At 41.0% G+C, this 537,458-nt stretch overlaps 2 protein-coding genes, 7 long non-coding RNA genes, 1 other non-coding gene and 5 pseudogenes across 22 annotated transcripts, besides 42 other annotated features; 7 read left to right on the top strand and 8 right to left on the bottom strand.

The window, feature by feature from the left end:
* Positions 8,881 to 8,950: an enhancer, noted in NCBI's record as "active region_13181". NCBI's record gives its function as "activates an Ori minimal core promoter by ATAC-STARR-seq in GM12878 lymphoblastoid cells {active_cell/tissue: GM12878}" and the evidence as "EXISTENCE:reporter gene assay evidence [ECO:0000049][PMID:35858748]".
* Positions 8,981 to 9,080: an enhancer, noted in NCBI's record as "active region_13182". NCBI's record gives its function as "activates an Ori minimal core promoter by ATAC-STARR-seq in GM12878 lymphoblastoid cells {active_cell/tissue: GM12878}" and the evidence as "EXISTENCE:reporter gene assay evidence [ECO:0000049][PMID:35858748]".
* On the top strand, positions 9,251 to 174,491 carry TAF4B (TATA-box binding protein associated factor 4b). 7 transcript variants are annotated; one of them, NR_121653.2, is made up of 16 exons: positions 9,251 to 10,082; positions 47,976 to 48,121; positions 50,322 to 50,429; positions 57,469 to 57,630; positions 57,737 to 57,859; positions 64,777 to 64,866; positions 68,688 to 69,305; positions 75,052 to 75,187; positions 76,232 to 76,337; positions 78,001 to 78,120; positions 98,035 to 98,204; positions 103,876 to 104,006; positions 109,821 to 109,946; positions 117,981 to 118,037; positions 140,496 to 140,600; positions 172,651 to 174,491. NR_121653.2 is itself a non-coding variant. In XM_024451239.2 (16 exons), exons 1-16 carry the CDS (start codon positions 9,740 to 9,742, stop codon positions 172,655 to 172,657), a joined length of 2,487 nt encoding a protein of 828 aa, XP_024307007.1. In that variant the 5' UTR covers positions 9,251 to 9,739; the 3' UTR covers positions 172,658 to 174,491. The 7 variants fall into 7 exon arrangements, 6 of the variants coding, with proteins under 6 accessions (XP_024307007.1, NP_001280654.1, NP_005631.1 ...); XM_024451239.2 differs by lacking the exon at positions 78,001 to 78,120 and adding an exon at positions 170,917 to 170,975; NM_001293725.2 differs by lacking the exon at positions 78,001 to 78,120 and having other exon boundaries at positions 75,037 to 75,187.
* Positions 9,731 to 9,890: a silencer, noted in NCBI's record as "silent region_9371". NCBI's record gives its function as "represses an Ori minimal core promoter by ATAC-STARR-seq in GM12878 lymphoblastoid cells {active_cell/tissue: GM12878}" and the evidence as "EXISTENCE:reporter gene assay evidence [ECO:0000049][PMID:35858748]".
* Positions 14,915 to 15,110: a silencer, noted in NCBI's record as "fragment chr18:23812073-23812268 (GRCh37/hg19 assembly coordinates)". NCBI's record gives its function as "represses an EF-1alpha promoter that drives an FKBP-Casp9 reporter gene in an ReSE screen in phorbol 12-myristate 13-acetate-treated (for megakaryocytic differentiation) K562 erythroleukemia cells {active_cell/tissue: K562(+PMA)}" and the evidence as "EXISTENCE:reporter gene assay evidence [ECO:0000049][PMID:32094911]".
* Positions 27,641 to 27,999: a silencer, noted in NCBI's record as "fragment chr18:23824799-23825157 (GRCh37/hg19 assembly coordinates)". NCBI's record gives its function as "represses an EF-1alpha promoter that drives an FKBP-Casp9 reporter gene in an ReSE screen in K562 erythroleukemia cells {active_cell/tissue: K562}" and the evidence as "EXISTENCE:reporter gene assay evidence [ECO:0000049][PMID:32094911]".
* On the bottom strand, positions 38,315 to 39,271 carry SINHCAFP1 (SINHCAF pseudogene 1; annotated as a pseudogene).
* Positions 44,085 to 44,585: an enhancer, noted in NCBI's record as "H3K4me1 hESC enhancer chr18:23841243-23841743 (GRCh37/hg19 assembly coordinates)". NCBI's record gives its function as "activates a minimal SCP1, AML or CMV promoter by ChIP-STARR-seq in primed H9 embryonic stem cells {active_cell/tissue: H9 hESC(primed)}" and the evidence as "EXISTENCE:reporter gene assay evidence [ECO:0000049][PMID:30033119]".
* Positions 67,097 to 67,297: a silencer, noted in NCBI's record as "peak3086 fragment used in MPRA reporter construct". NCBI's record gives its function as "represses an SCP1 promoter by STARR-seq MPRAs in K562 erythroleukemia cells {active_cell/tissue: K562}" and the evidence as "EXISTENCE:reporter gene assay evidence [ECO:0000049][PMID:32103011]".
* Positions 81,964 to 82,061, bottom strand: LOC124904383 (uncharacterized; annotated as a pseudogene).
* Positions 121,255 to 121,449: a silencer, noted in NCBI's record as "fragment chr18:23918413-23918607 (GRCh37/hg19 assembly coordinates)". NCBI's record gives its function as "represses an EF-1alpha promoter that drives an FKBP-Casp9 reporter gene in an ReSE screen in K562 erythroleukemia cells {active_cell/tissue: K562}" and the evidence as "EXISTENCE:reporter gene assay evidence [ECO:0000049][PMID:32094911]".
* LOC100419894 (zinc finger protein 347 pseudogene) lies at positions 131,141 to 131,884 on the top strand (annotated as a pseudogene).
* RNU6-1289P (RNA, U6 small nuclear 1289, pseudogene) lies at positions 149,107 to 149,212 on the bottom strand (annotated as a pseudogene).
* Positions 175,898 to 176,091: a silencer, noted in NCBI's record as "fragment chr18:23973056-23973249 (GRCh37/hg19 assembly coordinates)". NCBI's record gives its function as "represses an EF-1alpha promoter that drives an FKBP-Casp9 reporter gene in an ReSE screen in K562 erythroleukemia cells {active_cell/tissue: K562}" and the evidence as "EXISTENCE:reporter gene assay evidence [ECO:0000049][PMID:32094911]".
* Positions 199,263 to 201,721, top strand: LOC107985142 (uncharacterized). Of its 2 annotated transcripts, none has more exons than XR_001753381.2 (3): positions 199,263 to 199,661; positions 200,468 to 200,740; positions 201,507 to 201,721. It is a non-coding gene; the product is annotated as an uncharacterized LOC107985142 (long non-coding RNA). The 2 variants fall into 2 exon arrangements; XR_001753382.2 differs by lacking the exon at positions 199,263 to 199,661 and adding an exon at positions 200,242 to 200,367.
* A 4,079-nt stretch (positions 201,722 to 205,800) lies between these two features.
* Positions 205,801 to 220,850, top strand: LINC01543 (long intergenic non-protein coding RNA 1543). Its single transcript, NR_110762.1, has 4 exons — positions 205,801 to 206,125; positions 207,754 to 207,933; positions 208,687 to 208,796; positions 220,696 to 220,850. It is a non-coding gene; the product is annotated as a long intergenic non-protein coding RNA 1543 (long non-coding RNA).
* Positions 215,885 to 216,014: an enhancer, noted in NCBI's record as "active region_13183". NCBI's record gives its function as "activates an Ori minimal core promoter by ATAC-STARR-seq in GM12878 lymphoblastoid cells {active_cell/tissue: GM12878}" and the evidence as "EXISTENCE:reporter gene assay evidence [ECO:0000049][PMID:35858748]".
* Positions 224,217 to 224,417: a silencer, noted in NCBI's record as "peak3087 fragment used in MPRA reporter construct". NCBI's record gives its function as "represses an SCP1 promoter by STARR-seq MPRAs in K562 erythroleukemia cells {active_cell/tissue: K562}" and the evidence as "EXISTENCE:reporter gene assay evidence [ECO:0000049][PMID:32103011]".
* On the bottom strand, positions 233,202 to 235,812 carry LOC124904274 (uncharacterized). Its single transcript, XR_007066322.1, has 2 exons — positions 235,454 to 235,812; positions 233,202 to 233,433 (listed from the first exon to the last, which is right to left on the bottom strand). It is a non-coding gene; the product is annotated as an uncharacterized LOC124904274 (long non-coding RNA).
* On the bottom strand, positions 237,716 to 440,279 carry KCTD1 (potassium channel tetramerization domain containing 1). Of its 6 annotated transcripts, NM_198991.4 has the most exons (6): positions 423,117 to 423,150; positions 411,953 to 412,043; positions 283,878 to 284,056; positions 259,321 to 259,465; positions 242,426 to 242,731; positions 237,716 to 238,707 (listed from the first exon to the last, which is right to left on the bottom strand). In NM_198991.4, exons 3-6 carry the CDS (start codon positions 284,039 to 284,041, stop codon positions 238,549 to 238,551), a joined length of 774 nt encoding a protein of 257 aa, NP_945342.1. In that variant the 5' UTR covers positions 284,042 to 284,056; positions 411,953 to 412,043; positions 423,117 to 423,150; the 3' UTR covers positions 237,716 to 238,548.
* Positions 241,706 to 241,775: an enhancer, noted in NCBI's record as "active region_13184". NCBI's record gives its function as "activates an Ori minimal core promoter by ATAC-STARR-seq in GM12878 lymphoblastoid cells {active_cell/tissue: GM12878}" and the evidence as "EXISTENCE:reporter gene assay evidence [ECO:0000049][PMID:35858748]".
* Positions 243,345 to 243,644: an enhancer, noted in NCBI's record as "active region_13185". NCBI's record gives its function as "activates an Ori minimal core promoter by ATAC-STARR-seq in GM12878 lymphoblastoid cells {active_cell/tissue: GM12878}" and the evidence as "EXISTENCE:reporter gene assay evidence [ECO:0000049][PMID:35858748]".
* Positions 243,735 to 243,884: an enhancer, noted in NCBI's record as "active region_13186". NCBI's record gives its function as "activates an Ori minimal core promoter by ATAC-STARR-seq in GM12878 lymphoblastoid cells {active_cell/tissue: GM12878}" and the evidence as "EXISTENCE:reporter gene assay evidence [ECO:0000049][PMID:35858748]".
* Positions 251,888 to 251,947: an enhancer, noted in NCBI's record as "active region_13187". NCBI's record gives its function as "activates an Ori minimal core promoter by ATAC-STARR-seq in GM12878 lymphoblastoid cells {active_cell/tissue: GM12878}" and the evidence as "EXISTENCE:reporter gene assay evidence [ECO:0000049][PMID:35858748]".
* Positions 253,189 to 253,408: an enhancer, noted in NCBI's record as "active region_13188". NCBI's record gives its function as "activates an Ori minimal core promoter by ATAC-STARR-seq in GM12878 lymphoblastoid cells {active_cell/tissue: GM12878}" and the evidence as "EXISTENCE:reporter gene assay evidence [ECO:0000049][PMID:35858748]".
* Positions 263,313 to 264,512: an enhancer, noted in NCBI's record as "P300/CBP strongly-dependent group 1 enhancer chr18:24060471-24061670 (GRCh37/hg19 assembly coordinates)". NCBI's record gives its function as "activates an origin of replication core promoter dependent on BRD2, BRD4, P300/CBP, MED14 and CDK7 cofactors, with strong dependence on P300/CBP, by STARR-seq in HCT116 cells {active_cell/tissue: HCT116}" and the evidence as "EXISTENCE:reporter gene assay evidence [ECO:0000049][PMID:35650434]".
* Positions 329,666 to 338,658, top strand: LOC124904273 (uncharacterized). The gene is made up of 2 exons (XR_007066321.1): positions 329,666 to 329,800; positions 338,139 to 338,658. It is a non-coding gene; the product is annotated as an uncharacterized LOC124904273 (long non-coding RNA).
* Positions 329,678 to 330,662: an enhancer, noted in NCBI's record as "H3K27ac-H3K4me1 hESC enhancer chr18:24126836-24127820 (GRCh37/hg19 assembly coordinates)". NCBI's record gives its function as "activates a minimal SCP1, AML or CMV promoter by ChIP-STARR-seq in naive H9 embryonic stem cells {active_cell/tissue: H9 hESC(naive)}" and the evidence as "EXISTENCE:reporter gene assay evidence [ECO:0000049][PMID:30033119]".
* Positions 330,501 to 330,550: an enhancer, noted in NCBI's record as "active region_13189". NCBI's record gives its function as "activates an Ori minimal core promoter by ATAC-STARR-seq in GM12878 lymphoblastoid cells {active_cell/tissue: GM12878}" and the evidence as "EXISTENCE:reporter gene assay evidence [ECO:0000049][PMID:35858748]".
* Positions 330,571 to 330,660: an enhancer, noted in NCBI's record as "active region_13190". NCBI's record gives its function as "activates an Ori minimal core promoter by ATAC-STARR-seq in GM12878 lymphoblastoid cells {active_cell/tissue: GM12878}" and the evidence as "EXISTENCE:reporter gene assay evidence [ECO:0000049][PMID:35858748]".
* Positions 330,841 to 330,950: a silencer, noted in NCBI's record as "silent region_9372". NCBI's record gives its function as "represses an Ori minimal core promoter by ATAC-STARR-seq in GM12878 lymphoblastoid cells {active_cell/tissue: GM12878}" and the evidence as "EXISTENCE:reporter gene assay evidence [ECO:0000049][PMID:35858748]".
* Positions 330,971 to 331,080: a silencer, noted in NCBI's record as "silent region_9373". NCBI's record gives its function as "represses an Ori minimal core promoter by ATAC-STARR-seq in GM12878 lymphoblastoid cells {active_cell/tissue: GM12878}" and the evidence as "EXISTENCE:reporter gene assay evidence [ECO:0000049][PMID:35858748]".
* Positions 331,191 to 331,250: a silencer, noted in NCBI's record as "silent region_9374". NCBI's record gives its function as "represses an Ori minimal core promoter by ATAC-STARR-seq in GM12878 lymphoblastoid cells {active_cell/tissue: GM12878}" and the evidence as "EXISTENCE:reporter gene assay evidence [ECO:0000049][PMID:35858748]".
* Positions 331,291 to 331,585: an enhancer, noted in NCBI's record as "tiled region #2175; HepG2 Activating DNase matched - State 4:PromP, and K562 Activating non-DNase unmatched - State 10:DNaseD". NCBI's record gives its function as "activates a minimal TATA promoter and a strong SV40 promoter by Sharpr-MPRA in HepG2 and K562 cells {active_cell/tissue: HepG2 | K562}" and the evidence as "EXISTENCE:reporter gene assay evidence [ECO:0000049][PMID:27701403]".
* Positions 331,651 to 332,292: an enhancer, noted in NCBI's record as "H3K27ac hESC enhancer chr18:24128809-24129450 (GRCh37/hg19 assembly coordinates)". NCBI's record gives its function as "activates a minimal SCP1, AML or CMV promoter by ChIP-STARR-seq in primed H9 embryonic stem cells {active_cell/tissue: H9 hESC(primed)}" and the evidence as "EXISTENCE:reporter gene assay evidence [ECO:0000049][PMID:30033119]".
* Positions 331,841 to 332,070: a silencer, noted in NCBI's record as "silent region_9375". NCBI's record gives its function as "represses an Ori minimal core promoter by ATAC-STARR-seq in GM12878 lymphoblastoid cells {active_cell/tissue: GM12878}" and the evidence as "EXISTENCE:reporter gene assay evidence [ECO:0000049][PMID:35858748]".
* Positions 332,161 to 332,290: a silencer, noted in NCBI's record as "silent region_9376". NCBI's record gives its function as "represses an Ori minimal core promoter by ATAC-STARR-seq in GM12878 lymphoblastoid cells {active_cell/tissue: GM12878}" and the evidence as "EXISTENCE:reporter gene assay evidence [ECO:0000049][PMID:35858748]".
* Positions 332,293 to 332,934: an enhancer, noted in NCBI's record as "H3K27ac-H3K4me1 hESC enhancer chr18:24129451-24130092 (GRCh37/hg19 assembly coordinates)". NCBI's record gives its function as "activates a minimal SCP1, AML or CMV promoter by ChIP-STARR-seq in primed H9 embryonic stem cells {active_cell/tissue: H9 hESC(primed)}" and the evidence as "EXISTENCE:reporter gene assay evidence [ECO:0000049][PMID:30033119]".
* Positions 332,301 to 332,400: a silencer, noted in NCBI's record as "silent region_9377". NCBI's record gives its function as "represses an Ori minimal core promoter by ATAC-STARR-seq in GM12878 lymphoblastoid cells {active_cell/tissue: GM12878}" and the evidence as "EXISTENCE:reporter gene assay evidence [ECO:0000049][PMID:35858748]".
* Positions 332,711 to 332,790: a silencer, noted in NCBI's record as "silent region_9378". NCBI's record gives its function as "represses an Ori minimal core promoter by ATAC-STARR-seq in GM12878 lymphoblastoid cells {active_cell/tissue: GM12878}" and the evidence as "EXISTENCE:reporter gene assay evidence [ECO:0000049][PMID:35858748]".
* Positions 333,251 to 333,545: a silencer, noted in NCBI's record as "tiled region #221; K562 Repressive non-DNase unmatched - State 20:ReprD". NCBI's record gives its function as "represses a minimal TATA promoter and a strong SV40 promoter by Sharpr-MPRA in K562 cells {active_cell/tissue: K562}" and the evidence as "EXISTENCE:reporter gene assay evidence [ECO:0000049][PMID:27701403]".
* Positions 333,577 to 334,218: an enhancer, noted in NCBI's record as "H3K27ac-H3K4me1 hESC enhancer chr18:24130735-24131376 (GRCh37/hg19 assembly coordinates)". NCBI's record gives its function as "activates a minimal SCP1, AML or CMV promoter by ChIP-STARR-seq in naive H9 embryonic stem cells {active_cell/tissue: H9 hESC(naive)}" and the evidence as "EXISTENCE:reporter gene assay evidence [ECO:0000049][PMID:30033119]".
* Positions 374,273 to 374,341, bottom strand: MIR8057 (microRNA 8057). The gene has a single exon (NR_107024.1). It is a non-coding gene; the product is annotated as a microRNA 8057 (primary transcript).
* Positions 382,125 to 384,133, top strand: CIAPIN1P (cytokine induced apoptosis inhibitor 1 pseudogene; annotated as a pseudogene).
* Positions 433,820 to 434,321: an enhancer, noted in NCBI's record as "NANOG hESC enhancer chr18:24230978-24231479 (GRCh37/hg19 assembly coordinates)". NCBI's record gives its function as "activates a minimal SCP1, AML or CMV promoter by ChIP-STARR-seq in naive H9 embryonic stem cells {active_cell/tissue: H9 hESC(naive)}" and the evidence as "EXISTENCE:reporter gene assay evidence [ECO:0000049][PMID:30033119]".
* LOC102725227 (uncharacterized) lies at positions 438,537 to 472,474 on the top strand. The gene is made up of 3 exons (XR_935311.4): positions 438,537 to 438,640; positions 470,885 to 471,139; positions 472,161 to 472,474. It is a non-coding gene; the product is annotated as an uncharacterized LOC102725227 (long non-coding RNA).
* Positions 439,733 to 439,972: a silencer, noted in NCBI's record as "silent region_9379". NCBI's record gives its function as "represses an Ori minimal core promoter by ATAC-STARR-seq in GM12878 lymphoblastoid cells {active_cell/tissue: GM12878}" and the evidence as "EXISTENCE:reporter gene assay evidence [ECO:0000049][PMID:35858748]".
* Positions 439,983 to 440,172: a silencer, noted in NCBI's record as "silent region_9380". NCBI's record gives its function as "represses an Ori minimal core promoter by ATAC-STARR-seq in GM12878 lymphoblastoid cells {active_cell/tissue: GM12878}" and the evidence as "EXISTENCE:reporter gene assay evidence [ECO:0000049][PMID:35858748]".
* On the bottom strand, positions 470,427 to 486,444 carry PCAT18 (prostate cancer associated transcript 18). Its single transcript, NR_024259.1, has 2 exons — positions 486,198 to 486,444; positions 470,427 to 472,777 (listed from the first exon to the last, which is right to left on the bottom strand). It is a non-coding gene; the product is annotated as a prostate cancer associated transcript 18 (long non-coding RNA).
* Positions 483,188 to 483,297: an enhancer, noted in NCBI's record as "active region_13191". NCBI's record gives its function as "activates an Ori minimal core promoter by ATAC-STARR-seq in GM12878 lymphoblastoid cells {active_cell/tissue: GM12878}" and the evidence as "EXISTENCE:reporter gene assay evidence [ECO:0000049][PMID:35858748]".
* Positions 493,246 to 493,295: an enhancer, noted in NCBI's record as "active region_13192". NCBI's record gives its function as "activates an Ori minimal core promoter by ATAC-STARR-seq in GM12878 lymphoblastoid cells {active_cell/tissue: GM12878}" and the evidence as "EXISTENCE:reporter gene assay evidence [ECO:0000049][PMID:35858748]".
* Positions 504,359 to 504,860: an enhancer, noted in NCBI's record as "H3K4me1 hESC enhancer chr18:24301517-24302018 (GRCh37/hg19 assembly coordinates)". NCBI's record gives its function as "activates a minimal SCP1, AML or CMV promoter by ChIP-STARR-seq in naive H9 embryonic stem cells {active_cell/tissue: H9 hESC(naive)}" and the evidence as "EXISTENCE:reporter gene assay evidence [ECO:0000049][PMID:30033119]".
* Positions 504,861 to 505,360: an enhancer, noted in NCBI's record as "H3K4me1 hESC enhancer chr18:24302019-24302518 (GRCh37/hg19 assembly coordinates)". NCBI's record gives its function as "activates a minimal SCP1, AML or CMV promoter by ChIP-STARR-seq in naive H9 embryonic stem cells {active_cell/tissue: H9 hESC(naive)}" and the evidence as "EXISTENCE:reporter gene assay evidence [ECO:0000049][PMID:30033119]".
* Positions 510,046 to 536,739, bottom strand: LOC124904272 (uncharacterized). The gene is made up of 5 exons (XR_007066320.1): positions 536,445 to 536,739; positions 524,529 to 524,661; positions 515,264 to 515,386; positions 511,866 to 512,057; positions 510,046 to 511,255 (listed from the first exon to the last, which is right to left on the bottom strand). It is a non-coding gene; the product is annotated as an uncharacterized LOC124904272 (long non-coding RNA).
* Positions 525,451 to 525,745: an enhancer, noted in NCBI's record as "tiled region #3190; K562 Activating non-DNase unmatched - State 24:Quies". NCBI's record gives its function as "activates a minimal TATA promoter and a strong SV40 promoter by Sharpr-MPRA in K562 cells {active_cell/tissue: K562}" and the evidence as "EXISTENCE:reporter gene assay evidence [ECO:0000049][PMID:27701403]".
* Positions 534,627 to 534,676: a silencer, noted in NCBI's record as "silent region_9381". NCBI's record gives its function as "represses an Ori minimal core promoter by ATAC-STARR-seq in GM12878 lymphoblastoid cells {active_cell/tissue: GM12878}" and the evidence as "EXISTENCE:reporter gene assay evidence [ECO:0000049][PMID:35858748]".
* Positions 535,277 to 535,426: an enhancer, noted in NCBI's record as "active region_13193". NCBI's record gives its function as "activates an Ori minimal core promoter by ATAC-STARR-seq in GM12878 lymphoblastoid cells {active_cell/tissue: GM12878}" and the evidence as "EXISTENCE:reporter gene assay evidence [ECO:0000049][PMID:35858748]".
* Positions 536,740 to 537,458: the final 719 nt, after the last annotated feature.

Here is a 537,458-nt window from a genome sequence, read left to right on the forward strand (position 1 = left end):
AAAAAAAAGATTAGCTGGGCATGGTGGTGCACAAGCATGGTCCCAGCTAGTTGGGTGGCTGAGGTAGGAGGATTGCTCGAACCTGGGAGGTCAATGCTGCAGTAAGCCATTATTGTGCCACTCTACTCCAGCCTGAAAGATAGAGCGAGCGAGATCCTGTCTCTTAAAAAAAAAAAAAATTGGCCAGGCGGGTGGCTTATGCCTGTAAATCCCAGCACTTTGGGAGACTGAGGTGGGCAGATAACCTGAGGTCAGGAGTTCGAGATCAGCCTGTCCAACATGGTGAAACCCCATCTCTACCAAAAATATAAAACATTAGCTGGGTGTTGTGGTGCACTCCTGTAATCCCAGCTACTCAGAAGGCTGGGGCAGGAGAATCACTTGAACACAGGAGGCGGAGGTTGCAGTGAGCTGAGATTGTGCTGCTGCACTTCAGCCTGGGTGACAGAGCGAAACTCCATAAAAAAAAAATATATATATATATATACAAAATATAAAATAAAAAAAGATGTATATATTGAAGTATTTAGGGGTAAGGGAAGGGGCATGTCACAACTTATTTAAAAGTAGTTCAGGATAAAAGGTGTGTATAAAATTGGTTCTTATTATTTAAGGTAGTTATGTTCTGTAAAGGCACAACCAACACTGAATTAGCAAGCACCGAATTGCTGCTCCTAGAGGAAATATAGTTAAGCTCCTTCGAGCCTCTAGTCATGACATTTTTGACCACTGACCAATACATGACCTTATTTCATGTGTGTTTCTATTTAAAGACATCTTATTCAATGTAGATTGTTGATTCATTAACATTGAACTAACAGTCAACAGCACTACAACTCACGCTTGAAGAAGCTTCTCTAACGTGTGTATTATTTCTCTGTAAGTGCAGCTTCCTTGCACTTAGGAACACTAAACAGCTCTTCAACACTTTGCCTGGGGGCTGTTTTAAACAGCAAAATCACCAACAGAAAGCACAAAAATATGAAAAACATGGCACTAACTAGACTACAGAAAAAGGACGCTTGTTTACAGTATAAGAGTGAAAATAAGAGGCAGAGTGTCACCTTTTTCAGTCTCAGCTGGAAATATGCGGATCAGGCAACTCAAATTTGTGCTGCTCTGTGCATATCTATAAAAGACAGCAAAAGTCCTTTGATTGATGATTGATTTGGCGGTTATGAATACATTTTGGCAAGTAGACAAATTCACAAATACAGAATCTGCAAATAATGAGGACCAAAATTGTGTGTTTGTGTGTGTGTATACACGTACACACAAACACATATATACACATGGAAAGAGAGAGCAAGAGCAAATGGTAAAACAAATCAAAATGTTAAACATTAGTGAACCTGGGTGAAGGATATATGAGAGTTGTAAGTAGTATTTATTTTTTGTGAGACAAAAATATGAAGCACATGGCACTAAATAGACTGCAAAAAAGGACACTTGTTTTCAGGGTCTCACTTTGTCATCCAGGCTGGAGTGCAGTAGTAGGATCAGGGCTCACTGCAGCCTCAACCTCCTGGGCTCAAGTGATCCTTCCAACTCAGCCTCCCGAGTAGCTGGAGCTACAGGCACATGCCACCACATCCAGCTAGTTTTTTAAATGTTTTGCTATGTTGCCTAGGCTGGTCTCAAACTCCTGGGTTCAAGCAATCTTCTTGCCTTAGCTACTCAAAGTGCTGGGATTACAGGTGTGAGCCATTGTGCCCAGCTGCAAGTAGGACTTCTTGCAACTCTTCTCTAAATTTGAAATTATTTGAAATGAAAAGTTTAAAAATTCAATAAATTCATATTACTCCTCGGCTTAAAATATTTAAATTGCTTTTATGTGCACATCACACATCCTTTAAGACCCTGAAGAGTCAGGCCTCTATCTGCCTCTCCAACATAATTCAGGCCACTGGCCCTCCAGCTTACTCTGGTCAGTCTCAGAGGCTTTCTTTTAATTCCTGGAACACTTCCCTAGCTCCCTATCTAAATTAGATTCTGTTTATTATTCTCTTTCAAAGCACAGCATTTATCAAAATTTGTAATTATACATGCAAACAATTATGTGTTCTTGTTTAATAAATGTTATGTATAAAATAATAATTATGAAGACATTTTAGAAATGGGGAATTATTGAGGTGACCAGCTTTAAATGTTTAGGCATGGAAAATTATTTAGGCAAAGTTAAGTTCTACATTACATACAAAATTATTCATACACCGCATATAGTAGCAAACATAAAATGGACAAGAATTAGAAATAATATGCAAATGCCTGATGTGGTGGTTCATGCCTATAATCCTAGCACTTTGAGAGGCCTCAAACAGGAGGACTTCTTGAGGCCAGGAGTTCAAGACCAGCTTAGGCAACAAAGCAAGAGCCCTGCTGTCTGTACAAAAATAAATGAAGTAATATGCAAAAATGAGAATTCAGGAATAATGATGGAATTATAAACAGATGAAAATTAGTAAGTTTTTTAGGCTGCTTTTACTAAGAAAGAAAAATAATACCACTTCAAAGACTGACTAATTACAATGTTAATGCTAAATAAATATTTTGAATAAAAATCTCTGGCTAGCCATGGTGGTTTGGCCCTGTAATCCCAACACTTTGGGAGGCCGAGGCAGGAGGATTGTTTGAGGCCAGAAGTTCGAGACCAGCCTGGGTAACATGAAATACTGTGTCTACAAAACAAACTAAAAAATTAGGTAGATGTGGTGGTGTGAACTCTGTAGTCCCAGCTACTTGGGAGGCTGAGGTGGGTGATTGCTTGAACCCAGGATTTTCAGGCTGCAGTTAGCTATCATGGCACTACTGTTCTCCAGCCTATGAGACAGAGAAAGACTCTGTCTCTAAAAAATAAAACAAAATAAAATAAAATAAAATAAAATAAATAATAGACTAGAGTACAGAATGAAGAAGGAGCAAGGCTGGAGGTGTGGAGGGAACCCAGTTAGAATAATTCAAGTGAGCATTCTTAGGTATGAATTAAGAGAGTGACAGTGGGAATGAGAGAGACTGATGGATTCTAGGGATATTAAACAATTGATTACGAGATTGACAGGATCTAATGACTGATTGAAACAAGTGAAGAATGGGAAAAACTCAAGGTCAATTCTTTTTTTTTTTTTTTGAGCTAGTTTCCCTCTGTCGCCCAGGCTGGATAGCAGCGGCTCGATCTCAGCTCACTGCAACCTCTGCCTCCTGGGTTCGAGCAATTCTCCCTGCCTCAGCCTCCCGAGTAGCTGGGATTACAGGTGCCTGCCACCACATCCGGCTAAATTTTGTATATTTATTAGAGCCGGGGTTTCGCCATGTTGGCCAGGCCAGTCTTCAACTCCTGACCTCAGGTGATCTGCCCTCCTGGGCCTCCCAAAGTGCTGGAATTACAGGCGTGAGCCACCACACCTAGCTTAAGGTCAATTCCTAATTTTACATTTTGGGTCACTGGAGGGAGGTTGATCTGGTTCACTGACATAGGGACCATAGGAAAAAAAGCAGGTTTGAAGATGAGATACAGCCGGTTTTCTGTATCCTTGGGTTGCATATCTGCAGATTCAACCAAGTGCAGGTTGAAGTCTGCATATATGGAGAGGCAACTGCTGACCGTAATAAGTTTAGCTTTAACTTATGGGACACCCAGGTGAAGACACTAGGCAGTTGTTTGTGTAGGTCTTGAGGCCAGGAGAGATATCTGGGGTCAAAGATATAGGAAGTCAAAAACATACAGATAGAAATTAAGTCATGGAGGTAAATGCCATCACCCAATAAAAATATAGACTGAGAAAAGAAAGCGGAAATATTTAAGCCCCTATTACTATATGAAGAATTGTAGGAGGCACCACGGGTACACAGACAGGACAAAATTTCTGTCTCTGAGGTGCTAAAGCTTGGGAGTGGGATAGGAAAGGGTCAGACAAGTGCTTTTTGTCAGGTATCTACTAACTATTTGGTTCTCTCTTCTCGTCCTCAAATTAACAAGACACAGCCCACTAAGCTATGGGAGAGGATAGGCAAGAAAAACTTGAATAACAATATAATGAGTGCTATGATAATGTGCTATGGGACGGGGAAGAGAGGCTTAGATTATTGACTTTTGAAGCCAGATAGGAATTGGCCAGGTAGAACATGGGGAAGGTCTTTGAAGAGAAGTAAAATAATGTATGCAAAGTCATGAAGTCAAGAGAGACCTTGGAATATTTGCAAAATTCCTGTAGTTCTCTATGCTGCCATTACAAGGTGCCCATGGCTACATGGCAGAGTAGAATTGATTGGACAATTTAATAGGTGCCAAATCATAATGAATGTTATATGCCATGCTTCTTGAGATTTTATCCTGTGGGTAACGGGCGGATGTTAAGAAGCGGTAAGTAGGAGAGCTGTATAATTAAATTTGCATTTTAGGAAGATTGTCCTAGAAACAGTGGGAGACATAGATTGGACTGGAGAAAGGGAGAATGATTAGAAAGGAATTTACACAAGTTCCCACCACCACAAATATCCATCTACCAGTGTCTATAGCCAAGAACTCTGCCTTCCCTTCTTTTGCCATAGATGAATGGTCTATGGCTCTTATCAAAGCTCAACCCCTCCACTTGTGCACTAGATTAAAAAAAAACTTTTTTTTAGCGATGGGGGTCTTACTATGTTGCACCAGCAACAGTGCAGTTGCTAATCACAGGCAGGATTATAGTGCACTACGACCTCAAAAGTCCTCAAGTGATCCTCCTGCCTCAGCTTCCCAGGGAGCTGGGATTACAGGCGCACACTTGTGCACTAGATTTTATCCTTTTTTTTGCCTTCAAGGACATGGCTCCAACAATTCAAATATTCCTCTTTATTCCTCTATCAGCAATTTTCCCTCCCTACTGGAACACTGCCATCAGCATACAAACATGCAGTTATTGCAAAGAAAATCTCTTTCTTGACCTCATCCCTTCCCCCATGGCCCCATTTTTTTCTCCCCTACTTTGCATTATAACTTTACATTTCCATCCATTCATTCATGAACGTACTCTAAATAGGCTTTCACGCCCACATTCCACAGGACTAACTACTCTTGTCAAAGTTACCAGTGATGCCTGTGTTGCTCTATTGAACAGGCACTCCTCAGTCCTCATTTTATTTGACCTACCTGCTGCATTTGATACAGTCAATCACTCTCTTCTCTAAAGCTATTTTTTTTTTTTTTTTTGAGACAGAGTCTTACTCTGTTACATGCTGTAATGCAGTGGCGTGATCTCGGCTCACTGCAACCTCTGCCTCCCGGGTTCAAGCGATTCTTGTGCCTCAGCCTCCCAGGTAGCTGGGACTACAGGCACGTGCCACCACACCAGGCTAATTTTTGTATTTTTTGTAAACATGGAGTTTCGCCATGTTGGCCAGGCTTGTCTCAAACTCCTGGCCTCAAGTGACCCACCCTCCTCAGCCTCCCAAAGTGTTGGCATTACAGGCATGAGCCACTGAGCCCAGCCTGACTGATGTATTCTTTATTGCCAAGCTCATAGTAAGCACTCAATACGTATTACATAGATGAATGACTGAAGGTAGGTAGGGAGGAGAGGTTTTTGAAAATAATATAATTCAAGAAAATTGGTGTTATAATACAAAGTATAAAATCCTGTGTTTGCAGAATCTTTTACAAAAGAAATACTATTTTTGGGATTTTTGGCTTCTTAAACAGTCTTATTACTTTTTCCACACTTAATGTGAAGTGAAAAGAAATGATTACTCTCACTGAGAAAATAGCCTGTCTTCTTAGGTTAAGACAGTATTTGTAATAAGTTTCAGCTTGGCATAGCTTCAGCAAGCTACCATATTTGTCCAGGTTCATGAGATCCATTAAAGGTACTTGGATGCTATGTTGAGGAGACTGGAGAGTATTTAGCTGTGCTTACAGATTTCAATTGTCACTAAGAATATATATTTTAAGAAAAAGCTTGTTTTAATTTTGGATTATGCAAATAAGACGCATTCACTGTAGGAAAATTAGAAAATGCAGAGAGACAAAAACTATCACTTGGAATGTCTCTAAATAGAAATATCTTCCATTAATAGTTTTGTGTGTAATCTAATTTTTTATGAGTATCTGTTTATTGGTTAATAATTGTTTTTTTCTTTTGAGATGGAGTCTTGCTCTGTCACCTAGGCTGGAGTGCAGTGGGACGATCTCAGCTCACTGCAACCTCTGTCTTTCAGGTTCAAGCGATTCTCCTACCTCAGCCTCCCAATTAGATGGGATTACAGGTGTGTACCACCAAGCCCAGCTAATTTTTGTATTTTTAATAGAGAGGGGGTTTCGCCATGTTGGTCAGGCTGGTCTCAAACTCCTGGCCTCAAGCAATCCTCCTGCTTGAGGCCTCTCAAAGTGCTAGGATTATAGGCAGGAACCACCACATCAGGCATTTGCATATTATAAACAATTATAAGAAAAATGGGTGGCTCACGCCTGTAATCCCAGCACTTTGGGAGTCTGAGACAGGAGGATCACTTGAGTCCAAGAGTTTGAAATCAGCCTTGGCAACATATTGCCGAAATTACTTTTGCACCAACCTAACAGTTAGACCGTTGTCTTTGCAAAACAAACAAACAAGCAAACAAACAAAATTAGCCAGGCATGGTGGTACAGCCTGTGGTCCCCAGCTACTTGGGAGGCTAAGGTGAAAGGATTTCTTGAGCCCAGGAGGTTGAAGCTGCAAGTGAGCCATGATGGCCTCACTGAACTACTCTGGGTGACAGAGACAGGGATACCCTGTTCTCCCTTGCACGACCTCACCCCCACCCAGCCCTGCCCTGCCGAAACACACACACACACACACACACACACACACACACACATACACCAGAGAGAGAGAGAGAGAGGGAAATGCATGAGGTTAACTTTATGAAAAAATATAGTTCCCCAACCAAGTCTCTTTGTAATTTGATGGTGGAGGTTAATTGCCTATCTAAACAAAGTGTGTGAATTGATGGTGGGGGTCTAGTGGAAATTTAGAAAGGGAGAGTTCTATAAACAAACTTTGATGCTTCCGTACCCAAGTATCTATTGAAACATACTATATGGAGGGAAAAAAATCGGGGATAATTTGGCCAGTTAGTGAAGAACATATCTAAGATTCAAATACACTACACCATTTTGCTTCACTGAAAATGTTGCATAGCTTCATTCAATTCATTACCTTAGCAAGTATTTATTAAATGCCTTTTATGCTCAAGGCATTTTGCCAAGGGCACTGTGGGATACATGATTAATCAGACGTTTTGGAGTAATGGAAAGAGATGTACTTTGGCATCATACTGATGAGTTTGAATTCCAGCTTCTTGGAAACATTACTCTTTTAACTGCAGTTTTTAAGTTTGTAAAATGAAGCAGTTAGAAAAAGGAAATGCATCTCTTGGTGACCAGCACACAGGAGGTGCTCAATAAATTGAGTTTTTCTCTCCCCAACTCCACTTTGAGGCATTTGCTAGAAGGTAAGTGATCAGGGAATTCACCATAGAAAGGGAGGGTGATTGGTTTAGGTCATGAGATGGATTTAGACTGGTCAAGAAGTGAGAGACAGTAAAGGTAGTAAGTGTGTGGACTTTACTAGATCTTGTGAGTAGATCTTATCTAAACGTGCCGGCACACGTTTACAGAGAGGGGGAAAAGCAGGAGCTGTAACCATCAGGTTGCCTGCTATTTTAGTCCACTCGGGCTTCTATAATGAAATATCATAAACTGGGTAGCTTATAAAAAGAGAAATTCATGTCCCATAATTCCAGAGGTTGGGAAGTTCAAGATCAAGGCAGATGTGGTATCTGATGAGAGTCTACTTTCTAGACAGCAGTCTTTTTACCATAACCTCACTTGCTGGAAGGGGTGAGGGATCTTTCTGAGGTTTCTTTTTTTAAAAAAATTATTTATTTAATGTATTTAACTAACAAATAATAATTGTATGTATTTATGAGGTATCATGTTACATTTGTATGTGTCGTGAAATAATTAAATCAAGTTAACATATTCATCACTTTAACATGATTTGTCCTGAATGGAATCCCATTCATGAGGGCTCCACCCTTATGATCTAATCACCTTTCAAAGGCCCAACCTTCTAATATTATCAACTCCAGCTTTAGCATTTTAACACTCAGTTGGGGGTATAATCCTAGCACTTTGGGAGGCCCAGGCGGGAGCTCAGGAATTGGAGACCAGCCTGGACAATATAACGAGATCCCGTTTTTGCTAGGCATAGTGCCGCTCCCCTGTGGTTCCAGCTACTCGGGAATCTGAGGTAGGAGGGTAGGATGATCACTTGAGCCCAGGAGGTGGAGGCTGCAATGAGCCAATGGTGCCACTGCACTCCAGCCTGGGTGACAGAGTTAGATCCTGTTTCCAAAACAAAACAAAACAAAACAAAACAAAACAAAACACCACAACATTCAGATCATAGCATCTGCCTACTTGTAAAATCGCCTTTCAGTGCAGTGTTGGTTCCTACAAACATACAATATAATGACTTTAGCTTGAAATTAAGGCATCTTCTCTGACTGCATTACAAACAGGCAAGTTTTTTCATATCGATTCACTCAACACCTTTTATTTATCCAGATAATATCTAGGATCACGCTTAATATCTAAGTGCTAGAATCTAATTATATAGATATCAAAAGGCATTAAGTTTTTCAGAAGACAGACATACAATTTTAATGTTTAGAGGTGATAGAGACACCTATAGCAGCACCAAAGAAGAAACGATTTTCCATTTAAGATTTTAGGCAGTTTAACTCTAAAATATGAAAATAGGCACATCTCACAGACTATAAAACTATACGCCATTTTAATTTTTACAATGTCAATTCTAACTGCGAATTTTAGCAACGCTTCAGTGTGAAGACAGCAGAGAAAAACACTGAAAATGCGTGATTGAATTCTTATTGAGTCACTCTTCTCGGAAATCAGTCCTCCCCATTTTCTCCTTAAAAAATAGAATCCTGGAGATAGTCTAGTGCTGGCTTTTCGAGGAACACACTACAGGGGACACAAGGAGAGGAACACGGATGCCGCAGTTTTCCAAGTGCAGCTTGCCCCTCCCACGTGATAGGTTTCTGGCATCGCCCCTCCTTGCTGGCGATTCTGGGGAAGATTTTAACGCTCCCTGGAGCCGTCCCCAGTGACGTCACGGGCGCGGCTCCGCTCCTTGGCCAATCACGCGGCCGGATCCCGGGGAAACCCGGGGCGGTGGCGGCGGCCTGGGCGCGTGCGCGAGGTCTCCGCGTGGCTATATAAACATGGCTGGCGTGGCCGCGCGGCGGGGCCGTGCCAATCGCGCGTAGGGGGCTGTGGGCACTCGGGGTTCGTAGTTTTGAAATTTCTGGCGGGGGAGCAGCTGCGCAGTTAGGCTCGAGGTGTGAGCGACGACCTTCCGGGAGCCGCAAGTCCAGGCTCCCCCGCAGCGGGACCCGAGCCTGAGGCGCAGGGCTGAGGCAGCGCACGTGTGAGCGCCGCTGAGGAAGCTGCGAGAGGTCGGGCGGGTGTCGCTCCGGGGGCAGCCCAGGCTCGCGCGGACGAGAGGAAGGTCCGGGACGCGCGTGTCCTGCCGTGCAGCGGGCGCCCGTCACTGACTTCGCTGCTGCGGCCCCCGCGCCTCTCCCCAGCGATGCTGTGGAACCCGAACCGCACCGGAGTCGGCTGCCGCGCGCCAAGCCTCCCCTCACCTCTGCTCCCGGAACCGCAGCGCCAAAGCTGCCGCTGAGCCCCTGGGGGATGCCCGCCGGCCTCACCGAACCCGCCGGCGCCGCTCCCCCGGCTGCTGTGAGCGCCTCGGGGACCGTGACCATGGCCCCGGCCGGGGCGCTGCCGGTGCGGGTGGAGAGCACTCCGGTGGCCCTGGGCGCCGTGACTAAGGCTCCTGTCAGCGTCTGCGTGGAGCCCACGGCGTCCCAGCCCCTGCGGTCCCCCGTGGGGACCCTGGTGACCAAAGTGGCTCCGGTCAGCGCCCCTCCTAAAGTCAGCAGCGGCCCTAGGCTGCCTGCTCCTCAGATAGTCGCCGTGAAAGCCCCCAACACCACGACAATCCAGTTTCCTGCTAATTTGCAGCTTCCTCCAGGTATGTTGATAACCCTTTCCAGCCTTGTCTGTCGGTCCAGCTGGCGGCGACGGGAAAATTCGCAGCTCCAGATTGCTCCTAAAAAAACTGAGCCACGGGAACATTTCATAATCTTGACTTTACAGTTAACATATTCTTTTTGTGTCATTACTACATAGTTTTTCTTTTCATATTTAAGGAAAGAATCTTTTCACCTAAGTGATACAGTAAAAAGCTACATCAGCGTATTCGGGGGGGCTTTCAGGCACTGGCTCTTAGGTGGAGGAGATAATATAGCCGAAGTTAATTTCCATGTGGAGGATGGACCGGTTTATACCGTGGATTTCCATACGCTTAGATTATGTAGAAGTGCGTTGTACTTATTTTATTAATTATGAATGAATGAATGAACGAATGAGGTATGGTTTCGCTCTGTCGCCCAGTCTGGAGTGCAGTGACACGATCATGGCTCACCGACGTCGAACTCCTGGGCCCAATCGATCCTCCCGCCTCGGCCTCCCAAAGTGCTGGGATTACAGGCGTGAGCCACCGCGTACGGCCTAACAGTGAAGTTCTTGTGTATTACAACTGAAAGAGATTTTTAAATTTAACCAAGTCAGAATCGGTTTACTGCTTTCTAGTACCAAGTACGAATAATGCTGTTCCTGCACAATCTTTAAATGTCTTATGATTCTAACTTTCAATTAGCAGAACCCCTGACTGGGAACACGTGCCACAGTTGACAAACAGATCAGTCATGCAATTGTTACAGTTGCAATTGAAGCCATGTGTCAACGCTACTGTTAATGAGTCTTTCACTACTTTCTATCCTAGGGCTTTTTACTCTATTGGGCTGTATTTCATGGTTTGTATAAAGGTTTTGCTTTGTGATAATTTACATATTGTAAATATGCTGAATGATTTTGGGGTGTTCAGCCTTTCTTTACTGAAAGTCTCTTGGAGTTTGCTTTCTGTTAATTTTGTTTAGCAGTAATTGGAACTCTGAACTGCAAAGATGGTAAAAAAGGGGAAGCATTGATTCAAAAGATTCTATATCCCCTAATAAAATGACAGGGACCCTTTTTGTATCTAATGTTGTAGTTAGTCATACACGTTGTGGATAGATTTCACTTTTTATGAAGTTCTGTTTCAGTTTTATATGGTATACAAGGTATGTAAAATTGTTAAGGCACTGTTACGGCAGTGTGCAGCACCGAATACATTATTTGGCAGTTCTAAATTGTTATTCTGAGTTGTTATTCTGCATATATGTTTATAAAGTAGTTCTGAATGTGTTAGAATGAAATTACCCCCTAATTTGTTAAACTGTAAATCCTGTCTAGTCACTGAAGTTTGTTTATAAATAGTCAAAAAAAAAAAGTATTAAGAAAGAACTGTCTGAGAGGCTAAGGCACGAGAATCGCTTGAACCCGGGAGGTGGAGGTTGCAGTAAGCCAAGATATCTTGCCACTGCACTCCAGCCCAGGCAACAGAGTGAGACTCTGTTCCTCCCCATCCCTCCCCAACCCCCCAAAGAAAGAACTGTCAAGAGTGAAAATTTGCTGGTAAGTGAGAGTGAATCACTTACTGGAGGATTGGGGCCTTATCATGCTAAGCACTTTTAACAAATTATTTATATTCTTTTATTTGTTGGTCATAATAGGTAGGTAGCAAATAAGGAAAGAGGTCTCTAAGAGTAAATAATTTGTCCAATGCCAGGCAACCCATAGGTGTCGGGGGAGTTTTAGCTCAGGTCTGTTTATTCTTTCCACAACGCTATGCTTATTTTTTTACTTGTATGTGTACGGTATGCCTCATTGAGTGTCAGTACTGAAAGGTGATTCAGAGAACTTTAGATTCCAGTCTTTTATTTTATATACCAAGGAACCAAAACTGAAACTTGGCAGAGTTAAAATAATAGCATACTAGGACCATAGTCTAATTATGTTCCTAGCACTGTATTAAAACATTGCATGCTATTTACCTCTGAGAAACCCATACAAAAGAGAGAAAGAAGATAAGTTGTCTTTAGGAATTGGTCGTTATAGAGGAAGTGGGGATTTGCTTTTGGGAATTTTCTGCTGACGTGTGGCAGAAGGGTGTACTAACTACATTTGTGCTCTTATTGGATAGAATAAGATAACCAATAGTTGAAGAATAAAATGGAAACACTGATTAAAGTAACTTTTTAAAAAGGTTATGAATCTTATACTATTTCTTTTATATCTTTCTTTCTTTCTTTTTTTTTTTTTTTTTTCTTTCTCTGAGACGGAGTGTCACTCTGTTGCCCAGGCTGGGGTGCAGTGGCATAATCTCGGCTCACTGCAACCTCCGCCTCCCGGGTTCAAGCAATTCTCCCGTCTCAGCCTCCCGAGTAGCTGGGATTACAGGCACACGCCACCATGCTCGGCTAAATTTTGTATTTTTAGTAGAGATGGGGTTTCACCATGTTGGCCAGGCTGGTCTCGAACTCCTGACCTCAAGTGATCAGCCTGCTTCGGTCTCTCAGAGTGCTGGGATTACAGGCGTTAGCCACTGCGCTGGCCTGAATCTTGTACTATTTCCTTTGCATACCAAGAATTAGCACTTGATTACACAAGGGTGCTTATATATGTCAGTTCTTCATTTTTCAAGATAATGAATACTTTAAGTATTTGATTCTCTTTACTTCAGAGTTTCATCTATGAACAGAACTGGTTTAAAAAAAAAATATATATATATATACACACACACACACACATATACATATATATGCACCACAGGTTTTTCTAGGGAGCAGGAGCTTGAAATAAAAAGAATGCACAAGAGAATATTTGAGGAAATATTAATAAAAGGTTTTCAGTAATTTCTTCAGTCTTTTGTGAACATGTGGGGTTTTAGGCTGAACTGTGGTTCTTCTTGATATTCTTCATCTTGTCTATCACCTGTTTGAGAATGATAAGCAAGGACTTGATTCCTTCTTTTAGGTCATAAACTGGGATAAATTCTGCATGACAGTCATACTGTACAAAAGTGTGAAAGTTACTTATGAAGCAGTGAGGTCCCTTTTCATCAGCCTGTTTTCATGCTGAGACAGGGCATAGAATTTGCATCTCCTTTCCCAACTTCTTGATCCAGTCCTTGGATAAGTTCTTTGTTTCCACTCTGGCTTTATCAAAGGGATACAGTGTACATGATCATCACTTCCACAGTTGTCACAGTGCTGCTGGGCTTTGTGAAATGAGGGGTATTCTTTTCAGTGTTCACCATACACCATCCACTGTTTGATTTTCAGACTGTAGAGTTGGCGTAAAGTGATAGTGGCCATGGCATTACTCTGTCGGTAGTCAGCCCACAGGAGAAAGTGCTGGTGCTCCTCTCCTGCGGATCTTCCTCAAGGTGAGGTTAGGTTCTCCTGTTACGTGTTTCCATTTGGATGCCGTGCTTTCACTCTCATAGTACTCCCACACTTTGTTTTCTTTTTGATTACAAGGTCCTTTTTGATTACAAGTCCCTGCTTCTGTAATCAGGGACTCTATGTCGCTATTATCTATCCTCAGGGCCTAGTGAGTTGTGCACGAAGGCGCTCAAGTATTTGAATGTAGGCATATATGGAGAGAGTAGGGGGCAATAGGGCTGCAGCCCCTAAGGGATTCTGAGGGTCATCACACATATCAGTGTGTTGAGTTTTGATTTCTTTGCTTATTCTACTTACAAAAGCAGTATATGTTCATGTGAAAATCACTAAAATGTAATTTCCTCTTCAAAGTAATTGACAAACTTGTGGTGTGTTGTTTTGCTTTTTTTTTTTTTTTTTTTTTTTTTGATGGATTTTGCCCTTGTTGCCCAGGCTGGAGTGCAATGGTGCAATCTTGGCTCACCACAACCTTTGCCTCCCGGGTTCAAGCGATTGTCCTGTCTCAGCCTCCTGAGTACCTGGGATTACAGGCATGCGCCACCACCCTTGGCTAATTTTTGTTGTATTTTTAGTAGAGATGAGGTTTCTCCATGTTGGTCAGGCTGGTCTTGAACTCCCAGCCTCAGGTGATCCGCCCACCTTGGCCTCCCAAAATGCTGGGATTACAGATGTGAGCCACCCAGCTGCTTGGGGTTTTTTTTTTTTTTTTTTTTTTTTGGAGACAGAGTCTCACTCTGTTGCCCAGGTTGGAGTACAGTGGCATGATCTCAGCTCACTGCAACCTCTGCCTCCTGGGTTCAAGCAATTCTCATGTCTCAGCCTCCAAGTAGCTGAGATTACAGGTGTGTGCCACCACACCAGGCTAATTTTTTTCTTTTTAGTAAAGACAGGGTTTTGCTAAGTTGGCCAGGCTGATCTTTGAACTCCTGGCCTCAAGTGATCTGCTGATCTCAGCCTCCCAAAGTGCTGAGACTGCAGGCATGAGCCACTGTGCCCCGTCTATTGTGTCTTTTAAGTATTAGTGTGTCCAGAGTTGGTTCCTTCTGGTGGGTTTGTGGTCTTGCTGACTTCAAGAATGAAGCCGTGACCTTGGCGGTGAGTGTTATAGCTCTTAAAGATGGCACAGACCCAAAGAGTGAGCGGTAGCAAGGTTTATTGTGAAGAGCAAAAGAACAAAGCTTCCACAGTGTGGAAGGGGACCTGAGCGGGTTGTTGCTGCTGGCTGGAGTGGCCAGCTTTTATCCCCTTATTGGCCCCTCCCACGTTCTGTTTCTTTCCTATCCGAGTGCACTTTTTTCAGTTCTCCCTGTGATTGGCTACTTTTAGGATCCTGCTGATTGGTGCATTTTACAGAGCGCTGATTGGTGCATTTTATAGAGCGCTGATTGGTGCATTTTACAGAGTGCTGGTTGGTGCATTTTAGAATCTTCTTGCTAGCTACAGAGCACTGATTGGTGTGTTTTTACAGAGTGCTGATTGGTGCATTTTACAATCCTCTCGTAAGACAGAAAAGTTCTCCAAGTCTGCAGTCAACCCAGGAAGTCCAGCTGGCTTCACCTCTCAATCTCCCCCCACCCCCGTCTAAACAGGACACCCCAGCTGCTGTTGGGAATTGGGTGATGACCGCTCTAGTTACTTCTTGCTGGATAGGGGCGAAGAAGGGGCCCTGCAGTTGTAGTGTCCTCTGGAGGTGAATTCTCTAGGCCAGTCAAAGGGCCAGTGGGTTGGTCCAGGGGTCCTCAGTAGAAGTTGTGAGTTGAGCTCATTTGGGGTGCCATTTGTAAGACCATCTGTAGCTTGATGGCCTCGATCCTGAAGGAAACAAATTTGACAAGGAGATTAAAAACACAGGGCCTGAAGGCGAGTAATAGCAAGATGGCTGTCACAGGACCTAGAAAGGGGAGAAGCCATGTCGCCCAACTCCAGAGGTTGGGATGAGTTTGAAAGCCATTGTCTGATTTCAGAAGCCTTTTCCTATAAACACCTGGTGGCATCTCGTACTATCCCTGACTGGTTAGTATAAAAGCAACACTCTTCCCCTAAGAAGGTACAAAGTCCTCCTTTCTCAGCAGTGAGGAGGTCTAGGCCTCAGCGGTTTTGGAGAGTCACTGCTGCCAAACAGTCTATTTGGGATTGTAGAGTAAGGATAGATTTTGTTATTTCTTGCAAACTGTCTGAGAAATCCTTTGAGAGTGTGTGGTAGTAGGATAATGAAGTAGATAAACTGGCTATTCTGGTTCCTGTAGTGGTGGCCATTCCTAACCCTATAAGTAGTGGTATTAGTTGTATGGCCCTGCGCTGATGGACTTGAGCTTTGAGGGGCACTGATAGGGTCTGATTTCCTGGGGCAATGTCAATGTTGGGACTTAGGAAGACTAAGGTGCAGGTGCCTGTCTAGTTGGTGGGGAGGCAGATATAGGTTGAAGTTCCACATAAGAAGAATATGGCTTCGCTGGGTAGACAGAACTGGTTGTGTATGTTAAAAAGGTGTGTGAATTTGTTGTTTTCATTTTCCCATACTCCTAAAGTACTTGCCAAGGTAGCTCTGGTGAGCGGCTGGGAAGGGGTGTTGGGAGCAAACTGAGTGGCTCTCTGTGTTCTATTTTCCCATTGGAGAAAAAACCGTTTTGTATCTACTAGGAAGCATTCAAGAAAGTAATTGAAAGAAGGGAGGAGAAGGCATTCACTAGCGGTGGGGGCGCTGCTGCAGGGGGTCCAGAGGTGAATGGTCATGCAGGGAGTATGTTTGCCATGACAAAACCCGGACTGTTTGTTAAGCAGGGAGGAAGTGATGATTTTTGGAGGCCCTGTGAAGCAGACAGGCCATCTGAATGGAGCTGTTTGGGTGACTCAGAAGTTACTATGATCAGTTGGGGCTTGAAGTTGTAGGGTGTAATTATGCTGATGGGATAGTAGGTGCCCCAGGGGCAGGCCTGATAACAGGTTGCGCTGCATGCATAAAGGGGCTTGGGAAGTTAAGACGGTTTCATGGTTACAGGGCTGTGTATGGGCTTTTCATTGCTCGTGAATTATTTCATGAATTAGGACTTAAACCACTTCCTCAGCCCTCTCTGTCTTGCAGGGGAAGGCTTCTATCCAATTTATAAAGGTATGAACACAGACCAACAAGTATTGAAATCCCCTTGACTTAGGCATATGGGTGAAGTCTAACTGCCAGTCCTCTCCGTGATAGTGCCCTATTCTTTGTTCCCCCAGAGGGGCCTTACGATGGACCAAGGGATTATTCCTTTGGCACACTTCACAGGTTTTGACTACTTGCTGGATGGTGTGGAGGAGATTTGGCCCTGTAAATAGGGATATGGCCATTTGATGAATGTTCTCAATACCTATATGAAAAGTTTGGTGGAGGGTCTTAAGTATTTTCCACTGACTGACTTTGGGTATGAGTACCTTTCCCTCTTCTGTTGTTAACCACCCCGAGGGGAGAAAAATATGCCCCCGTGAAAGTCCCCATTCTGTTTCAGTCAGGGAATACTGGGGGTTAATCTCTTGGAGAGGGTTGTTCCATACCAAGGGTTCCTCCATAGGTATTCCTAATGGGAGATTCTGCCTGGCAGCAATTTTGGCCTCAGCGTCTGCCTGACGGTTTCCTTCTGCCTTTTCTCCTTCACCTTTTTGATGGCTTTGGCAGTGTAAGACTGCCACCTCCTTGGGTTTTTGCACTGTGTGCAATAACTTCATGATTTCCTTGAGGTATTTAATGGGGGTTCTCCCAGAGGTTGGGAACTCCCTTTCTTTCCGTATTGCAGCATGGGCATGTAGGATTAGATAAACATACTTGCTATCTGTATACACATTTATTCTTTTTTCCTTTCCCAGTTCTAAGGCTCGGGTAAGTGCCACTAGTTCTGCTAACTGGGTGCTGGTCCCTGGGGGAAGAGGCTTACTTTCAAGTACTGTTACATCACTAACTATGGCATAACCTGCCCTTTGTATCCCATTCTCCACAAATGGACTTTCATCGATATATAGGTTAAGGTCAGGATTAGCTAAGGGGACTTCTAAGAGATCCTCTTGGGTGGCGTAAGTCTGGGTCACAATTTGTTGGCAGTCATGCTCGATTGGTTCTCCATCCTCTAGGAGAAAAGTAGCAGGGTTGAGGGCTGCACAAGTACATATTTGAAGCACCGGTCCCTTAAGGAGTAGCGCCTGGTATCTAAGCAGGCAGTTGTCTGATAGCCATAAACTTCCTTTGGCACGTAGTGTGCCATTTACATCATGAGTAGTCCAGACAGTGAGATCCTTTCCTTGTGTTATTTTGATACCCTCTGATACTAAGATGGCCACCGCTGCAACTACCCGTAAACAGTGAGGCCAGTCTTTTACTACTACATCAATTTCCTTACTTAGGTATGCCACTGGTTATGGGGTTGTCCCATGAGTTAGAGTAAGTGCTCCAAGAGCTATTCCCACTCTCTGTGGCGTATAAAGAGAAGTTTTGTCCTGTGGGAAGGCTTAAGGCTGGAGCTTGTACTAGGGCCTGCTTTAAGGTTTTGAAGGTTGTTTTTGCCTCTGGTTCCCATTCTACTAGATACAGTATTTGCCCTCTGGGTCTCCTTGATTAGCATATAGAGTGGCCTGGCCATCTTGCTGTAGCCAGAGATCCATAGTTGGCAAAAGCTGGTGATCCCAAGGAACCCCCGCAACTGTTTTAATGTCATAGGGCAAGGATAAGCCAGTATAGGTTGTATTTGTTCCTTGCTGAGGGCCCTGGTTCCTCTGGCTAAGATTAGGCGTAGATATTTGACTTGTTATAGGCAGAGCTGGGCCTTCAATTTAGACGCCTTGTACCCTTGATTAGCTAGAAAGTTCAAGAGATCTAGAGTAGCCTGCTGGCATGAGGCTTCCAAACTGGTATCCAAAAGTAAATCATCCACATACTGAAGGACCAGAGTGCCTGGACTTGAGAAGTGGCCTAGATCTTGGGCCAGTGGCTGATCAAACAGATGAGGGCTATCCCTAAACCCTTGAGGCAAGACTGTCGATGTGGGATGTGTGGTCTGTGGGATCCTCAAAGGCAAAGAGAAACTGAGAGTCAGAGTGCAGGGGAGTGCAGAAGAAGGCATCCTTGAGGTCCAGAGCAGTGAACCATTCTGCTTCTTCTGGTATTTGAGAGAGCAGGGTATAGGGGTTGGGTACAACTGGATATAGAGGAATTACTGCCTCATTGATGAGTCTAAGATCTTGCACCAGTCTCCACTGACTGTTTGGTTTTTGTACTCCTAGAATTGGGGTGTTGCAGGGACTGCTGCATTTTCTTACTAAGCCTTGAGCTTTTAAATGTCTAACAATATCCTGTAATCCTTTAAGAGCTTCAGGCCTTAAGGGATATTGCCTTTGATAAGGAAAAGTGGTGGGGTCTTTTAGCCTGATTTGGACTGAGTGGGCATTTTTAGTCCTTCCAATGCCCAGACTTCAGGGTTGATTCCCTCCTCAACTAGGGGACAACAAATGGGTAACTTGTTATTCATGCAAATAATAACTCCAGCTTTGGCTAATATCTCCCTCCCTCATAAGGGTGTAGGACTTTCAGGCATAACAAGAAAGGCACGTGAAAAGAGCAAAGTCTCCCAATTACAACTGAGAAGGTGGGAGAAATACCTGGTTACAGGCTGTCCCAGGATTCTTAGGATGGTAATGGACCTTGAGGACGGCTGTCTGGGGCAGGAGATTAACACTGAGAAGGCCGCGCTGGTGACCAGGAGGAAGTCAATTTCCTGGCCCTCAATGGTTAAACTTACCTGGGGCTCAGTGAGGATGATGACATGAGCTGGTGCTTGCCCTGAGCACCCTCAGTCCTGTTGTTGGATCATCTGGTCGGGGGCCTCTGGCTCAGAGAACCTTTGTTTTCTAGGGCAGGGTGCCTTCCAGGGATTGCCCTGGCATAGTGGACATGGGTGAGGGGGCGCTTGTTTCTCACTGGACAGTCTTTTTTAAAGTGTCCTTGCAAACCACACTAATAACAAGCCCTACCGGGTTATTGCCCTGCTCCATTTTCTGTCCTCTCTGAACCATCAAGGTTTGTTTGTCTGAGGGCCATGACTAAGGCTGCGGCCTTTCTCTTACCTTGCTTTTCCTTTTCGTCCTGTTCCTCTCGGTCCCTATTATAGAACACTGAGGTTGCCAGGTTTAATAATGCCTCCAGATTTTGTTCAGGGCCCAGGGCTCACTTTTAGAGCTTTCTCCTGATATCTGCAGCTGATTGCATAATAAACTTATCTTTGAGGATCAATTAACCCTCAAGGGTGTCGGGTGACAGGGGAGTATATTTTCTTAAGGCCTCCCGTAGCCGCTGGAGCAAGGCAGTAAGATTTTCTTCCTTTCCCTGAGTTATGGTGGACATCATTGAATAATTCATGGGCTTTTTCCTAATTCTCCTTAGTCCTTCTAGAACACAGGTCAACAGATGTTTGTGACTCCAGTCCCCATGATCTGAGTCTGGGTCCCAGTGGGGATCCGTACTAGGGATGGCTTGCTGACTGGTAGTGAATTTATCCCTTTCTTTGGCTGTTATTCTGTCATTTACTTGACTAAGAGACCAGGTATCTTCGAACTCTTGGGCTGCAGCTAAAGCCACATTCTTCTCATTAAAGGCCAGGGTTTGATCTAACAATAGCAAGACATCTCTCCAAGTGAGGTTGAAGGTTTGCCCTAGACCCTGTAGGACATCTATATACCTATCAGGATTATCTGAAAACTTCCCCAGGTCTACCTTGATCTGCTTTAAATCAGAGAGGTAGAAGGGACATGTATCCAGGTTGGGCCAAATTTCCCTTCCCCTACAGCTTGAAGGGGATGTAACCGATAGCCTGGGGTTTTTTTTGTGGTCCCTTGGAGATTTCTTGCTTGTTTCCTTCTGGGTGGGGGAGATTAGAGGAGGCTTATCATTAATAGGAAGGGGAGCTGTAGGGAAGCTAGGATATGGAGGTAAGCTGAGAGGTCCTCCTGTGGGATGTAGATTGCAAGCTTTGCATAGTTGTGAATTATCCTTCAATGAAAAGAAAGCTTGGACGTAAGATACCTCACTCCATTTGCCTTCCCTCTTACAGAAAAGGTCAAACTGCAGGATAGTATTGTAATTTATACTTCCCTCAGTTGGCCATTTTTCCCCATCAGAGAGAGAATACTGGGGCCAGGCCATAGTGCAGAAAAAATAAGCTGCTTCTTTTTCAGGTTTTTTGGGTCAAATTGGTCCCAGGGGCTTAGGATACATTTCAAGGGTGAGCCTGTTGATGCCTGAGCGTTTCCCATCAGAAAAGAGAAAACTGCCTGTGGTTTTTTACCCCTGCCGAAGAACCTGCAACGGTCCGTGGACCCTGCTGTTCAGAATAGTTGTGCTCACCAAAGCAGCAGCAGAAACAATAGTTTTCCTCCTAGACCACAAAGAGGACCAAGGAATGTCAGATTTAGTGGCCCTTACTGACGCATTCTCGAAAACCTGTACCTTTGCCTTTCCTCTTAGCTCACAAAGAGGACCAAGAAAAATCGGATTTAGTGGGCCTTATTGACACATTTTCGAAAACCTGTTAGAGTCCTAAGCATTTTCTCCTGTTGGTATTGGGACCTTACTCTTGTCCTATAAAGCTGATGTGCCTCAAAATGGAGTGGAGGGCCATACCCTGAGGAAGGGAAGGGATCTCCAGGGTTGGAAGAGTGATGCCTTTTGTCCTCACTTCTTATCATATGAATAGGAAGGATATAATTTCTGAGGCTCCCCATATCCTAGCTTCGGGAATAGCCTTTGTTAGGCCTGCTAGTCTGAGGAGGGATCCTAAAATTCCAGATAGTCCCCACTCTGCAGTCGGGCTTTGGGCAAAAATTATGTCTGATTGGTGAGCCCGGGTGCCTAAAGAAGGAAACAGAGTCCTGAAATTTATTTATTTATTTTTTTATAAGTAATGAACTAATATTTATACCTTTTTTTTTTAAATTATACTTTAAGTTCTAGGGTACATGTGCACAATGTGCAGGTTTGTTACATATGTATACATGTGCCATGTTGGTGTGCTGCACCCATTAACTCATCATTTACATTAGGTATATCTCCTAATGCTGTCCGTCCCCCTTCCTCCCACCCCACGACAGGCCCCAGTGTGTGATGTTCCCCACCCTGTGTCCAAGTGTTCTCATTGTTCAATTCTCACCTATGAGATAGAACATGCGGTGTTTGGTTTTCAGTCCTTGCAGTAGATTGCTAAGAATGATGGTTTCCAGCTTCATCCATGTCCCTACAAAGGACATGAACTCATCCTTTTTTATGGCTGCATAGTATTCCATAGTGTATATGTGCCACATTTTCTTAATCCAGTCTATCATTGATGGACATTTGGGTTGGTTCCAAGTCTTTGCTATTGTGAATAGTGCTGCAGTAAACACACATGTGCGTGTGTCTTTATAGCAGCATGATTTATAGTCCTTTGGGTATATACCCAGTAATGGGATGGCTGGGTCAAATGGTATTTCTAGTTCTAGATCCTTGAGGAATTGCCACACTGTCTTCCACAATGGTTGAACTAGTTTGCATTCCCACCAACAGTGTAAAAGTGTTCCTATTTCTCCACATCCTCTCCAGCACCTGTTGTTTCCTGACTTTTTAATGATTGCCATTCTAACTGGTGTGAGATGGTATCTCATTGTGGTTTCGATTTGCATTTGTCTGATGGCCAGTGATGATGAGCATTTTTTCATGTGTCTTTTGGCTGCATAAATGTCTTCTTTTGAGAAGTGTCTGTTCATATCCTTCACCCACTTTTTGATGGGGTTTGTTTTTTTCTTGTAAATTTGTTTGAGTTCTCTGTAGATTCTGGATATTAGCCCTTTGTCAGATGGGTAGATTGTAAAAATTTTCTCCCACTCTGTAGGTTGCCTGTTCACTCTGATGGTAGTTTCTTATGCTGTGCAGAAGCTCTTTAGTTTAATAAGATCCCATTTGTCAATTTTGGCTTTTGTTGCCATTGCTTTTGGTGTTTTAGTCATGAAGTCCTTGCCCATGCCTATGTCCTGAATGGTATTGCCTAGGTTTTCTTCTAGAGTTTTCATGGTTTTAGGTCTAACATTTAAGTCTTTAATCCATCTTGAATTAAGTTTTATATAAGGTGTAAGGAAGGGATCCAGTTTCAGCTTTCTACATATGGCTAGCCAGTTTTCCCAGCACCATTTATTAAATAGGGACTCCTTTCCCCATTTCTTGTTTTTGTCAGGTTTGTCAGAGATCAGATGGTTGTAGATGTGTGGTACTATTTCTGAGGGCTCTGTTCTGTTCCATTGGTCTATATCTCTGTTTTGGTACCAGTACCATGCTGTTTTGGTTACTATAGCCTTGTAGTATAGTTTGAAGTCAGGTAGCGTGATGCCTCCAGCTTTGTTCTTTTGGCTTATGATTGTCTTGGCAATGCTGGCTCTTTTTTGGTTCCATATGAACTTTAAAGTAGTTTTTTCCAATTCTGTGAAGAAAGTCATTGGTAGCTTGATGGGGATGGCATTGAATCTATAAGTTACCTTGGGCAGTATGGCCATTTTCATGATATTGATTCTTCCTATCCATGAGCATGGAATGTTCTTCCATTTGTGTCCTCTTTTATTTCATTGAGCAGTGGTTTGTAGTTCTCCTTGAAGAGGTCCTTCACGTCCCTTGTAAGTTGGATTCCTAGGTATTTTATTCTCTTTGAAGCAATTGTGAATGGGAGTTCCCTCAGGATTTGGCTCTCTGTTTGTCTGTTATTGGTGTATAGGAATGCTTGTGATTTTTGCACATTGGTTTTGTATCCTGAGACTTTGCTGAAGTTGCTTGTCAGCTTAAGGAGATTTTGGGCTGAGACAATGGGGTTTTCTAAATATACAATCATGTCATCTGCAAACAGGGACAATTTGACTTCCTCTTTTCCTAATTGAATACCCTTTCTTTCTTTCTCCTGCCTGATTGCCCTGGCCAGAACTTCCAACACTATGTTGAATAGGAGTGGTGAGAGAGGGCATCCCTGTCTTGTGCCAGTTTTCAAAGGGAATGCTTCCAGTTTTTGTACATTCAGTATGATATTGGCTGTGAGTTTGTCATAAATAGCTCTTATTATTTTGAGATACGTCACATCAATACCTAACTTATTGAGAGTTTTTAGCATGAAGGGCTGTTGAAGTTTGTCAAAGGCCTTTTCCACATCTATTGAGATAATCATGTGGTTTTTGTCTTTGGTTCTGTTTATATACTGGATTACGTTTATTGATTTTCATATGTTGAACCAGCCTTGCATCCCAGGGATGAAGCCAACTTGATCATGGTGGAAAACCTTTTGATGTGCTGCTGGATTCGGTTTGCCAGTATTTTATTGAGGATTTTTGTATCGATGTTCATCAGGGGTATTGGTCTAAAATTCTCTTTTTTGGTTGTGTCTCTGCCAGGCTTTGGTATCAGGATGGTATTGGCCTCATAAAATGAGTTAGGGAGGATTCCTTCTTTTTCTGTTGATTGGAATAGTTTCAGAAGGAATGGTAGCAGCTCCCATTTGTACCTCTGGTAGAATTCGGCTGTGAATCCATCTGGTCCTGGAGTATTTTTGGTTGGTAGGCTATTAATTATTGCCTCAATTTCAGAGCCTGTTAATGGTCTACTCAGGGATTCAACTTCTTCCTGGTTTAGTCTTGGGAGGGTGTATGTGTCCAGGAATTTATGCATTTCTTCTAGATTTTTTAGTTTATTTGCGTAGAGGAGTTTATAGTATTCTCTGATGGTAGTTTGTATTTCTGTGGGGTTGATGGTGATATCCCCATTATCATTTTTTATTGCATCTATTTGATTCTTCTCTCTTTTCTTCTTTATTAGTCTTGCTAGCGGACTATTAATTTTGTTGATCTTTTCAAAAAACCAGCTCCTGGATTCTTTGATTTTTTTGAAGGGTTTTTTGTGTCTCTATCTCCTTCAGTTCTGCTCTGATCTTAGTTATTTCTTGCCTTCTGCTAGCTTTTGAATGTGTTTGCTCTTGCTTCTCTAGTTCTTTTAATTGTGATGTTAGGGTGTCAATTTTAGATCTTTCCTGCTTTCTCTTATGGGAATTTAGTGCTATAAATTTCCCTCTACACACTGCTTTAAATGTTCCCAGAGATTCTGGTATGTTGTGTCTTTGTTCTCATTGGTTTCAAAGAACATCTTTATTTCTGCCTTCATTTCGTTATGTATCCAGTAGTCATTCAGGAGCAGGTTGTTCAGTTTCCATGTAGTTGAGCGGTTTTGAGTGAGTTTCTTAATCCTGAGTTCTAGTTTGATTGCCCTGTGGTCTGAGAGGCAGTTTGTTATAATTTCTGTTCTTTCACATTTGCTGGGGAGTGCTTTACTTCGAACTATGTGGTCAATTTTGGAATAAGTGCTACGTGGTGCTGAGAAGAATGTATATTCTGTTGATTTGGGGTGGAGAGTTCTGTAGATGTCTATTAGGCCTGCTTGGTGCAGAGCTGAGTTCAAGTCCTGGATATCCTTGTTAACTTTCTGTCTCGTTGATCTGTCTAATGTTGACAGTGGGGTGTTAAAGTCTCCCATTATTATTGTGTGGGATTCTAAGTCTCTTTGTAGGTCTCTAAGGACTTGCTTTATGAATCTGGGTGCTCCTGTATTGGGTGCATATATATTTAGGATAGTTAGCTCTTCTTGTTGAATTGATACCTTTACCATTATGTAATGGCCTCCTTTTCTCTTTTGATCTTTGTTGGTTTAAAGTCTGTTTTATTAGAGACTAGGATTGCAACCCTTGCCTTTTTTCGTTTTCCATTTGCTTGGTAGATCTTCCTCCATCCCTTTATTTTGAGCCTATGTGTGTCTCTGCACGTGAGATGGGTCTCCTGAATACAGCACACTGATGGGTCTTGACTCTTTATCCAGTTTGCCAGTCTGTGTCTTTTAATTGGAACATTTAGCCCATTTACATTTAAGGTTAATATTGTTATGTGTGAATTTGATCCTGTCATTATGATGTAAGCTGGTTATTTTGCTCGTTAGTTGATGCAGTTTCTTCCTAGCATCGATGGTCTTTACAATTTGGCATGTTTTTGCAGTGGCTGATACTGGTTGTTCCTTGCTGTGTTTAGTGCTTCCTTCAGGAGCTCTTGTAAGGCAGGCCTGGTGGTGACAAAATCTCTCAGCATTTGTTTGTCTGTAAAGGATTTTATTTCTCCTTCACTTATGAAGCTTAGTTTGGCTGGATATGAAATTCTGACTTGAAAATTCTTTCTTTAAGAATGTTGAATATTGGCCCCCACTGTCTTCTGGCTTGTAGAGTTTCTGCCAAGATATCTGCTGTTAGTCTGATGGGCTTCCCCTTGTAGGTAACCTGACCTTTCTCTCTGGCTGCCCTTAATATTTTTTCCTTCATTTCAACTTTGGTGAATCTGACAATTATGTGTCTTGCAGTTGCTCTTCTCGAGGAGTATCTTTGTGGCGTTCTCTGTATTTCCTGAATTTGAATGTTGGCCTGCCTTGCTAGGTTGGGGAAGTTCTCCTGGTTAATATCCTGCAGAGTGTTTTCCAACTTGGTTCCATTCTCCCCATCACTTTCAGGTACACCAATCAGATGTAGATTTGGTCTTTTTACATAGTCCCATATTTCCTGGAGGCTTTGTTTATTTTTTTTTATTCTTTTTTCTCTAAACTTCTCTTCTTGCTTCATTTAATTCATTTGATCTTCAATCACTGATACCCTTTCTTCCAGTTGATCGAATCGGCTACTGAAGCTTGTGCATCACGTAGTTCTCGTGCCATGGTTTTCAGCTCCCTCAGGTCATTTAAGGTCTTTTCTACACTGTTTATTCTAGTTAGTCATTCGTCTAATCTTTTTTCAAGTTTTTAGCTTCTTTGCAGTGGGTTCAAACATCCTCCTTTAGCTCAGAGAAGTGTGTTATTACTGGTCGTCTGAAGCCTTCTTCTCTCAACTCATCAAAGTCATTCTCCGTCCAGCTTCGTTCCATTGCTGGTGAGGAGCTGCGTTCCTTTGGAGGAGAAAAGGCGCTCTGAATTTTAGAATTTTCAGCTTTTCTGCTCTGGTTTCTTTCCATCTTTGTGGTTTTGTCTACCTTTGGTCTTTGATGATGGTGATGTACAGATGGGGTTTTGGTGTGGGTGTCCTTTCTGTTAGTTTTCCTTCTAACAGTCAGGACCCTCAGCTGCAGGTCTGTTGGAGTTTGCAGAAGGTCCACTCCAGACCCTGTTTGGCTGGGTATCACCAGTGGAGGCTGCAGTACAGCAAATATTGCAGAACAGCAAATGTTGCTGCCTGATCTTTCCTCTGGAAGCTTCGTCTCAGAGGGGCACCTGGCTGTATGAGGTGTCAGTTGGCCCCTACTGGGAGATGCCTCCCAGTTAGGCTACTCTGGCATCAGGGACCCACTTGAGGAGGCAGTCTATCCAATCTCAAACTCCGTGCTGGGAGAATCACTACCCTCTTCAAAGCTGTCCGACAGGGATGTTTATGTCTGCAGAAGTTTCTGCTGCCTTTTGTTCAGTTATGCCCTGCCCCCAGAGGTGGAGTCTACAGAGACAGGAAGGCCTCCTTGAGCTGCAGTGGGCTCCACCCAGTTCAAGCTCCCCGCCACTTTGTTTACCTATTCAAGCCTCCGCAATGGCGGACCCCTCTCCCCCAGCCTCACTGCCGCCTTGCAGTTTGATCTCAGACTGCTGTGCTAGCAGTGAGCGAGGTTCTGTGGGCGTGGGACCCTCTGAGCCAGGCGCGTGATATAATCTCCTTGTGTGCTATTTGCTAAGACCATTGGAAAAGTGCAGTATTAGGATGGGAGTGTCCTGATTTTCCAGGTACTGTCTGTCACGGCTTCCCTTGGCTAGTAAAGGCAATTCCCTGACCCCCTTGTGCTTCCTGGGTGAGGCGATGCCCCCGCAGCTTTGGCTCACACTCCGTGGGCTGCACCCACTGTCCAACAAGTCCCAGTTAGATGAACCCAGTACCTCAGTTGGGGATGCAGCAATCACCGGTCTTCTGTGTCACTTATGCTGGGAGCTGTAGACTGGAGCTGTTCCTATTCGGCCATCTTGGAACCTCCCCCCGAAATTTATACTAGAAATTATCCTTATAAGAGAAACTAGAAGAGCAACAGGGACAGGGAGTGGTTTTTAGGAGTGGGAGTAGCCTTGGAGAAGAGAGGTGGGAGGAAGTTTGTCTGACAGGCATTAGGACGCAGGAGGCAAGTTTCAGGATAGATAGGATAGATGGGTGAGTCTCGCTTGGGCGACATAACTTTGAGAGTTCCGCTCACTGCTGCAGGGTCAACCAACTTTTTGTCGGGACCCCAGAGCTGAATGTCTTTCCTCTCTGTCGACCCTTGGCTCAGCCCAGAAGTATAGGAAAAGTGGAAGCTGGTTCCAGGCAAACCAACGCTCCGAACTCCAAAGAGTCTGGGGTTGTTAGAGAGCCCTTTCCCAGAAAGCCTGACACCCGTGTCTTTAGTCTGGCGGCCATGCTAGTCATTTTTAACAGGCCAACAGGTGCCCAGTATTTAGCCCCCAAATTCTAAGGAAAAATAGGACAGAATAGCAAGCAAAAGGGGTCCGATGGTCCTTATCACGTGGCGATATCCTGAACAAGCCCCCAAGATGTGTCCAGAGTTGGTTCCTTCCAGCAGGTTTGTGGTCTCGCTGACTTCAAGAATGAAGCTGCAGACCTTCGTGGTGAGTGTTAGAGCTCTTACAGATGGCACGGACCCAAAGAGTGAGTGGTAGCAAGGTTTACTGTGAAGAGCGATAGAACAAAGCTTCCACAGTGTGGAAGGGGACCCAAGTGGGTTGCTGCTGCTGGCTGGGGTGGCCAGCTTTTGTTCCCTTATTGGCCCCTCCCATGTTCCATTTCTGTCCTATCAGAGTGCCCTTTTTTCAATCTTCCCTGTGATTGGCCACTTTTAGGATCCTGCTGATTGGTGCATTTTACAGAGCACTGATTGGTGCATTTTACAAAACGCTGATTGGTGCATTTTACAGAGCGCTGATTGGTGATTTTTAGAATGCTCTTGCTGTCTGCAGAGTGCTGATTGATGCGTTTTTACAGAGCACTGATGGTTGCATTTTACAATCCTCTTGTAAGACAGAAAAGTTCTCCAAGTCCGCACTCGACCCAGGAAGTCCAGCTGGCTTCACCTCTCATTAGTACCTATAAATGCTTCATTTTTTCAACTGCATTGTAGTCCACTGTATTGACATAACATTGTTTTTTGACCACTTGCCTATTCGCAGGCGTTGATACTGTTTGCACTACTTTCTGCTGTTAAAAATGATGCTGTGATAAACATCTTTGCATGTGTATTTTTGTGCAGTTTGGAAACGTGGATTTTTATAGGATAAATTGCTAGAAGTGGAATTGTTGGTTCAAATGGTAATATTTCAATCGGCATTGCTAAATTTTACTCCCCAAAAATTGTTTAAATATGTAATCAACAGTATTAATACTTAATTTTAGAAAACTACCCATGGAATCTAAGAAGTCATTTTTCAGACATTAATTAATGGTAAGAATATATGAGCATTGAAATTGAGGGGGAAGGTAGGATTTCAATATAGAGAAATGTAGGCTGGATGATAATACCAGTGTATGGGTTTGTTACTTACTGAATGACTATGTCTAAGAAGGCTCTTGTTACCTTGTAGTAAACTAGGTATATGATACATAGTTGTCTAGAAAGTTCAGTCCGAGACCACAGAATAAGGCCTAGATGGTATGCCAATCAAGTTTGTAGATAATAATGGGCTTGTAGGGTTGGCTTTTTGTGGAATGTAATAGAGTGTAGCAACATAGGAGAGAACATTGGTCCTGGAGTTTGAATCCCAGCTCTACCACTTGATAGCTTTGTAATCTAGGCAAGTTATTAATCTCATTGTTTTTGTGGTTTTTTTTTTCTGGATGGAGTCTCACTCTGTCGCCCACGCTGGAGTGCAGTGGCGCGATCTCAGCTCACTGCAACCTCCACCTCCCAGGTTCAAGCCATTCTCCTGCCTCAGCCTCCCAAGTAGCTGGGACAACAGGTGTGTGCCACCACACCTGGCTAATTTTTTATTTTTAGTAGAGATGGGGCTTCACAATATTGGCCAGGCTGGTCTCAAACTCCTGACCTCAGGTGATCTGCTGGCCTTGGCCTCCCAAAGTGTTGGCATTACAGGCGTGAGCCACCGCACCTGGCCTAATCTCATTCTTTTTTTTTTCTTTTTTGTTTTCTGAGATATAGTTTCACTCTTGTTGCCCAGGTTGGAGTGCAGTGGCATGATTTCGCCTCACTGCAACCCTCTCCCCCGCCACTGACCCCACCTGGGTTCAAGCGATTCTCCTGCCTCAGCCTCCCGAGTAGCTGGGATTACAAGCATGTGCCACCATGCCTGGTTAATTTTATATTTTTAGTAGAAATGGGGTTTCTCCATGTTGGTCAGGCTGGTCTCGAACTCCCGATCTTAGGTGATCCACCCGCCTCGGCCTCCCAAATTGCTGGGATTACAGGCGTGAGCCACCATGCCTGTCCTAATCTCATTCTTAATGTCAGCTATATTGTCTCTAAAATACGGTTAATACCTTCTGAAAAATATCATAAGGGTTAAATAGAATAAGTATACAGAGTCTGCATATCACAGAATTCTGGGGAACACCATTTATGTGGAATACAATGTTGCACAGCAGAAGTGTCATGAATATTTAAGGTACTTATGCAGCATTTGTTGATAGGTACTCTGTGGTTGCTATTTAGCTAACATGTATGAGGACCCTCCAAATTCTCAGCCGTCTGAAAGTATGGGTCTTTAAGTTATCTCAGTGCCTACCTGTCCCTATTTTTTAAATTAAAAAGATGATGCTTACTGTAGAAAATTTGGAAAACAGAAAAATTACACAAAAATATTACCCTCCCCCCAAAGTTTTGAGTATATTTAAAAAATCTTCTTTTAAAAAAAATTGACACAGGGTTGGGCATGGTGACTCACATCTTGTAATCCCAGCACTTTGGGAGGCCGAGGCAGGCAGATCACTTGTGGGCATGAGTTCGAGACCAGCCTCGCCAACATAGCAAAATCCTGTCCCTACTGAAAGCACAAAAACTAGCCAAGCGTTGTGGTGCATACCTCTAATCCCAGGTACTTGGGAGGCTGAGGCACGAGAATCACTTGAGCCCAGATGTATGCAGTGGGCCAAGATCGTGCCACTGCACTCCAGCCTGGGCAACAGAACAAGACTCTGTCTCAAAAAAAAGTAAAAAAAATTGAGACAGGGTCTTGCTGTCACCCAGGCTGGAATGCATTAGTACAATCAGGGCTCACTTCAGACTGACCTCCCTAGCATAAGCAGTTCTCCTACGTCAAACCTACTGAGTGACTGGGACTACAGGTGTGCCTCACTATGCCCAGCTAATTTTTTTTTTTTTTTGGTACATTTGGGATCTCACTGTTTCCCAGGCTGGCCTTGAACTCCTGGGCTCAAGTGATCTTCCTGCCTTAGCCTCCCAAAGTGCTGGGATTACAGGCGTGAGCGACTGCACCTGGCCCCTAATCTCCTTTTTAAATGTCATCTTTATTGAGGTAAAATTTTTGTTATTAAAAAAGGGGAACCTAGGCTGGGCGCAGTGGCTCACGCCTGTAATCCCAGCACTTTGGGAGGCTAAGGCAGGAAGATCACTTGAGCCCAGGAGTTCAAGGCCAGCCTGGGAAACAGTGAGATCCCAAATGTACCAAAAAAAAAAAAAAATTAGCTGGGCATAGTGAGGCACACCTGTAGTCCCAGTCACTCAGTAGGTTTGACGTAGGAGAACTGCTTATGCTAGGGAGGTCAGTCTGAAGTGAGCCCTGATTGTACTAATGCATTCCAGCCTGGGCAACAGAACAAGACTCTGTCTCAAAAAAAAGTAAAAAAAATTGAGACAGGGTCTTGCTGTCACCCAGGCTGGAATGCATTAGTACAATCAGGGCTCACTTCAGACTGACCTCCCTAGCATAAGCAGTTCTCCTACGTCAAACCTACTGAGTGACTGGGACTACAGGTGTGCCTCACTATGCCCAGCTAATTTTTTTTTTTTTTTGGTACATTTGGGATCTCACTGTTTCCCAGGCTGGCCTTGAACTCCTGGGCTCAAGTGATCTTCCTGCCTTAGCCTCCCAAAGTGCTGGGATTACAGGCGTGAGCGACTGCACCTGGCCCCTAATCTCCTTTTTAAATGTCATCTTTATTGAGGTAAAATTTTTGTTATTAAAAAAGGGGAACCTAGGCTGGGCGCAGTGGCTCACGCCTGTAATCCCAGCACTTTGGGAGGCTGAGGTGGGTGGATCATGACGTCAGGAGATCAAGACCATCCTGGCCAACATGGTGAAACACCATCTCTACTAAAAATACAAAAATTAGCTGGGCGTGGTGGTACGTGCCTGTAATCCCAGCTACTCTGGAGGCTGAGGCAGGAGGATCACTTGAACCAGGGAGCTGGAGGTTACAGTGAACCGAGATTGTGCCACTGCACTCCAATCTGGTGACAGAACGAGACTCCATATCAAAAAAAAAAAAAAAAAGAGGAACCTGGCTGGGTGCGGTGGCTCATGCCTGTAATCCCACCACTTTGGGAGGCCAAGGCAGGTGGATTACTTGAGGCCAGGAGTTCGAGACCAGCCAGGCCAACATGGCAAAACTCGGTCTCTACTAAAAATACACAAAAATTAGCCAGGGTATTGTGGTACATGCCTGTAGTGTGAGCTACTTGGGAGGAGAGGCTTGAGAATCGCTTGAACCCAGGAGCAGAGGTTGCAGTGATCCAAGATTGCACTCCAGCCTGGGCAACAGAGCAAAACTCTCTCTCTCTCTCAAAAAAAAAAAAGATCATTTACGGTGAATTGAGTGCTGAAACATTTAATAAAGGTGTAGCACCAATGAAATTAAGATATAGAGCATTTCATTCCCAAAAGCTTTTTGTCTCTTTGGAAATAAAAATGTTATGCACACGTTCTCTATTTTTCACATAATTGGGATTCTGTGATACCACTTTTATATCCTGATTTTCACTTATCATTATATGGTGACAATTTTCTATATTGTGAACTCAACACTTTATTTATTTTTTTTTAGAGACAAAGTCTCATTCTTTCTTTCGCCTAGGCTGGAGTGCAGTGGCATGACCTCAGTTCATTATAATCTCCACCTTCTGGGTTCAAGCAATTCTCCTGCCCCAGCCTCCTAAGTAGCTGGGATTACAGGCACATGCCACCATGCCCGGCTAATTTTTGAATTTTTGATAGAGATAGGGTTTCACCATGTTGGCCAGGCTGGTCTCAAACCTCTGGCTTTATGTGATCCACCTGCCTTGGTCTCCCAAAGTGCTGGAATTACAGGCATGAGCCACTGCAGCCGTCCAGTTTTTGTTGTTGTTGTTGTGTTTGTTTTTGAAACAGGGTCTCACTCTGTCCCCCAGGCTGAAGTGGAGTGGCTCGAACATGGCTCACTGCAGCCTCAAACTCCTGAGCTCAAGTGTTCCTTGCCTCAGCCTCCCAAGTAGCTGGGACCACAGGCAGGTACCACCAGGCTTAGCTAATTATAAAAATTTTTGTGCTGGGCGCGGTGGCTCACGCCTCCTATCCCAGCACTTTGGGAGGCCGAGGCAGGCGGATCACGAGGTCAGGAGATCGAGACTGTCCTGGCTAACACGGTGAAACCCTGTCTCTACTACAAATACAAAAAATTAGCCAGGCATGGTAGCAGGCGCCTGTAGTCCGAGCTACTCGAGAGGCTGAGGCAGGAGAATAGCGTGAACCCGGGAGGCGGAGCTTGCAGTGAGCCGAGATCACGCCACTGCACTCCAGCCTGGGCAACAGAGCGAGACTCCATCTCAAAAAAAAAAAAAAAAAAATTTTTTTTTGTAGAGATGGGGTTTCACCATTTCGCCCAGGCTGGTTTTGAACTCCTGAGCTGAAGCGATCCACCCACCTCAGCCTTCCAAAGTGCTGAGATTACCAATGTGATCAGTGCTAACTATATCCTGGATTCTACGCTAAGTGCCATAGATGCAGTAATAAATAGGGTAGATATTCTGTGGGTTTAGTTTTTGTCTAACAAACTTATTTTTGTAAAATAATACATACATATAAAAAGACCAACAAATATGGAAAGTAAAAAGAAGAAAGTAAACATCACCTGAAATCTAACAACCTATCCTTAAAAAATGAAATTTAATAGAGATAAATAGAAGCTCAATTTTGGCAAATCAGCTGTGTAAATGGAGGATAGGGGAGATATACCATAACTAATAGCACGACCTGGGATATAAACTTCTTGATTGCTTTAATTTTTTCTTTTATTTATTCAATTCAGGAAATGAGGGAAATTTAAGTGACTTTAAGCTCTTTGTAAGGAAAACTGTGACGTGAAAAATGGAAGAAATTTGGCCTCTAGTGCCTGAGGAAGGAAACAACTTAGCGTCTAAGTGTTTCCAGTCCTATGGAAATGAGAGTGGGCTTATTCTGTGTGGTTGCAGAAGGTACCCTCACATCTCTGGATATTAATGGGAGGCACGTTTGGTTCCATATTAAGGAAGGACTTATATTCGTGATCTGCTTGTGAAAGAGTGACACAAAGAAATCTGCGTTTTCCTAACCCTGGACTATTTGAAAAGAGGCTAAAAGGTGACTAGTGAGGCATTCTGTATATGTATTAAATTGTAATAGATGAATTCTAGCATCTTTAAGGCTCTTAGATTTGTAAGGATCTGCTATTTTTTCAGGGGCAGTATTTACAAATGCTGTGAATGTGGAGAAGTCAGAGAACTTCCATTCAGATCAGCTTGACACCAAGAAATTGGCATTTTTGGATGTTGGGATGTAGCAGTTCACTGGGCTGAAGGGTAGAATATGTAAATCATGTACCAAGTAGAGAGTGGACACTGGACCACGATACACTTTAATATCTTAATATTTATAGAGGAACGGTGCTATGTAACCTAATATATGATTACATTCTGTCAATATGCTTGTAGAATAAACAGGCCATTCTTTTATGATTGGAAAAAGTGAGTCTCAGATACTTATCAGGATTGGATTCAAAGAAACTTGGTCACTGGTCTTCAGAGAAGAGACTAACATTCAGTTTCCCTTTGTTTTTAAGTGCTTTCTATTATATTATTGCTTCTCATTGGCATTGGGCCTTTGAGATAAATAATTGGTTAAGGTTGCAAAAGGAGTGTTTTGCATCTTGAAAACACTTTGGTCTGAAGATGAGCTGGTTATTTTATTCTCAGCATTGCCTGTCTACAGCTATTCTAATATTGCCTCCTACTGATGTTTTGAGTACTTAGTTGAAGAAAAGTTTGAATTGTGGACCTCTTGGCATTAATAGCTACCTGCTCAAAAATTCAAAAATCCTCTCACATATATTGTCTCATTTGGTTCCTTTAACAATCCAGTGAGGTGGGTCTGAGGTTTACCCATCCATGAACATGGATCTCTTTCCATTTATTTAGATCTTCTGTAATTACTTTCAACATACGTTTTTCAACGTGTTTTTTACATGTTGAAAGTAATTAAAGTATGAAGACATTTCTTAGTTTTCATAGTGTTAGTTTTGTACTTTGTTAAATTTATCCTTGAAGTATATTATTCTTTTTGGTGCTATTGTGAATAGAATCATTTTCTTAATTTCATTTATGGTTATTCATTGCAAGTGTATAAAAATACAGTTGATTATTGAATATTGATCTTGTATCCTGCTACCATGCTAAATTGATTACTTCTAATAGTTTTTTAGAGGGTTCATTAGGATTTTCTATATATAGTAGTTCCTCTTCCCTTATCTAATGGTTTCATTTACCCATGGTCAACTGCCTCCAAAAATATTAAGTGGAAAATTCCAGAAATAAACAATTTGTTTTAAATCGTGTGCCATTCTGAGTATCGTGATGAAATCTCCCTCCATTCCACTGCATCCTGCCTGAAATGTGAATCATTCCTTTGTCCAGTGTATTGACACTCTGTACACTTACCTACCTATTAGTTACTTAGTAGCCCTCTTGACTGTTATAGTACACAGTATTACAGCGTTTGTGTTCAGGTAACCCTATTTTAATTAATAAGGGCCCCAAAGCTTACAAGAGTGGTGATGCTGGTGGCATATTTTTTTATTCTATTCTATTTTTATTTTTATTTATTATTTTATTAGTTATTTTATTTATTTATATATATTTTATTATTAGTTATTGTTGCCAGTATGTTACTGTGTGTAATTTATAAATTACATTTTATCATAGGTATGTATGTATAGAAAAAACATAATATGTGGGGTTCAGCACTGTCTGAGGTTTTAGGCATCCACTGAGATTGTGGAACCTTATGAGATCATGCCATCTGTAAATAATTTTACTCATTCCCTTCTGATTTGGATGCCTTTTATTTCATTTTCTTGCCCAGTTACCCTTGGTGGAATTCTGAATATAATGTTGAACAAAAGTAGTGATTGTAGGCATCCTTGTCTCATCCTTCATCTTAGATATCCTTGTCTTATTCCTGATCCTTGGGAGAAATTCAGACTTTCACCAAAAGTATGATGTTATCTGTGGGTCTTCTGTAAATCCATTTATCAGGTTGAGAAAATTTCTGTTTCTCTTTTTTTGGGTCTTTTTATCTGAAAGAAAGGCTTGTTGAATTTTGTCAAATGCTTGTTCCGCATCTGTTGAGATGATCATGTGTTTTTTGTCTTTCATTCTATCGATAGGGTGTTTTATAGTAGTTAGTGTTTGGATACTAAACCACCCTTGTATTCTTGAGATAACTATCACTTGGTCATGGTATATAACACATATAAAACATTGCTGGATTCAGTTTGCTAGTACTTGGTCAAGAATTTTTGTGTCTATATCCATAAGGGATATTGACCTGTGGTTTTCTTGTGATGTCCTTGTCTGTTTTTGGTATCGTTAATACTGACCTTATAGATTGAGTTGGGACGTGTTCCCTGCTTTTTTATTTTTTGGAATACTTTGTGAAGGATTAACATTAAATTTTCTTTTAAATATTTGGTAGAATTGACCAGTGAAGTCATCTGGACCTGCGCTTTTCTTACAGATCCTCTTTTGATTCAATATCTTCATTTCTTAAAGGCCTATTCAGGTTGTCTATTCTTTCTTGAGTCAATTTCAGTAGTTTATGTGTTTCTAGGAATTTGTTTCATCTAAATTGTCTAATTTATTAGTTTATAATTGTTTCTAGTCTTCCCTTATAATCCTTATTTGTGTAAAACTTATGCCCCCCCACCCCCCCCATTTTATTTTGTTAATTAATTTATTTTTTTGAGATGGAGTTTCGCTCTGTTGCCCAGGCTGGAGTGCAGTGGCATGATCTTAGCTCACTACAACCTCTGCCTCCCGGGTTCAAGCGATTCTTCTGCCTCAGCCTCCTGAGTAGCTGGGACTACAGGCATGTGCCACCATGCCTGGCTAATTTTTTTGTATTTTTAGGGGAGACGGGGTTTCACCATGTTGGCCAGACTGGTCTCGAGCTCCTGACCTCAAATGATCTACCTACGTTGGCCTCCCAAAGCGCTGGGATTACAGGCCTGAGCCACCATGCCTGGCCTCACACCTGATTTTAATAGTTTGAGTCTTTCCTTTGTTCTTAGTCATTCTAGGTAAAGGTTTGTCAGTTTTGTTTATTTTTTTTCCAAAGAACAATCTTTTGGTTTTGTTGATTTTTCTTTTTTTTCTCTTTTAGTAAATTTTAGTTTTAATACAGAGTGAAAGAAAATAGAAACTTAATAGGCTAAAACAAGTCAGACACCCATTCTACACAGATAAAAACCTTCACAAAGGTCAACTGAAGTAATCCGGAGCTGGAACTGAATTGTGCAGATTTTCAATGAAGTCATCAAAGTCATGTAACACAAAAATCGATTACATTTACACACTCAGCAAGCCCTCTAAGAAATGTGCCCCAAGAAGCATTAACCTTTGTTTTGTGCCATCCCGAAGACTTGCACATTTTTTCAGATAGCTTAACATTTTTAATAGAGTGTGTTTTCTACTGTGCGGTAATGCTTTGGTACTATTTATACAGGGTCTCGCCTGTCCTAGAGACGTGCCATTTCCCTAAGAGGAGCTTTGATTCTGCTTTAGAAGTTTTATATAAATTAAAATCTTTATCAAATATTAATATGAAGGGAGGCACAGGATGCAACATATATAGTCAAGTTACCTTTCTGTATATTTAGAAATTACTTTCTCCTCCAAGGGATTTGCAACAGAAAGCTCAGTCTGTCCTGCTTAATAATCAGTAGTACAGGTTTGAATCATCAGAAGCTTGGCAAGACCTTAATATTTCAAAATTATTAACAGCTGCCTCTAGGGGCAAGTCCATGTTACTGAGTTATGACAAACTTACTATCATGAGGGAAAACAAGAGTAGCCAGCCACCTTAAAAAATGCCCCAACCACTGCTTCTCAATACAGAAAGACTGAAAACTACATACAGTTTATCATACAACAAATCCCATCTCTGTCCCCTGAAATTCCCCTGGTTTCATTCATTAGAAGGGGATTAAAAAAAAAAGACTTAAAGAGCACTTTACAGCAGCATTAAGCTTTCCTATGAAATACTCAGCATCTTAAATATTATGTACAACTCTTTTTTTAGTAAGTTAGACACTGGCTTCAGAGTTTGTGGGACTGGGGGAAATCAACCCATTCAAAACTACTCTAGAAATTGTCTTTTGGCAGAATAGCAGGTATCCAAGTTAAAAATAGGAGGGTCATTTGAGACCAGCCTGGCCAACGTGGTGAAACCCTGTCTCTACTAAAACTAAAAAATTAGCTGGGTCTGGTGGTGGGCACCTATAAACCCAGCTACTTGGGAGGCTGAGGCAGGAGAATCACTTGAACCCGGGAGACGAAGTTGCAGTGAGCCAAGATCACGCCACTGCACTCCAGCCTGGACAACAAGAGCAAAACTCTGTCTCCAAAAAAAAAAAAAAAGAGGGTCAGTTTGTTGCTTTGTGGTCTTCAAAATTTAGATGGTTTTTTTTGTTCCCCTTCTACATAAAAACCTCAGTCACCACTCCTGAGTGGAGATGGGCAGAGGCTGTGGCCCCTGCTCCTCTGGCTTCTCGGCAGCTGCTTTCTTATTGCTGCAGCAAGGCTTGAAGAGATGTGTGTCAATGAGAACTTCCCCAAAACGGCCTTTATAGATGATCCCACAACATGTCTTCTGTCTTTTCTAGTATGTGAGATCTAAAAAGGAAACAACTGGTGTTCTGTTAGAACCAGAAGCCATCTCTGTATCTGAGCCGTCATCTGACTGGTTACTGTAACAAGGAGATTGAGCTGGGAGGCACTGGAGGTGGTACTGTGAGCATCAGAATTACGATGTTTAAATTCCTTCTGCAGTTTACTGATATGGTTGCTCTTTATCTTGTTCCCAGATAGAGTCACTTTCTTTGGTTTCAATGTAGTCTTTAGACTGGGTCCAGCCCTTGCATCTACCACATGATTCCAGTTTTTTTTTTGATCCTGCTGGCAACTTCTTCCATCTTTTCACAAGCAGGACACAGGCATTGCAGATGTCTCCTGAAGGAGTCTCATGCAATCCAGAACAGCTGTGGAAGTCCTTTTCATAGCGTTTACTGTCAGTGAATCGAGAACTAGAGGACTTAGCTCTGCAAATACAGCAGCCCTCTATACTTCGGTACATCTTTGGCGTGTGAAAACCAAACATCTTTTCTTCTGGGCAAAAGTCTTCCAAAAGCAGCCGTTCCACGCGCAATAACGTCCCCGAGGTGCAGAGTGCACGCCAGGCCAGTCCCCCTCAAGCACTCCCTACTCCAGTTTTGTTGATTTTTCTCAGTTGTTTTTCTATTCTCTATTTGCCCCTGCTCTTAATCTTTATTATTTCTTTTCTTCTGCTTGCTTTAGTTTTCATTTTGCTCTTCTTTTTCCAGTGTCTTAAGGTAAAAGGTTGTTAGTGATTTGAGATATTTCTTCCTTTTTAAGACAGGCATTTATAGCTGTACATTTTTCTCTGAATATTGCTTTAGTTGCATCACATAGATTTTGGTATGCTGTATCTTCATTTTCATTCATCTCAAAAGTATTTTCTAGTTTCCTTTATGATTTCTTCATTGACCCATTGGTTACTTAGAAGTGTGTTTATTATGCACATATTTGGGAGTTACCCCACTTTTTTTTTTTTTTCTGTCACTGTTTTCTAATTTCATTCCATTGTAGGTGGAGACCATACATTGTATTAGGTTGGTGCAAAAGTAATTGTGTTTTTTTTGCCATTACTTTCAATGGCGAAAACCGTGATTACTTTTGCACCAACCTAATATAATTTCAATTTTTGAAAGTTTATTGAGGTTTGTTTTGTGTCCTAGTATATGGTCTGTCTTGGAGAATGTTTCGCATACACTTAAGAATGCTATTGTTGTTAGGTGAAGTACTCCATAGATCTGAGTTAGGTTTAGTTGGTTTATAGTTTTTTCAAGTGGTTGATTTCCTTGCTGCTTTTCTGTTTAGTTCTATTCTTCATTGAAAGTGGGGTATTGCAGTGTCCGAGCAATTGTTGAATTATTTTTCCTTTTATCACTTTTTGCTTCATGTATTTTAGGCTCTGTGTGTGAGGTATATGTGCTTAAAATGTTACATCGTGTTGATCTGTTAGCCCCATCATTACAAAATGCCCTTCTTTATCTCTTGTTTAAAGTCTATTTTGATATTAGTATGGCCACTACAGCTTTCTTGTGGTTCTGTTTGTATGATGTCTTTTATTTTCAACTCTTTTATATCTTTGAGTCTAATGTATATCTCTTGTAAGGAGCATATAGTTGAATTTTGTTTTTTATCCAACCTAGCACTTTCTCCCTTTTGACTGGATTATTTTGTACATTCACATTTGCATTTAATGTTGTTATATATATATAGTTGGACTTAGCCTGCCATTTACTTTTGTTTCCTATATGTTTCTTTTACTTTTTCCTCTATACTTTTCCTGCTTTCTTTTGTATTAAGCAAATATTTTCTAGGGTAACACTTATCCTTTGTAATTTTTTCAACATGTTTTTGAGTGTTTTTCTTAGAGGTTGCTTTAGGGCTTACAATATGAACCTCATTGGAATCTCCTTCATGTGTATATTAACTTATTTCAGTGAGACAGAGAAGCCCTTTCTTTCATATAGTTCATTTCTGGCTTTCCTCTGCGTGCGTGTGTGTGTGTGTGTGTGTGTGTGTGTGTGTGTGTGTGTGTGTAATTATTGCTTTATACCTTGCATCTAGTTATATTACAAACCCAACAATTATTATGTTACATAATTTTATGTCTTTTAAAGAAGCTGAGGCTGGGTGTGGTGGCTCATGCCTGTAATCCCAGCACTTTGGGAGGCCGAGGCAGGCAGATCACGAGGTCAGGAGACTGAGACCATCCTGGCCAACATGGTGAAACACCGTCTCTACTAAAAATACAAAAATTAGCTGGGCGTGGTGGCATGTGCCTGTAATCCCAGCTACTCAGGAGGCTGAGGCAGGAGAATTGCTTGAACCAAGGAGTCGGAGGTTGCAGTGAGCTGAGATCGCACCACTGCACTCAAGCCTGGTGACAGAGCGAGACTCCATCTCAAAAAAAAAAAAAAGCTGAGGGAAGAAGAGAGCAAGGACATGTTTATGTCATTTGTTATATTACCTTATTTGTCTTTTCTGGATTTTCTTCATTTGTTCCTTTGCTTCTGAGCTACCATCTGAAGTACCTTTAGTACAATACAGCTTTGCTTCCACCCATTTCCTCTGTGCTTCTATTTGTAAAAATTTTACATTCCTGTATGTTAAATTTCCAAAGACGTAATTCTATATATATTGTTCTATACAATAGTTTTTAAAAACCAGTTATGAAAGAAGAAGTAATAATACATTTATACTGCCAAATTACATAATTACCAGTGCTCTTTGTTTTTTCCACGTGAATTTGAATTACTGCCTTGGTCACTTGTTTTCAGCCTGAAGAACTTCATTTAGTGTTTTTTGTATGGAGTATCTGCTACTAATGAATCTTCTCAGTTTAAATTAAAAAAAAATTTTTTTTAGAGACAAGGTCTTGCTCTGTTGGCTGTGCTGGAGTGCTGTGGTGTGATTATAGCTCACTGCAACCTTGAATTCTTGGGCTTGAGTGATCCACCTCAACCTCTCCAGTAGCTGGGATTACAGGTGTGCGCCACCACACTGGGCTACTTTTAATTTTTTTTTTTTTTTTTAGAGATGGGGTCTTGCTTTGTTGTCCAGTCTGGTCTCAAACTCTTGGACTTAAGCAGTCCTCCTGCTTCAGCCTTCCAAAGTGCTGGGATTACAAGTCACTGTGCCAGCCTGTTTTTAAATTTTAAATGTCTTTGCCTTCCTTTTTTCTTTGTTTTTGAACATTTTTACTACCATGTGTCTTGGCGTGGGGATCTCTTTGCGTTTAGCTTACTTGGGGTTTCTTGAGCTACTTTGATGTCTGGATTATTTTCCTCCAAATTTGGGAAGCTTTCAGCTGTTATTTCTTTGATTTTTTTTTTTTTCTGTTCCTTTCTCTCTCCCCTCTCTTTCTGGTACTAACATTATGCCTATGTTGGTGTCTTTAATGGTGTTCCATGTTTTCTGAGAATCTGTTTATTTTTCTTCTTTTTTTTTTATTATACTTTAAGTTCTAGGGTACATGTACACAACATGCAGGTTTGTTACATATGTATACATGTGCCATGTTGGTGTGCTGCACCCATTAACTCATCATTTACATTAGGTATATCTCCTAATGCATCCCTCCCCCCTCCTCCCACCCCGCGACAGGCCCCAGTGTGTGATGTTCCCCACCCTGTGTCCAAGTGTTCTCATTGTTCAATTCCCACCTATGAGTGAGAACATGTGGTGTTTGGTTTTTTGTCCTTACAATAGTTTGCTGAGAATGATGGTTTCCAGCTTCATCCATGTCCCTACAAAGGACATGAGCTCATCCTTTTTTATGGCTGCATAGTATTCCATAGTGTATATGTGCCACATTTTCTTAATCCAGTCTATCATTGATGGACATTTGGGTTGGTTCCAAGTCTTTGCTATTGTGAATAGTGCCGCAGTAAACACACATGTGCGTGTGTCTTTATAGCAGCATGATTTATAATCCTTTGGGTATATACCCAGTAATGGGATGGCTGGGTCAAATGGTATTTCTAGTTCTAGATCCTTGAGGAATTGCCACACTGTCTTCCACAATGGTTGAATTAGTTTACATTCCCACCAACAGTGTAAAAGTGTGCCTATTTCTCCACATCCTCTCCAGCACCTGTTGTTTCCTGACTTTTTAATGATTGCCATTCTAACTGGTGTGAGATGGTATCTCATTGTGGTTTCGATTTGCATTTGTCTGATGGCCAGTGATGATGAGCATTTTTTCATGTGTCTTTTGGCTGCATAAATGTCTTCTTTTGAGAAGTGTCTGTTCATATCCTTCACCCACTTTTTGATGGGGTTTGTTTTTTTCTTGTAAATTTGTTTGAGTTCTCTGTAGATTCTGGATATTAGCCCTTTGTCAGATGGGTAGATTGCAAAAATTTTCTCCCATTCTGTAGGTTGCCTGTTCACTCTGATGGTAGTTTCTTTTGCTGTGCAGAAGCTCTTTAGTTTAATAAGATCCCATTTGTCAATTTTGTCTTTTGTTGCCATTGCTTTTGGTGTTTTAGACATGAAGTCCTTGCCCATGCCTATGTCCTGAATGGTATTGCCTAGGTTTTCTTCTAGGGTTTTTCTGGTTTTAGGTCTGACATTTAAGTCTTTAATCCATCTTAAATTAAGTTTTGTATAAGGTATAAGGAAGGGATCCAGTTTCAGCTTTCTACATATGGCTAGCCAGTTTTCCCAGCACCATTTGTTAAATAGGGGCTCCTTTCCCCATTTCTTGTTTTTGTCAGGTTTGTCAGAGATCAGATGGTTGTAGATGTGTGGTACTATTTCTGAGGGCTCTGTTCTGTTCCATTGGTCTATATTTTTCATCATTCTTTTTGTTCTTTGGATTACATAATTTCTACAGATTTATCTCCAAGTTTGCTGATCTTTCTTTTGCCAGTTTAGGTTTACTTTTGAATCTCTTGTGAATTTGTTACTGTAATGACAGAAGTTCCGTTTTTTAAAAATAATATCTATCTCTAGTGATATTCTAGATGTATCACACCTTTCTTCTTTAAGTATGGTTCCTTTTATTCCTTTGAACATACTTATAATTGTTACTCTGACATTTATTAAATCTGACATCTAATCTGTCTCACAGGTGGTTTCTGTTGCCTGCTTTTCCCTCTGTGTTTATGTCACACTTTTCTGTTTCTTTACATGTCATAGCTTGTTGTTAACTATAGTGTAGCAACTCTTAATACTGGTCCCCACTCCTTGGGTGTGTTACTGTTTTTTGATTTTTAAAAAAGGTCTGGCTAGACTGTTTTAGTGAGGTCTCCTTTTGCTACAATAAGCAGCTGCTGATGTTACTTTTTAGAGGGCACATCCTTGAACATGAGCACTGTCATTTTTTTTTTTTTTTTTTTTTTTTTTTGAGACGGAGTCTCGCTCTGTCGCCCAGGCTGGAGTGCAGTGGCGGGATCTCGGCTCACTGCCGGGATCTCGGCTCACTGCAAGCTCCGCCTCCCGGGTTCACGCCATTCTCCTGCCTCAGCCTCCCAAGTAGCTGGGACTACAGGCGCCCGCCACTACGCCCGGCTAATTTTTTGTATTTTTAGTAGAGACGGGGTTTCACCGTTTTAGCCGGGATGGTCTCGATCTCCTGACCTTGTGATCCGCCCGCCTCGGCCTCCCAAAGTGCTGGGATTACAGGCGTGAGCCACTGCGCCCGGCCAGCACTGTCATCTTTAGCAGGACTCTGTCTCTGCCTCATCTCTCTGTTAAGCTGTCTGCTTATGCTGGTATCACAGCTGGCTGTTAGGATCCACTCATTGCCAGCTGATTGCCCTATTGTTTTCAACAATGCCCTAGAGCCTAACTTGTTCCACAGTCTGATCCAATTAAATTTGGGCTCCTTTACAGAGATAATTTTTTAGGCCAGTGTTTGAGGTTTGTTCTGACCCAAGGAGGACCCTTCTTAGTTGTCTCTTTGGTTTTCTTTGGTAAACTAGTAGACTTATGGTTTAGCTTGTATCTCTCATGAAGCTACCAGCCTCGTCTTAATTGCTACTTTGTATTTGAGGGTGCCTTTAGCCTTGAACTTCTCCACTCTGTTTAACGTAAAGACATTTCATTTAGGGAGATATTGGGAGCAGAGGTCGGGACTGTGGCTTTCTTCTCTCTGAGTGATATCCCTGCTCTAGGAACAAGGTACTGGGTGTGGGCAGTACTCAGGTCTTTTCTGCTCACCTCTCCCAACATGGAACACCTCCAGCCTGTGAAAGAGCTGGGGTGAGACACTTGAGGTCCAAGTGTTCCCAGTGTGCTCTCCTTGAAGTACAGATTTCCTTTTATGAATGGGAATGGGTGAAAGAAGGGAGACTTGAACCCTAAGATGCACCTGTCTCAAGTTTATCCTCTTCAATATGTAGCTGGGATGGGGGGTGAGGATTGGGGGTAGATGAGAAATGCAAGTGACTTCCTCCTCCCGGGAAGATACCATAGCCTTAGATTGGGAGGTTAGGAGAGAGGGAGCCCTGTCTTCTTGGCCACACTCCCTGGAATGGAATTTCTGTCATGTTGAGCTGAGAAGGGAAAGAGAGGGGAGTTGGTTGCAGCAAATGCCACATATTCTTGCTATTCTTACTGAGTTTTAGCAGATCTCCAATAACTGTAGTCATTTTCTGCATGCCTTAGGACAGTTTCCAAACACTTTTTTTTTTTTTTTGAGACAGAATCTCTCTGTGTTGCCCAGGCTGGAGTGCAGTGACGCGATCTCGGCTTACTGTAACCACCACCTCCCAGTTTCAAGCGATTCTTGTGCTTCAGCCTCCTGAGTTACTACTCAGGATTACAGGTGCCTGCCACCACCCTCCACTAATTTTTGTATTTTTTTAGTAGAGACGGGGATTCACCCTGTTGGCCAGGCTTGTCTCAAACTCCTGGCCTCAAGTGATCTGCCTGCCTTGGCCTCCCAAAGTGCTGGGTTTACAAGTGTGAGCTACCATACCTGACCGGTTTCCAAAAACTTTGAATGATTGTTTTATAAAAATAATTTTCACCAGTTATGCCTATTTTACTGGGGAACAGAGTTGTAGAGATCCTCTTGCCACCATTCTGAAAGTGGAACTCCAGCTGTGAATATTTTTGTCTGTGCCTCCTTTTGACACAAAAGACTTTTTTTTTTTTAAAAGATTTTATTTAGAGACAGTGTTGTGCTCTGTCACCTAGGCGGAAGTGCAGTGGCACCATCATAGCTCACTACAGCCTTGAACTTTTGGGCTCAAGTGAGCCTCCCACCTCAGTCTCTTGAGTAGCTCGGACTACAGGCACATGCCCACTGCATTTGGCTAATTAAAAAATTGTTTTTGTAGAGACAGGGTCTCACTTTGTTGCTGAGGGTAGTCTCAAACCCCAGGTCTCAAGAGATCCTCCTGCCTTAGCCTGCCAAAGTGTTGGGATTACAGGCGTGAGCCACCATGCCTGGCCAATAATTACTTTAGGTTAGAAATACTGAGTTACAGGATATGCAAATGGAAATAAATTTGATGTAAAGTTGAAGAAAGTAGTTAGTTGTACTAAATTGTACTACCACCACCAAGATGTTAGAATTCCGTTGATACACGTTTCTCTAACCCTTGGTATTGTCATTGGTCATCTTAATCTTTGCTTGTCTATGTAGATATGAAGTGATATTTCACTGTGGTCTTAATTTACCTTTCCTTGTCCTTGGCCTCTGTGTTTCTTTTGTGCATTTTGGATACTCATCCTTTGAATATATGTGAACCAAAATTTTGCTTCATTTTGTGGCGTGTCCTATTACCTGATGGTGTCTTTTGCTGAATAACAGTTTTTACTTTTAATGTAGTTGAGTTTATTGAACTTTAAGAAATTCTTCCCTATCCCAAGTTCAGAAAGCCCTTTCTTTCTTTCGCTCTTTCTCTCTTTCTCTCTCTCTCTCTCTTTTTTGAGACAGGGTCTTGCTCTGTGTCCCAGGCTGGAGTGTAGATGCGATCATAGCTCATTGCAGCCTCGAGCTTGTGGGCTCAAGCTGTCCTCCTGCCTCAGCAGTTGTCCCAAGTAGCTGGGACTACGGGCTACAGGCATGCAGAAAGATAATTTTCTACATTGTCTAAGAGTTTAAAAATTTTTGCCTTTTACTTTTATATTCTTAATACACCTGGTTTTTGTGAATGTGTGTGAAATAGGCATCTGAAAGGTCTACCCAAAAGAAAGAAGCTGAGGCAGAATTAATATAGAGAGTTTATTTGGGCCGAGGTTGAGTACAGCTGCCCAGGACACACAAATTGCCTTGGGGAGTGCCTTTGTAATAAACAGGTTTTTAAAAGCAGAAAAAGGATAAAGAGTGGGTTGATTAAAATATTATTTGTCAGCCGGGTGCAGTGGCTCACACCTGTAATCCCAGCACTTTGGGAGGCTGAGGTGGGAGGATCACCTGGGATCAGGGATTTGAGACCAGCCTGGCCAACATGGCAAAACCTCATCTCTACTAAAAATACAAAAAAATTAGCTGGGCATGGTGGTGCATGCCTGTAATCCCAGCTACTGGGGAGGGTGAGGCAGGAGAATCTCTTGAACCCAGGAGGCGGAGGTTGCAGTGAGCCAAGATCGTCTGGGCGACAGAGCGAGACTCTGTCTCAAAAATAATAAAAATAAAAGAGTTATTTGTCAGGAATCCTCATTGGTTTACAGAAATAACATTGATTGGTTATAGATTGTTGAACTATAGAGTGTGGTTTATGTTATCTGGCATGTGGCATTGTTAGGTTACTTTAGAGCTACTTGTGGCTATAGCAAGCAGTTTCAAGAGAGGATTGATTACATAGCAAAGGGGAGTAAGACCTAATTGCTGTCTCATTTTAATGCCTCTCTGGGGGAGATAATTTTAAAGGGCTCACATTTACATATATTTTTCTTTCTCAAATTTTATCTTTTTCGTATAGATAGCTAATTGACCAGCCCCACTTACTGAATAGTCTCCTTTCCTCATAAGTCTACAGAGCCTTTTAGGAAAATGTGATATGATATATCTGCATGAGTTGATTTGGGGGTTCTCTATTCTATTCCAGTGGTCAGCTTATTCAGTCTTATGCTGTTAACTACACCATCTTAATTACTGTAGCTTTATAGATAGTTTTGATGTCATGAAGGAAAAGTGTTTTGCTTTCTTCAGGAGCATCTCATTATATTCATAGATTTTAAATTTTTAAATAGCTTGGAGTAAAAACATTTGTTCATCTTTGTATATAAGTAGCAGACATGAAATTCAGTATGTATTGAAGACATCTTTTTAAAGTGTTGAAAGAAATGGGAGAAGAAAATATGTGATGGTTATGCTGTATTTAGTGGCTCAGAGGTCACTTTTTTTTCTTTTTTAAATATAGGAACCGTTTTGATTAAAAGTAACAGTGGTCCGTTGATGTTGGTATCTCCTCAGCAAACTGTAACAAGAGCCGAGACCACAAGTAACATAACCTCAAGGCCAGCAGTACCAGCGAATCCTCAAACAGTCAAAATCTGTACAGTGCCGGTAATATACCTTAAATATTTTTCATCTTTCTTTGTTTCTCAGCTATAATTTTCATATAAATGTTGTGTATATGTTTGCTAGTAAAAAATAATGTAAGACATGATTCTATTCAGCTTTTTAGGTCAGCTTGCCTTGAATATGTCAATTTAATAAAGATTTTTGGTTTTGTCCTCTGATAATTGCCAAAATAGTAAATTCAGTCTTCAGATTTTATGTCCTCAAAGGAATGTTCAGAGGGCTATCTGCATCTTTTTTGAGACAGGATCTCACTCTCTCTCCCAGGCTGGAGTACAATTGCGTGAACATGGCTCACTTGGTTCACTGCAGCCTCAAGCTCCCGAGCTCAGATAATCCTCCTGCCTCAGGCTCGCATATAGCTGGGACCACAACTGCATACCACCATGCCCGACTAATTTTATTTTTTGCACAGGTAGCATGTCGCTTTGTTGCTCAGGCTGGTCTTGAATTCTTGGGCTCATGACAGTCCTCTTAGCCTCCCAAAGTGCTGGGATTATAGGTGTGAGCCACTGCACCTGGCCTATTTGCATCTTAAATGGAAAGAATATAATAATTCTGCCTCCCGAGTAGCTGGGATTACAGGCGCCCACTGCCATGCCTAGCTAATTTTTGTGTTTATTTAGTAGAGACACGGTTTTGCCATGCTAGCCAGGCTGGTTTTGAACTCCTGACTTCAGGTGATCTGCCCGCCTCCGCCTCTCGAAGTGTTGGGATTACAGGCGTGAGCCACTGCACTTGACCAGTTCTGCTTTAATTTTAATTTTTGGTAAAATAGTAATATTCTTTTTTGTTTTTTGAGACGGAGTTTTGCTCTTGTTACCCAGGCTGGAGTGCAATGGTATGATCTTGGCTCACCGCAACCTCTGCCTCCCAGGTACAAGTGATTCTCCTGCCTCAGCCTCCTGAGTAGCTGGGATTACAGGCATGTGCTACCACGCCCAGCTCATTTTGTATTTTTAGTAGAGATGGGGTTTCTCCATGTTGGTCAGGCTGGTCTCGAACTCTTGACCTCAGGTGATCCGCCCACCTTGGCCTCCCAAAGTGCTGGGATTACAGGCTGAGTACTGTACCCAGCCTATAGTATTCATTTTCATTTGTATCTTACAGAAATTATCTTTAAGAAATACAGAAATCTGCTGCATTTCATTAACTTGGCATTGTTAGAATGACCTATTTTACATCCATGGTGATCTTTCTAGATAACTGAAGCTTACCTTGTTTGATAGAGTTAAAAATATTTTTGTGGGGCTGTGCGCGGTGACTCACGCCTGTAATCCCAGCACTTTGGGAGGCTGAGGTGGGTGGATCACGAGGTCAGGAGATCGAGACCATCCTGGCTAACACGGTGAAACCCTGTCTCTACTAAAAATACAAAAAAATTAGCCTGACGTGGTGGCAGGCGCCTGTAGTCCCAGCTACGCGGGAGGCTGAGGCAGGAGAATGGCATGAACCCAGGAAGCGGAGCTTGCAGTGAGCCGAGATCGTGCCACCTCACTCCAGTCTGGGCGACAGAGCGAGACTCTGTCTCAAAACAAAACAAAAAAAACAAACAAAAATTATATATGTATATTTTTTAATGGGTATTTTATTTAAATAAAAATACTGAATGTAGTTTAGCATTTTCTTGATGAATCAGGCTCATTGTAATGACAGATTGCATTGTTTTTTATAATAATCATTCTCTGCCAGTGTTTTTCATTTTTGTGCCCTACTAATTTGATTCTAGGTCCTGAAACAGTCATTTTCTCTGTTACTGTATCTGTCAATAATAGCCACTCCTTCCCTTTCTAGTTTGGTTTAACTGCTGTGGGTTGAGAATGTAGATTAGCAGGTTTTTGTTTATAATTAAATATTACATAAGAATCTATTTTTTCTGTATGAACCAAAGAGTCAAGATTAAGATTTTAATGTTGAATACTGTAATATTTATTTAGTTTGAAATTTCAGATAAATGGGTTATTTATTGAATCAGTTGCCACCTTAGAAATATGAAATGAGTGTCATCTGGGCAGCTGACCAGTTAGGTTTATAGTATAGAATGTGCATAAAACACATTAGGTTATAACTCCAGTCATAACAAATACATTTGCTGTCATAAAGTGTTCTAATGTTCACTGCAGTACTGATCTTAAATTACTAACGCTAATGACTTTGTGTTATCTTGCTCCCCTCCACCGCCAAGAACTCTAGCTCACAATTAATCAAGAAAGTGGCAGTGACACCTGTTAAAAAATTGGCACAAATAGGAACTACTGTGGTAACCACTGTTCCGAAGCCTTCCTCAGTACAAGTAAGTTGTGCTGGCCATTCGTGCACTTGTTGTTCTCTTAACTTTTAAAAAAATCATTTAGCTATCTCCTGTTAGATATGTAAGTTACTGTGTGACATTGAAGATAGCAATTCAGTAATATATGATGGCACTTATCAAACTGGGAACTGTTGGAGGTATGGGAAACAAGATAAACATGGTGTACATTCTTGGAATACCAGTTTTACTTCAGTGTATTAAGTTAATACAAATCTGCCTAATAGCCATGTGTTGCAGTATCTGGAAGCAGGTTCTGAGATAAAATTTGGGATATGTAGGGATAAATACCCATGGAAGGAAAGGAGAGTAGATAAGGGTTTAAACTAGATGCAGGCCCAATAAAGCCTTAGCCATCTTAGTGGAGAACTTTGGAGGATATATGGCCGGTCAGCATTGTCCCACTATGGGTTAACATGGTTGGCTGGGCCTTAATTCCTACTCTCTGTTCAGTCACTGGATGTGGACTTTCCTGGGAAAGTTACCTTTGGGCAAGGTGATCCTCTGCAGCTGAGGGAAGCCTGATGGAACTTATAAATGGAGGCTGTCTAATATCATTCCTAGCAGCTAGCTAGGACAGTACATATCACTCCTTGTCATGGTTCATCACAGGCTACTCCTTGCATCACTTGTATGTGTTTCCTCATACATGTTGGAGATCAGCTGTTCTGGGATTCTCATGGTTTTCGTCTTTGGGGAAACAAAGAGGAGGCTAATACGATGAACTACAGTCCCCACTGCTGCAGCTGGTTTCTGGTGGCACCTGATATTAATTATTTCCCTCTTCCACTGTGCCTTCCTAGATTCCCTTCCCCTCAACTACCAACTATACTGGTCTTTGTTAACTTAAATGATAACGACCAGACCCTCATCCCTGAGGGATCTGTGGTCTTAATAACCATGTTCATTTGAGGTCAGGGTTGCTACGGCTTGTCTATTTATCATCACAATTGGGCAAGGAAATACAAGGAGGCATTTAAGTGAATCACCTGAATCATGTGGATTTGCCACACATACTTCTTTTTGCCTCCATTGCGTAATAGCAACCCTACCTCCTCCAGATGATGGGAGTCGATTACTCTTCCTAAGATAATTACTCCTGTCTTTCCTGCTGGATCATGGTTACAAGGAACCATAGTGCAGCCATAGTGTCTATTTTATTTATTTTTTATTTTGTTTTGTTTTATTTTATTTTATTTTTGAAGACAGAGTCTCACTCTATCACCTAGGCTGGAGCACTGTGGTGCAATCTTGGCTCACTGCAACCCCTACTCCCTGGGTTCCAGTGATTCTCCTGCCTCAGCCTCCCAAGTAGCTGGGATTACAGGTGTGTGCCACCATGCCCAGCTGATTTTTTGTATTTTTAGTAGGGATGGGGTTTCACCATGTTGGCCAGGCTGGTCTCGAACTCTTGACCAAGTAATCCGCCTACCTCAGCCTCCCAAAGTCCTGGGATTACAGGCATGAGCCACCGCACCCGACTCTTAGTGTCTGTTCTTAGTGTCTATTTACAGGAACTCTTGCTTTGTCCTCTGGTAGAGGTGTTTGCTTCCTGTGGGCAGAAATGGGAAACACAAAGTCCTCCAGTGAGTGTTTGTTGTGAGTGATGGTAAGTGGGGGCCATTCATGCTTCTTCTCCTTGATTCCTTGATCTATGGGTTTGTCCTGTTGGGGACATAGTACTATATGGAAATTTTTGATTCAATGAGTATGCTGAGTCTTGGAGGATGGAATCCCATACTCATAGAGTATTGCCTCTATGTTTGTACTTCACCTGTACCTCTTGCTGGCTGTTCTAATATTTTACTAGACTCCTAGTTTCCGAGTCAAGACATATGTGATGAAACCAGTGGATCTGATAGTCCTGGGACTATGCATCTTCTTGGAGCCTGCTACCTGGAATCCCATGCTAGTAGATCAGACCTTCTTTTGGTGTTCCAAACTTGAACCATACTGCTCACGTTCTTTTCATCTAACAGAAATGATGAGCAGTGAATCTGATTTTAAACGTAATATTTTTCTACTAATACCATTTGTTGTCACTTAACATGCTTGACACTTTTTTAGGTGCCTTACATTCATCTCATTTCATCCTTGTGACTATACTATAAGGAAGTGTTATCTCTATTTTATATGAGAGGTTAAGAAGCTTGCTTGATTTCTGCTAGTATGTGGCAGAGTGAGGATTTGAGCCTTTATCTGACTCTGGAAACTGTTCTTAATGACCTATGTACTGATTATCTCAAAACCTACTGTATTTTTTTCCTTAGGATAAATTTTAAGGAGATTATTGGGCCAAAGAATATAAATTTAGGCCTATTGATAGCTACTATCATATTGTTTTATGAAGAAGTTAACCACTTTAGACTATCAGTACTTCGAGTATATCAGTTTTTCATTGGATATAGTTCTTAAAGATTGAGTACATAAATAACACCACAGGTTAAAAAAATATATTGTGGAGAGAAAACATACTTAGCAACATGATCTTAGATACTTAAGACTGCCATTTGCACATTATGGCTCTTCAGGACACAGAGAGCAAATTATGTTGTGCTGGGATAACTGAAGGAACTCCATTACACTACTTCTTCAGGGCCCTTTTGGGAGCCAGTTTAGTGGTAAAGTGAGTTTCTTGGATATTACTTCTTAGAGTGTATTAGGGATTCTCTACATCCATGGGCTTTAATTTGTCCCCTGCCAGCTACAGCCACAATTCTATTTCTGTGCTCTCTGAATATTCGTTGAAGTCTTAATAGTTCTAGAACATGAAAGCTTGTGTTCATTTACTTAGTAATCATAGCCAGTGATCACTAATTATATTTGTAGTTTTTAAAAAAATTACTTTATTTAAAAAATAGAGATGAGGTCTTACTCTGTTGCCCAGGCTGTTCTTGAACTCCTGGGGCTCAAGCAAATCCTCCCGCCTCTGCCTTGCAAAATGCTGGGATTATAGGCATCAGCCATTGCACCCAGCCTTTATTAGTAGTTTTTATAAAAGAGACAACCTGGAGCCTGTGAATTCAGGTGAAGGGGAAAATCTTTACTAAGCTTAAACTAAAACTTAGAGTTTCTTGCAACTATGAATGTAGGCTTCAAACTATGGAACCATTTTGAGGGGGAAAATCTTTACTAAGCTTAAACTAAAACTTAGAATTTCTTTCAGCTACAAATGTAGGCTTCAAACTACAGAACCATGGAGTATTACATTGTGTTAGTACATATCTGTGACTTTGTCACAATAGAAATAATTGAAATTTGTATGTTTCCTCGTGTTTGTAGTTATTTTAAAATGCTCATGTTAATCTGTCATTGATATTTTTGTGTGGACCATTTATTTTTCTTAGCTAATTTAGGTTGATGCATATTTTAAGTTGGGCTACTCCTTAGTGGTAGCCTAGAACAGTGGAAATTAGTAAAGAATGAAGTTAATGATATCTGTCCACTTTAAGGGATAAGCATCTCAGTTTTAGGCATGGAAATAAGGAGCTAGAACTTAAAAATGAGAGAAGATACAACTCCTTGTACTTGATTGTCAGACTGTAAATGCAAATGTGTGTGTTAAGAAATTTTGAAAGTATTTTCCTATTAGGCTTAGTCTGATAAATATAACACAAGAACTAGTTAGAAATCTTGTGTTCACTTTTACCTTGTATTTGATGAAGATGTAGTTTGGCCCATTGTTAGATTGGAATCTAATGTGCAAATGACTAGTATTTCTAATTAAATGTGAATAAACCTAAAGCAATTGCTGTTTCAGACAGGTACAGAAAATGACCCTCCTTGAAATGCTATTTCATCTTCTAAATTTCCATACAACTCATTTTATTGGCTCTGTGTAGAATTGGTTTTCACACATTTATTTCACATATACTTCAGTCCGTTTTCCTCCTGTCCTCAAGACATGCCTAGTCAGTCAGTGCAGCCTTGAAAAGCATTGAAGTTACCATTGGCTGGTCTGTTGAGTCAAAGGCGGAGTTGTGATTGAGTTTAAGACACTTTGGGCCAGGCATGGTGAGTCACACCTGTAATCCCAGCACTTTGGGAGGCCTAGGCAGGTGGATCACCTGAGGTCAGGAGTTTGAGACCAGCTTGGCCAACATGTTGAAACCCTGTCTCTACTAAACATTCAAAAATGAGCCGGGTGGTGTGGTGGGGGGCGGCTCTCATCCCAGCTACTCAGGAGGCTGAGGCAGGAGAATCACTTGAACCCAGGAGGCGGAGATTGCAGTGAGCCGAGATCGCACCACTGCACTCCAGCCTGGTGGACAGAGCCAGACTCCGTCTCAAAAAAAAAAAAAAAAAGACACTTTTAAGGGTGAGGGGGAATGGAATTTATTAGGCGAAAAGAAAAAAAAAACTCAGCAAAGCCAGAGGGGTTCCCGTTAGCAGGCCCCCATCTCACAAATTGAATCTCGGGTCACCACACAGGAACAGGAGAGGCCAGGCTCCTCCCCCTTGCAAAGGGCCTGATCTTCCTGAGGCTCCACCCCTCCTCCTCCCAGTGGGCAGGCGCGTGGGGGATTCTTCTGGAACCTTTCCCCTAATCTTCCGGTTGCGTCTATCAAGATCATCAGGCATTAGATTCTCACGAGGAGAGTGCAGCTTAAATCACCTGCATGTGCAGTTCACGAGAAGGTTCATGCTGCTATGAGACTAATGGCACCGCTGGCCTGACAGGAGGCAAAGCTCAGGCAGTAATGCTCACTTGCCTCCTCTGTGTGTCTCTATTCCTGACAGGCCACAGACCTATACCCGCCCGCGGCACAGGGGTTGGGGACCCCTGTGGTAAGATACAAGTAGTAGCTATACTAGAAAGTGTTATGAAGGACAGATTTTTTTTTTACTGGAGACAGGATAAAACATTGACAAGGAAAATAGAATTCCATAAATGCCCCCTCTACTTGTAAACGATAGGACGTTTTTCCTAAACTCACATTTCAGTTGGACCTTAGTTTGCTTCCTGAGGGAGGGGGACAGTACACCCCCAAGGAACCTCTCCCATCAGTCCTCAGAGGTGATCATAACCACCAGCTAAAATTCCAGATTACACTTTCTTAAATATGGCAGTACAGAGAGTTAATGACTGATTATAAGATAGACTAAAGAAAGAGGCTTATTTACTGTATAGAAAACTAAAAATTTATTAGAAAATCTCCACAAGAATTCAGAAGAAACTGAGTGGTAGGTTGGAGAGCAGGACTAAAGATATGAAAAGGAGGGAGACTTCCTTTTGAATGTGCATTTGAGGCTCTATATTTAACAAAATTGTACTAACTTAGGTGTAATTTTTAATTTTATCTCTTTTGTTAAAAACTTTATTGTTCTAGTCCTCATCATTAATCAGTAATTTTAAAATCTTATTAAAGTTTTTGCCAGGTGAGCCTTTAGTTTACTTTTCTTTTATTATCCTTATTCAATATTGAAATATGTTACAGACCTTTCTCATAAAATGAACTGAACAGCTTTCCCTATTCTGTTTTTCTAGAACATGTTGTATAAGACAGGAGTTATGCAAAAGTGTGGAAAAATCACATGGAAAATATCTGAGCCTGGAGACTTGAGGGAGGGAGGTCTTTTTGGGTATCATTTCAATGTCTTTAATTTGTCTATTCTAGTTTCTGTGTTTTGTGCTAATTTTGTCATTTCATGTTTTTCCAAAAACCCTTTTGGTTTTGTTTCAAATGTATTAGCATATGGTATTTAATATTTTTATTATGCATTATGAAATATACATGCAAACAAGACTACATGTGATATGTACACATATGTAATATGTACACATATGTAATATGTCTGCTGTTGAAAAAAATAATAGTAAAATGAAGGCCCATATACCCCAAACCCATGTTAGGGCCACCATGTGTCCCCACTCCTCTCCTTCTATCAATTCTCAGCATTTTAAATGTTCTTCCTGTTTGTAAAGAAAATTTTTTTCTAGAGACAGGGTCTTGTTAGGTTACCCAGACTGGTCTCGAACTCCTGTCCTCAAGCAATCCTCCTGGCTCAGCCTTCCAAAGTGCTGGTATTGTAAGTGTGAGCCACTGCACTTGTCCTTCTTCCCATTTTTTACCCTCAGAACATTCTTGTCTAGTACATATTCCAGTCTCTCTAATGTGGGAGATTTTATTGTACATTCAAATTCACCTATCTTGACTATTATAGAAGGAAATTTTCTTGAAGGTGATTGCAACTTGACCTTTTTGTGTTGCATGCTTGTAGAACATAGACATTTAAATTAAATGATGGTGCATTGTTCAGTTTTCTGTGTGAATTGTATGTAAATACTATTCCTTATCCCTGATCCCCAAACTTTTATTATGTTCTGTAACTTTTAGTGTTTGTCTTTAAGATTGTTGCTTTATCTCAATGTGATTTTCTAAATTACTGCCTGACTTGTGATTGCTTGTATGAGGTTTTTGTCCTGTAGGTGATGCTAGCTAGAGTCACACCTCATTTTGATAGAAGGTAGAGAAACAACTGAAATTCTTTTCAGTGTGAATATAAGATACCACGTTTTATAATATTCTTCATGCTTACTTTAATGGTCTACATAAAAGCAGTTTATCTAAATTTTAGATAATAAGTAGATTGCTCTGCTTTGTTCTTAAGAAAAAGCAGAATATTCTATGTTCTCATAAAGACTTTCAGATACTTCTTGGAGTATTAATAATATTTTTTGAGGACTTATTTGCTTTAGCACTGTTTTTCACAAAAAATCCTAGGACAGCAGGTACCGTTGCAATCCCTATTTTTGCAGAGAGTAATCAGGATTAGCAAGATTAAGTAACTTGCCTGCAGTCAACACTTGGTAGGTGGTAATGAAATAGTAGATGGGGTGAGAATGAAACCCAGATCTGCTAGACTCAAGAGTTCCTAGAACTGTATTATATTGCCTTAGACTACTAGAGCATAACATAAAACCACAGATGTCAAAATTAACTTGTCTGATGAGTGTGAAATGAGGCACCCACTAATGTATCATAGTAATACATGCCTAAATATTTAATACCTTTAATTTCAGTCTGTGGCTGTGCCAACCAGTGTCGTCACAGTTACTCCTGGAAAGCCATTGAATACTGTAACTACCCTGAAGCCTTCAAGTTTGGGAGCATCATCCACTCCTTCAAATGAGCCCAATCTTAAAGCAGAGAACTCAGCAGCTGTTCAGATTAATCTTTCTCCGGTAAGCTCTTACTTGCACCTTACATAAATCTTGTTCCTTGCAAGTTCTTTTGAATTGTTTGCTCACTAACACTTGTGTTTGCTTATATTTACATTTTCATATTTAGACAATGCTAGAAAATGTGAAGAAATGCAAGAACTTCCTTGCAATGTTAATAAAACTAGCATGTAGTGGATCACAGTCCCCAGAAATGGGGCAAAATGTGAAGAAGCTGGTGGAACAACTTTTGGTAAGTAGTGCTATAAAATCCTGCAAATTCTGGAGGAATCCATATAACATGTTGTAATTGGGAAATGCATATTTTTAAATGGGATTTATTTAATTTATTTATTTATTTAATTTATGTTTTGAGACAGAGTCTCGCTCTGTTGCCCAAGCTGGAGTGCAGTGGCGTGATCTAGGCTGACTGCAACCTCTGCCTCCTGGGTTCAAATGATTCTCCTGCCTCAGCTTCCTGAGTAGCTGGGATTACAGGTGTGCATCACCACGCTCGGCTAATTTTTGTATTTTTAGTAGAGACGGGGTTTTGCCATGTTGGCTGGGCTGGTCTCAAACTCCTGGCCTCAAGTGATGCACTTGCCCTGACCTCCCAAAGCGTTGGGATTACAGGCGTGAACCACCAAGCCCGGCCTGAGATTTATTTTAAATGTAGTTCTTGATAAATTTTGTTTTTTGCTTCTTGAAAGCTTTGTAAAGACTATAAATCTTGGCTAGAAAAACCTATTGTATATTTCTTTTGAAAATTTACCTTTTTAAAAAAATTGTATATGTTTAAGGTATACAACATGATGTTTTGATATATATATTATTTCTGTACATCAGTCTTGCCTCCCTTACTCTACAAAGGGCCTTGGAGAAAAGGTTCATTATTTAGTCAATAGGAAATTGTTATTAGAATTATGAAATCTCTGCTGGGCACAGTGGCTCATGCCTGTAATCCCAGCACTTTGGGAGGCCGAGGCAGGTGGATCACCTGAGGTCAAGAGTTTGAGACCAGCCTGGCCAACATGGTGAAATCTCTTCTCTACTAAAAATATAAAAATTAGCCAGGTGTGGTGGCGCACGCCTGTAATCCCAGCTACTTGGAAGGCTGAGGCAGGAGAATGGCTTGAACCTGGGAGGCAGAGGTTACAGTAAGCTGAGATTGCACCACTGTACTCTAGCCCGGGCAACAGAGCAAGACTCTGTCTCAAAAAAAAAAAAAAAAAGAAAAGAAAAGAAAAAAGAATTATGAAATCTCAGAAAGCCAGGCTATCAATAGATAATGAAATTCGGTTCTTATATGTCCAGATAGACACCAAGCTTTGGGACCACAGAAGTTAGTTAATGCTCTTAGGCCTCACTTTCCTTATCTATAAGATTCTCATCTTGCAGATGAGAATGTTAAACATGATGATCGTTGATGTTTATATGAGTGCCAAGATGCTGTGTCTTTTAGCTACCAAATTATATGCCTTTGGTTTCTTACATCCTCTTTCAGGTAAAATATGTAGGTGCACTAAAAAGAGTGGAGATAGAAGTTAGCAAATATTTCATATTATATGCTTAAGACATGCTGAGGATATAACAAACAAATGGATTTGGATTTTTTGAACTACTATAATATACAGATTTCTCTCACCACGTAATTAGAATTATATTTTTCACATAAAAATTATCCCTTTTTCCAAGTATAAAATGTGTATATTTCAAATATTATACAGCAAAAACAAGCATAGTTTATAAATATTAAAATACCTTCTTTACTACTGTTTTTAATGCTGCCTGTAAGATGTTAGAGCACACTTGAAATGGTTAGTTTTTCATTTGGGAAGATGTTTTTATTACAGATGTCTAAAATACCTCATACTAACAAATTTTTAATTCAACTTACGGGTGTCTTTTTAAAAGTAAACATTGAGCTTTTGATCTTCCCTTTTCAAGGTATGCTAGTTTTGAAAGGGGATATGATGACTTGTTTCTCTGAAATGGAATACTCTAGATGAAGAGACCTGTTGGAAATGAATACGTATCCCATAAAATATTAAAGACTTTTTAACCACAAAACATATGTGTGAATTTTATGGACAGATAGAAACAGTTAGGAATTAAATATTACCTCTAGTTTTAAGATCTGTTTACTTTAGAACGACAAACAGCAGTTCTAAAACATTTTGGTTTTAGGATACCTTTAAATTCCTAAAACTTGAGGACTCCCCAAGGCATTTTGTTTTTTGTGGGGTTAACATTAAAACTGAAAAATGCTTAACTTTTTTTATTGAAAAAATTTTTTTTTGAGATAGGGTCTTAACTCTGTCACCCAGGCTGGAGTGCAGTGGCGTGAACAAGGCTCCCTGCTTTCTTGACCCTCCTGGGATCAAGCAATCCTCCCACGTCAACCTCCCAGGTAACTGGGACCACTGACATGTGCCACCACACCTGGCTAATTTTTTGATTTTTTTTGTAGAGACAGGGTCTTGCTATGTTGCTCAGGCTGATCTCAAACTCCTGAGCTCAAGTAATCATCCCACCTTGGCCTGGCGAAGTGCTAGGATTACGGGCATGAGCCACCGTGCCCAGCTTGTTTATTAACAAATAACAGTAAACCCATTAAATGTTAACACAACTGACATTTAAGTGAAAACCGAGTTTCAAAACAACAACAGAATTGAATGAGAAGAGTGGCATTGCTGTACCAATTTTGCAAATCTCTTTAGTGGCTGACCTAATGGAAAACAGCTGGATTCTCATATCTTCTGCATTTAATCTGTTTTGTGATATGTTATTTTTTTGGGAGTATTTGGAGAATATCTGGTCTTGTGAAGAGAGGTGGTTGGAATAGTGATTATTTTTTTAAAAATAGCTTTTCTCCAGATCATGGTGGATATTCTTTAGAGTCTACTGGTTTATCCTGCATGCTGAATGGATCTTTTACCCACGTATGATTTTTGTAATGACATTCATTGTTCATTGGGAAAATACTGGTTCACTGAGTTATGCAGATCTTTCAAATGTTTCCAGATTTATTATTTAAGATATCAAAATAACATGCTCATTAAATTCACCAACCTTATTAGAAAATTCTTGTACCAGGAAGCTATCAAGCTCAGAATAGTTGTTACACATTTTTCAAAATTGTAATTTTGGCTGGAGAGCTTTAATTTTTATCATTAGCAACAAATGCTATCCATTGTTTTCTTTACTGTTAGTGGTTTAGTTTGTTGTTGAGAAAATATCTAACAAATACCCAAGTCTGAATAACCACAATTGCTTTGCCATTCTTTTCAGTAAAAATGGAAAAAAGTGGCTAGTTTAGCGACTCAATTACAGTGCTTTTCCTTGATCCTCTGACTTTGATCTGCAACAAAAATGCTCCATGTATGTTTCCTATTTTGTTATATACAATATTAAAGAGGTATCTACTGAAGAGTTGAGATTTAGTAAAGTTAATTTTTACTGCTTCATCCAAGGATGTTTCAAAGTGAAATTGGGTCTATTTTTTTTTATTTTTATTTTTTAGAGTAAGAGTCTTGCTCTCTTGCTCAGGCTGGAGTGCAGTGACATGATACTAGCTCACTGCAGCCTCAAACTTACGGGCTCAAGGGCTCCTTCCACTTCACCCTCCAAGTAGCTAGGACTAAGAGGTGTGTGCCACCATGCCCAGCTAGTTTTAAAATATTTTTTTGTAGTGACAGGGTTTCACTTTGTTACCCAAGCTAGTTTCCCAACTCCTGGCCTCAAGCGATCCTGCACCCTTGGCCCGCCAAAGTACTGGGATTACAGGTGTGAGCCACTGTGCTTGGCCTTCTGTTGTTTTTTTTTTTTTTTTCTCCAAGCACATAGCACTGTAGAATGTGATGATGGCTGTTTCACTTTGCCATTGCCTTTCTTACCGGTAGTTTTACCCATTGTTGCCTTTGCACCATGTGTGCAAACATTAGCTTAGTGAAAAAGGCTTTCTCTCCAAGATGTTAGTATTAATGGAAAATAATTTAGATCACACATACCCCTGAAATGCTTAATAGTGTAAGCAATGTGTAAAGGTTCCTCAGTTCTTTGGAACTGCTGTTATGGATTTACAATGTCATTCTGAAAATAGTCTTGCAGATCCATAGCCAACATCATATTGAATGGGCAGAAGCTCGAACCATTTCCCTTGAGAATTGGAACAAGACAAGGTCTCACCATTCCTATTTAACATAATATTGGAAGTTGTAGCCAGAGCAGTCAGGCAAGAGAAAGAAATAAAGGCCTCCAAATAGGAAAAAAAAGGAGTAAAACTCTGTCTTCACTGATGATATGATTCTATGCCTAGGAAATCTTAAAGACTCTGCCAAAAGGCTTCTAGAACTGATAAACGACTTTAGTAAAGTTTCAGGGTACAAAATCAGTTTTCAAAAATCAGCATTTCTATACACCAAAAATGTTCTAGCTAAGAGCCAAATCAAGAGCACAGTCCCATTTACAATAGCCACACACACAAAAATGAAGTACCTAGGAATACAGCTAACCAAGGAGGTGAAAGATGTCTGCAAGGAGAAATACAAAACACTGTTGAAAATTCATGCTTATGGACTGAAAGAATTGATATCATTAAAATAGCCATACTGCCCAAAGCAATTGACAGATTCAATGTTACTCCTGTCAAACTACCAATGTCATTTTTCACAGAATTAGAGAAAACTCTTTTAAAATTCATATAGGACCAAAAAAGAGCCTGAATAGCCAAAACAATTAGAAGCAAAAAAAAAAAAAAAACAACAACAACAAAGCCAAGTGGCATCACATTACCTGACTTCAGACTATACTGTAAGGCTACAGTGATCCAAACAGCATGGCACTGATACAAAAACAGACACATAGACCAATTGAACAGAATAGAGAACCCAGAAATAAAGCTGCACACCTACAACTATCTGATCTTTGACATTGTCAACAAAAATAAGTAATGGGGCCTGGCCACAGTGGCTCACACCTTTTATAATCCTAGCACTTTGGGAGGCTGAGGCAGGTGGATCGCTTGCAGTCAGGAGATTCAGACCAGTATGGTCAACATGGCGAAACCCCATCTCTACTAAAAAAATACAAAAATTAGCTGGGTGTGGTGGCATATGCCTGTAGTCCCAGCTACTCAGGAGGCCGAGGCAGGGGAATTGCCTGAACCTGGGAGGGGGAGGTTGCAGTGGGCCAAGATCACGCCACTGCACTACAGCCTAGGTGACACAGTGAGACTCTATCTCAAAAAAAAAAAAAAGTAGTGGGGAAAGGACTGATTCTATACATGGTGCTGGGATAACTCATTATCTATGTGCGGAAGAATGAAACTGGACCCCTACTTTTCACCATATATAAAAATTAACTTGAGATGGATTAAAGATTTAAATGTAAGACCTCAAACTGTAAAAGTCCTAGAAGAAAACCCAGGAAATACCCTGCCTGACATCGGCCTTGGCAAAGAATTTATGGCAAACTCTCCAAAAGCAATTTCAACAAAAACAAAAATTGACAAGTGGAACCTAACTAAACTAAGGGCTTCTGCACAGCAGAAGATACTATCAACAGAGTAAACAGACCACCTACAGAATGGAAGAAAATATTTGCGAACTATATATCTGACAAAGGTCTAATATACAGAATCAATAAGGAACTTAAAAATCAACAAGAAAAAACCCCATTAAAAAATAGGTAAACAACATGAACAGACATTTCTGAAAAGAAGACATACAAGCAGCCAACAAACATGAAAAGATGCTCATCATCACTAATCATCAGAGAAATGCAAATCAGAACCACAATGAGATACCACTCATACTAGTCAAAATGTCTGTTACTAAGAAGTCAAAAAACAGATGCTGGTGGGGCTGCAAAGAGAAGCGAACACTTATACGCTGTTGGTGGGAATGTAAATTAGGTTAGCTACTGTGGAAAGCGGTTTGAAGATTTCTTAAAGAACTAAAAATAGAACTACCATTTGACCCAGCAGTGCCATTACTGGGTATATATCCAAGAGAAAATAAATCATTCTATAAAAAAGACATATGCACTTGTATGTTTATCGCAGCACTACTCAAAACAGCCAAGACATGGAATCAGCAGAGGTGTTAATTGACAGTGGGTTGGATAAATAAAAAGTGGTACATATACACCATGGAATACTACACAACCATAAAAAAGAACAAGATCATGTTTTTTGTAGCAATGTGAATGGCCATTATCCTAAGCAAATTGGTGCAGGAGTAGAAAACCAGATACTACATGTTCTCACTTACAAGTGGGAGCTAAACATTAAGTACACTTGGACGTAAAGATGGGAACAATAGACACTGGGAACTACTAGAAAGTGGGAGTGAGGGGTTGTGTGGGCTGAAAAACTACCTCCTAGATAACTGTGCTCACTACCTGGGTGACGAGATCATCTGTACCCCAAACTTGTACTTGTACCTCTTGAATCTAAAATAAAAGCTGAATTTTTTTTTTAATCTAAGATCATAGTTACCTTTCCTTGAATGCTCCTTCCACAACTTCATGAAGAAAAAACCAGATGTTCTCTGTCACCGCACAATTATAATCTTTATTAAGTATATAATATGTCCTATTAGGCAAAATTTTTAAAACTATATTTTATACATTTGAAAAGAATAAGATAATTCAATCAGCTACATCTTACACATTATCACTGGCATCAAGTTATTTTGGAAGTACTTCTACTAATTCTGGAAATGTTGTCCCTGGCTCTTGTGTGCAAAGAACACCAGCAGGCTAGCAGATTAATTTCCAAATCGTTGTAGAGAACTTAAACCCTAAGGTCTCCAAACTGAGTAACTTCCTGTTCCCCACCCTAAGAAATTTAAGACACGCGTGCCTTCAATTCTTAATTGTTCTTAACAGATTGTAATAATGTAGTATTACTTAACCCATCAGCTCTTCTCTTTGCTTCCTGTGATCTTTAAAACAAAAAAAATCACCCCTTCATTGTATTCTCTATGAATAAACATCTCTATCATTTATGCTTACACATTTCATAGGTGGCATGAAGAAAAAAGCCTATATTTAATTGACTTTATCATTTGTGAAAAGTTTGCTATGTCTACAATCATGAATTATATACTTTGTCTCTTTTAAAAGATTTGTAGACTTAAAATTGTTTCTATTTCTCCCATCCCTCAGGATGCAAAAATCGAAGCAGAAGAATTTACTAGGAAACTGTATGTTGAACTCAAGTCTTCACCTCAGCCTCACCTGGTTCCTTTTCTTAAGGTAGAGTTATGTGTCACTTAGAAGAAATAATTTGGATTAGATTACTCTAAAATAATTAAAAATGGGAATATTTCAATATGACAGCAATTGAATGTGAAGATACTGACAGTGTGGGAGAAACCTCTGAGTGCTTTTGTAAGCTATAAAGCGTGTTCATAATATTATTTTAATTTGGACACTTTGAAAAAAGAGAAGTAACATTTTATTCATGAACATAAGTTCATTATTATATTGTTTAATACTTGTATGAGAATATACAGACATACCACAGAGGTACTGCAGGTTTGGTTTCAGACCACCATAAGAAAGCTAATATCACAATAAAGTGAGTCATATGAAATTTTTGGTTTCCAAATGCATATAAAACTTTATGGTATACTTTATTAGGTATACAATAGCATTATATTTGAAAAAACAATTACATATGCTAATTAAAAAATATTTTATTGCTAAAAAGTGCTGACAATCATCTGAACCTTCAGCAAGTTATAATATTTTTGATGGTAAAGAGTCTTACCTCAATGTTGATGACTTTTTGCTGGTCAAGGTGGTGGTCACTGAAGGTGGTCACACCCAGCTGTGGCAATGTCTTAAATTAAGACAACAGTGCAATTTGTGTCATCAGTTGATTCTTCCCTTCACAAAAGACTTCTCTGTAGCATGCAGTGCTGTCTGATAGCATTTCACACACAGCAGAACTTCTTTCAAAATTGGAGTCAATTCTCTCATACCCTGCCATTGTTTTGTTAACTAGTTGTTGTCATATTCTAAATTCTTTGTTACCATCCTAACAACATTTATAGCATTTGACCAGGGGTAGACTCCATCTCAAGAAACCAGTTTCTTTGCTCATCTGTAAGAAGCAACTCCTCATCTCTTTCAGTTTTGTCCTGAGATTGCAGCAATTCGGTCACATCTTCAGGCTCCACTTTCAACTGTGGTTCTCTTGCTATTTCTAGCATATCTGCAGTGACTTCTTCCACTGAAGTTCTGAACCCCTCATAGTCATCCATGAGGATGGGGATCCACTTCTTATGAACTCCTGTTAGTGTTGATATTTTGATCTCCTGCCTGACTCATAAATATACTTAATGGCATCTAGAATGGTGAATCTTTTCCAGAAGGTTTTCAGTTGACTTTGCCCCCGGATTCATCAGAGGAATCACTGTCTATGGCAGCCGTAGTCTTACAAAATCTGTTTCTTAAATAATAATTGAAAGTAAGAATTACTCCTTGATATATGTGGGCTGCAGAATGGAGGTTGTGTTAGCAGACAGGAAGACAATAATGATCTCCTTGTACATCTCTATCAGAACTTCTGGGTGACGAGGTGTATTGTCAATGAGTGGTAATATTTTGAAAATAATCTTTTTTTTTTTTCTTCTGAGCAGTAGTTCTCAACAGTGGGCTTAAAATATTCAGTAAACCATGCTGTGAACAGATGTGCTGTCATCCATGCTTTGTTCATTGATAGAGCACAGGCAGAGTAGATTTAGCATAATTCTTAAGAGCCCTAGGATTTTTGGAATAGTAAATGAGCATTGGCTTCCACTTGAAGTCACCACCTACATTAGCCCCTAACAAGAAAGTCACAGCCTGTCCTTTGAAGCCTTGAAGCCATGCGTTGACTTTTCCTCAGCCAAAAGCTATGAAAGACCTAGCTTCCTCCAATAGAAGGTTGTTTTGTCTCCATTGAAAATCTGTCGTTGGCCAGGCGTGGTGGCTCACGCCTGTAATCCCAGCACTTTAGGAGCCCAAGGCAGGCAGATCACCTGGGGTCAGGAGTTCGAGACCAGCCTGGCCAACATGGAGAAACCCTGACTCTACTAAAAAAAATAAAAAAGTTAGTTGGACGTGGTGGCGCATGCCTATAGTCCCAGCTACTTGGGAGGCTGAGGCAGGAGAATTGCTTGAATCCAGGAGGCAGAGGTTGCAGTGAGCCAAGATCGTGCATTGCACTGTAGCCTGGGTGACAAGAGTGAGACTCCGTCTCAAAAAAAAAAAAAAATCTTAGCTATATCTTCTGTATGATTTGCTGCAGTTTCTACATCAGTACTTGCAGCTTTACCTTGCACTTTTATGTTAGTTATCAAGAGAGCTTCTTCCCTTAAACTTCATGAGCCAGCCTCTCCTAACTTCATACTTTTCTTCTGCAGCTTCCTCACTTTTCAGCCTTCATAGAATTGAAGAGTTAGTGCTATACTCTGGTTTAGACTTTTGCTTAAGGGAATGTTGTAGCTGGTTTGATCTTCTGTCCACACCACTCAAACTTTCTCCATGTCAACAATAAGACTGTTTCGTTTTCTTATCATTTATGTGTCACATGGAGTAGCCCTTTGAAGTTCCTTCAGGAATTTTTCCTTTGCATTCACGACTTGGCTGTTTGGCACAAGAGTCCTAGCTTTCCATCTCTGTTGGCTAAACAAATGAAAACTCCAGGAATGAAAAGGCACAACCTATTAGTTTTTAGTTTGAACTGCCTTTACTCTTTAAGTAGGATACAAAGATAGATGCTGACAGTCAGAAAGTATGCTTGGCTGGGCGTGGTGGCTCACGCGTGTAATCCCAGCACTTTGGGAGGCCGAGGTTGGCGGATCACCTGAGGTGAGGAGATGGAGACCAGCCTGGCCAACATGGCTGTCTCTACTAAAAAATACAAAAATTAGCCAGTGGTGGCATGTGCCTGTAGTCCCAGCTACTCAGGAGGCTGAGGCAGGAGAATCTCTTGAACTCAGGAGGCAGAGGTTGCAGAGAGCCGAGATCACGCCACTGCACTCCAGCCTGGGCAACAGAGTGAGACTCCGTCTCAATAAGAAAAAAGAAAATATGCTAGCTCAATTCTTTCAGATCGTAAAATTCACTTTGTATTTAATTTTGTTTTGATGTAAAGATATTTCTTTATTTTTATTTAAAAAAATTTTTTTTGAGATGAGGTTTTGCTCTGTCACCCAGGCTGGGGTGTAGTGGTGCGATCACAGCTCACTGCAACCTCAACCTCCTGGGTCCAAGTGATCCTCCAACCTCAGCCCCTGCGGTAGCTGGGACTACAGGCATGCACCACCATGCCCTGCTAATTTAATTTTTGTGTTTTTTGTAGAGACGAGGTTTTACCATGTTGCCTAGGCTTTTAAAGACTATTTCTTCCTTTCCTTTTTTTTTTTGTTTTTTTTTTTTTTGGAGATGGGGTCTTGCTCTGTCACCCAGGCTAGAATGCAGTGGCATGATCTCAGCTCACTGCAACCTCTGCCTCCCGAGTAGCTGGGACTACACGTGTGTGCCACCACGCCTGACTAATTTTTGTATTTTTTGTATAGATGGGGTTTTGCCATGTTGCCTAGGCTGGTCTCAAACTCCTGGCCTCAAGTGATTGCTTACTTTGGCCTCCCAGAGTGCTGGGATTACAGGCATGAGCCACTGCACCTATTTCTATCCAAAGTTTGAAAGTTACTTAATGAAGAGACCTAGATTCTGCTGTGGTTTAAATAAACTTATAGATACTGAAGTTACTAATGATCTATTATAGGGTTTAGATGATTATAGAAAAGTATAATACAGTGTTTACCAAATTGATATTGAGGGAATACAAATAAGTTTAATACTGAGATATAGTAATTTCATATTGGAAAACAGGCACTTGGGCTTTAAATTGATTGTATCCTGGATATTGGCAGGATATAAGTAAGTGATACAAGCTGTCTTCAACTGAAATACTTGATACACTTTTGATTGGTTTTAAGTTGTAAAGGTATGAAATACCACATTTTGTTTCACAAGTAGCTGATTTGTTAGCAGTGTTTTTTTCCATTCCTCTGCATTTCCAGAAAAGCGTGGTTGCCTTACGACAACTTCTGCCTAACTCCCAGAGCTTCATCCAGCAATGTGTTCAGCAGACTTCTAGTGACATGGTCATTGCTACCTGTACTACAACAGTAACAACTTCTCCTGTGGTGACAACTACAGTGTCCTCAAGCCAGTCTGAAAAGTCAATTATTGTTTCTGGAGCAACAGCACCCAGAACTGTGTCAGTGCAAACTTTGAACCCACTTGCTGGTCCAGTGGGAGCAAAAGCTGGAGTTGTGACACTTCATTCTGTGGGCCCAACTGCTGCAACAGGAGGAACAACAGCTGGAACTGGTTTGCTTCAGACTTCAAAACCACTTGTGACATCTGTGGCAAACACAGTGACCACGGTCTCACTGCAACCTGAAAAGCCAGTTGTCTCTGGAACAGCAGTAACACTGTCCCTTCCAGCAGTAACTTTTGGAGAAACTTCAGGTGCAGCTATTTGTCTTCCATCTGTGAAACCTGTTGTTTCTTCTGCTGGGACCACATCTGACAAGCCTGTTATTGGGACTCCAGTTCAAATCAAACTTGCCCAGCCGGGCCCTGTCCTTTCACAACCAGCTGGGATTCCACAGGCAGTTCAAGTCAAGCAACTAGTGAGTAACATTTTGTTTCTTCCCCAGTTACTTATTTTGAAAATTTTGAACATTCAGAAAACTGGTAAGACTAGTAGAAAACTAGTAAGGCTATATACTGTTTACGGGTTTGACCAATTAATTTTTTTTTTTTTTTACCTCATTTGCTTTGTTTTCCTCTTTCTACTCACACCCACAAACACACATATAAGTCCTTTTTTTAAAGACAGAGTCTTACTCTGTCGCCCAGGCTGGAGTGCAGTGGCACGATCTCGGCTCACTGTAACCTCCACCTCCCAGGTTCAAGCATTTCTCATGCCTTACCCTCCTGAGTAGCTGGAATTACAGGTGTGCACCACCACGCCTTTCTAATTTTTGTATTTTTGTTAGAGATGGAGTTTCTCCATGTTGGCCAGGCTAGTCTTGAACTCCTGGCCTTAAATGATCCACCCGCCTTGGCCTCCCAAAGCACTGGGATTACAGACAGGCAATGAGCCACCACGCCCAGCAGCAAACACACACGTAAGTCTTTACTGAACCACCTGAGAGTGGTTGCAAAAATTATGACAGTGCATGGTGTATATCTCCTAAAAGGTTTTTTTTGTAAAACATAACCACAACATACCTGTTGTCACACACAGGAAATTAATATTGGTACAGTATTTCTGTAGTTGTCCCAATAATGTGTTTTTATTTTTATTTTTTTGTAGAGAGAGGGTCTTGCTGTGTTGCCCAAGCTGGTCTCAAACTCTTGGCCTCAACTGTTCCTCTCGACTTAGACCTCCCAAAATGTTAGGATTACAGGCATGAGCCACTGTACCTGGCTCATTTAATCTAGAATACTTCTCTAGCTTTTTGTGGTTGTTTATTATATTGTAATGTTTTAAGTGCCCAGAATATTTGCAGAATAGTCCTTTGTTTTGTCTGATTGTTGTGTTTTTTTGCTAAACTTGGTAGGTTGGGAGGTTCTTGGGTGAAAGAAGGAAATTTTAGCTGTTTGTCGATTAGTGTTTAGAATGTTCTTCTTTATTTAAGAAAAGGTAAGTTTTACCAGAAGGCTATGAAAGTATTGTTAACTCATGGGAGATACTACATGATGCATTAATTAAAAATCATAACGTTTTTAGTAAAGTTCTTCCCTATCTTCTACGATAACAGAGCTTGCTGTTCTTTTGGTGAATGTCCTTGTTCTCTTTTGTAATGCTTTGCATTAGACGCTGTGTTTTAAATCTCTGTTTTGGTTCATTCTGCTTCTTGGGTAGCCTTTCCAGCCCTGTTTGTTTTATCAGAATAAGAGGTATCTGAGTGATTGTCGTCTGAGGCAACAGGGCAGCTTTGGACATAGAATGAAAGGGGTTGATCCGTGACCAGAATTGGAGAGTAGTCAGACTCTTGAGCAGATAAATGATGGTCATTTCCTGGGCACTAATCTTTTCTCATCCCTTCCCACTCTGCATCTCATTTTCAAGTGGGGAAATGTAACTGCCTTGCAGGATTTCTCTTGGGTACGTGAATTTAATCTCAGAGATGAAACAACATTTTTAGAAGCAGTGATTCTTAAACATTGTTCTGGGCAGCCAGGTTTGAGAACCACTGGAATAGAGGAATTGCCCCAAGGAAAGGCCTCTTTTTGGTAGCACTGAACAGAATTGAAATCCTCTTTATATGTCATAGTTGTTTCTTGAATCAATGCTAATCTTTATTGAGCATCTATAGCATATAGGTCCCTGGGGTGAAATAATACTTTATAGCTACATAGTTTTAAAAGCATGTCATTATATGCTATGGATTTTAAAATAATTTTATGATAAAAAGGTAGGGAGAAAACTAAGAATCCAGAAATTCTGAGCTGACTCATCCAGTAACAGTTAAGTGGCCGGGCGCAGCGGCTCATGCCTGTAATCTCAGCACTTTGGGAGGCCGAGGCGGGCGGATCACCTGAGGTCAGGAGTTTGAGACCAGCCTGCCCAACATGGCAAAGCCCCGTCTCTACTAAAAATACAAAAATTAGCCAGGTGTGGTGGTGGGCACCTGTAATCCCAGCTACTTGGGAGGCTGAGGCAGGAGAATGGCTTGAACCCGGGAGGCAGAGGTTGCAGTGAGCCAAGATCGCACCACAGCACTACAGCCTGGGTGACGAGCGAAACTCGTCATCTCAAAAAAACAAAAACAAAACAAAACAAAAAACAGTCAAGTAATGGATCTCAGACTAGAACCCAGATGACTTTTCCATTAGGGTATGGTGCTCTTAGAAAGAACTTCTAGGTTTCTGGAATGTCCTGAAGCAGGAAGCTGTCTCATGATAATATCTTGACAGCATTTTTGTTTTGTAGGTTTGACTTGTTATACATTATAAATCATTTCAATAAAGAAATAATGCAACAAAATTTGATGGTAAATTTTAGGGTTTTTTTACTTCCTACCTTCATTTTTAATAATTTCATTTTCCCTGTGAATTCTGCTTTCTTGTTTGTCCTTTGTTTCAAGTTTAGCCAGTAAATTTGATGTTAGTATTTACACCTACCTGTTTAAAGTGGCAAGAGCCAGAGTGGCCAGACCCTGAAGACAGATTGTAATTTATTTCACAACAGATTTACCTGGAGCAAAACAACATAAACCATTCTATATGGTAATGCCATAGAGAAGATTGAACTAGGGCATTCTTTCAAATAAACTAAGTTAGAAAATTAATATTACTCGTTTGAAAGTAATTAAAGAATACCATCAGTGAATCTATTATAAACCATAGTCCAATTTAATCCTAGTTCTAAGTGAGGAGGAAAACACTCAAGTTGCTATAAAATAACGTATTCCATGCAGCTTATAAGAAATATGGCAAATAATCATTTAAAATATAAGAATTACTGCACTGTATCAAATCTGGGGTTCATCTAACTCCATATGGTCTGAAGAATACACACTTACTTCCTTTAATAATCATGGATTTAAAAATTCCTTTTTAATGTTTATTTCTCATTTGCGTTTGTTTTGTTTGTTTTGTTTTGTTTCGTTTCGCTTTGTTTTTTAGACAGTGTCTTACTTCTGTCACCCAGGTTAGAGTGCAGTGGCATGAACATGGCTCACTGCAGTCTTGACTTTCCGGGCTCAGATAATCCTCCCACCTCTGCCTCCTGACTAGCTGTGACTGCAGATGCAGACCATCACACCCGGCTAATTTTTCTATGTTTTTAGTAGAGACGGGGTTTCGCTGTGTTGCCCAGGCTAGTCTTGAACGCCTGAGCTCAAGTGATCCGCTTAGTACTATGGTTTTATTTGGTGCTTTCTTTGAAAGAACATTAATGAATTCTCTTACATTATCACTCATTTTGTTTTTCTCAGCAGATGTTCAGGAGTGTACCTCCCATATTTTTGTTAGACTAGACATATACATTGTTCCAGGTGTTAGAGTCATTAAGATGGGAAGTGATGGGGATTGAAGGTTGTTAAGTCCCAATACAAAACTGTATTATAAAATAAAACTGTGTTATATTTTTGTGTACCCATCAAAAATAGTATGAAGACTAACTGGTGTCAGCCTAAATAACAGAAAGGCTTTTTAAAAGAATAAGACATTTAATTGGTAATGGAGCATTGCAATGGGAATACAGGTGCCATAGTAAACTATGTGTATTCGGGGAGGTAAAGGAAGACAAAAGTTTTTTTATTTTTAATTTTTAAAGACTCAGGGTTTCATTTTGTTGCCTAGCCTGGAGTGCAGTGGTGCCATCATGGTTCACTGCAGCCTCGATCTCCTGGGCTCAAGCAATCCTCCTGCCTCAGCCTCATGAGTAGCTAGGACTACAGGTGCATGCCATCATGCCTGGCTAATTAAAAAACTTTTTATTTTGATTAGAGACAGGGTCTTGCTATATTGCCCAGTCAGGTCTCAAAATCCTGGCCTCAAGCAGTCTTCCTGAGTAAAGGAGGACGGGTTTTAAAAAGAAAAATGAGAATTATATAGTTGTTTTGAAATGATTATCCTTGACTGCAAAGCTCAGTAACAAGGGCGACACCAGTCTGAGTTTAAATAGGCAGTTGCTGAGCAGATGATGTCCTTGCAGTATTTTTTGTGTACTGTTGCTATGGCCTTTGTGCAAGGTTGTGGTTTTGGTGGTCTATTGGGATAGTTTTTGTGATTAGGCATACAAGCATGAGAACCCCCTCTTAGTCTTCCCTAGCTCTATTTGTTAGAGTTTTGTTTTTGGTTTTCTTTCAAACACGAGTGACTTCATTTTGATTCTGACAACTTTCACACTGGTAAACAATTTTTGAATATTACTGTCTTTCATAATTAAAATACTGACAGGAATACCTAATAAGGAGCATCAAGGAGGACAGTGCATATAATAAGGAAATAAGCTGGGAGTGTTTCTCTTGAGTTTCAGTCTGAATGCATAAAATGAGACCTGTATATTACTTTGTAAAATGTAAGCCTGGTCCCTAGAACTATAGTACATGAATATGATCTCAGCTTCATTGAAATGTATCATTTTTAAAAGAGTTCTTGTCTATTCTCAAAGAATAAGGGCAATTGAATTATTCTAACTAACATTTCTTCTCTAGGGGCATTAGTTGCTATAGGATTACTTACCAGGAATGTTGTGTTTCTTGTTACTTTTTTTAAAGTAATACACATAAGTTGAATAAATTGAACTCTAAAAATTCTGTTTAGAAGTCTGTCTTTTGGCAAGACCATGGCACATTTATATTTGCCATATATGAGTGAAAGTTCACTATCAATAGCTGGCTCAAATACATGATGACTGTTTTTCTACCTGTTTTGTTTTGTCTTGTTTTTTTGAGACAGGGTCTCACTCTGTCACCCAGGCTGGAGTGCAGTGGTGCAATCTCAGCTCACTGCAGCCTCCGCCTCCTGCTTTCAAGCGATGGTCTAAGAAAATACTTTAGACCGGGCGTGGTGGCTCACGCCCTGTGTGATCCCCGCTGGGATTACGGCTGGGATTACACCTGTAATCCCAGCATTTTGGGAGGCTGAGGTGGGCGGATCGCTTGAGGTCAGGAGTTCGAGACCAGCCTGGCCAACATAGTGAAACCTAGTCTCTACTAAAAATACAAAAATTAGCCAGGCCTGGTGGTGCGTGTCTGAAATCCTAGCTACTCAGGAGGCTGAGGCATGAGAATCGCTTGAACCTGGGAGGCAGAGGTTGCAGTGAGCTGAGATGGCACCACTGCACTCTAGCCTGGGTGACAGAGCAAGACTCTGTCTCAAAAAAAAAAAAAAAAGAAAATACTTGGTTAAAATGGCACATGAAAAGTCCTTACCTTTTAAAGATATATTTTGAAATATTAATGGATACAACGATATATCTGAGATTTGCCTTAAAATAATTGAGGGCGGCAGGGAAGTGAGTAGGGGTGTAGATGGAAACAAGATTGATCAAGAATTAATCATTGTTGAAGCTGGGTAATGGTATAGATGGTTTTGTTTTATCCTGTCTGTTTTTATACATGCTTTAAATTTTTCACTATAAGTTAACAATTGGAAATCGGATTTATAGGGAGATTTAAATTGAGTATGGTGAAATAAAATTTAAATTCCACTCTGAAAATAATGTATGTGAGATAGTAACGTTTTTCACTTTTGAACAAGATAATTTTGCTTCATACAAATTTAAAGTAGGCATTCTTGTTAAGATAAAGGTATATTTATGGCTGGGGGAACACAATCTGTTGTTTAAAACTGAAATCTTATCCTTTTCTAAAGCCTTAAGTTGAACAACTATATTGATAGTTCTCATTGTTTCAGGTAGTTCAGCAGCCTTCAGGAGGCAATGAAAAACAAGTGACCACAATTTCACATTCCTCAACATTGACCATTCAGAAATGTGGACAGAAGACGATGCCAGTGAACACCATAATACCTACTAGTCAGTTTCCTCCAGGTAGATGCTGGTCCATCTCAGTCCCATCATGCTGGGTTAGAACATGAAGGGGTTTTGTATAACTTTTTTGTTGCTGTGTTAAGAGAAGAGAGGTTTGGTCTTTTAAAGTTGGCACCCATTGAGAGAAAACAGAAAGATAATCGTTAGATTTCTCTCCCCAGACGGAGTCTTGCTCTGATGCCCAGGCTGGAGTACAGTGGCATGATCTCAGCTCACTGCAACCTCCACCTCCCAGGTTTAAGCAATTCTCATGTTCTCACCCTCCGGAGTAGCTGGGATTACAGGCGTGCACCACCACAGCTGGCTAATTTTTGTATTTTTAGTAGAGACTGGGTTTTACCATGTTGGCCAGGCTGGTCTCAAACTCCTGACCTCAAGTGGTCAATCCACCCACCTTGGCCTCCCAAAGTGCTGGGATTACAGGTGTGAGCCACTGTGCCCAGCTATGATCACATTTCTTTTTACATACATAGAAACTTTTTAGGGTTATATGTTGTTTTGGAATAAAAAAAGCAACTATTCATGGTATTCTGTAATTTGATAAAACAACCTATTAGTAAATAAGGACTTATTTAACTTATAAAATTTGCTATAGATTTTTTCTTCTTAAAATGTAGTTCTTTCTCTATGTACACACTTGTATGCATGTACATGCATGCATATGTATGGAAATCAGTCTTACCCAAGTCAGGTAGACTGGGAAATCAGTCTTACCAATGTCAGGTAGAGCTTTATGTATTTTTAAAAAATACCAATATAAGCAATGTATTATTAACATGTTTCAGGTGCCTTTTACCCATGATATTTTTATAATACTGCTAACATAGACTATCTAAAAAGAAATGGAAAGATTCTTATTTTATAAGATTATTTCTTATTCAGGGAATAAATTCATTGTCATGTTTGAATTTAAACATAGTTCTAGGGCAGCTTGGAATTTTCTTTGATTATTCTATATATATAAAAAACGGTTGTCCTGGATTTTTCCTAATGTGGTGTGATTGCTTTTTTTGTATTCTATTTTTTCTTGTTTTGTTTTTATAGCTTCCATTCTAAAGCAAATTACTCTGCCTGGAAATAAAATTCTGTCACTTCAAGCATCTCCTACTCAGAAAAATAGAATAAAAGAGAATGTAACATCATGCTTCCGGTAAGAAAATAAATAGTTAAATTTGGTTTAAGGAAGTAATTTTTTTTTAAAAAGGAGAGATGACAGAATAATACCTTACTAAAATAGATATACTGATGCCTTTTTACAAAGCTAACAGTACTTTATTGAGTATAATTTATAAACAATAAAATGCACAACTATTAAATGTACAGCTTGGTGAATTTTGTCAAATATATATACCTGTGTAATCATCATGCCGATCAAGATACTGAACATATTCATCACCTTTATGCACCTTTGAAATCAATTACCCTTATCCCCTGCCTCTGGCAGCTACTGTTCTTACGTCCATCACGATAGATCATTTTTGTCTATTCTTGAACTTCACATAAATGGAGTTTTACGTTATTATGTACCCTTTTGCATCAGACTTTTTTACTCAACATGTTTTTTAGAGCATCTGTGTCATTTGGAATATTAGACGATGGTTCTTTTGCATTGCTGGGAAGCATTTTATTTTATGAAATTAAATTTGTTGATCTTTTTCACTATTGATGGACATTTGGGTGGTTTCCAGTTTTTCTGATGATTATATAATAAAGCTTCATGTACAGAATTTTGCATGAACATATGCTTTTGCTATCTAGAAATATGATTGATGAGTCATTAGGTAAGTGTGAATTTTGGTAGGGAAACTACCAAATTGTTTATCAAAATGACAGTATCATTTTGCATTTCTGTCATTGATGATGAGCGTTCTAGTTCCTGTCCAACTTTGTGAGCAATTGGTAATTCTCAGTTCTTTTGATATTTTAAAAATCCATTTTAATAGGTGTATAAGTGGTTATTATTGTGGTTTTAGTTTGCATTTTTCTAATGGCTAAAGATGCTGATCATCTATTTTTGTGCTTATTTGTTATTTATATATCTTTGGTGAAGTGTGTGTTCAAATTTTTGGCCCATTTTTGTTTCTTGCATTGGTTTCTTACGATCAAGTGTTTTTAAGAGTTTATATATGCATAAACAAATGTTATATTTGTATATATTTCTTATATATACAAATATATAAAATAAATTTTTATATAATTTCTCCCTTTTGCATTTTTATATGTACAAATATATAAACAAACATATAACATTTGTATATATATGTATCATACATATTTATTTATGAATATTTATATTAAAAATATGTATATATACAGAAATATAACATTTGTATATATAGAAATTATGCAGTTAAAGTGGGGGAAAGCAGAGAAAATAGAACATGTACACAATAGTTTTTACATAGGTAATAGATGGGAATTAAAGGATGACGATTAAGAAAAAGGGCAAGCCTGAAACGAGATCTTCTGGAACAAAGCATAGGAGAAAATCTTTGTAACCTTGGGTTACACACATTTCTTAGATAACACATGAAAAGAGTGATCTACAAGAGGAAAAATTAATGAACTGGAATTCAGAAAATTAAAAAACTTTTGCTCTGTGAAAAACACTGTCCAGGAAATGAATAAACATGCCACAAGGAAAATATTTCCAAATTGTTTATCTGGCAAACATTTGGATCTTAAATATATATAATATATATATTAAATATATATATTTTAACTGCATAATTTATATATATATTTCAATATAATATTTGTATAAAATTTGTACCTTAGTCTTCCTCATCCCCCCATGTACATTTTATTTGTAGGTCTACTTTTATATGCGTATATTAAAATGTTCACCATCGGTCTTTTTTTCTGTCGTGTTCTGTCATCTCTTGGTTGGATGAAGTTCATCTGCTGGTAAATTCCTCAGGAAAGGCTCACAGGTATAGAATTCCCTAAGTCATTGGTCCCTAACATTTTTGGCACCAGGGACTGATTTCTTGGAAGGCAATTTTTCCACAGACCAGGATTGAGGGGGAGGGGATAGTTTCCACTTCAGATAATCAGGCATTAGATTCTTATAAGGAGCACACAACCTAGATCTCTCATTTGTGCAGTTCACAGTAGGGTTTGTGCTCCTATGAGACTCTAATGCTACCACTGATCTGACAGGAGTTGGAGCTCAGGCAGTAATGCTCGCTTGCGCACCTCTCACCTCTTCCTGTGCAGTCCAGGTTCTAACAGGCTACGGACTGCTACCGGTACATGGCCTGGGGGCTGGGGACCCCTGTCCTAAGTTGTTGTATGTTAAAACTATTTTTCAGTGTCTTTTGATACTTGAAGGACAGCTTGGCTGGCTGTGAAATCAACACTTTTTGTATTACCTTTTTTTTAAATGTTGCCCCATTGTTGTCTTATTCTTATTTGATCTTTTTGTCTGAAGAACTTCAGGATTTTTTATTTTTGAAATCTCATAGTTTTGCCCTAGAATATGTTGTAAAGGTGGTGGTTCCTCAATTCCTATTTGGCCCTTTCAGTATGTAGATTCTGGTCTTTTGTAATTTTTGGAAAACGTTCTTGGAGTATAGTTTTAAATATTAGTTCTTGTTCACGATTTTGTGTGTGTGTGTGTGTGTGTGTTTCAGGGAGTGTAATAGTATGGATTTTAGTCCTTTTGCCTCTCTTTCATTCCCATTACTTTGTCTCTGACCCTTTTTTTACCCTTTATTTATGTCAGTTTTTCCCTTGTTTTTCCACCTTTCTTCAATGCCTCTTTTATTAGAGTTTTGTTTGTATCTATTTGCCGTGGGAAAACTGTTTGGTCCTTTTTTGTCTTGCAGCACTCTAAATTTTCCCCTTTTGCATTTTCTCCGCTTCCAAATGGTGCTTCTCCCTCTCCTTTTTGCCTTTTATTCCTTCCAAGAATCTGCACATTTCAGTCTGCCAATTTAAATTGCATGTAGTCATGCTTTGATTTATGGGAACACCTTTTTAGCATTTTCTGACTTGGGATGTATTTAGTCTTATGCCCACCACTGGCTCTGCCCTGTCTCTCTTTTCTGCAGTTTTTTTTCCATCTCTTTTTGCCTGTAGCAAGCCTTGAGGCATGGGGTGGGGTGGGGAGGGGTAGATGAGATTGAGAAGATGAAAAAGTTTGCATGGGATTTGTTTTTTTTTCCTTTATAGTTTGGAGTTTGGGTATTCTGGAAGACAGTAATCCAGGCAGTCATCATCATCTTTCAGTTTAATGACTCTTGACAAAAAGCTAAACCCATGTACCAAGTATCACTGTCAGGATACATGGAATATTTTCAATACACCAAAAAGATTCCTTTGCACTCCTTACCAGCCAGTCCCCACATTACACCTCAGGTTCTGCACAACCATTGATCTGCTTTCTATCATTGTAGATTGGGTTTGGATTTGTCCTTTCTAGAGTTTTGCATGAGTGGCATCTGTCAAAGTCAAATTAAAAATGTAGAGGTAGGCCGGACACAGTGGCTCATGCCTGTAATCCCAGCACTTTGGGAGGCCGAGGCAGGTGGATCACTTGAGTCAAGAGTTCGAGACCAGCCTGGCTAACATAATGAAACCCTGTCTCTACCGAAAATATAAAAATTAGCAGGGCATGGTGGTGCATGTCTGTAGTCTCAGCTACTTGAGATGCTGAGGCAGGAGAATCAGTTGAACCCTGGGAGGTTGCAGTGAGCTGAGATTGCGCCACTGCACTCCAGCCTGGGTGACAGAGTGAGACTGTCTCATTAAAAAAAAAAAAAAAATGTAGAAGTGAATCTCTAAATTTAACATTTTATTTGGGGAGAAAGAATTGCAGTTCAAAGCATACACACAGACCAGATCATCTCTGGTATGTCCGAAGAACAAAGAGAAGGCTGGAGATTAAAAAAGAGACATGACATGAAATCCTCTTCGAGAAAATTCGTTGGCACTGTTAAGGTTCTGGGAAGCTGGTCAGCTCTGATTGACATGTGAAGGTGGTAGGCAAAATAGTTCTAGAGTTGCAGCAAGTTGTCTCAGCAGTTATAGATTAAACTGGTCTCAGGTTACAACAGGCAGTTTCAGCAGCTGGACTCGTAGAGAATTACATTTCTAGAGCAATGTTTTGTGCCCTGCATGCTTTCCCCCTGGCTTCTCTATTCTGTTTTAGTTGGGTATGACATGAGTGACCCAATTCATATCATCAATATTCACACATCATACAGTTCATGTTGTGTCTGGCTTCTTTTGGTAGCATAATGTGTTTTATATATACCATGTTGTTGTATGTATCAGTAGTTGCATTTTTTATTGCTGAGTAATATTTTATTATACAGGTATATTGCTTTTGTTTGCACTGAATGATCACTTTATCTGTTGATGGATATTTGGGTTGTTTACAGTTTTTGGCAATGATAAAGCTTGCTGGGAACACTTGTGTCTATATCTTTGTATGGACATAGATTTTCTTTTCTATAAATACATAGAACAGAATTGCTGAGTCGTATGGTAGGTATATAAGCATATGTTTAACTCTATGGGAAGCCACCACACTAGTTTCCTAAATGGTTATACCATTTTTCCATTTCCACCAACAAAGTATGAGATTCTGTTCTAGTTGCTCTGCATCCTTGCTAACAATTGATACTGCAGTTTTACTTTGTCTCTCCCCGCCCCCCACCCCTCCAATTTTAGCTATTCTGGTTTGGTATGTAGTTGTAGCTCACTGTGACTTTAATTTGCATTTCCCTAGTGACTAATGATGTTGAGTGCATTTGTTCTTATTGCCCATTTATGTAACTTCTTTTGTGAAATATGTGTTCAAATATTTTGACTGTTTTTGTTGTAATTAATTAATTAATTTATTTATTTTGAGACAGAGTCTTGCTCTGTCACGCAGGCTGCAAGGCTGGAGTTCAGTGGCAGGATCTTGGCTCAGTGCAAGCTCCGCCTCCTGGGTTTATGCCATTCTGCTGCCTCAGCCTCCCGGGTAGCTGGGACTATAGGCGCCCGCAACCACACTCTGCTAATTTTGTTTTTGTATTTTTAGTAGAGACGGGTTTTCACCATGTTAGCCAGGGTGGTCTCAATCTCCTGACCTTGTGATCCGCCCTTCTCGGCCTCCCAGAGTGCTGGGATTACAGGTGTGAGCCACCGTGCCCTGCCTGTTTTTGTTTTATTTTAAGAAACAAGGTCTTGCTCTGTTGCCTAGGCTGGGGTGCAGAGGTGCAATCCTAGCTCACTGCAGCCTCAGACTCCTGAGCTTAAGCGACCCATCTGCCTCAGGCTCTCAAGTAGCTAGGACTACAGGTGTACATTACCATGCCCAAGTAACTTTTTTTTTTATTTCCCATTTATTGTAGAGACAGGGATTTCACTATGTTTCCCAGGCTGGTCTTGAACTCCTGGCCTCATGAGATCCTCCCACTGCAGTCTCCCAGAGTGCTGGGATTACAGGCATGAGCCACCATGCCCAGCCTATTGCCTTTTTTTTTTTTTTTTTTTTTTTTTTTGAGATGGAGTTTTGCTCTTGTTGCCCAGGCTAGAGTGCAATGGTGCAATCTCAGCTCACCGCAACCTCTGCCTCCCGGGTTCAAGTGATTCTCCTGCCTCAGCCTCCCGAGTAGCTGGGATTACAGGCATGTGTCACCATGCATGGCTAATTTTGCATTTTTAGTAGAGACGGGGTTTCTCCATGTTAGTCAGGTTGCTCTCCAACTCCTGACCTCAGGTGATCTGCCTGCCTCGGCCTCCCAAAGTGCTGGGATTACAGGCGTGAGCCACCATGCCCAGCCCTTTTTTTTTTCTTTTTTAAGGCACAGTGCTCTACATGTTCAGAGAAACTTCTCTAGTAAAGAACTATAGAAATGATCCCTGAAAGTATAGTCTTCCTATTGCCTGTTTTTAAACTGAGTGTTTTTGTCATGAACTTTTTCTGCATCTATTTAAGGTGGTCATTGATTTTTCTTATTATTCTAGGATCATGAATTACATTGATTTTTAAATTTCTGAATGTTCTTGCATTCCTGGAGTATTAGCCTTTTTATTTATTGCTGCATTGATTAATGTTTTGTAAGGGTTTTGTGTTGATATTCATGAGCGATTTGGTCTATAGTTTTTTGTTCTTAGAGTGTGTTTGCCAGAATTTGGTATCTGTGATTATATTGGCTTAAAAAAAATGAGTCATAGTCTTCCCCCCCTCCTTTGTTTTAAGCTTTTGTGTAGAATTGTTATGATTTCTTCCTTAAATGTATGAATGAATTTACCATTGAAACTAGATAGGTCTGTTGTTTTCTTTGGGAGAATGTTTTTTGACAAAGTCAATTTCATTGATAGATATAAAGGTATTTAGATTTTCTTTTTCATTTTAATGCCAATTTCATGAAGTTGTATTTTTTTAAGGTTTTTGTACATTTCATATTGATTTTCAGATTTATCAGCAAGAAATTGTTCCTAATACTTTTCTTTTGAATGTGTATAGATGCTTTAATGGTAGTATAGTATATACATTTTTCAAGGATTTTATTTTTGTAGTTGACTTTTTCAGGCATGAAATTAATTTTATTTCTTTATCCTTTTAATGTCTATAAAATATGTAGTCTCTCTCTTTTTATTAGTAGGCTTTTATCAGTTTTGTTAATTTTTTTGTTGTTGAGACAGAGTCTCACTCTGTGGCCCAGATTAGAGTGCAGTGGCACTTCAAACTCCTGGGCTCAAGCCATCTTCCTAGCTCAGCCTTATGAGCAGCTGGGACTACAGGTGCGCATCACCATGCCCGGCTAATTTTTTTAATTTTTATTTTTTGTAACAATGAGGTTTCACTATGTTGCCCATGCTGGTCTTGAACTCCTGGGCCCAAGCAGTCCTCCCATCTTGGCCTCCCAAAGTGCTGGGATTACAGGCATGAGCCACTATGCCTGGCTTGTTTTCTAATGTAGGCATTTATTATTATTATTATTATTATTATTATTAATGTAAGCATTTAAAATTATACATTTCCTCATTTGAGCTGAGGCTACAAGATAAAAACAACAACAACAAAAAAATCCTATCAATTTCTCCCTAAATACTGATTTAGCACCCAACTGATTATAGGGTGTGTTTTTTTTTTTTTTTTGCCTTTCCATTCATGTCAAGATAGTTTCCTTTCTTTAATTTATTGGTACAAATATTTGATGCTTTTCTGGAATATTTTATTTGTTTTCTAATACAGTTTTGTGATCAGAGAACATATTCTTGAACATATAATTTCAATTTTATTAAATTTATTGAGACTTCTCAGTGTGACTAATTTTGATTAATATCTCATGAGCACTTGGGAGAAAAATACGTATTATTCAGTTTGGGGAAGTAGTTTTTTGTTGTCTACATCAGTTTGGTGAAGGTGGGTGACAGTGTTCACATCTTCTATACCCTGGGCTTTTTTTTGGTTTTATTTTTCAGACTGTTTCCATCACTTACGTAGAGTGGGTATTAAAATCTCCCACTCTGATTTTTTTTTTCCTTTTGCTTGTTTTTTCCTTTAGTTCTGTCAATTTTTGTATTATATATTTGAAGCTCTGTTATTGGGACATCTCAAGCCACTAGTCATAGACTAGGGAGTGCATAGACTAGGGAGTGCTTTCAGACCAAAAGACATAAACTCACAAATTTTACCCATTACTGTTCCCATCATCCAACGGTTGACTTACCTCTGTTTTCTGCCTGCCTTTATTAAGTCTCCAAATGATTGCCTTTTAAAAACTGTTTGTAGATTTTGTAATTGTTATTGATCAAACTATTGTAGCATTACTAGAAACCACGACCATCATTTCTTTTTTAATGGATTATTGTCCTGTGGTATAGTTGTTTGCCTCTATGTTCTTGAACAATTAATTGTAGTTATTTTATTGTGTGCATGTGTGGTTTTCTTTGGTTGTTGTTGTTGTTTTTTTTTTTTTTGAGACAGTCTTGCTCTGTTGCCCAGGCTGAAGTACAGTGGCACAATCATAGCTCACTGCAGCCTTGAACTTCTAGGCTCCAGTGATGCTCCTGCCTCAGCCTCCCAAGTAGCTGGGACTACAGGCATGTGCCACTATGCCTAGCTAGCTTTTTTTAAAATTTATTTTTGTAGAGGTGGGGTCTTGCTTTGTCTCCCAGACTGGTCTTGAACTCCAGGCCTCGAGTGATCCTCCTGACTCAGCCTTCCAAAGCGCTGGGATTATAGACATGAGCCACCACACCCTGCCATTTGTGGTTAAAGTCAAATGCTTAATGTTTCCAATGTCCGGGTTACCTGTGACTCTATTTCTATTATCTGGCTTTTTAATCCCGTTTCTTTGCTGCACTTGGTAATATTTAATTAAATGTCAGATCTGTATGAAAAACATTGGTAAATGCCTCACTTATTAATAGGATCATGGTCCATTCATCCCTCAAGTTCTGGCAGCCTTGGACTTCAACTTCTTGTCTCTCTCTCTCCTCATGAGATTGCCTAATGCTCTGTTGGCTTTTCTGCCTCTTAGCAGCTGCTGGCTCTGTGGTTTCTTAGTGTCTTGTTCCACGTCAAGAATCAGCATGTGCCCAGAGGAAAAAAAACATGGAGAAATTTGGGGTTACTTCAGTGAGGTTCTCTTCTCTCAGGGCTGTCGTCCCTCAAGACCTGGCTCCCTCGGCAGCTCTCTGATGCCTTCAAATAAACTTAAAATTGTTATGGCTTTATTAGTTTCTTGTCCTCAAAACAATTGTCTGATTGTTTTGAGGTTACAATGGTCTGTAACAGAAACAGAAGTCCTTTTTAATTCTTTATACTTTTTTTGTGTTACACATATCTACTAGAGTTAGTGTTTTGCAATTTACTTTCTTTTATGGTATATTTTGATGAACAGAAATTCTTAATTTTAAAGTTGTTGAATTTGGCAGTTTCTTTTATGATTAATACTTATGCCTTATTTTAGAGATCCTTCTGGAGATCACAAAGATAGTCTCCTATATTGTCTTCTAAAAGTTTTGAAGTTTCATATTAAATTTTTTTTTTTTTTTTTTTTTGAGAAATGGTCTCTGTCACCTAGGCTGGAGTGCATTGAGTGGCACTATCATGCCTCACTGCAACCTCAAATTCCTGGACTCAAACAAGCCTCCAGAGTAGCTAAGACAACAGGTACACGCCATAACAATTGGCTAGTTTTTAAATTTTTTGTAGAGATGAGGATCTCGCTTTGTTGTCCAGGCTGGTTTCAAACTGGTGGCCTCAAGTGATCCTCCTGCCGCATCCTCCCAAAGTGCTGGGATTACAGGTGTGAGCCATCATGCCCAGCCTATTTGAATATCTTTTTGTCTTCAGGAGTTAAAATTTGGTTTTTGTTTTTGCTATGGTTTGGAGGTTTAGAGATCCTGATTCGTTTTTCCCCATATAGGAAACCACTTGTTCTAGCAGCATTATTGAATAATTTGTCCTTCCTCAGTGATCTGTAATGTCTCCTATGTCATATATATATGGATCTTCTCTTTTTTTTAATCTTTCTTTTTTTAAAATGCCTCTAATCAATAGTTAATCTTTTTTATCTCTATTTCATTTTATTGGTTAATTTTAAAATTTCCAATAGCATACAGTTTAATTTACTATAATTTCAAAAGAAGTTTTATATTTGGTAATGCATATTTTCTACCTACTTCTCCTTCTTCTTTATTTCCTTTTCTTCCTCCACTTTCATACCCGCTCCACTTTCATACCCCCTCCACTTTCATACTCCCTCCACTTTCATACCCCCTCCACTTTCATACCCCCTCCACTTTCATACTCCCTCCACTTTCATACTCCCTCCACTTTCATACCCCCTCCACTTTCATACCCCCTCCACTTTCATACCCCCTCCACTTTCATACTCCCTCCACTTTCATACTCCCTCCACTTTCATCCTCCCTCCGCTTTCATCCTCCCTCCGCTTTCATACCCCCTCCACTGTCATCCTCCCTCCACTTTCATACCTCCTCCACTTTCATACCCCCTCCACTTTCATCCTCCCTCCACTTTCATCCTCCCTCCACTTTCATCCTCCCTCCACTTTCATCCTCCCTCCACTTTCATCCTCCCTCTACTTTCATACCCCCTCCACTTTCATACCCCCTCCACTTTCATCCTCCCTCCACTTTCATACCCCCTCCACTTTCATCCTCCCTCCACTTTCATACCCCCTCCACTTTCATCCTCCCTCCACTTTCATACCCCCTCCACTTTCATACCCCTTCCACTTTCATCCTCCCTCCACTTTCATCCTCCCTCCACTTTCATACCCCCTCCACTTTCATACCCCCTCCACTTTCATACCCCCTCCACTTTCATACTCCCTCCACTTTCATACTCCTTGGCTCTACTTGGGCTTTTGCTATTCCCTATACATTTAATGATCAACTTGTTAAATTCTACCAGTAATCTGTTAGAATTTGAATTGGCGTGGCCTGAGTCCATAGGCCCACTGTCTTCCAGCTGATTTATTATAATTTGGATCCTTCTATGAACATGATTTATATCTCCATTATATATACCTTTTTAAACATCTTTCAATAAAGTAGTATAATTTTATTTATGCAGATTCTGCATGATTTGTTGCATTTATCTGTTAGATTTATTCCTAGATATCTTTCTTGTTGTTATTATAAGTAATATTTTTGGTAACTGCCTTTTCTTTTACTAGCATAGAGAAATTCAGGACTTAAAAAAATCATATACCAACAGCCTTGTTATTATTTCTAATAATTTCTAGATGATTTTAGATTATTTATATAGACAATGTCAAGATTGAGATTAGAATTATAGGTCGACTGTTTTTTTTTTTTTTTTGCTTTGAAGATGTTATTCCATTGTTTTTGGGTGTTCATATAAAATATATGTTCACATTTAAAGATAAACATGCAAGGAAGTATCCTTGAGTCAAGCTACAGGGAAACAGTAATACATTTGGAATTCCAGTGACTTCAAACATAGGATGATCAAATAGTAAGTGTTAAAAAATAGTATAAAGTATTTAAAAATAAAATACGGAATCTCAAGAATGAGCAAGAAACTATTTTTAAAAATGACTGCAAATACTTGAAAAAGAACCAAATAGGACTTTTAGAAGTAAAAAATGTAGTCAATAAATCTAAAACTTTGTGGGACAGGTAAATCAGATTAAACCTGAGGGTCTAAACTGAGTTTGCTTTCTTCCAGAGAGGATTTGTGACTGTTTCTAGTAGACCCAGGGATTACTATTGACTTGGAACCACTTTAGTCTTCTTCCTGGGAACTTGACTTACCCAGGAGTCTCAGATACACTTTTCCCATTGTAATCAAGAACTAGTGCTAGCCACAGTCATTTGCCCTTGAGGCAATTCTTCCTTTAGGATATGCTTATTGCTGATTTTTACTGACACCTTTTTTTTAACAGGTCCTGTGAACCAAACAATGGAATGAAAATGTCTTATGCTGTGTAATTGCTCCTCAGTAAATCTAGTCCACTTACTGCCTGAAGGAAAAATGTCACTATAAGTATTTTCTTTGGGAAATTTCTGACTTATTACTTTCGCCCATTTATCTGTTGACTACTTATTGCTTTCCAGACTTATGTACATATGCTGGACAGTAGTAATTCTTTGATATATACATTGTAAGTATTTTTCTCCTAGTTTTTTGTTTAACTTGGAAATTTGTTTTTAGTGTTTCATATATGGAAAATTTAAATTACAGTATAAAGTTTAGCAGTCTCTTCCTTTATGGCTTTTGAATTCTAATGTATCCTTTCGTATTATGAGCCCAGAATGATGTGCCTTCTGTATCTTCTTCTAAGATACTTGTATGCACTTACCTCAAATACAGATATTTACCTTTATATCTTCAATAATTCTTGATTTTATTTTTGTAAATGTGTGAGGCAGAGATTAAATTTTCCTCAAATGAATTGTCTGAGCAATAGTTAGTAAAGAGTTCATCATCTTTAACTTTCTTATTTGCAATGCCACCTTTATCTTATAGTAAATTCCCATTTAAAAAAGGGCAAATTTCATTTTAGTGATATGTTTTTGTTTTATTTTATTTTATTTTTTGAGATACAGTTTCACTCTGTTGCCCAGGCTGGAGTGCAGTGGTGCGATCTCAGCTCACCACAACCTCCACCTGCTGGGTTCAAACGATTCTCGTGCCTCAGCCTCCCGAGTAGCTGAACTACAGGCACGCGCCACCACTCCCAGCTTATTTTTGTATTTTTAGTAGAGACGGGGTTTCATCATGTTGGCCAGGCCAGTCTCAAACTCCTGACCTCAGGTGATCCACCTGCCTCGGCCTCCCAAATATTTGTTTTGTTTTGATATTACTATTTTGGTGTTTTCGATTGTTATAACATCTTTATTTATTTATCTAGCCCATAGTTAAAGTAAGTCCTTTTTCTATATTCCTTTTTATCGAAGGTATCTTAATTTTACTTGTTATTTTTCTCTCGTGCATGAATTTTAGAATCAGCATGGCAGTTCCATGAAGTTTGTATAGAATTGTGTGATTAGGTTAATTTGGGTGGTGGGGGCAGAGAATTGGCTTAAAGAATTTTCTTTTTACGATATAGAAGATTCCCATCTGAAACCATGGTTATATTTGTTAGAATTTGGTAAGGTTGTAGGGAACAGAAAAACTGAAAAGCCATTGCATAAGCAAATTATCTCTCATATTCAGAAAAACTGAATTGCAAGGATCACGGTCTGTGGTGTTAGGGATCCGTGCTCCATGTTTGCCTCCTTTCTGTTCTTCGGACACACTAGTCATGGTCCTGATGTACAATTTTATTTATTTATTATTTTCTTTAATGTTTTTAATGTTTAATTTTGGGGGGTACATAGGCGTATATTTATGGGTTATGTGAGATTTTGATAAAACCCACTGTATAGTTTTTGATGTGGTATGCAGTGAAAGCTGTCCCTCAGTCTTCATATGACATGGTCTTTCATATATCAAATCTACCTCCTTAGAGAGGTAAATTTTGCTTGGCCAACCAACATAAAGTAGCTTCCACAGTGATATCTGCTGTCTTGAGGTACTTATCTAAAATTATTTTGTTCATTTATTTGTTTACCCCTGCTTCCATGTATTTCCCACTTCTTCTTAATCGTCTATGAAAGCTTACAATGATTGTTTACCATTGTATGTATACCGAGTGTTTAGAACAATGCCTGTTTCATAATAGGCATTCAAATATTTGTTGAAATGGTGAGTTTTGGAAAAGGAGTATTTATAATCTCAGCTATTTCTTAGATATTTTTGTACAAAGGTGCACTTTTCATTTTTGTACAGTACTTTCTAGTAATTCACAGTCACACATGGCTTTATGCATATCTTTTCATAGTGATGTCTTTTTAAATTTAATTTTGCTTCCCTGGATACTTACATCACTTCAGTTATTTATTTATTTATTTATTTATTTATTTTTTAAGATGGAGTCTCACTCTGTCTCCCAGGCTGGAGTGCAGTGCACGATCTCGGCTCACTGCAAGCTCTGCCTCCTGGGTTCACGCCATTCTCCTGCCTCAGCCTCCTGAGTAGCTGGGTCTACAGGCACCCGCCACCACACCCGGCTAATTTTTTTTGTATTTTTTTAGTAGTGACGGAGTTTCACCGTGTTAGCCAGGATGGTCAGATGGTCTCGATCTCCTGACCTCGTGATCCACCTGCCTCGGCCTCCCAAAGTGCTGGAATTACAGGCATGAGCCACCGTGCCCAGCCTTACTTCAGTTACTTTTTAAATGAAACTGATAATAGACCCTCGATGTTGGCTCTTTTGTTAAATAAGAAGAAATAGTAGCGAATAATATTAGCTCTTGTCTTGACCAAACTGTATGACATTTAATAATATAGAATGATATTTTCATAGTTTTTAAAAACTATTTTGTTAACTTACACTTTTCGGGGGGATTCATTTGTGACTTTTTCTGCTAAGAAGATTCTGTTTTCTATTCTGCTTGTCAGTATAGCTGGGGTGAATTTGGGAAGCTGTATTGTGCTTAAACACCAGAGGGTGCCAGAGATTCATGTTCTTTCCATCATACTTCAGAATCAGAAGTGGCAAACAGGATAGTACCTCTGCATGTTTGCATAACCGTATTTCAACTGAAGATGTGATGATAATAAGGAATTAATATCAATATTTTTATGTGATCATTTATTTAAAGTCCTTATATTTTAGAGATACATAATAAAATATTTATGGATAATATCTATATACTATATCTGGTAGTGAAGGTGTTTTAACAACTAGGGGTTTTAGTGTGATTTTTATTACTTTAAAAAGACACTCTTGGAAAATAATATAGGACCAGATTATGTGCTGTTTGCATAGATGGTATTACTCCATCAATTTTAATGTCCATTTTTTCCATACTGCAGGAATTAGATTGTCTAGTGTATATTAACTTATTTAACTTTCATCATATATAATTCATTGTTTTATGTATTACGAGTCTGTTTGTCCTTGTGTATGCTCACGCTTGTAATCCCAGCACTCTGGGAGGCTGAGTTGGGAAGATCACCTGAGGTCAGGAGTTCGAGACCAGCCTGACCAACGTGGCGAAACTCCATCTCCACTAAAAATACAAAAATGAGCCGGGTGTGGTGGTGCGCCTGTAGTCCCAGCTACTTGGGAGGCTGAGGCAGGGAGAATTGCTTGAACCTGGGAGGCAGAGGTTGCAGTGAGCCGAGATGGAGCCATTGCACTCAAGCCAAAAACAAAAAACCCCCCAAAATTAGTTGGGCATGGTGGCGCACGCCTGTAATCCTAGCTACTTGGGAGGCTGAGGCGGGAGAATGACCTGAGCTCCGGAAGTGAAGGCTGCAGAAAGGTGAGATTGCACCGCTGCACTCCAGCCTGGGTGTCTTAATAAAAAAGAGAGAGAGAAAAAAGAAATGAGGTTGTTGAACATTCCAAGTGAATTATATGAGTGAAGACTTGGAGATTATATTGTGAAGTCTTTCAGAGTTTTTAGTCATATGTTGTCATAGTAAAGTTATGTTCAGGAAAATTTATCTGTGTACTTTAGTGCAGAATAAACTGAGAAGGAGGACGTTAGAGGTAGGTACACCATGAAGTGAAGGTTGAAGTTATATAGGTAGGAGATAGGGCATATCTTATTTATTTGTCATGAGCATTCTCAAGAATGGTCAAAGCCAAGAGACAGTTATAATGCTGTGGTGTGAAAAATCTAAAAATTTCTTGTTAAGAAATTAAATTAGGCCAGGCGTAGTGGCTCACACCTGTAATCCGAGCACTTTGGGAGGCCGAGGTGGGCGGATCATCTGAGGTCTGGAGTTCGAGATCAGCCTGGCCAACATGGTGAAACCCTGTCTCTACTAAAAATACAAAATTAGCTGGGTGTGGTGGTGCATGCCTGTAGTCCCAGCTACTTGGGAGGCTGGGACAGGGGAATCGCTGGAACCTGGGAGGCGGAGGATGCAGTGAGCCGAGACTGTGCCATTTCACTCCAACCTGGCAGCCTGGGCAACAGAGTGAGACTCTGTCTCAAAAAAAAAAAAAAAAAAAAGAAATTGATAATTGAACTGAGAACATGAATATAGGAAAGAGCTAGTACATACTTCAGGAAACAATTGATAACTAAATATTTCCTAGTATACTATAGATCAGCAGTCTCAGAGTTACCCAGGGAATTTGTTAAAATTTTGGTTCCTGGAGCTGATCTAATCTAGAATAAAATCTCTGGGGATTGGGTATGGCAGGAACTTGTATTTTAAAAATCCTTATAATGAACATATTTCTGATGTTCATTATAAATTTAGGAACTATAAGTATATATAGACCAGCATTTGACAGACATTTTCATGAAAATGAATGAAGTGAGTCTGTCACTTTAGGGAAAAAACCTGACAGTATTTTTTTTTTTTTTTTTTTTTTTTTTTTTTTTTTTGCCAATGATAAAGTTGGAGCTATCAAGCAAAAATGAAAACTTTGCAAAACATATCTATTACCATGACTTTGACAGCTTTCCAATAGTTATATTTTCTGATTTGGTTGGTGGAGATACATGTAATTTTGGATTATGTATTAGAATCTAAATTTGGAAGAACTGTATGACTCAGTGAACTAGTATTTTCCATATTACCAATGGATGATGTTGCAAAACCATGTCTGAGTAACAGATCCCATTCAAAATGCAAGAGGACCCGTGGATTTTAAAAAGATTTGTAAAAATAGAAGGCAGTACCACTCTTGATCTATTTTTAAATTTTGATATGTTAATTTTTGTTAAAGTATGTTATTTATGGTAATATATATTTCTTATTTTTCAATGAATAAATAATACCAATTTTTAGTTTCTGATGCAGTTTTAGTTTCTAATACAGTTTTCACACAAAATTACATGAGAGGGTCATTTTCACTCCCATTTTACAGATAAGGGGATCAATGAATAGACGTGGGAAGAAACTTGTCCATGGTCATCCTATTAATATTTATTTTTTATTTTTTATTTTTGAGATGAAGTCTCACTCTGTCGCCCAAGCTGGAGTGCAGTGGCGCGATCTCAGTTGCAAACTCTGCCTCCCGGGTTCAAGAGATTCTCCTGCCTCAGCCTCCCGAGTAGCTGGGATTAGAGGCATGCAACCATGCCCAGCTCATTTTTGTATTTTTAGTAGAGATGGGGTTTCACCATATTGGCCAGGTTGGTGCTGAGCCCCTGACCTCAGGAGACACGCCCACCTCGGGCTCCGAAAGTGTTGGGATTACAGGTGTGAGCCACTGCACCCAGCCATCCTGTTAATAATGGTCAGAACAGGGACTGAAACCTTGACCTCTTTAGAATCAGTACTCTTAATTTTTATAACTCAGTATTTTTCTTAGTGTGGTCCTTAGACCATTTGTATCATGATCATTTAAGTGTGCCTGTTAGAAAACTCCAAATCCCTGGTCTCCATCATAGGCCTACCAAATGAGAATCATGGGTACTGTGTGGATGTGTGTTTGACATTGAGACCTGCATTTTAAATATACTTCCTAGGTGTTTCCTAAAAACACTATTGCTTGAGAAGTACTGCAGTATGCTACGCTACATTTGAGTTAATAAGAAGAGAGGGAAATTCCCATGAGAAAAACAACTTTAAAGCATAGAAGAAGGAATAAGCAGGATATTGTGTGAATTTACTGGCTCACTGTGGTAGAGAGGCTCTGCTTGAGAGAGGTGAAAAAAGAATATTGAAGGCAAACTAATTTTATTACAGATTTAGTAATCTAAGGAAATAACTAGATCTTAAAATAAAAGTTTTTGTTTATATTTTAAAAACTCATTTATTTGAGTAGGTAATGTGAACATTTTACACGAAATTTATAAGGTACAAGAAGGTATGCAATGGGAAAAGTAAGGGTTCCCCTGACTTCTTTATCCCCCCTATTACCCAGGTTCCCAGCCTAGAGCCAACCAGTTACCACTTTTTTTCAGTTTCTTATGTATTGTTCTAAGTATAGTATTTTTTTTTTCTTGGGTACAGTATACTTTATTGATGGTACATGACAAGATGGAGCTCCCTAGATATAGTATTCAACACAGATGGTAATATATAATACATACATAATGTTTTGCTTTTTTTGTTTTTTTTTTAACCACTTAATAGTAATCTTGGAGATTGTCTCATCAGTACATATTCACTGTGATTTTGATATTTTTAACAAAGTTCCATAATGATGGACATTTAGGTTGTTTCCATTGTTTCATACTAGGAAAAAAGCTGCAGTGATAGGTGATGAAGATGATTAATATGATCAATAAAATTAGTTGGAATTTAAGGCAAATACATTGATTAGAAAAGAAGACAGAGTAAGAACTACCATAACAGAGACAAACATGTGCTCTCAGGAGTTCAGCATTGTAGCAGTTGGACAAATGATTTAAAAGTATAAAACCAGCATTTCTAAAGTAGGCATTCAAAGTGGATCTGGGACATAGATAAGGCTTTGAAAGCTTTGAAAATAAGAAAAAAGCAAAGGGGCTGGGCGTGGTGGCTCACACCTGTAATCCCAGCATTTTGGGAGGCCGAGGCAGGCAGATCACCTGAGGTTAGGAGTTTGAGACCAGCCTGGCCAACGTGGCAAAATCCTGTCTCTACTAAAAAAAATACAAAAATTAGCCAGGCGTGGTGGTGCTACTCAGGAGGCTGAGGCATGAGAATCGCTTGAACCCAGGTGGTGGAGGTTGCAGTGAGCCGAGACCTTGCCACTGCACTCCAGCCTGGGCGACAAAACGAGACTCAGTCTCAAAGAAACAAAAAAACAAGCATAGGAAGTTGAAGACTAGAACAGGAAGGGAATAGTCTAAGCAAAGTCCAGAATCAGGAGGAGTTATTCTATAGTGAGTAATGGAAGGAAGGGGGAAGAGTGCTAACTGTGGTCATTACCTGGAAGACCTTGGATGTCAAGTTGAGTTCAGGGTAATGTGAAAGATTTTTGAACAGGAAAATAACGTGACTGACTTTACTTTAGAAGAAGTAGTCTGCTGTTGTTAGAGAAGTTAAGGGGATAGAAGAAGACATTGTAAGAAGGCAGGCATGAGCAGGCATTCTCAAAAGCTAAAGAATTAGATCAGTTTCAGAAGCTAGAATGCAAAGCATTTGTGATAAATTAGTGATATTTTTGTAATATTTGCCTAGTTCCCTGTAACACTCCATAGAATCTTGAGTTGGAAGGCTTTTTCTACTGAGGCACTATTAAGTTTGTTTTTCTGAATATCTTTTAAAACAAAACAGATTGTCTTTCACAGCACCTTCATCGAAAGACACCGCATCAGACCAGAAGACTTGAAGACTTGGTTTGGTGATTCTTACTTACTTCTTGAAAATTAAAACCAAACCAGAATCACAAATATCTCTAAACATCAAAGCCTTTGCTAGTGTCCTGACCTCTTATCTAGCCTTACTGATATGCTGCTAGAACACTGCTTTCCTTTAGTCTGCCTCCTTGACTAAAGAAGTTTTAAATAGCTTGGGTGCTGTTTTTTTGTGGCACCTTTTCCTCTTTCCTCAGTAGGGGTCCTCCTCTACGCCTGCCACCATCTGTAACCATGGTAACTAGAGGGAGTTGTGTTCAGCTTGGGGCTAGATAGAAGGAAGGATGGCAGGCAAGAACAAATCTTATTGAGTAGTTAGTTCCCTGCTCATTTGCAGGGAAAGGCTGCAAGATTCTAAAAGACATGGGACTGTCTCCTCATTGACTGAATTCTGTTCAGTGCTAATACAATGCTAGGTATTGGTAGTAAGTAGGCCTGGCACTGGTCTTGCCAGCCTGTGTGTGAGATGTCAACAAAGGCTGTACAGGGACCTTGCTAGAGAAGCAAGGTGCAATTTCCAGGGGCCTGTGTACCTGGCGCACATCTTAGTTGACAGGCACTCAGTGTTGTATGTATATGTGTAAAGGTCATGTGGAGTTACCCGCACGTTAAAACTCCAGTTTTACTTTAAAGCAGGGATGAGGTTATATCTCTACACTTCAATTTTTCTATCTTTACTTTTCTTTATCTGAGTGTTTACTTATGTTACTTTCAATATCACCAATTATTTTGATTGGGCAATCCATATATATAGTACAACATTCAAAAGATAGAAAAGGGTATAATTGGTATAAAGTAAGCCTTCTTCCTATCCCTGGTTTTGTATTTCTCTCTCCAGAAAATTTCTTATGTATCTTTCCAAAAATATATTATGCCTATGTAAGCGTATGTATTTTCAAGGTGCAGTCTCTTTGTTCCATGTCAGTCCAAAGAGAGCTGCATCATTTTTTTAAGTGGTTGAGAGGGACCTTAGAAAGCACCTAATCTGAGTTATGTATTTTTTGGAGGAGGAAACTGAGTCCCAGAGATGTTAAATAACTGGTTAGGATTCTGTTTTGCAGTCATCTGACTTTTCATTTATGTTCACGTGTTCTTTTGAAAATAAATTTTACATAGTCCCATTAAAATTTTTTTACTCAGATTTTGGTCCATCTTTAGGCTTATGATTCCTTACATTCTTAATGCTTTCGATGTTTAAATGTTTAGATGTTTAAATCTGGACACATTGATTTATTTATATAGGTGGCAGAGTGATTCTTAAAATCGTTCTTAGCATCCCATGTCTCTGAGGATACCTTTGTGACGTTTCTTTGCTCTGCATATTTCATTTGGTGGTTTGAGAAATTAAGTTTTTACTGTTTTCTTTCCCCATTACAGAGACATGCCTTTTAATTTTGAGCTTTTGGTATACTGTTCATGTAAGACCATTGTTACTTCTCTTCATTTTTTCAATTGCTGTGTTTAGCAGTTTACTTTCCTTGAGTTTTTTTTTTTTAAACACAGGGTCTCACTCTGTCACCCAGGCTACAGTGCAGTGGCCTGATCACAGCTCACTGCAGCCTCTACCTCCCAGGCTCAAGTGATCCTCCCACCTCTGCCTCTCAAGTAGCTGGAACCACAGGCATATACAGCCATGCCTGGCTAATTTTTTTTTGTTTTCTGTAGAGGTGGTATCTCCCTATGTTGCCCAGGCTGATCTCGAACTCCTCACCTAAAGCAATCCTCCCACCTTGGCCTCCCAGAGTACTGGAATTACAGATGGTAGCCACTGCTCCTGGCCTACTTTCTTTTATTTTGCTTACATCTCTTATATGTGTTTGAGTATGAGTTCTTTTCCCCCTCATCCCTAATGTGTTGTTTTTTAAAGTTGAACACCAGAGGCCTTCATTTTTTGAGCATTTTACACTTTATTTCCTTTTTCTGTGCACAGATGCATTACCACAGAGAAATTTGTAATTTAAATCCTATTGACAAAAGACCATATTATATACCATTTGGCCCATGCAATAAAGAGAAACAACATCTTTTTATATAATCACATTATTGTAACTTATGTTATACATTGTCATATAACACTGGTAAGATGCTTCTTATTACATATAGTGACAAGGATGCTATGAGGGAATTTTAGTATTTCTTTCCTCTCCCTCTTCTTTACCCTTAAATATATATACTCATCTTAGTGCTGTGGCCACGTAACAATTCCATTAGATAAAAACAACTGTTTAATTTTGCTGATACAAAGCAAGGAGCCCAGACATCTTTTGTATTTTTTATGCACATGTATGTATGTGTGTGTGTATATGTACATGAGTGTGTTTTATATTTTATATATAGGCCATTTTTGGGTAATTGCTGAGGATGTGGTTTAACGAATTCAGTTGGTATAGATGGAGCACACCAAAAGTCTGAAACAGAAAAACAAAACTAGTTTTATACCATTTGGTTTTAGAATGGCTAGTCTAGTAAGCTTCTTCCCAAGGGTCTTTATGTGGATATGGACCTTTCAGGACCAGATAATTTCTGCTGCCCTTAAGTGGAATGAATGGTAGAGTACACTGGGGACAGCTGATGGACTTTTAACCATCTTGGATGAAAAGAAAGATGTCTGTTTTCATTTCTTTGTCTTTCATTGCAGAGGATTTATGGATGACTTGGTGTAACTCCAAATGCCTCTTGGTGTTTCTTATTTGCCAGACTGAGAGAGGGAAAGTTGGGACCTAGAAGACAAAGTTACTTCTGATTCATCCTTCTGTTATTAAATATACATTGGTGGTTAGAGACACTAATTACTTTCAAAAGCTTAAAGGGAAAGGTAGCCATTCTTCACTTCTCTTGATTGGATGAATTAAGTAAAATAATGCCGTTAGTTACAAGGAGAGACCTCTAATTCTTTTGCTCTCTGAAACTCTCTCTCTCTCTCTCTCTCTCTCTCTCTCTCTCTCTCTCTCTCTCTCTGTCTCTCTCTCTCTCTCACACACACACACACACACACACACACACACAACCTAAAATGTATAACTTTTTTTTTTTTCTATTAGAGATGAGGATGACATCAATGATGTGACTTCTATGGCAGGGGTCAACCTTAATGAAGAAAATGCCTGCATCTTAGCAACAAACTCTGAATTGGTTGGCACACTCATTCAGTCATGTAAAGATGAACCATTTCTTTTTATTGGAGCTCTACAAAAGAGAATTTTAGACATTGGTAAGTGTAGAGTTATGATTATTGACCTGATAGAGATGTCTGTTTGAGGGAAAATATTATCAAAAGAGACAACCTGGGTTGGTTGTCCTGGAACTCTGAGGCTTAAATAAGATTCTAGAAATAATCAAGATTTCATGGGCATTACAGAAAGAAGTAGTTTATTTTAAAAATTATTAATATAACATGGTATTGGGTTTGGTTAATATTTTACTCATATTTCTTAATGGAGGAATAGTGGAATATATTTTTGCATGAATATATAATATACTATTTTTTTTTCTGTCCTGTTCCTTCCATAGTTGGACTTTTGGCATATATATGTACAAATGCACACTTATGTTACATGTTTGTGTTTATGAAATACAGGGACATCCAAAGAAAGTAACTCCCTTTCCCTTTTCTTAACCTTGAAGTTTAAACCCATTCTTACTTTAAAAAACTAGATTAGAGTCTTAGGGTCCTCTCTAGGCCCAGGAGTAGTTGTTAGATAGCTGCAGTGTGAAAGAAAATGTAAGAAAACACGGCCAGACACGGTGTCTCATGCCTGTAATCCTAGCACTTTCGAAGGCCAAGGTGGGCAGATCACATGAGTTCAGGAGTTTGAGACTAGCCTGGCCAACATGGTGAAACCCTGTCTGTACTAAAAATACAGAAAATTAGCCAGGTGTGGTGGGGGTGCGCCTGTAGTCTTAGCTACTCGGGAGGCTGAGGCATGAGAATCGCTTGAACCCGGGAGGCTTCTTCACCTATGTCAAATTTTTGGGGCCAGTACTAATGAGCTTCAAATATACTTAAGTAAGACCTTTATATTTTATAACGAAGGCTTGATACAAAAACGTGAAGGTTTCGATTTTTATAGACCTATGGTATATTTAAGGACTACAAAGTTCATTATTATTACAGTTTTTAGGTCTACTTCACAGGTACTCAGTAAATAAATGTTTTAGCTGCTGTATGCTATATAAATGACCAGGGTTTTCTTCTTCTTCTTCTTTTTTTTTTCCTCAAGATGGAGGGAGCCTCACTCTGTCACCCAGGCTGGAGTGCAGTGGTGCCATCTTGGCTCACTGCAGCCTCTGCCTCCCAGGTTCAAGTGATTCTCCTGCCTCAGCCTCCTGAGTAACTGGGATTATAGGCACCCACCACCACACCCAGCTAATTTTGGAATTTTTAGTAGAGACAGGGTTTTACCATGTTAGCCAGGCTTGTCTTGAGCTCTTCACCTCAGGTGATCCACCCGCCTCCCAAAGTGCTGGGATTACAGGCGTGAGCCACCGTGCCTGGCTTACATTTCTAATTTAAATCGAGAATACATTATTATGAAAAACTAGAGCTTTGAAGTCCAGAAGAGCTGATTGTAAAATGTGTTTGTTTTCTATTTGCTTGTGTTTCCCTCCCTCTCCCTGTGTTCCTTCATTCCTTTGCTTCTTCCATTTTCTTTTTTGCATATGTATTTTGTATTATACAGAAACCAGTTCCTTAATTTGGGAACAAGTCTCAGCACTAAACCTTCCTGTGATGGCTTGGGAAATCTATTGGTAGCTTAACTCCTTATTGCCATATAATTATCTAGTGCTTTGGTAAAATATAAGTAGATACTTAGTTTTATCGGTCACCCTCCCTTCCGATTTTTTTTTTTTTTTTTTTTGAGACTGAGTTTTGTTCTTGTTGCCCAGGCTGCAGTGCAGTGGCACGATCTCGGCTCACTATAACCTCCGCCTCCCGGGTTCAAGCGATTCTCCTGCCTCAACCTCCCGAGTAGCTGGGATTACAGGTGCCCACTACCATGCCCGGCTAATTTTTTGTATTTTTAGTAGAGATGGGGTTTCACCATGTTGGCCAGGCTGGTCTTGAACTCCTGACGTCAAGTCATCCACCCGCCTTGGCCTCCCGAAATGCTGGGGTTACAGTCGTGAGCCACTGTGCCCAGCCTGCTTCCAAATTCTATTTCCAGTGTGGTTTAAACCTTGATTATATGATAGAAAAATTTTTGGCATTAAAAGCATTTTTGATCACTTAGGACAGGGATAAGCAACTTTTTCCTTCAAAGGGCAGATAATATTTGCCACTTTTGTAGGTTATATGGTTTCTGTCACAATTGCTCAATTCGGCTGTCATAGTACAAAGCAGCCATAGACAATGTGTAAACAAATGGGCATGGTTATTGTCTTAGTCATCTTGGATTGCTGTAACAAAATACCATAAATTGGATGGCTTAAACAACAAATGTTTATTTCTCATAGTTCTGGAGGTTGGCCATTTGAGATCAGGGTGCCAGCACGGTCAGATTCTTGGTGAAGGCCTTCTTTCTGGTATTCAGACAGCCATCTTCTTGCTGTGTTTTCATGTGGCAGAAAGATAACTAGCTAGCTCTCTGGTCTCTTCTTAGGGCGAAGGCAGTACTTTTATGACCTAATTGTCTCCCAAAGGCCCCAACTCCAAATACCATCTCACTGGCATTAGAGCTTCAACATGAATGACTTTTGGGGAGATGCAAACATTTAGTCCATGCAACTGTATCCCCGTAAAACTTCACTTACAAAGAGTGATCAGATTTGGCTTGTTGGCCATAGTTTGGTAACCTCTAATTTAGCACAATAAGGGAACAACTATTTGCATTTTTACTTCTTTTTTAAAAAAATATTTATTTTTGGGATGTGGTCTTGCTCTGTTGCCCAGGCTGGAGTACAGTGGTGCTATCACAGCTCACTGCAGCCCTAACTTCCCAGGTTCAAGTGATCCTCCTGCCTCAACCTTTTGAAGTAGCTGGGACTACAGGTGCGCACTACTAAATCTGGCTAATTTTTGTATTTTTCTGTAGAGACAGGGTCTCACTATGTTGCCCAGGTTGATCTTGAACTCCTGGTCTTAAATCATTTTCAGTTCTTAGTGATGAAGTACAAACCTGTCGAATAATATGGAAAACTTCAAGAATTCTTACTTCTGAATTAGCTAAGCTTTTTTTTTTTTTAAAGTAGGATCATAGAGTGAATGGAGTTACATATTTCTAGGAATGCTTTCCATTTATAATAAAATTCCTTCCTTGTAGAATAGGTCAGAACCAAGGCTGTTTGTTAAAAATAGAAATTACAAATTTACCCAAAGATTTTCTTTTTGGAAAAAGGATTTTTCTACTTGAATAATGTTAACAGATAAAATGCCAGTGTTCTTTTCTTTTTTTCCTAATAACCTAAATTAAATTGCACGTTCAGTAAAATCACATAACTAGTGTGCAAGCACCAACTAGATCTTAATCAGTTTTGTTGATTTTGTTAAAAAGGGTGTTTTGTTTTAAAATGGGAATTTTTCTACAGTATTTTACTTTGTAATTTTTAAGTTGTATTTTATTACCAATTTAGTGAAGACATTACAACATTTGGTTGTTCCCTAAACCCTGGAATTGTTTAATCTCAGCACTTATTTCCAATATTTAAAAGATATGTGTGTTTTTATGTTGGATGAATTACCTCTGTTTTATGAATACATATGAAATTATTTTCAGAAGTTCTTCTTCAAACACTAAGGTGCCTTGCACCTGTAATCCCAGCACTTTGGGAGGCTGAGGCAGGAGGATTGCTTGAGCCCAGAAGCTAGAGACCAGCCTGGGCAACATAGTGAGACCCAATCTCTACAAAAATTTAAAAAAGTAGTTGGGCCTGTTGGCTCATGCCTGTACTTCTAGCTACTCAGCAGGCTGAGGTGGGAGGATTGTTTGAGCCTGGCAGGTCGAAGTTGCAGTGGGCTATGATTGCTCCACTGCATTCCAGCCTGGGTGACAGAGTGAGACCCTGTCTCAAAAATAATAATAATAGGCCAGGAGCGGTGGCTTACACCTGTAATCCCAGCACTTTGGGAAGCTGAGGCGGGCAGATCACTTGAGGTCAGGAGTTTGAGACTAGCCTGGCCAACATGGTGAAACGCCATCTCTACTAAAAATACAAAAAAAAATCAGCCAGGTGTGGTGGCGCTTGCCTATAAGTAATCCCAGCTACTTGGGAGGCTGAGGCAGGAATGTTGCTTGAACCTGGGAGGCAAAGGTTGCAGTGAGTGGAGATTGCACCACTGCACTCCAGCCTGGGTGACAGAGCAAGACTCCATCTCAAGAAAATAAAAATAAAAATAAGAAATAAAATTGTACTTTTTCTTTTATAGAAGGCCCCACTATTTGTTTATGCTGAGGGTTTTAGTTTAATTTTTATTTTTTTTTTGAGATGCAGTTTTGCTCATGTTACCCAGGCTGGAGCGCAATGGTGCGATCTCAGCGCACTGCAATTTCCGCCTCCCAGGTACAAGTGATTCTCCTGTCTCAACCTCTCGTGTAGCTCGGATTACAGGCATGCACCACCACGACCAGCTATTTTTTTTGTATTTAGTAGAGACGGGGTTTCACCGTGTTAGTCAGGCTGGTCTCGAACTCCTGACATCAGGTGATCCACCTGCCTTGGCCTCCCAAAGTGCTGGAATTACAGGCGTGTGCCACCATGCCTGGCCTATGCTGAGGGTTTTATTAAAGTAGAGTTGACTTTGTAGAATTTTTTTCCCTGCCTGAATCTGAGATTAGAGAGGATTTCAGCTTTGTTACAAGTAATGAATTACATTTTGAAGGGTTGGTTTAGGAGAAGTTGATTAATTTTGTATCTTCCTATTTGCTTTCATTATATAATATCAATGTATTTGAGTTATTGACTTTTAATTCAAGCATATTTTTTCTGTAGTTCACCCTTTGATGAGAATATAAGAGTATATTTCAGGTAAATTAGAATATAAAATCAAACTATAATATTTTAAAAATTCATGTGTATATGTTAAAAACAATCACAGTAGTGCTTTTTAAAAAGCCTATTTAAAACAGATGACCTAATTGCCTGTATCTTTAGATTTAAGCCTCTGTTGATATAAGTGGTTTCACTGGGGCTGAGAAGTACTATTTAAATTACGGACAAGGTTGATTTATAAATGAACTTCTGACTCTTTTGAGTATGTGGTCCAAATTGTTTTCCTGAAACTTTCTTGCTAGTTAGCAGAAGGAAGAAGTTTGATTTTTTTATGGAAAGGAAATCTAGTGAGAGAGAAGTTATTCAGATAGGTAGGTGAAACGATGAGGTTTTGAACCCATTTGAACTTGTAAATTGACTACTAAGTGAATATATCAGAACATCAGTTAATGCAAAGTAAACATGATTGGTAATAGACAAAAGGAATATAGGTATGTCTTGTAGACAAGGCATTAACAGAGACTCATAATCTGAATTCATTTAAATAAATGTCATAAATTGTTAACAGTGTCAAACAGGGCAAAATGTAATTTTCTATTTTTTTAATTACTAAAATTAACAGAATATGGTACTAATTTCTGCAGTTACCATTTTCCTCCCTGAACAATAGACTTGATTTGTGTTCTTATTAACTTTGTCCTATAAATGACCTTGCAAGGAGAATGATTCTAGAGGCTAAGTGAAACAATGTCTATATTTTCTGAGGCTTCAGGCTAGGTTTTATTAATGTAATGTCTAAGATCTTTGAAGTTGTGACTTTACTAGGAAAATCATAATCTCCAAACCTTTATTCATAATGGGTATGACTTCCAGGGGGAACAGAATACCTGCTGTGCTAATTATTTCAATTATCAGCCACTACTAAAACACGTAATGGATTTTCTCTGCTTCTGCAGGTAAAAAGCATGACATTACAGAACTTAACTCTGATGCTGTGAACTTGATCTCCCAAGCAACACAGGAACGACTACGAGGCCTTCTAGAAAAACTGACTGCAATTGCTCAGCATCGAATGACTACTTACAAGGTAAAGGAAATCATTAAAGAAGTATAAACTCTCGAGTGTTATAGGTAGTCTTTTGGGCGTGGATTGATATTCTAAACACGTTTTTAAAGGAATGGTTGAGGCTTATATTTCATATTAGTGGAAAATCAAAGTCTCATTCTTATTTAGATAAGCTTACATGACAAATAAAATTAAAATGGAGTTTAAAATGATATTAAAAGCTTCTGTGTCACTGTAGATTGAAATATGTATCTGTTCTGCATGAGGCTTCTCTTAAGCTTTTGATGGGGAAGGAAAGATATGTTAGAATGGAATATTGGCTACTTGTGTTCTCTTCAGTGTTCTGCACTCTCCTCGCATTCCTGTTCCTTTTTTTTTTTTTGCCTTTCAGTTTTCCAGAGATTGATTTATTTTAAAATAAATTTTATTGTATATATTAATATTTAAGGTATACAACGTGTTAAAGATACACATGTATAGTAAAATTATTACTATTTAGTTGAATAAGTTAACATTTTCATTATCTCAAATCTACCCATTTTCTCCCCTGTGGCAAAAGCAGCTATAATCTACTCATTTAGCAGAAATCCTGAAAACAATATATTACTAACCATAGTCCTTATGTTCTACATTAGATCTTTCCACTTGTTCATCCTCTGTTCCTTTTAATAAGTTAAATGATTGCATTGAGTGCTCATATTGATGCTACTAAGTGTTATTGGCTACTTTTATTAAAAAAACTAAATACAGGAATAGCTTGTATCCCTAGTGGTATGAACCAAATGACTTGCTGTTATCAAGGTAAAATAACTTGATGTAGTTTTGGAGGAGGGCGAATATATTGGGTGATTAGGGATGAAAAGAGAAGGTAACCTGAGTTGAAAATAAATAAATAAATAAGATAACTGTTTCCCTCTTTCCAAGAAATGTTTATAGCTAGATTTTGAACAAGATGGTATGTAGGTAACCTTAAGAGATTTTGAATTTGGAAGAATGGTCATTGCCGTGATATCCTAGTCAAAGGTTAAAGGAAACTAGGAAATTGTCAGCTACTACACCACCAGTAAGTTCCCTGGAGGAATCATATTATTTTATTTTTTTTTCCTTTCCATTTAGAACTTTGGAAAAACTACATATGATTGCCAAGGTCCTCACTTGCATAAATCTTTGTGAGAATTTGCTGGACTGACTTAGGAATATGTGATCAACAGGAGAAAAAGCTATGAAAAAAACAAAAAATTAATATCAGTATTTTATAATTCCTAGAAACACACAAAAATAAATAAAGATATTAATTTTGTGTTTCTAGGAATTTTTTCATTTCTCCTAGGTTATCTAATTTGTTGGCATAGGACTGTTAATAATACTGTCTTGTAACCTTTTATTTCTGTAAGGTCAATGGTAATGATCCCCCTTACATTACTGATTTTTGTTATTTGCATCTTCTCTCTTTTTCTTCTTTGCTAGTAAAGCGAATGGTGTGTTGATTTTGTTGAGCTTTTCAAATAACCAACTTTTGGTTTTATTAATTTTCTGTTTTTCTATTTTTGATTTCGTGTATCTCCACTCTAGTTTTTATATTATTTTCCTTCTAAGCTTCAGGCTTAGTTTGCTCTTCTTTTTTTTTAGTTTCATAAGATGTAAAGTTAGGTTTTTTATTTGAGATCTTCCTTTTATAATGTAGGCGTTTACTACTATACATTTCCCTCTGAGTACTGCTTTCACTGCATTCCATAAGTTTTGGTATGTTGTGTTGTCGTTTTCATTTATCTTTAAATATTTTCTCATTTCTTTTGAGATTTATTTGATTCTTTGTGACTGTAGAGTATGTTGTTTAATTTCCAAATATGTGGGAATTTTCCAGTTTTCCTTTTGTTGTTGGTTTCTAGCTGTATTCCGTTGTGGTCAGAGAAGATACTTTGTATGAATCATTCATTTAAAATGTACTGAGGCTTGTTTTATGACTTAACATACATTGTATCCTGGAAAATGTTTCATGTGCACTTGAGAAGAATGTGTGTTCTGCTCTTGTTTCATAGATGTCTGATAGATATAGTTGGTTTATAATGTTAAGTCCTCTGTTTCCTTATTGATCATCCATCTGGATGTTCTATTCATTATTGAAAGTGCAGTATTAAAATCTTCAACTATTGTGGAGCTCTATTTTTCTTTTTGTTTTAGAGACAGGGTCTCACTCTGTCATCCAGGCTGGAGTGCAGTGGTGCAATCATAGCTCATTGCAACCTTGAACTCCTGGACTCAAGCACCCTCCCACCTCAAGCCACCCTCCCACCTCAGCCTTTCCAGTAGCTAAGACTAACAGGCGTGTGCCACCACACCCAACTAATTTTTTTTTTTTTTTTTTTGAGACAGGGGCTCACTATGTTGCCCATGCTGTGGAATTGTTTTTTAAACAAAATTCTGTCAATGTTTGTTTGCTTCATATATTTGAGAAGTCTGGTTTGATGTGTATATCTTCTTGATGAATTGACCTTTTTATCAATATATAATAATGTCCTTGTTTGTCTCTTTTAAGGGTTTTGTACTTAAAGTCTATACTGTCTGATATTACTTTCTTTTGTTTGTTACTTGCATGGAATATCTTTTTCCATCCTTTCACTTTCAGCGTATTGGTATGGTTTCAACTAAAGTATAGACAGCATATAATTTGATCATTTTTTAAAATTCATTCTGCTAGTCTCTTTGAAGAGCTTACTCCATTTACATTTAAAATGTAATTACTGATAAATAACTTCTATTTTGCTATTTCTTTTCTGTATGCCTTATAAGTTTTGTGTTCCTCACTTCCTCTGCTTCTTATGTTTAATTGTTTTTGTTTTGTTCCATTTTGATCCCCTTCTCATTTCGTTTTGGATATATTTAGATATCTTCTTAGCAGTTACCATAGAGATTACAATTAACATCCTAAATCTACAATCTAGTTTGGATTGTTATCAGCTTACTTTTAATTTTGTGATGTGGGAAAATTATAGACATATTTTTGGCTTTTTACTATAACTCTTTAAAGTATCTTACAGTTTTTCAAACTTAGATTCTCCCTACTTCTGCCTTAATCACACTGTTGTTTCAGAGATACATGAATACCTTTTTTAGTAGAGATAGGGTTTCGCCATGTTGGCCAGGCTGGTCTCAAACTCCTGGCCTCAAGCAATCCACCCGCCTCGGCCTCCCAAAGTGTTGGGATTACAAGTGTGAGTCACCATGCCTGGCCACGTGAGTACATCTTGATTTATAGTAGGCAGTTTCTGTATAAAACATAATAAGTATAATTTACAATGGAATAGAATTTTTAAAGTAATATTTATTGAATGGCATTCAAAGCTCTATTGTGTATAGCTTTCAGCTGGAATTCTTTTGTTGTATATCAGTAGCGTATTTCCAAACATTTAGTTGCACTAGGCAAAATGGATGGTATCTCCCCCACCTAGAAGACCTCACTAAGTTAGCTTGAAGCTAACACTTCCTTAACCTGCTGTCTTGTATACTACCTATTCTGACTGATTTTCCCGAGCTTTCCTTTTCCTACACTCATTTGTTAATACAGCTAATGCCACTGTCTACATTTGCGTATATATAAAATAACAAAAGATTATCAGCCCTTTTAAGTCAAAATAATTATCATTTGGTTATATTTGGATTCAGTTTGAAATCACCATTATTTTGTAGACTTTGTTTGTAATAATCTTTATGTCACAGCTTTAGCCCTGTCCTTATATTTCAGTTCATCCCTGATAGGATTTATTTTTATCTGTACAGTGTAGGAAATTCTACTCCATAGATTTTATAAAAGTGAGTTACTCTTTTTAAAAAAGTGAAATCCCCCCATCTCTTTCCACTCTTGAACATCCATTTACTTTTGATAATCTTTCACCTGGTTTGATATAATTCTTTAATCATTAGTCATAAACTGAGATCTAAGTAAATAAGTAGAAAGTGACATGTAGTACAGAGCTTTTGATCTGGCTACCAGGTGTTTTCCCACTGAAGATATGTTATAGTCGCCTATATGACTATGGCCCTGAAGAAGCTTCATTCAGTGTTTTCCAGTTGAAAGGTGCTATTTGGGTTGCTTTAGATGGGATTCATTTGATGGTGTTGATATCATTTGGTCTGGGTCATTACATTTTCTTGGCTAAACCATTTAATATGCAGTGGCCTTAACATTGTAAAGCCCTACTCTGTTGGTGCATGAAATCTTCAGTTAGGCCAGCTGGGTATATAGGAAGGAACATAAGATTGGGGTTGCTGTTGTTTAAATAAGGTTATAGACTTAATATGAATAGGGAGGGCACTCATTTGTTTAGTGATACGGAAGAAAAAAGGATGCGAATGTCAGAGGTCGTTGTATATGAGTTGGGGGAGAGAGAGGAAGGAATCTTAGCATGGGAATATGATTGGGCTAAAATTTAAAAAGTCTGTGACCCTTTTTAATTTAGTATTTGCTGTCCTTTTTAAATTAAATCCCATCATTAAACCATTTCCAGAGTGTCTAAACACAAAAATGGTAAAGATTAAGTATTTAAGAAACCACTGGTTATTATATTTAATCTCTATGGTTAGCCTATAATGTATTCCATATTCTATCTTGTGTTATTTAACTTTAAAAACAGTTGAGAATTCTTTTTGTATTAAACATGAAGTAAAATAAGTAGCACTAATATATCCTTGTTCCTTAAACTATGTAATACTCTTTTGATCTAGTTAAATACCAACAATAAAAATTTAATTTAAAAAGAATCTTGGGCATATGAAATCCCTCAGTCACAGTTAATTGAATCAACCATAAGCAGGGGGATAAAACAAAGATGGGAGTGGTACAGTACTCATGATTTCCAGGCCAGGCACTGACTGTTGTTTAAAGACATTCGGTTTTTCTACTATACAGTTTCTCTTGAATATCCGAATTACTGAGATGAATAGATGGCAAGATGTCTTAAACATTGATTAGAAAGCTCTCCCTGTCCCATTGCCTCCTCCAACCCTGTCCCCCACTCCTGCCTATACACACTCATAGAGGAGAAAGGGGCAGCTATATAGGTGAAGAAAATTAGAAAATATTTAGGTGGGAAAGCACTGTTTTACATCCACAGAATAGATTGAGCAATTTGCATTTTATCATTTTATGGAACAATTAAGACAGTTTATACTTCTGTTATGGCTGTCATTTATAAATTGTATACTAAATTTCTTTGACCACAGTTTCTGTCCAAATTCACACCCCTGAGTAATCCTCAAAATAGCATTTCAAGATTTTAATGTTTGCCATCTTAACTTAGATTATATTTTGATAGAAGTTATATTCAGTTGTCAAGGTTAAACCAATCTAATCATGGTAACCAAGGTGATAACTTTCATCTTTGGTATATTTTTTAGTGAGGTGATTGTTTCTTGCTTTTTGTCTTTCAGAAAACTAAGATTTAATTACTTATATTAATGTCTGCTGAGGTAGATAATAATCTAAAAAGATTTTGGTTATTGGTGAATGGGGCACTCTTTAGTTTCTCCTTCCTATTGTTGGAAGGATCTGCTTGGCTTAATTCCTCCCCCTTCACCCCACAATGATGTTTACTAGCAAAGTTCTTTGAAACATAACTGGTTAATCATCTCTCAAATTTTAAGAATGATTAAAGTTTCTTTTCTGGTGGAGTGGATGTAGGGGGATGTTTGCTTAATAGAAACAAAATCATTACCTTCTGAAAGTTCAGCTTCCTATTTATGTTGGTATTCCTGCCTTTAGCAGGTTTATACAATACCTAATGTAGAATGTGTGGCCCAGGATCATTATAAGACTTTCTGTTTTCTTTTTTTTCCCAGGCAAGTGAAAATTACATCCTGTGTAGTGATACCAGGTCACAGCTCAAATTTCTTGAAAAGCTGGATCAATTGGAGAAGCAGAGAAAGGATTTGGAAGAAAGAGAAATGTTACTTAAGGCAGCCAAGGTAAGGGCCAGTGTGATTTATGAGTGAATGTGGCCTGGCAGTGTGGTCAGAGGTGGCTTTATCGTTGGTTGACTGTCTTGGTTTTATTAGGCCTTTAGATTTCTCCAGAGGATTTCCTAAAACGAAATTACTAATAGGATGTCTCACAGCCAGGATGGTGTGGTGGCTTTCAGTTAATTTAGTTTAATGAGTCATAATCTTTTGTCTTCTCACATTTCCTGTGTGCTCTCCCCATCCTCAAACCCAGGTAAAATGTTTCGTAAAATTTCAGGGTCTTTTTAGGAATCCAATTTGATACATGCCAAGTTGAAGTTGATAGGGAAAATTTGGAAAGTAGACAGGAAGGTTATGGGTAAAATTAGTAATTTGGATTTTGTGGAACAAAATACAGGCTGGGTGGAAATAGAGTAAAAGAATAGCGAGGCTTCTTTATTTAATTTTATTTTTGGAGACAGAGTCTTGCACTGTCACCCAGGCTGGAATGCAGTGGCATGATCTCGGCTTACTGCAACCTCTGCCTCCTGGGTTTAAGCAGTTCTCTGCCTCAGACTCCTGAGTAGCTGGGACTACAGGTGCCTGCCACCACGCCTGGCTAATTTTTTTTGTTGTTGTTGGTTTGTTTTTTAGTAGAGACAGGGTTCCACCATGTTGGCCAGGTTGGTCTTGGAACTCCGACCTTGGGTGATCCGCCTGCCTTGGCCTCCCAAAGTTTTGGGATTACAGGCGTGAGCCACCCGCCTGGCCAAGGCTATTTATTTATTTCCCTTCTCCCTTATTTAAACGTTTTCTTGGGCTATTAGTGTCACATGAGGTAAAAGCTAATTCCACTACAGTTTCCATTTTGAAGCTCCACATTTCTTCGTAGGCTTTGGGCCATTGTGAGAAATCTTAAAGGCTGAGCACTGGAGTCTTAATTTTTGTTTTAAGCACATTTGTTTTAATTTCTAGCGTTCTTGATAGCTTCCCTTTTTAGAGTATTTGTTCCTAATCACATAGCAATTACTTTTTTAAAAACTAACGTATTTTGAGGCCGGGCACAGTGGCTCATGCCTGTAATCCCAGCACTTTGGAAGGCTGAGGTGGGCGGATCACGAGGTCAGGAGATCGAGACTATCCTGGCCAACATGGTGAAACCCCATCTCAACTAAAAATACAAATATTAGCCGGGTGTGGTGGTGCACGCCTGTAGTCTCAGCTACTCAGGAGGCTGAGGCAGGGGAGCCTCTTGAACCCTGGGAGGTGGAGGTTGCAGTGAGCTGAAATCGTGCCACTACACTACAGCCTGGTGACAGAGCAAGACTCCATCTCCAAAAAATAAATAAATAAAAACAAAACAAAAAAACTCCAGAAAAACCTAATTTATTTTGAAATTATTTAATACAGAAAAGTTGCCAAAACTGTACAAAGTACTCTCAGTCCCCTTTCCCAGATCCCCCCAATTTTAACATTTTACTGCATTTGCTTCATCTCTACCATTTTTGTTTTATTTTTTTGTTTTTTGAGCAATCTCTCTCTGTAGCTCAAGCTAGAGTGCAGTGGCACAATCTCGGCTCACTGCAACCTCTGCCTCCCAGGTTCCAGCAATTCTCCTGTCTTAGCCTCCTGAGTAGCTGGGACTACAGACGCTCACCACCACGCCCGGCGAATTTTTTGTATTTTAGTAGTGACAGGGTTTCACCATGTTGCCCAGGGTGGTCTCGAACTCCTGAGCTTGATCCGCCCACCTCAGCCTCCCAAAGTTCTGGGATTACAGGACTGAGCCACCGTGTCCAGCCTTATCTGTACCCTTTTCATTACCCTTTCTACACATACAATCATTAATCCCCTCCCTGTTTTCCTCCCTTCTTGCCTTCCCCACTTCCTCTCTTCCTCCCTTTCTTTCTTCTTCTCTCCTCCTACCTTTCTTTCCTCTTTCTCTTTCCTTTTCTTTCTTTTTGAGACAGAGTTTCACTCTGTTACTAGGCTGGAGTACAGTGATGTGATCGTGGCTCACTGCAGCCTTCACCTCTCAGGCTCAAGCAATCCTCCCACCTCAGCTTCTTAAGTAGCTGGGACTACACGCACACACCACTACGCCTGGCTAAATTTTGATTTTTTGTAGAGACAGGATCTCCCTACAGTGTTCAAGCTAGTCTCAAATTCCTAGACTCAAGCAGTCCTCCTGCCTCAGCCTCCCAAAGTGCTGGGATTACAGGCATGAGACACTGTGCCCAGCCATTTTTCTTTTCTTAAGCTTTTTGAAAGTAGTCTTCAGACATGATGTTCCACCACTCCTGAACATTTTCATATGTAACACTATCATCTAATGCACAGCACCCATTCTGATTTCACTAGATGGCTTAACCATGTCTCTCTTTCATGGTCCATTTTCCCATTCAGGAATTTGTATTTCATGTAGTTGTCATCTCTTTTCAGATTCTTTTAGGGTTTCTCAGTCTTTCTCTTTTATGCCCTTGACAGTTTCCAAGAGTATAAGCCTTACCTTCTGTAGGATGACCTTCAACCAGGGCTCATCTGATCTTTCCTTATGATTTGACTTAGGTCAAGCATGCTTGGCAGGAATGCACAGAAATGATGCTGCACTCTTCTCAGCTGATCATTTCAAAAGGGTCATATTGGTACCTACTAGTTCTCTCCATTTTAAACTTGCCATCTCCCCCACTTTTTGATTTTTATTTTTTTGAGACAGGGTCTCACTTTGTTGCCCAGACTAGAGTGCAGTGGTGTGATCACTGCTCACTGCAGCCTTGGCCTCTTGGGCTTAAGCAATCCTCCCACCTCAGCCCCCCAAGTAGTTGGGAATACAGGCACATGCCACCACACCTGGATAAATTTTTTAATTTTTTAGAGATAGAGTCTCACTATATTGCCCAGGCTCATTTTTCCCTTTGTAATCAATTAGTTTTTCATAGGACGGCATTCTAAGATGATACCAATATCCAATTCCTCATCAAACCTCCGTGTGTTAACCATAACATCTGTTGTGATGTCTGCCTAAATCAGCTACCTCTGTCATGGTTGCAAAATGTCAATTTATTCCCATGAACTCTCCTCGTTTTATTAGCACCCTACCATGTGGAAGAGCTTTCCTTCTTTATTCATATTAGTATGGGCTAATGATTTCTCTTTGTCTCAATAGGTTGTAATTCATTACTGTCATTTATTTTGTTGCTCAAATTGCCCCTGAGTGGAAGACCCTTCCAGCTGGCCCTTCTGTCCCTTAGTCATGTGTCCATCCATCACTCACTGAGCATGTCCTCACTTTCAGGCACAAGGCACTCCAGGCCCAGCTTATACTTTTCGTGCTCTAGCCCCAAATTCAGCCATTTCTCTAAGAAGCCTGCCTTCTTTTCTGTTGAGGATGACATTCAGAAACTGAGCTTAGGTCATACGGTATACTCATTGCTAAAAGGGTGTCATTACATCTAGGCCTTCTCAATGGACAGATCTAGGAAATGTATATATGGTATGTGTATATGTACACGTTTATATATATACACACAAATGTCCATCTGTAACTATTTCTATATCTGTGTATATATTATAAAACCGTGAGTTCATATGGATACCTGCAACTCCAATCCAGTGCCTCAGAGTTCCTTCTACCCTTAATCTCTCCATGTTTGTAAAAACATTCTCCAGTCTTGAGAAACTTGGTTCCCATTATCCTTGATATATTTAACTTATGTCCTCTATCAGTTATTTAATCAATGTAACTAATCTCTCAACTAGCCATGCTGGCTGACTCCTCTGTCTGCTACTACTAATATCCCCACCCCATTTCATTGTCTGTGTAATTGGCCACCATGCTCACAGACCCATTCCTTGATGAGACCCCCACTCCCTCACCACCTTGTATTCTTCACCACTGGCCTATACCTTCACATGCCCCAGCTCCCCGTAAGGATATGGAGCACCACAGCCTTGTCACTGTGCTGCTTCCTGCTGTCCTACAGTCCCAGTCCCCACATTGACACCCACTGCACTGGGAAGAGCAGGAAGGTGGGACAGAAAGATGCTCTTTCTTGAGCCCTCAAGTGTTATAAGTAAGCACTTAGTCATTGTAATGAGGTGGTTTATTGGTATTTTATTTCCACTTACTGTGCTGTAAACAAGGTCATAAACTATTAAATACTAGTTTAGTTATTATTGAATATCATAATGTATTATACTTGCTCTTTATCTCCTTTGGCTTTTCCTTCTTTACCAGATGTCTAAATGTTGGATTTAGTAGTTTTGAATCCTATGCCACCTTCTCTGTCTTCATTCCCTTTTAAGTTTGTATCTCCATTTCAGCCTGCATTATGAAAATCTGGACTCATACCATTAACTCCCTACTTGACATGACTTCACTGGCTAATAGTTATTTCAAAATCAATATGTCCAAAACAGCTCCTGTTATTCCTCTCCCCTCTAAATACCTTTTACTCTTATAGATTTTCTTGACTCAATAAATTACACCACCATCTTCCCAGATGTTCAAGCTGAAAAACATAGGCATCATCTTTAACTCCATTCTGTGTCTCCTCTCTCTCCACATCCAAACCACCTCCTATCTTATTTCTAAAATGCACCCAACTTTTCTTCATCACTATTGTCATTACTCTAGTCTAATTCATCTTTCACTTGGACTTTCATACTAACTTCTAAGTAGCCTTCTTTTCCTTCTACAGTCCATTCCTCTATTTCTCCTACTGTGGTCAGAATAATGTTTTTATAACAAATCATGTGTGTCTCTTTTGCCTAAAAGCCTCCAGTGGCTTCCTGTTGCACTTAAATGTAAACTTCTTACCAAATTTTAAAAGGCCTTATATTGTTTGGCACCCACCTACCTCTCTGAGCTTGCCTTGTCAACTACTCGCTCCAGGCACACTGACCTTTCTGTTCCTTGAATGTGCCCAACTTAGGATATTAGACTTCTAACTAGGCATCTTGAACTGACCATTGAGTTCCCTTCCCCTAAGTCTGCTTTTTCTTAGATCTCTACTCTCTTAGAAAGTTGCAATTACCATCCTCCAAGATGCTTGGGACAAAATCCCAGGAGTCATCCTTGATTCCTCTCTTTACTTCATAACTGACAACCAGCCCGGCAGCAAATCTGATCAACTTTACCTGCAAAGATATGTTTTGAATGCAACCATTTATCATCTTCTGTGCTTTGATGCTAGTCCACGCTTCCCTTATCTTCTTTCCAGTCAGTCTCTTCTTCACAACAGTTGTTTTAGAGCAGTCTACAAATTGCTCTGCGTGCCTTTCCGTTCAATCTTGGATCCCTACAGTGCACCCTCTACAGAGTGGCCAGAGCCTTTTGTTTTGTTTTGTTTTGTTTTTTTTAAAGTGTTACATCAGTGACATCTCACCCCTGTGCTCCAAACACGCCAGTGGATTTTTGTTGTTGTTATTGTTTTTGAGACGGAGTTTTGTTGTTGCCCAGGCTGGAGTGCAATGGGGTGGTCTCGGCTCACTGCAACTTCCGCCTCCCAAGTTCAAGCATTTCTCCTGCCTCAGCCTCCTAAGTAGCTGGGATTACAGGTGCCCGCCACCATGCCTGGCTACTTTTTGCATTATTAGTAGAGACGGGGTTTCACCATGTTGGCCAGGGTGGTCTCGAACTCTCCTGACCTTTGGTGATCCACCCACCTCAGCATCCCAAAGTGCTGGGATTACAGGCGTGAGCCACCGTGCCCAGCCCAGTGGATTGTTTTTATAGCTGGAATTAAAGCCCCAATTCCTTATCATGGCCTACAAGGCAACACATGATCTCCAGCCTTTCTCTTTCACCTTTTTTCTATGCTTCAACCACATGGACCATCGTTCTTTCCTCGAGTATATTCCCATTTTAAGGCTTTAGCAATTACTGTCCCTTCTGCTTGGAATGTTTTCCTCCAGATCTTTGCATGACTACATCTTTTTTGTTGTTTAGATATCTACTCAAATATCACTTCTCAGAGATGTCTTCCCTACTATCCTAGCTACAGAAGTACACACCACACTTCTCTATCACATTATTCTATTTATTTTCTTTATTTTTGTTTTTAATTTAATTTTTAAATTATATATATTTTATTTTTAAATTGTTATTATTATTATTTTTTTTGGAGACAGGGTCTTGCTGTGTTGCCCAGGCTGGAGTGCAGTGGCCCCATCTCAGCTCACTGCAACCTCTGCCTCCCAGGTTCAAACGATTCTTAGGTCTCAGCCTCCCAAGTAGTTGGGACTACAGGTGCATGCCACCATGCCCAAATTAAATTTATTTTATTTTGAAACAGGGTCTCATTCAGTTGCCCAGGCTGGAGTGCAGTGGCATGATAATAGCTCTCTACAGGCCTTGATCTCCCAGGCTCAAGCTGTCTACCCACCCACCTCAGCTTGCTGAGTAGCTGGGACTATAGGCACGTGTCACTATGCCTGGCTAATTTTTTAAATTTTTAGTAGAAATGGGGTCTTGCTGCATTAGATAGGCTGGTCTCGAACTTGAGCTCAAATAATTCTCCCACCTTGGCCTCCCAAAGTACTGGGATTACAGGTGTGAGCCACTGCCTCTAGCCTATTTAATTTCCTTTTATAGCACTTAACAGTGTCAGCAATTATTTGTTTTGTATTTTTACCCATCACTAATATTTTACATATCATAAATGTGTTTCATTTTTATAAAATTTTTTATTTTTCTCTTCTTAAAATGTAAGTTACTTGAGTTACTACAATTACTTTGTCTCCTTATATCATCTGTCTCCAAAGGCTAGAACAGTAGCACACAGAGTAGAATCTGTACTATGGATGACCAATAAATATTGGGTGACTGACAAAGACTTGATACTGAAATGTGCCCATTTTATATTGGGGCAAAATATTATATACACACCCACATATATATGTATATATATATAATGCATATTTTAATATAAATACATATATACACAGACTCATTCTCTGGTGATACTATAACTAGAGTAACAAAAGAGTTTATCTTTTCGCTTGAAATGAAATTTTGTTAGTAGATTGGGGACTAAAATGAAGAAAAATTTTACCAGCTTTGGGTTGAATTTTGTGTAGATATTTAAGATGTTTGAAATTAGTAGGCACTCAAATTTAAAGACTATCTCTTATATTTTCCTTTAACCAAAGGTTCTGGTAAATCAATAAATGTATCAGGTAAACTTATTAAATATGAAAATACTTTTAGCTTTTATTTAGTTAGCTATCTAGATATTACCTTAGTTAACGAAGGTTTCATTTTATGGAACAAATACTCAGATTTATAAGCAATTAAATAACTTTGTCATGGTGAGAAAAAAGGATATACGTATCCCAAACATGTTTTCCAGTGGACAGATATTCATGGTGTCAGAAATAAAGTTCCCTACCCTTTGTTCCATCATAGCTTGATACATAGAAAACAGCTCTCTTCTTATGCCAGTTCTGTATTATGGAAGGCGACATCCAATAAACAATTATTGAACATGGTGCACAGCATTCTATTAAGTGCTATAGAGGACCCAAAGATGATAAGACATTCTAATTAAAATACTGAGATGTATTTTCTACTTATAATTTTAGAAATTATACCTTTAAAGAGAGATTTGGTTCAAGGTTAGTCAGGTTCTTGATTTTAATAGTCCTCGAAATACCTATGTTTTCCCAAATGGCTTCACCTGAAGATCAGCCAGTATTGATTGTTTTTATTCATTTAAACCAACAATTACTCTTTTTTTCTTTTCCTTCATCTGTACCACCAATTTTTTAGTTTTCAGTGTTCCTACAAGAACAACGTCATGCCTCAACTGGACCTGACTGACATCGTTAGCATCATTTTCAGTATAAGCTTCCTCCAGGCTAGAACTGCAGCAGCCAGCCCAGATGATGAGGGGGCAGGGGAAACCAGGGTGGGAGTGCAGCTAGACTGGATTGAGGTATTTTCCCCTGGAGCTAAGATATTCAATCACAAGAGAAAATTGTCATTTATTAAATATTTAATGGCAACTATGGTGTTCAGATGCTAGTAATTTCTATTAAAATTTTCTTTTCCTTTGATAGAGTCGTTCTAATAAAGAAGATCCAGAACAGCTGAGATTAAAGCAGAAAGCCAAAGAGGTAGGACTTTCAAGTTACCATGCTTGTCTTTGTGTTTGAGGGAAGGTTGGCAGCTCTCTCCTGGCAATTAGGTCAGGGTTTATTTTGCTGTTGCATACCATTTGCAGAAGCCTTGGGGAAGGACAGGAACTGCTAAAGGCAAGGGCAGTACTTCAAATGAGGTCAATGAGTTATGTGCTCTCTTTTTAAAATTTATTTTCAAGGCTTAGGCCTGTCTCGAAATGGGTCTTTGTAAACTACAGCAGCATACTTGGAGGAATATAATGTGAGATTTTAAAAAAAAAGAAACTTTTGAGATTTAGCATCTGGGACTGTACAATAGGCTACATTTTTCCAGGGTAATTGTTCGTTTTGTAAATCTGATACTGCTTATAATTCTTTGGCTGGGAGGCGGTGCTGGGATTTAGTTTTAAATGGAAAATGCCTCTGGCTTTTAATTTTCTGGGCCCAGCAGTTTTCTGTTCTGGAATGGAGCCCTTGTTTCACACAGTTCATGTTTAGCTGCAGGGGTTTTAGTTTATAGCTTAGACTGGTTAAGCTTTTACTCCCAGAGGCCTCTGCATAGCAACTGTAGAAATCAACAAATAAGTTCATTTATGTCTGCAGCCTCCTCTCAGTAGCTGACTTTTTACATTTCCCAATATCCATTTCCTGACTTTTCTAGCCCCAGAGAAAAAAGCTCCACTAATTGGAGCTTATTTTAATTGAGCCTTAATATTGGATCTCACTGGAGTTGCCCCCAGAGCTGCTGAGAACAGAATGAAATGAAAGTACCTAAGGTTGAAGGTGCAGTGTGTGTATGGGTGTGTGTGTGAAATTTTTCACTTGACCTACAGATTCTTTTCCCTCCTGAATAAATCATCAAGCCTGTTCACATTTCTGATTAAGGATCTGACAGCAGATGATAATAAAGACAATTGAGGTGTGAGACGTGTGATATGGAGCTGAAGAAATTGGTTTCTATAGTTACTTCACTGATTTCATGCAATTTTTAAGGATCTTTGTGCTAAATAAGAGTGATTTTCTGAGCAACCTTTTCCCTTAACTGTGCCTCTTGAACTATGAAATTTGTTGTTGCTTAACATTGCTGCAGTTGGCTCCTAGGTGCCAGCAGCAGCAGGTTATTTATGAACGTTTTAAAGGCCCTTATTGTTTGGATTAATGTAGGAATTGAGGCAAAACAAGTGGAAATCTAGTAAGATTCTTACAATCAATGTGGTGTGTTTTCATTAACATAGAGAAGGAAAATACATGAACTCTGGGTGGAGGGATTTCAGGATTGGGACAGGGAACGATGGAAAGGGAGAACACTTTAAAAAAAAAGTTGAGAGCAGAAACATTTTATTTTCAGCAACAAGATATTCCTTATACTGATGTCTTTCCAGTGGAAAATGTATCTAAAATTATTAGTATGAGAACTGTACCTATAATTCTCTTTAAGCAAACCTGGCATGAGGATAGATTATTTAGGGATGGGCAACCTACTGTTGCTCTGAATCATGGGTATCCCACCTTGTTTTAATTAAGGACTGACTAGATGCTTATCTTCTAATTGCATTCCCTTTTTGGAAAATGTGCAACAGAAAGCTTACCCTTTTAACCTTACCCTGTCTGTTCTTCCTTCATAAACCTTCATAAGCATCTGAATCTTAGATTAATTCTTCCTTCAGCTTTGTATGGGATGTTTTGTTTTTGTTTGCATTTTATTTTAGTATGTTGTTTAATAATTCCGTAAGGGATGAATAGGTAGACAACATTTTTCAAAGAAATCTGTGAGAGGAAATGTACCAAAAAAATGCCTCTGTTAATGAGAACAGGTGGTAGCAAACCTGTGTTTTTCTCTTCCTTTGCACCTCCATTTATTTCTTTTTCCAAACAAGGTTAAAGGAATTCAGTATAACTTCTTTCCAAAATATTTTGAAAGTTTTCTGGTTGCTTCCTATCATAAATCCTCTTTGATCAAAAAAATGAATCAAATACATTGGCCTCTTTCCAAGAACAGAGCCACTCTGTTTTGCAAATGTTTGGTGAAAGTCAAATATTGTCATTTTTGTCATTCTCCTGCCCCCTAGAGTTCTTAATAACTTGAGTGTTCTAAGGGGCTGTAGTTCAGAATCAAATACACAGTGGTAGTGTATATTGTTTGATTGCATAAATATTGACCATATCTTTTTTCTTTTCTTTCTTTCTTTCTTTTTTTTTTTTTTTTTGAGATGGAGTCTCACTCTGTCGCCCAGGCTGGAGTGCAGTGGCATGATCTCAGCTCAGGCAGCCTCCACCTCCCAGGTTCAAGCGATTCTCCAGCCTCAGCCTCCCGAGTAGCTGGGATTACAGGCGCGTACCACCGCATCCAGCTAATTTTTGTATTTTTAGTAGAGATGGGGTTTCACTATGTTGGCCAGGCTGGTCTCAAACTCCTGACCTCAGGTGATCTACCCGCTTCAGCCTCCCAAAGTGCTGGAATTACAGGCGTGAGCAACTGTGCCTGGCTAACCATATCTTAATAGGGAGTTGGATTGCTTGCTTGATGGTAATTTGTGAGGTTAGCATTTAGGATGCACTAATCACTATCATGCTGGTATAAACTGTGATGCTTTGGGTTGTGAATTTTTGGTATTTGGCTGTCTGAGAAGTTTTCTTTGTTCACTCATGAATTTTTTATTTAGCACAGATGCCTTATGCTTGCTTGATTTAGAACTGATCTGTTTTCCCTTTCAAACCTACCTACCAGGCTTGTCATAGAAAAAAAGATTACTGGCTATCTTATAAATGCAGAACTTCGAAGAACTGTTTACAGAAGCTGTAGGCTTTATTTATGCTGAGAAATGTTTCAGCAGTGATATTTCTCATATAAATATTAAATCACAATCTGAATCCCCTTCATTCCTAATCTTATCCATATTTGCTTTCAACTGTTAAGGACTAGAATTCTTAAGCCAGGTGTAGTGGCTTACACCTGTAATCCTAGCACTTTGGGAGGCTGAGATGGGTGAATCATCTGAGCTTAGGAGTTCGAGACCAGCCTGGGCAACATGATGAAACCCTGTCTCTACTAAAAATACAAAAAATTAGCTGAGTGTGGTGGTGCACACCTGTAATCCCAGTTACTCAGGAGTCTGAGACATGAGAATCACTTGAATCTGAGTGGCAGAGGTTGCAGTGAGCCGACATGGTGCCACTGGACTGACTCCAGCCTGGGTGACAGAGTGAGACTCTGTCTCAGAAAAAAAGAACTAGAATTTTTTTTTTTTTTTTTTTTTTTGGGAGACGGAATTTCGCTCTTGTTGCCCAGGCTGGAGTGCAATGGCACGATCTCGGCTCACTGCAACCTCTGCCTCCCAGGTTCAAGAGATTCTCCTGCCTCAGCCTCCTGAGTAGCTGAGATTACAGGCATGTGCCACCATGCCTGGCTAATTTTGTATTTTTAGTGGAGATGGGGTTTCTCCATGTTGGTCAGGCTAGTTTTGAACTCCCGACGTCAGGTGATCCTCCTGCCTCGGCCTCCCAAAGTGCTGGGATTACAGGCATGAGCCACTACGCCTGGATCATTTCTCCTGTAGTTTTTCTTTCCTCTAATAAAGTTTTAGAGGCTGTTCATCTTTGCATTCCACATGTAAGGACAAATTGTGTTAAAATGGACAGGTTTTTATAAAAGCATCAAATAATTTCTTTTCATTCTTCCTATCGACTTCTACCAATTTTGTCATTCTCTTTTGGCTCTTAAAAACAGACTGCCTTTGGGTTGGCCTCCAGCCTAGTCTTATTCCATTGAAGAAGTTCCTGCTGCATAGTGTTCTTATTAACCTGACAGGTTTTCTGTCTATTTGAAAACCAGCTGATATGTCTGTGGATATTCCTGTAATTCAAACGTTTTATTTTCAACTTACGGGCTGTCTTCTTTCCCTTTCTCTGTTGCCTGAAAAAACATTATAAGCGTCCTCTCTCTTTTTCTCGCTATTATAACTTTATATTTTCTATACTAGCCCTTTCAAATTCTGAAATGTTTATGATTTTTCTAGATACTTTTCCTAAAATGTAAGTACCTGCATTCTTTCATTTTACCATCTCTTTGTGAAAGTTTTGTTTTAGTTGGTTTTTTTTGTTTTTGTTTTTGAGAAGGGTCTCACTCTGTCACCCAGGCTGGAGCGCAGTGACGCAATCTGAGCTCACTGCAGCTTTGACCTCCTGGGCTCAAGCGCTCCTCCTACCTCACCCTACCAAGTGGTTGGGACCACAGGCACATGCCACCATACCTGGCTAATTTTTTAAATTTTTTGGAAAGTGGGGGTCTCCCAGTGTTATCTAGGCTGATCTCGATCTTGTGGCCTGAAGTGATCCTTCTGCCTCAGCCTCCATAAGTTCTGGGATTACAGGAGTGAGACACTGTGGCCCGCTGAATTGTTTTTTAATAAATAGGTTACTAATTGCTAAACTCTAACTTCAGACAAGCAGGCATATCTTTATTTAATGCAGCTGCAAACTTCTATGATGTGTGTTATGTGTCCTAGATTAAAATCTGGCCCTCGGTATTTTCTTTTCTTAGCACATCGTCCAGAATTTTGTAGAGCTATTTGTCTGACTTTGCAGTTGAAACATTCTGATTTGATAGTTATATATTTTCTGATCCTTATTTCCTTTTGAATTTCTTCTTTCTCCTTTGGGAAATGTGAGTTCAATGCATCTGTGCAGAGTGAGACAAAGAATTCATTTACTTTCTTTTTACCAATTCCTAGCATTCCACTTGGATTTATTATCGGATGGTGAGGGAGAAAAAGGAAATCAAGACCTCCTGGTATATTTGCTTCACAGTGCAACCTATAGGAACTGGGAAAAAGAATAAATACTAAATGATTAAAATGTAGACCAGATTAGAAGCCCTATATCCTAAAGTTTTTGGGATTTTTGTTTATAGAAAATATAGGTTATAAAAACTGTTGGTGCAATTCTTCATAAAACATTGTACAAGAAATAAAATACTGAATCATAAGGCTCATTACTGATTAGAAAATATTTAGGTACGAGAACAGCACAGTATATTTTTAAAATGAAATTTGAAAATATATGAAGTCAATGAAAGGTGATAGGTAAACTATTAAATTATATCAATTTGTATTTAAACTTCATGCAAGTTCTACATGGCCAAAACTCATGGAGTACTGGACAGGGACAAATGAAACTTGTCATGAAAAGTACATTCTAGCAATCAAATTAATATAGCAAGAGGAAGACATTCTTAAAATGACAAGTTATAAATAACTTGTGTATGACAGCAGAGAAACAGATTGAAAGGTTTCAAAGCATTGATAGTCTAGGACAGTGGTTCTCAAACGTTGACATGCATAAAATTATCTGGAGAGCTTGTTAAAATACAGATTACTAGGTCCCACAACCAGAGTTTATAATACTGTAGTAGGTCTAGGGTAGGACTTGAAAATGGGATTTCCAATAAATTACCAGATGTTGCTGCTATTGCTGCTGCTGCTCTGCAGATCACACTGAGAATCATTGATCTAGGATGAGAAAGAAGGGGGGCTTTAAAAGTCATCACTTTTATTTTCCCACTAACTAAATGGTCAAAATACTGTGATTTGGGAATCTGAGATTTGGCCTCTTGAACTGTCATAGTTCATTTATCATCCAATTATCATTCATTAGGTTCTCTTGGAACCATGAAAGCTTCACTAGGTTTCCTTCATGGATATTTTTACAAGATAACTTTAATGGTAGTATTTCTTTACTGGTATACCTTAAATGGAAAAGAAAATATTAGAGATTCATAAGAAGATTGCGTGCATACTTTATTTTGATGTGTAGGATCTATGTGTTTTGAGAGACTTATTACTCTCTTAGTAGAAAGATGCCTGTTTAAAAAAAAAATAGCATTGAACTGGAAGTAAAGTATCTTGGATTCTAGATTCAGGCTGCCATTATCAAGAGCTTGATTTAATTCTTTGAACTTACCTCTGTTTCCTCATATTTAAATGAACTTAACGATTCCTGCTCTGCTTATAAGATTGTCATAATTTAGGGGAAGGCGAGGCATAAAAGAAAAAACCAGTAGTTTATAAACACTAACTGTAGGAACATTTAAGATAGATGTCATTGAGCTCTTAGATTTAGGTTTGAGATAGACCATGAATATGTTCTTTCTTTCCTTCCAGAGGACTGGAAAGAAAATGAGAAGAAAAAAGAGTGTAAGGATGACAACTGAAAAAAAAATTTTGTAATATAGAATAACTGTAGCACATTTATATTTTACACAATTTATAAATCAAATGTTATTGGTTTAAGTTAAAGAGAGAAGGTGTCTAATTGAGATTATGAGGAATATACCATTTTTTTCAGGAAGGTAGGGATGGATGAGTAGGGTTGACCAGCAAGGCACCACAGTTTACGTATCAAATTCCAGGAATCTCAGATGTTCTGGACAGTGTCCTGGTATCATAATAACCAGCCTTAGTGGTTGGGAGAAAAAAAAATAGATTCTAAACTGTTTGATTTGGTGGAATGACTGCTAATAATTGTCTTTGAGGGCTTAAAAAAGATCTTGTATTTCGGTTGTGGTATCCTTGAAGTTAAGATAAGGTGGACTGGTGATTTTTTAAAAATTTGCAACTTGCTTTTTGGTTCCCTTGACTTAAGATTCAGCTGTTAATGTTTAGTAGTTTTTTTTTCCTGTTTGTTTGTTTTGTTTATTTTAGCATTTAACCTTGCATTCCCTGGTAAACTTGATCTTTTAAGTAATGATTCAGATGTAATTATCAGCATTGTTAAGAATTTTAGAGTTTGATCCATGAAATTTTCCAAAGTATATCTAATTCAATTTAAATTTTTACTATTTAAAACATTTCCATTGTTTGGTGTTAGGGTTTTGTTTTTACCTTTATGTGTACTTAACGTTAATTGTGAAATCTAAGCAGGACATTATTCTTAGTTCTTTTATCCTGAGTTCAAAACCTGGTGTGATACACTTTGTTTCTCTAATTTCTTTAGATTTTTTCATACATTCCTATTTGGTGGTGTGATTATTTTCATTGCTACTAACACTTTCCTTAAGCATGAGAAAGAAAAACATTTTTTGATTTCCCATATTGTCTATATCATAACTATCTAGATAAATTTGGTTCTTCCTGTTAAATGTGCCCCTGTTCCTGTCCAGGCTGTTAGCTAATATGAAACTTGGTTTATTCATTCTTCAGCTAGTACCTCTGATTCTGCTTAATCTTTTGGTTTCTGTTTTCAATAGTTTTTAATTTTCCTTTTATTCTTGAAAATTATGTGCTTAGCATCAAGAAGTACGTCTATTGAACGTTACCTCTGAGAACTTGTGTGATCTTCAAAGTAATTTCTTAATGTTTTTTGGGTCTTGATTAAAGGCTGTACTACCATGAGTTATACTTATAAATGAAGAGATGAGTACCTAACACCAGAAATAAAATAATCTTCAATTACTGTTGCTTAGTTGCCTTCTAAGGCACTACCTTGAATTTTAGAGACTTCTACTTCCTATCATAGAGACTGTGAAAAGAGAAATGAAGGCTTCTGCCTTTTTCATTAGCCATAAAGGAAATAGCATATTCTTAAAAGAGAACCTCCCAAACCTGTTTGGTCTCTTTGGAGCAAGGTGTTTGTTGCTGGTGTTGGTGAGCAAGCAGTCTTACATTTTATTAAACAAAGGCTAGTCAGTATATAATATAACAGAAACCAATTGTCAGAATTCTGGCTATTAAAGAGTTCCAGTTAAGATGGAGTAAAAACACTTCATATTTTCTCTCCCACTGAATACAACTATAAAACCTGAACAGATGCATGGAGCAGCTATTTGAGGACATTGAAAGGTAAATAGTAAACAGATTGGGGAAGAAGATAAGAATTCAAAATACTACTTGAACTGGTGGTGAGGTTGCCACCCTCCATCCCCTACCCCCATTCTTCCTACTGCTTGATTCTAGACCTGGATGCAATCACAGACGTGGGTGGGAAAGTGGGCTAAATCCCCAGCTTTCTGGCCAGGAGGAGCTCCAGGGAACCAGAAATTACTGGGAAGATGACAGAGAGGGAGGAGCTCAGGAAAGCAACCCCATGTGATTGTGTTAAACTCCTAGACCTACTCCTGAACTATACATTTGCCATATGTGGATCTTATTCTAATGAGCGTACCAAAGCCTTTAAGAACTGGACCAACAAACCACCACCAGATCCCAGATTGACCACTGGGGGATGCACAGGGCAGATCCAAATAACATTGCAAAAGCTTTGAAAACTGAGCTGACGTTGTAGCCACAGATCACAGAAGTCACATTGGAACCTGTGGCTTGAACCTGTGTTGATTGCATGCTAAAACAAAGGTATTAACATTCTCCAAAGGATTTCTAGAATACCCAGAGTTTCATAATACAGTTGACATAGGTTTGAAGTGTACAGGTCCACTTATATGTGGATTTTTTTCAACCACTTGTGGATGGAAAATACACTATGTGCAGGATGCAAAACCCACATATGTGGAGGGCTGACTTTTCATATACACGAGTTCTGCAGGACTGACTGAGAACTGAATATACATGGATTTTGGTGTACCTCGGCATCCTGGAATCAATCCCCCATGTATACCAAGGGACGACTGTATTCAAAATATTCAGGATACAATACAAAATCACTTGACAGGAAGAACCAGGAATATCTTAACTCCCATAGGAAGAGACAATCAACAGATACCAGCCCCAAGATAACATAGATGTTGGAATTATCTGACAAACACACTACTATAAAAATGCTCCAAGAAGCAAATTATAAACACTCTTGAAATGATAGGAAAAATAGAAACTCCCAGCAAAGGGCTAGAAAATATAAAGAATAAAGTTATAAAATGGAAATTTAGGAACTGAAAACGACAATAACCAAAATAAAACACATTCAGCTGAATGAGCTGAATAGCGGATAGAAATGACAAGAGTCAGTTAACCCAGTCAATAAACCCAGGTTCAACTCACATCATAATCAATCTCTGAAAACTATATAGATGTAGAAAATAAAAATTTTGAAAGTAACTGAAGAAAGGGACACATCAATAGAAGAACAATAATTACAATGACTAGATTTCTCATTAGAAAGCAAATAGAAAAACTATTTTTTTTTTTTAAAAAAAAAGGGAAAAAAACCTGTGGAGATCAGAAGAAAGTGGCAAAACATTTTTAAAAGGAACTTTCAACTTAAAATCCTATATATCATGAAAATATCCTGCAGAAATGAAGGTGAAATAGATATTTTCTGGTGAAGGAAAAGGAAGAAAATTCATTGCCAACAGAGTTGCTGTAAGACTATTAAGGAAATTATTCACAATGAAGTCAGATGACACCAAAGGGAAGCTGAACTTCAGGAATGAAGAAAGCACAACAGAAATGGAAAACATAATAGGCTATTCTGCTTTTGAATTAAAGTATGTTTAAGTGAAAGCAGATTTGAGGACTGACATTGGCAAGATGGCTGACTAGAGATGCCTGGTGCTTGTTTCTTCTACAAAAAAGGACTGAGGCAATGAATAAACAGATAGGATTTGACTAGAATGTCAGAGAGAGCGCTGGAGTGTGGTTGGGGAATGGAGACACACCTATAAATGATTAGAAATCCAGGAGGGCAGCATGAGGGTATCTAGCATCTACAGTCCTGTCTTCCCCACCTGGACTGAATCTGGAGTCAAGAGAGACTTCCCATTGCAGGGAAAAGGCAATCAGAATAACCCAGCCAGCCCCTGTTGCCACCACAAACGCATACAGTCCTTACTACAGGAGAATCCCACAGTCCTCAAAAGCCCTGAACCCAGTTTGGAGAGCTACCATGAATTCACACAGCTGCATTGCCCTGGATTAGGAACACCAAGATATGCCTGCTTGTACACAGCCCTCCAGTGTCCTACCCCCTACAGATAAGCTCCTGGTCTACCCAACAGCCCTGCACCCACAATCAGGGTCTGAAAAGCCGCTCCACTGGCAGCCACACTCCAAGGCCTGCTGAACAACTGTGAGCCCACATCTCGGGCCTGAGAGACCAAGCCATCCTCACCAGACATGTCTTTAGACCAGTCAGGCATCTGTGCACCTGTGTTTTTCGCAAAAGTAACAGCCCTGTGGGCTGCTCCTTGCAGGCATGTCCTCGGGCCGGCTGAGCAACCCTGTGTATGTCCTCCTGCCAAGAATAAGAGCCCTGTAGCCCAAATCCATGCACCAAGTTGGTGGACCCACCATTTGTATGTATATGCCTCTGACCTGAGAAACAGCCCAGTGAGCCCACACCCAGCAAAACTGCACCACCTCCACCACAAACTCAGCCCAGGCCACTGAGGCATTTGCATATGTCACTAGTATGGATTACAGCTGAAGAAACTACACTACTGTGTCCACCTAGAACTCAACAAACTGACACCCCAACACCTGTTCATATGAGTAAATTTTTCTCTGTGAAACCTCCTCCATAAAATTGGAAGAGGCGACTTTTCTACCACATGAATGGAAATCAGTGTAGGGATACATCAAACATGAAAAAACTACAGATAAATACCCATGAAAAGGAACACAATAATTTTCCAATAACAGAGGCTAATCATAAGGAAGTACATAAAATGCCAGAAAAAGAATTCAGAATAATAATCTTAAGTAAACTCTGTGAGATACAGAATACTGATGGACATTCAGTGAAATCAGGAAAACAATTCACAATTTGAATAGAGAAAATTTTATTTTTATTTGTCTTTTTTAGAGACAAGATTTTATTTACTCTGTCACCCAGGCTGGAGTGCAGTGTTTGGAGCATAGCTCACTGTAACTTTGAAGTTCTGGGCTCAAGCTATCCTCCCACCTCAGCCTCCTGAGTATCTGAGACTAGAAGCATGTGCCACCATGCCCAGCTAAGTGAATGAGAAATCTAATAATGAGATAGATATCGTAATAAAGAACCAAACAGAAATCCTACAGCTGTAGAATTCAGTGAATGAAATAAAAAATACAGTTGAGACCTTTAACAATACCCTACACCAAGCAGAAAAAAGAATTTTTGAACTTGAAGAGATTGAAGCAACACAGGCAGACCCCCCCTCCCCCCAAAAAAAGAATGAAGAAAGCTACAGGATTTATGGGACACCATGAAGCAAACAAATATTCACATTATGGGCATTCCGGAAGGAGAAAAGAAGTGAAAAGATGTAGAAAACATATTTAATGAAATAATAGCTGAAAATTTCTCAAGTATTTGGAGAGACACATCCAGGTTCAGGAAGCTGGAAGAACCCCAAGTAGATTCATCCCAAACAAGTCCTCTCCTAGGCACAGTATAGTCAAATTGTGAAGTCAAAGTCGATTCTAAAAGCAGCAAAAGAAAAATGTCAATTCACAAATAAAGGTATTCTTATCAGATTAACAGTAGATTTCTCAGCAGAAACTATACAGGCTAGGAGAGAATGGGATAATATATTCAAAATACTGAAAAGGAAAATTTTAAAAAACTGCTAGCCAAGAATATATATATATATATGTGTGTATATATATATATATGTGTGTGTATATATATATATATATGTGTATATATATATATATGTGTGTGTATATATATATATGTGTGTGTGTATATATATATATGTGTATATATATATATGTGTATATATATATATATATATATATGTGTGTGTATATATATATATATAGTTTTTTGTTGTTTTTTGACAGAGTCTTGCTCTGTCACCCAGGCTGGAGTGCAGTGGCATGATCTCGGCTCACTGCAACCTCCGCCTCCTGGGTTCATGCCATTCTCCTGCGTCAGCCTCCCAAGTAGCTGGGACTACAGGTGCCCACCACCAAGCCCAGCTAATGTTTTGTATTTTCAGTAGAGATGGGGTTTCACCATGTTAGCCAGGATGGTCTGGATCTCCTGACCTTGTGATCCGTCCGCCTCGGCCTCCCAAAGTGCTGGGATTACAGGCGTGAGCCACTGCGCCCGGCCCAGCCAAGAATATTATACCCAGCAAAACTATCCTTCAGAAATGAAGGAGAAATAAAATGTCTCACAATCAAAAATTAAGGGAATTCATCACCATTAGACAAGGCCTACAAGAGATACTCAAGGGAGTTTTACATTTGAAAGTGAAAAAATGACAACCACCATCATGAAAGGATGTGAAGCTATAAAACTCACTGGTAGAACCAATACAGAAAAGAGAAATAGAAAGGAATCAAACAAATTTTTCTTTACAGGAAAAGATCCACCTACACAAATACTAAAAGATGAAGAAAGGAACAATGAATATAGAAAACAACCAGAAAACAATCAATAAAATGATAGTAATAAGTCCACACCTATCAGTAATAATCCTGTGTGTAAACAGATTAAGTTCCCCATTTAAAAGATACAGACTAGCCAAATGGTTAAATAAAACAAGACTCAACTGTATACTGCCGACAGTAAATTCACTTCAGCTGTAAAGACACACATAGACTGAAAGTGAAGAATAGAAAAAGACATTTCCACAAACAGCAACCAAAAGCTAGCAGGAGTAGCTATACTTACATAAGACAAAACAGACTTCAAGACAAAATGGTAAAGAAACAAAGACATTATACAATAAGGGATTAATTTGGCAAGAACATATAACAATTGTGAATATATATGTGTACCCAACACTGGACCACTCAGATATATAAAGTAAATATTATTAGATCTAAAGGGAAAGATAGATCCCAATACAGTAATAGTTGGAGACTTCAACACTCCATTCTTAACATTGGACAGATCATGTAGACAGAAAATCAACGAAGAAACATTGGATTTAAACTGTACTGTAGACCAACTGGACCTAGCAGGCATTTATGGAACATTTCACCCAACAGCTGCAGAATACATATTCTTTCCAGAAGTACATGGAACATTTTCCAGTATTGACCATATGTTAGGACATAAAACAAGCCTCAAACATTTTAAAATATCAAAATCATATCCTAAGTATCTTACCTGACCACCATGGAATAAAAGTAGAAATCAATAATAAGAGGAATATTAAAAACTGTGCAATTAAACAGCAGTCTCCTGGACAACCAATGGGTGAAGGGAAAAATTGTCCAAGCCTTACTAACCATCAGGTAATCCATATTGGAGAGAAACCTTATGAATAGAATGAATGTGACAAGGTCTCTGGTTATCTCATATCTTTGAAAGGCATCTGAGAAATCACACTGGAGAGAAGGCTTACAGATGTAGTAACTGTGGCAAAGCCTTTACTGAGTGTGCAAGCCATACTAAACATCATGTAATCCATCTGGAGAGAAACCTTACAAATGTAGTGACTGTGGGAAATTTTGTCTACTGTAGTCATACCTCCATCCATACTGGAGAGACACCTTACAAATGTAATAAGTGTGTCAGTGCCTTTAGTGAGCATTCAAGCATTACTAAATATCAGGTAATCCATAAGGGAGAGAAACCTTACAAATATAATGAAAGTGATAAGTCCTTGTCTTGGCAACCAGACTTCACCAGACATCAGATAATCCATACTGAAGAGAAACCTTACAACTGCAATGAATGTGGCAAGATCTTCAGTCAAAATTTACACCATGCACAACATCAGAGAACTTACACTTGAGAGAAAGCTTCTGAATGCAATGAGTTTGGTAAATCCTTAATCATTTGTTTAAGCATTAATCTACCTCAGAGCGGCCATACTAAAGAGAAACCCCATAACTGTAATATATGTGGCAGTGGCTTCTTCCAGGCCTCAAAACTCTAGGCACCTATATATATGTCTTTGAATTAACCAAATAAACAATGTGCATGCTAAGACCTTGACCCAAGGATCAAAACTGTTTAATAACAAAGGATTTTTTTAAAAATAAATTCAACTTTAATTTTAGATTCAGGTGTACACATACAGGTTTGTAACATGATTATATTGCATTATGCTGAAGTTTGGGGTACGATTGATCCCAGCTTCCAGGTAGTGAGCATAGTACCCAGTAGTTAGTTTTTCAACAGTTTTTCCTCTGTTCCTTCTTCTTTCCCCTTCCGAAAGTCCCCAGTGTCTATTGTTGCCGTCTCAAAGGATTCTTATTGACTACCAATGCAATAAATGCATACAGCTCTTTATTTAAAAAAAAAGAATCAGTAGTATTCCTTACCTAATGAACTAGCTGAAAAAACAAAATCAAGAAGGCAATCCCAGTTAAAATCCCTGCCAAACAAACAAACAAACAAACAAACAAAACCACCTGGAAATAATTTAACCCAGGAGATGAAGGAACTCTGCAAGGAAAATTATAAAACGCTAATGAAAGAAACTGAAGAAGATACAAGCAAATGTACAAACATCTCATGCTCATGGATCAGAAGAATTAATATTGTTACAATGACCATACTAGCCAAAGCAATCAACAGAGTCAATGCAATCTCTGTCAAAATACCAAGGACATTCTTCACAGAAATAGGAAAAGTAAATTTGAAAATTCATATGGAACTGCAAAAGACCTCAAATAGCCAAAGCCATCCTGAGCAAAAAGAACAAAGCTGGAGGCATGACACTACTGGACTTCAAAATATGCTTCAAAACTGTAGTCACCGAAATAGCATGTGACTGGCATAAAAACAAAAACATAAACATAGACCAACGGAACAGAATAGGGAATCCAGAAGTTAATCAAGGTGTCTACAGCCAACATATTTTTTGACAAAGGTGCCAGGAACATATACCAGGGAAAGCATGTTCTCCTCAAAAAATAAGGTGCTGGGAAAGCGGGCATCCATATGCAGAAGAATAAATGTACACCTCCACCTCTTACCCTATTAAAAAGTCAAATGGTTCAGAGATCTAAGTGTAAAACCTGAAACTATAAAGCTACTAGAAGAAAACGGAGGAAATGCTTCAGGACATACTTTATGTCAGGAAAATATTTTATGAATAAGACGTCAAAAGCGCCTGTAACAAAAGCAAAAATAAATGGGATTATATTAAATGAAAAACTTTTGCATAGCAAAGGAAACAATCCACAGAGTAAAAAAAATAAGACTACAGAATGGGGGGAAATATTTGCAAACTATTCATCTGATAGTGGATTAATATCCAGAATATACAAATAGGCATCTCAACAGCAAAAAAATCAGTCTGATTAACAGATTGGCAAATGAGCCAGGTGTAATGGCTTATGCCTATACTCTCAACACTTGGGAAGGAAGATGTAGGAGGATCACTTGGGGCCAGGAATTTGAGATCAGCCTGGGCAACATAGAGACCCCGTCTCTACAAAAAATTTAAAACTGAAGGTTAGCCAGGTATGGTGGCATAGGCCTGTAGTCCTAGCTGCTTGGGAGGCCGAAGTAGTGTGATCACTTGAGCCCAGGAGATTGAGGCTGCTGTGAGCCATGATCATGGTACTACATACTATCATGGGTAATAGAGTGAGACCCTGTTTCTAGAAAAAGAAAATTAAAAACAAACAAATGGGCAAATGATCAGAATGGACATTTCTCAAAAGAAGACATGCAAACAGCCAACAGGTATGGGAAGAAATGTTCTATGTCACTAATCATCAGAGAAATGAAAATTAAAACCACAACTAGATATCATTCGACCCCAGTGAAGATGGCTATTACCAAAAAGACAAAAAATGAGTAATGTTATCGAGGATTCAGGGAAAATGGAATTCTTAAACACTGTCAGTGAAAATGTAAACTAGTATAGCCACTGTGAAGAATGGCATGGAGATTCCTCTTAAAATTACAAATAGAACTACTGTATGATCCAGCAATCCCAGTACTGAGAAAAGAAATCAGTATATCACAGAGACATCTGTACCCCCTTGTTCATTTCAGCACTATACATGTTAATAATTGCTGATATGTGGAATCAACCCAGGTGTTCAACAACAGATGAATGGATAAAGAAAATGTGCTATATATACACAGTGGAATACTATACAGCCATAAAAAAGAATGAAATCTTGTCATTTATGATAACATGGATGGAAACTGGAGGACTTATGTTAAGTAAAGTATTCCAGGAAAAAAAAAGTTAAACACTGTTTTCACTGATCTGTGAAAGCTAAAACAAAGTTGGTCTCATAGAAGTAAAAAGGAGAACAGAGAATAGTAGAGGATGGAAAGGGTCTGGGGGAAAAGGGGATAGGGAAAGATTTGTTAAAGGATACAAAATTACAGCTAGATAGGAGAAGTAAGTTCTATAGCACTGTAGGATGACTATAGTTAATAATGCATAGTTTCAAGTAGCTACAAGGAGGCTAGTGAATGTTCTTAACATAAAAGTATGATAAATATCTGAGATGATGGGTATACTAATTATCCTCATCTGATCACTGTGTATGTATTGCAACATCACTAAGTACCCATAAATATGTACAATTATATGTCAGACTTCATAAAAATTAATATTCAATAATCAGTTATAGTTTTAAACACCAGCAACAAACAGAAAATAAATAAGATATTAAAGGATCATAAATCTAACATGCAAATAAAGGTTTAATGAAATATATATGACTGATGTAAAAAATGATGATTGGTGAAATTCATTAAGGATAAATTGAGATTTACCATATGCATGGATTAGAAAAATTAACACCAGCGATTTTCACTGTATGTATGTGTAATATATAAGACAACTACAGCAAAATGTGGAGGATAAAGAGCCATATATATGGCCAAGGTTTTTCTATTCCACTTGAAGTGGTAAAATATTGATGCTGAGCAGATTGAAAATTTAAGTATGTATATTGTAATCCCTAGAGCCGTCACTAAAAATTAATATAAAACATTTAGAGTTACTACAAAATGCAGTAGATAAATTAAAATGTTAAAAAGTTCAAATAATTCCAAGTAGAAAAAGGGAAACAGAGAAATGAAAAACAGAGGGAACATACAGAAAACAAAATGATAGACCTTAATCTAATCATAATTATTACATGAAGTGTAAATGATTCAAATATACCATTTCAAAGATAGAGACTCTCAGGATGGATTAAAAATCTGTAATGGAACTATATCTTTAAGCAACTCAAATCACAGGTAATGATATAGGTAAGCTAAAGTAACAAGATAGGAGAAAATGCTTACATTAGAAAAGAAGAAAGGCCTCAAATCAATAAATTAAACTTCTTCCTTGAGAAATTGGAATAGGAAGAGCAATATAGATCCAAAGCAAGCAGAAGGAAGCACATATCTTTGAGTACTAATCAATGACTTTGGAAAAAAGTTCCCAGAAGCTGGTTCTTTGATCAACAACATCGAGAACTTTTCATAAGACTGAGAAAGGAAAAAACAAAGAAGAGAAATCACTAATATTGCTCTGTTGCCCAGGCTGTAATGCAGTGGTGAGATCTCAGCTCACTGCAACCTCTGCCTCTTGGACTCATGGGATCTTACCCCCAGATGCCATCCTCCAGAGTTAGGATCCCATAAGCCCAGGAGGTGAAGGTTGCAGTAAGATGAGATCGCATCACTGCACTCCAGCCTAGACAACAGAGTGAGACCCTGTCTCCCCGCCACACCCCTCTCTCCAAAAGCAAATATAACAAATAACTGTGCATAAGTTTGGCAACTTAGATAGATTAAATGACCAATACCTCGAAAAGCACAAACTATCAAAACTTACCCAAGATGATATGGTTCTCTAATCTTTATTTTTTTAGTTCTGTAATTATTAAACAAATTGAATTTGTAATTAAAACCTTCTAAGAGAGATACCAGAACAGATTTTTAGTAAATTCTACCAAAGATTTACAGAAGAATTAATACCACTTCTACACAGCCTCTTCCAGACAATAGAAGAGATAGAAACACTTCCAGTTCATTTTATGAGGCCATTGTTGCCCTAATAGTTAAACCCACAAAGATGTTACAAAACAAGAAAACTACAGGCTAATATCTCTTATGAACATAGATATAAACATCCCAAACAAAATGTTAGCAAATCAAATCTACTTTAGATTTGATATAAAAAGAATGTATTGATCTTGACATATGAAAGAATAATATACCATGACTATGTATATTATACTCTAGAAATGAAAAGTTGCTTTAATATTTGAAAATCAGTCAATATAATCATATATTAATAGTCTAAGAAACACCATGTGATCCTATCAATTAATTTAGAAATATGTTTGATAAAATTTAAAATCCATTAATGATTAAAAACTCTCAGGAATCTAAGAATAGAAGAGACTTCCTTGGCTGGGCATGATGGCTCATGCCTGTAATCCCGGCACTTTGGGAGGCCAAGGCCGGTGGATAGCTTGAGACCAGGAATTCAAGACCAGCCTGGGCAACATAGCGAGATTCCTGTCTCTCTTAAAGTAAGAAATTTTAAAAATGAAGAGACTTCCTGAGGCTGATAAAGGATAGCTTTAAAAACCCTCCTAATATCGTTTTTAATGGTGACTGAATGCTTTCTTCCAATGATTAGGAAAAAGGCAAAGAAACTTGCTTTTACCAGTATTATTCAGCATTATAGTTTAAGTCCTTATCAGTACAATGAAGCAGGAAAGACAAATAGATTGGAGACATGGAAATAAAGTAGCTTGTCCTTTAATTCTTTTAAGTGTGTCTTCCATAGAGCAAAAGTTTTAATTTTGATGCAGTCCAATTTGCCAATTTTTTCTCTTATAGATATGCATTAGGTGTCATGTTCAAGGACTCTTTGCTGGACTCCAAGTCATGTTCTCCTATGGTTTTTTCCTATACATTTTTATAGTTTTACATTTATATTTTGATTAATTTTTTTATAAGGTGTGAGGTTTGGATCCAGATTGATTTTTAAAAAATTTTTGCACGTGGATGTTCAGTTGTTCCAACAACATTTGATGTTTGTTTGTTTGAGATAGAATCTCACTCTGTTGCCCAAGCTGGAGTGCAGTGGCATGATCTCGGCTGACTGCAGCCTCCGCTTTTGGGTTCAAGCAATTCTCCTGCCTCAGCCTCCCAAGTAGCTGGGATTACAGGCGTCCCCACCATGCCCAGCTACTTTTTGTATTTTTAGTAGAGACGGGGTTTCACCCTGTTGGCCAGGCTGGTGCGAACTCCTGACCTCAAGTGATCTGCCCACCTTGAACTCTCAAAATACTGGGATTACAGGTTTGAGCACAGCACCCAGCCCCACAACTTTTGTGTAAAAGACTGCCAGACACTAAAGTGGTAAGAATAGACTTTAATCAGCTCCTGCCTTTCCATAGAGGCTGGAAGATGGGGCCTTATCATCAGATGTTGGATGGAACAAATAGTAAATTATTCTAGCAGTCTTGAGTTTTTTCAGTTAGGCTCTTTAAGGAAGTTAAGGCCATCCTATGGCTTGAGCTGTTAGAAACTGTGTTAATGTTTTTTAGGCCAAGGTTCAGGCCTGGTTGATAAGAGGGCTCAGAAGTTTGGTCAAGGAGAGAATTTTTGTCATTTCTCAACTGCATTCCTTTCTAACCTGGCCAAAAATCAATTGGCCGTATTTATATGCATCTTATTTGTGGATTCTCTGTTTTGTTCTGTTAACCTATGTGTCTGTCCCTTTACCAGTATTACATTATTTTGATTACTGTAGCCTTATAAGAAGTCTTAAAATTGCATGGTATGATTCTTCCAATTTTGTCCTTCTTAAAATAATGGTTGTTGTAGCTATTCTAGTTCATTTTTCTTTCCATATAAACTTTAGAATCAACTTATCCATATCCACAACAAAATTTTATTAGAATTGTGTTAAGTCTGTGGATGAATTTGGAGGGAATTGAAATCTTTGTTGAGTCTTACAAGCCTGGACACAGCATGTCTCTCCATTTGTTTATTTATTTTTTTATTTCTTTCATAGGCATTTTGTGATTTATAGTGTAGAAATACCTGTATGTGTTAGATTTATATCTCAGTATTTCATTTGGGAGAGAGCAATTATAAATGACATTTAAAAATTTTAAGTTTCCAATTGTACCTTAATGATATTTAGGACTCACTTATTGCATGTGTCAACCTTGCATCTTGTAATATTGCTAAACTCACTTATCAGTCTTAGGAGGATTTTTTTTATATATAGATAACTTGGGGTTTTCTGCACAGATAATCGTATCATTTGCCATCCTGTTTCCACAGGCAAGCCTCTAACTCAGTGGCCATTTTTATTGAACTGAGGTTACTTATTGTAGTCTTTATCCTCGATAAATGCCAGATTTGCATTAATGCTCAGAACTTCCTCCTTTTCTGGTTAAAAGTACCTGGTTTTACTGTTTTGTGCTTGTCAAGATGCATTGGTTTTGAGAAAGCTTGTTATAAATACAGGGCCAATGAAAACTATGGTCAGTTTCCATTTTTGTTAGATTTTTGTGAAATTTTCTAAAATTTTGTGTGAGAGACTTCAGAAAACCAAAGTATAATTTGCAGAATGGGAGAAAATGTTACACTACACATAGGGAATTTGAAGACAGTGGTCAGTTTAAAAACCTTTTATTTGGTTTGACTATCTTGCAGATGCCATTTCTCTACAGGGAAGGACTTTAAAATATAGCTTGTTGTTTGATTTGTACTGCAGGGTAGATTAACTAAAATCATTATTTTGTCACCTAGAAGTTCTGAATTGTGGCAGCATTAGACTCTAAAACTATATTTTTTATTAAAAAGGCCAGCAGCAACAAGAGATATTTTATAACTTCTGAAAACACTTTTCTAACAATTTATTTGTAAGTAAACACACAGTTTAAAAGGATTTCTGTCCTATAATTTGTGAAGCAAGTGGAAAATGGTTCTTAGTTCATTTTCTTTAATTAATTGTTGTCTTAGTTCATTTGGGCTGCTATAATGAAATATCTTAGACTGGGTAGCTTATACACAACAGAATTTTATTTCTCACAGTTATAGAGGCTAGGAAGTCCAAGATCAAGGTGCCAGCAGATTTGGTGTCTGGTTAGAGCCTACTTGCGCACTATGTTCTCACTTGGTGGAAGGGGCGAGGGGTTTCTCTTAAGTCTCTTTTATAAGGGCACTAAGTCTCCACCCTCATGACTTAATCACCTCCCAGAGGCCCCATCTCCTAATAACAGTCACCCTGGGTGTTAGGATTTCAACATTAGAAGTTTGGAGGGATACAGACGTTCAGAACATAGCAATTATTTTCTGCTTTACTAAAGATTCAGTTACCTATTCAGTTATTCATTCTTTTCCCTAATATTAAAATAATCTGAAGTAATCTTAAAGTGGAATTTATGTACTTGGTATATCCTTAAGACTGACCGTTTCACCACAGACTACTTTTTGTTTTCAACCTGCTCTATTTTTAAACATGTGTTAAAAGATTTTGGTTAGTACTCTTTTGAAAGAATATTCTCAGTACATGTATAGGGTTTCTCAACAGGTTACTTTCAGTTGACTGTCTTGATCTTGTTTGAATATGTGACTGTCAACCAGCCCCAGATTCTTTCCTCTTTTCCCTCCATAGTATTAATATTAATAATAAGATTTTGATGGGAATTGAACATTATTCTTCTCTTCTGAAAAAGCTTAGGGATTTATCTAGTGGTGTTCTATTTTGACTTTCTCACTTGGTGTTTTTTTTTTTTTTTTTAAACAGAATACCTAATTTGACACTTAGTTGCCTCAATGAAATAATGCAGTTTCTGCCTTTTAATAGGACATCTTTCATGCATACCCCTGTATAGTTTTGCCCACATAAAAAAAAATTATACCCTGTAGATTTGGGCATTCTTGATTAAGTATGACGAAAGCTGTACAACAAAACAGTACTAAATCACTTTAGAATTTTGCCATGAATATTATAGAGTAAATCTAAGACTTTTATTTGCAAATGAGAAAGTGTGATGTACTAAAGAGGTTTTTAATGAGAGCATTTTGCTCCACATGCTGTCTCCACTGCTTACTATTTGTGTGGTGCCTTTTATGAAGTTGCCCTAACCTCTTAGAGCCTTACTGTCTCCATTAATAAAAAGAGGATGATGTATAATTTTTATATTATAGCAATCACCTTTCAATATGGTTGTGAGAATTAAGAAAGTGCTTTGTAAATTATATAGCATAGTAGAACTGTGTGCAATAATGTACAAAAACTGTCTTTATTTTAAAGTGAATTTAATCTGAAATGGTTTACTATAGTTTGACCAATCTCTCTCTGACTTACTGTTCAACTTAATCCTTCAGGCATTTCTTATCTGTGTTATACTGGGAGAAATTAAGCTTTAGATGCCTTTCTTCTTTTCTGTACTTCTCCTTTACCTGAGTTCTGCCTCTTCCATATAGAGATTAAGAACTAAAGAGTTTGTTGGTGTAAAAGAATCAGAAAATGTGCCCTTGGCTGTTATGGGAATCTAATGTTTATTTTATATTGTAACTTTATTTGGTGAATGCAGAATTAGGCTTAGTAATCAGTTTCTTTTTCCCTCTGAGCATGAATGTGTATAAACATTGATATTTTTTTCTTCCGTCTTCTAGTTACAGCAATTGGAACTTGCACAGATACAGCATAGAGACGCTAATCTCACAGCTCTTGCAGCTATTGGACCAAGGAAGAAGAGACCACTAGAATCTGGAATTGAGGTATTGAAATAATATTCATTATTTTATTTTTAATGTCAAGAAAGCAAGCCAAAAAGAAGCAAAGACTTAAAAATAGTTTACCCTGTTATGCACGCTGTTGCTGCCAGACACTTCTTAAAATTCATCTTTGCCAATTTTATAAAATCTTAATTTTTGCCAGGTTTTAAAGATGTTTATCACCTTGAACTTGTTACTTATTTCATACTACTTGTTACTTATTTCATACTTTTTCTTTCCCCCATCTCCAGTCATATTGAATCTTCCAGTATTTAAATTTTTTATTTCTGTACATTGTTTCTAGTGTTTTTATGCAGTCCTGTTCCCTCTGTCTAAATCTGGCTAATCTTGTAAGACCGAATCTGCCCTCTTACTTCTTTCATAAACCCTGACTATTCATTCCCATACCAGCTTCTCTTTTTCTGAGTATATGTGTTTGCATGGCATTGTTTCCTTGTATGAACATTTTCTCTTCTGTTAGATTATAAACTTTTTGAGCAAGGACTATAATAATAGTCTTTTGTATTCCCCCATAGAATAGGCACATGTATACTCAATAAATGACCTTAATTGTTTGGTTAACACCAAGAAAGGATCTTACTTACATCTTCAGAGTAATTATTTAAGATAATATTAGGGCCGGGCGAGGTGGCTCACGCCTGTAATCCCAGCACTTTGGGAGGCCAAGGCGGGCGGATCACAAGGTCAGGAGATCGAGACCATCCTGTTTAACACGGTGAAAACCTGTCTCTACTAAAAATATAAAAAATTAGCCGAACGTGGTGGCGGGCACCTGTAGTCCCAGCTACTCGGGAGGCTGAGGCAGGAGAATGGCGTGAACCCGGAAGGCGGAGGTTACAGTTTGCCAAGATCGCGCCACTGCACTCCAGCCTGGGCGACAGAGCGAGACTCCGTCTCAAAAAAATAAAATAAAAAAAAGATAATATTAGCCTTTTGGCTTTAGGAGCAATCATTAGGGCTGAGATAGAGGTATGCTAAGGGCTCTGAGATAAGGTCAGCAATAAAAGAGCCATAGCTCATCTTATACTTCTCTATAGAATTTAAATCTACTTTGAGGCAAACTTCCTACCATTGTTGATCCTGAACATTGGTAGTTTCTAAATGAACGCCACTCACCTTAATAGATGAAAGATTTAAAAATTCTAGTTCTTTTTCATTTTAAATGTAACATATGAAATATTCTCCCCCTCTCCTGCCCAACCAGATGTAACCACTGTTAAGTTTTTCACATATCCTTCCAGGATATATGTGGGCACATATATGACATGCATTCACAAATCTACATGTGTGGTTTTGTTTTTAGTTAAATATGATCAAACTGTACCTATTATTATGCCCTTAATATTTTCCTCATTTCCACAGTCTACCTCATATAATTTACTTCCATACTTTTTAAGGGTGTATGACATTACTGTATTTAAGTAAACCATAATTTATTCAACCAACCCTCCAATGGACATTTAGGTTGTTTCCAGGTTTTTGCCTTTATTGCCTCAGATAACATTTTTGCACTTATATTGTTGTGTGCTTGTACAATGTAAGTACAGGCAAAATTCATAGAAATGGAATTCCTGACTTAAAGGGTATGAACATTAGGAAAACTCTATGGGAAAAAATTCAAATATATACAAAGGCGGAGAGAGCAGTATAATCAACCCTCATATGGTTGTGAAAGTTAAGAAAGGGCTTTGTAAATTATATAGCATAGTAGAACTGTGTCCTGTATAATGTACAAAAAACTGCCTTTATTTTAAAGTAATTTTCTTTATATCTGAAATGGTTGACTGTAGCTTGACCAATTTCTCTCATACTATTCAACTTATTCTTCAGGTATTTCTTATCTGTGCTTATACTGTTATATAGCACCGCCCTGCTCCAGCGACCGTCAATTTAATTTTATTTATTTACCTATTTGTTTGTTTATGTAGAGATAGGTCTTGCTCTGTCACCCAGGATGGAGTGGCACAATCTTGGCTCACTGCAGCCTCAACTTCCTGGGCTCAAGCAATCCTGTCACCTCTTACCCACCCGAGTAGCTGAGCTACAGGCACACACCACCATGCCTGGCTAATTTTTTTTTTTTTTGGTAGAGACGGAGTTTTGCCATGTTGCCCAGCTTGGTCTCGAACTTCTGAGCTCAAGCAGTTCACCTGCCTTGGCCTCCCAAAGTGCTAGGATTGCAGGTGTAAGCCACCTCACCTGGACAGGACCATCAATATATGCTTAATCTTGTTTCATTTATATTTGCACCAACTTTCTTAGGTTAAAATTTTCATCCCTCAGATTATTTTAAAGTCGTTCCCACACTCAGTATTATTTAATACATAAATATTATTTGTTGCTCATGATTTTTATTAACAATTTAAAAATTACCCTCTAAGTTGTATCAGTTTTCATATTCATTAGTGTGCCTATCTCACCACACTCACATTAACACTGGGAACTATCTTTGCCATCTCATGACTGAAAATGCAAGTTTTAATAGAGTGTTTAAGTTATGAGTAAGTTGAGCAACTTTTCATGTATAAATAGGCATTTTCAATTTTTCTTTTTCCCATGGAGTTACATTTTTCAATCCATTAAGGAAATAGAACAACCCATTTTCCCTAGCCCCATTTTCTTTCAGTTTGTCTGGGCTTTATTCATCTAAAAGTTTTTATTTTTCCTTTAAAAAATGCCACAGTCTTTCATTTTTATTTTTGTCTTTTGGGTTTATATTCTATTTAGAAGGCCCTTTCTTAATTAGAATTATGTGTTACTACTTTGATCATTTCACTTTTTAAGCATAAATCTTTGATTCGTACCGAACTTGAGTAAGAGTTGACGTGTGTATTTAGCTTTAGTCCCTCAGTCCTCTCTCATTCTCCCTTAGGCTAGATAATTGTCCCAACACCATTTACTCAGTAATTCTTTCCCTGCTGATTTTAAATGCTACCTTTATCACACACAACTGTATATCAAAAATACAAATTCTTGTATGTATTTGGGTCTGTTTCTGTACACTCTGAACCAGTGTTATCTAATAGAACTTTGTATGGTTTTGAAAATATTTGTGTCTGCAGTGTCCTGAATAGCCACATATGGCTGTCGAGATCTTGAAATGTGGCTAGTGTGACTAAAATAAATTTTTAATTTTTTTAGTTTAATACAAATTTTAATAGTCATATGCTGCTAGTGGCCACTATATTGGGCAGCACTGCAGGACTGCCCAATATAGTAGCCCAATATAGTTCTATTTATGACTATTTACATATTAGTATCAAACCTTTTTTTTAACCATCTTATTTTTACGTGTATAATTAAGTAGTGTTAAACACATTCACGTTGTTGAAAAAACCTCCAAAACCTTTTCATCTTGTAAAACTAAAATTCTATACCCGGTAAACAATTCTCCATTTCTGTGCCAGCCCCTAGTAACCATAATTCTACTTTCTGTTTCTATGAGTTTGACTACTTAAGTACCTCAGATTAATTTTAATTTTTTTTTTTTTTTTAGAGACAAGGGTCTCACTATGTTGCCCAGGCTGGCCTTGAACTCCTGGCCTCAAGCAGTCCTCCCACTTCTGCCTCCCAGAGTGCTGGGATTATAGGCATGAGCCACACTCTTGGCCCCAAATCTTAATATAATATGTTTGAAATTATGGAAAAACTGGCCAGGCATGATGGCTCACACCTGTAATCCCAGCACATTGGGAGGCTGAGGTGGGCAGATTGCTTGAGGTCAGGAGTTCGAGACCAGCCTAGCCAACATGTGAAACCCCGTCTCTACTAAAAATACAAAAATTAGCTGGGCGTGGTGTCATGTGCCTGTAATCCTAGCTACGTGGGGGGTTGAGGCAGGAGAATCACTTGAACCCGGGAGGCGGAGGTTGCTGTGAGCCGAGATCGCGCCACTCCCCTCCAGCCTGAGCAACAGAGTGAGACTCCGTCTCAAAAAAAAAAAAAAAAAAAAAGTATGGAAAAATTAGTTCAGCATAGAATTTATCTTTCTGCTAGAAACAACTCTACTGAGTTGTTCTAGTACAGGACAACTCACTGCTCTTTGTTTTTGGTCCATTTGTATATGATATGTGTAAATATTTTATTTAAATTGGGGTGTGCTATTTCATCATTAAGTATATTCCTATAAATATGCTTTGTTAGCATACATTTTATTTTGTGGCAAGAGTAGTTACTTGTAACTTTTAATTCCTTTGAGAATGTGTTATAGGCATGTCTAAGTTCCTGACTTTTCTACTACAGTAACATTATACAACAAATTATGTTAAATGTTTGCTTTGTGAGAAATCATCAGAGCACATGGGATAAGTATATGTGCTTTAGACTCAGAAAAATCTGGGTTTGCTTCTTGACTCTGTTAAGCTTTGTAACCTTGGATGAGTTCTTTAAACCCCATACCTCAATTATCCCCACCTGTAAAATGGGCATATTGCCTGTCTTATGTTTTAAGGATTGGTTTATGTGAAGTACTTAATTAGTGTCTGGTCTCAAGTAAGTGCTTAATGAATTGTCATATTTGTAATCATAGTAATAATTCCATGATTTTGGCTTTTAATAGTATTTTATCAGTAGCATTAATGGCCCATAGTGAATTTGCAATGTTAATCATTAATCTCTCCTGAGCATCAATTCTTATTCTCCTTTGAATTTGTCACAAATTTTAGAGAATACTTTCTAATTTATAATAAACAGATTTTTAGGTGTTTTTATTTATTATATGTTTGAATCTGAGAAAATCCATTGGTTAGGGAGAAAACCGAATGTGCTGTTTGTGTTCAAAACAATGATAAAAACCATTATGTGATTTATCTACAATAAAATGCAAAATTATTTAATTTTTAGTTTCAAAACAGATGTTTACTAACTTGGATATAAATATATTGAATTGTCTGTCACTTGGTGCTTCTTTAGTTTTGAGAACTCAGGCATGCATATTTTCCCCTGTACTTCCTGTACTTTAAGCTGAGATAATAGTCATATAATCAGTCCTTTGGATCTGTGGGTTCTGTCCACATCTGTGTATTCAGCCAACTGCAGATCAAAATTATTCGGAGGAAAAAACATCACATAATAAAAAATAACACTACAACAATTAAAAACTATACTAAATTTAAAAATACAGTATTACACTATTTATATAGCATTTACATTGTATTATGTAGTATAAGTAATCCAGAGGTGATTTCAAGTATACAGGAAGATATGCGTAGGTTACATGCAAATACTATGCCATTTTATATCAGGGACTTGAGCGTCTTTGGTTTTTGCTATCTATATCTTGGTGCCAGTCCCCCGAGGATACCAAGGGATGACTATAATGTCAATTTGAATTGAAAATATCTATTTCTTTAATCAGCTGGTGACATTTTTAGTACAATTATTATTTTGAAATTTGCTGAACACTAGTTTCCTTGTTGTTGATTTTTATTCATGGTGTTTTAACTTTAAAGGCATTTTTGTTTTCAAAATGAGAGACAGGCTGGGTGCAGTGGCTCCAGCCTGTAATCCCAGCATTTTGAGAGGCTGAGGAGTGTGGGTCACAAAACCCTGTCTCTACCAAAAAAAAAAAAAAAAAAAAAAAAAAAAGGCAGCGCGTGGTGGTGTGCGCCTGTAGTTCCAGCAACTTGGAGGGCTTAGGAGGGAGGATAGCTTGGCCCAGGAGGTCAAGGCTGCAGTGAGCTGTGATCAGGCCACTGCACTCCAGCCTGGGTGACACAGTAAGACCCTGCCTAAGAAAAAAATAAAAGAAAAAAGGAGAGAGAGGAGAGAGCCCTATTGCATGCTCCTTCAATGTTTAGGTATACTGCTGATTTGCATTAGTTACAATTGTTAGAAACCTTTATTCACTTGCTTTATTTCTTCACAAATAACACAAAAATGATGTATGAAACCATTTTTACTTTCAATATTCTGTACTCTGGAAACAAAGCCTTTACTTTTTGTTTGCTTCTTTATCGATGGGAACCTGAAATCTTAACATGTTTGAGTTAAATTTTTTAGAATCAGCATATAATCCCAGAGAGAAGTGGGAGTAGAATCTAGTTCTTCAGAGGGTAACTCTTTAGTTTGAATGCAGGTTTTTTCCTACTAAAAGGGAGCACTCTCAGTTGGGAAGATTGAATAGAATGATGGTAGTTTTTAAAAAAATGTAACATTCAAAAACATAGCACTTTAACATTCGAAGATTACCTTTATTGTTGCTAAGAAATTGGAGAAATTAGTTTTAGACCTTTGTCCTTGAGTATTTTTTGTTATGATAAAGCAAAACTTTTCTCATTAAATATGATCTATTTGTATAATTTATATATTAACCTAGCCTTTGGAAATTTACACTTGATATTCTCTGAAGTCTTGGTAAAATTGAATAGCATCAGCTGCTATCTCCTTATGTTATCCTGACAAAGAGCAGCAAGTACCAATTACAATTTTGAATAAGATATTTATACCATAAGCTTATTGGCTAGTGGGTCGCAGGAGGGTGGAAAAATAGTTAAAATGTACTATTTGGGAGTACTTTGAAATGTGTCCTTTCCTTTTGCTGCTGTGGTTTGAAGTTATATATATGAAATTAGTTTTTAAATTAATGTAGGCCGTACAGATATTGATACAGTAAAATAAAACCTACTTTAAGATTTAGAGTATTTGTATGTGTGTATTGTTTATATGTATTGTATCGGTGATGTGTTTGGGGTTCTTTGGAATTTTAAAACATTAATCACTTTACTTCCTGTGTTAATTAGAGATCCTTGGATTAGAAAGATTCTCTTTTCCCCCATTAGCTATACTTTCAAATATTTTGCATGCCTTATTAATGATCCAGCAACGTTTTTTTTTAGCACAAAGATAAGTTACATTTTAACCTTACATAATAACATGTCTAAAAAATTATACAAAATCAATTTTTGGAGCTATGAAAGTATTAAGGAATTTCAGCATACTATTTTACTTTGAATGCTTTTTTACTAACATAAATAAATGAAGCTTCCTAAGATCGTGTAATTCAGTTGATTTCATAATGCTGATATTTCTGTAACAATCAGGTTTACAGCACCAGATTAGCTACATGGTGCTTATAGTATCATTTTAGTTAAAATAGAATTTGCTAACCAAAATAAAGAAATTGCAATATGTATTAGTATATGTCCTCTCCTTCTAGAAGCAGGTTAAAGTGCTACTCTATAATTCTATTCTTTTTTTTTTTTTTTTTTTTTTGAGATAGAGTCTCGCTTTGGCACCCAGGCGGGAGTGCAGTGTCGTAATCTCGGCTCACTGCAACCTCCACCTCCTGGATTCAAGCGATTCTCCTGCCTCCGCCTCCCAGGTAGCTGGAACTACAGGCGCATGCCACCACACCCAGCTAATTTTTGTATTTTTAGTACAGATGGGATTTCACTATGTTGGCCAGGCTGGTCTTGAACTCCTGACCTCAGGTGATCTGCCCTCCTCAGCCTCCCAAAGTGCTGGGATTACAGACGTGAGCCACCGCACCTGGCCTATAATTCTGTTCTTGAGGATAAAAGTAGAAAGGACTTTTTTGAAACTTCAGTTAGCAATACATTAGAATATTTGATTGAAAATCAGAATTACATGAATCTGATTTTCAGCAGGCAGCAGAAGCTTCCGGCTTGTAGCCAAAAAGAAAGTCTGGAAAGCTAGATGGGAGTGTCTTGGAGAGGAGGGATGGTACTGGAGAGGGGTCTGTCCATGAACCGTAGGAACTCTGGTGGTTGACATGTGTGTCTATACCAGGTAAGAGGAAAAAGCAGACGGCAGAGTGAGACAGAGTCCGTGGCTTTGTCATCTTCAGAGAAGGTGGTAGTAGCGATTTGTGGACTTAATTATTTTCTACACTATTGTCTTTCCATGAATCACTTCAGTATGTAGCAAGATAGGGCTTCCAAAGCAACAGACTTGTGGTGGTCTTCTCGAACTCAGTGCTGTACATAGTTCTTTGACTGTACCTGATAGAATGTTTTTGGTTTTGTTTTTTGTTTTGAGATGGGGTCTTGCTTTATCACCCAGGCTGGAGAGCAGTGGTGCGATCTCAGCTCACTGCAACCTCCACCTCCCAGGCTCATGCCATCCTTCCGCCTCAGCCTCCTGAGTAACTGGGACCACAGGCACACGCCACCTCGCCTGACTAATTTTTTGTATTTTTAGTTGTGACCAAGTTTCACCATGTTACCCAGATTGGTCTCAAATTCCTGAACTCAGGTGATCCGCTGCCTCGGCCTCCTAAAGTACTGGGATTACAGGTGTGAGCCACTGCGCCCGGCCTATTATTTTATTTTTATTTCTTGACTTCTTTATTTCTGCTCATTTTATAAAGGAAGAGTTATAGAATTTTTAAAACCAGATCTCTTTGGATTGTAATATTTAGATTAGATTTGATGAATAACTTCCTGACAGTGTTTAAACTAGCATGAATTTACCTCAGTGTACAATCTCTAACATGTTTTCCAATGCCAACATTTTATGAAATATATATAAAAATGTGGAATGCTTCATGAATTTGCTTGTTATCTTGTGCAGGGACCATGCTAATCTTTTCTGTATCATTCCAGTTTTAGTATATGTGCTGTCAAAGTGAGCACGCCAGCATTCTTTAAGTTTCTCTAAAATGAAGTGGAATCTCCCTAGAAGAGTAATAAAAGAAGGTAGATTGCTCGGTCAACAAATGATTATTTATTTAGGGGGAAGGGAAGGGGGATCTCCTATGTCTGCCATGCTTATAAGATAGTACTGCTTAAAGCAAGGGGTATAGATAGCTTTTTATTTGAGAGGAGGGAATGTTTAACTATGTTCACATTTAAAATGTCCAAATGGTAGAGAAGAGTATTTTTCCCTTGTAAGGAAACAATAGAAGAATATTTAAAACAGCTTTTCCTTGGATATTCTTTCTGAAAATTTCCATGCATATGTTAGGTTAAACCATACAAACTTGCCATTTTTTTAGGTGAACAGTTGTTAATTAAGTATTGGCAGTTTCAGATAGTTCAACCTAATACAATCATTATATATACATGTGCTTTTAAAATATATATGTAATAATCACAGTTTAGCTTTATCAAGCAATTAGAATGTATTATCTTCATTAGTCCTCACAATTCCTCTGTAAGATCATACTATTGTTTTCCTCAAATGAAAAAATTGTGGTATAGAGAGGATTAGTTGCTTCCCCAAAGTTCTATAATTAGTAAGTAGAAGAACCCAAGTACATGTCCAAAGAAATGTGTGCTTTTAAGTACTCTAATAGGATCATCCTAAAAGCACTATTCTATAATTTGTGGGACAGTGTGTCTTGGACATTAATAGGATTCTCCAAAAGAGCATACCAGTAGGATATACATATGTACATGTATGTACAGGGATATTAAAAATGAGAATTGGCTGACATGATTATGGAATCTGAGAAGTCTCACGCTATGCTGTCTGCAACCTGGAGACCCAGGTAAGTTGGTGGTATAATTCAGTCTGAATGTGAAGTCCTGAGAAACAGGGGAGTCAATGGTGTGGTGTAACTCTCAGTCCAAGGCGGAAGGCCTGAGAATGGGTATGGGGAATTAACTGGAGGTGGGTCACTGGTGTAAATACGGGAATGAGAACCTGGAGCTCTGATGTCTGAAGGCAGAAAATGCATGTACGAGCTCTAGAAGAGAGAGTGAGTTTGCCCTTTCTTTATCTTTTTGTTCTATCCAGGCCCTCAACTGATTGGGTCATGCATCCTTACATTGGTAAGGGTGGTTCTTCTTTATTCAGTCTGCTGATTCAAATGCTAATCTCTTCCCAAAACACTCTTATAGACACACAGAAACAATGTTTTACCAGCTATCTGGGTAACCCTTAGCCCAGTCAAGTTGGCACATAAAATTAACCATCATAGACATTTTCCCATACTGTTACATATCCACTGATAGACATTTAGAATATTTTCACTTGTTTGTTATAAATAATGAGCATCCTGTTTTATCTTCATGTAATCATTTGTTTTACAGGATTGATTTCTAGAAGTGGAACTTTTGGGTCCATGGACATGCACAAAATTTAATAGACACTCATAATGCTTACCAAAAGCATTCCAAAAGTTTCCACTGCTGATTGAGTGCCTATTTTTCCATTTTCTTGCTAGCAGTAGATATGATCAATCACTTAAAAATGTTTGTCACTGCAATTTTTTATTTATTGCATCTCTACCGTTCCTTTGTGCTCTCTTCAAAGGTCAAAGTTCTGTTTTTACATGGAAATATGGTGTAGAAGTGTTGAACAACCTCTAAAATACCCTATGTGAGAAATACTTAGATTATAAAACATTTATTTAAGTATTAAAATCATTTAGGGATAGTTTTTTTTATAACTTAGAAATGTGTACATTTTCAAATAGAGAACCAGGTTGAATTCTTATGGATATTTAAATGATCTTAAGTAGGTGTCATTTTCTTTACCATATTTGCTAGTTTTCATCATTTGAGGATAGGGTTAGATTATAATTGAAATACTAAGCCTGAAATTATTTTGGAAAACCCAAAGGCTTAAAACCTTTTGGGGACAAACAGTATTTCTTAAAGATAATTGTCTGTTTCTGGTTGCTGTTACAGGTGATTCTTCACTCTGAAAAGGTGCATAAGTAATTTAACTAAAAGTCTATTCACATGAAAGGCCCAGATTTAATTTGCATTTCCTTAAGGGGCACAGATAGCAGTCCCTCTTTACCTCCATTCTCTTCTACCAGGCTACAGGGGACCACAGTTTTCTAAAGGGTTCCTTATTTGTTTATTATAGCTGACTTATTAGATGTTTAAACAGATTTATTGTCATCTAACTCTTTTTATAAATGTATAGATTCAGTAGAATTTAGAACATGCCGTTACCTTAGACAAAGCAGCTCCTTATATTTTAAGATTTTTTTTTTTTTACATTCTGTTTTGTTCACACTTCATGAACAAATCTGCCTTGCTATTCATAAATGACCTAGACATAAATCTGAATTTTTAGTTTGGTCTTTAAAATTTTCCAAAGACTTAAAGGTTGACTCTTTGTCAGCTATCTTTATGGACTTACTATGAAATATGTTAAGTTGCATATTATTGGCTTATCATTTTTTCACAAGTCCCACATAGAGAGGCTGAAAACATATATTAACAAGAACAAAGAAGAAAGGAGAAAAATGGTAGTAAGGGTATTCAGTAGAATTTGAGAGTTGATTCAAACTAGTGACTAGAGGCATTCTTTCTGAGAAAAATAACTAGCCTAAGAGAGGAAAGAGGAAGCTTGAAATACTAATAGTCAGGTGCATTACTTTTAAATAACAACAGATTGGCAAGGATCGCCAGATATTTGAGGAAAAACCTTTATGTGAAAGATAAAAGGGAGAATATGGAAGAAAAACAAGGCATGAAGCAGAAGGAAACTAAAAAAAAGGGAAAAGAAAGGAAATGGAATATTTTGCAACCGTTACACTAGACTAGAAGGGTATTTGAAAGAAAAGCAGTTGGGGAAAATGAAATACCCCTTTGGAAATGTAAGGTATACTGAAAGAAATAAGCAATGATAAAAGAGTTAGAAGTTAAGACTCAGGACTGCTCCAAGAAAGTTACCTGTTTTTAAGACAAAGATGGTGTGCTGGACTTGTATTGTGTCAAACCAGCTAAGCTGGAACTGTTTCCCAGATTTCTTTTTTCTTTTGCATCCTTAGCAAGGGCCATGAAGCATTTTGACTTTGAAAGGTAAGTGTGAAACTGCAGCCATATTCTTTTGCTTAGAAGATCAGGGTGAGGACAACAGATGCTGTTGCAGCTCAAAGGCGTTGCTGGCATGGGCTGGCACAGGCATTGCCCAGCAGCTGGGCTCCTTAGCTCCTCTTCTCTTTTGGCTCCTCTGAACCGTGGGCCAGACCTAGCACCAGATGCAGAGTTACAGCTGAACATGAACTGTTTAACTAGGTTAACAATTACACATGGCCAAATCTCTGGTAATGCCATATTTTGTATCATTTATAGTCTTCTCTGGTCAAATGCTAACTAATACAGGGCTTTATACCATTGGTAGCTGCAGAGGAGTAGCACCTTAAAAGATGGGTTCCTGAATTAGTTCTGGGTTTTCCAGAATTGGTTCTCTGGTCTAATCAGATCTAACAGCAATGATGATCCTGTCTCTAGTGGTAAAAGGGACACTGGTGGTCCGTGGCATACAGTGGCAAAACTTGTAGACAGTAGAAATTAAGTGCCCTTAGAAGGCAAGTTTTTGGGAGAACAAGTATTTATTACCACAGAACATTTTAGTGACAATAATAATGAGATAGATTGGTTCCTTCAAAGTACACTGGAGAACTTAAGAAAAGGGCTGTAAATTCTGAACTCAGAGTCCACATAAGGGAGTGAAATCATCTGTGATTGCCCTAAAAGAAATCCTTATGTCTTGTAGCCAAAGGCAGAGATTTCTGGACACCACACCCAAAGTCTGTTTCCTGCAGGTGGCTGAATTACAGCGCAGATTGAACTTCCAATCTTGTAAGATCTCTTGGGTTAAAGTGTACAACATTTATTGGGAAAGAGTGGAAAATTAAAAATTGCATGAGAGATATTAGCAGATTCCAATGAAACTGGGTATCTTGAACTCCTCAGTTCTATTTCTATTGAACCACCCTTGCCAGTCCTTCTACCCCTGTCTGTCTGAAGGAGGTTAATCTCCTGTAGCACCTGTATTGACTTCCCTTAAGGAAGTTGCCTTACATGGGACTACTGATCTTCCTCAGGACCTATCCTCACCACCTCTCATTGCTTCTATACCTATAATCAGCCTCAGGTTCCAGCAGCCCCCAGAGAATGAGGTACGAAGCACCTGATTTTGCCTGCAGTTACCTGAGGGGATGGTGTGGGAATGGATCCTAAGGGTGTAGGTTCAGGGTAGAAGGAATATAAAGTTGGATCAGGCTGAAGTTATTGATATGGACTCACCAATAGAGATACTAGACAGAAGACATTAGATCAGAGAGAAGGCTAGGAGTGGCTTTAACAGTTAATTCAGTTGGTTGACTTAAAGCTAGATCAGAAGGTGGCCTGAAAGTGAAATTGAGATAGATGATAGAACTTTATTTGTATATTGTAAATATTTGTATCCAAAGGCTTGGGGAAATTGGGATGCTAGAGTGGATTTATCATGTAGGTCCTGATCACACATGTGGGTCCAGAGGATATTCATTTTATCAAAGCTGTGAGAAATAAGGAATTCTCAAAAAAGACCCAACTAAGATTCAGATTTATGTTTAGGTCATTTATGAATAAGTGAGGCAGATTTGTTCATGAAGCGTGAACAAAACAGAATGTTAAAAAAAAAATCTTAAAATATAAGAAGCTACTTCATTTAAAGTAACAGCATGCTCTAAATTCTACTGAATCGACACATATTTATAAAAAGTGTTAGATGACAATAAGTCTGTTTAAACATTTAATAACTCAGCTATAATAAGTAAATAAAGAACACTTCAGAAAACTGTGGTCCCCTGTAGCCCGGTAGAAGAGAATGGAGGTAAAGACCTGTGCCCCTAATTCTTACCATTTCCTTATTTCTCTATTCATGAGGGGAGCCTCACCACCCTTCAGGAGCTCTGTTGGCTATTTACTTTAAATTAGTAATGACAGGGGAACTGCTGACATCAAACTAGGTCCTGGAATTCATTGGGAATGATAGGATTCCAGGTGGCAGAGGTAGGAGTGTCATTTAATTGCTAAAGACAAGGTGAATGTGATTACCGTAATGGTCAGCAAAGTCAGTGCAGTAATCAGAATAGTCTGAGCTGCAGAGATCTTTGATATTGGCTAGGTGATCATGGTATCCCTAGAACGGAAATAGATGGGCAATCTAGTCTTCCTTGATTTGTATAAACATATAAGCTCTAGGTCTGGTGAACAGATGGGTGACTTTGATGATCTCAGTAAATGATTATACTCCCGCAACTAGTCCCCAAATTTAAGCCAGTTTACAGACCCCAAGACCTTTGAATGAAGGAAAAGCCAGGTCCTCTTGAGGAAAGACCCTGCCTCACAGTGAGAAATTCTACTGTGAATTTCTTTCTAGCCTTTCCTCAAAGGGCCTGCAGCCATTTGCCAGAGTGATTGTGCACTGGGGAAGGGGAAATAATTAGACACTTTAGGGATTGGTAGACACTGGGGCTCAATGTATAGGAAATATAGGAGACCCAAAACACCGTTGTTTTCCATTAGTTAATGGAGTTTTGGCATAGATCTGCCTCACAACGGATCCTGAACCCACAACATGGTTATTTCCCCATTCCTGGAATGGAAAATTGGAATGAATAAACTCAGCGACTAACAGTTCCCACATTGGTTTCCTGACCCATGGAAGTGAGAGAAAGTAAAATGGAAGCTACTAGAATGGTGTCTACCTACCAAAATAGTAAACTTTCCTGGAGGAATTGCAGAGCCACCATAAAGGATTTGAAAAATGCAAGAGTGGTGATTCTTATTACATTCCCATTCACCTTGCCTATTTGGCTTTGGAGAGTGACAGTGGATTACCATAAACTTAATCCAGGTGATTTCAATTGCAGGTATTTTTTCCAGATGTGCTTTTGTTGCTGGAGCAAATCTATACAATCCCTGACTTTTGGTATGCAGATATTGATCTGGCATACACTTCTTTTCTGTATACCTATTAGTAAAGACCATCAGAATCAGTTTACTTTTGACTGGCAAGGTTTGCATTACACTCTTACTAACCTACATCAGGGCTATATTAAGTCTTATGACGTATCAAGTCTTATGCAAAGGACCTGGATAGCCCCTTCCTTCCACATATTTTGCCTATCCGTTATGTTAATACCATGCTGATTGACCTGGTGATCAAAAAATAATAACACCGGCTGGGCGCGGTGGCTCATGCCTGTAATCCCAGCACTTTAGGAGGCTGAGGCGGGTGGATCACGAGGTCAGGAGATCGAGACCATCCTGGCTAACCCAGTGAAACCCCGTCTCTACTAAAAATACAAAAAAATAGCCGGGCATAGTGGCGGGTGCTGTAGTCCCAGCTACTCGGAAGGCTGAGGCAGGAGAATGGCGTGAACTTGGGAGGCGGAGCTTGCAGTGAGCCGAGATCGCACTCCAGCCTGGGCAAAAGAGCTAGACTCTGTCTCAAAAAAAAAAAAAAAGTAACAACACCTCTTGACAGTTTAGTAAGGTGCTTGCATACCAGAAGGTGAGCAATGAGTCCCACAGAAATGTAGGGGCCTACTATCTTGGTGAACTTTCTAGGGCTTCAGTAGTTGGGAGCTTGTTGAGAAACCCTTTCCAAGGTAAGACAACTTGTGTCAGCCCCTCTCCCTTCACAGAGAGAGACACGTTTGGATTTTAAAGGCAACATGCACCTCATTTAATTTGAAATGGGGATTGACCCCTTTCTATGAGCCTTGCTCCACCTTATTACCCTAGTCAGGAGGTCCAAAGCTTGCCCTCTTCTCTTAGTTTTAGTGTGTGGAATCTATCTCCCACTTTCTCTTAGTGTTTTATCTCCAGTGGGCTTTTCACTGTCAGCTCTTCCCAGGTCCCTTTCCTGTTATTGTCACTCATACCTTTTGATTCCTTAGACTGGTGATTTCTTTTAGTTCCTGCCTTCCTCTTTAATTTTAATTTTTAAATTTAAAATGTTTATATTAATCAAAATCAATATATGTATATTGTAGAAAATATAAAAAGAAATTAAAGGTTATCTAAAAAAATGTTTTGCCAATTGCTTTCCTCTTAAAGTGAACTAGTTTACATTCCTACCAGTGTTGTATGAAAGTGTTTATTAGCATCTCATCAATACTGGATATTATTATTTTAAAAAATTATCCATGATGGCATTTGTCATCTCTCAGTCTTTTTAATTGAATTGGTAATCTTCTTTCCATCCTTTTTTTAGGAGTTGTAATATACTTGTTGAGATGGCATTTGTATTCATTCATTCATTTATTCATTCCTCCCTCCCTCCCTCTGTTCACCCAGTGTTACTGAGTACAATGGCTAGGTCTCAGCTTGCTTGGAATTTAGTAGTCCAAAAAGTTAGCTTTCTTTATCATAGCAGTGCTGGATTTATGCCACTATAGCCTTTTCTGCCTTAACACAAAGCATGATTAGGGATGTACGAGGGGAGCCCATGATGTACCTTGTTAGCATGGTGGCCATGATAGCCAGCCATAGATACTTGTTAAACTGAAAATTATCAGTTTATTATTAGCAAAATATTGAGCTCACAGAATTTAAGATTCCCATGTCTTTTCCTCAAGTATTTCTAGTGTTACATTCCACTGTCCCATTAAGTATTTCAGTTACTGTTCTTCCCAGGGCAAATTGTGTGTTAATGGTGTTTTATATGTAATATTTGAGGCTTTACATGGTATTTTTTTCTTCATATCACTTTAATTATAGTTAGCCTAATCATGAGCTTATGCTAAGAAATTTTTTTTAAAAGGCTGTCCAGCTTTAAGATAATTTCTATGAGCTTTCAGGCTCCCAGGAAACAGTTTTTGAAACACTCCGTCTGCCTGCTTCTTCTATAATTTAGAGTACTATTACTCTCCTTAAGTTGTAGTATTCTCACAGGACCAGTTATATTGTTATTATTCCATAATGTTGTACCTGTCTCTTTCTGCCTTTATGCAGCTGTTTGGTTTACACTTCAGTGACTATGAGAAGCATGAATTGCCTGTTACATAGGATTGCCTATAATAAGTATCAGTCAGGTCTTAGAGGGTTTTCCAAAGTGATCAATGAGTGTTGATTAACAACAAACCAACGTTTATGGGAAAAGTGGTTGGTAACTGTATTACCTTTTCATAGTTTAAATGATGGTTAATTTCTCTGTGAAATTTGTCCCAGTTAGATGTTCAGATTTTCAATTAATGTTATCCACAATACCGAGTTTACATGAAAAACAATGAATCTGCTTAGGTATACCTTATAATGATATTTAGTGTACCCTATTTAGCTTCTGTTTATGTATGCATTTTTCTCAAGAATTCCATGGAATATTGAAGGAAAAGTAAACATAAGTTGATTTTGAAGTGTTTATTTGAACTTGTTTTGGCTTATCAGGTGTGTGCCAACTTTTTTCATCGAGATATAATTCATGTACAATAAATTCACTTTTGTAAAGTGTCCAGTCCAGCTCTTTTTGGTATATTCAGAAGACTGTGTAATCATCCCCACTATTTAATCCCAGAACATTTTCATTACCCTACAAAGAAATAGCTTGTTTATTTGGCCATTAGCAGTCATCCTCTCAGTTCCTGACAACCGGTAATCTATTTTTCAGTCTGTAAGGATTCACCTATTCTAGGCATTCATACAAACGGAATCGTACAACATGTGGCCTTTTGTGTCTGGCTTCTTTCACTGAGCATAATGTTTTCATGGTCTGCCTCTATTGTAGCATGTATCAGTACTTCATTCTTGTTTTTGATTGAATAATATTCCATTGTATGAATATGCATTTTGTTCATTCATCAGCTGAAGGACATTTGGTTGTTTATACTTTTTGCTATTATAAGTAATGCTGCTATGTACATTCATATATAACTTCTTAGGTGGTCATGTATTTTCATTTCTCTTGGGTATATCCCTAATGTCTGGGTCATATGGTGACTATGTTTGGTGTTTTTGGGAACTGCCAAACTGCTTTCCATAGCAACTGCATGATTTGACTTTTCCATCCACAATGCACAAGGGTTCCACTTTCTCCACATCCTTGCCAACACTTGTTATTGCCTTTTAAAAATTTTATTACTGCCATTGTAATGTGTGTAGAAGTAGTATCTCATTGTGGTTTTACTTTGCATTTTCCTGAAGACTAATGATGTTGAGCATCTTTTCATGTGCTTGTAGACCATTTGTACATTGACTTTCTAGAAATAAGTTCAATTTATCAATTTTTTCTTTGGTTACTTGTATTTAGTTGTCATATCCAAAAAAACCATTACTTAATCCAGTGTCACAATAATTTATGTTTTCTTCTAGGAGTTTTATAGTTTTAGCTCTTACATTTACATCTTTGATCCATTTTGAGTTAATTTTTGTATATGGCGTCAGGTAGGGGCCCAAATTCATTCTTTTGCGTGTGGCTATCCAGTTGTCCAGGCATCATTTTTTGAAAACATTATTCTTTCCCCATTGTATGATCTCAACAGCCTTGTCAAAACTCAGTTGATAGTAGATATATAGAATTATTTCTAGGATCTCGATTCTATTTCATCAATCTATGTATCTGTCCTTACACCAGTACCACACTGTCTTGAGTACTATAACTTTGTAGTAAGTTTTGAAATTGGGAAGTGTGAGTCTATTTGTTTTCAAGATCATTTTAACTATTATGGGTCCTTTATATTTTCATGCGTATTTTAGGATCAGCTTGTTAATTTCAACCAAAAAAAAAAAAAAGGTAGACAGTATTTTGATAGGAATTGCATTGAATATATATAGACAAATTTGGGTAGTATTGCCAACTCAGCAATATTAAATAGTCTTTTCATTGATATTCCTCAGTTTCTTTCAACAATGTTTATAGTTTTCAGTGAACAAGTCTTGTACCACTAGTTAAATTTTTTCCTAAATATTTTACTATTTTTGATGCTGTTGTACATAGCATTGGTTTCTTAATTTTATTTTTGGGTTGTGCATTGTCAGTGTATAGAACTACTATGTAGTTTTGTACATTGATTTTTTTTTTTTTATCCTGCAGCCTTGCTGAACTTGTTTATTAGTTCTAATAATTTTTTGTGAGTTTCTTGGGATTTTCTATATACAAGATCATGTCATCTGCAAATAGTGGTAGTTGTATTTCTTTCACTTCTGGATGCCTTGTTATTTCATTTTCTTGCCTAATTGTCCTGGCTAGAACCTCCAGTACTAGTTGAGTAGAAATGGTGGAGCAGACATCCTTTTTTATTTCAGAATTTAGGGGAAAAGAGTTCAGTCTTTCACCAGTAAGTGTGATGTTAGCAGTGGGTTTCTCATAGATGCTTTTTTTTAAGGTTGAGGAGGTTTCCCTTCTATATTTATGGTTTGTTTAGTCTTTTTATCATGAAAGAATGTTAGGTTTTTTCAAATGCTTTTTCTGCCTCTTTTGAGATGATCGTGCTTTTTTTTCCCCTTTATCTAAAGAAGGTGTATTACATTGATTGATTTTTATGTATTGAACCCACTTTGTATTCCTGGGATAAATCTCACTTGGTTATTGGTGTATAGCACTTTTTATATACTGTTAGTTTCTGCTTGCTAGTATTTCATTGAAGAGTTTTGCATCCATGTTCATAAGGAATAATGGTCTGCAGTGGTTTTTTCATGATGTCTTTAGCTTGTTTAGGTATCAGAGTAATACCATTCTTGGAGAATGGATTAGAAAGTGTTCCCTCCTCTCCTATTTTTTAGAAGAGCTTGTGAAGTATTGGTGTTAATTCTTCTTTAAATGTTTGATAGATTTCAATAGTGAAGCCATCTGGCCCTGTGCTCTTTGGGAAAACTTTATTGATTACGATTCAATCTCTTCCTCTAGGATCATGTGCCAGTTTAATTCATCTTTTGCTTCTTAGCACTAGGCATATATGTGGTCTTGTATCCTTTTTTATTCTTTGTTCCTCAGTGTTCCTTCTTAACTCTGCATATATGAGTAGATGCTAGAAGCCTAGCAAACCTTGTCATTACATGGTTATGTTGTGTTTTGATTGCAACAAGTTTAAATATTAAAACCGTAAAGTAGATTAATTAGTATCTGCTTGCTTTAACTTGAATGTGTTATCAAGGAGATTTAGTTGTTTGCTACTACTCTTCTGGCACAAAGAACACCATGGGAATACCCAGGCGTTTTGTTGTTGTTTTATTGTTTTAACCCAGTATTATACGTAAATGGGCCATTCACCAGGTCTGTTCATGACAGTTCATCTTCTGGATTTATTACTCCTCTCAGTAGTTTGCTAATGTTATTGTGTGTTACAGTTTGTTGCTGTTGACATGCTTTCAGTGGTTGTATTTGGCTTCCGTCATTAGGGATTTCAACAAAATCAGTTATTCTTCATCGTCCTACACTAGTATTACATGTAGCAAATAAAAGTATGTACATTTGTCCTTGGAAGTTAAGTAAGTAAAGGTAATTGTTAGTTAAATTATTAGCTTTGGAAATAAAATGGCAAGCTAGATTAAGTCTAGTAATTAGATGTTTTTTAAAATGCTGCTTATATGTGTTTTTGACCATTAGCTTATAGACCGTTTTCAACTGTACTCCTATGGGGCGTTTGGAAATGTGTGAAGGGGTGGTGTTTTGACACAGTGATTCAGTGAAGGGTGGGGTGGGTTGTGTGCTGTTGGCATTTTGTGGCTTGGGGCCAGCAGTACTAAACATTGCACATCGTGAGGGGGCAAATTCACTTAATTTAGCTTACCCAAAATTCTAATAATATCCCCATTGAGAAACACTGATACATAAATTTCTCAAGCATTTCAGTAATATTTATAAAATTGAGTTACCATACTCTAGGATCTTATAGTATCTTTCAGGTAACTTTTAAAATTTACAAACATCTTTTCACATAAGTGTTGGAGTAAAAATTTCTGTAGCTATCATAATGTTTGTGGATGTAGAATTCCAGCTTGACAAACTTCTCATACTTCTATACCAAAGTACACCAGATCATAAGAAAGAGTAACCATGTTCCTTTGGGGAAGTCTTCAGGAAGGGTTGACTTTGAAATCTCAATTTTAAGTTAAAAATTGAAATTAACTTTGCATTTGCTTTTCAGATTGAGGTATAATTTATATACAATAGAATGTATTGGTTTTAATTGTAACCACTATCCCAGATAAGATATAAAACATTTCTGTGATCCCCAGAAAGTTCTATTATGCCTTTTACCACCTGCAACCCCCTCTGCAATTACTGATCTAATTTCTGTTACCATAGCTTAATCTTTCCTGTTTCAGAACTTTGTAGAATTGGGAACCATATGATAATGTAGTCTTGTTTCTGAATTATTTCACTCATAATGTTTTTGAGATTTATTCACATTATGCATATCAGTAGTACATTCTTTTTAGTGCTGAGTTGTCTTCTGTTGTGTAAATACTCCATAATTTGTTTATTCAGTGTTACTGGACTGTTTTCAATATTTGGCTAGTATGGATAAAGGTGCTTTATCCATATAAAGCTACATTCTTGTAAAAGTCATTTTGTGGCCTATGTTTTCATTCCTCTTTGCTAAATACTTAGGAGTACTACTGTTGGATCATAGGTGTATATTTAATCTTAAGAGACTCTAAACTGTTTTTCAGATGGTTGTACCATTTCATACTCCCTTTAGCAATGTACTTTTATTTTCATAGTGGTGACTTTTGGAGGAGCAGAAGGTTTTAATTTTGACGAAGTCCAATTTATCATTGTCTTCTTTTATAATTAGTACTTGCTGTATCCTAAAAAAACCTTTGTGTACCCCATGTTGTGAAGATTTACCCTGTGTTTTCCTAGAAGCTTTATAGTTTTAACTTTTATGTTATAGGTCTTTGATCTATCTTGATTTAGTATTTGTGTCTGCTGTGAAGTGGGGGTTGAAAGTTTATTTTTTCACATACAGGTATCCTGTTACTCTACCCCATTTATTAGAGAAGGCTTTCCCCATTGCATCACCTTATAGCTTATGTTGAAAACCAATTAACTATATATGTGGACATATCTATACACATACTCTATTCTGTTTGTTTATTTTTCTCTATTTATGCCATACTACAATCTCTCTTGATTACTGTAACAGTTTAGAAATCAGATAGTGTGAGTGTTCCAGCTTTGTCCTTTTTTAAAACAAGGTTATTTTTGGCTATTCTGTGTCCTTTGTATCTTCATATGAATTTTTAGAATCATCTTGTCATTCTTACAAAAATGTCTAGGTATTCTTTATTAGGATGGCATTGAATCTATAGATCAATTTGCAGAGAATTTACATCTTAGCAATACTGAGGCTTCTAATATTGTTCCATTTACTTCTGTCATCTTTATCTCAATGTTTTAGTTTTCCATGTACAAGTCTTTGACATCTTTTATCCATTTATACATAGGTATATTTTTTTGATGCTATTGAAAGTAGTATTTTAAAATTATATACTTTCCAATTGTTTGTTGCTAACATATCAAAGTAAAGTTGATTTTGACATAGATCTTGTATCCTCCATTCTGCTAAATTCACTTAATTGTTCTAGAGGTTTTTTGGAATAAATGTCTTAGGATTTGCTAAGCAAATCATGCTGGCCACAAATAAAAATAAGAGTACTTCTTCCTTTCCAATCTTTATGCTTTTTATTTTCTTTTCTTGCCTTAGAGCACTGGCTAACTTCCCCATTACTATGTTTAATAGAAGTGGTGAGAGCAGACATCCATGCCTTATTCCTGATCTTAGAGGGAAATTGCCTGTAATTAACCTTACACATTTCTTTTCTACATTTAAAGCTATACAATTCCATTTGTTTTCTACTTTAGCCTCAACCCTACAAATTTAGATATGTTGTGTTTTTATTATCAACTTTGAAGATATTTCCTAACTTCCATCCTGGTATCTTTTTTGACCTACAGATTATTTAGAAGTATGTTGTTTAATTTCCAAATGTTTGGTGTTTTCATTGTGGTCAGAGAACATAGCCTGATTTTAGTCCTTTAAGTTTACTATGACTTGGGCTTGCATGGTTTGTCTTGATGAATACTGAATGTCTTTCTCGTGAATTGCCTCCTTCTGTCCTTGCGAATTGATCTTCCTTTCTAGTAATATTCCTTGTCTTGAAGTCTGCTTTGTTTTTTTAAAAGTTTTATTTTAGTGCTTTGCCTGATACTATTATAGCCATGTCAGCTTTCTCACCCTTAGTATTTACATAGTTCATCTTTTTTCCTTTGGTTTACTTCCACCTTATCTGTGTCTTTGTTTAAAGCAGGTCTCTTATAAATAACATATAATTGAGTTTTGATTTTTTTTTTTTACCAGAATGAGAATTCACTTGGAGTGTTTGGTTCAATAGTTAATGTAAATACTGCTATGACTGGATTTAAGTCCATCATCTTGCTGTTCATTTTTAATTTTCCCAGTTTTTTTCTCCTTTTCTGCCATCTTTTGAGTTAATCAAGCACTATTTTAGTATTCTATGCTACGTTGTCTGTTTCCTTTTTAGTTAATAGTCTTATTTATATACCTACTTATCTTTTGAGACAGAGTCTTGCCCTGTCGCCCAGGCTGGAGTGCAGTGGCACAATCATTGCTCATTACAGCCTCGACCTCCCAGGTTCAAGCGATCCTCCCACCTCAGCCTCTGGAATAACTGGGACCACAGGCACACACCACCACGCCTGGCTAATTTTAGCATTTTTAGTAGAGGTAGGGTTTCACCATGTTTCCCAGGCTGGTCTTGAACTCCTGGGCTCAAGGGACCTGCCTGCCTCGGCCTCCCAAAGTGCTGGGGTAACAGGCGTGAGCCACTGTGTCTGGCCCTTTTATTTTTTTTAATGGTTGCTGTGACTCTGTTCAGAGGTACAATGTGCATCCTTAACTGACTACACTTGGCTTTGAATTAATACCACTTCACACAAAATGGAAGAGTCTTTTAAAACCAAGTAATTTGGCTGGGCGCGGTAGCTCACGCCTGTAATCCCAGCACTTTGGGAGGCCAAGGCAGGCGGATCACCTGAGGTCAGGAGTTCGAGACCAGCCTGACCAACATGGAGAAACCCCATCTCTACTAAAACTACAAAAGTTAGCCGGGCTTGGTGGCAGGTGCTTGTAATCCCAGCTACTCGAGAGGCTGAGACAGGGGAATCGCTTGAACCTGGGAGGCAGAGGTTGCGGTGAGCCGAGATTGCGCCATTGCACTCCAGCCTGGGCAATGAGCGAAACTCCGCCTCTAAATAAATAAATAAATAAATAAATAAATAAATAAATAAATAAATCCAAACCAAATAGTTAATTATACACACCCTTCCATCCTTTGTGCTATTGTTGTCACCTACTTTACTGCTACATATGTTCTAACCTCCCTGATATGTTATTATTAATGGTCATATATCTTTTAAAGAATTTATGAAAATAAAAATGGTTTTTTTATGTTTCCAATTTCTAATGGTTTCTCTTTTTTTCTATAAATTCATATTTCATTCGAGTTATTTTTCTATCAGCCTGTATGCAACTCACCAACTCTAGAATTACTAGAGTTTTAAACAAAGCTACTGTTAATACATTTAAAGATATTGATAAATTCACCTTTAGTTTTGAGGCACAGCAACCCTTATTATATTATAGCTCTTACTTATATTCACAGTTCTCCAAGGAAAAATCAAAGCTAATTCTTAAAGAAAAATGTTTAGCAGTCCTTTGAATAAATTTTAAGAAAATAATAGGTAAAACCGATCTCTGGACATAGTTTATGTGAGTTTTCAGAGGTCTTTGCAAGTGTCTTAGTAAAAGTTTAAAGAAAATAACCATAGTGTAAGTAGGAAAGTCTTGACATGAGGTTGTCAGCTTGGCCATAGGAAATAATCAATTTACTGCCTTTCAGAATTCACTGTTTATTTGGCTTTTTGCTGTTCTTGTGTGTCGAATTCCTTGGTGGGCTGAAGCACTTTCTTAATGTTTGGAGAAAATGGCAGAAAATAGTCTTTTGAACAAATTCCATCTAGTAGCAGTTTGGTGGGGATGAGTAGGTGAGGTAAGATGTTAGAGGGCTGGGTAATAGTTGTGAATAAACCATCAAAGGACTTTACATACCCCACCTTTCACCCCAGATTGGTTTGGCTTAAAGCTGACAATGACAGCAGGATCTTGAATTAGAAGGTCCAAAGCTCATAGGGTGGTTTATTTTCACTGTTTATTCATATAAGTGATGTTATTGGGTGACTCCAAACACATGGTTCTCCTACAGATGATATCACCTAAATGCCAAACACTGTAAAGTATTCACAGGTACAAAATCTTTTTATTCTAGTAAGTGATAAGTTAAAGAGAAAATTACATTGCACTGAAGACGTATGATGGTAGAGGGAAATAAAAAGTACTACTAAAGTGCATAGGAGTTGCACCTAGGCTAGACCTGGGGTAAGTTTGTGTTTGTAGGCACTGGGGACACTTGATATCCTAGCTGAATCCAAAAGAACTTAGATGATGTGGCAATAAGGATAGGATCAGTGGAGTTCAGTGAAGAGAGAATGCTATGTGCAATTAATTGTCTGTATCAAAAAGGAAAAATATTTTGTTCATAATCAATAGTTTGAGACAAGAAGAAAGGAATGAGAGATGAGACTAGGGAGAGAAACTTTGGTGTGGTCATGGATGGCCATATATGTCATGCTTAGATGTTTAGACTTGGTTCTTATAGGAAAATCTTAGCCACTGGAGCATTTCAAGCAAGAAAACAATTTTGTCAGATTATTTTTGAAAGATCCTTCTCACTGCAGTGTAAGCAATATTAACACTGGAAATAGGGAGGTTTTTTAGAAGGCTGTTGAAGTAATCTAGGCAGAAGATAATGGAAGTGAAAATGTAAAAGTAGATGGCTTAGAAACTATTAAGGGGGTAGAATAGATAAGTGGCAGATGGACTATAGAGAAAGATTTGAGGATGACATCCAATTTTCTGGCTTAGGCATTCCTTGAAATGAAGAGGAGGAAGGGAAGGAATGATAGTTTGAAACATGTAGAATTTGGGATACTTATAATACATTCAATTGGAAATCATTAAGAAATTGAACAGTGGCATCTGGAAAATGAGAGAGCGTTCTGTTGGAGATAAAGATGGGGGTGATCATTAGCTATGACAGGCAGTATATTATCTCTATAGCTCTCATAATTACAGAGCTAGAATTGTAACTTGAAGCCAGTGATTCCGTGTCACATCAGTGTTTTCTTCTGTAAAGTACTATTGAAACATAGACATTTAGGAGTGATGAAATGGGGCAGAAGTTAACATGCAGTGTTGTCTGTATTCTGAAATAACTAGAAAGGAATAAAATGAAGGTGATAAAGATGAGAGATCTGTTGCTTCAGAAGTTCTGCTTGTTGACCAGCAGAGGGCAGTGAATTTTGAAGCTCAGTATTTTTCTGTCCTGTGTTCCCCTTTAAGGCCTAGAAGCTTGGGTATTGTGAATATAGATTTTCAGTGTTCTTGTTACACTGGGTCAGGTATCCAGGGCACATTTATTTATTTTTGCTTCTGAGACTTAGAAGATGTTCAGTTTTTTTTCTTTTTTCTGGAGCCAAGTCTTCATTCTACTCCCTATTTCTCACATTTGGACCTTGTTTCCTCCTTAAAGCTGAAAAGACTTGAGCTATCCCTTAAGAGCTGCCATGGTGGCATGAGGTTGGGACTTAGTGTAAATCAGGTAGAATCTGAGAATGTCATGAATCTTTGCCTCTTGATTCCTCTATTAAGAAATTCTCAGTTTTTGTGTTTGGTTAACTGTTCAGATTCAGGGACACAAATTTTGCTTTTATTAGTCGTAGGATTCAGGGAATTGAATGAAAGAGATTGACTTTTAGTTTCTAGAGACAATATTGAAAAGCTTAGTTGATTCTGTACAGCAGCAGGCTCCTCCACTATTTAATTTGAGGGGTGTAAGAAAAACTTACTGTCCACCCGTCACATGTCTGAAATGGCCATCAGTCTACTTTGGAGCTTTAGGCATTCAAGGCTCCCTTAAAATTCAGAAATTTCACTGAGAGGGACAAGGTAAGTATGGCAGCACAAATGATTTCTCTTGAGTTCAGTAACCAGTGATTTAGTGAAGACTTGAGATAATAGGACCTAGGTAGGAAAAGTTTAACTAGTTTTAACTACGGGATGGGAAAAAAGGTCTGGAGCTAGAATTACACTGTTTCCTGTTTGTAAACCTTCAGTGCCTTCCTACTGACTAGGGAATTCATTATGAGAATAGGGCCAACATTTAGAGAGCGTATGCCATTGTCATTTAATCTTCAAACCAGCCATTTGAGATAATTAGTGTTACTATCCCTATTTTGCAGATTCGGAAACTGAGGCACAGAGAAATTAAGTAATTTGAGATTGCCTATGGAGGAGACAACGAGTGTTTGCCACCATTCAGTTCTGTATATCTTATGCCGCCTAGCACAGTTCTTGCCCATAGTAGGTACCCAGTAACCCAGAGAATTTTGAATGGAATCAGAACGTAGACTAGCATGAAGCTACATTACCGTGGATGGTGGCTCTTGGGAGGAGAGGCCCGTATGGAGTCACTGCAAACCCCAACAGGATTCCCGAAGCCACTGGGTTCATAAAGATGTCCTTTCTGCTTCTGACTTAGAGCAGTCATCCAATTTAAGGAAATGTGGAAAAAGAAGTAGAAAAATCTTTAAAGGTTTTATTTCACAACACTGCTGTATTAAGTTGAGGGATAAAAATTGGATTACTAGTTATTTTTGGTTATTTAGTATCATTATTAAAATGGTGTTATTTATCTAAAATTGATAACTGATGATTTTCCATTTTTTCTTGTTAGAGCAATAGAGTTCCTCAGAAGTTTCATTATAAAAACAAGAAACTTAGTTCAGTGGTATAACAAAACAAATTAGGTGAGATAAGTTGTTAGTGGGCTGGGTAACATTAATGAGTAACAATTATGAAGGCTAACATAATTGATCTGGCAATTTTAGAAGATGTTAACATTTAGGTTTGAGTAGGCTTCCTAGGACATCTTTTGTGCACCTGGGAAATGAATTGGTCGTTTCATCTTTCATTTTCATCCAGGTGAAGAATCCAGATTAAGGAATATCCTCATGTAGAAAGTTACATGGGAAAACCTTCTATTTCCGAAGTGAACAGTACACTAACAGTGAGAAGAATAAACAGCGTTTTTTTTTTTTTTTCTTCTTCTTCTTCTTCTTCTTGCAAACTCTGGGCCCTTAACCACATTAGTATTCTTTGTGATTTCTAATGTGACCAGAAATCAGTCCTAGTCAACTCTGGGGAAAGGACTTGGTGAGGCAGAGGAAAATTAAAACTGATGGTGAAAAAGCAGGTTTGGTTTTTATGGCTGTAAGTTACCTGTGCACTCTCTACCCCCTTGACTGTGGATAACTGAGAGTAGCTGGTTATTCTGGCCAGGTCATTGTGATTGACAAGTTACAGTTGTGGACTTTGCCAAATCAAAGCTCAGGAATAAAAATGCTATATATTTTGTATTCAGATTCAAGAAAGATTGACTTTCTAAGTTAGCTGCTATTTGGGGGAAGAGAATGCTATCACCTTCATAAAGTTGTGAATTATGAAAGACATTTCTGTTGGGTTACTGAATGTCCCTTGGGGTTTTTTTCATTTATAACATTGCCTCAGGCTCTCTGCTGCATCCTGTTGGAATGACCTTCTTTTCAACTCTGTGCTGGCAGCTGTAATATGGCTCTTTCCCCTGAATCCTTCAGGCTTGTCACATGACAAACATGAACTGTGACCCCTTTGTTCCTTACTCAGATGATTAGGTCTCTTTATTTTTTTTTTCTGTTTGACAATTTTGCCTTATTGTCTTTCCTTTCCCCCCTCTCTTTGCTTCCATGTTAATTTCCTCCTGAGGCAAGGTTTTTGGGGTAGCAATTTAATTTTTTTTATTGAAATATAGCATCAATATAGAAAGTACACAAGTCATAAGCTCACCACAGTTTTCACAGCATGAACACATTCATGTAGGCAGTAGTTAGATCAAGAAGGAAACATCACCAGAACTCCAGAAAACTTCAGTCTCTTTCTAATCACTTCTCATCTCCCCCATGGGAACTCACTCTCCTGACTTTTTTTTAGCTTTGCCTGTTCTGGGACTTGGTAGAAATTGAATCATACAGTATGAATTCCTTTGTGTCTGGTTCCTTTCATTGAACATTTTTGTGATACTCTTTCATGTTACCCAGTCGTTATTGCTGTGTATTATTCCATGGTATGACTATTCCACAATTTATTGTACTCTTAATGTACTCACTCGGATTGTTTCTAGCTTAGGGCTCTTGTGAATAGTAGTCATCCTTATACATATCTTTTGATGAACCCATGGCATATTTCTGGGTGTTTACATAGATGTGGAATTGCCAAGACATTGTGTCTGTCTAGCCAGTTATTTTAAAATCTCATATAAAACACCAAAGTACTGATTTTAGGAAAACTCTTAGAAGATTTATAAACATATAGATACAGTTTTAGCATAATGTATCTAATTTATGGCTAAAGAAATTGCCTCTAGTTAAATGTATTGTAGTTGTTTTTTGTTTTTTAAGACAGAGTCTCACTCTGTCACCCAGGCTGGAGTGCAGTGGCATGATCTTGGCTCACTTCAACCTCTGCCTCCCAAGTTCAAGCAGTTCTTCCACCTCAGTCTCCCGAGTAAGTGAGCTTACAGACGCACACCACCATGCCTGGCTCATTTTTATTTATTTTTTGTTAGAGGTGGGGTTTCACCATGTTAGCCAGGCTGGTCTCGAACTCCTGACCTCAAGCGATTTGCTTGCCTTGGCCTAAATATGTTGTAGTTTTAAATGGGTTACTCCTGTAAACAACAAAATTTCCACTCACTGCCAATTACATGTTTTAGTAACTTTCTTCCTAATATGTACTTTTTATTCAATTTTCCAAACAAAACTGAGCTTTTGGTCCCATTCCGCAAAAATCTTATGAAGATATTTTGATGGTAATAATTTACAATAGTTAAAGTTACATCTGAGTTACACCATCTCTGAGTGTTGATGCTAGCAGAGTGGCATGCTAGTGCTTCACTGCCAGGCTTAGCTGAAGTACCAGAGGCTTACACTTGTACAAATTGCATTCATTACCAAGAACCCTGCAGAAGTGGCGAGAGACTGGCTCTATACTGTAGATGGGCTCTGGGATAAGTAGCCGAACAATTGGGCAGCTGAGACCAATTTTTTTCCCTCTTTTAGAACGTGGACTTTCCAAAATTGTTTCCATGGATACTTATGAACAAGTTTAACTTAATGAGTATAAAAATATGACTGCGACATCATGTCCCTCAAAAACTGGGTAGTATCTCTTAAAGAAGTTTTATTTGTCCGTCAGATAAAGTACCCCTAAGTCATGCTGTGAACATGCATGGAATTAAGTTTGACTGATTTTGACCATGGTGTTTTGGAGACCTTAAGAGATTTCCTTCCCCTCCATCAGAACAAGAAACCCAAAAAGGTGGAAGGAGTAATTAAAATTTAATTGTTATAAAAGGACAGTAACAGAACCAGATTTTCTTCCTATGTTATCTTTCCTTATGTATGTCTTTCGGGTGGATAAAAGAGAGTTGCCAGTCCTATCGAGACGTTTTGTGAAACAAAGGATTTTGTTTTGAAACAAAGGTAAAAAGAATTAAAGGATTTCATTTTTACAAAATTATCTTTTGAGAGTTCTGTGTTTTTCTTTTCTTCCAATTAAAAGTAATAGTATATAGACATATTGGTAATTCATATTGGTAAACATATTCAGAAAACTGTCTTAATTACAGGAGTGTTGTGTTTTCATCATTTTAAAATGACATTTAGAATTCATGTTGTTCTGTTTTAAACCAGTACATTCAGTTTAGAAAATATTGCGGATAACCTGTGTTGTTCTGTGAACTCTGCTAAGCTCTAGAGGAGACAGAAACCATAGTCCTTGTCCTCAGAAAGCTTATGGTCTAGTGGGTATGTAGTGGTGGCGGGAGCATATACAAATTACTATAGTACAACGTAAGGTAATTGCCACAGTGAGATTTCCTTGGATGAAGGACAGGTAGACCCATTTGAAATGGGTCTTAAAAGATGAGTAGATTGGCCTAGAATGGCCTCTTTGCTAATCTCTGCCTATTGGCAGAGGAGCCATGTGGCTGCAGTTAAGATGTCTTGTAAAGGAGCAATGGGAAGTGAGGTTAGAGCGAAGGAAGCCAGAGTGATGGGTTTATACGTGATATGGTGGATAATATAGCACAGTGGTTAAGAGTGCTTACTTTATTTTTATTTTTATTTTTATTATTTTCATTTTTTTGAGACAGAGTCTTGCTCTGTTGCCCAGGCAGGAATGCAGTGGCGCGATCTCAGCTCACTGCAACCTCCGCCTCCTGGGTTCAATTCTCCTGCCTTAGCCTCCCTGGTAGCTGGGATTACAGGCATGCGCCACCACACCCAGCTAATTTTTTTATTTTTAGTAGAGACGGGGTTTCACCATGTTGGCCAGGCTGGTCTCAAACTCCTGACCTCAGGTGATCCACCCACCTCGGCCTCCCAAAGTGCTGGGATTACAGACGTGAGCTACTGTGCCCAACCAGAGCTTACTTTAGGTCAAATTAGAAACTGAGTCACAGCTCAACTTTGCTGTGTGACCTTGAACAGATTGCTTAACCTATCTAAGCTCAGTTTCCTCATTTGATAAATGGGGACAGCGCTTATATAACTGGCTGCAATTTTGTATGATAGAAAAGAGATAATATATGAAAAGTGCTCAGCGTGGTTCTCAAGAACCTGCTCTGAGCAATGGGAACCATTGAAGATTTTGGAACCATGGCCTGGTGGGATCTGAACCGTGAAAGGCCTTCATTGTTATTTTTTATTATTGACATACAAAAGACTGCATACATTTAAAGTCTACATTTGATAGATTTTTATGTATGCATACAGCTTTGAAATCATCACCACAATCAAAGTGATAAACAAGTCTTTCACTCTCAAAAGATTTGTGTAAGACCTTTAAAGAGGGAAAGTCTGGCCTGCAATGCACTGGAAAGAATGGAGCAAAGTAGAGCCTGGAAATGGAGAAACCAGTTCAGAGGCTATTGCCATGCTGCAGGTGAGCAGGAAAGAATGAATGAGGTCAGGTGATAGGTTTAATGGCCATTTGAGATTGGCTGCTGGAGGACAGGGTTAGGTCTTCATCATTACATTATCTCCAGTACCTAACCCAGTGACCAGAGGGTAGTGGGCTCTGACATGCTAGAATTGACAGGCTTTCCCTTTATGAAAGATTTTTATTTCAAATTGCTTTTCCTTTTATTATTTTTAGGGCTTAAAAGACAACCTTCTTGCTTCTGGGACATCCAGCCTGACAGCCACCAAACAGTTGCATCGTCCAAGAATCACGAGAATCTGCCTCAGGGACTTGATATTTTGTATGGAACAGGAACGGGAGATGAAGTATTCTCGAGCTCTATACCTGGCCCTTCTGAAGTGACCACTCCACTCTTCCATCCAGATCCTTGCTATTTACTGCCAAAGAAGACACAAAGCATTGTTGCACTGTCCTGAAATTTCAATTTCTGGAAAATAATCACCAACATGAAAGAGCATTGTTTACAGTTAGAAACTTTATTAACTCTTACCTATCCATCTCATGGGACTCTTACAGACTCAGATTCATCTTTGTCTTCTGAAAATCAGTTATGAAATACACTTTGCACAGAATTAGGCATCTGCCTATCTGTGCATTAAATTAAAGCAAGTTAAGGCCCTATTTGTTACTACCTGCCTCATTTGCCAAATTGTAGCAGGTGAGGTGTCCTTCCCTAATACAGCATGCATTGAGATGCAGGAGAAAGGAAGAGGCATAAGAAAATACAAGAATGACTATTTCATTCTATATTGAACCTGTCCCAAAGTGGTAGGTTTTCTGGGCTGGAATCAGAAGTTGCTTAGCTAACTATGACAGTCACCCTCTGTACGTGACAGGCCACTGTGGTGACTTTGGTCGGCTGAGTTCCAGTGTTGTCAAAACAAGACAAATGGGGATAGATTGTGCCTGGGGTTGCTAATTCTCTGCTTCATATCACCATATGCCGTTTCTGGTACCAAGTGAGGGGACATGCTTGTCAGGGAAACCTTAAAATTGAATCTACTGATATATCTTGTTGAAAAAATGGAAAAGGTGCAAAGTATTAGAAGGAACGTTAGGGCGTTGCTTTCAAACTGATGAGGGGAATGTGAAAATGGTATCATAAAACAGGAAATGTGCTTCATATGCCCAAGAGGGGAAGAGGTGGAATCGGAACTCCAAAACAACTGGTACATGTTTTGTTGATGGGCAAAAAAAATCACAGCACAACCAGAAAGGAGAATGTACCAGATGTTTTCAAATTAGAGTATTTCAAAAGGAAAATGTTATTTTTTGTTTTGTATTGTTTTAAATCCCAAGGATAGTTTTTATAGTTCCTTCTGTCATAATATATTTTAGTTATCCTAATTTTTAAGCATGTTGGCACATTTAAAAAATCCTAATTGATGATGAGAAATTTTTAACAATAGGACTTTATGTTGGATTCTGTACTTAAAAGGTACTGTCAATATCTCACTCTTGGGGATATGAGCTCTAAATATGAGAAGCAAGTTATATGTGTTCACCTGAGGAAGAAGCTGACGGACAAAGCAAACCCTCTTTAAAAAAAAAAAAAAGAAAATTCCACGTGTGTGGAATACAGCCGGTGAAAAATAATCACTGTAGTTAGAATCACATACAGAAAAAAAATGATTGAATCCTCCAAGAAGGTATTTCAAAAATGGGAAATGCTATACTTATAAGAATTGAAGGAAAAAAAAAAAAACACCTCACGTATGTTATTCTTCATCCTGTTCTTCCCATTGGGACTGTTATGGCCATATTCTACAGTATAGTAAATTTTAAATTGGCCACATTTTTTTTTGTTTCAGCAAGTTATGTAAAATGCTATAAATTATGTGTATGTTAAAGGAGTACTTTAAGAAGAGATCTTTATCCAAAGTTGTTTTTGTATATTTAAATGCTTACCTTTATTTTTTGTAAAGTGCAGCATACTCATTTGTGTATAATCTTACTGATCAGATGTTTAAAATTATTCCAAATACTTCATTAAAATAATTATTTTATTATAAGAATAACTTTGCTCATTCACTGACTTTGAAAACCATTGTCCTTAGTAGTTAGCCCCTGATGTGCTCAAATTGCTGGGCTGTGAATTTTTCCTAGCTCGGATTGTGAATTACTTTGGAGTATGGGCATTTTGGTTCCAGAAAGTCACTTCAGATCCAAGTTGTTGTATCACTTTCTTTGAAATAGTTGTAAATTTGCATGCTATTTGATTCACAAAGAAAGCTAGGCATACTCATTACAAAAGCTTTTCTTGCCTATCAGGGTTTTTTAACTGAGGTATTTTTCAAAATTTATTTTTAATATTCATTTTTAAACTTTGTCTTGTGAAATATATCTTACACAAGAAAGAAAAAATAATGTATCCAAGGTATTCTTCTGTGCAGCTTGCAAAATGGTGGGCTTGGAGTAGATTTGATCTACAAATGCATTCTCCTTGACTCACACGGTATTGCCAATGTTTTAATTCATGAGAATCTATATTTCCATTTCTTTTGAGAAATTAGAAGATCTGGAATCCCTAGCTATATCCTTTTGTATGGCAACAATCCACCAGAGCTAACCAGCAGCTGTCTACTTGAGATACACAGGCATAAGTTTACCTTCCCTTGCCTGATTCATTTAGGCATTGGAGTTCATGACCCTCTGCCTTCAATATTTATTTTGCAGCTGGGCCTCACACCTGTAATCCCCAGCACTTAGGGAGGCCGAGGTGGGAGGATTGCTTGAGGCCAGGTTGAGACAACCTGGGCAACATAGCAAGGCCCACCTCTACAAAAAATGAAAGAATTAGCTGGGTGTGGTGATGTGCACCTGTAGTCCCAGCAACTCAGGAGGGTGAGGCAGGAGAATTGCTTGAGCCCAGGAGATTGAAGCTGCAGTGAGCTATGATCACACCACTGCACTCCAGCCTGGACGACAGAGCAAGACCCCATCTCAAAACAAAATGTGGCCTGGCACGGTGGCTCACACCTGTAATCCCACCACTTTGGTAGGCTGAGGTGGGTGGATCACGAAGTCAGCAGTTCAAAACTAACCTGGTCAACATGGCAAAACCCCGTCTCTACTAAAAATATAAAAATTAGCCAGGTGGGGTGTCAGGCACCTGTAATCCCATCTACTTGGGAGGCTGAGGCAGGAGAATCATTTGAACTCGGGAGGCCGAGGTTGCAGTGAGCCGAGATCATGCCATTGCACTCCAGCCTGGGTGACAAGAGTGAGACTCCATCTCAAAAAAAATTGTGTGTGTGTGTGTGTGTGTATGTTTATATACACACATATACATATATTTATCTTGGGTGATGAACAGTTAAAAAGTACCAGAAATTCTCCATCTGTTTACTTTTTTAAAGAAACTCTACTGAGGTGTATTTTACATTAAAAAAACTACCCATTTCATCTATTTACTTTGATTTGTTTCTATATTTTAGATATAGGGTCTTACTCTTTAGATCCAGGGTCTCACTCTGTCACCCAAAGCTGGAGTGCAGTTGTGTGATGATGGCTCACTGTAACCTTGAACTCTTGGGCTCAGGCGGTCCTCCCACCTCAGCCTCCCAAGTAGGTGGAACTACTGATGAGTACCACCTTGCCCAGCTAATTTTGTAATTTTTTGTAGAGATGGGTCATTGCTGTGTTGCACAGGCTGGTATTGAACTCCTGGGCTCAAGTGATTCTCCTGCCTCAGCCTCCCAAAGTGCTAAGATTACAGGTGTAACCACCATGCCCAAACCCATTTACTTTTTTTTCTTTCTTTTTTTTTTTTTTTTTTTTTTTTTTTTTTTTTTTTTTTTTTTTTTTTTTTTTTTGAGACGGAGTCTTGCTCTGTTGCCCAGGCTAGAGTGCAGTGGTGCGATTTTGGCTCACTGCAACCTCTGCCTCCTGGGTTCAAGCGATTCTCCTGCCTCAGCCTCCCAAGTAGCTGGGATTACAGGGTTGTGTCACCACACCCGTCTAATTTTATATTTTTAGTAGAGGCGGGGTTTCACCACATTGGTCAGGCTGGCCTCGAACTCCTGACCCCAAGTGATCCACCCACCTTTGCCTCCCAAAGTGCTGGGATTACAGGCGTGAGCCACCGTGCCCAGCCCCCATTTACTTTAAATATGACTGAACGATCTTTTAAATGGTCTCCTGCTGAACATCTTTGATTCTTCTCTTTAAAATAAAAAAGTAAAGTTTAATATTTCTTAAGACCTGCATTTGAGGTAAATTTTGTAAGAATTTTGGAAAAACTTTATTTAGAATTAAGAATGTTTATATTAGTTAGTCGTGGTTACAGCAGAGAACACAAGTAGTGTTAAGGCATATTCTTTAGAAAAATATGGAACCAAGTTCTCAAGCTGATTAAGTTGGACTTTATCTGTTTGCCTAGTTGTACTGTCAACCAACTGTTTATAAAACTTTCCTCAGCAAGACTCAGTGATTGTGCAGAGATAAAACTATAATGTGTCACATGTTTATACACGACCTAGTAGTCGGTTTTTATTTTGTTGTTAACATTTATATCTTTTTAAACACTTTCATATGACTCTCTGAACTATTTTTTTACATGTGGACATGATTTATAGCTGATATCAGCATCTTTTTCTGACTTTTTAATACTGCTTAGTATTTTCATATGCATTTCAGCTGTATCACATTGGTGCATTTGCTTTTTTGCCAAAATTGTTTCACCAGTTGGAAGTTGGTCTTCAGTAGATATTTTTGTTATTTTTCTTCCAGTAAACAATTGAGAGACTGTGCTGTACCAAACAAGAAACCGAAAGTGTTGATCATCATACAGCTGAACACTGGCTGGTTAGGTGAGATATAGAAATATAAAGTAATAGAGTATATTACTATACACTGTATATAGTTATAGAAAATAATACAGATATATAAAGTAGAAGCATCACAGCCTATGTAGACCTTGCCACGTTGAATATTTGTAGGAAGAAAATATTCCCGAGGAACTCATCTAAAGACTTTTGGCTTTGTTGGTAAACCACAATGAGAGCAATTTTAATGGCAACTCTTAAAATAATGTTAGGTTGCCATCTCTCCAAGTTCTTTTACCATGGGTGGTACTAAAGCAGTATTGCTATGGGTGAGAGCACACCCTGGCTTCCCATCTTAGTCCTGCCTCTTTCCAGCGTGTGACCTTGGCAAATTATTTAACTTTGCTGTGCCTTTGTTTTCTTATGTATATATAATAGGAACCACCTGTGAGGTGGTTGGGGGACTTCAATGCATTGTCATATGTAAAGCACTGTTCTAAGTGCTTTATATGTGAGCAGTGCTAGAACATGTAGTGAACAGTATACAGTCCTGCATCACTTAATGACAGAGACCATGGGCATATGTTCTAAGAAAGCATCAGGCAGTTTTGTCATGCAAATATCATAGAGTATACTTAAACCTGGATGGTGTAGCCTACTACACACCTAGGCTATATATGGTGTAGCCTATTTCTCCTAGGTTACAAACCTGTACAGCCTGTTACTGTACTGAATACAGCAATTGTAATACAATGCTATTTGTGTTTCTAAACATACCTAAACATAGACAAGGTACTATGAAAATACAATATTATGTGGCACATGGCTATGTATGTTGGTTATTATTGTTTTACAGATTTTGAATGGCGTAGTTCTACTTCCTGTCTGTCTCTAGTACCTTTTTTTTTTTTTTTTTTTTGAGACAGAGTCTCACTCTGTTGCCCAGGCTGGAGTGCAGTGGCACCATCTTGCCTCACTGCAACTTCCACCTCCCAAGTTCAAGCGATTCTCCTGCCTCAGCCTCCCGAGTAGCTGGGTTTACAGGTATGGACCACCATACCCAGCTAATTTTTGTATTTTTAGTAGAGATGGGGTTTCTCCATGTTGGCCAGGCTGGTCTTGAACTCCTGACCTCAGGTGATCCTCCCGCCTTGGCCTCCCAAAGTGCTGGGATTACAGGCGTGAGCCACCATGCCTGGCCTCCAGTACCATATTATACTGATGAAAGTCACTGGCCGAATGCATGCACCTTAGTGTCTTATTTATAGATAGTCTAAGATCATGTGAGATTGTTATATATTGCATTGAGGATTGGGTAATGGGGAGGCTAGAAGGAGAAAGGTACGATAATACAGTGGAGCCATTTGACAGAATAATTGTTATGTCGGTGGCTTTGCCTAATAAGTTTCCTGTGGAATTGGAAGCAGTGAAGAAACCATGTCATTACTTGAAAACGCTATAGATACATGGTGAACATTCAAACAGTATAAAAAAGCATAGCAAAATAACTATCTTACTCAGACCTTCCCAGGTCCCCTGCTCCCCTCCCTAGATTCACCCACTTTTGCCAATTTCATACATCTTTCCAGCATAGTCAATATATATATAAGTCCATAGTTATATATTCGCCCTTATTTGCATATGACAGCATACTGATCTGTCCTTTGCCATTTTCAAAACCCTGTTATTCTTAATTCAATTTATACTGTGTTCCAGGTCAGGAGTCTTGGTAGAATCTTGCTGTAATCTTTGGGAAAACAACACATGAATGTTTCCTCAAGGGGTTTAGTCACAAGTTCTCTTACTATTTTGTAGATCACAGTGTTTCTTTACCAAAGAGGCATGCATCGTAAGGGGAGTAGAGATTTCCTAAGATGAGGAGGTGCAGAGAGGGAAAGAAGAAAAGTCATTTAAGGGAAGGATTGAGTATTCCAGTTGTAATTATAAAGTTTCTCTGACAGCATCCTCCCACCATGAACCACTAGTATCCTGGAAACCAACCTGAATTTAGGATCGCTCCAACCTCTTTTCTGTAAGATTTATATTTCTGATTAAAAATTAATGAATAGATCAGAATAGGGATGATCTAAATCTGAGATTCCTCGGAGTGATCCCTGATGGGATGCCTGATACCCAAAATACTCTTAAGTCTTGTATTCTAGGGCCTTCTAAGGCAAAAGATTGAGAGACCCAAAAAGAGAAAATATGTTTAGTAAAGAAAATATTTACTTTGACTAGTTATGATGGTCATATAGGGGAGAAAAGGCAAATTTTGGAAATGTAAGATGGGGACAATTAATGTATATACACTGTCCAAATTCAAAAGGTACAAAAGAAGATACAGTAAAGTCCCCCACCTTTGTTGTCTAGGTAAATTGTTCACAGGTTCTCTTTCTAAGAAATTTTAGAAAAGGAGTTAGAGGGTTGCCTGTAAACCTTTCATCTTCCTCAAAGATTTTTCCTTGATTATGAGTGATATATTCTCATTGCAGAAAATTTGGAAAATAAAAATATAAGGAAAATGAAAACACACGTGGCACTGTTAATATTTTGATGCATTTCTTTCTAGCCTTTTTTTCCTGTGCTAACTCTGTGGATGTTTTAGATCACACTGTTGAGCCAGCATTGTGTCTTACTGATGTACTTTTGGAAATGCTGGGGGAAATGAGAAGAAAAACAACTAGGAGAATGAAGCATCGCTTTTTAATTCTGTCCCTCAAAGTGATGTTGAGGCCATGTTTCTCATTTCCTCAAACAGCATATGGATTTGTTTAAGGTGTTTCAATTTGCTGTCGTCATGGGTGAAATGAAAGTACCCATTTAGTCTCGTCATTGCTTGCAGCGTTCTCTACATGTTAAGGTATTGTGGAAGAAAAATTGCCATAACTCTATGCAAATTATTTAGATTCAAAGCTAGTATAGAAATGTAACTTTTGAGGTTTAGGCTATAGGACTGATGACTTTTCATATTTGTGATATTAATGGAGGCTTTGCCTGAGAATGAAGGAAAGGTCAGGACTTGATGGTTGGCTTCTTGACGACATCTTATGGCTGAGGCCTCCAATTCCCTAAATACAAGTGGGAAGTTGTGCTGGGGGTCTCCACAGGTCCTTTAAACTTTCAACTCTCAATAGTTTAATCTCACTGGGTACTTCTCTGCAATCTTAATTCTTATAAAAGTGATACTGGTAGCCTTTAATGCTAAGGGAAGGAAGAAAATTGAACAAATAGTGCTTTGTGTCTTCTGTACTTTCTGCCATTATCAAAAAGTGTGTGTGTGCTGCTGGACCAGACCCAATTAAGGATACAAGCATTGCCATTGACCTATATTGGCTGCATCCGTTTTCTAGGGCTGCTGTAACAAATGACACAAACTGGGTGACTTAAGGCAACAGAAATTTATTCTCACAGTTCTGGAGGCTAGAAGCCCAAATCCAAGGTCGGCAGGGCCGCCCTCACTCTAAAGCTCTAGGGGAGAATCCTTCCTTGCCTCTTCCAGCCTCTGGAAGCTGCTGGTTGTGGGAACAAAATGCCAATGTCTGCGTCTGTGTTCACATAGTCTTCTCTGTGTCTTTCTGTGTCCTCTCCTCCTCTTATAAAAACACCAGTTGGAGGGCCCTCCTCCCTGAGGGCTGTCACTTGGACTACACACAAGTGTATAATCTCATCTTCACATTTAACTAGTTACATTTGCGAAGACACTGTTTCCAAATAAGGTCCCCTTTTGAAGTTCCGGGTCAATGTGAATTTTGGGAGGATACTGTTCACCCCACCAAAGGAGCATATGCCTTATGACTTTATATTCCCGATAGCTCTTCTACTTTCTATCCTTGGCTTTAATAATAGCGAAAATCTTATGGCTAAGATTTGTAGGAGTTGATTTTGTGTCTCATTACACTGGAAACAGAATCTTGAGGTCTGTCAAGAGAGTGGTTTTCACCTTTTTTCACTTCTCTTCCACTTCAGGCAAGGTTGGGAAGTTCCTAGTAGGTGACTGTCCTGAGAAATGTCTTTGGTGTGGTTAACACAGTGTCGTCCTGGTGTTTAGAGTAGTACCGTATAGTCAAGTGAATGTATTCAGAAGACTTGAGATTTCGCATGCTATTTACATGTTAACAGTTCTTAAGGAAATTCTCCACACCATGAGCAAATCATAAATTTATTTCATGTGGAAGTGTTGATTCTAACAGATACCAAGTATTAGAACATTTTAAATATAAATATACCAAGGTTCTATCTCCAAGAACTTCAGGAGACTCTAGTTCTCCTAAAATGAGAACATGCTAATATTTGGAAAATATCAGTTACTGTTCTCTGTCTGCTTCCAAAAGCAGCTAGGGGTCTGGTACCACTAAACCAAACAAGTTAATTTATCTGACACTGGCAGGCTTGCTTTCAGGTGGAGACCTGTGTTATTGGAGAAGGAAAGGAGGGAGCAAAACTCAGAATGACTGGGGAGAGATGCATCACTGAGGAGACTTGGAAATTAGAGAAATATCAAGAGTAGCTTTATTGACTTAACTGCAGATGCCACCATTGGGCATTAGCCTCTGGAGCTGGGAGTTGGTGGCAAGTTGTAAATTGAAGACCACTACAGGCAGTGCAGATTTTTATCAGATTTCTTTTGTGCCTAGAATATTAAACAGATCTTAACTAATTTTTAAAAGAATATGTGTTTTGCCTACTGTAATTTTAAAAAGCCATCCTCTCTCTACTATGTATGAATGTATTGAATAACTAAACCAATAGTTGGCAGGGGTTTGGGGAAAAGGCCCTTAGAAGTTTCCACATACTCTAGGGAGAATCTTGCAGAAAAATCTATCTGATGCAGTATGGAAAGATCCAAAAACAGCAGGCTTGGCCTAAGATGTTAACATAGGAACAATCAGCTACCAGATTCTCACATTTCTTTCATGATCAGTCTCTTCGGTTATCTCTAGGGAGTACTCAGATCTGAGGTTCCCAAGATGAAGTTTTAATTCATCTTTTGGAAAGATGCAGAGGTAGGCATGGAGATAAGGAGAGAAAGATGTCAAACCAAGCAAAAGATAGGGTTTTGTAACCTCTATCTGCTTAAGTCTATTTCAAGTTTACTGAGTGATATTGATTATTAAGATGCAGACTAGGTTACAAAGAATGACGATGCTGATGTGGTCTAGTCTACCACATTTAAGCATAAATCCACTTAGAATCAAGCCACATGTGTGAAGCCCAAGGTTCTTGATATTCCTCAGCATATCTAAAGGTTACCCAGCTCAGCGTTCCATCTACTAAAGGAATTCCCTTCAGCATCCCTGAAACAAGCCTTCTACTTGAATAGTTCTACCTTATCCTAGAATTCACAATTGAACTGTCCTGTTACTCTTTATGTTCTGTCTTGGTTTGATTTTGAAATCTGCCTTCCTACAATTTAATATTTGGGACTTACTTTTTTCTTCCAAAAGCACATAACTAGCAATTTACTGATCCCTATGTATCAGATACTATGTCAAACTAAGCATCTTACCTGCATTATCTAACTTAATCCTCACAACAGCCTTCTGATAGAGAGTGGCAGAGAGGGGCTAGCGGTTCACTGAACTCGTTTTCCCTTGGCTGTGCAGCTAGACCACATTTTTAAGCCTCCTCATAGTTAAATGTGGCCTGGTGCCTGAGGTCCAGCGAATGAGATGTAGGCAGAAGGGATGTGTGACACTTTCAGATATGGCTCATGATAACCTGCCATGCATGAGCTTTTTATTTATGTATTTGAGACAGGGTCTTGCTCTCTCACTCAGGCTGGAATACAGTGACACGATCTTGGCTCACTGCAGCCTTGACTTCCCAGGCTCAAGTGATTCTCCCACCTCAGGCTCCCGAGTCACTGAGACTACAGACACATAGCACCATGTCCAGCTAATTTTTGTATTTTTAGTAGAGACGAGGTTTCGCTATGTTGCCCAGGCTGGTCTCAAACTCTAAGCCCAAGCGATCTTACCCCCTCAGCCTCCCAAAGTGCTGGGATTACAGGCGTGAGCCACTGCGCCTGGGCTCCACACATGATCTTGCATGCTCTTTCCCTTTCATGGTGACCTTGGAAGGTTGGTGATGAAAATGGCAGAGCCACCAGATGGAAGGAGCCCTACGTCACTGAATCTTCGTTTAGTGCAAAACTGCCTGCTAATCCAGAACACCCATTTTGGACTACACACAAGTGAGAAATAAGGCTCTGATGTGTAAGCCACTAACACAATATTTCTGTGATAGCAGTTAACAGCCGAATTAACTGATGCAGATGGCTACTACTCTTAATATTTTTATTATATGATAAAGACACTGCTGTGTCAAGCGACTAGGTAATTTACTGGAAGTCACAGAGAAAGTGGTGTTAAGATTTGAACATAGATCTGTCTAACCTCAGAGCCTGGACTCTTGATCCCTACACCCTACACTGAGATTTTCTTTAAATGCTTAGGGCTACTCTCTCCCACCTAATGGTATTTTAAAAATCTAAGGAAAGCTACCCATTTTCTTTCCTACACTTATTATTCCCTTCTCCAGGCTGATGGATCCCAGCTCTTTCAGTTCTCACAGTGGAAATTCTAGATTTCTCTGTATTTGTATTGTTTTCTTGGTTGTATTCTAATATCATAAAGGCCACATTAAAATATGGCTTCCCACACTAAATGCAGCACAGCAGGTGGGGCTTGGGGAGTAGGAAAGACAGTGTGCCCATTTACTACTTAGAATTCCATAATTCTGTAGGTACAAAGTTAAGACTGTGATTAATCATCCTAGCGCTTTTCACTCTCACTATTCAGTGTGGCCCATGGACCAGCAGCATTGGTATCAACTGGGAACTTGCAAGAAACGTAGGATTCAAGCCTCACCCCAGACTTTTTTTTTTTTTTGAGATGGGGTCTTGCTCTGTCACCCAGGCTGGAGTGCAATAGTGCAATCTCGGTTCACTGCAACCTCTGCCTCCTGGGTTCAGGCGATTCTCCTGCCTCAGACTCTGGAGTAGCTGGGACTACCAGCGTGTGCCACCATACCCGGCTAATTTATATATATGTGTATGTGTGTGTATGTGTGTGTGTGTGTGTATATATATATATATATATACACACACACACACATATATATACATATATATATGCATATATATACACATATATATACATATATATATACACATATATATACACATATATATATACACATATATATACACATATATATATATTTTTTTTTAGTAGAGATGGAGTTTCGCCATGTTGCCCAGGCTGGTCTCGACTCCTGACCTCAAGTGATCTCCCTGTCTTGGCCTCCCGAGTAGCTGGGACCACAGGTATGTGCCACCATATCCTGCTAATGTATTTTATTTTATTTTTAAATTTATTTATTTTTGAGACAGAGTCTCTCTCTGTTGTCCAGGCTAGAGTGCAGTGATGCAATCTCAGCTCACTGCAACCTCTGCCTCCTGGGTTCAAGCAGTTCTCCCGCCTCAGCCTCCTGAGTAGCTGGGATTACAGGCACCACCCACCACACCCAGCTAATTTTTTGTATTTTAGTAGAGATGGGGTTTTACCAAGCTCCCAAGGCTGGTCTCAAACTCCTGAGCTCAGGCAATCCTCCCACCTCAGCCTCCCAAAGTGCTAGGATTACAGGTGTGAGTCACTGTGCCCGGCCACATCCAGCTAATTTTTGGGTTTTTTGTAGAGATGGGGTTTCACCATGTTTCCCAGGCTGGTCTTAAACTCGTGAGATGAAGTGATCCTCCTGCCTCGGCCTCCCAAAGTGTTGGAATTACAGGCGTGAGCCACCACGCCCAGCCCCCACCCCAGACCTTTTGAATGAGATGCTTCTTTCTAGCAAGATCCCCCGGGGATTGTGATGCACACTGAAGTTTGGGATGCGCCTTTCTAACTGATAGTTGCCTTGATCAACCTAAAGAGGAAAGTTTAAATATATCTGGTTATACTTCATTTTGTTTGTTTAGGCCTGTTATTCTTAGCTGGTCACAATCATTTTGATTCTGTCACTTACTGAGAACATTTGAGTTCAAGTTCTTCAATCAACTATACAATTGGTTTTCCCTCTCAACCTTGTGTCATCCACAAATTTCATAAGCGTACTTTCTGTGTTCATTCAACTTGTGCATAAATGTGTTGAGCAAGACAGGGCCAGCAATAAAACCATGAAGCATGTTGCTGCCCTGCAACATCAATCTATTAATTAGCACTGATATCACTCTACAGTCAGCTGTGACTGTATCTAACTGATGGTACTATTGCAGAGTCCACAGGGTTTATGAGCAACTCTGAAGAACAAGTTGCTTGGTTCTAAGCACTATGCAGCATGTGGCTAACCCGTCTAGCAGCCATCTCAAAGAAGAGCAGGACAATGGGTGGAAGATCCCCATCTGTGATGGGCTGAATTGTGACCTTCCCAAATTTATGCATTGAAGCCCTCACCCCCAGCACCTCAGACGGTGACTGCATTCTGAGGTAAGGCCTTTAAAGAGATAAGTCACAGTGACAGAATCAGGATGGGCCGTAATCCAATGACTGGTGTCCTTATAAGAGGAGGAGATAAGGACACAGAAACACACATAGAGTGTGTGTGTCCTTACTTCATGTGAAGAAAGAGGGAGAAGTTGGCCATCTCCAAGTCAAGGAGAAAGGCCTGGATGGACCAGTCTTGCCTCACAGTCCTCAGAAGCAACTGCCCCCTGCCAACACCTTGATCTTGGATTTTTGGCCCTTCAGAACAGTGAGAAGATTAATTTCTGTTGTTTAAGCCACCCAGTCTGTGGTGCTTTGTTATGGCAGCCCTAGCAAATGAATAGACCATCCCCTCCTCTCTTCCACTATTGCTTTTTGGTGAAATTGGTCATCCTGGCCTTAGCAAGATAATCTGAGGTTTTAGCATAGCAGGCATGTTACTCAAAGTATGGTCCACGGACCAGCAGCCTAGGCATCACCTGGGAGCTTATTAGAAATGCTAACCCTGGCCCCACCTCAGAGCCACTCAGTGAGAATCGGCATTTTAACAAGATCCCTAGGTGACTGGCATTATAACTTTGAGAAGTGCTGTACTCCCAAACCCCTTCATTGATTTTTAGTAAACCTGGACTTTTCTGTATATTAGATTTACTTAAAACTGCATTGCCTAAGGATCAGATCCAATCCAGGCTTAGGAATTTTAAAACTGGATTGAACTCTAGCCATAGAGTCAGATTTCAGAATGAGGACTTGAAGCCCAGAGAGATGAGGTAGTTTGCCTGAGGACACAGCACTAGAATTCATTTTGATTTATGCACAATTTCTAGGAACACTGGTAGTATTTAAAAAAATTTTCGTATGCACCCTGGCAATGTCACTCAGTTTTTGAGCCAGACAAATGTAAGAACTGGGTCTGAACCTAAAGCAATGGACAAATTAGCTGACTACATACATTAACTGCATTTAAAGAGGTTAGTGCAATGAGGGGTTGGAAGAAATCCGAATTGTCTGCTAGACAGAAACACCACCATTCTTCCAGTTAGAGGGGCTAACACCCCACAGTTCACTCTATCTGGTCTTACTTTCAAAGGAGAGATTATTAAAGTCTGTCCTGTCTCTAACATTTCTAAGCAAATTCTCACACTTTTTTTTTTAAGATGCAGGATCTGGCTATGTTGCCCAGGCTGGTCTTGAACTCCTAGGCTCAAGTGATCCCCCCAACTTCAGCCTTCCAAGAAGCTGGGACTGCAAGTGTGCACCACTATGCCCAGCTTCACACATCTTTCGTATTCTGAATTTCCATTTTGATTCACATCAGAATGCCTTTGTGAGGCACACACAGCAGGTGACGGTGCAGGTAGTGTATGGCCCGAGAGCTGTGGGAGATTTGTTGTTTGTCTCAACTCCTATTTCTTTCACATTCTGCCTTTCTGTTTCCTTGTCTTCTCGAAAAGAGTGTTTATCGAATAGCTTACAGTTAGTGATACCCTTATTTTGTCACATGTCCATTGTACCCCCAGCACTGTGATGGGTCCACAGAGATGAGCCAAATCAGGGAGACACATCTATCACTAAATAATGACATGGGGCATGCTGGGTGCTGTGACGGCATGTGCCAGGTCCTGTGGGCCATGCAGGAGGAGGGCCTACTCTGGAAGAGACAGGGACTGGGGTGTTTTTTACATGAGACCTGGAGAATAAATAGGAGTGACTTAGGCTAAGCAGGAAGGTTTTCTAGGCAAAGGCTGAAGGTGTCATGCCATGTCTTATTTGGAGAATTGCTTAACTAAAGCTGGGGCATGTCTGGTTCAGAGTGCAGAGTGACAGCTTTTGTGAGCTAAGCTAAGGAGTACAGGAGTTAACTAGACTGTCTTGTCAGACCCCGCTGGTGGTTTTGCACAGAACATGTATCTCAAACTCCCTTGACTCAGGTGCTCCTGAAGGATAGTGCCTATTCGAATGTAAGTATGGGTGGTCCTGGCTTTCATGTAGTTTCCACTTGGCCCCCCATTCGTGCACGTACACAACCACCTTCGTCCATCTGATTTGGTCTTTCAGAGGTCGCAGATCTAATGATAAAGCATCTCGGGGTGGCCCCACCTACCTGCCAGGTACCACCACCGAGGGAACAGCCAGTGAGGGGTCACTGCCTTGCCACCAAATCAGTATTTGAAGAGAATCCTTGCTGCTCCCCATTCTGGGGTCTCCTCCACCCCAATACCATCCTTTCCTCCTCCTTGGTAGGGTTGGTGGGGGTGGGTGAGGGCAGGGACAGCTCTGGGTTATCTATAGACAGCCTCACACGTATCCACTGAGGTCCCACTTTTGGGATTTGTGTTTTTGGTAACAGGCAACAAGTGCCCCTTGACTGCAGCCTCGCTTGGGGGAAAACTCATGACTGGTGAGAGGTTTGGAGATGGAGGGGTTGTGGGCCCAGGCTGGATCAGAGGTCTTATCCAGCAGGGCCTCCTCCCTGGGCACTCAGCACCCAGGGAGCCTCTTAGCTGCCTGGCAGCTAGCATGGGCCTAAGGGTAGAAGTGCCTACAGAGACCATAATTAGGGATTTTATCATCTTGTTTTAGCTCCTCTGGAGCGGAAAGTCTGGAAGTCAGCGGGACCCCAAGCAGCTTGGCAGAGCCTGGCAGTGTCCTCCTGACAGTTGGTGGCAGCACAGGCCACCCTTTGAGTCACAGGCATGTTCCTCTGGGCTTCCCCAGAGGGATCAGGTGGAAACTGAGCACAGGAGGCCCTTTAAGCTGGCCTTGTGGAAGCCACAGGCAGCAGGTTTGCTTGTGCTGTTTCAGTGTTAACCCGGGTTAAGCATTTTCAAATGCTTCCTGCCCCAAGCTTTCTAGGCATCTGTCAATGGGCCTCCTGAAAGCCCTTCTTACTCACATGCAGTTCTGACCAGAGAGCTCCCTGCATCTCCTCACCTGCTGAGACCCTTCTCCTCACGCAGGTTGATAGAAGAAGTCTGGTATCCCAGCCATCACTCCCCAAAGGGATTCCCTGTTGTCTCTCAAGCTAGAAACTCGAGGAAGATCGGTGTCTCCCCTTTCATTATCCTATTGTCCGGGGGGATGAAGCCTCCGGCTCTGCAATCAAGACAAATAGACTTGTTTTACCTCCAACCCTCTGCCTCTAACTGGAGCCCCAAGTTTTATAGCCCTGCACCAACTAAAGGCCCATTAACCAGCAACTGGCTCCCTAGTCATTTTGCTAGAACTAGTTTGTTATCTACTAGGCTGGTCTGTCTGTTATACGAAGGGATTTGAGAGAAGAAATCCCTTCCAAGTATAGCCATGGGTGCCTGGTTGAGCCCCGAGGAGGTTATGCCTTCACTGGGTGTGCACTTCGGGTGCGAAGGAAATTAGTTCTCTCTCCCCAGGCCTGCACAGAGCTGCCGGTGTGGCAGTCACGGTCCAGGCTGGAAGAGGAGGTCTGGGTTTCACCTGGTCCCTGGACACCACGCAGGGGGCGGATGCAGGGCAGAACCCGGCAGAGGAGCAGCTGCCTGCGCCCTCTCCCCACCCCACCTCTCCTGTTTCCGCCCTGGCGCACAGGCCACGTGTCAGGCCACATCTTCTCACAGCTCAGAAACGTGGTCATGGAGATCAGGAGGATAAATACATTCATTCTCCACCTCAGCGTGGGATGGGAGTGGGGGAGCTGCCCTGAAATGCCCTCCAGGAAGGTCTCCAAGGGAGGCCTTTAATTAGCGCCTGGGGGATATAAAACTTGGGGCTCCAGATAGAGGCAGAGGGTTTGAGGTAAAAAGGGCAGAGGGAGGGTCCCTGTGGCCCTATAGCCAGGGCTCATATTTCCCTACTCAAAATCTAGATCTGTGATTTGACTGGAGGACCCACAGCTGCCATATCCATAGACCAAGAGCCTGAGGAGCCGCCTCCAGGTGGGGTCCATGTCACAGCTAACGGGCGCACGTGTTTCTCCCCCACCTGGATAGTGGAGAGTCCTGAGGAAGGGGAGCAGGAAGGGTTCTGACGGGAGAGATTAGGGACAGGCGCGGGCAGCCTCCCAAGGCCCCAGTGACTGGGCAGCATGTGCTGTTGGGCAGTTACTCCCCTGTCCAGCCTCAGCGGACTGATCTGTCCGAAGAGGAAAGGTGCCTGCTGTATATGCAAATTGGGATGATTCAATATGCAAATGTCCTCACAGAGGCCAGGGCAAGTGAAGTGCTTAGTGAACTAAAAACATAAGTGAACAAATAAGCTTCTTACCAAATCGGACCCCTCACAGACATTTCTCTCTTAGCCAGAACAAACTTGCAGCTTTGGGGAAGTTTGAGGGAAAAAAAAAAAAGTTGTGCCGTCCTCCCTGGTAGGGAGCCTGCAGTTTGGAAATCTTAAGAGGCCGAGCAGCAAGTTTGCACAGGAAAGAACAGAGTGCGGGGGTTTGTTGCCTCTGTCCTGCCCCTCTGTGAGCTCACTCGTGTCCCTGCTGAACCTCATCAGGGTCTAAATAACCAAGATCGAATGCAGTAAATAAAACAGAACCATAGGAGTATCGTTTCATCGTGGATTTAACAATTTCAAACTTTCATCAGAGGTTTGTTCAGAGGAAGGGGAGGAGGCTCTTCATTCTCCATTTAAGAAAACCAGACCACAGCATCTTCTTTAGATCCAAGGCCTCTGGTACTGGACCTGGAGCCTTTGAGCTCTGGGAGTTTATTGTAAACATCAATGTCGCCAAAACCCACAACTGAGGGCTGTTCCTGGGAAGTGGGTGGATGGGCGAATTTTTCTTTTTTTTTTTTTAATTCCAAAAATAATGTGATTTCTCTCTCTGTATCTTTATGTCACATGGGCTCTGAATGTGCCCAGCTGGTCATTCTCTTTTATAGGTAAATATGTGCCCATTTTATTAAAAGAAAGGCCTCTTACAATGCAGCTGGTAAGCTTCCTGCTCGCTAGTCCTCACAGATTCCTTGTTGCAACCGAAGCGGGCGTGTTACTTTGATAGTCATATGAAATAACCCTAACTTTGCCTGGGGATATTTATAACAAGACATGCAGAATTATTGCACCATAAAGGCTGCTTTGCTGATTCTTGCTGATTAGAAACTTAAAAAAAAGACGAATGGGATAAAAACCAAAAAGTCCCAACCGCTGGAGTTCTGAAGTCAGGCAAACTGGAGCCACAGTGGTTCCCCCAGCCCTTTGATACCAACCCTGAGGTTGGAGAAGTTGGGCCAGCTCCGTGAGCTAGCTCTGTGGGCTACTTTCCCGAGGTGCTTCATGCGTCTCCTACCTTCCCGCCCCAAGCTGAGGCCAAGAATGAATGACCTGGAAGGGACGGGCTTGTCTTTCTGCCACGCTGGGGGCCAGTGCCAAGTTTTGCTTTAGGAGAAATGAAGGCAGAGCAATCCCTGGTATTAGATGAGGCAAGTGTATTCCACCCTGCCCCCTGGCAGACAGGCCAAACAGGACGGGGCATTTTTAATTGATGCTAGGACCTTGCATGGATAAGAAGTTGGCAGGAATGGACAGAACCCTTTATTCTTCCTTCCAAGGTACCCATTTACCAGGCCCATCCTCAAGGGCATTGTGAAAGTGGGCCCAGTGGGGTTTCTTCCCCTGGCTGTTGGCCAGAATCAAACTGGTTTCATCAGGCCCTGAGTGTAGACGCAATGTGCGGTAATTGGTACATTCAGCGTTGATCCTCGTGTTCCTTGGGTGCCGTGAGGAGCTTTCCCATAACCTCTCCTATTTCGCGGCTTGTCTTTGGCCCTAACCAGCACTCTTTCTTCACCTCTGGTTGTCCTTCTCCACTCCTCCTCTGGCCACACGCACAGTTCACACATACATCACCCTTTATCCAATGGAGTCAGAGATTTCCCTGGATGTAGCTCAGGTGGAAAACCTGCTTGGAAAGGAAAAGAGAAGTCTTTTCTTACTCCTGGGAGGTGACTGAAGAATCCGGCAGCATGTTGCCCTGGCGGCTGTCTGACTCAATGCTCTGGTCACAGTGGGAAGAGCTGTTCTGTAGTGGCACCTTGGACCATGCCAGTAGCCAATCCTGGGGTGGGTGGCGGGTGTGGGGGCTCCCCAACAGTGTTAAATAATAATATTGAATAGAATAAAAGAATAATGATCCTGGGAGCATTCATGCACCCCACACCCTCCTTTCATAAAAGGCTACTGCTCCTAACTTTGGAGATTCCTGTGTGGCCTCCACCCCGTTCCTTGTCCCCTTGTCTCTACACTAAAAGTAATTAATCATCCTGAGTTGTGTATTCACCATTCTCTCGCCTTTCTTCATCTAACTAGAACTTTCTGTTTGCATATCTTTGGGCTTCACATGATGGAATGATACAGGACATAGCCTTCTGCAACGTGCTTCTTTCTGCTGGACACCAGCCTCCTGAGAAGCATCATTTGGCCACAGCTGTGAGTTGTTCAGTTTCCTGCTGCCTTGAGTCCCGTTGTGTGGAGACATTGATTGTGATGGACACATTGATTGTGATGGACACATTGATTGTGATGGACACTTAGGTTGTTTTCAGGTTTTTACTCTCCCAGACTCCCTTGCTATGCTATGTACATTCTAGACACGGCTCCTTGTTCAGGACTTTCCGTAGAAGTAAAGTTGCTGGATGATACGATTTGTACATCTTCAGTTTTCCAAGTAGCTAGGTCAGTCTACATTCTGACAGGTGGGGTATAGATCTACCACTCATTTCACATCCTTACCAACACTTGATATCATCTTTAATATTTGCCAGCCTGGTGGGCATGAAGTGATAGCTCACTGTGGTTTCTATTTGAATTTCCCTGTTGGTTAACGAGGATGGGTTTTTTCACATGCAAATTGGCCATGGTGACACACCTATTCAAATCTTTTGCCTATTTTTCTTGACAGATTAATAGGTGGGTGTTCTTTATATGTTTTGGATACCAATCTTGAGTCACTTATGTGTATTGCAAATATATTCTCCCAATTTTGGCTTATTTTTTTGTTATGGTGGCTTTTGCTGAACAGAAGTTATTAATTTTAACAGTTCCATTCTTTAATCTTTCCCTTTATAGTTTGTATAATTGTGTCTGGTTTCAGAAATCTTCCCCTTCTACATACAAATTCATAAACATAGTTTCCTCTAATGTCTTTTAAAAGTTTTATAGTTTTGTTTTTCACATTAACTCCTTAGCCCACCTGAAATTTGCTTGTTTGTTTGTTTTGTGACAGGGTCTTTCTGTTGCTTAGGCTGGAGTGCAGTGGCACAATCATGGCTCACTGCAGCCTCAACCTCCTGAGTTCAAGCAACCCTCCTGACTCAGCCTCTCAGGTAGCTGGGACTGCAGGTTCATGTAACCACACCTGGCTCTTTTTTTATTTTTAGTAGTGACAAGGTCTCTCTATGTTGCCCAGGCTGGTCTCAAACTCCCAGCTCTGCCTCCCAAAGTGCTGGGATTACAGGCCTGAGCCACTGTGCCTGGCCTATAATGATTTTATGTAATGCTGGAGTTCGTGAGTGTTCTGGTTGTCTATTGCTGCATAACAGATTACCCTCAAAACTTAGTTATTTAAAAAACATCCAGGCTGGGCACAGTGGCTCACACATGTAATCCCAGCACTTTGGGAGGCCAAAATAGGCAGATCCCTTGAGCCCAGGAGTTTGAGACCAGCCTGGGCAACATGGTGAGGCATCTCTGTAAAAGAAGTAGCTGGGTATGGTAGTGCATGCCTGTGGTCCCAACTACTCGGGAGGCTGAGGTAGGAGGATTGCTTGAGCCTGGGGAGGTGGTAGGGGGAGGGCAGAGGTTGCAGTGAGCCGTGATCACACCACCGCACTCCAGCCTGGGTGACAGAAGAAGGCTCTGTCTCAAAAAAATAAAAAATAAAACAATATCCACTTTATTATACCTACCATTTTGCAGGTTAGGAATCTGGGCAGGATTCAGCTCAGGAATATTCCCATTCCCTATGGACTCGTTGAGGTCACTTGGTGGTATTAAGCTGGCAGATGGGCTGGTCTGGCGGGTTCGAGAGCCTCATTCACATTTCTGGCCCATTGATAGAAAAACTGGAATTGCCTGGGATTGTCACTGCAGTGCTTTCACGATGCCTCTCTAGCTGGCATTCTCAGGGCAGTCTTATATCTTACGTGACAGCTCAGGGCTCCTCGACAGAGTGTTCTGAGACTAAGATGAAAGCCACACGCTTCTGCTCACTAGCCTTAGAAGTCATTCAGTGCCACTTCTGCCATATTCTATTATTAAGTACTTTCCTAGGGCCAACCCAGATTCAAGAGGAAATAAATTAGACTCTATGTCTCAGTGGAAAGAGTAGCAAAAAAAAAAAAAAAAAAAAGTGGGCATCTTACATTTTCCATAGGTAGCTAGTAGTTCATGATTTTTATATCTACATTTCATAAGTGAGATTGCAAACTTCTTTTCAGCTACTGTTCTTATCTGGTTTTGCTACCAAAGTTATGCAAGCCTCATTAAAATGAGATGGTGAGTCTTACCTACGTTTCTCTATTCTGAAATAATTTAAGACTACTTTTCCTTCTTTCTTTTTTTTTGTTTTGTTTGTTTGTTTTTAGAGACAGAGTCTCACTATGTTGTCCAGGCTGGTCTCAAACTCCTGGTCTCAAGCGATCCTTCCACCTTGGCCTTTCAAAGTGCTGGGATTGCAGGCATGAACCACCGTGCCCATTTCTTGAATGTTGGTAGAACTTGTGGCTAAAAGCATCTGAGCCTGATGTTTCCTTTGTAGGAAGATTTTTAAACTGTTGATTCAATTTTTGTATTGATTATGACTATTTGAGTTTTCTGTGTTCTCTTGAGTTTGAGTTTATTATGAAAAGTCACATTTATCTAGTAATTTGTTTCATCTACATTTTCAAATTTACTGGTATAATGTTTATAATAACCTCTTAAATCTTTGTAATGTCTTGAAGCATCAGTATTTATGTCTCATTTTTTGTTTCTGACATTGTTACTTGTGTCTTCTCTTTTTCTTGATCAATCTTGCCAGAAATTTATCAATTTTATTAGTTTTGGCAAATAAATGATTTTTGGTTGTGTTGATTCTATTATATTTTTGCCTTTTATTTCATCAGTCTCTTTCTTTTAGCTTTCTTTGGGATTATCCAATTCTTTTTCTATCTTAAATCATATGCTTAGATGATTAATTCTATTATAAATTGTATGCTTTATGGCCAGGTGTGGTGGCTCATGCCTATAATCCCAGCATTTTGGGAGGCCGAGGCAGGCAGATCACTTGAGGTCAAGAGTTTGAGACCAGCCTGACCAACATGGTGAAGCCCCGTCTCTACTAAAAAATTAAAAAAAAAAAAAATAGCCAGGTGTGGTGGCGCACACCTGTAGTCCCAGCTATTCAGGAGGCTGAGGCATGAGAATTGCTTGAACCTGGGAGGCAGAGGTTGCAGTGAGTGAGATTGCACCATTGCACTCCATCCTGGGCGACAGAGCAAGACTCTGTCGCAAAATAAATAAATAAATAAATAATAAACGTATGCGTTAGCTTATTTGAGGCATTCGTTATTTATAAGCACATTTAAAACCTTTCAATCATTGGGAAATCATCTTTTTGCTATTAATTTCTCATTTAACTGCCTTGTTGTCAGACAGTGTGGTCTGTATAATACCAATACTTTAACATTGTTGAAACTTGTTTTGGCTCAGTTGTCATTGAAAATAATGTCTCCTATAGTTGTTGGGTACAATTTTCTGTAAATATATATTGAGTCAACTTTGTAGTATTCAAATCTTCTATATTTGTACAGTTTTGGGTTTTATTTTTAGTATTCTTGATATTTTAATTACTGGGACAGTTATAATAAACTCTTCTACCATAAAAGCAAATTTCTTCTTGTAATTGCATATATTTTTGCTTTATATGTTAGAGGCTATGTTATTAGGTATATACATGTTTAAAATTGTTATATTTTCCCAGGGAACTAAAACTTTAATCATTGTGTAGTGATTCTGTTTCTTCCTAGTAATGCTTCTTACATTAGAGTCTACCTTGTCTGCTATTAATTTAGGTATACCAGCTTCTTGGATTAGTATTTGCCTGAAATATTATTTTCTATTCTTTTTACTTTTAAACTTTTATGTTTTAAATGTGTTTCCTATAAGTAGCATATAGGTGGATTTTTAAAGCTGAAACTTAATTTATATTAATTGTGATCACTAAAATATTTGCACTTACATTTACCATTTTATTAAAAGCTTTCTATTTATCTTATCTTCTCTGTTCCTTTATCTTTCTTTTCTTGTCTTCTTTTATTTTTTCAATATTTATTTTCTTATTTTAACTTTTCATTATAAGTAATTGACACACATAACAAAAGTGGAGAAATATCTCTCAACTTCAGCAATGATCAACAAATTTCATATTATCTATCCTCTATACCTTCCCCATTACCCAACACTGGATTGTTTTTAAGCAAAACCAAGCCATCATATTATCTTATTCATAAATTCTTCAGTATGTGTGTAATATTTAAGAAGTCTTTCATGAAACAAAACTACATTACCATTATTACATCTTTAAAAATAGCAGTTCTTTAATATCATTAAATATGCAGTGAGTGTTCAAATTTTCCTGTCTCACACACAAAAATTTTTTTTGTTTTGTTTTTTTCTCTTGGATTGTCTGAATTGGATCCACCCATTTCTTTCTTCTTTTTAGAATAAACATTATTTTTCTTGTGTAATTTTATTCTTACTAGCTTGGGAATGATACACTTTATTCTTTATTATTATTCTAAAAATTCTAACTTATCAGTCTGAAGTTAATTAGTATTTTTTCTCTCTAAATAGTATATAGTTCAGAATACTTTAAATCCTATCAACAAACCCCTTCCCTAATCTTAGATCATGTGCTATTGGTGTCTTATATTTTGGTTCTAATTTTTAACTCTATAAGACATGATTATTACTTTTTTTTTTTTTTTTTTTGAGACAGGTCTCACTCTGTCACCCAGGCTGGAGTACAATCGTGTAATCTTGGCTCACTGCAGCCTCAACCTCCTGGGCTCAAGCAATTCTCCTGTGCCAGCCTCCCATGTAGCTGGGACTGGAGGTGCGCACCATCACACCTGGCTAATTTTTTTATTTTTCTGATTTTTTGTAGAGCTGAGGTCTCCCTGTGTTGCCCAGGCTGGTCTCGATCTCCTGGACTCAAGTGATCTTCCTGTCTAGGCCTCCCAAAGTGCTGGGATTACAGGCATGAGCCACCATGCCTGGCCTATTTCGTGATTTTTGACTGTGAGCTCATATCTGTAGAAATTATTTGATGCTAGGTTGAGTAAGTTTCTCTTGGGAAGGTTTGTACTTACCTCTTCCAGGCATCTGGGGGAACCACCAGTCATAGGCATCTTTTAACTAAATATTCAACTTGAGGTTTTTTTCTTCTACTCAGGTTCAAGGTTGAAAGAGGCAAACTCCTTGCTTCCCCTTGAGGGAGGGAGTGGGTGAATCTATTTCCTAGTTAATTAACTGGAAGATATAACCCATTAGGGTTCTAGATTTATGGAGGGGGCTCTTCTATTGGCCTCCCCACCTTGACCAGGCCCTGTTTTTTTCACCCAGCAAGGCTGTGAAAATAAAAATTCAAATTTACTTTTAGAGTAAATGTTATTAAGATATAAGGTGGCATTAGAATTCTGCTTATTTTTCTGGGCTTTCACTCTCACCTTTGCTTGGTTTTCAGTCACTTACTTTTTTTTTTTTTTTTTTTTTTTGCCAAACTCATCAATGCTTTCTGTATATCAGCATTGTTCATTATTTTCCATATGAGGATAGGCCAGAGTATCTTCTCCATCAGACTTCGGGAAGCTACAGTCCTCTCGACAGTTACTATTCTAGTTCCTATTCCCAGAGTGCCAATTCTTGCTAGACAAAGTTTTGGGAGTTTCTAACTTCATTCACCTGAATGTTCACTGCTATTTAAAATCTTTTTCCTCTTGGCCTTGACCCCTGGCCCTCTGCTTTCCTACAAGTATGGAGACACCATCAGGTATGAGTTCTCTCCTCTCCTATCCTCTCTACTTTACAATACCTCTTTATCCACTTAATCTTTCCTACTTATTCTTCCCCCCAAGTCTCCCTTGGAGAATTGCCCCTCCTTTCTAAGGCCAAATCCTCTACCCTTGCTATGAATTCCATTTTTGTGGCCAAAATTCCTCTTTCTTTGCTCATGATCTTTTGCCAATTATATTCTTACTAATCGTTCAAGGCTGAGTTTAGTACTTTCTCCCCTGTGATGCCTTTTGAAATGTCCCTTCCCCCTTCATCCCTAATTTCCTCTCGACTCCAAGAGCACTTTGTTATTAACATAACATTAACACAGGACTTACACTGTTGTAAAAGGGAATTATTTGCATAACTGTCGTTTCTCCTTCTAAATTGTGAGTTCCTTAGAGAAGACACCATTTTCTGCATTATTTCTTACTGTGCGAAACATAATACTTTGCATATAGTGGCTCATTGTAAATGCTTCTTGCCTTCCTTAGAAATCAGTCTCTTCAACAATCTCTTTTCTTTACTCTGTCTTCATTTTCACTAGATCCCTCCTTTCTATGGTCAGACACATTCGAGTATTTTGGAACTTGAAGGGAAAGAAAAAAATCTCTGCTTAATCCTGCTATTTCCCTTTTTATCTTTCTTTTTCTAAATATCTTAAACATATGGTCTGTGACTTCTGTCTTCTTTCTTTACCCTGCATCTTTCTTTAACCGTCTGTAATCTGACCTCCACTCTCACCACTCTACTTAGACTACACTCTTAAAAATGAGTTTCCTTCCGATTACCACAGCCATGTCCTATCTGCAGCTTCTGTTTGATACTCTGAGCACCCCTGGTGGGAGAGCGACCTCTGCCTAGTGTGGCCCTGGGGTGCTGCCAGGGTCTCCTGCCCTCTGACCACTCTTCCTCCCCTCCACCCAAGCCTGTTCTCAGCTCACAGCTTTCCTTCCTATACTGAGGGACCCCCGCCCCACGTTTGTGACTTTAGCTATTATGGATGGGGCTGCTTTTCGCATCTTCATTCTCCTTCCCTAATTTCTTCGAAAACCAAAATCTGAATTCTTAAATTTTTTCCAGACATTTTCATTTGATGCCCCTCTGCTCAAGAAGGCTCCCTTTCCTCAATATGTTCATCTCTTCCATCACTTCCTGGTTCCTTTAGGCTCAACAATCTCAGTTTTGTTTGATCTTTCCCAATTTCTTACTCCTCTCTTTCTCACCCCCTGTGAAGGTGGCTCAGCCTCCACAAAATCTCTCTCGATTCCAGCTGTCTTTGCTTTGGTTTAGGACTCATCCCTGGATGAGTGCACCAGGCTCCCTGGCTATGCCTCTGCTATCAGGTTCTTTCCTTTCTCAGTCCTCTTGCATATCATTGCCTAATATTATAAAAATTCCATTCAAGGTCTGATGGAGGTCTATGGAAAAAGATGATGGATTAGAGAATCCGACAAGTCAGGATTTGAATCCCAACTTCACTACTTACTGGCTGTGAGGTGTCAGTTTCCTTCATTTCTGTGAGAGGAATGACACTCATCGCATAGGATTTTAGTGAATATTAAGTAAGGCAATCTGTTAATAATAAAATTACCTTTCTACATGTTTTTATTTTTAACAGATCAATAAGCATTTTCAGAGCAATTAGGTCATTTCTCCAAGGTCACAGTCTATAAAGCAGAGCAGGGTTTTTCACATATCTCACAAGGCAAGGTGAATATAAGCTTTAAATTTGTCTGTATTAATTAATGAATCCATATTCCTAATGCCTAGTAACAAATCCTACATTCACTCAGTTCTTCAGGAGCCAAGAGAAGATACTGATCCTGAGGGGGCTGGAGCAGCTCCAGGTCAGTGTCAGGGGCTGAGACCAGCATTGGAAGAGAAGGCGTGCGGCTTAGCATGGAGGCCAGGAGGGGAAACGGTGAGGAGAGAAGAGGGCGTCCCAAGATGCCCTGCCCAGCATGGCTATCACTGGAAAATGAGAAAGGATGTGGAGCTCATTGTGTATTTTTATGACGTTGAGCGGATTTAATCCTTTTCTGCCTAGGGCTGTTCACTCTTCATGAATGTCTTGGGGATTTGGCCAATTGTGAGAATGTTTCTGGTGATATTAAACCTCATTTTATGAGGTTGGCGGCCATTACTTTCAAACCATAAATCTTATCCTCTAAAAAAATGAGAATGATCCCTTCGAAAAATCCCACTTGATGATGAGAAGTTTGGTCGTGGAAAATACATAAAATTCGGGATCCCCTTTTTTTGCCTCAGGCCTGAATGTGGGCTGGGGTCAGGCATTCGGAGCCGTGTGAGGGGCTAGAATCTCAGGAAAGCCTCTCTGACTGATGCTACGGTGGAGCAACGAGAACACTCGGTGGCATAAACTTTCAGAAAGACAGTAGAGAAAAAGGAAGGAGGATGCACCCCAGTCCATGACACCCGCCCTGCACGTTGTTAGTTGGGGTCACGTGTCCAGCTTCTCCAATATGGCGGCTGCGTGGCCCTGGCCCACTTGCTGTACTCTCCTTGTGGTGTGGCCAGAACTGTGGCTCTCCTTTCACCTCACGCCCTCAGATCAATGGCTGTCGGTGGCCATTCATTCAGAACTCCCTCAATAAGAGTATTTTGTGGTAAATTTTGTTTGGGGGATGCTGCAGGTTATTTTCCGCTTCTGGAGATTCCCAGTGAGTATCAGAAGTTTTGATAAAGACTTTTTTTTTTTTTTTTTAGCAAAAAGCCAGCAGAGCCAGCTGCTTGGACCCAGGGGTCCTTGGTTGTTCCCAGGGCCCAGGTCATGCCCTGTAAGAGTGGAGCTTATGAAGTTACCCACACACCTATCTCCAGAGACTCTCATTTCCAACCTGCTCGGGACCCAAGAAGGCTCAGTTGTTCAGATCTAAAAACGCATTACATAATTTTCCTCGCCATTCATTCTTCTATATGATAGCAGGGAGAAAATCCGCTTTCGTGCCTTGACAGATGTGCGGTTGCTAATTTAACTAGGTAAAGTATGGTTGAGGGATGTCAAACCTGAGGCAGTGTTCTTGGGACTAGCTTCCATTGTTATGGCCCCTGAAGACACTTGCTGACTTAAACAGGGCAGGGGCCGCAGGGATGGGCCGTTGTGCTCAGGAGAATCTCTGAGGCCCCCACCCAGGCCCATTGCTAGAGGCCAAAAGACACAGATAAAATCCATGGCAGTGAGTTCACAGGAGACACCTGGTGCCACTGGGCAGGATCTCATATGGGGTCTTGGGGGAAATGAAAACAATAATTGTATGAAAAATCAGCCTTCCTCCCCAATCATTGCTAACCCCTTGCCATCTCTGAATATTTCAGTTTTAGAATATTTCTTTTAGGGAACTGGGCAGAAATGACAGGAGTTAGCCCATATTTGTTAGACCTTCCCTGTGTGCCACATATGTTTTTAAAAAGGCTTCATGTCCATTTTCCCAATCATGGCACTGCTGTGACTCGTGGCAATGGAGTATAATGCCCATTTTACAGATGAGCAAATCAAGGCTTAGCCCTCCGTGAAGCCGTGTGCCTCCAGAGCCCAGGCTCCCCCTTTCTGCCTGTTCTGCCTCAGGGTAGTTTTTGAGTCTTCCATGGAGTCTTCTACACATTCCAGTGGAAATGTAAGCACCAGAGAAATAACCTAAGAAATCGCACTTACCTTTGCAAGGCTGCCACCTTCCCTGCTGCCTTGTGGAGAGGGCCTGGCTAGCTTCTCAGCACCATGAGCACAGCAGACCCTTTTTCTTTCCAGGGCTGCTTGGAGGAGGGAAGATTCTGTCCTGCTGCGGGCCCTGCTGTGCAACTCAACTCATGACCGATCCTGCAGATCACAGGAGACCCCGCAGTGCTGGAAGAACCCAGAGCTCAGGGCAAAGGGGAGCTTCGAGCGCTCCTAAAATATAGGTCTTCGCCTATCATTTTAAAATGAGGTTTCTTTTCTTCTCCCCAGCTTCTGCTTTCTCCTAGGTATGGGGTAAGAGAATTTCTTTTTTCTTTTGAGACAAGGTTTCACTCTGTCATGCAGGTTGGAGTGCAGTGGCACAATCACCACTCACTGCAGCCTTGACTTCCCAGGCTCAAGCAATCCTCCCACCTCAGCCTCCCAAGTAGCTGGGACTACAGGTGTGTGTCACCATGCCCAGCTAATTTTTTTTTTTCGTATTTTTATAGAGATGAGGTCTCTCCGTGTTACCCAGGCTGGTCTTGAACTCCTGGGCTCAAACGATTTGCAGGCCAGGCCCTCCCAAAGTGCTGAGATTACAGGTGTTAGCCACTGCGCCAGGCCAGTAAAAGAATTTCTTAGGAAGTTTTGGGATGAATTTGGCCACTTTTGCTGTAGAATATGTAGAAGGAGAATTTAAAAACTTCTTTGTTGGCAGGACTTAAACCTTCTGTGTTGCTGTTCTGTTTGTAAGGGCAGTGCCAGCTCCTGACCCCAGTGGTGAGTTCCGTGCCTTCTTTCCCGGCTGCAGGGAGGGACCCTGGATCATTGACTGGGCCTCACCATCTGGAGAAGAGATTCTGGAGAAGTTGTCTCTGGAGTGAGTTTCTGTTTAGTTGGATAATTTGCGTATTTAATGACATACAACTTTTTTTTTTTTTTTCAAAGAAACAACCTTGTCAATATCCCACAAAAGATCAAAATATATATTTTAAAATCTTACATTTGAATAAAAAGTAATATAGCAATAATATAAAGACACTCCAAGTACAATCCAAGTATGCTAGGTTAGACTGGAGGTTGCAGTTGCTTCAGGCAAGATTCATACCCTGAACTGCACCAGGCAAGCAGCTTCCCAGGCCAGCAGCCCGTACAGTGACACCGGGCCCCCCATCAGCACCCTGCACTTGGTTTAATGCTCTCATGTTGCCGCTGTGACATTCTGAACACTTTTTGAACAAGGGGACCTTCGCTTTCATTTTGCTCTAGACCCCATGAATGGCGTAGCTGGTCCTGCTCTGCTGGTTCCCTGTTCCCTGCAGAATGAAATCCAGATGCCCTCCACGTCCATCCCCACTGCTGGGGGAACCCCTCTAGGCAGACAACATGGCCCAGCCGTCGTCACCCTGAGGTCTGGCACGGTGCCTGGTAGGACTCAGCCAGTATCTGAGGACTAAAGGAAATTTTGTAAAACACCATAAAAAGGCTTGTTCTGTATCCAGATAAAATGGAAGCTCTTTCTATCCTCTCAAAATATCCCTTTTTCAAACCAAACTCAATTTCCTAGCTAAAAGCCATTATCAAACACCAGGCTCACCTCTTGGTTGTACACGCGGGTGTTTATTAAGGCCACCCATAAACTTAAAACACCTTCTTTCAAATCTGACTTCTTTCATTTCTTTTTGTGTTATTCTTGTAGTGGAGCTTCAGTTTTTGTTAAAGGAAGTCTGTCTCTAATGTACTGTTTCAGCACAAGTTTCTTTTAATTGACTAACTGAACACCCCAGGGTAAGTGGCTGTCCCAGCCTAAGGAGGATGGGCTGTAGGCTCTTGAATTGTCCTGGTCTCAGGGCAACTTTTCCAGCAAGAGCAAACACAGGGCCTACGGCCTACAAAAATGTTTTAACTTAAAATTCTTTTGAAATCAGAAGAAGTGATAAATTTGATTCATATATATAATATGTAACATGTAAACCCAGCCTGGATTATATTTGTCTCCTGCTCTGCTGTGAATGTCCCCACCGAAACTCATGTTGAAACTTAATCCCCAATGTGGCAGGATTGAGGGGTGGAGCCTTTAAGGGGTGAGTGGGTCACAAGGGCTCTGCCCTCATGAGTGGATTAATCCATTCAAGGATTAATGGGTTAATGGATTATCACGGGAGTGGGACTGGTGACCTTATAAGAAGAGGAAGAGAGACCTGAGCTAGCATGTTAGCCCGCTCAGCCCCCTCGTGGCGTGATGTCCTGCAGCAACTCTGCAGCATCCCCACTAGCAAGAGGGCCTTCACCAGATGTGGTTCCTCAACCTGGCACTTCTCAGTCTCCGTAACTGAAAGAAATAAATTCCTTTTCTTTATAAATGACCCAGTTTCAGGTATGCTGATATAAGCAACAGAAAACAAACTAAGACATCTTCATATCAATGCAATTGCAAAATATATTTGTAATGTTTTTTGGAAGAAAGGTCTTATGAAGGCAAAGATGCCTCGGGGCCCCAGAAGTCACCATGCAGCTCTGCGTGGTCAGCATTACCTATGTTACTGGACCCCTCACAGCTTCTGCCCTCCGGCTCTATCCACAGCAAGAAGGTAAGCCAGTTATTTTGTTTGTTTGTTTGTTTGTTTGAGATAGAGTTTCACTCTTGTTGTCCAGGCTGGAGTGCAATGGCATGATCTTGGCTCACTGCAACCTCGGCCTCCCGGGTTCAAGTGATTCTCCTACCTCAGCCTCTCGAGTAGCTGGGATTACAGGTGCCCACCACCATGGCTGGCTAATTTTTGTATTTTTTTAGTAGAGACGGGGTTTCACCATGTTGGCCAGGCTGGTCTCAAACTCCTGACCTCAGGTGATCTGCCCACCTCAGCCTCCCAAAGTGCTGGGATTAAAGGCATCAGCAACTGCATCTGGTGGTGAGCCAGTTTTGAAGGTTTGGTGACAGTGGGTGGGAAAAGTGCTCTGTGATTTCCCATCCCCCAGAGCAGCCTCGCGAGAGAACACCACGTTATGATAGTGGCTTCAGGGACACAGGGCTGCTCTGACTGCCAATCCCATGAGGTCGGAGGGCCTTCAGAAAAGCCTGAGGTGGTCAGGTCAGCGCTCAGCCCAGCCTGGGTGCCATTTCCTTTGGGTTTACACATTGGAGCTGCCCCAGCCCTCCAGGTGAGGCACAGAGTGGGGTGCATACGCCCCTTCCATGGGACAAATGCCCTCTCATAGCCTGGGGACCCAGGCAGCTCTCAGGAGGAGTCTTTGCTGGCTTGGATTCCTATCAGACAAGCTTAGTTTGTGCATTTTTTGTTTAGGAAAATTCCTTTTAACCTCTGGATTTGTGACGTCCTGAGAAGTGTGTATTAAACAGAAAAGGTTCTCTGTGCCTCATGAATACATTAATTAGCGCCTCTGTATCCTAGGGCAGCAGGTGCCTTGGGACAGATGTCATTAAACAGCTCTGAGGTCAAGCGCATGGAGCAGATGGTGCACTGGGCACAGGGAGGCAGCCCCGTGTCCCTGCAGGGGCCCTGGACAAGCACCTAGGCCATGGGTCAAGGTCTCCGCTCCAGCTCTTCTAGCTGTGGGTACAGGACCCTTTCCAAGTACTGTCTGGAGGCCAGGTTCTGGGCAACAGATCTTCGTGTACTTTTCATTTTGACCCTCGCCACAATCCTCTGAGAAGGCAGATGAGGAAACTGATCTTTCGAGAGGTTGCAGAGACGTGTGCCAAATCGTTCAATGGGTGACCCTCAAGTGGCCTGGTGGCTTCCTGCTTGCTGTCTCCATGTCCTGGGCAGCTGGCATTCCCAGCACCTCCTGAAACAGCCCACATCTATGCTCAGACTGCCCTGTGCTCTTGCGCCATTTGTCCCTCCCCCTAAAGACTCCCTTTATGCCCAATACAAAGGAAGAACAAGGGGGACAGGACCCCTCTCCTCCAGCACAAGCATAGCACAGCCCGCTGTGCAGGCTCTGAGCAGGATGCTGAGAGAATGCAGGACAGACCCAGGCACCTGCAGACCCTCCTCCCTGTGAGGTCCCACCTGCCCCACATGACACTGTGCAGTTGCCTGTGCCCCTTAGCATAACCAAGGTCAGGCACTGGTCCCAAGGTCACACAGGGCCAGAGCTCAGATTTAAACAAAGCTGAGTGATTCTAGAACCTGTGTGTGCCAAAGCACTGCATTCTACCTAAGTGCTGGGTTTTTTGTTTTTTGTTTTTCGTCTAAAACAGCCTACAGAATCCTGGCCTTGGCTTTCTCACCAGACTTCTGGGAAGGTCAAATGAGATAATATATGCAAAAGCACTCTGTCAGTGAAAAGTGCTCTGTTTCTGGTCTAATAACCCTCCCCAACCCACTCACAGTTCTTCATTTTCAAATTCCTTAGTGAGCAGTTGGTTTCGTTGTCTTAATTTGGGGCAGTAATGATTTCTGAGAAGCAGGTGATTGATAACGCGCAAATTCAAAGCCCCTTGGGGGCTGCATTGTAGCATGGTGTGGGGATGGGGAGACAGAGGGCTGGTAGGATCCCGAATTCCTAGTTTTTCTCTCCCTCTCCCTTGCTTCTTCATTTTCTTCCTTCAGGCTTTCTTCCATTTCTTTCTTCCATCAAATATTTGTGGAGCTGGAACTGGGCTTCACTATCATATTCCAAGGCCCTGTACTGGGAACAGACAAAGAAGCTCCTCCCAGAGACTGGAAGAATGGTACAAGGTGAGTGGACAGGGAGGTCAGCCGCAACCTGTTATTCTTTCACATGGAAATCTGAAATAGTGGGATCATTCTCTTATTTTTTTTCAGTTATTCTAAATGTAGACCTCTGTGTGGAGGTGAGATAAGATGGAAAGATGAGGGGATGAGGAGGAAAATGGTAACAGAAAATCATGATTAGTGACTTTTTCCCCGGAAAATCACTCTGTTGGTTTATCTAGCTGAGCCTTGGGGTCTTTCAAAAGTTGAATCTAGATCCTTAAGTCCAGTGCCTTCCAGAATTTCCACCAAGTGGCCCCGGAGGCAGAAGAGAGTGAATTACTGTCCCCAGAGGAGACTCAGACTGAGCATGAAGCTGCTAGACACATGGGAGATTTCTCTGAAATGTCTTTTGTGATTTAGAAATTAATGTAATTTTGGCATGCTTTTCATAACACAACTGTTTGTTTTAATATAAAAATCAGCCTTCCAAGAACACATAGTGTATGATTCTATTTATATGAAATGTCCCAAACACGCAAACCTGTAGAGATGGAAAGTAGATTCGTGGTTGCCAGGAGCTGGAAGGACTGGGTGGTGGGAGGTGGCGGCCAAAGGGAATGGGTTTCTCCCGTTTGGGGTAATGGAAATGATCTAAAATTGATGGTGGGGATGCTGGGACAACCCTATGAATACATTAAAAAGCACTGAATTGTACATTTTCAATGGGTGAATTGTATGAGATGTGAATTATATCTCATAAAGCTGTTTAAGAAAATGAAAAACTGTTTCTTCCAATCTCCAAGTAAAATTGGCATTCTGGGAAGATGAGTAACTTTTAGCTTTTTGCCGCTGAGTAATGGGCCTAAATGCACCCATCTGAAAAGCAAGATTCTGGTCCAATCCATTAATCTATAGAAACCTGGGAAGGTGATGTGACTTGCCCAAGGCCACACAGAGTAGGAAGAAGAGCCAGGTTTCCTGAGTCCCAGTCCAGGACAATGAGGTGCACCTCCACGTGTACTGGGCCTGCCCAGTTGGTTCAGCCACACACGCTCCCTGGCCCGTGTCATTAGCTCTCTTCTATGGGCTTTCTCTGGCTTGCCACACCCTAGATGTCCTCAAAACAAGTGGCTATGCCTGTAGATCCCTCATGCCCACCTTGAGTGGCAGGAGAAGGCAGGGCCCCACCCATTCCTGCCTTTGGCCCTGTTGAACCAAAGGCCAGCTCTGCTTTGAGATGCTTTGGGAGTCAGATGCACTGTCTGTTTAATCTTGGAAGAGCCAGTGGTATCTGGATGGATTCTCAGCCAGGGCACTTTTATCCTCCCTGCCCGGCATTGGGCAAGCTGTGAAAGTGAGCTTTAGGATCAGACGTGAGGATGGATCATGTAGGAACCTGCAGCCCCATGTCCTCTCCTTCTCCAAATGACTTCATGCCAGAGGACCCACAGATGTGTCCAGAGAATGGCCCGGCCCCTTCCTGCCACACCAGCCTCCTCAGTGAGGGGCAGGCTCAGATGGTCTCTGGTAACCTTGGGCCTCCCTTCTGTGTGGTTCTATCTGGTTCTGACATCCAGTCTTCAATGAGCTTCTTACAAAAAAGTCTTGTGAGATAAGCAAGGTGAATGCTGTTTACTTTCATTTTTCAGGTGTGAAAACCAAGGCTTAAAGCATGCAAGTTATTTGCCCGAGGTTTTTCAGCCACAAATGAAGAAGCTGGGTCTGCTCCACACCTGTGAACCAGGCTATTTCCACCATAACCTGAACTCAGATGAGCACCAGCCCATGGAGAATAGTCCAGAAGGCTGCCCATAGCCTTAAAGGACAGTGTGAGCATTAATCACAGCCTGTTGCATTTGAAGACCACCTCCGGAACAATGTCGTTTTAAATCTATGCCCAAGGCTGAACTTGGATTGGAAAGATGGGAGAGACAGCAGGCCTGGGTGTATTCAGGATTATTTCCTAATAACTCACTCTCTCCTCCCTCCTCCCTTTCTTGAAAGTGAGTGGTTAGGGATGAGCGGTTGCAGGCAGAGATGACAGCATGAGATATTTCACCAAAGAGTGGGTGTTTAACCACCACTTGTCTAGGAGATGGGCAACATGTCCCAGAGATGATTCTAACAGGGAACTCTTCCTGGCAGAGTCCAGTGAAGGGAACCAGGAAATTCGGGGGCAGGGCAATCCCACTCTCTCTGTCAGGTGAGATCACCTGCGCAGTGGTTTGAGTTCAGGCATCTTACTTTCTTTTAGTTAGATTCATAGGATTAAAAATTATCTGCTTATCTAGTCCAATATTTTTAAGGCATGTCAAAAAATCTGCAGAATCCCCCCCCCCCCTTTTTTTTCATAAGAAATATACATAAATCTGAGAAAAAGCAGAGCTGGAAAAAAAGTGGGGGCATCTCGGAGGATGAACTACCTGGAGCCCCATTCTGGCAGCTCTTGAGAATTCTGGAATTCCTCTGGAAACTACTGATTTAGTTTCTCATTTCCATTTGAGAAAACAAAATATAATAATAGCGATCAAGGTTATATTTTATGGAAGTCTCACTGTGTATGCGTCTTTTTATTCTTACAGCAGCCTCACAAAATGAGTGTTATATTCTGGATTATCAGAAGAGAAATGTGAGATGCAGGCAGGTTGAGAAAATTGCTCCAAGTCACTTCGGGAATGTGTGCATGGACAAGGTAGGTCCACCTGGGATTGTTCAGCTGCAAGATCAACACAGGGCCAAGTCAGAAAACACAGATTTCCCATCAAACCTGGGTTCTGTGAAAATAAGATCTTAATGGAAACTCAATGTAAATGTGTTTTTCTACCTCTAAAAGAGCCACCTTTCCTTGACACCTACTTTGAACAGCAGAAGGGCCTTGACTGGTGAGATTCTGTAATGTATGTGGCTTTTGGTATCCTAGAGGAGATGTCGGCAGTTTGCCCTCATTGAGAAAAAAAGTCAGGCCAAGTCCCCAAAGTCACCTTGAAGCTGCATGCATCTATCCCTGATTCAGATTCATGTTGTGGCTTAGAAATGACTTCAACCTAGTAGCTGGCATTTAGGCAGGAAAATCAGCATCATAGAAAGTTAGGAACTTTGGGCCGGGCGCAATGGCTCACGCCCGTAATCCCAGCACTTTGGGAGGCTGAGGCAGGCGGATCACCTGAGGTTGGGAGTTCGAGACCAGCCTGACCAACATGGAGAAACCCCGTCTCTACTAAAAATACAAAATTAGCCAGGCGTGGTGACGCATGCCTGTAATCCCAGCTACTCGGGAGGCTGAGGCAGGAGTATTGCTTGAACCCGGGAGGCGGAGTTTGCGGTGAGCCAAGATCGCACCATTGCACTCCAGCCTGGCAACAAGGGTGAAACTCCGTCTCAAAAAAAAAAAAGAAAGAAAGAAAGTTAGGAACTTTGGAAGCATTCTGTCCAATGTCCTCATTTTACAGATTAGAAAACTGTAGGATGGTGTAGCAAAAAAAAAAAAGAAAAGGAGGAGAAAGAGGAAGAGAGCATGTCCCAGTGGGCCAGAAGCCCCCAGCTGCATGGCATGGTCATGGGCTAAGAGCGCCTGCTTTGGAGAGAGTAGTGGTAACAGCAGCCACAACTCATTCATCAGCAACTATCCATGAGAACTTACTGTATGCCAGATACTGTACTGGGGGTATGGGATACACAGATAAACAAAACATATGGCCGGGGTGCTTGGTGGCTCATGCTGTAATCCCAGCACTTTGTGAGGCTGAGATGGGAGGATCATTGAGGCCAGGAGTTTGAGACCAGCCAGGACAACATAGCGAGACCCTCCATCTGTAAAAATTACAAAAAAAACACAACTAAATAAAACAAAAAAAAAAAACCAAAACATATGAAGATGCCTGTCCCTGTGGAGCTCACAGCTAGTAAGGTGAGCTAGACATCAAAAAATAATAATACGAGTCCTGGAGCAGTGGCTCACACCTGTAATCCCAATACTTTGGGAGGCCAAGGTGGGAGGATTGCGTGAGCCCAGGAGTTTAAGACCAATCTGGGTGACATGGTGAGACTTCATCTCTACAAATAATAAAAAAATTATCTGGGCATGGTGGTGTGTGCCTGTAGTCCCAGCTATTTAGGAGGCTGAGGTGGGAGGATCGCTGGAGCCCAGGTGGTAGAGGCTGCAGTAAGCCAAGATGGTGCCACTGCACTCCAGCCTGGGGGACAGAGCAAGACCTTGTCTCTAAATAAATAAATAAATCATAATAAGAGAAATTGCTTAATGGATACAAGGTATATTATTCAGATGATGGTTACACGAAAAGCCCAGACTTCACCAAAAGCAGTATATCTATGTAACAAAACTGTACTTGTACCACATAAAGCTATACAAATTAATAATAATAATGGTCTTCAAGGTTTGTTGAGTATGCAATCCAGGAGTGTAAAGTTTTTGACAACATTCCTCCAATGTAAATCTAATTGTTTCTAAATTATCTACATGTGCTTCTATAGTATTATATATGTTTAAATATACCCCCAAAATAGAAAGTATTAATATATATAAATAGAAGTTGTAATTTGCTTTCCTCTCTCAGTTGGACTATGTTATAAATAGGTCTGGAGCACTCACTTTGGAGAGCTCTGGACCAGGCAGCCACCCCACGAGCTGGGACATTAAGGAGTCCTGAGAACAGATGTTTAGTTTTAGGATAAAAGAGAACTGAGCTCCACTCCTCTTTTCTTCTATCATTGCTTCATTGAATTTTAAAAATTGTAAAATACACATAACATAGATTTTACCATTTTAACTATATTTAAGTGGACAGTTCAGTGACACAGAGAATATTCACAATGTTATGCAACCATCACCACCATGCCTCTCCAGAACTTTTTTTTTTTTTTTTTTTTTTTTTGAGACAGAGTCTCACTCTGTTGCCCAGGCTGGAGTGCAGTGGCGCGATCTTGGCTCACTGCAACCTCTGCCTCCTGGGTTCAAGCGATTCTTGTGCCTCAGCCTCCCAAGTAGCTGCGATTACAGATGTGTGCCTCCATGCCTGGCTAGTTTTTGCATTTTTAGTAGAGATGGGGTTTCACCATGTTGGCTAGGCTGGTCTTGAACTCGTGGTCTTAAGTGATCTGTCTGGCTCAGCCTCCCAAAGTGTTGGGATTACAGGCATGAGCCACCGCGTCTGGCCTCTCCAGAACTTTTTTATCTTCTAAACTGAAACTTTGTACTCTGTACAGAAGTACTCCCCATGCTTCCTTCAGCCCCTGGCAACCACCTGTCTACTTTCTGTCTCTATGAATTTGGTTGCTCAAGGTCTGTGTCTATATTCTAGGCCTATTATTAGTTTTAAGCTCCTATGATGCTCCAAGTAGAGCTTTGGCATTTAGGATTCAGTGGTGAGCAAAGCAAATGAGGATTCTACCCTCCAACCTGCCTCAGTCTGCTTTAACTAACTTTATGTGTTTTGGTTTTTTGTTTTTTTGAAACGGAGTCTTTCTCTGCTGCCCAGGCTGGAGTGCAGTGGCGTAAACTCGGCTCACTGCAACTTTGCCTCCCAGGTTCAAGCAATTCTCGTGCCTCAACCTCTGAGTAGCTGGGACTACAGGTGCACGCCACCATGCCCGGCTAATTTTTGTATTTTTTAGTAGAGATGGGGTTTCTCCATGTTGGCCCAGCTGGCCTTGAACTCCTGGCCTCAGGTGATCCTCCCACCTTGGCCTTCCAAAGTGCTGGATTACAGGCGTGAGCCACCATGCCTAGTCTGCTTTAACTAACTTTAACTAGCCTAACCTAGTACTGCTTTAGGTTAGTCTTTGGAGAGGCAAGGAGGTGGGCTATATCCAAGCTTGTGACAAAATGTGATAGATTTGGTGAGAGCCACAGCAGATGAGAGAAGAGGGGATGGGAGAGTTGAGACTGGAATTGAGTGAGATATAAAAAGTGACTATGGTCCTGGTGCAGTGGCTCATGCCTGTAATCCCAGCACTTTGGAAGGCTGAGGCAGGCAGATCATGAGGTCAAGAGTTCGAGACCGGCCTGACCAACATGGTGAAACCCCGTCTCTACTAAAAATACAAAAATCAGCCAGGCATGGTGGCATGCACCTGTAATCCCAGCTACTCAGAAGGCTGAGGCAGGAGAATTGCTTGAACCTGGGCGGAGGTTGTGGTGAGCTGAGATCGCGCCACTACACAGCCTGGGCGACAGAGCGAGACTCCATCTCAAAAAAAAAGAAAAGTGACTATGGGGAAAGATAAATATCCAGGGAATTCCTCAGAACTTGGGGGAGAGATGGGACTTCCTGCACTATGAAGATTGGGGTTGTATTTATTTCAATTGAATGCTATAGGAAAAGATGATCCCAAAAGTGCGTTCCCTGATGGACATAGGAACATTAGGGTGTCATCAGTATTCATAACCTTGGAATGACTCAGGACTCAGAGCCTGGGAGGATCAGGTTTCAGGCTGGGAGGAGAGAATATGAGAGGGAGAGGCTGTGCTTCCCAGGCTAAAGCTTCGTTGCATGGCTGACAGCCTGCCCACACTGGAGTGGATTACACACTCTGCTCCCTTCTGCCTGCCTTTACCTTGGGATAACATATACATTTCCAATTACAGGGCTGGTTAAAAATCAATACGAAGGTGGGAGAAAACAGATCATTTTTCTTATGGAAGTAACTGTTTTCATTAATTTTTCATTAGTGCTGCCTTTGTTTTGCTATCCATCACTGGCAGAGCTGTGGCCTGCATTTCAGCTAGTGTGCGTGTTTCTTGGATTCAGGAGATACTGATTGATAAAGCCAGCAGTTTAATGTTCATGACTACTGATTGTGGAACAGGTTTAGGCGACTGGTTTTTAAAAATATTTTTGATTATTAAGTTTTATAGGTACATAGTCAATGTAGGTATTTATGGGGCACATGAGATATTTTGATACAGGCATGCAACGTGTCATAATCTCATCAGGGTAAATGGGGTTTCCGTCACCTCAAGCATTCATCATTTCTTTGTGTTATGAACATTCCAATTTTATTCACTCAGTTGTTTTAAAATGTGCAACAAATTATTGCTGATTGTAGTTACCCTCTTGTGCTATCAAATACTAAATCTTATTTGTGGTATCTAACTATATATTTCTACCCATTAGCCATCCCCATTTCCCATCCCTCTCTCCCCACTATCCTTCCCAGTCTCTGCTAACCATCTTTTTACCCTCTATCTCCATGAGTTCAATTGTTTTAATTTTAGTTCCCACAAATGATTGAGAACATGCTAAATTTCTTTCTGTCTGTGCCTGAATTATGTCACTTAACATAACATCTTCTAGTTCCATCCATGTTGTTGACAGGATCTCATTCTTTTTAATGGCTTAATAGTACTCCATTTTGTGTATATAACACATACACCTTTTTTGTTGTTGTTTTTGAGACAGAGTCTTGCTCTGTCTCCCAGGCTGAAGTGCAGTGGTATGATCATGGATCACTGCAGCCTCCACCTCTCAGGCTCAAGTGATCCCCCTACCTCAGCCTCCCAAGTAGCTGAGACTACAGGCGTGCACTGGCTAATTTTTTTTTTTCTAATGTAGTGTAGATACAGCGTTTTACCATGTTGCCCAGGCTGGCCTTAAACTCCTGAGCTCAAGTGATCCTCCTGCCTCAGCCTCCCAAAGTGCTGGGATTACAGGCGTGAGCCACCGCACCCTGCCCATAACACATTTTATTTGTCCATTTGTCTGTTGCTGGACACTTAGGTTGCTTCCAAATCTTTGCTATTGTGAATAGTGCTACAATAAACATGGGAGTGCAGATTATCTCTGTTCAATATACTGATCTCCTTTCTTTCGGGTATACGCAGCAGTGGGATTGCTGGATCATATGGTAGCTCATACGGTAGTTTTGCAAGGAATCTCCATACTGTTCTCCATAGTGATTGTACTAAGGGGAGTGTATGAGGGTTCCCCTTTCTCTACATCCTCCCCAGCACTTGTTATTTCCTGTCTTTTGGGTAAAAGCCAATTTTACTGTAGTAATTGTAGTACAAATTTTATTGTAGTTTTGATTTGCATCTCTCTGATGATCAGTGATGTTGAGCACCCTTTCATATACCTGTGTGCCATTTGTATGTCTTCTTTTGAGAAATGTCTATTCAAACCTTTTGCCCATTTTAAAATCAGATTATTAGATTTTTTCCTATTGAGTTGTTTGAGCTCCTTATATATTCTGGTTATTAATCTCTTGTCAGATGGGTAGTCTGCAAATATTTTCTCTCATTCTGTGGGCTGTCTCTTCACTTCGTTGATTGTTTCCTTTGCTGTGCAGAAAATTTTTAACTTGATGTGATCCCATTTGTCCATTTTTGCTTTGGTGCCTGTGCTTGTGGGGTATTACTCAAGAAATCTTTCTCCAGTCCAACATCCTGGAGAGTTTCTCCAATGTTTTCTTGTAGTAGTTTCATAGTCTGAGGTCTTAGATTTAAGTCTTTAGTCCATTTTGATTTGATTTTTGTATATGGTGAGAGATAGGGGTCTAGTTTCATTCATCTGCATATGGATATCCAGTTTTCCCAGCACATTTATTGAAGAGACTGTCCTTTCCCCAAGGTATCTTCTTCGCACTGTTGCCAAAAATGAGTTCATTGTAGATACATGGATTTATTTGTGGGTTTATTCTGTTCTATTGGTCTATGCATCTGTTCTTATGCCAGCACCAGGCTGTGTAGGTGACTGTTTAAAGATCACTGTGTTTGTCAAAATGTGCTTAAAAGCATCATGTTTCCACTCACCAAAGCTTAGTCCATATTCTGTTGTGGAAATTCTGTTTGTAGGCTAAGTATGTGTTGAGATTGCATCGTATTTATCTTCAGGGGTGTATTGAAGCCAAACTCCTCACGGATACTTTTGATGTTGATTGTTTTTACAGGTCCATTTGGCTGGTGCTCTTCACTAAGGGAAGCCAGATTTGTACCCCTGAGCTCCCCATCTTGGATAGGGAGCAGGGGGAGAGAGTTTCTTGCGTCTCTGTGCATGTGCTTGCCTGTGCTTTCAGTGGGGTGATTCTATCCCTAAACCCTTCCCTTCAGTTCTCTGACCTCAGCCTGCCCCATTCTCTCAGAGGCTTAAGGAAGACTTCTCAACTCCTCACCTTAGCAGGATTGCTTGAGTTCTGCTTGTGCCGTCAGTAAACCTTCTCCCCTCTTTCGTACTCTGGTACTCATCTCTAGTGTGTCATCTACTCATGTGAGTCTCACCTCACCAACCTTAAGTTATCTGAAAACAGGGATAGTGGCTTTTTCTTTTTGGATTTTCAGCACCTAACAGCACCTGGCCAGTGATAAGTGATTGACGAATGTTTATTAAATGAAGATACAACTGGAAGTCATTCATTTGTTTTGAGTAAGCAAGGGTCAGAGCCTTCATTAGCAGTGATGGGAGTCAATGGTGGGAAGTGATGCAGGGTCGTGCATTTGAGGAGGCTCTGACACCACCCCAGTTGACTTATTCTATTGATGTAAAGGAACTATGTGCTGATTCCAGCTCTGTGACTAATTAACCATGTAACCATGAATAAGTCACTAACACTGTGTCCTCATCTATAAAAGGGGGTTGTCCCAGATCTAACATCCTTGGCCCAAGAACATCTACCATTGGAAAAGTATTCTCCTATATTCTTACTCCTCCAGCTGAAATGATGGACGAGCCTTCTGAGGTCAGCTCCCTCGGCTGGCTACTGCCATCCTTCTGCTGGCCATGGAACTGGCTCTCCCTCCTTCTCAGGCATTAGGGCTTAGGGGCTTCTCTGGAGCTAGGACTGCATCTGTGTTTGTTAACTGAGCCCCTCAGCCTGCTCCTTGGCCTTCCTCCATCGTACCTCTGACTCTTTCTTGTTTTCTAAAGTTCATTTACATATGACTTCATTTTGGACTGCCACCCTCATATAAGACACTTTCCTCACCTCAGAAAATTCCCCTAACTCCTTTCACGAGCCTACCATGCTCTCACTCCTGTACCCTAGTAATATCTATTCTGACTCCTATTATTGGAAATTAGTACTTCTGGAACTTTATATAAATGGAACTGTACAGTATATATTTCTTTGGTAGTTTGATTTTTCATTAAATGTAATTTGTTTTACTAAATAAAAGTTATTTTACTTTTAACTTTTATTTTAAGTTCAGGGGTTCATGTACAGGTGTGTTACATAGGTAAACTTGTGCCATGGGGGTTTGCTGTACAGATTATTTCATCCCCCAGGTATTAAGCCTAGTACCTATTAGTTATTTTTCTTGATCCTCTCCCTCCTCCCACCCTTCACCCTCCAATAGGCCCCAGTGTATGTTGTTCCCCTCTGTGTGTCCATGTGTTCTCATCATTTAGCTCCCACTTATAGGTGAGAACATGCAGTATTTGGTTTTCTGTCTCTGCATTAGTTTGCTAAGAATAATGGCCTCCAGCTCCATTAATGTTCCTTCAAAGGACATGATCTTGTTCTTTTATATGGCTGCATAGTATTTCATGGTGTCTATGTACCACATTTCCTTTATCCTATCTGTCATTGATGGACATTTAGGTTGATTTCATCTCTTTGCTATTGTGAATAGTGCTGCAATAAACATATGTGTGCATGTTCCTGCCTGCCTTTCTTTCCCTTTTTGCCTGCTTGCTTGCTTTCTCTTTCTTTCTTTCTTTCTTTGTCTCTCTCTCTCTCTTTCTTTCTTTCTCTTTTTCTTTTTTTGAGATGGAGTCTTGCTCTCTCACCCAGGCTGGAGTGTGCAGTGGCACAATCTCGGCTCACTGCAACCTCCACCTCCTAGGTTCAAGTGATTCTCCCCACTCAGCCTCCTGGGTAGCTGGGACTACAGGCATGCACCACCACTCCTGGCTAATTTTTATGTTTTTAGTAGAGACAGGGTTTCACCATGTTGGCCAGGCTGGTTTAGCCAGGCTGATCCACCTACCTCGGCCTCCCAAAGTGTTGGGATTACAGGCGTGAGCCACCATGCCCAGCATGCCTTTCTGATAGAACACTTTATATACACTTTTGGATATATACCCAGTAATGGAATTGCTGGGTCGAATAGTATTTCTGTTTTTAGGTCCTTGAGGAATCGCCACACTGTTTTATACAATGGTTGAACTAATTTACACTCCCACCAGCAGTGTGTAAGTGTTCCTTTTTCTCTGCAACCTCTCCAGCATCTGTTATTTTTTGACTTTTTAATAATAGCCATTCTGACTGGTGTGAGATAGTACCTCATTGTGGTTTTAATTTCCATTTCTGTAATGATCAGTGATGTTGAGCTCTTTTTCATATACTTCAACATAATTTTTGAGACTCATTCATGTCACTGCATATATCTGTAGTTGATTCTGAGTTGTATTTTGTTGTTTAAATAAACTACAATTTGTTTATTGATACTCTTGTTGGAGGACATTGAGTTGTTTCTGGTTTTGGCCCCTTTGTATTTCTAACTTCTTTTACATTTAGCCATTTCCCCTTAATTTCTAAATTTAATAACATCATTTGGAAATTCATCCCTACTTACTAGCTGTGTGATATTGAGCAGGTTACTTTAGGCCCTCTGAATTACGGTTTTCTCATTTGTAAAATGGGATAATAATAGTATCTTTTTCATAAGATTGTTTTGAGTATCAGGTGGGATTACGTATTGAAGCACTTAGGATATTGCCTGGAATATAATAAGCACTCTATAAAGGTTTGCTATTATTTAGGAAGAACAACTGAACTGTTGTGAGGATTAAATGGGTCACACACTATTAATACCCACACAGCTGTGATGCAAGGGTTACCCAAGGAGGGTGGAGTTTGAACCTCATTCTTACTGCTCACATCCCTTCTTACAAACATCATGCGGACTCCCTTGTAACCCTGGTGTTCATGCTTTTTACTGCAAGAATATGAGGTGATATGAATCCATATGGCCATTTTCAAATACTCAAACTGAAAGAAAAATTCTCACCCTAACTTGCTGAGATTGTACCCTCTGCAAATACAATGTTAGGAAGTGCTGGAGTAGAAAATATTTCTAATCATTTTGGATATCTATAGAATGTAGGAAATAATCATTATATTCAATGATTCATGTTAAGGCATGCTATTTTAATAAAGTGAAAAGTTTAAAAAGAGGGGAAAGGCTCCATATATCTCACTCTGCCATTCCCTCTGGTGACTGTCATGTCTCTTTTCCTTCACAATAAAAGAAGAGTCTGCAATTGCTGTCTTCTCCTCCTGGCTTTGATTTACTTCTCAGCCTGCTGCAGTCTGGCTCCGGATCCCAGAACACCACAGTCGCCTTCTCTAGGGTTGGCAGTGGCTTTGGAATTGCCACACCTAATCTACGTGTTTCCGCTCTATCCCTATCTGACCTTTCTTGGGTGTTGGACATTCTCATTCTCTCCTTGAAACTCTCTCCTTTCCAATTTCCCACACTATTTTAGGTAGGTTTTCCTCCTCCTTCTTTGCTGTTCCTTCTGGGTCTCCACCCACCTCTCCTGTTGGAGGCATCTCCAGGTGCATGTCCAGTCTGTCCACTCTCCCTGGGCGTCCTCAGCCTTTCCTTGTCAGTTATCACTCCAAATCCCCATGTTTAATCTCGGCTCCTCCCTGCAGTGCCTGTGGCTTGCTGCCCCCATCTCTGGACATGCAGTTATCCACAGCCATCTCCTGAGCCGCACACCTCAACTAAATTCCGTGGAGAGTTCTCACTGCCTGCCCCACAAATGCAAGCTTCCTCTTGACCTCCATTCCCTCTTTTTCCTAAGGGCTCTCAACCCTTGGGGAGCCTGAGGTGGAAACTTTGGAATTATTTTGACTGTTTTCTCTCCTTCACCACCCACATGTAATTGCTCATCAAATTCTGTTGTTTGTACCTTGGAAATATCTCATGATATTTACCGCCTCTTCTCCCTCCCAATTGCTTTCATTTATCGTGGCTCCACAGGACAGCTGGAATCATCTCCTGATTGATCTCTTCTTCAGGCTCTGCAAGCTCCACTTCCTTCTCCACTTTCCCACAAATATAGTGTTTCTTAAAAGCAAATCTGGTTGCATCACACTGCTGTTTGAAAATGCCAATGATTCCTTGTTGTCTATGACTCATTCCCACACTGGGTCCTCAGGGCCACCTGGATGTAGACTTTTGGGTCCCACCGTAACGACTCTGAATCAGTCTGTGGGGCTTGAAAAGCGGCATTCAGGAGGGCCCCCATCCTAACTTCTCCTGATGCTGGGTGTCCCTGCTCTTTTCCTTGCCTGGCCCTGCCCCACAGGGAACTTGGCTATTCTTCCTGTACTCAGCATCGTGCTTTTCAGGTGTCTGTCTTTGCACAGGCTACTGTCCCTGCCTGAAACACCCTTTGCTTCCCACTTTCCTCCTCTTGTCTTTCTGGTGGGCTCATCCTGTAAGATTCTGCTCCTGCCCCAGCTCTGTGAGACCTTCCCTGGATTCCCCAGGATGAGCTAGTAGTTTGTTCCTGCCTCATGTTCCCAGAGCAGGCTGAACAGCCGTGTCAGGCAGGGCATCTATCAACTCTGCTGTGGTTGTTTCCCACTGGCCTCCCCTTGCTGGGAGCGCGCCCCACCAAGGCAGGGCACTGTCTCCTGGCTGCCTCCCGCAGCCAGGCAGTACATGAATGAGCCTCCCTGCTTCTTTCTGTCTTATTTTAAGCACTGCTTGTCAGCTAGCGTGATGGGCAGAGCTAATAGTAAGTGTGTTGTTTTGCAAATGTTGCTTTAGTTAGGACCTCTAGCTTCTCTGAGTCAGTTTTGAAACATTTTATTTCACTTACTTTTTTATTTCAGTAGAAGAAAATTAAGGAGGGGTTGAGGAGGGGCAACAGGAAGGATAATTCAGAGCCTCCCTTGGGCGCCTTGTCAACCCTGTGCCCATCAGTGCTGTATTACCTGGGCATAATGAGAAACTTCCCTATTTCACTGTAAGGAACTTCCAAGGTGAAAAGCTTCACTGAGGTAGTCCTCCTGGTTTCTAGGAGATAACATTCATTTCTTCAACTAGCCGGGCGCTGCAGCCTGCCTGATCTTTGTAGCCTGGGGAGGCCTCACTGCCTGGGAAAGGTGACGTCTGGAAGAGAAGAGCTGTCTGGAAAGACAATGGCAGGGTCAAGTGCCCCTTTGGAGAGTGTGGTGGGACAAGCCAGGAGTGAACATTTCTTATCGGGGGCTATGCCTTTTCAATTAGTAGTTGGAGCTGGGCACAGTGGCTCACACCTGTAATCCCAGCACTTTGGGAGGCTGAGGCAGGTGGATCACTTGAGGTCAGCAGTTTGAGACCAGCCTGGCCAACATGGAGAAATTCTGTCTCTACTAAAAATACAAAAATTGGCTGGACATGGGGGTGTGTGCCTGTAATCCCAGCTACTCAGGAGGCTGAGGTAGGAGTATCGCTTGAGCTTGGGAGGCAGAGGTTGCAGTGAGCTGAGATTGTGCCACTGCACTCCAGCTTGGGCGACAGCATGAGACTCTGCCTCAAAAAATAAAATTAAATAAATAAATAAATAAATAAATAAATAAATAAATAAATTAATTAATTAATTTGTAGTTGACCTTGGTTTTATTTTCCCACTCACAAGGAAGCAGGAAGATCCCAAGGAAAAAGAAGCAGCATGAAAAATGACAAGAAGACTACAACAGAAGTTTCTACGAACTTTGCACACACAGAAGAGGGTTCTTTTAGTTTTAGTCAGGATAGGAAAAGGACAAAATAAAAGTGAACATTTATTGAGCCAGGCCCTGTCTTCTACTTGTGTTAATTCGTTTGCTCAGATCCTCGCAGGAGCTCTGTGAGGTAGGCACTGATGTGATTCCCAGTTTTTAGATGAGGACTGTGAGGGACAGAGAAGTTCCCTAACTTTCCCAAGGTCACACAGCCAGTAAGCAGGAGACAGGGATCTGAACCAACACTGGTAGCCATGGCGCCACAGCTTAGAGCAGTCAGTGTAATGTGACTGGTGGCCAAGACAAGGCAGACACACGTCACTGCTGTTTTATTTCTGCCTTCCTCATCTCAGAGAATGGACTTCAAATTGGAAAGGGTGGAACAAAGTATGGAAGGAACTGGACCTCAGGACAGGGGCAGAGTGTGGGCTGGCCCCTGGTGGCTTACCTGAATTGGAGCTTCTCGGTTTAGATGAAATACATTTCCAGATAAGGACAGACCTGTAGATGTGTTAACTACTGAGATTTCCCGGAGAAAGTGGAAGAGTGGCAATGGAATATCAGTAACAATAAAAAATCAGTAACTAGGAACAAAATCAACAATGTTCCTAGTTATCTAAAAGGGTACAAAAACATCTAAAATCAACTATTAATGGCACCTTTTCTGCATTATGTATTAAGTGGAATTTTTACTTTTATTTTTAGACAGAAGCTTGCTCTGTCACCCAGGCTGGAGTGTGGTGGTGTGATCTTGGCTCACTGCAACCTCCACCTCCTGGTTCAAGTGATCCTTGTGCCTCAGCCTCCCAAGTAGCTGGGATTACAGGCATACGCCAACACACCCAGCTAATTTTTGTATTTTTTCTAGAGACGGGGTTTTGACATGTTGGCCAGGCTGCTAGCAAACTCCTGGACTTAAGTGATCCGCCCACCTGGGCCTCCCAAAGTGCTGAGATTACAGGCATGAACCACCGTGCCCTGCTGGGTGGAATTTTTTAATTGCAAATAATATAAACCAATTTATATAGCTTAAAGAAAGTGGAGCTTACTCCGACAGTACAGAGCTGTCTCACAAAAGTGACAGCAGGGACCCACCAGGCCTCAGGAGTCAACCAGAACCAAGAAATCAACTGCTGTTGTTGCTGCTTCTGCTGTACCCCGGCCTCTGAATTTTCTCTTGCCCGTGAACTTGGCAGCCCACAGAGCTAAGGCTGATAGTTCCTCTTTTTGACAGCGCAGCCAGACAGAGATGAGTCTCCTAGACTCAATTATATATTTGCATGTAAGAGACCTGACACAGGTATTCCCTCTGGGCCGATCAATGAGGGTGGTGGTGTCCTGGGTAAATGTAGCTTCTCCATTTATGGTGCAGTGGAGGAAAGGGTGTATGTGTGTGTGTGTGTTCTGTTCAGAAAGTTGGGCAGGGGATAGGGAACTGTTCTCAGATGCAGTGTTGTCTAAGCTGACACCCAAGTTTCTTGATAAATTATGCCCTGAATGTTTATGAATAGTGTATCAAAGAAAGCAGATGCCCAGGCCCTTCCAAAGAAGTCATTTCCTTCTTGATGGACATACTAAAGGGATAGAAAGGGAGGATGCAGGGATTTGTAATCAGGAGGATCTGAGTGGAAAAGCCATAAGTGCGCCAGCTTCCTCCTCTTTTTCTTGAGGGGCTAGTGCCAAGTGCAGGGCTGGCTCACAGTGGGTGCTCAGCAGCTCTGAATGCATGAATGAATGAATGAACGAATGAATGAGTGATAGCCTAGTCCTGTGGGTTCACAGCTGTTGGGAACACCCGTACCCAAGTAATGCTGGTGAAGAGGCTGGCATTATCCTAGAGGGAGAACTTTGATGGTGTGCTTCAAGTCAACAGTGATGTCTGTGGCTCGGATGAAGATGGACAGGCCATGCTCAGAGAATTCTCAGATGACTCAAGACTTGAAGGAGTGAATAGCTTCCTGGAGGACAGATGGAAGAACCCCAAAGCATCCAAAACACTAATCCTGTGAAATTTCATGGGGAATAAGGGCCAGTTCTTTCTTTGGTTATAAATGATCAATTGCTCAAGGGATGGGGGATATCTGGCTTGATCAAACCCAAGGTCCGGGTGGTGTCTGCTTCTTAGGTTGCACTAAGTTGAGTACAGTGTCCAGATCAAGGGCATTTTAGTTGAAGAAAATGGGGCTGCTTAATCTGGTAAAGAAAGCAGTAAGGACTGATTCAATGCCTTTCTCCTTAGTGGAGGACAGTGGACCCAGGGGAAGAGCTGTTAGGGCAGCAAAGGCACCCAGCGTGACAGTAGCAAGCTCCTTGTCAAGTCAGTGATGGCTGACCTGGTGAAGGGTGATGCCTTCCCACATTCTTTCTTGTTTGCTCCCCTTAACAGTCTTCAGGTGCAGTTGAGGCAGATGGCAGTGTGCTCTCATTAGCTAAAGAAGCTGGGCCGCTAAAGAGTGTTTAAGTGACCCGCTCAATGTCACATAGCTAAGCTGGAACCCAGGCATTCTGGGTTCCAGGCTACCCATGATAAGCATTGAAGGCGAAGCTGGAAGACCGTGGTGGGGTCTTCCGTGGGATGCCTTCCATGGGAGGGAGAAGAGCTACCTTGAAAGATGCCTAGCTCCCAGTGTCTGTGACTTTGACAAGGGCAGAATGTCAGCCTCTGCTGCAAACTGTCTGTGTCCCTGACTACAGACGATGAGAGGTGGTGAGCAGTTAACATTTTTCCTACCTGTATGCCCTGCTCCATTTCTGAATGAGTTATGTCATTTATTCAACAGGATAATTTAATGATGTAGCCACTTCCGCCGTTGGAACAGTATGTTCTGATACTCATGGCTGTACTTCAAGAGTTGTAACTTCCGGATTAATTGCAGAATCAAGCTTTCATTTATCTGAGATTTCTTAATCAGTGAGAGTGACAAATCAGACACACGTTTAATGTGGGCTAAAAAGTGCTCAGCATTATAACAACTAAATGCAACGTGTGATACTGGACTGGGTCGAGTCAGCAAACAAAACAAAAGAGCTTTTAAAAGAATTACTGGGCTCACGCCTGTAATCCCAACACTGGGAGGCTGAGGCGGGTGGATCACTTGAGGTCAGGAGTTTGAGACCAGCCTGGCCAACATGGCGAAACCCCGTCTCTACTAAAAATACAAAAATTAGCCAGGTGTGATGGTGCCTGTCTGCAGTCCTAGCTACTTGGGAGTCTAGGGGGGTGAGAATCGCTTGAACCTGGGAGACGGATGTTGCAGTGAGCCAAGATCGTGCGGCTGCACTCCAGCCTGGGTGACAGAGTGAGACTCCATCTCAAAAAAAAAAAAAAATTATTGGGACAGTTGGGGAAATTTGAATATTGACTGTGTGTGTGTGTGTGTGTGTGTGTGTGTGTGTGTGTGTATTATCACACTGAGAGTTAAGAGCATGTTCTTGTTCTTAGGCGATTTCGTGCTGAAGTACTTGGGGTGATTGCTGCGCTGCCTGCAATTTACTTTCAAATAGCTCAGCAGAAACGATACGCAGGGACAAGGAGAGAGCAGACCTGGTGAAACGTTAACAACTGATGAATCCAAGTGAAGAGTGCATGCCCTTACTTGTACTGTTGTTTCAACTTTTCTGCAGGTTTGAATATTTTAAAATGAAAGCTGGGGGGAAATGGTTAACACTGAAATAAAGGCAAATTTCAGGAAATAGTTTTACTGTATAGTAAGTCTAAAAATGAAAAGCGCCAGTGGTAAGTAGGCAAGTTGAGGCAAACCATACTGCCTCTTTTCTTTTCCTAGCAGTGGAAAGCCAGAAAGCTACAGAATGAAACAAAGGCTATTTTGTGTGGTAGATGAACTCATTTATCAGCTGCATTCAGACTAGAAAGGCAGAGGGAGAGATCAGTCTGTTGAAGTTTCTTTTCTCCACCCCATCCCATCACTCTGATTAACCCTGTCGTTATTTCCCAGTGCTTTTCAAGGAGGCAGCCCTATCCAAAACTTGGATATAGCCAGGATTCAAGCATGCAGCCAGGCGTAAAACATCTTTGAAATATGAGCCATAATGACTTGTTTTTCTGGCAAATGCTTTTTGTTTGAAGGAAGTACAGAATTTAAGAATCTATTTTTAAAAAAATGTTAATGTTGAAAAGTCAGATAATTTACCAAATAAAAAAGTAATGTTTGCTTTTCTAATTCATTACAAATTTATTACAGTTCATCTAAGAGCAACAAAATATAAAAATCTTTACAAATAAGTGCTGCCGGAAAGTGTTTGGGTGGTCAGCGTTTAATTTGGAAGGTTATTCAGCTTGTTAGAGACCCATTTATGGATCAAGGAAAACCTTATATAAGCCCAACCCGATTGTCCATCTGGTATGCCTCACTCAACTCCCAGGAGTCAACTTGGTGTGGACTTGATAGTTGGCCAGATCTGGGTTAGAATCTGGACTCCAGTAATTTACTTATTCCTGATATTGACTATCTGTGTCCTCTTGCTTTTCTCCCCAGTTAGTTTGGTTAGAGGTTTATCAGTATTATTAATTTTCTCAATAACCCAGCTTTTCATTTTATTGGTTTTCTCTATTATTTTTTCTTTTTCTATTCTATTGATTTCTATTCTGATCTTTATTATTTTTGTTCTTTTGCTTACTTTGGATTTTCTTTGTTCTTCTTTTTCTAGTTTCTTAAGGTGGAAGCCAGAGTTGTTGATTTGAAAGTTTTCTTCTTTCCTCATGTAGATGTTTAGTGCTATAAATTTCCCCCTAAGTACTGCTTCAGTAGAATCCCACACATTTTGGTATGTTATATTTGCATTTTCATTCAGTTCAAATACTTTCTAATTGCCCTTTGATTTCTTCTTCGATGGGCTATTTAAAAACATATTTAATTTTCAAATATTTGTGGATTTTCCAGAGTTCTTTAATTCCATTGTGGTTAGATAATTTCTTCTTTATAACTTCTTTTAAATCCATTGAGATTTGTTTTATGTTTTTAGAGTGTTCAAGTCTGTATTTTTACTGAATTTCTGTCTATTTTTCCTATCACTTCTTGACAGAATGGTGTTCAGATCTCTGACTATACATGTGATTTGCCTATATTTACCTGTAGTTGATACCAATTATTAGCTTCTATATTCTAAAGTCCTGTTATTATGTGAAATAAAAAGGCTAGAAGTATGTCCTGTTGACCCCTTTATCGTATGAAATGATCTTTTTATTTCTGGTAATACTCTTTGCTCTGAAGTCCACTTTGCCTGATATTAATATAGCAACTCCAGCTTTCTTTAGATTAGTGTTAGTTTGGGATATGTTTTTCTATGCTCTTACTTTTAACCTATTTTTTAAAAAAATTGAAAATTGATTTCTTTTAGGCAGCATATAGTTGGGTGTCATATTTTTAGCCAGCCTGATGATCTTGTCTCAATCGAGGTGTTAGGCCATTTACATTTAATGTGGTTATTGATATGGTTTTGTTTAATTATATCCTTTTGCTAATTTTTACTTTTCCCATCTGCACTTTGTTTTGTTTTTCTTCCTTTTCTGCCTTCTTTGGATAAAATGAGTACTTTAAAAAATAATTTCACTGTAGTGGCTTCTGTTGCATTATTTTAGTAGTTGCAAGGTTTATAGTATTATCTTTAACTTATCACAGTCTTATTTGTCAAATGATTTGATATCACTTAACATATAGGCATCTTATAATTTCATTTCTCCCTTCCAATATTGTTGTTATGAATGTTACTTCTACATAAGCTGTAGACCCACGATGTGTTATTATTTTTCCTTTAAACAGTTATTTTTATTAAAATGTTAACCATAATGAATAAAGCCCTTTATGTTTACCCACGTAGTTATCATTTTTGGTGCCCTCCATTCTTTGTATAGAAGCTGATTTCCAATTGCCATCATTTTCCTTCTGCCTGAGGGACTTCTTTTAGCATTTTTTTGTAGAGAATTCTGCTGGTGATATATTCTGTTAGATTTTGTCTTCCCAAAAAAGTTTTTATTTTACCATTGTTTTTGAAAGGTAATTTTACTTTGTTGTTCCAATGTCTCTGGCTTGCATGTTTCTCATAAGAAATCTGCCATCATCCTTATCTTTCCACCTTTGTCCATAAAGTATCTTCTCCCTCCCCCACTAGCAGCTTTTAAGATTTTTTTTTTCCTTATCATTGGTTTTAAGCAATTTGTTTATGATGTGTCTTGGTGTGTTTTTCTTTATGCTTCTTTTGCAGAGTTCATTAAGGTTCTTGGATCTGTGGGTTTATACTGTAGTTGTCATCAAATTTGGAAAATAGCCATTATTTCTTCAAATATTTTTCCATTTGCCCCCTTGACCCCTTGAGGGAGATTGCAATTACATGTGTATTAGGCTGCTTGAAGTTACTCCACAGTTCAATATGCTCTGTTCATTTTGTTTCAGTATTTTAAAGACAAGACTCTATGTTTCATCTTAGGAAATTTCTATTGCTATTTAATATATCTTCAAGTTCACTAATTTTTTGTAATCTGCTGCTAATCCCATCAGGTGTGTGTTTCAGACATCATAATTTTTATTTCTAGAAATTTGATATTGTTCTTTATATTTTCCATGTCACCATTTAATACGTTAAGTCTTTAGCTCCTTGAACATGTAGAATAAAGTTTATTAACTGTTTTAGTGTTTTTGTCTACTGATTGTGTAATGTCTCATCATTTCTAGGTTGGTTTATTTATTTTTATTTTTATTATTTTTTTTGAGACAAAGTCTTGCTCTGTTGCCCAGGCTGGAGTGTAGTGGCATGATCTTAGCTCACTGCAACCTCCTCCTCCTGGGTTCAAGCAATTCTCCTGCCTCAGCCTCCTGAGTAGCTGGGATTACAGACACACACCATCATGTCCAGCTAATTTTTGTATTTTTAGTAGAGATAGAGTTTTACCGTGTTGGCCAGGCTGGTCTTGAACTCCTGGCCTTAAGTGATCCACCCACCTTGGCCTCCCAAAGTGCTGGGATTACAGGCATGAGCCACCTGTGTCGGCCTCTGGGTTGGTTTAGATTTATTTATTTTATTTTATTTTTTACTATGAGTTATATTTTCCTGCTTCTTTGAATGCCTGGTAATTTTAAAAATTAGAGACCAGTTATTGTGAATTTTACCTTATTGGGTGCTGAATATTTGTGTATCTCTATCAATATTTTTTGACTTTGTTTTAGAATGAAGTAGAGTTAATTGGAAACACTTTGATCCTTTTGGGATTTGCTTTTAAGCTTTGTTAGGTAAGATCTGAGCTGTGTTTAGTCTAGGGCTCATTTCCCTCCAGCACTCTGGCATTCTGAGGACTCTAACCAATGCCCCATTCATTATGAGGCTTTCCACTCTGTCTGCTGAGAGCAGGAACTGTTTCTGGTCCTGGGTGGGCTATGGGGATTGCTTTCTCTTATTCTTCTATGTAGCTTTTCCCCTAGGCTTGAGTGATTTCTTCCAACACATGCACTGATCAGTACTCAGCTGAATAGTCTCTTCTGTTCTTCAGTCTTCTCTTTTTTGCACGTATCTCTCCCCTGTCCATTGCTCTGCCCTATGAATTCTAGCTGCCTTGGCTTCCCTGTACCACCGTCTCCATCTCTTCAACTCAGGCAAAGCATTAGCCTCTGAATGGGTTACCCCTCCCTGCAACATGGCCTGGAAACTTCCTCAAGGCAGTTAGCCAGGGCAATCATAGGGCTCACCTTGTTTGCTTTCCACCTCTCAGGGATCACTGTCCTCTGCTGCCTCATATTCAATGTGTTGAAAATCATTGTTTCATATATGCTGTCCAGTTTGTGAGTTGTTTCAGGAGGGAGAGTAATCTGTTACTTCATATTGGCCAAATGTGGAACACTTGAATGACTTTAGATTAGTCAAAATCCAAAGTAAACATCAAAAGAACCAAAGTGCTTGAGGGATTTAATATTACTAGTAATTGATTCTCTATTGTATGTCAGTTATTATACTTTACATTAATTCTTATTTAATTGAGTGCTTATGAATAGAAATAAGTTCTCTAAGAGTTGGAGTAAGGAACATGAAACCCATACTCTGCCTAGTTCTACAAATAATAGACTTCAGTTGTGCATTTCATCTGTCATCGACAATCATTTAGTTAGCACTTACTAGGTGCTAGGACATAAATAAGTCAGATTTCTTCCACTGAAGATCTTAAGGATGGCCATTAGATTAGTAAACATATACATGTAGATATTTCAATATTAAGTTGTAAGTATGATAATAAAAGTATAAATCGGGTGCTTTAGGACCATAGAGATGGGTCACCCATCTGAGGAGCACATGAAAAAGTGGTGATGGGTAAAGAGGGTCTTGAAGGATGAGTGGCAAGTGATTAAACAAATAACAAGATAAATGTATTACCAAGCAGGGAGACTCGGAACAATATGACATACAGGGCATGGTGGCTCATGCCTGTAATTTCATCATTTTGGGAGGCTGAGGCAGGAGGAGCGCTTAAATCCAGGAGTTTGAGACCAGCCTGGGCAACATAGTGAGACCTCATTTCTTTCTTTTCTTTTCTTTTTTTTTTTTTTTTTTTGAGACGGAGTCTTGTTCTGTTGCCAGGCTGGAGTGCAGTGGTGTAATCCTGGCTCACTGCAACCTCCGCCTCCTGGGTTCAAGCGATTCTCCTGCCTCAGCCTCCTGAGTAGCTGAGATTACAGGCACGCGTCACCACGCCCGGCTAATTTTTGTATTTTTAGTAGAGATGGGGTTTCACCATATTAGCCAGGGTGGTCTTGATCTCTTGACCTTGTGATCCACCCGCCTTGGCCTCCCAAAGTGCTGGGATTACAGGCATGAGCCACCACACCTGGCAATGAGACCCCATTTCTACACACACACACACACACACACACACACACATACACAAAATTAGCCAAGCGTGGTGGCGGGTGCCTAAAGTCCTAGCTACTCAGAGGCTGAGGTGGGAGGATCACTTGAACCTGGGAGGTCAAGGCTGCAGGGAACCATGATTGTGCTACTGCTGCACTCCAGTTTGGGCAACAGAGTGAGACCCTGTCTCCAAAACAAACAAACAAGACAAAACAAAAAACAGCAAACAAAAAAACCCGAATATGACACTAAAAGTATTTTGTAGGAGGCCAGGGGTAGCCCCAGGTGAGGCTGAGGGGTAAGTAGAGTTAGATTAAGGGGGCTTGGATGCCACACTAAGGAGAGAAGATGATTCTAAAAACAACAAGGAAACACCGTCAGGCTTTTAACAGGGGAGTAACCAGGCTGCAATGTGGAGGATGGATTTTAAGGGGTGACAATCTCAATTCTCAAGAGAAAAACCAATTAAGATCCTTTGGAAATGGTCCATATAGGAGGAATTGATAATATGACATTGGTAAGTGGAGATAGGGGTGGAAAGGAAAAGACCAATTTAAGAAATATTTAGATGATACGTTCTGTAGAACTTGGTGACCATGTAAGTGTGGGGATTGCAGAAATGGCTCCCTGATGTGAACAGAAAGGAGCATCCTGAACTGAGATAGGAAATCTAAAAGGAGAAAGGAAAGGCCCAGGGGCCAAAATAAGCTCGGTTCTTGATAGTCCAATGGGAATGCTTGGCAGATCCTACATCTATCATTGCTTATGACAAAATATATTGAATCAATGGGTTTACATGGCTTACCCTCCTGCCTGACTAAAAGTCAAATGGCAAGGTCATGCCTTATTCATCTTGTATCCTCAGGGCTGGCTACCCCACCCGAGCTCTGGGAGACGTCTGCCTGCAGCACAGGTGACAGGAAAGCCATCGATGGTTGAGATCTCGCAGGGAGAGTAGAGGAGACTGAGAAAAGCAGTGACATGCAAGAAAAAGACATTCACACCTGGGGTGAGAATTTGAGAAGTAAGTGGCCTGGTGGCCTTGCATTGTCTGTGGCTCTTCCATGGGCCCTGTGAAAGGCCACCTCAATGCAGGCCTGCAGCCCTGTCAGTGTCCAGGCAAGTCATTCCCTTTGTATGCTTTTAATATCTACATGAAGGCTCCTAGTGATTGTGCAGAAGTCATCTCCATCCATCACTTGACTAACTTTGGAAGAAAAGTGGGGAGTGGATGGTGGAGGAGGGGTGTTATTGCAGACTGGACAGAGGCAGGAAGCTATTGGAAAGAAGAATTTGGGGTGTGTGTGTAGTTTTTCTACCATTCCTTTCCTACCTAGAGGAAAATAACTGATTTTGATATTGTAATGGCAGTAGGGAAAAGATTATACAGGTCAAAATTCTGTTTTATAAACACATCTACCATGCTTAAACTAAGAGCTATAGCTGAATTATTTTCATGAATATGCATTCTACTTAGAATTTCAAATTTTCTAGTATTTATGTATTTAAGAGACCAAACATTTAAGAATATGACTTATAGAAGAACAACATCTTAAATAATTTTAAAAAATTTCAAATAAAGAGCAATAATGGATGAACATTTAAATTTTAGGGGCACATAAGCCATCTGCCTCCCACCATTGCCCCTTCCCAAGCCAGTTTCCCATTACTGCTGATTAACTTAAAAACCCAGCTGCGTCAGATTGCTCAAGTTGCAGACCTTTAGATGATCCTGTAAGGCCTCCTCAAACTGGATTTAACCAACTGATCTTGCTTCTTTTCCAACGAGTGTGATCCTCTGTGACAAGGATTTGATCTTCAGCTTTTGGGACAGGCTTTCCGAGTCAAGTTCCAAAGTTTGAATGGAACGCACAATACATGTTTCTGTGGCTTTTTCAGTCCCGATCAACAGCATAATTTAATACTTGTACTATCTGTTCCCTTTTCTGACAAGCACAATCTGATAAACAGATTGGGAGGAGCAGTGCAGCACTGTGTGATTCACACTGGGAATGAGGGGAAAAGGAGAGACGGAGAGAGAATGAACCTGGAGTCCCATGAAATGCAGTCAGATTGAGCTCTCTGACGCGAATGTTTTAGCGCATGCAAGGGAGCTTTGTGGTCAGTGGTTAGGGTCATCGATTTACATTCCCCTTCAAATGCGGAAGTTTTGAAATCATTAAGTTTCAAAGAAACTCACCTAGATTAAAATACAAGGGAAAAGACGGACCTATACACCTACAGTAGGCTATTGTTACAGGTGGTAGATGCTATGGTAATTACTTCCTGTGCTGGTTTCTGTTCACTTAAGACTCTGACAGCTTTTTAAGAGGAGGTATAAGAATTCTGTAGCTGGTGGGCTATTTCCACAGGATTGGGCAGTTTTCTGCCTAATTAGGAAAGGATGAAGGCCCTTGGATTAAATGTCACTTAAGTACTCCCTGCAACGCCCCCAACACACATCCCCTACCTCCTCCATTAACTCCATTTGGAAGTACTCAGTCTGAACTTCAAAAGAATAGCAGATGCCAACTATTGTTTACATCAGTGAAATCATAAAAAGGCACATCACAAAAGCACACTCAGAAGATCCTTATTTACTGTTCTTAGGCTACGCTAGGGAGCACAATGACGTTACCCAGTGTTTTTAATACTTGTCTGAAGAGTCACTGTATTGGGCATTATTAAAATATGGAGTCCCAGCCTCTTCACTTACAAAGTGGAATTCAGACTGGGCATGCTGGCTCACGCCTGTAATCCCAGCACTTTGGGAGGCCGTGGTGGGCACATCATATGAGGGCAGAAGTTCGAGACCAGCCTGGCCAACATGGCAAAAACCCGTCTAAAAATACAAAAAAATTAGCTGGGCATGGTGGCGGGCGCTTGTAATCCCAGCTACTCAGGAGGCTGAGGCAGGAGAATCACTTGAACCCAGGAGGCGGAGGTTGTAGTGAGCTGAGATCGCGCCACTGCACTCCAGCCTGGGTGACAGAGTGAGATTCCATCTCAAAAAAAAAGTGGAATTCAGAAATCTATGGGGAGATGGGGTGGCGGGGTGGTGGTGGGCTGGAATTATAACTTAAAAACATGCCTTTTGTGTGTCTTAAGAACAGGCAAGTTTGGAAATCACTGATAGAACCTATGATCAACTTTTATGGAAAAGAGCTGCCCGACAGTGACAAAGTCAGACACAATGCATATTCTCAGGGTTTTAGTCCTATATATGAATATTAGTCGGTCACAAATGTTATTAGTAATTCCTACCAGTAGATTCCTACTAATAGTTACTGCAATGACATTTTTGTCTAGTGTCTTACAATGGAGCACACTGCAGCTGCCAATGACAGCAAGCTCATTTTTTGCATGGGTTGGAAAAGGAGAAAGAGTTGAGTTCAAAGTATTATTCAGACCTGGTGTATGTGTATGTGAATAAGTGTTGTTCTTTGTTATCAGAAGATATTATCAAATCAAACTAAAAATTTGCATCAAATTTTCATTTTTTATAAAGTATGTCCTCGATCAACTTAGTTTTTGTGATCTCACATGCAATCCCACCCAAATGGAATTTTTCTAGAGTGTCTAAAATTCTTTTATTTCATAACTCTCAGAGTTGCAAAATATAAACAGGATATTTATAGTCTCATAGTGTCATCCCACAGGTAATCATTAATTACAAAAAGAAAAAGCTACCTTTACACTGGATAATTTGGTGAATGTTACTTTAACCAAGAGGCCAAAACTGCCATTACTAATATGGGTCAAACTGAGTCTTGTGATATAATTCACTGAGGACATGATATCACCTATGTCTGCAGATGTCTTGTTTGGGCTGTACATTTGAAAAAAAAATGAGTTAGCTCCAATATTTACACATCTAGAGATTTCACACAAAAGTCTGGATTCCCAGGTTTTCTAGAAAAATGAGATGTTTAAGTAGAAGGACGCCGTTCTCCTATAGCTGCAACCTGCTGGGGTTGAGTAGGGGCTGCTCCTTCAAATGCTCCAGTTTGGCCATCTCTTACTGATTCATGTAACTTGCCCAGCCCTTGGAGACATCTGAGTTTGCTGCGCTAACACTAAGGTGATGTCTTATTTTCTCATACAACTTTATGTCATCAGCTCTTAGCCTGCTTCATTCATCATGAATGGATGAATGGGGAAAACAGCCACTTAACTGCCCCTCCCACCAACAGACTGTTCCCGGACAGTCAAGCCTGCAGACTCCCTAAATGAGTATCTGCCCACCTTCTGTGATTCTCCAATGGTTCCTAAATAAAGTCCAAATCCTTGTCTGGCAGTCAAGATCAGCTCCCCTCTCACACTCCCAAAATCCAATTCCACCTTCCTTTTCTAGCCCATGCTTCCCTCGTCCCACACCATGTGCTGACCCTGCCTTGTGCTTCTCCAGCTCAGAGCCTCTGCCCCACCCCCAAATACTCCTTCCTTGCAAAGCCTACCCATCTTGCAAGCGCCACCTCCCCAAAGGATGGTTTTTCTAATTTCCCAGACTAGATATGATCCCATATGATTGGGCATTTCTAGAATCCTTGGTTTGTAAATATGAAATGACACATATTCCATTGTGCCTTGGACAGTAGTTAGGTATGCACATACCTTAATTCACCTCTAGATGTGCAGAGAGCCCCGCTCCTCTCACTCCCCGGAAACCCACAGCGGAAACCATGTCATGGTCGCCCTAGTATCAGCAAAGCCAAGTGCCCAACATACTGAAGAAGATGGTCAAAATACTTAACTATAGGAGTGCATTTCCGTTATAAGGAGAAAATGCTATTAACTAATAATCTACTCCTTCCTCCTATTGCAACATAAAAACTTACTTTTTCTTAAATAGTTGTTTTGGGTCCTCTTTATAAAACTTAATCAAACATTAGCCTTTATCATATCCTTTATTTGATGTCTTAGGTTCTTAGTTACTTTAACCAAGAAATAGAGATGGATAATACAACCTCCAGTGTGGTCATAAGGATTGAATGAGTTAACAGGTAAAGTGCTCAGTATGGGTCTGGCACACAGCAAACACTAAATGGATGACTATTATTATTATGGAGAAACTCCTCATCTAATATTTGGAACCAATTTATAAGTGGCTTGCCTTATTCTAGTTTTCTAAAATACTTCTTAGAAAAGAGCAGGTCAAATAGTGTAGCTTGTCTGCCCTAGACTAAAGAAATATATTTTGCTAAAGAAAAAAAAAAAGATTATTTCAACTATCAAAGATTCAGGCAACAGTGGCTTTGAGATAGTCTTGCTCTGTCGCCTGGGCCGGAGTGCAGCAGTGCGATCTTGGCTCACTGCAACCTCCACCTCCTGGGTTCAAATGATTCTCCTACCTCAGCCTCTCAAGTAGCTGGGACTACAGGCACGTGCCACCACGCCCAGCTAATTTGTGTATTTTTAGTAGAGACAGGGTTTCACCCTGTTGGTCAGGATGGTCTCGATCTCTTGACCTCATGATCCACCCACCTCGGCCTCCCAAAGTGCTGGGATTACAGGCGTGAGCCACCGTGCACGGCCAACAGTGGCTTTTTAAAAAGCAAACTTTTATAGCTACCAAGGTAATGATTGATTCAGGAAAGGATTACCAATGGATGTTAAAACCATCTGGTGAGAGTGTGTTGAGAAACAGGATATTTATAGTCTCATAGTGTCATCCCACAGGTAATCATTAATTACAAAAAGAAAAAGCTACCTTTACACTGGATAATTTGGTGAATGTTACTTTAACCAAGAGGCCAAAACTGCCATTACTAATATGGGTCAAACTGAGTCTTGTGATATAATTCACTGAGGACATGATATCACCTATGTAGTATTCTTGAAACCAAAAAACCTGACTCTACCAGTGAGGGACAAATCAGACAAATCCAAATTGTGCAACAATCTACAAAACAGTTGACCTAGACTCTTCCAATAAGTCGATGTCATGGAAAGACCCCTCCGCCTCCAAAAAAAAAAGGAAGGTGTGGGGGGTATTATTAATAAATGCAATGCATAATCCTTGATCAGATCCTCTAGGTGAAAAGCACAGCTATAAAGATCCTTTTGGGGACACTGGCGAAGTTTGAATATGAACTTTATATTGAATAATAAAAAGTAGTGAAAAATAAGATTGTGATTCATTCACGCCTGTAATCCCAGCACTTTGGGAGGCCAACGGGGGTGGATCACTTGAGGTCAGGAGTTCAAGATCAAGCCTGGCCAACATGGTGAAACCCGTCTCTACCAAAAATAATAATAATAATAATAATAATAATAATTAGCTGGGTGTGGTGGCACATGCCTGTAGTCCCAGCTATTTGGGAGGCTGAGGTGGGAGAATCACTTGAACCCAGGAGGTGGAGGTTGTAGTGAGCCAAGATTGTGCCACTGCATTCCAGCCTAGGTGACAGAGTGAGACCCTGTCTCAAAAAGAAAAGAAAAGAAAAGAAAAAAGTGGTGATTCAATTATATTTTGACATTTTGATTGACCTACTCTTTCCTAAAGTATTTTGGTATCTGGGAATCTACATGTTTCAAGACCTAAAAAGGTCAACATTACAAGTGAAATGTTTGCTCCATTGAACTGGATCAGAGTTTTTGTAGAAACAATGTGCAACTGGGATGCAGTCATATAAATGGACCGAAGAACTTAGAAAAGAACAAAGTGGATGCCAGTAGCCAATGCACACCATTCTGTGCAGTATTTGGTTGGGACAATGCTAACTGCACATAGGCAGTCCTGGGTAAACATTAACTGATGACAATAACCAGCAGAGTCCCAAAGTGAGGCCCTTGCATTATTGTTTTGAGGAAATTCTGCCTAATGAGAATGGATTGCTAGTAAATCATAGAGCAATTTTATTCTCCTTTCAGTAAGACATGGATGACCGAGCAGCTGGTGGGAGCAGCCCTGTCTGTCCCCATCTGAGAGAGTGGTGTATTAGTCTCAAATAGGGAAATTACGCAGCAATGTGGAAGCCTGGCTAGCCGTCATTAAAGTAATTCAGTGTTTGGGCTGCCTGTGTTTCAGGCAGTGATAGGAGCCATTAACAGCTCACTTTTAGTTTCAGAAGCCAGAGATATTTTCATTACTAGTGTCCTCAGGCATACACTTTTTAATTTAAAAAAAGAAAGTAAGTTCAGGATGGAAATAACCCATCACCACAGGAATATCTCTGCACCAGAAACACATTCTAGTTTACCTGTCAATCTTACCAGCATGCCAGATTTATTTTGAGTGTCTGGAATGAGGAAGAGGAGGGAAGAAAGGTGGGTGTAGGGCCGATGGAGGAATCAGGGTCACTAATACCTTGGAAAAGCTGAGGACTTCATTCTAAAGTGCTGTTGAAATCTCAGGTTTTTTACTTCTCTGGCTAGTAATAAAATGATTGATAGTTCTGGCTCTGAGATGTTCCCTACTTCTTCCAAAGCCATAATGCCCTACTTTTAAGATGCTTTGGACAGGTGTTATGGTAGACTGAAGTTGGTCACAAATGCTTTGTTACTTTCCCCAACAGGAGGTTCTTATTTCCCCCTCATTGAGTCTGGGCTGGCCGTGTGGCTGTTCAACCAACAGAAAGCAGCAGAAGTGTACTGTGCAGTCCGGGGCCCAGGCTTTTAGAGAACTGTGGCTTTCTCTGCCTCCTTCTTGGAATCCACTTACCATGTTGAGAGGGGCCCAAGCCACATAGAGGCCAACAGCCAAGTATTTGCAGCCATCTGGGTGAGCCATCTAGGACATTCCACGCCAATCAGACCCCTGGATTGGAGCAGTGGAGCAGACATGGAGCAGATGCAGCCCAGCGAAGGCCAGTATCACAGGCCAGAACAAAATGTTTTAAGCCATTAAATTTTGGTGTGACTTGCTCTGCAGCCAGATAACTGAAATAGGTGTAACCGAAAAGTCCGTAAGAAGGAAGATTTACCTTGCTGACCAATGCAGAATAACAAAGCACAGGAAATAACATTTGCTGGGTCGGAAGACAACTGTCTGGAACAGGTGATGACATCCTTAGCCTTTAGTAGGTTTTGACTTCAAAACTGACCCCGGCTTTCATGCCTCTTTTTGATGCTCAACACGGACAATTTCAAAAAGAAAAAATTTCACTTTAATCCAGCCTCACCCCCACATGTGTGTTTCACACAGACCTTATTTTTTAAACAGAGTTTATTGTATTTAATACATTATAAAATTTGAAAAATTGTAGGAAAGCAGCAGACTTGAACTGGAGCAATTCTAACAAGGAATAATTCTGGCCCCTTGGCAAAACTGATCAGTTTTAAAACAAAGTAAAGTTCACATCTGTGAGGTGGACAAAAAAGTGTGACTTCTGTACAAACTACATTTAAAATTTCATGTCTAACATCTTTGCAATGTGCTCATGAGGGTTTTTCTGAAGTCCTGCCTGGTCCCTGCCTAAAGAAAGACGTGGAACCTCCATATACAAACAAACTTGATTCAAGGTGTTTTGTTTGTTTTGTTTTTTTAAAAAAAAAGGAAAAAGAAAGACAAAGGAAAAAAGAAATATGGATGGCTGTTGTTGGCAATGGAAACTGTAAGGAGACTGTGTCCTCACCACTCATGGCTTGTTTATTTGTCAGAGGCCTCGGAAGGCCCAGGACACTTCACGGCCATCACAGCACCAACTGCGGCTGTCACCTTTTTTTTTTTTCTTTTTTGCATTTCCTACCTTTTGACATATATATATATATTTATATATTTTTTACACCTTGAGGATATCACTATTCCAATTGTTCCCATATGAATACAGGTGTGGTCTCTATTGGATATAAATGTGTCTTTTATTCGATTTTACGTCCAGGACTTGGTTTGCTGTCCCAACTGCACATAAATGTCCCTTTTTTGTTTGAGTTATTGGTTGTGTGTGTTTTCCTTTTTGCATAAGAAATATGTCCATTTAGTCCAGAGGCTCTTGCTTTATCCGGATGACGGAGGGTACACGGGGCGTCCGCCTCAGTTCCCGCCGAAGGACGTATTCGCTGAACTGGGACGAGTCTACTCCTCCCCCACAGGAGCCCACGATTTCAAATCCTCTTTGCTGCAACCTCTCGAGGACCTGCGAGGGAACAAGACAAGCATCCAGTTAGGGGTGAGGTAAGTCCTATGGCTACATAAACACCCCAAAGTTTGAGATTATGCGCACTCTGGTTCATCTCATCCAGCACCCATGTCCCTGTGAGCTGCTCCTCTCAAAGGAAGACCCTGGATTAATGGGCAGGAGAGAGGAAGCAAGCATTTCTAATGCCTAAAATGTGCCTTTCATGCTTGCTTTACACACACCAGCTACAACACTCGATGGTGTTAGGCCCATTTTATAAATGAGAAAACTGAGGTTCATGGCTAGTCAGTGATGGGACTGGGTTTCCAACTCAGGTCTGTTTGGCCTCAAATCTCCTGTTTTTGTATATGCAATGCTGCCCTCTCTGTCAAAAATGAGGGTTCACATTTCAAAGCTCATTTATCACTAAAATACATCCTATGAGATGATAAAGAATCTGGAAAGGACAGTGATGGCAGAGTTTACTTAGTCAGTGATTCATTTGTACTCTCAACTCCGCCTTTGTTCAAGTTTTCCTAATACCGAGTTAATATATATGTTTTGGCCTGGAAGATTGATGTAATTTCAATAGCAGAACAAAGGGATTACTGAAGACACTAGAGGATTATCTACAGGTTTTCAAGTTTGTAACATCTGAAACAGATTTATTGCCCTGCATTCATTCAAGGAGACAAGAACCAGCACAATGATTACATATTAGAAAATGTAAGAAAAATAAAGATATTCTAAACTTCTTATACAAATGTAAGCCATAGAATCTGTTCCTTAATTTTGAAATCAAAAACCTAACGCCAGCAAGATTCCTGGGTTTGGCACTACATGTCTGACACTGTTAAATGCAGGAAACAGTACCTGTGACTCTTAGATTAGATAGACAAAAATACAGGAAACTGATCTGGAGCATTCTGTTTCTTTAGGAATCCAACAAATATTAGACTTGCAAATGTTTCCTGCCCGAGTTCTGAATATAATTAAATTACTTCCACACCACCTTAAAGGCAAAGTGATTCAATCATAACTTAAAAAAAAAAAACAAAACAAAAAAACCCACCTCAAAAAAACTTTTATTGGAATGAACTGAAATGTAGTCAATGTAAAGTGAATCCTTACTTTTTTAAAAAGTATTATTTTTTAGTTGCCTACTTCAATATAGAATATAGTCTGCTATGTTGCAAAACAGCTTACTAGATGAGATGGGAAAGCAAGAGAGTATGTTTTCTAAAAATTAATTAAAACCTCAAGTGCTGGCAAATTAAAAAAACATACACAAGTCCTTATAAGAACAAAATTAACATTCTACCCAGCAGTGCTCTATTTCTGTAGGTAAATTCACAATGCATATGCATACCTGTCAGCATAAGGACAGGAAGAAAACAATCCCTAAATTCAAAATCAAGATGTGCTTTGGTGGCAGGTAAATACAAAGACGAAGAACAGCTCCCTCCATGGATTCCCCAGCAGAGGCAGGAATGCAGCCCTCAGCAAGAGGCATCCCAGCTTGCTTGGCCAAACCAGCACCCTGGAAAAGATCCCTTGCCATGATTAGGAGAGGAAATCCAAAGGGGAGGAAGCCATGAACAGCAGAGAACCTAACCCTGATGTCCATTTTTCTTTGAGTCTTAAGGTCACTAAATGCTAACAGGAGGAAATCGCTAAGCTCTTCTTCGGAGTCCGATAGGCATCATGTGATAATTATTCAATGTGATCCAATGTTACCTTGGATGTGGTCAAAAGCTTATTTCAATGTAATGCAAACAGCTGATGGAGCCATTACTTTGGAAACAACAACACGTTCACAGCAAAGTTCCTTAAACAGTGATCACACAACAACTTAGTGAGGTATCGGGTGTCGTAAGCCTTATCCCAGAGTCTCTGCGTGCCCATAGGCTGGTGCCTATTTCTTGGTCGGTGGAGCAGGACGCAAGGGTAGGTCATGGCTGTGTCATATGACCACGTTAATCCAGATGAAAATTTCCATATCTGATGTGGGAAACTGTCAAGCACATGAATTGATGATCGTTATTCACTGGCCCAAAGGTGTGGCCGAGGCCTTCCTGTCCTGGCTCTGAATGGTTCTGCCCCTCTGTCTGCTCCAGTGATAGCCAGGGCAGGCTGTTGTGTGGAAGGGGACAGGCTTTCTGGGCTTTAAAGAGGCTTAAACTGCTGAGGCCGTCTCAGGAACGCTGTGCAGGGCCATGCGGGAGCACCACACACCTCCAGGGGACGCTCTCCGCACAGGTGAGAACGCGAATCTCGTCCTCGGGAACCCTGCGACCCAGCAGCCAGCCCGCCGCCTGGGAGCATGTGCCTTCCGCTAGCATGCTTAGGGAACATTTTCTGCCAGTTTTCTGCTCTTCTGTTCTCAGACATCTGTTCATATATTTTAAAGAGTTATAAATAGTAGTGGAACAATCCTCAAGAGGCAGCACAGAAGAGTGGGTGCTTCTAGTCTCTGTGCTTTGGGAAGGGTTCTGCTGACTAAATACTGAACAAAGTCATGGGCCCATTCCAGTTAAAAAGAGGGAAAAAACTAGAACCCTCACTCCATTGACTTCAAATGGTTTTGTGTCACACGGAGCTGGAATCGAGACCCAGGTGTGCCTCTGCCTTCCCATCAGCAAGACAGAGAGGATTAACAGTGCTTACCTGTTAGGGTTGTAAGAAGACAACACATGCTCAGGCCATGGCCCAGGGTAGGGCAGAGAGTCGGTGCTCAGCACACATTAGCCTCTGAGTTCTCAATTCCACCCCCACATCTCTTGCTCCCCTACACTTCTCCATCTCAGGAAATGGCAGTTCCACTCACCCAGTTCCTCTGTCAAAAATCTTAGTCATCCCGGGCTTATGTCTCACAACCCACAGCCATCGTCAGAAAACCTTATTAGCTCTACCCTCCAGACACACACAACTGGACACTTTTCAGCTGCTTGAACCACAGCTTGCTGCCTGGTCTCCTTGTTTCTCCTATTCTCTAGCTGCTGTCGCAATGTTCACTTTAAAATACGAGTTCTGTCAGTTCTCCCTTCTGCTCAAAACCCTCCAATGGATTTCCATTTGGCTCACATACACAAACGAACCAAAACCAAAAGATGCCAAAATAAACAATCCTAGGGCACTTGCCACCTCCTAACGAGGCTCTCCGTGATCTGTCCCTGATTTTCCCGGGCCTCCTGTCTGGGTACTCTCTCTCCCTGAGTCACTTTCTTCAAGCCAAACTGGCTTTCCTGATAGTCCTCAATATGCCAGCATACTCTGCCCCAGAAATCCACTTACCACCTCCTGGGCAATATATTTATGTTGACTGTTTGCCTCCCACTCCACTCCCATAATGCAGTTCCATGAACACAGAGCTGTCCATCGTGTTCTGTGTCTGTCTGTCTCACTATGTTGCCCAGGCTGAACCTGAACTCCTGGGCTCAAGTGATCCTCCTGCCTTAGCCTCTGGAGTGGCTGGGACTATAGGCGTGTGCCACCGTGCCCAGCTGTCGTGTTCTATATCTGTCTCTTCTGTATCTCCAGTGCTCATCCCAGCACCTGGCACAATCACAAGACTTACGGAATGACTGCTATAGAGGGTGATAATTCACCTACCCAACAGAAGTGTCACTGAGTGAGTTTCTAAGCTCTTTGGAGGAAAGGCACCATGTGAGGGCAAGGTTAAGTGACAACAGTAAGAGTGGCATTTGATGCCACACAGTGCGTAACAATGCTATACCTGGACTGAGTTGAGGTGACAGTAGCCATTTAGTGGAAACCTGATGACGTGCGTCGAGTCGTGATTCCAGCCTGCATTGACAGAGTTACACATCACGTCGCCGATCTCTGGAAATACTTCTTCTATCAAGGATTTGTCACCGCTTAGCGTGATCCTTTCTCCGAGGTCTGGGGCCACACGCACGACGAGGCACTCACAGGGCCTTGAAAATCGACCAGTTTCTCTGTCCTGCTTCCATCTTTCCATCTCCAACAACATGGGCTGAAGCTGAAAATATTTTGCCTCTTCATATAACAAAGTGTAGTCCTGGAAAAAAAAAAGGTATTTCACAGTGCAAACTGCAAACATAAAGTACTAAACATGTCCACATCTAAGAGGTGATTTTTTTCCACTTCTTGTTATGTCACTAATCAAATCTGCATGTGCGTTTTTCACTTACGACATGTTTGTAGAGGCTCAATTTGCATTCATTCATTCATTCATTCATTCAGTGAAGATAAAAGGAGCTGAGTAGATTAGGGCTGGTCAGGCCTCTTCTAAGTGCTTTACATGATTTAAATCCTGTAACCCTCGTCAATGCCCAGTGAATTAGGAACCACTATTATTCCCATTTTGCAGATGAGAAAACTGAGATGTGAAAGGATTCACCCAAGACTTGTTTCTTTTAGTAGAAAAAATGTCTTTGGGTATTTCAAGTTTGATTGTGTCGGTGAGAACCCAATTTCTATCCTCTTGGATGGAACGCATATATTGACCAAGGGGAGGCATAAGCTTGCCAATGGGCACCCTTCATCAGAAGCTCCCGGTCACCTTTGGTGGCCACAGGAGGGTGTGGGACAGAGATATGAGGCTAGAGACAGGCAGGGATGGGCACCTGGAGGGCAGGCATGTGGCTTTTACTTGAACCTAGGTGTTGATTTGTGATGGTTTGGGGGAGGCTGGTGGACAGCTGGAAGGCTAGTGTACTGCCCTGTGCCACCTGATGGAGCTGCCATCATAGAGTCAGAGACATAAACAACTTTAGGCCTCGACTCCTGCAAGATGTGCAATAAAGAAAACCTGTCCATTTCTGCATTTCTGAAAGCAAGAACACCTGGTCTTTTGGCATGGTTTCCTTTCCTCCAGCCTTAAAATAATCTGTTGAATTGAAACAGAAACCTAACAAAACAGGTATTAAAACACACACATAAGCCACTGAATGGGAAGACAAAAGAGAATGAGGGGGAGGCAGCAACTCAGGAACAATGTTAACAAGCAGGTCAATGTTATGGCTAAACGTAGCTATGGCCACAATCATTTCTGGGTGTAAGATAAGTGGATACTTGTCTAGACATGTTGACTGAGAACATTTTAATCAGCTGACACAGGCATTTGTGCCTTCCGTCCATGGGCAAGAGCTGGCAGGGGATGCCCAGTGCCTGCATGACAGCCAATGTTGCAAACATGTGGTCCGAGTGCCTCAAAGAGGCCCCTGATGTCCAGATGGGCTAGAGTATGAGAAGCACAAGATGACCATGGGATAAATATTTTTATTTTGCACTTTGCTCTTTCTCTTGCAAATCAAGCAATAGCAGCAGCAGCTGTAGCGGCATTATTCAACGCTTCCAGAGAAAACAGCATGGAGAGATGACAGTACTTGGGGGTCTTTAGCTGGGTAATCCACTTTCCATATAAAGAAACTCAGATCAGGTAGAAGATGCTGATGACGACACTCATCTCAGTGGAATGGGCTGCTGCTTTATTCTGTCCTTTTCCTGGCAACCCCCTTACCACAGGAGTCTTGGTTCCCTGCAGGAAAGGAGCCCACTGCTCTGAAAATCTTCCTTGCACATGTTCTACCTGCTTAGCCTCCTGACCCAGAGGAGATACTGTTTTGCTTTAAGGAGCTGAAAACTAGGCTGAGGTGTGGCCACTCTTAAGACAGGGCAGAACCGGGGCCCTTAGCCCAGCCTGAGGGGTAGGAGTGGGGAAGCCTCTGCAGGTTCCTCCTGGTTCTACCTGGGATCCCCACTCTGGGGCTTTGTCATCTTGGCATCACGCCAACTGTAAGATACTGACCTAAACACTTATTTACCAAGGAGATTTTAAACAGCAATGAGAGTTACACAAGCAAGAGAAGCGAGAACTTATGCTATTGCTTTTTATTTTCTTGTGAGATTTAATTACAAAACTTAGCACAAGGAAGGATCTAGACTCCAGTGAAAATATCTTATCGGCTGGGCGTGGTGGTTCACGCCTGTAATCCCAGCACTTTGGGAGGCCGAGGCAGGTGGATTATCTGAGGTCAGGAGTCTTGAGACCAGCCTGGCCAACATGACGAAACCCCGTCTCTACTAAAAATACAAAAAATTAGCCGGGCATGGTGGCGGACAAAGCCCTGATCTCCCAATGTGTCCAAAGTGAATGAAGCTAACAGGAAGGACTTGGGGTTAGAAGTCCTCCCCATGCTGACCCTGAGTTCTCACCATCTTTTCTTCCTTCTAGGTTCACAAGCCACTTGTTTAATAATCCACTCTGAGGTCTGGCCCTGGATGGGCAGTGAGGCTCACAACATAATGTTGCTCCAATTCATTGTTACCCACTCTTGGAAAAGTCGAGAAACACTGGCCCTTTTCAGATTTTTGGCCCTGCTCAGTGACCACTCTGGGATCCTGCTAGGGTTTATTAAAGTGAGAGTCAGAAGCGCTCCTATGAAGGTCATCTTGCCCCTGGGCTAGAGTCTCATGGGCCTAGCGCTGAACTGCTTTAAGCCACCAGGTGTTCTTTTACTCTCTCTTGATCATCCTGGCTCCATTTTTTCCTTTACTATGCTGTTCTATCTAGTCTCCAGAGTAGAGCCACTGCTATGTCACGGGGAGCAGATGACAGAGAACAGCTGAGCACTCATGCTTCTCTCTGGTGACTGCTCATCATGCTGCCTTGCCTCTAAGCACTGGCTGGCCAGAGAACTGAAATGATCCTTCTTGCTGCGTTACCATTTTCTGCACACGGTGAAGTGCACATTGGCCATTCATTTTCTTGGCAGGCTCCTTTGTGTCTGTCTTTCTATCCTGTCTAACACCCGCCTACAGTCTTAGCTCATCAGAAATGAACCTGCAAAGCAGAGTCAGTCCCATTGGCTACTGTCTTTAGAAACCTTTCCTTCCTTAAATGGGATCATTTAACTTTACTCTCTAAGTACCACGGTTTTTAAAGTTTAGTGTGTTTCTGTTAGGTTCTCTGGCCTTGTGCTTATTTCCTTCAGGCCTCTGAATTTTCTGAAATCTTTCCTTAAGCCTTTGTTCTAATCTGGCAATGTCCTTTCTGGGGCTTTTACAAACTCGAGATGATGGGTCTCTTGTTTCCAAGGTACTTGGTGGAAATAGGCAGGGGTTTATGGGGCAGCAGCAGGTTCAGCACCTGTTTTTCTGAAGGAAATGAATTCACAACATCCACTTTTCCTCCCTTCTGAGAAATAAGCTTTCAGCAAAGCCACTCAAGAGTGTGCTAGATGCTATCACTCTTCTGCCCTGTCCTATGTCCATTTTATCTTCTCTGATTAAGAAGCACCATCTGGCCAGGCACAGTGGCTCACACCTGTAATTCCAGCACTTTGGAAGGTGGAGGCAGGAGGATTACTTGAGGCCAGGAGTTCAAGACCAGCCTGGGCAACGTAGGGAGACCCTGTTTCTATAAAAAGTAAAAATATTAGCTGGATGTGGTGGCCCGGGCCTGTGGTCCCAGCTAAGTTGAGGCTGCAGTGAGCTATGTTTGCATCACTGCACTCCAGCCTAGGAGACCGAGAAAGACCCATCTCAAAAAAAAAGAGAAAAAAAAAGGCACCATCCATATTTCTTGCTTAGCCCCATATACATTTAAAGGGAAATCAGTTACTCACAGACCTATTATCATGTTTAAATCATTTCAAAATCTTAGAATACGGTTTTTTTTTTTTGAGATGGAGTTTCGCTCTTGTCATCCAGGCTGGAGTACAGTGTTGTGATCTCAGCTCACTGCAACCTCTGCCTCCTGGGTTCAAGCGATTCTCCATCCTCAGCCTTCTGAGTAGGTGGGATTACAGGTGCCCACCACTACGCCCGGCTAATTTTTGTATTTTTAGTAGAGACGGGGTTTCGCCATGTTGGCCAGGCTGGTCTCGAACTTCTGACCTCATGTGATCCACCTGCCTCAGCCTCCTGAAATGCCGGGATTACAGGCGTGAGCCACCACGCCCGGCCTGAATACATATTTTTTAAATAATTTAAGATTTACAATGATTTTTTTGAGGCAGGAAGATCAAGATCTCATTTTACATATGAGCTTCCCTAAGATCCTGAGGACAGGTACAGGGGACAAGAAAACAGACATGGGTGGTGGACTCCAAAATGCAAACAGGCCAGGTTTTGAAACTTCTTTCTTGATTACATAATTGGAATTCAGAAAATATCCTCCCTAGAGGGAGGAAAACGATATATTCAGTGTATTAGGTTCCTACTGCTGCTGTGAGAAATTACCACAAATTTGGTGGCTTAAGACAACACAAATTTATTCCCTTACAGTTCTTCAGGTCAGAAGTCGGAAATGGATCTCACTGGGCTGAAGTCATGGTGCCGGCAGGGATGCCTTCCTTCTGGAGGCTCTGGGGACAAATCCACTTCCTCATCTTTTCCAGCGTCCAGAGGCTGCGAGAATTCCTTGGCCCATGGCCAGCAAGCACATCACTTCTCTCATCCCATCTTCTCTAACCCCGGCCCTCCTGCCTCCCTCAAATAAGGACCGCTGTGATTATACAGGGCCCACCTGGATTATCCAGGCTAATCCTCCCATCTCAAGACCCTTAACTTAATCACATCTGCAAAGTCCCCTTTGCCATGCAAAGCATTGTATTCACAGGTTCTGAGGACTGGGGCAAGCTTCCCCCTCACAGTCAACGGTTCTGCAAAACAGTTGAAAGGCTTATTTTCTGAATGTACCTGAGGCTTTACCCAGAAGCTGACAGATCCTTAACACTCAAAAGGCAACTCAACTGTTCACCCATTTCATTTTAAAAACTGTGTAGGTGCCAGATGCCGTGGAAGGCACCGTGAGCACAAAAAGGATTTTTCTCTGAGGAATGTCTCCAATACCTCCCAGGAGCTCTAGCTCTCCTCACCCCCAGGCTTAGGGGGCAGTGGGATCCTGCTCTTGGGACCCTCGGCAGTGGGTGGTTCCCTAGCAGGCAGGGCACCTATGTATCAGGGGTACCACCAGCAAAGCAGGGGTGCCAAGAAAATGAAAGGATTTTACCTTTTCCATTTCCAAAACAGCAACCAAGTAGTGGTCATCATAACAAAAGACAGATCTCTGTAGCACTTACTTTCCTTTGGTTTTAAAGATTTTGTTTATCTTGTCGGGGATGGAGGTTGGGGGAGTGGCCACTGCAGTTTTTTCAGTGTTTAGGGTACTAAAGCTCTTAATTGCCCTGGCCTTGTAATACTCCTTTGGGCTGGAATAATTTCTTTTTTAATGGAGTTTCTCTCTCCTTGTCCAGGCTGGAGTGCAATGGCATGATCTTAGCTCACTGCAACCTCTGCCTCCCAGGTTCAAGAGATTCTCCTGCCTCAGCCTCCAGAGTAGCTGGGACTACAGGTGCCCGCCACCATGCCCGGCTAATTTTTGTATTTTTAGTGGAGATGGGGTTTCGCCATGTTGGCCAGGCTGGTCTTGAACTCCCGACCTCAGGTGATCTGCTCACCTCAGCCTCCCATAGTGCTGGGATTACAGGTGTCAGCCACCGTGCCCGGCCCATTCTTTCTTTTCTTCAAAGCCTGGAGGGACTGGCCCACGTGCCCCTTTTCTCCTGCCACTACTTGACAGTTCTCACCAGGCAGTCCCCTCCTCATCCAGGGGCACTGACTCCCAGCTTCTCCCGACTACTCTTGTTTTCCTGGGTCAAGGATACCCAGACTAGGATTAGTCTTGATGGCTACTGAAAGAAATGGAAGCAGCAGCAGTGTCCCGTCTACGCCCTGCCACTGTCTCCACTCCCATCTTACAGACAGAAGCACACACAGGTGACCGTGTCAGGGTGCTGACGGCGGGACGGAAGGCAGGCCCACCAGCATTCTGAAACAACACCCTGGCTTGGAAAGTCACGAGGACGCCACACCACAGGAGCTAGGCCTGATGTCTAGGGCGTGCTGAGGGAGGGGGCCAGAGACACCATCGGAGATGGTGCCGGGGTGGGGCTGGCTGCTCTTCCATCCTCCCAGTCCTGCCTCTGGGAAAATATCCTTGGGAGGAGAAAAGAGGTCATGGGCAGTACCAGACAGCGCTAGTCACCAGACCACGGATACAGCCTCGGTGGCGGCAGCTGAGGCCGTGGTCTGGGGCATGTCCTGAGTAGGCACTCCCGCAGGTACCAGTGAAGAAACTCTGGCGAGTGGGGGCCTATCCAGGTCGCCACTCTGCCTTCTCCGAGAAAGACCTACCCGCAGGTACGGGTGAAGAAACTCTGGCGAGTGGGGGCCTATCCAGGTCGCCACTCTGCTTTCTCTGAGAAAGTTCTACCCGCAGGAATGAGGACCTAGAAGCAATGTGTGTGTTGCCACAGCTGATTGGCTAAAGTACAGGCATGGAGCCAAGCTGAGCCAATCAGATGGTGTCTCTGTAGGACCAAGGGAGGGGAACGAGGCCCTGGGCTTGCTGAGACTGGCACATGTTAATGGCACCTCCTGCAATTTAAGTCTTCAGGGCGGTCCTGTTGTTTCCATCCCTGAGAGAAAGCTTCCACTAATTCTATGAGATAAACTAGTAAGCGCTTCCTGTCAATACTCCCTTTAACTTTTCCTTAAGCTGGACAACTGGTTCTCGAGCAGGAGTAATTTTGACACTAGAGGGCATTTAGCAATGTCTGGAGACACTCTTGGTTGTTGCAACCGGGAAGGGGGTGCTACTGGAATTTGATGGGTAGGGAGGGATGCTGCTGAAAACCCTATATTGCACAGGACAGCCCCCACCACAAAGAATTGTTTGGCCCCAAATGTTACTTTGAGCTTGACAGAGATCGTTTTTATTGCAGCCTAAGGAGCATGCAACTCACCTTGATACAATGATCAGTTCATTCCTAGCATCATTAATGGTGGCTCAACCACATGCCTTTGCTACTGTGAGGTAGTATGAAGCAAACAGCATCACTGTGATGTATTCTCCCCAACAAGTCTAACGTAAACCCATCATGTCTTTAGAGATGACTTCCAGTTTACAGGAAATTAAGGGATAGATTCATGAGCTAAACTACACATGACAAGGCAACCACACAAATCGAGATGGCAGGACATTTTGCAGGACAGCTAGCCCAGTCTCCAGCAAGTTGTAAAGGGCATTGTGGAGTCAAGCAGGGAAACTCAAATATAGTTGTGGAATTAGAGGAAATAATTTTTTTTAAATGGAAAGGTAAAGGTTATTGTCCAAAATAAGCACAGGAAAAGATCCAGAAGGCTACTCACTAATGTTTTAACATTGGCAGTCTGAGTGGTGGGAACATACGGTATAGTTTGTTTTTTTTTTTTTGGTTTGTCTATATTTTTAAATTCTCTACAATGTACATGTACTTCTTCTATAATATTAAAATGTTATTAAAAATAAACAATAGAGGTTGGTTGTGGTGGTGGCTCACACCTGTAATCCCAGCACTTTGAGAGGCCAAGGCAGGAGGATTGCTTGAGCCTAGGAGTTTGAGATCAACCTGTGGCGGCTCAGTGAGACCGTCTCTACAAAAAATGAAAAACTAGCTGAGTGTGGTGGTGCATGCCTGCAGCCCCAGCTACTTCGGGGGCGCTGAGCGGGGAGGACTGCTTGAACCTGGGAGGTTGAGACTGCAGTGAGCTATGATTGCACCACTGCATTCCAGCCTGGGTGACAGCGCAAGACCCTGTCTCAAAAAAAATTTTTTAAGGCCGGGCACAATGGCTCATGCCTGTTATCCCAGCACTTTGGGAGGCCGAGGTGGGTGGATCACCTGAGGTCAGAAGTTCAAGATCAGCCTACCAATATGGTGAAAACCCATCTCTACTAAAAATACAAAAGTTAGCTGGGCATGGTGGGGGGTGCCTGTAATCCCAGCTACTTGGGAGGCTGAGACAGGAGAATCACTTGAACCCAGGAGGCGAAGGTTGCAGTGAGCCGAGATTGCACCATTGCACTCCAGCCTGGGTGACAGAGCGAGACCCTATCTCAAAAAAACCAATTTTTTTTAAATTAATTAAAAAAATACCCAATAGACTTTTGAACATATCCAGGGCTAGGTAAGTTGGGAGCTGCCTGCCAGCAAGTTTGTCTATGTCTAGGAATGGTGGACATACAGACAGACCATGAAAGATGTGAGCAACATGGGGGCCACTTACCAAAGATGATGTTAAAGATAAAAGGCTACAGAGAGAGAGAGAGAGAGAAAGAGAGAATTGTGTGGTTCTCCATAAAAAATGGGGCCGAAGCTCTAGACTCTTGGTGTGCTGAGAGTTGCAACCACGTGTGTGTGTGTGCCTATGCATGCGTACACGCTCATGTGCAGGGCATAAAACAACAATGAGCAAATCAGTAAAATTGGAGGGAGGGGAAAATTAAGGGAAGAGGGACAGTCATATCCATAATAAAACACTGCAGAAAAGTTCTGCAATCACTTATGCAGAGAACAGATCTCAACAGCTTTCCATGGAAGCCAGGACAGGAGCAACTGCCACTTAAATGGTGTTCTGAAATATGAAATTATCTCAAAGATGAAATGGGTATCCGGCTCGGACAGCACATTTGCGGAATGAGATTTTAGGGGTGGAGGATCTTGTGACTTCAGGATTGAATGCACTTGTTCACCCAGTATTAAATGGCTAGGGAAAGAAGCAGGTAATCAATAAACATTCTCCCTAACAAACTTAGTGAAAGAGATTCTCTCCTCATGCAAAAAACCATGTCCTGGCCGGGCGCGGTGGCTCACACCTATAATCCCAACACTTTGGGATGCTGAGGTGGGCGGATCATTTGAGGTCAGGAGTTTGAGACCAGCCTGGCCAACATGGTGAAACCCCATCTGTACTAAAAATATAAAAATTAGTGTGCCTGTGGCGTGGTGGCGTGTGGTGGCGTGTGCCTGTAGTCCAGCTACTTGGGAGGCTGAGGAAAGAGAACTGCTTGAACCCGGGAGGCGGAGGTTGCAGTGAGCCGAGATCGTGCCGCTGCACTCCAGCCTGGGCGACAGAGCAAGACTTTGTCTCAAAGAAACCAAAAAACCCCAAAAGCCATGTCCCTCCCAGGTTCAAGAGAAAACTCTGACGAGGAAGAAAGCACCAATAGTACTGTTCAGGACGTGCAGACTGAAAGCTCCTATGTGTACCTGTATTTGTGACTCCTGTAAACTGCACTGCTCCTGCTGATGCAATTCCATCACCAGCCACCAGAGCGGAAGGACCCCTTCAGCTTCTGCTGCCCCTCCCAGGTCCCAGAACACCCTGTACTGTAATTTACAGCCTGTCACCAGAGGTTCTGTGGGAAATGTTTTAAGGCCCTGGGATATGTGAGTTTCATTTGACATGCTTTTGTTTTTTTTTTTTTCCCTCAAGCGTGGGTTACAGCTAAATCCTTAGCCAATTAAAGGGTGTGTTTGGTACTTAGAATTGATAAATAGCAGGTCTTTAAGAGCTCTGGAATCCTCAGGGAGCACGCAAAAGGTGCAGAGAAGCAGCTGTGCTAATCCTAGGCAGGTGGGTGGGTGAGTCCTTAAGCAAACTGGCCACAGTTGAACTCCGTGTGGAAGTTTTTCCCTCCCCAGCACCTAACCTGAATGCTCTTGGAGGAAAAATAATGCCTGCTATGTAGGTTTATGTGCTGAGGTTTAGTTAAACCAAAGTGCGTGCCTAAAATACCTGGCTCAGTTTCTGGAACATACTGCAACTAAAAATGAATGGCTACTATCATTTCTAACTGTAATTCCCAATATATTCTTTTGTGATTCCCTGCAGCCTGCATCCTTTTCAATAATGGGAATTATAAATTAATATTATTCTGATAAGCAGCATACAATGATGATATTATATACACGTTTTGTATTTTCTACTTAGTCCTATATAATTTTGAAAGGAAGTGCATTGCCTATTCATATTTAGATTGTGGCTTCCTGCATCTCTTTTAACCCTTTTCTGCTGTATTTCAGTGAATTAATACTAAGCATTGATTATGTGCCCAACACACAATGTCCTCTGGAAAAACATAAAAATGTCCCTGCCTGGAGAATCGCTTGAACCTGTGAGGCAGAGGTTGCAGTAAGCCAAGATCGTGCCACTGCCCATCTCAAAAAAACAAACAAACAAACAACAAACAAACAAAAAGGCCCTGCCTGCAAGAACCTTATAATGCAGCAAGGAAGTGAAGATATATACACAAAATATCCAGAGTCCAAACATCAGAAAGTAGATCAGCAGGTTTCAGATGAACTGGTGGGAACAAGAGCCTAGTTTGCATGTTAGCCTCACTCCATTCATCTATTTACCCATCCATGCGTTCATTCACTCACGCCACAAATATTTACATGCTTAATATGTGGCAGGTGCTGAGCATGTGGGACAGATGCTGCTGGCTAGCTTCCCCAACAGCTATTTCAACCTCTTTCCCTTGCCTATTTCTCTTACTACAGAGGCTAAAAATAAGCGAAGAAAAAAAAATCCCTTTCTCAGCCACCAAGGAGAGGCTCCGTTCTGGCCAATGAGCCACAAAGGGAAAGCCTTCTGTGGGATCGTCTGACAAGGACAGAGTCTTGTGAGTTGAAAAGCTGTCTGTCCCTTTATCCTGCCTTGACTGAGGATGTGACGCCTGGAATGGTGATGCCTGGTGCCGTGATGCAGTCACCATATAATCTTGAGGTGACAGGCATGAGGCCAGAACGTCAACACTGAGGATGGCAAAACAGAAAGACAGAAAGCTTCCTGGTCCTCGATAACATTGCTGGGCAGATACCTCTGCCACAGGCCTCTGACTTCTCACGTGAGAAAAACAAATCTCCTATAGTGTAAGCCGCTGTTAATTGGCTGTTCCCACTCTCGTAGCTGGAAGCGTCCCTACCTCACAGCTGCGCAGATGGTGCTGCACAGTGAGTGATAGATGCACTGCGTGTGACCACGGAGAGTCAGGGGTACAGGTGAGCCTAAGCTACACCAGGCCCAGGTAGGTTTGCTGGGGGATGTGGTGAAAAAGATGACTCCTGAATTCCAGTAAAGGCCAGGGGAATGGCTGCATAGGCACACAGAGGGGCAGTTGTCAGGGGGCAAGAGGAGGGTGTGTCTGAGGGACCAAGAGAAGTCCTGTAGGGACATGTGGAGGGCAAGAGTGGGTGAGGTGGGCAGGGGCCAGAGCTTTCTGGGCCTTGTGGGCTCTGACAGGGATGTGGTGCTTTGCTCTGTGAGACAGAAGAATGAATGGAAGAAGCCATGGCTGCTCATTTCTGCTTGACCCTCTGACTCTGGGAGGACGTGCAGGTCTCCAGGAAAATGCCTTGAAGACACAACAAAGCCGAGTATACAGCCCCCCCAGGTCTCCTGCCTGAGTCACTACATTCCTTAAGAGATACATGACCCTAGTCTTTGCCTTTTCTTCCGTATGAGATAAAGTCTGACAGGTTGGTGATGACGCTTCTGTAATCTATAACACGCTGTACTCTTACACCCAAAGCTCGATGTATTCTGCTTGTAGCGTCTGAGCAAGTGTGATGTGATTTTCCATGTACTGAACCTCCACCGCCTATATAACAAGCTGTGGGCTGAAATCCTGTGTGGGACCTCAGTAAGACTTCCGAGTAAAACTAACTTTAATTCTTGAAAAGCTTGGTTTATCTTCTTCATTTGACAGTTTCAGGAACAAGAGAAAGTCCCTGCAGAATTTCAAGCAGGAGCAACTCATGATACAGTTTTTAAAAAGTGTCACATGGTCAGGGATGGGGTAGGATGGTGGCAGGGAGAGAGAGGGGTGGGCATAACTGTCAAATGACTACAGGAGGGATCCTTGTGGTGATGGAACTGTTCAGAACCTTGACTGTATCAGTGTCAATATCCTGGTTGTGATCCCAGTATTTTGCAAGATGTTATTACTGGGGGGAACTGGGTAACACAGCATCTCTATTATGTCTTACAACTGTATGCAAATCTATAATGATGTCAAAATTAAAAGTTGAATTTTTTAAAAGTGTCTCATAGTTTCAATGCAGAGAACAAGTCAAAAAGGGGTAAGAGTGGGAGGGGGTAGACCAATTGTGAAGCCACTCCAAGGAGTCCAGAGAGCTGCTGGGCCTTGGGCTAGGGAGGTGGGATGAGGGTAGTGGATTGATTCGCGATGCGTCCAGGAGGTTAAGATGACGGATGCGCTGACAGATCACACGTGGGAGGCGAAGAAGAGGAAAAAGTCCAGAAGGACTGCAGGTTCCTGCCTTGAGCAAGTAGGTGGATTCTGGCATCTTTTACTGAGATAGGATACAAAGGAAGAGGAGCAGATTTTGTTCTTGGTGGTGGTGGTGGCAGAGGGGGAGGCAGACAGAGTGAGCTCATTTTTGGGCATCTAAAGTTTAAAGAGCGAATGAACTATCCAGGCAGGGATTCTGGGTCGGCATTTGGAAATGCAATCACCTAAACATGAGGTGATTTTCATATTGTACTAACCAAACCTTCTCCTGATGAAGTCCAGGCTATATATAACTTAGCGAAAAATATAATGAAATCCTATGGCAGTTTTTCCTTACTAGTATACATGTCTGTAGCTGTGATAACTTGACTTCTTTTTTGACAACTTTATTTAAAAATTATTTTATTGTTTTATTTTAATGACTTAAGTCATATGTGAATGCCTGCTCATTGTAAAAACTAATGATAAAATTCATACTAAAGCATACGGAACTAAAAGTGAAATATCCTCCCTCACCCATTTCCAATTCTACTGCCTTTCCTCTAGGAAAATATGAGAGAGTAAGAAATTGTTCCCCCACCTCTCCACATCATGCTTTGGCCCTTCTCTCTACATGAGCTTACTTACTCCCTAAAGTGGGAAAGGGTCCAGAGCTGACTGGGGAGCGCCCGACGTTGGTGGCTCAGGTTGGACTAGTGGCCAGTCACTGCTGGAATCTGTGCCCTGGGCAGGGACCCAGCTTCCTGATTCCTCTTCCTGTCTCCACATGTGGCAAGCACCTGCTTTCTAGAACAGTCCTGGTTCTCTCCCTAGGTCTCTCTGTTTCACCTGCAGCTGCTGTGGGAAGCTGGCCTGCTCTCTTCAACTATGCCATTCATCAGCTGTGGCCTCGAAGACATGGGGCTGCTGTCTAAACCCAATCAGTCCCCTTGATCATGTCTGAGAGTGTGTGACCCCAGGTGCAGACTGAGGGCTGGAGGCAGAGACTGCACTTTGGCCTTGGGCCTGCAGAGTGTTGTCTAATTCAGCTATTATCTGAGAGCCCTGGATAAAATTTTTGCCCAAATTAATAAAGTAGCATGGAGAATAAGGCAGGAAAGAGGTTCAAAAGTTATCATGCCAAGAAAAAACTGTATATACTATATTGAAAATTATCTTGGAAAAGCCTCTAGGAAGAGGCATATTGGAAATCGCTCCTTGGAATACCATGCAGCCATAAAAAGGAATGAGATCATGTCCTTGCAGGGATATGGATGAAGCTGGAAGCCATTATCCTCAGCAAATAACACAGGAACAGAAAACCAAACACTGCATGTTCTCACTTATAAGTGGGAGCTGAACAATGAGAATACATGGACAAAGGGAGGGGAACAACACACACTGGGGCCTGTAGCAGGGATAGGGGGAGGGAGAGCATTAGGATAAATAACTAATGCATGCAAGGCTTAATACCTAGGTGATAGGTTGATAGGTGCAGCAAACCACCATAGCACGTTTACCTATGTAACAAACCTGCACATCCTGCACATGCACCCCAGAACTTAAAATTAATAATAATAATAATAATAATAATAATAATAGTAAAAAAGAAATCACTCCTCAATATGCTTCCTTTCCTGAGCTGGAAGAGATCACTACTGATGAAGCGGCTTTTGCTTAGGAGCCATGTTGCACAAACCAAACCCCCATGTCTTCAAACCCTGGAATCAAGCTCAGTGCGGTGAGATGCACGCCATTGAGGGGGCCTTGGGAACTGCCCTTGGCTGGGAGCAGCGGGCTCCTGTGCCTTCCTCAGGCTCATTCCAGGGCTGCGGGAAGCTCATTCACTGGCTGCAGTTATTACACTCTCTCTATTTTCTTGCCAATTGCATATAGTTGCCATGTAAAATAAATGTGCACATGATGCAACTCCTCTGTGCTCTCTTTTCCATTTGGCTAATAATCCTTGGCATGTGCCCCACTGTTCAAAATCCTGAAGGAGAAGATAACTAAGGGGCCCCTGAGCTTCTTATTAACTTGGGATCTACTCTTCTGGATCTTTTTCTATGCATTTATATATGCATACATACCTGATCTTTTACATAAATAGAAACATACTATACATATGGTTCTGCAACTTAATATTTTCACTGAATCATGGAATTACATGATTTTCCCCCCACATATCAACAGATACAGATCTACCACATCTTTTAAACTAGTCTATAGCATGGATAGTCTATAATATTTGTAACCATCTGCCAATGAACTTTCTTTTTTAGAAAGTCCAGTTTTTGCTATTATAAACATGACTATAATAAACATCCTATATATAAATATCTTTACAGATTTACCTGAATATTTCTAGCAGATCAAAGAGTATGTATATTTGAAACTTTAACATTTACTGCTGAATTGTCCTCCAAAAATGTTTAATGATTTTGACTTCCAACCACACCGTATGTTCCCTAACACTGTATATTACACATCTTTTTAATTTTTGCCAATCTAATGGATAAAAGGGAGTATCTAATTTTATTTTTATTTGATACAAAAGAAACTGAATGTCTTTGCAAATGTTTATTGCCAATTTCTGTTTTTTTCTTTGGGAAAATTTTGTTCATAGCTAAAAAAATTTTTCCACTGGGTTGTTTGTATGTTTCTCATAGATTTTTAAGATAGATCTTTTATGATGGGTATTCATCTTTTGTTGCAAATGTTTCTTATGGTCTGACACTTGTCTTGTATTTGTATATGATGTCTTCAATTCAACTATTTTTTTTAAAGGATAGCTTCTGGGTATGAAGTCTCATTTAGACAGGCCCCTTCTGCCTCAAAATTATACTTTTAGAAATTTCTTTGTATTTTTTCATAATACTTTTATTGCCCTCGTTTTTGTATTTATTTCTGAAATTTTTGTGAATTTATGATGTAGGATAGGGCTCTGGCTTTACAATTCCCTCAAATGTCTCAGTGGTGATCGTCTCAGCACCTATTACTGACTATTGCTTTCTTTTCCCACTGATGTGAAATGCCACCTTTATGGTACATCAAATTCCTATGCACCTGTACATCTATCTCTGGACCCTATTCTTCTCCATTGATTTGTATATTTCAGTGCTGTCAGAATGACACCTTTAAATTAATATAGCTCGAAAGTCTGTTTTGACGTTGATAGGACACATCCACCATTACCCACCTTTACCATCATTACTATGACCAGAAATACTTTTTTTTAGCTATCCTTAACGCTTTTTTTCTTCTACACAAACTTTATAAATGGTTCAAATTTCATTTTGAAAAATCTATTACTTAAGTGGGTTTGCACTGACTATATAGAATAATTTGAGGATAACTGACATCTTAACAATATTGAGGTTTCCCATCCAGGAACCTAGAATGTTCCTTCATTTATTCAACTCTTTTACACTTGTGTGTAGAGATCTGCAGTTTTCTTAATCAGCCTTTGCTTGTTTCTCGTTAGGTTTATTCCTAGGTGTTATAATTTTTGTTGTATATTTTTCTATTATAGCTTATGATTGGCTCTTGCTATTCTCTAAAAAGGCTATTGACTGGCTGGGCACAGTGGCTCATGCCTGTAATCCCAGCACTTTGGGAGGCTGAGGCAGGTGGATCACCTGAGGTCAGGAGTTTGAGACCAGCCTGCCCAACATGGTGACACCCCGTCTCTACTAAAAATATGAAAAATTAGCTAGGCGTGGTGGTGGGCAGCTGTAATCCCAGCTACTCGGGAGGCTGAGGCAGGACAATTGCTTGAACCCAGGAGGCAGAGGTTGCGGTGAGCCAAGATCACGCCACTGCACTCCAGCCTGGGAGACAAGAGCAAAACTCCGTCTCAAAAAACAAACAAACAAACAAAAAAAGCTATATATTGATCCTGAATTGAGCTGCTTTAATGAGTTCTTTATAAGTTCTAATAGCATTAAGTTGACTTTTTAGAATCATCCATTTGAAGAAACATTGTCAGCTGCAAAAATTACATTTTCGTGAATTCCCTTCTAATATTAACACTTTCTATTTGTTCTCCTTGTCTGACTCCATTGCCTAGAGTTACCAGCACAATGTGGGCTATCTCAGCGTGACTAACCTTAACACTTATTACTAACTGTAAAGGGAAGAATTCTAAAATTTTACTGTTCATGTTTGCTTTCGATTTCTAGGGGCGGGGACGGGGAAGTCTTCATTAAGCTAAGGAGGTTTCCTTTTATTCTCTAGCTCTCTAAGACATATCAGAAATGAGCTTTGAATTTAATCAACTCCTTTTCAATTTGTTCAAGTGAATTATAATTCAATTCTTTAAATGAAAAGCGATCCTCTTTAAGTCATGTAGAAGTTTAATGGCCATAACCACTATTTCATGAATAGTGAACCATGTCAAAGAGAACTCTGGCACCTTTCGAGTTGGTGTATGTTAATAATGTAGAACTAGAAATATTTTTTTGGAGCACATAAAAAAATCACATATTTATGCTATTGGTGATTTAACATGGATCCCTCACCTTGAAATCATCAGGAATGAGGAGTTTGGATGTTCGTAGAAAATTCAAGATATATCTGAACATCTGTCCATCTCTGTCAATGAAATAGTGCTGTTTGAGACTGTCCAAAACAATGGGCTCTGTACCATCAAAAAGTCTTCCGATTCTGTGATAGAAAAGAGGGAACAGTGAAGACAATTAGATCAATTGTTCGGGCACTAGGACTAAGAGGTGTCTTTTATCACTGTCAAAGGTAGCACTTTTGAAGATGGCAGTAGGGAAAAATTACGATTGTCTGCAAAGTGTTGGTCCCCGCTTGATAAATATCTCAGGACGAGACCATTCAAAATAGTCCTAGGCTTTGTCAAATGAATTCTTTTATTCACTGTCTTTCACCTGCAAAGAAAATGTTCCTGACATGGTGATTACGGCTAAGTGCTGTCACTGTAATGGAAGATCACATCTTTCCCCGTGTTACTTAAAACAAGCATCCCTGATACTTAAAAAATGTTATTGCTCCAAAGCATCTTTGAAACAGGTTCTACTAAAAAAGCAATTTTGTTTTTAAGAAATCGTTTTCTGAGTTTTCCCCAACCACGAATCCCAAACTTTCTAAAAATAAGGCAAAGCCTATATGTTGACATCTACATTTAATTATATAAAAAAGAATAATTTAAAATGTCACTCATCTAGAAGAATATGTTTTCCACTAACAATATACACTACAGTTTCTTAGGTCTCAGCGCAAAAAGCATTTTTAACAGCCAGGCACCATTACAAAAAAAATTTGGCCACCCCCAAAATATGACCTGTTCCAGAACATGAGTAGCTATGCTTAAAAACAATGATCCACATTATGCTTTTCCCAATTTTGGAATGAACATTTGTATGGTGTGCTACAGTTGAAGTGTTTTGCATCTATCATCATTTATCCCACTAATAAAGGCTGAACCTATACACATTAGTATATACTCAGTTAATACAAGGTGGTCATATCTATACTGTGAAAACATAGAGGGCTGGCTAATGACATGCAAGCATTCCATATCAGAGAAGAGAAATCTCTCTCTGATTTGGAACAATATCATTTTGTTGCTCTGAAGATGATTTTGAAATTATACATTTTCTAATCATAGGTTGAAGTGGGGCAGGTGTAATGATAAATCAATAATTTCACCCCTCTTAAAATACAACAAACAAACAAGTAGGAAAGCTACTTCCCTCTCTCCCCCAGAAGAAAGGCATGTGAATTTTTGTTTCAATAGAAATCTTTTAAAGATAATTTTAAAGTTCATGTTTTAAAATCATGTTTAAAAACTCATGTTACGTTACTCTGAAGGTAGTAAGTGCAAAGAGGAAAGCAAGTAATTATGGTAGGGTTATTTTCTAAAATTCAATAAATATTTTTGAGCTAGCATTTTATCCAACTTTCCACGAATTGCCTGTGATTATCCAGGGTGTGGATTACAACCTTTCTGGGATTCTTTCACTGCATGCCACCTAGTCATTCATTTCTCACTGACACATCAATCAAACAGTAGGCCTGAAACTAAAATATGCTTAGTCACTTACTTGTAGTGTTTCCAGGACAATTTGATACAGGATGAAAAAGAATGAGATTTGTTTGCCTATTATTAAAACATTTTACTCTTCACTCTTAATAACATGATAAATTTCCAGTTGACAGGGGAAGAAAAGGGAGCTATATTAAGTGCTTTCCAGATGCCTTGTACCATCCTTAGTACTTTATATATGTAACAAATCCATTATCTTCATTTTAAAGATGAAGAAATAGGCTCGAAAAGATGATTAACTTGCCCAACTAGTTAAGCAGCATTGGGGTATTTGTGCACAGTCTGTCTGGTCCTAAAGGGGCCTCCCTTACAACGATTGGAATGAAAAGAATTACCAATATCGAATGAAAGCTTATGGTCTAGAGTTTTATTTCTGCCATATATTTGTGGAGTGAGAATTTTACAATGAAATCCAAGCACCTATACCGAAATAAGTCAGTATCAGTGATCTTGTCACTTTAGTAAGAGAGGAAAAGTAGGTATTTTGTTCTTTTAAAAATCCTGTTTTTTAATTTTTAGATAAACTCTCATTTTCAGGTCTAGACTTGGATGTACGCTTGCACAGAATGAGTGATTAATAAACCTATACGGGGTGAATGTGTAAAGGAACCAGGACTGAGGAGTGCGGAATGAGAATGGGGTTTGGCTAGTTACTAGCTGTAATCTAGGTGAATCGACTTCTCTGTCTCCATTTTTTTTAAAATTAAGTCTCACTTTGTTTTATAAAATAACTTTAACTTTTTCTCAGGGTTGATGAGGAAATCCAGTGTGCTCGTGGTGAACTCAAAAAATGCACAGCAATAGAAAGTATTCCAAGCCAGTCAACAAAAATTTCTATAAAAGCAGCTCTTAAAAGACTGCAAGTGCTAAGGCACAGGATTTAAGGAGAAAAAGGAACAATCCTGGAGGTGCATTGTTTATAGACCTTTCTAAAAATAGGAGAGAAGTGTCATTTAAATGGTTTTTAAGATGCAAAAACCAAGAACAAAAAACAACCTCGGGTGTGGATGCAATGAGGCATCTTCACTTCCAATGTAGTTAAAATAGAAAAAAGCTGCAAAGAGAAGAGCAAGAGGGAGATCTGAAGCGAGCACTAGCAGAGCTGGCCCCACGAATAACCTAGAGGCCGCCTGGGCGTCCGGGTGGGAGAGACAGTGGGGAGAAGTGGACTCTTCAGGCGGCCTCCACCAAGACCAGAGGAGACGAAAAGCTGAGGAAGGCCTGAATTCCACCCAGCACAAGAGGAAACCTAGCCAGGGAATTTTTCTTATGAGGGGGTCCAGTCAAAGGGCAGCAAGAAAGGCCCAGGCCCTGTCTCGGGGGCCCCCTTGCCTGGTGAAACCGCAGACCCCCCGCCAGGCCGTGGGAACGCTGGCGGCCAGCTCGGCCAGACCCGATGGAAGGGGCTGAAAAACGCGCGCTGCCAGGGCAGAAAAGGCTGCGTGGGCTCCGTGGAAGCAGAGCAGGCAAGGGGTGTGGAGAGAAAGAGGAAAGGGCTGGAAGGGAAGGGTGCTTGGGCCGCGGAGGCACAGGCCTGGCGGAGGTGAAAGCCTCTCAGAGAAGAAAACGTTCCCCATTGGAAGCAACAAACGCTGGGAGTAATAAAAAGAAACGCAGGGCTGCTGATTTCTGCCAACTTTAAAAGGAGGAACGTTGGAGTTGTGAAAACACAGTGGAGGGGGCACGTGGTGCCAAGGGTCGTAAAATGGCGTCCCTGGGTGGTTTTTGAGATTGGCAGGACTGTGCTGTGGAAAAGTATTGTTTGGCTAAGCAAATAATGGGGAAAATCGGCACAGGCTGTATTTCTTGTGGACATGTGAATGGAGTTACAAATCAAACTGCAGTGATTTGTAAACTCTGATGCCTGAAAACTATGTGGAACTCATTACAGTTTACTAACCTTGGAGAACATTCCTGTTTTCCAACTAGCCAAGACCAAGCTGGCTCCAGACGATGTATGGCTGGTTTTGGAATTTTTTTTTTTTTTTTTTTTTCACTCATTGAATCAAGTGGCAATGCTGAGAACGACTTTCTTCCACCAATTTCTTTTTGTTTTTTAAGGATGATCATTACTATTTTAACTATTTTTTTTACTTTTTAAAACATTTTATTTTGAACAATTTCAAACTTATGCCAAAGCAGAGAAAATAATAGAATGAACCCCCATATGACCATCAACCAGCTTCAAAAGCTGTCAATTCCTGGTTAATTTTGTTTCAACTCTACCTCTATGCCTCATTCTCCTTTCCACTGGTTATTCTGAGGTAAATCTCAAACACTGTATTATTTTACTGTACATATTTCATTAACTAATAAGATTGGAAAGTTCACTCAAAATATGTTCACTAAAAAAAAGTTCATTAAAAATGACAGATACTGAATTCCACTCAATATTAGCTTTTTAATATTAGCACTCTGAGGCTTGGGCATGGTGGCTCATGCCTGTAATCCCAGCACTTTGGGAGGCTGAGGTGGGCAGATCCCAAGGTCAGGAGTTCAAGACGAGCCTGACCAACATGGTGAAACCCTGTCTCTACTAAAAATACAAAAATTAGCCGGGCGTGGTGGCACGCACCTGTAATCCCAGCAACTCGGGAGGTTGAGGCAGAGAACTGCCTGAACCCGGGAGATGGAGGTTGTAGTGAGCCAAGATCATGTCACTGCACTCCAGCCTGGGCAACAGAGCGAGACTTTGTCTTAAAAAAAAAAAATTAGCACTCTGTTGATTACTCTTGTTTATAGAGCAAATAATGCAAGACCTAATCTCTGAGGAAACCAAGCCCATTTGGTGGGAAGTGAGTCTGGTTCTCTCCACTCTCCCTGGCATCGTGTGCTGTCCACACTGTGCATTAAAGAATGGTCTTAAGTCAAAGAGAGTATGGGGCTAGGATCCTACATTTGGCTTAGCGTGAATCATTCATTAAGAATTTTTTCTTGTGTATTCATTCATTTTATGGACCTGATATCTCTAATTTCCTGTGACTCAGGTTCTTAAGAATTTCTTTGTTTCTTGTGTAATCATTCAGTTACTCATTCACTCTTTCCACCAGTATTAGTGGGGGCTCACTATGCCAGATACAGGGGATGCAGTAGTAAATAAGCCACAGTCCTTGCTTTTGTGGAATTTAAGTCGTCGGGGCTGGGAGTGTGGGTCAAGTGCAGTGTGATCAAGTGTGTCACTGGGTGTGCACAGTGGGCTCAGGAGGTGCACCTGGCTCACCTAACTCAATCTGGGGTTGGCAGGGAAGAAAGAGAAAGCTCATTGGAGACCTGAAGGAGAAGAAGTTGGCCAGGTACAGGGGCAGGAGGTAAGGTTAGGTAAGCAGGGAGAAGGGTGCGGAAGATACAAAGGCTTGTAGCCAAACCCTGCCATGTGATTACTCTCTATTGGGGTGTAGTCAGGCTGGCTGAAAAATGAGGCTGAAGCAGCAGAAGCCAGATCGTAAAAAGCCATGTGAGCCGGGTCAAGGAGTTTAGATTTGGTCTCAAGGGCAATAGCGACTGGTGTCAGGCTATGTTGTCAGGGACAGTAAGTAAAAGAGCACATTTAGGAGTGAGACAGTCAAGGTGCCACATCTGAAATCACGCCTTCTCACAGACACAGCTTCTGGCTTATCCAAATCCTGTCTGTTTTGCCTTGCTTTGACTACATCATTTGCATAATGCAGTGGTTCTTAACCCTGGCTACACAGTGGCATCACCTGGGCAACTCTGAAAAAATAATGATGCTGGGCCCCCATCCCCAGCTATTCTGATGTAATTGGTTGGGAATGAAGCCCAGGCATCTGTATTTTTTTTAAAAAAAACTCTCCAAGTCTCAACTGAGTTGAGAACCAGTGTAAAGGAGGTTGAGCAGAGAGACCAACGAGGAGGCAAGTCAACATCAATTGAGACCCTGTCATTCTGAAGTGTCAGAGCATACTTTCTTAAACTGTGAAGGATCTCCAGGACAACCAAGTTCAGCCTCTCATTTACAAATGGAGACACCGAGTCACAAATATGTAACACTCAAGGATGCATGGCTGGGTAGACACAGAGGTGGCTCCAGACCCCACCATGCTGCCCCTGTGGTGATTGGCACAATGGTCAACTTCAAGCTTACGGGGGACAATGGCTCTAATGCCAGTTACTACTCATTGAATAGCATTATGTGCCAAAGAGTGAGCTGGCTGCTTTAAGGGTTTATATCTCATTTAATCTTTAAAATGAGGTCAAGGAAATCATTGGTAGACTGAGAAGATACCCTACACTGAACTGAACCAAACCAAACTGAAACACCCCAAGACTCCTGAGGTTCCTTTCAAACTGCTGGTACAATCATAAAGAGGCCTAAGGAGGGATGGGAAAGAGGATTCTCAGGGCAATGGAAACCTCTGGGAAGAGTAGTACACATGAGGTTTCATCTCCACTTACCTTGCAGCTCTTGTTCTATTATGTGCTGTGTCCCTACACTTAATCCTGAAAACTCTTACGGGATTTGTCACTTTACAGCTAAGGAAGTTTAGCTTGAAGAGGCTGCCAATTCTGCCGAAGCTGTCTTCTGGCTCTAGGCTCTGTACCCCCCACCCTTCCCATGCTGCACTGTCTAGGGCACCCCATGCCACCTCATGAACCAAGGCATGTAACTCGACACCAGGCCTGGCTTTACCGAGAGGCCAGCAGGTTAATCCTTTCAACTCTCCCCTGTGGTCCATGCATGGTAATTACAGAGGGAGGGCTCATCTGCATTGCTGCAGGATGGACCAACCCAGAGAGGGTGGAGACATCCTGCTCAGGGGTGAGGCTGGGGAAAGAAGTGCAAAGACAGATGGACCACAGGATGAGGATGGCGAGAAAAGGGAAGGGCCCGGGTGGTTGGGCCCTTTTATCCATTTGGCTCTCCTTTGCCAAGAAATGCCTCTTTTTCTCTATGTCTAGGCTTCCAAGCCATGGGACATATGGTTTGGACTTTAGGAAAAGATTTCATTTAGTTTCTGGTCCAGAATTATTTTGCTGGCTAAGAGATTCAGAGGCTACTTACAAATGACATCTTTAGCATTTGGAGATATTTAATTATAAAAGTGATACCTGCTTATGTTGTCAACTGGAAAAGTATAGACGGTGAAGGAGCAGCAAAACAGAAGAACAATCTGCTGTGAGCCCACCACTCAGCAGGGAATTAATTTTAAAAAATCTGATTTAAAGAGTATTTTTCTTTCTTTTCTTTTTTCTTTTTGTTTGAGAGTGAGTCTCGCTCTATCACCCAGGCTGGAGTGCAGTGGCATGATCTCGGCTCACTGCAACCTCTGCCTCCTGGGTCAAAGTGATTCTCCTGCCTCAGCCTCCCGAGTAGCTGGGATTACAGGCACCTGCCACCACGCCCGGCTAGTTTTTGTATTTTTGGTAGAGTTGGGGTTTCACCATGTTGGCCAGGCTGGTCTTGAACTCTTGACCTCAGGTAACCTGCCCACCAAGGCCTCCCAAAGTACTGGGATTACAGGCATGAGCCACCACGCCCAGCCTGAGTATTTTTCTATTGAACCATTTTGTTTTTGGAAGCACTTGTAGCTTCATACTTTTTTATGGTTACTAATTTGGATTCTCAACCAACTTTTTTTCCTAATATCTGAAACCTAACATAGACAAATCCAGGGTGGAGGCTGGGTGAAGGTGTGTAAGTTGTGGGCATGCACAACGGAGATGTGTGTGTGTGTGTGTGTGCACACATGAGAGGCATGTGCAGAGCTGACACCGCACGTGCAACCTAAACTCAGGACAGCAGGAAGGGAAGGAGTCGTGGAGAGAGGAGATGGTGTTGCAACCTTTGCCTCCTTTCTGCTGAGATGAGAGAGGAATGAAACAAAGTGGGGGGAAGGGAAGGAAATGCTAGGTTAATATATGAAACCTTTAGAAAAGTATTCTCCCTGTTTTGCATATATTTTTAAATGTCCATAATAAAAAGTTTTTCTGTTAAAAAAGGGAATGCGATGCTGGAGATAATTATAGTGTAAAAAATATCATCAGTCAATTTGTTGTTTCAGAAGTCTGCATTATCATAAACAGCATTTAATTCGTTTAAAGTATTATAACTGTTAAAAATTCTAGGACTAGCTCTTTAAGATTTCCAGACTCAAGAAATTTCATCTATATTTCATGAACACAGATAAAAATTAATTCAGAGCTTGTTATAGAAATGGATAGAAGTAATTTAAGAGAAGGGGGAAAATACCTTCTAAGTAAAAACAAACAAAACAAATTATATCTACTTATGAGGAGATAATGTTTCTAGTACCTGTTCCCTGAGGTGGCATCATTTTCTTAAATGATACATAGAACTGAAGAAAGTAGGGGAGAAAGGAAAGGCAAGTTTGAAATATAAGAAAAAGTATGAGTGCAATAACAAGTCAGGAACTCGGCGTTTTGTAGAATCCATCACTGAGGGCTCAGGGCCACTCGGGGGTAGCTGATTCTCTGGTAAGCTTATTAATCCTCCCCTGACTTCGGTTAGAAAATTTTTAAAAATTAGAGGGTTACATTGACTGTTTACTATGAAAAGTACTATTACAATGAAACTGAATCTTTTTAGAATTGACATAAGTAGACTTTTTGTTTCTTCATTTACTGAATGCCCACCATGTTCCCTGTGCTCTTTGGGGCCTTAAACTGGGCATGATATGGTCCCACTGGGTGTCACGGAAGGACAGAGGAGAGGGAACCAGCCGGCCTAGGCAGGCAGGGAAGGCCTCCTGCTGGAGGCAATGACTCTGCAGGGTTTGGAGTAAGGGGAAGGGCACAGGGGCTTGGAGAAGAGATTTTAGCCCAAGAGCTCAGCTGAAGGGAGGCCACGGAGGCAGGAAAGAACATGATGTTTGATGGGTGACGTACAGACACAGCCAGTGAGGAGCATTTCTCTCAGTATTGACCTGAGCGGGGTAGATAAGGGCGCCATTATTCACAAGAGTTTTGGCACAGTCCTTCAGTCATGTCTTAGGAACTTCCTGGCATGTTCAGCTCCAAGACCCATAGACCTGGGTTTGAAACTTGCCTTGAGTTTTGATTTCTTCACCTGAGCAATGGGATAATACCTACCTCAAATAATTCTCATGAGGAATAAGTGGATATCTAATAAGCCCTACATTGAACTGAGTGTTCATCTGTGCAGGGCACAGTATAGAGTCTTGACACCTCCATGAGGTAGGTACCATTATCCCCATTTTAGAGGCAAGGACACCTAGCCAACTAATCAATGGTAAGGCCAGAATTCACAACCAGGCAGCTGGACCGCAGGGCCCAGCTGGGACCCACATCCTCACTGTGGCCATTCTGCTGCTCAGTAAAGCACTGTGCGTGGCCTTGGTAAATGCTGACAGATTTGCATCCTTGGGAGACAGTGTGCTATGCCAAAACAGAATTCTGACTGAATAGAAAATCCTGCATGCATCTTGAATTGAAAGAAAACTTTTAAGATCACCTGGGCCTGTTCTCTGACTTGAGTGTTTGTTTAAACATGATTTCTAGGGTAAATGGCTATTTGTCTAAAATCAGTTGAGGATCAGATCATCATAACCTCCCTGGGAAGCCCAATTTAGTATTTTTTTCAGCTAGAACAGTTTCTGTTTAGGTTTTCCCTTGCTTTTTATTTGGGCAGGCAAGCATGAGCATATGCACAGAACCTGCCCCACAGCCCACGCCCACCCTCCTCTCAACACTGTTCTATATTTGGAGGTATTTCTGATACACTCCTTAGTCTCTTAATTTAAAACTCCATAATGTGTTTTCCATTTCACAATAATAATTGCTATTCAGAGAAAAAAATGTTAAAATAGCTAACATGTATTAAGAGTATCAAGTACTCCGCTAAAAACTTTATGGATTATCTAATTTAATCCTTTTTTTTTTTTTTTTTGCCCAGGCTGGAGTGCAGTGGCATGATCTCGGCTCACTGCAACCTCCACCTCCCGGGTTCAAGCGATTTTCCTGCCTCAGCCTTCTGAGTAGCTGAGATTACAGGCGTGCGCCACTAGGCCAGCTAATTTTTGTATTTTAATAGAGACGGGGTTTCACCATGTTAGCCCCCATGTCTCGAACTCCTGACCTCAAGCGATCCGCCCCACTTGGCCTCCCAAAGTGTTGGGATTACAGGTGTGAGCCACTGCACCCGGCCCTGATTTAATCTTATTGCAGCTCTATAAAGTATTTTGATTTTCCTGATGGAGAAACTGAGTTATAGAGCCATCGAGTAACTTGCCAAGGGTTTCTGAGCTACGCAGTCTATTGTCCCTGAAGAGTGAGGGCCAGCACATGCTCGATGCTGTCCCCGACTCACAGTGTCCGTCTGTCCCAGAAGTCCCAGCTCCTTTCCTGCTCTGGCACCTCCTGCCAATCTTTCTTCATCTCGCAGTTGCGCTCTTTGTTACAGAACGAACTCTTTTGCATGTGTTCCCAATGAACCTAATCTGTGTTGGAAGGACTGTTCCTATTCCTGGGTTTCTCAGTATTCGCAACCCTAAATACTGGACTGGGGCCTTCCTGTGTGAAGAAACATTCTTGATTCTTCATCTGTGGTGTCAATAGCTCTAACAAATGGAACAGACTCTGGGCCCGTCCCCCTGTGACTGCTGCTCTCCAGGTGGCCCCGTCTCTCCCTATTTTTTGATTATTTCCCTTGGTGTTTTACTGTTCCAGACTGTTGGAATTAACTTGCATGTCACTGCAGTCACTTCATATAAAAACGTCAGATTAATTATATGACACTATGAGAGGAGTATGGCCAAACCAGCTATATCTATTTTCAATTTAACAATTTTTCCCACTTGCAATCATGCCAGCAAAAGAACAGTATTTAAATCTTTTGCTTTTTACCTATAAGTGAAAAACCAGAGGCTTAACACAGCGCTTAATTCAAAAAGAAAGAACTAGAAAATAGACGTAATTTACTTAGAGACTAGGTAAATACATTTTGGACACCTAACAGAAGATACCTGGAAGCAAGTAACTGAATCTACCCTGATTCCTTCACACCCCCACCTTACCCCTCCATACTCAGACACACACACACACGACTTCATTGATGGTATCAGTCAACGGAATATCTCTTCAAATATCTACAGTATTGAAAGGTGGTTGGATGAATGAAAAGGAATGAATTATTCTGTCGTTTATGATGTCAGAGTGACTAGGAAGCTTAAAAACACATTCAGAACCTAAGCCTTGCAATGACAAAGTCAAAGGAAGGAGACAGCCTCAGGACTGTGAGCTATATCTCTTGAAAAGGAGGACAGAAAGCTGAAAATTGGACAAGAATCCTAATATACAACTTCAAAAGTATATAGACATTTTAAAGAATCTATCAAAAGTCCATATTACCCAACATTTTAAGAATGTCTAATTGCTTCTTCAAATCACAGTGGAGGATGTGCCTGGTTGGCTTTACGCTCTGAGAAGCTTAAGGTTTCTAATTTATGTCGCAAGCTTATTTAAATAGCCACCAAATCAAAATGACATGTGAAAAATATTAAGTTTATATCAGCTAATGATTCAAAGACAACACTTGTGGGTGTGTGTGGTTGGGAAATACCCAAGAAGGCGCTGACAGCATTCTGCCCTTGGGTGCACTGTGGCCAACAATGCACGGTCTGTAGGTGTGTGTCTTGTGCAATTGTCTACGCCCTTCTGGGCTTAGTCGTGGTTTATCATAGTTCAAAAATTTACCTAGACGCCCCAAGCCAGTCCATAGCCATGCTAGGTGATAGGAATATCTATCAATATTTCTCCCTACCCCTCAAAGAACAGAACCAAGCCCTAACCTGAAAATCATTTCAAGAAATAAAAGTTTCCCAGCTAAGAAGGATTCCTCATTTTTTTCCTCTTCCTTTTAAGATGATCATGTACAGGCATTGAAAAGTTTTAGTAGTAGTTTGATGACTTCACTTCCCATAACTTCTTGTTCCACTAGCTTTTCATTCAGAAGGCCTGGGTGAGAAAGAAATACTTTTCTAATTTAAAAATCTGCATAAAGAATTATCAATGGGTTCCTCAAGAGCCTGACACATGGTGTACTTGGAAATACAAACCATATCTTCCCTGTTCAGCTTTTCTAATCGTTATAGACATCAAGCTAGGGTGAAGAATGGAACTTCATTTTTTTTTTTAACGTGGTTCCCTAGGTTTCCTTGGTTGATACAACAACCTTTATTCCAGTCCATTTTCTCTGAATTCCACCCTTAATGCCATTTTGTTCCTTCTGCAATGTATCATCAAAATGATGATGTTTTAATGATGTACCTTCTTTAGGGCCCCTAAGATTACAGATCAGTGGGATATACTTAAAAGAGCATTCTTTTTTTTTTCTTTTATATTGACTGTTTGTGTTGCTTTGAGACTAGGAGAGTTTTCAGTTTTTAGGTAAGCTCTAAAGCCCTCAGGACTTTCTAAGCTATTTTTTGAAAATCAATTTTTGGCGGGGTGGGAGGGGCCTCGCCAAGTTTAACGAGGCTGGGTGGGAGTTCAGGAACACACTCAGCTCCGATCACAGAAACAAGTTTGGGCGAGCTCAAATTCACCCTTCAGCTATGAAGCCCTCCCAGCCTGGCAAGGTTTGCCACTGTTTGAAAGTGGTGGTTAGCTGTTATGTACAGTTGTAATTTATCTTCTGAATATGAAGAACACAATAAGAAAAGTTGCATAAGAATAAAAATAATCATTACCACCAGAAAAGATAAACAGCAATGTTATTACTAAGCAAACTGACACTTGGCATTTGACACTCGGTAGCAGCAGGAAGCCATTATCCAACGAGTGTCTTTTCCACTGATACCACGTCTTGAATAGATTCAGACAGTCGGGCAAATAGCTGATAAAATTGTGGCACTGAAACATGATTTTTAAAAAACATTTTCATTTGCAAATGTCACTGCCGTCAGATTGGAGCTTCCAGGTGCCTACTGTTGAAATATGAACGCATGAAAAACACACACCTCGTAAGATTACACCTGACTCTCATCCCCTGCTCGGACCAGGACCATCCTGGGTACCTTCGAAAGGCCAGCACGGAAAGCATTCTGCACCAACGCAGCTGGCTGCTTTGGGGACAAACTGTCACCACTTCCTATCTCCAGGCAGCTTGAGAGTAATCTTTCAGAAGCCAAATATTGGTAATTCATCTAACTGAGGCTATAAATCCTGCATTTTTAGTAAAAAGAAATGGTATTTTTATACGCGACTTATATAATAATAATAGACTGAACTGTCTGGTGATGCGGTGGACCAGACTCTTCTCCTAACATAGCTCACGTTTCAGTGATCCATGTTTCAGTTATGTGGCAGTGGACCCATGAGATATCTTTCAGAGGGACTTTCTGATACTACTCATAGGAAGTTTGGGTTAGAGATAGTGTTTCCCTGTGTTTCCCAAGCTGGTGTTGAACTTCCAGCTTCAAGCAATCCTCCTGCCTGGCCTCCCAAAGTGTAGGGATTACAGGCCATTGTGCCTGGCCTGTTTTTTTTCTTTCAATCCTGAATATTTAAATGAAAATTATAACATCATGGTTTTGGGGTGTGAATAAATGCTTCTGTTTGGGAGTTGGGGGTAAAGGTTATTTTCCACGTTGGCCTGATAAAAAACATTTCCTCAGCTTGAGAATAACTTGTACGGGATTTTCTTCCAGCCTAGCATACGCATAGCATAGGTATCCTTGAAAGAAGATGTGTGAGATTCGTGGGCTGGGCTGTATGAAATAACATCTAAAATTTTAAACCCCTTTGAATGGAACTGTTCTCAAGACACAGTAAAGTGGAGCATATTTGTCACATGTTAACGTTGTAAGAGATTATCTGAATCTTCTATGAAATGCTTATGAATTTTTCAAACGAGTAAATCAATCACATGGTTTATTATTATAAAAGTTCTTTCTGGTATGATAAGGGTAGACTCGAAATACGATGAAAAAACAGAGCAAAAATGCCTGGGGTGTTGCTCAATGATATTATTCATGACTGATCAAAAACGAGTACAGTCAGTATTATTGTCCCAAGCGATGTGGATTGTGCCAGAGTCAATAGGAAAGGCCTCACTCTGCCAGTGAGTCTCCTGCCACACCACCATGGTGCCCATGGTACTGCATGGTGACGCGTTTACATCTCACCACCTTTCTCTGCAGCTCAGGTGCCCTGACTTGGAGAGGCATGTGGATTGTGGGGAAACTTAAAACTAAAGATTTTCCTCACAACCTGGGAGATATAGATTAAGTAAACAGCAGGTGGAGCTCAGGAATCTGCATCATTAGAAGTACCTCGAGATGACCCTGACACAGGGGGATTAGGGAAAAGCTATCAATTGGAGGAAAGCATTCTGAAGGCAGGGGACACTCTTCTGTTAATCTGGTTCATTGCTCTTTCCCTCCAGGATAGCGAGACTAGAAAATTCCTTTCTGGTTTGTGCCTTGAATTAAAAACGATGTAAATCTTTGCTGCCCATATTAAACTAGGCCAGGCAGGTCCTAAGGCTACTCTAGCACCTAAGACTCAAAATGTTTGACTTTCACACTGCAGCTGCCCTGGGGTGGCTGAGTTGCTCCAGGTCATAAAGGGAGATACTAAGCAAAATTCATTCACATTCAACAAATATTTATCAAGTGTTTGCTCTGTGCCAGGCACCGAAGACTACTGGCGGATCTGTTATTTGTTTTAAAACCTAGGGCATAGGTTTAGAGGGCTTTTTTTTTTAGATAGAGTCTTTCTGTGTCGCCCAGGGTCTGAAGTACAGTAGTGTGATCTCGGCTCACTGCAATCTCCGCCTCCCGGGCTCAAGCGATTCTCATGCCTCAGCCTCCCGAGTAGCTGGGACTACAGGTGCATGCTACCATGCCCAGCTAATTTTTGTATTTTTAGTAGAGATGGAGTTTCACCAGGTTGCCCAGGCTGGTCTCAAACTCCTGAGCTCAAGTGATCCGCCCACCTCGGCCTCCCAAAGTGCTGGGATTACAGGTGTGAGCCACCGCACCTGGCCCAGAGAGCATATTTTTACAATAAAAATTTAAACAAAGTTTCCTGGATTGGTGTGTGAGTGTATGCATGCATGCGTGCTTATGTGTGTTCCATGTAGGAGTGTGAACCTTGAGTGTCGCACTGGTTGTTGCATTGGCGGGGTGTTTTGGGGTCTACTGTTCCAGCAGCAACAAGAAAGGAGGGCACAGCAGGAGGGTGGTGACTAACACAGCCATGGGCCTCAATCCTCCCAGCCTGGAGAGCAGCCCTCAATATCCCAGTGTTGTCAAGTGCACCATTCTTTCCGGTGGGCACACAGTGCAAGGATCAAAGCTGGTCACTGACTGTTGCTAACAACTTTCTCTTCATAGGTACAAACAACGAGCCATCAGACAAGTGGCAAGGTCACTGGTCCAAAGTCAACTTTGTCCCTGGCTGCAGGCAGGCTTGCACACTGGACATGTGGGCCTGAAAGAAAAGGACTTCAGAAACCCACACGCAAATAAGAACAAGACCCATTTATCCCATTGCCCAGTCCAAGGCGGTCCTTTCCAAACTGTTCCAAGTCATGATACACACAGAAAATGATGGTGCCATATTTGTATGACACTAGGGTAGCAAGAGTTTTGTTCACGGCAGGAAGTGACTGGCCTGGAGCTCTGGCTTCCTCGGGGGCTGAAGGGCTCACATGGGTAACCCATGTCCCAGCACTAACAGAGATGCCCTTGGCTAGGGAATAAGGTGAAGGCTGCCTTGAGAAGAAAGTGGCTTGAAATATCATAGACAACTTGACCTTTTGTCTAAAAACCACTCTTAGAACACAGTTCCAAAAGGGGTGTGTTGGACTATATGGCTGAACATGGGAAACATTAAAAAATCCTGTGCCCAGTCCCTGCTCCAGACCAATAAAATTGGGATCCAAAGATCCCACTTGGGGTGGGCATGGTGGCTGATGCCTATAACCCTGGCACTTTGGGAAGCCAAGGAGGATCACTTGACCCAGGAGTTCGAGACCAGCCTAGGTAACAAAGTGAGACCTCGTCTCTACAAAAACATAAAAAATTAGCCAGGTGTGGTGACATGCACCTGTAGTTCCAGTTACTTGAGAGGCTAAGATGGGAGGATTGCTTGAGCCCAGGAGGTTTATGCTGCAGTGAACTGTGACTGCACCACTGTACTCCAGCCGGGGCAATAGAGTGAGACCCTATCTGGAAAAAAAAAATTGGAATCTTTGAGGGGTAGGGGCAGGCAATTTTTTGTTGTTGTTGTTGAGTCCCAGTTGATTCTAACCTGCCCCTGAGTTTGAGAACCATCATTATGAGGCTGGGAGCCGTGGCTCATGCCTATAATCCCAGCACTTTGGGAGGCTAAGGAGGGTGGATCACTTGAGCCCAGGGGTTCAAGACCAGCCTGGGCAACATGGTGAAACCCCGTCTCTATAAAAAATTAAAAATTAACCGAATGTGGTGGTGTGTGCCTGTAGTCCCAGCTACTCAGTGGGAGGATGGCTTGGGCCTGGGAGGTAGGATCATGCCACTGCACCGCAGGCTGAGTGACAGAACAAGACACTGTCTCAATAAATAAATAAATAAATAAATAAATAAATAAATAAATAAATAAATAGAACCATTGTTATCAAAGAGGAGGAAACAATAAGCATCATGGAGTCAGAGTGGGAGCTGGAGGCCTGGCTCTTACCCCATTTCCCAAAGAACACTGACTCTTAAGGTGAAGCCACTTAACCTCTCAGAGTTTCAGGGCTCTTCTCTGTAGGGATAGAGGGATAAATACAGTTCCTTACCTATAAGGTTATATCTGATATAACCTTATATATAAATACCGTCCCTACCTATAAGGTTATATGAAATAAACCCAACCCAGCCTTTAAATGTAACTTTATGATTTGAATAACGTTACTCAATTATTTTCCCTTCATTCTTTGGAGGATCTGGCCTCTGAGTACAATATTTTACCCAATCATTAATTTATACATTGAACAAACTTTTGAATGTCCACCCTGCGGCTGGGATGCTACCAGGTCCCAAGGATACAGGATGAAACCTCCCTTCCAGGGAGAGGGTTTCTGTCTATGATGAGACTGAGTTTTGGGTTAAGTGAGAAGTTACTGGAAGTTGAGTGTATGACCCGGAGTCCTGCCCTGAGTTATTTCATGTTAGGATACCCAGTATGACTCATCTGGCCATCAGAAGCTCTGGCAGGGGTGCAAATGTGCGATGTCTGTGGCTAGCAGAGTGGCCTTCATTTTCATAGATCCAGTGTGATTTGTGATAGTGACAAAATCTGCTTCTAAATCTAAACTGACATGCAAACTAGATTTTGTCTTGAAAATATAGATGAACAAAGATGTATTTTTTGGGGGGAAAAACATGTAGGAATAAAATTAGTTTTAATATAAGGAGAGAACTATATGTCAAAGTGGGCCTATTTATCATGTGTGTTCTTTTCTTTCTTGTTCTAGAAAAAGAACACCTAGATCTCACGCTTCCATCTAGATGTTCTTTTGCTTTTTTGAAAATTTTTGTGTGTACATAGTAGGTATATATATTATGGGGTACATGAGATACTTTGAAACAGGCATGCAGTGCACAATAACCACATCATGGAGAATGGGGTATCCATCCCCTCGAGCATTTATCCTTTGCATTACAAACAATCCAATTGTAACTTTTAGTTATTTTAAAATGTACAATTAAATTATTATTGACTATAGTCACTGTGTTGTGCTATCAAATACTAGGTCTTACTCGTTCTTTCTAGATACTTTCTGTACCCATTAACCACCCTCTCTTCCCCTCCACCCCCAGCCCACTACCCTAGATGCCATTAGCAAAAAGCTCAATTACTTTTGCACCAACCTAAATATTTTTCTTAATATCACTACTCACTGAAACCTTGCTTACTGGTGGTTTACTTGTTTACTGGCTGTCCTTCGCCCTTGCCCAGGTAAACTATAAGAGCAAGGACTTTTGTTGGTAACTATTTATGCATTGGCAGATGAGGAGCACACAGTAAGTCTGTTGAAAGAATGAAAGAACGGGCCACGCTCAGTGGTTCACACCTGTAATCTCAACACTTTGGGAGGCTGAGGTGGGAGGATCACTTGAGGCCAGGAGTTTGAGACCAGCCCTGGCAACATAGTGAGACCCCTGTCTTTACAAAAAATAGAAAAATTAGCCGGGTATGGTGGTGCATGCCTACAGTCCCAGCTACTCAGGAAGCTGAGGTGGGAGGATCACTTAAGCCCAGGAATTCAAGGCTACAATGAGCTATGATCCTGCTACTGCCCTCCAGCCTGGGTGACAGAGCAAGACCCTGTCTCAAAAAACAATCAAACAGGACAAAACAAAAACAAACACAATAGAGGAAACTCAGGCACTGTATGGCTATCTTTCCTTTAAATTAGGCTCGAAGACTTTATGAGCTAGATTACTTTAAAAATAAGGCCTTTTTTGTTCCCTAGTGGCAAAGGAAGTTTGCTGAATCCAGCAGTTGTGCAAGGTAAGTTACTGAAGGACTGGCTTTTCAGCACTAAACATAAAATCCAGTTTCATTGTTTTTTTAAAAGTCATTTGAAGCCAACCATTTCATTTACTCTTTACCTATATAACTGAGGAGCAATTTTGGAAAAGCAGTATTGTAAGATGAAAAGAAGAGAGAGAGAGAAGAGGAAAATTTCTTCTATTACCCTGGAGAAACTTTCCATTTTTCATTTGCCAGGTGCTTTCCCCCCTTTTAAGTTCCTCCATAAACTAACTTTTTTTTTTCAAAGATTAACCCATCTTGCCAACCAAAACTGTTCATCATTTTATGCGTTTCCTTAAGACTTTTCATAGCAGCAGGGATATGCTCTCTTTCCATCTGTGCCGAGACTACATAACGAAGGTTGATTTAGACTCATCTAAAAATCCCTAATACCTATTCTGTGACTTTTAAATTTGCTATCGACATTGAATTATAAAGCATGTGGATGTAGAGAGCAGGTTATAATAAAAAGCTCACTATTCCATGTCATGCAGTGATTCCGAAAGCAAGTGTAGTGAATAAATTGAATGCATTTTTTTTTTTGGCATTTCTGTTGAGATCCTAAAACAACGGCTTGCACGATGAGGCTGCTGAACCCATGTCTACGAACTGTAGTGTTAAAACTGGAACTGTAAAGTCATAAAAAGTGATAGCACAGAATCCCCAACCCTAATACAGGATTACAGCAAACTCCCTAGGCTGGCATACAACAGTTACAAGGAAAGCCAAATTGTTGAATGCAATTATCCTCTGAATGTATGCACCAATCCCTTAGTGTTGCAGTTGTCTGAATTTCCTTTTGGTGTAGCTCCACATAAGCAATCCGGTAATGGCTAACCCATCCGAGAATGACGCACGCCAAAAGCTGGATTGCTGCTGGCAGAGCACACATGTTTGGCATCTCCATCCTAAAGCTCCAAATACACACACCCCTGGGTGGCCATGGGTGTTGACTGCAAGGCTGAAAGTAGAGTTTCTTGCGTTTTGCAATTACCTACATATGCCAGCATGCTTAGTAACTCTACTGCTATTTAGAAGAGACCAATTTAACATAATCTACTTATGTGGGAGTTAACTCATGTACTGGGTTTAAAATATACAAAAGCTTTGTCAAGCAGTCAGGTTGGATGGCTGAGGGGACTGAAACATGAGATCTCACCTTTTACCTCTAGGTCATTGGTTGACAATCAGTGCTTTTATTTAAGACCCTTGTCTTATTACCACTTGATAGTAATAACCTATTACACTTGATAGGTTCGATGAATTAGTAGTATCAATCTACTTCTTGGTTTTAAAAATGGTTATCCACATCTGAATAACCATCAATACAGCTGCTATTAAGATTGTTTTTGTTGGAGGTAATAGTAGAGAATGAATAGATCTAACTTTGAAATCAGACGTGTTTTCTTTTAAAGCAGAAATTGAACGTATTTTCATTATGCATGTGGCTAAGAGGATATTTCAGTGTCAACAGTAGATCTTAAAGAAGCCATATAATATGGTACCAATATTAATTATTTATGAAAAATTACTTAGTTACCTAGATCTTTTATTACCAATGATGTTAATAAAGGGTGCCTTGGATTTTTGACTAAGATATAATCAGGTCTGCCCTTAAAATTTTCAGGGTCCAGGGCAAGAGTGCGAGTGGAGGGTCTACTTTGCATACTTCTAGATATTTACAAGCTACAAATCAAGCTAACAAACTATTAAACAAAATATGTTCTATCTTCTTTATCCATTTATAATTCTTTTTTGGTGGTAATATATTTTTCTTGACTTCATACTTATTTAAAGTGAAATTATTGCAGATCTGAACTGGGTGTTTTTCTTGGGGATTACAATTCAAAATGGCAGTCAGAACTGGAGACTCTTATGAGCCTCTGAAAGGAATCAGTGTTTACCACTCAGATGGTGGAGATTAACCTCTGTCTCAGAAACACCTCCTAAAGAGCTGTTTTGCATCTTACATACACATTGGTTAAGAAGAAATACATTACTGATATATGTAATACTTCAGTTAATTTGAAAACTTTAGTCCCTTTAGCTAAAAAAACACCTGATGATGGAGATGAATGAACAACATGAGTGGCTAACCTTGAGGTGTAAAAGTCAATTTACTCACTGAATCATTACTCAGGGTTTACAAGCTAAAAAAAAGCATGTGCACACACACACACACACACACACACACGCATTGGAACCACTGGTAACCTTGGTAATAAGAGAAATGAAGATTGAAAGCTATTTTCTTTTGGTGAAATGGCCATTATGAGATACATGAAATAATCATTGAGGAAGAGGCCTACATTCTCCAGAAGGGATCATACATCTTGGTGCCATTCAGAGTCAGATGGTGAAAATCAAGACCTCTTTGGAAAACTGCAGAGGTTCCTATTTTATTGGTCTGGAGCAGGGCCTTGCATGGCTTTTTAATGCTTCCCAGGTGCTTCTAATGTTCAGCTGTATAGTCCATCATAGTACTTTTTGGGGACAAAGTTCTAAGGGTGCTCTTTAGCCAAGAGGGTAGGTTAAGTAGAGACAGAATTTTAAAAACACCTACAACATTTCAAAACGGAGTAAAGGTTCTTTGCAGGAACTCTGAAATTGTAGAAAGATAATATTATATCTTTTAAGGTCACTTGTTACATACAAATTAGTATTTTTAAACTACAGGTCTTTCCCTTGAAATCTTAGAAAAAGCCCCCCTATCCTCTGGGTGACACTAAGGAAGAGGTAGGTGAGGGTGGAACCAGGGGATCCAAGAGGGTGGGGCAGAGAATGGTCCCATAGGGTAGGAAGGGTTTGAAGCACCCCAGAATCTACAAAACTAACTGGAGTTATTTGTGATTCCATGGCCATGGGCAACCTAATGTCCTTGGATTTATCCAAGAGGGGTTGATAATATGCAAGAGACTTTCCCAGAAATTGGAAGGAGCACCCGACGCTATGGGAAAAGCATGAAGAACTAGTTCTTCTCTGTTTCTTTGATTACTAAAATTTGCGTATGGGTCCCATTAAATTGGATGTTGCTTTGACATGAACATTTAATTACCTACAAAAATACGCCCCCCAAAACCCAAGAGGAAACAAAGCAATACCCAATGGTCAATTCAACAGCAAAACCAGTGTTACCTGAGCAGCGTCATTTGCTTTAGGTATTAGCAGCTGAAACAGAAGTTACTTTGTAAGGCTTGTTTCAAAGAGTCTTGACAAATTCTTAAAGATATCTCCTAATGATAAGGATGTCTCGGAACTTGTGACCGGCTGGGGTATTTAAGATAAAGGAGGAGAAGGTGCAGGCCAGGAGTCCCCTGAGACGGGAGTCATCCAGGCAAGAATCCAGATGTAAAGCTGCTTCCATGGCTAGGAAAGCAAGAAATGGAAAATATTTGGAATTTGAGAAGAAACAATTCCTGGGTTTGGCAGAAGATTAAGTATGAAGACAATGCTACATGTTGGGCACAGGGCCACGGTGTGCTTTTCACAATCACATTTAATACCCCCAGTAACCTTGCAAGGAGACCTATTTGTGCCTGTTTTACACAAGAGATGACAGGTGTTCAGAAATCAGACCTTTCCATAGCCAAAGAACTGTTCGCCATTTGCCAGCATCCAATCCGAGAACCAATGAATCACAAATTATTTTTGCTGTTGCTCCTGTGATCCTAGGACTCACTGGTGACAGAAAGCAGAGGGCAAGTCTAGGAAAGGAAGATCAACAATTCTATCTTTTCTAATTACGTTGGTGAAAGAGACACTCGCTTTTTTATGTATTTCAGTATCAGGTTAGGGGAGGGGTAGGTTTAGTGAGATGCTTTTATAAAAACATCTGTTTCATAGTTCAGCGCTGTCCAACAGAAATAAACAGCAAGACACATGTAATTTTATATTATCTAGTAGCCACATTAAAAAATCAAAAGAAACAAGTAAAATTAATTTTAATAATGTTTTATTTAACTCAACATATTATCATTCCAACATGAAATCAATTTAAAAAATTACTGAGTTTACATTTTTTTGGTACTAGGTCTTTAAAAATCAGTGTATATTTCAAACTTAGATGATATTTCAATTTGGATTGGCCTATTTAAAGCGCTCAATAGCTGTACGTGGCTACTGGCTACTGTATGACACAGCGCAGGTAAATAAAGTGATGAGATCCATGGAATTTGATGCATGTTTCAGGGTTTGGATAAGAAGGAACAAAAATAGACTCTTAGAAATATCCATGGAAAGATGGGCTGAGAAAGCATCTCCAAATGGGACACTATTTGAAGTCTTTACCTCATAATATATAGCGCCAGAATAATGAAAGTAGCAAATTATTTGAGAGATAGGAACTGAATGAATAGAGCCTCTCTCCCTCTGTCTTCTACTTTGGCCAGGAGACCAAGTGATACCAGGGAGCTTCCCAGGGGCTAAATCCTGGCGGGAATGAGTCAGTGGAAGGAGACCCACCTAGTTACAATGAGCATAGAAGAAAACCTATTGCTTAAGTCACAGAAAATATAGTTTTTATTAACTTCCCTCCTGTCTCAAGGTTTAATTTACAGAAACTGAAGCAAAAGGCCATCAGACCAGACCAGTAAATCTTGCTACAGTTGAAGGTTTGCTTTTTTGTCTCTTAATATGCATTTTGTGACTTAAACCCTAGAATTAAATTCATCTAAAGAGGCAGCTGTGATTTTCTGTAGTTGATGGTGGTATTAACAGAGGGTCGGAAGGAATGGAAACAGGCATTTTCAAAAAGAACACTACTTATATAACAAAATTCTTGAAAAATAAAGCCATTATTATAATATGATTTTTCGTAGTACCTATTCCAATATACTTAGGGAAGGTGGGGACTAAATAATACTAATAGATGACTAATACAATCATTTCATTTTAAAGTATATAGTCTTTTGGATAATTGAACAAATGGAAACCTATTTTATTTAAATCATTTCAATTGTAGAAATTAAATCTGGAAATTAAGAGAGAAAACATTTCATCTTTCTTCTTTCCAACCTTCACATTCTTTCATAAATTATCAAGTAATGGAGTGAGATTTTAAAACAAAAAACAAAAAGTCGGCCTTCATGTAGTATGCAAGGTGACAGTGACTTTTATGTCAGTGGTGTCTACTTAGACTGTAAGCTATCTGTTATCTGTCACTTCATAAGACATTCTGAAAAATGTGGCCGGTGCCCTTCTGAAGCTCAAGGAGTGTGTTTCCAGTTCCTGTGATCAGAAACAGAGAAATGCCCTGTTTCCCGACATTACCCTACATGAATGCATGCCTCCTCCCCTATCCACCAGCAAAAAACTTCCCTTACAGGATCTGGACATAGCCCCCAAATCTGGGGCAGAGCCAGGAGGGTTGTCCCAGGGTAGAAAGGAAATTATTTCTTTGGAACTCCTTTAGAAATGGGTGGTTGGGGCAAGGTGCAGTGGCTCACACCTGTAATCCCAGCGCTTTGGCCAAGGCCAAGGTAGAAGAATTGCCTGAGGCCAGGAGTTTGAGACCAGTCTGGGCAACATAGCGCGACCCCATCTCTACAAAAAATAAAAAAATTAGCCAGGTGCAGTGGCTCACACCTAGAGTCCCAGCACTTTCGGAGGCTGAGACGGAAGAATTGCTGAGGCCAGGAGTTCAAGACCAGCCTAGGGAACACAGTCTGACCCTGTCTCTACAAAAAATTTAAAAAAAAAAAAGCTGGGCATGGGGGCATGCACCTGTGGTCTCAGCTCCTGAGAAGGCTGAGGTGGAAGGGTCACTTAAGCCCAGAAGGTCAAGGCTGCAATGAGCCATGTTTGCACCACTGCACTCCAGCCTGGGCGACAGAACAAGACCCTGGCTCCAAAATAATAATAATAATAAAAAAAATGGGTGGGCAGGGGCATGGGAGGAGATATCTCATAAACATAAATGTATACTGCCTACTTGTAAATCACTCTCCATCTTTAAACAATTTGTATATTTATTTATCTACCTTAAGTTCGTAAGTTCCATGGCCCTTCATTTTTTGTAAACTATACTATTTTGGCTTCTTGGACTTTTGCATACAGATCTAAATATAATGCCTCACTGCTGAGAATCTCTTTTTTTTCTAGTTCACAAGTTGATGAACCAACTGATCTCCTATAAAATTATCAGAACCTATAAGAAAGCATGTTTTTAAAGAAGGAAGGAACAAAGGTGTTGGGGAGAAATCACCATCTTTTTTTGTACTACATTGAGAATTATGAATATCATTGTAGAGCAAAATATCACAGTATTCCATTCTCCTGTGACATTTTTACATGGACTCAACTAAGCTGCGGGTCCAATCCTGATTCGAAGATGTCCAGCCATTGTCCAAGACATCCAGCCTAGGCAGCAGGGTGGCTCACACAGCACTTTCACATCCTGCCCCCTGCCTCCACGAGGCTACACTGCTATGCTGGTCAAAGGAAAAACAGGTTACCAAATACATGCACGTCGGAGTCTGATTTTTCAGTTTTTCAGATTACCTGGATTCAGGGTATTTGGTGAGGGTGGCCAGGCTGCTGGTGTACATGTGGCCGCCCACATCAATGTGGACAGGCGCATTGGATTTTGTGAGTTGTGCTGGAGTAGGGATGCCTTGGTTGTTCAGTGGAGATGCAGGGGATCTAGTGATCAGAGGTCTTGACATATTGGGCCGACTGTCCTACAGAGAGATAAGCAAGTTTAGATACTTTTTCTCTTTACAGTAGAAAGATAGGAAATACATATAGCATAAAGAATAAACGAGTGATTAACGATACTCATTCAGTAATAAAACCTGAAAAACCGGCAAGCTCTTGCTTTTGTTATAATGAATATCAGAAAAACCAATTCTGTAGCAAAGAAAAGGAAATCTTCACATGCTCAGAAATAAGGAGCTGAACTAATGTTCACTTCAAATAACTCTGAGGACTATGAAGGCTTATTATACTAAGAAATTCTTGCATTTAACAATTGACACATGGCAACTAGTATGATATGAAAAGTCTATTCATTCCAAATAAAATGACAATCAAACACTTCAAACAATACATATCTAAATAAAATGCGTATGAGTTAGCCCTCTCTTTGAAAACTTCCTCATTGCTATGCACTTGGAATAAAAACAGACCTCTGACACCTGTGTTCTACAAAATGTTTTCTTAAACTTTCATTTTTCAAATCAGGAAAAAGAGAGCATACTGGTCTAGCCATCAGCTCACATACTTAAAGCAACCTTGCAAAGAGATACCACAAGTTCATCAGTCAACAGAATATACCCTCAAATGATAAATATGTGCTTGCTCATGAACCACAAGCGAACTGCTCTTCTGCATGCCTGACTTCTTGAAGAAATCAAGTTCCCAAAGTGTAACTGAGGCAGATGCTGATGTGCGGTTGCACAAGCAAAGGTGCAATGTGAGCAAACAGACCAGAATGAGGATATCACCTGGTGGCAGTAACAACATGTTTAAGAAATTGTACCTTTTTTTTCTTTTTTTGAGATGGAGTCTCGCTCTGTCGCCCAGGCTGGAGTGCAGTGGCACGATCTCGGCTCACTGCCAGCTCCGCCTCCTGGGTTCACGCCATTCTCCTGCCTCAGCCTCCTGAGTAGCTGGGACTACAGGCGTCCGCCACCACGCCCAGCTAATTTTTTGTATTTTTAGTAGAGACGGGGTTTCACCGTGTTAGCCAGGATGGTCTTGATCTCCTGACCTCGTGATCCGCCCACCTCGGCCTCCCAAAGTGCTGGGATTACAGGGGTGAGCCACCGTGCCCAGCCCGCCCTGCTAATTTTTATATTTGTTGTAGAAACAGGGTTTTTCCATGTTGCCCATGCTGATCTTGACCTCCTGGGCTCAGGCGATCTGCTCATCTCAGCCTCCCAAAGCGCTAGGATTACAGGCGTGAACCACCTCACCCAGGTAGAAACTATACTCTTGAGAAAATAAATTATTACATCCTTTCCATGGATACAATATAAATATTTCAAATGCTATCAAAACACGGTTGTTTGCTTTTCAATTAGAGCCCAAACCACAGACAAGTAAAGATAGGTCTCTGGTATTCAATGAAGGGGTCAAACATTTAGAGTATCTAACTGAAGAGTAAGCTAAAATAGCATTTATGTACAAATTCTGTAACACCGATGACACACGTATACTCTCAGATTTATAATTTTAGCCAAAGATTGTTTTCAAACATGCAAACAATGTATGGCAAAGCCAGGGATAAGGCACACTGAAGGGATTTTGAAAAATGCCTTTGATGGAGACCACAAAGGGGAAGTCATCTAGTTTTTGTGCATAAAATGCAGCATGATAAAATATAAATTTGCAAAACATCATAGATTTTATGATCTGGAACAGCTTCAGGAGTTACCTGGGGCACAACTGTTAGACTACTTAGCATTAACCACATGTCCAAGCAAGACTGTGAATGCACATGCTTTCTGAAGCTCAACATCTACTGTGAATGGGGTGGTGACTGGGCCTTTACGCAAAATGTTTACCATCTGTGTTGTGCGTTTCTACATGCTGAATTAACAGAGCCTAGAAACAGTTATAGAAAAAGAGTTAATGTTTTAGTTCTTAAATCGGCTGGTCGGCTCAAGGGTGTTTACTACATTATTCTTTATATGTTTCTAGATATTTTTAACAATGCAAAATAGATATTGAAAAACACAACAGGATGTTTGTAACACACAAAGAAGAGGAGTTAAAGGGGTATTGGGTATTGGAAAAAAATAAAAAAAACAAGACAGTTGGTAGGAAATATGAAACAGGTAAGGTTCAGAAATACTAAAAGTAGCATTTTAAAATCTGGATGACAGAAAACATATTTTTCCTTTAAAAATGCAATCATACAACCTCCACTTTTAAGAGATACGTACTGACTTCCTGTTAGAAAATGATTTCCTGGCTACGGACACACAAACACACACACACAGGCACACACACACCTCCCTCCCTGTTACATTTCAGCCCATCACAGCGCGGCAGAGTCTGTAATAGTTTTTCAATTGGACACATTCTCTATCCTGCCTGAGGGTGCTCAGGCGAAAATGAACAGATTTGCAGGGTTAATATTGTCGTTAGACTGTGACCTCATTCAGCATGGCTCTAACACTGCCAGGTCTGTACAGAAAGAGAAAAAAATGAAAGCATAACTGATCGGTTGAAGCATTCCAGATTTCTCAGAATATATACCATTTACACTGTAAGTCATAAATGCAATGGATATTGCTAAATTTAAAATTAAACCAGTGTTTCTTCAGCTGGGGGTGGGGGTGGGGTGGGGTGGAGATTGGCCCTTAAGGGCAAGGATTAGCAATGCCCTCCTTTGGTGAGCCCTCTTGGTTCTCCTAGGCGCTTTCCCCATCCTGGATGTTCTCCTCTTTCTGCAGGGTTGCTGTGGCTGCGCTCATTTCTAAGGCATTAACTGATACTAGTTAACACAGTCAGAGCTTTTCACTTGGTATTTTCCATATGGGGCAGATTGTAAGAACTTTTTTTTTAGGAGACAGAGTCTCTCTCTGTTGCCCAGGCTGGAGTGCAGTGGTGTGATCAAAGCTGCTCACTGCAGCCTCAAACTTCTGGGATCAAGCGATCCCCCCACCTCAGCTTCCCAAGTAACTGGTACTACAGGTACGTGCCACCACGCTCAGCTAACTATTATTATTATTGTTATTTGAGACAGGGTCTCACTCTGTCACCCAGGCTGGTGCAATTTCAGTTCATTGCAACCTCCACTTCCCAGGCTCAAGCGATTCTCCAGCCTCAGCCTCCTGAGTAGCTGACACTACAGGCGCAGGCCACTAATGCCCAGCTAATTTTGGTATTTTTAGTAGAGACAGGGTTTCGCCATGTTGCCCAGACTGGTCTTGAACTCGTGAGCTCAAAGTGATCCTCCTGCCTCGGCCTCCAAAGTGTTGGGATTACAGGCATGAGCTACCACATCTGGCCTAATTTTTTATTTTTAACGTTTTTAGAGACAAGGGTCTCACTGTGTTGCCCAGGCTGGCCTTGAACTCCTGGCCTCAAGCAATCCTCCTGCTTCAGCCTCCCAAGTCACTGGGATTACAGGTGTGAGCCACTGTACCTGATATATAAGAACTTTTAAAATCCTTAGGCTGGGGTTGGGGGGGCGATATTTGGGGCTGAGAGTTTGGGCACTTGTATTAGACACTGAAGTTGATGCTCAATATGTATCCCATTGACTCCAGATGTTTCATCTAACACAATTGTGGCAACCTCTTCCTTGGCCAGTAGCTGGAGCTGACACTTTCTCAACTTCACCTGGATGGACACTGAAGTCCAGGATGGGATGCTGCTACCTGCAGCTGCCATCTCCCTGCCAATTTAAGGATGAAGCCAATGCCCAGGATGGCAGAGCTGAGAGCTGGAAGGAAGCCAGGTCCTCGCTGACATTGTTGACACACTGCATCAGCCATCTCTCAGCCTCCCACCTCTAGATTTCCTGTGACTTGGGAAAATAAATTTCTGTATTTGTAAAGCTAGTTTGAAATGGGATTTCTGCCACCTGTCTTGATAAGGAATCCTTCCTGTTACACAGCTGCTTCCCTGCGAGGTCATTTGGCTTGGGGGCCTTGGCCAGGGATGCCAAGCATGGCTGCCTGCTGAGATGCAGCAGAGCCTTCTGTCGTTCATCATCGTCCTCAACTCTACCTTCCCATCATCATCTTAGTTTGTGTATGTCTTTCAGGATTACTTCTGGAGAAAGGAAAACCATAACCTTTAACCAGAAAGAGTGCAAGGGACTTGGATGTGCCGTCACACTGCTGAAGAAACAACTCAGAGTGCTGAAGACTATTTCGATTTCTGCGCATTGCTCAGGCAAAGAGCTCTGTGATAAAACTCCCTCCGGAATACAGACGAAGAACCCGGGAGAGGAACCCTTGTCTTAACATGAAGCTACTTGATTACTGCTCCTCCCCTGTGCAGCCCATTGTTCTCTCCTTTGCAACATTTTTACTAATTTATTTTTTAGAGACAGGGTCTTGCTCTGTTGCCCAGGCTGCAGTGCAGTGGCGCAATCATAGCTCACTACAGCCTTGAGTTCCTGAGCTCAAGTGATCTTTTTGTCTCAGTCTCCCAAGTAGCTAGGACTACAAGTGTGCACCACCACACCTGGCCAACTAATAACATTTTTTTGTAGACACAGGGTCTTGCTATGTTGCTCAGACTGGTCTTAAACTCCTGGCCTCAAATGATCTTCCCACCTAGGCCTCCCAAAGTGCTGGAATTACAGGCATGAGCCACCAGGCCTGGGCCATGACATTTTATTATCATTATTATTATTATTTTGAGACAGGGTCTCACCTCTGTCACTCAGGCTGGAGTGCAGTGGCATGATCTCAGCTCAGTGCAGCTTCCGCTTCCCAGGTTCAAGCAATTTTCATGCCTCAGCCTCCCGAGTAGCTGGGACTGCAGGTGTGCGCCACCACCCCTGGCTAATTTTTTTTTTCATGTTTTTAGTAGAAATGGGGTTTCGCTATGTTGCCCAGGCTGGTCTCGAACTCTTGAGCTCAGGTGATCAGCCCGCCTTGGCCTCCCAAAGTGCTGAGATTATAGGTGTTAGCCACCGCGCCCAGCCCATAACACTTATTAACATCTCTTGAGTGCCAGACACTGTTCAAGGTGATAAGTGAACAAGAGTAAACAAAACAGGCTGGTCTCTGGCCTCAGCAGTCCTGCTGTTCAGTGGGAGGGAGCCCATGAAACATGCGACTACAATCAGGACAGAGGAAGGCCGGGCTACTATGGCAGCTGATGGAGAGGACATTTAACCCAGGGTTGGGGGCTGGGAAGGATGGGGAAGGATCCCTAGAGACTGAGAACTGAGAAGTTAACAAACACTGGGAGGTTGGAAGGAGAGTGCCCAGTGCTATTCCCAAGGCTCCAAAGTGGGAGAGCACATGGTACCTTTCAGAAATTAAAAGTTCAATATAGCGTCGCAACCACTTATTTTTTTCTCCAAGGTTGAGGGATAATGCGGGAGACAGAAGCTTGTATGTTGATCTGTGGTCTGAGAACCACAGAATTAAATGATAATTTACAATGAAAAAATAAATGAAGCCCACCATAACATCCTTGTGTCTGGAGAAGAGGAGGTAGAAAGGTTGGGAGCTAAGACCCCACAATCTAAACAGAGCTGTCCATAGAACTTTCTGCAGTACAGGAGATGCTCTGGACCTGCACAGTTCAATATGGTCACCACCAGCCACAAGTGGGTGTCATAGTGAGACTGAGGAACTGAATCTTTAATTTTATTTTAGCTAATTTAAATTTTAATTTAGGCCAGGCGTGGTGGCTCACGCCTGTAATTCCAGCACTTTGGGAGGCCGAGGCGGGCAGATCACCTGAGGTCAGGAGTTTGAGACCAGCCTGGCCAACATGGCAAAACCTCGTCTCTATTAAAAATACAAAAATTAGCCAGGTGTGGTGGCAGGTGCCTGTAATCCCAGCTACTCGGGAGGCGGAGGCAGGAGAATCGCTTGAACCTGGGAGGTGGCGGTTTCAGTGAGCCAAGATCGCGCCACTGTACTCCAGCCTGGGTAACAGAGCAAAACTCCGTCTCAATAATAATAGTAATAATAATAAATAAATTTTAACTTAGATAGCTACCTGTGGCTAGTTGCTATCATTTTGGACAGTGTAGTAACTTTGGGTAGCAAGTAAACTTTGCTAGAATTTTTCTTAATATTTGGAAGCCCAAATTATGACAAACTTGAATTTCCCACTTCTGTGATGGAGAAGCAGGAGTAATTTAGAACTGAATACAATTTATTCTTATTTCTTAGAGACTCGGTCTCACTCTGTTGCCGAGGCTAGAATGGAGTGGTGCTATCAGGGATCACTGAAGCCTTGAGCTCCTGGGGTCAAGCGATCCTCCTGCCTCATTTTTCCAAGTAGGTGGGACTACAGGTGTGTGCCACCACACTTGGCTAATTAAAATTTTTTTTTCTTTTGTAGAGATGGGGACTTGCTATGTTTATCCAGGCTGGTCTTGAACTCCTGGCCTCAAGTGATCAAATGCCTTACGACCCCTCACAAACACATTCATTTCCCTCTCCCTTTCTAACAGTATTTCTCCCTTCTTTACTGACACTATACTTTTTTTTTTTTAAAAAAAGAATGATGCCCTGTGGATTTGGAAGAGCACTGAAGAAAAGGTGTCAGGAACAAAAGGGCACGTACTGTATGATTGTATTTACATGAAGTGACAGGCAGGCAGGACGATGACAAAGATCAGAACACTGGCCACCTTTGGGAGTAGTGACTGGAAGAGGGAGTGACCAGCAAAGCTGCACATCTTGATCTGAGTGGTGACACAGTTGTATACATACGCACATGGAAGATTCATTCACTTTAAGTTCTATTAAATAAAAATAAGATAAACTGAAAATAATCTTGGAAAAAAAATCCTCCAATCAGAACACTTTACTGTTGAAATACTTACTTAAATTTCTGTGAAATAACACTTATTTTTAAAGCCAAAAAAAGTGCTTATTATTTCCTTTGATAGAATTCACCAAATCTGACTAAAATATACTCTGACATGAAACAGCCCTTAGGAATTCTCTAATTCCTCTTTTCCCATATCTGTCCTGTATAGATTTTCCAGGCGTGCTGATCGGTGCATCTTTAACATTTCCATTTCCTAGCTGCTTCCCATAGCTTCATCATCCATCTCACCTACCCAACAGAGGAGCAATGATTTTTTTGGTAGTAGAATCCTTCAAGGGATTTGACTTCAGGCATCTTTCAAAAGAAGAAGAAGAAAAATCTGCCTTCTAACCTAGCTGTGTGCTGTTCAAACAGGAGCCCTGGGGGTACTGCCTTGAACAAATGAGCTGAAGTTTAAACTGAAAGTTTTAATGACTTTCTTTGTTAAGAATGTATGTCCCTGTCTTATGTCACGTTTCACTATTGAGTTTGACCATATTACCTCTTTCACTGGAGAAAGAAACAGGTTTCTTAGTGATACCTCCAGAAAAGCATGTCAGTGGTAAAATACCTATATCCTTTGACATTTTAATTCATAACATTCAGTAGAGCAGTGAAAGAATTTAATACAGATCATAACTTTTCCACAAATTTCAACCTGGATTTAAATATATTTCTCTCTCTCTCTCTCTCTCACACACACACACACACGCACAACATCTGTATTATATGGCATACTTGGATATGGGAATGTTCTGATTAATTCTGATAGTCTGACAAGGGTAATCAAAGTGTCTTAGGCAAGGATCTTGCTTCCTGGGATGGAAATTTGCGGTTGCCTTGGGAGTGTTGTTTCAGGAATGACATAATCATTGGACCCTCAATAAAGGTTCTAATAAGAAAACATCACTTTACTGACCACAGCTACTTAATTGTATAGCAAGTCTCTCAACCATAACATCAACGTGTTTTGAAAGAGGCCTCACTGGTTTCTTCATTCATTCAAGTGCTATTTATTGGGCACCTATCACCTGCCAAACTCTATGGTCTCTATTGACTTTAACTAAATAGCAGAATGAGCCTGAAGAGAAAGAAAATAATCTTTCTGGTAATTTCACTTAAGTAAAAAAAAAAAAACAAACTCGGCAGTGATTCAAAATTGATGAGTACTGTATGCATAATTTATTTAGAGAACAGTTTCTGTCAATCTTGACCATTTGGGAAACAGCAAAGAATTAGCCCAAAAAAGTCTTCTGAGTATCCACATTTGATGTCAAGTTTTCTAGTCACTTTATTCACAGGAGCCCCCTTCAAATTCATAGAGACTACTTATTCTTTTTTTTAAGAATATAATAAAATTTTTTTTAATTTTATTTTTGACACTTAATTGTACATATTTATGAGGTACAGAGTGTTAGTTCCATATATCTATACAATGCTCAAATCAGAATAATTAGGATATCCATCACTTCAACCATGTATCGTTTCTTTGTGTTACTTATTCTTAATCTTTATGAGAAGTGGGATTACTGGTTTTCCAGCTCACAGGACAGTAGCTACTCGCTAAAATCATCTAAAATTAAGTCATCCAAAGATCAAACCTCAGACAAAATTAGATTGGAAAGTATCTAATACATTGAATAAAAATTTCCATCCCAAAACAGTAAAGGAAAACATTTTTCTAAGTTAAGACAATTTTCAAAACCCCATATAGCTGGAAAAGTCACATATACAGGGCACCCTAAGTAAGGGTACAGGAGAAAAAGCCCTGTTCCTTCGGAATCTGAAGACCTGGTTTGAACTCAGCCGCCCGCCCCGTGCGATCTCTGAGAAGTTACCAAACCGATCTAACCCCAGTATCCTCATCTCTAAGACAGGAATAAATCGCCCTACCTGACAGAGGGGCAAAGATGGCAGTAGATGAGACAGTGTTTGGGAAGACATCTAACAGAGCGTCTGGCATTTAGAAGGAAAAAATGAAGTTTCTTTCTTTCCTCCGAGCACAAAAAAAGTGAAATTTGACAAGCCAGATGGACAGACAGACAAGCCTTCTATGGGCCTAGCGAGAAGTACAGTGAACTACTCTAAGGTCGCTGAGCGGCAAGGCCCAACAAAAAGGCAGTGCTTTGCATTGATGTAACACAGTATTACATTGTGGGGTGCAGATAAATAGAAAGAAAATGGGACAAGATGCTAATTATGTGCCTTGGACAAAGTGTATGAAAGGAAGTAGAGAATGAAATCATCACAGTAGGTTCACGAAATGGCACTTGAGCTGTATTACTTTTCCTTTTCAGATTAAAATCGTAATTTCACAGAATTAAAAACAAATTAAAAATAGGGTGCTTCAAAGTTGTTTCAAAATGACCAGGGACTGTGTTAAATTAATCTGCAGTTCTTTCCTAATCTGAAGTGGTAAAATGTTACCCTTCTTGCTGTGGGGCAGGACAAGGCGTTACTGCTGTTTATCTATTTCACTGCACAGTCTGTCTGCCAGATACAGAGTGAGTGTCCTCAACATGCCTTTTTGTTTTTTTTCTTTTTCATAGTGAAATATGTATCTGAGAAGCTCCCTTATTAGATTACCAAGCTGAGGCCATGAAAAGAATGACTATTGGCCAACATTTCTTTGCTTTTAGTTCAAAAGGAAAATGAACTTGAGAAAAATAACATCTGAATAGAATTTCGCATGTTTTTTTAAATTAGATTTCTTACATATTTTTAAATACACTTAAAACACTAGAGAATATTTTAAATACATTCTACAGCTCAAATATAGCTACTATTCACTTTTAAAAAGTTAAAACAGCATTAAAAGTGACAGAGCTGCTTCAGTAATAATAGTGCTATAGGGAAAGGTCATTTTTGCAAATGTGTGTAGGTACAATAAAAAATTCTAGCATTAAATGCACCAAAATATTAGTAGGGATTAGGACTGGGTGATGATGCTATGGGCAAAAATTTTCAGTTGTTTTTATTCCTTTATGCTATACAGAGTTGAATATTTACTACTTTTGAATTTTAAAAATGGAAAAAACAGCACTCAATGGCCCAATTAAATCATTTAGTATATACTCTTGACACAGTGCTATATTTTACCTTCATAATAGGGATTTTTGACATTTTTAAGAGGTCAGAATAAAGAAATACAAGAATGGAACTAAACTTAGGGATAATACTTCCCTTTCCTTAATTTTCTTGCCAGGGAGGAAACACGTGGAACTGAAAATTAAATGGGCTTCAGGTCAAGGGAGCTCGTATTCAGCTGACACAGAAGACGATTTCATTTGATCCTGAAAGACAGGGGCAGTCGCCTATGGTTCCCACACTCTCGGGGTCTATCTGGTCATCTGCCCCCTCTTCCAGATCCCTCCATTCCCAGCTCTAAAACATTGCAAGAGCAAAATGATCAAAGCTATCCAAGTACACTGCCTGTGTTTCCTGAAGTCGCCCTGCACACGCTGTTGTGGGGGGAAGATGCGAACAACAGCAAAGGTTGGCAATGAAACAGCGTCTAACATGTAGAGAGGGCCTTCGAGTCTGAAATCAGAAACCTCTGCACAATGTTAGGTATTATCACCATTTCACAGAGAAGGAAGTTGACTCTGAGGTCAAGTGGCTTAGCCTATAATTATCTAGTAATAAATTTACTGTGATATTTTACATGCTAGCCATTGTGTACCCAGATAAGGTTGCCACTCTCTTATTACTAGGCTATACATGCTCTGACATTCCCTGGAGGAGGGAGAGATTTGCCTTGTTCCTTTCACCCTGTCTGTGTTTGGGGGTGAACATACTGGCTGGAGGCTTAGAAGGAGGGTCAGTGATCACAGAGAAGGCGGGGACCAGCTGGCCCAGGAAGTGGACACCTCCCCTGCCACAGAGAATTGGCACTTTATTCACTCCCCCAACTCTTAGTTCCATGTGCATTTAGCAGGACACATCGGCCTCTAAATAAATCATAAACTTATTAACTTCTTGGATGTGGTCATTGAAATTCCTCATTCAGCAGAGTATCGAAAGCTAAATGTGCTCCTTTTAACTTGAATTGAGTCTCTGGGAACCTCCTCTGAGATTCTTTTTTGTGGAGATGGAGTCTCACTCTGTTGCCCAGGCTGGAGTGCAGTAGCGCGATCTTGGCTTACTGCAACCTCTGCCTCCTGGGTTCAAGCAATTCTCTTGCCTCAGCCTCCCGAGTAGCTGGGACTACAGGCGCACACTGCCACACCCAGCTAATTTTTTTATTTTAGTAGACACAGGGTTTCACCATGTTGCCCAGGCTGGTCTCGAACTCCTGAGCTCAGGCAATCCGCCTGCCTCTGCCTCTTAAAGTGCTAAGATTACAGGTGTGAGCCACCGCACCTGGCCTCCTCTGAGATTCTTAAGTGCCCATTTGCTTGACGTTTTTGCATTAAAAAAAAAAAATTAAAATGCACAGGTTTATACGTACATGACTTACTCTATATAATAAATGTGTTCATAAAAAGTTCATTTGCTCATTTGTTCATTTATTTAGAAAATGTTGGCTGGTTGCTCTATTTGGTGCCAGGCTAGGGCACTATGGAAATGAACTCCTCAGGGTGTCTGTAAGTTTAATTTGAGAATTAGTCATATGCACAGGGAATTCCTGATGACAAGAGACTCCATGTAAATAAAAATTTTTTGGCCGCATGAGGTGGCTCATGTCTGGAATCCCAGCACTTTGGGAGGCCAAGGCAGGTGGATCACTTGAGGCCAGGAGTTCAAGACCAGCCTTGACAACATGGTGAAATCCCATCTCTACTAAAAATGCAAAAATTAGCCGGGTGTGGTGGTGCATGCCTGTAGTCCCAGCTACTCGGGAGGCTGAGGCAAGAGAATCACTTGAATCAGGGAGGTGGAGGCTGTAGTGGGCTGAAATCATGCCCCCGCACTCCAGCCTGGGCAACGCAGAAAGACTGTCTCAAAAAAAAATTTTTTTTTTCAATCAAATTATGCCTGAAATACTCTGAGAACTAAATAATACTTAAATACCCCAAAGAATGCACCTTTCTGGGTTTTATAAATCCAGGGTGTATTTTTTTTTTTTTTTGAGACGTAGTCTCGCTGTGTTGCCCAGGCTGGAGTGCAATGGCGCCATCTCGGTTCACTGCAAGCTCCGCCTCCCGGGTTCACGCCATTCTCCTGCCTCAGCCTCCCGAGTAGCTGGGACTACAGGCGCCCGCAACCACGCCGGGCTAATTTTTTGTATTTTTAGTAGAGACGGGGTTTCATCGCGTTAGCCAGGATGGTCTCCATCTCCTGACCTCGTGATCTGCCCACTTCGGCCTCCCAAAGTGCTGGGATTACAGGCGTGAGCCACCGCGCCCGGCCTCCAGGGTGTATTATTTTTAAATAAGACATACCTATATTTAGTAATTCCACATTACAAAGATCACACTTCTAACTTTTGCCCCAATTACCTTTTAAAGAGCAAACTATTTGTGGCACTTCTAACAGTGTTGACATGGAGTAAGGTACCTAAACTCAGAACGTTTTCCCGAGGATGCAACAACATAGAGACGAAGTTTTAGCCTAAGCCATGTCACCAATGAGCTATGTGGCCTTGGCAAATTCTTTTCTCTCTCACTTCAGCTTTCCCATTTATAATCTATGCAGTCGGACCAGATGCTCTGTAATGCTCTTTCCAGTTCTGAATTTTTACTAGTCTATGATTTTTAAAAAATATAAGCCATAGAGATTCAAATATCTTAAGAAAGCTAGCATTTTAGAAGGTCAGAATTGGAATTCAAAATGCCTTTGAAAGAAAGGAGAACTGGTCATGAAATGAAGGGCATTCCAAAAGTATGAGTGCAAAAAAGAGCTAACCCAGGGAGATTCCTTAACAATCACACCATTTGCTCTAGCTGATCGGGAAGATTACATTTTAATCACTACTGCTTTCTACTTGCCTCCACTGGCAGGAGAAAACAGCAAATAAAATATGGTGCTTAATAAGCAAAATGCCTACTTGGGAAAGATTCTTAGTGTCATTTTATTGGAGTATCATTTACTTATTTATATCTTTTATTGTTCTAGAATATTAGTCTGAAAGCAGCTTGAGATTCCCCTGTAGAACAGAGAAAAAATTTGTCTCAATGATATAAAGTGATGCTTTTAAAAAATAAAGTAACGATCTCTTGTAAGCAGAATCGGTGCCAAGTTTTCCAAAAGATATATTTGGTAATAAAAATTTTTAAAGGTGTGGGGGAGGAGAGAGCCAAGCACAGTGGCTCATGCTTATAATCCCAGTGACTTGGGAGGCTGAAGTAGGAGGGCTGCTTGCGGCCAGGAGTTCGAGACCAGCCTGGGCAACACAGTGAGACCCTGTCTCTAAAAAGATTAAAAAACTGGCTGGGCGTAGTGGTCTCAGCCTACAGTCTGTGACTCAGGAGGTTGAAACAGGAGGACTACGTAAGCCCAGGAGTTTGAGGCTGCAGTGAGCTATGATCATGCCACTGCATCCTAGCCCAGGCAACAGAGTGAGACCTTGTCTCAAAAAAAAAAAAAAAAAAAAAAGAAATGGCAGAGAGATGTTGGAAGGAAGTAGTGTCATGTTTACACCCAGACCTAATGGGTCATGTGTCCTGTTGATAGGCATGCTCCAGGCCTAGCAGTTTGCCAGAAACACTCCTCCTGGACCTAGGTGACATCTGGCATTCACTGGGATCTTTGTCCTCAGAAGATATAGACCAATTCTCTTCTGGCTGTTGGGCTGTCCAGTTCTTAGTTACATTCGTCCTATTTGGACCAATAGTGCCTGCAGCTGAACTGCCAGACCTGGTATTAGCACAGGAGATTTGTTTCTTGGAATATTTTGGAGAGGATAGTGGTTGATGAAACTTCCTGCTTAGGAGCAGATGGGTGAGAAGATATCAGTGAAAGCTTAGATTAAGAAGCAGGCATTTGAATGAGCCCTAAAGACAGCAGTGAACAATCATCCTCCTCAGTATTTTACTGCATTGAGCTATTCTTTATAATTTTCACACTGTAAAGGAGACATCTGTGTTCTTGGAGATATATCTTAAAATAAAAACCAACAAGAGTACAAAACAAACCAACTTTTAAAAGATCAACCTGACTGGGAAGAAAAGTTTCCTATAAAAATGGAAATGCATTAGAAAACCATTGTAACTTGTATTCAGATAGCGCCTTATGCATATGAAGCCATCATTTATGAGATCTCAGAACTCCAAAGACTTTACGAACAATCATGACCCTTGTAAGGTCCAGAGGAAGCAGAAGGGAAAGCCAATGCCATCTTTTGCAAAGAAGGAACACACGGAGGCAGCAATATTTAGATTAGTTGCTCAAGTTCAAACAACCTAGTTGATTTAAAAGTTAGAAGCAAAATATTCCAGGATCTAAACTTACATCCTCCTATCTTAGATGTCTGGGGCAATCTGGTGGCGCCTGACCCACTAGGGCTTAGACTCTGAAAACAGGCCTCTTTTTTCTTTTTTTTTTTTTTTTGAGATGGAGTCTCACTCTGTCACCAAGGCTGGAGTGCAATGGCTTGCTCGGCTCACTGCAACCTCCGCCTCCTGGATTCAAGCGATTTTCCTGCCTCAGCCTCCTGAGTGAGTAGCTAGGATTACAGGTGTGCGCCACCAAGCCCGGCTAATTTTTGTATTTTTAGTAGAGATGGGATTTCACTGTGTTAGCCAGGCTGGTCTCGAACTCCTGGCCTCAGGTGATCCACCCACCTCGGCCTCCCAAAGTGCTAGGATTACAGGCGTGAGCCACAACAGCCAGCAGAAAACAGGCCTTTCATTTACCTGTGGCAGCAGACGGCACTGCACTAGAGCATTCCTGCCCAAGGAAGTGAAATGGGCGGCAGAATTTCTTTGGTATTGTTAAGAGCCCAGCTTAATTTCATTAGATGTTTTTTTAAAGCAAAAGACACAGTATATAATGCCAAGACAATGACAGGGGCTGGGAGAACACAGCGGATAAATGCAATTTTGTCTGAGAAGAAAAGGGGTCAGGGTCAGGGAAGCAGGAAAGGGACAGACAGCAGCTCCAAAGAGGCCAAGAAGTGAGAAGAAAGGGAAGGGGAGCAGGAAGTGAGGAAAGGACAGTGGTGTGGGAGGGAGTGAGAAAGAAACTGATGGAAAGGAAAATATAGGAGATGAGAAAGAGACAGGAAGACAGGGGTGTGTGTTGGGAAGGAGGGATCAGACTAGTTTTACCTCCTCATTTTCTTGACCACCTGTTTACATACATATTCAGGAGGTTGCTAATGCCTGTGTGCTTCCCTGTAGATCTTGTTTATCCCATGGGAGGAACTTACTGGATCCCTCTGCAAGTGGGCCCTTTTGTATGAGAGAAGTTTGGAAGAAAAGTTTAAAGGGTCCTCCAGGTCCTGCATTTTGCTTCAGTCCTCCCGCCAACCAATCTGAAAGATCCCTCTCTGTAGGGCTTCCTTCTGAAGATCCTGGGGCTGAAGCCTGATTTTTAGAGAATCAGGTAGATCCTTGGCCCTGATGGAATGTTCACCACTAAATGAGCTCACAGATAAATGGTTATAGCAAGTAGAATGGAAGATCACAGGCATCAGTTGAAAGCCTGCAGATGCAATCAGAATAAAATCAGGTGGTGAGTACCATCCAATTACTTTTCCTATCAACTCCCCACAGTACTTCATGAAATCCTTTTTTATTTTTGGTACTTGGTAGAAAATGAATAAACAGTACTGATGATGACAAAGCAAGCTGATAAGGCTCTAGAATGGAGTGCTCTGATCTCTTTCCAGTAAGTGACCTCAGTAGTGATTTGTCCCTCAGGACAGTGGGCATCAAATGCTTTTTGATTTGTTACCTACCCATCCCAAATGTCAATTAAAAGAAAAAACAAACCCCACAATTTCATGTTGTTAATAGGCACACATGTCAAGTAAAGGAAAATCAAACACTCACAAGTTGATAGAGATTTTGTGGAAATAAAGTAAACACATAATACTTCCCAGGACAGAAACACTGATGCAGTCACCCTGCACAGTAAAAACTCCAGTAACCAGGGGGAGCTAGGCAGCCTGTGCTCACTGAGGAATCTCTGGGTTATCAGCCCACACTCTGAGAAGCGGGACATTAGGAGTGCTGGTAGTACTGAAGTTTTAAAAAATGACAAGAAGGCAGCTGATATGGTTTGGCTCTGTGCCCCCACTCAAATCTCATCTTGTAGCTCCCATAATCCCCATGTGTTGTGGGAGGGAACTGGTGGGAGATAATTGAATCATGGGGACAAGTCTTTCCCATGCTGTTCTCATGATAGTGAATAAGTCTCACGAGATCTGATGGTTTTAAAAAAGGGGAGTTTAAAGGCTGGGCATGGTGGCTCACGCCTGTAATCCCAACACTTTGGGAGGCTGAGGTGGGCAGATCACCTGCGGTTGAGAGTTGGAGACCAGCCTGACCAACATGGAGAAACCCCGTCTCTACTAAAAAATACAAAAATTAGCTGAGCATGGTGATGCATGCCTGTAATCCTAGCTACTCAAGAGGCTGAGGCAGGAGAACTGCTTGAACCCAGGAGGCGGAGGTTGCAGTGAGCTGAGATCGTGCCATTGCACTCCAGCCTGGGCAACAAGAGCGAAACTCCGTCTCCAAAAAAAAAAAAAAAAAAAAAAAAAGGGTAGTTTCCCTGCACAAGCTATCCTCTCTTGTCTGCCGCCACGTGAGACGTGCTTTTCACTTCCACCATGACTGTGAGGCCTCCCCAGTTACGTGGAACTGTAAGTCCAATAAACTTCTTTCTTTTGCAAATTGCCCAGTCTCAGATATGTCTTTATCAGCAGCGTGAAAACAGACTAACACAGCGGCCAAACACCTCTGTGGGGCTGACTCTGGATTCCTGCAGCTACAAGAGACAGACTCAGAGTGGGTGGGGTGGGGTCCCCCCAAGTCCCCCAACCAGGGCAAAGTGTTTTCAAAAATGAAATATGGTACTCAGAATCACCCTAGGAAATAAGTCTACCTGCAGGCTCTGCAGGGGTAGGAACTGTGTTTTGTTTGCTGTACACCCCCATCTCTAGCACAGAGCAAGACACTCAGTAGGCACGAAATAAACATTAATATGGAATTCCAGAAGAGAATTTAAAAGGTGGGTGCATCGTAGCTCCCCATCTTTCACCTTCCTTCACATAAACTTTTTCTTCTCTCCAATAACTATATGAAATATTAGAAAACACTTTAGTATGGAGAATAAAAGCAGAAAGGGAAACAAACTAATTTGAAAAATGCAAAGCTATAATTTTTTTTTTTTTGAGACAGAGTCTCACTCTGTTGCCCAGGCTGGGTCTGCCTCCTGGGTTCAAGCGATTCTCCTGCCTCAGCCTCCTGAGTAGCTGGACTACAGGTGCGCACCACCATGCCTGGCTAAATTTTGTATTTTTAGTAGAGACGGGGTTTCACCACATTGGTCAGGCTGGTCTTGAACTCCTGACCTTGTGATCTGCCCACCTTGGCCTCCCAAAGTGCTGGGATTACAGGCGTGAGCCATGGCGCCCAGCCAAAGCTATAATTTTTCATGAAGGTTTTCAAAAGTTTGCAAATGATTATTAAAGATTTAATGATTATTTTTAAGGGATACTTACAAAATGCCAGTCTACACATGTTGCTCACACACCATCCTTACTCCTTTTTTCTTTTTTTAAAATTAAAACAAAATTTTGTAGAGATGGGTTCTTGCTATGTTGTCCAGGCTGGTCTCAAACTCCTGGCCTCAAGTGATCCTCCCACTTCAGCCTCCCAAAGTGTTAGGATTACAGGCATGAGCTACTGCACCAGCCATCCTTATCTCCTTATCCCCTCTGTTTTCCGGTGATTCTGAACTTACTGTGAAATCCCAATACACTTTATACTGCACAGGACACTGTGCTATACAAAGTAAACTTTGTAAGTATTATAAATGTAAACTTTACAAGTATTATCTTTTCTGCTGAGGGATAATGTATACTAATGAACTTCTGAAGTTACTAATTACAAGAATAATATGTGGTAAATTCATTATTTTTCCTGCTTTTATTATATTCTCAAAGCTTTTTAAATACAAATTCTATCTCAATTAAGACATGGTAAAAGAAAATTTGCCCGACTTTTACATTTACGCTTAAATCTCACAAGTGATGATTTTCACCTGTATTCAGAAATGCCTGACTTTAATGATGGTCTTAGATAGTCACTGCTTAAAGAATCCTCATGTAAATGAAAAAGTGCCCTCAGAAGTACAGAACATAACTCCTTCCTGTTTGTCTAATCTCCATGGCAAATATGCAAAAGATGAGACTCTGGTATGTGAGTGATACTAAAATATTAACCTCTTGTTCCTAAGTCAGTCCAGTATCTTATGGAAAAATGTTTTGTCGAGACAAATTAAAAAATATTCTAAGTTATTTGAAAATGCTCTGGTCTTCTAATGCAAATCCTAAACTAGAAGTAATGAAATGAAGTTAATAATAACGACACTTAACGTTCTGGCCTGTTTATCACCATTTAGAGGCAATGACCTGATATTAACCGTCAATCAACCATTTATATAAACTAAGACTCAAAATAAATTCCATCACTGGAATTATTTCATCTGCCAATAACATACTTGATATCCTGTTTCATGTACTCGGACTGTGGGTATTAAAATGTTAAACAAATTAAGCAGTGATTACCACCTCTCTCTCTAAAGATATATTCAGTTGTACTAATATAATTCAGTTGGACAAGAATAAAGAGAAAGACGGGAGGAGGTAAGAAATTAGCATATTTGAAATGTAAAAAATAATCATGGAGAGGGACTGTGGCTGCTCTAGGTAAAAGTCTATATATTCGGAGCCAATTGCTGCCATTTGTTGCTCTTAATTTAAAAATCTGTAAGAAAGCGTCAAAATCAATTCGGTTCAGTCTTAATGAGACAGCTCTAGCGAGAGCCTATTCACTGTACCTGTTCTAATTAGCATGAATATGTCCTCAATGTCAAATCTCACAATACACTTAACTAAATTAATGTTAATCCCGTAACACAGGACTATATTTGAGTTAGTAGCTCTAAAATAGATTTTGCATATTAGCATTTTGATAATGAATAGCAAATGAATTCAGGGCTGGAAAAGATCTGGTTCATGATCATTTCTGAGAAAAGGGAAACTGAGGCTCAGGGTGACTGGGTGGCTTGCTCAGGGCCACAGCTGAGAAGCACCTGGTAAGCACAGTGACCAGCTTCCACACACACATGTGCTGGCTATTTTCTTTCTGCCATCTCCCCAGAGAGAACTGGAGCCTGCATAACCATGTAAAACTAAATGGAAGTCAGACGATAGCCCCCTAAATTATTGATGACTAACAGTATTTGTCAAGACTCTACAACAGAAGACCTCAGGTACCCCCACAGAGGTTATTAAGTATAATCCTTGCTTTTTAATTGCCACTTAAGCTGAAATTACTACCTCTTCAAGATTTATACGAAGACAATTTAGAGATTTAGTTTGAGGTGGATGTCGACACATGCTAATTGACCTTAATTCACACATATTTCTGAAGTGATGTGAAAGATAAGGGATGAGGAAATTTGACACATTAGAACTCCCTAAAACCCCCAAAATTAAAAATAACTGCTAAAAAGACGGTGTCAGCTGACCCCACATTTTAGCTTTAAAATGTTTACTATGTCCCAAACAAGAGGCTGGAAAATTATTAGCTTTCAATTTATGCCTCCAAACTCCTCCTCCAGCTTGCCTGGAGATACTGAGATAGTAAGAAGAGTCCTCACTTTGAACTGGCATGACATTAAAATATCTCAGCGTTGGGCTGGCATCTCCCTGTTTTAATTTCCTAAAGGCTGGAAGTTCAGAGAGCTGAGCTCCTGGCTCCTGCACACACCTGCTGCCCAAAGTCGCTAAGCCTTCTCATGCTGTAAAAAGGAGGCAGCAGAACCCCACTGGTGGGGTGCCCACACCTGTTCATTGTGGAACCTTTTCTTTTCAGAGGAAAGCTTACATTTTAGCTGCAGATACAAACCAGAAGGCAAAGCTGCTGGGGGAGTGGGAGTGAAGGACAGGGACAGGCCAAGTCCTCCCTGGAGATGGGGGGAACCTCAGGGCCCTGAAGGGTGGAGCGCTGGCCTGGATCATCACAGAGGGGCTTTGGCTGTGACAGCCTGCGAGTCTGCTAATCACAATAATGCCAGGTGGCATTTAGGGGTGCCCACTGTGTGTTAGGCACCATTCTCAACCCTTGACATCACTATCTCATTTAATCTTTACAGTGGACTTGTGACACTTCACTAAAAACACCACTATGGGCATATGCCAATATTCTTAAACGCTCTTTTGCAAAAGCTCAAAATCTCTCAGTTCAACCCATTTTCCAGGTAGCAGTCATCAAAGACTTAAAAAAAATATTCCCTAAGAAACTGCCTCTTTTATAAATGGAGAAAAGAACACTTACTTCACAGGGCTGTCTGGGGATTTAATGAGGGTATGAGGTGTCTCCTACAGGGCTACGGGCACAGTAAGAAAACAATAAATTTTTCCTTAAAGATCTATCAAGATTGTGCCCCAGGAGCTACAAAATTCTAAAGGCTGGATTTATAGTTATTAAACTTCTATACTCGATTCCTGTGGACTCACAGTCCACATTAAAAGAAGAGAAAAGCAGAAAGGTCAGCACAAAAATATAGGCTGTATGATTTCATTTACATGAACCTCTAGAAAAGGTACAGCTACAACTAATCTCCAGTGGCAGGAAGCAGAGCAGTGGCTGCCTGCCGGCTGGGACATGGGAGGGGAGCTGCTGGGGAAGGAGCAGGAGGAAACTTTCTAACCTGACGAAAACGGTCTATACCTTAATTGGGGCAGTGTTATTTGTCAAAATTCACTAAACTGTACACTTAAAAACAGATGCACTTTGTTGTATATGAACCATACCTCAATAAAGGTGACTGGAAAAAAAAAGTAGTTCTAAGGAAAAAGAAGCAAGCACAAAATTTCACAACTGGATGCTTAGCCAAATTCCTCTTGCACGTTCTTCCAGGGACTGACAGACTACACTCATGTTGTGAGTTGAACTGTGTCCTCCAAACACTCATATGTTGAAGTTCTAACCCAGTACCTCAAAATGTGACCTCACTTGGAAATAGGGTTGCTGCAGAAGTAATCAGTTACAAGGAGGTCATACAAGAATAGGGTGGGCCCCAAGCCAGTGATTGGCATCCTTATAGAAAGGGGAAACTTGGATACAGACAAACGCACGGGGAACATGCCACGTGAGCTTCAAGGCAGAGATCGATCGGTTGATGTGTCTACAAGCCAAGGAACACCAAAGATTGCCAGCAACCCACGAGCAGCTAGGAAGAATCATGAAACAGATTCCTCCGCACAGCCCTCAGATGGAACCAACCACGCCGACGACCTTGATCTCAGACTTCCGGCCTTCAGAACTGTGAGACAATCCATTTCTGTTGTGTAAACCACTCAGTTTGTAGTACTTTGTTATGGTGGTCCTAGGAAAATAATATAATCTGGTACACGTGTTTTACTCCAGCTACATAGGATTAGACACTTCAACCAACTGTAACTTTCTCAGGTTTAATCAAATCTTGACGGTACCTCTTTGTGGACCATGCCCATTACCATCCTCTTCTGAACAGCGAATCTGCTTGGAGCTCATGAACTAATAATAAAAAGTTAGTATTTTCTGAGCACTGACTATGTGCCAGGCTCTGTGTCAAGTGCTGTGTGCGAGTCAGCTTATTTACCCTCTTCAATGACCATGAAACAGGAATAAATATCATTTTCTGATATAGAAACTGAGGCTTACAGAGGGTTCAGTAATTTGGTCAAGTCACAAAGCTAGTAACTAGCTGAGACCTAAACTAGATTTTAAACATCTCCCACAGTGCCTTGTATACTGCTCCATGAATCTGGAAGTATTACTGTTAGCTGACAGCCATGGGGTAACTTTTGGAGTTTGTGAATTAGAGTTAAAATTATTTTAAATAGAGATATATTTTTTTAAAGTTACTCAAAAATTACATTTTTTTTTCCATGGTGATGTTGTAGATTTGCGTTTCCCAAAGTGTTATGAGAAACCGTGGCGCTAGATATTACCAAGTGGAGGCAGGGGACGATTAACGATCAAGTAGATTTGGGAAACACTGAGTTAAACAGGCTTCTTTATATAGGGCTTCCAAGAGGACGGCACTGTTTGCCAAGCTTCCCTGACCCTGGAACTCTATTTCTTTAGATACCTATTGAAGGGTCGGTGTTCCCTCTACTTTGGGGGAAACTCTGTTGCAGATAGTGACTTACTTTCTGCATGAAATTGTCGTGGGATTTGGCTTATTTTGAGGCTCAATTTCTACATTTATAAAACGTAGATAATAGTCCTCCCCCGGCCACCCAAAAGAGTTATTGTAGGGATCAAATAAGATATATGTGAGAAGCACATTAAAATCTGAAAAAAGCTGAGTGTGGTGGCTCAAGCCTGTAATTCCAGCTACTCAGGAGGCTGAGGCAGAAGGATCACTTGAGCCCAGGTGTTCAAGGCCAGCTGGGACAACACAGCGAGATCCTCTCTCAAACAAATAAATAATAAAATTAAAAAATTTAAAACAAAAAAATAAAATCCAAACCATCATAACACCTAAGGTAAGCCTTGTGTGGTTTTCTGAGAATCTTACTATCTAACACAGTTTTTGAGTCTGGAAAAATAGTGGTGGGGAGCCTCCCATAATCTATTGTTGATTCCTCTTTCCTAAATTAAGAAAAGCTTCAAGCAGCTTGGGAAATGCAATTTGTGAAACAACAATTAATGTTTAGGAGATCAAACTCTGGCTGGTGCCGGAATGATGACCTGGATTCTGGGGTCTGAGCACACTCACTGCTGGCCAACGGGGCTTCAAGCAGAGAACAGACTCGAATCTGCAGTCTCAGAACGGCTCAGCAGTCATTGAGCAGGATTTGGAGACTGCAGCAGTCACACTGGAGACAATGTAGGGGACAAGAGGGAATGAATTCATAAACTTCTCAATTATTATCTTGGTATCTTCTAATGCAAATACCTTGAGCCCATCATTGAAAAGATGCATCCTACCCATAACAACTGGATTAGGATCTAGACCTCACCAGGCACACATTGCCTGCTTTCCAGCAGGGGTAGGGGGATGCCTGTTGCTAGGAACAGCTCCCAGGACCACATCCACCCTTACTTATGGGCCAAGGTGAAGGCGCCAAGGAGCATGCAAGACAGCGCTCACAGGCTCCATCACTATCCAGCTTTAGTGAGACAGAGAAAGAGACAAGACTCCCAAAGCTTCCCCTAATACAGACAAAATGAGAAAATTCAAGGTCTGTTTTATTTCGAAACACTCTGTCTTTACAGATAGAATTAGCTCACTTTAACTGTATGTATTATTTATACTTTTTCCTGTAGGAATGATCTGCATTATTTACATGAGCCCCCAAAGTCACTCAGGCTCAGGAATCAGTATCCCAATGATATTATTCATTCTGTATTGTTCTTTTTTCAATATTGTTCAATTTTTCCCTAACCTTTAAGGAGCTGCCATACACCCAAACATTTAAGAAAGCTCTACCTTTCAAAACCCATATGTGGTATGTACATATATGTTTGAATGTGCATATGATATCTCTGGAAGAATCCACAAGAAAATGTTAACAGTGGCTGTCTCTAAAGAGGAAAATGGGGGATTGGCAGTCAGAAATAGGAGGCAGAGTCATTTTTCATGGTATATTTTTAAATTTTAACATGTACATGTGTTAAATTTTAAGACATTTTTTAATTTAAAAAAAAATCTAAAGGCACAAACCGCATATGCTCTTCTGGAGTCATTTGTTAGAGGCACGACTTTTAGTTCTCCTTTTACAAAATGCCTTGATCTCACTGTTTATATGTACTGCCTGGATGAACTCCACCCAGAAAGGACCTCTGGAAAGAATGCTGAATATCAAAAAAGTTCATTTCCCTAAAAAAAACTCTCTCATAGAAAACCCAGCCAATACTAACTGCCAATCCCCAACACCTTCCTTTGATGAGGGCAGGGCAGAATGATCCAAACAGCAACTTTAAAAATCTTGGTTTCTTTTGCACGTGCAACTCTCTTTTTCTATCAGTATGGACTTTCCAGAAGGCCTTAGGGGTTAGCAGGAAGCTCCATTGTGCTAAGAGGGTGCAGACACACTCTGGTGAGGTAGGGCCACTAGTGTCCCCACAGATCAAATCTAGTTTAGAGATACTAAAGTAACCACATGACAAACTGCAACAATGCATGTGCTCTGATCTGCTGGCGGAACAAATCTGCTTCATTTCCAGGGCTGAATTCAGGGATGTGATTACCTTTTGTGAGCCAATATTCAATAATTCCCCACAGCCTCCAGTGAGGTCCAACTAACTGCTCCACCTCACCCCCTTCTCTGCAGCCAAGTCAAACTGAACTAACTTGGTGTTTCCCAAAGATTTTCCAAAACCTTTGCGTGAGCTGATCCCTCTGCCCAGGATGCTCTCCTATGGTCAGCCTCTTCCTGCCTTGGCAATTTCTTTCCCAAAGCCCACATCTAAGCAGCCCTACTCCCCTGATAACCAACTGTCATGTCCCCTTGTTTTCATTTTCTGTAGATACATTTACATTTACTACTATATAATATTTCCTCCCTCCCTGCCTGGCTTCCTTCCTTCCTTGAGACAGGGTGTTGCTCTGTCACCCAGGCTGGAGTGCAGTGACATGATCATAGCTCACTGTAAACTTGAACTTGTGGGCTCATATGATCCTCCCGCTTCAGCCTCTCAAAGTGATAGGATCACAGACATGAGCCACTGTGCTCAGCATATTTTCTTAATGTTACCTATTTCCCCTTTCTGTCCATCTCATTCCCCCTAGGATATAAGCTCTTGAGAGGGCAGGGCGCTTGTCATCTTGTGGCCGGCTATCATTTCCAGAGCCTACACAGCCCCTGTAGTAGGTGTTTAGTGAAGAGTAGTTCAGAGAGAGACATACAAATTATTCAGACAGTTTACCAGATCCTATGTTTCTGGAGGCAGGTGGCCAGTCTTTAAGAGCATTTTCTTCTGGGTTGAAAAAAAAAATCCAGGGTGGCACAAAATTGTGAGTTAAATGTGAGAAAAGAGACCAGTGAAGAAGCAGCCCTCTCCGAGGAAAGCCGGTGTGTTGGTTATGCATTTCTGGAGATTTGGGGAGCAGCAGGAGGAGGGAAACCATGCTGCCCATGCACAATGAACCTCCCTGGGCCTCAAGGAATTCATGAAATTCAAGAAATCTGCGGGATTCCTTCCAGCTCTTGGAGGCTGTGATCTAGACCCGGATTCGCACATAGAGGACCTCGTGCCCCTGCAGAGCTGCAGGATTATTTGGGGTGGCACGCGATGACCATTTTACGGCTTCTAAATAGTCCTACATGTGTTTGAACAGGTATTAGAAAATATAACTAGCACATCAAACCTGGGATTTCGTGGTGACTGTCACTTGAGATGAGGCTGGAATAGCCAAGAGAAAGATGCTAGGGAAATAGAAATATGGCAAAATCAGAAAGAGCAAAAGTCAAGCCCAAGGCACACGGAAAGGGGTTCCTCTGCTCCGCTGCCTCCTTCAGCACATCCAGAGGGATGCTGGAGACCCAGGAGGGGCTCAGTCAACACTTGAAAATGCTGAGCCAATCCCACTTGAGAAAAGATAAAGAAAAGAAAAAGACTAGGAAATGGAGAACATGTGTGGATTAAAAGCAGCTTATCTCTGAGGGAGCCTTTCCCTGAAGAACTGGTATTTTCAGTCCCATTTATCTTACATTTTGGGTTTTTTTTTTTTTTTTGTCTCCAACAACTTTCAAACCACAAAATATACAATGACCAGTTTCCCTAGGATTAAAGCAACCTATTTTCTGTAAAATGTAGTGATGCGTAAACAGTGGAGCTGTGAGCACTAATGCTTTAACCCCTTAATTCCCAAACTACCTGTTTTTAACTTCCCTGCCCTCTGCCTGGGACATTATCATCAGCAACTTAAAAAGCCAAAGCTTCTCCTCCTTGGCTCTTTAGGGACAGAAATTTACTCTCCAGTGCCAGGAAGGGCCATACACATCCTCACGGACTGGCCCTCTGCAAGGTGGGAGGTCAGGGTCAAGGACAGGTCTGCCTGCCAGAGGAGGGAAAAAAGCTTCTGCTGAAATGGGAACTACAGAGAGCTTTAAAAGGGGAGGGAGAGCAACTAACAGAAGAATAAAGCTAGCATTTGATGCAGAAGACAATTGAATGACTTACTGCTTTAGTGTCCTAATTCCATGTCAGTGACTGAATTTTTCTTTTGTGTACTCAAACCAAAACAAAGCTATTATTAAGGTTGTGTCAAGATCTTCAAACAGGTGAGGCTGAAAAACACATTTTTATGTTTATGTGAAAGAGGGCTACTGCAAAAAAAAAAGGGGGGGGGGCGTGGGAGGGATGACGAGGTGGAACATAGAGGACTTTTAGGGCAGTAAAACTATTCTATACGATACCATAATGGCAGAGACATGTCACTATACGTTTGTCCAAATCCATAAAATGTACAACACTAAGATGAACCCTTCTGTAAAGTATGGACCTTGAGTGATAACAGTGTGTCAATGTTTCAGCAATTGCAGCAAATGTACCACGCTGTTTCTAGATGTCAATCTTGTGGTAAATTGTGCCTTTTTGGGGGCAGGAGGTTTATGGGAACTCTACATAATTTTTGTTCAATTTTGCTGTGAACCTAAAACTGCTCTGACAAATGTTATTAAGGAAAAATAAATAAGAGAAAAAAAATAATTGTTTCAAATCCAGTAATTTTTTTTCCAGAAAAAGCCAGCAAATAGTAGCCTAGCTCTTCCCTGATGAGCATCTAGTCTACTCAGGCCCAACTCAGCCTGAAATCTAGAAACTCTCTCTGCATACAGGCACTGCACTTAAAATCAATTAAAGTAATGCTAACAAGAGCCTATTTTAATCCCAGAAACACCAGACCCAGCATGTTGCACAGAATGGAACTCATTGGTTCTCTCTGTGGTCTGAGAAATATTTCTAGACGGTGCTCTTATTTTATTAGCTTTTCTTTCAGTACTATAGGCCCCTACCTTGAACTTGATCCTCAGCTTTTGTCTCCTACTCAAAGTAAAAAGGATGCTGGAGTTCATCTGGTTGAATGAGGAACAGCCTTTAATGGGGAGCCAGGATCCTTTCTGTGGGAGTACAGTGGGCCCCATGTGAGGAGGATGGTCCCAGGATGGTGGGGGGAAGGTGAGACCACAGCAACAGCTGAACGTGGGTCAATCTTTTCCTTCTGAGTTTAAAGTCTATAAAAAGTTAATAAAACAATCTAAAGCCAATCACTCCACCTGTCCTCAGGATCCTGCCATGCCTATACTCCGCCATCTCTCTTGCTCTTTCTAAACAGGTTCAGGTCCTCTCTCTTTTTAAAAACGTACGGGATCCACCTATCATCTCCTCTAGAGCCCTGCCTTCCTCCAGCTGCTGCTCTGCTGCCTGCCTCCTTGACAGTCAAACTGGAGCCATGTTTCTGTTCCTCCTTCTTCACCTCTCAGGCTCCCTCAATTCTCGCCAATATGGCTTCTGCCCCATGCCCCACAAAACTGTTCTTGCAGAGATGACTAATGGCCTCCCTATAGAGAAGCTGCAGGACACACACCCAGGCCTCATCTCACTTGAAATCTCAGCTGCATTGAACAAAATGGACGACTCCCTTTGCCCCTGAAACTAAGGCCCACAGTTCCCCTCCTCCTCCCCGGCCACTTGTAGTTCTATGCCGGCAACACTTTTTTTGCTTTGCCTCCACAGATTCCAGTTTCTTGAGGCCCTCTTCTCTTCTGTCACTGTAATTTCTTTCTAAGCAAAACAATCTGCCCCAATAGCTTCAATTATCATCTGTAAACTGATGAAATTCCAAATTTAGTCCTCCAGCCCACACCTTTGCCAAACCTGTGTATCTACCTGCTTATCCAACATTTCCACCTAGTCACACCATAAGCCCCTCAAGCCCAATGCTTCTAAAGCAGACCCATCACAGCCTCTTGTACTCCCCTGCAGTGGCCTCTGTTTCCACACACAGCACTAGCATGTCAATATCTACTTCTGTTCACCCACTACTGCCATCCTAGTCCTCAGACACAATGACCTCTCCCCTTGCTCTGATCCCTCTGCAATCCATGGTCCGCATCTCCCCCTCCACTCAAAACCCTTCCATGACTGCCCTGCCTATAAGATGAGGCTTGAAACCTTTAAATGGCCTTGGCACTTGCACCTTGAACTCTTCAGCTTTCTCTCCCGCCACTTCCCTATCCTCTCTAGGCTACAAGCCCGTGAACTTTCTTTTCTAGAATATTCTGGAATGTTCCATGTTCCTTCCTGTATCAGGGCCTTTGCTCATGTACATTTCTGTCTACCACATCTCTTAGTCCAAAATCCTTCTCTCTGTTGCTCTCTCTGCACCCCCAGAAGTTAAAACAGAGTAAATCCCAAAGGAAAAGAAGAACCAAGAGAAACTAACCGTTGAAGAAAAGTGCCAAGAAAGAAAAACAGGTAAGTTCATCTCCTTTTATTAACTGTACTTTGTCCTCTCAGACCACATTCTTTACATTTAAAATAAAATGTAACCCAAGGAGGTTGTGCCTAACAGAATACAAATTTCCAAATGATATTAAATAACTTTGAGAATACTGATTTTAATTTCTGCAGTTGTGAATGATCAAAAGGACAAATGGGATCCATGACCAAATCCCATAAAAGTAAAAAGTAAAACAGGATTAGTGACAATAGTCACTAATATTTCCTAACAGAGCATGTGCTATGTCCTAATAGTAACAGAATTAAACTCAGAAAGTGAGAAGAGGTGATAAACATAAACAATGTCAACAAAACCCTAAGGTGGACGGCTAGACCTACAGACAAGGATCCAGGCCTGTCTCTGGCCCTTCTCTTCTGTAGAAAGGGTGCTTACTTACGAATCAGAGTCTCCCAAGGGAATGGAAATGGAAGACTAGACAGATTCATGCCCTGGGTTGACATTTATTCCCTTAATATTTCAAAGCAGTATGTCTAGAGTTCTTTTTACTCTTTTCTCTACACCCAAATTTTAACATGGACCCCCTCAAGTTGGAGTTCTTTCCCTAAGAACTTCAATTTTGCCCTGTCAACCCTACACTTTGAATAAATATATATTGGGTGATTCTGAACCTCTATAATACAGTTTATCTTTGTTGTATTTCCAAGGAGTTAGAGGTTGAGCCAGGGAAAGACAGAAGAGATATGAGGGTTACAGGGAAAGGAAAAAAGGAAAGAAAAGATGAGTAGGCTTGAGGCAGAGAGGAAAAGGACATCCATATAGACCCGAAACACGGAAGAGGCTGAAAGTCTAGATGTGGTGAACTTTGGGGCAAGTCCATCTTGGTCCTATCCCTCCCTCATCCACAGAGGGCACAACCTACCCAAACAGACCCACACCTCACTAGGACAGCAGTATTACCATCACAACCACAGTTAATTTGGCTGATGATTTATTTTGGGTGTATGTGATTCCTACTATGTGCTAAGAAATCAGCAAAGGAGAACAAATTAAAATTGGAACATACGTGGTAGAGCACTTGACTTAACCTTCAGGGCACTGTCTTAATCGTCTGACCCTGCAGAGAACAGCACAGTGCCAGGCACACAGTAGGTATGTAACAACTATTTAAGGGACGATGTGGGTTTTTTTCTTTATGTGCTATTGGAAGAGCTTTTTATTTCTAACCTTCACAGCTAAGGAATTTGTTTTCATCTTTTCAAACAAGGGTAAAATACTTAGATCCTTTCTGTTCAAGGCAAAGAGGGCAAAGATGATCAAGTAACCTTAAAATGTTACTATAACATATTTTTATTCATTTCGGCAAGTACTTTCAGTACTTAGTACGCACCAACCACTGTGGCAGGCATGGGGAATAGGGCAGTGAGCAACACAGGCCATGTCCCTGCCTTTGAGGAATACACTTTATTTATTTAAACAGTAGAAGGAATAAAAATCATGAAAATATTAATTCTCACTCTTACAAATATATAACCATTATTTTTTTGAAGAACTACTCTGATTATGGCAAATAAAATGAATGAAATAAAATAAAATGAAACAGTGAGCATGGTGGCTCACACCTGTAATCCTAGCACTTGGGAGGCTGAAGCAGGAGGATCCCTTGAGCCCAGTAGTTTGAGACCAGCCTGGGCAACATAGGGAGACCATGTCTCTATTAAAGAAAAATAAATTAAATAAAATAACCCAAAATCAATTAGAAAATTTCAACCACAGGTTGAAATACTTTAAGTCAAATACATACAGATTTCATTAAGTCAAATATTGTAAAAAAGAAGTATATGTGTATATACCCTTAAAACATATAAATCCTAACCAAAAATGACAACATTGTAAGGTATACCAAAGTATGTTTAACTTTAAAAAGCCTGACCCAGTATCAAAATTCAAAACGGGAGCTATAAAAACAGAATTTCCCTCAGTGTACTTAAACTTTGATCTAATTTAGAAGCATTTGATTTGCAGACATTTTTTGCCAGGGTAGAATCATAGGTTCTTAGGGTGGAAAGAGATTCTAAATGTCACCTGACCAGGTATTCCTGGATCCTAGTTGCCCTATTCAGAAGGGCTCTTCCTAAATTTGTTTGGTGAGGTCACCTCATTGACACCAAGTGGGAGGATCAGGATACGGTTTAGCTGTGAACAGCGGCCTCCCAAGCTGATCTCATTCTCCAAAGCTAATCCCACGATTCTTTAGCATTACAAATATGGATGAAGCATTTCACAAACAAGTGCTTGCCTTTGTTAACAGTTTCTTTTGATTCCATCAGTAATACCTTAGCTGCTTTCTTTTATAAGAATGGGGGAGAAAGGCCTGATTTCTTGACAGACCTATCTGGAGAGTGGTAGTTGGAAGGAAAGTGTGTATCCCAGAGAACAAAGATCTCAGCCCTTGAGCAATTCATTCAGATTTTGAGTGGTATGCTGGGATGAGGATGGGCTGAATAAGGCAGGATGTAATCACACCATAAAGGCTACACATAACCTAACAAGTGAGAAGAGGCGGCTTTGTCAAGAAGGAAAGAGATTCTGAGTCTATGAGTCAGGATCAATTCCTTTTTTATTCTTTTTCTTTTTCTTTTCTTTCCTTCTTTTTTTTTTTTTTTTTTTTTTTTTTGAGACAGGGCCTTGCTCTGTTGCCCAGGCTGGAATGCAGTGGCACAATCATAGCTCACTGCAGCCTTGAACTCCTGGGCTTAAGAGATCCTCCTGCCTCCAGGGTAGCTGGGAGTACAGACATGCACTCCCACACCCAGCTACATTTTTAAATTTTTGTAGAGATGGGGTCTCATTATGTTGCCCAGGCTGGTCTCAAACTCGTGGCCTCAAGCAATCTTCTAGCCTCGGCTTCCCAAAGTGCCGGGGTTACAGGCGTGAGTCATGGCTCCCTGCTGATCACTTCCTGCCTCTAGGCCAGAATCTGCTACTCACCTTCTCTGGGCCGCCATCTCCTCACCTGTGATGTCTGCCCTACCTAACAACAGGTTGAGGTGGTCAGAGAAGTCTGGCTCTGGCTTTACGCAGTGCCTTATTGTGATTATGTTGGCATGAGTGGTCAGTGTGGCCTGCTTCTGTGGGGGTGGGACCCAACTGATGGGGAAAAAGATGACACATTAAGAGGAGGAATCCTGGGGACTAGAGTAGCTGCTCAGTTACTTCCATCTATATTAATCATGGTTTTATTAGTTTTCCTGTCTTTCCCACTTGACTGTCAAGTCCATGGGAAACAAGACCTTCACTGCCTTGTTCTTTATTGCGTCCTCAGTGATAAGCGAAGTTGGTGCTCAATAAATGTTTGTTAAATGAATAGAATAAGTGAAAGACCTGGGATCCAGTCCTAGGTTTGCCATTGACCACCTCCTTCCTGGAGCAGGTCACTTAACCTCTGTAGCCTATGAGATTGCTGTGAGGATCACATGGAATAGAGGACCTTGAGTACTTACATAACATGTGATACACAGATGTTAGTTATTGGGTTGATTGTGGGAACAAATTCTTCAGGAATGAGATATGTAGTAGCCCTCTTACCAAGCAATGCATTGAAGGGTAATAATCTAACTGCGATTCACACTTTATGATGCAGATAATGTTTGCTGACTTTATTTCTAAACAAGCTAGTATAAACTAAATTACAACTAAAATGTGAATTATTTGATGGTTTTTGTCAACTGAGCAAGTATTTTATTTCAGTCAAGTAGGAAAAGGGGGCTAAGAGAATGACTTAATTTGTCTCAAATGAGCACTTTATTACAAAGAGTGTTACTGTTCTATGTAATACATTGCCAGAAAGTTTCATATTCTTTATTGTATTTGGATGAGATCTTTTCTAGCTAAGTGGCCATAAGAATTTTTCTTTGTTTCCTCTGTAGCGCAGGCTGTAGTGCAGTGGCACGATCTTGGCTCACTGCAACCTCCACCTCCCAGGCTCAAGCAATCCTCCCACTGCAGCCTCCGAGTAGCTGGGACTACAGGCATGTGCCACCATGCTGGGCTAATGTTCGTATTTTTTGTAAAGATGGGGTTTCACCATATTGCCCAGGCTGGTTTCGAACTCTTTGAGATCAAGTGATCTGCCTGCCTCAGCCTCCCAAAGTGCTGGAATTACAGGTATGAGCCACCACTCCTGGCCTGTGAGAATATTTTTAAAGCTATTATTTAAAAAAAAAAAAAAAAAAAAAGCAAGCCATGGAATTTGCGATTTATCATCTGGTTGTATGTGTTAGATTTTAATAATAAAAGTATAAGAGGTTCTAGTTCCATATTCTAGATGACTAAGATATTTCTTTATTGAAACACATTTGGAATATGGTTTACTGGTATCGTAACATTCTAATGAAAATTATAAATAAAAAGTGACTGATCTCCATAAGTACACTGCTTATAATTAGGAAAAATCAATTTGTATATTTTTTTATGAGATGGATAATCTTACTGAAACCTGAAGATTTATATTGCTCACACTTGTAATTCATTTCAATTTTTTTATTTACAGTCTACTTAAAAATATACATAGAAAATAAAATCTACTTAGAGTTTGTTCAAAATTAATCCTTTAAATATTTTACATAAAGCATATTTAAATTTTTCTCTGTGGCATAAAGGAGAGAACAGAAGTTTGTGTTTCATTTTATTTTTATATTTTAGTGAGTCACATAGTACCTATACCTATAATTTAATATCCATCTTTCTCTAAACTTTAGTTTTTATTATTTGTCTCTTGATTATCATTATTTTATCCTTGCCAAAGATGTGAGTTCTCCAACTGGTTTCTTTGTACATCTCCATACTTCTGCCTGTGTTTATAAATATTTTGTAATTTTTTTGGACCCTTTGTCTTATCTTTCAAAGAGAATACTGAAGATCATCTGTAAATTGTATATAATCTCTCTCATTTTCCTCTAACCTGTCAATAATCTCTAACCAATAGAATATATATGTATATTTTATACATATGTATTTTAAAGCTATCATTTATTCAGCACTTACTATGGGCTTTTAATACAAGTGTATTTGTATTATCCCTATTAAGAAATGTAGTAACCTGCCTAAGATCATTCAGGTCAATGATTCATGTAACTTTAACTTGGTCTATCCCTTGGTAATTCTACCAGAACCCATAGAGATATGAGTTTTGCTCCAAACTGATGTACCTCTTTCTTTATGACCAGAGGGTCCTTAACCACTTACTTCTCCTATACTTTTTTCTACTGTCTTTTCCTCATTTTCCCTTTTACTCTCATCACCAAAGTATTCTTTATCTCTTGTGTTATCTGTCATCACCAGCAAAAGACCTACATGTCTGTGATTTTCACTTCTGAAGGATGTTCTTGTAGTAAGAAGTCAGGTGACTCCAAGACAGCAGAATCTTTTCACTCACCTGTTCTGGCTGGGCAAGAGCTCCCTGCCAAGGGCATCATGGAGGGAAAGGCCTGGGGTTGGGGGGTGGGGGTGGAGCTGCCATCCTGTGCCAAGAGGTAAACCCTTCCCCCATAAAGTACCTTGGTATTACTAAACATTTTCTATTTGTCAGGCACTTTATAGTCATTTTTATTGGTTCTTTTTACTAGTTATAACTGCATCAGAACTGCATTCCTTTTCTCTTTTAATTAAGTGCTCTGAATGAAGTGGCAAAGACTGAGGGCCTTGGGGAGCAAGTCTTCAACTGCCAAACAGTCAGTGAACAGATAAAGAACCACAGAAACAGAGGACTGGTCCCAGCGAGCGTCAGACCCCCAGCAAGGAGCCAGTCTGCACTGACCCACTGAAGAAATGGCTCCCGGGGGCTTGACTTTGTATTTTAAAAAAAGTCCGCAAGTCAACCTAAGACTGTAGCTTTCAGCCACTGATGTCTCGGGTGTACACTGACATTTGGAAGACTGGGCTGTTCATTTCACCCGACCCATCATGTTCCCCTTTCTTTCACTGAGGCTCCAAAAACACAAAATCACACTAAGATTCATTCTGTTTTCAAAAGACACATCCATCAATATACTTGTGTTTTGGTGTCCTTTTTCTCCTCTCTTTAACACCTAACTATACCATGTTTATAACTTTATCTATAAGGTACAGCTTTAAAAGTACCAGTGTAGAAGTGGCCTGGAGCTGGAACCAGAACTTTAACTTTGCTTCTTGGTAGGTAGGTGAATGTGAGGGTCAGTTTTCCTCATCTGTAGAATGGGTATGATGAAAGTTCCTATCCTTCCCCTTCAGCTGTGCATAGATTCACAGGACTTATCAAACAGTCAGGGTTTATTCATCTGGTTACTTATTTGCCTCCCCCACAAGACTGAGTGATTCCTCCAAAAAAAAAAAAAAAAGAAGATTTTTTTTCCTGTGTCCCCTCAGTCTGTCTAGCCCAGTACCTGACACTAGGAACTGCCCTACTAAGCCCTTGGAATGAAATCACATACAGGAAAGCCCTTTGCTTTCCTGTGAAAAACTATCTACAAGTACCTTAGTGATTACTCACAGTGTGGCCCCACAGACCTGAGAGGTGAATGAAACCACGCTGGGCTCCAAAGCCATACATTTAGTGAGTGTGAGTTGTAATTAACATGTGAACTATGACAGGGTACCAGTTCTGGATTTTGTGGGATTATTGTACATATGCTCAATCTTAAAATATGTGGCTTCACAACAGGGTGAACATTTAGAGTGGCTCATATGTGGTGGAATGTGGCAGCTTACTTGGAGTGGGGACACCTAAAACACAAGTATACTAAGGCTTACTGGAGAAGCCTGAAATGTTACAGCAAAGAAAAGGCTTAAATTTTTTGACAAGGTAATATTTTATTTTTTCCTGGGTTTCCACATTCCCCATACATGCACTTCAGGTTTAACTGTTTAGTATTTCAGTTCTGTTAGGCCACTTTTGGTCCCATTTCTGAGATACTAATACACACCCCTTACTCTCCAGGGCTGACCTGGGAACACTCATCAAATGAGATAAGACTGATCTCCAGCCAGTACTTTGGACTTGCCCTAGGTATTCCACTGTAGTTTCTCCAGTGTCTTCTCTTAAATATTTCTAAGTTATTCTTCACCTCCAAGTTCCTACCTTGCACACCGTAAGTGCTCAATAAATGCTTTCAGAAATGAATCTGCTTTTCAGTTTTTCTGAATAGCATTCTCCTTCACCTTGCCTTTCTCTCAGATCTTGGCTCACGTCCCAAGAGGTGGTTCTAAAAACCCTTCAAGGGAGGAGTTATAGGATGACATGGGATTCTATGACTCCATGATCCTTTTCATAAATTAAAAAAAAAAAACCCACGAGACACATTCCTGGATCATTACCACCCCCACCACCTCCATAAAGTGATCCTGAAAAAAATAGTAAAATCCAGCATTGTGAACACCCTACCATTAATTATAAAAGACGAACATGTGAAAGAACTCTGGGGTGAGCGGAAAAGAAGCTAGCATAATCAGCTTTCTAATGTTCTTGTTATACTTTTACTTAGATCTGTGTGTTTCTACAGCAACATGTTTCTAAATTGCTACCTCAATTCACTGAAAAATAAACATTCAGCAAGTCTCTTTTTTTTCTGGAGTGAAAAAACAACAACAATATTTGTTTAAGATGTAAGAAAATATCCAAAATCTATTTAGATATAGTTTTGTCAGAAAGAATATCACAAAATAGAAGCCAATATTCCATATAAACTGGCTTAATACAATATGCTATTCTATAAAACCCAAAAACCTATTCCATAAGGACTATGCTGGCTGAATACTGTAAGTATTTGGAGGGCAAACTAAATCAGAGGTAATAAATCCCTGCACTGTCACACTAAAAACAAGTCACAAAAGATCATTAACTGGTCAGCGATAATGTATCAAAATACCAACCAATTATCTTAATTCTGTAGTCTATTTCAACCGTATATTAGTACACCTCAACTTTAAGTGGCATTTCTATTGATTTACATAGTATCGAAGGCAGAAGTCAAGTATTAGAAAATTGTGGTGCATTTTTGCATTAGGGAAACGTAAACATCATAACACAGGCTCTAGCCAAATATAGACCCTACTTCTAGAATACTGAAATTAAGAGATTTATGTAGATTATAGCTATAATGACCTTCATAATATTTTAGGAATCCTAGTATAATGACCACTCCCTTCATCTCAAGCCATTCCAAATAAAATTTAATCTCTTTTGAAAAACTGTTGATTTCATTCTGTTCATTGTTGTCTCATTTCATCTGTGAATGTGCTGTAGCCTGGGCAGCAATTATGCCCATCAGTGGGCTGCCCAAATCCTAGTGCTAATTTTTTAGCACTAGAAAATTTCTGGCCGGGCATGGTGGCTCATGCCTGTAATCCCAGCACTTTGGGAGGCTGAGGCGGGTGGATCACCTGAGGTCAGGAGTTTGAGACCAGCCTGGCCAACATGGTGAAACGCTGTCTCTACTAAAAATACAAAAATTAGCCGGGCATGGTGGCACATGTCTGTAATCCCAGCTACTCAGGAGGCTGAGGCAGAAGAATCGCTTGAACCCAGGAGGCGGAGGCTGCAGTGAGCCGAGATCGCACCACTGCACTCCAGCCTGGGAAACAAGAGCAAAACTCCGTCTTAAAAAAAAAAGAAAAGAAAATTTCCATGCCTCTGTAAAGAGAAATAGGAAGGGTCTGCAGAACTAAGTTAGAAGAAGGTGTGGAGTTAAATCCCACGTGGGCCACAGAACATGCAAATCTTAAGGTAAAGCATCCACACGGATGGGCTTTTTTAGGTTAATTGTGAGAGGGAAGAGGGCCCAGGTAGGCCAGAGTGCAAGAGCCTGCACTGAGATTTCGTATCTCCCAGAAGACCTGCAAAAGTGCTACTGGCCAGAGTCTATGGATGCCCCAAAAGAAGAAACAACAGAGGGGCCCCCGGTGCAGCACCTGGACAAGCTACTTCCAAGAGCCAAACTGAAGGCTGGGGCTAGGACTTTATGATAAAGATCTGCATTTGTTCAAATGTAAAGCATTCTGCACTAACAAAATGATAGCAAATATTCATATAGTGCTCATATTTGAAGCACTTTTCAAGCAGTATCTCATTTAACACCCATGCTCCTGTGAGATCATTGTTATCATCATTCCCGTTTGACTGAGGAGGAAACTGAGGCACCCAGAGATCTGGGCAGAGCTGAGATTTGCTCCAGGGGATGTGGCTCTGGAGTCTGTTCTTAACCACTATGTGATATAGTTTCTCAAATGAGGTTGCTCCAAATCCCAGACCCAGCAAAGGCTGGGGGCCCCACACAGCAAAACGGAAGCCTGCCACACACCGGAAACATTCTTTTTTGTGTCTCTGCATACTTATGTCACTGCTTTGTGATGCTGTCTTTTAACAAGTTCTCTCTTCTTTAGTTGTTCCAGAAAGCATCACAGGTAATAATGTGATTTCATGTTCTATCATCTTCTCTTTATTGGATTCTTTTATTTGAACAGTTGATATGAATTTTGCAATCAACAGGCCATGGGTTTGAAAGAACATACTGTGGAATCTGACAGGCTGGGTTCAAATCCCAGCATAGTTACTTACCAGTTGTTAGGGCTCAAACAAGTGAATCAACATCTATGACCCTTAGCTTGCTTCCTCCTTTATAAAATGAAAATAATAACCATAATTCCTGGAAGGGCTGCATGAGGATTAAATGAGAGACCACATCGGCCAGTGCTCAAGATGTTCAGAGCACATGCACTGCCTAGGAGTCTTTTCAAGCACAGGGGCTGATTCAGGGGCACAGAGTGGCGGGATTTTTGCATTTCCCACAAGCTCCCAAGTAATGCAGATGTTGCTGGTTGGTGGACCACTTTAAAGCTTTCAGTATGTCTTCATTATTATTAATGTTAATGATTATATTCTACTCCATAGCTACAGAACCAGTTAGAGATTGTGACAGTTTATATCAGAACTCTCCAATGAATGAATCAAGTTTGTCTCTGCAGTCTGCAGTACAACAAGATGGGAGCCTCGTGCCTTATGCCCCTACAGTGCTCCCCCATTTACTCCTGCCTGGATCTGGTCTAACAGTCCACTCACTGACCCATAACAGCCAGGAATGTGGAAATAATTCATGTTTCTAAGTTAAGTTCCTTAAAACTGCATGTCAAAAACCATAGCAACTTGAAATATCAGAATTAATCCACAATCACAAGAAACTTATCCTCAACACTTATTTCTCAGATTATGATAAAAATGAAGGATTTTTTCAAATATCAAGTTTACATATACATATATATATATGAAGATATTATCTATGAACATTTTGTCTAAATGGAGGGTGAGGCAGAGAAATGTACAAATATGAAATTCAATTTAAAAAATATAGATAGTGTACTTAACTAGTTTGGTCCCTGGCACACAGTGAAAGGGCCCAAATGGGAACTGGTGCTATAAATAATTGCTTCCTTTTTCTTGTGTTAAGACAGAAAGGATGGGGATTGAATGGGGAGATACTAGGCTGAACTGGGTTAAACCGGACTAGGGACATGAAGTAAAACTAGAAATTCATGATCACAAGCTCCCAAACTAGTCCTGACATTTTAATTTGGCAACTGAATTACTCACAAAGGAAGCAACATCTGTCTCTGTCATCCCTTAGCATTCCTTTCTGAACTCCTCCTCTTGTTGCCTAGAGGCCTAGCACCTAATGCTGTCTTAAATCTGCCAGCCTCTTCGGGCAGCACGTTTTACCCCCCTTCCTCCCAGAATGGATCAAAACCTTCCAGGGTTCACTGCCAGTCGGGGGAAAGCAGTACACTTGACCCTTGAATGACAGGGGTTTGAACTGTGCGGGTTCACTTATATGCGAGTGTTTTTCAATGAAAGTCACACCAAGTGTGCCTGCCTGTCCTGCTTCCCTTTCTACCTCCTCTATCTCCTCTGCCTCTGCCACCCCTCAAACAGCAAGATCAACCCCTCCTCTTCCCCCACCTCCTACTCAACCTGAAGATGACAAGGAGACCTTTATGATCATCCACTTCCACTCAATGAATAGTAAATATATTTTCTCTGTCTTATGATTTTCTTGATAACATTTTCTTTTCTCTAGCTTACTTTATTGTAAGAATACAGATGATACATAAAGCACACAAAATATGTGTTAATCAACTGTTTATGGTATTGGCAAAGCTTCTGGTCAACAGCAAGCTATTAGTTAAGTTTTGGTGAAGTTAAAAATTTGTTAAAAGCAGTGTTTTGACTGCAGGGGGTTGGTGTCCCTAAGCCCTGAGTTGTTCAATGGTCAACTGTAATTCAGGGTGTGAATGAGTCCAGATACTCCCAGGAAAGGTCTGGATTATGAAGAGCATTTTCAAGTGGCATTGGCTCTATCTTCCGGTGGAGATGGTGCTGCAGGGTTGGAGGTGCAGAATGGGCTGGTGGAGTGGGGGTCACTAAGAAGCTTGAGTCCATCCTCAGCCCTCTCCTTCCAGGTCTCTCCAATTCCCTCAGCTATCCAGGGTTACATAAATGAACTCATCACTAGAGGCCTGCACCATCTTCCTGCTGCCCTGCAGCCCACAGGATTAAACACAACCAAAGTCCCTGCCTGGAGAAAGAGGAGCTGAATCACACACCTCAGGATGGAGAGGGTCTTCAGAGAAAGGAAATTCTCATTGGGGGTGAAAATGTTAAAAGCTAGCCCAAAGCACACTACGTACATGCAGGAGTTGCCTAAAAGCACATATGATTAAAAACTCCAAAGAAAACGCAGACACTTTTCACTTACGATACTGTAAGATAGCTCCCACCTCTGTTATTTTTGAAAATTCTGTTACCCAAAGCTTGGGCAAAATTTATGATATCCACCCCTGCCAAATAAAAAAACCCTGTCTGTCATGAATGAAAGTTTGCTGTCATATGTAAGTGGATCTTTTTTAGGGAGAAAGAAAAGGCTCTGTCAGGTTGCTATATGCTATAAGCTAAAAGGTAAGAAGTCTGGCTGTAAAGAAAGTGTTGAAAGGAATTTGGAGTATCACTGAAAACCCAGAACATGCCTCATTAGGTTCAGCTTCCTGTAGTGCTAGTGTGGGCATTGCAGGGTCTGTCATCCAGTTTATGGTCATGGGCATTAGATAACACAACCTCATATTCAGGTTTAATCTCAACCCATACCCTTTGCTGTAGTGTATCTCGAACAGCTGAAAAGATCATTTATTTCTGGGCCATCTAGAAGCTCATGCTGTCATAAAGACTCAAAACCATTCAGCACCCATCTTCTCTTGAAAGAGAAGAGTAGGCAAAGGAACAGTTTTCATAAATCTGAAAATCCAAAAGAACTTTATAGGGCCCAAAACTTTAAGAGTTCACCTGTTTCCCCTCTGATGATCATGTAGCAAGCAGAGAATTATTTCAGCTTTAAGGGCATAAATCCACTAATTGCCCAGCCTCTATGAATCCCTCTTGAGGGCAAGGACTGAATCCTGCTCCTCTCTGCAGCACTTAGCAAGCAGAAAGATGCTCAGTTAACAGTGGATGAACTGAATTCAGCATCTTAGAGCACTAAAAACGTTAATTAAAGAAGTGTGCCTGTGCAATGTTTCAAATGTTAAAGCTACGTTTTCTTTCATGTTAGTTTATCAAGGTCAATCCATATCCCCTTTTTTTGAACCAATTAATTCATACTACCTTATCCCTTATATAAATTCTCCAAAGAAATCTTTAAAAAGGCAACTTGACTATTGGTACAATGCAATGAATGACAGATAAGTAAAATCGATTCTACAAATAAAAGTTCTAACATATGACAGACCTACAGATGACTAGTTTACATGTACGTTCCTAAGACTTCAAAGACACATACTACACAGGAACTCCTGTATCGATTCTGCTTTCAAAATGGCAGTTAAAACACCAAAAGGTGTCTTGAAACTCAAGTTTTATTGGATAACTGAAGTAGGGCTTTGACTGGCCTGGACCCACCTGGATGATCATCCAAGTGGTCTCACATATAACTAGTGGTCCTCGGAAAACAAAGGCTTCTTCCTGCTTGAAAACTACTTAGTAATGACAAGAGGGTGGCCTTTTGGTGACATTTGCTTGGGGAGTCAAATTTTAAAATCAGGGTGATACAAAGATTTAAGTTTTGGATGAATGGGATCCACTTTCTCCCTGGCAACAAATATTTCTTTTTCTGTTTCATGGGTCAGCTTGAGTACAGAGTGAACTGACATCAGATATGAGTTTATATCAATTTAAAATAATACTCCTGAATACTGGTTACAACATTAATATGTGAGTGCATGGAAGAGAATATAAAGGTACAGATTTCTTTCCCAAAATGACTGCTGCAAAACACTGAGTGCATCACCTTTTAACTGTCTTTATTTTGATCTAGTTTAAACAGATAAAGAAGCCAAAATTTTGCCAATGAGACTACTTGCCAGGTGGAAAACGATTAATTTATAGACTCCTGGTACAAAAGCCAAAACAGTAGGCGCTCAGTAACTACTTCCTGAATGAAGAAAGTTATATACTTATGTACAAAACATTTAGTTTCTCCACCAACTTGAACTTTTCATAAAGGAGAGCAAACATTCTTGCAGTAGAAAAAGGAATGTAGCCACAAACTAATATTGAAAATCAGAAAAATACCCACTCTTTAAAAGGCAGTTAATCTTAATAGCTCCAAATAACCATGGCAAGAAGTCTTGTTACAATCGCTATACTCCTTTCATGTTTATAAAAATTTGATTCCATCTATAAGAAATAAAGAACATCCCTCCCTCTTAGTCTTCAAATTCAAAATAGGACCTTAGCAGTTATTTCAATAATACATAAAATGCATGCCTTTCACTATTAAGTAGATACATTAAATATTCCTTCTTCCTTGCCCCTATAGCACCTGAGTGGATTCCCTGAGCTGTCAGCCTCTGGCTTCTCCTCAAAGGTAAGTTAATGAACAACTAACTGTGTCAGCCTGCTTGCAGCCTGCTGCAGTTTCCACTCTGCTAACTATAAGGACCAACGGCCCACACTGAAGACAATAAAACACAAACAGGGGATGTGTACCAGCCCCCAAAATCTTTCCACTAATAGATGTCCTCTCTACAGAATTCCTTAAAAGTATTTCTGGAAATAATCTAGGTTAGGGTCAAGCAAGTGCAACTAAAGACACCTTTGTCACAGCTTGCAAATGCTTCACACTTTTGTTTAGCACAGGAGAGAGACATGTCTACAAAAACTGTAGTGACAAAACTATGACATTCAGAATCTAAACTTTATTAGTATTTTCTCCTCTGAGAATGATAAAGAACAAAATTATAAATCTCTATCATCCCTCTAAACTGAAGTACTGTTCTCTGAGGTAGGAAAAATGCTCTATTTTTATGCAAAGAGAATAGTTATAAGGATGGACGATACAGTGGTAAGCAGTTTAAAATGGACTACATGACCTCCACCTGGCAGCTTGCAAACCGTACCAATAACTGGATCATTTTAGATCACAATAGCTATTTGGGGGACAAGGGAACTAAAACTACACTTTACTTTTAACACAACCATTCAAGAGAATTAAAGAGTGGACCAGTTAAAGCGACCATCACAACCATCGCCATAATTCCTCACTCCCCCCAAAAGCCAGATACTTCACATGAGCAATCACACATTCCATAATCTTTGTTAATCCTTGAATGCATTCATTTTTTAACCAGTCCCATAAATAATATACTTAACAACACCCTCAAGAAGTAAAAAGAGTAAATGCATTTAAAGAAGCAGGCTCTTCATCTTTAGGGAAACTTGCAACATTAGTAGAAAATCAAAACATCAGTGTGTGACCTGTCTGTTATCGAGATGTCTCTAAGATGGTCAACAGTGGAATTCCGTATGACACTACTTGATAAAGTCCAGTCAGTATTAGGCTAGAGAGCCTATGTTTATGATTAAGTAATAATGACTGAAGCTGGAGCTGCACAGGGCATTTCCTGCGGATTAATGACCAGCCAGAAGAGTTGATGACCCAAAGCAATGCCACAGGCCAGCAACCTCAGCTAGGCATTAAGCCCCAGGAAATGCACTGAACCTCAACTCTTACAGTGATTTTAATATACAAAGAAGGAAAAAGTTTGCTCTCAGCTTTCTACTGAGCAATACTTCGACTGCTCAGACTTCATAAGTGAAAAGCTGACTACTAAAAATGTGCAAACTGAAAACTTTTTGTAGTGTTTTAACTAACAGGGACTTGGAGCTAAGATCTTGTTTGAGAGCCATAATAATCATATAAGCCATATATGGACACTCAAATCTATATTTAACTTAGGAGTTACCTGACAATAATGCAAGAATAATAAAAGCATCAGTATACAGTTTTTTGGAACTGATTTATTTTACTCAGGTAAATAAAAGATAATGACTGAAAGACTGCATTCCTTAGAACAAAACAAAACCAATGAAACGAAACCCTCTTATATTTTGTGGTTCTTTACGTCACAATTCTATATTACACTGGTGTCAAGAAACCAGCAGACAGATGCCAGTAGACAAATGGTTTCATTGTTATCCCAAGGCCATGCACGCCTTAATAAACTTTCTTAGACTTTTAACTCTTAATTAATCAGGTGCTATTCTAAATTAGGGCATTTCAAGGGTTTTTACTGTATCAGAAGAATATGAACATTTATTTTTGCTTTCAAAGAAAAAGCAAACCCTAAATTCTCCTCTCCATTCTTAAAATTCACTAACACAACCTGTCAGAAATAGACTACACACCTGAAGTACAGAAGACACATAGCCTACAGGTCTTGTGTATTTTAGAGAACTTTGGTGTTTATATTACCACTCGCAGCCCCTTTCTCAGTTGGCCTTGAGGCTTGCCCATTAGCTGGTAAACGTTTGAAAGGGTCAGTGTGTCCAGAACTGGAATTTCCACTTTGGAAAAAGCACAGAGGTACCTGACATATGTTCCTGGAGGGCCTGCACTATACCTTCAGACCTGCAAAATTCCTACTTCTGCTTGATGGCAGGCAGGTCAAAGTTGTAAAACCTCCAGTGGGTACTCCTGCCTGCAGAATAGAACACAGTGTCCAAAGACCCCTGGTTTCTGACTCCTAGACTAGAGAGTGTCCAAAACATGAATATAACTTTAATAATACTCACGAAAATACTACCTTGGGGAAAATAAGGAAAGAAGAATCTAACACTAGAGGCCCCAGTCTCGACCCAGAATTTGGCACTGCTTAGACTTAAATCATGTTAGGGTGGAAATAGTTTCTTCCTCTTTGATGAGGATAGTGAAGCCAAGGAGAAGTGAAGTGATTTGTCCATGCTGACTCAGCTGCTGGGATAGCACTCTTACTCTAATTATCTACTTCGTAGGTATTATCTGCCCCCTAGATAGTGAGCTCCGTGGGGCTAGGGGGAGACAGCAATGTTTCAGTGCCCACAGTGCTGGGCACCACAGGCCCATACTCCAATTTGTAGCCTGACTGGAATTGCAGATACCACGTTCCCACTTTAGTTTATGGAAATTGCACCCCACACTGCCAGTTTACATTCAACTACATGTTACAGTATAAACTGGCACTCAACTGCCTGGCTCTCCACTCTCCACCCCTTTTCTTTAAAAAAAAAAAAAAAAGCTACAGGAAGTGGGATTGGCACGTTTTCTTTTCAATAATTTATAACTGTTTTTCTACCTTCTAAGGTCATGGCGAATACGTAATAGAGTCTTTTAAGGGTTACTTGATTCAAATATGTCTTAAGTAACTGCTTCCTTTACATTTACAGTGTTCTCGCAGTCTTTGCCTTATAAAACTCATGCATTCAATGAAGAGCGGCTGCAAGAGTGAGCTAATCCTTTTGTTCGGCGAACTTTGAAGTTTTTCGCCTTACTGCACAGCAGTGATTTGTTAGGTAGCATGCCCTCTCTCACATCTTTTAAGGTTAGGTGTAAAGTTTCCCAAAAAGCACCAAGAGAGTTAACTTCTAAGGGTGAAACGAAATCCGATTCAGTACATTACCTACTTTTTAAAACTTCCCCCCTACCCAGAGCTGCATTAGCACAAAAGTTAGTCCCGAAGTGGTACCAAAGAAACATTTCATGCATAGAGTTTGGTTTGGTTACCTGGGTGGGGGAAACAATAGCAGGTGAAACTATTGTGGGAGAATTGGTGCTTCTGTGCCCATTGGCTTCTGGAAGAAGAGGCAGGGGGTCGTGTTTCACGGAAACCACCACCACCGCATCCACAGGCTCCGAGGGGCGGATACAAAGTCTTTTGGGGGAAGTGGGGCCGCAGATTTCCCCCGACCCGAACACAGACTCGTACAGGGCGCGCTTGGGCGCAGCCTCGGATTTCACGTCGGGCCCGACCTGGCTGTCTTTGGGGAGGATGTAAGTGTTCCCCAGCGAGGGCGGCTGGGGGCGGTGGTGGTGGGAGGGATGGGTGGGGGGGTGGTGGGAGTGGTGCCGTGCCGCCCCGTTCAGAGCCTCGGCGTAGCAGCCCTGCGGGGCGGGCGAGCCCAGCTTGGTGCCAATGCCCGCGATGCTGTTGAGCGTGGCGATGGAGACGGCGCCGATGCAGTGGTTGGTGTAGGTCTTGGAGAGCTTGGCCGCCTTGGAGAGCATCTGCATCCGAGTGCCTAGCAAGTTCTTGCCGATGGCTTTGTTCTCGTACCAGGTCACATCGCCCTCGCTGCAGTGGTCCCGGGGCCGCTGGAAGAACGCCTTGCAGAGAGGGTTGCGTTTCGACAGGTACTTGACGAAGCTGGCGTAGGGGCAGAACTCGGTGCCCGTCTCATACATGCGGGGCAAGTTCTCCTCGTCGCTGCTCTCGGCGCGCTTCTTGCTCCACGACGACGAGCGCGACTTGTGGTAGGGCCCGAGGGACTTGAAGTAGACGAACTTGCGACCGTCCTCGTCCATGGCCAGCCCAAAAGAGTCCTCCTCCAACTCACGCTGGTTCTCGCGGCCGCGGGTACAGAAGTACATGCACGTCTCGAACCAGACCTTGTTGAGCAGCCCGAAGGGCGTGTTGGTGCTGAAGACGCTGGAGGTGTACAGCTTGCGCAGGTCGGCGCGCGTGATGGCTTGCTTCTGCACCACCGGCCCGGCGCCCTGCTCCTCGAGCTTGCGGATGACCGCGGCCAGCGTCAGGTTGGCGCTGCGCAGCTCGGGGTCCTTGGTGAGGTCGAGCGTGCGGCAGTACGGGGGCTCATTGAGGTAGCGGTTGAGGGAGCTGCGGATGCTGATGAGCGACGACTTGCTGTAGAGCTGGCCGCTTTTGGAGCGGGCCTCGGCATAGAAGGAGCGCAGCACGCGGCACAGCGCCCCCTTGTCCATGGTCTCGAAGTCCGGGCTCTGCGCCTTCTCGCTCAGGTACTCCCGGAAGATGCGCACGGCGTAGCGGGTGGCCAGCCGGGTGTTCTCGCTCAGCCGGGCCCGCTCGGGGCGCTGCAGCACGTCGGGGTCCAGCTCGGAGCCGTCCCCGGGCGGCCCACCGCGGGCCCGGGGCGCCAGCAGTCGCGGCGGCGCCTCGGGCTCCAGCGCGGCGCTCTGGTCCATATTGATCATATGGACCGGCTCGGGCTCCAGCTCCTCCCCGGCCGAGTCCTCGGGCTCCAGGGGCTCGTCCCAGTCCAGCCCCATCTCCTCCTCTTCCTCCTCCTCCTCGTCCTCCTCCAGCCCCCCACCTCCGTCCTCCTCCTCCTCCTCGTCCCCCGTTATCTGCACCTCCTGGATCTCGTCCTCCTCCTCCTCTTCCTCCTCCTCCTCGCCCGCGCTGCAGTAGTGCGGACGGCTGTGGCGGCGGCCGCGGCCCCCCGCGCCGCGCTCGCCCTCGCCCCGCTCCCCATTGTTCTCGGCGGCGGCGGCGGCAGCGCTGGCGCTGCCGCCCGCGCTGGTGTTACAGTCCCCGCTGCCAGGCATTCTCGCCATATTGCCGTCTCTCTGCCAGTCCTCGGGCAGGGCGCATGCGCTATATTGGACCGCAGCGCTGAGAGCTTTTGTGTTTAATGACCTTCAGCTACCGGGAGGCAAAGCCGGGCTCTTAAAGGAGCCGCGCTCCAATTGTCATTCCCGAGCGCAGCTCCGGAGGGGCAGCGGCGCGCAGGGGATGGAGGGGAGGGGGGAGGGGGGGACAAGTTAGACCGGAGAGATAGGGTAAAGGACGGAGGCTGACCAGACCTTCTTCCTCCCCCACCCGGCTCCCACTTCTAAGAAAACTTTGAAGGAAAAAAAAAAGGAAAGGGAGGGAGAGCTGTCGGTGGGGGCGAAACACTCCCAACTTACCCTCTGGCGGAGAATTGCGCGGGCCCGGGCGGGAGAGAGGGAGGGCCGGCGAGAGGGCGGGACGGTCTCGTTTCTCTAAGTAATGCCCGAGGAGCAGTGCCCCTTCCACTGCCCCCTCATTGCCCCCCGGAGCCGGGGGGTCGGGGCGGCGGCTGCGCCGGGCGGGCCGCGGGTGCTGCCGCGGGAAACCCGTGTCTGGGGCCGCCCGGAGCGGAGCGGAGCAGGCAGGTTAATGAGCAGGGTGGAGGAGGCACGGCGAGGCCCCGCACCCTCTCGGCGCCCGCGGCCAGGGCGCAGCGGGCGAGGCTTGGGAGCGGGATGGGGCTGGCGGCGGCGGCGGCTCCCCCACCTACTTGCTGGCGGCGAGGCGCGGGGGCCTGGGGCCAGCCGCGCGGCTCCCAACTCCCTTTCCGACTCTTGCAAAGGAGCGAAACACGCCCCACGTCAGCCACATCCCTTTCGACTTTTCCAACAGCCACATTTAAGCTGTCATTAAAGACCTGGGGCGCTCCCCGTAGGTCTGGGGCAAGTCCGCGCCGGTCCAGCCAGCCCCGGGAAGGAGCGAGGCAGAGAAGACTGGGAGGGGCCGGTGGGAGGGGAGACGAGGGAAGAGGCGCTTGGGACCCCAGGGGCCACAGGGACCCTTCCCCACCCGCCCAGGGCGCCGCCCTCCCTGCCCCTGAGCAAAGTGACACAACTCCCTCGGGCGAGGCGCTCCACCAAGCTGGAGCTGAAGTCTCCCTAAGGCCCATCGGGCAGGCGGAAAAAGCGAACTTGTGTCTCGGCCGACCCTGCCGCAGCCACAATTCGGCAATTCGGATCCGGAGCGCACTCTCACTCAAAGTTTGCCAACCGCCATTCGTTCGCCCTCCGGGCTGCGCTGCCTCAGGCGCGCGGGGGCGGGCACCTCGGAAACTGGAAAAGCAGCCAAAGAGCTCGCCGGGTCTCGCTTTCCCATAGGAGACACTGCCCCACTTCCAGCCAAACGCCCGCCCCCGGCGCGCCCAGGCTCCGGGCGCGTCCTTGCGTCGCCGCCTCCCGCTCTCCCGGCCCAGGGGCAGCTTCCCAGAGCCGCCGGGGACCTCGGCTGTTCTCTTAGGAGGCACAGCCCAGGCCACTCTCGGAGCTCGTGCTGCATCCTAACTTTCACCTTCTCCCGCAGCCCGTGTGTACCCTGGCGCGCGGGCCAGCTGCGAGTCCCTGGGGTGAGGGGACACGAGGGAGTCAGGTCCCCAGCAGTGCGCCCCGGTGCCAGGCCGTCCTGCTGGGAGGCAGCCTCGCCTGCTCCTCGGGTGCGTCCTCGAATTTACCTCCAAGTCCGAATTCTCGGCAGTTAGGCTGTGAGAGTTATGTCAACTGCCTGTTTCCCCCTTCCCTGGCCCTCCTGTCTTGCTCTCAAGGGAAGCATTTTACGCATCAATTGAAACCCATCCATCAATTTGCATTTTTTTTTTTTAAGAAAGAATGAAAGACCAGGTCTCAGGGCAGTGTGGGCTTCTGAGTGGGAGTTGACGATGTCTTTTTCTGCAGCGAACGCTGCTGGTCCTCCGCGTGCCTGCCCGGCCCTGGACGCCACCCGAGCTTCGGGGAAACCGCGCCAGGTGTGAAACAAGTTAGAGCAAGTCCCTGCCTCGCGGGCCGCCTCCGGCTCCTTAGGGAAACACAAGACACACAGACACACACACACACACACACACACACACACACACACACACCACGCTCTCATCCGCCCGGCTCTCCGCGGAGAACCGTCCGGGAATCGTCCCCGAGGTGCGGCGCGGGAGGTGGCCGGCTTTGTTCACAATGCACTGCCCGCCGCACCCGCCCTGGACACGTGCAGAAAGGCGTGCTCGTTTCTCCGAGGCTGCGGTGAGCAGCTAAGTTAGTTGCACACTGGGACCCCCACATACGAGCTGGCACACACTAGTCACACACGGCTAATTCCAGAGGGCTGGCCCTTTGTCCTGGGACGCTCCCAGGTTTTCGGGCCGCGGTGCGGAGAACTCAGGTGGGTGCCCGGCAAGTTACCTACCAGGGGCTGTTCCCCCGCGACCCTCGCCATAAGCGCAGGGACCCGGGGGCCGCGCTGGCTCCGGGCTGCGCTCCTGGCTTGGCAGGGGACCAGGCCCACGCTGCAGCCTGGGAGCGGAGCCGCCCCCCAGGTCTCCCCACCTCTGCGGGCGGCGGGGTCCACCCCCCTCCCACCAGCTCCCCTCCCTACTGGGCGAGCTGCTTTGAATTGCTCGCAGTTTGCCGGAGGCGGTGTGCTGGGTTGGACGCTCCGGGAAACAAAGCAACCCAAAACAGCTCCCAGTTGACGTCAACTTATTTCCAGAAAAGAAAATAGTTTTGTGCTCCCAGGACAAAATATCCCCCAGGGCAGGTCTCTACTGGCAAAAGTCAGGGGAAGGAGGTGGGGTGTAGCAGAACCGAAAAACCCCAAGCGCAAATAACTTTTTAACGGACTTGGAAAAGCAGCAGTTTTGGGTGCTGCTTGGACAGTTTGCAAACAACGGGCAGGACCCGCGCTTAAATTCGATATGAAAAACGCACCTTGGAAAGTATGCCTTGGCCTGATTATCGGGCAACTGTGGATCTGCTTCGTTGCACCAGCTCCGGAAAGGCTACCAAAATGATCTGCCCGTAGGATACTTCATTAAATACTGGAAAAGAAGACGTCTTTGGGCTACTATCTATAGGAGTCACGGGAAGAACACCCAGAAAAACAGATATATACCCTGCTTCCCCTCGACCAAAAGAAAAAAAAAAGTTGCTTAATTTTTAAAACCCAATAACACAAAATTACAGTGGAGTTCATAAAGTAGTTCAATTCCAAGTTTAATAAATGATCCCTTAAAAACATCCTGTGGTTCCATACACTCAATTCCAAAATGAAAGAATCAAAAAAGCTTTCTTCTTATTATTTCTGTAGAGGCAATATTGGTTGTCGTTCTGCCTATCAGGCAGCATCCAATTCCTCTACTTGACCTCTCCATATCATGAAGTCCGTTCAGACTACCACCTTGACAATCGAAGCTGCCGGTCACCCCTTTGAAAGGATGCTTTTTATTTCTTGTGCAGGATACATGACTTCTTTATAATCCCAGTACTATAGGGAACATTTATTGCAATTATTTAACTGTCAGAACTCTCTAAACTATGGTAAGATGTTTACAACTTTTAACAAGATTCTCCACCTTTTGCTGGTGGGGGTGGGGGGTCTCTTTGTATATTTGTGCTTCTCCACTTCTCAGAATACTTGAAAATAGTGACATGGTTATTTCGGCATGAAAAACTCCAAATGTTTCCCCCTCGATTCATAACCCAACTACTTCCATTTCAGGCTCACATTTTATGAAAGGTTATACTATACAGAAACATATTCAGCTCTTCCTCCTTTTTGCTTCCAGTTTTCTGAGTATCATCTGTTAATATACTGGATATAGTTGGTTTTTATCTGCCTGTTTCCTCTCTACTAAAGCAACACACACCCTTGTAGTTTCAGTCTGGTGCCTGGGGACATGGTGAGCACTTGTCATTTATATTGAATGAAGAGAATCTGTGTTTGGTTAAATCTTACATTTAGCAGGGAAGTTTTTGTGAAAAATTAAAAATAACATGAATCTGAAGCTCTGTATTAAAAATCAGGACAAATAGTAACTACAAGGCAACATTATTGTTTGCAAGTTAAAATGAATTTAATGGCTGCTTTGGATGAATATTTCCTTATCATTAATTCCCTCTCTAGTGGAACATGCTTTAGAAACTTATTGCAGAAGTAGAGTGAGGGACCCTTTTCTTGCAGTAGAGTTAATGTTGCCCCTTCTGAAGGCAGATCTGGGGAATGGAAGTGTCTCTATTAAGAGAGGTGGGCTGGGGAGGATTTAAATTGTTAAATTTCAGAAATTTTGTGGGCTCTTGAGAGCAGAGGCCAGAAAAAGCATTTAGTTCATCATTTTAAAGACACAAATTAAAAGAGACGCCATACTGTCTTGATGTAATTACTGAAAGATTCATAAAGGGCTTTCAAGGCTAAATATGAATTCAAATTGAAACTATTTTGGTATATCTTGGTTTTAGAGGTTTCTTTTTCTTTCTTTTTTTTTTTTTTTTCTTTTGAGACAGGGTCTTACTCTTTCACCCAGGCTGGAGAGCAGTGGCATGATTATGGCTCACTGCAGCCTCAACTTCCTGGGCTCAAGTGATCCTCCCATCTCATCTTCCCAAGTAGCTGGGACTACAGGCCTGCTCCACCAAGCCTTCCTAATTTTTGTATTTTTTGTAGAGATAAGTTTCCCCATGTTGCCTATGCTGGTCTTGAGCTCCTGGTCTCAAGTGAGCCACCACTCCTGTCTCAGAGTTTAGCTATTAATTCTGTTGAATTCAACTGAGAATCATCTTGAGTAATGTTTTTTGAACTCAGATGAAAATTGAACCCATGTCATCTAAGTTGACAAAGTGTAAGAAAAGAAAAATAACTCCACAGGAGCAGAAACTTTGTCTTATTTATTTCTGTATTTCCAGTTCATTTCCAATTCAGTTTCTTGGTATATTTTAGCAGAGTGACTGGCACATAGTAGATACCCAATAAATATACGCACATTTATGTGTGGGGAGAAAGCTAACTTCAACAAAAGGCTGTATAGCAGAGTGGTGAAAAACTCTCTCTGAAGCCAGCCTACCTGGGTGTGAATCCTAGTTTGCCTTACTAGCCACCCTTTTCTATGGCTCAGTTCTCTCATTTTATTACCTGGGTGATAATGATAACAGTCCCTACCCCTTGGGATTGTTTTGAGAATTAAATAAGTTGATATGCACAAAACACTTAACACATTGTCTGGAACATTCATACACATTTGACCATTACTTCTTATTTATTAAGGCTCTATTGTTTCCCAAGCTTGATAGCAAACAAGAAAACTAAGGCCAGAGAGGGTAAAAAAAAAAAAAAAAAAGGTGAAGACATTTGCCCAAGGTCTCCCAGACCTGACCAGGGCAGGCAAGTCTGGTTCCATAGGCCATGCTTGAACCACTTGACCATATTCAGCCTCTAGGAACCAAAGAATGAAGAGAGAAAGAGAGACAGAGAGAAAGAAAAGAAAAGATAAAAAGAAAAAAGAAAAGAAGATGAAAGAAAAGAAAGGAAGGAAAGAATGAAAGAAATAGGAAGGAAAGAAAGAATCTTCAATAATTCAGAAAGAAAGAAAAAGAAGGAAGGAGGGAAAGAAAGAAAAGAGAAAGAAAGAATAATCAAGGGAACAATTCAGAAGGAAAGAAAAAGAAAGAAGGAAGGAAAAAAGAAAGAAAAGAGAATCTTCAAGGGAACAATTCAGAAAGAAAGAAAAGACGAAAGACAGAGAGAAAGAAAAGAGAAGAGAAGAAAGAAAGAAACTTCAAGGGAAAAATTCCCTACCATTAAAATACCCCTGTGTATAATAGGATTTGGGAAACTTGGAAAGGCAGAATAGTACTTTGCCAAGGTCTTGGACTGTGACACACGTATAAATGGACTGAGAAACAGTGTCACCTTTGTCACTTGGCCACCTAAACACTGGTACATGTTTTCTTGGCTATTGGAAGTAGGGACCCATCTGTGTCTTAGAAGAAATGGCAGTGAAGAATTCATAGACAAAAGGAACGCCCACAAATTCAACCAGACTAGAAAGAGGCACTTTCTATTGAAATCCTGGGCTATTGTAAATCTCCTGGGGCAAAGAGGGTATTCCTATTTTTTTCTTCAATGCTTTGTCAAAAAACAGGCAGAGTAAACTTAATGCAGTAATTGACAGGAATAGAATATTTAGTTCCTAATTGCTACCTGGTAACTACAATTCTAGGTCTTTCCACCTAATAATCACCTACTTGTTTCCTAGGCTATTTGTAAAACAAATAATGTACAAGAGAAATGTAGTTTTCCATAAGTAAATTGGGTTTTTATCGAGCCTAAGAGTGTACCATCTCTCATTGTTATAATATTCTGATCATGAAACTTCACTTGGTTAATAAAGAAGTCAAATGTAAAGGTTGTCAAAGTTAAATGAAACCTAAAATTCAGAATGATAGTCATTTCTTTCTCTATCTTCTAGTTGTATATATTGGTAAAAGGTATGTGGGATTAAAGTGGACATTAGTCCTGCTATTAAATAAAATTTTATTTCAGTGTCATTGGAATACTAATTATGGTGGAAAAGGAGATAAAGGTATGTGATAATATGTCATGTAACAAATATGTATTTTTTAAATAATGGAAGAACTACTTACAATGGTCTCACAATCTAAAATATTCCTGAAACGATTTGCTGTTATTTCAAATAAAGTGGTCTACTAAGTTAGTAAAAGCAAAACAAATACGAACTTAAACACTTTCTACCCAAATGTTGGTACGAAAATGTTATCCTTATCTTCTTTTACTATCAATATAAATTAAAATATCCTTTTACAGGAAAATCGCTTGAACCTGGGAGGCGAAGGTTGCAATGAGCCGAGATTGCGCCACTGCACTCCAGCCTGGGCAACAAGAGTGAAACTCCGTCTCAAAAATGAAAATAAAATAAATAAAAATGAAACAGCCTTTTAAGAATGCAATTATTAGGCAACGTCTTCAAAAGCCATGAAAATGTTCATATGCTTTGATGCACAAATTGCTTCTAGAAGTTCATCTTAGGAAATATCCTGCTTTACTTGTAGTTTGGTAAAGTTTGGTTTATTGCATCCAGGCCACTTGGACAAATGAATTTTGTGGTATATGTCACAAACTATGCTGTAGAACTGCATTTTATACTGTCTTAGAGACCTCTCTTTGTTCACAGAAGTTTAGAGAATAAGTATTTGTGGAATGGAGAAGAAAGAAGTTCAATTAGGGTAAAATCACATCTTATCAATGTTCTATAGCAATGTCAGTTACCATTTAATGAGTATCGATAATGATAGTGAAATAAACGATATGTACTTAAAGGGCAAAACAAGATAAATTTTAAAGCTCGTATTTCAATATCTTCATGACATTGAGAAAGTTTAAGGACCAGATTTTGAAGCTCTAGATATCAGAAACTGGTATCTGGGTGTATTGGGGCAATTCACAGGATGTGTGGAGGAGTGGGTATGTACCTGCCCCGTGGCTGTGTTTCTAAATGAACTAAAAAAGAAAAAAAAATCCCCTTTTAAATACCCAGAAGCACTAACCCACATTTTGAACTAATTGACTTACTTTTTCTTAGGAAAGCTTAATTTAACTGATAGGGGCACATGGGTTTATCTGAATATTTAAAGAAGCCCTGGGATGGGTTTGTTCTATTTCTTTAATTTGATGCTGGAGATCCAGGCTTTGCACCTGATGGAAGGAGACTGCCTTGGAGAGGGGCAGAGAAGCAGGAAACATTGTGACCTGGCCCCTCTCTTCTGTGACCTAAGTTTGCAGAGCCAGGGCATCATTGCTCCCAGGGGAAGCCTCACCATTCTTCATGTTTAGTCTTCCTACAGCCTGTCCCTGGATTAGGATACCCCAGGGGTCACATGGTGTCATTACTCCCAGTAAAAACAATCTCCCCTGACATGGATTGCATCTGTTGTTTTACAATCTTTTCTCTCTTTATAGCTCATTCCCTTAAACTAAAAAGCACAAAACAAAAATGTGGTTTATCATTCTTTTCTGATTATAAAAGCAGTGTGTGTTCATTGGCAAAGATTTGGGAAGTACAGAAATCTGGAAACATACATGCATCATAGTTCTTTCTTGCTAACGTTTAGTGAATGCTTGCTGTGGGCCTAGGTTTTTACATTAACACTCTCGATTTCTTCTTATGAGTATATGTGAGGGTTGTTCCTATTCCTATTTCACATGTGTAGAAACCCAGAGAGCTTCAATAACTTGCCCAACCTCACAGAGTTAGTGAGGCCAGACTCTAGGGCACACATACTTTCTGAACAACTCACCAGGCCAGGACCTTTCAGTTCTATTTCCACTGCCTAGAGAAAACCACCCAAATACATTTGGGTGTTATTTCTGTGAATTCAATCACATGCCATTTACCTTTTAAGTACTACATACAATATTTGAAAATCTGTAATTCAAACTACGTAATCAGTGGATTTTTGGCAAACTCCGCCAAGCACCTGCTAAGAGACAGGAAGGAAAGAAGGGTCTCTCCAGGAACTCCCTGACTCCAGGGAGGGGCAAATTTTCAATAAGCCCAAAATGGTCAATAGTGTTTCTTCTGTTAATAGCATTCCTCCTGTCTTTCTCATGGTTATCTTAGTGCAATCTGCCGTAGAAAACACACAAACTTATTCTCTGTCCAACTCTGGGAAGTTAGTTGAACTGTCAGAGTTTGAGGATGAATTCCTCAAGCTTTTTTTGCTATTCATATGGTATTACATACAGAATACAGCTTTTAAGTGGATGGTCACTGAAATGCCCAGGAAAGTGTTTGCTGTGGCTACTGTTCCCAGTGCTGTGATACTTTGGATATTGTAAGTGCTTTTTAGACCTCAGTACCATGCTTTAGTGGTCAACATGCTTTCTAAATTCACTATTAACTTTGCTTTCCTAGAATTGTTAGTTTTTAGATTTAGAGCCTGAGATATAATAACTTTTAGAGTGCATCAGAATTAGCTGAATTACCTGGAGAACTTGCTTAAAATATGCATATTCACGGGTGCCAACTTCAGAGATTCTGATTTAGCAGCTCTTGAGTGTGGCCCAGGGATGTATATTTTTAACACACAGCTCAAACAATTCTAATACTAATATGACCACACTTCGAGAAACACTGCCTCAAAGCTCATACATTAAGCAATAAAATAATTTCCTCTCTAGCAATCATTCTGGGGCGGTGAATTCACTTGAAAATTGAATGCAAGTTGTGAAACCTCTTCAGAAGATGCACACACACACATACACACACCAATTTTGCCTACCATTTCAGCAGAGATTGGAGTGAAGCCTGCATTCTTGAAGCTCTGCAGCTACCTGGTCTCCAATACCACTTTAATACATATCCTCCCCTGGTCAAAACATCATCTTGGCTCCTTTCTTACTTTAGTTTCAAGTCCAAACTCCCCATAGTCTTGCCACAGTCTAATTTCCTGACATTCTCTGTTTCATCTCCCTGATATGAGTCCAGCTCTCTGTTGGGGACAACTCCAGAGAGTTCTGGAGAGCTCAGACATCGGGAGAACATTTGGCTGGGAGGCCCCAGGACAGTGATCATGGAACTTGCGTGTGTTTCCAAATCACCCGGAAGGCTTGTTGAAGCAGGGTGCCTACATTTCTCAAAAGAAGACATACAAATGGCAAACAGGCACATGAAAATGTGCTCAACATCACTGATCATCAAGAGAAATATAAATCAAAACTACAATGAGATATCATCTCACCCCAGTTAAAATGGCTTACACCCAAAAGACAGGCAATAACAAATGCTGGCGAGGATGTGGAGAAGAGGGAATGCTTGTATGCTGTTGGTGGGAATGTAAATTAGTACAACCACTATGGAGAATAGTTTGGAGGTTCCTCAAAAAACTAAAAATAGAGCTTCCATACAATCCAGCAATCCCACTGCTGGATATATACCCAAAAGATAGGAAATCAGTATATAGAAGAAATATCTGTACTCCCATGTTTGTTGCAGCACTGTTGACAATAGCTAAGATTTGGAAGCAACCTAAGTGTCCATCAACAGATGAATAGATAAAGAAAATGTGGCTGGTATACACAATGGAGTACTATTCAGCCATAAAAAAGAATGAGATCGGCCAGGTGCAGTGGCTCAAGCCTGTAATCCCAGCACTTTGGGAGGCTGAGGCTGGCGGATCACGAGGTCAAGAGATCGAGACCATCCTGGCCAACATGGTGAAACCCCGTCTCTACTAAAAATACAAAAAATTAGCTGGGCATGGTGGCACGCACCTGTAGTCCCAGCTACTCAGGAGGCTGAGGCAGGAGGATCGTTTGAATCTGGGAGGTGGAGGTTGCAGTGAGCCGAGATTGCACCACTGCACTCCAGCCTGGGTGACAGAGCAAGACTCCGTCTCAAAAAGAAGCAAAAAAAGAAAAAAAAAAGAGAAAAGAAAAGAATGAGATCCTGTCATTTGCACCAACCTTGATGGAACTGGGGGTCATTATGTTAAGTGAAAGAAGCCAAGCACAGAGAGATAAATATCCCATGTTCTCACTGGAGATAGAGAGTAGAGGATGGTTACCAGAGACTGGGAAGGGTAGTGGGGTGGTTGGGGGAGTGGTGGGAGGATTAATAGGTACAAAAAAATTAGAAAGAATGAATAAGATCTGCTATTTGGTGGCACAACAGGGGGACTATAGTCAACAATAATTTAACTGTATATTTTAAAATAACTAAAAGAGTATAATTGGATTGTTTGTAACACAAAGGATAAATGCTTGAGGGGATGGATACCCCATTCTCCATGATGTGGTTATTATGCATTGCATGCCTTAACAAAATATCTCATGTACCCCCAAAATACACACACCTACTATGTACCCACAAAAAAGAAAACAAGAAAAGAGAAGAAACAGAGTGCTGGGTTCACCCTCAGAGTGTCTGATTCAGCCAGTCTGGGGTGGAGCTGAGCATGTGCACACGCTCAGGTGATTATGCTGCTGCTGGTTCCTGGACCCCATTGTGAGAACCACGGGCCTAGAAGAGGCAGATACACATCCCCAGAGGGAAGAGTCAGCATAGTAAAGGAGGATTGGTGGGGCTAAGGATCAAGGGTGTGGAGCCTGGTGAGCCTCTCTGGGTCAATTCAGGAGGACTCGGGGGTTCAGAATCTTTTTTATGGCTCCCATGGTAGGAGGGGCTGTTAAAAGGCCTGAAGCAGAGTAGACTCAACCCTAAAATATCAACTTCCTTTCCAATGGGGAAATTTCCCCTCTCCCTTCCACTGATCTAAATTGTCTTGATTCTTTAAGGCCCAGCTCCAAATCCCATGTCTCTAGGAGGGTCGAAAGCAGCGACCTTCTGCTGCAGGACGCAATGGCCAGGCCCTTTTGCCAGTGCCCTTCAGTGGAGCACTCTCCCTTTGGTTGTAAGTTACAAGTTCTCGGATTTGCATTTGGCTTTTCTTCCTTCTACTCTCGTTCCCTGGGGTTCCTTCTCTTTGGGAGGCTTTACATTACATGTGATTCTCAACATTGGCTATATCTTAGAATCACCAGGGGAGCTTTTAAAAATTTAAACACTGCAGAATAATTTAAGACAAATGTTAGCCGTTACCACCTTCCCCCCACCAGAAAAAAAAAAAACAAAACAGATAAGGAAAATGTGGCAATTTTTTTAAAGTATTTAATATAGGTTACATGGGTGTTCATTCTCTCTACTTTTGTGTATGACAAACATTCTCACAACAAAAAATATGTATCAATGCCAGATCCCACCCCAGATTTGTTAAAATAAAAGCTCCTCCAGCCACGTGTGAGCCCCCCAAGAGCCCCTTGTACACTCTGGTTTTCTGTTATTAAATTCTTTTTAATCCTTCTTCAGGCCTCTCCTAGACTGCAGTGGTTCCTGCGATTGGCTGCATGTTAATATCACCTGGAGAACTTGCAAAAAATACTGATACCCAGATCCTTTTCCAAAAGAACCAGATCGATAGGTCTGGGAAGTGGCCTGGGCATGGGGACTTTTCAAAGTCCTGCAGGTGATTCTAATGTGCAACTAAGATTGGGACCCACTGCCCTTAGACTGGCACCCATTCACACATGTCTATTCAGGTCTGGCAGGGGGTGGGGAAGGGTGTGTTCTGGGGTGTGTTTAGGTTGTCTGTGAACCTGCAGAAATTGTATGCAAAATGTTCTGTATATGTACATCTGTGTATTTTTCTAGAATTAAAATCCATAGCTTTCAACATCTTAAAGGAGTCTGATGCAAAATGGTTTAAGAAACAACCACGTGGGTGTAGAGCAATAAGCATGTGCATCCTCTATCATTGCTAGAAGGGTAAATGGTACAGTCTTTTTAGAGGACAGTGGGAAAATGCACATCCCTTTCAACGCAGTAAATCATTTCTAGAAATGGGCTGCACACAAAGATATATGTACAAGGGTGCTCTTGAAGCATTGTTTATAATAAAGAATCATTGGATACAATCTAACTTCAGAGGCAGATGGTGAATAAATAAATTATATCTCATCTATTCAACAGAACACTATCTATAGATATAAAGAATAATGTAGGTTTGTAAGTGCTGAGTGCAGTGGTCTCCAAGACATTTTATTAAGCAAGTAAAAAAATTAATGAAAAGTATAAGCCCATTTGCTGAAAAAAAAAAACTCTGACCTAAAATGATACATACATATTTTACAAATGTAACTGCAGTGGAGTAAAAAGAAAACACATAAAATCATTTACAGTGGTGACTTTGGGAGAAGAGAGTAGCATTGAGGAACTTTAACTTCTTATTCTCCATGCTTTGGTGTTGTTTGAATTTTGCAACATGAGTATGTGTCCCTTTATTGCTTATTTAATAGGAATTGGGTCCGTCCATGTGCTGTCATCTCTGAAATCTGTCTCCATGGCCTTCATTGCTCTGTTGAGTGGCCCATGTCTCCAGGTGCCTATTGTAGATATATGTTCTGGGTCTCTCTGCTTGCATGTCAAGCAGATCCTCCAAACCCAATAAGCCTAAAACCAACACAATGGTCTTCTTACCACGCCCACCTTCTGTTCTAGGTGTTTCTATTACAGTGCCTGACATACCTCAGACCTTTCTAAGGATGCTGACTTGCTCACAGCCACTGATGAAGGGACAGATTTGTCAAGCCAAGTGGTCTGTCACATGACCAGCAACTATAAGGGATGTGCCCAAGGATGGGTCCCTGGGCAGCTAATCCCTGGGCTAACTAGAAGGCTGGATTGAAACTCCTGAGCCAAACAGTCTCTCTTTCTCTAGGAATCAGGGTCAGAGTAGTCAGTAGTTAGAAGAAAGGGGGCAGGGCCATGGAATCAGCCCAGTCCCGTGCTGGCGTGAGCACCTGCTGAGGGCCTGGGGCTGCTCTGTATCCAGACCCACCGTCTAGTCTGGCCTCCAAGGAGTCTCACTCTCCTAGAGTGCTGATGTTGGGTTTGAATGAGGTTCCACTTCCCTTTTAGTCTCACTACATCCCTATAGTTAATCAGCCCTGTCTTAAATTTATCTTGCTTACAACCAAGAAATCCTAACTATGCCTTCGCCCTCCGCCCAGGTGCACCTCCCAAATCTCTGACTCAGGGAAAGGCACCACAATTCACCCTGTATCCATAACTGAAACCTGGACAATATCCCATCCTCCTTCTCACTCTTTCTCAGGCTCCACTTCCACTGAAGCACCAAGCCCTGCCAATTGTGTCTCAAGATTTGTTTGTTTGTTTTTGAGATAGGGCTACCCAGGCTGGCCTCCAGTGGTGCCATCTCAGCTCACTGCAGCCTTGACCTCCCAGGCTCAAGTGACTTTCCTACCTCAGTCTCCCAAGCAGCTGGAATTACGGGCACACATCACCATGCTCGGCTAATTTTTATTTTTTGTGTGTGAAGCCCGGTGGGGGGTGGGGGGGTGGGGGCGGGGGGTTCTCCCTATGTTGCCTGGGCTGGTCTTGAACTCCTGGGCTTAAGTGATATTCCCACCTCAGCCTCCCAAGGTGTTGGGATTACAGGCATGCGCCACTGCACCCGGCCTCAAGATTTGTTTTGAAATCCATCTATTATGTCTTCATCCAAAGGCTGATAATAGTCTTTTCTTTTGTATTAATCGGCTTGGGGTACTATTAACAAAATACTATAGACTGGGTGGCTTAAACAACAGAAATTAATTTTCTCACAGTTCTGGAGGCTGGAAGTCCAAGATTAAGGTGTCAGCAGGGTTGGTTTCTGTTGAGGCCTCTTTTCCTGGTTGTAGATGACCTCTTCTCTGTGTGAGAGCCTGGAGAGAGAGGGCTCTCTGGCATCTCTCTCTTCTTATGAACACATCAGTTCTACCAGATTAGGGCCCACCCTTATGCCCTTGTTTAACCTTAATTACCTCTTTAACAACCCTATCTCCAAATAGAGTCACACTGCAGGGTTAGCGCTTCAGCATATGAATTTGGGAGGAACACAGTTCCGTCCGCAACACCATCCAAATCTGCTCCTCCTGCTTTATTTCCCATCTCTGCAATGCACCCGAGCTAGGAACTCTGTAGTCCCCTTCCCTGCTTCCTCTCCTTTATGTCAAATCCATTCCATTCAGCCCATGCTCTCCAGTTCCAATGGCATCACACTAATTCAGGCCACTTCTGCTGTTCAGTGATGCAGCAAACAAAGTAGAAGGTGAAACTGGAGGCAGCACCACCCACAGGAGAGTGGGCAGCCTGCAAACGTGTCCAGGCTGAGTTTAGTCTCTGATCCCTGGTCCTTTGTATCCTTTAACTTAGACTATTGGTATAAGTTTGTCTTCCCTGAAAACCAACAAACCAAACTATAACGTACTCCCTGCCTACTCCTTTACAGGGGTCCACCATTCTCCAAAACCAGCCTCACCCTCCAGCTACCAGGAAGTAATTGCTCTTCCTTGAAAACACTTGTCTCTCATCCTACCTTGACTCTTATGCCCTTGGCCATACTCTTCGTCTCCTGGCTCAACAACTCAACTCCCAGAGATCTTTTTGGAATGATTTCACATGTTACCTCCTCTTGGAAACATTCCCTGACTTCAGCAGGCCTGGGCTTCCCTCTCTGTGAAAGCAAGAGAATGTAGTATAGTGGCGAGTGTATGGGCTCTGGCACCAAACAACTTGGATTCAAATTCTGGCACTGCCACTTATGTGTTGTGTGATCTTGGGCAAAATCTTTCACCTTTTTGTTTGTAGAATAGGGGATTGTTGTGAGGACTAAATGAGTTAATATGGATAAAGAGCTTAGAAGAGTGCCTGGCATACTCTTAAGTGCTTATTCATGTTAGCAATGATCATGATCTTGCCTTGGTAGTGCCAACCACTGAATTGTGAGTCTTCCAGTCTTAGCTCAAGTCCTCTGAGGCACCTTCTCTCACTCTGTATGGCAGATTTCTCCTTTGGTTCCCCAGCACTTTGGACAGGTATTGTAACTGCTATTTTTCTTCTTAACCAGACTCCTTAGGCTTCATTCAAAGAGAGGGGCTTTTTTTTTTTTGTATTCGCATTGCCTAGCATAGCTACTGGCACGTAGAAGGTATTTGACAGATGTTTCTTGCATGTATTGTAATTGTGAATTTACATGCCTGTATCACCCATTTGGCTGTAAGCTCCGTGTATCCATTCATTTTTTGCACAAGGAGAAGGACTGGGATGCTAACTCAGACTGAGCATGGACTTGGAGCCAGATAGCCTCACTGAGATCAAGCAGTGCTACTTTCTGACTGTGTAAGCTTGAGCAAGTCACTTTTCCAGTCAAATTCTGATTAACACAATATATACCCCAGGCCTGGGCTCTAGCTGCACCTCAGTGTGCCTTATACCTGGACCATCAATTCCCATCCATGTCACCAGCCTTTCTCCAAACAGCTCCCCTCTGCCTAGGATGCCTTTCCCTCTTACACACTTGACACCTTCCTAGTTATCTGTTAGGACCCAGCTCACACATGTCTTTGAGGCTTTTAGAAAGCCATCTCTGATCTTTGTCCTATGGTAATACTTCTATATTATTTTATTATAATATCTTCCCAGCAAGGCTGCCGTGTGTGTATGTGTGTGTGTAATAACAGTTTCAGGCCAGGCACAGTGACTCATGCCTGTAATCCCAGCATTTTGGGAGGCTGAGGTGAGTGGATCACCTGAGGTCAGGAGTTCAAGACCAGCCTGATCGACATGGTGAAACCCTGTCTCCACTAAAAATACAAAATTATTCGGGCATGGTGATGCACGCCTGTAATTCCAGCTATTCGGGAGGCCGAGGCAGGAGAATCGCTTGAACCCGGGAGGCAGAGGTTTTAGTGAGCTGAGACTGTGCCATTGCACTCCAGCCTGGGCAACAAGAACCAAACTCTGTCTCAAGAAAAAAAAAAAAAAATCAAAGGGTCATAAACACAGCCTGCAATATGTATTCAAAACCAGGCAAAAGGAAACACCACAAAGCATCAAAAGGAAAGAGATACTTGTGACTAAATCCTAGGCTAAAATGATAATGTTAGTCAAGTCTTCTAAAAAGTTGACCAACTTTTCTTTAAAGAGTAGCTATTATGGATAAGATGAGAGAAAAGGAGGTGAAGAATTCATTAATATTGGGAAGATCCTTTGAAGGTGAAGACTGCAGGATGAGAGTGCTAAGGTGTCAGATTACTGTGTAATTAGGGACCAGTTCTGTTCCAGATCATCTCTATCTCTGGCAGAGTCTCCCTTTATTTTTGCAAACAATTGAATTCTTTCATTCATAACCTTTCCCTTTACATGGATGTGGTTCTGAGGGGATTCATCAAAGAGCTTGGAGATCATCAGCTGAATCAAGTTGTCTTTACATACCATGTTATGGAAATGAAATCTTTATCTCCCTTTCTGTTTTTAAAACAGGATTTAAATTCTGTCTTTGAAAATGAAAGCCTTCCCAGAGTATACTCTGGAACTTACATCTCTGAGAGATATAAACCCATCAAGAATGCCCAATGGTACATTGAAAAGTTTTTCCTTTTCACCTGCAAGAAAGAAACTTGTCTTTCTTTTTCAAATGACTTTCATTTTGTGGGCATTCATTTGATTCTTCTGGGTCCCAACTTACTTTTCTGGATGAATTAGACTGTCTTTAATTTGCTGCTTGATGCTTGTGTGGGAGTGAGCCATGCTTTGTTTCCAGAACTTCTTCCCTGTGGGATGTTGAGGAGTTAGTGCCAATTTTTTTTTTTTTTTCAAAGAAGGATGGAAGAGTCAAGTTTAGTACTAAGGATTAGCTCAGCAGTGGTTGCTAAACTCTTTGAAATCATTAGATGAAAAGCAAAAATAGAGCTGTACTAAGTATACAGATCATTGTTATTTTTGTTATTATTGTGGGAATTTTCCATTCAGAGAGTATATTATTACTGGATATTTTTCTCTCCAGATTTATGATGTTAAGTTTTGTTTAGGAAAAATGTGTTTCTTTGACAAGTACTTTTTACTTTTTTTTCCCCCCCCAAGATAACTTTCTTGTCTTGGTAGAAGCTGAACCCTATGGGATTCATTGTATCCAGGCATTATGTTCAGTGCCTAACACAGACCCTAGCACACAGTAGGGACCAGTTTGTTGAACTGAGTTGAATCTAATGGCTTGCCATTTTGAAGTGGTATCAGATAGCTGTAATCAAATATTGTTTCCTCTTCAATTAATTCAATGCAAGATTATGGCATTTTAAACCATTTTCTTCTTGAAATTCCAATTCTCCAGGTTTCATGGTCTGTCCAAGGATCCTAGCACTGTATCTGTGACCTGGGTAGGGAGTAGGAAAGTCAGATTCCATAAGGACAGTTTCTGCCCAGGCTTCTGCCCTGTGTTTTCCCTGGCTGCACTTCCCACCCCACCAGGCCCACACCTGCACTGCAGAGGCACGGGACCAGTTCCACCGAACACCTTCTGGCTGTCCTGAAATAAACTGACAGAACTTGCCACTCCCGGTACACCACCAGGCTCTGAGTTGGTTAACAATTCGCTGAGAAGACAGCTCTAGAATTGCTTCTGCCTACGAAGGGTGAGGATGGGTATATATAAGAGATTTCCAACTTGACAAATCCATTTGGGAAGGCTGAATTTGCAGTTTGAGGAGGGAGTTTGTTCAAAGAGCATCTGCATGAACATTCTGCTGGAGCAGCCTGTGGGCCGAAATCCACAAGGCTGGCACTTTGAGGTTCAACTTGATTCTACAGGCTCTGCGGTCTCATCCCAAAGTCACAGCCCACACAACTGGCATTTCCCCTGGTGGTTTGGATTAGACAACAGTCCCCAAGCTCTACTTTGGAGGCAAGATCTAAAAAAAAAAAAAAAAAAAAAGTTGGGGGTGGGGGCAAACAGGGAAGGGATTATGATCTATGTATCTGTTCATTTCCAGTCAGGGATTTGTGCCCCAGTGTCCCTGGGGTGGTGGAGGCATCAGCCTTGAGGGTAGTGCCACAAAAGGCTGTTCCCTGAGACAAACGAGCAGGGGAGGGTTGGTTTTCTTGGCTGCAAGTGGCTCTCTGGGAGCTAAGGAAGAAAGAAAAGGGAGTAACTCTGAGAGGCTCCTGCAAACCCTCTCTTTGCCAGTAGAGTTCAGATACTGCCCAGTCTTCCCTTGACACTAGTTGCCTACTCTTCCATCAATTACATTTTAAAGAGCTATAGCCAAACACCACCAAGGTCTCTATCTTTTAGGATTTCTGCTAATCCTTACCTTCAGATAAGAAATCCCCAGGCATTTCTCAGTGTTTCAAGAAACATGTTACTAATTCAAAGGTGCTGAAATCAGAAGGTTATTTACATACAAACTGTGTAACAACCACTCTGGAATCTATTTGCAATTCCAGCATGCTTTCTTGAGAGTAAGTTAATTGTGTCTCCATCTTAGGGATGGTGTGGGGATGAGAGGGAAATGCTGTTGTTCTAGAGGAAATGCTGTTGTTCTAGAAATGCTGTTGTTCTGTTGTTGTTGTTTTTTTTTTTTTTTTTGAGACACAGTCTTACTCTGTTGCCCAGGCTAGAGTGCAGTGGCATGATCTCGGCTCACTGCAACCTCCGCCTCCTGGATTCAAGCAATTCTCCTGCCTCAGCCTCCCGAGTAGGTGGGATTACAGGCATGCACCACCACACTTGGCTAATTTTTGTATTTTTAGTAGAGACGAGGGTTTCACCATGTTGGCCAGGCTGGTCTCTAACTCCTAACTTCATGATCCGCCTGCCTCAGCCTCCCAGAGTGCTGGGATTACAGGTGTGAGCCACCGTGCCCGGCCAAGTGCTTCTTTGAAACCATCTACTGTTACAGTAAATAGAAACTTTGAAGATTGAGATTTCTTTTAATCTATATAAAAAAGCAGCTGTCCTTCTCCACCTGCCCCCTCTCTTACTGCATCAGAAGGAGGAAAACAGCAATGAAATTATATTTTTCAGAAAAATATTGTTTCGAAAGCAAAATCAAGATGATCAAGGCCTCATGTTTTGTAAACATTTGTAGGATTTTAAGTTAGCACAACATTTTAGATCTTTTTCTTCTCTGGCCATTGGAAAATTCATTTCCTACCCATTTCCTTCTACTTAATGAAGCAAGATTAATAGATTCCACAAGGTGATGTTAAATGAAACCCCACATACAGCAAAAGTAATATAAGTGGAATTATCACGAGGGAAAGAGTGGAGTAGTTAACAAATATAAATGGATCAGCTCATACAATTATTGTATTTTTTTATTTTTTATTTTTTTCCAAGACAGGGTCTCACTCTGTCACCCAGGCTGGAGTGAAGTGTCACTCCTAGCTCACTGCAGCCTCAGCCTCCCTGGGCTCAGGTGATCTCCCCATCTCAGCCTCTTGAGTACCTGGGACTACAGGCACGCACCACCACACCCAGCTAATATTTGTATTTTTAGTAGAGACGGGGTTTCGCCATGTTGCCCAGGCTGGTCTCGAACTCCTGGGCTCAAGCAATCCACCCACCTCGGCCTCCCAAGGTGCTGGGATTATGGGTTTAAGCCACCACACCCAGCCTCAGCTCATACTTTTTAAATGATTTCTTTTCCTACAACATAAAAAAAAAATGAGGTAGGTTGTGTAGACAGTCATTTATATAATCATTGCATCTAAAACCGTTACACTGTAGAATAGTACAAATAAAAAATAAAGTAATTAACATGATCCATGGAGAGCTTAATCAAGGCCAACACTCTGTTTGCTTCCTGTTAATTTGTAACTAATTTGCTGCTACTGGTATACTTTTGATACCCAGCTTTGTACATTGCAAGCAAAACACTGGAAGCTCAACAAATTGCTCTGATATCTTTTGTGCTAAATTGACCCTTGTTGATACTGTTGAAAATACAAAGCTGGATTCCAAATATATTTTCTTTGGGAAAATAAAGAATATTTTCTTATTTTTTTTGGTTTGGGCATAACAATTTGATTTAAGAGGAAGGGACAGGAATTACTGCTTAATATTTTCAAAAGGCAATTAGTCTGTTAACTGATCCCACCTCTATTGCATAAGTAGCATTTTAACAAAAGGACTGAGCTAAAGCACTTGTAATAATAATATGTTAATCATATGACCTTTGTATGGTGTGTTAGAGGTTACAAAGCACTTTTACGTGTATTAGCTCATCAAAACTTCACAACAAAAAAATGAGGAAGTAGTATTATTATTCTACACTTGACAGATAAGAAAACAGGCTGAGAGCATTTAAACAACTTGCCCCCAGATAATCCAGGTATTAAGATGCAGGGCCAGGAATTGAACCCTGTGCTTATATCCCAAATCCTGTATTCCTTCACTACACTACAGCTGCCACCTAAAAATTGCAGAAGTACTACATGGGGCTCTGAGAAATAATCTTAGTGCTTTGGGCAGAGCTTCTCTCAGTAACTGATAAAACCCACTCAGATCCCTTCCTTCCTGACAACTCACAGCTCAAATGTCATGGAAAAGAAACACTTCCTACCTCTCTCGCCTTTCTCCCGCCCCCGACAACACTCTTCTATTCAGGCTGTCAGATTCTTCTTGCAAAGCATTTGGGACACAAATCAGGCAGGTGGGGGGTGGGGGGTGCGGGGTGCACATTGCCTTGATTCTCATGACAATGACAACTAAACTGTTACATTAATTGTTGAGGGGGAAGAAGGGGTACAGATTATTCACAAAGAACAGATAATTCCCAGCTCACCTCGGGTTATGAAATACCTGCTCTAACTTGATCTTAACCCTCTCCTAGCTCGGATCTGAAATCATCTATTGGAATTTAGTTTTAGACAGAAAGACACACAGCTTATAAAGCTATTCACTCCCAAATAATTAGGAATAATACATTGTCTGAGAAACTGAATTAATTAGATATTGCAGTCAATTAACTAAAAGGTCACATAGGCCGGGTGCAGTGGCTCACGCCTGTAATCCAAGCACTTTGGGAGGCCAAGGTGGGTGGATCACCTGAGGTCAGGAGTTCGAAACCAGCCTGACCAACATGGTGAAACCCTGTCTCTACTAAAAAGACAAAATTAGCTGGGCATGGTGGCACATGCCTGTAATCCCAGCTATTAGGGAGGCTGAGGCAAGAGAATCTCTTGAACCCAGGAAGGGGAGGTTGCAGTGAGATGAAATTGTGCCACTGCATTGCAGCCTGGGCGACAGAGCAAGACTCCATCTAAAAAAAATATATATATATATATATATATATGATTTCAGCAATTCAAACCTTAAGGACAGGGGAAATCATGTTTCAGCTGACAGAAACAAGGAAATTTGGAAAAAGGCTTCTCATTGGGGGATTGTATAACTCTATTTTGTCCGAGGATGTTCCAGCCATACTCTGAGTGTAACTCCATTCTATCTAAGGATGTTCCAGTTTTACTATAATCCTAACTCTCTATTACTTTCTTTCTTTTTTGGAGACAAGGTCTTGCTCTGTTGCCCAGGCTGGAATTCAGTGGTGTGATCATAGCTCACTGCAGCCTCGACCTCCAGGGCTCAAGCTATATTCCTGCCTCAGCCTCCCAATTAGCTGGGACTACAGGCATGTGCCACCAGGTCTGGCTAGTTTATTTTTTATTTTTGTAGAGACGAGGTTTCACTATGTTTCCCAGGCTGGTCTGGAACTCTCAGGCTCAAGATATCCTCCCACCTCAGCCTCCCAAAGTGCTGGGATTACAGGCATGAGCCACCACACCGGGCCTCTATTACTTTCTGAGGATGCACAGGTATACAGATGTTTCTCAATTTACCATGGGGTTACCTCCTGATAAACCCATTGTAAGTTGATGAATTGTGTTGAACCATCATAAGTCAGAGATGTCTATACCCTGAGTGTAATTCCATTATTCTCTAAGAATGCCTCAGTCATGTATAGCTCTATTATTCTGTGAGGTTGTCTAAATCATATGCCGAGTATAACTCAATTAATCTCTGAGTTTGTTTCAGGCACTTCCATGGTTCTAAGAATATTTTTGGCCAGATAACATTTCCAAATACTCCATTTGTATTTTTATTGCTAATTATAAAATATTTTTACTGGTAAATAGCCATTACATCTAAAATTCCTCCACTTCTACGGAATGTAAAAGCTTAATAGTAGATTTCTAAGTAACCATTGAATATGAAAAAAAGTCTTTCTCTCACTAATTAGAGGGTGGAGACCGAGTATCCATTCATTTCTGCATTAACAGAATGTCCCTTGCACATAGCAGGCCAGTAAATACAAGTTATTGAATGAACGAATGGGTAAGTAAGTAAATGAATGACTGAGTTCCAATTCTCCAAGCTTTGGAAAAACTGCCATAGCCTTAACAAACAGAGAATAATCAAGAACACTTCATATTGCAATTTAAAAAAATACCCATATCTGGTTATACAGTTGTCCCTCAGTATCTGAGGGGCACTGGTTTCAAGATACCCTCCCCAACAGGATATCAAAATCTGAGGATGCTCAAGTTACTGATATAAAATGGTATTGTATTTGCATATCACCTACACACATCCTCCCGTGTACTTTAAATCATCTCTAGATTACTTATAATACCTAATACAATATAAATGCTATGAAAATAGTTGTACTGTATTGTTTTTGTGTTATTTTAATTGTTGTATTATTATTTTTTATTTATTTATTTTTTAGAATATTTTCAATGTGAGGTTGGTTGAATCTAAGAATGTGGAACTTACAGATACATAGAGCCAACTGTATATGGATATTCTTGGATCATAAATATGGTATGGTGACCGTGCATAGTAACTGGCATTCATAGTGTAACCCATTTCAAATAGCCATTATTAAAAAAAGTCACGGGGTAGCAAATGCAAGCTTTGCTAAAAGGTGTCTACGTGTATAATGTTCCATGTTGCCTCTTTAGACAATGGTATGAAGTGTTTGGTGTAGAAGTCAAGAAGAACAAATTAACCCATTGAGTGAATTTATTCTGTTTGAATGTGAGATAGTACATGATACTTAATTCTGTATTCATTAAAAAAAAATTAAACTTCATGCTAGTGGTAAGGTTTTTTGTTTTGTTTGTTGTTGATGTTGTTGTTGTTTTTTTTTTTTTTGAGACGTAGTCTCGCTCTGTTGCCCAGGCTGGAGTGCAGTGGCTCAATCTCGGTTCACTGCAACCTCTGCCTCCCAGGTTCAAGTGATTCTCCTGCCTCAGCCTCCCGAGTACCTGGGACTACAGGCGCGCACCACCACACCCAGCTAATTTTTGTATTTTTAGTAGAGACAGGGTTTCACCATATTGGTCAGGCTGGTCTTGAACTCCTGACCTCATGATCCACCTGCCTTGGTCTCCCAAAGTGCTGGGATTCAGGTGTGAGTCACTGCTGGTTTTAAAAATTCTTGGCTGGCACCATTACAGCATGACAAATGAGATTTCTTTCTGTGCAAGAAAATTAGGTAATTCAAGGAAAGTGAAAAGTCACAGGCATGGTACATGAATCCGATTGTAACAAGTTCTTTTTATTGGTTTTGGGTGGCATTTTATTAGGGCCAGAGTTATCAGAAGAGCTAAGGGATGTGAACATCAGAATGACTACAATATAATGATCCTATTTAAATCAATCAGTGTGTGGGGTTATGGCAATGGGATGAGGCACTCTGTTGCTTTTGATGCAGGGACTGCAAAGTAGACTATGGGGTTACACCAATAAGCCACTTGTGCTGCCAAACATTCCAACAATTATTTTTTCAGGAACTGCCCCCCATGGTGGTAAACCCTGAGATACTAAATAAATTAGACCATGAGCTAGGTGAGGAGCTCCCATGTTTGTAGATGAGAGGACATAAAATCTCAAGATAGTTGCAGGTCAAACTAGTGTAGGAGTTGAAAAAATGCTGGAAAAACCCAAGTAAACAAAGGTCCTCCTCAAAATGGCCCAGGTTTGAAGGAAATGATTTTATATTAAGTAGACAACTAAGTTAATAGTTGAGTTTCTGAGATACAGACCATGTATTTATAGTCTGATGTATAGTGTAACCCTACAGACTCAATAACCACCCCCCCCTTTTTTTTTTTGAGACAGAGTCTCGCTCTGTCACCTAGGCTGGAGTGCAATGGCAATAACCCCTTTTTATAACAAATATTTCATAACACCTTACCATCCTGAAATGTAATTCATAGATAATATAATCTAGTTTCACCTATAACCTCAAAAATCACTATATAGTGAGGTACCTGGAGAAGTCAAATTCATAGAAATAAAATTAGAATGGTGGATGCCAGAGGCTGGGGGGAGGGGAGAATGAGGTGTTATTGTTTAATGGATACAGGGTTTCTGTTGTGCAAGATGGAAATTCTGTGGATGGATGATGGTGATGGTTGTACAACAGTGTGAATGTACTTAATGCCACTGAACTATACGCTTAAAAATTGTTAAGATGGTAAATATTACATGTATTTTACCACAATTAAAAAAATCGTGATGCTGCCCTACTTATAAAGAGACAAAAAGGGCAAGTTGTTTATTTTGAATTAATACGAACAATAAAATGTTTATGTTTGGGCACAACTATGCCGGAAGACGTGATAAGGTGGTGAGAAGCTGGTTATCTCTGGAATCACCATGAATGTGTGTGCTACAAATGCAGTCGGCTATAAGTGCCTTTCCAGAGCAATGCTGCTGTGCACGGAATTTGCCAAAAGGTGGCCAACTCTCAGAAAGTTCTGCCCAAAGCAAGGCACAATTTTGTCTACATGTGTATGGTAGTTGCATTTTTGGAAAATTCAGTGTCTTTAAAATCTTGCAAAATATACATCATGTTTTTCAATTCAATATGTAAAACAAATTGAATTCATAGATAATTCTAAGCAGATTTTTTCACCTACAGACTGGGTTGGATGTGAAAGTCGTGAGAAGTTTTTGTGTTTCAAGACTGGTCCTTGCATTTGCTGGACATCTCCTATCCCTGGTCCCTGCCCATCAAATACCAGTATTGCCCCAAAGTCATTGTGACAACCAAAAGACCCCCCAGGTTTCCATCAAACCCCTTCTTGAGAGCCACTGACACGTGTTGGCCATACTTTGTGCCCCAGGTCCAGGGACCCTCTCACTAGTGCTGGTCAGATCCCTCTTTCCACTATGATTTTCTCCATCTTGGAGCTCATAGTTTGATTGTCTCTTATTGATCATAATTAATAAAAAATAAAACAGCTTTTTAACAGTGCTGCCTAATTAGCTGAAAACCAAATAATAGAGGATCTTAAATAAACACATTCTCCTCTTTTATAAACACACGGCTCCTTTTATAAAAGCTGACAAATGAATGAGCTGATGTCAGATATTTGTTCTAAATATTAGCCCTCCGTGCATGTTGCCATGGGACTCGTGATGCCTTTAGGTAGCACAGTATCCTCCAGTCATTTGAGAAGGATTAACTTACACTAAAAATGGTTCCCAGTTAACACAGACTTCTACCATGGTCTTTTCAAACACACAAAAAGTAATTCTCAAGAGCACAAGGGCTTTGAGGGCAGGCCTTTGAGTGCCTCCCAGGTAGCTTTGAGCATGGAAGGCACTCAGTACATATCTGTTGAATTGAATTTGTCTATGTTAGATATTTATAATAACTACGAATATTAATTAATCAAAACACACTAGCTTCAATCCCTCCAGATAGACAGCATTTTAATGTACTATATTTCACTTTCAAGTATGTCATCATCTCACAATTGATAAAGAGAAATGTGAGTTGCGGTGAAGATCAAAACTTTTGCACAGATTCTTCTTCCAGTGATTTTATGATAGATAAAATGAAGAACCTGGAATCTGCAGAGTAATTATGTTAGATAGCTTCACATCATCATTTATTCATTCCCAGGATAAAACTGTTTCTCCTGGGCCCTATGAGAAACAAGTTTGGCTAGGACAAGCAACCCTCAATTATAGTGATATCTTTGCTGTGGAAAAAAAAATAAACGTGTAATTAAATTTTGCAGGTGCAACAATCCTGCTACCACGAACCATGGAGGAAATCTGTGAAATTATCCTGAGCAATTTTCTCCAGTGTAACTTGGAAATTAGCCCACCTGGAGACATAAACCCACAATTTCCTCTGCCATTGTCTTATCACATCCATCTTGTCTTAAATGCTGAGACTCCTGTTGCAGAAAGAAACAGGTTTGAACACCCGAATCTCAGCAATGGAGTAGAATATTTCAGAAGTTTGAATTCCAGACACATTGACTTTCACGGTGGCTTTAAAAGACCATAAAAAACAACCGAAAGTACTGCAGGGCATAAACTAACCCGCCAGCAAAGCATCGCCGAGTCGTGGCAACTCGGATACGCGTGCAGACTTGAAAATGCAGAGCGCCGCGCCAAAGCCTGCGTTCCTGGGAAACCACATGCAGCGTCTCCCAAGAACGTGGTGTGCGTGCGGGCAGGGTTCGGGAAACAAAACTAGTTCACGCCTGAGACTGCGACCCCCTGGACGGGGCGGTTTCTAACTTTCCTCTCTCTGTCTCTCCAGGGGTGGAGGGAGGGGCATGATCCAGACACCAGAACAAAGACAGCCAGGTCAGAAATGGTGTGGTCTGTTTCTGCAAGTCACGGTCTTTGTGACCTGGGGAAATGGCTTAGTCTCTAGCCTGCCAGCTAGAAAGGGAAAGCCTTTATTTGCTCAAGTGCTTTGGGATCTTCAAAGGAAGGCTCTGAACTATTATTCAAATATTTGTACATTATTTAGGTTGTGCTTTTCATACTTCATTATGCTCCCCCAAACTTCTCAGGGAATTTGGATCACTCAGAAACTTTAGCGTGCTATCGTCCCTTACTCATCCTGCCCTCCCTAAAGCCTCATTGAAAGCACTGATCTTTTGATTATTGGAGCTTCTGAAACAGAGCCAAGGATGAGGCTTTAAGTGTCAGCTACGACGATATTCGGTGTTATTTTGCTATTAGCATGGCTTGCTTGCTTTTTTACTTCATATAAATGCTTACACATTCCAGACACATGGACGTGTAAGTAAATACATATATTCACAGAAGGATACACCTCATACATGCCTTGGCACTCCTGTGTCTATACTCCCTGTAGATAGCATCGCCTCCAGGAAGCTTTGCTAACACTGCTCCATCCGCTTCAGTAGGAGTAGATGTCCCTTTATAGCCCTCTCCAGGTTCTTATGCATACATCTGTCACAGCACTTTTCACCGTGTCTCGTAATTGTATGTTATTGTTTGTTGTACCATTTGACTACGAATTCTTTAAAGACAAAAATTGCATTGTTTATCGCTGTTTCTCCTGTGATTAGTACAATGCATAGTACATGGTAGGAATTCAGTATATATTTGTTAAATGGATGAATGGATCCATCATCCATATTCTACTCCCTTGCTGAGATTTGGGTGCTCAAACCTGTTTCCATTCATCCATTTAACACACATATAACTGAATTCCTATCAAATAAAATGTATAAAAATACATTTGAATGTACTGTTGCCAGTCTCTTGGCTTCCCTTAATTTATTAATCTTTGCAAGTTGCTTTTAAGCTTTCAAGAGTTATACATGTTCCTAGCAGCCATTTCGAACGATTCAGAAGTACATACAGAGGGGAAAAAATGAACCTGTTTTCATCGTTCCTCATCAATCCCACCCCCTTCCTCCAGAGGAAAGCACTGTTAAAGCCTTTCTTCACATTTATAAACACATATTTAAATATACCAACAAAAATATTTTTTAAAACAAGGTTATATTTTAGGATTTGTTCTGTCTTGACATTTCTACTTAATATATAACACATTCTTATTATTTTGTATATATAGGCTCAGAATATTTATTAATCAGGTATTCATCTATGTATTTATTATTAAAATGTTCAATGCACTTGTTTTAAAAAAATTGAACAGTGCAGAAGGTAAAAAATGAAGAGTGAAACTGCCTTTGTCCATTACCACTGTTTATTTCATATTGCAGAAGTAAACACTTTGTAACCATGCCTAGTTTTAGTACTTTTGGTGGTTATCCCTGCAACTATAAATCGTTTCTTGATTTCTCAGCATTAGATAGTATCTATCAACTCCTTGATAAGTTGAAGAATTTAGTGGTTTATGTTTAGTTATTTTAGTGGTTACATTAATAACCTTATATAAAATACTAAAATTCCATCTTGCCCCATCAACCTTACCCAGAAAATACTGGTACCCTGCTGTGTGCTTTGTGGATGTTAGAACACCTACACACTCCTTCCATTTCTTCAGACTTCTCTCAGCTTCATCATCCATCACTGTCAAGGTTTATGATATTTACATCTGGGCTTTAGTAGTTTCCATTTATTCTGTCCAATGTCTCTGCTTTTGGCTTCTAGAAATTTTTTGAAATTTCTTATCTGCTAATGACACCTCCCTTGTTAATGTTGTTATCAATCAATTCTTTTCAGGGTATCTTTGTTATCATCTTGATGGGGCTTAGGGAGGTAGTAGAGCTAAATACAGGCGCTTATTGTGACATCTTGAACAGGGCTCTCCTTTTCTTTTCAATGTGATTATTTCTTTCGGATAAATTCATGAGCATTTCTTAATTTTTTTTTTTTTAGACTTTTTAGACAAGTTTTTGCTCTGTCATCCAGGCTGAAATGCAGTGGCTCAATCGTAGCTCACTGTAACCTTGAACTCCTGAGTTCAAGGATCCTCCCTCCTCAGCCTGCTGAATGGCTAGGACTACGGGAGTCCAACACCATGCCTGGCTAATTAGTTTTTAGTGTTTTTTTTTGTTTGTTTTTTTGTTTTTTTGTAGAGATGAGATTTTGCCATGTCGTCCAAACTGGTCTTGAACACCAGACCTCAAGTGATCCTCCTGCCTGAGCCTCCCAAAGTGCTGGAATTACAAGTTTGAACCAGCATGTGTGGCTGAGCATTTCTTAATTCTGATCACCCATAAATACAATGGTGTCTGTGATCTGAATTGTGTTGGAAAGAATTTAGGGATTTGGGAAGAAGTCAATGAAGATGATTATTTCTGGGCCATCACTGTAACTCACTGTAGTATTTTTCTATTTGCCCCATCTCCACCTTGCTTTTCTTTTCTTTTCTTTCTTTTTTTTTTTTTTTTTTTGACAGAGTCTTGCTCTGTTGCCCAGGATGGAGTGCAGTGCTCCGATCTCGGCTCACTGCAACCTCAGCTTCCTGGGTTCAAGCGATCTCCTGCCTCAGCCTCTTGAGTAGCTGGGACCACAGACATGCACCACCACACCCGGCTAATTCCACCTTTTATCTTAGTAAGCAGTAATATCAATGTCCTTCTATAAATATTTTTGCTCTTCTATAAATCACTTTTACAAGTGTTGGTAGTATATTGCTGTTTATAAAAGAACTGAACCGCCTTTAATGAAAACATATTTACACTAAAATTAAAACTCTATCAAGGATTTGAAATTGCTTGTATCATAAACTATTGTTAGTATTTGCTCCTATTTATATTCCCAAGTGGAGAGTAAGCTGCCTGAAGAATTATAAAGAACTTCCAAGGTTGCATCTTACTCATTTTTTTAATAAAATTGTACCTAGCAAAGTACGTGCCATGTAGTTGGTGTTCCATCAGTTTTGCTGAACTCAACTGAACCAACCTTGGCCATACCTGTGGATTCTCCATTGCAGACTCTGGGCTCTAACCCATGGGAATAGTATGGTTTTACACATTTCTTCCCTAGGTGACTGTATGAAGGAGCCCTTGACATGCCTGAGAAACTCCCTTTTAATCATAATTACATATGACTTCTCTTCCCTTCCTCTATGCCAATATTAAATGCACCAGGGAAACTGATTTCAATTACAGTGGATGCCTTACCCCTTCCAGTTGATCAAATTACACATCCACACTTCCGTGGAGGTTATCCAGTGTAATTCTTAGTACTGGGGAGCATGAACAGGGTACCAATTACTTAAGAAGTGCTCATTAGGAATTAGAAAGCAAACATAATTACCACATGCCAATTGCATAGGAAATAGGAGGGCTTCTCAACAAAGCCAGGCTTATTTTATGTATCCCATATAGTTCCTACAGGATGTGTTTTTACCTGTTTTGTTTTTTTTTTCAGTCCGCCAAATACTGGATGCATATACAAGATGAAGACTTAACAAGTAGGAAATGTACAGACTGCAAACTCCTTATTTGTCTCACTCCACTATACCTCCAGCACCTAGCTGGGCACACAGTCAGTGCTCTAAACATATTTATTGGATCTTTTTAATACCTCCAGTAGAAAATAAGTTAATTTTATACAGTGTGAGCTTTTTCTCACCCTCACACACACACACACACACAAAGCATCCAAAGTTTTGAATGTCCAGTTAGTGTCCAATTAGTGTTGGACACACTTGGCAATCAAAACATATTTGGTGATTGGTTAATTGCTTTATTTTATGCATGACCTTAGGAACTAATTAAATTACATAACAATTTTGCAGATGACCCCAGAGAAAACGAAAATTGTAAATTTTTTCAATAATTGTCATCTGGTGAGTTCCACCTGATTTAGATAAAGTTAGGGTTTTCTGTACTGTTTCCCCTAAGAGGAGGCTTAATTTGCTTCTTATAATTTAGCTGTGTTCTCTTAAAATATAAGTGTAACATAGAAATAGTTTGGGGAACAAGTCAGATTTTCCATAAATTACATGCAAAACACAAAAGTTATTTCCCATCATCAAATTTTCATATTTTTATTTCATGTTAGCATGCAGAAATATTTAATAATGACGAAATAGTCTATAAATGGCCAAGCCACAGCCTGGGAACAATAAGTGGCATTTAAAAAGCTTGTTTTTGACTCCAGCTGGAAGGGGAAAACTGAAGCCATTTCTTCAGCTGGGCACCCTCTCTTGGTGCTTAGGTCTCCCACACATTGGAAGGAGCCCCGTTTATCCTTTGAGTCACAAAGGAAGTATAGGATGATGAAACTTTGAGCTACCCCCATTTTTGCCTCATCTCTATCTACTTAGCAGTGTGGAGAAGTTGGCCAATGGTAACATAGCCCTTGTGGATTCTCTCAGAAGCAGGTAAGTTCCATTTTTAGTAAGGCTTTCCATGTTTCTGAGAGTTCAGGCTCCACCTGCCCAAAGCCAAGTGGGTGACTTAGAGAGGTGATTCATTGAGTCAACAAACAACTATTGAGCACCCACCCTGTGCCAAGCCCCATTCCAGGCTCTTGGTTTAGGCAGTGAATAAGGCAAAGTTCCTGCTTGCTTCTGGCCGGGGAGACAAACAAGAATCACGCGAATGCATAATATGATGTCAGGTGTCCTGAGTGCAGTGACAACAAGGACAGTAGGGTCAGGGGATACTGAGTAATAGGTGGACTGTGCAGTGGGCGCGGTTTGCATCTAGTAAGGGAACTTAGGATACCCAGGGTGATATAGGAGCTCAGTGTGGTTCCCTGGTGAACCTAGCACCTTTATCATTCAGTCAGATCTAAATTCTGATAAGGACAGGGCACACTCTGTTCACCAACATAGCTAGGCAAGCAGCAGCTGAGAGCACACTCTCAGCCTGCGTTGGTGTGGAGCCCAAGGATGTGATTTATTATTACTATTGTTATCACCTCTGTCAGCCTTGGCAATGAAGTTCCCATTGTTTCTAAATATGATTCTCAAAGAAGCCACAGAAACTCACATACCAGAGGACACTGGGGAGGGAGTGTGGCAAAATGGCTTAGAGCTGGGGTCAGCGTACCATGGCCTGCAGCTAATCCGGCCCCCTATCTATTTTTGTAGGGCCCATGGGCTAAGGATGTATTATATTTTACATTTTTTAATGGGTGGCCAAAAATGCATAAATAAACAGATAAATCAGTAGTATACTTTGTGACGAGAAAATGTTATAAAATTCAAATTTTAGTGTTCATACATAAAGTTTTACTGGAACACAGCCATGCTCATTTTGAACATGTTGTCTTGGCTGCGTTTGTGCTGAAATAGCAGAGTTAATAGTGGTGATGAGATTGTATGGCCCACACAGCCTAAACTATTTATGATTTGGTCCATAAGACAAAGTCTGTTGACCCTGGCTAATAGTATGGCTTGTATTCAGTAAAGAACTGGGTATAACATTTTGGTATGTGTTGGAAAAAGAATACTATACAAATATGAAAAAGAATTAGATTTCCATATGGGTGATGTCTATGATATGTTAAGTAAAACAAACAAAAACAATTTGAGTATAATACATCTGACTTCTCTAAATATTCCACTAGGATATCAGCTCCATAAGTGCAGACCTGTGTCTGTTTTGTACATGTTTTTGTTTTTAGAGATGGGGTCTCATTCTGTTTCCCAGGCTATAGTGCAGTGGTATGATCATGGCTCACTATAGCCTCAACCTTCCAGGCTCAAGCAATCCTCCCACCTCAGCCTCCATAGTATTACTAGGAAACTGGGACTATAGGCACACACCATCATGCCTGGCTAATTTTTAAATCTTTTAGATAGATGAGATGGCACTATGTTGCCCAGGCTCATCTCAAACTTCTGGACTCAAGAGATCCTCCCGCCTCAGCCTCCCAAAGTGCTAGGATTACAGGCATGAGCCACCATGCCTGGCCTTTGTTCACCGTTATATCCCCAGTACCTAGAACATTGTGTCCCCTGGTATACTCTCAATAAATATTTGTTGAGCTGGGCACAGTGGTACATACCTGTAGTCCCAGCTACTGGGGAAGCTGAGGCAGGAGGATTTCTTGGGTGCAGGAGTTCAAGGCCAGCAAGACCTCATCTCTAGATAAATAAATACATACATATTTGTTGAATGAATGAATGAATATAACACAACACCTAGGGAGCTATATAAAATATATATGAAATTTGGTTTCATAAAAATTTAAAAGATAAAAATATATATTTTTTACATGGCCAAAACCATCATAAGTAAACTTAGCCATGATAAACTTCAAGAAATCACCAAGGGCCTATTACTTAATGAACTCCTACAAATCAATAAGATCAACAACCCAATAGGAAAGTATGCAAATAGGGCTGGGCATGCTGCCTCATGCCTGTAATCCCAGCACTTTGGAACGCTGAGGTGGGTAAGTCGCGTGAGCTCAAGAGCTCGAGACCAGCCTGGGTAACATGGTGAAACCCTGTCTCTACCAAAAAAAAAAAAAAAAAATTAGCGGGGCATATTGGTGCGTGCCTGTGGTCTCAGCTTCTCTGAGGCTGAGGTGAGAGGATCACTTGAGCCTGGGAGGTGGAGGTTACAGGTGAGCCAAGACCGTGCCACTGCACTCCAACCTAGGTGACAGAGTGACACCCCGTCTAAAAAAAAAAAAAAAGTCAGCAAATAATAACAGGCAATTTATAGAAAGTAACTGCAAATGGCTCCTTAAGCCTATTTAAACATGACCAAGTTCACTCATAAGAGAAAAGCAAATTAAACTAAATGAGTTATTGTTTTTCCACCTCTCAGCTAACAAGAACACATTGTACTAGTGGAATTGTAAATTAGCAGAACTTTGTAGGGAGTACAGTTTGACAATATGTAACCACAATTTAAAGTGCATATACCCTTTGATCTAATGATTCTAATTTCAGAAAGTTATCCTATAGAAATATTCACGTTCGAAATGACACAATTGCATGGTTATTTATTGAGACATTGCTTACAATCCCAAAATATGGAAAATAATTTAAATGTCCATCAATAGGTGAAATAAATTAACGTGCAGCCTGCAAGATACCATGCACCTCTAGAAAAGAAAGAGGCAGCTTTTCATGTATAGATGTGGAAGGATCTCCAACATACGTTAAGTATGAAAAAGTAGAATGAGCATGTATAGAATAACACCATTTGGTTTTTTTTTTTAAAAGGATTTATATGGAGTTCTTTGCATAGACTATCTTTAGAAAAATACAGAAGAAACTGATAGTAGTGGTTGCCTTTGAGAAGTGTAACTTTTACAAATAAAATTAATATTGAAATATGAACTTATGAATTCAATTTAGAGAAAAAATAAGTATACATAGAAAAATCTGAAAGAATATAAACAAAAAACATTACAGGGAATTTTCACTTTTAAGTTATATATTTCCGTAATGTTTAATAGTAGATAGATGGTAATTTAAAAAAAATATGATGGAGATAAAAGAGAGCAAAAGTAGGCCAGGTGCAGTGGCTCACATCTGTAATTCCAGCACTTTGGGAGGCCAAAGCAGGTGGATCACCTGAGGTCAGGAGTTCAAGACCAGTCTGGACAACATGGTGAAACCCTGTCTCTACTAAAAATACAAAAATTAGCTGGATGTGGTGGCGGGCGCCTGTAATCCCAGCTACTCAGGAGGCTGAGGCAGGAGAATCACTTGAACCCAGGAGGCGAAGGTTGCAGTAAGCTGAGATCGCATAATTGCACGCCAATCTGGGTGACAGAGCAAGACTTTGTCTCAAAAAAAAAAAAAAAAAAAAAAAAGAAAAAGAAAAGAAAAGAGTAAAAGTGAGCATGAGCTTTTATTCAGAGATGTGGGTAATAGGACTTACTATGACAGCTACTAAAACTACCAAATCATCTAACAAATGTAATCTGGCTTCATGTGTGACATTATTCTATGCAAATGGTACTCTCTGATGTACTCTGTTTCACCTTATAGGAATTCAAAAGCACTTGGCCATATATAAGTTCCATTAAAGTGGATAAAAGTTTATTTCATCTGATGCTGCTATCATCTAAATCTTTAGCACAACAAAAATACAATGAGGTCACTAATGAGTTATTTCAGCTATCGTTTTGATGACATATATTAACAGGTGTTTTAGGAAATTTAAAAATATCCTTTCTGTTTAAGAAAAGTTGTCCAACTTCTTTCTCCATCTGTCAAAATACAAAAGTGGCTCCTAAGGACGCTGGAGGAAGATTATGACACTCTCAGTAATGGTAGCTGTTTTCTTAAGCACAGGACAGCCACCCAGCTTCCCTGTAAATGAATGTCAGGCATTTCTTGATTTTGAGTTGGGTCTGTTGTTTTGCATCCTCAAGTTAACATCAGTCCACAGATCAAGAAATAAATCCATATAGTGGCCTGTCTTTGTATTTTCCAGAATCCAGTTGGGTTTGGTGCCAGCCCAGAAGGTTTTGTGTATTTGAAGTCATTTCTTATATGAAAGACCAGGGTTCTGAGGCAATATTGGGATTGGAGTGAGGGCTTTGAGGGCTCATCAAGTGTGCTGGCAATACCCGGAACAGATATTTCTTGGCGTGGATCCACCTGTGTTATCCAATAGAGTAGCCACTGGCCATGAAATGTGGCAAGACAAATTGAGATGTGCTGCACGTATAAAATACAGACTGGATTTTGAAGATTGGGGGAATAAAAGGTAAAATATCTCACTAACAATGTTTTATATTGACTACATGTTGAAAATAATTTTGTGATGTATTGGGTTAAACAAAATGTATTAATAAAATTAATTTCATCTGTTTCTTTTAACCTTTTTTATGTGATCACTAGAAAATTTAAATCTACATATGTAATTTGCATTACATTTTTGTTAGTGCTAAGTTAGGGGGTTTCCTATTCATTAGATCTTTCAGTCATTCATTCAACAACTATTTATGAGGAGATTACTATGTGTCAGGCATTGAGCTGGGTCCAGGAGGTATCATGACAAATGAGACACAGTCCCTGCCTTTAAGGGGCTTTCATTTTAGTGCAAGAGGAATATGAGAAGTGCTGAGACAGGTATTCACAGGGTGTTTTTTGAGTACCTAGGAGGGGGCTCCCGACCACACTGGCTGTGTAGGGTGTGATGATGGAGGCTGAGGCAAGAAAGGGTTCCTAGAGTAGGTGAAGTATAAACTGAGTGCTGAAAATTGGCAGGAGTTAACCAGATCAGGAGAAAAAGGGATACGAAAGGAAGGTGTTGCAGGCATGGATAACGGCATGTATAAGACTGGGAGGCAGAGAGACGGCAGCTCCCTGTAGGAGGAGCACGTAGTCCTGCTGGAGTGTGGGAGTGAGCTGAGGGACTGTGGGGGTGGCAGGCAGGTCTAGATTGCAAGGAGCCCTCCTTCTAGGTGTGTCCTGCTTCTGACTTTGGGTGACGCCTCATGAGCATTCCAGGCCACCCTTGCCCTGGTCTGATGCTGCCCCCCGATACCAGGCTGGAGGTTGCTTTTGGGAGCCAAAGAGAAAAGTGAACTTAACTGGACCCCTAACTGCCCCACCTGTGTAGCCAGGACCTCTATCTGTTGGGAAGGTACATTCCTTGTACATTTTGGCCACCGGCATACTTTTGGCAACTAATGCCTTTTAACAAACACATTTTCAATTATGGTAAGATCATTATCTAACCATATTGGTAATATACTTAAGGCCTAAAGTTACCATCCAAATGGAATTCTCTACCTGTACAAAGAATTCAGTGTTTGACTAAAGCATTGCAATACATTCTAGAGTCAGAAGTTTTTGTTCAACTATTTAATGAGTGACTTTAAACAAGTTAATTAACATGCAGGGGCCTCTGTTCATTTTTTAATGAGAGGTTTCAACTCAGTGATCTCTAGTTTTCTTTTAGTTTTAACTTTGACAGAGTCTGGTAAATGGTGTGCACACTAATAAAGAATTATCTAACTAGGAAAAGACCAGGTACAATACCAAGAAAGCAAAAATGGGATTTCATTCAGTTTAATGGTCCAAGTCAGAGAATTAATTATATATTTTGCAATTATTATTCAAAGTATCGTATTTTATTGAATTACTCTGTGTGACACATCTAATTTTAAAAAAGACAAAATTGGCAAAATGAGAATAATAAGCACCCTTTGGACAGATTTTCCCTGGTAGTAATTTTTAAATCTCCCAAATATGATTAATTATAGTCGAACTTAAAAAGTACAGGTATGCTTGGGCAACATAGTGAGACCTTGTCTCTGTTAAAACAAAACAAAACAAAGCAGATTAGCTGGGCATGGTGGTGCATTCCTATAGTCCTAGCTACCTGGCAGGCTTGAACCCAGGAGTTCAAGGCTGCAGTGAGCTAGGATTGGGCCTCTGCACTCCAGCCTGGGCCACAGAGGAAGATGCTGTCTCTTAAAAAACAAAACAAAACAAGCAGTCTCTTCAATACAATTCAATTGTTTTATTGTATTTCGCTTTATAGCAATTCAAAGATACTGCATTTTTTACAAATTAAAGGTCTGTGGCAACACTATATCTAGCAAATCAATCAGCACCATTTTCCCAACAGCATGTGCTCACTTTGTATCTTTGTGTCGTGTTTTGGTAATTCTCATAATTCTTCAAACTTTTTATTATTATTATATCTGTAATGGTGATCTGTGATCAATGACTTGATATTACTATTGCAATTGTTTTGAGGTGCCATGAACTGCACCCATATAAGACAGTGAACTTAATCAATAAGCGTTGCATGTGTTCCGACTGCTCCACCAACCAGCTGTTCCTCAGTCTCCCTCCCTCTCCTCAGGCCTCCTATTCTCTGAAACACAACAATATTGAAATTAGGCCAACTAATAACCCTACAATGGTCTCTAAGTGTTCAAGTAAAAGGAAGAGTCGCATGTCTAAATAAAAAACTAGAAATGATGAAGCTTAGTGAGGAAGGCATGTTGATGGTCGAACTAGGTAGAAAGCTAAGCCTTTTGCACAAGTTTTCTAAGTTGTGAATGCAAAGGAAAAGATTTTGAAGAAAACTAAAAGTGCTACTCCAGTGAACACACAAATAACAAGAAAGCAAAACAGCCTTATTGCTGATATGGAGAAAGTTTGAGTGGTCCGGATGGAAGATCAAACCAGCCACAACATTCCCTTAAGCCAAAGCCTAATCCAAAGCAGGGCCCTAACTGTCTTCAATTCTATGAAGGCTGAGAGGGGTGAGGTAGCTGTAGAAGAAAAGTTTGAAGCTAGCAGAGGTTGTTGGTTCATGAGGTTTAAGGAAAGAAACCATCTCCGTAACATGAAAGTGCAAGGTAAAGGAGCAAGTGCTGATGGAGAAGCTGCAGCAAGTTATCCAGAAGATCTAGCTAAGATCTATTTCTTCAGTAAAGGTGGTTACACTAAACAGATTTTCAATGCAGATAAAACAGCTTTCTATTAGAAGCAGATACCATCCAGGACTTTCATAGCTAGAGAGAAGTCACTGCCTGGCTTCAAGTGACAGGCTGACTCTCTTATTAGGGGCTAAGGCAGCTGGTGACTTTAAGTGGAAGCCAGTGCTCATTTATAACTCTGAAAATTGTAGGACTCTGAAGAATTATGCTAAATCTACTCTGCCTGTGCTCTGTCAATGAAAAACGAAGCCTGGATAAAAGCACATCTACTTACAGCATGGTTTACTGAATATTTTAAGCTACCTGTTGAGACCTACTACTCAGAAAAAAAGATTCCTTTCAAAATATTACTGCTCATTGACAATGCACCTAGTCACCCAGGAGTGCTGATGGAGATATACAGATGAGAGATTAATGTTGTTTTCATGTCTGCTAACATAACATCCATTCTGTAGCCCATAAATCAGTAGTAATTTTGACTTTTGCGTCTTATTATTTAAGAAATCCATTTCATAACGTGATAACAGCCATAGATTATGTGATTCCTCTGATGGATCTGGGCAAAGTAAACTGAAAATATTCTGGAAAAGATTCACCATTTAGATGCCATTAAGAACATTTATGATTCATGAGAGGAGGTAAAAATTATCAACATTAATAGGAGTTTGGAGGAAGGTGATTCTGACCCTCATAAACGACTTTCAGGGGCTCAAGACATCAAGACAACAGTGGAGGAAGTAATTGCAGATGTAGTGGAAATAGCAAGAGAACTAGAATTAGAAGTGGAGCCTGAAGATGTGACTGAATTCCTGCAAGCTCATGAGAAAACGTTAACAGATGTGGAGTTGTTTCTTATAAATGAGCAAATAAAGTGGTTTCTTGAGATGAAATCTACTCCTAGGGAAGATGCTGTGATCATTGCTGAAACGATAACAAAGGTTTTAGAATATGACATAAATTTAGTGACAAAGCAGCAGCAGGGTATGAGACAACTGACACCAATTTTGAAAGAAGTCCTACTGTGGGTAAAATGCCATCAAACAGCCTTGCATGCTACAGAGAAACCTTTCATAAAAGGAAGAATCAATCCATGTGGCAAAATTCATACTTGTCTCAATTTAAGAAATTGTGGCCAGGTGTGGTGCTGTGCACCTGTAATCCCAGTACTTTGGGAAGCCAAGGCTGGCTTGAACCCATGAGCTCCAGGTTACCGTAGGCTATGATGGTGCCAGCCTGGGCAACAGTGTAAGACTCTGTAGAAAGAAAAGAAAGAAAGAGGGAAAGGAAGGGAAGGGAAGGGAAGGGAAGGGAAAGGGAGGGGAGGGGAGTGGAGGGGAGTGAAAACAGTTTTGACTCACAGACTCCCTGGATAGTTTTTTAGGAACCCCCGGGGTCCCTGGACCACACAGTGAGAACTTCTGGAATACAGATCAGCTGAAAATAATTTGTACTCTGTGGAAAATAGAGTTTGAATGCAGGGGTTTATCAATAAGTATGGAATAGTGACAATTCTGCAGAGTAATGAAGAGTTGGGCACAGCTTTGAAGGGTGACAATTGCCTAGGGAGCAGTTGACATTAGAAACAAGGTAGCTGGTGTGTGTGACACCTGTCATCAGGGGCCCAGAAAGCATTTCTTGGAGGCTGGGCTGTCAAAGAAGCACAGTACAGAGAAGGAGGCGCCAACTTGGGAGGGACTTCAGGCCATTTGGAGTTTGCATGAGATAGGAGACAGTTTGCAAAGCAGAGAGAGGTTCTGGAAGGTTCCTGATACCCCACTGGAGACATCATCCAATCCATTGCTTTTCACACTTTCCACAAGGAGCAGAACTCCTTTTTCACAAGAATCGAATGCAAAGCCCTAATATATACAGTATAGAGCAGTGTGTTGCTTTGGATGAAATATGGAAGAGGTCCATGCGGCTTGGCTTACTTAAGCATGAACTCAGATCCCTAGGCTCCCAGGAAGAGTGGAGGAAACCCACTGATCTAACTGCAAACAATCAGCAGAGCAGGGATAAATACTCTCTAAGGATCCCTCTCCTAGGCATATGTGTAGGGGGAATGGAGGATATGAAGGGAGATACCTGCATGAGGCGACCTCATAATTAAAGGCTCTGTCTAGACCTGTGGCTGTGGGATAAGACCTGGGGGAGGACAGGATGGTAACGTGAATGTGAGTGAGGGCAACAGAGAGACAAGACTCGGGCCTGTGGCTCAGATTTTCAGTCTTGGACCTTGGGTTGGCCACTGGCCACAGGAGGACATTTAGAAAGAGTGAAGAATGAATAACAACATTAACTGAGCATTTATTATATGCAAGCCATTCAGTTAAGCACTTTCCACGAATGGTCTTGTTTCATCCTCATGAAACCTCTATGGGATTTTATGACTTTCCACATTTTATGGAAACAGAATTCAAGAAATTAAGTAACTGGAGCAAAGGGGCATAGGTCTCAGTGGTGGGCCAGGCTATCTGAAATTCTCAGTGTAAAGCCAGTTATATAAAGTCTTTCAGACTTTAAATAAACTTGAAAAGGGTTATCAAAGACATCACAACAATGCTTTCAAAGTATCTTGGCTACTGTGGTAGTTACTATCAATGGCCTAGCCGTTGGCCACTCTCCTTTCTTTCTTGCTAACAGAACCCCATTTTTATTCAGATATCTGGTGGCTGTGTGCATCAAGGAAGGTTAGACCCCTCCCTAGCCCCAGTGGGTCAACCTTGACTGGTATAAGCACAGCATGGTGATTCCATCCCCTGCCAGAAATGAGCACACAAGGCAATTCTGGCCAGTGAGAGAGAAAGGGAAGTTTACTGGGAGACTACTATTATATGTGTCTGCTGATAAAGGGATGCATGGGAAGAAACAGCATCTTCTCTGACTTCATGAAGTCATAACTACATGTGATACCCAGATTATTGGCAGCCACCTTGTGAGCACAAGGGGAGTCGATCTGAGAAGGCAGAACTGAAAGGAGGTAATGCTTCTGTTGTTAAGTTGCCAAATTAGTGAATCCTGGAACAGCCCTATCTCTGTACTTCATAAGTGAATGCGTTATTTTATTTTATTTTATTTATTTTATTTTTGAGACAGTCTTACTGTGTCGCCCAGGCTGGAGTGCAGTGGCATGATCTCAGCTCACTGCAACCTCTGCCTCCTGGGTTCAAGCAGTTCTCCTGCCTCAGCTTCCTGAGTAGCTGGGGTTACAGGCACATGGCACCACACCTGGCTCATTTTTTTTTTTTCACTTTAGTAGAGATGGGGTTTCACCGTGTTGGCCAAGCTGGTCTCAAACTCCTGATCTCAAATGATCTGCCTGCCTTGGCTACCCAAAATGCTGGGATTACAGGCATGAGCCACCGTGCCCGGCTGTGAATGCATTTTGCTCATTTATTAGAAATGTATTAGACCATTTCTGAGTCTGTTATTATTAGTGGCCCAAAGCATCCTAAGCAAATTGTGACTTATATTGCCCTATCTATTTAGAAAGGTCGCTGATCAAGCGATACCTTAAAACGTATGGTTGTTTTGTTTTAGCAAGGCTTCTCTTAGAAAATATAAACTTAACCAGGCCTTCTTTTCTGCTTGTGTGGTACAGTTTTACCTGCTGAAAAATGAATAGCTATTTGCACAGCAATGTTAAAAGGTTACATGATGCAACTGCAAATATTCACTTATTTAGGCTATTGTTTACGTTCCATTATGGATGAAAACTGCCTATATGCATTTTTGGTATTTCTAACTCCAGAAATCTGGATGTATTATACACATGAAGTATCACATTTTATCTTGTGTTCAAGAGATTCTGGCTAGGTCCTACATGGTATCTCTTACAGGGACTAATTTTAAATAAAAACTAATAATTTTTTTCTAAAGGTTTCCATGCCTAATAGTCCTGATGGTGAACCCCAAATCATTGCTGCTTGTTTGACACACCAGGAATGCTTATTACTTATTATATACACTAAGGAGAATATGAAGATCAGTGGTTCAGATTAGATAATGTATATGAAAATCACTGAATTTTTTTTTCAATTGAGTCAGGGTCTTGCTCTGTTGCTCAGGCTGGAGTGCAGTGGTGCAATTATAGCTTGAACTCCTGGCCTCAAGCCATCCTCCTGCCTCAGCCTCCCATGCAGCTGAAACTACAAGTACATACCACTACACCAGCTAATTATTATTATTTTTTCCATAGAGACAGGGTCTCACCTTGTTGTCCAGGCTGGTCTCAAACTCCTGGCTCCAAGCAGTCCTCCTGCCTTGGCCTACCAAAGCGTTGGGATTACAGGCATGTGCCACCATGCAGGGCCTGAAAATACTTTAAATAACTAAATTATTTTCAATCTCCTTTACTCATCTTTTAAGGATAATTTCATCCTTTCAGGAAGGGTTACTGAGATACAAGATAAAGCATGTTGCTCAAGGTCTCCCGACTACTACTACTACTAATAATTTAAAAAGGCCCTGAGCTGGGATTGAACCGCAAGTCCATCTTACTACAGAGCCACATCCCAAATTCTTTTCAAGGTGCAGGGATTTCCCCAAGGCCTTCACCATGGCCACCTTCCTGCAGAAATTGCAATACGTACTAAACTGCTCAAAAGGTGTGCAAAAGGAGAGGGTGGAAGCAACAGACCTCCATACTGTACATACACAGAGTAAGCTGTACAAATTTTCTAGTTACCCTTAAGTCCTGCCTAAGGCAATCAAATAAACAATCTTGGGACACTAAATTATCTAATTCGAACCACCGAACTTTATATTCCTCTTGGTGTATATAATAAATAAATTAGCACTCCTGGTGTGTCAAACAAACCAGCCATGATTTGGAGTTTACCATCAGGACTGTTAGACATGGAAGCATTTTTAAAAAATCAGTTTTTGTGTAAAATTAGTCCCTGTAAGAGATACAATGTGGGACCTAGCCAGAATCTATTGAACACATGATACAATACTATTTTTAACATTAGAGCATAAATCATGCACTGTCTAGTTACTGTGTAAGTAACTACAACTACTAGTTACTTTGTTAGTCTAGTAACAACTTCTGACACCTGGGCATATTCATGAAAGTCTTTACCATGTGTAATAAAGGCTCATACAGAGCTTCGTCACTACAAATTATGAGAATTAAGGTCTCAGTTCCCATCTCTTAAGAGTAGAATTGTCTAATTCTTAAAACCATACTTGAAAAAAATCCCTTATGATACAAAAAGTTAGAAACAGTTTTTTTCTTTACCAGAAAAATAATTTAAATAATCTTTCAAATTATGTAGTTCTTCTGCAGTGAAGTGTAAGAAGATGACAGTGAAATGGCAACATATGCTTTGCTGAGAAAATCAGGAAAAAGAGGAAAAACTCAGAATTCTGCAGTCGCTTTGGGATTGTTCATTTACAATAGTTCCATGGCTACCATCACCAAGCTGTGGGGTCTGTGCCCATCATTCCATGTCCTCCAATCTCTAGTTCTCCCCACAGCATCTGTTCAGGGGTTTCTACCTTGCATGCATACTCACCTCTATTCAGCCCCGCCTAGTAAACCATCACAGTCGATGCTGATGGCCCATCCAACATGAGCCCTATATGTTCTTGCCCTTCTCTACTCCAAAGATCTTGACTTCCATCCAGTTCAGCAACCCACCCCCATGACCACATCCTTGACTTTGTCTTCAGTGGGAAGTGCTCCAGCTCTGAAAACTTAAGCATTATAATCCCCTTTGCTCTGTAACCTTCCATTTTCTACCTTTCTTATGTCCCTGGAAGCAGCTAATCTAATGGGGAAATGGGGGCAAGTTTTAGAAGCAGAGATCTGGGTTTAAAAGTTGGCTCTGCCACTTGCTGGCTGTGTGACCTCAGGTAAATTATATTTCTGAGCCTTATATTCTTTGTCTGTGACATAGTATTTTGCAGGATTGTAAGGTGGGCTGCATATGACTGAAAGCACCTAGCAACACAGCTGATGCTCAGTGAAGCTAATTTCTCCCCTTCCCTCCCGCTTCCTCACACCTATTAACTTTATTGTTCAATCTCACAGAGAATGCTGGTCTCTCCAGTCTCTCGTCCCCCTCTGGGCTTCAAGGTCAGTCATTTCATTTCTCTGATGTTCCACCACATGGCTCAGGTTAACACCAAGCTTGGGACAATGCACCACTTCCATGCTTCACTCTTGCTCTTGGACTGCCCAGAACATTTAGCTTGGCCAGGGAGGCCCTGCACATTTCTGTTTCTGAAGCTTCTCATAAGGGAGGAGGAGGAGGAAGACAAGGAGGAGGAGGAGCAATATGAGGAGAAGGAAGAGGAGGAGGAAGAGGAGGAGGAAGAGGAGGAAGAGGAGGAGGAGGAAGAGGAGGAGGAGGAAGAGGAGGAGGAAGAAGAGGAGGAGGAAGATGAGGAGGAGAAGGAAGAAGATGAGGAGGAGGAGGAAGACAAGGAGGATGAGGAGGAAGACAAGGAGAAGGAGGAGGAAGAAGACAAGGAGGAGGAGGAAGATGAGGAGGAGGAAGAAGACAAGGAGAAGGAGGAGGAAGAAGACGAGGAGGAGGAGGAGGAGGAAGACAAGGAGCAGGAGGAGAAGGACAAGGAGGGAGAAGGAAGACAAGGAGGAGGAGGAAGATGAGGAGGAAGAGAAGGAAGAGGAGGAAGAGGAGGAGGAGGAAGATGAGGAGGAGGAGGAAGAAGATAAGCAGGAGGAGGAAGATAAGGAGGAGGAGAAAGATGAGGAGGAGGAAGACAAGGGGCAGGAGGAGAAGGACAAGGAGGGAGGAGGAAGATAAGGAGGAGGAGGAAGACAAGGAGCAGGAGGAGAAGGACAAGGAGGGAGGAGGAAGACAAGGAGGAAGAGGAGAACAAGGAGGAAGAGGAAGATAAGGAGGAGGAGGAGGAAGATGAGGAGGACGAGGAGGAAGATGAGGAGGAGAAAGAAGAGAAGGGGGGGAGAAGCAGTCAAAACAGGATTATAAAAAGAGTGGAATATTTTATGTTTAGAGGAAATACCCCAACCCCATCCTTGATGCCTTCACTTATGTGGAAGAAGAAATCACATTAGCATAACAAGTGGCATGATTTACCATCTTGTTGAGCTTGAAGGAGCTGGGCTTGGACAGCTCCTCTTCTGCTCTCCAGGCATTTCTCTGTGATCTTCTACTCCATGGTCTAGAAGGGTTGCTCCTTCCTCCTCCTGCTAGGGAAGGCTTAGGTCAAGAGCTGCCAGTGACTGGGAGGGGAAGTTAGCCTAAATCAGTAGAGTATTAGGAAGATCACTTGTCTGCAAATGTATGCTGCATTCTCTAAAATAAGCTTATTTAGTAATATAGGTAAACTTTTGGCATTTGTGTACAGACTTATTTCTTAATTGATGTCTAGAAGTCAGGTGGAGGAGAGAAGTGATTTTTGTTGGGTCTCCTTAAAATCCTAAAGTTTATATTTAACAAATTAAGTCTTTTAAAGTTAAGAATATAGTGCACATATAATTGTGCTGTTCCTATGACAGAGAAATTAAGACAAAAATCACAGTAAACCCTAGGTGAGGGGATCCAGGTAACTGCAGCACAAATGCGTTGCAATCAGAGAGTATCTGCTCCTTTCAAGCCTGTTACTGGATCTGCAGGCCCTGGTGATGGCTAACTTTATGTCAACTCAGCTAGGCTGCGGTGCCCAAATGTCTGGTCAACCAACAGTCTAGACGCTGCTGAGAAGATATTTTGGAATGAGATTAACATTTAAATCAGTGGAGCAGATTACCCCCCATCATGTGAGTGGGCCTCATCCAGTCAGTGGAAGGCCTTTAGAGAAACGATTGAGGCCCCCAGGAAGCAGGAATTCTATCTCCAGGCTGTTTTTGGACTCTGGGCTGCAACATCAACAACTTCCAGCCCACCTGCCAGACCTGCAGATTTGGGACTTAGCAGCCCTCATAATTATGTGAGCCAATCCCTTAGAATAAATATCTCTCTCTCCATTTTCCTCTCCCCCAACTCCTCCCCTCTCCCTCTCCCACTTTTCCTCTCCCCACTCTTCTGCTCTTTATCTCTCTCCTCTCTTCATCTAATTGATTCTGTATCTCTGGAGAACTCTGACTCATACAGACCCTTTTCCTCGATGTATAACTCTATTTAGACATTAAGTTGAAAGTCTAAATTTAGGGCTTGATGAATGATTTCAGGCCTGGCACAAGGGGCTTCCTCACTACCCCCTACCCCATTCCTGTGATAGGTCCTGAGCATCACCATACATTTCTTATTTCCAACTTCACCTCAGCCCTCAGTTTCCTTAGAATTCCTTCATTCTTCTCTGATATGGCAGAAGCCACAAGTGCATCTCTAGTAACCTGTCTCCATTCTTCAGTAGAAACAGAATCCCAGTTTTTAGGTAAACATTTGGCCCTCTAGAATAAAGATCACATTTTCTAGTTTCCCTTGCAGTTAGGCTTTGGCACGTGACTATATTCTGGTCAATGGATGTTAGAGGGAGGGGCCTGCACAACTCGTGGGCGATGTCCTTCCTTCCTCCTTCTTGCTGGCAGAATGGAGGGGCTAGACTGCCACAAAGTGACTTTGGGATAAGAAGCCACACACAGAGGAGCAATCACAGAGAAGTGCCTATGTGCCCTGCATTGTGCCACCACCACCTACCTGAGGCTCATCACTGCTGGACTTCTTGGGCTTCCATTTACTTTTAGGTAGACCCTCTTCTAAGTTTTGTATTGAATAAGGCAAAGCTTTAACATTAGAAATGTATTGTAGGCTGGGTTCATTGGCTCACACCGGTAATCCCAGCACTTTGGGAGTCCAAGGTGGGAGGACTGCTTGAGACCATGAGTTCAAGACCAGCCTGGGCAACATAGCAAGACCCTATCTCTACAAAAAATAATTTTAAAAAGTTAGCCAGGTGTGGTAGTGTGCCCCTGTAGTCCTAGCTACTCAGGAAGCTGAGGAGGTGGGAGGATCACTTGAGCCCAGAAGTTCAAGGCTTTAGTGAACCATGATCACACTACTGCACTGCAGCTAGGCAACAGTGTGAGACTTTGTCTCAAAAGAAAAATTAAAAATAACTAAAAATAAAGTAATGTAATCCTAATTGTAATGGACTGAATGTTTGTATCCCCCACAGATTCATGTGTTGAAGCCCTAACTCGCATGTGATAATATTTGGAGATGGGGTCTTTGGAAGGTAACTAGGGTTAGGTAAGGCCATGAGGGTGAGACCTTCGAGATGGGATTAGTGCCCTTATAGGAAGATATACCAGAAAGCTCTCTCTCTCTCTCTTTCTTCTTTTTGTGTGCACAAAGAAAGGTCATTTGAACACACAGTAAAAAAAGGTGATCATCTACAAGACAGAAAGAGAGCCCTCACCAGAAAGTGAATCCTGCAGGACCTTGCTCTTGGACTTTCCATCCTCTAGAACTGTAAGAAAATAAATTTCTGTTGTTTAAGTCACCTAGTCTATGCTATTTTGTTATGGCAGCCCGAGGGGACTTAATTCTAATTAAACACTAATTCTGACTCATGTGTACCTGGCAAGGGATTTCTGATGAGGGAGTTTGGTGGTTAAACAACTGATGCTTTGAATTCAGATAGATTTGCATTTGGACTCTACATTACCAACAAGAGCTGGGTAATCTTGACTAAGCTGGTTTACCACCTTAAATATCAGGTTCTTCTTCTGAAAAATGGAGGTAATATTCAATTTACAAGGTTTTTGTGAAGACTAAATCAATGTGCCGAGCACAAAGTAATAGTTTACTAAATGACAGGTAGCCATTGCTACTGTTGTTAAGAATGTTACTACTCTCTATAATGTTTGTCTTAAACATTCTTCTCTCTTCAAGCCTTGAGTTCCATTTCCGTTAATCTAAGAGATGTTAGTTGGAACTGCTGATGAAAGAGTTCTTAAAATCACATATGGCTCTTTGATTTCCTCTTTCCCATCCACTTTCCTTCTTGAAAAATTTGGTTGTAACACCACTAGAGCAGAGCCAAGTGGTCCTATGGGCCTGCTCTGGGGAAGCTGCAGTGACCCAGAGAAGGCACTGGAGTCTCGGTGGGTAAAGAGAATATATGTGTAGGAGGGCTGCTTGTTGTAGGAATAGGAGTCCCATGGGGTGAGGAGGACCTCCATGTGGGAGGGGAAACTGGCTCAGGTCACTGGAGCCCAGGCAAGTTGAGGAGGGTACCCCCAGAGAGGGAACACCGAGATGAAAGTTAGAGCCTGAGGTGAAAGCACAAGGGCATCCCATAAAGGAGTGGCCTAGTGTGGGCTGCTGGGGCCTGAGCAAGGTGATGATGATGTGCACATGGGAGGAAGGAACAAACTTGAGGTGTGGAGACTGAGAGGAGGGCATTGTGCAGGGAGGGGCAGCAGTGGTAATATTGATTACATACAGGGGCCTGATCAGATAATATCCTGTATCATATAGGATGGAAGATAACTACCCTGTGATTAGGGACTGGAATTGGAGGTATTGGTATGAGCTGAAGTTTTGCAAGATAAGCAGATATAAAAACAAATGGGTATTTTTTGTAAACAAAAGGTGTTAATAACTATGTGTATGTACATACATGCTTCCTAACTCTTTCCACTGAGAGAGTCTGGGAGCAAACACAGCAGTAGCAATGAACACACCTAGTACTGAGGTCTTGGTGTTTTTTTTTTTTTTTTTTGGAGTCTTGCTCTGTCACCTAGGCTGGAGTGCAATGGCACGCTCTCAGCTCACTGCAACCTCCACCTCCCCGGTTCAAGCAATTCTCCTGCCTCAGCCTCCCAAGTAGCTGGGATTACAGGGGTCCGCTGCCACATCCAACTAATTTTTGTATTTTTAGTAGAGACAGGGTATCATCGTGTTAGCCACACTGGTTTTGAACTCCTGACCTCAAGAGATCTGCCTACCTCAGCCTCCCAAAGTGCTGGGATTACAGGCGTGAGCCACCGCACCTGGCCCTTGGCTTCTAGATACTATTGCTCAGTGCAAGAAACCAGAACTTCTTGGAGAAATGATGGGTTCCAAGGCTGATTCTAAGACACTGTACTCATTGACAATCACTTCCCATTCTGACTTCCCCTCAACTCCTAGCAACCACTAATCAATCAGCTTGACTTCCCCTCAACTCCTAGCAACCACTAATCAATCAGCTTGCTGTCTCTATGAATCCTGTACCTATTCTGGACATTTCATGTAGATGGAATCATAGAATATATGACCTTTGTGTTTGGCTTCTTGAAGTTAGCTCGTTTACAAGGTTCATCCATATTGTTCCATGTATCAGAACTTCATTTGTTTTCATGGCTGAATAATATTCCATGTAGGGATGTACTCCCTTCTGTTATCCAGTCATTAGCTGATGGACACTGAGATTGTTTTCAGATTGTTTTCACTGTTAGACTATTATAAATGACGCTGGAATGAACATTCATGTATAAGCTTTTGTATGGATATATGTTTTCAATTCTCTTTTTTTACACACACACACACACACACACACACGTTTTTGATTTTCTAGGAGTACAAATGTGGGGCCATATGGTAGTACTATCTTTAACTTTTTTGAGGGACTTCAAAATTGTTTCCAAAGCAGCTTCACAAGTTTACATTCCCATCAGCTGTGTTTGAGAATTCCTATTTCTCCACATCCTAACCAACACTTGTTATTGTCTGTGTTTTAAATTATATAGCTATCCTAAGTGGGTGTGAGTATCTCATTGTAGTTTTGATTTGCATTTCCCTAATGACTAATAAGATTGAGCATCTTTTTATGCGCTTATTGGCCATTCATATATATTCTTTGGAAAAATCTCTCTTTAAATTCTTTGCCTATTTTAAATAGGTTTATTTGTTTTTTATTGATGAGTTGTGAGGGTTCTTTATATATTCGCAATGCAAATCTTTTATCAGATTATGATTTATAAACATTTTTTCCTATTCTGTGGGTTGTCTTTTGGACTTTCTTCATGATGTCTTTTGTAGCAAGAATGGTTTTAATTTTGATAAAGTCCAAATTGTCTATTTTTTCTTTTGTTACTTGTGTTTTTGGTATCACATCTAAGATACTATTGACAAATCCAAGATCACAAAGATTTAGTTCAATGTTTTCTTCTAAGAGTTTTACTATCTTAGCTCTTAGAATTAGTTATGATCTTTTTTTGTATGTGATAATTTTATAAATGGTATAATGTATGATGACTTTTATTTCATTTTTGTCACATTCTTTTGCATGTAGATATCCAGTTGTTCCAGCAAAAGTTGTTGAAAAGACTATTCCTTCTCCATTGAATTGTTTGGTGCTCTTTTAGAAATTCAATTGACTGGGGGAGAAGCCGGGAGCGAGCCCAGGTGGCAGTCTTGATTCTCTTTTGGCTAGCAGTTTTTAGGTCTGTCAGTACTGCACTGCAAGAATGGCAGATTTTGGGATCTCTGCTGGCCAGTTTGTGGCAGTGGTCTGGGATAAGTCATCCCCAGTGGAGGCTCTGAAAGGTCTGGTGGATGAGCTTCAAGGTTAACTGGCAATGAGGGCCGTGGGTCTGTGGAAAACATGAACCAGCTGTTGCAGTCTGCCCACAAAGAATCCAGCTTTGACATTATTTTGTCGGGTTTAGTCCCGGGAAGCACCACTCTGCACAGTGCTGAGATTTTGGCTGAAATCACCCAGATCCTTCGGCCTGGTGGATGTCTTTTTCTGAAAGAGCCAGTAGAGACAGCTGTAGATAACAATAGCAAAGTGAAGACAGCATCTAAGCTGTGTTCACCCTGACTCTTTCTGGTCTTGTGGAAGTGAAAGAGCTGCAGCGGGAGCCCCTAACCCCTGAGGAAATACAGTCTGTTCGAGAACACCTTGGTCATGAAAGTGACAGCCTGCTGTTTGTTCAGATCACAGGCAAAAAGCAAAACTTTGAAGTGGGTTCTTCTAGTCAGCTTAAGTTTTCCATCACCAAGAAGTCTTCTCCTTCAGTGAAGCCTGCAGTGGACCCTGCTGCTGCCAAGCTGTGGACCCTCTCAGCCAACGATATGGAGGACGACAGCATGGATCTCATTGACTCAGATGAGCTGCTGGATCCAGAAGATTTGAAGAAGCCAGATCCGGCTTCCCTGCAGGCTGCTTCTTGTGGGGAAGGGAAAAAGAGGAAGGCCTGTAAGAACTGCACCTGTGGCCTTGCCAAAGAACTGGAAAAAGAGAAGTCAAGGGAACAGATGAGCTCCCAGCCCAAGTCGGCTTGTGGAAACTGCTACCTGGGTGATGCCTTCCGCTGTGCCAGCTGCCCCTACCTTGGGATGCCAGCCTTCAAACCTGGGGAAAAGGCACTTCTGAGCAATAGCAATCTTCATGATGCCTAGGAAGGGCCTGACATGGGACCCATCTGCTCCTCCAGCCAACTCCTGTCCCTCAAATCCCACCACGGTGTCTCCTCCCACCTCCTCTGGATTTGTTCACTCTGAGATCTATTTGCAGAGTGGGTGCTTAGCAGACAGAGTGAAGCTGGCTGGGGGGGGTGCAGTGGTGTGTAGTGCTGCTGTGTATCAAAAGACCAAGGTATTATGGGGCCCGGTTACTCAGCACGGGATGGGTTTCTTCACCTCATGTTAAGAGAAGGGAGTGTGTCCTGAAGAAGCCCTTCTTCTGATGTTAAAATGCTGACCAGAACACTCTTGAGCCCAGGCATCCTTGAGCATTAACACTCTAACAGAGCTGCAGACCCCTGCCCTGAGTCTCATCTCAGCAATGCTGCCACCTGCTTGTCTTTCAGAGTTGATAGTTTACTCCATTCTTTGTGACACGAGTCAAGTGTCTCACAACCTCCTCAGGGCACCAGAGGACTCACTCACTGGTTGCTGTGATGATACCCAGTGTCCCTCTGCCCCCTTCCATCCCCAACCACATTTTACTGTAGCATTGCATCTGTGTCCTGTTGTCATTTATGTTAACCTTCAGGTATTAAACTTGCTGCATATCTTGAGATATCTTGAGATTCTGCATGTCTTGTAAAGAGAGGGGATGTGCATTTGTGTGTGATGTTGGATAGTCATCCATGCTCAGTTTGGACCATTGGAGGAACTTAGTGTCACACACAAATGGGGCTAGTCCTACGCTTAGAATAGGGCCTGTCTGCCCACTTTAGAAGAGCCCAGGTTGATGAGCATTTAGAGGGAAGCAGGGCAGAACTCTGAACAACAATAAGTCTCTCTGAGCAGAGACCCCTTTGTTCTTGTTACCCACCCGTACGGACTTGGGGTCTATCTTGCCAAATATTTGGAGAGATTGTGTGGATTTAAGAGACCTGGATTTTTATATTTTGCCAGTAAATAAAAGTGTTCATTGGTAAAAAAAAAAAAAAAAAAAAAAAGAAAGAAATTCAATTGACCATAAATGTAAAGGCATACTTCTGGACTCTCAGTTCTATTCCATTAATCTATATGACTATCCTTATGTCAGCATCATATCTATATATCTATCCTTATGATTACTGGAGCATTTATTAAGTTCTTAAATTGAGGAAAGTGTGAGTATTCCAACTTTGTTCTTCCTTTTCAAGATGTGATGCAACAAACACAGCCGTGATTTTGATGGAGACTGCATTGAATCTGCAGATCAATTTGGGGAGCACTGCCATCTTAACAATACTATGTCTTCCAATCCATGAACATAGTATGCCTTTCCAATTCTTTAGGTCTTTAATTTTCTTCAACATAATTTGTAGTTTTCAGTTTACAAATCTTGCATTTCCTTTGTTAACTTTATTCCTAGATTTTTTGCTGCAATTATAAATGGAAATGTTTACTTAATTTTATTATTGTATTGTTCATTATTAGTGTATACAATTGATTTTTAGTATTGATCTTGTATCATGCAACCTTGCAGAACTTGTTTGTTTTTATCATTTTTGGTGGATTTCTTAGTATTTTATATATTAAAAATTTATGTCACCTGAGGATAGTTTTACTTCTTCCTTTCTCATATTTATGCCTTTATTTCAATTTCTTGCCTAATTGCCCTTACCAGAACCTCCAGGTACACTTCCATGATGAATGGAAGTGATGAGAACAGACATTCTTCTTGTGTTACTGACTTTAGGGGAAATGGCTAGTCTTTCACAATTAAGTATGATGTTAGTTGTGGGGTTTTCATAAATGTCTTTATTGGGTTGAGGAAGTTATTTAGTGGTTTTATCATGAAAGGGTGTTGAATTTTGCCAACTGATTTTTCTGTGTCAATTGAGATTTTTGTCCTTTATTCTATTACTATGGTATAAGACATGATTGATTTTCATGTTAAACCAACCGTGTCTTCTTGGGATAAATCTCATTTGATCATGGTTTCATATATTGCTGGATTCCATTTGTATTCTGTTGAAAATTTTTACATCTATATTTATAAGAAATGTGGGTATAGTTTTTCTGTCTTGTGATGGCTTTATCTGATTTTGTTATCAGGGTAATGCTGACTTCATAGAATAAGTTGGGAATTGTTCTCTCCTCTTTCATTTTTTGAAAGTATTTAATTATTTATGCTTAGGCATAACAAGCAAATGGTATAAAATACCAGAGATTCAAAAGTGTTTTTAGTATCAGATTAAGTCATCCAGGTCCCTCTTCCAGAGTCTCATCACACAATTCCTCTCTCCAGAGGTAAAGATCTTTATCTGTTTCTTCCACAGGCATCAGGAACTTATCAGCTACATGATAGATCTCATAAATTCCCCTTAGAGATCTGTTCTTCCTCCTGGGTTAATAACATCATGATCCACATAAACTTAAGTTCTCCTTCCACAGCTGTATCAGTTCAGCATATGCTCACCTGCGAATAACAAATATCCTAAAGAACAAAGGGCCTAAATATGAGAATAGTAGTTTATTTCTCTTTCATTTGATACTACAAAGCAACAGTAACCAAAACAGCATAGTAGTGGTACAAAAACAGGCACATAGACAAATGGAACAGAATGGAGAGCCCAGAAATAAGGCCACACATCTACAACCATCTGATCTTTGACAAGGCTGACAAAAACATGCAATGGGGAAGAGAGGCCTATTCAATAAATGGTGTGGGAGAACTGGCTAGCCATATGCAGAAGATTGAAGCTGACCCTCTTCCGTATAGCATATACAAAAATCAACTCAAGATAGATTAAAGACTTAAATGTAGGCCAGGCCCAGTGGCTCACACCTGTAATCCCAGCATTTTGGGAGGCTGAGGCAGGTGGATTGCTTGAGTCCAGGAGTTTGAGATCAGCCTGGGCAACATGGTGAAACCTTGTCTGTACTAGAAATACAAAAAAACTAGCCAGACATGGTGGTACACGCCTCTAGTCCCACGTACTTGGGAGACTGAGGTGGGAGAATCACCTCAGCCTAAGAGGTTGAGGCTGCAGTGAACCAAGATTGCCCCACTGCACTCCAGCCTGGGCAACTGGAGTGAGACCCTGTTAAAAAAAAAAAAAAAAGACTTAAATGTAAGCCAGGTACTATGGCTCATGCCTGTAATTCCAGCACTTTGGGAGGCCGAGGTGGGCGGATCACCTGAGGCCAGGAGTTCAAGACCAGCCTGGCCAATATATGATGAAACCCCGCCTCAACTAAAAATACAAAAATTAGCCAGGTGTGGTGGCATGCTCCTGTTATCCCAGCTATTCGGCAGGCTGAGGCAGGAGGATCACCTGAACCTGGGAGGCAGAGGGTGCAGTGGGCCGAGATTGTGCCACTGCACTCCAGGCTGAATGACAGAGTGAGACTGTGTCTCAAAAAAATAAAATAAATAAATAAATAAATAAATAAATAAATAAATAAAACCCCACACTATGAAAACCCTAGGAGAAAACCTGGGCAATACCAGCCCATACATTGGAAAAGGTATCTGAAAAAGACGTCAAAAGTAATCACAACAAAAGCAAAAATTGACAAATGGGATCTAATTAAACTTAAGAGCTTCTGCACACAGAAAAAAGAAAGCTATCAACAGAGTAAACAGACAACCTACAGAATGGGAGAAAATATTTGCGAACTATGCATCTGACAAAGGTCTAATATCTAGCATCTATAAGGAACTTAAACAAATTTACAGGAAACAAACAGACAACCCCATTTAAAAAGTGGGCAAAGGACATGAACAGACACTTTCCAAAAGAAGACATACATGTGGCCAACAAGTATATGAAAAGAAGCTCCATACCACTGATCATTAGAGAAATGCAAATCAAAACCACAATGAAATACCATCTCACATAGTCAGAATGGCTATTATTAAAAAGTCAAAAAAATAACAGATTCTGGCAAGGTTGTGGAGAAAAAGAAACACTTACATACTGGTGAGAGTTTAAATTAGTTCAACCATTGTGGAAAGCAGTATGGCAACTTCTCAAAGAGCTAAAAGCAGAACTACCATTTGACCCAGCAATCCCATTACTGGGTATATACCCAGAGGAATATAAATCATTTTACCATAAAGACACATGCACACAAATGTTTACTGCAGGACTATTCACAATAGCAGGATATGGAATCAACCTAAATGTCTATAAAGAAAATGTGGTACATATACACCATGGAATACTATGCAGCCATAAAAAATGAGATCATGTCTTGCAGGAACATAAATGGAGCTGGAGGCTATTATCCTTAGCAAACTAACACAGGAACAGAAAACCAAATACTGCATGTTCTCACTTACAAGTGGGAGCTAAATGATGAGAACTCATGAACACAAAGAAAGGAACAACAGACACAGGCGTCTACTTGAGGGTGAAGGGTGGGAGGAGGGAGAGGAGCAGAAAAGATAACTCTTGGATACTGGGTTTAATACCTGGGTGATGAAATAATCTGTACAATTAATCCCTGTGAAATGAGTTTATCTATGTAACAAACCTTCACATATATCCCTGAACCTAAAATAAAAGTTAAAAAAAAATAAAGAAACTCAGGAAGTAGGCCTGCAGTCCAGGGCTGACTTGGTGACTTTATTACCTCTTTAGGAACCCAGGTTCCTTCTAGCTCACTACCCTGCCATCCTCAGAGTATAGCCTTTATCCTCCTGTCCCAAAAATGGATTACTGTGTTCCAGGCAATAGGGTAGAGAAGGAAAAAGAAACAGACAAAGGGCATGCCTCAGCCGTCTTTTAGTAAAGGTTCAGGAAATCACCACATGACACATCTGTTCCGTTTCATTGATCGGGATGTACTCATATGGTCTCACTTAGCTGCAAGGGAAGCTGGGAGATGTGGTCTTTATTTTGAGTCAACATGGGCTGTCTACAATCGAGGGTCTTATTATGAAAAAAGAAGAGAGACAACAAATTAGTTACAACCACACATTCGACCTGGCAATTTTGCCCCAATTTTTCCCCAAATGTATCACCCTTTTTCCTTTGCCATTCCTCCCTTACACAAGTCCTTATAGCTTCTCACCTGAATTACTATGGTACTGTAGCTTCTTAACTGTGTGTTTTTTTAAAATTCCAATCTCTTCCCTTCAGAAAATTTTTCATTATATCTTTTCTGAAATAAATATGTAATCCCATCAAACCTTCAATGGTTTTCCAATTGCCTCCAGAAAAAATTTCCAACTCCTACATGTGGCTTCCAAGTTTCATTCATGACCTGGCCCTAGACCACTGTTATAGCTGTAGCTTCTGTCTGTCTCTCTTTCTCTACTTGAACTTTTTGCTCAAGCCACACCTAAATCCTGTCCCCACCCACCCCCCTAAATACACCATATATATATCTCTATATCTATCTATCTATCTATCTATCTATCTATCTATCTATCTATCTATATTACATCTTAGTAACTGTGGTAGATCGATTACAAAAATTGTTTACCCTTCTCTTTGCAGTGTGACTTTTGTGAACCCAAAAGTATCTGAGACAGGTCTCAATCAATTTAGCAAGCTTATTTTGCTGAGGTTAAGGACATGCCTGTGACACAGCCTCAAGAAGTCCTGACAACATGTGCCCAAGGTGGTTGGGGCATGGCTTGCTTTTAGGGAGACATCAGTCAATACATGTAAGACTTACATTGGTTCAATCTGGAAGGGTGGGACAGCTCAAAGCAGGAGATTTCAGGTCATAGGTAGATTTAAAAATGTTCTGATTGGCAATTGGTTGAAATAGTTATTATCAATAGAAAGAAATGTCTGGGTTAAGATAAGGGGTTGTGGAGACCAAGGTTTTATCATGTAGATTAAGCCTTCAGGTAGCAGGCTTCAGAGAGATTAGTTTGTAAATGTTTCTTAAGGCCTGTGTTGATGTTAATGCCAGTTGGCTTTTCCTGAATTTCAAAAGGGAGGAGGGTATGATGAGGCATGTCTGACTGCCCCTTCCCATCATGGCTGAACCAGTTTTTTAGGTTAACTTTGGAATGCCCTTGGCCAAGAGGAGAGGTTCATTCAGACAGTTGGGGGGCCTTAGAATTTTAGTTTTGGTTTACACTTTGTAGCTCCTTCCATCAAGAGATGGGTCCACTACCCCACTCTTTGAATCTGGCTGGCCTCGTGACTTGCTGGGGCAATGGAATGTGTGTGAAATAACTACATGCTAGTTCTGAGTGAGAGCCTAAAGAGGCCGTGTGTGCTTCAGCGATCTCTTGAACCTGTCTCCGTCATTAGAATAAGCCTGGCCTAGCCTGCTAGATGATGAGAGGCCAAGTGCAGTGCTGCACATCATCCCAGTCAAGGCCAGTTCTGACCATCGAGCCCTTGGCTGACCTGCTGGCCGACCTCAGCTCTGTAAGCCAGACCATTCAAGATCAGCCAAGTCAGACTCAGGTCAGCATAATGGCTTAGGTGACACATAGACTCGTGTAACATAAAGACTGGTTGCTGCTTTAAGCCACTAAGCTGTGGGAGACAGTATTCACTATGGAATTAGATCAAGGACACAGTGCTTTTGCATGTGCTATTCCTTCACCTTAAAATGCCTATTTCTTTTTTTCAGCTTAGTAAACTCCTAAACTTATCTTTCTATCAAGACCCAGATCAAATATAATCTTAACTGGAAAAGTTTCTTGTCCCTACCTGGGCAGATCTAGCTGCTTTCTTTCTTTTTTATTTTTTTATGAGACAGGGTCTTGCTCTGTTGCCCAGGCTAGAGTGCAGTGGCACAATCATAGCTCACTGTCACCTCTGACTCCTGGGCTCAAGCAATCCTCTGACTTCAGCCTCCTCAGTAGCTGAGACGATAGGTGCAAGCCACCAAGCCAAGCTAATTTAAAATAATTTTTTTAGAGATGGGATCTTGCTGTGTTGCCAAGGCTGGTAACTTTGGCCTCAAGTGATACTCCTGCCTCAGCCTCCTGAGTAATTGGGATTACAGGCATGAGCCACGTGCCTGGCTAGAAACTTTTTTGACAAACCTCACACCTCTATTATAGCATGTAACATATAGATACTTGTTCACACAGCCATTTCTCCTTTTGGCTGAGCTAGCTGAGGGCAAGGACAACCTATCCTATGATGTGCACCAAAAATATCTTTTGCACAAATGAAAACATAAATTCTAGGATGTTAAGCATATGTAATTCTTTCTCTTTTATTCTCTTTCTTCCAAACAATAAATATAGTTTCTTATAATGCCTAGGTCTTTCCTTCCATAATATGTCACCACTCACCCAAATTTCAGTCACTGATCACATATTGGAGGATGTGTTTATACCTCTTTTTCCTTCTCATGTGTGGCTTTTAAGCCCATGCAGTGTCATATTTTCATTGATTGGTAATTTCCCGTATTGAACAGTCATGTTACTCCTTGAAGTTTTTGAATTCTTTTATTTTTTAAATTCATTTACTTTTTGAGACAGGGTCTTACTCTGTCATCCAGGCTGGAGTGCAGTGGTGTGATCTTGGTTCACTGCAGCCTCAAACTCCCAGACTCAAGTGATCCCCCTGCCTTAGCCTCCCAAGTAGCTGGGACTACAGGTGTGCACCACCATACCTGGCTAATTTTTAAAAATTTGTTTGTAGAGTTGGGGTCTCACTATGTTGCCCAGACTGGTTTCAAACTCCTGACCTCAAGCAATCTTCCCACCTCAGCCTCCCAAAGTGCTGGGATTACAGGTGTGAGCCACTGCACCTGGTCTCAAATTCTTAAAGTTTCTCAATTGTTTGATTTAGTTTTCAACTACATTCACCACTACTCTTGTAAATAAATTTTAAAAGTTTACCTGTTAGCTTTTTAAATTTTAAATTTTTAATGTTTAAAATAATCCTTTGAATGCATTGCTTACTTTTAATGTTACTATTGTCAGTTTCCTTACACTGTTTGATCTCTTGTCTTACCTGCTTCACTAATTTTCTATTTCCAAGTGAGAGTGGAGATGGCTGAGAAAATTGTTCTAACCACAGGCTAATTGGCAACTAGGTAGGATCTTGTGATCTGTGGTTTTTCAGTTCTTTAGTTCAACCGATTCACCTAGAGCTTCATTTGTTATGTGCCAGTTGGACATGGCTCAAGCATCAGTTCTTAGTGCAAAATGATGTTTGTGACAGAAAGAACCTGAAGAAAGGCACGAAAGCCATCCTTCTGCTCACTGTAGCATTCCCAGAAGGAGCCTGGGGGAGCACAGCAGTCCATATGGGGCAGGGTCGGTGGGCTGCTCCCACCCTCTGCACTGTCACCCCCCAGCCCGCTGCCCCCTCATTATTCTTTGTTGTATTTTATGTGTCAGTCCCCAAATTTCTGAATGTATAATTAATCACCTCCTAAGTCTTATTGTGCACAGTGATGCTTTACCCACTTTATATTGAACACAGTATATTTGATTATTTTGAAGAAGGAAATCCATCGGCAAGAAGTGAGCTGCGTCTTTTCTGCAAGTTCTGATTTCATCAGAAAGCTCTTCTGGAACAAGCCAATTGCTTCTGATGTCAAACTTAGCAATCATTTATGAAATAATACAACAACAATAACATTTAATGCCTTTCATCAGATCAGACTGTAAATACTAATTAGTTATAGTTCATCGCATTCTGGTGGGGCTCAGTAAATTATGATGCTTGTTTTATAGATATTGAAACAAAGACAAGAGATTAGAGGCACTTGCCCAAGGCTGCAGAGGACGATGTCAAAACTGGGGTTGTAACTCTTGTGTCCTGGATTTATAGGATAAATCTCTGGATTTATAGGATAAAACTCTCTGGATTGATAGGATAAAATGTTAAAGTAGTACCAACATCTAATATAATGCAATGAACAAGTCCTGCCATGTCAGCCACTGCACTTTATATGATACATTTATATGAAAATCCCTTAGCATTAAATATTTAAGAAGAAAAAATTTTAATGAAAATAGTAAACATCTCAAGTGCCTGGCATAAATGCATCATGGCCTAATTCTCCCTAATGGGCTGTGATATTAAAATGAATTCGGCTCCTGCCTCACTGTCCACTGCCACGCTGGGAATGAAGCAAAAGATTTCTTGCTTAAGCACCAAATTCAGCCCTGGGAGGTTAATGGGACCATATTACCGGGTGATGGACCACCATGTCTAAAAGTGGTGTCTCAATAACAGCTCAAAGGATGGAGATGACTTGCTGTAAAGTTCTTTGTTCTTTAAAATCCTGGATACAATTTACTTTTTAAATAACTGATTTCCCCCTCATGAAGACTGTTTCTCAGAATGTGGAAACCCTGCCTTTGAGCTCTAAAAGCGGGTAGTTCAGATTGACTCCAATGCTAAGACTGTTAACATGTCTGCCCATCTAACCACCAGTAGGATTTTCTGTTTTCTCAGTGACTGAAACTACAGCCTTCAAATTCCAGAAAGAGCCTAGAACATAACTTTTACAAGGATAAAGTCAATTGTATTTCATTTGGGATAATTCATTTAAATTCCACCGGCTCCAGTGACAAACTTCTAAAATGCTTTTGCCGAAAGTGATCTAAATTTCTGCCATAAAACACATAAAGTGTGTCAACTTACTGATTTTGGTTTGTGATCTGCAAAATGGGGATATTTGCACTATACATACCCATTTCATGAATATCTTAACTGAAATACTGAACATTTAACAAGTCATTAAAAAAATGCTTCATTCAAAAATTTATTTAGAGAAGCCAAGAGAATAAGGCATTATCTCATGATGTTATGAGAATAAATCTAAGATGTGGGTACATCTATGGTGTCTGTCCCTATCTATCTTGTAAGTCCACTTTGAGTTACTTTTTTTTTCTTTTTTCCTTGTCAGCAGATTCCAGTTGAGTTACTTTCTGTATATAGTGTGAGGTATAGCTCAAAGTTTAAATTTTTCCTTATGAATAAACAATTTTAAGTCCCATTTGTTGAAAAGACTATCTTTGGCCAGGCATGGTGGCTCATGCCTGTAATCCCAACACTTTGGGAGGCCAAGGCAGGTAGATTGCTTGAGCCCAGGAGTTCAAGACCAGCCTGGGTAACCGTGTGAGACCCCATCTCTACAAAAATAAAAATAAAAAATTTAGCTGGGTGTGATGGCACATGCCTGTAGTCCTAGCTACTTGGGAGGGTGATGCAGGAGGATTGTTTGAGCCCATAAATTTAAGGTTACAGTGAGCTATGACAGCGCCAATGCACTCTAGCCTGGGAAACAGTGAGGCTCTAAGAAAGAGAGAGAGAGAGAAAGAAAGGAAGGAAGGAAGGAAGGAATGAAGGAAGGAAGGAAGGAGGGAGGGAGAGAAGGGAGGGAGGGAGCAAGAAAGAAAGAGAGAAAGAAAAGAGAGAAAGAGAAAGAAAGAAAGAGAAAGAAAGAAAGGAAGAAAGGAGTCTATCTTTTTACTACTCAATGGCCTTTGTCAACAACCAGCTGCATGCACCTGTGGGTCTGCTTCTGGACTCTGACAAGATATCACTGTTACCCTTATTTTTATTCTTCTGTACTTAATATGTCTTTTTTCTCTGGCTCTTTTAAGATTTTCCTTGTATAACTGAGTATGAGCAATTTGACTAGGACATGTCTTGGTGTTCATTGTTCATGCTTCTTGTCTTTGGGGTTTGTTAATCTTGGATCTGTGGGTTTATGGTTTTTGTCAAGTTTGGAAAGTTTTTGGTCATTATTTCTTCAAATATTATTTTTCTATCTGGCTCTCTCTCTCTCCTTTGGAAACTCTAATTACAGGTGTATTCAGCTGCTTGAGGTTGTCCCACATCTCACTGGTGCTTTTCTCATTTTTAAAAAATTAATTTTTCTCTTTCATTTTGGATGGTGTCTGTTGCTATGTCTTCAACATCATTAATCTTTTCACCTGCAATGTCTAATCTTCATCTATTTTTTTTCACTTCAAACATTGAATTTTCATCTCTAGAAGCTTGATTTGCCTCACCTAACTTTTTGGACATATGGAATACAATTATAGTAACTGGGTTTTGTTTGTTTGTTTGTTTGTTTGTTTGTTTGTTTTGAGATGGAGTCTCTCTCTGTCTCCCAGGCTGGAGTGCACTGGAATGATCTTGGCTCACTGCAACCTCCACCTCCCGGGTTCAAGTGATTCTCCTGTCTCAACCACCTGAGTAGCTGGAATTACAGGTGTGCACCACCACACTCAGCTAATTTTTATATTTTTAGTAGAGGCGGAGTTTCACCATGTTGGCCAGGCTGGTCTCAAACTGCTGACCTAAGGTGATCCGCCTGCCTTGGCCTCCCAAAATGTTGAGATTACAAGGGTGAGCCACCATGCCTGGCCATAATAACTGTTTTAGTGCCCTATCTGCTAATTTAACATCTGTGTTAGTTCTGGATTGGTTTTCATTGATTGACTATTCTCATAAGTCATATTTTTCTGCTCTTTTGCATGCCTGGTAATCTTTAATTGGATGCCAGACATTGTGAATTTTACTTTTTTGGGTGATGAAGACTTACATGTTGCTATAAATATTTTTGAGCTTTGTTCTGGGATGAGTTAAGTTACTTGGAAACAGTTCGATCTTTTGGGGTTTTGCTTTTAAGATTTGTTAGGTGGCTCTGGAGTAGTGCTTAGCTAATTACCCACCACTACTGAAGCAAGACTTTCCTTAGTCATCTACCCAATGCCCTGTAAATTATGAGTTTTTCCAATCTGGCTGGTAGGAACAGGCACTATCCTTGCCCTGTGTGAGCACTGGGCACGGTTTCCTCTTATTCTGTTGAATAATCTTTCCCCTGACTTGGATAGTTTCCTCACATGCATGTGCTGATCAAATTCTGTTAAATAATGCAGGGGACCCAATGCAGACCCCAGGGCTTCTCTCTGTGCAGCTGTTTCCTCTCTGATACTCTGACTTGCAAACTCTGGCAGCCTTGGTGTCCCTGGAATCTTGCTTTATCTCTTCAACTCAGGGAGTCCACCTTGGTTCTCTCTGGGGTCCCTATCTATTTTGGGTTGAATTGATCCCCTTCCCAAAAACATGTTGAAATCCTAACCCCCAGTACCTCAGAATGTAACTGATTTGGAAACAGGGTCTTTATTGAGATAATCAAGCTAAAATTAGCTTATTAGAATGGGTCCTAATCCAATAGGACCGGTGTCTTTGTAAGAAGAGGAAACTTGGACAGAGACGTGTACAGATGGGAGACCACTTGAGGACACAGGGAGAAGATGGTCATCTACAAGCCAAGGAATGCTGAGGCACCCAGAAGCTAGGAAAGAGGCATGGAACAGACTCTCCCTCACAGACTTTGGAAGGAACCAATGCTGCTGATATTTTGATTTCAGACTTCTGGCCTGCAGAACTGTGGTCAATAAATTTCTGACATTTAAGCCATTCAGTGTGTGGTACTTTGTTACAGCAGCTCTGGCAAACTTAACACATCTTCCTTGTGCTGTATCCTGGAAACTCTTCGGGCAGTGAGCAGGAGCAAGCATAGGGCTCAGCACATGTGTTTTCCACCTCTCATTTTTTCGTTGCTTGACATCCATTGTCTTAAAAACCAGTGTTGGTTTGGTTTCTGTTGTTTTAGGTGGAAGGGTAAATGTGGTCCTTGTTATTATTGTTTGTTGGCTGGAAGCAGAAGTCCTCACTCATTTGATTTTTAATTGTACAGTGTCCAGTGTCACTGTTTCATATTCTGGGGACTATGTTTCAGTTTGCCAATGGGATTATAAACTTTGAGACCAGAGACCTTTGTGCCAACCACAATGCCTGAACTAGTCCCCTGTGCATGACAGGAGTGCAATACGTATCTGAGCTAAACAGTGTATTTTTGGTTTTTCGGACTCAGCACACTGAGGATTGACTTGTGATGAAAAATCAATGGATGTGAAATTTCTTATTCCACTTGATACTTTTAGTGTGTGAAAAATAGCCTGAAACTAAAATATTTTAGTTCCTGTCTTGTTTTCAAAGAAGTGACACTCTGACGATTTCCTTTTTAAATTAACAATCATGTACCTGGTAGCACAGAGCTGTGGGAGAAATTCTTGGGCCCAAACCACCCAGCCTGTGAAGTAAAATGAACAGCCTGTCACTGCTCATCTGGATTTTCTATCTGTCATTTTTGTCTGTCTCTCAGTTCTTTTCAAGGAAGGAGGTAACATGATTTGGTACCCAGGCTTTCCTTGACATGGGTGTGAAAGCAAAAGGAGAGAATCACATTTTTTGGTTTCATTCTGGAGATTCAAATTAACTCCATTTTTTATTGTACTGCTAAAGTGTCCACAGAAAGCTAAAACATACACAAGAAACTCTGGTCCAAAATTTCCCAAGTATAAGCTTTATAAATTGTAAAGCTGTAGACTAATGGCTTTAGTATATCATTTACAAAGCAAGCATTTTTGTCCTACTTTGAACAGAGAGAAGAGGCTCTTTCATTTGACCAAACTGCTGACAGAATGTGCTGAAAACATAATTTCATACATTTATTCATCAATCATCAAGCATGTCCCTATATCGGGGCCTTTGCACATATTGTTCCCTCTGCCTGGATTGCTCTTCTCCCAGATATTTACATGGCTCACCCCCTCATTTCATTCAGGCCTACACTCAATGGTCATTTTCTGAGCAAGGCCTTCCCTGCCCATCCTACTTAACAGAGCGTTGCAGCCCCACCACCCCTTCCTCATGTGACATTCTTTTCACTTGCCCTCTTTTATTTTCTTCATATCACTTATCACTTACCACCTGACAGTCAGTCAGAAAAATATCTACACATATACGTTGATCTAACACACATGTGTTTATTTATCATCTATCCTCTTCTCCTAGTCTAGTGTCTACTCCATGGGAACAGAAACTGTTCCTGCTATATTCTAGCACGTAGATCAGTGCCCAGCACACAGTATGCCTTCAGTTAATATTTGTTGAACAAATGAACACATGTTTGCTGATTTCTTCTCTGTGCAAAGGCACTGGAGGGAGGAGCTATGATGTGAATCACCCCAGCCCCGAATTCCAAGAAGCTCACCTTCTAATAGAAAGACAAATAGAAAAAATCCATGACTATGCTCCAAAGCAAAAGAATGGGTTGAATAATGTAGTTTGAAAGCACAACGGAAAAAGGGGTGGGGAGAGGCAGGGGAGTTTTTGAGATGAGCCTGGTGCAGATGTGGGATGGGCAGAGAGGAGAGGGATGAATCGTTCAGCCTCACAACACAGAGTGAGCAGAGACTTGGAACCCTAGGAGTTGACAGAATGCTTTGGACCCAGCTGGAAATCTGTGTGGGTTTGTGAAGATGTAGCAGGCAAGAAAGGAGACTTGGGGCCTGATCTTGGAAGGCTTTGGAATGTTTGGCATTTGGAATCTATCTTAAAGGAATTAAGTGGGTAGTATTTTTAAACCACCTCTAGCGAATCAGTCTCCTATCCAGGAAACTTAGTTGTTTATCAGCATCTCATTGAATGTGAACTCGTTAACGTGGTGACCTACACTTATCTTGTTCCCTTAAACATATGTACAGAGATACCTTTTCTCTTACCAGTTATGTACCGTGAAAGTGTGGCACAAGTGTAAGAATACTTAGTAGCTTTCACTAACAATTTGCTCATTGATTGATTTGCTTTTTAAAATTTTCAAATAACAGCTTGCCTTCATTTATGTTCCTGTATAAAAATGAACTCAGCACTTTCTTAGGAAGGCTCTTGATCTGGTTACATGGACCAAATGAATTCCATGCAATCAGTAGAAGGACAGAATGTGAAGTGAAACAAATCATAACATCCTCCCCACCTGGGCAGGGAAACGTTATGGGCTTATGGAAACCTGATAGACTACAAAGCTTTGTAAATAACTGCCCCCCATCCCTTCCCACCCCATCCAACTCAGCCCAGTCCTGAGGCTCAGCAGACTGAATGACTGGTTCTGTGGCTCCCAGCTGCTCAGTGGCTGAACCAAACCTGTGAGTCAGGTGAGAACTTTTTCTACTCCTCTCATTTATGGAGCAAGGGTGGGTTATGTCAAAGCTACTGGAGAAAAACAGCATCAATGAGGATATTTTGCTAGTCTGTCAGATTTACTCAGGGTTTTAGGGGAGGAGTCCGTGGATAGAGAAGGGGATGGGAGACTTAAATAATATAAGAAACAAGTAGTACTGAGCATTTTGATGTGCAAATGAAGATCTCTTATGAGAAGAGTGCAAAATCAACTTGGGTCTTAAAGCTGGAACAGGAAATATCAAAGAAATATCTGTTTTGGGTGGTCTCCTCCAGCCTCAGTATCCTGTCCCCTTACAGTACTGGTCCCCTGAGAAATTTGAGATACAGCATTCTACCCCGTTCTGATTAGAATGTGATCACTTATCTACCTATTTTCAAATGGGCATGTTTTTATTGGTTGGAGACAAAAGGCATTTCCAAGGAAAGGACGTGGACTGTAAAGAAACATCTCAGCACTAGCTATAGGAATTGGGATCACTAGTGCTTTTTTTTTGAGACAGAGTTTTGCTGTTGTTGCCCAGGCTGGAGTTCAATGGCACTGTCTCAGCTCACTGCAACCTCTGCCTCCTAGGTTCAAGTGATTCTCCTGCCTCAGCCTCCCAAGTAGCTGGGATTACAGGTGTCCGCCACCACGCCCTGCTAATTTTTGTATTTTTAGTAGAGATGGGGTTTCACCATGTTGGCCAGGCTGGTCTTGAACTCCTGATCTCAGGTGATCCGCCTGCCTCACCCTCCCAAAGTGCTGGGATTACAGGCGTGAGCCACTGCACCAGGCCCACTAGTGCTTTTAATTGTCATGGCAGACAATAATTTTTTTTAAGTGTTTCTTTTTTTTTTTTTTTCTTCTCTTTTTATTGTTGGACCTCAGGTGATGAGTTGGAATTAACCATACTCTACAGTACATGGCTCATCATCATGGGTCTGTGATTGATTGATTGATAGATTGATCAAATGCTTTAATCCCCATCCTCTCCCCTAAATTTACCAACCACAGGTGGCCTTCCTCATGGTTTTTAAGGTTTATTCCCTTGTTTTATATGTTCCTACCAGATGTGGATTGTTGTTTTATATGCCTATTTCTTTTTTACTCTGTACAACTCCCTCGAGGCCCATCTAAGACACATGTTTACAGCTAATCCCTTACATACATATATATATATATATACACACACACATATATGTATACATACATACATACACACACACACTCATATATACATAAAGAGACAGAGTCTCACTCTGTCACCCAGGCTGGAGTGCAGTGGCACAATCATAGGTCACTGTAACCTCCAACTCCTGGGCTCAAGTGATCCTTGGGCTTCAGCCTCTTGAGTGGCTGGGACTACAGACATGTGCCACTATGCCTGGCTAATTAAAAAAAAAAAAATTTGTAGAGACCAGGTCTGGTTACTCAGGCTGGTCTCAAATTCCGGGGCTCAAGTGATCCTCCTGCCTTGGCCTCCAGAGTGCTGGGATTACAAGCATGAGCCATGGCATCCAGCCTAATCCATTACTTGTAATGCAATCTAGACTTACTTTGCTAATCCACTCTCCTGGTGATGGACAGAGACCTTGCCTTTTGGGAGGCTATTTCAAAGAGAACAAGATGCTCAATCTCCATCAATAGTTTTACATATAAATTCAATTGTTTTGTATTTCAGTAATGTGGAAAACAAGCAAACCTTGCCATTATTATTATTGACCAAATAAACACAGAACTTTGCCCAGACTGTTAAGTGTACTCTGCCTGACCTTGATTTGGTGGAGTAAGGAAGAGAAAGGGGTGGGAATTGCTGGGTATGTCTTGCTCTGCTCACTTAACACCTATGAACCTGTGAGTAGTGGACTCATGCATTTTAAACAAATTGGCCATCCCAAAATAACCTTTCCAGGTCATTTCTCCAGGCTAAGTCCATTCAAAAACACTGCTCAAAAAACAGAGTATGTCTTGAATACTATTACATTCAGGGTCAAGGAACAGGCATTACAGTAATCCACAGAGCTAGTTATGTCAGCCAAGAGGAATGTATGCTGTCAACTGCCGTACAAAGATGTGTATCATAGCTGACGCTCCTCAACATATCTCTCTCCCATGCCGTGTTTGAGGAGCAAAGGCTCTTAATAGACAGGATGACTAACAATTTGGCTTTTGAAATATGATATGGGAAAATCAGGATAAACAAGAGTCTTTCCATCAATTGGGTACTATTATTGAGCTGAAAATATGAGAAGCTAGAGGGAATAATGTTTTATAAATGATGACATGTATTTTAAGTAGCCAACAATATTGTTTTAATGCATGTAATTTTTCAAATTATGCCACAGCCTCCTATGTGGTAGAGAATGGTTTTGGCATGTATAATGCGGTGTCCAAATCTCCCATATGTTGGTTATAATTGAACCAAAAGTTGGATAGAGAAATAAAAGAGTGTGGGTAGAAGAGATAACTTAGTTAAATGTATTTGTTTTTATCCCCAAAACCACAGCTGTGAGCTTGGCATTAAGCAATCAGAGGAAGAAGGAAGGAAGGAAGGAAGGGAGGGAGGGAGGGAGGGAGGGAGGGAGGGAAGGAGGGCAGGCAAGGTAAGGGAGGGAGAGGGAAACAAAAAGAAGGAAAAAAAAAAAAGGAAGACAGAAAGTCCATGTGAACTTTGAAGCTATAACAGTACATCACAGCACAAATAATTAGTTCTTTGTTGACTGGTTCCGCCTATGCCCAGTTACGAAGGCAGTGTTAATGAGGAAAAAATGCTGAACTTGGGTAAATAAGAAGACCTAGGTTTAAAAAAAAACAAAAAAGACTCTGGCACTCAAAGCCATGTGACCTTAAGCAAGTCTTTTTATCTTTCTAAATCTTATTTTTCTCATCTGCTAAATAGGCAAGACAATTATCTTACAAGTGGTTATGCAGACTCAGTGGGAATGCCCTTAGAAATTGTCAAGTGTTGTTCAAGTGTGAGGGTTCAAAAGAAAATTTACCTCCAAGAAGTTAATTGAATGGATTAGGAGATGAATCAGCATATTTAGTGTTGTCAGTACTCCTGTAGGATAAATTATGGTTTCAGAGAACCCTGCCAAGTGGACTAGAGCCTTTGCTTCAGGAACTAGGTGCATTCCACCTACCACCTACCTACTCTGTCCTCAGAGAACCGCAAATCAAGGACTCAAGAAAACACATTCTCAGAATAAACGATGCCTCTCTCTTCATCTTTCTCAGACACCCAGATCCTGTGATAAGGATAAAGGTGAACGAGGAAGGACCTTAAGGCAAGACTGTTTCAAGATTGACTCTGTGGGCCAATTTAATTTACAGTTCTGTACACGACTCGATGTGCTGCAAATCCAATTAGTTTCAACCATTTTCCAAATCAGGGTTGTTATTATTTAGAATTAAAGTAGTTGCATTTCTACTGATACTTGAAAAATTCAACTGTTTTCCAACTATTTTCAACTATTTTCCAAATCAGGGTTGTTATTATCTAGAATTAAAGTAGCTGTGTTTCTACCGATATTTGGAAAACTATGCGTAGATGAACTGCATTTATGGTTGGATGTTTCCTTTCACAAACTGCAGAAATCATCTGTCCCAGTGTTTCTGTAAGAATAAGTAGTTGGCATTTTACAGTCCTCCAGGGAAAGCCAATGTCCATTTCTCTTTGCCTATAGAGTGAGGCTCTGCCTTCCCTGGAGTCTTCGGCCTTCTCTGGAGTCTTGGATAATTATTGTCTATTTGGCAGAATTAGCATGATTGGTACTATCCTAAGTGTCTAATTTTGAGTACTAGAAAAAAAAGTTTAGCTTAGATATATGTTGTGTATAGATGCCTTTGTTGCTTAAAAACTTTAGTGTGTCTTGCTTAGCTAAGTAGATATCAAGTTTCTTCTATACAGGAGCTATAGTAGATGCCACTGGTATACCCACTCCATACTTCCTGCTACAGTGTGTCTTAAATGATGATCTCAAAGTATTGCTTATTTCCTTACTTGACTTTGTAAACAGATTTCACTTCTGGTTGTAAAAAGAATGTATGTTCACTTTTGGCAATAGAAAAGTAAAAAGAAGAAAAGGAAAAATTTCCATACTATTACTTCCCAATGAGACCACTAATAACATTTTGGTGTATGTAATTTGTTTGTTTGTGCAGGTGATATAGACGTATTGTAGGTGACACTGTGGGTTGTCTCAGAATAGCCATTTCTCTTTATTTTCATTGCTATCAGCATGTGGTTTTGTGTAGGCTTCCATAGCCACGTGTTTGGGGGATGCTGGCTGTCGACAGCTATTCAGGTCTCATTTTTCTAGGCCAATGATTGCTTAAGGCCTGGGCACTGGAATCAAGCCTGGGCAATGGGACCTGAGGAGACATCTGCCGGCAGTGCGGGCTTGTAAAATAGAAGCACGGGAAAGATGCCTCTTCTTCACTGGACATGGCCCTGTCTGCATCCTTGGACTACAAGGGGAGCCACTGCAGAGTGGAGAGATGAAGAGCTCACTTATTCTTGAGAAGCCACCAAATGCATCAGCTCCAAAATGCCGTTCTTGGGCTTCCTATTATGTGAGATGACAAGTGGCCTTCTCATTTAAATCACTTTCAACTGTGTTTCCTGTTACTTTCAGCCAAAATCATCCTAACTTATCTTGCATTCTTTCCTCAATAGTATATTGTATGCACTTACCTAGTCATACAATATTCTTCACAAGGAGACCCTGCATAATGGTAGTTGCTATTTGCTTGGGTCTCTCCTCACAGGTCTCTGAACTCCTCGAGGGCAGAGATGAGGGGTTTTTGTTTGTTTTATGGTATTTTTTCTGTCTCATAATCAGACCTTAACACAATGTCTGGCACAATGTAGACACTAAGATTCTGTGGAATGCGGGGACTGATGACTGAATTCCTTATTGTGGCTAAAAGGCCCTGGTAGAAGGTGACAAGTATTTATTGAGCATGACAGATTGTCTTCACTGTTCTCCAGGGAGCTGTCCTTATGAAATTCAAATTCACGTGTGAGTTTGCATTTGCTGAAGGTAAATCTTAAAAAAAAAAAAAAAAAAAAAAAAAAAAAAAAAAAAACTATAACAAGTTAGTCTGACACTTTTATGACAGCAATCAAAATTGCATTTTTTTTTTTTTTTTTTTTTTGAGACAGGGTCTTGTTCTGTTGCCCAGGCTGGAGTGTGGTGGTGCAATCACGGCTCACTGCATCCTCCACCTCCGGGGCTCAAGCTCTCCTCCCACGTCAGTCTCCTGAGTAGCTGGGACTAAGGCATGCAGCACCACGCCTGCCTAATTTTTGTATTTTTTGTAGAGACAGGGTTTCGCCATGTTGCCCAGGCTGGTCTCAAACTCCTGGGCTCAAGGGATCTGCCGGCCCCGGCCTCCCAAAGTGCTGGGATTACAGGTGTGAGGCACTGAGCCTGGCCTAAAATTGCAAATTTGATAGCAATTTAAAAATAAAAGGTAAGGGTGGTGGTGTAGCTTTATTCACTGCATAGCAGTCATCCTGAAACACTTGAAAAGCTTTTTTTTTTTTTTTTTGAGACAGAGTCTCCCTCTGTCGCCCAGGCTGGAGTGCCGTGGCGCGATCTCGGCTCACTGCAAACTCCGCCTCCCGGGTTCACGCCATTCTCCTGCCTCAGCCTCCCGAGTAGCTGGGACTACAGGCGCCCGCCACCACGCCCGGCTAATTTTTTTGTATTTTTAATAGAGACGGGGTTTCACCGTGTTAGCCAGGATGGTCTTGATCTCCTGACCTCGTGATCCACCCGCCTCCGCCTCCCAAAGTGCCGGGATTACAGGCGTGAGCCACCGTGCACGGCCGAAAAGAATTCTTTACAAAGCTATGCTGAAGAATTTATTTCTTTGGGGGGATTTAGGGTACATGTTTATCTTTTTACTTTTCTTTTTAAATATAAGGGTGCTACTTACTCGTTTGGATGAATGTGGTCGGGTCCTCTGATTATTGCTCCCCTAACCTCTTGTGCTTCCCATGTCACAAAATACACACTCCAGCGTCCATAGACACTGTCCATAGACTACCTGATGGTGCACGTTTCCTGCTATACGGGAAGCTCGGCACTTCCTAGTTGTTCCATAAATACCTGCTCAATGAATGATTAAAAATTGAGGCGGCGGAATTCGTCTTAGCCGTCCAAGAGCTGAGTCTGCAATCTGGACTATACGTGGAAAAACGAGACAAGCAGGGGCGACACTGGGGGAGAGGAGGGAGGGGAAGGCAGAGGAAAGAAGCAGCTCATCTTCGCCCCACCCCGAGCCGTCCTAAGGAAATGCACTAATAGGAAACTTGCACAAGGGGGCAGGGCAGAGCCGCGGTGAACGCCAACCTGTTGGCTCTTGGTCTTTGCTAATGGTATTCTTTAAATAGTATTGGTTAATACGGAGTTGGTTTGAAAATACAATTTATCTTGTTAAAAGGCACTGGAAGACCCAAACCCTTCTTTCACAGTGTCATCATGCATTCCAGAAAACACATTTTTTGTTTTGTTAAATAGGTACAAAATATGCATTTGATGGTCCTCACGTGCTTTCTGTGGCCTCTGCAGGAGAGTTAAATTGGTTCCAGAAAAGAGCCAAGAAGTTCATGGATTTCTGACAATTCACCCCCAAGGCTTGACCTCCACTTCTGCAGTGAATATGGGCTAATGAAAGGGCGCTGAACTGGAATTTTACAAAGATGGATTCTAGTCCAGGTTTTCTCTCTGATTAGCTGTGTGGCTTTAAGTCATTTAACATCTCTGGGACATATTTTTCTTATTTGCAAAACAGAGGGACTTATTAAGGGCATTTCTCAATCCAATACAACTATGGCTTGCAAACTGTCTAAATTCTCTACTAAAGATCACAGAAGTAAGAAAAAAAAAGAGGGTGAGGAGGGCTAAGAAGAACCAAGTTGTAAGAACTCACGAGAGGAGCAGAAGAGGAGGTGCAAAGGCATGGGTTGGTAAAGAGGTACCTCATTTTGAGAAAACACTGGACTAAGTTTTCTTCAAGCTCTACATTCTGAGGTTCTGCTACTTCTTATTTTGTATCTCCATTTGGATATCTACCACAGACTCAACTTGCTCCACATCAAAGTCATTTCTCCTCCCCATAAACCATCTCTTTCCCAGCGTCCATGCCTGCTGGTGGGTAGCACACTGAATGTCACCTACACCCAACCCTGGAGTCCTTGCCAGCCATTGTCTCTGTTTCCTACCATAGAGCTAAACTCTAGTGAGGGAGACAGTGAAAGGGTCAACAAATACATATGCCAATATAAACACTGATGAATTCCATAAAGAAAGGAAAGATTCTTAATCAAAAATAACGTGAATATGCATATGAGATAAAGAAAAGAGCCTAGTTTGGGTGGCAGAGGTCTCTGGGAAGATGACATTTAAGTTGAGATCTGAAGCAGGAGCCTACCAGATGGGTAGGGGTGGAGAGGGTAGAGAGGGGGTGGCGGAAGTGCATACAGAGGCTCTGGGGCTGCAGAGGGTGCGTCAGAGGAGACTGAGTGTTGAGAGGACCAGCGTGACGTGGGGGTAGTGAACAAGCCATAAAGGGGCAAGACACAGTTGAAGAGGCATACAGCATTCTTCAGGCCAACCAGGGAATGATTTTATTCTAGGAAAATGGTCAGTCATCTTTTATTTAGTCCTCTTATTCATCATCTATATGCAATCAGCCATCAAATCTGGTTAATATGTGTTGAACATCTTTTCTGTCTCTTACATTGTTTTCATTTTTAATGTCTGGTCTCGGCCTTCACCTCACGTGCAGACAATCTCTTCATTGCCTCTCCTGGCTCCAGGTCTCTTCCCTCTCCCTGACTATCCCTCCTACCCACTACCCGCCCTTAACATTTCTTCTCACTAAGTCTGCAAACTGCTGCCAACTGATGTTCCTCAATGCTTCTTTCATTCTATTATGCCATCACTCAGAATCTTCCATGGCTTCCTAATGTCTATCAAATAATGAATAAATTCCTCTTTCCTTAAGAGGTATCCCCATTTTGGCTGATATGCTTTGACTGTGTCCCCACCCAAATCTCATCTTGAATTGTAGTACCCACGATACACACGTGTCATGGGAGGGACTCAGTAGGATGTAATTGAATCATGGGGGCAGTTACCCCCATGCTGCTGTTCTCATGAAAGTGAGTTCTCATGACATCTGATGGTTTTATAAGGGAGTTTCCCCCTTTGCTTGACACTTCTCCTTTCTGCCACCATGTGAAGAAGGACATGTTTGCTTCCCTTTCCACCATAATTGTAAGTTTCCTGAGGCCTCCCCAGCCCTGCAGAACTGTGAGTCAATTAAACCTCTTTCCTTTATAAATTACCCAGTCTTAGACAATTCTTTATAGCAGCATAAGAACAGACTAATAGAGTAAATTGGTACCAGTAGAGTGGGGTGCTGCTATAAGGATACCTGAAATATGAAAGTGACTTTGCAACTAGGTAACAGGCAGAGGCTGGAAGAGTTTGGAGGGCTCAGAAGAAGACAACAGGAAAATGTGGGAAATTTTGGAGCTTCCTAGAGACTTGGAGGGCTCAGGAGACAGGAAGATGTGGGAAAGTTTGGAATTTCCTAGAGACATGGTGAATGGCTTTGACCAAAATGCTGATAGTGACATGGACGATGAAGTCCAGGGTGAGGTGGTCTCAAATGGAGATGAGGAACTTGTTGGGAACTGAAACAAAGATGATTCTTGCTATGCTTTAGCAAAGAGACTGGCGGCATTTTGCCTCTGCCCTAGAGATTTGTTGAACTTTGAACTTAAGAGAGATGATTTAGGGTATCTGGTGGAAGAAATTTCTAAGAGTCAAAGCTTTCAAGAGGAAGCACAGCATAAAAGTTTGGAAAATTTGCAGCCTAATGATGCAATAGAAAAGAAAACCCCATTTTCTGGGGAGAAATTCAAGCCAGCTGCAGAAATTTGCATAAGTAATGAGGAGCCAAATGTTAATCACCAAGACAATGGGGAAAATGTCCCCAGGGCATATCAGAGAACTTCATGGCAGCCATTCCCATCACAGGCCCAGAGGCCTAAGAGGGAAAAATGGTTTGGTGGGCAAGACCCAGGGACCCCTTGCTCTGTGCAGCCTCAGGACATGGTGACCTGCATCCCAGCTGCTTCAGCTCCAGCCATGGCTAAAAGGAGCCAAGGCAAAACTCAGGCTTCAGAGGGTGCAAGTCCCAAGCCTTGGTGGCTTCCATGTGGTGTTAAGCCTGTGGGTACACAGAAGTCAAGAACTGAGGTCTGGGAACCTCCACCTAGATTTCAGAGGACATACGGAAATGCCTGGATGTCCAGGCAGAAGTTTGCTGCAGTGGCGGAGCCTTCATGGAGAATTTCCACTAGGGCAGTGTGGGAGGGAGATGTGGGGTCGAGCCCCTACGAGGAGTGCCCACTGGGGCACTGGCTAGTGGAACTGTGAGAAGAGGACCACCATCCTTCAGACCTCAGAATGGCAGATCTACTGACAGCTTGCACCATGCACCTGGAAAAGCCACAGACATTCAATGCTAGCCCATGAAAACAGCTGGAAGGGAGGATGTACCCTGCAAAGCCATAGGGGTAGAGCTGCCCAAGGCCATGGGAGTCCACCTCTTGCATCAGCATGACCTGGATATGAGACATGGAATCAAAGGAGATCATTTTGGAAATGTAAGGTTTGGTGACTGCCCTGTTGAATTTCAGACTTGTGTGGGACCTGTAGTTCTTTGTTTTGACCAATTTCTCCCAATTTGAACAGGTTTTTCCCAATGCCTGTACCCTCATTGTATCTGGGAAGAAACTAAGTTACTTTTGATTTTGCAGGTTCATAGGCAAAAGGGACTTGCCTTGTCTCAGATGAGACCTTGGACTTGGACTTTGGGTTAATGCTGGAATGAATTAAGACTTTGGAGGACTGTTGGAAAGGCACGATTGTGTTTTGAAATGTAAGGACATGAGATTTGGCAGGGGCGGGGGAGGAACGATATGGTTTGACTGTGTCCCCACGCCATGTCTCATCTTGAATTGTAGTTCCCATAATCCCCATGTGTCATGGGAGGGACCCAGTGGGAGATAAATGAATCATAGGGGTGGTTACCTCCATGCTGTTCTCATGATAGTTAGTTCTCATGAGATCTGATGGTTTTATAAGGTGCTTTTCCCCTTTTGCTCAGCACTTCTCCTTCCTGCCACCATGTGGAGAAGGACATGTTTGTTTCCCCTTCCACCATGATTGTAAGTTTCCTGAGGCTTCCCCAGCCCTGCAGAACTGTGAGTCAATTAAACTTCTTTCCTTTATAAATTATTCAGTCTTTGGCAGTTCTTTATAGCAGTGTAAGAATTGACTAATACATTGGGTATTCTGTTGTAATGTCCTATAACATTGTTCCTTCATGCTACAAGAAGCCCCATTCATAAATAAGATCCCAGGCATCTTCATGCATTTAAGTTTTAGTGATGATGCAGTAGGTGTCTTTTGCCTCTCTGGTCCCCCTTCCTAACAGGATCCAGCATTTCCTTCTCATTTCCATATCTCTTCCACATAGTCCACCCTGGCCAGACCATATATTCCCCTTCCTTGGCTACAACTGTTGCCTTGGAGAGAGCATGCAGAGTGGCCCAAATCAGGTCAATCAGAGTGTATTTGGGACTTCTGAATCCTAGAACAAAGATGCTCTGTCCTGGATGATGTACATATGGATGTGAAGCCTGGAACTGCTCTGGTCATTTTGCCACCATGAGGTTTAGGCTGTAGCTAACACCGTGAAAGCACAGTGAAGACATGGAAAGACACTGGATCCTTCCTTAATGGGACACTGAACTTTACAGTTTCATGAGCCAAAAAAAAAAACAAAAAAAAAAACCTTTTATTGTTGGAGCCAACTCGATTAGGACTTTCTGTTGCTTGCAATCAAGAGCATCCAAACAGCTTAAGCCTATGCCAGCACTGTTCCAGAAAAGTCCTTATTCTCATGAAGCTAACCTCCTACCACAGGGCTTGAGGGAAGCAGACCAAAAACCAAGAAATAAATAAATAAGATAACTTTATCTATTGGTAAGTTCAATGAAGAAAACAACAAAATGATAGAGACAGCTTGGGCAGAGGGATGGCTACTTTAGATCTGGGAGTGAGGGAAGGCTTCCCTGAGGAGGTGATTTTTTTTTTTTTTTTTTTTTTTGAGGCAAGGTCTTGCTCCATCACCCAGGGTGGAGTGCAGTGGTGCAATTACGGCTCACCACAGCCTCCACTTCCTGGCTCAATTAATCCTCCTACCTCAGCTCCTGAGGGGCTGGGACCACAGGCACGGGCCACCATGCCTGGCTAACTTTTTTGTTGTTTGGTTGAGACAGGGTCTCTATATGTTGCCTAGGCTGGTTTTGAATTCCTAGCCTCAAATGATCCTCCCTCTTTGGCCTTCCAAAGTGCTGGGAATATAGACACGAGTCCCTGTGCCCAGCAGGAAGTAATATTTAATAAGAAACAAGACCTATCCATGGGCAGATGAGGGGGAAGAAGATTTCAGGCAAAGGGATCAGCCAGTGCAAAGGCTGTGCAATGGGAAATTGCCTGGTGGATTACAAGAACAGAAAGGAGCCACTACGGCTGAACAAAGGGCATGAATAGCAAATAATGGTATCAAATAAAAAGTATGGAATAATGATGCTTGTTCCTCTTTCTTAATTACATCCCCCTCTTTCTAAACATCTTTTGAAGATTTCAAGGCCTAACTTATGCCCCACCTCCTTCTTGAACTCTCCCTGACTGAGCTAAGAATCACTTCTCCTTTGTACTAATGAGTTCCTGGGCTCTCCCCTCCTTTGCACCTGGAAACTGGAAATTGGAAAGTAGCTCCCATGTACTGTCTTCTACAGCTTTTGATTTTTTTCTTATGATTTTGTTGACTCTCCTCAATTTGATTCTAGTCTTTGAGACAATCTTCTGGGTTTTGTGTGTGTGTGTGTGTGTGTGTGTGTGTGTGTGTGTGTGCCTATAACAAAAGCTTAATGCCAGTAAGCCTAACTGTTGTGAAAACACACCAAGCTTCTAGATTTACTGTTTCGCTACCAGGGTGCATTTGAAATATTAGATTGAACCATGTACAATTGTCATTCATTGTGGGGTCAAAAATATCAAGCATCAGCATTGTCATATGGCTCAACACACACTAAAACATCATTTTAAATGACAATATAGTTCAATTGTGCAACTAATTATCCCAATGCATTGGTCATGGTTCCAGAAAAATTCTCTTTTTGGAACCTGGGTCCTCTAAGGAAATGCTCTGTTGTAATGAAGCTATGTATCTTTGGCCACCTGACTTCCCTTAAATTAGTTGTTTGCAGCAAATAATTAAAACAGCAACAATAAACAACACTATGCAATTTAGCATTTGTTTTCATTTAGGCTTAGATGCTGCATTTGAATTCTATGATGTCATTAGTTTTTAGTGATACAATTTGAGGAAAGCAATGGGATATTAGTACATATGTGACCTTAGTCAAGAAATTCCTGGCCACTCTTAATAGAAGCCATGACTGTACCTAGTTATCCATAAAGGAAGAATCCACCTGGTTCTTGCTGTAGGAACTTGGTGGTGGAACTGCTTTACCATGCCTGACTGGAAGAAGACAAGCCAGAGCCCCCAGGGATCTGCAGGCTGCCGGGAGGTTGCCTTGGCCCCCACCCCAGTTCCCACCATGTGATCTGCCAGGAGTGGTGAAAATTATAACCTTCCCTGGGCTAGAGGCCCTCCTTTCCCTCCAAAATGGTAAAGTGGCCATATAATTTACTTTTGTTTTATGAGTCTGTGTTCTCTATGTAAGATACATGTTTCAGAGTTAATCATTTATTTTTCATCCAGACTAAAACATTTATATAAGCCTTTGGACCTCAATCTTCTCACTTGTAAACAGGACCTAGACTAAATATTTCTAAGGTCATTTTTGGTAACAGGCCATGTGGTTGACCAATGACATTTTCATTGGTAAGATATTAATGCATCTATAATACACACACACACATGCACACACACACACACAGACCTTTTTTCATAGATCTGATTTTTATCATAATTCCCATGTACCATTTCCATGCAAGTTTCTTTTAAAAAGTGGAAATAAATCTTCTTACGGGCAATTCACATTTTGTGAACAACTTCATTACAGCTCAACCAAATTTCTTCAAACATGCCAAAGGCACTAAGAAGGTCAACTTGAAAGTTCTAAAGGAAGCAGTTTGCATTTGGGAAATAAAATAGTAAAAAAAAAAAAGTGTCTGAGTGATTTCTTAAGTGGTGAAATCCCCCTTTTTTTGCCCTTTTTCTTGTGTTTTAAAAATAGCCTAAATTAAACCTTACTCAACTTTCTACAAAAAAAATATACCTTTAGGCTGAGAGACAGCATTAGAAATTTCATCCTAAAGAATTATTTTTGGGGAAGGGGTATGGGGTGGAGTTATAAGAGCCTGAAGATAGAGGCTTCTAATTAAATTGGCCTCTCAACCAGAACTGCAGAGTCTATGCTATAATCACCACAATTTGGTTTAAATCTGGGACAGAATGATAATTTTGTTAGTTCAGAGGTTTTTAAACTATGGCTCATAACTGCTGGAGAGTTTCCGATTACTCTTCTAGGTTCTGCAAGGCATGTGTATTTGCTGGGGGACCAGGGGACTTTTAGTAAATGAATAAATAGGAGAGATTTTTACAGTCTCAGGGAGTTTAAGTGGGTCTCAAGATGATCAGGAAGTGCTGGAGTTGTCTTTCTGGCTTTGCAGATGGCAACAAATCTACAACAAATTATGAGGGAGGAAGTGTGGAAGGGTTTTCTTACTTTTGGTGATGGATTTGCCTTTATTCATCTGCACCCTCCGTCCCAGTTGGTGTGCAGTGCAGGCTTGAGGAGAAAAAGCTAGTGACGGGAGCTGTAAAAGGAGAAAAGCGTAAAATTGGGCCAGCCCATGACCTTAGCCTCTGCCCTGCAAGCTAACCAACTGAGCTAACCAACCATAAGTGAAACAGATCATTCACTCCTTAATTTGTTCAATAATATTGATTGAATGCAATAAGTAAGTAAGGTGCAAGGTGCAGAAGATACCAAGGCAGAAGAGGTAGGCAGAGCCAGAAGTTTACACTCTTGAGGGAGCAGACATTCATGGATAAACATGCAGGTAAATGTTAATTACAATTGTAATAAGAGCTGTGATAGAAATGTCAAGGTTTCCCGAGAGCACAGAGCAGAGCAGCTGAGCCTAGTTTGGGCAATGGACCCTGCGAAAGGGACATTTACATTGCAACCTCAAAGATGAGGAGAAAAATGGACGAGGCAAAGTGTTGTGAGATCAGCATTCCAGTCCAAGGGACCAGCATGTGCAAAGTCCCTGAGTTGGGAAAGAGATTGACCCCCCCGCCTTTTTTTTTTTTTGACAGAATCTTGCTCTGTTGCCCAGGCTGGAGTGCAGTGGTGTGATCTCAGCTCACTGCAACCTCTACCTCCTGGGTTCAAGTGATTCTCCCACCTCAGCCTCCTGAGTAGCTGGGATTATAGATGTCTGCCACCATGACCAGCTAATTTTTGTATTATTAGTAGAGACGGGGTTTCACCATGTTGACCAGGATGGTTCTAACTCCTGGAGCTTGGCCCTTTCAAGGAACAAGAAAGAAGCCTCGTCTGTCCAGAGCAGTGGTTCCTGAGGTATAGCCCACAGAACCCTGGGGTCCCTTGAGACCCATATGAAAGATCAGCAAGGTCAAAACTGTGTTCATAATAATACTAAGGTGTTATTTGCTTTTTCACTGTGATGACATTTATCCGAATGGTGCAAAAGCAATGATGGGTAAAACTGCTGGTGCCTTCCTGCTAATACAGGCAACAGCAGCACACTACATGAGTGATCACTGTATCTTTCACTGCTGCACACCCCCAGTTTTTAAAAAAATCCAGTTTCACTTAACAAAGCAGTAAAAATTGTTAATTTTATTAAGTCTTGACCCTTGAGTATATGTCTTTTTTTGTTTTTTTAGAGGTAAGGTCTCACTGTCATCCAGGCTGGAGTACATTGGCACAATGACGGCTCACTGCAGCCTCAAACTCCTGGGCTCAAAAGGTCATCCTACCACAGGCTTCTGAGTAGCTAGGACTATAGGCATGCCACCATGCCCAGAAGCTTTTTAAGAATATTTTGTAGAAACAGGGTCTTGCCATGTTGCCCAGGCTGGTCTCAAATTCCTGGACTCTTAGGAATTTGAGAGGCCAAGGTGATCCTCCCACCATGGCCTCCCAAAATGTTGGGATTATAGGCATGAGCCACTGTGCCCAGCCCACGTCTGCTTAGTGTTCTGTGTTGCTGACTGGAAAGTATGTATAAAGTATTTTTGCTGCACACTGTGCTATGAAGATAATCTCAAGGAAAAGTACTTGTGTGGTTGAGTTGTGAGCTGCACTAGCCACTTTTTCATGGAACGCCATTGTTATCTGAAAGAGCAAGTGACAGACGAACTATGATCATTGAGTCTTGGGTAACTGGCAGATGTTTCCTTGAATGAAGGATGCTTATCACCTCAAGGAAAACAACTGGTTGCTGCTTTGAGACCTTCACTTGAAGCTCTTAAGTGAAAGTTTTAGAATTTTGGAAAACTTCCATCTGCAACTGCGATCTTGATATCCTCCCTACACTTATATATGCTTTTCTGATTAGATGGTGGTGATACTATTCTAGTTACCTGTCAGACAATAGAATCTCTCATTTTGCCACTGAAACTTACCAAAATCTCCTTTGTGAAAAACTATTTCATTTATAAATAAAGATACTGGAATTCTAAATAGAACAGAATCAAGCACCTTATCAATAAACCAGGTAGGGCTTATTCCAGGAATGCAAAGTATTTTCATAGCAGGAAATTAACATATCATTACATTCATGTATCACTTAACTATGGAGATATGTTCTGAGAAATGTGTTATTAGGCAATTTTGTCCTTCCTTGTTCAAACATCACTAGGTATATTTACACAGACCTAGCTTTTATAGCCTGCTCCACATTTAGGCTATATGGTATAGCCTATTGCTCCTAGGCCACAAACCTGTACAGCATGTTACCGCACTGAATACTGTAGGCAATAGTAACACAATAGTAAGTATGTGTGTATCTAAACATAGAAAAGGTACAGTAAAAATAAGGTATTCTAATCTAATGGGACCACTACTGTATATGTGGTCTGTCATTGACTGAAGCATCATTATACAATGCATGACTGACGGTACTTCAACAATTAAAGGAGAAAATTAATACAAACATATCAGTAAAAGATTATGAGGAATTAGAGGTCAACATAGCAGCTATTCCTAATAAAATTCTAACAAAAATATTACTATAAGGAAATCACTTACATAGAATAAAAATATTCCCAAAAAACCCTCCATTAAATGCACTACAACTTTAAAACCATTTCATGGCCGGGCGCGGTGGCTCACACCTGTAATCCCAACACTCTGGGAGGCCGAGGCGGGCGGATCACGAGGTCAGGAGATCGAGACCATCCTGGCTAACATGGTGAAACCCCGTCTCTACTAAAAATACAAAAAAAATTAGCCGGGCATGGTGGCGGGCGCCTGTAGTCCCAGCTACTCTGGAGGCTGAGGCAGGAGAATGGTGTGAACCCGGCAGGCGGAGCTTGAAGTGAGCCGAGATCGCGCCACTGCACTCCAGGCTGGGTGACAGAGTGAGACTCCGTCTCAAAACAAACAAACAAACAACAAAAAAAAACCATTTCATTTAAAATCAACATACAGGCCGGTGCAGTGGCTCACACCTGTAATCCCCGCACTTTGGGAGGCCGAGGCGGGCAGATCACTTGAGGTCAGGAGTTTGAGACCAGCCTGGCCAACATGGTGAAACCCCCTCTCTACTAAAAATACAAAAAATTAGCTTGGCATAGTGGCAGGTGCCCGTAATCCCAGCTACTCGGGAGGATGAGGCAGGAGAATTGCTTGAACCTAGGAGGCAGAGGTTACAGCAAGCCAAGATTGCACCACTGCACTCCAGCCTGGGTGACAGAGTGAGACTCCATCTTAAAAAATAATAATAAAATTAAAAAACAAAATAAATCAACATAAAGACAGGAAAGTTTGCTCTAACCATTACAATTTGACTTTGTCATGGAAGAGTTAGTGAATGCAATAAAAGGGCAGTAAATAACTGAAATAAACAATTGGAAAGAAGAAATAAATATTTTTGCTGATGATATGAAAATCTAAGAGATACTGAGTTTTTAAAAAAATTAGAATTAGTAAGAGAATACAAGAGTTTGAGGATACAGGATAATGACACATATTTTAGCTTTTATCTGTTCTAATGATAAGCATATAGAAGTGGAGAAGATGAAAATACCCTCTTCAGAAAATAGTGAACAAAAATAGCTAAGGATATAATTAATAATATAGCTACATCTATATGAATAAAATTCAATCTTAGTAAAGGTCTCAAAACAACGTCTGAACAAATGAAAAGATATATCAAGTTATTGGATATGAAAATGGAATATGGCATAAAATTATCAATTATTCCAAAGAAATATAGAAATTTTATGTAATTACAATTAGAATTGCAACAGTCTTGGGAGGGGGTAAGGAGGGGAAGGAACTGGATGAAATGATTTAAAATTTCATAAGGAATACATTTATTCACTTCAGAATAAATGCTCAGGAATAGCAGGAAAATAATAAAAAAGAACAGTGCAAGGGGAATTACCTTACGCAACATGAGAGGATATTATAAAGCTGTTATGAAGTAAATATGGTATTGGTATGAGAATGAGAAATAGATCAGTGAAAGAGAAAAGAGGATCTAGAAGTCTTGGATATGAGAATGTAATATACATCATATATCAAATGTGGAAGTTCAGTGTAGTGGGAAAATAATAAATTATTTCAAAAACAATACTGGCTCTTCATCTGAAATAAAGTAAAATTAAATCCCTGTTTTATACCATAAACAAAAATACATTCCCCAGAGAGTAAAGTCTTAACTGTGGACAACAAAACAAGACAAATTATCATAAAAGGAGGCTTCATGTATAATCCAAGGACAAGGAAACCTTAACAAGACTGGAAAACACAAGAGGCCATAAAAGAAACATATAGTTGACCATATCGTAAATGTGGTATGATCCCATAATACACACAATTATTATTTGTCAATTAAACATAAAATAAAATAATTACCCCCCCAAATGTGTACAGTATTAAATATTGTAAGCAAATTCAAAACACAAATGATAGATTTGGAAAAAATACTTGTAACCCAAACTGCAAAGAATGTACTTATATCATATAGAAAGAGATTTTATAATTTGTCAACTCAATAGAAAAATGATGAAGGAATAAGAAAAGGCAATTTATAGAAGCACAAAAGCAGAGAGTCAACAAATGTACAAAAAGATGCTTGAATTTACCATCGTTAGGGAAATGCAAATTAAAGTACTAATGAGACATCATATCTGCCTATCAGGCCTGCCAAAATTAAAGACAACTACAACAATATTACAAAGTTGAAATGTAAATTGTACAGCATTTTGGGGAAGTAACATGGCAGTATCTATTAAAATTTGAAATACACATACTCAGAAGAATAAGCAAACTGTGGTATATGCATACAACGGACCACTCAGCAATCAAAAGGAAAGAACTACGCTACACTCAACAGCATGGTTCAATCTCAAAAACATGCTGACAAAATAATCCAGATACAAAAGATTCCAGACTGTATGATTCCATTTATATCAAATTCTGGAACAGGGAAAACTATCTACAGTATTAGAATATATGTATCAGTATGTTTAAATATAGCATTATTCAGGGTGGCAAAAAAGTGGGAAAAAAATGAATCCTCATTAGTACAAAATGGGAAAATGAATCATGGTAGTGCACCTCTAGACTAGCACACTGCCAAGGAAAAAGGAAAGAATAGAGTTACACTGGTTGGCTTGGAGGGATTTCTATATGGTATGACTTATAAGTGAGTGCAGAAAAGCATTTATGATATAATCCATTTTGTGAAACAACGATCCCAACCTCCGTATCAAAATGTGTACACATATATATGCATGTGTGTGTTGTGGTCTGTACCTCATTATAGAAATACAAAGGAAAATATGGAAAATACATATCGGGCATGTTAGCATGAGTTACACGGGGAGGGGAGGGAAGGAAAAGAGTAAGAAAGGGGCATTGAGCTAAAAGACCGAGCTAAAAACAACAGTATGTATGATATGATTACATGTGCACATTTATATAATTAAAATTTATATTTATAGAGGATTACTTAAGTAAATGCTGTCAATCTTGTAGATATTTTAAATTTGGATTAAACTAGAACTTCAGAGCTCTGTAATTGGACTACATCATCTTGGTCCTTCTTTATTTTTACCGAATTGAACTTCAGCCCTCTCTATTTTACGGAGAAGAAACTAAAGCAGTAAAGCTTAATTGACTTCCCCAAATGAACACAGCTAGGAATTGGCCAACCATGGATCTGAATGCGGGCAGTCTAACTCCACAAACCACACACAACTCTGGCCATTTGCTAAACGCCCTCTGAGACTCTAGCAGAAGTGAGTGAGGCAAAATTTAAGGGGGTGCCAAGAGACTCAGAAAGCAAAAGAAACAGCATTTTAAAAATAATAAAATTAATGATAAAAATCCACATTGAACAAAAACATCAAAAATTTTAATGTAATTCCAGCTGCCTTGGAACCTTGTCTTTATTAACTTTTGATCTGTTTCTCATTATGGCTTTTTTTGCATTAATTTTTATTTCAAAAAATATTGCATTAAAATATTATTTATCTCAATTTCTGAGTTTTTTCTTGTCCCTTAAATGTTGTGCTGGACCTGTTTGTCTCTACCGTTTGGCCACCAAGTGACACTAAGCAAAACCTGTGCATCTCAAAGGCTGTTTTCTCTTCTATAAAGTAGGAATGATAAGAGTTTCCCTGCCCACTGTGCCCACAGGACTAGGGTGAGAAACTAAGAAGATATGAATACAGAATTGCTAGTGCAACAGGCATATTCTTGCTACTGGAGTTGCTCATGAATGGATAAGCAAGTTGAATCCCCAGACCTGGTCGTGCTCCTGCGCGCTTGGCGTGCCCACACCCATGGCTGGAAAATCGCCTGGAACCTAATGTTTGTTTGAATGGCAGCCGCAGGAGCCTTCACCCATCATGCACCCCTCTCTGCCGTTCTGAGCATGTGGTGCAAGAATGGATCTCTTAAGCTAGAGCAGTGCTCCTCTAACTTAACTGTGACACAGATCCCCCCAGGGATCTTGTTAAAAACCACATCAGTCAGTCCAGTGCAGGGCGCAAGGGTCTGCATTTCTAACAAGCCCCAGGTGATGCTGAGGTTACTGGTACACAAACCATAGTGCTTTGAGGACTAAGGAGCCAGACTAGATGCTTGGTGAGATCAGAAGGACTGTGAAATGCCCCCAAATAGTGACAGCCCTCTACACACCAGGCACAGTTGTGCACAATCCTTAAAAGAGCCCTGGGAGATAGGTTCTTTTATCATGAAGCCCCCCAACCAAAGACCATCAAGAACACACTTCTAGTCACGCCAGGGTAGATTAATTCAGCTTGCTGCAGCAAGTGAGGACACACACCAGGGAACTGCAGGAGGGTGTGGGAGGGGTTGTTATGGGGTTGGGGCTTGTGCTGGGAGAGTCTAAGGAGGGGTTAAGGAATGAGTGGACAGTTTTAGACTGAGTTCAGTCCAACAGCAAGGGCCATTTGACGATTGGGGGTATCTAGATAATTTGTCCAGGAGGGTGGAAGATTAAAGTGGGCTAGGACTGCCGTGAAGAGAGAAGCAATAGTCAAGTTAGTCAGAAGAGGGGGGAGTTTATGTTTGTGGTTGCAGAGTGCCCATCTGTCTATTTCATGGCGGTCTGGTTGCTGGTTTGTTCCCACAAAGTCATAGAGAAACACTGTCTGATTATTGTTTTTATTATGTGAGTGATGGTTATGTTCCCTTAGGAACATCACAGCTAGTATTGCCCTTCGACCTGAGCAAGCTGGGACCCTGTGCCTCTCAGGGCTCCTCACATTGCAGCAACTTCCTGGAATTTTCTAGGTCCTTCCCTGCTGCCTGAGACTGGCCAGAGCTGGCAGTGCCATCACACCAGGGTGCCCTGAGTCCCGACCGAAACTCCCATTTCTCCCATTGAGAGTGCTCTCTGAATTTCTATTGGGTTGGGGAAAAAGTAATCGCGGTTCTTCTTATTACTTTCAATGGCAAAAGCCACAATTACTTTTGCATCAACGAATACCTGAGCGTTGGGGTCATTGGATGCCCTCAGGACTTCACACTCACATGATCACCCATGGCCCTGTGTCTGGACACCTCTTCCAGGAGGGCAGCCTGGCGAGCGGCTTGAGCTGCCAGAATGGTCCTGCCACGCTTCAGAGAAACCCAAAGTGTTCATAAAGATGGGCCCCCACTAAAGTTATTTGCCTGGGGCCTGGACATCCAACAGCTGGACCCCATTCCAACCTAGCCGGCAGTTGCTGGAACTATTTTCATTTTCTTGAATATTATCATCCTCATTATACAGAAGAGGAAACTGAGGTTCCCAGAGGTTAAGCAACTCCCCTGGAATTCCACAGCAGAGAAGCGGTGAAGCGGGGATTCCTCCCACTGCTCTCACCCGCTGCGGTCCCTGCCATGACTCGCTCCCTCCAGAGCACCTCGGAGGGCTTCAGACCCCTCGTGTTTGTGCTCCATCTACTGCTGACGCTTCCAACACTGTGCCTAGTTTTCAAACTGTTTAAATTTTTTTGTTGTTTTTCCTGTGAGGTACTTGGAACTCTCCATGCATCTCCCATATTTTGTGCTTCCCCTCCTTCCTCCTCCTGACTCTATCGTCTCTGGATTGCTTCTGATTAGGTGCCTCCCATGCTCCTTCTGAACCCCGGGCCAGATTTGTCACAGGACAAAAGAACACTCCAAAGTGTAAACTTTGGCTTTATGTGAACCCCAGAGACTGTGAACAACGAAGAATGTTCTCTCAAATGGCAAGAGGACTATCCAGATTGCTGGGGGTGGTGCTGATGTGAGCTGCGAGGAGGAGGCGCTGGGTGTGTGGGCAGAAATGTGAAATGTGTTAAGGCTTCTATTATGGGGTCAGCCCACCTAGTGTGGTCACCCTCCCCTCTGCCGATTTCAAGAGCTGGAAACAGAGGGAAGTTAAGCCATGACTAAGAAGCCTGGCGTCCTTTCAGTGGAGAAAGGTAGCCCTGTCGCTTCAGTGGGATGAGGCCTGTTTCTTGCTGTTGGAGAAGATTCCAGAACACAAAAGAAGGCATGTCTCTGTGAGTTGATTCAGCGGTCGGCTCACCCTAGAGGCAGTGTCTCTAATGGGAGGAGCCTGGGCTTTGGGGTCCACTGACCTGGGCTGGAATCTCAGCTTTGTCAGTTTATTAGCTGTGCAACCTTGAGAAAGTTATGTGCCTCAGTTTTCTCATCTGAAGAGTGGAGACAATAATGCTTTCCTCAAAGGTTGTTGTGAGAATTGAATAAGAGGGTGTCAGTGCAGTGACTGGCACTTTGTGGCTATTGTTATCATTTTTGTAACGTTAGACCGTCTTAGCAAGGAGAGTCTGATTTTGTAGGCTGGCTCTCCTGGGTGTCACATCAAAGACTTAAGGAAATCTCTCCCATATATACATAGTTTGTCTTTAAAAAATCAGTTGCAAATTAATCATCTACCAGTATATCCAGGTCTTTTGCACTCACTGTACATTTTCAGCCTGTATCATACATGCAGGTAATAAAGTGCAAAAGCACCGCAGCTTGTTATGTAATAGAGCATCTTTCATTTATCCAGAAACTCCCACGCTTCACAGTTCAATGTCAAATCAGTCCAAGTTCATTCTATTCATAACCTTCATAACTTCCTAGAAGACACTTGAATATCTTCTTTTCCTCCTTTAATATTTTATTTATCTCCCACCAAAATTTTTCCAGTAGTTAAAAAAAAAAGTCTTAAAATACAACTGCAAAACTATTCCAGGCCTAAGCACAGCATACAATTCATTTTTTAACCTCAGCATTTCTGAAGGCCAAGAGATCTGCTGGCTGTTCAAGCTGTAGCAGCAGCCGCAGTGGAGGAGGCTTAGTTAGCAGCCCCCATTTTGGGGTCAGTTGTGTCAGGTTTGAATCACGTCTCTACTGCTTAACAGTTAGCTGTGTGACTGTGTCTCACATTAGGTGGCTACGACATTCGTATTGGTCACAGAGGCTGGTGGTAGTCATTGGATGTGTCTGGGGAAGTGCCCGGCAGGGCAGCAAAGGGCAGGTGGCTAGGAACAGGAGCTGTGGGAGCTCTTGGTGCTGTCTTCAACAGCCAGTCCACCTGAGAACAAGACCTCACCCCTTTTGATTCAACTACAGCCAACTGCCTCTTTCCTGACTTTCTGACCTCTGCACATTATTCATTTTGCATAATATTATTGCCCATATCTGCTCCTAAAAATGTTGCTTTTATCATGCTGTCCTTAAAAAAGTCTTGCAAAATTCCCTCTTGCTCTGTCTTGTTTTTAGAGTCCTGCATGCAACAGCCTCCGTTCCTTCTTTGCCTCTCCATCCCTCTATCTCTCTTCAAACCTCAGAGGATTCTACAGATGTCTGGAGATGCCCACGGGACTGCGGCCCAGCCTGGAGACTTAGGGAGCTCTCGGTCTTGGTGAGCAATGCATGTTGCCCCAGAGTCCCCTGGGGAGAAACATCTCCCCACAGAAAAGCTGGGTTCTGAACCATGGAGATTGCTTGAGTCCAGGAGTTCCTAGTGTGAACAGGGGTCTCATTGAGCAGTAGTGAAGTCAGAAGAGCTGAGAATCTCTGCGAAGTAAGGACACAAGAAAAAGAGAAGACGATGCAGGACACAGCATCTGGGAGCAAAGAAGTCTGGAGAAGCCGGAGCCTAGAGTGCAAGTGAGGCAGTGGGAGGAGTCGCCAGTCTATCTGGCTGAGGTCAGCAGATGCGGGGCTCCCGAAGCCGGGCCCAGGGCTTTGGTTCCTATCTTGTAGGCAGTGGGAGGTTATTGAACCTTTTTAAGCAAGGATGTAACATCATGTCATATCCAAAGAAAAGATCAGTTTAATGGTTGTAAAAGGATTTCATGGTTATTATAGAGAATTGGAAAAATAAAGAAAAAAATGAGAAAATAAAAATCCTAGGGCCCAGAGTTAAACGTTATTGTGTAACAATACAATAATGATAAACATTATCAATAACATTATTGTATTCTTATTATCTCTCTCCCCCATCCCATCGTAGTTATTGTGTAATGGGCGCTGATTATGTGCCTGGCTCCGTTACAAAGATTTGCTTTGTTTAATCCTCACAACACCGCTGTGCTGTAGGTCAAATGCTGATCCACGTTTTCAGATGAGGATATGTTCAAACCCTGGGTCGCATAGTTGGAAGCAGCAGCGTAGGGGTCTAGGCCCAGATAATCGGGCTCCAGCACCTGTATTCCGAATCCTTGGGCCACACTGCTGCTTGGGGATCACACAGCATAGAATCAATACACACGTGCATCAGTAGATGGCCAGTTTTGTTTAAGATAGAGTTTGGCATCCTAATATTCTGAACTGGGTTGTCAAAAGAGAATTTTGGTAATAGCAGGAAGGAGCTTGTGTTGGTGGGGAGTGGTTTACAGGGAGGAGGTAGGTGGGACAAGCGTGGTGGCCACGGCAATGGTCCAGAGAAGAGAGGTCTAAAGGAAAAATTCCAGTGGTCCAGAGGAGAGAGGGTAGATGAGTAAGTGTAGAGAATGAGAGTGTGGCTGCAGTGGCTCATGCCTGTAATTCGCACTTAGGGAGGCTGAAGTGGGAGGATTGCTTGAGCCCAGGAGTTCGAGACCAGTCCGGAAAACATAGTGAGACCTCATCCCTCCAGAAAATTTAAAAATGATCTATTCATGATGCCTCCCACCTGTAGTCCCAGCTACTGGTGAGGCAGGTGGTGGGGTAGCTGAGGTTCCTGGGAGCTGAACCTGGGAGATTCAGGCTGCAGTGAGCCGTGATGGTGCCCCTGCATTCCAGCCTGGGTGACAGAGTGAGACTCTTGTCTCTGAAAAACAAACAAACAAACAAAAAGGAATGACAGTGAGAGGGGATGGGGGCATGGAAGTAGGAATGACCTTGATGAGTCTGTGTGTGAGCAAATGCATAGGCACCATGATGCATCTGCACATACACGTGTCTGTGTGTGTCCAGGAGGGATTGAGGGAAAGAAAAGAATCAGGAAAATCATGGGGATTCTGTACTGAGCACCTGAGCACTTATAGGAGGGAGAAATGTTCAGGACAGGAGGAAGGTGAGGAGTTTACTTTGGGACCTTATAAGAGTGTGTGCTGTCTGTCAAGTGGGGGTGTGCACTGGGCAGGTAGACACACGCAGGCAGAAAAACAGAATGGAGTCAGCTGCACTGGTTTGTTCTAAAGTCAAGGAACATGAGGTTCCCTGGGAAGAGTGGTCAAAATAGAAAGAGGAGGCATCTGCGGAGGAAGCTTGGGGACACAGAGAGGACAAGGACGGCAGAGTTGGATGGTATCGTGGGATCTAGATCCGAGAGAGTAGCCAAGATCCCAGAAGCAGGGTGGATAGGAACAGGAAAGGGGGCTGAATTTGTGTTTCTCCTCCCCAAACTCCTGTTTCTGCCAGACTGATTTCTTACTTGCCTTTTAAAATCGTTTTTACCTGCAGTTCATCTCACTGTCCCAGCCTGGCTTGCTGTGTGTGTATGTAAGGCCTGTTTATACCCTCACCTCCTCCAGGAAGCTTTCCCAACCCACTGGCCACTGGGCCTTGTACTTTGTTCAAGTTCCCTGCCCCGCTGTCATTTACCACGTTTCCCCCAAGATTCCAAACATCTGGGGGCAGAGCCTTTGCCTCCCTTGTAGCGCCACGGTGCCTCAGAACCAGGTGCTGATTAATTGGTTGCTTGTAACCCACAGCATAGAGTGTAATATTTTACTTGTATAGTTTGGATTTTTTAAAGTATTCTTTCTCTAGACACCAGAAGCTCCTCTGCCCTTTTTAGCTCAGACACAGCTTTGTGAATGCTTCCCATGGCATATTCTTTCCTGTTGGGCTAGCATTTTGCTACTCTTCACAGGCAGCCCAAGAGTGAATTTTCACCTTCTGTTCAGTTTCCTTTTTTCATTTCCCCACTGGTCTCCATTGCAGTAAGCCTCCCACCCCTCTTATCCCCAAGTTATGACAACCCCCATCCTAGAACCCCTGGTGCAGTCCGTCTGGCATGCCATATTTGCCTAGCTGTTTAACTCTTTGTAGGTATTCATTGATCTGATGGGGTTAGGTGGGCAGAGCCTGTTCCATGCCCCTTCTTTAGGCACAAAATCAGTGCCTAAAGTGACATTTCAACCAGCCTTCTAGACAACTCTAATGGCAGGTATCAGATCTCGAGATGAGCTTCACCATTTCACCTTGGGTTCCTTCAAGACTCATAGGTTCCATTTAGAGCCAGAAGGAATCTTCACTCATATACACATGCATATGTGTACAATACATATGCATATGTATATTTATATGATGAGGACCAGTAATAATTATACTGACAATGGCACTGATGACAATGACTACCATGTTCTGAGCACTTACTACATGCCGGGCACTATGCAAAGTGCTCTCTAGATGTTGCTCTATTTAATCCCCTCTTCCCTGCCTGACACTTTTCCATGCCCTATGGAATTGGGCTTGATCTTAAATCACTGCAATGCTGGGTGGGTTTTTTTGGCTTTCTTTGTGGGGATGTGACAGACTCGACCCAGGAACTCTTTGTAATCAGTGCAGGAGCTTTGGAGGAAATCCACAGCAGTGGAAGTGAATGTCCTAATCCTGCCTCATCTCTATGTCTTATCTTCTCTCCTTAGAGCGAGTGACCACTGCCCTGGATGCAAAATGTCCACTTGGGGAAGCAATGACACTTGTCCCCTCCCAGAAATCGGTGCCTCTCGGGCGTGTCCTGTGATAATATTCCACTAAATAAGCAATGGTTGATGAGACTCTAATTAATTAAAAAGAGAATACAAAAGTTTAGCAGGGAAAATTTCCTGAGAAAGAATAAACCAGCTTCCCAATTTTGATTTTTAGTTCTGCTTAGGGCTATTACCATTCAGTTGGAAAGTGGTAGGAAACCAACAGTGTTGATGTTGAAAAATACAAACTAGAGCACTAACTAATCTCTATTTCCCTAAGTCATTCAAAAAAACTGTTAAGGAAGTAAAAAAGGGAACTTCACTGAGAAATATGTTGGATTCAGTGACAGGCAGAGATTACATTTGGTGTTTGAGGTCAGTTAAGTAGCGTGAAACACTGAAAGACTGCAGAGGTTGCGATCCCAAGAGAAGTTAAAAATAAAACCTTTAGAGCATGTTCCATTCTACGTTTTGTAATGCTGTCCCATTTTGAAAAGGCGTAAGAATGCACTAAATGAACACACTAGAAGGAAATGTAATTTGAAAAGTACAACCTGCGGGGAGGGTGGGAGGGCGGAAGGTGTGAGAAGCCAGATGGCGGTGGGCGGAGGGGCGTGCACTGGCGTGAGGGGAGGCAAAGGGAAGTGGAAGCAGGAGGCAGGGAGGTTCTGTTTTGTGTTGAAGGATGGTGTGTTAGTGAGTTCAGGCTGCCATAACAAAATAGCACAGACTGGGTGGCTTAAACAACAGAAATTTATTTCCCACGGTTCTGGAGGCTGGGATGTCCAAGATCAAGGAGCCAGAGAAGCAGATTCTGGCAGGGCTCTCTCTCTGGCTCGCCGACAGCCACCTTCTTGCTGTGTGCTCACACAGCCTCTTCTTTGTGTGAGAGCAGATAGAGACTGAGTTATCTGGTGTCTCTTCTTATAGGAACACTAATATTATTAGATCAGGGCCCTACCCTTACGAACTGGTAATTACTCTTAATTATGTCCCCAAAGTCCCTATCTCTAAATACAGCCACCATGGGGGTGGGGTTTCAACATATGAAATTCGGGGGTACACAAAAAGATGCGTTGTTCAACAGATGGTTGTAGGCTACAGGAAGGGGCCAATGGAGACAGGAAAGACAAGATGTTAGAAGGGACAACAAGAAAGAAAGACAGGATTAGTAGAGCCATGGTGGAGACTTGGTGTCAGGAATAGAGGGAGTGGACATCTCAATAAGTCAGGAGGCAAAATTATCTGATAAGTGGGAATGAGTTTGGAATTTGGGAAGAGTAAAGAGATCTAGAACAGCCTCCGTGGGGAATGAAATAAGAAGTTAGCTGGGTACTGCCAGGCAATATCAAGGGGCCTGCTGGCCGGGTGCGGTGGCTCACGCCTGTAATCCCAGCACTTTGGGAGGCCAAGGCGGGCATATCACGAGGTCAGGAGATGGAGACCATCCTGGCTAACACGATGAAACCCTGTCTCTACTAAAAATACAAAAAATTAGCCGGGCTTGGTGGCGGGTGCCTGTAGTCCCAGCTACTCGGGAGGCTGAGGCAGGAGAATGGTGTGAACTCAGGAGGCGGAGCTTGCAGTGAGCTGAGATAGCACCACTGCACTCCAGCCTGGGTGACAGAGTGAGACTCTGTCTCAAAAAAAAAAGGGGGCCTGCTAAGGTGAGCTAACATGACTGCCACCCAGAGATCAGCTTACACATCACCTCTTTATGGAGGTCTCACCTGCTTTAATTTTTTTGCATAGCACTTAATCCTATCTGATTTGGTTCTCATCCCCGTTTCCCCTAGAAAGTACACTCTGTGAGACCTTGGATTTTTTGCCTTGTATTTCTAAGGCTTAAAGTAGTGCCTAACATAGAAAAAGCCATGTAAATACTGGATGAATGGATGGATGTTGTAATGGCAGCAGGAAGAATTATGTGACAATCCACCAGTGCCACTCAGGGCCTCAGGATCAAAAGTGAGGAAAAAGGAAGGTTATCAAGGACCGACCGTTGGCAAGACAGAAAAGACAGAGAGGTCAAGGTGATGAAAGAGTTAAGGGTGGCAGTGAGAATGCTGTGGAAACAAGTGTCCACTGAACCCAGGCTGACTAAGGAGGGAGAGTTGACAAGGAAGACAAGCAGTGGGGGTGAGTAAAGAGGAAGCAGGGGGCAGGTGCGGTGGCTCACACCTTCATCCTGGCATTTCAGGAGGCCAAGGCGGGCAGATCACCTGAGGTCTGAAGTTCGAGACCAGCCTGGCCAAATGGTGAAACCCTGTCTCTACTAAAAATACAAAAATTAGCTGGGTGTGGTGGTGGACATTTGTAATCCCAGCTACTGGGGAGGCTGAGGCAGGAGAATCACTTGAACCTGGGAGGTGGAGGTTGCCGTGAGCTGAGATTGCACCATTACACTCCAGCCTGGCAACAGAGTGAGACTCTGTCTAAAAAAAAAAAAGAGAGAGAGAGAGAGAGAGAAAGAGGAAGCAGGGAAGGGACTGCAGACTGCACTGAGGTTGAAAAGCAGGCTTAGTGGGAACAGTTGGAGAATAATATACTCTGGTCAACAGAATGCCAGGAGTGGGAGATTGCTGAGCTGCAGAGATGCCAAGTGATGCAAACAGCCAACCTGTGTCCATGACAGTGGGTTGCCCACATGAAGCAGAAGTGAGGGGTACTGAAGTTTAGCCCATCAAGGCACTGCAAAATAGGGCAGCCTTCCCTAACGTGTATGTTCCAAGAATAGTAATTCTGAGAGTTAAATTGTACTGACAGAATAAAGGGCTCTGTGGTCAAATAACTTTAGAAAATCTAAGTTAGAAAATGGATTCCCCATATTGCAAGACTTCTATAAATCTTCAAAATACTTCAAAAGGCTTCAAAAGAGGGTATCATGTTTCCCAGGGTTATTTGACTGACTAATCCTTTTTTATTTTTTAGAGATAGGGTCTCACTATTGCCTGGAGTGAGACCCCATCTCAAAAAAATAAAGTGCAGTGGTGTGATCATAGCTCACAGCAGCCTCAAAGTTCTGGGCTCAAGTGATCGTCCTGCCTCAGCCTCCTGAGTAGCTAGGATTACAGGCACATAAATCCTTTTATGTTTCTCTTTGAGACAGGGTCTCGCTCTGTCACCTAGGCTGGAGTGCAGTGCTGCAAACATAACTCACTGCAGCCTCAACCTCTTGGGCTCAAGCAATCCTCCTCCCTCAGCCTCCAGAGTAGCTGGGATTACAAGCATGCACCCCATGCCTGGTTATTATTATTATTGTAGAGATGAGGTCTTAATATGGTGCCCAGACTGGTCTCAAACTCCTGACCTTAAGCAATCCTCCCACCTTGGCCTCCTAAAGTGCTAGGTTTACAGGCATGAGCTGCCGTGCCCACCTGTGTGAATCCTTTTTTATTTCCCTCCAGGAGCATCTCTAGGGTCGACTTTACCCCTAAAACAGAGGTTCTCAAAGTGCGGTCCCTCGGACAGCAGCATCAGCATCCATTGGGAACCTGCTAGAAATGCAAATTCTCAGGCCTCACCCTAGACCTATCTAATTGAAAACTCTGGGAATGGAGCCAGAAATCTGTGTTTTAACAAGCTCTGCAGACAATTCTGTTGTATACTAAAGTTTAAGAATGACTGAGCTAGAAAATACTTTGGGAAGGCTGATTCATATTCATATGTGGAAAAGACTATTTGGTAAGGGGTTGGATAAGTCTTTCATATTAATGCTGAAGTCATATAGTAAGACTGCAGAAGTTGAAATGGAGAAGAAAAATATGAGTCCAATAGTAATATGCAAATTAAGATTGCAATATTTAACACTAGCCTAATTAATACATCAAGTCAATATATTAACAAAAATGATATTGGATTGACTATTCCTTTGGATTTTTCATGCTGTTACGTCCCTCTGTTAGCATGGATCAAGAGCTGACTCCTTTCCAATATACTTTGTCAAGTTGTTAGGGGGAGCAGGAGGGAGAAAGAAAGAGAAACGGATTTGAAATGTGTTTCCTTTCTTTTCTTTTTCTCCATCCTTTGACGGAGGCACCAAAAAAGTAATTATGAGGCCAAAAAGTAGACAACAGTAAAAAGCAAAGAGAGAAGATAGAGCGTATATAAACTATATCATCAGCTCTTGAATAACCAAACTTATCAGAAGATATAATTTTCAGGTGTTAAAAATGTATCTGTCATGCTCCTTAGCAGAATAATTTGGAGACGTTCTTACCAGACATTTATAGTTTGCAGAAGAGCTGTCAAAAATAACTCAGCTATATGAACACTTCAACTGTACAATGAAAAAAAAGTGTGACTCTAAAAGGAATCTGGGTGCATGTTTTCAAAAGTAAAATTTGAATCTCAGCCTAAAATCTAAAATGCATTTTGACTCAGAATTTTTTTAAGAGGGAAAAAGAAAGAAGACCCCTTGAACAATTATGCATAACTAAAATATTGAGCTTTTTAAATGATTTGAACTTCAGCTAGAAACATTCTGTTTCTAATGCATTTTGACATAAAGACATCAGAAGTGAAAGAATAGCATGTGCAAAGATTTGCATGAACACAAAGGTTTAATGGGAAGAAAAAAAAATAAGAAATGCCCCTGATTTCTTAAGGTGGAAGTGTGCAGAATTTCCTTTGTCTTTCACTCACTCAACCCTGGCTCACCTTGCAGCAATATACATGATTGGTCAGGTCTCTGTGACTCCACTGGTCTTGAACTCCTGTGGCTATTTCTACTAAGTGGGGATGAGCTAGACTGGAGCAGGTCTAGATAAAGATCTGTTTTTCCTATAGAAAACCACCTGCACTTCTTACAGAGCTAGTGTGACTTATACAACCTTTGAATGACTCACTTTTCAGATACTTTGGATCTTTGAAATATAATATTCTCAGCCACTAAAAAAGACTGAATTCAGCTAGGCACGGTGGCTCACGCCTGTAACCCCAGCACTTTGGGAGGCTGAGGCGGGTGGATCACGAGGTCAGGAGTTCAAGGCCAGCCTGGCCAAGATAGTGAAACCCCCCCCCCATCTCTACTAAAAATACAAAAATTAGCTGGGTGCGGTGGCAGGTGCCTGTAATCCCAGCTACTCAGGAGGCTGGGGCAGGAGAATCACTTGAACCTTGAACCCAGGCAGCGGAGGTTGCGGTGAGCCGAGATCATGCCGCTACACTCCAGTCTGGGAAACAGAGTGAGACTCCATCTCAAAAAAAAAAAAAAAAAAAAAAAAAAAAAAAAAAAGGGCTGAATTCTGAAATTTTGGCCTCATTTTGAGAGTTGTCTCTTCTACCAAACTTCATTTGTGCAGACTGCATTAAGTAGGGTCCAAAGTCCTTAGACTCCAGATCCTAAAACCTGCCTTCCATCCCAGACTTGGAATGGCATTTCTGATAAGGGAGAGACCAATGTAGTTCATACTGCAGGTGAATTTCTTTGACCATTGTGAGTTCCTGGAACTCACGGACAAAGGAGCTGGCCCTCATAGGTGATAGCCGTTTAACAAATCACCTAGATCTTTTTTTTTGTTTTGTTTTGTTTTTGGAGACAGAGTCTCATTGCTCTGTTGCACAGGCTGGAGTGCAGTGGCATAATCTCGGCTCACTGCAACCTCTGCCTCCCAGGTTCAAGTGATTCTCCCGCCTCAGTCTCCCAAGTAGTGGCTGGGATTACAGGCGTGCACCACCATGCCTGTATAATTTTTTTTGTATTTTTAGTAGAGACGGGGTTTCACCATGTTGGCCAGGCTGGTCTCAAACTCCTAACCTCAAGGGATCCACCCACCTCGGCCTCCCAAAGTGATGGGATTACAAGTGTGAGCCACTGTGCCAGGCTTTAAATCACCTAGATCTTCTTACCTCTTCATCAAATGATGATGGTGACTCTTAGGAGGAGAAAGCAGCGCTATAAATGGGAGTGGGACCAAACCAAATCTCTGCAGGCCATTCACCATTTCTGGAAATGGCTGTGAGGCTATAAATATCCAAGGGCTCCTGATGAAAATTTTAAAGAGCAAGACAATTTAAAAAATGTTTACATACCTTGTCATGTACAATGGGAGCATAAGCCCCATATACTCTCACTGCGGATTTCTCTTATCGCTAAGTCAGTTACAGAGGGACCCACCCTGTAGCATTTAAATAGATTGCAGTCCTCATTAATTTGTTTACCTGTATCCAAGAGTAAATTGGAGCAGAAGTATTTACACCTCTTTGGAATTACTTTATTGTGTTTCCTACTGAGTGGGCACAGAGTAAATATTTTTTCCTCATTTGTTAAGATGAGGAAGGTAATCATTCCCACCTTTATAGTGAACGTGAAAATATGAGAGGAGTTAAAATATGTAACGTTCCTAGCATATGGAAGGTGCTTAATAATTATTAGTATTAGTAATTACTAATCAGTATTAGAGGCAGCCGCACCTGGAGACTAAGAGCAAAGACTGGAAGCTTGAATGCACAGATCAACTCCTGGCTCAGCCACTCACCATATGTGAACCTGGGCAAGTTACTTTATCTCTCCGCACTTCCATCTCCTCATCTAAAACATGGGGATGCCAGTAATATCACCCTCTTAGGTGATGGATGAGGATTACACAAGTAATATCTTGCAAAGCCCTTGAAAAACAGTCTGGCACTTAGAGGCATTGTATTGGTGTTACATATTCAGTACTTACAACAACCCTCTGAGGTGGTTTTCCTCACCCACATTGTATAGATAATGAAACCAAAGCTTTGGGGTCACACAATTAACAGTGGGTCTCTATTTCTAAGCAACCAGAAGAACCAAGTCATTTCACGACCCCACATGAGAGGACTTCACATGGGTCTTCAGCAGCATAGACACTGTTCCATTCCCTGGCAGCACGTGACTGCCTAAGACTGGGTTATTATCTTTACTAGTATTCCTGATCACTTTTGGCATCAAGTGCTCTCAACCCAGAGCATGGTAGACGCTGGAGGTTAACAGCACTTTCTTCTGTTGATTTGATTAAATAAACAGGAAAGCAGGCCTCTTATGGTCCATATCTCTGGGAAACTGGCAGTAAGTGGATTGCACCAGATAACAAGGTCTGCTTTCTTTCTCCTCCCTGCCCCACAGCCCAGGAAGAAACAGACGGCTCGGAGGTGCTGATCCTTCCAGCTGTCCCCGTTGAGCCTCGGTTGTTTCGGTGAAGGAGCAAAGACAGCTTTTTTGTTTTTTTGTGTGTTTTTTTGAGACAGAGTCTTGCTCTGTCGCCCAGGCTGGAGTACAGTGGCGCAATCTCAGCTCACTGCAACCTCCGCCTCCTGGGTTCAAGCGATTCTTCTGCCCCAGCCTCCCGAGTAGCTGGGACTACAGGCACGCGCCACCACGCCCGGCTAATTTTTTTGTATTTTCGTAGAGATGGGGTTTCACCATGTTGGCCAGGATGGTCTCGATATCCTGACCTCGTGATCCACCTGCCTCGGCCTCCCAAAGTGCTGGGAAAAGGCAGCTTTTTAAAGCTGGCTGGGCTTTCCTTTTCCAGGAGAGAGAGGCAATGGTGAGAAACTAACAGCAAGACCAGAGGCGATTCCAAGTTTACTTGCCAATGTGTGTCACTGCCATCTGCTGGATGGAATGGGTATCAGACCGGGTCCCGTGTTTCTTCTCAGTGTTAATACGCAAATTCAGTGACTCCCATTGTGGGGGTTCAGAACCTAGTGGTGCATTTGCATCATTTCATAGCGTAAGTGTCTGCAGATTTTGGAAATCCCATGACAACTGTGCACAGGACGACCTCCACATGAGTAATCAAAAGGCAAAACAGGACCATCTTTGAGGCAACGTCCTACTTAGCATCAATGCTTCCCCAGATCAAATTTGATCTGTTCCCAAATGATTGATCTAATTGGTTAGAAAAAGCCCATAACCAGCAGGTGAGGGTATCTGGCAGAACTTGGGTCCTCTTGTCAATGGCAAAAAGTACTTACAGGGAAGTGAAATCAACATCTGGCTTTATTCTTGCGTCCCCTGAAATTATGTGTTCATGTATCCAACAGTTATTTATTGAGCACTTATCCTGTGTGCCAGGCACTGTATTAAGGAACTGAGAAAGCAAAGGTGAATAAACACAGTCCCTGCTCTTAACAATATATGGATATTTTCTGAGTGCTTATTTTGTGCTAGGCATATACATCCTGTTACATCTCATTTTATTCTCTGAACAACTCTAGGACTATTATTATCTCCTTTACAATGATCTCATATTATTACCTCATTTGTAGTTCAGAAAACTGAAGCTTAGAGAGATTCAGTAATTTAACCAAGAAAATACAGCACAGACAGAGATGGAGTGGGATTTGCATATGGGGTGGTGGGAATGGATGGGTAGGATAGAGAAGGATCAGTACCATGGACCAATGTAGCTTTTTCTCCCCCTCACATAGAAAGTCTGGGTCTTTTGTTTTACACACATTTTCTGTTCCATTGGCTACAAATTTCCAGCAAAGTGAAAGTGCTACAAAAACAAGTCAGTGATGATAGCAGTAGATGCTTTGGAAAGATTTATCAGGAAGAATATCCCTTCCTCTAGCCAGCATTTGAAATCTATCTCGTTAACATTCTCTTCAGTTCATAACTCTTCTTCTTAATAGCAGCGTTGGTGTCGGCAGCAAGGGCTGAATTGTTGTCAGTTCCCATTGGATAGAAAACAAATCCCTATTTTGGTCAGCATGACAGAGTACTTGTGAGCAAACGATTTGCTCAGCAAGAGATAGAGACCAATTCACATGTTCTGATCACAACAATCTCTCACAACAATCTCACACTGTTTTTGTTTTTTTTCTTTCTCTCTTGGCATAACAGCAGGGTGCTGGTGTGGCAGGGAGATACAGAGGTGGGGGCGAAGAGAGAACAGGAGGAATGGAAGCCGGTGGCAGAACAAGCAAGCCCTTTGCCAAGTGCCCTTGAAAAGGGCTTAAATAGTATGTCCTGGACAGAAAGGACTATGGGTGTAGATGAGAAAGCAGAACGGCTAATGGGGGCTAATGGCAGGGTTTTGTAGTCAGCCAGCTGAGTTAGAATCCCTGCTCTGCCACTAGCCTAGTCTTTGACTTCAGGAAACGGATATAACCTTTCTAATCCTCCAGGCAAGAGGAGGTACAGCTAGGGTTAGGGTAGGGGGAACACTGATGGAAGAGTCTGAGATCTATTTAGAAGGTAAAGTTGGCCGAGTGTGGTGGCTCACACCTGTAATCCCAGCACTTTGGGAGGCCGAGGTGGGCGGATCACTTGAGGTCAGGAGTTCGAGACCAGCTTGGCCAAAATGGTGAAACCCCACCTCTACTAAGAATAGAAAAATTAGCCGATCATGGTGGCGGGCACCTGTAGTCCCAGCTACTCAGGAGGCTGAGACAGGAGAATCGCTTGAGCCTAGGAGGGGGAGGTTGCAGTGAGCCGAGATCGAGCCACTGTACTCCAGCCTGGGTGACAGAGCAAAACTCGGTCTCAAAAAAAAAAAAAAAAAAGAAGAAGAAGAAGAAGAAGAAGGTAAAGTGTACAGAGTCTAATAAAGGGTTGGCCATAGGTGAACAAGAGAGAAGTGTCAAGTGGACACCGAGGTTTCGGGCATGTTACCTAGGGTGGGTGCAGAACAAGATGGGTGCAGAATACTACTTGCCTCACAGTCTTGTTTGGAGGGCTCAGGGAGATAGGTATTCCAGACGGCCTCTGCTACTTGTTCCCTAAATCTTAGCCATGGATGTTACCAGTGCCTGGGGTTTCAGAGGCAGCTGAGATAAGGTGAGACTGATATGGACCGAGGGACTGAGACAGCAGGGGCCAGACTTGGGGTGGCTCCTCCAGAGAAAGTGCCCTTTGGGGTTGATTGATACTACTTATATGCACTTCAGTTGGACATACTCTTATTTTTCCTCTTAACAATCCTGTAAGGCAGGTTAGAGAGATGACATCGTTCCCATTTTTATAGAGAAAAAGGAATAGGCCAAAATGATGGTTGTTTTTCCAACTGGAATTTGCCCTCAGGGCCATCCACATGAGAACCACCAAGAAAAGTAGCTTATGGAATTGCATTTGTACATCAAACCCCTATGGAGAGAGTGATATTCAAAGTGTCTTCAGTTGAGTGATTTGCATAATTGTGTCAGTTATTTGTATGTAAACGGACTTTTAAAAAGCATCCAACCATTCATTTCATAATCATCTGACATGTTTATAATATTTTAATACAATTAATTTGCACTATAAGGCACAGGTTTGTTTCAGAAGGCTCAACATAGGCCTACTTCAATGATGAATTCCAACTTAGTCAGACTTGGATAAATGGAACCACATGGTACACTTCATAAAGGAAAAGCATTTTGGATAACAGGATAAAAAGAGCCGGCCGATGAGTGCCTGATACACTGTAGGCACTCCAGACCCAATTGTTGAACAAATGGAGGGAGGGATTAAAGAATGACTAGATGCTTTGGTTTCCTTTGTGAATGCTGTTACACCGGATGTGAATGAGGCTTCTCACTGCTACTTAATCTGGCTATTAGAAATGACGTGAAAGATACAAAATCCACCCAGGCTTCAGAATTCCCGCGTCTATTCAATTAACATGCCCGAAACTTAGGTGTCCACTTGACACTTCTCTCTTCTTGTTCACCTATGGCCAACCCTTTATTAGGTTCTGTAAACTTTCCCCTCTACATAGATCTCAAACCCTTCCATCAGTATTTCCCCTACCCTAACCCCAGCTATATCTTCTCTTGCCTGGATGACTATAATAGCCTTCCAAGGGCTATGCTTCATCCATCTGGGTCCCTCTGACCACTTCCCAGAGTGCCAGCAGAGTTATTCTTTCCAAACACCAATCTGATTACTGCTGCCCCTCTCCCAATCCTCCCCATCACTTACTCTTGGGTGAAGACCAGGTGCCTGTCCCTGCAGTCTGCATCACTGCTTCCTCCGTCTCTTACTCCAGCCAGTTAAGCCCTGAGTTCCTCCCCCTTTGCTAAGCCTCTCCTGGCTTGGTAAAATACTGTTCCTTCTTTTTTCTCCCTGGAACTTCGTCTCTGTTCTGTCTCTCTTGCCCAGGCCCCTTCATCCTTTAGATCTCAGTGTGTGGCACTTCTGACCCTGGTCCAGGCCATTTTGGCCCTCTTTAAGTTAATGCTACCAGAACCCCATATTCCTCTTCCTTCAAAGCACTCATCTCTGTCAGTTGTTCAGTTATTCGATGAATGTCTGCCTCTCTGTCTGGACTATAAGCTCCATGAGATTGGAGGCTCTGAATGCTTTTTCTCACCATTGTGTCTCCAGCATTTAACACAGTAGTTCCTATACAGCAAGCACAAATATTTGTTCAATGAATGAATGAATGGACCTAATGAACACAGGCTTATTATGCTTAAAGGATAATCTGTTTTGTTTTCTTCAGTTATCTCAAACCAAACTCATCAACAAGCAAAACATTATTTACATCTAGCATGTTTTTATGAATGAAAAGCCAGAGCGAGTTGTGTCTCACTTCTGCATGAGTAAGCTATTAAAATAAGCATACATGCTTGCATCCAAAAATTTCACTTTTATTCCCAAGATAGTTCGTCCTAAAGATGGAGCAAATAAATGCTCTGTTTGCTTGGGAAATTATAAACTGCAGTCCAAAAGAAGGTTCAGAAATGCAGTTTAATAAACACTAAATAAAAACGTTGGTGAAGTAATGGTTCACAAACATCATTTGAATGACTCAAATGCAATGCAAATGGGAAAAGACCTTAGCTAAAAACATCACATCAGAAGTAGAAAACTATCACTCTGATTCAGAAACATTAAGACAAGAAAGCATTTGTGCAAGCAATTGTTATTGCTAAATGCAGAGCTAAATGGAAGTTTAAGAAAGTTCTCTGATAAAATACATCTGTCACTAATTACTCTTACATTTAAAAACCTAAATTGCTTTGGATAAATAATTTGATGCCAAAAGGTCCATAATGCATTATTCAACGCAAATCGAATAATACGCTTTCATCATCATCTAGTTGAAGTCTTACTGAAGTTACTTTCCTAATACTTAAGTGGCATAATTTGTACAATGATTACTGAAGGCTTCCCCCAAAATAAATATCTCACATCAGAGTAAGTTGAATGGTCGGTAAATCACATTACTTAAGTAAATATGAAACAAGCTATTACTGTGCACCCCTACTATGCAAGCCCTGGCAAAGAATTACAAACACAAAAATCTTACAGCTAGAAGAGAGACATCTAGTGTGTGTTGGAGAACTTTATATATTGTGCTTCAGGCATAATTAATACAGCAAAATCACTGCAGTCGTTTTGCATACTGTGGTGGGAGATTTTTGACAAATATCTTTCACCCTCAATTCATTTCAAAATTTCTTCCCGGCTGTGTGACATTTTTGCCTAATTAGATACCTTCTTCTTAACATAAGCCTAACCCAATGAAGTTTTCTCCGTGATGCAAAGTTTTAAAGTTTCATGGTCACCTTTGCAACCTAATTAGTAAACATTTAACCTACTGTCATCATAACCACTGCTCACAATTCTTTCCATTCAGGCAGCAGCAGGACTCCCGAGTCAAACTGTTGCAGTCAGTGTTTTAGTTTCCTGAATATCAGCCCCTCGTAGTAAGCCAAATGCCACACAAATACAAACACGAGGAATAAATCGGCACACTGCCCATTATCCAGGAGACAAACGGATCCACTGCTATTTTAAATTCACCAAGTAGGCTATTAGTTGCCACAGATTCCCATATATGTAGGTGAATTCCTTGATGCAGAATCAGGTTTAATGAATCATTCTACAGCATCAGCCTCAGCCTTTTAAAATCCTTTATTTTCTCCTTTTCCACATTAAAAACACATTTGAGATATACACAGAAAATGTTTCTCTAAAAAAACGCACACATACACACAAAACAGGAGGTCTCTTAAGGAGTCTACTGCTGAGAAGGTAAAAGCATTTTGCTCATTTTTAATTTGCTAAAACAATCCAAGCATGCTTGGTACCCAGAGGGTATTCTCAAATAAACTTGTATCTCTAGCTGCCAGCTTAGTTGATTGAAAACAGAAGGCAAACGTTTCTTAAAGAATATGTTAAACTGTTATGTCTCCCAGTACCACTCAGGATACACACACACACACACAGACACACACACGCACACATACCGCATAGTCAAGGATTTGCTTGAAAGCAGCCAGTTCTATTATCTAAAAGGTAATACATTTGTACCAAATTACTCCTGCCTACTGCGGTGCACCTTTTAGCGAAGAAGCCAGTGCCACTGGGATCCTGGACAGTTCTGGTGTGCCATTCTCCACGTACAAAGCCAACGGCCCCATTTGCGACTTTGCTAACTTAGTTGGCTTCCGCCCAGCCGAACCCCGAAGCACAGTCACTGAAAACGTTTTGATACCAGAAAATCATTTCCACGACAGTGCAAGTGTTCGAAAGCACAAAGGCAGACTGTCTACCCGCGACAGTTCGCAAGTTGCGGTGGCGGGGCGGCTGTGCGGAGCGCGCGTGCAGGTAAGGGATTCCTGCACCCAGGTCTGCTTTCCTCTTCCTGGATGTTTTGGGGCTCGACCTCACTTTTAACGCGAATTCACCATTACGCGCCCCCCACCCCGTTCTTTTTCCAGGAGGCGCGGACTGTTTTCCAGCCAGGTCCCTCTTGGGGGCGGGAGAGGAAGCACACTTCACATTCAATAAAGAAGGGTGGCGGGAGTGGGTAGGGGGGCGGCGGCAGTTGGGGGGGCGGAGGAGGAAAGAGGTCAGAAAGGAGCCAAACTGAATCCCTCCCGCCCACCTCTGCGCCCCGAGCGCTGGTTCAGACGGCGGAGGCCAGAGGCGGCCGGGAAACTGTCCCTTTAAGGGAACCTAGGCCGCCAGGAGGGGAGGGAAGGATGCGGGCTCCTGACTTGGCGCTGACCGCAGCGCCGGGAAGAGGCGAGCGCAGCAAAGCCACAGCCATTACCTGCAGCGCTCGCATCCTTCCCCCGTCCCAGCGCCGCCCCCACCCCCTCCCCGCCTCCCAAGGAGACTTCTAATCCGGAGCATGTGCTGTGCCCTTTATCCGGGGAGGAGGTGGGGAGGAAGAGGAATAAGAGCTTTTTAAAAATAAATGAAACGTTTGCATCCAAAAGGGGGAGGAGGGCTGGAGATGGGAGGGAGTGGGAGGGGGCTTTAAAGGCGCCTGGGTGGGCGGAGGCGGCGAATCTGGACCAGCCCGGCCGGCGACGAAGAGCGCCGGGCACCGGCCGCGGCCCACAAAGGGGAGCGGCGTGGTCCGGCCCGGGCAAAAGGGGGAAGGAAAAACCGCCCCGGGCCCCAGTCCGCTCGGCCGCCACAATGGCGTCTTTCACGGGGCGTCCGGGGGCGCCGCCGAGGCTGCCTGCGAGAAGGGGGCGGCGGGGCCCCTACCCCCGGCAGGAGCGCAGCCCCGGGCGCCGCCGCCCCCTGCGCGCCCCGCAGAGATGTGCGCTTGGCTCTGGGCGCCCCCGCGGCGCTGGGCGCTCTCGGCGGGGCCGGTTTGCGGGCGCGGAGCTTTGCGCCGGGGAAGAAAGGGACGCGCGGGGCTCGGGGGAGGAGGGAGGGGCTCGGGGAGGGCGGGGGAGAGCCGCGGCGGAGCGGCCGCGGGGAGGCTGGCGCGCGGAGCGGCGGGCGGGCGGCTCTGGCACGGGCTCCCAGAGCCACGGCGGCTCCTCTCCGAGATCCGGAACCCGGCCCAGAGATCCGGAAACCCGGCCCCCGGCCGCGGCCCCTGCTGGCCGCACCCGCTCCTCCTGCCCGCTCTGCTCCGCCCTGCTCTCGCCAGCTCCCACTGGAGGAAGAAAGCCGAGAACCGGGAGCGGCAGCCCCGGAGGAGGCGGCGGCCCCTGCCCCGCCGCGGGTCCAAGCGGATTCCTAGTCGCCCGCCGCGGCGGGCGGCGTGTGTGCGAGTGTGCCGCGCTCTCGCCCCATGCCTGGCACATGCGTAAAAGCGAGTTGCGCCCAAAGTCCCAGCCATACCCTCCTTAGCAAATAATAACAAACCCAAACCGTCAGATCTTACCTGAAACATTGAAGCACAAAGTCTCTCTCCAAGTCCCCTTTTCCTTTTCCTCTCCCCCCTTTTCCGATTTCTCTCCCAGCGATCTGCTCGGCTCGCCACACCAGAGAGAAATGCAATAGCTTGGCTAAGGTAGACAGAACAAAATACAGAGAAGAGTTGCTCCAGGGCTTTGAAACCCCTCAAGGCAAGGATCAGGATACAATTAGCTCATGCCTCTACCTCTAGTCTAAATCAATCTCCAAAATAAAACTTAAATCAAATTAACCGATCACAGGGCAAACAATTGATCTCCTTCAAAAATAAAGCTCTACATATACGTATAGAGAAATATACACATAGGAAATTTTTTTCCAGATTTTTTTTTGGTGGAAAAACAGTCTCATTCCAGCCTCTAACTTGCTTTTTACCCTCCTCTTGCACAGAAAAGCTGATTTTAATCGTTGTGATTAGTTTTGATGTAACGTTTCCGCGGGCGATTTCTGCAAATGGATGGAGTGTTTCTTTGCCAAAAGAGGGAAAAGCAGCAGATGATGATAATTATAAGGATTGTTGGTTGTTTCTTTTTATTTGTGTCTAGGGCTCTCTCTTCACTTTCTCAAGTTGACCTGACATTGCTGTTACACTAAGGTCGCACAACTTGTTGAGGATCATCGCCCTGTCTGATAAAAGGATAGGTGATAATTTGGCAATAGAGCAGCACATTTTTGGTTCCTTTGGCGACATAACGTCCCAAATGACGTGGATAAAAATAAGCACATGCAGTCTGCTTTGCCCCAATCAAGTCTGAATCAGCGCCTGAGGGTGATACACAAACTCATTTCAAATGTTCAACCATGCAGAATTGTAGAAAGATTGAAGGAGTGACACCGCATTTTTTTTAATGGCAAAATTAAAAGAAAACAAAACCCACATTTGGTGTAGCCAAGGACCTACCATTCAGTTTTATTTGATCAACCTTCTGAACACACCTCACCTCCTCCTCCCTTCTCTTTGCTATTCTCCACCTGGTATCTTTTATAGGGGGGGTTGTATAATTCCATTATTTGACGGAAGTGCTCAACAGAGCTCGACAGGCTAACATAAATACATTTCCCCAGATTGTTACTCTGGTTCTGACCTCCCCCACTCCTCATCAGTTCTTCCTCTCTAGGTCTTTGTTCAGGGAGATTGTGCCTGGGCCAGTGGTTATCTTAGTTCTTTTTAGTTAGGGTGGGATATTTGGTTATAAACTCAAGGATCACCTCCCATTACTGTTATATCCTTGTAGGATACTTTTTGAAATGGTATGTTTTTGAGCACTTCACAGTTCATTAATTCAAAGACTTTGCTGACATTTCTTATGGAAAAGATCAGGTTATATGGCCAAGGATGCTAAAGAAAGAAAGTAACCCTAAATAGAACCAGACATGTCCTGCAAATACCTGCAACTGGCAGCATTTCACAGGAAGTATTTTTTAACCATCATTTTTCCTTTAAGGTAAGCAACTGCTGCAATGCCAACAGAAAAGGGAAGGACCGAGCTTTTAAAAAGTAAATAGAGTCAATCAGATTAGTGCATAATACATGAAAGATTAACATCATAATGAGAACCAGGGGTGTTGGCAGATTTTTTTTAATGTAACAAGTTTATATTACATGAGAATCTTTGCACATTCTTTTTCTCTCTATCCCCACACACAAGGTTGATACATTCTCTGATCTACAATAAAAAATTTTAAATGTCCACAAGCCCTAAATTCAATGGAATAAAAACTTTGTTCTTGCCCCTAAATGGCACTAAATGTTAATACAGGAGAGTGTGAGAAGAAAAGAGACTATGGAAGAAATATCCCCAATCACTGATATGATGACTGAACACATTAAAGGTGTGGCCTAAAGTGACTTTTAATTAAAAACAAACAAACAAAAACAATCAAGTGTCACATAGAGAACCATGCATCATTGTCCTAGAATTTTAGAACTGGAAAGATCCTTTGCAGGCATCTAGTCCTTTGGCATCATTTTATAGACGAGGGAAATAGGCAGCTTGCCCAGTGTCAGGAGCCAGCCATTGACAGGGGATCGGCCACAAGAGGCAGGACAAGAAGAAAGGTGAGTGACGTTCCTCTGCAAGCACTGACCCTGCAAAGTTGAGCATAGCATTCTAAATTTTGTTGACATGGCTTGAACCGTACTTTTGAAATTCCCTTTTTGAGATTGTCCTCAAATCCTGTAGCACAATCTTCTAAATATCTTTGATGGCAACAAAGTTTTGATCTTTGATCATTTAACTTTGGAAACAACAACACAAAAATTTATTGCCAGGTCTAGACATTAAGTAGATGAGAAAGATGGCTTATGCTACTTAGAGTCAAAAAAAGAAAATAGGACTAAAAACAGGACAGTTTTCTTATTAGTTCCTAAGAGGAATAAAGACAGTTCTCAAATTTTGAGCAATGAAATTATTACTGGAAAAAGGGCTTTCCTTTTTAAGATAACTGCTCTGAAGGGAATAATATTCATTTCAGTGAATTAAGTTCTGAAATGTACATTTGTAAGACATTTTAATATTCCAGAATGATATCATTTACAAAAAGACGATCTTTTAAAACATTAGGCCATTGAGATTTTAAAGTGATTCAACCTGTTTGGTTGATCTTGAACTTGTAGTAATTCCAGTGGCAAATAGACTGAAGGTAAATTTTCATTCTATTGTGGTGGGGATCTTTATTTTCTTGCATTTCAAAGGGATCTCAAAGTTGAGGCTGTATAAAATATTTTGAAAATTTATTTTGTTCCATGCAATAGAAAGAAATCAGTAAACTTCATGACCTTTAAATCAAGAGTAATGAAAATTTATTTTAAATTTTAAAATAGGCTGTCAGTGAAATAGCATGTGAGAAGTCAGGTTCATATCTTGCCAAGTACGAGATACAAACTTAACAGACTTCAGTCAGCCTCTGCAATCATAAAATGACCTGAAAGTACTTTTGTACTTTTTATCTAATTAATAATCTGCATTTTGGGGTGTCCGTAGCACCTTTTTCTCCATCTTTAAGAAATTCGGAAAAAGAGTATATTAAAAATCCATCTAACTTCCTTTTTTTTTCGTAAATAACTGGTATGAGACCAGCAGCCTAACAACCATTAGCCACACGGAAGACAATGGCAATAAAATTGTCAGCAAGAAAACAATCAAGAAGAAAACTGGTTTCTTTCTGTTTTCATCTTCCAGGGTCTCACTGTCAAAATAAGTTCTACCACTTTTTAAACGCAGAAAAAACCAAGATAGGATATTTTGAATTGAAACTAGCAGCTCAGCTGAAAAAGGTTTGCACTACGACGGTTGTGGAAGAGAAAACGAGATGTTCTTGGAGGGGAGCAGCAGCCTCCCTTCTAATGTTAGCATGGGAAAGCACATTTGGTTGCATCACAGTCACTGAACCCTCAGAGTGCAAGTTGCCACAGAACAGCACGGTTTTGTCCAGGGTAGCCCTGTGGTACATTCTTGGCGGTGATTTGACAAGATCTGGACATTAGCTGCTGAGATGAAATGTGAAATTGCAGAGCCCTCCACTGAAGCAGTCAGACACTCAGATCAAATTTTAAAATCCCATTGCACTTTCCATCAGGAAGAAGAGAGATGCCTCAGTGCTTGGGCTCAACCTGGGTGTGCATAGATACCACTAGCTGTGGTGAGGCTGCCACAGTTTCCCCTACCTGGTCACTAAACAACAGCATTTCCATCATTGCTCCAGCGGAATCCACCTGTGACTACCATGAGAGGCCCTGCTGCATGGGAAGGCTAATTATATTGTTTTATTTTATCCCTGGGTCAGTTTTTTTTGTGGGAAAATCACCTGGTTATTATCAGCCAACCTGAAACCCCCTATAATGCTGCGGAATGTGCACATTTTCCTGGAGTTGAATAGAAGTATTAATGAGCTCTAACAAAATGGGTTTGTGATTCCTGGAGTTTGGCCCCAGCCACCACCTGTTTATAATTAGCCTCTGGAAAACCTATTAGTTTCCTGTATCACTGTCAATATTGACTTTGTAATATCTCATCTTCTGAGAAGGTAAATCTTCTAATAGTTGCAGATACACCAATGGGCATATTTCTGAAACAGAAATACATACCAAGTCCTTGTATTGAGACCCTTAAATCAATGTGGTCTCTCTTTTTTTTTTTTGGAGGTGGAACCTTGCTCTGTTGCCCAGGCTGGAGTACAGTGGCACTATCTTGGCTCACTGAAACCTCTGCCTCCCAGATTCAAGCGATTCTCCTGCCTCAGCCTCCCCAGTAGCTGGGATTACAGGCATGCGCCACCATGCCTGGCTAATTTTTGTATTATTATTATTATTAATGTTTTAGTAGAGATGGGGTTTCACCATGTTGGCCAGGCTGGTCTTGAACTCCTGACCTCAGGTGATCCACCCACCTCAGCCTCCCAAAGTGCTGGGATTACAGGCGTGAGCCACCGTGCCTGGCCCATGGCCCAATGTGGTCTTTTATCAAAGTTTCTTCTCTGGTTGTCTAATACGAACACTAGTTATAATCGCACATTGTAAAACAATACAGATGTATGAAGAAATAAAACCCGACTATGATTGGATACCCTGACACCTGTTTTTGATAGTCTTATTCAGTTGAGAAATCTGTTTGTCCACAAGGAGGTAGATGTGTGGAGAAAGTTGTGAAGCATCTGTATTCATTACTGGCATTTGAAATTCTTTGCTGGATACTTACCTTCTATATTTTAAATAAATAATTGCAAGTAGGTTTTATGACTCTAGTTGAGTTACAATAGTAATTCTGCCACCTTAACTTGTGGTGTTACCTGATCCTTAGTTTTTTTAGCCATACAATATGAATGAAAATATCTATTTTGAAGGGTTATTTTGAGGTTAAATGGGATAATATATGGAAAGTGTCTAGAACTGAGCCTAGCACACAGTCAGTTCTCAATAAATGATAGCAACTATTATCATTTTGGTTTATAGTAGCTGAATAAGTCACATGGTCTCTAGTGTTTAACAGCATAGAAGAAGGATACCTTTGCAATAGGAGTACTAATTTATCAACATCTCTGTGGCTAATCTTTTTAAAAGATAATAACTAAATCTTGTTTTATTATTTCATCTAGAAATTACATGGACATCTCACTTTGTCACATGTAAAATAATGGGGTGAAATGAGATTTTCTCCAAGGTAAATCCTAGCTATGAAAAATCATATGTTTGTGATGCTGCTTACTAGTGAACACACCTTCTTTTTGTTCCATTGAGGATCCTTGATTTTGACAAGACTGCCTCACACATATAAAACAATTAATTAAGCATTATGTATAATTGCTCGTGTAAGAAGTGGTACTTGACTAGAATTCTGCCATGAACCTCTTTCTTCCTAATTATTTGCTTTTTGCCTTTCAGGAGTTACAAAATCAGTATAAGCAAGCACTTCACAAACAAAATTTAAAAAAAAGAAAATGCAGTTTTCAAAATAGGAAGAAATAAACTTCAGGGCTGATTGAAATCTCTAAGAAAGAGTTCAATCAATCAATCATATCATACCATCCTATTTTCTACATTCTCCAGTTTATGTATTAAATATATTCTTTGCTAAGCTTCAGACCTTATCATTTTCAGATTATTCCATGTAATCTGTTAGGCTATCCATTTTAAAGCTAGTGGCTTTTTAAAGAAATGCAGTGGCTGTTTTAAAGAAACATTTTTAATAAGATATGCATTTCCTTATATATTTTGTACTAGTTCATATTCCAGTGCCTCCTAGTAAACTCTCTGGCGCTGAAAGTTACTTCTGTTTGCAGTGTAATGTGTCACATGCACAGCCCATCCGGTACAGAACCACTTAGCTTTGCTTCACTGTTCTACTGTCTGAACCAAGGCCATTCATGAGAAACCCCATAATACAATTGCGGCACCTCCGGGGCACCATATACATTTATGTAAGTTATCTCTTTTTGCATCCTTTGGGTGTCAGAACCTCTCAGCTTTGCTAACCATAAAAAGTCCGCCTTAAGCATATTACTAACTTTAAAACTCTAATGATATGGATGACATATTTCAATTTTTAAGAAACCTTTCCCTGCTCCACCCCTGAAAAAATCCAATAAAACTTATCCAGTGGAATCATGCTATGGTTAAACATATAAAATGTATTTAAAAGAAAAAGAATTGTGAATATGCTATAGCCAACCTCCCCCCACCAAAAAAAAAAAAAAAAACACAAAAAACAAAAACCACACACACACACACACACGCGTGCACACACACACCCCCAAAGATCAAGAACAACAAAAATATCTTGTCAATAAGTAATAATTAAACAAGAAACAAGGCCAGGTGCAGTGGCCCATGCCTGTAATCCCAGCAATTTGGGAGCCAAGGCAGGTGGATCACCTGAGGTCAGGAGTTCGAGACCAGCCTGGCCAACATGGTGAACCCGTCTCTACTAAAAATATGAAAAATAGCTGGGCATGGTGGCAGATGCCTGTAATCCCAGCTACTTGGGAGAGTGAGGCAGGAAAATCACTTGAACCTGGGAGGCAGAGATTGCAGTGAGCCAAGATCACCCCACTGCATTGCAGCCAGGAGAGAACAAGACTCTCGCTCAAAAAACAAACAAAAAACAAAAACACAAAGAAAAAAGAAAAAGAAACAAAGTATTAACTCTAACTCTGGCAAGAGCCGCTGTAAACAAATTGCTGCTGATACCAAGAATCTTTGCACTTTCTTTAAAGTTATCAGGAGAGAAAGCAGTTTCTAGGGTCTTAATGAGTATTAGCCTGATCAGTTAAAATGTGCACTGGGAGATGGGGAGCAAATCAACAGGACTATTCGGTATGGACGTTTAAATGATTTCAACATTACTTTTACTAATAACATTAATAATAGTAGTGATAAGAAACAATGATGACTGATGGTACAAAACTTCCATTGTGTAAAGACCATCTGGTTATGAGAGTCAGACATGAAAATCTGAAATTAAATCCTCAATCTGTCCCTCTAAGGTTGCTTTGTACATAATGAATATCTTAATTTTTAAAAAAGGAAAAAGAAATTGATTGTACCAAACGTACAGCAGCTCCTGCTGAGAAAACAAAGTTGGTGTGTCTATTTCTTTTCTAATTGTAGATGTCCCTAAACAAAACAAAGCCTCTGTGAAAGAGCTTGCAGATAATGGTAGTAACTCATCAGCCTTTTATCTTGTTTCTTTGTGTCTGAAGATTTTCACAGATAAAGCATTATTATACTCCTATTATTCATTATTTCCCCAAGGCAAGGGCAAGCATTACTGCAGGTTTTCTTCCTATAGTAAAGCCTACTTAAAGATGTCTTTTGGGGGGAGAAGAAGCTAAACCTTGGGTCTTCTACAACAAATACATAGTTTAAAACTTATCTTTATGTAGTAAAGACAGATATCAAAGAGAAAGCATCTAACTCAGAACCCAGAAGATGGCCAGTATTCATACATATTTGTTATTTTAGTTTTATTGATCATACCCAGGGTTTAACTCTTTCTAACTTTTGGATTTTCTGGCAATATCAAAATAGAGTGGAGATAGAAGGACAAATATCGTGTGATTCCATTTATGTAGGGTACTTAGGATAGTCAAATTCATAAAGTTAGAAGGTAGAATAGTATTTACCTGGGGTTGGGGAGAGGAAAGAATGGGGAGCTGTTGTTTAAGGGGTACAGAGTTTCAATTTGGGAAGATGAAAAAGATCTGTACGTGGATGGTGGTGATGGTTGGACAACAACGTGAGATGTACTTAATGCCAGTGAACTGTACACTTAAAAATCATTAAAATGGAAAATTTTATATATTTTTTGGCACAATTAAAAATGAGTAAAATATACAAATATTAAACTCTAAGAAACAGGTGAGAGGAAAAAAGTACAATACGGTAAAAAACAAAGCAAGGCATCTAGTTCTCTGATTCTCTCCATAATTAGTGTTACATCTGAGTTACACCTGGTCACGATGGCCCATAAAGAAGTGGGGCAGAAACCCCAGGACCTTGTGTTGACCACATGGTCAATGTGTTGATCACATTGAAGACCCAGCGTGAGTGGGAGCTGGGTCTGATCACCATTCTTTGTCCGGCACAGCTAAAATGCCCCATTCATTGCAGATTCCTTCACTGTGGTATAAAAACTTGGATATTCTGAGCCAAATCAAATCACTGGAAATTGCTAAATGGTGTGTCTGGATACTTGAAATTATGTAGGCAAAATAGCCTGGTGTTTGACAATATTTTAGACATGTCCTATGTGTTTGTCATTGTGTAGATGTGAACTTGTACGTGAAAATACAAAATTTACAACAGCTTGCAGATTCATAAAATAATGAACTGGTTATTTAGAATCGTGAAACAAAAACCTGTTTTTACTTTTTTTTTTTTTTTTTTTGAGGTTTGGATTGGGTTAGAGGTAGCTAAAGCCTTGATTTTCTTTCGTAATTTCTGTGGCCATCTAGAGATGCCTGTTGTGTCCATTTAGCCTAAATAGCTACCTCTGGTCTCATTGTACTTGCTACAGTTTTATTGGTGCTCTTTTATTTTCTGAAAATAGAGTTCTTTTTGTTGTTGTTGTTGTTGTTGTTGTTGTTGTTGTTCTGGAAATAATAGCAAGAGAACCTTTTAGATTTTAAAGAGTAAAAACACATTTTTCTCTGCTTTCTTCATTTCCTATAAGGGTGCCACTCTCTGATTTTAAAATCTATTCAACCTGAAAACTGACCTCTATCTGCAGTTCATCTTTGATTATATTTTGTGAATTATTTGTAAGGAAGATTGGTGCTGATGGCAGAGTGGCCTGTCATAATCATATTTAGAGGTATGCCTTTTCTAAATACTGGGTTATTCAACTCATCCTCCCTGAACTGTGTCTTCGTTCTCTTAGAAATGCATCAGTGCAAAAGAACTGAGGTTTTTCCTTGTGCTTGATCTAGAAAGAACTAACCCTATGATAGAAACTTAAGAAAAAATGTAAAATTGATAATAAATAAATTAAAGGACAAACACAAGCCCAAGCAGTCTGCTTCTTTGCAGGTTTATAGGTAGTAGGATTGGGGTTAGGTGGTGGAGAAGGTGTAAAACCACTCTCCCTTTTCTTCTTTGAATTCATGGACATCACAAGTTCTCATTGTCATTCCTGGAAGAACCAGAAAGTAAACTAAGATGATAATGTTACTCTCCACTTTTAGACAACATATTAAGTTTCAAAGCATCATGACACAGTTTTGAGTCTATATTTTAATCTCTGATATATTTAGCCTTAGCTAGCGCTGACATTATTTTACCTAGTCCTGGTATTTTCCTGTGGTAACGTTCCTATTTTCTAACACTCCTTATTCAGACAGAGACAATGAGAAGTTGTATTTGTACAATTTACCAAACACTCACCTTCACTGCTTCATTTTATTCTTTTACCCAGGGTTGTTAATCTAATTTTATTGAAGATGAGGAAAGAGAAAGAATGACTTCCCTAAAGTCATATAGCAGAGGAGAAAGAGCCTTCGTCTGACTCCAGGACCAGCACTTTTTGTAGCAGAGGAAACCTTGCATTTGTGTTATTCCTAACCAGTTGTCTTGCTCTCAAGTCCCTCTTTTCTATATCCATCTCTGGCTTCCTAGACAAAAAACAGGCTCTTATAGGAAGCATATGTAAACGAAAACAGTGAATAAACTTTTCAAATAATTTGTTCTGTCGCAAAAGTCAGTAAATAAAACAGGAGACATCAAATCAGCCAATTTCTTTATCCATGGGATATCAAGCTCCTTGTTTGAAGGAAGAAACTAATGACTTTCTCCTTCCTCTCCTCCTCCTCCTTCTTTCTCTTTCCCTTTTCTATGAAGACTCTGACTCTTGTAGTTGTTCTGATGTCATACCCGTGGGAAGGGCTCCTGAGATTCTATGATGATCTCTCTGTAGACAGAGCTTGGTTCCTGGGAGGAGTTAACATGCTCATTCATTGGTGTGCTTGTCAAATGCATAACTCAGATATATCAAACAGGGTGCAGCTCTTTTTTTAAATTTAATTTAATTTAAAGTTCCAGGATACATGTGCAGGACATGCAGGTTTGTTACATAGGTAAATGTGTGCCATAGTGGTTTACAGTGCAGCTCTTTAGGAACCTCAGTAAGACCTTTGTCCTGTGAGTTAGCAGGAAAGGGGTGGCTTTGCCCCAAAGGAAGGGTAACTATTCACGATGAGGTTGAGTTTTCTATTGCCCATGCCCACACCTATTTTTTTTAATACGAGGAAGGAGGGAGACAGGGAGGCAGATGAGTAGACAAGTGGCAGAAAATACCTTTCCAATGCTCCCATGCTGATCAATATGCCTGCACTACCCTGCTGGGTCATAATCCCTGTAACTTGGCTTCATTTACAGGGTCCAACGCAGGATGCCTGGAAGCCGAATGGACACAGATAGGACTGAAGAGAACAGAACACAAGGTCTTCATTCTTTGGACAACCTATTCGTATTCTATTCCCATTTTTTTAAAACTTGCATAACATCTTTCTTCTCCCCTTTGCCTTTCCACATACTCTGTTGGTGATAAATAAAGGGAAAGGTGTTTCCCAACAAAAGAAAGTTCTAAAGGAACATCTTCACAGCCTAATTGGCTGGCTTTTAATTTTGAAGAATCTTGACAATGTCGTTTTCCTAATTAGACTAGGAGAACCTGATAGGGGTGCTGATATTACCTCCTCCAGGAAATTAAGTGTATAAGACAGCTTCTATCCAAAGGAAACTGTCCACTCTTTCTCTAAGTAATTACTTTCCCCAACTTCACATCAGTGAAACTTGAACCTTTTAGAAGAGAAAGGCCTTGCACCCTCTGCCCGGGTGTACATCACATGTGCCAAATCACAGAAAAAATCTTGAGGAGGTCTAAGTTTTAACACTTTAAAGTTAGAAGATTCTCCCAGTTTTCTCTGCCTGTTCTATGTCTCTATATGTAGTTTCATATTGATTATAGATGTAGATATTCACATTTCCTCTTGATGAAGAAAAAGAAGTTGTGCTTCTGCAAATGAAAACAAATTCCATTATTTCTTAATGACTCTAAGTTCTCCCAAACTGAATTGGACCCTGCAAAAGGTAGTCAGGTACTTGCCTCTGGCAGAGGCCACTATGTAATACATTAGGGCCATTAGGGCGAGAGGGAGGAGAGCTTGTCACACACGAAGCCATTGTACCATTTTATATACAACAGGAGATATCTCCCAAACCCCACGGGTGGTCTAATAGCCTAAAGCATCAGAATTGATTACCCTTGGCTTGCTTAATTCCAAATGTCCTTGATGGTCAACAAAAGACTTGGTTGATGCAGAATTCTAAACTCCCTGTCCCTGGTTAAGCACTGTAGTAGTAGCTGCCTGGACAGTAAGAAGAGATGTTTGAAAAGAGTATGAACCTAAGCCACTGACTTGTAATATAGAAATCAAGTCAGTTACCCATTTTGCCCACAACATTTGTGTTATGCAGAGGGGTTGCTTCTCCCTTTCACAAGCAGGAAAACTGTGAACTGCAGTGAAGGCAGGCAGAGACTTTACTTCCTGGGGCATAGACTTATTTTGCTGATAGAAAGGCCCTGGGCCTCAGTAGGCTCCTAATAAAAAATAAGGTAAACATAAAAAAATTAAAAATAAAATTTGAAAATAACATTAAAAGATTAAAAATGAAACCATCTAGTCAATGGTTTCTCTCTGCTCTTGGAGTAAAGACCAAAATCTCCCAAGGACCTGCTTGATCTGGCCCATCTCCCTCTGCATTCTCATGAAGCTCCTGTCTTCCCACTCTGAGTACCCTCTGCTGCTCTCCTTTAGCTCTTCCAGCTCAGCTCACTGCTCCAGAGCCTTTGCACAAGAAGCATCTCCTGTAAGTAGAATGCTGTTTCCTTCCTCTAGCCTAGTAATGCCTGTTCATCCTTCAGCTCAGGTATCACTTCCTTAGGGAAGGTTTTCTCCCCTTTGGGACCAGATCAGTGCTCTCTGTAATAAGCACTCTTAGTTCACTGGACTTTTTCTTTTGAGTATTAATCGATTTGCAAGTATTCCTTTATGGGATTATTTAATTACCATTAGCTTCCATAAGGAGGAACTGTAGTCATGAACCACATAGTGCATTCCCATCAATGAGGGACCACATATTGGGTGGTGTTCCCATAAAATTATAATGCCGTACTTTTACTGTGTTTTCTGGAATGAAGGTAATAATCCCATGTAGATTTCTAGGACCTCAGCCCTAGAGAGGGTCACTTAGTAAATTTAGTGTGAAAATCTGTATTCAAAACCATCACCTAAGGACATTCTGATGCAAGTAAGCCTCATCACACACTAGAAATGCTGGTCTAGGTTGGGCATGGTGGCTCATACCTATAATCCCAGCATTTTGGGAGGCCAAGGCAGGAGGATCACTTGAGGCCAGAAGTTTGAGACCAGCCTGGACAAACAGCAAGACCCCATCTCTATTTTTTTAAAAAGAAAGAAACACTGGTCCACATTACTTAGAGGAGGAACCTTTAGAGAGCACAGCTAAGTCCATATTCTTTGTTTAAATATTTTGTATAGTTCTATTTGTAAGAGGTAAGGAGAGGGCCTTGAGATTTCCCTCAGGATGAATTCAGTTCTCTGTGGGAAGCAATTCTCCACAACCACCTTTTAGTTCTAACTTAGAGCCAATAGATGGTAGCTTTGTCAGGGTTGGTGGTTCCTGATTCTATTGAAAGTACAGGAAAATTATGAATCAATGGTTCATGGCCACAGGGTAGGTGCTGAAATAAGATAAGAGGGCAGACTAATGGAACCCCATAACCAAGCTATGTGGCTCCATCTTGGACATCTGAAAGAGGTAGTGTGGTGCGGTGAAAAGAACATCAGGCCAAAGTTGGTCCTGCCATTTACTAGTTGCACAGCCTTGCTTGAATGAATCTTTTGGGCATCAGTTTGCTTATTTATAAAATGGGGACAATTAATATTACTTCGTGGTGGTGTCAGAAGGATCAGACATAACATATATAAAGCCCTTGGCATGTAATACACATGCAAAAAAGCACACATGTACATACAGACGTGTGTGTGTGTGTGTGGTAGATTATGTGTATCTTGGGTTTCAAGGAAAAAGCCAAATTATATATTATTTTTTCTATTATAAAGCCGTGTTTAAAAAACGGGTAATAATCTCTGAAACACAGATTTCTGGGTTTTTTTGTTTTTGTTTTTTGTTTGTTTTTTTTGAGACAGAGTCTCGCTGTGTTGCCCAGGCTAGAGTGCAATGGCACGATCTCGTCTCACTGCAACCTCTGCCTCCCGAGTTCAGTCAATTCTTCTACCTCCACCTCCTGAGTAGCTGGGACCACAGGTATGTGCCACCACACCTGGCTAATTTTTGTATTTTTAATAGAGAGGGGTTTTCACCATATTGGCCAGGCTGGTCTTGAACTCCTGACCTCGTGATCCGCCTGGCTCGGCCTCCTAAAGTGCTGGGATTACAGGAGTAAACCACCATGCCCGACCTCTGTTTTTATTTTTAGGGATTATGTGAATTTGAGTGGAAGCATTGTCACATCAATACCTTCTTGCTTCACTCAGGCAAGCAACTGAAAGGGAAATTCTGTATCTTTAACTTATCCTCCACTTCTCAGAATAAAGAAAGCAAAACATTTCAACCTCTCCAAAAATGTTGTCAACCCATTAAGTGTTTATTAGCATTTTACTTCCCAAGTACAAATCAGAAATAGAATAGTTTTAGCCAATGAAATGTTTTATATAGGAAATAATCAGAGAACAATACCAGGTGGTATGCAAACCTTTCTAGCTCACAGAAGGGCAGAGCAGAGGGAAAATGGACCATGTAATCCAAGTCTGTGACCATGGATTTGTGGGAATGGAAGAGAATATTCACACTGAAGAGTGTGAGATGGGGGTGAGGTGCTGAGGTGGGTCACTGAAGGTTGAGCAATAACCTCAGAGATAGTCCAAGGCCTCCCTGGGGTGGTAGAAAGGGCAGAGAAAGTCAAGTTTTTCCAGACTTATCAGTGAGCAGAACATGGATAGACCCAGCAAGGGGAAGAAAAATTGGAGGCAGGAGAACTGTAGTAGCTTCTGATTAAAAATGGAGACGCAGTCAGGTGCAGTGGCTTGCACCTGTAATGCTAGCATTTTAGGAGGCCAACAGGAGGATTGCTTGAGTCTAGGAGTTCGAGGCTAGCTTGGGCAACATAGCAAGACCTGGTCTCTACTTAAAAAAAAAAAGAGAGATGCCTCTCTGGGTGTTTGTGTTCATGCTTTGGTTGGGTTCACGGTGATTGCTTTAGTTGGGGGTGGGTGGAGGACCCATGAGAGTCATTGCTGGGCTCCTCATAGCTGCAGTGTGGGGGTCAGGGCATGCCATCAGCTGTCAGTGGTGGTTGGAACAGCCCTGTTTGGGCTGCTCTGTGAACATGTAGAGAGATTCCATCGTCTCTCACAGTACATTTTGCTTTCTGTAAAAATTGTCCTTGGGGTAGGAAGATCCTCATTTTCGGTACAGAACAAACACAAATAAGATATTTCATATCTTCTCTGCCATTTTCACCCTTCCCTGTAATTGGAAACTCTTGCCCCCAGTCTCACCTGTAGGATTCTATCTTCAAATGTAGAATTCTCTTCTCCTCACCAACCCCTCCCTGTCTGTCTCATTTTTTCCCTGCTTCAAATTTTCATGATCTTTTATTTTTCAGTTCTTTTGATTAGTGATGGTAAAGGGAGTAGGGGAGAAGAGGGAGAGGACTCTTCTGTTTCATTAGTTTCTGATAAAGTGTGCAGTTTTTAAAGGCTGCTTTCAAAAATCCACACACTTTCTGTTGAACAGTCTTTAATTTACCTCCTCTTTTCAGGCTTTGGTTTTGTGCTCAGAGGCATTCAGACCTTGTGCACCTCCACATGGTGTCTGAACTGCCTCCAGCTGATTCTGAGGGTTGAGCTTTTCTTTACCCTTCAGCTTGCTATTAGCCATTTTCTTCTTATTCCTGGAGTATGCTCGTTTTCCTCAAGTTCACTGCTGCGGACTTTCTCTTGGGAGTCACCCCCAATTATAATATCAAACCCAGTTTGTGGGGTGATCTAGCTGCCCAATACAGCTCTCATACTCAGACACTCCCTGTTACATAAGACAAAATGAATTCTCTTCTCCTCACTAGTAGACACTCACCCAAGTTGCATTTAAGTCTGGGTTGCTTATAAAGCATCAACATATCACCTCCCCCGATTGCACCTAGTATGTTTCATAGGCAAAACCTGAGAGAATCTTTGTTGTTCTAATTACAGTTATTGTGTTAGCAACTCGAGTTATTACTCAGTGACTAGATGTATGCATATTTCTTTTTAAAATCTTTTGGGTGTTTGGGATTTGAAACCTAAGGGCTTTTTCATTTTTGTAAGTTATTTCCCCAATAAGACACATACAGCTTGGGTTGTTGAGGTTTGGGGAAAGGAGTAGAGGGGCTTCAGGGTGCTTGTTCCTCGGTAGTGAAAGTCACAGTACGTGACTACTTTTGGGCTTCTTGGTGAGTCTTACTCTGTGGGAGTCCTCCCTTCCTCCTTCCCTCCCTCCCTTCCTTTGTATCCTTTCATTCCTCTTCCTCTTCTTCATGACAGTTGTTCTTGCTTTCCTTTCAACTAGAAGTGAAGGTGCCTTCATCACTCTTAGGCTCTCTTTCCCCTTATCTTTTTTTGATGTTTTTTAAAATTTATTTTATTTTTATTTTATTTGTTTTTTTGAGACAGGGTCTTGGTCAGTTGCCCAGAGCTGGAATGCAGTGGCACCATCATAGCTCACTGCAGCCTCAACCTTCTGGGCTCAAACCATCCTCCTACCTCAGCCTCCCAGGTAGCTGAGACTACATGGTGCGCACCACCAACTCCTGGCTAATTTTTGCAATTTTTTTGTAGAGATGGGATTTCACTATTTTGCCCAGGCTGGCCTCAAACTCCTGGGCTCAAGCGACCCACCTGCCTTGGCCTCCCAAAGTGCTGGGATTACAGGCGTGAGCCACCGTGCCAGACCCTCTTCCCCCTTACCTTCCTAATCATCTCTCCCCATCCACTGCACCCAGGCTTCACTTCCTCTTTAAGTCCTCAAGGTAAGCTTCAAAACCAACCTCTGCTTGTGACTCTGAGTCTTTACAGATGTCATTCTTGTTTCACTACTTTTCAGTCCAGCAGAATAGCTCAGCCCTGTATCAGCCAGCAAGTTTCTTTCCACATTTCTGTCTGTCCAAAATATTTTAAAGGCCAGGCGCAGTGGCTCATACCTGTAACCCCAGCAGTTTGGGAGACCGAGGTGGGCGGATCATTTGAGGTCTGGAATTTGAGACCAGCCTGGCCAACACGGTGAAACCCCATCTTTACCAAAAATACAAAAATTAGCCAGGTGTGGTGGTACATGCCTGTAATCTCAGCTACTCAGGAGGCTGAGGCAGGAGAATTGTTTGAACCTGGGAGGTGGAGGTTGCAATGAGCTGAAATCGTGCCACTTGCTTTTTAGCCTGGATGACAGAGCAAGACTCTGCCTCAAAAAAAAAAAAAAAAAAAAAAAAAGCCCAAAATATATTTAAAATATTTAGGACTTCTTTGGAGTTCTTAGGGCCTAAGAACATTCTGGAGATTTTGGGTCCAGTACAATATGTAATGTAGTTGTGAACATGACCTTGCTCCTAATTCCCTAAAAGCCAACCAGATGTCCCTACTATTGTTTCCAGACCTCCTGACCCCAAGCAGCCTCCTCTAAACCATCTCCTATCCTAGACTTCTGGGACTCTGAGAATATTGTTGTTCATTACATCCATTCATTCATTCTTACAGTTGGTCCACAAATACCTGGAGAAAGGCCCACAAGGGGCTTTGAGATGTATAAATATAAGACCTGAATTACAGTCTCAGGATGTTCCCCATTCCAAGTCTCTTAGGGTAGGGACCTAAGGACCCCTGGAAAAGGAACAAACAGGGATTTCGAATATATATAATTTTCCTATCATAAAACAGGAATGGTTCTGTTTACATATCTCTTGCTAAACTTAATTCTGTATTGGCTTAAGTGCAAGCTTGATCAGAGACACTAGTAGAAGGAAGCTTCTTTGAGCTCTGGTCCTATTGTATGAATTGATCTCTAATTAAGGAAGAGTTTTCCCCTCAGGGTTATACACAGAATCTTACTCTATTAATTTGTTTCTGGGCCTTTGTTGCTATGAACTTTGGCCAGCATTTCACCCCCATCTGTGAACACACTCTGGGAATCCCGCACATCCACACTTTCTGGGTGAGGAGAGAGACAAGTGGCTCCCGTTTAGGCTGCATCTGACCTAGCCCTGTCCCTCAAGTCTCCCACCCTGTCCAAGTGAATGTAAGAGTAAGACTCCTAGCCCTGGCCTTCTCCTAACAACAAAAGAAAGTTTCAGTTTCCTGAAAAGTCTTGCACTTTCCATCTTTCTGTCTGTTCATCTACTCCCTATCATCAGAATCACTCTTCTGGATTGAGATTGGAAGGGAAATGAGAGTGAAAATGTCATAGGAGCCAGAGCTTTTCCACCTTGACTGTGTCATTAAGCAGCACATTCTACACCATGGAATTTAAGATGCCGTCAACTGTAAGATGTAACGTTATTTTATGTCTGATATGGTTTGGCTACGTCCCCACCCAAATCTCATTTTGAATTGTAGTTCTCATAATCCCCAGATGTTGTGGGAGGGACTGAGGGAGGTAATTGAATCATGGGGGTGGGTTTTCCTCTGCTGGTCTTGTGACAGTGAATAAGTCTCACAAGATCTGATGGTTTTATAAAGGGGAGTTTCCCTGCACACGTTCTCTTGCCTGCTGCCATGTAAGATGTGCCTTTTCTCCTCATTCGCCTTCCACCATGATTGTGAGGCCTCCCCAGCCATGTGGAACTATGAATCCATTAAACCTCTTTTCCTTTATACATTACCCAGTCCCAGGTATGTCTTTTATTAGCAGCATGAGAACGGACTCATACAATGTTCCACAGGAAAAAAGAAACCAGCCAATTAAACTATGATAATCATTGACTGAAAAAATATGCATTCTGGAATCAACGAAATATGTAGCACAGTGATTACATGTACAGGACTTGGAGTCAGGCTGCTTGGGTTTGAATCTCAGCTCTGTTGCTTAATGTTTGACTTTGGGCAAGCCATGTAACCCCTGTGCCTCAGTTTCCTCATCATTGAGATGACAATAATTGTATCTACTTGAGAGGGTAGTTGTGAGTATTAAATAAATGCCTACATGTAAAACACTTAACAATACTTAGAATATAATAAAGGCTTAATAAATGTTAACAATTTTTAGTTGAATGCTAATAAAGTGTAGTTAACAACTAAAAGTATTGAGCAATTACTATGTTTCTGGTGTGGTGCCAAGCACTTAGGATGGATTATCTTGTCTTGACCTATAATCAAGTAACCCAAGGAGGACGATGCTATGATTATTCCATCTTAAAATGCATTTTTTTTTTTTTTTTTTTGGAGACAGTCTCTCTCTGTCACCCAGGTTGGAATGCTGTGGCACAATCTCGGCTCACTGCAACCTCTGCCTCCTGGGTTCAAGTGATTCTCATGTCTCAGCCTCCTGAGTAGCTGGGATTACATGCACATACCACCACACCTGGCTGATTTTTGTATTTTTAATAGAGACGGGGTTTTGCCATGTTAGCCAGGCTGGTCTCGAATGCCTGACCTCAAATGATTTGCCTGCTGGGATTACAGGCATGAGCCACCACATCCAGCCTTAAACTCCTTTTTAAGGAGATCCTTCCTTTTGTTTTTGAGACAGGGCTTCATTCTGTCACTCAGGGTAGAGTCCAGTAGCATGATCATAGCCTACTGCAGCCTCAAACTCCTGGGCTCAAGCAATCTTCCTGCCTTAGCCCTCTTGAGTAACTGGGACTACAGGTGTACACAACTAGGCCCAGCTAATTTTTTTTTTTTTTTTTTTTTTTTTGGTAGAGACAGTGTCTCACTATGTTGCTCAGGCTAGTCTCAAATTCCTGGCCTCAAGTGATCCCAGTGAACATTTTTTATTTTACTGCTCTGGAGGTCAGAAGTCTAAAAATCAGACTGTCAGCAGGGCTATGTTCCTTCTGGAGGCTCTAGAGAAGAATCCATTGCCTTGCTTCCTTTTACAGTTTCTATAGGCCATCTGCATTCCTTGGCTTATGGCCCCTTCCTCAAATCACTACAGCTTCTTGCTTCTAAATCACTCCAGCTTCTTGCTTTTATTGTCACATCTCCAACTATTCACTCGGATCTTCCTGCCTTTCTTTTATAAGACCCCTTCAGAGTCCACCGAGTCCACCTGGGTAATCCAGGATAATCTCATCTCAAGATTCTTGACTTAATCACACATGCAAAGTCGATTTTTTCCATGTAAGGTAACACAAGTTCCAGGGATAGAATGTAAATATTTTTTAGGGGTCTTATTCAACTTGCCCCAGACATGATAAAATTTGTATTAAAAAATTGATGGAAGAGGAGAGAATGGAGTAAGAAAGACCAGTTAAGTGACTGATTAATACTACAGATGAGGGATGATCAGGTCATAGACCAAGATAGTCACAGTGGGGAGAGAAAGGTAGAGTCAGATTGCAGATGTTGGGAGGTAGATTTGCTCTCAAAGCATTATCCTGAGCACTAGGATTTCTTTTTATTATTATTATTATTATTATTATTATTATACTTTAAGTTTTAGAGTACATGTGCACAACGTGCAGGTTTGTTACATATGTATACATGTGCCATGTTGGTGTGCTGCACCCATTAACTCGTCGTTTAGCATTAGGTATATCACCTAATGCTATCCCTTCCCCCTCCCCCCATCATTAGGATTTCTGACAAGCCTCCAGGTGGTATCCATGCTGCTGGCTCTTGAACAACAGCTTGAGTGGGAAGGTCCTGGGGAAAACCAGCATTCAAGGGGTGTCAAAAGGAACCCAAGGCCGGGTGCAGTGGCTCACACCTGTAATCCTAGCATGTTGGGAGACTGAGGTGGGAGAATCAATTGTGGCCCAGAGTTCAAGACAAGCCTGGGCAACATAATGAGAACCCATCTCTACAAAAAATAGAAAAAAAAGTTAGCTGGGCATAGTGATGCACACCTGTAGTCCCAGCTACTCGTGAGGCTGAGGCAGGAGAATTGCTTTCGCCCAAGAGTTCTAGGCTGCAATCAGCCGTGATTGCACCACTGCACTCCAGCCTGGGCAACAGAGTGAGACCCTGTCTCTAAAAACAAGAACAACAAAAAGAAGATGAAGAAAAAGAAAAGGAGGAGGAGAAGGAAGAGGAAGAAGAAGAAGAAGAAAGAGAAGAAGAAGAAGAAAAAGAAGAAGAAGAAGAAGAAGAAGAAGAAGAAGAAGAAGAAGAAGAAGAAGAAGAGAAACACAAGAGGCAGAGACCATAGCTTCTGTGAAGAAGAATCCCAAGAGAGGATGGTGTCCTGAAGCCCTCCGGAAAGGAGAGGATTTTAAGAATGTGGTCAAGAGAGGAAAAGAAAGATGCTAAAAACTGTCCAAAAGATTTGGCTACTAAGTCACTGGTGTCCTTAAAGAGAGCAGGTTTGGTGGGGTTGTGAGAGCCCAAAGTCTGTACCATTTTGCCCTACCTTCTCTGAATAGATTCTATTCAGCTATATTTATCTAAAAATGTGGGACTGGGTTAGCAGAGAGGGGCAGAGGCACAGGGAACACTCTGTCTTAACTCCAGCAGCAGCTGTGCTGTCATGGGAGCTCAAAGCCATGGCATGTCAGTTTACGGGCCTGTTCTTGGCTCTGGGTGTGCTGCCATCTCCACCTGTGAGCTTATTTTGGGACATGCAAAATATTTATTTGCAAAAGTACACAACAGCAGACAGCATGAAATAATGGGCCTCATAAATATCCTACAACTGCAACAGCAACACCAAATGCCTAGGTTAGTGGACTGAAGGAAGAAGGGCACTTCAGGTGAAGGCTGATGTCCACCTGCTTACTTATTCAGTTCACTCTTCCAGGAGGCTCCATCATGCAGAATTATTTTCTTTTGGTGTTATATTCTATCTTATCTTTCCCGCCCTATGCATTAAAAACAGATTGTGTTTTTGTTTGTTTGGGGTGTACATTGACCTAAAATTAAGGGATTACAATTTGGTCATAAATTGTAATCCCATCATTTTAATAGAGGCCATGCCTCTAAGAATACATTAATGATTGTTAGCTTGTCTTCATATTCTCTACTTTGATGTCCTTCTGTCGCTCTGGAGAGCCATCTAGTCTTTTAAAAGAGCACGGTTGCACATTTGTTAAGGCATAAGGGGGCTAACTTGTTCTTTTCTGTATATGACTCTACCAACTGTGACCTTACAAAGCAGAAAGGAGATATCTACAGTATTATGGTGACGATTTGTGGAGGAAAATACTAAGACAGAATGAAAATGGAAACTGGAAGCCCATTGGCTCTGTTTCTCTATTATTTTAAAAGGAAACAACCACTTAATACTGGATTTTCTAAAAGGAAAAAAAGAAGTAAAAATAAAAGCTAATTTTAGTTTAGGTTGCGTTTGCTCATTTGCATATTCCCCTTTTCCTGTTTGTTGGAATCAGAGAAAAATAACTATCATCTAACCTTTTGACTTAAACACAATTTGGCATTTTAGTTGGTTCATTCTTTGATTGTCAAAGTTTTCCTTTAAAAAAAAAGCAATTTTCTCTACCCTCTTTGATATTGAAGTATTCATTTCTATTCCACTGGAGTGGCATTTAAAAAAATCTGTTTTGATGTCACAATTATTCTACCATTAGAACACTGGATTCAAACAATCATTTCATTTCACTTTATCTGCTTCATTGATGATCACCAAAAAAATACACTAGTCATCAAGGCCCTCTTTGTGCTTTTTTGTCCACTTGGTGCATGGCTGGTGAGTCTAACAAACAAAGTAAAGTACACCGTGATAAGTAATCGAGTATGTTTGTGGTATTTGCATTGTATCCAGGCTGAAATAGATAAATGACAAGAGGAGAGTAGCTACTACTATTGACTGGGAACAGACAATGTTGGACATAGACTTCTGTGAACTCTATCTGAGCTGGCTCTGTCAGCCCCCATCTCTCTGAGAGGTTGGGGTTATTATTCTCTTTTTCTAGGAGACAAATCTGAAGCTCAGAGCAGCTAGGTAAACTCTTCCAGGTCACAAAAATGCTATATTTCATTGAATTTTAGATGTCACCGGTTTTATTGATTTTATGTACCGTGAAGAAAGAAAGATATACCACCACAACTATACCACAGTAATTGTTTTATTCCTTAGAATTTTTATTGTATACCTATTGGAAGAGTTTCTTGGCTAGGCTCAGTGGCTCACGCCTGTAATCCTAGCACTTTGGGAGGCAGAGGTGGGCGGATCACTTGAGCCCAGGGGTTTGAAACCAGCCAGGGCAACGTGGCGAAACCCTGTCTCTACAAAAATACAAAAAAAAAATTAGCCAGGCACGGCGGTGCACGCCTGTAGTCTCAGTACTCAGGAGGCTGAGGTGGGAGGATTGTTTGAGCCCAGGAAGTGGAGGTTGCAGTGAGCCAAGATTGAGCCACTGCACTCCAGCCTGGGCGACAGAGTGAGACCCTGAAAAAGATTTTAAACTTATTTTGGCATGGATTTCTCTCATATACATCTCTTGTGCATATGTAATAAGGAAAGTATACATGAAATAAATTAGTTAAGGTATTTACAAAACTTCAGATTCTGAGTCTGATTCATCTGAATTATTTTCCAACTTGGAGTCATCAAGTTCATGTTTGGCTGCACAGGATCACCCTCTTTGCCATCAAGAGCATTGGTGATGTAGTATTTCCTAAGAGATGTCCCCACTCATCTCCAGGATTCTCTTCCTAGCCATTGCACAGTTTCATGCCCGTGTATAGGCAATGACAACTAAGGCTGACTGCTGCTGGCTGACAGCGCATGTGGGCTGCAGTATGACTTCAGAAATATTAAAATGTGAGTAAATATATGTCTTTAGGTTCAAATTTAGGTCTGTGTATCTCTTAACTCAGGCACAGAGAAGAGGCTTGTGCCGTGTGTTTCCAGAGGTTGTTGTTTCCCATCATAGGGCAGGAGCAGGTGCTAGATTTGATCTGAACTCCAACTTCTGCTCCTTACCTCTCACTCAGTTCTTAGTACCACCTATGTTCCCTTTCACACCTCTTATGGAGGCAGCTTGGTGAACTTTTGGGGGAAAAGGAAAATTCAAAACCAAATGAAGAACTTTTTCTGGTTGTTGCTGTCGAAACCTCCCTGATGATTTCAGTGGAAGTTCTCTGGAGCAGACAATTTCACAAACATCTGAATCAAGTGTACTCTGTCAGAGTCACCAGAGTGTGAAGATTCTGCTGTTTAGTTCTGTGCAAGGAGATTGGTTAAGAAAATTGTGAAGTATCCCAAATGCAGACAGCTGTCGCTCCGAGGAACTGACTATACTGAACTTCCTTGGGATGCCCGCCCCTAATTGCTGCAGCTATAACCACTGCTTGTAGCCAGGGTGGGCTGAAAAGTACCACAGTCTGCTGTGGAAAAAAGCCTCATGTCCATAGGTTTTAGAGTTGAACCTACATCATCGTAAATGAATTTCTTGGATGGATGCCCCCTTTGCCTAAAACACAGGAGGGATCACACTAAGAGAAGTCATCCAAGATGCTCATGTTTTGTGCATGAAAGTACGTCTGTATATATTTTCCATTTTGACCTTTTCAGTTCTCTTTGAGCACTGGAGTTTGTATATTTGTTTTATATTTTGGCAGCTAGGGACCAAGATATTTCTTTTCTGTTTGTTTTCTCCAACTCTTTTTACAGTTTAACAAGTCAAATACAAAACTCAGGGGAGTTAATAAGCCTCGTGATGGTATTGTGCATAGCATCACATTATTGATTAGATATACTGCATTGGAATGCTGTAGAAGAGCCCCAAACCAAAAAATTTCAGACGCCTGAAGCTTTGAGCTTTCCAATTAGGCTGAAAGGTTCCCCTGATAACCAGTAGTGCTGAAGCTTTTAACATTGTTTAGCTCTATCAGTTATCAGCAACATTTTCTAGTTATGGAGGCCAGAGGATCACTTGATGTCAGCAAGGTAGCTCATCTAATCTACTTGCCCCCTTTCTAATCAAATATTCCATCTGGAAGAAAAGAAATTTTCAGTTTCACGTAAGCTGATCATAATTGGGAGCAAACGCTTCTTTCCCTTCTTCTATGCTATCTCCTCTTGTGCAGTCTATTTTGCATCCAAAGATACATTTGAAAGTCGAAATCCCTTAAAGCGAAATATTCTAAACTGACAGAAGAATTTCTAGTGGCACAGCAGCCTAGAGCCATGTTTTTATGAGGACATCACTTTCTATTTCCAAGCTTCACCATGCACTCTTGCTTTCTTAGTGCTGGGAGCCATGCCACATCAACTTGCCTCCCTCTCAGCTTTTAATGTTTTTTTAATGGAGTCCAGTTTTCCACCTAAGTTATAGCTAGCTTTCTGACAAACCATCAGACACCTAAGTGACCATAATGGAAGTGTCCAGATGTGACATGGGAAAAGGCTATGGCTCACTTTCGTGCCTTTAAACAAAACCATATTATAACCATTCATTTTTACTTGGCCTCTGGGTTTGCTGTAAAGGCTAAAATGGGGCTTAAGAAAACATTTTAAAAATTAATATATGATATGAAGTCTTTTCTTGTAATCCACAAGCAAAAGCAATCATTTCTAAATCTGGCTGGCATGGTGAGTATGCTGCCTGTACAGTGAAACAGCAGGAGTGCTGCATGTTTTTCTGAAGCAAAGAACTGCTCAGGTAGCAATGAAGTTAGTTATCTAATGAAATAAAGCAAATGCACTTTACAGATTCCCAGTTGTTTAGAAGAATTTAAGAAAATAATTGTAAATTAAAATGAATTTGAAATGAATGGTGAATCATTGGAAATGCAAATTTATCAGAGAATACGGGCATTTCTATGATAAAGGAAGAAATATATCCTCTTGAAAGTCAGCAATTTAGATGGCTTTATCTATACAATTTGGAAGACATTTGCAGAGCATTTGGTAATTAAATATGCCCTCAGCTGAGCAATAATGCCCGGGGTTGTCCTGCTGGCAAATAAAAGCTAAGTATTCTTACTATGCCTGGGTTTTGAATTTCTGCTTGGAATCCTGTGAGTTGTCTGTGATACTGCTTGTGAGGTTGTACAATCCATACAATAATGTGAGTAAATCAGTTTTTACTAAAAAACAAGCAGAATTCATTTTCCTAGCTTCTCAACAACTGGCTCTTTCTTGACATTCAGATTTTAGCTCAACATCTCCACCTACCCAGTGAAGCCTTTCCGTCCACGTTAGCCCACCCTATCTGACCACGTTCCTTTATTTTTATTTCACTGATCACTGTCTGAAATGATTTTCTTCATTTGTTTGCTGGTTTATTGAATGCCTCTGCCTAGGAGAAAATAAACTCTTTGAGAGCAGGATGTTACCTGTCTCCTTCATGTCTGATTTCCCAGCTCTTGGAAGCAGTGCTGGCACATTGTGAGGTCTTCAATAAGGGAGGTTACATGAATGAATGAATGAATGAATGAATGAAGAGTGCTGACTGGCATATAGCTCCAAAGGGAGTTATAGAACATTGGATAGCTCATAGGCTTGGTATAAGATATGGATATACATGGAGTCTAATAAAATGTAGCCTAATGAGGGCAGGAACTATCTTTATACTTGAAAAAAATTTCCACGACAGCTGATATTTTACACTGTTGGAGGCTTATCAATGGGGATTTCTTGAGGAGGTGACCTGGTGTTATAATTCATGCCAGCAAGGGTATGGGGGGGTAGTGGGGGCCACTTTCAGGGATCATAAGCCCACAGTAAGTCACCTGGATTGACGAGGACTGTCCTTTCCAGTGTGGACAATTCTGTTCACTTGAAATTCCTTGAACAGAGTTTTTTTCTTAAACAAAAAATAGAAAGATATTTTACCATGTGATTAATATTTTGGGTGCTTTCTGTTAAACCGATCCTTGCCTTTACGTAGGTAAAAACTGTTCTTAAAAAAGCAGTTTGGCTGATGGAGTCTGAGATTCATTAAAAAGATTAGTAACTTAAAAGAAAACAAAAACAAGAAACTTCTTTGAATTTGATGTATTTTATAGGAAGGGGCCTAGTTTGATGTTGCCCAGCTTAACTTTTTATCCAAATTGCCCTTGAGGAATGTTTTTTAATCAGATGCATTTTTATCCGTATCTTCTGAAGTGACTTTTTTTTTTCTTTTTACAGGAGGGTAGAATAACATGGAAAGCAGCTTTTATTCACTCCAAGGACAGCTAACTCACATACAACAAAGGGCAGAATAAGTCTCTAGGTGCATAGATTAGCCTCAGGGTGTCATGGGTGTGTGTGTCTTACTTAGGAACCTCTTTAAAAATAACTACCTTGTGATTAGTATCTGATGCTAATGGTATATTTTCATTTAGAAAGTCTGAGGTCTTTATTTTCTGAGACAGTGAATGAACTTCTTTTCACCTTGTTCCTGGCTGTTTTTCCTCCATTGCCTTAATAAAGACTGAGGTGCATAGGCACATACACCTTCCTGCAAATGGTAAATTTTCTAATAAAACAGTTTCCCTTTCTATTATAATTCCAGTTGAGTGAAATATAAAATATTTACTAAGCCCCTTTTTTATTTTTAAGGTATATATTTTCTGGGTGGTTTATGCATTTAAGAAAAGGAATGAATATTTTCTTTTTTCTTTCTTTTTTTTTTTTTTAGGCGGAGTTTCGCTCTTGTTGCCCAGGCTGGAGTGCAATCGTGCGATCTCAGCTCACCGTAACCTCTGCCTCCCGGGTTCAAGTGATTCTCCTGCCTCAGTCTCCTGAGTAGCTGGGATTACAGGCATGCACCACCATGCCTGGCTAATTTTGTATTTTTTTTTTCTTTTAGTAGAAATGGGGTTTCTCCATGTTGGTCAGGCTAGTTGAGAATTCCTGACCTCAGGTGATCTGCCCCCCTCGGCCTCTCAAAGTGCTGGGATTACAAATGTGAACATTTTCTTACTGATTCTGTCTAATGTTTCTGTTTAATATGGTTACCAGGGGAAGCCCATCTGGGGGAAGGGTTTATAAGTTTAACTAAAATGTGAGAAATGGAGATAGAGAACACTGTAGTGTTCTTTCCAGCCAAAGCTCGTTAATACAATTTTGGTCATGTTCAAAGACTTTTAAAAAATGGGTTTGGAGACAATTTTATGTCCAGTCTTTAATCACTAACCACAGCGTGTTTCTCCCGTCACTTCCGTGATTCCGAGGTTAGCATATAAGGTTTGGATCACGGCAATGGCTGCATTGTGAGCCACATATAAAAAAAGTTGTAATCAATTTCTTTGATGTCATAAAGTCACAGCCCACCAATCTAATATCAACGTAATGGGATAGAAATTGTCAGGCTATAGTTAGTTACTGGCTTTAAAAAAAATTAAAGCATCAACAAAATCTGCTTCTAGCAAGAAACATGTATATTAAAAGACTATTTGGGGAAAAAATGAATGTAAATCCTTCCTTGTTTGAGTGACTTCTAGTAGTTCATATGTTTTCTAAAACAAAAGCGTGTGGAAAATGAAGGCCATTCCATGGAAGCTGGTGAATATGTAGGGTCCTTATAAGGTCTAGCTTTCTGGAGTTTGTCATTAAAGTGTGGTTTTATGATTCCTCCCAAAAAAGTTGGGGGTAAGAAAAGGGAGAACCCAGAACAAGGGAGAGAGAAGAATGGTGGCAAACAGGAATATGGACAAACTGGAGACTGATCTGTAAACTTGGGAGGAGATGGTTTCCTTAAGAAGTTTGCACGTAATATTTAAGTGATGCATTCATATAACATCTTGACTTAATAAAAGAAAAAGAAAAGAAAATGAAAGAAAAAATCTGCAGCAAGACAATAAAAAGTTTCCTCCTCATACCCACCGCCTTAGGGGTTTTTCCTTGGAGCCTCAGAGCTTATCCCACTGAAACTCATCAATTTTTGCTTTTATGCTGGAAATGCCCGAAAACATTTGAAGCTTCATAGCCACCCTTTGGGGTGAGAAGGTTTCACAATGCCCGCAGAGCCACACAGCCTGTCCCCAGGGAAGGCCAAGGGGCCACAGGGTGGGGGAGAGAGGCATTCTTTCTGTTCCTAGGCAGGGATCAAGTGCCCTTCCCCTGCCAGTCTGCAAACAAAGGACCCAACCTCAAAGCTCTTGCCCCAGCGCGTGACCTCGGGGGCCAAAGGCAAAACATTTTATCTCTGGGTCCTAGTGACATAAGCTCCTCAGGCTCTGCAATTGTAGTTTATGATGTGACTAGAAACCTTTGATGGAATGACTATTGCCTTCTATTTCTCTGCCCAGCCATTTATTATTCTGTATATTTTTGAGAGCTGTGGGAAACTTTCATAACCAAAGCCTGAGCCAGGCTAAAACTTGTTCTATTTGGAATCTCTAATGAAGTCAAAACATGGCCTGGATTTTCTGAAAGGCTCCTCTGGCTGCCTGCAACAGCCCCAGGGCACAATCAGACAAGGATGGAGAAGGCCTGGGAGCAGATTTTGTTACCAAGAATAGGACAGAACAATGTTTGCCTCCAAAACACTAGGGCTGCTATTTACCTTCTCAGCTGGAAGAAGTGAGGCATAAATGCATTATTGCACATAAAGTGTAAATACCAATTCTTTAATTTCTAAATTTTTAGGATTTTATTTTTTCTTAACTCCCCTTAAATAAAACGTCAGGGAAAATTTTTAGCATAATTGATTTCCTGAACTAAGGGAATAAATTCATTTCAGAAGTTTTGACCTTCTAAAGTGCTGTTACTTTGCCTAAAATGGAAGTATGGAGGAGGCAGAATAAAAATTGTAAGACATTTCCAGGTGATTATGGGGGTTGAGAACGCTTCCATGTGTGTGCTGTGTGTGTTGGCAATGTCATTATTTCAGGAACTGCTATGAAAAAACCAAGTTTCCCTATGTTTGGATGTAAAACTTCATCTACTTTTCAGAAGCTCTCCAAAATTATTTACCAGCTTGAGCCTGCTCCCTCAAAAGGAGCCTCAGTTCCTAACAAAAGTGGTAAGTTGTAAAATGTAGGTCCTAGTTTTTACTTAAGTCAAAGGTTAATAGTAAAAGGGGGGTTGATTCCTCACTGTTTCAAGTTAATGTTTATTTTTCACCATCATTTAAAGGATTTTTCAGGCCGTTATTTCACTGCTGAAAGCAGAGTAAGAGAACTCAGATCATGCCCCAGGGCTTGAATAAAGGAATAAAAACAGCACAACATTTGCATCTATTTAACTGTCTCAGTTCTAAGAGTCCCCTCACAGTAAGAGGGGGGAAACCGTATCTCTAGGTTAAATGAAGCTTTTCTGAGATATTTGCCGAAAACACAATTCAGAGAAAGATAATCATTGTCAGAAATGACCTAGGAAGTCAAGGCCTTGTGATTGAAAACACAAAGCTTAGAAAGGTGCATTCTCTTGCTTCTCTGCCTGCCCGGATATCAATGAACATCAGCTAAAGGTGGCTGAAGAACCAATTTCATGCATCTACTGTACGAGGAAATGAACTGAGCCAAGGGCAAAAATAAAATTATACAAATGTTATTATAGACTAGCCTGCTTCTGTCCTAGTTTAATTCAAATTTTAGTGCTGCAGGCTTTGCTTCTGGCAGTAGCCTTCCTGAATAAATCAACATTTGCTTACATCTAAATTATTAGGGAAGCATGTGACTTTGTTTATTGTATAAATTATACGCAAGGTTAAAGCATTAACTGTTGAACTGGCTTTGTTCAGTCACCTCCCCAACTCTCCCCCAAATCATCTCTCCCCTAAATAGGAAATTAAAATCTGAAACTACTAATTGCTTTTAGACAAACCAAATAACAAAGCTGCATTATGAACCTGAGGTTACAGATGGAGAGCACTGTTAAAGGTGTGGCAGGAGACAGTCTTGGTGTTGAGGAAAAAGAAAGGCACTCTGGCCCAAGAAATTGTTCACCTGAGCTCTGATGGGGTGTCTGCACAAAGGAAAATGGTGATCTGGTAAATAATCGGTTAAGTTGATTAAGGCAGCCAACCAAATGGGATAATTTAATACAAAACTAAAGAAAGCCTTTTGGCTAGGATTTCAGTAAGCAAGGAATTTCAAATTATATTGCAATGTTGGACCCAAACATTTTTATTGCCATTATCTGCTAGAAAGTTAGACATAGGCTGGAAAACACACTTAGGAACAATGATTTGTTTTTTGTTTGTTTGTTTGTTTGTTTGTATTGTTTTTCTCTCTGCACATCACTGTGAAATGACTCCTGAAAGACCATCCATACTTATTTAGAAAATAAGCCTGGGCTTTGATAACTAGACAATTTGACTTTCTAAGTGTTTAGACAAGCCAGGTATCAGGTGTGTCCTGCTATGAGAACATCCAATTTAAATAAACATCAAGGGTTCAGAGTAGACAAATCAGAAGGTAATTGTTTACTTTACAAAAGGTTCTTTTTATAAGATCATCCGCAATACGCTTGTTTTTGTTGACCTTTCCCACAGTATAATTTGCAAAATTATAATTAAATTCAATCTTTTCCAAAAATATATGTTTTTCTTTTTCTTTCTCAAGACTTTTTGTAGAAACTCTGCAGGTCAGAAGATTTTTGTATGGAATGATCTTCTCCAATCAATTATTTGAATCTAAGGTGTGCTCAAGAGGAGAATCAGTTTCCCATTCAACCACTTAGGATTCTTTCTCTCTGCGTCCTAAATTTGGCTTTGAGACCTTGGATGATGATTCTCCTAATCTGGTCAATGGACCACCTGCAAGAATCACCCAGGACTGGAGCCCAGGAATCTGCTCAGTAACGTGACTGGGGTGCATGTGAGCTAACATTTAAGAACTACTTTTGCAGAGTCTAATATGTGTAGACTCTAATATGTGCAGAGTCTAATATGTGTAAACTGTGTAGCTCTCTACTCTGTCATGCACTTTGCATCATCTTCTAGTCATTGTGTCCTGGAGCCCAGCCCAAAAGGCCTCCCAATCCCTGCCCTGCTTTGTTTTGGTCAAGAAGGGTATCTCTGGAGCACACTTACCATGGTAGATCTTGATTTGTATCAGGTATTTATGAAAAATTGCCACACATAACTACAATTCTTTTTGAAATAACTTATTATACGTAAAATTAAATTGCTTTCCACTCAATGAATATCTGTAAGAAATAGCTTTTTTTTTATTTTTTATTTTTGAGGCAGGGTCTCACTTTGCTGCCCAGGCTGGTTTCAAACTCCTGGGCTCAAGCTATCCTCCCACCTCAGCCCCCATGGTAGCTGCGACTACAGGCACATGCCACAATGTCTGGCTAATTGAAAAAAAAAAATTTTTTTTTGGTCGGGCGTGGTGGCTCATGCCTGTAATCCCAGCACTTTGGGAGGCTGAGGTGGGCGGATCACTTGAGGTCAGGAGTTCGAGACCAGCCTGGCCAACCAACATGGTGAAAACCCGTCTCTACTAAAAGTACAAAAAAATTAGTTGGGCATGGTGGCAGGCACCTGTAATCCCAGCTACTTGGGAGGCTGAGGCATGAGAATTGTTTGAACCCAGAGGCAGAGGTTGCAGTGAGCTGAGATCACGCTACTGCACTCCAGCCTGGGCAACAGAGCGAGACCCTGTCTCAAAAAAGTAAAAATTAGAACAAAACACAAAAAAATTTTTATTTAAGTCATGGTCTCACTCTGCTTCCCAGGCTGATCTCAAACTCCCAGGCTCAGGGGATCCTCCTTGCTCAATCTCCTAAAGTGCTGGGGTTACAAGTGTGAGCCCCTGCACCTGCCCTTAATTAATTAATTAATTATAAATGGGAAGCACTGAAACTGTGTCCTTCCCCCTCTTACTCTTCCAGAGGAAGAGAAGATCATCAGTGGCAAATGGCAGTCACAGGAAAGCAACACCCACAGCCGGTTTCACACGTGTGGAGAGCACCCTGAGCCTCCTCCTCCTGGTTTCCCGTGCTCTGCAAGTTCAGAGAAACTTCTCTCACAACCAACTATAGAAACAATCTTGGAACGTACAGTCTTAGAAATGGCTTTTTAATTGCAGCATATCAGAGTGAAAAAGGACCCAGAGATGTTGGAATCAGACAATCCTGGTTTCAAATCGGTTTCATTGTTCATCCTCATGTGATGTTTGGCAAGAAATAAAACATTTCTGCGTTCAGTTTCCTTGTCTGTGATATTACATAACATATTGCAAATATGCTGAGTGTTGAGAAAATAATGAACAACATGCAAGGAGTAGCTGGGATATGGTAGCAGCTCAGTAGATAATGATGATGATCAATATTCACCATTGACAAGTAGCTGTGAAATCCACAAATGGTGGACATAAAAGGTTAACCAGTGAAGTGCTGGGACAACGTAGCTGAAGAAATATTGGAATGTTCCTGCTCAGATTGGCCTCAGCCTGAAAACTGTTTACTTCCTGCCCAAATCTGGGGCCTGTCTCCTCTTCCAGCATTCCCTGAGGGAGGAGACAGAGAAAGAAAGTATAGGCAGAAATCATAGAAGTCAGCTGCTTTCAGATAACTTCTATAGCTGGTATTTTTACAGAGACTACATGTTGGGAGATGGTAAATTTACCTAGAAATTAATGTGATGAAGACTTTATACGTGAAACGGGAACTTTGGGATACTGACAACAGACAGAATAATGACTCTGTAGTGGTTTTTTGGGGGTTTTGTTTTGTTTTAGACAAAGTCTTGCTCTGTCACCCAGGCTGGAGTGCAGTGGCGCGATTTTGGCTCACTGCAACCTCTGCCTCCTGAGTTCAAGTGATTCTCCTGCTTCAGCCTCCTGAGTAGCTGGGATTACAGGTTCCCGCCACCACACCTGGCTAGTCTTTTGTATTTTTAGTAGAGATGGGGTTTCACCATGTTGGCCAGGCTGGTTTCGAACTCCTGGCCTCAAATGATCCACCTTGGCCTCCCAAAGTGCTGGGATTACAGGCATGAGCCACTGCGCCTGGCCATGATTCTTTAGTATTGATAAAAGTTTTCATAAAAGATATGTCACAGAGTAGGATACAAAAAAGACACACATCAAGCATACTTTGGATGGTGAAATGAGAATAGTGTACAGGGAAAGGCAGGAAAGACCTGGCTTAGGGATTCTCCAGTTCCCCAACTGGGCACCACTGAATGCTGGAAACAATACTGAAGATGACAATTTTCTAGGGACCTAATCTGGCAGAGGGTAATAGTAACCCTCCCAGAATGGTGTCTTAATAAGTTTTCTTCCTGCTTGGAGATGTTACGCTATCTATTTGCAAGTATGTTTTGTCGTTCAATTATCATATCAAGCCTATGAAATTGGTTTTATTTTTAGCCCCATGGTCCTGGGAATATTTTGGGAAGTGGTTACATCTTGAGTAATGGAGAATACCAGTTGAATCCCACATTGTGTGAAATATGTCTCCATTGGAGAGATTTACCATTTGTCTTCCCAGTATCCATTCGCTATTTTTAAGGTAAAATGACACCTCAAATTCCATCTGGGGAACCACTCTCTCCCACTCTCAGGCCACATAGTTTAAAAAGCATCACATCCATTCTTAACATTCTCTTTTGTTAGAGGATTTAGTTCATTCATCCTCCATGTGACCCAGTCAGAACGAGGCATAAGGAGACTGTTGTTCTTTCCCAAGGGACTTGAACCTGGAAGTAGGTGAGCTGGTGCTACTGTTGCCACCTTGCCACCACAGGTAAGTGAAGAATAAGGCCAATGAGTGGATGAACACAGAGCCCACTGAGAGGTGGACAGAAAATGGGTCTTGATGACATTTTTGGAGCCTAAATGAAACTGTTATTGAAGAAAGTCCCATCCTGGAATTTTTACCTATGTGAGCCAATAAACTTTCTTCTGCCTTGAGCTAGTTTTGGTGGAGTGTTTTTTGTTTTTTTGTTTTTTTTTTTTCATTTTCAACAGAAGAGAGTTGATTTGGTTTGGCTGTGTCCCCACCCAAGTCTTATCTTGAATTCTAGTTCCCATAATCCTCACATGTCATGGGAGGGACCTGGTGGGAGGTAATTGAATCATGAGGGTGGTTTCTCCCATTCTGTTCTTGTGATAACGAGTTCTCATGAGATCTTATGGTTTTATAAGCATCTGGCATTTCCCCTGCTTGCACTCCTTCTCTCTCCTGCCGCTGTGTGAAGAGGTGCCTTCCACCATGATTGTAAATTTCCTGAGGCCTCCCCAGCCCTGTGGAACTGTGAGTCAATTAAACCTCTTTTCTTTATAAATTAGCCAGTCTTGGGTATTTCTTCATAGCAGCATGAGAACAGACTAATACAAGAGTCCTAACTGGAAAAAGATCTCTTTCTCCCCACTCAATGCCATAACAAACTATAGATAGAGCTTGTCTGTTAGGTGGCTGTTTTGCAAACCAAGGACAAAATGGAAAACTGGCAAGTCATGGGCAATTTTATGCTCTGAGAGAATGTAAAGACAATCTCCCCAACATAGAGCACATTTCTGCAGGGATTGCTGGTTACATACTGTGATAGTTGTTCTTTCCGTCTTAAAGTCCTGATTATAGCTGGGCATATAATCAATTTTTTAAAAAGACTTCATCAGACTCTTTTGTGACTCAGCATGGCCATCTGACTAATCTCTGGCCAATGGGATTTAAGCAGCTTCTCCAGGTAATTTCCTTAAAAGATAGCCAGGATGTGCCCTTTGTCCTTTTTTCTTTGTCCTTTCCTTCATCGTGCTGCCTAAAATGTGGGTATGATGGCTGGAATTCTAACTATCATCTTGTATCATGAGGCCAGATTTCTACTTCAGAAATGGCAGAGCCATGAGCTAAAAAGATTCTGGATCCGTAGGAACTTCAGGGAACAAGCTATCTTACAGCTCTGGTTTGCCAACATTTGAATTCTTACTTGAGAAAGAAATAAACCTCTGTCCTATTTAAGTCACTGTTATTTTGAGTTTTTGTTAGCATCAAGCTTAATCCTAATTAAGGCAGTTCCAAGAACATGTTTTACAAGAAATTATTTTCTCAATCTTTCTTTGACTATCCATGAAACTGAAAATGAGTACAGCTAATGTATGTAAAGTCCATATGATGTTGATATATTCTTTCAATATATATTATATAAGCAATTGCAGCAATGTCCAAGTTAGATTCAGTGCAAACCAAAGTGACCCAATTCTTCCTATCTGCTGGGTGCTGTGCTAGGCCAATGGGATTTGTCAATGATAAAAGTACAAATTTATTTTTTCTTTCCTTAACAAATATTTCTTTTATAAAATTTTGTACCCTTTGACTAATAACTGCATTTTTTTTCTCCCCCTGGTGCCTGGCAACCACTATTTTACTCTCTGCTTTTATGAATTTGATTATTTTACATTCCTCAAGTAAGTGATATCATGTAGTATTTGTCCTTCTGTGTCCGGTTTATTTCATTTAGCATAATGTCCTCCAGGTTCATCCATGTTGTTGCAATTGGCAAGGTTTTCTTTTCTTTCTTTAAGTCTGAATAGTATTCCAGTGTAGGTATGTACCACATTTTCTTTATTCATTCATCTGATGATGGATATATAGCTTATTTCCATATCTTGGCTATTGTGAATAATGCTGCAATGAACATGGGAATGAAGGTATCTCTTTGAGATCCTGATTTCCATTTTTTTTTTGATATCTACCTAGAAGTGGGATTGGTGGGTTTATGGTTTGTTTATTTATTTATTTATTTATTTATTTATTTATTTATTTATTTTTGAGACGGAGTTTTGCTCTGTCACCCAGGCTGGAGTGCAGTGGCATGATCTCGGCTCACTGCAACCTCCGCCTCCTGGGTTCAAGTGATTCTCCTGCCTCAGCCTCCCGAGTAGCTGGGAATCCAGGCATGCAACAACACGCCTGGCTGATTTTTGTACTTTTAGTAGGGACAGGGTTTCACTATATTGGCCAGGCTGGTCTCGAGCTCATGATATCATGTGATCCGCCCACTTTGGCCTCCCAAAGTGCTGGGGTTACAGGTGTGAGCCACTGCACCTGGCCATCATTTTTAATTTTTTGAGGAACCTCTATGCTGTTTTCCATAGTGACTTACGAATTTACATTCTTACCAACAATGTACAATGGTTCCCTTTCCTCCACATGCTCAATAACAACTTATCTTTCATTTGTTTGTTTGTTTATTTATTTGTTTGTTTTATAATAGTCATACTAACAGATGTGAGGTGATATCTCATTGTGGTTTTGATTTGTTTATTTGTTTTATTATTTGTTTGTTTGTTTTATAATAGTCATACTAACAGATGTGAGGTGATATCTCACTGTGGTTTTTATTTCCATTTCCCTGGTGATTAGTGATGTTGAGCACCTTTTTGTATACCTGTTGGCCATGTGTATGTCTTCTTTGAAAACTGTTCAGGTCCTTTACCCATTTTTTAATCGAGTTACTTGCTTTTTGCTATTGAGTTGTAGAAATTATTTATATATATTGGATGTGTCAACCCTTGATCAGATATATCATTTGCAAATACTTTCTCCCATTCCTTATGCTGCCTTTGCATTTTGTTGATTGTTCTCTTTGCTGCGCAGAATCTTTTTATTTTGATGTAATTTCATCTGCCTACTTTTGCTTTTTTGCCTGAATTTTGGTTTTATATTTAAAAAAATCACTGCCAAGGCCAATGTCAGGAAGTTATTTTCCTATGTAGTCTTCTAGGAGTTTTACAGTTTCAGGTCTTATGTTTAAATCTTCAATCCATTTTGAGTTGAGTTTTTGGTATGGTTTAAGATAAAGGTCCAATTGTCCAATTTGCATGGAGATATACAGTTTTTCCAGTACCGTTTATTGAAGAGACTGTCCTTTCCCCATTGTGTATTCTTGGCACCCTTGTCAAAGATTATTTGACCATCTGTTAGTCTATATGTCTGTTTTTAAGCCAGTACCATACTGTTTTGATTACTGTAGCTTAATAACATATTTTTATTTTATTTTGAGTTTTATAGAGGCAGGGTCTCACTATATTGGCCAGGATGGTCTCAAACTCCTGGTCTCAAGCAATCCTCCTGCCTCAGTCTCCCAGTGTGCTGGGATTACAGGCATGAGCCACCACACCTAGCTTTTTATATATTTTGAAATCAGGAAGTTTGATGCCTCCTTCCAGTTATGTTCTTGATGAAAGTATGAGTTTTATACACAGATTTAATTTTTGGTTAAAAATCAATTAAATTATACTTTCAAAGATAAGATTTTGAGGTGTTTTAGAAGAGAAATGAGAAGCAAGGTGCTATGTATATTGTAGTTTGGATAAATGTTGTTCATAGAGGTATAGACACTGAAAGCCTTTGCTTCACAATAGCTATGGTACAGATGCTATAGGGCGGAAAATAATTAGTCAGGGCTGAAGTTAATAAACTACATAGGAATCACTGGATTCAATTCTATTTGTTTCACGGAGGTACTTCACATTGCTAGGTGACTTTGAAGGAAAGCAAGTATTTTTCAGCTTTAAAATTAGAAAAATTAGTGGATGTTAGGCAATCTACGAAAAATTTTGAAGTAATTATTAGTAATTTCTCAACAGTAGGTAAATTCAAATGTTCATTCCCATGTTAAAGATATGGAGGCAGAAAATAAAAAACTAAAAATGATCATGGGAGTGGTGTTGCTAGAAACTGGGAATAACGTTCATATCCTTTAGCTTTGTGACTACCCATCTACCCACACATTCATATATGGGAGTTATTGATAGTTCTGATTTGTTTGATTGGTGAATGTCATTTTCCAAGATATGTTGAAATTCCTAGAAGAAATAAGTGTTTTGTCAGGTGTGATGAATGCAGGGAAGGAAGATGAAAACAAGACAACATAGATGTATCAGTTTTCTCTTGCTGTTAATAAACTACCCTAAATAAAGCTTAGTGGCTTAAAACAATAGCATGTGATTCTGGAGGTTGACAATTTGGGCTGAGCTCAGCTGGGCAGTTTTGATCTCATCTTTTTCACGTGTCTTTTGCAACCCTGGGGTGACTATGTGGGTCTTCTGGGAGTTGACGGCTGTTGGTTGAAATACCTGGACTTTCCTCCACATGGTCCCTCATCCTCTAGAAGGCTAACATGCACTTATTCCCATAGTAGTAGCAGAATTTTAAGAGAAAGTGGGTTTGCATGTGGTGGCTCACACCTGTAATCCCAGCACATTGGACAGCTGAGGCAGGTAGATTGCTTGAGCCCAGGAGTTTGAAACCAGCCTGGGCAACATGGTGAAATCTTGTCTCTACAAAAATTACAAGAATTAACTGGTCATGGTGTCACGGGCCTGTAGTCCCAGCTAGTCAGGAGGCTGAGGCAGGAGGCTTGAGCCTGGGAGGCAGAGTTTGCAGTAAGCCAAGATCACGTCACTGCACTCCATCCTGGGCAATACAGCAAGACCCTGTCTCAAAAAAAGAAAGAAAGAAGAAAGAAAAAGAAAGAAAGAAGAAGGAAAAAGAAAGAAAGAAAGAAGAAAAAAGAAAGAAGAAAAAGAAAGAAAGAAAGAAAAAAAGAAAGAAAAAAGAGAAAGAAAGAGAACACATACAAGGAATGTATTCTAAGGATTGGTTTTGATCTCATCTTCTGTTCCTTCCACTGCATGCTACTATAGTTTCCAAAAAACGGTAAGACCAGCCTTTTTGATGAGAGGAGCTGCAGTCACATTTCAAAGGGCATAGATACAAAAAAGGGAGGGGCGTGGCCATTTTTCAATCAATCTACTGTCATGAACAGTATTGGGAAGCTGAGGGAAGATGGTCTTGATTTGTTGTTGAAAAAATGTGTGGAGAAATAGGAAGAAATAAAAAGAGGATACAGGCAGGGAGAAAGAAGGGCATCAAAGAGCAATGGCTGGTTAAAATGTGATACAAACAGCAATAGGGAACCCCGGAAGACCCTTAAGCAAGGCAGAAATGTAGACGAAGCAGAGGGCATGTATAAACATCCGCAGAGTTATAGGAGACTTCTGGCTGAGGGCCCGGCAAGATAAGTAGAGCGTTTGTATCTCTGAGTTTCTGAGTTAATGATGCCAGCAGTCTCTGGACCGGCCAAATTGTGGTGGATTTATTATTTACATTACAACTGCATTGTAAAATGAAAGCATATGTCTATATTTTCAATGCTTTGAAAATATCATTGAACATGCTGTAGAATTTTATATCCAGTATCAGGATGCAATTTCCCTATCAAATAAAATTGTTGTTTGCTTTCTGTACTCTATATTATTATGGAAATTTCACAGTTTATCAGCTACAGTGAAGTCGACTGAAATGAGTAGGCCACATATTATACAAGCTGTTTTCTCCCACCCCTCCGAATATCCTGATTCCCTTTCTATTTATGCTAATACTGTTTTATGCTAATAATGTACTTTTTCTGTTTATCTGTTTTGTTGCCATACAGCCTGATTCATAGGAGAAACGCAAATGTTTTAAAGCTCTCTGGTGGAAATGATAGTGTTCTGAAATAACTCTAGCCAGGAAACATCTTGGTGGTACCCTCTAGTTTCACTTTTCTTCCTGCCTCTCTTGATGATCCATTGCTGAACCCAACAAATAAGAAGTTGCTTAGGGCCTGGTTAATTTTGCTGATTTCTGCAAAGTATGCCTGTGTTTGTTCCTAGTGACCATAAGAGTAATAGTAACTTACTGTGCAACTGGATAATATTGGGGGAGACCCCCTTTTCCAAAAGCAATTGACCCCCTCCCCCTTTTTAAAATTGCAGTGTGAAACCAGCAAGTACCCAAATCCTGTTAGCACATAGTGTTCTTATATTTCTGAGTTCTGGAATAACAATTTAATAGGGTGTGTCTCCCCTTAATGGTTGTGATGCAGGGCAGGCAAGCGCCCAAATTTAAGGGCTTATCCTGGAGAATTCTTGGCTTTGTCCAGGAAAGAATTCAATGGCAAGCTGGCGGTGTTAAACAGCAATCTTTTATTGAACAGTAGTGCTCCTTGTGGAACAGGGCTAACTCCTAGGCAGCAGGCCTACAACCTGCAATGTAGGGGCTGTTGGCAACTGTATTTCTACCCACTTTCAATTACATGCAAATTAGGGGGTGGGTCAATGCAATTTGAGGGGATGGGTTATTTAGAACTTTCTGGGAAAGGGGCAGTAATTTTCAGGTCATTGCCATGGAAAGGGGTGGTAACTTTCAGGTCGTTGCCATGGCATTTGTAAACCATCATAGCACTGGTGGGAGAGTCTTATGCTAACAGGCAATGAGGGCAGCTAGCTTTCCTCACCATCTGCTGGGTCCTGCAGTTTTCTTCGCTTTATTCCCTTGGAACCTGGAAATGAGTCCCGCTGGTGTCCTACCTCAGTTGCATGTTTTGAAAAATATACCGCATTAGAGCTTGGTAGCTCCTATTTTCTCTAAAAGTGGTCTTCAGGTCTTGTGTCCATTTTCTCATTTTAATTTGTTGCCCTGCATTTGGCTGACTGTGGATTCTGAGCAGGAGGGAAGGATCAGCTGGCAAAGCAAGGAAAAGTATGGTGGAAGGGTCCTTCCCTGATTAGGGGTCTAGGGGATAGTTATTTAACCTGTAAGTGTGAGAGATTTTATAAAGAAAATATTCAGAAAAATCGCTTCTCGGCCTTTTGGTTAAGATCAAGTGAAGAAAATATTCAGAAAATATCCGCTTGTGTAAAATAATATTTAAAGAACAAATGAATGTTTCTGGTAGCATGTCTTCATTATAAAGCCAGGTCAGTTAATCCTTGTGGCTGAGAGCATGACCTTTGACGCTAGTTTCCACCTCTTCCTAGCTGCATGACTGTGGGCAAATATGTTAAACCTCAGTCAGTCTCGGCTTAATAATAACTCATAAGAATGTGTCAAAAGTTAAATTAATAAGTGTATTTGGTGCACAGTGCTTGGCATACAGTAAGGGCTCAGCACTGGCATCATCGTCATTATCACTGTTGTTGTCGTCATTGTCATTAACCAGCCTCCTCACATCTATTTTCTTATGCTGGTGTTCAAGGCCAAACTCTATCAATCATGTGATGTTGACTAGTAGGTGCTAGGTACATAGCCCTCAACAAGTTTATGAGAAATAAGGGAATGAGTGAGTGAATCTATCAATCATATTGTAATTACAGTGGTGCAGTGGTGTGTGTGCGTGTGTGTGTGTGTTTCTTTAAAAGGAGGATTCATTAGCTGAGCGTGATGGTGAGCATCTATAGTCCCAGCTACTCAGGAGGCTGATGTGAGAGGATTGCTTGAACCCAGGAGTTCAAGCCACTGCACTACAGCCTGGGTGACAAAGCAAGATCCTGCCTCAAAAAGAATAAATAAATAAAATAAAATAAAATAAAAGGAGGATTCAACCCAAATAAACAGATAAGTGCTTTTGATGACCTATAAATGGTGGAATGACTAGTAACAAAAAACTTTCTCCAGGGATTTATTGATGTTTTTGAAAATCCTAAATGGAAAACCAATAGCAAGTACGTAGAAGAAGCATTGCCTCAAGGCACCCAGGCCCTCACTTGACTTATCTCTGTCTTATCTCCCAAGGCTGCCCCTGAGGCTCCCCCTTTGGAATTCTAGGGCTCAGAGGAGTCTGGGTGAACACAAATGCCCTAAAGAAATATTGCAATTAATGTCTTTGTAGCTTGACTGTTTTAATAATGCTTTAAAAATTGTTTGAAAAAAGGGCAATGTTCATAGCTAGAGACTGAATTTCAGGCAACAAATACATCACATTATTCCAGACATCTTGGCCATCACAACTTCAGGATAATGTGCCCTGTTTTTCAGGAAAGGCTGGGCGTGGTGGCCCATGCCTGTAATCCCAGCACTTTGGGAGGCCGAGGTGGGAGGATTGCTTGAATCCAAGAGTTTGAGATCAGTCTGGACAATATAGTGAGACCCCGTCTCTAAACAAAAAAACAAATTTAAATTATCTGGGAATGGTGGCACATGCCTGTAGTCTCAGCTACTTGGGAGGCTGAGCAGGGGAGGATAGCTTGAGCCAGAGAGGTCAAGGCTGCAGTGATCATAGCTGCAGTGAGCTATGATCACACCACTGAACTCCAGCCTGGGTGACAGAGCAAGATCCTGTCTCAAAACAACAACAACAACCACAAAGTCCCCCTGCCCCCCGCCCCCAAAAAACACTGAGGAAAATTCTAAAATTATGAAGTACAGAAAGCGTCAAGATTGTTTTCAAATTTACTGAAGTCTCTGACTTTCCACACTCTGGTCTCTAATTAATCTCTTTCCCAAGACTTCCCAGGGTGTTATCTTCTTCTGAATTGGTGCATTCTCCTTAGAGCCCCTCCTTAAACAACCTCCTCTTGCTTTTAGGGACCTCTCTCCTTTCCCCGTTTAAATCCTATCCATCTTTCAAGTCCTAAGACAAATTCTATCTCTTCTAGGATATAGTTTTCTACAACTCTCTCCCTTATTTAGATCCACACAGTGTAGCATTTAATTGTTCTGTGTTAGCTTTGTCTTCCTAAGTAGGTCACGTTCTCCTTGAGGGCAAAGATTATGCTTTAGTTTCCCTTGTTTCTCACTTGGAGAGGCTGGGAGTGATATATACATAGTAGGTGCTGATTAAATATTTGTTGATTGATTCCCTGCAAAGGAGTAGCTGCAAACTAAAGTTAAAGCACTAAACAAACCAAAGCAGTGATCTGAATCTCCCTTTGGGAAGATACTCTTACGGGAATGGAAAAAATTCTTCAAAGAGCCTTGTCAGTTAATGTTCTTCTTTGAATGCCCTTCTAATGAGATTTCAGGTGGGGGTGGTGCAGGGCTGCAGGAGCACTGTTCTCCTTTCCTGTATAGTTTGGGGTCAGCTACCAAGGACATCCCAGGAGAACAGGGACTCTGGGGTACAGAGGCATGAGGATAGGATATAAAACAAAAAGGAAGTGAAATGCTTGTACACTCATGTCTACACCCAAGAATGTGTAATGCAAGTCTCTTACCCACAAACCAGAATGAAGAGAGGTTTGGTCCTGCAGCTAGAAAATAAGAGCAAGAGTGAGAGAGAGAGAGAGACAGAGAGAGAGACAGAGCCCTGAGGCTCTTTGGGGTTGATAATATTCTCTAAAGCTGGGGAGGGGAGAGCTGATAAAAAGTGCTTGTTCACACTTAGCAGCATGAAAGGTGACTGAGAATTAGCCTAAGCCTCTGTGCCTAGCCTCTTTATAATGTACTGAAAGTTTCATAGCTCTATGCAGGGCAGAGACTGGGCAGGGTACAATTCTTTACAAGACTAAATCTTCAGGGCTCTAAGGAAAGGGAAAAGAATGAATGAGAGGCACACTAGCAGGGTTGGGATAAATGGGTGCAGGAGGAGAAAAGCTGCTTCTTCCTCTTCTCTGGAGAGATCAAGGATGAGTGGATGGAGGGCTGTGTGAGCACATACACTTCAGAACCTGATGATGGGTAGTGGCTGAGGCCACTCATACAAACATGAAAACCACTGCTGAGTTGATGCACATTCATTTCTGATAGCTCAGCAATCTTACTATAAATAGGGAACAGCAGATGCCATTCATTGTTCTGGAATTGGAGGCACGGGCTCATTGTCTTGCTTGGGATATTTGGACCGGCATCATTTATTAATCTAAATATTCAGTAAAAGTGGAAAGTCAAGGATTCTCAGGTTATGGAAATTAGTGATCCCCTCCAACAGAAATAGACGTCAACACTACTTTTACAGATGCTGATGAAAAAGTAAAATGATTTGGTGGCCCATTGGCCAATTTACCTATTCATCTCTCTACCATCTATGAGTCTATATTTTTGATGCATTTCAAAGTAAATTGCAGACATCAACACACTTAACCCTAAATACTTCATAATGCACATATATAACTAAAGTTCAATATATGTTTACAGTTTTTTTCTTATGATATAAGATTAGCAAGGTTGCTTATATACAATGTAAATTGCTTATCTATAAGATGGAATGGTCCCTAATGTGGATGTTATCATCCTTAAGTGGAATTTTAATTTCCACTCTAGGTCCAAAATATTTTCTTTGTAAAATAATTCCTTTGAAGTGATAATGGAACATATGAAACACACACACACACACACACACACACACACACACACACTTCATCTCTCCTCTTGGATCTTTGAACATACACATACACTCTCTTCGTCTCTCCTCTTGGATCTTTGAACTTTGCTTCTGCTTAAAATCTCTCAGGATGGTTTCTGTAACTCTTTTTGGGGAGCGTTTGTTCCCTCTGGGTATGAGGCTCATCCACAGGTTCTTAAATATTGTAAAACCACCCATGTCCCACAGGTATAGCTGGGAAGACTGTTGGGTGATTCTAAGAAAGGAAAAGCAGGCGAGGAGAAGAGGTTAGGATATTTTTTATGGGAAAAAGCCATAACCAATGTCTAGATGGTTGAATATGCAATAAGCTGCCTGCTATTGCCCTTGGTTCTCAGCGGATATTCATAGCACAGAATATTCCAGGAAAAGTAGTAGTTTGGTTTCACCCTTGCTCTGCTTGGCAGTCCAGCAGTGCATGGGTAGGGGAGGCCTCCCCAGCAGAAGACACTTTCAGATGTGACCTTTCCTCACTACTTACATTGAGAAGGAAGAGGGCAGAGCAGAGTAGGCTGGAGATCTAAGAGCACAGTGCTCGGAGGAGAGATGGTGGGAGAGAGAACGCAGCCCCAGTCACTCTCCTTTATGACTTCCGGAGTCTGCTAGTGCCACAGTTCTCAAGTGTGCTTTGGGGGGTGGAGGGGGGTGCTCTGGAGGTCCCTTATGACTTCCGGAGCTCACTAGTGCCACAGTTCACTTAGGGACCCTCTTAGGGTATGTGTGAGGTCATCCCTTTTCCAACTGCGTAGTCATGTGAAGCTGAATTTTCTTTAGCTACACCACTAAAACAACATATTGCAACAAAGCGAATGCAGAAGTGGATATGAGAACCTAGCTGCCTTTTCTTAACATAGGTGTTAAAGAGACTTGCAAAAATGCAAAGTAATGTTACTCTTCTCATAAATTTTTAATTTTGGAAAATATAGTTTTTAAATGGAATAAAAATGCTGTCTATGTGTTATGTACCTTAGCATGTAATGGGTTTATAGTTCTTTTAAAATAAATGTCTACATGAATATTTAAAGTTTTCTTACTTTTAATTTCTTTCTCTCTCTCCCTTTCCTTCCTTCCTTCCTTCCTTCTTTCCTTCCTTCCTTCTTTCCTTCCTTCCTCCCTCCCTTCCTCCCTCTCTCTCTCTTTCTCTCTTTCTTTCTTTCTTGACAGAGTCTTGCTCTGTCAAGCCCAGGCTGCAGTGCAGTGGCACAATCTCAGCTCACTGCAACTTCTTCCTTCCGGGTTCAAGCAATTCTCCTGTCTCAGCCTCCTGAGAAAGTGGGATTACAGCCGCCAGCCACCATGCTTGGCTAATTTTTGTATTTTTAGTAGAGACAGGGTTTCACCATGTTGGCCAGGCTGATCTCAAACTCCTGACCTCAAGTTATCCGCCTGCCTCGGCTTCCCAAAGTGCTGGAATTACAGGTGTGAACCATTTTAATTTCTAATATCATCACTAATAATCTACATAAATAAAAGCTGTTTGGGGTTCTCGATAATCGCTGAGTGAAGAGGCTCTGAGACTAGAGTTTGAGAACATCTGCCTAAGGAAGAGCTTACGAATTCCAAAACCATGGCAGGAATGGCGATCCTTAGAGAAGATGGATTCATTTCAGGGACATGTTAACTGTAAAAAGATCAACTCTTCCTCTCTGAACCAACAGCCTGTGTCTACTCCCAAGTGCAAGTGTCCTGAGAGAGGTATGGCTGCATGCCTGCCAGGGAGTTTCCTTCCTTTACTTCATAGCACTGTTTGTTCACAACATTTTCTTCCTTATTGACTTGAACACAAGGACACCACCTACCTCATGTCTTCCTTCTTCCCGTGGATGTCCAGATGAAGCACTCCACACTCCTTTGAGAGAGATAAACAAGGAAGATGTGTGCTTAGTCCAGAGGTTTCATCAAGAAATGAAAGCAGAGACAATAAAGTTTTGGTCTTGGTTCTCCTGTTGGCTTCAGAATGAACATAATTAAGATGATTAACGATCAACTCAGGCCTGAAAAATGAGTAACTGTAGGTCATGTTGCCATGAAGTTACGAAGAAAAAGAACTCTTCAGAGGTGTATACATGTTCCTGGCCACTCTGCTTCTTAGGGTGGAGTTAGAGGACTCCCCGCCCTCCTTGCCTGCGAAGGAGGAGGCGTGGCCACACAGATAAAGCTGGTCTGAAAAGAGCATGGCTTTATTTGTTCTGGGGCCAGGTGAGCTTGCAAATCCACAAACTCAGGATCTGGCTGACTTAACCACCCAGCACAGGTGTCTCTGGAAAAAGTTGGCCACCACCCCTGGGTAGACCCTTTCACCATTTAGCAGAAAGGGAGGTGCTGAGTCACCATCACCAAATTATTTTCCCTGAATTTCCCAATTAGATACTTTAGTCTTTCTTTACTGGCAAGGAGTGAGAATGTGCAGACAGGCAAAGCGTGTTAATGCTGGTGCAGCCCCCTCTGCTTAGAAGGAGGTTCAGGAATCAGGTACAAGTATTATTGCCAAGCACATGCCTTCATTTGTTGAAGGGTCACTGAGTGCCTATCTGTGGCACTGACCGAGTTACGGCTTCTGAAAGAAACTGTCTTGAGCAGGGAGCTTCAACTGGGCACTGGAGGAGCTGGGAGGCAAAGGACCAGCCTGTTCATTGGCTAGAGAAATCCAAGGCTGATATCAGAGATCACATGATAAACACCAGGCAAGAGGGCTCAGAGATGGGCATCAAGGTCAGCCCTGGAGCCATGAGCTCTTTATATATGTGAGGAACTAGAAAGGGGTGGTGTTCCAGACAGTTGTCTTGCTCCCTGGCTTCCACACTTGCAACCTACCTCTGGGAGCCAGCAGGGTGTTTTGTACACAGATGAGTAAGGTTTGCTAACAGGACCAAGGATAGAGTGATCAGAGTTGTGTTTCACAAAGATAATTTGTTAGGTACCTACTACACGCTAGATTCAGGTACTAATCCAATATTGTACCTGGGTCGCTAAGACTCCAACTTCCCAAGACCCCTCCCTTTCTGGGGGCAGAGTTAGGGCATTTGGTAATCTTCCTCAGCATCCATGGTAGCTTGGCTGCTGCCCTTGCCTTTGGTCGCAGCTGTGGCCGACCCTAAGCTTCTTTGATATGGGTGTTCTGCTCTGTTCTTCCTGTACTTCTGTTTCTTGTGTGGTTGCCTTTCCTCATGGCCAGTCCTCTTTTAAGCACCACTATTCTAGGTCCAGCATTCTCTTTTATTTTTTATTGAGATAGAGTCTGGCTCTGACACTCAGGCTGGAGTGCAGTGGTGTGATCTTGGCTCACTGCAACCTCCACCTCCTGGGTTCAAGCGATTCTCCTGCCTTAGCCTCCTGAGTAGCTGGGATTAGAGGTGCCTACCACCATGCCCAGCTAAATTTTGTATTTTTTAGTAGAGATGGGGTTTTACCATGTTGGTCAGGCTGGTCTCAAACTCCTGACCTCAGGTGATCCACCTGCCTCAGCCTCCCAAAATGCTGGGATTACAGGAGTGAGCCACCACGCCAGGCCATGGTCTAGCATTCTCAAGCTGGAGCGTGTCCCTCCTCATTCCAACTAATTGCAACTCTTGGGTGATCAAAGAGTCTTGCTTATTGTATTTGGTAGTGGTTTCTGCCGAGACACTTAGAACGGATTCTCTAGAGTCAGAGCAGCTGGGTCTGTAAAGGGCAGTTGTTGATGGCACAGCAACTTGCTGGTGGAACAGCAAGAATTCTTGAATTCTTCACTCACTCTGAACCAGGGTCTGAAGGTGGATCATGTGTAGAGTGATCACATAATTTGTGGTCCAAGCTGAGATAATTTTGAGAATGAATGGAAGTGCTATGAATAATGACACCAGTGCAACAGGGGTCCCTGAGATTGCCGTTCTGTTCTTCCTCACATGTGCCTGATCTTTTTAGGGGTAGTGTTCATTGATTAGCTGACAGTTTCTTCTTCCTTTTTCTTTTTTTGGTTTAAAGACAGAGTCTCACTCTGTCACCTAGGCTGGATTGCAGTGGCACAATCCTAGTTCACTGCAGCCTTGAATTCCTGGGCTCAAGCAATCCTCCCATCTCAGCCTCCTGAGTACTTGCAACTACAGGCAAGCCACCACTACACTCAGCTAACTTTTAAACATTTTTTATAGGGATGGGGTCCTGCTATGTTGCCCAGGGTGGTCTTCAACACTTGAGGACTGAATTCAAGCAATCCTCCCACCATGGCCTTTCAAAGTGCAAGGATTATAGGTGTGAGCCACATCACTCAGCCTGACAGTTTTTTTATTTTCTCCCAGGAAAACCTAGGAAGTTTTCATGTGAATCCCATGCCTGCTGAACTGCTCAGATAAAACAAAAATAGTAGCTAACATTTACATAGCACTTACCATATGTTAAACACTGTTCTATGTGTTTTGCATTTGTTAACTTATTCAATCTTCCCTATCCCATGAGATTGGTATTCTATTTTTGCTTCCATTTTACAGATGGAAAAATAGGAACACAGAGGTTAAATAGCTTGTCTAAGCAGCAGAGCCAGAATTTCAACCTAAGAGGCTCCAGAGCATGTGCATGTGAACACTGCACCATGTTGCCTCTGCCCTGCAGCCTTATAATTTAGTTCCAACCAACATTTATTGAGGACCCGCTACATGCCTGGATGTGTGCTGGGTACTAGTGGTGCCAAGTCTAATGAACATGATGCCTGCTATGTTTCAGTTCCCCATCAGGGACAATGAATGAGGCCTGCTCTTGTACTGGGAAAATAATCTATAGGGTGTCCTGTGGGGAAGGCCAGGTATACCATCATGCAACATGCAGATTTATATTCAGCTCACAGTTTATCTTATTTGGATGGCCACTGCTGAATTACCTTAGTTCTCAGTTCTCAGACTTTGGTGTTATGAGTTGTCCTTTGAACCCATAATTAAAATCTTTCAATCAGAGGCAGTGCTCCCAAAGCAATGTGCACTGTTTATGAAACTACCAAGGGAATGTTCTCAATAGGCAAGGAAGGTTAATGAGAGCACACTGGTGGCTTCGTTTGTGGCTGCCTCTTGGCAACCCCATGCTGTTACCCCCATCTTGTTTTGTACACCAAACATCTTGTTTTGGGGACTTTGCAGAAAGAAGATGGGAGCAGACCCTCCAGGGACAACATTTTTTCAATTTATTTCCTTAAGAAGTATGATGTGTAGGATGGCGATGTGCAATTCTGACTACCTTAATATGGTTTCCTCTAAGAATTCATGATGTTGAAACAGAGGCATTTGAATAAAACAAGGGGAAGGTCTTCATCTTGGCGAGGTACGAGGGCTTTTTTTTTTTTTTTTTTTTGGCATGAGCACACCCTTGAGAAACAGAGCGCTTATTGTTCAGCATATCAGGGCTCTGTGCCGGTCAAGGAAATGCTGATGAAGTACTTATGCTCGGTGGAGGGGTGAGGAGTGGGAGGTCCTCATGAGATGGGTTTATTTAGCCTGCCCTTCCAGATAGCCTTCCAATCGTGTAAAGGCGGTGGTGTGTGTGTGCATGCCTGTGTGTTTAAAATTAGAAAAATCACAGAAATGTACAAGGAGCCCTCGTGCCCTGACTGTCCCCAGTTCATGGAATTGTTTGCCTGCTTTGGTTCACATCGTGCTGCACTATGTACAACGCACACGAACATACCCTGTCTCGTCTGAATGAAAAACTTTGAAGGAAGTTAGGATGTTAAAACAGTGTGTTTCCAAATAGGGCATTTCTCAAGCACAGTTTTCCCTAAATGAAGAAGTATGTAGTGTGTTGAAGCTAACCTGCTATCAAACCAAATTGATCATTGTTCATTGAGTGCCCACCCGATGAGGGTCCATGTATTGAGCACTCGGTAGGGGTGAGGGATTGGCTGGTGATTAAGTGGATCATACCACCTTATACTGACTTACAGAGGTGGGTGATCATGAGCCATTTTACAGATAGGGAGAGTGAGACACAGAGAAAGTAGACAGCTTTTTCTAAAGTAGTAGAACCAGGATCCAAGCCCAAGCTGTTCAGGCAGCAAAAACTTGCCATGGGACTACCATGTTTTTTCCTGTGCATGCTGAAGGGACCCTTAGAGGAAGTTCCCACAGATATGTTCACATTCAAATTAATGAACTTTACACCTGGGATTGGAAATTCCTAGAGAATAGGGTAATGTGTGTGGGGTGTGTGTGTGTGTGTGTGTGTGTGTGTGTGTGTGAAAGAGTGAGAGAGAGACAGAGATTTGCTAATACAGATTAAACGTAGTCATAAATCTTAAAAGATTTATTCTCCACACTTTATTTTATTTTATTTTTGAGGCAGGGTCTAACTCTGTTGCCCAGGCTGGAGTGAAGTGGTGTGATCATGGCTCATTGCAACCTCGACCACCCCAGGCTCAGGTGATCCTCCTTAGTAGCTGGGACTACAGATGGGCACCATCAAGCCCAGCTAATTATTTTTATTTGTTATTGTAGAGACAGGTTTTTGCCATGTTGCCTAGGCTGGTCTTAAACTCCTAGGCTCAAGCAATCCTCCTGCCTTGGCCTCCCAAAGTGTTAGGATTACAGGTGTGAGCCATCTCATCTAGCCCTCCACATTTTATTATAAAATTTTTCATACAGACAACAAAGATGAATGAATTATATAGTGAACACTTATATACAATGGAGTGTCTGCTATTAATATTTTACTATAGCTATTTTTATCTATCTAGCTATTATCTATCAATCATCTATTTATCTGTCTAATTTATCTATTCATCTATCCATCTATGAGTCTATATTTTTGATGCATTTCAAAATAAATTGCAGACATAAATACACTTAACCCTAAATACTTCATAATATGCATATATAACTAAAGTTTAACACGTTTACAGTTTTTTTTTTCTTTTGATGTAAGATGTACATGCAATGAAATGCACAGGTCTTGAGTACAGATTTACAGAGTTTTGATAAATACTGTGTAACCCAAATTTCTCTCAAGTTATAAAATATAACTATCACCCCAGAAGGTTCCCTCACACCCTTTCCCAGTCAATTTCTGCCTCTCCCCAGCCCCACCCCTCCAGAGACAACCAGTGTTCTGACTTTTCCACCAATGACTCTTTTGTGTGAGGCTTCTTCCACTTTGCATAACATTTTGACATTTATCCATATTGCTGTGGGTAATGTTGTTTGTTCCTTTTACTTGCTGATTGATATTTCATTGTATGAATATTCTATAGTTTGTTTATTCATTTTTTTGTTGATGGACTTTTTCTAGTTTTTGGATTCCATGGATAAAGCTGTTCTGAATACTGTATAAATCTTTTTGTAAAGATATGTTTTTGTTGCTCTTGGGTAAATGCCAAGAAGTAGAATTGCTGGGACAAAGGGTAGATATATGTTTAGTTGTATAAGTAACTATCAGAACTTGTCACAGTGGTTCCGCCTTTCCGGTCCCACCCACAACGTATGGTGTTGCTCCATACCCCTGTCGGTGTTTAGAGTTGTCTGTCCTTTTTAATTTAGCCATTCTGGTGGGTGTCTAGGTAGAAAATTAAAGTTGATGGCAATGGCAATAGTTATGATAGAGTGATAGATACCTCTCCATAGCAAATCACAGTCGCTATTCCTTAGATTTCACTTGGAAGCTCATCATTTTGGCTGTTGGGTCTGCTCTTAACTCTCTAAGTACCCACTCTAATGTTTTCTGATTGACAGATGGAAGTGCTCCCAGGCAGTACTGATTTTCAGGCTAATGCTCCTACTACAATCAGCTCACTTAGGGCTTCTTTGTGTAGTCTGGATGCTCAGCTTTAACCCTTTGACATTTCTTTGCTTTACTTCTTTGTCAAACTTCTTAAGCCAGATTGTGATTTCTCTTCTTTTTCAGAGTTTTCACCTGGCAAGAGGTTGATGATTTAAATGTCAAAAGAGGCAGACTCCAGATAAAATGCTGAACAAACAATTTTGAGGACTTAGACCTTTCTTTTCTGCCATTACTACTTCTCAAGCTTCTTCTGATTCCCAGAGAATGGGATGGAAAAAGTGAGGTAGGGTTTGGAAGGACGGGCCTCTGCTCTTATGTGTGCAGCTATGCTTCTGGGTCTCTTCATTCGTGTTGATTGAGTGCCTTGAATTTCTGGGGCCTCAGTTTCCTCACTTGTAGAACAGGGAGACTGGAACAAATGACATTTAGGGCTTTCTGTCTTTCTGAAATTTCAAAACTAACTTTCTGTTTTGTTAGAAGTTAAGAAATTTCTTAAAGCTTGGAGGTGAAGCTATTGCTTTAAAAATTTTTAAGTGATTCTTTAATATTTCCTACACCTTCTCCAATGGCTTAATAATAACCTGATATATTCATGGAAACAGGTCTCACTTATATATTTTGATTTAAGGGTTTCTTTAATTATGCCATTTACTGTTTTCAGATGCTGCGGTTTCACTCTGGTAGGATTCAGTCTCAAACTGCAGAGGTACTGGGTAAGCTGGTATTTATTTTACCTTTGTTTTGGGATTCTTTCAGACAGACTGGATGTTTGCACTGGACTCATTGATTTTCTCCTCCCCCCCACTTACATTGTCATTCTATGCTATTCAGTTGTATTTTATAATTGGGTGGTGGCAGTAATGAGAAAGAAGAGTATGAGAAATGATGTTTAGGTGGGCTGCAGTCTCTGTCTGTAGGCAATCATTGTGAAGCAGGAAGGAAGGGGATGGGAATAGCTAGAGAGAATTGGCTTAAGGGGAAATAGCCCAAATCTCAGTTAAAACAAGATAAGGGTCGAAGAGATAGTATCTACTGATAAAGGTGTGTTCCCTTGCACTGCCACTAATGCGCGGGAGCATTAAATGTAAGGGAGATTTTCTGGGGTTGTTATTCCCTGCAGTCTCAGGAAGAGAAAGTATCCCAGTCACAGAGGAAACCTTCAACTACAGACAAACCACAGTCCCCAAATCCTCTCAAGCTATAAGGTTTCAAGCACAAAATTCTTGAGCAAACACACCAGGTGCCTCTCTGCATTGATTGTGATTTTTGGTGCTAAACAGAGAGCATTGCAGATGATGCTGAAGGTCAAATGAAGGTGGAGAAACCGCAAAACAGCATGACACACCACCCAACTGCAAGCTAATTGGGAAGGAAATGGTTTCAAACTGACAGACTGTGGCCTGATAACCGAAATCTCATAGGGACAAAAGGTTCGTGTCATTTAAAGGGGTAGCTTTGCCTATTTAAATTGTGCAAACAAAAGAAATGAAAACCCCCTCCTGGGATGGGAAGTTCTATTAGCAGATATTACCATCCTTGCTTTTATGCCCTTCTGTGTCACAAGCCCTGAACATGTGCTGCGTGTCCTCAGGCATTCATTGGTTAATTTACTTATTCAAAGTAAGGCAACAACAACAAAAAAGCAACAGAAAAACCCCAAACAAATTACATACTGGGGCACAGACAGCATTAAGATGCAGTGCACAATTTTGATATGTGGGCTTTTAAAAGAAATGTGTTTGGTCTGAAATTGTACATATGTTAAACTCTGGAGAAAGTAAGACGCCTCCTACGGTGGTTCCTCTGGGAATTGAAAGAAAAAATTCTTTGAAGCTATGACTATATTGAGAACCAGAGGTATTTGATATAATATCAGGTACTCCATTGTGGCCAACAACAGTCAATTTGGGCTTGAGCTTAATCAATGTTCCAGTAAAGGCACAGGAGAAGGCCAATGGTTCTATCATATGGATATGGTAGAAGTTAATTATATACTTAATTATATCCTTTAGTTTTGAAATTTTTATGGAATTACTTCCAAAATAACCTTGTGTAATATATTCCCTTATATTTTAAAGCTGAATTGTAATGAGTGAAATAATACAAAATAATTAATACTTTAAACTTTGCACTTAGTTGAGTCTTCAAAAGAAACCATTCGACAATCTATGATGACAATACTTTGGGGTTGACAAGGCCTACATTTTTCTAATGGGAATATTAAAGTCTAGAAAGATTAATGAACATATTCATGTCATGAAAGAAGCTGAGGTAGGGTTCCAACCAACCTTTTTCTCTTGTCTCAAAGATTAATTAATGAGTTTTTTTCTGTCATGGACTATGATAGTACCCATGTATTTTGTGTATCTTAATGTATTTAGTTCAGCATCTGTGACATCATAATATTTAACTTTGGTTTGATGACAAGTACTTGTGTTTAAAAGAAATAAATATGAGCTAGGGTAAGAAAATTGTAAATTCACAGTTACTTCCCATTTTCTGCTTCTGAATAGAACATTCTTTCCAGAGCAATACTACTACTAATTCTAATAAAAACGAAACAAACTTAAAGTAAAAAAAAAGACTTGTTGCTATCGTAAAAAAAATGAGACAATTTCCTTTGTGATTTATCTTAATTACGTAATCATTGCTTCATAAGATTTCCCAAACTTGAGAGCATTAGACTCAAGAAACCCAAAGTGACATGTAATATTTATTGTATTTAAAGGACTTTGCCATTCAGTTTAGCAGGCATGACAGGTCCATGGCACTTATGGTGCCAGCTCTGGTCCATTTGAAGTTATCAATTGACCTGCAGAACATTTAGAAACATACCAGTGATTGGTAAGTAAGCTTTTCTTGGGTAGCTATGATTTGGATGGCTGGCATGTGAATGCTAGCATTCCCATGAGAAATACAGGTTACTAGGCAAATTGAGTTTTATTAAACTCTGAACTCTGAGAGAGTACCAGCTCTACATGCAAAAAAATAGTTATTTGAGGGAAAACTTTCCTGTCCTAAATTTCTCTCCTACCAATTTATCATAGTAGCAGAAATGACCAGTATTCACAGCCATTTCTTAGGTTTAAGGCTCTCTGTCCAGAAGGTCTCCATTAAAATGCAAATATGTTACTCAGAAAGGGCTACTCATCAATCCATTTGCACTTCAGGAAGGATTAGTTTATCAGATCAGAGGAAAGAAAATAAGACCCCAAGGAATAGGAGATAGAAAGCCCTCTTTTCTGATTGGAAAAGAGGCTGGGTAAAGTATTTTCAACAGGCCCTTTGCTGTCTTGACTATGGGGCCTTTGTGAATTTATCTTCTATTGCTTTAAATATACCCTTGCTGCCATTGAAATTCAACTCTGCCTCAACTGTCCACTTCCATTCTCATCTTTTCTCTGCAGTATTTTCTGAGCTACCTAGGAAGAAGTAAGCTCTCCTCCATCTGAATCCCTCATGTTCATTACCTGTATCATTCATTAGTCAAATCTTGTCTTTGGGCTGGTGTATGGCTCATGCCTGTAATCCCAGCACTTTGGTAAGCAGAGCTGGGAGGATCTCTCGAAGACAGGAGTTCAAGGTTGCAGTGAGCTGATTGTGCCACTGCACTCCAGCATGGTTGACATAGTGAGACTCTGCCTCTGAAAAAAAAAAAAAAAAGAAAAAAATCCAGGTGCAGTGGCTCATGCCTGTAATCCCAGTGCTTTGGGAGGCTGATGCTGGAGGAGCACTTGAGCCCAGGAGTTCGAGACCAGCCAGGGCAACATAGTGAGACCCCTGGCCCTATTTTTAAAAAGTTAAAAAAAACCTAAAAAAGTAAAAAGGAAAATAAAAAAAACCCTGCTCTTTGTTGTAGATATTCTTTCATTTGTATACATCTTATTCACCAACTTTATAGTCAGCTCCTGGAGTGCTCAGGAACCAAGTTAGCGATCTGAGGGAAGAGAGAGGCTGACTTGGGTAAGAGTGGAGAGCAGTGACTGCTGCCTACTCCTGAAACATCCTGGATTCTGTCATGATGCTTTTACCTGGATTCTTCCCTTTGCCTCTTTCCTTTGGAATAGGGACTTTCTGGCTTTGGTTTTGGTTTCAATGTTCAGGTAGTTCTTAACTCCTTGATCCAGAGGCCACACGCATTGTTACTCATCAAGCCCTATATCACTGCAGGGCCATTTTGCTAGTAGGGTGGCTGCTCCTTCATTCTAGTAGGCAGGTCTGTGCAATGAATGGATGCAGGTACAAGTACCACTCTGGAAATCACTATACCTCTGGTTCCTTGGTCATAAAAAGGGGTATTCTGGCTCTAGTAGGACACTACGTATCGGGTTCTGGCTTGCAGATCAATGCCGTGACAGAATCATGTCATTGGAAAATAATCCAACTTCTGGTTAGCTGGTATAACTACTCAACTAACCCAAGACCTGGTTAAAAAAAAAGTGAAGAATAGGGACCAGGAGACAGGAAGATCAGTCAGCTGGTTACAAAATTCTGGATGCAATAAGCTTTGATAGGAAGCCTGTGTTGTTGATGCATTATTTGTAAAAGTTCTTACCTGGGTCATACGGCCATGGCCCTCTTCAGCTGATTATATAGTAGGGTGTTGATACCTTATACTTCTTAATATTCTGTTAGATCACTCAAGATTGTTTGGTTGCATGCAAGACAATGACTTGGGTAACCTAACTAAAGAGAACATTTAAGGGCTTCGTAAATAAAAAGCTAAGGATAAAACTTTAGATGCAGCTTAATCCAATACTCCAAATGCCATTAGAGCCATCTCTCTCCCATGTTCACTTCTCCTCTTTTCTGGGTTGATGTTATTCTCAGGCCCAAAGATAAACACCATCAGTGTCTGGCTTATGTGGTTCTTACAGCACATGCTTGTGTAGCAGAAGGAAAATACTCTTTGTCACTCTCTGAATCTTCATAGCAATCCCTAGAAAGGGCTCTCATTGGTCTTACTGGGGTCACATAGTTGTTTATGCCGATAGGCCAGCCTGACTTGCAGGTCTACCATTTGCTGAGGACAGTGTTTTCTTTTGATTGACAACCCTGCCAGACTGTAGGGAATAGGCAAGAGGCAGTCTTACAAAGAAACTGATACAAGGAACCAACAAAGTAACAATGTCCAAATCGCCCCACAAATGTCTTCACCTTATAGATACTTAACTAATGTGTGTTGATAATGATGATGAAGTGTTTGCAGAAGAAGGAAGACTAGGGATCCAAAAAGGGGGATTCTGGGCATCTGGGGGCACAAGAGGCTGCCGCTGGGGGTGTGGGAAAGGTCAACGGCACTGAAAATGAGAAAAATTTTGCTCCAAAAGGAGGCTGGGAGCTAGGTACAGTGGCTCACGCCTATAATCCCATCACTTTGGGAGGCTGAGGTGGGAATTCGAGACCAGCCTGGGCAACATAGTGAGACCTGTTTCTACAAAAAACCAACCCAACCCAAACCAAAACAACCAAAAAGAGGCTTGAGTGAGGGATGTTGCTCATAGTGAAGATCCGACGTTTTTTATTTCACACTTTTGCCTGTGGCTGACGCTGACTGACGGGAAAGTATTTGCTGAACCAAATGACTCTATAAAGATAACATGCTTTCCAGCAGTTTCCTTTTCGGGGGGATGGGGTGACATGGCACACTTTCTGGTTTTGATGAATCACCCCAGATAGCAGGAGGCTTTCGTTTGCTTATATAATAGATCAATTTCAAGGTCTCAAACTGTGTATTATAATTAGCAATGCAAACCTCCAGAGCATCATCTCTTACTCTAAAGAAAATATTGTGTAGATCTAGTAGAGTATTCTCATGAGCTTTATTTTTCCTCACCCCTCTACTGAGTTCTTTCAGTGTCCAAGCTGACTGAGAAAGCCACTCTTTAGAAAGTAGAATCTGATGTTGAGATCTCTTTATTAATAAGTATAGGCCCAATGGTTGCAGAATTCTCTTCTATGTTTAATGGCCCTTTATTAATTAGTCCTCAGTATCATAGAGAGAATGAAAATGAGACTATGGTTCTATGGGAGGAAGAAAAAAAACCTCTGTTGGGACAATCTGAAGTATTGAGACTCACTTTTTTTTTTTTTTTTTTTCCCGAGACAGAGTCTTGCTGTGTCACCCAGGCTGGAGTGCAGTGGTGCGATCTCAGCTCACTGTAACCTCTGCCTCCTGGGTCCAAACAATTCTCCTGCCTCAGCCTCCTGAGTAGCTGGGATTACAGGTACCCACCACCACGCCTGGCTAGTTTTTTGTATTTTTAGTAGAGAGGGGGTTTCACCATGTTGGCCAGGCTGGTCTCGAACTCCTAATCTTGTGATCCGCCCACCTCAGCCTCCCAAAGTGCTGGGATACAGGCTTGAGCCACCACGCCTTGCCTTCTTATTTTTCTTTCTTTTTTTTTTTTTTTTTTGAGATGGAATATTGTTCTGTCGCCCAGGCTGGAGTGCAGTAGCGCGATCTCGGCTCACTGCAACCTCTGCCTCCCAGGTTCAAGCAATTCCCCTGCCTCAGCCTCCCGAGTAGCTGGGATTACAGGCATGCACCACCACACCTGGCTAATTTTGTATTTTGTATTCACCATTTTAGCCAGGCTGGTCTCGAACTCCTGACCTCAGGTAATCAGCCTGCCTTGGCCTCCCAAAGTGCTAGGATTACAGGTGTGAGCCACCGCGCCCGGCCTCACTTCTCTCTTGTTGGAGCTCTCAGGAAAGTGGATGCTTACTCTTCTCCACCAGTTAAAAGTAAGAGTAAGTTCTGGAATGGGATGAGTCCCCATGAATGTGGAGCCAATCTGGAGGAGAGCAGAGTCAAGAGATAGAGAAAGGGACACTGAATCTTTGGTGACATTTTTGAAGCCCTGATCAAGCCTTCCTAAAGTCTACTTCTGTGTGCTAATTATGTCCCTTTCTCATAAGCTAGTTTGAGCTGGTTTTTCTCTTACTCTCATATCAAGAGTTCTGATAGTCACAACATATGACAATAACCTTCACCCATCAAAGAGATGCTATAATGGTGAGGAATGGTTTCATGAGTTAAGACCACTAAGATAAGCATTGGAGGTCCAGCATTTACTTTCCTCTAATGATACTCCTTACTTTTTCTTGACTTTCATATCGCTAGGGTCCCATTCTGTGTGAACCTGCAAAAAAAAGACCTTAATTAGTGAAATTTCGTATCTAGGTTGCAGTGTGTTCAGAGAGGAATGTGCTCGATGCAGGTGTTAGGAGAAGTGTATATTGGTCATCTTGAGTGTAGAATTTCTGCAAATAAGAGCTGACTCTGCAGAAGCAGTGTGCTGGGTTAAAAAGAGCCCTGGGCAGGAGGCAGGAGAGAATGGGGTTGTGCCTCTATTAGCTTGTGACTTGGGGATAAGGAAGTTAAGTGGCCAGGGCTCAGCTTTCTCATTTATAAAACGAAGGGCCTGAGTGAAATGGTTTGGAAGATCCTTCCAGCTCGGAAGATGTATGACTTAATGAATTGAAGCACCCAGCCAGCCCTTTCAGGGGAGTGGGAGGCTTCTTAGCCTCCTAGGATGCCTCTGATGTGGGGCGCCCCGTTGGAAGGAGGTTTCCAGTTTTCAGTGGCTCACTTCAGAATGGGTAGACGGAGTAGTAATGAGCTTTACATCTGCATTCAGTGGCTGCTCAATTTTTAATTTAATGTGTATTATTTTATTTTTCATTTTTTTGAGACAGGGTCTCACTCTGTTACCCAGGCTGGAGTGCAGTGGTGCGATTATAACTCACTGCAGGCTCCAATTCCTGGGCTGAAGCCCAAGATTAAATGCAGCTGCTATTTTATGAGAGGAGAAAAATTACTGTGGGTGAACCCCCTTCCCTCATTCATTAATTTGAGGCAAAGAGTCTGAAGGGTTAGCCTATTTGAAAGAGCACTAAGACTTGTGTGAAGTCAAAAAGGAAGTGAGTGCCAAGGGCCCCTGACACTTTGCCCAGGGCCAGCTCAGGATAAGGACAGATAGCTGGGAGCTGGAGAGACTGTCACCTGCTTCTGGGCTCTGCTGAGGGCTGCCTTCCCCGCACCTGTGCATTAGGAATGCTGGGTCCCCCCACAGAGTGACATCCTTGCTGTGAGCAGCGGAAGCAGCAGGAGCTGGCAAAGGCGCTCTTCAAGAAGGCTTTTTTTTCTTCTTTTTTTTTTTTTGAGATAGGGACAGGGTCTCACTGTGTCTTCTAGGCTGGGGTGCTGTGGTGAGATTGCATGATCATAGCTCAGCTCACTGCAGACTCAAACTACTGGGCTCAAGTGATCCTTCTGCCTAAGCCTCCTGAATAGCTGGAACTACAGGCGTGTGCCATCATACCTGTCCAGTTTTTAAATTTTTTTTTTTTTTTAACAGAGATGGGTTCTCACTGTGTTGCCCAGGCTGTTCTCAAACTGTTGGCCTCAAGTGAGCCTCCTGCCTCTGCCTCACAAAGCACTGGGATTATAGGTATAAGCCACCACGTATAGCTCTTTTGTTTTTTCTTTTTAAGGATGGTGTTTCTTCTTTTTTTTTGTTTGTATAAATTTAAAGGATAGGCCAGGCGTGGTGGCTCACGCCTGTAATCCCAGCACTTTGGGAGGCTGAGGCAGGTGAATCACTTGAGGCCAGGAGTTACCAGCCTGGCCAACATGGTGAAACCCTGTCTCTACTAATAATACAAAACTTAGCCAGGCAGGGTGGTGCATGCTTGTAGTCCCAGCTACTGGGGAGGCTGAGGCATGAGAATTGCTTAAACCCAGGAGGCGGAGGTTGCAGTGAGCCGAGATTATACCACTGCACTTTAGCCTGGGCGACAGAGTGAGACTCTGTCTCAAAAAAAAAAAAAAAAAAAAAAAAATTAAAGGGCACAAGTGCAGTTTTGTTACATGGATATATTGGATAGTGGCGAAGTCTGAGTTTTGATCTTAACCATCACCCCAATAGTGTATCTTGTACCCATTAAGTAATTTCTCACAGTTTACCCCACTCCCACCCTTCTGCATCTCCAATATCTATTATTCCACACTCTACGTCCATGTCTACACATTATTCTTTTTTTTTTATGGCTGAGTATATTCCATTCTGAGGCTCTTCCTGGGCTGTGACTCTCAGGGTGGCAGGATGCAGGATCCTCATCAGCATCTTGATTAGCCACAGCCATTCATCTCACTTTTTAAATTGAGATATAATTTCCATATTGTGAAAGTCACCACATTAAAGTGTACAATCCAGCAGTTTTAGTTTATTCACAAGACTGTCCAATCATCAGCACTATCTAATTCCAGAACATTTTCATCACCCCAAAAAGAAATCTTGTACCCACTAGCAGTCACTCCTCCTTCCTGCCCTGACATCTGCTAATTTACTTTCTGTCTGCAGATTTGCCTACTTTGGACTTTCATATAAATGGAATCATACAATCTATGCTCTTTTGTGTTTGACTTCCCTCATGTTCATCCATGTTGTAGGATGTATCAGCACTCTATTCCTTTTTATGGCTGAATAATATTTCTTTGTATGGATATATCACATTTGATTTGTCCATTCATCATTTGATGGACATCTGGGTTGATTCTGCTCTGGGGCTATTATGAATAATGCTGTCATTCAATAAAATGCTTTATTGAACATTTTTGTTCAATAAAGGTTTTTATTTCTCTGGGTACAGTCTTAGGATTGGGATTGCTGGGCCATGTGGTAATTACATTTAACTTTTTTTTTTTTTGAGACAGAGTCTCACTCTGTTGCCCAGGCTGGAGTACAGTTGCGCGATCTCGGCTCACTGCAACCTCTGCCTCCCAGGTTCAAGCAATTCTCCTGCCTCAGCTTCCTGAGTAGCTGGGATTACAGTTGCCCACCACCATGCCTGGCTAATTTTTGTATGTTTAGTAGAGATGGGGTTTCACTATGTTGGCCAGGCTGGTCTTGAACTTCTGACCTCAGGTGATTTGCCTGCCTCGGCCTCCAAAGTGCTGGGATTATAGGTGTGAGCCACCGCGCCCAGCCACGTTTAACTTTTTAAAGAACTGCCAAACTCTTTTTCATATCATTTGTCTCTTTTTAACTGCAGGGGCACAAAGAAAAATGGAAATTGCTGTCACCTTTGGCTGGAAAGGATGGTGCTATCATGTTGTTTTTTATGTATCTCCCTTATAGCACATTCTTTGCTCTCTGAGGTTATAGTCAATAGTGAGCTGGAAAGAATTTCCACAATGAAATTGGAAAGGCCTGGAACAGTGCCTTAAATTTTCTGAATCCTTTGTTTTCTCATCTGTAAAATGTGTCCAGGATTGCTGTGAGTCGTGAACAAGACAACAGTCACAGAGCTCTTGGCAGGGGCCCAGTGCTAAGTGGGAATTGACTCAATGCTATGCTCCTTGACCCTCTCCAAGCAAGGGATGGTGTCTTTGCTCTCTGCGTGCTCAGCACCTGGCAAGGGTCCTGACACTAAAGAGCTTGTTCAATAGTTGTTCAATGGATGAATCCATGATGAGGGGATGCGTGAAAGCATCATGAGCAAGAAAATGCCTGCATATAGTAGGTGTTCAATACATGTTAGGCAATGGGATGAATGTATTAAAAAGGGCATTAAAACTGCAGGAAAAATGCTATTCTTAACAGAAGCTCCCAACAGAAATATTTTTCTTGGCATTTGGGAGACTCTGCCTAAGATCACTCATAGGGAACATATGTACAGCTGTCTCTTCCCCTTTGAAATTAATTGGTCTTTGCTCAAGCTTCTGTCTGTCTCCATAGAGGAGGAAGTGCCTTCTTCTTTTTTATGGAGTAATAATCACATGACATTTTCCTGTCTCTCATCATTGGGAGCTGAGCAGTGGGAGGGCCAGAGAAAGCCTGTCTGACCTGTCTGAATGATCCTGTTTGCTGCTTTTATGCCCTGGCATCCCGGGCCATGCTGGGATGCCATTCTGGACATGCCAGGGAGAGCCTGGCACACAAGGAGATAAGACAGTTTAGTTTAACACAAATTGAATGATTCCAGCCTCAAGTCCCAATCAAAGAGATTTACTGTGTTTTTAAAAAGACACGAATGTTGACTTGACTAGTGAAAAGATGCATGGAGGCTGCACCAAGCAAGGAGCCTTATAGGAACCATTAAATCAATGTGGCTACAGCATATCTTAGTTGTGATCCCTGAGAAATATAAATCAACCTTGTACTCTGAGATTAAGATATGCTCTCCAGATAGCTGGCACTTTTAAGAATGGCACAAGTTTTACGTTAAAAGACCTTAAAATGCACAAAGATGTATCAATAAGAGCCGGGGCAAATTTCCGTTTATGAACGAATAATTTTCTCTTATTGTTTACAGAGGTCAGGCAAAGTGCATTTATTTATGTAACTCAGGCAGAAGCATCCTGTTGAGGGGAAGGTGAGAAGGAGTGGGGGATCCTGGATTTTTACAGATGGTCTGTCCTTATTGATCATGTTCAAATGCTTGAGTCCCTGTTTCATTTTCTCTGGGAAGAGAGGACTCACTTATCAATTCACCACAAAATACACAGCATAGCATGGGTTGGGCATGCCCTTCTGGTGACAAGGAGCTTGTATGCTGGGCTGATGGTGAGAATGAGGTGTCTTTTTGGGGAGTTTTACGGGCTGTGTTGGATGATCTTATATGCGTAACCCCTCTATGGTGATCATTTCTTACGGGGAGAAAATGTGGGGCTGAAGGTGAAACAAATTGCTCTTTGTCCAAGAAGGTTACTGCACTTTTGTAAATAACACTTCAAATTGAGTGGGACAACATGGAACACCTGCCTGGTATGGGGAATAGGGAGCTGAGATTATAGGTTCACGAGGGTTTTTATTTTTATTTTTTGCCACTTTGGAAGAGTTCACTATGTTTGACCTTGGACAAGTCACTTCATCTCTCTGGGGCTCTGTTTCTTCTCCCCAGTAAGAGCATCTATTAATCAGTGTTTTCCAAATTGCTCTGTGAGAAGACCTAGGTTTTGTCAGATAATTCTGTGGCAGCTGGGGATGGGGATGGAGGCAGGTGGATGGGGCTCTGGAGCCCCAGACTCTCCTTTAAAACAGTTTTGCTTTTCCTGTTCTATACTTTAGCACTCACTCAGTGGTGTTATTTGCAAAATGAGATATCCTACTAAAAAATATTGAAAACCCACTGGACTTGTTTGTCTCTTACATTTCTTTTTCACTTTAAAATTTGGAGCCCTGCATCCCTAGGCTTTCCCTGCTCCCCAGGGTCCTTTCTTTGTGCTGGGGGAGGTGAGTTGTCAAAATGAGGCTGTGGACCACCAAGCCTTAGCTCAGTGTCACTGTGAGAGCCCATTTCTCTAATTCAGGACCTGCCACAAATACAGAGAGGCTCAACCCACGGAAGGGGAGCTGAGGAGCCTGCCAGCTCTCATTACAAGTTTCAAGCATTCTGATGACCTTATTTAGGAATAGGTGAGTCTCTTCATCTGGCCGTTAAGTCCCATGAACCCAGAAACTTGTCACTCTTTTAGGATTTCGTAAAAGAAATGGCTGCATGTCTCACAAAAGAGGCCTCCAGAGTGGTATGAGCAGGCTATTTTTTTGCTTAAAATATATTGCCTGATAGCCTGAAGGCCGGCTCAGGAAGAGGGCTGGGGAGGCAGGGCAACACCCTGTAACTGGCTGCTTAGTGTTTATGCTGATGAAGTGACCATCTGCATCAAATAATTATAAGCGGTCTCCCCTGACTGATCTCCATGTGCTGACACAGACTGAGAGGAGGCATCCCCTTTACGGCCGCTGCAGCCCGGGGCGGGAGGCTGAGGAGGAGATCATGTGTACTCCTCCACTTCAAGGCACACAACCTGCTGAGTGGACAGGTGCTGGCAGTGTGATGTCCATGGGCAATGAAGCCTGCCTGTCCTCCGAGCTGACATCTATATCTCCATCGATCTGGATTTCAAAACTGACACAACATAAGGAATGTCACTCTCTATTACTCCATATTCACATTCATCTCCATTGCATTGGAAGTCCTCTGAGGAAATATCTTGATCACAACTGCCCTCTTCTTTCAGCTGAACAGGATAAGCCACTGCAGTGGGGCAGTGGTGTGTGTTATCAACCTTCTGGTTTTGTCTCCTGGTTGTGGGTGCTGTCCAGCATTTGCTAGAATGGTGAAATGATTGCAAATTGTTTTTAGGGTTTCATAATTCTGGCCAAGTCCAGTTTTTCCTTTGTTAGTGAAATAGAGTTGGCATTTAGATCTGATATTTGGATGCGTTTGTGCATGGCAAGTTTCATTTGTTAACTTTCAGAATAATTAATGTCACTTTGGAACCTGGATACCAGCACAGTGCAAGTATAACTCAGCTCTGCCCATGCAACTCACTCTTGTCTCAGGTGTTCTGACTTTGGCTCCCTGACAATTCTTTCTCTGGCACTTTCTCCAGTCCTGAGAAAACCTCTGGCAGGGCAACTGCAGGCCTGACTGGGCAGACATCATCCGGTGAGTGTTCGTGGTGCAATTTTGTACAACTAGAAGCAGAGAACCCACTTCTATTTGCTGAGAGGAGCTAAGAAAATCTTTTGAGATTTTGAATTTGTGTTTTGTGACTGAGAGATGATGTCAAATGTACTTCCATTTGTGTTTTAAGGCAGAATTTTAGAAGGTCACTGCAGGGGAGGGGTTTTCTTATGTACTGGATGGCAGTTTCATTGCTTTTAAATAAAAACACGTATAGGTATATTTAATGTTCCTTTAAAAAACAAAATAAGAAAGAAAACCTTTTATTTATATCTATTTATTATCTATCTATCTATCTGTCTCCCTATCTATCAATCAGTCATCTATCTAGCTACCTCTATCATCTATAAGTCATTCTAAAAATCCAGCACTAATATACTTTGGCGTTCTTCGTAAATACACTTCAGGACTTTTCTGGGAAGAGTGAGAGACCTCAAATAGGACATATGCAGACTAGATACATTTATTAATGAAAGAGTTAAATTCTTAATGAGAAATTTCATGTTTGACTTCCAACTCAGTCGAAATAATACACTGGCTTTAATTATAGGCCTTTTATTTGCTTTCCATTTGTGCAGCTCCTTTATGTCATTATTTGAAACTAAGCTCTGAGAGTTACAAGAAGGTGGACTAAGCACACACAGTGTTCCCCTGTTCCAGGTCATTAGAAATGATAGAAACACACACATACGTGTGCATACATACATATACATATATGCACACACATGTTCATACATATATATACACATGTATGTATTCAGAGACTAGACTAGGAATCTTCCCATGGACCATAAACTGTGAGGAATCCTAGCAAGGAAAAACAGATAGAATCAGATTGAAGAAGAAGCTCCAGAGATGCTCAGAGAAGGTACTCTTTGTTGGAGGTGGAGGTGGAGGACTCTTGAAGCAGGGGAGATTTGGAGGCAACTAACATGCCATATGCCCATCTGGTGGTAGATGATGGTTCCAGAAGGGAAACCCGGGCCTTTCCTCTCTAATGGCCATATTTCTACCACAGCTTCTAGAATAGGCACAGGAAACTAGCAGGGTCTACACAGCACAAAGTGAGTAGAAATTTGGCTGCATCTTATCAATTTGAGCACTGTACTTTAGTAAAGTGTGTAATCCAGGATTAATTACAATAGTTTCTTTTTCTTTGTTTAATTTCGTATTTTTTGCTTTAAGAAATTAACTTTTCTGAGGTGTAATTTATATGGAAGAAAATGGACCAATTTTAAGTGGACAATTCAATAAGTCACTTAATTGTAATGTAAGTGTACAATTCTGACAAATGTATACAGTGTGTAACCACTGCTGCAATCATGATAGAGACATGGTTCCTCCAGAAGTTAAACATAGAGTTATGCAATCTGGTAATTTCCTTTCCCTGGGGGTGTACCCAAGACAAAAACATGTTCACACAAAAACGTCTACGTAAATGTCTACAGCAGCAAAATTTATCGCCCCAAAAAGTTCTCTTGTGCTGCTTTATAGGCATTCCTCTCCTCCTACCTCTTACCCATGACCATCACTGATTTGCCTTTTGTCAGTAGAGTTTTGACTTTTCTAGAGTTTTATTTACACAGAATCACACAGCGTGTGGTCCTTTGTAATTGCTTTCTCTTGTCTGGCTTCCTTTTTTTAGATTCATCCATATTGTTGTGTGTATCATTGGTTTGTTCCTTTTTATTTCTAGGTAGTGGTCCGTTATATGAACATACTGAGGTTTGTTTATCTGGTCAACAGTTGATGAGTATTTAGATTGTTTCTAGTTTTTGGTTCACATGAAGGTTTTGAATGTTAAATCTTGCATTCCTGGGATGAATGCTATAAACATTTGAGTACAAAACTTTGTGAAAACATTTAGTTTCATTTCTTTTGGATAAATACCTGAAAGGGATTACTGAGTCATATGGTATATGCATTCTTTAAAACAATTTTTTTAACTGTTTTCCAGTGTGGCTCTACCATTTCGTATTTCTGCCAGCAATGTATGATGGATGGTTCTAGTTCTTCCACTTCCCTTGTCATCATCCTAGTCAGCATAGTCTTTTAAATTTTAGCCATTCTATGAGTGTGGCATGGTATCTCATGGTTTTCATATATATTTCCTTAAAGGCTAATGATGGTAAGCATGTTTTCCTGTGTTAATTTGCCAGTTATAGATCTTCTTTAGTGAAGTGTTTATTCTAATTTTTTGTCATTTTTCTTCTCGTTAATTTTTTTTTTTTTTTTTTTTTTTTTAAGAGAGACAATGTCTCACTCTGTCACTCAGGCTGGAGTGCAGTGGTGTGATCACAGCTCACTGCAGCCTTGAACTCCTGGGCTCAAGCGATCCTCCGACCTCAGGCTCCTGAGTAGCTGGGACTACAGGCGTGCACAACCATGCTTGACTAATTTCTTAATTTTTTGTAGAGAAAGAGTCTCACTTTGTTTCCCAGGCTGGTCTCAAATTCCTGGCCTCCTCCCGCCTCAGCCTCCTAAAGCGCTGGGATTACAGGTGTGAACCCAACCCTGTTCTGTTTTTAAGTTGGCCTGTCTTTTAATTATTGAGTTTTGTTTTTGACATATATTTCACAAGCATTTTCTCCCAGTCCGTGAGAAAAATAAATCCACCTTGTTCCCGATCTTAGGGTGAAAGTACTTAGTCTTTCACCATTAAGGATAGTATTTGCTGTAGGCTTTTTGTAGCTGCTCTTTATCCAGTTGAGGAAGTTTCCTTCTATTTCTAGTTTGCTGAGAGCTTTTATCATAAATGAATGTTGACTTATGTCAAATTCTCTTTCTGAATCTATTGAGATGAACTTGTGGTTGTTCTTTTTGCATTTATTAACATGATGATTACATCAATTGGTTTTTAATGTTAAATCTTGCATTCCCGGGATGAATTTTACTTGGTTATAAGGTGTTATCCCTTTTATGTATTGATGGATTTGATTTTCTCTAACTTTGTTAACATGTTTAATGTTTATATTTATTAAGAAAATTGGTTGTAATTTTCTCTGATAATATCTTGTGTGGTTTTTGTATTAAGGTAATGTTGATGTCATAACATGAAATAGGAAGCATTCTCTTCTATTCTTCTGGAGAAATTGAGTGTAGAATTTGTATTATTTAATTCTTAGATGTTTGGAATAATTCATCAGTGAATTCTTTATGTGAAGTTTTCTGGAGTTTTCTTCATATAAAAGTTTTAAACTATGAATTAAATTTACTTAATAATTTAATTTGATTCTTTATTGTGAAGGGGCCATTCAGATTATTGATTTCTTCTTGAATGAGGTTTGCATCTCAAGGAATTTTTTCATTCCATCTAAGTTATCAAATTTATTGGCATGAAATTCATAATATTCCCCTATTATCTTTTCAATAGCTGTAGAATGTGTAGTGATGGCCTATCTTTCAGTCCTGATGTTGGTGTTTGTATCTTCTTTTCTTTATTTTTCATCAGTTTCGCTAGAGTTTTATCAATTTTATTTATATTTTCAAAAAACAACTTTTGTTTCCATTGTTTTTCTGTTTTCATTTAAATTAATTTCTATATGTACATACACACACAAATGAACACACACAGACTTGTTTTATGGCCTCCAGTATGATCTATCCTGGTGATTGTTCTAGGTGTACTCAAAAAAGAATATACCTTCTGCCAGTGTTAATTGGAGTGTTTTATAAATGTCAGGTCAAATTCATTGATAGTGTTGTTCAAATCTTCCATAGCTATACTGATTTTCTGTCTACTTGATCTATCAGTTACTGAGAGAGGAGTGTTAAACTCTCCAACAATAATTGTGGATTCATTTATTTTGCCTTTGTATTTTGTCAATTTTTCTTCATATATTTAAAGACTCTGTTATTAGGTACATATATTTAGGATTATCGTGTCCTCTTGATAAGAGGATCCCTTTGTCATTATAAAATATCCTTATCCTAGGTAATATTCTGTGTTCTAAAAATCTACCTTGTCTAATATAGCCATTCCAACTTTCTTTTGATTCATGTTTTCATGTATAAAATTTTCCATCCTTTTACTTTTAACTTATCCATGTCTTACTCTCCACCCTGCCTTGCCCTGTTCTGCCTTTCCTTTCCTTTCCTTTCTCTGTCTCTTTCTTTCTTTTGACAGGATCTTGCTGTTGCCTGGGCTGAAGTGCAGTGGCATGATCACAACTCACTGCAGCTTTGACATCCTTGGCTTAAGTGATCCTCCCACCTTAGCCTCCCGAGCTGAAACCACAGGTAGCCGCCACCATGCTCAGCTAACTTTTTTTGTATTTCTTTCTTTCTTTCTTTCTTTCTTTCTTTCTTTTTTTTTTTTTTTTGAGAGACAGGATCTCCCTTTTCTGCCCAGGCTGGTTTCAAACTGCTTCAAGCAATCCTCCCATCTCAGCCACCCAAAGTGCTGGGATTACAGGTGTGAGCCACCACGCCCAGCCTAGATTAATTTTTTTATGGTTTCATTTCATCTTTACTTTTAACTTAGTAGCTATACATTTCCAATTTTTATTATTATTTATTGGTTTTAACACTCTTGTCTGTTAGTCCCATCATTTCTGTTATTTCTTTGCTTGTTTCCATGTATTGATTTTCTATTGCTATAGAACACATTTTCTTGCTTCTTTTCATACCTTGTAATTTTTTAAAAATCAGATATTGTGCAATGTAAATTTTATACTGTTACTTGCTGGATTTTGTGCACTGTTAAGTGACTTTGAATTAGCTTTTCTTTTTGATTTGCTTTTATACTTTGTTAGGGCAGTTTCACAGCAGTCTTTAATCTAGGTCTAATTTAATCTCATTGTTAAGGCAATACCCTTTTGTGGATCCTACCTGATGCCCCATATTATGATATCTTTCTGATTTATGAAGCCAGATTAAATAAGCTGGGAGTTCTGGGTTTTCTTGAAACCATTAAGGATTAATTGATTTCAGTTAACTACTTTGTCTGGTGGAGTACAGATTATTTCCAGCCCTGTACAAGCTTTGGAAATTATTCTGTGTATCATTTCTGGTGATTCTTTTTCTCACCTCTGGCAATTTCTTCTCCTTCTCCTCTTCTTCCTCCTCCTATTTCTCCTTTGTCTTTGCAATTGCAGATCAGTACTCAGCCAAGTACTTGAGGATATTCCTCTATAGATGCTGGAGTTCTCTCTGTGTATATAATCCTTTTGCTCCTGGTTTCTCTGCCCCTCAAGTTTTAGCTGCCTTGGCTTCTCTGATCTCTAGTCTCTGACTCCGCAACTCAATAGAACTGCTGGTCTGTGTTTGGATTCATCCTCCCCGTCCTACAGCCTGAAAATGGCTCTCACCAATTGTAGCCAGTTACTATCTTCTTGACATCACAGTCTCACATTGCCTGTTGTTTAATGTCTGAAAACCAGTCACAGGTTTTGTTCTGTTTTCCTCTTGTTTAAGCAGGAGGATAAATTCAGCTTCTGTTATTTCATCTATAAGCAGAAATTGTTTTATGTGTTATTTTCTCTTGCCAAAAGCATTTTAGAGCTGGAAAGTAACACGTTCAGGGGAAATTTAAAGGCGCATCCTTTATCTTCCATCTCTCTGCCTCCAAACAGAAACTTCGATGTAACCCACTTGCCTGCCACAACTCCAGGACTTGTTAAACTTGGCCGTATGGACAAATAAACTGAAAATAAAAAAGATGGGTTGGATCTGTTTATTACACAGTGAGTTCCTCATGGACATGTGCTGTTTGCCTCTAGGAACACCCCACAGCACGGCCTGATGCTTCTGAGGACCTACCAGAGGTGGTCCTGTTTTTTGACTTGAGCATTTTACATTTGTTTTTCAGAAGAATGAAGGTTAGCAGTTATCCCTGTGCCTCAGTGGATCCTCTCTGAGAATATGTCTATTGAAACACTTGAGTGACAAGTACCGTTAGTGGTATCAAAAAAGCTCAAGAAATTTGATGTAAGTTCTCAAAAACTTACATCAAAGAACCACTAAGGGCAAAGGGAAGTGAATGTGTCCTTTCGAGAAGGACAAGTTGAAGCAGCATGGTACACACATTTTGTTGAAATTTCATATTTTCTACTAAAAATTCATGAAGACATCTCTGGATTTAACTGTGTATACTTCAGATTTTGAAATTGTATATTCCTCATATTCAGTGGTTGAATGCACCTGAATCCCTGCTGTTCCTTGACCACTGCATAATGAGTTTTCAAGAGCTGGCCTGTGCAAACCCCACTACACTTTGTCAGCCACATGTGGGATTAAGCATATGTTTTACTCACTCTTTCTCCTTCCATCCTCAGCACTACAGAAGAACAGGAGCTGACCATTTGTTACTTCGTTTTTGAAAGTTGCCCACATCTGTTCTGCTGGCTTCATAAGTGGATGTCTCTTCTCCATGGCGAGATTATGAATAGGGTGTGGTGATCAGGTCTGGAAGGTCTCTTGCATTTCCTCCAGAGGCTGGTACAGTGCTGGAGACAGGAAAGGCACTGGGCTTTTAGTGACTTACGAAGCTAGATCAAGTTAGCTAGGAGTTCTGGGTTTTCTCAAAACCACCAATAATTAATTGCTTTCAGTTAACTACTTTTTTCTTTGAGTCTTGCTGTACAGAACTCTCTTCTACTTCTCTGCTCTTAGCTGGATGGGATGGTAGGAGAAGGAGGGGGATTAGGGGATGGAATCGGTAGTCAAATCTTTATCCCCTGTGTGCCCAAGGTAGAGGAAGGAGCCATGCTGTTATTTCTGCTAGCCATCCAAATGTCTTTGTGTGGTAAGGAGAGCTGCAGTCATTGCTTTCAATTTACTAATGGGAAACAGAGACTCAGAGGGGCTGAATAATTAGTTCATTCTACTTGGGTAGAATTGAGAGAAAGAGAAGACAGCTTTCCTAATTCCACTGCTCCTGCCATTGTGCTTCCCGTGTGGTCCAACAACTCAACTAAGTGACATTTGCTCTTTCAAAAATGCAGATTTGCCTTTCTAAAGGGAACACATTTTATGAAGTGGATAAATCAATTTGAGATATTTGGTCAAATCAAGGAATGAGGAGAAATGAAATTAGTGTTCTGAGCATAACACAATGGCGAGTTCATGACAGCTTCCCCATTCTTCCTGATCACAAGTTCCACTTGAGGCTTCTTTCTTTGTGAGGGGGGTGGGGGTGGGAATCTCAAATTGCATTTATCCCATAATAATACTTAATGCCTTTGCAAAAATTAGTCTTCAGAATTCTATATGGAAAGGGTTCATCTTTATTTCCCCAGCATTTTAAAGGTGTCACTTTAAAAATCCTATGTACAATCTTCAGTGTAAAATAAGCCAGTATGATTTTGTAGATTATACACCATTCCACAATACAACTAGTCTACTAACGTGGCCTTAGACACCTGAGATGCACACTGCATGGTGTTTCATGATTTTAAAAAAATCTTTTGGCCGGGTGCGGTGGCTCACGCCTATAATCCCAGCACTTTGGGAGGCCGAGGCGGGTGGATCACGAGGTCAGGAGATCGAGACCATCCTGGCTAACATGGTGAAACCCCGTCTCTACTAAAAATACAAAAAATTAGCCCGGCGTGGTGGTGGGCACCTGTAGTCCCAGCTACTCGGGAGGCTGAGGCAGGAGAATGGCGTGAACCCGGGAGGCGGAGCTTGCAGTGAGCGGAGATAGCACCACTGCACTCCAGCCTGGGCGACAGAGCTAGACTCTATCTCAAAAAAAAAAGAAAAAAAAATCTTTTGTCATTCAGTGAAAGGCAAGAATGACAACTAAACCCTAAAAAAGCCCTTTTGATTCAGACTCCTACATGGCCACTGTTTTCTATATTTCATACCCAGTGTGCAATTAGTCGAGGTGTGTGCCTCTGAATTCTTCAAGGGTTAAAATTCAACACCCGGCACCTAGTAGCAAATGAGAAATTCGGTTGTTTTCTCTTAGACCGTCAGTCTTTTATAAGCCTATTATAAAACCAACACTTCTCATTGCCAGGCCAATCCTAAACTATTAAATAGAGGCTAGTATTTGAATTAAGGGTGTTATTGTAATCGTTTTAAATTTTGAGATGGGCTCTTACTGTGTTACCCCAGCTGGAGTGCAGTGGCGGGATCTCGGCTCACTGCAGCCTTGACCTCCTGGGCTCAAGCAATCTCCCTGTCTCAGCCTCCTGAGTAGCTGGGACTACAGGTATGTGCCACAACGCCCAGCTAATTTGTGTGCTTTTTGTAGCGAAGGGGTTTTGCCATGTTGCCCAGGCTGATTTTGAACTCCTGAGATGAAGCTATCTGCCTGCCTCGGCCTCCCAGAGCGTTGGTATTACAGGCCTGAGCCACCACACCAGGCCTTATTGTAATCTTAACACATAAAAGTGTAGGGCTTGGTTAAGATTAAGGGAATGTCTTGAGCTTGGTTCTTTTGGGGGAGGCTATATCTCTGTTGTAAAAATCCACCCCAAAACTATTTTATTATACTCAGGAAGATATGAGGGGGTTGTTCTTTGGAACTGGGCTGCCCAGTGCAGTCCCCATTAATCACCTATGCTACTGAGCACTGGAAGTATGGCTCACTTAGATTGATAGCCCTGGTTTAGATCTTTTCCTGCAGTGGTGGGTTACTTCTCACTGTCAGAAAAAGCAGGAACCGAAGGGGAGTGGTCAGCTAAGCCAGACATAAAGCAACAGGAGGACTGAGCTCACTAAGTTTGTGGACTCTGAATTCTAAGTTTTACCCTTGGGCTGTTGGTGAACATGGTCAATATCTCACCATTTGAGATATCTTTTTTTTTTTTTTTTTTTTTTTTTGGAGATGGAGTCTTGCTGTGTCGCCTAGGCTGGAGTGAAGTGGTGTAATGTCGGCTCACTGCAACCTCCACCTCCAGGGTTCAAGTGATTCTCCTACCTCAGCCTCCCGAGTGGCTGGAATTACAGGCTCCTGCCGCCATGCCCAGCTAATTTTTGTATTTTTAGTAGAGATGGGATTTCACCATGTGGGCCAGGTTTGTCTTGAACTCCTGACCTCAAGTGATCCAACTGCCTCGGCCTCCCAAAGTGTTGGGATTACAGGTGTGAGCCACCACACCCAGCCCCACCTTTCAATATTTCTTTGGGATATCTCTGGGTCTTTACTCTCTAAACTAATGCTGTTTAATAGAAATATATCATAAAATACATATATAATTTTAAATTTTCCTGTAGCCATGCTAAAAAGGGAAAAAGAAATAGGTGAAGGTAATTTTAATAATAGATTTGATTTGGCACACTATACAGAAAATATTATCGTTAAAAAATGTGCCAAGTGCAGTGGCTCATGCCTGTAATCCCAGCACTTTGGGAGGCCAGGGTGGGAAGATATCTTGAGTCCAGGAGTTCGAGACCAGCCTTAGCAACATAGTGAGCCCCTGTCTCTACTAAAAATAAAATACACTAGCTGGGTGTGGTGGCACTAGTTCTAGTTACTTAAGAGGCTGAGGTGGGAGGACTGCTTGAGCCCAGGAGTTCAAGGCTGTAGTGAGTCACAATCATGCCACTACATTCCCACCTGGGAGACAGAGAGAGGCTCTTTCTCTGAAATAATGATAATAATAATACAAGTAATCAATCACTATAAAACTTATTAATGAGATGTTTTACATTCTCTTGTTTGTTCTAAGTCTTTGAAATCTGGCATGTATTTTATACTGACAGCACATGTGAAGCTGGACCAGTCACTTTTCAAGTGCTCAAGACCCATATGTGGCTGTACAGGATGGTATAGACATTTTGACTTTAGTCCTCAAATAGGCAAGAGGAAGACATAAACTGGAATCTAGAATAAAGGAAAAACATCTCATAGTTATATTCAAGTTGATTACAGATTATACTATAATGTAAGTATGGACTTCTAAAAAACGTTATAAACCTAGGTTGTTGTATATATCTAAAATCTAACTGGAGGTAAAAGGGGAAAGAACTAGTTATCCATTGATCACCAAGGTATGCTAGGAACTATGCTTGTTGCTTGACACATATTATTTTACTAAATCCTTACAATAATCTTATGACTGTTATTATTGGCCCCATTGAAAATTAACAAAATTGAGATGCAGAAGGAGTAGAAGCTTACCCAAAGAATTACAACAAGAAATCAATACTAGAGCTAGGATCCTACCTGAGCCCACACTGCCTAACTAGGTGACATAGCTCCATTCATTCTGAGCTCTTAGATCACCATGTACCCAAGTAAATTTAACCTTCATTTGATGAAAATATTTGCCTATTAAGCCCTCTAAAACAAATCTAGAAAACATGCACACCACATAATTTTCATTTGTAGTTTTTATTTTTTAAGTTTTATGGGCTTTGATATCTTCAGGAAAATGTGAAGAAAAACACATACATTCATCTTGTGAGTATATAAATAGATAGATACATGGGTATAAAAACAGACCATATTTTGTGGATGGGAAATATGACTGACATACTGCTTATAGTTAGATGCTGTCATTGGATGACATTGGGCAAGCTTGTCATGTGTCTTCTGATGTCTCCCTTGTCCTTTATCAACTCACCTTCTTGCTGAACACTTTTGGAGTTTCTTGTGTGTTTATTGGCTACTGAATCTCCTTCCAACTAAATTATGTAGAGTCTAGGAAACACAGTTCTGAAATTTAATCCTGGTTCATTTGCTAGAACTCTGGATTTTTTTCCCCAAATAGTTTGGTTTCTTATACACTAATCAGGACCATTTTCCTAGTTGGAAAAAAGCAGGCACAAGGTGTGGTGGCAGACTTGCATGGTGGGTGGCCCTGAGGCGGGGTGCATGGCAGGTGAGGACCTCTGGCCTTTGAAGGACTTGGGGAGAGAGCAGAGATTTCAGAGGAAAAAGAACAAATCGAACAGACTCAAATAACACACAAATGAGCACCAGCCCATTTTATTGTAGAAAGTTGGGTACTTTTTTTTGTGTGTGTGTGTGTTTTGTAGAGATGGGGTTTTGCCATGCTGCCCAGGCTGGTCTCGAACACCTGGGCTCAAGTGATTTGCCCGCCTCGGCTTCTGAAAGTGCTAGGGTTACAGGAGTGCGCCACCGTACCCAGCCAGGTACTCTTAAGTGATGAGCAGACGTGCCATATTTAGTTGAATATCTTCAAGAGAGAAGCACACACTATAGGGCCACAAGCTCTAAATGAATGCTGTCATACTAATTTAGAGAGCAACTTTACCCAAGTGTCTTCCCCAGTACTTCCCTAAGAATTCAAGGGATGTAAAAATTCAAAGCCCTGGTTGCATCTGGAGTTTAAATGTAAAGGAATGTAAACTGTTTTTCCTGGTTACAGAGAGTCTCTCTCTCTCTCTGAATCGTATTGGTCAGGTTGGATTCCTCATTTCTAGAGAGATGAATAAACCCATCTGCAGACTTTCTGTTTGTAAAAGCCTAAAGTAACACAAAATGTTGAGTGTTTTGTGAACATAGCTAGCACATTTAACTCTGAGACTAGGTGGAAAAGAACATTGCAATGAGGCACATAGTTTTTGTTTTCGTAATGTTTTAAAAATTGAGAAGGAATGATCAAAACACAGCTAAAGACAAGTTAATCTAACTAAGATTGATAAGAACGTGCATTAGGACATGCTTATTTTGACCTAGATGTGATTGTTATTTTAGTATTCTATGTCCTTGCTAGTCTTGCAAATATAGTCTTTCATGAAGAAAAATAAAAGCCTAGACAAAATGACCCCCTATTCAAACCAAACTGCCATGGTGTCTTTGGTGTGTAAATGGAATTACATTCTTTACAGCAGTGATTTTTAGTCACGTGTACTGGGTTAGATTGATTGTCAAATTTGGGGAGAGGAAAGAATTTCCCTCTGGGGTGTACTGGCAATTATTTTTCAGTTGTTTTTGCCCTGCTCTGGAGCATGAAGCCAATATCATTTTTAGGATCAGGTGAGTTTATCCAACATGATCAATTTCCTGTGGTTGTCTGCTGCTGTCACAGGGGGAGGGGAAAGCAGCTCTCCTTGATCACTTTGACACTAAAAGCTGTCGTTTGGAAATTGACCAGGACATAAAACTCTGAGCCCCTAATGACAACCACAAAAAGATCAAGAGACTAATGAAGTCATGGAGAGAGTCGGGATAGTACAAAGCGGGTTACCCCTAGCTCACACCTTCCCTGCTCCCTCTAATGAGGTACAGCACTGGGTAACTTGTGTCAAGTCATAATGCATCATGCCTCTAGAGTGTTCTGTCAGGGCCCTAGGAGTAATGTGACATGACAGATACAGCAGAAGATAATGAGTCAAATTCTCTCTGCTGCTGAACATTGCTCGATAGGAATTGCAGGTGCTGAAGAAGGTGGCTTACTCACCACTTAGAGGAGCAACTGGGCTCCATGGCCACCTCTGGACAGGGGGCCTCATTTGGCAATTTCATGGGTTTGCTGGAAACTGGGCTGAATCCCACTGGTGAGGTTGTCCCCTCACTAATTCCTAGAGAACTTTATCTGCTGCCTGGAGTTTCAGTCTTTGGCTTTGTTTCTGTCCTCCAGACATTTCTGCTTACTGGTGCCCTCCTTCTTCTTCCCAATTTAATTCAAACCAACAAACACTTCTTTAGAATTTACAACCCAAATGTCCAACAATGATAGACTGGATTAAAAAAATATGGCACATATACACCATGGAATACTATGCAGCCATAAAAAATGATGAATTCATGTCCTTTGTAGGGACATGGATGAAGCTGGAAACCATCATTCTCAGCAAACTATCGCAAGGACAAAAAACCAAACACCACATGTTCTCATTCATAGGTGGGAATTGAACAATGAGAACACACGGACACAGGAAGGGGAACATCACACACCTGGGACTGTTGTGGGGTGGGGGAGGGGGGAGGAATAGCATTAGGAGATACACCTAATGCTAAATGATGAGTTAATGGGTGCAGCACACCAACATGGCACATGTATACATATGTAACAAACCTGCACGTTGTGCACATGTACCCTAAAACTTAAAGTATAATAATAATAAAATTTAAAAAAAAAGAATTTATTATGAGCCTTCTAATTGTCCCTGCTCCTACTCTCTTGCCTGCATGGTCCACTTGCCACACAGCTGGAGTGACCTTTGAAGAGCACACTGGTCACCGGCTTAAAATCCCCTTAAAGCCTTGCAAACTCTTCCCTTCACATTTTAGGTTTTCACATGATGCTGTGTCTCCTTAGCATCTCAAACATGTTGTCTTGTTCTCCCATTACTCTGTGCACTCCAGCCACACTGGTTTTCTTTCTGTGCCCTGAATTCACCCAACCCTCATTCCTGCCTAGGTGCAGCAAGGCTTGGTGTCATGGAGACTAAGAGATGAGAGTTTTAAGGAGGGCATGATCAACTGTGCTGAGAGTGGTTGATGTTGGTTGAGAAGACCTTGCATTAATTTTGGGAAGATAGGGGTCATTAGAGCCTATGACATTAGCAATTTCTATTGTGAGATGGATGCCACATTGTAGTAGGGCAGTAGAGAAAAGGAAGGAAGGAAAAGGAAGCTATTCATTCAAGAAATTTTGCTATGAAGGAGAGCAGAGAAATGGGGCAGTAGTTGGAGGGAGATGTGTGGTAAAGGGCAGTGTTGTGATTTTTATTTATTATAGATGATAGTAGAGAGGGAGTGACCTAAATAGAGGAGTGTAGCAGTATTTCCCAGCAGAGTTGAGCACCTACTGAGAATTTGTGGTCATGCACTTAAAGAGAGAACATGGTGTGCACTTCACTGGAGTAGCTTCTCTAAGTTTGAAGGAGGTCTGTGAGCATGGTGGAGAGCATCGACATTGAATCAAGTGAGACTGGGTTTGAATCCTGGCTTTGTTTCTCACTGGTTATTGAATTTTTTGGAAAAATTATTTAACCTTCTTTAACATTAGTTTTCCTATACATAAAATGGAAATAATTTATATTATTATTATTTACATTAGTGGACTGGAGTTAGCCCTCAGAAACTTGTTCCAGGTATTGACTTTCTTTCTTTTTTAGATAGGGTCTCACTTTGTTGTCCAGGTTGGAGTGTAGTGGCACGATCATGGCTCACTGCAGCCTCAACCTCCTCAGGCTCAGGTGATCCTCCCCACTTTGTACAGATAGGGTTTTGCCATGTTGCCCATGTTGGTCTTACACTCCTGGGCTCAAGTGAGGCACCTGCCTCAGACTCCCAAAGTGCTGGGATTATAGGGATAAGCCACCATGCCTGGCCTTGACTTCTTAATGAATGCTAACTGCTGGTAACTCGGGATTGGAGGGAAAATTCTGGAAGTGCAACAAGAGACACAGTAATGTTCCTCTGCCTTTTGCATGTTAGAGATTGCAGAAGTAATATTTCCCCAGACGCACATAGGGCTATCTTATGCTATATGATGGTCAAAGTTTTTTCTCTAGTACTGAAGACTAGTAATAAACAGTACATTCCTTAGAAAATAAGTGATATGGTTTCGCAGTGTCCCCACCCAAATTTCATCTTGAATTGTAGCTCCTATAATCCCCATGTGTCATGGCAGAGACCTGGTGGGAGGTAATTGAATCATGGAGGTGGGTTTTTTCCATGCTGTTCTCATGATAGTGAATAAGTTTCACCAGATCTGATGGTTTTATTAAGGGCAGTTCCCCTGTACATGCTCTCTTGCCTGCCGCCATGTAAGACGTGCTTTTCTCCTCCTTCACCTTCTGCCATGATTGTCAGGCCTCCCCAGCCATATGGAAATATGAGTTCATTAAACCTCTTTTTCTTTATAAATTACCCAGCCTCGGGTATTTCTTCATCGCAGTATGAAAATGAACTAATACAATAAGCTAGCATTTTACCACTTCTTCTACCTCTCAAAATGACATGTCTAATTGACTTCCTTTGCTGTCTACTTTGATTCTCTTTATTCATATTCAATCTGATTCAACCTGCTTTCTATAAATGAAAGAGAAGGATGAGGTGAATCTGTGGAGGGAAACCCTATGATATTGGAAAGCAAGAGAATTAAGATTATTTGAAAGCAAGAAAATTAATTATCTTAATTTGCAAAAACATATGAAGAGAGTTTCTGGAGGAAAACACTGTTGAGCCACTAGGCAAGTATGACTCTCCAGTCATATTCAAGCTACTTCAGTATGTGTGTGTGTGTATATATATACACACACACGCACACACACACACATGCACATATACATGCATATATATATAATATACAGAGAGAGACCGTTTAGTACTGTTAACACTCACATACCCATTATCCAAATTCAACACCTGCTTCCTCCACTCCTGCGGTATTCTTAAGAGACTCTCAGGCAACATATCATTTTATTAGAAAATGTTTGTATGGTTTTCTAAAAGATAAAGACCATTAAAAAAACACAACTATGATATCATTATCATACCTAAGAGATTTGGCAGTAATTCTTTAATATTACCAAATATCCAGTCAGTGTTCACGTTTCTAGTTGTCTTAAAATTTCTTTTCCAATGTTTTGGTTTATACTGAATTTATACTGTTACTTTCAATTCAAATTTAGAACTACAGTGTTTTAAATCAACCTCTCTGATGTATTCTCTTGTTTCATCATTTTTTATAATGGAAGTATTTTTGGTCGGATGGAAATAATAAAATGGAGAAAGTTAAAGTGGATTTCTATGAGCAAAGACAGTTGACTCTACATTAGGGGGCTCAACCCCAGGGCTACGGACCAGTACCAGTCCATGGCCTGTTAGGAAGCCACTGCACAACAGGAGGTGAGTGGCGGGCAAGTGAGCATTACCACCTGAGCTCTGCCTCCTGTCAGATAAGCGGTTGCATTAGATTCTCAGAGGAGCACGAAGTTATTGTGAACTGTGCATGTGAAGGATCTAGATTGTGTGCTCTTTATGAGAATCTAATGCCTGATGATCTGAGATGGAACAGTTTCATCCCAAAACCATCCCCACCACCCTGTCCGTGGAAAATTTGTCTTCCACGAAACTGGTTCCTGGTGCCAAAAAGGTTGGGGACCACTGTTCTACGTGTCATCCTTTGAGTGACATGAACTTTCTGATGATGCAGAGACTTCATGGAGTTAAAGATTCAGTAATTGAGACTGGGACTTTACAGTTCATGGGATGATAAACCAACAAAAAAGGGAAGTGCACCATTATCACAAAGAAACAAAATATTTTAAGAGCACTGGAAGTTTTGCTGTAACTAATTCACAGTTTCACATGGTTTTACATTTTGGAATAATAGGAAGTCAATATATTAACCATATTAATAATAAAGCAATAATTTACCAATACTAAAACCAAAAGGTGCTTCTGTACTTATGTGAATGAGTCCTTTTTGATTAGTTGATTTTGTTTTGAACACTGATACCACTTAGCTTTAGTATTTAGTCATTTTTATGGAGTATTTCAACAATGGTCAAAAATGTATAGTAACATTTTAGCCAGGTCAAAATCAATACATAAAGGATATTTACCAAAAAAAAATAATTCTGGGAAACAATCTGCTTCTGATCTTAATTGATTTCATTGCTAAGGTTATTCAAAAAATATCAGACTATCTGATCAGTTTTTATCAGATTTTGAGAGTGCTTGGTGATACATTCAGCCTCTGCCAGCAGTATGACTTGAATGAACAATTATATAAAAATTTAGAAATATGAAGAATACTTCTGGAAAGAAAGATAAAAGGAAATTGCTTGGTGTATCTAGTTTTTATCCTTCACATGCCTTCTCTGTTGGCTGCTAAGACTACAGACTGCAGATCCAGCCTCAACCTCGTCTTTAGTATTTGCATATCCTTAACTGGGGACATTCAAGAACTCCTAGTCCAGTGCTCCTAGACCCAGCACGAGAGAAGCTGGCACAGCACCTCTCGTAGTGCTCAATATCCACTGAATATGAACTTGACCACACTATTGGTAGCAGGCCTTCAGTTTGAGACTGGATACCTGGAACTCACAGAACAGTATGGGGTGTGTGCCAGGTTGTGTAGGAGAATGTGATGGTGCAGGACAAACAGGTTCCCTGCCCTCCTGGAGCCTATGGTTTTATGCTTTGTTTTTTGCTCCTGAGTCTCAATTTTTATAATCTGCTGAAACATTTTTCCCACTAGGGCTCCCGTTTTGCTTTGTTCTTCCAGTTCCTTTCTCAGGGGTAACAGTTCTACTCCTGAACTTCAACCTGGTGTCTCGGTCCCTGGAACCCTCCAATGGAGGTCTCCATTGGCCTTTGATGAGAACATCATCCACTTCTGAGACTTCCTGTTGTCCTGCTCTGCGAACCCCGGGCCTCTTCAATGTTGTTGGCCATCCATAGACCTTCTGTCTGCTGGACTGCGCTCCCCTACCGGGTCTCTCTGAATGGTGTTCTGACCCCTCTGGCTGCAGGTCAATTCACCATGGCCAGCCATGGTCTGAACTAAGACAGTAGTGTGGAGGAGGCAGAATAGTGTGGTGATCTTTCTAAGAACCTGACATCCTTAAACTCAGTTCTCTCTCCTTCTGATATGTACATCACCAAAACATATGCGGGTGACAATTTGAAAATTCTGATAGGGAATTCGATTTGCTTGAGTTCAAACAATGGAAATACGGAGACTTCCTGGTTCTACCACTTACTGGTTGTGTGACCTTTGGCAAGTTACTTAATCTTTCTGTACCTCAGAGACCTCATCTATAAAATGAAGATAATAATAGCATTTATCTCACAAGACTGCAGTGAGGATTAAATGAGATAATCCACGTAAGGTGCTTAGAATGTTGTCTGGCACATGGTAAATGCTCAATAATGTCAGCTACTACTATTGTCATCATTCTTATTAGTCAAATGGATTAGATGATGGTTTAGTTTTCCTTTAGCTATTTGGCACTCATTCAGAGCAGCTGAATGTCTCTAAAATATAAGCTTTTGGAGAAGAAAACAAAAGATTAGCAATGCTGATATTGAAGTAAGATGAGAACTGACATTTGAGCGATGGATTTGGCAACATGGAGGTCATTTGTGGCCTTCACAGGAGCAGTTTTGGTGGAATGATGAGATGAAAGCCCAGATAAAGTGGGCCCAGAGAGAGAATGAGCCAGACCCCACAGCGTTAAGAGTCAGAGAATGCTCCAGCCAGCTGTCACCTGGGCTTCAAGTAGTGCTGCTTGTCTTCTCTGGCCAGCCTGCTCCCTGTCTCTCTATGGGGTGCAGACCTAGACCCTGTGAGTGGACAGAGGAAGCATCACTGTGCTTTCTATCTACAATTTCTTCCTTCTTCCTTCCTTCCTTTGGTACCTTCTCTCCCACTGGGTACCTATTCAGAAAACTTCTCCTAGAAAGTTTCCTTCTATTCAACACAAACCCATTCATGCAGATAGATGCCTAGAGATAAATTTACCAGTTATGCCTAGATATGCACCACCTTTACAGAAATCAGTCCTCAATTTATATTAGTAGAGCTGACTCATGGCTTTTCACTTGGCAGTATCCCAGCTGGGGTTAAATCATCTAGTGATTATAGACTGGTGTCCTACTCAGGCTTTACTTTCACCTTCCCAACTTTTTCTCATAGCAAATAGTTATTTGTTTAGGTTTCCATCCCACATCCGTCAGGATCCCTTTCAGAAAGGAGATACATATTTGTTCTTTGAAAGGTTAAGAGAGAAAAAAGGCAACACTCAGGTAACCAGAGATCACTAATGGCTAAAAACAGCTACCACACTTAAGTTTGCAGGGACAAAGGGAAAAAGTGAGGTTATCAGAACCTAAGAAGTCAAGGGACAGCTCAAATAAGACTCAAAAGACATTAAAATGTAAGTTTCTGCTGAAGCTCCATGAAGGCAAACATCTTGTTTTGTTTTCTAATAAAATCCAAGTGCCTGCCACATAGTAAGTCTCAGTAAATATTAGATGAAAGAACAAATAGAAAAGAGAGTTTTGTTGGGGCATTCTGGAAAAAAAGTCTACTCACGCTTCTGAGAGAGGCATCAGAGGAAAAGATCGTGTCTTTCTTCCAGCTGCTGTGGCGTGTCAGTCTAGAATGGCTGCCACCATTTTGTCATAATGAAAACAAAACAAAACAAAAACAACTTGGATTCATTGACCTGTAAAAAGTAGAGTGGAGAGATGGAAAGAAGCCGGATCTTTTCTTAATGACATTTTTGGGTTGCTCAATCAAACAGCCCCTGAAACTTATCTTCCCACTTGACATTCCAATTCTAAGAGACAACAAAGCCCTCTGGTTATTTAAAAGAATATCCTGACTGATACAATGGCCTAACTTCCATTTCTCTGGTGGCTGGTTTGGTTTCCACTTAGCTGTGAGGGCGAGGCATTACTTTGGGAATGAGCCTAGTGATGATTTTAACCTTGGTTGATCCATTATATGCAAACCTGAGTCAGACCTACAGTTTGAACAGGAATGGGAGTTTCTCTTCAGGGGGCTGTATCTGATTGGTTGAAATCACTTAACCCAACTGTCCCGTAAAGAAATAAAGCACCTGGCACAATGTTCATTGCACACCAATTTCCCTTTCCTCCTATTTGGGGCTTTGGGTGCAGAGTGATCTCTGGAAGTTGGAACTGGGATCAATTTCCAGGAAAATTTAGGCCATGAATTTCTTTCTCTTTTAAAATCTGGGCTGCTTTTCATATATATATTTGCTACTAAGGCAGCATTATTCTTGAATTTTTCAGTATTTTCATTTAGAGGGCCATCATTGAAGGCATGAGGACATTTCAGTTAGTACAGACTTGGAATTTATTTGTTTGATTTATTAAAAATATACCCTAGCCTGAGGGTCTCAAGGTGTACATATAAAATACTTCAATTAAATTCAAACCAGCAGCTAAAATTTCCTGTTAAGAAATTGAAATATCTTAAAAAGAAAGAAAGAAAGAAAGAAAGAAAGAAAGAAAGAAAGAAAGAAAGAAGGAAAAAGAAAGAAACCCAAACACACACACACAAAAACCCAAACCAAAACCCCACCCAATATGGAATGCAGCAAAAGTACAAGGACAGGCCTGGTGCCATTGCTTCAAGGTCAACTGGCTGACGGGCTGTTGACCCAGGAACGGGAGACAGTTGCCAAACAGGACTGGCCTTGTGTTAGCTGAATGTTTGCTCCATGAACTTGTAATTTAAAGGGCACTGGCTACCCCACTCTCCAAAATAACAACAAACAAAAGACCTTCATTTTATTTTGACACGGTACTTGAAACCTTTCCAAATAGAGTCCTTTGAGGTTGAAAAAAAAAAAAAAACTTAGAAAATTATACAACCTGGATCAATTAAGGAGGGAGGTCATTAGTGATTAATATTTTAATTATAAATTAATAATTTTCTCCAAATACTCTCTTGAGACCGAACTTGTGAGTGAATGGACTTTTTTTTTTTTTTGGAGACAGGATCTTGCTTTGTCTCTGCTCACTGCAACCTCCACCTCCTGGGTTCAAGCAATTCTTCTGCCTCAGCTTCCCAAGTAGCTGGGACTACAGGTGCATGTCACCATACCTGGCTAATTTTTGTATTTTTTTAGTAGAGATGGAGTTTCACCATATTGACCAGGCTGGTCTCGAACTCCTGACCTCGTGATCTGCCCACCTCAGCCTCCCAAAGCACTGGGATTACAGGTGTGAGCCACTGTGCCTGGCCTGGACATTTTATTGAAGGAAGAGAGAAGGAAATTTGGGATTCTGGGTAATGACAGGACAAGGCCTGGATGGGGCAGTTGGGTGAGTTGGGTGGGTATTCTGTGGCATGAGAACATCTGCACTGAGGTACTTCGAAGGCAGCAGGGCAGTGCCAAGTATGGGAGAAAATTCCCCAAATCTCTACATTGCATTCACTTGTCAGTTTTGTCTATCACGGAGTTAAAAGCCCTCCCAAAGAAACTCTGTTGGATCTTTGGAGGTTTAGCTTGAGGACAATGATATGAAAGCTGTAGCTTATTTTTATTGTTATGATATTTTGGAAGATGAGAACTAATCTCTAATAATCCTTAATATTTGGAGTAGAACAGGATTCAGAAGCAAAGTGAGATTGGCCCATGCATGCAGTACAGCCGTCGTTCTCAAGCCAGAATCACCTGGAGGGCTTGCTCACACAGTTTCTGAATTTAGAAGGTCTGGGCAGGGACCTGAAGTATAGGGCATTTCTAACAAGCCCCCTGCTGATGCTGATGCTGCCGGCCCAGCGATGACACATTGAGAGCCACTGCAGTAGAGAAAATGACTTGGAGATTAGCTTCAAGCAAAGAATATTGCCAAGAATGACAAAGGCGAGGTTTAATTTTCCAAAAAAGATTAGAAACTTACACTGAAATGACATGCATCTGTATATTAGTTTATTAGGGCTTCCATGACAGGTATCAAAACGTGGGTGGCTTAAAACAGCAGAAATTTATTGTCTCCCCATTCTGGAGGCTGGAAGTCCAAAACCAAGGGTGTTGGCAAGGCCATGTCCTCTCTGATTGCTCTACCGGAGGACTCTTCCTTGCCTCTTCCAGCTTCTGGTGTTTTCTGGCAATCCTTGGTGTTCCTTGGCTTGCAGACGCATCGCTCCAGTCACATGGCCACCTTCTTCCTGTGTGTCTTCCTGTTGTCTTCCTTCTGTGTGTATGTGTCCAAAATTCTCCTTTTTTTATAAGCACACCAGTTATATTGGCTAGGGCCACTCTGATGGCCTCATTTTAACTTGATCACCTCCATAAAGATGCTATTTTCCAATAAGGCCACATTCTGAGGTACTGGGGGTTAGGACTTCAGCGTATCTTTTTGGGGGGAATACAATTCAAACCACAACAATGTGTTTAACCATGACCATTTCCCAGTGTCAAAATAATGCATGGGTTCTATATGCATTTGGTACTATGCAAAGTAAATTAATTAGACACAGAAATGTAACACCTGAGGCAGGCTTTGTTGATGGTAGGAGATATGGTAGAAAAACATACACGATTTAAGGAATGCAGCCAGACTGCCAGACTTTGAGTTCTTCCTCTGTTCTGTCTGAAATGGTTAATTGCTATGTTATATATGATACCATAACATTTTGCACATACCTTTATTGTAAAAGTGATTACATTCTGTTAGAGCTGGTTATTTGCATTAATCTTGCTAGACTGTGAGCTGCTTGAAGGTAGGGGCTTGTTTAAATCATATTTATATTCACAGGGCCCAGCACATAGTAGGTGCTCAAATCGGTGAAGGAAGAAATTGACTAATAAGTCAAGAACAGCCTGGGATTTTGGCACGTGTTTTCCGGTGTCTCTGCTGGCCCCTCAGGTCGAGGAAAGTGAGAATGTACAAGTGGAGAGACCTACTGGTGCTGCCAGAAGCCACCCTCCACAGATGCTAAACTTCTTTGAAGTCTCATTTTCATTTTAAAAAGTAATGTAGATTTTGCATTCTACTCCATAACACATCCGTGTTTGTTTTAATACAAAAATTATGTTTCAGATGACTTAGACAAATTACTTAATTCCTTTCCCTTCATTCCACCCATCTTCAATTTGAGAAAAATGGTCACCCCGGGAGATAAACCATGTTTATCTGATGAATGTGTATACCACCTGGCACTCTGGTTGACACCCACTAAAAAGCCAAAGACTAGGGAGACACAGTGGGATGGGGGTGAGATGGGTGTATGACAGAGAACAAGGAAGCAGGCACTGGGCAGCGAAAGCTCTCAGGTGGCTGATGAAGCTGCCAAAGAGGACAGGAAGGGCTCAGGCACTGTTTACCTTGGAGAGGGCTGGGTGAGCCTATGAGCTGGTGTCGTGGGGTCAGTGTGACTTCAGCATAACTGGTAGAGCACTGTGTATCTTCTCCGTTTTCTTATGGGGGGAGGGGAAGTAGGGTTAGAAAATAAAGGAAGGGAGAAAACAAAGGAATAAAGACCATGTAGGAGGGCCCTTGGGAGACTTTGAAGCATAGGGTATTTTGGTTGTAGAGTCTTCGGAGACTGTCAGGGCTGAATTTCTTAGAGCTTAAGTCTTGCTGCCTAGGGCAATGGAAAATGGCTGTAGAGTCCCAGAAATGTGTGGGTAGTTGAAAACAATGAGGAAAAGACAGCCTTTGGCAGTGATATGGAGAATCTACTGGAGAAGAAAGTTGTAATGATCCAGATACAGGAGTAACCAGGGAGAAGCTCTACAGCTGCAGATCCAGGGAACATCAGAGGGACAGGGCAACTCCTAAGTCCTTTTACTGCAGGACTTGTCTCTCCCAGCACAAGCTCTAAGCATTTCTCTTCACTCATTAACATCGCCTGGCTTACGATGTCTACTTCCAAAAGGAATGTGCTTCTCTTTATTCAGGAGACATTTACATGCTGTAATTCACTTAAGATTTTTGGCTCTAACTGCTTTGTTCCTGCAAATCAAGGAATAGCATTAACACATCAGCTTATCATCAGATAGCTTGGGATGACCCCTTCAGAAAGAAAAAGAAAATTTTAAATCATTGTTTCCAGAAAGGGCAATTAGAACACCATATATTTTTTCCTCTGAAAATCTGGCACAAGGAATTTGATGTTACCTAATATTCTCGATGGCTTTTCAGAAGGTAACATTTTACCCACGTAAGGCATCCATGCAAACTGCCTAGGTCACAATTGAAAAGAAATCAATGTAGTCCAGAAAGAAACCACAATATGAGGAAGAATGAGCATTAAACTGAAATTTGGAACCCATCATGTGACGTCTGCTGGCAGATGTGGCTCACGCTGTTCGATGTGATTCTGACACTCTCCGTGGTAGGGCTGGTTAGAACTTAAAGTATTTTATGGGTCATGAGACATTTTGGCTCTGTCTGCAAAGCTGCCCTAAGGAATTGTGTTTTTATGCCTTAACTGTTCTTTCCAAAGCTCACTTTTCACTAAGAGTGGGCAACCAGAGAGGTCTTTGTCCAAATACATTACATAATCCCTCCAGGAAATGCCGTGACAGTGTATAGTTGATGAAATGGAAGCCCTGGTACAGTGACCTTTCTCCCAGATATCCTAGGACATACTTTATGCTTCACTAGGCAAACATCCCTTCTTCCAAACTGGATTCAGTTCTAAAGATTTCTTTCCTTGCTGGGGGCCAGGAGACACAATAGGGTGCAAAAGTGTGAAGATTTTTTTCTTTTAATAAAATTATCTAATATTTCTACAAACTGGAAGTGCACACGCATTGCATGGTTAAATAGAGTTGTGCCAAAAAATAATAACCTAGTCCTTGCCCCGAGGAGGTAACGGTATGAATGATGCAATTCAAGGAGAAAGGAAAAGGCAGCTTATATTGTCAGTATCTTCCCATCATGTTGCTGTATTTTGATTGTTGTTTTTTGTTGGTATACTATAAGAAGGATAGGTAGGGCTGTTCTCTGAAAATTACTTTTATTTTATTTTATTTTCCCTGGATGTTCACTGTGTTATACTTGTTAACCTACTTCTTTTTTGTGAGAGGCATATAAAATGCACGATCTGATTCATGCAACATTTATTTAAGCATGTTAACTTTGTGTGTATTTACTTATGAAGCCTCAGGGCTGATGAGCAACACGGGGGCGGGGCGGGGCACGGTGCGGGGGGGGCGGGGGGGCAACTTCTTGCTTCTGGGGACTGTTACTTTAAGAGTAATTATCCTGCCAGTAATGATGACAATGACTGTAACATGAATGCTTACTTTGAAATGGCAATGGAATCTGTGTGTCCTTGAAATTTTTAATTCCTGTAAGAGTCATCCAAAATAGATAAAATTAAGAGCCTGGTTGTAGTTGTTTATCTGTGGCTAATTAGTGAACTATATTCTCTCCTAAGCAGAAAAAAAGACAAGCTGTCTCTAGGATACTAAAAGGTCAGAAAGTTCTAAGCCAATTTTCCTCATACTTGGGCAATGCACCTGCTCTTTTAGAGGATAAAAATGATTGCAGCTCTACAATATTGACAAATTATTTTGTTACAATATGACTCAAATTTATATAGATGATTCATGTGCAATGAAAAATAAGGGATATTTTAACAAATAATTGAGTGCAGGATTGCTTATATGCTCATTAGATAAAAACTGCTTGACTATGCTCTTGAAATCTTTTGTATGTTTTTATTACTTTTTGTTGGCTTGATCTACCAACTATGCAGAGAGGTACATGTATTAGTTTTTTGGGGCTCCTGTAAAAATTCCCACAAATTTGGTGGTTTAAAACAACAGAAATTTATTCTCTAACAGTTCTGTACGACAAGAGTCTGGAATCAAGGTGATGGCAGGGCTACGCTCCCTCTGAACAAGATTCTCTAGGGGAGATTTTTTTCTTCCCTCTTCCAATTTCTGGTGGTTCCAGGCGTTCCTTGGCTCATAACTCCAGTCATTTCCTTCATCTTCATACGGCTTCTCCTCTGTGTCTGTGCCTTGTCTTCTGTCTCTTATAAAAACACTTGTCATTAGATTTAGGGCCCACCCAAACAATCTAGGATAATACCATCTGGAGATCCTTAATTGAATCATGTCTGCAAAGGCTCTTTTTCCAAATAAGAAAAAACAACAACAACAACAAAAAACCACTTAGAGGATTTAGACATATCTTTTGAGGAGCGGTAACTATTCAACCCACCACAATGTATTCTAACTTTCTACTATGCCTGGTAGTGTGCCTCATACCTTGGCCAATTTTTATTTTATATACTTTGGGAGACATGTTATTAGGCACCTGTAGGTTCAGGATTTTTTTCCCCTGATTAATTTCTCATTATGTGATGACCTCCTTTATTCCTCCCAAATATTTTTTTGTTTGTTTTATTGCTTTAAGATCTAGTTGTCAAGGAGGGAGAGGATCAGGAAAAATAACTAATGGGTACTAGGATTAATACCTGGGTGATGAAATAATCTAGACAACAAACCCCCATGACACAAGTTTACCTATGTAATGTACCTGCACATGTACCCTTGAACTTAAAGTAAAAGTTAAATAATGTCTGATATGAATATAGTTTTTCCAGCTTTCTCTGGGTTGCTATTGTGTGTAGTATTTTCTATCATTTTATTTTGAAATTTTGTAATTGATTGTCTTTAGAGGTGTATTTTACACTTGGTCTTAGCCAAAAGGCTGAGAAGCAATTAGAGTTGTTTTCTGAAAACAGCTTGTAGTTGGACTAAAATCTTTTAATAACTTATTCAAAAGTAGAGAATACAGTATAGTGAACCCACATATACCCATTACCCAGATTAATCAATTACCAGGACTTAACGACATTTACTTCTCTTAGCCCTTTAAAAATATTCCTTTTCTTTTTGTTTTGTTTCCCTTGCAGAACTATTTTAAAGCATGTCCCAAACATGATATTTTACCCTATGCAGTTTGTACTTATCTCTAAATAATACGTTTTCTTTCTTGTATAACAAAATACCATTATCACGTCCAGCAAAATAAGAATCCTTTGGTATCATGTAATAATACCCAACATATAATTTAATTCCTCCAATTTTCTTGTGCTTTCTTATGGTTGGTCTTTTTTTTTTTTTTCTTTTTTGAGATGGAGTCTGGCTCTTTCTCCCAGTCTGGAGTGCAATGGCATCATCTCGGCTCACTGCAACCTCTGCCTCCTGGATTCAAGTGATTCTCCTGCTTCAGCCTTCTGAGTATCTGGGACTACAGGCATGCACCACCATGCCTGACTAATTTTTGTATTTTTAGTAGAGACGGGGTTTCACTGTGTTAGCCAGGCTGGTCTTGAACTCCTGACCTCAGGTGATCTGCCTGCCTCAACCTCTCAAAATTCTGGGATTACAGGCGTTAGCCACCACCTGTGCCCGGCCCTATTATGGTTGGTAATTTAAATCAAGAGCTAAACAAGGTCAATGTATTTAATTTGTTATACTTCTTCAATCTCTTTTAGTATAGAGCAGTTCCCCCTTTTTTTTCTTTCATGCTATTGACTTGTTTCAGAAGCAAGTTAGTTTCTTGTAGGTCACTCCATATTTTGCATTTCGGAAGTCTGTGTTTTCCTTTGTGACATTATGTGTCCTGTTCTGTAGCCCCTATATTTCCTTTAAATGGAAATAATCCAGTCTGAGAGTTTTGTCTCTTAACTGAGGATTTTGATCCATTTAGATTGGTTGAGATTACTGATATTTAAAATTCATTCCTACCATCTCATTTTTGCTTTCTAATTGCCTGCTTTTTCTTTGGTTCTTCTTAACATCTTTTCTACTTAAAAAAAAAAGTATTTCCTTTATCCTCTTTTAAACATTTGATTTCTATTCTTTTAGTGACTGTTTTTCAATTTTTTTTTTTTTTTTTTGTGACGGAGTTTCACTCTTGTTACCCAGGTTGGAGTGCAATGACGTGATCTCGGCTCACCACAATCACCACCTCCCATGTTCAAGCGACTCTCCTGCCTCAGCCTCCCAAGTAGCTGGGATTATAAGCATGCACCACCACGCCCAGCTAATTTTGTATTTTTAGTAGAGATGGGGTTTCTCCATATTGGTCAGGCTGTTTTCAAACTTCTGACCTCAGGTGATCTGCCTGCCTCAGCCTCCCAAAGTGCTGGGATTACAGGTGTGAGCCACCACGCGTGGCCCAATTTTTTAAATGATCATTTGACCAGATCAAATCTACAGTAGTCAGTATCTTTACTATTTTCTTTAAAAATGCAAAGCTCTTAGAATGCTTTAAAATCACTCCTTATTAAGTTCTTTCCCTGTATTTTTTAACAGTCAGTGCTGTTTAAATTTCTATACATGTTTGTTCATTACTTTGCTCATCATTTCTTTTATTTTGAAATTTTATTATTATAACTATTTTTTGGGGTAGGGAATTGCTCTGCCACCCAGGCTGGAGTGCAGTGGTGGAATCCTAGCTCGCTGCAGCCTCAAACTCCTGGGCTGAAGCAATCCTCCTGTCTCAGCCTCCTGAGTAGCAGGGATTACAGACATGCGCCACCAGTCTGGCTAATTGTTTTTCATTTTTTGTAGAGACAGGGCCTTGCTGTGTTGCCTGGGGTGGTGTCAAATTCCTGGCCTCAAGTGATCCCCACATCTTGGCTTCCCAAAGTGCTGGGATTACAGGCCTGAGCCACCGCACCCAGCCTCATCATTTCTTTTAAACTTAATTATGTGGGGGCGGGGGAGGTTGGAGTCCTTCTTAAAGCAGAAATTTTTTCATTGAGGGTTTGTGAATAAATCCTTTTAATCCTTTTAATATTTTATGATATATAATAGACAAATATTATATATATTAAATTATATATGTTAAATTATATATTAAATTATGTTTTTATATATATATATTTCAATACCCTCACTACTGAATGGTAGTTTAGGTGGGTAAAGAATTTTAGAATTTTTAGTACTTTGAAGAAATTATTCCATTATCTTCTGGCCTCTACTTTTGTTACTGAGAAGTCAATTGCTAGTCTGAATGTTTTTCTTTTTAGGCTCACCTGTTCTTTTATTTTAGTTACTTTTATGATTTTCCCTTTCTGTTTCACAATGGTATATTATATGAAAGAGCATTTTTACTTTAGTTAGTCTGGTTAAGATTCAAATTTTTTCATTTGAGAAGTCATCCCTTCAATCACTTTTGAGAAATACTCAGCCATTATCATTTCAAATCTTGCCTCTCCTTGACACTGTATTCTTTTCTTCTAAATTCCTAACAGATTGTTAAACATTTTTATTCTCTTCTAAATGTCTTAATTTTTCATAATTATCTTTTAAAATATCTATAATTTTGGGATCTATTCTGGTTAACTTTTTCATATATGCTCATTAATTTTTTTTTCAATTAGATCTAGTTGGTTCTTTAACTCATCCATTGAGTTTTTAATTTTGGTATATTTTTCCTTAGTACTTCTATTTAATTATTTTTCAAATCTATTTTTGTCATTTATATTCTTTTGTTTATTTTATGCTTTTTAATGTCTTTAATCAGCTTAAATATACTTTTCATATTAGCTCTGAGATTATTATTTTATTAGTTCTAGTTCTAGGTGACTCAATCCTTCTGTTGTGTCTGCTGACTCTCTCTTGTAATTTCTTATTATGGGCTCATTTTATACAGGACTTGCACATTTTAAAGTGAGAATTCTGTGTGACAAAGATGCAGTAACATCCTTCGAAAAGGGATTTGCATGTCTTCTGCAAGGTGCCCCAAAGTTATGAGCAAGTATGTGATATTTTAATGGCTTGGGATTTCCCAGTCCTTGTGAATAGCAGCATTCAGACTTCAAACCCATCAGAGACCCAGGCCAAGTCTTTTGCTTTCTCTTAATGTGTTTTCCCCTACACACAGCCAAGGCAGAGATATTCTTTATTGGGTTCCAGACAGCCCGCAAAGTTTTTCTGGTTTTACTTGGCCAGAATTGCAGCCCTTCAAGACGTGATTTTTTTTTTTTTTTTTTTTTTTTTTTTTTTTTTTTTTTTTTTTTGAGACAGAGTCTTGCTCTGTCACCGAGGCTGGGAGTACAGTGGCTTGATCTCGGCTCACTGCCACCTCTGCCTCCCGGGTTCAAGCAGTTCTCTCTGCCTCAGCCTCCTGAGTAGCTGAGATTACATGTGCCTGCCACTACGCTTGGCTAATTTTTGTGTTTTAGTGGAGACAGGGTTTTGCCATGTTGGCCAGGCTGGTCTTGAACTCTTGACCTCAGGTGATCTGCCCGCTTTGGCCTCCCAAAGTGCGTGAGCCACTGCGCCTGGCCCAAGATATGACTTTATGTATGAGTTACACTTCCAACTTTCTACATTGTATAACTCTCTATTCATTATAAAACTTAAACCTTTAGCCTTCACTGCCTTCAATTAGCCTCCTTCCCCTTTCCTGCCCCATGCTTATTCATCAGCATGCATGATTGCCAAAATCAAGATTCAGTTTCATTTTTATTTCTAGTATCAACAGGCCTCTCTCTCCCTCTTTTTCTTCTTTCAGAGCTCAACTATTACATTTTCATGCAGCATTTCTAGGTGTCTGCAGGTAAAGGATTTCTGGGGTGTGTGTGTGTGTGTGTGTGTGTGTGTGTGTGTGTGTGTGTTTTCTTTTTTAAGAGATGGGGTCTTGTTTTGTTGCCCAGGCTCAACAGATTCTCCTGCCTCAGACTATTGAGTATCTTGGACCACAGGAATGTGCCACTGTGCCAGGCTGGATTTGAGTTTAAATCTACTATTTTCTAGGCTTATTGAAATATCAAGATCTTAGAAAAAAAAAAAACCCATGTGAATGAATCTTTGTGTGTGTGTTTATATGCATGTCCCTCTCCTTTCTTTAACTATTGGGCAATCCAGCACAGGGCATGCTGTGTGGTGTTAAAATTCTCTCATCATATCATTTTTAGATACAATTTTAATGTGATTTCTTGCAAACTTGATCATCGACATAAATGCAATGGGAGATGTTAACATTATATGAAAGTACTCTGGTTCTATGTAGTTATCCAGGTGATACCAGGTATGCTTATGTTAATCTTTAAAAGAGTATCAGAATGGAAGCATGAAATGAAAAATAATTCTTGGAGAGACCTTTGGATTCCAGAATATTTGTCTCGTTGACAGACATTAGTTTTAGAAAAACTGCTTCTTGGCTTAACTGGCCAGTTTTAGGAAATATTCTCTTCTCCAGGTTCAACTTGGATACCAGTTCTTCTGGGAAGCCTTCTGTAATTTAAAGGCTTAAAAGCATACCTATTGTATTTGTCAGGGTTCTCCAGAGAAACAGAACATATTAGTTTAGACATATATGCACACATATACATATACATACATATATATACATATATAAAATGTATACACATATATACATATGTAAATATATATGTATATATATGTGCACACACACAGAGACAGACAGGAAGAGAGACAGAGAGAGACAGAGACAGAGAGAGAGATTTATTTTAAAGAAATTGGCTCACAGAATTATGGAGGCTTGGTGGGTCCAAAATCTGCTAAATCAGGTGGAGTAGGCTGGCAAGCTGGAGATTCAGGATTTGCAGTTTGAGTCCAAAAGTGGTCTGCTGGCAGAATTTCTTCTTGCTCAGGGTAGAGCGAGGTTTGTTCTATTCAGTACTTCAACTGATCAGGTGAGGCCCACCCACATTGTGGCGAACAGTCTGCTTTGCTCAAAGTCCACTAGCTTATTTTTTATTTTTTGAGACAGAGTCTCGCTCTGTCACCCAAGCTGGAGTGCAGTGGCACCATCTCGGCTCACTGCAACCTCTGCCTCCTGGGTTCAAGCGATTCTCCTTCCTCAGCCTCCCGAGTAGCTGGGATTATAGGCACACACCACCACACCTGGCTAATTTTTGTATTTTTAGTAGAGGTGGGGTTTCGCCATGTTGGTCAGGCTGGTCTTGAACTCCTGAGCTCAAGCGATCTGCCGGCCTCTTCCTTCCAAAGTGCTGGTATTATAGACGTGAGCCACCGCACCTGGCCAAAAGTCCACCAGTTTAAATGTTAACCTCAAACAAACAGCGTTTTCACACAAACACCCAGAATTCTATTTGACCAAATATTTTGGCAAGCTGGCTGAGCCAAGTTGATACTTAAAAGTAGCCATCACACCAACACTGTAGCTTTTGTCTGTTACTTGGTTAATGATGTGTTTTCATATCTGCCTCATTTCCTAGGCTGTGACCACCTCCAGGGTAGACACTATCTGAAGTGCCTAGTGTGGTTCCTGGAATTTAGTCACTGCTGGATACATGTTTACTTGATGAAATAGTAAAAAGGGAAGCAGGGTAGGAAACAAATGCTGTTTTGTCACCTGACCCTGGGAAGGCATAGGTTTTCTGAATTCTTAAAAAAATTTATTTGCAATATTTGTAATTACACAGCCTATACCTGTTTCAAATCAGATACTTATGATAAAAAGAACCTGTACTGAGGGGCCTGCATGTGCCAGGTACTATGCCAAGTGGCATCCATGT

Source organism: Homo sapiens, chromosome 18 (genome assembly GCF_000001405.40).
Source record: "Homo sapiens chromosome 18, GRCh38.p14 Primary Assembly".
Taxonomy (NCBI): Eukaryota; Metazoa; Chordata; class Mammalia; order Primates; family Hominidae; genus Homo; species Homo sapiens.

Coding starts and splice junctions, on each gene's coding strand:
- TAF4B (NM_001293725.2), top strand. CDS start 9,740: ATGCCCGCCGGCCTCACCGAACCCGCCGGCGCCGCTCCCCCGGCTGCT. Junction 10,083..47,975: donor TAATTTGCAGCTTCCTCCAG/GTATGTTGATAA, acceptor TTTTAAATATAG/GAACCGTTTTGATTAAAAGT. Junction 104,007..109,820: donor ATCGAATGACTACTTACAAG/GTAAAGGAAATC, acceptor TTTTTTTCCCAG/GCAAGTGAAAATTACATCCT.
- KCTD1 (NM_001142730.3), bottom strand. CDS start 331,342: ATGGCGAGAATGCCTGGCAGCGGGGACTGTAACACCAGCGCGGGCGGC. Junction 242,732..259,320: donor TCATTCCTGATGATTTCAAG/GTGAGGGATCCA, acceptor TTTTTTTTCCAG/GACTACACTTTGTTATATGA. Junction 238,708..242,425: donor GTCACCTCAACTCAGTCCAG/GTATAGCATTGT, acceptor GTTCCCTCGCAG/GTCCTCGAGAGGTTGCAGCA.